Raw genomic sequence first — 502500 nt, forward strand, 5'->3', positions numbered from 1 at the left:
AAACAAGTGGAGAGGGATGCATAAGAAAGCAGCAATCTTCTCTCTCGTGAGCACGCTGTGAAGATATATCATGCAGGGGGGGAGGGGAGGGGGAGGTGGTGTTTGATTTGGGAATTAAAGCAGTGCTTAGCTGGAGTGAAACAGCAGTGAAGGTTGGCTCAAGGGGAACATTTCCCAGCGAGGCACCGAATGCGTCGGCGCACGCACATACACTCTCACACACACACACACACACACAGACACGTACGCACACACACACACGTATACGCTCGTATGAGGATTCACCTAAATGACCTGCCGGCTCTGTTTCACTCCGATGGGAGATGGAGAATTGCTTTGCCGGCTGTATTTTGCGTCTTAGCATGAGAGAGATTGTATGCCTCCCTCCTGGAGGGAAGAATGATGGGGCAGCATCTCCATCACTCCAACCCACCTGTCTCACACCTTTCTGTTGCCTCTCCTTTGTGTGTGTGTGTGTGTGTCTCTCTCTCTCTCTCTCCCTCTCTCCCTCTCTCCTCTCCATCTGCTTGCCTCCCCGAGTTGACATTCACTGTCAGGCAGGCTTATTATTTTGTCCCTTCAGATTTGTGATTAGGATTCGCTCTCTTTCTCTCTGTTCCTCCCCCTCCCTCTCTTCTTTTTTTTTTTCATTCTTTCATTCTTTCTTGCCCTCCCTCTGTTTTCCCATTTCCCAGTAAAGTTCTTTTTGTAGTTTCCTCCCAAGGACTCTGTGTCTCTGGCTTGCAATTATACTCTGTGGGTCCTCTGCTCTGTTCCCAGCGTAACAAACACACCGAGCAGGTTCACACACACACACACGCACACACACACACACACACTCACACAGTATGTGGAGCTCACAGGAATTGAGCGGCTGAATGGCTGTAGCTGCCCAGTTTTGATTGGTGTCAGTTTCACATTGTCTTTATATTTTATGTGGGGATAAACTTGAAACTTTGTTGATTGATGCTGGGAGTTTGGCAACCCATCATTATGTTGCCAGTTGCTACTCATCAGCCGTGTTTATCCATGCCAAGGTCCACAGAAGTTGTTTGAGTTTATGTTACCGGACAGCAAAGGAGACCAGACGGTGTTGTCATGGTGATAAGAATCTTTTCCTAGTTTACTGTCTCTCCCCGAGCCTGCGTCCTGTCCAGTCACTGTCTGTTTCTCTCCTGCTCTCTCAGTGCCTCATGCTGTCGTCATCTCCTCTCTCCTTTCTTTTCCACTCTCTCGCTCTCTGCTCCCTCTTTATTGTGTCAAAGTCTCCGTCTCCCCGGTCGGTCAAGGCTGTTTGCTCTTTATTTTCCCTTTCTGTCCGTGTCTATCCGCTCTCCTGTCTCCCTCCCTCTGTCTCCCTCTCTCCCGTCCCCGCGGTCCTCACCTCTTGTCCAGCCACCGAGCGAGCACGCGCGTGTGTGTGAGGGAGAGAGAGCGAGAGAGAGAAAGAGAGAAGCAGAGCAAGGGGAAGAATGCTAATTTTGTCACCACGGCGACAGAGTGTGTGGGAGGAAAGACAGAAAGAGAAAATGTCACTCGTCTGTGAAAATGAGATGGCCATTGTGCCGTATATGGGCACGTGTGCTGCCTGTCTCCGTCTGTGTGTGTGTGCGTGTGTGTGTGAGCACAAAATGTCTGGCTGACAATCTGAGTGACATTTGGTGTGTGTTCCAATCTGCTCCACTACTGGGTGATATAGATGTATATGTATATATGTATGTGTGTGTCTGGAAACAGGTGTGTGTGTGTGTGTGTGTGTGTGTGTGTGCGTGTGTGTGTGTGTTTTCTGTCTTTAGAGGGCAAATGTTCATGCACATTGGTTTTTTTGTTTTTCCATCTAGTGCAGGAGTGTTTTTTTGAGTCAATCATCTTCGTCTTTCCCTCCTCTTCGTTCCGCTGCACTCTCTTTTTCTTTCCATTCCTCCCTAACCTTCTCTCTCTCTCTCTCTCTCTCTCTCTCTCCCTCTCCCTCTCTCCCCCCTCTCTCTCTCTCTCTCTCTCTCCCCCCCTCTCTCTCTCTCTCTCCACCTCTCTCTCGTGGCAGAAATGTAATCACGTTCGGGGACTGCGGTGATCGGAAGCGGGGAGCGGTTGGGGGGGGAGAAGGGGTGTGTGTGTGTGTGTGTGCGGGTAGGTTGTTGTGAACGTGGGGAAGAGAAAGAAAAAGGCATTTGTATGTGTACCCAATTACCACTCCAGCCAGCCCAAAGTCACCTTCTCGGGGAGCGGGCAGACGCACGCGCTCTCAAAATAGCAACTTCCAGCCCGCCTCCTTTGTATGTATGTGTGCGTGTGTGTGTGTGTGTGTTGCTTACAGTGCTGATGAGGTAGATTGAATAATATCACGGCCTTCCTCTCGTCCATCAGCTCTGGGCTTATTACTTGTGTGCCGTCCACAACATGTGATTGTAGACGTCTGTGTGAATAATTGTGTGTGTGTGTGTGTGTGTCCTGTGTCTGATTGCACTAGCTGATTGAGTTCTAGCCGTGCAGATTTCAACAGAGGTCCTCAGCCTCTGATTAGGTGTTCTGATGTGTGGAGAAAAAAAAGAGGAAAATGAGTGTGTGCGCCTGTGTGTGGGTGTGTGTGTGTATATACACGGCTCTGTGTGCGGTACCAAGTTCTTTGTGAACTTTGTGAAACTGAGTGCTTGTTTTGTTGTGTGTGTGTGTGTATTGGTGTACCTCTGTGAAGCTTTCAGGAGAGCATTGCTAAGTGAGGACATGTTGGTGGGTTTACACTTCAAAGGAGTGTGTTAGGATGGAAACTTTGGGTTTGTGTGTGTGTGTGTGTGTGTGTGTGTGTGTGTGTGTGTGTGTGTGTGTGTGTGTGTGTGTGTGTGTGTCCTCGCTAAATGTACGATGACTGTTTCCGCCTTGCTTCTTAATTAAGAGGCAAGAGAACCCCCAGCGCGGCTCGCTATCCCACTCTCCACTGGGGCGGAAAGGGACAGTGTGTGTGTGAGGGAGAGAGAGAGGGAGAGGAAGGGAGGCTAGAAAAAGCTATGACATGTGTGTTTCAAGAACTATCAAGAAGAGTGACTTGTGAAAGAGCGGGGAAAGCCGGGGCTAGAGTTGTTTATGCTGTAATCTGTTACATCGTCTTTACTTCCGTCTGTCTCTGGCCTGTAGCCGGACCTTTGATGGAGTCTTTGCCGTGTCTGTGTTTGTGGTTGCGTGTGTCCTCATATGTGCATCTAAGTGGTCAGGTACATGCATTTATATCCTTGTATTCCGGTCTGGATATCGCTCTCATTCTCCCTCTCTATCGCAGCCACGTGTGTGTGTGTGGATGCGTTCGTGTGTGTGTGTGTGTGTGTGTGTGAGTGAGAGTGATAAGATAGCGGGTTAAATTTTAATGGCACTGCCATCTCTCGGTTGCATCTGAGGGAACCAACGCCGACTGACACGTCCAGTGAGCCGTGAGAAGAGGCGAGGCAGAGCAAAGAACGATAGCCCATTAGACATACGCACACAAGCTAGGTCAGTAGGACCAAAGGCTCTCTTACACTCCAACCTCCATCTTATTGCCCTCTTTTTAAAAAAACAAAACAAAACGGGTAATCTTCCTCTTCCTCTGACACAATCCATCCTTCAAGCAAATAAACAGAAAACACAGAAATCTTTGCATCATTCTTATATCCCCAGAGATCTAATCCAATTCCTTGACACTGGAGCTGACACTGTGACGAGGGCAGAAGCACACACAGTGTCTGTCTCTGTGTGTGTGTTTGTCTACCTGAACGTGTGTGCGCTGTCTTACACACAACTCGCGCCGTCCAACGGAGACGCGCGCCAGTCAAAATGTCTGCTGCTCCCTGATTGTTTTCCTTCACCCTCTCCGTCACGTAGCGGGTTGATGGGCCACACGTCCTCCACCGTGTCACCCAGCACATGGTGGGATTAGTTGTGTGTGTGTGTGTGTGTGTGTGTGTGTGCTTGTGTGTTTGTGGCTGTTGTTTTTTTGTCTGGGTTGTTTAGCTCCGTCTGCGGCCAATTCCCTGAGAGGCCAGCAGACAGATGTTCTCGGAGAGGATTTACACGTCTGTCTCCCTGTCTCAAAATCTATTTCCCTTGTTTGTTTTTTTTTTTGTCAGGGGTTTACAGCTTCTTCTCTTTTTTTAGGGCGTCTACAAACTCACAATCTCACAACTCTGCAACACCCCGGCAGCCCAAGGGATGTTTGAAAAGCGACAAACTTTTTTTTTCTCTTCCCTCCTCCCCTCCAGGGTGTCATGCAGAGTTGGAGGTTGCCAGATCACGGCTGTTTTCCCCCTCCAGCTACTCCGTTTAATGATCCAGCAGCATCCAGCCACAGCCACGCCGCGGAAATACTCGTTATAGTTTTCTCCACAAAGCGTTGACAACAAGAGAAGCCACATCACATACGCAACAGTGCAAAGACGAGCTCGCTGTGCCCTCCGTAATGCGGATTGCAGCATTACAGTCGTCGTGGTAGCGTTCCCTTTGATTCAAATAAGGCAATTAAACGTATCGGACCGGAGCACAAAGACGGAGCTTTGACTTTTTATGTGTATGATAATTGTGTTTTTGTCTTGTGTGTTAATCCTGGTGATTGGGGTTAAGTCTCTCCTGACCTGGGTGCTTGTTACCCCTTGCTTGTGCTCCGCTCGCCCTATCCATCCATCTCTCGCTCCTCATCCTCCTCCTCCTCCTCTGACGTCATCCAGTTTACTCCTGCATCCTATCTACCCGCTGCACTACTGCTCTACTTTTTAAACTCGGATCCATTGTTCTCTCCTCTGCTTTCCATGTAATCTCCATCCTCTCCTCCTCTCCCCCTCACTCCCCCTCCTTAAGAGTCGGCGTGTGCGTGCGCGCGTGTGTGTGTGTGTGCACCCTCTGAGCGTTGGTTGACATTAAAAATGGCAAAACTCCCTCCGAGTCTGGGGGCTTTGCTGGAGGGATAATTAGACCTAGTCTAAGCCGGCCCTCGTGCTCCTCTTTGTCACATATGCGTATCTTGTATGTATGTGTGCGTGTGCTTGCGTGTGTGTTTAGGCATGTCTGCCAGTCCTTTCCACCATGCGGTCAAGTCATAATTGCTAATCAGTCCTCAAAGCCCTGCCTGAAGAGACCGAGAGACGGAGGAAGGAGGGGAGAGCGAACCAGGGAGGGAGGGAGGGAGGGAGGAAATGAGTGAGTGCTTTCCTTTGTCCTCATCACTGAAGCAGAGATAAAGCAGAGTGAAGGGATGGACGGGTGGAGATGTGAGGACAGAAATGCGGGGATTAACGGGCGGATGAGTGTGTGCACCGGCCCAGCGACAAGCTTTTAACTGTCCTCTACGGCATGACACCATATAGTCCTCCATATCTCCATTGTCCTCCTTTCATCTAGCTCGCACCCTGGTGTAAGTCGGCGCTGCATGTATTCATAAAGTGCTCCTCTAACACTTACTCATGCTCTTTTCTCTGCTCTCGCTCTTTGCCGCTGCTCAGGCTCTCCATCTGCTGTCTCTCCCATAAGGTTATGATGAATATTTAAGGGTTGACGGCAGTGCGGCACCTAGTTTAATCCTTCTTGCCCCGGGCGAAACATGCCTCATGGGGTGTGTGCGGGGTACAGTTCCTCTAACTTTTAAATCAGGGGCTGAACATTTACAGGTTTGTGTTTGTGTGTTGTGCATGTAAATGAGCATCCCGACTGGTTTAAGACCTTGGGCTCACGCTCGCTCCCCGACATTTGTTTGTTTGATTGGCACGTAAATCCCATCCAACCCTCAGTCACAGTGAGTATCAGGAAAAGCTGCTCCTTTCAGGGGATCAATTACATATCGTATCATTAGTTGTTGTTTTTTATTTGCCTCTCTCGTGTATGAAAGGTCCTCTGGAAAAAAAACCCCAAGATAATCAGAACAGCATCTCGTATAACAACAAAATCAACAACAACAAGAAGGATCCGGGGGTTGGCAACTTGTAGATTGTCATTGTTAACAGAGAGTCGACCTGTTTAATGATGTTGTTCACTGTCCCCCCCTAGAGGGAGCAGTGTGCTGTGAAGGCCGGCACAGCATCAAGGACGTCCACAATGTGAATAACAAACACCAGAGCGCCACAGTCAAACTAATGGCTTACTCACCCGTTGAGTCACCCAGTCAGCCGGGGCTAGAGCACAGCCCGTTTGTGGGTTTCAACATCATTCCCTTCTTCCTCTCTCCCGCTGTGTGTGTGTGTGTGTGTGTGTGTGTGTGTGTGTGTGTGTGTGTGTGTGTGTGTGTGTGTGTGTGTGTGTGTGTGTGTGTGTGTGTGTGTGTGTGTGTGTGTGTGTGTGTGTGTGTGTGTGTGTGTGTGTGTGTGTGTGTGTGTGTGTGTGTGTGAGAGAGAGAGAGTGACTGCGTCCGCCGCACGTGTCACCTACAGGTCTGTCCTGCCAATATACGTTTGTCCTTCACTTCTCACAGCATAGTCAAAATGTCTGTGTGTATGTGTGTGTGCACGTACCATTCACGAGGCGTCGGCGTTGTGTAGAGCCCAAGGTCACATCCTCACTGCCTGCGTCCTTCAAACTAACTTCTCCTCTCCCTCCCTCCTTTATTTGCTCTTATCGTCTCTCTCTCACTCTCTCTCTCTCTCTCTCTCTCTCGTTTATCCCACTTTTATTTGCTATCGCTTCTTTTGATTTGATTTTGCTCCCTCTCCTTTACACGCTGTACTTCTCTCCCTCGCTCTCTTCCTCTCCTCCTTGTAATTAGCCAGTGTAATTGCTGTAGTAAATCTTTTCTGCTGTCCCAAGGAGACTGGCTGATATAGGACTGATTTAATAAGCACAGCATAGCAGCTCACTTCTCACTGTGTGTGTGCTTCAGTGTGTGTGTGTGGGTCTGTCTGCGTCCTCTTGTTATTTGCTGTGGGGATTTATGAGCTGTTTGTGTGGTTTCGGTGAGTGCGAGTACGAGTTCAAGGTAGTGCTGTGTCTGCGTGTTGACTGTAGTGCACCTTATCAGCAATGCAGGCAGCATACTCGGTGTGTGTGTGCGCGCGCGTGTGCGGGTGTGTGTCTCATCAGTGATGCCATTACGTGCCGCGTGTGCGTCATCATGGAAGACCTTCATGGCCAGAAGAGCAGAGAGAGGTCAGAATGGCCCTCAGAGGAGAAACTCTCTCACACACACACACACACACACACACACACACACACACACACACACACACACACACACACACACACACACACACACACACACACACTTGTCCCCTCTTCCTCCCCCTCACACACACTTCTATTCCCCGCTCTCACCCCGATCCACCTACACTTTCACATGCACAGATGCTAGATGTTCTTTGTCTTTGTGTCCCCCCCTCTTCATTCACACACACAGACACACACAAACACACGCACCTGGGATTTGTGGGATTGAATGTCAAGGTAATAACACCCAGGTGTAGGAGATTCACTGCCCATATGTCATCTAGCTGTAGTACACCAGTTTGGCCAAAGGAGGGCACTGTGGCTCCACGTATAAACAGCGGCTGCACCAGGAGTGCCCACACTTTGTTCCTACTGTCACATCCACATTCAGACATTATACATTAAATGTATATATACATGGAAAAGGGATCCATACTCATGCAATTCAAATTGACTGAAGTTTAGTTTGTCCTATTCTCTGAGTAAGGTTTACAGTGTAATTGCATAATCCCTGACCATTGGATAGTATCTCACATAAGAACATTAGACACAACAGAAGCACTGACTTACGAGTCAATTAAGGTTTTCTGATCCTGTAAAAAGTTTCATTACATCAGTTACGTTTGTAATGACAACAATTAAAACCAGCCAATTACTGTATTTGAAATGATGATCGGCTGAAGAACACACTGCTTATTTTTCATTCTTAAATGAAATGTTTCAGTTGTATTTATTTATACCTGTAGTTTAAGTCGCAAATGAAGAATAATTGGGCTTAAAGTCAATTACTGTTAGCTGAAACAAGGTGGCATGTTTGAGAGGTTACTGAGAGGATTTCATTTGCTCTAAAATATACATTTGTTGAAATCTAGAAATGACCCATGTGATCATCTACTTATGTAAGAGCAAAAAATAATCAAACATCTTCACACAAGCCTAAAGTTAGAAAATGACCTCTCAAACACCTTTTCGGGTGACTGATGAAAGTGTCTTATAGAGCCACCAGGCTGTGTGTTCTGAGCAAATGGCAAATTGAGGTTGAGATTCTTATACATCTGCCTCTCTACTTAATTTACTTATGAATATCTGCTCATTTATATGGCCATAAGTACTAAATGTAGTGTGATAATGTCCCATTTATGTCATTGAAATAAATCAGAGCTGCAGTTGCCCTGTTCATGCACCAGGGGTGCGCAAGTGAGCAGGGTCTTAGCCCCGCCCACATCCCCTCCCCCTTACACCCAGGCCCTCCCACATCCTGCCCCGTCCCCCCTCCTCACTGCCCCACCCTGCCATCTGGTCCTTTTCACAGGATCACACACACACACATACACAAAAGCACACACACACACACAGTCAGGAATCCTTTCTCTCCATTTCCTTTCATAGTGAAAAACAGGATGAAGGGGCTCTTTCAGACATGAAGTTACCGTGGAAACCCCCTTATTCTTCTTCTGTCAAACACACTAACATTGTAACACACGCTCGCACGTACACACACACACACACACAGGATGACAGAATGTTGGACATTTAAAGTTTAAAGGGACCGAAGCTACAGCTGTCCTTCTGTCAGCTGCTGTTTTTGCCCTCTGTTTAGTTTGGACAAAGAACCATGTGCTCCCCTCTCCTCGCTCTCTGCTTTGTTCCATTCCTTTCATCACACAAACTTTAGCGTTATAAAAGTGAACAAAACTTCACATGAAGTTCCAACTGGTTTGCTTTTAATTCATCTTTATTGGCATCAAGCATTTGCAAAGGATTTGTTTTTGTCTCCCTCTGGTATGTCTTTTAAACAGCCTCACACACACACACACACACACACACACACACACACACACACACACATCCAAAGATTTTTTCCCCCCTCAAATGTTGATGTTGAAACTAGAAACCTCCTCACTGTTCCAGCTCAGGCAATTTCCAGGCACTGGAATGCTGTCTGGAAAAAAGTTAGTTTGAAGTTATATAAAGTTGAGGTTGTGTTTTTTTCCCCAGTCGCCACCAGAGGGCCCAAACACTGACAAACACTCTTTCCTCCCATGCAAAGTACACACAGACAATGGAGCCCATCATCTGAAAGCTGTTAGAGGGTTTAAAATAAACTGTAGCGCTCCACAAACAGGGAGTGGTGATGAGAGGGCGAGCAGAGCACATGAAAGGAGAAAGAAGCTTTAGTCAGGGATGAAAGTATCCACATTATTCAGATTGTAAGTCTCTTCTCCCTCACTAGCTCATTGTTTCTTCTTTCTTACTAGTGGTCCACTTTTCTTTTTTCAGTCTAACTTAACTTCCCTGAGCCTGGCGGCCCCTCAGCCCCTCAGCCCATCACCCTCTCCATTACACATTTTCGCCTTTTAAGGAGTGAGAGAATGAAAGCGAGGAAGGGAAGGGGGGGGTGAAGGACATACGCAGGTCTGCTGACTGATAAACAGACTCCTCTTTGTGCAGATGGACACATGCACACACACACACACACGGTTACATATTGACAGGGACCTATGCATGACTTGGCTCCTCATGATTCACTCTTTCCCCCTTCCCCTCCTCCATTTCTTGGCATTTTGTCTGGTTTCCTGCGTAATTAAAAACAGCAGCCTGAAACTTTTTTCTTAAGTGACACACACACACACACACACACACACACACACACACACACACACACACACACACACACACACACACACACACACACACACCCACGCACGCATTCACATGTGTGCACGCCCCCCCTCATCTGTCAGTACCAGGCAGCTGTTGGGGGGCCTAAAATGAGGGGGAGTTAAAAATATCAGCCCCCTCAGAAGTGTGTTCATATGTGTGTGTGTGTGTGTGTCTGTCTGTGTAACTTGTGCCACATTTATGTGCGTTTTGCCTTCTCATCTCCTTTCCTCCCCCACAATGACTAAGAGCAATGTGGATGCAGGGCTGTATAGTCGACACTAGAGGTGCCACAGCCTCATAAATGAAAAACAGCATGTGCGTGTGGAAACCTCAGAGCAGCCATTTTACAGTGTGAACACCAGACCCCATTTTATGAATCACACATGATGTCAGCAGAGCCAGGACTGATTTCATTGGCTGGAACTGGCTTGCCCTGTAGCTATAATAGCAAGCACATACACACACACACACACACACGTACACACACACACTCTCTCTCTCTCTGGCTCTCCATCTCTCTGGTGCTCACTCACACACACACACACGTACACTGACCTAGTGACACGATGCTGAGCTCTGTCAGGAGATAATGTACAGATTAGACCTCTATTCATTATCACATATGTACTTAATGTATCACTGTTATTTATTTATTTTATAGTCTCTCTCTGTCAGTTTCTCAATTTAAAGCTGTTAATGTATAGATTCCACCTAACATTATAGTTTGTGTGAGTTTGTGTGTTTCTGTTGCTTCTGTTCAGCTGTCCTGATGCTTTTTCCTAGTCTGTGTGTGTGTGTGTGTGTGTGTGTGTGTAATGACTGACTTCCTGGCTTGGTTTCCTGCTCTCAGCAGGGGTGAAGGACAAAGTGTGAGACACACAATGCTGTTTTTGATCCATGGCAGTGATGCGCACATCTGATAACACGGCAAATTACAGGAATACAGCTCAGTGGAAAAATGCACCGTTGATAAAGAGACTTAGATTAGATCCCCACAAAGTTTGAGACAAAGTGAAGGAAAGTTTATTACAGAAAAGGCCTAATCGAGGAGCCCAAGGCTGACTGACTCCAACAATAGTCCTCTTTGTGTGTGTGTGTCCCAGCCAAATGGCTACATGGAGAGATGAGGAGCTCATTAAGAGGCCTCGACTCAGTAACAGACTGTCCAGCTGATTGGCCTTCAATAGCCGGACAAAGCACTGCTTGAGTGGACAAATAGATGGACTGACAAACGGGTGAATGAGTTATGTTGCTGTTGTGTTACGTTCTCGGCTACTATCAGATTTTGTGCTTTTCGTTTTGTCTAACGTGCTGCATTCTAATGAACAGAAGAAGAGGAATGGAAGTGCATCAGGAGAGGGGTTGGCAGAGTGAAAGTGGAGGAATGATGGCACATGAGCCGTGCTGAGAGAAGTATTCTGCTCACTGTGGCTCATAAATCCAGCTCTGATACAGTTAATGTAGTGGAAGAGGGCCCGTCCCCAGAGCGGGCTGTCATTTGTGTGCCCTCGTCACTTTCCTCAGCCCGTCTTCATTGTTTCTGCTTGAAGCGCTTGTCCCTGTCAATTGTCTTAGTAAAACATTAAGTCTTCGTCTCTAATGTGCAATAAGTCATCACCAAACAATGGGAACAGGTGGACTGCTGAGAACACAGTGTGTTGTGTTGTTTGTCTGTGTGTTTCAGCTAGACAGTGACAAAGGAAACACCGGATATGTTTATTTATAAATGAATGATTGAATGAAGGAGACTTAATTGTGGAATAGTTTTGGACTGATGAGTTTGTTTTTTTTAAAGAATAACCACATTCTATAACATCTCTCTACATTTACAACTATTTTTAAAGTTCTAAGGAAGTTGCTAAGAAGTGACGTATTCTCAGTGCCAGGCAGCTGTTGTGGAGGCTTAAAGTCAGGGGGAGTTATTCTAGGAATAGGGGTTGTGTGTGTGTGTGTGTGATGTGTGTGGGTATGTGTGCGTGCGTGCATGTGTGTGGCAGCGGTTGAATTTCCAAAAAAGGAGCCGTCTTTGTGTGAGGGAATAACAAAAAGGCAGCTGGGACCGTAAAACATGTTGATGTTAAAAGTGTCATCTCCCCCATAAGTGTGTGTGTGTGTCTGTGTGTGTATGTTTCCGTGTGTGTTTGTCTATGTAACGTGTGGCATACCTAGATGTGTTTTGCCTGTCATCTCCTTTCCTCCCCCACAGTGACTGAGTGTAATGTGGGTGCATTACTCCATAGTCAACACTAGAGGTGCCATAGCCTCATAAATGAAAAACAGCATGTGGAAACCTCACAGCAGCCATTTTACAGTTTGCACACCCGACCCCCCATTTTATGAATCACACATGATGTCAGCAGAGCCAGGACTGATTTCATTGGCTGGGACTGACTCTCACTGTGGCTGTCACAGCAGGTCCGTCTCTAGAACGTAGACTCATGGCAGTTAGTGTTGTTCTCTCCTGATTAGATCCTTGCTTGTGTTGCATTTGAATCTCATGGAGATGGATGTCGCTTTGATTATAGTAAATGTAAATAACTATACACACACACTCTCTTTCTCTCTCTCTCTCCTCTCTCTGTCTCTCTCACACGTTCTCTCTCACATGCTCTCTCTCTCACACACACTCTCTCCCTCTCCATCTCTCCATCTCCCTGTTGCACACACACACACTGACCTAGTGAGTGACCTAGTGATGTTGAGCTCTTGCCTTCAAACTAAGTGGACAGTCACTCTTAGAGATTATACACAGACTTGATCTTCATATGCAGTATGTTGTCACCATTATTTATAATGATGATAGTTTTCTACTTATCTAGAAGCCTCAGTTTGAGGATTGTATAGATTATTTTAATGCGTCTGTCTCTGCTATCACAGCAGGTCCGTCTCTAGAAATGAGCCTCATGGCAGTTAGTGTTGTTTTTTCTCCTGACTACATCCTTGCTTGTGTTGCATTTGCATGTCATGTGTACGTCGCTTTGGATAATAGTAAATGTAAATGACTACACCACACAGACATACACACTCTCTCTCTATCCCTCTCTCTCTATCCCTCTCTCACACACACATTCTCTCTCTCTCTCTCTTCTCTCTTTCTGGCTCTCCATCTCCCTGTTGCACACACTCACACACACACTGACCTAGTGAGTGACCCAGTGATGCTGAGCTCTTGTCTTTAAACTAAGTGGACACTCTGAGATTATATACACACTTCATATGCAGTATGTTGCCCCAGTTTGAGGATTGTATAGATTATTTCAGTGTGTCTGTCTCTGTCGTCTGTTTCCCAAATGTCTTTATTTTTAGATGTTAGTCATTTCCTTTTCTTCTTCCACCTAACTTTAAAGCTGTGAGTTTCCGTGCGTTTCTGTTGCTTCCTTCCAGCTGTCCTGATGCTTTTTCCTAGTGTGTGTGTGTGTGTGTGTGTGTGTGTGTACGGGCTGGCTTCCTGGCTTGGTTTCCTGCTCTCAGAAAAGATGAGGGAGGAAGTGTGAGACACACAATACAGTTTTTGATCCATGGCAGCGATATGCACATCTGATAAGACTGACAAAAAGACCAACAGATACCCACAAAGTTTGAGACAAAGTCAAAGACAGTCTCAGGCTGACTGACTCAAACAATGGCCCTGGTTGTCTGACTCTCTCTGTGTGTGCTTTCTGATTTCACCATCAGCCTTTTTTTCAATAACATTTCCCAACTTTTCCAACTATTCTTAATGTTCTTAACAAGTTGCCAAGTGATGATGTCTGTTTTCCATCTGTGTTTGCCAACACTTATCTGTTTCTCCACTCCACTCTCTAGCCAAAAAGGAGGAGGAGGGAGGAGAGGAGAAGAAGCAGGTGCAGAAGAAGAAGGTGAAGGAGCTGAAGGTCCTCGACTCCAAGATGTCACAGAACCTTTGTAAGTTCAATAGCCGACGCCCGTCTCTTTGTGATGCTTGAAACCCTCGCGATGCCATTAACCTTTGCACTGCCATGAAAGAACTCATGATTATGTTAGATACCAACCATTAAGCACATTGGTAGGAATTAAATAATCATCGTTTGACCTACTATTATGGATGCCTTTGCTTGAAACAGCCATCTTCCTGGGATCATTCCGTCTCCCCTATGTTGAAATCAAGAACGCCGTCCTGGAGGTCAACGAGAAGATCATCACCGAGTCCTTGGTTCAGGTACAGAACTTAGTCTGTGTGACAGTTGGTGTCTTTAAGTTTTGTATGTTAGATAATGTCGACACTATAAAGATGATATGACTGTTAATACGTCATGAACATGTCTAACTTCATGAGAAGAGGAAGAGATTGCTTATATTCTTGCACGTGGGCTTAAAAGGAGGAATACCCTTAAAAACTCTTGACTCTGAAAATCAATGTCTTCCTCATGGATAATTCTGGCCTCCACATGTTGTAAGTCATGTATGTTCTCCTTTTGGTGTCACGTAGAACCTTATCAAGCAAATGCCGGCGCCAGAGCAGATGGCCACCCTGGCGGAGATGAAGGATGAATATGACGACTTGGCTGAGGCTGAGCAGTTTGGAGTAGTGGTGAGGAAGTCGACGCACACGCCTACGTTAATAAATACACACCATTGTTATTTTGTGATGGTGATAATGTTGGAATTCCCCCGCTGACTTGAGCAGCACCATTCACAGATGGAGTGAGGAAAATCGACGTGGATGAAAAATGGAGCATAAGGGATGTGTGTGAAATGTGAAGTGGCAATGCAGATCCTGAGATAGGATCTTGGCACAGTCGGTACATTAGACACAGAACATGATCCCACGGTTGAACACAGAATGCTTTGTTCAACTGTGGAAGATGTGAGTCGCGCTGAAATGGCCTCACACAGACACACTCGACACATACAGTGTGTGTCACTCCATCGGGAAGAAATGTGCTTGGCATGGGTATCAATCCCCCCCAACCCCACCAACTCTCTCTCTCTCTCTCTCTCTCTCTCTCTCTCTCTCTCTCTCTCTCTCTCTCTCTCTTCTTTACCCAGATGTCAAATGTAAAGCGTCTGATGCCAAGGCTAGAGGCCATTCAGTTCAAGCTGCAGTTTGAGGAACAGCTGAACAACCTCAAGCCAGATGTGGTGTCTGTGACGGCGGCGTGCGAGGAGGTGAGGAAGAGCCAGACCTTCTCCAAGCTGCTGGAGCTCATCCTCCTTGTTGGCAACTACATGAATGCCGGCTCCCGCAACGGCAATGCGTTTGGCTTCTCCATTTCATACCTGGTCAAGGTAAATACTCTAAATCTTAGCTCCAGAATGTTGTTGTATCAAACTTCTGATGGATTGTTGGTGTTTACTATAGTGTCGAGATGTTTTCTGGAATAATCATTAAGCTATTTATCATAAAGAAGAAACCAGGAGACACACTTGGGTGATATACACAGATTGAGACAGACGGGACTACATCACAGGCCATGACTATCTGAATTGATTATCTCTTTTGTCTGTTCTATGGAAATCAATCGCTCCTCCAATCAGCTGCGTGACACCAAATCAGCTGACCAGAAGCAAACACTGCTCCACTTCCTCGCCAATCTGTGCCTGGAGCAACATCCTGAGGTCATGACCTTCGTTGACGAGCTCATCCATGTGGAAAAGGCCAGCAGAGGTACAGGACAGCAAGCGGTCCACAGTACTGTACTTCATCTGCATGTTGTGTTGTTTATGGATGGTTCTGTTTGTCTATCTATGTGTAATCATCACACCATCTCACTTTGTCCTCTGAGAGCAGTAATGTATTCTCTTTTATCTATATCTGCTTGTGTCTCTGTAGTGTCAGCAGAGATACTTCAGAAGAACATAGACCAGATGGGACGTCAGATCAAGGGCCTGAAGAAAGATCTGGAAACCTTCCCTCCTCCGCAAAGCGACAAAGATCTGTTTGTGCAGAAGATGTCCATATCCTGTTATTTCAATTAGACATTGACCTTAGATAATTATACAGTAGCCTAAAAGGAATCTCTGTTACCTCAAACTCTTGATGTTGTTTTCAGTGCTTTTGTCTTTTGAATGCATGTTGGTTCACGATCCTTAACGCCACATCCTCACGAGTTTGTGGTCACTGCCAATGAGCAGTACGAGAAGCTGGACATGATGCACAAGAACATGGAGAAGCAGTATGACGACATGGGAGAGTACTTTGTCTTTGATCCCCGCAAAGTCTCTGTGGAGGAATTCTTTGGGGATCTCAACAACTTTAAAAACATGTTCCAGGTGTGTTTGTAGACGTGAGAATACAAACCTGAGCCCTCATCCGTTTGAGGTGTGGCCTTTAGTCTCTCCCAACCACATTTACCATCACACGCACACACACTCACACAATAGAGGCGACAAAGCAAAGAAGGTGAAAGAGATCAAACACTTTCAGCTGAGCCAGGAGGGGCAAAATGGCAACTGCGCACCTGTTTATATTGACACAATAACGGACAAGAGTGACGTATGTATTATCAGTTTATGCATCAACTGTGAGCATGTCCAAAAGAAGGACTGCTGGAGAAGTTAACTTGTTCTACCAGTTACTGTGGCTAACCGTCATCCAGCGGTGTGTGTGTTTAGCACACTCCTGTCATGTATGTAGATGTGACTAACGATCATACTCGTGTCAAACTCTCAGCCTGTATTTTAAATCACACACTTTATACTTTCTCCTTCTCTCCCTCACTTTTCAATCCTCAGCAAGCTGTGAAGGAGAATCAGAAGCGGAAGGAGGCAGAGGAGAAGATCAAGAGGGCCAAACTGGCCAGAGAGAAGGCGGAGAAGGAGAAGGAGGAGAAACTCAAGAAGAACCAGCTCCTCGACATCAACGCAGGTCACTGGCATGTGTGCATGTGTGTGACTGAATGGAAGAGGAAGCACATTTCCCTCAGATGCCTGTTGGGGGCAGTCAGTGTCCACACTTTTACAGGCTGTGGTTTGTGTGTGTATGCGTGTGTGTGTGGGTGTGTGAGAGAGAGAGGGAGAGAGAGAAAGAACGAACATCACATGTGCTTAATGTTTAAAGACCACAGCTAATCTAATGTTGATGACCTCTGTTAGAAGTAAACAAGTCCCAGTGACGAGAAGGGGGATGAATAGAAGGAACTGTGTGACTGCATGATTCATACCTCTGATGAATACAAGATTTGCTTCCATGGAAGAGAACAGAAAGTCCAAAACTCTGTATTGCCAAAACACGTTTCCTGTCTTTCATCAGATGCTGTTACACATTAAAACATGTTAAACATAGTACATGCATTCGCAAATGCTCATCCACGTTAATGCAGCTAATGATGTAATTTAGCCTTAGAGACACCATACAGACACTTTTCCCCCTTTTCTCAGACTCTGACCTACTTTCAATGCATTCCTCCTCTCTGCGGTTGCAGTTGGGTTCTCCTGGGACTCTTTACTCTTTACTACAGCGTGTGTATTTGTGTGTGTACGTGCGCACGCTTGTGTGCATGTGTGCTATGCCTCTCTGCACGTTAGTGTTATTGTTTTCTTATGTGTCTTACAAGTGTTTCTGCACTCTGTGTGTGTGTATGTTTTCTTAATTTGTTACAAGAAAAAAGTCACTCTGGCTTTCCTGCTTGCGCTCCACGTTCCCGCTGGCTTCTCTCGTCTTTCTCGCTTTTGTTCCTTCTCTCCTTCTTTCCTTTCCCTCCTCCTGTCTGTCCTTCAGTTAAAGGGCACTTAAATACACAGTAAAGCACCGAGGCCCCGCTCAGAACATTTTGTTAAAAGTATAGAATGGACATTTTCCTATGGAAAGTGAGGTACTCAAATTTCAGGCTCAGCTGCTGTGGTCGTGTACAAAGAGAACATAATAGTTCTTCAAAGCTGTGTGTGCGTGCATGTGTGTTAGAGGGGTAAAGATCATTTACATACAGGTGGTGTATTTGCCTTTGTAGCCCAGAGGCATTCATCATACCCCTATTTAAATATCAACCACACTCAAATTCATAAACACACACACACACCTGGCCTTTGTTCTGTATTTGTTTATACCCTTCAGACTGGGATGGCCGTACAATAGTTTAGTTCATCTGCTCCTCTTTCACACACTCTAACTTTCACACTTCTTTGTGCGCCTTTTTTTCACTCTCTCCCATCCTTGGGTTCACATACCCTCACTATCTCACACATTCTCCATGGCTCTCTCCCTCTCTCTCTCCCTCTCTCTCCGTAAACACACGTTCCCAGAGTTGGCTGAACTACGGAGGTCAGCAAATGTTTGCAGCTTGCGGCCTCGGCTGCCCCTGTGAGTCAGAGATGGCGAGGCTGTTCCACAGACAGAATTCCTCTTCACCGCACATACTTTAGATGGGATGGTTGCTGTTATGGATGTCTTAGGTTATATAGGAGTTGTTGGAAAGCAATGGTAATGGAAGTTCACAGTTTAGAGAACCAGGCTTATTGTGAAATTGCTCTTAAGTAAGAATTCAGCTGCCATTTGGTCTGATAAATGATCACTGTTACTGTAGTAGATATGTGTGTATGCAGTATCCTTGGCTGTCAACTCTGGAATTGGCTGTTCCGTGTTTCCACAGCTAGGGGCCAGCACTGTCTGTAAAAGGAGACTGGAGTCTGTGCAGGCTTATGTGTGTGCTGAAGGGCGTGTGCATGTTGCAGATGCAGGTCTGAGAACCGCCACTAGGAGTGCTCAGTGTCCACAGTAAGATCAGTTGAGGCAGTACAGTGGGGGAGGGGGTGAGAGAGAGGAGAGCAGAGCAGCAGATGCCTTCCTGCAGATTAGACTGTGATGTCTTCTATTAGACCAGGGGGAGGAGGAGTCATGATAGTATTGAGTGTCTTTCTCTCTCATCCTCTTCTATTCTATTCTTATTTATTTTCTATATTCTATTCCCTGATTGTCTTCTATGGGGCTTTTTGATTGTTTGCTATCCCTTTGTCCAACGTCTGAGCTCACACCACCTGAGTGTGTGAACATCCATTAGGGGTGCTATTGCTCCACACAAGACTGCTGCTGCTCGCTCTCTCTCTCTCTCTCTCTCTCTCTCTCTCTCTCTCTCTCTCTCTCCCTCTCCCTCTCCCTCTCCCTCTCCCTCTCTCTCCCTCTCTCTGTCTCTCTACTGCACTTATTAACCCTTCTTATCTTCTTAGTTGCTTGTTGGTCTCACACACACACAGTAGGTGACTTGTTTGAGTGTGTGGGGGGATATGTAGTCCACTGCCCTGAAGACATTCCACTTTTAGCTCATAATTCAACAATACCCAAGCTGTATACACAGTTAGTTCACTACTTGTCTCTTTATGGCCTCCAGTATATGTTCACAAATAGGTTCTCTGTGTGTGTGTGAGGGAGGGAGGGAGAGAACGAACAGTGGTTTAAGGCCGCCATGTGATTAGTGTAAGTGGAAATGTGCCGGATGTATTTCCCCTCAGGGAGCAAAAAAAGAAGCATGACCTACATCATTCAGTTCCATCCGTGCAGTTCTAGCGTGTGGACGTTGTGTGGTGTACGTGAGCCGCGCAAGACTCGTCCCTCGCTGTGTGAGTGTGTGAGGGAGACTTTCCCTGACGTGATAGGCGAGACCGTCGACCATCTGCTGCCGGGCTTACTGCAGGATTAAATATTGTGTGTGTGTGCGTGCTTGTGAGAGAGTGGAGCTGCGTGTTTGTGTTTGGGGGTTGGGCGATGACCACATAAACCTTTAACCCCCCCCCAGCCCCACTGCCCCCTTGGCAGACCTCTTCCTCTCCATGTAGGTTCAAAGTAGACATAATTAAAACCATCTGCCTGAAGTTTGTGCCACTGAATCTGTGTACAAAACCATCATCACAGCACTCACACACTTTTACACAGAAGCATGGCAGCTCCGGTTTCCTGCTGCAGCACAGCTCTCTGACCACCAGCTCACCAGACATTGAGGCTGCGCAGAGAATACACACATAAACACCCAGACAATTAGACTGTGCTTATAAACTCTGCTTGTACACACAGTATACACAGGTTCAACAGTCATGTTAAGTAAAGGCTGTTTGAACTGCAGGCTACAATTACACATTCATTCTGTATTCTTTGACTGTTTAGTCTGAGTGGGTGTGTCTGTTATTATGAAAGCATTCAGCTATTGTAGGTTATCCTCATTTAGGTGCTTAGTGCTAAGCCCCTAGCAGTGACAGTAATTAATGTAGGTCACAGGCTATCTAGGTTAATGTATCTAATTTGCCACCAGGACTGTGTGACTGGTGAATTACCCCCCCCTCTAACCCCACCTAATGTGTGTGTGTGTGTCAGAGAGAGGCAGTGATAGGTGAATGGTTTAGCTGAACAGCCAATCTCTGCTCTGTTGTTGGGATAGAAATGATGGTATATATTTGTGCTGGATGAAAAGTCACGAGGAAGTGAATGGGAGAAATGAATCATAATGAAATTGTTACTCTATGCTGATATAATTTGTGTTGATGCAATGCTGACACCATGTTGTTGTTGCTGTGTTTCCACAGAGGGTGATGAGACTGGTATCATGGACGGCCTCTTGGAGGCGCTGCAGTCTGGCGCTGCTTTCAGGAGGAAGAGAGGACCACGGCAAGCAGGTACACACGCAAATCCACCCAAGGAAGTAAACATGATGATTCAAAATGTGTAATCTTAGTTGAATCACTGATCTGTCCTGGCACACTTGTGGTATTCACACTGTGGATTGTGTTTGAGACGCATACAGTCGCTCTGTTTCCGTCACAACACAACACAGACTTTGTTTTCCCCCCTGTGTGTGTCTTGTCCATCTGTCGCGTGGCACAGAGGCTGTGGGGTGTGGTAGGAGGCTTTGGACATAGCAACAGGATCCGACAACATAGCAACAGGGGGCAAAGCCAATTACTCTTTGTCAGGCACAAACAATAAAGAGGAAAGAGGGAGGGTGTCATGGATTGGTGTGGTTACTATGATACTGAAGAAGGGAACAACTGGACCACAGTGTGGGTAGAGGGTGTGTGTGGGTGAGATTTTAGTGAGTGGGCACTAAGCAAGACCTATTTGGTATCGACTCTAATATGAAGTTTGAAAGTGTACCAATAAATACAACACCGTGTTTTGCTTTCTGGCTTCGAAAGGTCGGCTGTAAATCCATGTTGTGTTTGCCAAGTTTGTGAAGACATAACTCCTGCTATCCTGTATTGATTTTGACTCAAGCCTTTGTATTTGGGTGGTAAGCTCATACAGGACTGTAATCTGGTTAGCTGCCTCGTCTGCTGTCAGTCACACCACCCAATCCATTTATGCTCCCTCCAAGTGAACAGGTCTTAAGTTGATGGGTCAAACTTGGAGGATTGTTTACACACACAAGATGCACAAAATAGCAGTATACTTTTGTGTACAGCTCCAAACTATCACTTTAACACACTTGAGTTTGTTTCTACCTCTTTCTCTGCCCTTTAAAATCATACGTAGTGAACATTTAGTGGGTTTTATGTGCCAGCAAGCCCATGCAGACAATAATCAAGTTGCGTGAGCTGCCAGGCATAGTAACTTTGTAATATGACTCCTGGTGTTTGGACGTGTGTGTAGCCACGTGAGTGGGAATGTGTCCAATGTCCATTAAGTGAGAAAAATGGAGGCAGACTGTGTGTGTGTGATCACACACACACACACACACACACACACACACACACACACACACACACACACAACTGTGTGTAGGTTCACTATTCACACACAAGAGTGGTAGGAGGAGAGTGTGTGCAACTCAATCCCTGCTTCAATGGAAGCCAGATGTGAAGCGGCTCTTCAGAGTGGATATTTGGAATAGCTCATAGCCAGAGGGGAGACGGCACTCTGTGCAGCCTTTTCTCTCTTTCTCGCTTTCTTCCCGTCTTTCTTTCTTACTTTCTTCCTTTTTTTTCTTTCAAAGAGTGAAAAGCCCTAACTGTGCCACGCATGTTTTTGTTTCCAAGGGTAACGAGTACTGTTCAGCCAAACAAACAAGTCAGGCTCATCATGACTAAACGTGTAGAGACATCTGACAGCACTGATGAGACATGGGGGAAGCAGAAGAGCCCCAAGGGAAAGAGCTCTCTGTCTCTGTCCCTCTCTCTCTCTCTGACTCTCTTGCTCTCTCCCAGAAAGAGTGGGGCCCACCTCAGGGCTCAGTCAGTCACCCCTAATGCTGCCTGGCCACCTCACATCCTAACAGGAAATACCTAAATGTTTGTGTGAGAGGAAGCACCTTCCTCCCTCTGCACACTTCTCTCTGTGGTAGAGAGGCGGAGGAAAATATAAGTCGCCTATTTCTGCTCACTGTCTCCTCCCCGTCTCCTCTTCATCCACCCCTCAACTTGTCATTTTTCTCTCTGCGTGCCTAAGTTCAGGGTTTTCCATAGCCAATGTTGAGGGTGTGAAGCCTTCCTGTGGTTTTCTGGCAAATGTTGGAAGTTTATTCTTTCCACACTGATGCTTAAAGGTCGTTTTTTTTCCCCAGTTCCTCACTTCATGTCGTGCAGTTGGGGAGGGCAGTGAATCCTTAATCCATACAATGGGAGTGCACAGACAAAGTGGTTTTGTTCTCAGTGGGTGTAACACAGGCACTCACACACACACTTTTGCCTTGTTGGCTGGGTTAGAATCTTAATTTAGCAGAGCCGGAGGAGGAGGAACATCCTGACTCTGGCTCTGCTGGTGTATATCTGACACCACTGGTGCCATGGCCAGGATCAACACATCCCTCTAACTACAGGTTTCTGCTCCTTAATGCCCAACAGAATCATAACAATTGATACACACAGGGAATAAATGTTAATTACTAATAGAACACTTAGTTTGCCTTTGCTTCATAGTGGTGATGGATGTGGTTTTCCCGCTGGACTCACGTTGCATGTGCCAATCTCTGATTCCTCCATCAGCATGATGGACAAATGTACTTGTGTTGTACCATAGTGTGTTTAACAACAGCAATGATCTGTCATTTTTGGGGACTAGTTACTACCATTGTTCTCACAACACAAAATGTCTACGACTCTATTTTAGCTTCCCCTCCCCTTTCTTCCTTCCTCCCTTCCCAGCTGTGAAGTCTGCATACGTCACACGTGTTGTCAGAGGCCTATTGACGGCCTGTTGAGTGTGTCGTTTGGCTCATTGTGTCACAGCAGTGTGATTGAATGGAGAGCCACGAGGCTGCGGAGGCTATACACCCCCTCACCTTTGACCTGTCACTGAGCTCTCTCTGTGTGTGTGCGTGCTTAGAATGAGCAGTCTGCATGGGGGACCCTCAGCTGCCCACCCCTGTCTGTCTACCCCACCCTCCCCCCCTCCTTAAAACACATACAGACAAAAAGGCACACACACCAGATGCTCGCATACCAACACAAAGACTCACATGGATGTTTGCATACCAATACACCCAAATAGTCAAGCATGCAAGGCTGTGTGTGAGGCTTGAATACTTTTCCAAATATTATCACACACTGGCTCTATGCTGAAGATTTTGATAAGCATGTCCTTGAGTAAAAGTCTGAGCTTTTGTGTGTTTGTACATACTTAACATGTATGTGTGCACATGTGTGTATTGAGCCATGAAAGTGTGCTGGCATGTAAAGGAATGCCACGTCTAAATGTTCACTATAGTCCCATCTGCTGGGTCACGGCCTCTGCCAAAACGACCAATCACAGTAGTAACTAATTGACAAAGCACCAATCACAACAGAGGCACAGAGATAAAGGGGTTGGCAACAATAGAGGCACACGCTCGCCCTGCAGACGGGCTGCCTTCACACACAAAAACAGAAAAGACCCCTGGAATGATCAATGCTTTCACAGCAGATGTTGACTCAGACACACACACACACACACTCACACTCACTCTCAGTGCAGATGAATAGAGGACCCACCAATAAAACTTCTGAGGCAGCCGTGACGTCACATGCATACTTAAAGGAGAACAATACAGACCAGGGAGCCCCGATACACAGATACACACCAGTTGAGCCCATTTAACTCACAATCCATCCTACATTAAATCAGACACACACACACCCTGGCCTTCAGTGGTGCCACATGACATCACAGTTTCCCACAGAGCAGCGGTGTGTTTCCCTGTGCGGCCTGAAGAGGGCGGTATGGGTTCCTGTTATAGGTAGAGACTCTATGATGCAAACACCTCATCATCCTGCCGCTGTTGCCACGTGACTGTGGCGCCTCTGCAGCCACGGAGCTTCATCCTCGTCATCCTTTCATCTCAGAACGAGTTGACTGCCGGGTTCTCTTGCTGTTTCTGTATCCCCCCCCCCCTCATATGGGCAGCACACACACTTTTACAACAAAGCATTCTTTCTCTCACCAGCCGGTCATTATCAGCTCTTGTACAGTAATGCATTAGCTTCACTACACACTTTGTGTCCCTCGTCCTCCCTCAAAGTCTTAAATCGACCTCTGTTTGGAGTCCTGACGTCTCGTTTCCCTCCAGGTCATGTGCCAAGCAGATGGAACCTTTACTGAGCGGATACAACACATATGGCAAGACTTAACTGATACAAAAATATGTCTCAACGCACAATGTTGTTGTCTATCTGCCAGTTTCTGTGTGATGTAACCTGGCAGAGAGTTCCACTTCATTCCCCATGGAGCTGAGGTCAAACTAGGGCAAATGTTTTATATAATGTTATATGTGAAAGTACATGGATGTCATTAGAAGATGGCTGACATTTAAAGGCAAAGTCTGTGTGAGTTCATTTGTCTTTAACTCTATTTAAATAAACAGAAAGGTAGGCAATCTAGTTTTCAAACCTCTGATCCATTCAAAGAGCTGTTTTTCTACTTTTTTGTTGTTTACTGTTCACACATGCACACACAAATAGACATGGATAGGGATAGGATGATGTAACGAGTACTGTGTGTGTGTGTGTGTTGTGGGAGGTGGGGAGCGTTCTGTGTATCCCTGAGCAAAGTGACTACGGCGATAATTTGACGCCTCCACTGTCTGCGCCGATCCGACCATCTGAGGCTCAAATTTTGGACGAGTCATCGTTAACTGGACCATAAACTTCTGCTGTTCTCTCTCTCTCTCTCTCTCCATCTCTTTCTATCTATCTCTGGCTCTCTCTCCCTGTACTCCCTCTTTCCTCCCCAGACTCCATTGTGTCTTTGTCTGAGCTAGTTCTGGAGACCTGCCCGGTAACACTTCCATTTCCTCCCTATCAGAACCACACACACGCCTGTGGTTTGATGCCATGGCTCCTTTGCATGTTGTGGATCTGTGGATTTGCATCGTGGCGTGTCTCGGTCGGGACTGTTTTGTTCCCCCCTCACCAGGAAACGCCTGATATCTCCCTGCGTGTGTTTGTTGTCTCGTGTTGTTTTGTGTTCCCTGTACTGACGTGGAAATGCGCTTTGATTCTGTGTTTTGCTCTGAAGAGACACTAGACACAAAACATCACCACACACACACTTACACAATCTCCCACTGACCTATATAATCCAAAATGGCTGCCGCTGCACAGCCGTCCTCCCACGCAGGAAAATGTAGGGTGGAGAAGGATAGAATGGAAGCAGAGGAGAGAGAGAGCAAGAGAGAGATCAGGGAAAGAGTGTGTGTGTGTGGGAGGAGAGAGAATCATTAAGCAGGTAGATTAAACACAGAAGCAGTTTCTCTCTCCATCCTCATGCTTCCTTCATTCTCATCCTCTCCTCACTGCTTACAGTATTTATCCACAATCCCTTTGCTCCTGTCACATCTTCTGTCCTTCATCACAACACACACACTCCTCCCTTAATCTCTCCATCCTCGCTCCTCTCAATTCTTTCAGTTCATCTCTCCACAGTGTAAATCATCTCTTCCTTTTTCATTCACAACCTCTCCTTCCCTCCCACACTCTGCTGTAATGTCCATTCATCCATCTTCATCACCACTTCCTCTTCCTCTACACACCTCTCGCATCCAAGTTTCCACTCATTCCTTCTTCCCCCTCTTTTGTTGCCACGTCAACGTCCTGGCAAGTCAGCCCCATCATACACACATAGTGAGTTTCCGTAAATATCACACTAATCCTCACACACACACGTACACACACACAAACACAGCAGCGGCACTTAGTCACTTGTGTACTGGTGTGGCATGTGACGCATGCATCCGTTTTGTGTTGTGTCATCAGAAACACACACTTGTGCATGAGTGTGTGGTGCCTCCCACTGATGTGCAGCCCAGTGTGTCAGCTCACTAAACTGGTTGTCTGTCTGCCGATTTAAACCTAGACGTGGTCGTGATCTGACGTGTGTTTCTACACGTATGTGGCTTGCCCGTCAGATATGTGGCTTCGATGCATGTACCTGACATATCTGCATCATTACGCCGTGATGTAAACACAACCTCAATCTAAATGGAACTAATTTATCCTCTCTCTTCAGCCAACCACCGACGAGCCGGCCACGCAGTGACCAACATCCTGGCCAAAGAACTCATGCAGGAAGACGCGCCTTCGTCGAGCAAATTGGACACAAAGAAGAGGAAGACGGAGGAGAAGGAGGAGCCTAAGCCTGAAGGGGCGGAGACCTTAGAGGAGCTGCTGGACGCCGCCCCGCGTCGGTCAAATTAAACAAAGCTCTTCTCTCTCACAGATCGTAGTCTTCACAGGAGTTTGATCACACAATCATACAAACACACAACACACACACACACCGCTGGATGGAAAGAGGCGGTGTGGACGTGTTATTGGTAGCACAGGGAGGGGCAGAGGGTTGGGGGCGGGGCTCTCACCCCTCCCTGAATGTCTCCTGTCCACCTTTCGGGACCTTTGCCTCTGCCACAGAACCTTAAGAATGCTTTCCTCAGCATCTGCACACATCTCTTCCTTTTTTCCCCCCTCACAGTTTTTCTCTTAATTTCTGATTTGCTCTGTTTGCGTCATCACTGTTCACCTCGGGAAATTCCAAAGACTTGCTTGGGAGAAGAGATCCATCCTTTTTGCTTTTTACAATTATTTCCAAATTCCAAATTTAGACTCAGAACATCTGGAGCTGTGTCTCAACCTGCAGGCTCTTTGTCGTTTCCTCCAGATGTTCCAGGCCAAGACCACTTTGTGCTTTATTTTCATATCACGTTTTTTTTTTTTAATCTATGAAACATTGATTTGTAATTGTCTGATGAACTTTATGTAAATGTTCATCTTGATGCTGTATTGTTGCAAAAAGTGCCAACCAATAGTAATCCAGTCTTTCCATTTCACCTTTCAATGTCTCATCGCATTTTGTCTTAGCGCTTGTGTGTGTGTGTGTGTGTGTGTGTGTGTGTGTGTGTGTGTGTGTGTGTGTGTGTGTGTGTGTGTGAATACCACTTGTCAGCAGCAGTTGTTCTCACTTGGCTGTTTGTTTGTTTTTTACTCAAAAGGGATTTAGTACACAGGTGTGCAAGGTTTGATTAAATTTGTTACTTTGGGACCATTTTCACAGAGCTGTTTAGGTGGCCAACATGTGCCCATAACAGGTACATGAAGAAAAGAAGTTAGCATCTATGAGCGGGGGGGGATGGGAGGAAACACACAAGACAGTTTGAACCAAAAGAAACGGCTTTTTTAAAGGGTGTTTCCATGCAAACATAGCCTGAGAAGTAAGCATGCGTCTGTGTGTGCGTCTGTGTGTGTGTGTGTGTGTGTGTATGAAGTCTAAATTTAGTTCTGTTGAAGTCCCTTGTTTGAGTCCTAGTTGTGTGTGTGTGTGCATGTCTGCTGCCATCTGTAATTACTGTACGGTACCAACCACTTCGTCATGAATGCTTGGTTTGGGTAAACAGCTCTGTGGTTCCTGCTGAGGATATCACACACTGGAGAGCTGCCCCAAACACTGCTGAGACAAAGTGTGTGTGTGTGTGTGTGTGTGTGTGTGTGTGTGTGTGTGTGTGTGTGTGTGTGTGTGTGTGTGTGTGTGTGTGTGTGTGTGTGTGTGTGTGTGTGTGTGTGTGTGTGTGTGTGTGTGTGTGTGTGTGTGTGTGTGTGTGTGTGTGTGTGTGTGTGTGTGTGTGTGTGTGTGTGTGTGTGTGTGTGTGTGCGCGCGCGCGTGTGTGTGCGCGTGTGTGTGTGTGCGCGTGTGTGTGTGTGTTTGCTTCCCCGCACGCTGAACCCTGATTGTGCCGTTGCTCTTTCTTTGTATTCATTAGCCATCAGCAAACATGTTGCCATGATGTCATAGTGTGATACCTGTCAGGAAACCTGAAAGCCACTCTCAGCTGCTCCATGCAATATTTATTCCTATGCAAACTTGATTGTGTACATCGCACCAACCCAGCCAGCCAGCCAGCCAGCCGCAGGTGTAAGAGTGGATATTTGGAGTGTCTGATCTGCTGATTCAGTGCTTCGTATTGACACTCGTGCCTCCAAAAGGTCAGCATTTAAGCGATTAAGAAATGTCTTATTCACAAAAACATTGGTTTGTCTCTGATATCTCATACATAAAGGAGAATCTCTTGCCATGGAACAATTGGCACTTAAATCCCCCACAAAGGGCGTGATTGGAGATCACGTGCAGGTGCAGGTCCAGGTCCTTGCTGCTGCTTTGTTTTGATACTGTCACATTCCAAATGAATGAGTGTAAGTGTATAGCAGTGGTGTGTGTGAGTGTGGGTGAGACCCAAGCTGCGCCTGCTCCAGTACAGAACATGTTGCTGATGTATTAATGCAATATAACGTCTGGGATACTGTGTCCACCACGCCTGTGAGTGGACAGCATCACTTTGTTTACCAGATACTGGAACGAGATGGAGGAACGGAGGAGAACGCGGTAAGAAAAGTGAAAATCGGAGCCTCACTGGATTATAAGTTGCTTTCTGAAATCGAGTCATTCCTTTTTTTGTTTGTCATTTCTTTCTTTTTTTTAAAGATTATTTTCTATTATGAATTTTTATGGTTTGATTATTTTAATGTATTTGAATGGAGACAAGATATTTTTTTTTTTTTTCTTCAGCGAGAGATTGCTGTACGTAAACATGCACATAGTCTCATCCTGTTTGCTGCACAGAACCATTAAAATGTCTTCAGTTAATGACAGTTTGTCTCTCTCGCTCTCTCTCCCTCTCCCTCTCTCTCTCTCTCGTATAAACACATTCTGCAGTGAAAATCCTTCCAGAGGCGACAGAAGAATGCATAAACAGTGGAACAAGTTGTTTTTGCTGATGAAAAATCCAGGCTTCTCTGTGGCCCTCATGTCAGCCTGGGTCACCAGAAACATTTTCCAGCAACGACTGCCCGCACTGCATTTCACACGATCCCTTCACTCAAAAGGCCATTTGAACTTGAGTGTGTTTTTGAGATATCTCGCCTGACCCACCTCACTTTCCTCTCTCCTCTCTTCAGTTTCTCCTTTATCACCTGAACATCTGATCTACAAACACGAGAGTCGCTCAGTCGGCCTTTAATTCTGTCTTCTCCTCCCGGGAATCAGAGTTTAGACTCCCAGACCTCAATAAGTCACGACTACCCCTGCCTCTCCCTGTATTTGGCTAGAAATATCTGTGAATGCCAGGCTGAGTCATGCCAAACAGTAAATCGAAGAATACGAGTTGATTCCTCTTTTTGAACCCCCTTCCTCCTTCTAAATCATCCAGTTTTGGAGAGGATACGTCCTTTGAGCTTCTCTGTCTGCTTTTTATTGGGAGAGGAAAGATAAAACCATCAATCAAGCTTCTTTCTTTGGCTCTATGGGCCTAAGTTGATTCCTCCCAAGGCAGAGAATTCCTGTTTATCCTCTCGGGACAGAAGCGTCACCGCCTGTGACTATGCTGTAATTTAAAAGTGTACAGCCAAAACACACTCTGTGATCCTAATGTGGCTTCTGTCCAATGACACCTGAGTGGAGGAGCCAGTTTGTGGGTGATGATGTGATGACACCTCAGGGTGCTTTTCTATCAATTTGAATATGAGCAAAGTGAAACATGTAATCACTTTGTCTTGTTCACTTAATCCATGAAAAATATCCACTTTTGCTATGCCAGTAACCATTTTGTCAGCACCTGTCTACCCCCACACACACATACACACTTGTCTTCAGTGACCCTCAGTCCTTTGACCTTTAACCTCATTAACCACCCTCCTAATTTAAGCAGGCAGCCTTCACCATCATTCATTTTTTTTACAATATGCCATTGGACACGCAGGAAGAATGACACACACACACACACACACACACACACACACACGCCACAGATGTAGCACAGTGGGCAATAGACTGGAATGAGTGTGTGTGTATGTGTGTGTGTGTGTGTGTGTGTCATTCTTCCTGCCCTTTGAAGACATAAATAAGCAGACATCCTGCATCTGTCCCCACTCAAACTAAAATTAATGGTATAGAAGAAGTCTTTTGATTTCTTATTGGTATTTATTTGTGTGTGTTCCTGATTGACTGCACATCTATCACATATTATTCAGTGATCATGTGTTATGTGTGTGTGCATATGTGCAGCCTGGTCTGTGTTGTTTTTGAGGTTCACAATAGAGAGGAAGATGACATTTATGGTTCTGTGGTCATATAGTAGTGCTGCAGCTGCAAACTCATCTCTTAAAACATTCAAACCCCTTTTCTATATATTAATTTACACACTCCTTGCACAACAAATTAATCCTAATCATAAATGAGGACATAACAGTCAGGTATTTAGCCTTTGGTCTCAGATTCCTCTTGACATTTCACCTTCTTTTTCAATGTTTAAGGGGATTTCACCAAATTCAATGAAATGGTTCTGTTTACTAATGTTCTAATCCACTTTACCTGCCCTCCTTTCTCCAGCTTCATCCCTTCATACCACAAAGAAGTGGTATGAAGGTGTGTCAGAAGATTAACGCCAGGGCTTCTATTTGAGAGGATGCAGGTGTATTGGTGAAGAAGCGGCCATTGAAGGGACGGACGTGTCGGGACAGGACGAGCTACGGAGGCGGATGAGGCTTTTCAAAATAGCATGTGTGTATTGTTTACAGGAAAGGGAAGGATAAAGGAGGGTTTCCATCGCCTGGAGTGGAGGAGAGAGAGAGAGAGAGAGAGAGAGAGCGACTGAAATGAAGGAGGCCAGGGGAGTGAGAGAGAGTGAGTGGATGGAATGAATATTGGCTGTGAAGTGATTAGGTGACAAACAAAAGCTGAGAGCGGTGGATTAAAAAGCAGTGGGAGAGCGGCTGAGAACAGGCGACCTGGATCAGTGTGTGTGTGTGTGTCTCTGAAACGTGCACACACATTCTCACACCTCTTGCACATGACAACAAACGTCTGTGTGCACATCCTGTTGGATTTACATGATAGCCAGAGGGCGAGAGAACAGAGAACAAACAAACGCTCCCTTTTTGGCGCTGCGGTTTGTATCCGTATCTGACAGCAAAACGCCGGATGTGATGTAATGTCGGCTGCAGGTTCATTCGTGGGTTCCGTGTGGTTCGGGTCAGTGTAATGAAGAGGAATGGACTGCAGCCGGGCCCATAATGATGCCTCATTGCCATGAGTATCAAGTCTCCCTGATTCCCAGACTCCCTCAGCCTCTCATTAAGACATTCTGCTGGGGGTCAGGGGCTGGGGTGAAGATTTGCATGCTCTGTGTGTGTGGTTTTGCCCTTAAACGCACTATAAGGGGGTCCGCTGGAGGAAAAGAGGTCTGGACAAAGAAACAGGGTGGCATAATTGGCTTCAGTGCTGCCAGACGACACAATGACACAGAACATTGATGTAGCCCAGTGAGTTCCCGGGAGCGGCGGACCAATAGAGGAGAGGCAGGCTGTTTTTCAGAGGCCCTGATTGGCCGGCCGGAAGGAGGCTGTCGGTCTCCAGGTAGCAAAGTGAAGCTGGGAGCATATCTGGATGAGAGAAGAGAGAGAGGGAGGGAGGGAGGGAGGGAGTGGTAGGCGAGGAAGAAGAAATGTGACCTCAGCCGGGGAGAGAAGCAAACAATACATTTACATACACAGAACATAGACGCTGTTATCATGTGCATCCTTTATCCTTTGTGTGCGTGCGTGTGTGTATGCATTCTGCTCGCTGCTGTAGCATCTGGATTGCCAAGACTGTGAAATATGCAGTGTATTATTTGTCAGCCTCTCTCTCTCTCTCTCTCTCTCTCTCTCATTTCTGAGAATCGAGCTCTTTAAAGCCTCGTTGTCTTTTGTTTGGGTTGGCCGTCTCTCAACTTTCCTGCTCGTTCAGGACAGAAACATTCACTACATGTGACTGCCTTGGCGCTGAGACTCCCATTCCAGAGAAGCAGAGGGGCGAGATGATGAAAGGATACAGACACGTCCTCCCCTGTGTCTGTCTTACTCTACCGTGCTTCTATCATCTCCCCGCTTCGGCTGTCATATCTTCATCATGTCCACTTGATCGAATTACTCGCTAGCTTGTCCAACACTTTGCACGTGACACACAATTAGTGGAGAATTAGCATGGGCCACAGAGTGTCAACCGATTGGCTGTGGCTTCAGATCACTGAGTGACATCTTCACCCTGAAGCTTCGGACTTTGCTGTGTGTGTGTGTTTGTGTGTGTGTCGCTTTGTGCAGGAGAGAAAGAGGGCAGGCGTCCACCGTAGTGACAACCTAAGCATTAAATCTCATTAAAAAGGCAGATGAAGCTCCACACTGGGGCTTCAATGAAGACTGCTGTGTGTCTTTCCACAGTGTGTGAGATGCTGGAATATCAAAGGTGTGTGTGAGAAGAGAAACCTCAGACACATCAGGCAATACTGCACAAACAGGTTTGTACTGAGCGGTGTCTTTTATTTCATTTATTAATTTGCATACAAATGTGCCCGTACACACATCCAGCACAGACACAACAATCCATAACCTCATGGAACCCCCACCATCACACACCACAGCTTTCATTTTTGATCATCTTCTACCCATAATCCAGAGAAAAAGAGAGAGAGAGAGAGGCTTCTCTTCTCTGCAGGCTACACACTGATGCAAACAGAATATCAATAAGCACAAGGGGTCACATACAGAGAAGGTTTGATCTCTCTCTCTCTCTCTCTCTCTCTCTCTCTCTCTCTCTCGCTCTCTCTCTCTCTCTCTCTCTCTCTCTCTCTCTCTCTCTCAAACACACTCACAGCAGCCAGACATTAGCTCTGGTATTGTACACCAAGAACTAATTATGAAATGAGTACTGTCATTCTATGGAGTACTTTCTTCTTTTTACTCCATTGGATTCATGACTGTTGCATATTTCATTGATTTCTAAATTGGAAAATGTTGTCATTGAGTTTTTTTCCTGTCTCTTCCTCTTTGCACAGAGCCAGTTGTTCTACATGTACCTGTAGTATTCTGGCACTTTCCGCCTTCAGACTGACTCAGCTCTGTGTCTCTGCTTAATTGGCAGCACCTGTTGTTTATAAACAATTGGCACTTTAAATGAGTTGCGTTTTAGCTGAAGTTTAAATGTATTTCTACTTTAGTATTGTTATGCAAGATCCAAGCATCATTGCAATACTATGTCCATTTTGTACTGATAAACCACACACACACAGACACGTACATACACAATGACTGGACGGGACAGATGGAGTACACACAGTGAGTTTGTGATGAACTTGGAGGCTCTGGACTGCAGCGTGTTAGATCCTGACAGCGTTGATGTGATGTTGCCATGCATGTGTGAACCCCCTCAGGCTGGTGTGTCTGTCCAGACAAGCCAGGCTTGAATCACAAGGGTCTGAACCGATGAAGCATTTGATGAGATCATCCTGTATGTTTGCTTAAATATACACGTGCATGTGTGTGCGCGTGTCTGCATGCGTACACTCATTTACATGTTTTTGACACCGTTCACTTTCTTTTTGTTGCATTTTCATGTTGAAAGGAGGTTCTGTCAGTGACGTTACTGTGTGTGTGTGTGTGTGTGTGTGTGTGTGTGTGTGCGCGCCTGTGTGCGCCTGTGTGTGCGCGCGCCCCTCCCTCCTGACCCATCTCTGTCCATACACATCGACAGAGGTAAGAGACTTGTCAGTCAGTTGACCTAGATTATCAGAGGCTGCAGCACAGATTTCCTCTGGGGGTAATTTCATGTCTGGGTGTGGCACTTCAATGTGAGTGTTGTATATAGGTTGAATGCCTGCAATGTCATGCGTCTGTGTGTGGTTGTCCACTGCATTCCTACATTTATGTGTGTGTGTCTCCATGTGTCACATATGTACCATTACAATATTTTAAGGTGTGCTCTTTGTGTGCGTGTGTGTGTGTGTTTGTGCAAGGAAGGGTTCAGGGTTGAAGCTATCTGTAACAGACACCTACATCACGATCCTAAAGACGAGGAAGATTCTTTAATATGGATGATAAGAAAGCAGAGAGGATGAAAGAGAACTGCAAGGTGAAGTTTGGTGCAGCATTGTTGAAGCATTTTTTTATTTGCATTCACCTCCGTTATGACAAAATCTTTATTCACGATTGTGTGAAATGCACAACTGCATTCAGACAACGCTCACTGCACAGTTTCTAGAAAGTGCTGAGGGTGAAGAACGGACTCAACACCCAAAAATACCCCCTCGGTGCACCGAGCACCTATTCAAGGCGATGACATCACTCCTTTTGCCTGGTAACCATGGTTACACTTGCCTCCTCCTAGTGGAAATCTGCACCCTTCCCCCCTCCCCCCCACTCACTTTGCTTGCATCCTTCTCTCTCTCTCTCTCTCTCTCTCTCTCTCTCCCCCCAATTTTTCTATTTTACTTCTTTATTTCATCTGAAGGCAAAAAGGTAAAGAATGATGAATTTGCAGATGTGACGAGATGTTGATAGCCGTTGCACACAGAAGGACAGTACAGCTCGCTCTGTATTGCTCCCTATACATGAATGACAGAGCAGTCCAGAGCTCAATCCACCGAAGGGAAGGGGCGACAAACAGTGCACCAGAAGCATCCATGTGCGCACCAGTACATGCAGACAGGGGGCAGTGTTCTGCATTACAGCCCATTTTTCAGATGCAGTGATGCAGGAGGGAGAGGTAGATTGGAGCATTAGAAGCCACTGTGCAGCTGTATTAATGTAAGCAGCTTACAGTCTCATGGGGGTGGAAGACAGAGATGGGACAAAGAGCTGAGAGACCTGAAGGACAGGAACTCCTGTTGTTGACATAGTCCTGTGTTTCCATCCTTTGGGATGTGTTTGTTAATTTTACTCCTTTCCTCAATTCCCTTATTTCTGTCTGTCCGTCCATCCGTCCGTCTTCTTGCTGCATGTTGCCGGCGAGGTAAGCACCAATCACCTCCACCGACGGTATCTACTGAGTCAAAGAGGGGAGACAGAATGCCGGAGGTTGCCATGGAAACTGGCAGTCTGTTGCCAGTCGACATCATCTGTTGTGATGCTCAGGACACATGATGGTGTAAGTTTGGGGAAATTTTTATTTTTCGTCAATTTCTCCAAAATGACGGCAACATGGACCAAATTGTTCATATTTTGTGAAAAGCCTATACCATGGTCAATGAAGGAGCTAGAGCCCCAGAAGTTCAAACACAGCATCCATATGGCACTGGGATTCATTAGTGTACGTTTGGGGAAAATTTAATTTTTGGTCAAATTCTAAATGCTGAAAGTTAACATTTCAGACACAGCCTACAGGCTGCATTGGCATTAATTTGTCTGAAATCTGAGAATATTGACAAAATTCTGAAAAAGTTGACCCCGCTGTCATCGTTTTGTGAAACTAGAGGAAACCTAAAAAGCCCATATCTTGGACAAGGAAGGAGCTACAATGTTAACATTTTACACACAGCCTCCAAGTTGCCCTGGCATCAATTTGTGTGAATTTGGGGAAAGTCTGAGCATATTGAGAAAATCATGAAAAAGTTGACCCCGCAGTCATCGATTTGTAAAATTAGAGAACTTAAAAGCCCATATCTTGGACAGGGTAGGAGCGAGAGTGATAACATGTCAGACACAGCCTCCAGGCTGCAATGGCATGAATTGGTGTGAATATGGGGCAAATTGGGGAATAATGAAATTTTTGTGAAAAAGTTGACCCAAGTCAACGTTTTTTTCAAGTGGAGAAAAGTTGAAAAGCCCATATCTTGCACAGAGAAGGAATGAGAAAGCTCACATTTCAGACACAGCATCCAGGCTGCAATGGCATGAATTGGTGTGAATTTGGGGCAAATTGGGGAATAATGAAATTTGGGGTGAAAGAAGTTGATTCCGGTGAAAGTTGACCCCGCGGTGAACGTTTTTTTTTCAAGTGGAGAAAAGTTGGAAAGCCCATATCATGCACAGGGAAGGAGTGAGAGATCTCACATTTCAGACACAGCATCCAGGCTGCAATGGCATGAATTTGTGTGAATATGGGGCAAATTGGGGAATAATGACATTTTGGTGAAAAAGTTGACCCCGCTGTTAACGTTTTTTTTCAAGTGGAGAAAAGTTGAAAAGCCCATATCTTGGATAGAGAAGGAGTGAGAGTGCTCACATTTCAGACACAGCATCCAGGCTGCAATGGCATGAATTGGTGTGAATTTGGGGCAAATTGGGGAATAATGAAATTTTGGTGAAAAAGTTGACCAACGTTTTTGTCAAGTGGAGAAAAGTTGAAAAGCCCATAACTTGCACAGAGAAGGAGTGAGAGAGCTCACATTTCAGACACAGCATCCAGGCTGCAATGGCATGAATTGGTGTGAATCTGGGGCAAATTGGGGAATAATGAAATTTGTGGTGAAAAAAGTTGATCCCGGTGAAAGTTGACCCCGCGGTCAACGTTTTTTTCAAGTGGAGAAAAGTTGAAAAGCCCATATCTTGGATAGAGAAGGAGTGAGAGAGCTCACATTTCAGACACAGCATCCAGGCTGCAATGGCATGAATTGGTGTAAATTTGGGGCAAATTGGGGAATAAAGAAATTTTGGTGAAAAAGTCGATGTCAACGTCAACGTTTTTTACAAGTGGAGAAAAGTTGAAAAGCCCATATCAAGCATAGAGAAGGAGTGAGAGAGCTCACATTTCAGACACAGCATCTAGGCTGCAATGGCATTAATTTGTGTGAATATGGGGCAAATTGGGGAATAATGAAATTTTGGTGAAAATGTTGACCCCGCGGTCAACGTTTTTTTCAAGTGGAGAAAAGTTGAAAAGCCCATATCTTGCACAGAGAAGGAGTGAGAGAGCTCACATTTCAGACACAGCATCCAGGCTGCAATGGCGTGAATTTGGGGCAAATTGGGGAATAATGAAATTTTGGTGAAAATGTTGACTCCGCGGTCAATGTTTTTTTCAAGTGGAGAAAAGTTGAAAAGCCCATATCATGCATAGGGAAGGAGTGAGAGAGCTCACATTTCAGACACAGCATCCAGGTTGCAATGGCATGAATTGGTGTGAATTTGGGGCAAATTGGGGAATAATGAAATTTTGGTGAAAAAGTTGACGCCGTGGTCATCGTTTTTTTTCAAGTGGAGAAAAGTTGAAAAGCCCATATCATGCATAGAGCTGGAGTGAGAGAGTTCACATTTCAGACACAGCATCCAGGCTGCAATGGCATGAATTTCCGTGAATTTGGGGCAAATTGGGGAATAATGAAATTTGGGGTGAAAAGAAGTTGATCCCGGTGAAAGTTGACCCCGCGGTCAATGTTTTTTTCAAGTGGAGAAAAGTTGAAAAGCCCATATCGTGGATAGAGAAGGAGTGAGAGTGCTCACATTTCAGACACAGCATCCAGGCTGCAATGGCATGAATTGGTGTGAATTTGGGGCAAATTGGGGAATAATGAAATTTTGGTGAAAAAGTTGACCCCGCTGTTAACGTTTTTTTTCAAGTGGAGAAAAGTTGAAAAGCCCATATCTTGGATAGAGAAGGAGTGAGAGTGCTCACATTTCAGACACAGCATCCAGGCTGCAATGGCATGAATTGGTGTGAATTTGGGGCAAATTGGGGAATAATGACATTTTGGTGAAAAAGTTGACCCCGCTGTTAACGTTTTTTTTCAAGTGGAGAAAAGTTGAAAAGCCCATATCTTGGATAGAGAAGGAGTGAGAGTGCTCACATTTCAGACACAGCATCCAGGCTGCAATGGCATGAATTGGTGTGAATTTGGGGCAAATTGGGGAATAATGAAATTTTGGTGAAAAAGTTGACCAACGTTTTTGTCAAGTGGAGAAAAGTTGAAAAGCCCTTAACTTGCACAGAGAAGGAGTGAGAGAGCTCACATTTCAGACACAGCATCCAGGCTGCAATGGCATGAATTGGTGTGAATCTGGGGCAAATTGGGGAATAATGAAATTTGTGGTGAAAAAAGTTGATCCCGGTGAAAGTTGACCCCGCGGTCAACGTTTTTTTCAAGTGGAGAAAAGTTGAAAAGCCCATATCTTGGATAGAGAAGGAGTGAGAGAGCTCACATTTCAGACACAGCATCCAGGCTGCAATGGCATGAATTGGTGTAAATTTGGGGCAAATTGGGGAATAAAGAAATTTTGGTGAAAAAGTCGATGTCAACGTCAACGTTTTTTACAAGTGGAGAAAAGTTGAAAAGCCCATATCAAGCATAGAGAAGGAGTGAGAGAGCTCACATTTCAGACACAGCATCTAGGCTGCAATGGCATTAATTTGTGTGAATATGGGGCAAATTGGGGAATAATGAAATTTTGGTGAAAATGTTGACCCCGCGGTCAACGTTTTTTTCAAGTGAAGAAAAGTTGAAAAGCCCATATCTTGCACAGAGAAGGAGTGAGAGAGCTCACATTTCAGACACAGCATCCAGGCTGCAATGGCGTGAATTTGGGGCAAATTGGGGAATAATGAAATTTTGGTGAAAATGTTGACTCCGCGGTCAATGTTTTTTTCAAGTGGAGAAAAGTTGAAAAGCCCATATCATGCATAGGGAAGGAGTGAGAGAGCTCACATTTCAGACACAGCATCCAGGTTGCAATGGCATGAATTGGTGTGAATTTGGGGCAAATTGGGGAATAATGAAATTTTGGTGAAAAAGTTGACGCCGTGGTCATCGTTTTTTTTCAAGTGGAGAAAAGTTGAAAAGCCCATATCATGCATAGAGCTGGAGTGAGAGAGTTCACATTTCAGACACAGCATCCAGGCTGCAATGGCATGAATTTCCGTGAATTTGGGGCAAATTGGGGAATAATGAAATTTGGGGTGAAAAGAAGTTGATCCCGGTGAAAGTTGACCCCGCGGTCAATGTTTTTTTCAAGTGGAGAAAAGTTGAAAAGCCCATATCGTGGATAGAGAAGGAGTGAGAGTGCTCACATTTCAGACACAGCATCCAGGCTGCAATGGCATGAATTGGTGTGAATTTGGGGCAAATTGGGGAATAATGAAATTTTGGTGAAAAAGTTGACCCCGCTGTTAACGTTTTTTTTCAAGTGGAGAAAAGTTGAAAAGCCCATATCTTGGATAGAGAAGGAGTGAGAGTGCTCACATTTCAGACACAGCATCCAGGCTGCAATGGCATGAATTGGTGTGAATTTGGGGCAAATTGGGGAATAATGACATTTTGGTGAAAAAGTTGACCCCGCTGTTAACGTTTTTTTTCAAGTGGAGAAAAGTTGAAAAGCCCATATCTTGGATAGAGAAGGAGTGAGAGTGCTCACATTTCAGACACAGCATCCAGGCTGCAATGGCATGAATTGGTGTGAATTTGGGGCAAATTGGGGAATAATGAAATTTTGGTGAAAAAGTTGACCAACGTTTTTGTCAAGTGGAGAAAAGTTGAAAAGCCCTTAACTTGCACAGAGAAGGAGTGAGAGAGCTCACATTTCAGACACAGCATCCAGGCTGCAATGGCATGAATTGGTGTGAATCTGGGGCAAATTGGGGAATAATGAAATTTGTGGTGAAAAAAGTTGATCCCGGTGAAAGTTGACCCCGCGGTCAACGTTTTTTTCAAGTGGAGAAAAGTTGAAAAGCCCATATCTTGGATAGAGAAGGAGTGAGAGAGCTCACATTTCAGACACAGCATCCAGGCTGCAATGGCATGAATTGGTGTAAATTTGGGGCAAATTGGGGAATAAAGAAATTTTGGTGAAAAAGTCGATGTCAACGTCAACGTTTTTTACAAGTGGAGAAAAGTTGAAAAGCCCATATCAAGCATAGAGAAGGAGTGAGAGAGCTCACATTTCAGACACAGCATCTAGGCTGCAATGGCATTAATTTGTGTGAATATGGGGCAAATTGGGGAATAATGAAATTTTGGTGAAAATGTTGACCCCGCGGTCAACGTTTTTTTCAAGTGGAGAAAAGTTGAAAAGCCCATATCTTGCACAGAGAAGGAGTGAGAGAGCTCACATTTCAGACACAGCATCCAGGCTGCAATGGCGTGAATTTGGGGCAAATTGGGGAATAATGAAATTTTGGTGAAAATGTTGACTCCGCGGTCAATGTTTTTTTCAAGTGGAGAAAAGTTGAAAAGCCCATATCATGCATAGGGAAGGAGTGAGAGAGCTCACATTTCAGACACAGCATCCAGGTTGCAATGGCATGAATTGGTGTGAATTTGGGGCAAATTGGGGAATAATGAAATTTTGGTGAAAAAGTTGACGCCGTGGTCATCGTTTTTTTTCAAGTGGAGAAAAGTTGAAAAGCCCATATCATGCATAGAGCTGGAGTGAGAGAGTTCACATTTCAGACACAGCATCCAGGCTGCAATGGCATGAATTTCCGTGAATTTGGGGCAAATTGGGGAATAATGAAATTTGGGGTGAAAAGAAGTTGATCCCGGTGAAAGTTGACCCCGCGGTCAATGTTTTTTTCAAGTGGAGAAAAGTTGAAAAGCCCATATCGTGGATAGAGAAGGAGTGAGAGTGCTCACATTTCAGACACAGCATCCAGGCTGCAATGGCATGAATTGGTGTGAATTTGGGGCAAATTGGGGAATAATGAAATTTTGGTGAAAAAGTTGACCCCGCTGTTAACGTTTTTTTTCAAGTGGAGAAAAGTTGAAAAGCCCATATCTTGGATAGAGAAGGAGTGAGAGTGCTCACATTTCAGACACAGCATCCAGGCTGCAATGGCATGAATTGGTGTGAATTTGGGGCAAATTGGGGAATAATGAAATTTTGGTGAAAAAGTTGACCAACGTTTTTGTCAAGTGGAGAAAAGTTGAAAAGCCCTTAACTTGCACAGAGAAGGAGTGAGAGAGCTCACATTTCAGACACAGCATCCAGGCTGCAATGGCATGAATTGGTGTGAATCTGGGGCAAATTGGGGAATAATGAAATTTGTGGTGAAAAAAGTTGATCCCGGTGAAAGTTGACCCCGCGGTCAACGTTTTTTTCAAGTGGAGAAAAGTTGAAAAGCCCATATCTTGGATAGAGAAGGAGTGAGAGAGCTCACATTTCAGACACAGCATCCAGGCTGCAATGGCATGAATTGGTGTAAATTTGGGGCAAATTGGGGAATAAAGAAATTTTGGTGAAAAAGTCGATGTCAACGTCAACGTTTTTTACAAGTGGAGAAAAGTTGAAAAGCCCATATCAAGCATAGAGAAGGAGTGAGAGAGCTCACATTTCAGACACAGCATCTAGGCTGCAATGGCATTAATTTGTGTGAATATGGGGCAAATTGGGGAATAATGAAATTTTGGTGAAAATGTTGACCCCGCGGTCAACGTTTTTTTCAAGTGGAGAAAAGTTGAAAAGCCCATATCTTGCACAGAGAAGGAGTGAGAGAGCTCACATTTCAGACACAGCATCCAGGCTGCAATGGCGTGAATTTGGGGCAAATTGGGGAATAATGAAATTTTGGTGAAAATGTTGACTCCGCGGTCAATGTTTTTTTCAAGTGGAGAAAAGTTGAAAAGCCCATATCATGCATAGGGAAGGAGTGAGAGAGCTCACATTTCAGACACAGCATCCAGGTTGCAATGGCATGAATTGGTGTGAATTTGGGGCAAATTGGGGAATAATGAAATTTTGGTGAAAAAGTTGACGCCGTGGTCATCGTTTTTTTTCAAGTGGAGAAAAGTTGAAAAGCCCATATCATGCATAGAGCTGGAGTGAGAGAGTTCACATTTCAGACACAGCATCCAGGCTGCAATGGCATGAATTTCCGTGAATTTGGGGCAAATTGGGGAATAATGAAATTTGGGGTGAAAAGAAGTTGATCCCGGTGAAAGTTGACCCCGCGGTCAATGTTTTTTTCAAGTGGAGAAAAGTTGAAAAGCCCATATCGTGGATAGAGAAGGAGTGAGAGTGCTCACATTTCAGACACAGCATCCAGGCTGCAATGGCATGAATTGGTGTGAATTTGGGGCAAATTGGGGAATAATGAAATTTTGGTGAAAAAGTTGACCCCGCTGTTAACGTTTTTTTTCAAGTGGAGAAAAGTTGAAAAGCCCATATCTTGGATAGAGAAGGAGTGAGAGTGCTCACATTTCAGACACAGCATCCAGGCTGCAATGGCATGAATTGGTGTGAATTTGGGGCAAATTGGGGAATAATGAAATTTTGGTGAAAAAGTTGACCAACGTTTTTGTCAAGTGGAGAAAAGTTGAAAAGCCCTTAACTTGCACAGAGAAGGAGTGAGAGAGCTCACATTTCAGACACAGCATCCAGGCTGCAATGGCATGAATTGGTGTGAATCTGGGGCAAATTGGGGAATAATGAAATTTGTGGTGAAAAAAGTTGATCCCGGTGAAAGTTGACCCCGCGGTCAACGTTTTTTTCAAGTGGAGAAAAGTTGAAAAGCCCATATCTTGGATAGAGAAGGAGTGAGAGAGCTCACATTTCAGACACAGCATCCAGGCTGCAATGGCATGAATTGGTGTAAATTTGGGGCAAATTGGGGAATAAAGAAATTTTGGTGAAAAAGTCGATGTCAACGTCAACGTTTTTTACAAGTGGAGAAAAGTTGAAAAGCCCATATCAAGCATAGAGAAGGAGTGAGAGAGCTCACATTTCAGACACAGCATCTAGGCTGCAATGGCATTAATTTGTGTGAATATGGGGCAAATTGGGGAATAATGAAATTTTGGTGAAAATGTTGACCCCGCGGTCAACGTTTTTTTCAAGTGGAGAAAAGTTGAAAAGCCCATATCTTGCACAGAGAAGGAGTGAGAGAGCTCACATTTCAGACACAGCATCCAGGCTGCAATGGCGTGAATTTGGGGCAAATTGGGGAATAATGAAATTTTGGTGAAAATGTTGACTCCGCGGTCAATGTTTTTTTCAAGTGGAGAAAAGTTGAAAAGCCCATATCATGCATAGGGAAGGAGTGAGAGAGCTCACATTTCAGACACAGCATCCAGGTTGCAATGGCATGAATTGGTGTGAATTTGGGGCAAATTGGGGAATAATGAAATTTTGGTGAAAAAGTTGACGCCGTGGTCATCGTTTTTTTTCAAGTGGAGAAAAGTTGAAAAGCCCATATCATGCATAGAGCTGGAGTGAGAGAGTTCACATTTCAGACACAGCATCCAGGCTGCAATGGCATGAATTTCCGTGAATTTGGGGCAAATTGGGGAATAATGAAATTTGGGGTGAAAAGAAGTTGATCCCGGTGAAAGTTGACCCCGCGGTCAATGTTTTTTTCAAGTGGAGAAAAGTTGAAAAGCCCATATCGTGGATAGAGAAGGAGTGAGAGTGCTCACATTTCAGACACAGCATCCAGGCTGCAATGGCATGAATTGGTGTGAATTTGGGGCAAATTGGGGAATAATGAAATTTTGGTGAAAAAGTTGACCCCGCTGTTAACGTTTTTTTTCAAGTGGAGAAAAGTTGAAAAGCCCATATCTTGGATAGAGAAGGAGTGAGAGTGCTCACATTTCAGACACAGCATCCAGGCTGCAATGGCATGAATTGGTGTGAATTTGGGGCAAATTGGGGAATAATGAAATTTTGGTGAAAAAGTTGACCAACGTTTTTGTCAAGTGGAGAAAAGTTGAAAAGCCCATAACTTGCACAGAGAAGGAGTGAGAGAGCTCACATTTCAGACACAGCATCCAGGCTGCAATGGCATGAATTGGTGTGAATCTGGGGCAAATTGGGGAATAATGAAATTTGTGGTGAAAAAAGTTGATCCCGGTGAAAGTTGACCCCGCGGTCAACGTTTTTTTCAAGTGGAGAAAAGTTGAAAAGCCCATATCTTGGATAGAGAAGGAGTGAGAGAGCTCACATTTCAGACACAGCATCCAGGCTGCAATGGCATGAATTGGTGTAAATTTGGGGCAAATTGGGGAATAAAGAAATTTTGGTGAAAAAGTTGATGTCAACGTCAACGTTTTTTACAAGTGGAGAAAAGTTGAAAAGCCCATATCAAGCATAGAGAAGGAGTGAGAGAGCTCACATTTCAGACACAGCATCTAGGCTGCAATGGCATTAATTTGTGTGAATATGGGGCAAATTGGGGAATAATGAAATTTTGGTGAAAAAGTTGACCCCGCGGTCAACGTTTTTTTCAAGTGGAGAAAAGTTGAAAAGCCCATATCTTGCACAGAGAAGGAGTGAGAGAGCTCACATTTCAGACACAGCATCCAGGCTGCAATGGCGTGAATTTGGGGCAAATTGGGGAATAATGAAATTTTGGTGAAAAAGTTGACTCCGCGGTCAATGTTTTTTTCAAGTGGAGAAAAGTTGAAAAGCCCATATCATGCATAGGGAAGGAGTGAGAGAGCTCACATTTCAGACACAGCATCCAGGCTGCAATGGCATGAATTGGTGTGAATCTGGGGCAAATTGGGGAATAATGAAATTTGTGGTGAAAAAAGTTGATCCCGGTGAAAGTTGACCCCGCGGTCAACGTTTTTTTCAAGTGGAGAAAAGTTGAAAAGCCCATATCTTGGATAGAGAAGGAGTGAGAGAGCTCACATTTCAGACACAGCATCCAGGCTGCAATGGCATGAATTGGTGTAAATTTGGGGCAAATTGGGGAATAAAGAAATTTTGGTGAAAAAGTTGATGTCAACGTTTTTTACAAGTGGAGAAAAGTTGAAAAGCCCATATCAAGCATAGAGAAGGAGTGAGAGAGCTCACATTTCAGACACAGCATCTAGGCTGCAATGGCATTAATTTGTGTGAATATGGGGCAAATTGGGGAATAATGAAATTTTGGTGAAAATGTTGACCCCGCGGTCAACGTTTTTTTCAAGTGGAGAAAAGTTGAAAAGCCCATATCTTGCACAGAGAAGGAGTGAGAGAGCTCACATTTCAGACACAGCATCCAGGCTGCAATGGCGTGAATTTGGGGCAAATTGGGGAATAATGAAATTTTGGTGAAAATGTTGACTCCGCGGTCAATGTTTTTTTCAAGTGGAGAAAAGTTGAAAAGCCCATATCATGCATAGGGAAGGAGTGAGAGAGCTCACATTTCAGACACAGCATCCAGGTTGCAATGGCATGAATTGGTGTGAATTTGGGGCAAATTGGGGAATAATGAAATTTTGGTGAAAAAGTTGACGCCGTGGTCATCGTTTTTTTTCAAGTGGAGAAAAGTTGAAAAGCCCATATCATGCATAGAGCTGGAGTGAGAGAGTTCACATTTCAGACACAGCATCCAGGCTGCAATGGCATGAATTTCCGTGAATTTGGGGCAAATTGGGGAATAATGAAATTTGGGGTGAAAAGAAGTTGATCCCGGTGAAAGTTGACCCCGCGGTCAATGTTTTTTTCAAGTGGAGAAAAGTTGAAAAGCCCATATCGTGGATAGAGAAGGAGTGAGAGTGCTCACATTTCAGACACAGCATCCAGGCTGCAATGGCATGAATTGGTGTGAATTTGGGGCAAATTGGGGAATAATGAAATTTTGGTGAAAAAGTTGACCCCGCTGTTAACGTTTTTTTTCAAGTGGAGAAAAGTTGAAAAGCCCATATCTTGGATAGAGAAGGAGTGAGAGTGCTCACATTTCAGACACAGCATCCAGGCTGCAATGGCATGAATTGGTGTGAATTTGGGGCAAATTGGGGAATAATGACATTTTGGTGAAAAAGTTGACCCCGCTGTTAACGTTTTTTTTCAAGTGGAGAAAAGTTGAAAAGCCCATATCTTGGATAGAGAAGGAGTGAGAGTGCTCACATTTCAGACACAGCATCCAGGCTGCAATGGCATGAATTGGTGTGAATTTGGGGCAAATTGGGGAATAATGAAATTTTGGTGAAAAAGTTGACCAACGTTTTTGTCAAGTGGAGAAAAGTTGAAAAGCCCTTAACTTGCACAGAGAAGGAGTGAGAGAGCTCACATTTCAGACACAGCATCCAGGCTGCAATGGCATGAATTGGTGTGAATCTGGGGCAAATTGGGGAATAATGAAATTTGTGGTGAAAAAAGTTGATCCCGGTGAAAGTTGACCCCGCGGTCAACGTTTTTTTCAAGTGGAGAAAAGTTGAAAAGCCCATATCTTGGATAGAGAAGGAGTGAGAGAGCTCACATTTCAGACACAGCATCCAGGCTGCAATGGCATGAATTGGTGTAAATTTGGGGCAAATTGGGGAATAAAGAAATTTTGGTGAAAAAGTTGATGTCAACGTTTTTTACAAGTGGAGAAAAGTTGAAAAGCCCATATCAAGCATAGAGAAGGAGTGAGAGAGCTCACATTTCAGACACAGCATCTAGGCTGCAATGGCATTAATTTGTGTGAATATGGGGCAAATTGGGGAATAATGAAATTTTGGTGAAAATGTTGACCCCGCGGTCAACGTTTTTTTCAAGTGGAGAAAAGTTGAAAAGCCCATATCTTGCACAGAGAAGGAGTGAGAGAGCTCACATTTCAGACACAGCATCCAGGCTGCAATGGCGTGAATTTGGGGCAAATTGGGGAATAATGAAATTTTGGTGAAAATGTTGACTCCGCGGTCAATGTTTTTTTCAAGTGGAGAAAAGTTGAAAAGCCCATATCATGCATAGGGAAGGAGTGAGAGAGCTCACATTTCAGACACAGCATCCAGGTTGCAATGGCATGAATTGGTGTGAATTTGGGGCAAATTGGGGAATAATGAAATTTTGGTGAAAAAGTTGACGCCGTGGTCATCGTTTTTTTTCAAGTGGAGAAAAGTTGAAAAGCCCATATCATGCATAGAGCTGGAGTGAGAGAGTTCACATTTCAGACACAGCATCCAGGCTGCAATGGCATGAATTTCCGTGAATTTGGGGCAAATTGGGGAATAATGAAATTTGGGGTGAAAAGAAGTTGATCCCGGTGAAAGTTGACCCCGCGGTCAATGTTTTTTTCAAGTGGAGAAAAGTTGAAAAGCCCATATCGTGGATAGAGAAGGAGTGAGAGTGCTCACATTTCAGACACAGCATCCAGGCTGCAATGGCATGAATTGGTGTGAATTTGGGGCAAATTGGGGAATAATGAAATTTTGGTGAAAAAGTTGACCCCGCTGTTAACGTTTTTTTTTCAAGTGGAGAAAAGTTGAAAAGCCCATATCTTGGATAGAGAAGGAGTGAGAGTGCTCACATTTCAGACACAGCATCCAGGCTGCAATGGCATGAATTGGTGTGAATTTGGGGCAAATTGGGGAATAATGAAATTTTGGTGAAAAAGTTGACCAACGTTTTTGTCAAGTGGAGAAAAGTTGAAAAGCCCATAACTTGCACAGAGAAGGAGTGAGAGAGCTCACATTTCAGACACAGCATCCAGGCTGCAATGGCATGAATTGGTGTGAATCTGGGGCAAATTGGGGAATAATGAAATTTGTGGTGAAAAAAGTTGATCCCGGTGAAAGTTGACCCCGCGGTCAACGTTTTTTTCAAGTGGAGAAAAGTTGAAAAGCCCATATCTTGGATAGAGAAGGAGTGAGAGAGCTCACATTTCAGACACAGCATCCAGGCTGCAATGGCATGAATTGGTGTAAATTTGGGGCAAATTGGGGAATAAAGAAATTTTGGTGAAAAAGTTGATGTCAACGTCAACGTTTTTTACAAGTGGAGAAAAGTTGAAAAGCCCATATCAAGCATAGAGAAGGAGTGAGAGAGCTCACATTTCAGACACAGCATCTAGGCTGCAATGGCATTAATTTGTGTGAATATGGGGCAAATTGGGGAATAATGAAATTTTGGTGAAAATGTTGACTCCGCGGTCAATGTTTTTTTCAAGTGGAGAAAAGTTGAAAAGCCCATATCATGCATAGGGAAGGAGTGAGAGAGCTCACATTTCAGACACAGCATCCAGGTTGCAATGGCATGAATTGGTGTGAATTTGGGGCAAATTGGGGAATAATGAAATTTTGGTGAAAAAGTTGACGCCGTGGTCATCGTTTTTTTTCAAGTGGAGAAAAGTTGAAAAGCCCATATCATGCATAGAGCTGGAGTGAGAGAGTTCACATTTCAGACACAGCATCCAGGCTGCAATGGCATGAATTTCCGTGAATTTGGGGCAAATTGGGGAATAATGAAATTTGGGGTGAAAAGAAGTTGATCCCGGTGAAAGTTGACCCCGCGGTCAATGTTTTTTCAAGTGGAGAAAAGTTGAAAAGCCCATATCGTGGATAGAGAAGGAGTGAGAGTGCTCACATTTCAGACACAGCATCCAGGCTGCAATGGCATGAATTGGTGTGAATTTGGGGCAATTTGGGGAATAATGAAATTTTGGTGAAAAAGTTGACCCCGCTGTTAACGTTTTTTTTCAAGTGGAGAAAAGTTGAAAAGCCCATATCTTGGATAGAGAAGGAGTGAGAGAGCTCACATTTCAGACACAGCATCCAGGCTGCAATGGCATGAATTGGTGTAAATTTGGGGCAAATTGGGGAATAAAGAAATTTTGGTGAAAAAGTTGATGTCAACGTCAACGTTTTTTACAAGTGGAGAAAAGTTGAAAAGCCCATATCTTGCACAGAGAAGGAGTGAGAGAGCTCACATTTCAGACACAGCATCCAGGCTGCAATGGCGTGAATTTGGGGCAAATTGGGGAATAATGAAATTTTGGTGAAAAAGTTGACTCCGCGGTCAATGTTTTTTTCAAGTGGAGAAAAGTTGAAAAGCCCATATCATGCATAGGGAAGGAGTGAGAGAGCTCACATTTCAGACACAGCATCCAGGCTGCAATGGCATGAATTGGTGTGAATCTGGGGCAAATTGGGGAATAATGAAATTTGTGGTGAAAAAAGTTGATCCCGGTGAAAGTTGACCCCGCGGTCAACGTTTTTTTCAAGTGGAGAAAAGTTGAAAAGCCCATATCTTGGATAGAGAAGGAGTGAGAGAGCTCACATTTCAGACACAGCATCCAGGCTGCAATGGCATGAATTGGTGTAAATTTGGGGCAAATTGGGGAATAAAGAAATTTTGGTGAAAAAGTTGATGTCAACGTTTTTTACAAGTGGAGAAAAGTTGAAAAGCCCATATCAAGCATAGAGAAGGAGTGAGAGAGCTCACATTTCAGACACAGCATCTAGGCTGCAATGGCATTAATTTGTGTGAATATGGGGCAAATTGGGGAATAATGAAATTTTGGTGAAAATGTTGACCCCGCGGTCAACGTTTTTTTCAAGTGGAGAAAAGTTGAAAAGCCCATATCTTGCACAGAGAAGGAGTGAGAGAGCTCACATTTCAGACACAGCATCCAGGCTGCAATGGCGTGAATTTGGGGCAAATTGGGGAATAATGAAATTTTGGTGAAAATGTTGACTCCGCGGTCAATGTTTTTTTCAAGTGGAGAAAAGTTGAAAAGCCCATATCATGCATAGGGAAGGAGTGAGAGAGCTCACATTTCAGACACAGCATCCAGGTTGCAATGGCATGAATTGGTGTGAATTTGGGGCAAATTGGGGAATAATGAAATTTTGGTGAAAAAGTTGACGCCGTGGTCATCGTTTTTTTTCAAGTGGAGAAAAGTTGAAAAGCCCATATCATGCATAGAGCTGGAGTGAGAGAGTTCACATTTCAGACACAGCATCCAGGCTGCAATGGCATGAATTTCCGTGAATTTGGGGCAAATTGGGGAATAATGAAATTTGGGGTGAAAAGAAGTTGATCCCGGTGAAAGTTGACCCCGCGGTCAATGTTTTTTTCAAGTGGAGAAAAGTTGAAAAGCCCATATCGTGGATAGAGAAGGAGTGAGAGTGCTCACATTTCAGACACAGCATCCAGGCTGCAATGGCATGAATTGGTGTGAATTTGGGGCAAATTGGGGAATAATGAAATTTTGGTGAAAAAGTTGACCCCGCTGTTAACGTTTTTTTTTCAAGTGGAGAAAAGTTGAAAAGCCCATATCTTGGATAGAGAAGGAGTGAGAGTGCTCACATTTCAGACACAGCATCCAGGCTGCAATGGCATGAATTGGTGTGAATTTGGGGCAAATTGGGGAATAATGAAATTTTGGTGAAAAAGTTGACCAACGTTTTTGTCAAGTGGAGAAAAGTTGAAAAGCCCATAACTTGCACAGAGAAGGAGTGAGAGAGCTCACATTTCAGACACAGCATCCAGGCTGCAATGGCATGAATTGGTGTGAATCTGGGGCAAATTGGGGAATAATGAAATTTGTGGTGAAAAAAGTTGATCCCGGTGAAAGTTGACCCCGCGGTCAACGTTTTTTTCAAGTGGAGAAAAGTTGAAAAGCCCATATCTTGGATAGAGAAGGAGTGAGAGAGCTCACATTTCAGACACAGCATCCAGGCTGCAATGGCATGAATTGGTGTAAATTTGGGGCAAATTGGGGAATAAAGAAATTTTGGTGAAAAAGTTGATGTCAACGTCAACGTTTTTTACAAGTGGAGAAAAGTTGAAAAGCCCATATCATGCATAGAGCTGTAGTGAGAGAGTTCACATTTCAGACACAGCATCCAGGCTGCAATGGCATGAATTTCCGTGAATTTGGGGCAAATTGGGGAATAATGAAATTTGGGGTGAAAAGAAGTTGATCCCGGTGAAAGTTGACCCCGCGGTCAATGTTTTTTTCAAGTGGAGAAAAGTTGAAAAGCCCATATCGTGGATAGAGAAGGAGTGAGAGTGCTCACATTTCAGACACAGCATCCAGGCTGCAATGGCATGAATTGGTGTGAATTTGGGGCAAATTGGGGAATAATGACATTTTGGTGAAAAAGTTGACCCCGCTGTTAACGTTTTTTTTTCAAGTGGAGAAAAGTTGAAAAGCCCATATCTTGGATAGAGAAGGAGTGAGAGTGCTCACATTTCAGACACAGCATCCAGGCTGCAATGGCATGAATTGGTGTGAATTTGGGGCAAATTGGGGAATAATGAAATTTTGGTGAAAAAGTTGACCAACGTTTTTGTCAAGTGGAGAAAAGTTGAAAAGCCCATAACTTGCACAGAGAAGGAGTGAGAGAGCTCACATTTCAGACACAGCATCCAGGCTGCAATGGCATGAATTGGTGTGAATCTGGGGCAAATTGGGGAATAATGAAATTTGTGGTGAAAAAAGTTGATCCCGGTGAAAGTTGACCCCGCGGTCAACGTTTTTTTCAAGTGGAGAAAAGTTGAAAAGCCCATATCTTGGATAGAGAAGGAGTGAGAGAGCTCACATTTCAGACACAGCATCCAGGCTGCAATGGCATGAATTGGTGTAAATTTGGGGCAAATTGGGGAATAAAGAAATTTTGGTGAAAAAGTTGATGTCAACGTCAACGTTTTTTACAAGTGGAGAAAAGTTGAAAAGCCCATATCAAGCATAGAGAAGGAGTGAGAGAGCTCACATTTCAGACACAGCATCTAGGCTGCAATGGCATTAATTTGTGTGAATATGGGGCAAATTGGGGAATAATGAAATTTTGGTGAAAATGTTGACCCCGCGGTCAACGTTTTTTTCAAGTGGAGAAAAGTTGAAAAGCCCATATCTTGCACAGAGAAGGAGTGAGAGAGCTCACATTTCAGACACAGCATCCAGGCTGCAATGGCGTGAATTTGGGGCAAATTGGGGAATAATGAAATTTTGGTGAAAATGTTGACTCCGCGGTCAATGTTTTTTTCAAGTGGAGAAAAGTTGAAAAGCCCATATCATGCATAGGGAAGGAGTGAGAGAGCTCACATTTCAGACACAGCATCCAGGTTGCAATGGCATGAATTGGTGTGAATTTGGGGCAAATTGGGGAATAATGAAATTTTGGTGAAAAAGTTGACGCCGTGGTCATCGTTTTTTTTCAAGTGGAGAAAAGTTGAAAAGCCCATATCATGCATAGAGCTGGAGTGAGAGAGTTCACATTTCAGACACAGCATCCAGGCTGCAATGGCATGAATTTCCGTGAATTTGGGGCAAATTGGGGAATAATGAAATTTGGGGTGAAAAGAAGTTGATCCCGGTGAAAGTTGACCCCGCGGTCAATGTTTTTTTCAAGTGGAGAAAAGTTGAAAAGCCCATATCGTGGATAGAGAAGGAGTGAGAGTGCTCACATTTCAGACACAGCATCCAGGCTGCAATGGCATGAATTGGTGTGAATTTGGGGCAAATTGGGGAATAATGAAATTTTGGTGAAAAAGTTGACCCCGCTGTTAACGTTTTTTTTTCAAGTGGAGAAAAGTTGAAAAGCCCATATCTTGGATAGAGAAGGAGTGAGAGTGCTCACATTTCAGACACAGCATCCAGGCTGCAATGGCATGAATTGGTGTGAATTTGGGGCAAATTGGGGAATAATGAAATTTTGGTGAAAAAGTTGACCAACGTTTTTGTCAAGTGGAGAAAAGTTGAAAAGCCCATAACTTGCACAGAGAAGGAGTGAGAGAGCTCACATTTCAGACACAGCATCCAGGCTGCAATGGCATGAATTGGTGTGAATCTGGGGCAAATTGGGGAATAATGAAATTTGTGGTGAAAAAAGTTGATCCCGGTGAAAGTTGACCCCGCGGTCAACGTTTTTTTCAAGTGGAGAAAAGTTGAAAAGCCCATATCTTGGATAGAGAAGGAGTGAGAGAGCTCACATTTCAGACACAGCATCCAGGCTGCAATGGCATGAATTGGTGTAAATTTGGGGCAAATTGGGGAATAAAGAAATTTTGGTGAAAAAGTTGATGTCAACGTCAACGTTTTTTACAAGTGGAGAAAAGTTGAAAAGCCCATATCAAGCATAGAGAAGGAGTGAGAGAGCTCACATTTCAGACACAGCATCTAGGCTGCAATGGCATTAATTTGTGTGAATATGGGGCAAATTGGGGAATAATGAAATTTTGGTGAAAATGTTGACTCCGCGGTCAATGTTTTTTTCAAGTGGAGAAAAGTTGAAAAGCCCATATCATGCATAGGGAAGGAGTGAGAGAGCTCACATTTCAGACACAGCATCCAGGTTGCAATGGCATGAATTGGTGTGAATTTGGGGCAAATTGGGGAATAATGAAATTTTGGTGAAAAAGTTGACGCCGTGGTCATCGTTTTTTTTCAAGTGGAGAAAAGTTGAAAAGCCCATATCATGCATAGAGCTGGAGTGAGAGAGTTCACATTTCAGACACAGCATCCAGGCTGCAATGGCATGAATTTCCGTGAATTTGGGGCAAATTGGGGAATAATGAAATTTGGGGTGAAAAGAAGTTGATCCCGGTGAAAGTTGACCCCGCGGTCAATGTTTTTTTCAAGTGGAGAAAAGTTGAAAAGCCCATATCGTGGATAGAGAAGGAGTGAGAGTGCTCACATTTCAGACACAGCATCCAGGCTGCAATGGCATGAATTGGTGTGAATTTGGGGCAAATTGGGGAATAATGAAATTTTGGTGAAAAAGTTGACCCCGCTGTTAACGTTTTTTTTCAAGTGGAGAAAAGTTGAAAAGCCCATATCTTGGATAGAGAAGGAGTGAGAGAGCTCACATTTCAGACACAGCATCCAGGCTGCAATGGCATGAATTGGTGTAAATTTGGGGCAAATTGGGGAATAAAGAAATTTTGGTGAAAAAGTTGATGTCAACGTCAACGTTTTTTACAAGTGGAGAAAAGTTGAAAAGCCCATATCAAGCATAGAGAAGGAGTGAGAGAGCTCACATTTCAGACACAGCATCTAGGCTGCAATGGCATTAATTTGTGTGAATATGGGGCAAATTGGGGAATAATGAAATTTTGGTGAAAATGTTGACCCCGCGGTCAACGTTTTTTTCAAGTGGAGAAAAGTTGAAAAGCCCATATCTTGCACAGAGAAGGAGTGAGAGAGCTCACATTTCAGACACAGCATCCAGGCTGCAATGGCGTGAATTTGGGGCAAATTGGGGAATAATGAAATTTTGGTGAAAATGTTGACTCCGCGGTCAATGTTTTTTTCAAGTGGAGAAAAGTTGAAAAGCCCATATCATGCATAGGGAAGGAGTGAGAGAGCTCACATTTCAGACACAGCATCCAGGTTGCAATGGCATGAATTGGTGTGAATTTGGGGCAAATTGGGGAATAATGAAATTTGGGGTGAAAAGAAGTTGATCCCGGTGAAAGTTGACCCCGCGGTCAATGTTTTTTTCAAGTGGAGAAAAGTTGAAAAGCCCATATCGTGGATAGGGAAGGAGTGAGAGAGCTCACATTTCAGACACAGCATCCAGGCTGCAATGGCATGCATTTGGGTGAATTTGGGGCAAATTGGGGAGTAATGAGAATTTCATGAAAAAGTTGACCCCGCAGTCATAGATTTGTAAAACAGGAGAAAAACTTAAAAGGCCATATCTTGGACAAGGAAAGAGCTAGAGTGTTAACATTTCAGACACAGCCTCCAGGCTGCGTTGGCATTAATTTGTGTGAATTTGGGGCACGACCGTGAATATAAAACAATTCTGAAAAAATTGACCCCGCGGTCATCGTTTTGTAAATCTAGAGAAATCCTTAAAAGCCCATATCTTGGAAATTTCAGACACAGTAACCATGGACCAAACTGTTCATTTTTGTGAAAACCTTGTATCTTGGTCAATTAAAGAGCTAGAGCCCAAGAATTTTAAACATCTATACAGCACTGAAATTCATTGGTGTTAGTTTGGGGAAATTTTTGGTCAAATTCTCCAAAATGACAGTGTAACCATGGACCAAATTGTAAATTTTTGTGAAAAGCCTATTTTTTGGTCAATGAGGGAGCTAGAGCTATAGAGTTTCAAACCCGGCATCCATATGGCACTGGAATTCATTGGTGTAATCTTTGGGGAAATTCTCCAAAATGACAGTGTAACCATGGACCAAATTGTTAATTTTTGTGAAAAGCCTTTATGTGAACCATGGACCAAATTGTTCATTTTTGTCAGTTCGAGAATGAACCTCTTTTATTTATTTATTTTGAACACCGGGCACGGGTGGACGAGTGACTTTAACGCACCGCGCTTAAATCTCCGGACTTCCACTGCCTCCTCTGCTCGAGGGAGGAAAGGATGGAGGGAAGGAAGGAAGGAAAGAGGCTGCAAGTCGTCTATTTTATCTGGGTCAGAGTTTGTGTTTGTGTTATCTGGGTTAGTGAGAGAGAGAGAGATGAAGAGAAGGGAAGAAAGAAAGAAAGGCCTAAAATGACATATATGGGAATATGGTGAAAAAATTCAGCATTCAAATGAAAATGAAGAGTAAGTGAAGGGAGGGGAGGAGGAAGGAGACAAAGGAATAGATAGAGAGAGGGAGGGAGAAGGATGACGCGTTAGGAGAGCAGTGAATTAGGGCAATGGAGCTTATTTTCTTCTTCTCTTGCCCCCTAACCCTAACCCAGCAGCATTTTCTAATTAGTCATCTCCCTAGTTTGTGAGTGAGAATGCAGAGAAGCTGTACTGAAAAGCATTTTGGGTATATTCATTTCCCATGATCCTTCAGGGCGCCCACCCCAGTCCACTCCTGCTGATAGTTTTAACACCTGCACACCTCCTCTATTCCACCCAACACTACTAGGTCGCTGTGTGAATGTGAGATATATAGACCAGCTTCATTTCAGATGCATTCAGGGACCTCTCCCCCCGGGATTCATAAATACTTAACCTCCTCGTATATTCCCCAGTTTAGTGTGTACATATGTGGGGGTTGTGTGTGTATTACTACCTTTAAAATGTTTTACATGTGGGAAACACAGAAGATTTTGTCTATGAAATGATTTCTGTGCCACGAAATGCAAATTTTCATGACCAAACTGAATAAAACCTTGATGTGTTTTGTCCACAAAATCCTTGCCCCTATACTAAAGCAGAATGTGGCTATGTGAGTCATATGGATCAGTGTAGTTGTTTTCATCCTGTTATACCCTGATTTCAATGTATGTATGCCTCATCAAACAGCCGGCTGAATATATATTATGTCTGTTTAAACATGGCTGTAAACGCTGGAGCTGGACTCCCTGCAGACGTTACATTCCAGCCTCCAATATCAGACAGACAGGGGTGTGTTAGCTCGTAGCCCTGGAGGAGAGCTGAGCAGAGCCTGGTAGTACACGCTTTATTATATCCATGCAGCAGCTGCGCCATTTCCTTGGAAACACCTGTCGCCATGGCGCTGAGATGTCGACATGCCTCTGTGTCAAAGTCTGCGTGTCTGAGGGGCTACGTGTTCACAGAGCGTCCGGCCTATGCGAAACACAAGCTCTCTGAGTGCCATCACCTCCCTGACTAAAACGCTGATATGTCCAGAAATCTCACACGTACACACACATACATACACACACACAGACACACTGAAGCTGTGGTGGGATATTCCAGCGCTGAGCCAATTCTAGATTGCCGAGGGTTAGGGTTTGTATAAAATGTTCCTCTCCATTCCTTCTCGTGTTGCTCGAAGAGAGGGAATTTAGCGTTTCCATGACAACCACAGTGGTGAAGGGAATGGATTAGATACTCTGCACTGTGCGGGGGGGGGGGGGCGGGGGGGCAGCTGTGTGTGAATGTGTATGTATACTGGATGGGGGAAGGGGAGCTTATGAAGTGTAAAAGGCGATTGGGGTTATGGCTGTGTGTGTGTGTGTGTGTGTTTGTGTATGTGTGTGTAGAATGTTGGGTGGGGTGAGGATGCCCTCAAACCATGAGGTGCCAGATGGAAGCTTTTGATGCCCTGGAAACACACACTGCTCTATCTTGTCTAGCAGATGGGAAGCAAATTACACTCATGTCTTTGTTCTTCTTCATTTTATATCTTCATCGCCTCTGTGAACCGATGACCTCACTGCTTGTGGTTGGTTCTTGAAAAGCCTCAACAAGCTCCTCTACATGAAGACAAACACTCAGTTAGAGGCAAATATCTTCACCTTCACCTCAGGGAGACTTCTATTTGGGAATACAGAAGACACATGTAGCTTTTGTTGTGGTGATCACAAACTCTGTGTGCTGTTGAAGTATAATAACACAGAGATCCATAGATCCATAGGGTCCATTCAGCTCCAGGGACGCCAAACATCTCCAGAATGCAGCAACAGTCTGACCTAAAGATCAGACATAAATGTATGTCTGTAGAAAAGCTACAGTGACTCACTCTCTCTCTCTCTCTCTCTCTCTCTCTCTCTCTCTCTCTCTCTCTCTCTCTCTCTCTCTCTCTCTCTCTCTCTCTCTCTCTCTCTCTCTCATGCTTGCTCGCTCTCTCTCTCTCCCCTTCATTCCTTTCTTTCACCCCATCTTCCCATCTACTCCCCTGCCCCCTGTCTGACTTCCATCCTCCCAGCTGAGAAAACAGGCGCGAGAGCACTTGGCAGAGGAGTTTAGGCGAGAGTGAGAAAGAAAGAAAGAAAGAAAGAGAGGGAGCTTTTCAGACAGAGAGAAAAAGGGGTTTCGCTGCCTTTGAAAGGGAGCATTGTGTCGTCTCTTTCCACATTGCTACATGGCTCCGTGTCTGTGATTTAGTCCGAGCCAGCAGCCAGCACATTGCTGTGTCTCTTTAAATCAGGGTAGCGTTAGCCTTAGCAACGCTCAGGCTCCAGTGCTCCGGCGCTCCTGCTCGGTGGCCTCGTCGTCGTCCTCCTCCTCCTCCTCTTCATCCAGCCAAGGCCACTGAACTCCCCGCTAGTCCAATTCGCTTTGCCTTTGTCTGTGTGAGGCACATTCCCCTCTGCTGAAGTAATACAGGACAAGAGGCAGCACACAATATGTCAATAATCTAGTGAACGCAGGTTTACGTCAGTCAGGAACGACCAGAGATATGAGTAGAAATGTGGGATGGAACACATTTATTTTTGAAGAACATTGTGTATCAGTGTGTCTCCCTAATGTTCTAAACATATCTGCAAGAACTATAGATATTACTCAGTGTGTAGGACAGCCAGTGTATATTTTCGGAAATAGCTGAGTGTAAACCTTCTGTTCTTTTCTGGGCTTGTTAATTTTTCATATGGAATATCCATCCAAGAGATCTCTCTCTCTCTCTCTCTCCCTCCCCCGCATTAACCCACTGCTGTCCTTAATAAACCAGGTTCCCCAAACTTTCACGCTCAGTCTCCTTTAAGTGTGTCATTTGGATTTACGCCTTATTTAAGCTCAATGACACTGTAAATGTATACGTCCCATCCAGGAGTTAATCCGTAGTAAAGTCTGGTCCAAGCTGGCCTTTATCCCTCCTCCACAGAGCCGTGCTCTGTCCTCCAACGTGTGGTGACCTAAACCACATTGACTGTCCTCTGACTGAGAGACAGCTGCAGGATGAGAGGAAGGGGGGCAGGGAAGGAAGAAGGGTGGAAGTCAGAGAGGGAGGATGAGGAGCAGGAGGGGGAAGCTGTTCCTTCCTCTCACTGGACGACAGGCAAAAAAAAAACCCACTTAAAGTGGCGCGGAAACATACTTCCTGTCCCGCCACAAGCAGCTGTTACATCACATCCCCTGTCTTCATTCCTTACATGGCCCAGATGTGGTCGGTGCTCCTCAGCCTGAAATGAGATCTGTGTTTCCTGTCTCTGTAAGCGAGGACACAGTTCTGCTCTGCTCTCCCTCCCTGCTGATGAGATTCAATAGCACTAGTCAAATTATAACTAAATTGGATTATAGGGATTAATTCAATAATTAGCGCTTTTCTACTTGTGTGTGAAAGAGAGAGAGAGAGAGAGAGCGAGAGAACGTGTTTACACGCACTCAATCCTCTCTACTGTACTCGTTTTTCCCCCCTTAATCACAGTATAATTGAGGTTTTAAAGCAATGAGTACATGTATTGAGTGACTTCTTGTTTGGCTCAAAGACTGACTGCAGTGTGTGTGTGTGTGTGTGTTGCTCACATGCCTGTATGCATGTACTGTTTGTGTGTCACAATAAAGACTGATGATCGAGTCTGACTGAAGTCATTCCCACTTATAGGCAGTCCATTGTTACCTCTCTGTCTGCCTCTTTTCCTCTCTTCTTTGGGATGAGCCCACCATACATGGCCGTCTTTGGGGTCTCCTTTGTCTGTGTTTATAATCAGTGGGAATGTGCTCAATTAAGTGAGATAGTGGTGGGGGCCATAAAGGGGGCAACAAAAAACTGAGGAAGAACAATCTCCCTATTCTGCCGTGTCTCCCTTCTGGTAAGTGCCTCACTTCCTGTCATGCTGTTACAGGAAAGAGGAACTGGGTGACACATGAAGGAGTCACAGGGGGACACACTGAGCTAAACTTTGAGGTTGTGTCCCTCAGCTGAAAACTGAGTTGCATTTTCTTTCATCATGTCACATCAAACTTTCTCCTCTGTGACTCAGTGTGACTCCAGCCTCCAGCGCTTTATTCCCTCTGACTCATCCATGTGTGTGTGTGTGTGTGTGTGTGTGTGTGTGTGTGCGTTATTCTTCTCACTGGCATGCCATGTTTCCTGCATGTGCTCATGCAGCGTTCCCCGCTTTGACTAATGGCTGCATCTGTTTGAGTTGCAGCGGGTCATTTCAGCTCAGCAAGGCCCGAGTGACCGCACAGTGCAGTAAATAGCACGGCTAATGCTAATGCTACAGTAAACAGTTAGGAGTCAGAAAGTAATCCCTTATTCTTAAAGTAATATATTATTAAATTAGCCAGATAACAGTGATCATACACTCTGAGGATTCTCTCCAATTTTTTCTTCACCTCCTTTTTCTGTTCAATTGGTGTTTTTCTTCACCTCTTTTTTCTCTTTTTGTCATTCTATTGTTCTTTTTCTTCACCTTTTTCCCGTTTTTCTATTCACTCGTTCTTTTTATTCACCTCCTTTTATTCATTTTTCTATTCTCCCGCTCTTTTTGAAACCTCCTTTTTCTTATTTTCATGTTTTACAATTCTCTTGTTCTTTTCCTTCACCTCCTTTTTTCATTTATCTGTTCTCTCGTTCTTGTTTGTTTTTCTATTCTTTCTTTTTCTCCACCTCCTTTCCCTTATTTTCTAATTTTTTTTCTCTCGTTCTTTTTCGGGTGTCTTTTCTCGCATTCTTTTTCTTCACCTCCTTTGTCATTTTTCTATTCTCTCGTTATTTTTCTTCTCCTTCAAAGGAGGTGAAGAAAGAAACGAGTGAATAGAAAAAATAAGAAAGAGGAGGTGACGAAAATGAACGAGAGAATAGACAAACGAGAAAAGGAGGTGAGGAAAAAGAACAGTTGAATAGAAACATGTGCAAATGTCAAGCAAAGGTATTTTGCTAATTAAACTCAGTTGGGAAAGACAAACCCCACTTACACAAGATGCTTTTAAATGATTTCAGAATCTTTTATTTGAAATGTCAGTGTTCAAGAGAAAATAAAACAGCAAATATAAATATTAGCATAAAAATAAGAGTAACACGGGGTATAGCGTGAGGGCTAAGCATTTAATAAGAAAGATAATACAGCAGGATAGAGTAGTATTAATTCAGCAGCGGACGGACTTACACATATATAATATTTATAATCATTTGTTCATATGGACAGAAAGAGAGTGAGAGGCATTCTTTCACAAATGCACAAGATAAAATCACAGCAAAAGAACATTAAGAGGTTACAGAAGGATAGAAACATTTCCAATATTTTTTTTGTTTTGTTTCTTTACAGGATGACAAAAGATAGAGAAAATGAAACACAAAAATATGCGCAACACATATCACAAGTTAACTAGTCTACGTGTGTCACTTTGTTTACTTATCTAAAGTTATCTTCATCTTTAACGCATTTATTTACAATGAAGAGTTAGTTGGCTTCCATGGTGCTTAGTTACTACATTGCAACACAAACTGCTGAAGAACATATCAGATTTTTATTTGTTATTTTGTTTGTTTTTTTAAACTGTCGTTTTCGTATTTTTCTTGAAAAACAAATGCAACACATTCCAGTAGTAAGCCACGCCTTGTGGATAGGGACTTTTATTTTGAAAATGTTGGTCGCGGTCCCTACGATACAAACAAACTGGCTCATACCATCGACAGGACTTTGTGTTTATTTACAGTGGGGGAGGAGCCTTCACAGGACCAGGGAGTGGAGGGCGGGGCCAGCGGCGGACAGACTGAGTTGTGTTTCACTATTTAGGTTCCTTCATCATCTCCTCCCTAATCTGCGCTCGACCCTGTTGACCTCTACCTGGGTCAGTGCATTAGAGGACATTTACGGGGGCGGCTGGGTCAACAAGTGGTTCCTCTTTACATTCAGTGGGTAGAGCCAGGGTTGTTGCCCACCCCTCAGTTAGTCTATGTAATGGCACCGCCACAGTCTGTGCACCCTTGGCCTCACCGGGTCCGCCCCCTCTGACCCAGCCTGCAAGCTGCCTTTTCATGCAGTTGTGTCTAGCCTGACAGACAGATGGATGGCAAAGTAAAGAATGCACATCTTATATAACCATTCCTCTATGCTATCGAATCATTATCTTCCAAAGAATAAACGTGTTATTGTCTCACATCGAGAAGTTTCATCCGCACTTCCGGACAGTAAGAGGGAATACTCCATTCAGGCCCTACCGGCCTGCAGTGTCAAGAAACGCCTAAGCACTTAAGTTTAGCACATCTACACATTTCCCTATTGAACAAAGTGATTTCTACCCCTACATCGTCTCATCTTTAGAATACGAACAGTGCATTTCTCATTGTTTGGCTCTCAATGTGGGGTAGCAATTGAGGGGGGAGGATGCAAGCTGGTTGAGGAAAAGGGGGCAGGACAGAGGGTGTAGGGCAGCAGGACAACGTTTGTGCCCATATGGAGGTGTGAGACGAGACGCCACTCCCTGCTGCTGTGCCACCTGCGTGGACAGCATGGCCGCGGAGACCACCCCCACCCCCATCATCTATCCCCACCCCACCCTCTGCCCGCCCGTCCTCTCGGGTGCATGCTCAGGTCATAAAAAACAGCGCCGATGAAAATCTTATCTTTTAAACTGTGATTACAAAAGTCCGTTTTGTGTCAAGTAAATGCTACATGTGCATTGTGTTGACGTGTGGTTTGGAGGGTAATACGGTTCAAGATGTCCCCCTCTTTTCTTTTGCAATGCATAGTTTGCAACTCTAAAACTGTATATGTGGTTTTAACCTCAAGGAGCATGCAGAAGAGTGTGTAATACCTGTCAAACGTCAAGCCTTAATATCCCCAGGAGTTATACTTCAATATCCTGCAGGGCCAAACCCTATATAAGAATCTAATGGATGGCAATCTAGCATACTTTACATTAACAGATTTTTCCACCTCAGGGAAAGAGCACGATAAATCCAACATGAAGAGACATAAACATTTCATCTGTGAATACATCACTGCGTACAGCCTTGTCATCCCAGCAAGGTTTCTTACATTGATTCATTTGATTTTTGCCAACAAAACCAAAATAAAGGAAAAGACAGAACAAAAACACAACAGCCCCCCGCCCCCCCCTCCATATCCTTCCAAAAATATGTTACTAACGACGATTAAATGAGCAATACAAGACCTTCAGCACAGCACAGGTTACCAACCATCAGCATCAGCTCTCTGCACATCCAGATTCTCCTAGATACGTTTCCAAAGGACCGTCAACATCGTCCTTGGAGTCAAAAATGATTTGCTGTCAGTATTTTGACGGCGGCCATCATGAGCGACGGCCGAGCAGTAAGATATCTTATTGGGGGGTGTGAGGGGGGTGCAATTACTCATCAGATTGGGCCTGAAATCATTCCTTTACCTCCATCCATCCCTCTTTACTTCTTCTCCTTCTTGGTGGACTTCTTCTTGGAAGCCGGGGTCTGCGCAGCCTTGGGGGGCTCGGGCTGGGCCGAGGCCGGGGGCAGGGCCTGCTGGGTGGCCTGCTGGGCCGTGGCCTGCTGCTGCTGCTGCTGCTGCTGCTGCTGCTGCTGCTGCTGCAGCTGCTGCAGCTGCTGCTGCTGCTGCTGCTGGGGGTTGGAGGTGAGCGTGGCGGTGCTGCCGGGGATGTAGACGTTCTGGCGGTAGTCGGGCACGTGCTGCAGGGTGAACTGCGGGCTGTAGCGGGTGCTCAGGCCCATGGTGCCGGGTCCCAGGGTGGCCGTAGCCTCACTCACTTCTAGGGAGAAGAGAGGGAGAGCGGGGGAGGAGGGAGCAGAGCAGGGGAGAGAGGAAGAATAGAACTTGTTAGAACAATTTCAATTTCATTCTTGCACATAGAAGTGGTGAAACGTTGAATGTAATTATTTTATAGCAAAGGAAAGAATGTAGAAGGGAGGGAGAGTGTGTTTAATGTGAACATGTCGGGCGACTCCACTGGGAAATGAATGTGCAGCTAAACACAAACTGAGAGAGCAGGAATGGGAAAAAAATTACAAACTCTAAAAATAATGTGTTTTTGTTTCAGGAATGATACTGCCTGCTCCCTCGCTATGTTTGTGGTTACACACACACACACTCCTCGAATCTGTGCCTGTCTGACGTAGCTGCTCTGCTCATAACTCTCTCACAGCCCCTGCAATGCAGAGCCACAGACACACACGCTCCCTCCCCCACCCTGAGCTCAGCTCAATGTGTAGAGACAGAAACACACACGTCCAAACAGTCACAGAGATCATCGCACAGTCCTGCCCATTTATAAATACGGAAATTCGGACTAATTGACTGTGGCATCGCTCCTCTGCAATGTTCCTCAACGCCGACTTTAACCACGTAAAATGACCTTCAGCAGCTGGTCCACAGTTTGGATGTGCTGTGGCTTCTTTTCCCCTTCAGCGTTCATTTTGTCAGAGCTTTCTTGCCTCGTCTCTCTGTACACTCAAACGGAAAAATTCCACATCACGTCCGGTGCAGTGTCCAAGAGGGGGAGGGTGTGTGTGTGTGTGTGTGTGTGTGAAGAGAGAGAGAGAGAGAGGGAGGGGTGATCCAATGTGTCAGTGGTAGGAATAACAATGGAAACAATGACTTTCGCCTATTTGGCTACAAATCTTTGCTTGTGAAAAGGATTTTGGTGTGTTTTTCATGTGCTGTTCTGCAGTGGCAGCCTCCGAGATGAGTCACTGTATGTGTGTGTGTGTGTGTGTGTGCCGCTGCAGTAACCGCAGTACCAGAGGGATGGGACAGAAGAAGGGGAGGAATACAGCAAAACAGGGGAGATATGAATATTTGTGCTTTAGGTATGTTAGTGTGTGAAGGTTTGGACGTTACATAACTGCTCAGAGGAGGCAGGAGGTGTTGTGCATGTGAGTCATGTGTACAGTGCAAACATGCATCTCTGCCTTGTTATTGAATTAAACATGTGAGCTGTGCAGGTAAACTACACTGTGGAAAAATCAATGAGGTGGAGAAAACGTCATGAATAAATGAATGAATAAGAGCCTGGACTGAATGATTTGGACATGGAGCAGGAAGATGAAGGTATAGGACTCACCGTTAGCTGCAGCCATGAGGGCCTGGAGCTGCTCGGCCTCGGTTGGGGGCTGGGGCCAGGGGCCAGTTCCCATAGCAACCTCAGGTCCCCCAGCGGCCCTGTGGCGAAAACGAAAAACACAACTGTAAATACCTGTAGGTTTGTCCTTTAGGGTGTCAATGTGTGTGTCTGTGTGTGTGTGTTTGACATTTGGTGGTTTATCATGTGAAGGCAAAGAAGCTGATGGCAAATTCACAGCCTGGGGGGAACTCGACAACAATAACAACAACAGCAGCAGCAAGAACAAGGTGTGCCTCAAACACACCAACGCACTCTTTTCAAGCTACACACACACACGTGTCCGCGCGCACACACACACACTTGTAAGCGTGCTCATGTGTATCATCACACACACACACACACACACACCTCTGCATTCTAGTGTGGCCATGGTTGCTGCACCAGGTAGTAAATCTGATGAAGTGTTTAATGGTCCAACCTTTTAAAGGAAATGGCGGCGCGCGCACACACACACACACACACACACACACACACACACACACACACACACACACACACACACACACACACACACACACACACACACACACACACACACACGGCGCTGCATGGACACACTGAACATTTCCATCTGGACAAAAATTTCATCTTCAAAGGCTTGTTTAGTTAAGCGACGCAATTTGCATGTGGAGAAGAAGAAGAGGGGGGAGGGGCAAAGGAAAAAGGGCAGAGCTGCTTTCTATTACGCTCACCTACTTGTTTCTATTCACACACACCAACACGACCTCTACACACACATCTGGGTCACGAAGCTTTTTCATCCTCACGCTGCTTCTCTTGGTCCACAGCGTTTGGATTTGGGGTGTGTGTGCACTACAAATATCATCTGTCAACTATTTTTTGGGGAAAGCAACAACCCACCTGAGGTTCTTCAGCGGACAATTGTTAGTCCAGGGGCACGTGGAGAAAGAGTTCTGTCGGAGTGTGCAGCTCCAAAAAAAGAAAGGAAATCCAGGACATGTGAGGGAAGCACAACCGAATCTGAGGGAAAACTCTCCTCTCGTAAGTTTAAACACGTCGGGATCTAAGAACAAACAAGAGTTAAAGAAACAGCGAGGGGGAGGAGGAGGGGGGAAATCGCGTTGGAATTCTACCACACAGGCGGAATAGGCCAAGTCTCACGCAAACTGACTCGCCTTTGTTGATGTCTAACCGACGTGTCACATGAAAAAGCTGATAACGTCTGCCTGCGGTCAAACCACACACACACACACACACACGAAACAAAGGCGACACATTGTGGTAAAGCCGCTCCTCCATATAGGAGCTCAAATCCACAGCTCTCATGTCTGAAGCCTACATGTACAGCACACACACACACACACACACAGAGAGAGGGAATGCACAGCAGATCTACAACACACTGCACGCCAAGACTAGAACAAAACCACGGCTCTGTCTACGCCACAGCAGGCATTGTGGCCTATATGCACATCAATCAATCAACAGAAACCTCCATTGAGTGTTTTCAGGAGGTCTAACAGGAGCTACGGGTTGGATGCAGCTACACACAGCACAGCAGCACCCAACTGCAGCGTGAACGGGTGCAGCCGCTCTCCGTCCTCACCAGCTGATACTGACGCCAACACCAACAAACACAACAAAGTCAAACACTAATCAGCTGCTGAGGACAGGAAGTGACCCACACGTCTAGTTCTACATTGATACCTTGTCCCGCTCTTCGGCGTCCATCGTAAGTGTGTGGCGTACGGCATGTTGGGACTAAAAACACAACAGGTTACACAGTCTGAAAGCATTCTAGAGTTTTAGAGTGAAGAGAAATTAGACAATCCTGCGTCTGCAGCTGCGACTCTCAACGGAAAATATGTGGAGTCTGTCGTAGCCATCTTAAATACCGGAGGAGGGAAGTTTTCCTTTGCTTTCCCTGCTAAACATGAACTTTGTCCAGCGTATCCGTAACGCCAGTACAATCTGTGCGTGTGTGTGTTTGTGTGTTCTACTGTCTCGGATCGTCAGAGTGTTCTCGACCCGAGCAGGTGGTGTGTATCAGAGCGAAGGCTTTGACTCCTGTTGTGAAAACTGTTCAGCATGTACTCACAATATGGGCAACCACACACACATACATACATACACACATGCACCACCCATAAGAGGTGGAGAGAGAGAGACAGAGAGATGAAGAGGGACAGAGAGAGAGAGAGAGAGAGAGAGAGAGAGAGAGAGAGAGAGAGAGAGAGAGAGAGAGAGAGAGAGAGAGAGAGAGAAAAGACCGTCCCATCCCCCACTCATGTTGGTCACCTTCCCTCATCAGCAGTACTGAGTGATGGCACACAGGCTCAGAGAGAGAAAGAGGAAGAGGAGGGGGAGGGGGAGTGGAAGCAGCCATTTTAGAGAGCAGCCTGGAAACAGGCAGGGATGCTCGTTCACAGGCGAGTGTGAAGAGTCTGAGTTTGAAATCACTAACATGTTTGGTAACAGAACGACTCAGGGTCAGATTCAGATCAGAGCGTTATCAAAGACCAACGTCAGTGAAAATGACAGATGATGTCATAGGATGTGATTTCTTCACATCAAACCTCATCTCTCAGCCTCTCTCCCTCTATGACGTTGCCTTCCACAGTATCAATGTCCTTGACACAGGACATTTGTGTGTGTGTGTGTGTGTGTGCGTGTGTAACTGACTCACCCACTGGGTCCGGGTCTCGGCCCCTGTGTGAAGCGCCAGTCGTTGTTGGGCGGCTTTTGCTGTGAAGAGAGCAGAGGAGGCGACATGAAATCAAGTGTTACGTTGCAAACAACAGCGTGATAATTCCTTTCATAAGCTGACACTTTAGTGTGTGACTGTGTGTGTGTGACTGTGTGCGTGTGTGACTGTGTGTGTGTGACTGTGCGTGTGTGTGTTTAGAAAAGCAACAAAAGGATAAGCGAGAACAAATCCTCTCTATCCCAGGGATGACCACACACACAAAAACAAGAACATACTAAATTTAACTGACTGAGAGGTGAGGTGGAATGATTCTCCACTGCTCACAGTCCCTATGTGAGTTACAGCTCTTTCAGAGAGTCATGGTTGTAAATACAGGCCGGGGGAATGCTTGGAACACGATGGCTTGTTACCGCGACACCAAAACATCATGGAGATCAGGTAACGGCGGTGAATGAACAGCCACAAAGCTTCTCTTCTACTCTATATGTCCCTGCTACTCTCTATTAATGCCCATCTCCAGCTTCACATGTCTCCTCATCCTGTCCTGTCTTCCACATCGCTCAAGCTCTTTCCCTCTCTCTCCCTCTCTCTCTCTCTTCTTGTGCAGTGATGCGGTGAATAGAGCCTTGGCTAGAGTCCAGATTCCGCCGCCTAATCGACACAAGAGCTCCCCGGAGAGAGAGGCCAGCAGGAAGATGCGCTGCATTATTAAAAGAGATGTTCTACCCCAGGGGAAAGATGGAAAGAGAGGGAGAGAGAGAGAGAGAGAGAGAGAGAGAGAGAGAGAGAGAGAGAGAGAGGGGACAGAGAGAAAAGAGGAGTGAGGGATTTGAAGAGGTTGGTGGAGAGGTGAATGATGGAATAAACAAATGAGTTACTGGAACAGGTGGCGATGCAGTACGAGAGGTGAAGTGAGTGCCACCTCGCCAGGGAGAGAGCCAGGATCCAATTACTGTAGGGAAATGAGCGAGGGCGGGGCCAGAGGCGCCATGGCAACACTGCTGCTTCCAGTAACCGCATATCAGATGCAGCATGTGGGCCTTAATATGTGCACGGGATTACTCGGGTGAAGAAGAATACGTCTACATTAACAAACTCAGGAGGAACGCAAGGAAACTCTTCTAGGAACGATTCTAGGAACACCACCGTGCTCACTGAGACTCCTCACTGGCTGTAACCAGCTTCATTATGCAGAGTGGGGCTGTACTCACTGCATGACAAGAAAGGTCATGTCCACAAAAATGCAATCAAACTCTCAGCTCAAGTAAAAAGTCAAAGTGAGGGGGTGTGTGTGTGTGTGTGTGTGTGTGTGTGTGTGTGTGTGTGTGTGTGTGTGTGTGTGTGTGTGTGTGTGTGTGTGTGTGTGTGTGTGTGTGTGTGTGTGTGTGTGTGTGTGTGTGTGTGTGTGTGTGTGTGTGTGTGTGTGTGTGTGTGTGTGTGTGTGTGTGTGTTAAGGGAGGCAGTAGTCGAGTGGGCTTGTGAGTGAGTAGAGCTTCCGCTTAAGAACCGGAGGGTTGCCGGTTCGAGTCCCTGCCGAGGTGCCCCCGAGCAAGGCACCGAACCCTCAATTGCTCCCCCCTCTGCGAAGGGTGGTAATATAATGTAATGTAAGTCGCTTTGGATAAAAGCGTCTGCCAAATGATCGTAATGTAATGTAATGTTATGTTTGGATCAAGAGACTGAACGTCAAAAAGTCAAAACATAAGCAAGTCTCAGGACGGGATCAGAACTCTGTGGGTCTGAATCCTCATCTGATGGAAGGTTTGCACACACACACACACACACACACACACACACACACACACACACACACACACACACACACACACACAAAGTTGTGATCATCATCTCTTTTACCTTGTGTGTATCACGAGTGGAGAAACAAAGAGGGTTAAAAAGACACAGCACATGTGTGTGTTTGCTCACACGGCTCCATCTGGGACTGTGTGTTTTATGTTCAATATTTACTATCTCATGGCTTGATTGCACCTGGTGCTCACTAAAAAAAGAGGAAGTCATTTCTGTTTTGTTGCTCTGATAACCTTTAACACACACACACACACACACACACACACACATACACACATACACACATACATACGCTCGATATAACCTTCAGCACACTGAGGCCAACACATTCATTCTCTCATGCCGTTTCCCAGCGATGGTCCTCATTGCGCCGGTGTCCTTTAAGCCTCAACACACTCATGCCACAGCAACCCGGCTTGTTTTAACCCTTAACAGGCTGATTCCACCATGATCCTCGACACCGAGTAGGAGGGAAGGAACAGCGGACGGTGCTGTTTAATTTTGCCTTTGAGCGTCGACATACAAAAACCCCTTGAGGGCAGTTTCACTCGACCACATCAGTGTGTGTTTATCGCCTGAAAACACTGAAATCAGCACATGTGCCTCTCACGCAGAACAACAACCACAGTAACGCTGAGGCGCTTATGAGACGCAAAGCAAAACAAGTTCACTCCTGTCAGGCCTGCAGATGAACAGAAGACAGTGGGAAGCAATTTACAATGGGCCGCACTAATACACTCACACACTCCCCAGGGCCCAGCTAAGGTTACACACTACTGAAGGCTCCTCGTGCTCACGCTGAAGGACGTTAACACCAAGACTGAGCTGCCCAGCACTGTGGCACATGTGCATCCCCTCTATCTTCCCCTCTATCTCTTTCTTCTGCCGCTCTGGTTGCACACGTGTCACTGGAGCAGCGTGACAGATGGCGCCCGGCTGACCGCAGAGACGACCTAATTCGGGCCCCGCGCAGTACAAAGGCTTACAGAAGCGACTAGATAGGAGAACCTGGTGAGCAGAAAGGAGGGTGAACTTGTGTGCAGGAGGAGGAGACGTATCGTAATTCTGTGTTGACGTGAGAGCACGGAGGATTAGAACGCTCGGGGCCTTATTTTTGTTCACTTTCCTGCTCATGAATCATCCTGGCACAAGCACCGTCAGCCATTTTATACATGCCGGTGCAGGATCCTGAGAGCAATCATCAGAAGTTCAGGGGACAACAGGAAGTAGAGGGTCAGGGCAGCGACCCCACAAATTCCTGTTTTTCAGCCCCTGCTTTTGGCCTTTTGCCCCTCCCCTTTTTACCACTCTTTCCTCACCACCCACACACACCTCCCAATCATATCCTGTTCCCTTCTGCCTCCACGTTTTCCTTTCCTTCTTTGTTTCTTCACCTTCGTCTGTCCTCTTCACTACATCTGTCTTTGTTCTGTGGACATCAGTTCGTTCCCTATCAGCCTGAGTTCAGTCAGAGATAGTAAACACATTTCCTACAGCCTTGGGTCTGATTACACATTAAGCTGTTCCTCCCCCTTCCTCCCCCTCCCTCCCTGTCTGGACATCAGGTCGAAACAGCTCTGATGGATTCAACATGTTCAAGCAGGGGAGTCTGAAGAAGAGACACAGCCGAGCTACGTGAGTGAGGAGATGAACCACCATAACATCAACACTGCTGGAGAAACTAAACGTTCTCCACCACAATCCGTCTCACACTTTCAAACACACACATTCACACACTTGTTTCGTTCTTGGCTTCCTCTCCCAACTCAGCCCTCACCTCACTGTTCATAAGGTGCTTCCTGCTGAGTGTCATGTTGAGCGTGTTGTTGTGACTCAGCATAGGCGTCTTCATAAATACAAAGTCACTGCGGCTGGATAAGGTGGAGTAGCAAGGCCTGTAGGTGCGCATGTGCGGATCCTGGGGGCCTCCCACCACCTCCATGTAGCGTATGGGCCCATCCGTGTTGAGCTGCAGGTGGAGGTCCTTGCTGGGCCTTTGGTGGTAGCGGGTGGGCCTGTGGCGGCCGTAGCAGCAGCAATCGGAGCATTCTGAGCCCCCGAGGCCCGGGTCGCGGTGCCTCAGGCAGCGTACCATAAGCACGACAAAGGTGATGAAGGACACGCCCGACACACAGGCCAGAGAGATAATAAGGTATAAGGTGATATCCGACATTCCAGTGCGGCGGGAAAAGGGTGTGTGGCGAGGACCAGCCGGAGCATCGATGTCCGTGCTCTTGTCTTCCACAGTTATAGCCACGGTCACAGTGGTGGACCGCGGCGGGTCACCGTTGTCCTGAACGATGACCACAATGTCAAAAGTCGAGCCTCCTTCCTCCTCGGCCCACTTGCGAGCCGTGCGGAGCTCACCGGAGTGGGCGCCAACGCGGAACATGCCAGCGTTTGGTCCCGGGGCGATGGAGTAAAACAGCCAGGCATTGTGCCCGCTGTCTGCATCCACCCCCACCAGTTTGTTTATGAAGTGCCCTGGACTGGCCGACAGGGGCACTGAGAGCTGAAGTCCCGTGTCTTTGGGGAAGGACGGGTGCACAATCTCAGGTGAGTTGTCGTTCATGTCCACCACAAACACGTGCACGGTGACGTTGGCTGTCCGTTGGGGCACCCCAGCGTCCTGAGCCTGCACTTCGATACTGAAAACATTAAGCTGCTCGTGATCCAGAGAGCGCATGCTGTAAATCTGGCCGCTCTCTGAGTTGATGTAGACAAAGGAGGAAATTGGCGAGCCCTGTGCCACGCTGGGGAGGATGGAGTAGGAGACACGAGCGTTATCACCAAGGTCTGGGTCTGTGGCTGAGACAACAGCGATGTGGGAACCTGGAGCATTGTTCTCCGGGATGTCCACAGAGTAGGAGGCCTGGGAGAAGACGGGGGCGTTGTCATTTACATCCGAAAGTGTCACCACAAAAGCAGTTTGGGACGACAGGGAAGGGGAGCCAGCATCAGTAGCCGTGACGACCACTCTATACTCAGGGACGTTCTCACGGTCCAGGTTGCCGTCGGTGATAAGGCTGTAATGCCCACCAAAGGCTGAGATCAGCTTGAAGGGCATTCCTTGTTGAACATTTAAAGTCACCTCCCCATTCTTACCAGAATCCAGGTCCTGGACGCTAATGAGGGCTATCACAGTCTCTGGTGCCGAGTCCTCTCTAATGGGACTGGTCAGTGACGTCAGTGTCACCTCTGGAGCGTTGTCATTCACATCAGTGACGTCAACAATGACGTTGCAGGAGCCCTCCATGGCAGGAGACCCCCCATCCCTGGCCTGCACCGTGATGTGGTACACACTGGCGCTCTCATAATCCACATCACCGTTCACAATGATATCCCCACTTTTAGAATCCACACTGAAGATCTTCAGAGTTCGTTCTGGTGTATATTTACTAAACATGTAGGAGATTTCTCCGTTATGGCCTGAATCCGCGTCAGTCGCGTTTAATTTAGTCACTAAAGTGCCCCGTGCTACATTTTCTAGCAGGCTAACTGTCTTCACTGGCTCGTCAAACACGGGCGCATTGTCATTTACGTCCAATATCTTAATGAGCAAAAGCGTTGATCCGGATTTCTCCGGCTGACCTCCATCCACAGCTGTGAGCATCAGGCGGAACGAGGCCTGCGTCTCCCGGTCCAGAGCTTTGTGCACCACCAGCTCAGGGATCTTGCTGCCATCACTTTTACTCTCCACTTTCAAAACAAAGCAGTCATTCGGTGCGAGGTGATATGTGCGTAACGCGTTGGCACCCATGTCTGGGTCGTGCGCGCTGTCCAAACGGAACCGCGTACCCGGCGCCGCCGCCTCAGAGACCTCCAGAGAAATGCTGCTGGTGGAGAACTGCGGCGCGTTGTCGTTCACGTCTACAATGTCCACCACGACCCGGACGATGTCCAAAGGCTGCTCCAGGACAATCTCCAGATGGAGCGAACACGATGAGAGTAGCTCGCACAAGAGCTCCCTGTCAATCTGCTCCCCGATCACCAACTCGCCCGTGGCCTGGTTCACCTCGAAATACTGCGCTTTGGGTCCCGGGACCACCCGCAACTTCCTCTGGTCGCTCAGGCCCAAATCTTTAGCGATGTTCCCCACCACGGAGCCCGGACTTAACTCCTCCGACACGGAATAGCTGAGCTGGCGAGCCGCCGCTCCGGAGAGGCAGGCCAGATAGAAGCACAGGCTCAGCACCGGACACCCTCCTCCTCCTCCGGAGCGCTTCCTCCGCCTGGACTCCATTGTGCTGCGCTCCGAGGATCGGGAAAGGGAAAGTTTCAAAGTTCTTCTCTCACCGTCACGTATCCATAGTTGTTAAAACGCCGCGGCCTGGCTGGAGGGGAAACATTCCCGCTTTAGAAACAGCGCGACGGGCAGCTTTGATGTAATCATGGCGATCTTTTTTTTTTTTTACAGAAATAGAGACCAGAATCAGAGTCTCCCTGCCTCCGCGGAAACTCCGCTCTGGCTCACACTGCTTCACTCCCCTCATGGGCGGGGAGAAGCCACAGGGCCGCGCTCATTGGAGGCCAGGGACCAGCTTGGCCACACACACACACACACGCGCACACACACACAAAAGTTCTCAATGACTTCACTGACACTCGCAGGCGAGTATGGACTCCATTCTTCGTGTGTGTGTGTGTGTGTGTGTGTATTTTCCCGATTCTGAACTAACACCATTATGCAACACACAATCCATAAAAGTAAAACGATGATCAATATGTTTTGTCTGAGTGGATCAAGTTTCTCAGGATCAAATGACAGAGCAGTGGTGCTATTTGTTTCCGCTAGGGGGCAGAGTTTCAAAATAGTTCCTCCCTCTTCCCTGAGTTTGAGACAAAAGAAAGTTTAAATGATCTGAAACTCTCTCTCACAAACAGCTTATGTCATATTCACAACATTTTCGATATAATTACGTTATGAACCCACTTTAAAACCAAACACAAGATTCATTGTTCTTTCATTCATTCTACTGAATTATTCACATATTTAGCGTACATCAGCGTACACGTCACTATGACATCTGCTCACCTGTTGGCTCTCAAAGGTCCAGGTGCTGTCAGGTAAAGACGCGTCTAACACACTGATCACTTCCCTAAAGTCTGTGGTGCTGCTGGGTTTGACCATAGTGAAGTCACTGTACTCAGACATGGGAGAGAGACAGGACCTGAAGGACTGACTCTGAGACAACATGTCTCCCCCCATGACCTCCACGTACTTAATGGGTCCATCAGAGTTGAGCTGGATCTGCAGGTTCCTGTTGGGGTTCTTGTAATCATCAAAGTCGCCCCGTCTCATGCAGCAGCTGCCGCTGCTGCTGCTGTTCCTGATGCATTTCACCGCTAAGATGAGGAAAGTCACCAGAGACAGCACGGACACTGAGGCCAGAGACAGAATCAAATAAAGGGTGATTCTCCCGCTTTTCTTGCTGGGCTCGGACACTTTCTGTCGGAGGTCCAAGATGGGCTCGTGGAGTCCCTCCTCTATCAGGATGGACACCGTGACAGTGGCGGACTGGACGGGCTCCCCGTCGTCCTTGATCTCTATCAGCAGCCTCTGAGAGGAGTCGTCCTGCTCTGACACAGCACGTTTAGTCCTCACCTCCCCTGTGTACTGATTGACCGTGAACAAAGACGAGTCTGTGGCCTCCGCCAACTTATAAGAGACCCACGCGTTATGACCCGAGTCGGCGTCAACAGCCGTCACCTTGGTGACCAGGTGAGCAGCCTTAGCGGAGCGGGGCATCCTCTGATGAGAGAGGGAGCCCAGAGCAGCAGAGGAGGGGTAGATAACAGCAGGAGCGTTGTCGTTCTGGTCCAGGATGAAAACATGGACAGTAGCGTTGCTGCTGAGAGACGGAGAGCCCTGGTCTTTAGCCTGCACCTGAATCTGAAACACCTTCAGCTTCTCATAGTCAAAGGAGTGCATGCTGTAGATGCTGCCGTTATCTGAGTTCATGTAAACATAGGAGGAGACAGACACGTCCTGCACTTTAGAGTCCAGGATGGAGTAGGAGATCTTTGCGTTCTCACCAAAATCCTTATCAGAGGCTGAGACTGAATATAGAATAGAACCTGCTACACCATTCTCTTTTAAATACACATTATAGGAGGGCTGAGTGAATACAGGAGGGTTATCATTCACATCAGTGACACCGACAGGTACAGTTTTCTTACTCGATAGAGGAGGAGAGCCTGAATCGGTGGCTGTTATTTCTATGTTATACTCCGGGAAGGTTTCTCTGTCTAAAGCTCCGTTGGTAACCAGCGCGTAATTATTAGAAAATGAAGGTTTCAGAATAAAAGGAGAGCCTTTAGGAATCTGTAACGTCACTTTCCCGTTATCGCCAGAATCGAGATCTCTCACACTGATCAGAGCCACCACGGTACCACTTGGCGCGTCTTCACGTACTGGCTTCGGCTGAGACGTGAGGACGATTTCTGGAATATTATCATTAAAATCAACAATGTCCACTTGTACGCGGCAGTGACCCTCCATCTCTGGACTGCCTTTATCTTTCGCTGTTATATCAATGTCAAATGATTTAGTTGTTTCAAAGTCTAAATCCCCTTTTAGGATAATTTCACCTGTTAAATGATTCATATCGAATAATGACAACACAGAATCTGGTGTTCTAGAGCCAAATGAGAATTCAATCTCACCGTTTGAACCTTCATCAGCGTCGGTTGCTTTCGGCTTAATAATCACTGCACCCTTTGCACTCTTTTCACCTAAAGTTACTTTGTAAACGTTTTTATCGAAAACAGGGAAGTTATCATTTATATCAAGCACAGTTATGGTTACTTGTGAGGTTCCGGATCTCACTGGGTTTCCTCCATCTACAGCGGTTAGTAAGAGCTGATGGACCGCTTTTCTCTCTCGATCCAGAGGCTTTTCTAAAACCAGTTCTGGAACAGTCTTACCGCCCTCGATTTCCTTTATCTTAAGAGAACAGCAATCATTTTTACTCAGAGTATAAGATTTTACTGAATTAGTCCCAACGTCGGGGTCCACTGCGCTCTCCAATGGGAAGCGGGTGCCAACAACTGCTAATTCAGCTATCTTTAAGGATAAATCGGTTGAGGGAAAACGCGGCGCATTGTCATTAATATCTCGAATTTCTACCTCAATCCTGTGTAACTGCAGCGGGTCCTCAATAACGACCTGCAGAGGTAAAACACAGCTGACGCTCTGTCCGCATAAAGCCTCTCTGTCTATTCTGCTGTTCACCACCAGCTCTCCTTTTCCCGCATCCACGCTGAAATACTGCTTATCAGCCTCAGAGGCGACGTGCAGTTTACGTTCGAATATCTCTGATAGACCCAGACCCAGATCTTTGGCCAGATTCCCTACCACAGATCCTTGTTTTAACTCCTCCGGGACGCTGTAGCGAGTCTGTGCGTCTATTGTACTCCACAAGAGGAGGACGTGATGCCACCAGAGCGCCTGCCACCTCCAGCCTCCTATTCTCTTTGTCATCCCTGATTCCTCGCAGCAGCTCATCATTTTCCATCCACAGAAATGAACATGAAGTCAAAACCCTTTTCCAGATAATAGAACATGTTCCATTGCAAAATCATAAAAATCCCTTTAGTCTCGTAGATAAAATTCCAAAATAACATTATATTCCGAGTATATGGGCGATTTCCCAGCCTGCTCTCAGTCTGAGCATCGCAAAGGTTTTGGTGCTGAAGCTGCATTGGGGGAGGGAGTAGATCTCTTTGTACAGTGCTGACTGTTATTGGTGCACAGCATCTGCCTCACTCATCCAACCAGAGGGAGGCAGAGCAGCGCCCTTAAAGGAACACTGACCATTTACACTAAAGAACAATAGAAACGCCAAAGCATGCCCATGTTTCTATTACATTTATATTTATGTATACTTTTATGACATTAAATTCAAATAAAGATTGTCAGTGAACCTCTCTGTAGAACACAGTAGTACTTGCTGCTAAATAATGCTCCATTGTAATAAACAATACTTATTTTCTTTTTGTTGATTTCTGTCTGCCAAGTCATAAACTGCAGAAAAGGACATTGCAATTGAAAATAACCACATCAGTCAAATGTCTCATTGGAAGCTTTGAGTATTTGTTATTGCTGAGTTAAAGGGCAGTTGTCTGCTCTGTTAGTGTGGCTGCTGGACACTCAAACCAGAGTCGCTGTCCATTGCTGTGGTGCTGAAACCCTCAGCCGGAAAACATACAGAAAAAAGCTGTGGTCTTATGGCATAAAACACATTCAAAATGTCACTGTAACGCAAACAGTGCTGCTACTCTAAGATGTAATACATTTACAGTTTGTTATGATTTCTGCTCACCTGTTGGCTCTCAAAGGTCCAGGTGCTGTCAGGTAAAGACGCGTCTAACACACTGATCACTTCCCTAAAGTCTGTGGTGCTGCTGGGTTTGACCATAGTGAAGTCACTGTACTCAGACATGGGAGAGAGACAGGACCTGAAGGACTGACTCTGAGACAACATGTCTCCCCCCATGACCTCCACGTACTTAATGGGTCCATCGGAGTTGAGCTGGATCTGCAGGTTCCTGTTGGGGTTCTTGTAATCATCAAAGTCGCCCCGTCTCATGCAGCAGCTGCCGCTGCTGCTGCTGTTCCTGATGCATTTCACCGCTAAGATGAGGAAAGTCACCAGAGACAGCACGGACACTGAGGCCAGAGACAGAATCAAATAAAGGGTGATTCTCCCGCTTTTCTTGCTGGGCTCGGACACTTTCTGTCGGAGGTCCAAGATGGGCTCGTGGAGTCCGTCCTCTATCAGGATGGACACTGTGACGGTGGTGGACTGGACGGGCTCCCCGTCGTCCTTGATCTCTATCAGCAGCCTCTGAGAGGAGTCGTCCTGCTCGGTCACAGCACGTTTAGTCCTCACCTCCCCTGTGTACTGATTGACCGTGAACAAAGACGAGTCTGTGGCCTCCGCCAGCTTATAAGAGACCCACGCGTTATGACCCGAGTCGGCATCAACAGCCGTCACCTTGGTGACCAGGTGGGCTGCTTTAGCAGAGCGGGGCATCCTCTGATGAGAGAGGGAGCCCAGAGCAGCAGAGGAGGGGTAGATAACAGCGGGGGCGTTGTCGTTCTGGTCCAGGATGAAAACATGGACAGTAGCGTTGCTGCTGAGAGACGGAGAGCCCTGGTCTTTAGCCCGCACCTGAATCTGAAACACCTTCAGCTTCTCATAGTCAAACGAGTGCATGCTGTAGATGCTGCCGTTATCTGAGTTCATGTAAACATAGGAGGAGACAGACACGTCCTGCACTTTAGAGTCCAGGATGGAGTAGGAGATCTTTGCATTCTCACCAAAATCCTTATCAGATGCTGAGACTGAATATAGAATAGAACCTGCTACACCATTCTCTTTTAAATACACATTATAGGAGGGCTGAGTGAATACTGGAGGGTTATCATTCACATCAGTGACATTGACATTTATAGTCTTCTTGCTGGATAAGGCAGGAGAGCCTGAATCAGTAGCAGTTATCTCAATTTTGTACTCTGAGAATCTCTCACGGTCTAACGCTCCACTGGTGACTAATGCATAATTATCTGAAAAAGAGGGTTTCAGTGTGAAAGGAGAGCCTTTAGGCAGCTTTAACGTCACCTTACCGTTATCACCGGCGTCGAGATCCCGGGCACGGATTAAAGCTACCACGGTACCACTCGGTGCGTCTTCCGGTACAGAATTTGGCTCAGAGGTCAGAACAATATCTGGATAATTATCGTTGACGTCTAACACTTCTACATGGACAGTACAATGACCCTCCATTCTAGGAGTCCCTTTGTCTTTCGCAGTAATATCGATTTCATAATTATCGTTTTTTTCGAAGTCTAATTTCCCTTTTAAAATAACTTGGCCGGTTAATGAGTCAATATCAAACACAGACAGAATGATATCTGGAGTGTGTGTTCCAAAACTGTACTCTATGTCTCCATTCAGACCTTCATCTACATCTTTAGCTGTAGGTTTAACGATGTATTTACCCTGTGCACTATTTTCACTCACAGAAACCTTGTAAGCATTTTTCTCAAATACAGGAAAATTATCATTTATGTCTAGCACATTAATTGTTATCTGAGAGGTTCCAGATTTCACCGGATTTCCTCCGTCTAGTGCCGTCAGTTGCAGCTGATGTGTCGCCCTTTTCTCTCGGTCTAGCGGTTTAGCCAACACTAGCTCCGGGACTTTCCTCCCACCGGACACGTTTTTTACCTTTAAGCTGAAAAAGTCGTCTTTACTAATTATATACGACCTCACCGAATTCACCCCTACATCAAGATCTTGCGCAGTCTCCAGTGGAAAACGCGCGCCCGCAGCAGTCGACTCCGCTATTTGCAATATAAAATCTTGTGACGGAAATGTGGGAGCGTTATCGTTAATATCTTGTATTTCCACCTCAACTCGGTACAATTGTAACGGCTTCTCGATTACAACCTGCAGAGGTAGAACACAAGCGGCGCTCTGTCCGCATAAAGCCTCTCTGTCTATCCTGTCGTTCACCACCAGCTCTCCCTTCCCCGCATCCACACTGAAATACTGCTTTCCAGCGTCAGCGGCGACGCGCAGGTTACGCTCAGAAATGTCTGATAGACCCAAACCCAGATCTCTGGCCAGATTCCCCACCACAGATCCCCGTTTGAGCTCCTCCGGGATGCTGTAGCGAGTCTGTCCGTTTATTGTACTCCACAAAAGGAACAAAAGATCCCACCAGAGAGCCTGCCACCTCCAGCCTCGGTATCGCATTCTCTTTGTCATCCCTGACCCGTTAGAATGCCTTATTTCCCACAGAGGGAAACGAAGTGCAGATTGTTCACATCCGTTCACACAGGGCGTGGTTTAATCCAAAAACACAAACAAAACTTAATCCGCTCAAAATCAAAATAAGAAACATCCATTCAAAATCCCGAGTTAGTCATCGCATCACTCCCTCTCCTCCAGCTCGTTGCATTTACGTGTTTGCGGTGCTGAGGCTGCATGGGGGGGAGGGAATAGATCTCTTTGTACAGCTCTGTGTGCCATTGGTGCACACAATTCATCTCAGCTATCCAATAAGAGAGCTACTGAGCACCGCCTTTAAAGGGGCAGCAGCAGCAGCTTTGCTAACTTGAGAGCGTGCAGATGATGCACAGAGATAAAGTCACTGAAATAAAACATATGAGCGAAAATGCACTAGTGTCTTTTACACATGACCTTTGGAAGATCAATACATATTTTCATGGTTAAAGTCAGATTTCAATGTAAACCTATACTCTAATTAAACATGATGAATCGATTTATAAGCATTATGGAATGCGTTAAAGTATATTTTACATGGTGAAAATTACAGCTGATGTGAAGATCCCCATGAGCCTCTGTCCACGTCTGTGGCCCTAAAACAAAACTGCCACACTATGAACTATAGCGAGGGAACTCTCCAAACCATAGCAAACAAACAAACGCTTCACTCTAGCCACAGAACCCGGAGGTCAGTTTACTGCAGGTATGTCACATGACAAAGAGTGTCACAGACGTTTACATTTTCTAAAAACACTAGAGTAACTGCATGGATTTCTGAACTATTTCAATATATTGAAGGAAATCTCAACATGTTGCTTGTTTTGTAAAGGCTACGAGAACAAATTCAGCTATATCATCAAGCAATACAAAAAAAACCCCACATCATGTAATACTACATATAGCAATCACAGCAAAAGACCAAAACACTAGAGCACATTTCATAAAAATTAAACATGGAGCTGAAGACAGGATTAATGAAATGATCTTTATGGATTATTTGTATAGTTCTTTTGGATGATTATGTGGGTTTATAAAGTTCGCATAAGGGATGACATCTATGGTTTCTCTGCTCACCTGTTGGCTCTCAAAGGTCCAGGTGCTGTCAGGTAAAGACGCGTCTAACACACTGATCACTTCCCTAAAGTCTGTGGTGCTGCTGGGTTTGACCATAGTGAAGTCACTGTACTCGGACATGGGGGAGAGACAGGACCTGAAGGACTGACTCTGAGACAACATGTCTCCCCCCATGACCTCCACGTACTTAATGGGTCCATCAGAGTTGAGCTGGATCTGCAGGTTCCTGTTGGGGTTCTTGTAATCATCAAAGTCGCCCTGTCTCATGCAGCAGCTGCCGCTGCTGCTGCTGTTCCTGATGCATTTCACCGCTAAGATGAGGAAAGTCACCAGAGACAGCACGGACACTGAGGCCAGAGACAGAATCAAATAAAGGGTGATTCTCCCGCTTTTCTTGCTGGGCTCGGACACTTTCTGTCGGAGGTCCAAGATGGGCTCGTGGAGTCCGTCCTCTATCAGGATGGACACCGTGACAGTGGCGGACTGGACGGGCTCCCCGTCGTCCTTGATCTCTATCAGCAGCCTCTGAGAGGAGTCGTCCTGCTCGGTCACAGCGCGTTTAGTCCTCACCTCCCCTGTGTACTGATTGACTGTGAACAAAGACGAGTCTGTGGCCTCTGCCAGTTTATAAGAGACCCACGCGTTATGACCCGAGTCGGCATCCACGGCTGTCACCTTGGTAACCAGGTGGGCCGCTTTAGCAGAGCGGGGCATCCTCTGATGAGAGAGGGAGCCCAGAGCAGCGGAGGAGGGGTAGATAACAGCGGGGGCATTGTCATTCTGGTCCAGGATGAAAACATGGACAGTAGCGTTGCTGCTGAGAGACGGAGAGCCCTGGTCTTTAGCCTGCACCTGAATCTGAAACACCTTCAGCTTCTCATAGTCAAACGAGTGCATGCTGTAGATGCTGCCGTTATCTGAGTTCATGTAAACATAGGAGGAGACAGACACGTCCTGCACTTTAGAGTCCAGGATGGAGTAGGAGATCTTTGCGTTCTCACCAAAATCCTTATCAGAGGCTGAGATCGAAAATAGAATAGAACCTGCTACACCATTCTCTTTTAAATACACATTATAGGAGGGCTGAGTGAATACAGGGGGGTTATCATTCACATCAGTGACGCTGACAGGTATCGTTTTCTTACTGGATAGAGGAGGAGAGCCTGAATCAGTGGCTGTTATCTCAACATTATACTCTGAGTAACTCTCTCGGTCTAAAGCTCGATTGGTAACCAGTGCATAATTATTAGAAAATGAAGGTTTTAGAGAAAATAAAGAGTCCTTCGGGAGCTGTAACGTCACTTTACCGTTATTACCTGAATCAAGGTCTCTCGCACTGATCAAAGCCACCACGGTGCCGCTCGGTGCGTCCTCACGTACCGGGCTGGGCTCTGAAGTCAGAACTATTGTAGGAGCATTATCGTTAATATCTAATATATCTATCTGCACCCGGCAGTGCCCCTCCATTTCTGGAGTCCCTCTGTCCTTCGCAGTTATATCAATTTTGTAAGACGTGATTTTTTCGTAATCCAGCTCTCCTCTCAAATAAATGTCTCCCGTTAACGAATTAATTTCAAACATGGATAAGACGGAATCTGGCGTCCGTGAGTCAAAAGAGAATTCAACTTCTCCGTTTGGTCCCTCGTCAGCATCAGTCGCTATAGTTTTGATTATAAATGCGTCTTTTGCAGTATTCTCCACTAAAGAGACTTTATAAACACTCTTTTCAAACACTGGATAATTATCGTTGTTATCCAGCACCGTGATTGTTATCTGTGAGGTGCCAGACATAACTGGGTTCCCTCCATCCAACGCGGTTAAAAGTAATTGATGGACTGATTTCTTCTCTCGGTCTAGAGGCTTTTCTAACACTAACTCTGGGGCTGTTTTGCCATCATCAACCTCCTTCATTTTCAACGCAAAACACTCGTTTTTACTTAAAGTGTATGATTTTACTGAATTGCTCCCCACGTCAGGGTCCTCTGCGGTGTCTAAGCGGAAACGAGTCCCCACCGTTGCCAATTCAGCTATTTTCAATGACAGCTCTTTTGTGCGAAAACTGGGCGAATTGTCATTAATATCCTTTATTTCTACCTCAATCCGGTGTAAATACAGCGGATTCTCTAATAGAACCTGCAGAGGGAGAACACAGCTGGCGCTCTGTCCGCATAAAGCCTCTCTGTCTATCCTGTCGTTCACCACCAGCTCTCCCTTCCCCGCGTCCACGCTGAAATACTGCTTGTCAGCCTCAGAGGCGACGCGCAGTTTACGCTCAAAAATGTCTGATAGACCCAAACCCAGATCTTTGGCCAGATTTCCTACCACAGATCCTTGTTTCAATTCCTCCGGGATGCTGTAGCGAGTCTGTCCGTCTATCACATCCCACAAGACAAAGACATAATACCACCAGAGAGCCTGCCACCTCCAGCCTCGGTATCCAGGTCTCTTTGTCATCTCTGATCCCTCAGATAAACGTTAATTTCCACCAAGGAAAACCAAAGTTAGATCCATTTTTAAATCCACAGATCGCCGGTGATTTCCGTGCAAATATTCGGTTTGCGGTTCATGTCGAAGCATTAAATGAAGGATTTCTGCGTAAAATCGGAGTGCATGAACGCATCTCTCCCTCTCCTCTACGTCTTTGCATTGTTAACAGTTTGTGGTGCTGAAGCTGCATGGGGGAGGGAGTAGATCTCTTTGTACAGTTCTGCCTGCTATTGGTGCACAGCGTCCATCTCCAGCAGCCAATGAGGATGGAGCTACTCTGAGTGAGTTTAAAGACACAGCAGCCCTAACAGGCTCACTGGAATCAGTTGTGAATACTGATGTCTGGTGTTTAATGTCATCTATGAGTCTACTGCATGATTACACAAATATATATTTATACAGTATATATATATGTGCATATTTAATAAAATTACTTTTTGAAATGTAACACGAGTACAGTCTATTTTATGGTAATTAAAAAATGTTATTAATTATTTTCTATGATTTTACTGAGTTGAAATTGGCAAGTGATAGTAGTTATATGTATAATGTATTTTGTTTTAATAAAACCATTAATCAGGGAAACCAGTCTGTCTATTTGGTTCTATGTCTAAATCTGTGCAGCTGATACACCATCTACATCTAACTTCCCTACCAAGACCACACCAACAAAACAGAGCTTATTGAGGAAGCAAACATAGCAATGCTCTTGCAATTAGAAATTATAAACAATCGTAACCATCACAATAACGCCACAATTCAACTTGCATTGATTGTTTTGTACCACATACCACACATTTGAAGGTGCAAGATTAGGGTGATAAGCAACATGATCACTGAAAGATAAAGTATGATGTTTATATAATAAAAGAACCACACCAGAAACACATCACCACCAAAACAAAGATGTGTAAGAACTTGTCAAAAGAAACTCAAAAGTCATCTGCTCACCTGTTGGCTCTCAAAGGTCCAGGTGCTGTCAGGTAAGGACGCATCTAACACACTGATCACTTCCCTAAAGTCTGTGGTGCTGCTGGGTTTGACCATAGTGAAGTCACTGTACTCGGACATGGGAGAGAGACAGGACCTGAAGGACTGACTCTGAGACAACATGTCTCCCCCCATGACCTCCACGTACTTAATGGGTCCATCAGAGTTGAGCTGGATCTGCAGGTTCCTGTTGGGGTTCTTGTAATCATCAAAGTCTCCCCCTCTCATGCAGCAGCTGCCGCTGCTGCTGCTGTTCCTGATGCATTTCACCGCTAAGAAGAGGAAAGTCACCAGAGACAGCACGGACACTGAGGCCAGAGACAGAATCAAATAAAGGGTGATTCTCCCGCTTTTCTTGCTGGGCTCGGACACTTGCTGTCGGAGGTCCAAGATGGGCTCGTGGAGTCTGTCCTCTATCAGGATGGACACCGTGACAGTGGCGGACTGGACGGGCTCCCCGTCGTCCTTGATCTCTATCAGCAGCCTCTGAGAAGAGTCGTCCTGCTCGGTCACAGCGCGTTTAGTCCTCACCTCCCCTGTGTACTGATTGACCGTGAACAAAGACGAGTCTGTGGCCTCCGCCAGCTTATAAGAGACCCACGCGTTATGACCCGAATCGGCGTCCACAGCCGTCACCTTGGTGACCAGGTGAGCAGCCTTAGCGGAGCGGGGCATCCTCTGATGAGAGAGGGAGCCCAGAGCAGCGGAGGAGGGGTAGATAACAGCGGGGGCGTTGTCGTTCTGGTCCAGGATGAAAACATGGACAGTAGCGTTGCTGCTGAGAGACGGAGAGCCCTGGTCTTTAGCCTGCACCTGAATCTGAAACACCTTCAGCTTCTCATAGTCAAAGGAGTGCATGCTGTAGATGCTGCCGTTATCTGAGTTCATGTAAACATAGGAGGAGACAGACACGTCCTGCACTTTAGAGTCCAGGATGGAGTAGGAGATCTTTGCGTTCTCACCAAAATCCTTATCAGAGGCTGAGACTGAATATAGAATAGACCCTGCTACACCATTCTCTTTTAAATACACATTATAGGAGGGCTGAGTGAATACAGGAGGGCTGTCATTCACATCAGTAACGCTGACAGGTACAGTTTTCTTACTCGATAGAGGAGGAGAGCCTGAATCAGTGGCTGTTATTTCTATGTTATACTCTGGGATCTTCTCGCGGTCTAAAGCTCCACTGGTTACCAGCGCGTAATTATTGGAGAATGATGGTTTCAGAGTAAAAGGGTAACGTTTGTCGAGTTTTAACGTCACCTCGCCGTTCTGACCAGAATCAAGGTCTCGGACGCTGAGCAGAGCCACAACCGTGCCGCTGCGAGCATCCTCTGGCACCGCGCTGGGTTTAGAGGTGATCACTATCTCTGGGGCGTTATCATTAACATCTACCACATCCACCTGCACGCTGCAGTGACCCTCCATTTTCGGCAAACCCTTGTCTTTTGCGCTGACGTCTATTCGATACGAGGCTTGAGTTTCGTGGTCCAGCTGTCGTTTCAGAAACATTTCTCCGGTCACAGCATCTATACGAAACACTGACAGCACAGACGGAGGCGTGTGGATGCCAAGCGAGTATTCGATCTCTCCATTCGGGCCCTCGTCTATATCGGTTGCCTTTGTTTTGACAACAAAGGAGCCATTCGGGCTGTTCTCATTAATCGTGACTTTGTAAAGTTTATTCTCGAATACTGGAATATTGTCGTTAATATCGAGCACATTTACGGTTATTTTTGAAGTCCCAGATTTGGCTGGATTGCCTCCATCCACAGCAGTGAGGATTAAATTATGAACAGGCTTTTTCTCTCGATCTAATGATTTACTTAATATTAACTCCGGTATTTTCCTGCCATTTTCAATTTCTTTGACTTTTAAACTGAAGCACTCGTCTTTGCTTAGACTGTACGATTTTAATCCGTTACTCCCAACATCCGGGTCCTCTGCCATCTCTAAGGGAAAACTCGCTCCAGCCACGGTGGATTCTGCTATTTCTATGACGTGGTCGCTTTTAAGAAATCGAGGTGCGTTATCGTTAACGTCTCTAACCTCCACTTCTATGCGGTGTAGCTGTAACGGATTCTCTATGACGACCTGCAGAGGCAACACGCAGCTGGCGCTCTGTCCGCATAAAGCCTCTCTGTCTATCCTGTCGTTCACCACCAGCTCTCCCTTCCCCGCATCCACGCTGAAATACCGCTTACCAGCCTCAGAGGCGACGCGCAGATTACGCTCAAAAATGTCTGATAGACCCAAACCCAGATCTTTGGCCAGATTTCCTACCACAGAACCGTGTTCCGATTCCTCCGGGATGCTGTATCGAGTCTGTCCTCGTATTGTACTCCACAAGAGGAAGAAGTGATGCCACCAAAGAGCCTGCCACCTCCAGCTTCGGTATCCCATTGTCTTTGTCATCCCTGCTTCCTTAGAATAAGCAATTTCCCATGTTGTTCAGAATAAAGAGCTCCATGTTATAAACTCCATCTCCAAAGATCTCCATGTAGCAGAAACACAACAAATGTATACATGATACTAAATGGAATCCACGCTATTTCATTCCTGAGAGTAAACGCATCCACCTCTCATCTCTGGCTCTATATGCATTGTACTGGCGACCCTGGTGAGGAGGTGTTGGGGGAGGGAGTAGATCTCTTTGTACAGTTCCTAACGCTATTGGTGCACAGCGTCTAACCTACAGCCAATAAGAATCAAGCAGCTCTGTTACTCCAGACTGCCCAGCATCCACAGAGTGCAGCAAATGACTGCATGCTGAGAGGGTAAGAAATGGAAGTCAAGATGTAAAACCAAAGCCCCTTTTTTAGTATTAGATGTTTATATGTGCTGTTATTTATCAGCATCTTCAATTCAAACAATTTTATTTTGCCAGAATTACATCCTAAAAGCCTACATTTAATTTGTTGTAAATAAATAATAATACCAACCAATTTATAATGCATATGTTAAAAATGTATTGTTTTCATTGCAATATAAATATACTAAAATATCAATAAGGCAATTTACTGCTATAAACACTAAGATTTTAATCTAAGACGTTCACACATCTTTACTGCTTATCTACAATAATCTATAATAATCTATTTTAGAAACTATGAGGAGAAGTTGATTCATTCTGTGTCATTCTTGTCCAAAGCAGTCGTTCATCCAATCACATCACAGGCACTCTAAGGTCAAAGCAGAGCATTTGAATCCAAAACCTGAAGAAAATGTTGACCACAATTACTGTAAGGAGCCAGCCAATCATATCACTCACACCGAATCAAAGTTTAAAACATTAACAATTCAGCACAGTCATCGGATCGATGATGAAAAGGTTTGTGAAAGAGCAAAGGCTGGAATAGGAAAAAACAGCAAGACCAAAATGTCTCATTCTGATCAAATAAACCAATACAGGAAAGCTTCATTCAAAGCCAAACACACAACACTCTGCGATGTTCAATAACTGCATGTGTCAGGAACCTAATGTTAGAATATGAAAATATATGATGTCTGCTCACCTGTTGGCTCTCAAAGGTCCAGGTGCTGTCAGGTAAAGACGCGTCTAACACACTGATCACTTCCCTAAAGTCTGTGGTGCTGCTGGGTTTGACCATAGTGAAGTCACTGTACTCGGACATGGGAGAGAGACAGGACCTGAAGGACTGACTCTGAGACAACATGTCTCCCCCCATGACCTCCACGTACTTAATGGGTCCATCAGAGTTGAGCTGGATCTGCAGGTTCCTGTTGGGGTTCTTGTAGTCATCAAAGTCTCCCCGTCTCATGCAGCAGCTGCCGCTGCTGCTGCTGTTCCTGATGCATTTCACCGCTAAGATGAGGAAAGTCACCAGAGACAGCACGGACACTGAGGCCAGAGACAGAATCAAATAAAGGGTGATTCTCCCGCTTTTCTTGCTGGGCTCGGACACTTTCTGTCGGAGGTCCAAGATGGGCTCGTGGAGTCCCTCCTCTATCAGGATGGACACCGTGACAGTGGCGGACTGGACGGGCTCCCCGTCGTCCTTGATCTCTATCAGCAGCCTCTGAGAGGAGTCGTCCTGCTCTGTCACAGCGCGTTTAGTCCTCACCTCCCCTGTGTACTGATTGACCGTGAACAGAGACGAGTCTGTGGCCTCCGCCAGCTTATAAGAGACCCACGCGTTATGACCCGAGTCTGCATCAACAGCCGTCACCTTGGTGACCAGGTGAGCAGCCTTAGCGGAGCGGGGCATCCTCTGATGAGAGAGGGAGCCCAGAGCAGCAGAGGAGGGGTAGATAACAGCGGGGGCGTTGTCGTTCTGGTCCAGGATGAAAACATGGACAGTAGTGTTGCTGCTGAGAGACGGAGAGCCCTGGTCTTTAGCCTGCACCTGAATCTGAAACACCTTCAGCTTCTCATAGTCAAAGGAGTGCATGCTGTAGATGCTGCCGTTATCTGAGTTCATGTAAACATAGGAGGAGACAGACACGTCCTGCACTTTAGAGTCCAGGATGGAGTAGGAGATCTTTGCGTTCTCACCAAAATCCTTATCAGATGCTGAGATCGAAAATAGAATACAACCTGCTACACCATTCTCTTTTAAATACACATTATAGGAGGGCTGAGTGAATACAGGAGGGTTATCGTTCACATCTGTAACGCTGACAGGTATCGTTTTCTTACTCGATAGAGGAGGAGAGCCTGCATCAGTGGCTGTTATCTCAACATTAAACTCTGAGTAACTCTCTCTATCTAAAGCTCTATTTGTAATCAGTTCATAATTATTAGAGAATGAGGGTTTCAGAGTAAAAGGAGAATATTTGGGGAGCTGTAACGTCACATTACCGTTTTTACCAGAATCAAGGTCTCTCGCGCTGATCAAAGCCACCACGGTGCCGCTCGGTGCGTCCTCTCTTACCGGACTGGGATCTGAAGTCAGAACTATTTCTGGAGCGTTATCATTTATATCCTCTACGTTTATCTGCACGCGGCAGTGACCCTCCATTTCAGGAACGCCTTTGTCTTTGGCGGTAATATCTATGAGGAAAGATGGAGAGGTCTCATAATCTAACTCCCCGTTTAACTGAATTTCTCCTGTAACTGAATTGATTTCAAATATTGATAACACGACGTTTGAAGTGCGTGAACTGAAAGAATAGTTAATCTCGCCATTTACACCGTCGTCAGCATCTGTAGCTTTAAGTTTCATAACATTAGTACCTTTGGCGCTGTTCTCCTTTAAAGAGACTTGGTACAAATTTTCATTAAATGTTGGGAAATTGTCGTTAGTATCAAGTACAGTGATACTAATCTTACAGGTCCCTGATCTGACAGGGTTTCCTCCGTCTAACGCTGTCAGCAGCAGCAGATGGTGAGCACTCTTTTCCCGATCCAATTGTTTTTCCAGAACCAATTCAGGGACAGTTTTCCCATTTTTAATTTCTTTAAATTTTAAGGAGAAGTAGTCGTTCTTGCTTAGAGTGTACGTTTTGAGAGAATTGCCGCCAACGTCTGGGTCCTCCGCATTTTCCAACGGAAAACGTCTGCCAAGGCCTACAGATTCTGGAATTTTTAGGTTAATTTCCTGCGTCAGGAAACTTGGTGAATTGTCATTTATGTCTCTTATTTCTACTTCAATTCGATGTGATTGTAACGGCTTTTCAATAACGACCTGCAGAGGCAACACGCAGCTGGCGCTCTGTCCGCATAAAGCCTCTCTGTCTATCCTGTCGTTCACCACCAGCTCTCCCTTCCCCGCATCCACGCTGAAATACTGCTTACCAGCCTCAGAGGCGACGCGCATCTTACGCTCAAAAATGTCTGATAGACCCAAACCCAGATCTTTGGCCAGATTTCCTACCACGGAGCCCTGCTTGAGCTCCTCCGGGACGCTGTAGCGAGTCTGTCCGTCTATTGTAATCCACAAGAGGAAGAAGTGATGCAACCAGAGCGCCTGCCACCTCCAGCCTCGGTATCCTATTGTCTTTGTCATCCTTGGTCTGTTATAACATGTTATTTCCCATCAAGATTCTTTTCACAACGGCGTTGAAATCCATCACCCGAGTCAATATTTCCATAGAAAGATTCCCATAATTTTGAAGCATGATTTGTAGGTTAAAATGCAGATATTCTATTCGAATCTATGAGCCCATTTCTCTCTCCTCCCAGGCTCGTTGTATTGTAGCTTTGCAGCGGTGAGGCAGTATGGGGGCAGGGAGTAGATTGCTTTGTACAGTTCTGAATCCTATTGGTGCACTGCATCTTTCTCTACCATCCAATGGGAAGAGAGCAGATCCCCAGTCTTAAAGCCACAGCAGCTTTGCTCTCCCTCTGTGTGTGAGTGACAGCAGTGGATACGTGCAGACGTCAAGTGCTTCTAAGCGGAACAGTTCAATTTAACCATAAAACCATTGAACAACCAAGCAGCAAATACAACAAAGAAAAATCAACAACTATGATCATAAGAAGACATTAAATCATTCAAATGAACAGGTGATGGTCAAACATGCGGCTCTGTCCACAAACAGCCAATTCTATTTTACACTATTTGCGAAACCTAAATGCCAAACCAAAGAATTGTGAACGAAATCACGAATGATCCATTTCATCATCATACTCTCATACAGTGAGTGATTCTGCTCTATTCAAAACTGCATTATAGTCCTGCTGTGATTCCCTGGTTCTGAAACTTTGAACTTCACTTTTTTTCCTACCATTTCTGTACATATTATGAATTACTACTTTATATTCTCAACATAAAAACACAATGTTACGAAAATGCACGCCGATCAGACAGCAGAAGAAATTGAGATTGAAGAACAGACATACAAACACAAAGAGAGAAATGAAAAACTATTGAGTTCTGCTCACCTGTTGGCTCTCAAAGGTCCAGGTGCTGTCAGGTAAAGACGCGTCTAACACACTGATCACTTCCCTAAAGTCTGTGGTGCTGCTGGGTTTGACCATAGTGAAGTCACTGTACTCAGACATGGGAGAGAGACAGGACCTGAAGGACTGACTCTGAGACAACATGTCTCCCCCCATGACCTCCACGTACTTAATGGGTCCATCAGAGTTGAGCTGGATCTGCAGGTTCCTGTTGGGGTTCTTGTAATCATCAAAGTCTCCCCGTCTCATGCAGCAGCTGCCGCTGCTGCTGCTGTTCCTGATGCATTTCACCGCTAAGATGAGGAAAGTCACCAGAGACAGCACGGACACTGAGGCCAGAGACAGAATCAAATAAAGGGTGATTCTCCCGCTTTTCTTGCTGGGCTCGGACACTTTCTGTCGGAGGTCCAAGATGGGCTCGTGGAGTCCGTCCTCTATCAGGATGGACACCGTGACAGTGGCGGACTGGACGGGCTCCCCGTCGTCCTTGATCTCTATCAGCAGCCTCTGAGAGGAGTCGTCCTGCTCGGTCACAGCGCGTTTAGTCCTCACCTCCCCTGTGTACTGATTGACCGTGAACAAAGACGAGTCTGTGGCCTCCGCCAGCTTATAAGAGACCCACGCGTTATGACCCGAATCGGCGTCCACAGCCGTCACCTTGGTGACCAGGTGAGCAGCCTTAGCGGAGCGGGGCATCCTCTGATGAGAGAGGGAGCCCAGAGCAGCAGAGGAGGGGTAGATAACAGCGGGGGCGTTGTCGTTCTGGTCCAGGATGAAAACATGGACAGTAGCGTTGCTGCTGAGAGACGGAGAGCCCTGGTCTTTAGCCTGCACCTGAATCTGAAACACCTTCAGCTTCTCATAGTCAAAGGAGTGCATGCTGTAGATGCTGCCGTTATCTGAGTTCATGTAAACATAGGAGGAGACAGACACGTCCTGCACTTTAGAGTCCAGGATGGAGTAGGAGATCTTTGCGTTCTCACCAAAATCCTTGTCTGATGCTGAGACTGAATATAGAATAGAACCTGCTACACCATTCTCTTTTAAATACACATTATAGGAGGGCTGAGTGAATACAGGAGGGTTATCATTCACATCTGTTATGCTCACTGGTATAGCTTTCTTACTCGTTAATGGAGGAGAGCCTGAATCAGTGGCTTTTATGTCAATATTATACTGCGAGACGTTTTCTCGATCTAAAACTCCACTGATAACTAAAGCGTAATTGTCATCGAATGAGGGTTTGAGGGCGAAGGGTGAGCCTTTGGGGAGCTGTAACCTCACTTTACCGTTCTCCCCAGAATCAAGGTCTCGGGCACTGAGCAAAGCCACTACGGTTCCATTAGCCGCGTCTTCGCGCACAGGCTTCGGCTGGGAGGTGAGGATGATTTCTGGTGCGTTATCATTCACATCTAAAACCTGCACCTGCACGCTGCAGTGCCCCTCCATTCTCGGAGTCCCTGTATCCTTCGCACTTACGTCTATTTCATAATATGCAGCCGTCTCGAAATCTAACTTGCCTTTAAGAAATATGGTTCCTGACAAATGATCGATTCTAAACACAGACAGGACACTCTCCGGTGTGTGAGCTCCAAACGAGTATTCGATTTCTCCGTTTTGACCGTCGTCCATGTCTGTCGCTCTTGTTTGGACTATCAACGCCCCCTCTGCTGTATTTTCCGTGACAGAGACTTTATACAGCGTTTTCTCAAAAATAGGAACGTTATCGTTGATGTCAAGAACTCTTATAGATATTTGAGAGGTCCCGGATTTAACGGGATTTCCTCCGTCCAGCGCTGTCAATAAAATCGTGTGAAGGTCCTTTTTCTCTCTGTCTAACACCTTTGCTAAAATCAATTCAGGCACTTTTCTCCCACCAGCGACGTCTTTGACTCGAACACTGAAACACTCGTCTTTACTAATAGTATATGACTTAAGTGAATTGCTGCCAACATCCGGGTCTAACGCGCTCTCTAATGGAAAACGAACCCCTACACTCGTGGATTCTGCAATCTCCAGCGTGATATCAGTTGACGGGAAACTCGGTGCGTTATCATTTATGTCTTGTATTTCAACTTCAACACGGTGGAGTTGCAACGGGTCTTCAATTACAAGCTGCAGGGGCAACACACAGCTGGCGCTCTGTCCGCATAAAGCCTCTCTGTCTATCCTGTCGTTCACCACCAGCTCTCCCTTCCCCGCATCCACACTGAAATACTGCTTACCAGCCTCAGAGGCGACGCGCAGATTACGCTCGAAAATGTCTGATAGACCCAAACCCAGATCTTTGGCCAGATTTCCTACCACGGAGCCCTGCTTGAGCTCCTCCGGGACGCTGTAGCGAGTCTGTCCGTCTATTGTAATCCACAAGAGGAAGAAATGATGCCACCAGAGCGCCTGCCACCTCCAGCCTCGGTATCCTATTGTCTTTGTCATCCTGGGTTTGTTATAACACGTTGAATCCCATCGAGATGTTGTTCAAAATGATATTGAAATCCACAATCGGTGGTAAAATTCCAACAGAAAGATCTCCATAAGCACAGAACATGGCTGTAAGCTATATTAAGAGACGTTTAATATACATTGATCTATATAAAGCAACGTCAGCCCATCTCTCTCCTCCAGCTCGTTGCACTGTAACTGCCTCAGCTCCAGTGCTGTAGGGGGGCAGGGAGGAGATCGCTTTGTACAATTCTGAATCCTATTGGTGCGCAGCCTCCACCCTGCCCAACCAACGGGAATGAAGCAGATCGACAGTCTTAAAGCCACAGCATCCACTCTGTTTGTGCCCTCTCAGATCAGCTTATCATCCAGAGATATAAAATGCCACTGTGAAATATATATTTTAATAACTTGAAATAACATGCCACCGTGTTAGTAAATAATTGCCATAGAGAGATACATGTTAATTATTATTATGTTATGTGTCGGTTGAAAAACAAACACAAAACAGAAAGTAAAGAATGTGAGCAGCACTGCAGCACACTGAGAGTCGCTGTCCACATCAGTGGTGCTGAACTATTCAAACACAGCGATGTTATGGTGATTTCGTGAGCAGGAAACTACTAACGTGTAAATCATGAAAAGCAAAATTACATTTGAAATTATTTATTTGTAAATGAGTAGATAGATAGATAGATAGATAGATAGATAGATAGATAGATAGATAGATAGATAGATAGATAGATAGATAGATAGATAGATAGATAGATAGATAGATGTAAAGTAAAAACTATGATTGTCTGCTTACCTGTTGGCTCTCAAAGGTCCAGGTGCTGTCAGGTAAGGACGCATCTAACACACTGATCACTTCCCTAAAGTCTGTGGTGCTGCTGGGTTTGACCATAGTAAAGTCACTGTACTCAGACATGGGAGAGAGACAGGACCTGAAGGACTGACTCTGAGACAACATGTCTCCCCCCATGACCTCCACGTACTTAATGGGTCCATCAGAGTTGAGCTGGATCTGCAGGTTCCTGTTGGGGTTCTTGTAATCATCAAAGTCGCCCCGTCTCATGCAGCAGCTGCCGCTGCTGCTGCTGTTCCTGATGCATTTCACCGCTAAGATGAGGAAAGTCACCAGAGACAGCACGGACACTGAGGCCAGAGACAGAATCAAATAAAGGGTGATTCTCCCGCTTTTCTTGCTGGGCTCGGACACTTTCTGTCGGAGGTCCAAGATGGGCTCGTGGAGTCCCTCCTCTATCAGGATGGACACTGTGACGGTGGCAGACTGGACGGGCTCCCCGTCATCCTTGATCTCTATCAGCAGCCTCTGAGAGGAGTCGTCCTGCTCGGTCACAGCGCGTTTAGTCCTCACCTCCCCTGTGTACTGATTGACCGTGAACAAAGACAAGTCTGTGGCCTCCGCCAGCTTATAAGAGACCCACGCGTTATGACCCGAGTCGGCATCCACGGCTGTCACCTTGGTAACCAAGTGGGCCGCTTTAGCAGAGCGGGGCATCCTCTGATGAGAGAGGGAGCCCAGAGCAGCAGAGGAGGGGTAGATAACAGCGGGGGCGTTGTCGTTCTGGTCCAGAATGAAAACATGGACAGTAGCGTTGCTGCTGAGAGACGGAGAGCCCTGGTCTTTAGCCTGCACCTGAATCTGAAACACCTTCAGCTTCTCATAGTCAAACGAGTGCATGCTGTAGATGCTGCCGTTATCTGAGTTCATGTAAACATAGGAGGAGACAGACACGTCCTGCACTTTAGAGTCTAAGATGGAGTAGGAGATCTTTGCGTTCTCACCAAAATCCTTATCAGAGGCTGAGATTGAGCACAATATTTTCCCTGGAGTTTGATTCTCTTTTACATAAACGATGTATGAAGGTTGTGAGAAAACGGGTGGGTTATCATTGACATCTAATAATTCAACAACGATTATTTTTTCACTGGATAATGAGGGTTTTCCAGAATCAGTAGCAGTTATCTTTACTCTGTGTTCTCCAATCCTTTCACGGTCAAGAGGCCCCTTAGTCACTAACGTGTAATGGTTAGAGACCGATGGATTTAACTTGAAGGGAGATTTAGAAGACAAACTCAGCTTCACTTTACCATTGTCCCCTGAATCGGGATCCTTTGCACTTAGCAAAGCAATAACTGTGCCAGAAGCAGAATCTTCGGGAACAGGCGTCGTTAGAGACGTCAAAACTATCTCAGGAATATTATCGTTAATATCAATTATTTTAATTTCAACCCCACAATGACCCTCCAGCTGAAGATTTCCTTTGTCTTTTGCTATCACATCAAATCTATGGAGAGCGCTCGTTTCATAATCTAAGATTCCTTTGACGACGATAACTCCAGATAAACGATCAATGTCAAACAGCGTTGAAATCAGGTCTGTTGTTTGCTCTGCAAAATAGTATTCAACCTCTCCATTCAGTCCCTCGTCTGCATCTGATGCTCCTACGCGCAGGATTTCAGTCCCTGGCACTGCGTTTTCGCTCACATTCGCCTCATATACTTGCTTTTCAAATTGCGGGGCATTGTCGTTAATATCAAGCACCGTGACTGTGATTTCAGATGTCCCTGAACGCACCGGATCACCGCCATCTACAGCAGTGAGAGTCAGAGTGTGTACGGGTGTTTTCTCTCGGTCCAGGGGCTTCTCCAGGATCAGCTCTGGGAATTTCCTTCCGTCCTTGTGGTTTTTAACAACCAGCTTGAAATGGTCGTTTTTGCTTATGAGGTAAGAGCGCACAGAATTAGAGCCCACGTCCGGGTCCTGCGCGCTTTCTAAGGGAAATCTCGCACCCGGATTTACAAGCTCTGCTATTTTCAACACCTTCTCTTTTGTCTGAAAACTGGGAGAATTATCGTTCGTGTCCTGTATCTCGATCTCGACCCTGTGGAGCTGCAGGGGGTTTTCTATGACGAGCTCCAAAGGCAGCAGGCACGACGGTCTTTGTCCACACAGCTCCTCTCTGTCTATCCTATCAGTCACCAGCAGTTCTCCCTTCGTTAAATCCACACTGAAATACTGCTTACCCGTTTCGGAGGTTATCCGCAATTTACGTCTTTGAAGTTCAGATGTAGCCAAACCCAAATCTTTCGCTATGTTTCCCACTACGGAGCCCTGTTTCAGCTCCTCCGGGATGGTGTAGCGCGTTTGTCCGCATACTGTATTCCACAAGAGAAAGACATGGTGCCACCACAAAATCACCCGCCATGCAGTCACTTTGTTCCACATCATTCCTCGATTCATCTCCTTTCACCCTAATCCCCAATTTGTCAACCGAGAAACGAACACAGGTTTGTAATCCAGTATCGATGCCTCCTCGTATGTTACACAGATAACCATGCTTTGTGTCTGCAGACGCATCCGTCCCCTCCCGAGGTGAACATCATGGTACGATAGTGAGGATGCACAGTGAGAAGGACTAGATCTCTTTGTACAGCTCTGCAGGTTATTGGTGCACAGTGAATACAGCCTTCCACCAATCACAGCCCCTTGTAAGCGTCTACTGCACAGTGACGTAAGAGATAAAGCTCTATTTGGATTGCTATTTTATCATATTAGTGTATATATTCAAAATAACTTGAATTATAATTGTATTTTCAATTTCTTCCAATCACTACTATCACAATTAACGATTTAGTAGAAAGTATATTTTATTTTCTATAATACCTGTATACTTTAAACTCTGGTGGTTTTTGAATAATGTAGTTTATTTATCCACTTACTTTACCACTGTACTCTACTGCTGTTATCAATAATGAATAACATGTCTTGATTCATTCTAAATATTTCATTTAAAGCATCACACCATCCTCCCTGCATGTATCTCTCTGCCTCAGCATGCATGCCTGTGTGTCTCTATGGTGCCTTTGTGGCAGGTAAGGCTCTTCGTTGCCTTCATGTGGCCATACACAGGCAGTGCAGCCTCACAGACGTCACAGAGCGTCTGTGAGGCTCAGAGAAATAATCCTGTCAGCAGCCAACGTGAAATACCCGTATGGAGGTCTGTAGAGCAAATGGAAAAGGAGGGGGAGTGCGTAACCTGTTTATCTCTCTCTCCCTCTCTCTCTGTCTCTCTCTTTCTCTGTCTGTCTCTATTTCTGACACACACACTCACAGACACACAGAAACGCACACACGCACACAAATACGATATATATGTCAGCTATACCGTTGATAGAAAACAAAATCATATGTACAAACTAACCCGCAAAATGACCATACAACACAATTATAATGCAGCAACTTGTGTTGCATGCAATTACTTATTGTAAGAACCAATATTGCAACATAATACATCATATTAAAACATAATACTAAGGCAGCTCTGCAGTGATGATGTGCTCTGTGCTGAAATCAGCGACAGAGGGAGATGTACAGACTGAGTAGAACAGCGAGGGGAGGGGGAGAGTGCCGGAGCTGATTTCAGCACCACGACGGTGGACAGCGCCACACAGGCGGACAACTGCTGCATCTGCAAGCTGCAGAGGCAGCGAGGCTTTCACTCAGACACACGTCTGTAAACACGAGGTCACATCTTCATGCTATATTCTTAAATAACTAAATAATACACAAAGGACTACATGCTGAGAAAACTACTGCTTGAAATGCGTTTATAATCTCACAGTAAAAAAAAGTTGCCATGCTGTGGATGTACTACTGACAGAGGTTAGGTTTGTGGCATATACCATCATTTGTATGCAACGTACAATACAAAGACAGGGTGTATTTCTGATGCATCCATAGAAAAGCAAACAGACATATTGTACGACACACACACTCAAAGTCTCTGCACCTTTCAGCGCCATGACTGTCTGCACCAGGTGTTTTATAAAATATAAATAAACATTTTATGACCAAAACAGTGAGCATTACACTTTCACATGTTTAAATGTGAATATGAAAACACATCACTGTACATTTAACCCAGAAGTTCTTCCCCTCTGGAACGTCATTTGAAACATTCCTGGGCTATACTAGCACCAGGATGTAGGTTTATATGTGCAAGAAAGAGGGCTGTGTTATTACTTGAATTTCAGACAAGTTAATCTAAACTTTGCTCAAGGTGAATGTTCTTTTTAAAAAAATAGAATAAAGTTGAACGTAAAAGAGGATCTGGAGCTATAGTCTTGATTCAACATGGGTAAAAATATCTTTCTTTCATTTAAGTCTTTTTACCTTTTAGTCAGGCGATCACGACCAGAGTCAAGAGCAAAAGCTTGAAAAAGATTCATTGTTCAAGGTAAGTGTAGATGATATGCTTGATGTAGGTATTCTCATACAATGTGTGATGTCAGTTCTATTCTTAAAACCTACAATTGTAAAAAATAACAACATTGATCGCATATACAGTGGATGAATAGTCAGCAGTGTTTGTTGAATGTACACACCTACACACATCTACACACTACCTCACTGTATTCACCCCTAATCAAGTGGCAGGAATCTATTTGAAGTTAAACCGGTCATTGATATTGGGCATTTGAAAAAGGATGCAAAGTAAGTGATCACCTGATTAGCTTAATGTGTAAAATATGTGCAATACTGAGAATCTGTAATGTTTTGAATACTGTAAAACTAAAGTTATTGTATGTTGATGTTCTTCAGTGATCAATACACAGTCTGTGCTAAAGAAACAGCTGTGAGATCACGTTCGTGTTGTTGTTTATGTTTGATGTTATGTATATAGATGGAGACTATTTCTTACCTTTGAGGAGTCAGAGATAATAGAGGAGGCAGGGGTCACACAGGAACAGCAACACCCAACAAGGAAACACATGGAAGAGAAACAAAAGAGAGAGAGGAAGTCGGTTAGACTGATGGTCATCACAGAGTCTGGCTTTGGAACCAACATACTTACCATGTAGACCACAACAAAGAGGAGTGTTTAATGTGTTAGTAGTGTTAGTGGACACTATTATTACAGGGTTGTTCAATGAGAAAATATGAAAATGAGAGATAAAGACAGTTTGTGTGTTTTACCTCTGCCACCTTAGATTGATCTAGTCAGATGAATAGATTGATGATGTATGATATCTGTAAAACCAAAATACTGCACTGCACCGCCGCTCAGAGACAGTACCTCCTCATGAACAGCAGAGGGCCTCGAGGCGATGCCCTGAGGTGAATCTATGCCTTATTAATGAGCTTTGTTGCTCTGTGACCCAGTGGTGATCACAGTGAGTGTCTGTGTGTGTCTTTGTGATCCAATCCCAGCTTTTCAGAGGATGTAAAATAGAGTAAAAACAACTCATGTAATAGGTCAGTTCAATACAATGATAGGCTGACACTGAGTGTAATGTATAGTGCAGTAACTGATCACATACAGAGTAAATAATCTAATTCACTCAGCAAAACATGGAAAATAGAAACTCTGGCACAAGTAGACTTGTTACAGTTATATAAGAAAGATGAGCAAGGTGAGGATAGGGTTAAAATCTAGGTCTGCATATCAACCAGTATGGATGTGAAAAGCAAAGCATACAGGGCAGCATCCATCAACACACACCCCTCCTTCCTCATCAATGCAGCTTCAGGTCAATGGATTCTGCCCCACTTTGCCCACACAGGGGTGCCTCCCTTTTTCTCAGCACCAACAGATGCACGGATCCATCACACACCCTGAGACTACAGCTGCTGATGGTTCCCCCCACCCCCCAGGTTTTTTGGAAAAGTGGTACAGTCCTGCCAGTGAGTCAGCTTGTTGCTATGGTAACACATCCCACCTCGTTTCCTGGGAGGTGGCAATGGCAGGGAGGAAAAAAAAAGCAGCTTCAAAAACAACATGGAGGATAAAGAAGAACACAGAGGGAAAGATGATAAATGATGCTTGGATGTTTGATCCATTAAGCTGACACTGGTATACTGAGAGTGTATGTTGTATTTATCTATATATAAGCACATCCAAACATAGCTGATATTGACCATTTGTGTGCTCAAAGAAGGACAAACAAAACCTATTCTCCTGCAATAAACATTATACTTGAAATGGGCAAGGAACTAAAATAAAGCTTATAATGTCATTTTATCAACAGAACAAAATGTCCTGTGCCTTTATCAGCCTCACTTTCTCCTCCTCTCCATCTCTTTCTCTCTCTCTCTGCAGCAGAGTGGTGCAGCTGGAGAGGGGGATGGGAAGGATGTAGAAAACGAGATCAGGAGGAAATAAAGGAGACTGTGTGAAAGCAAGGGGACATGCTGCAAACGTGGCACTCAGTCTGGGATACAACACACAACTATAGCAGTGAATTTAATAACAATAAACACAACAATCCTTTATTCTGATACTATGATGATCACTTGATTATGCTGCAATATATTAACCTATAGTGCACATAAACAAGGCTCTGTCGTGTACGAATGGATGACTTGACCTGCTTTCAAGTCACGTTCAAATCACTGCATGCTGACACCTTAGGATAATCAAACACACACATAAGACGTTAGTTCACTGCAATGACAACACAAATGATAATAAGGCTGAAATGAAATAAAAAGATTTCATTCAATGATTTATTTGAGTGAAGCCTGTGTCTGTGCGTGTGTTTGTATCCTTCACACAACTTTGCCACTGCCCCATATTACACTGCTGTGATCCTGCTGTAATCCTGTCCAGGGCTGACTGACCACAGCACCCATACTCGCTTCTACATGACAAACTGCAGCTTTCATAATTATGCACCTTTTACTTGAGAAGTTAGTAACAACAAGAACAACAAGAAGGTAGTAACAATGTACAGCTGAGTGTTATTCACTTAACCTACATAACCATGGAAACAAAGTCATGTCATCCGTGGAATAGCAGACAGTAAAGGACAATAACAGGCACATGAAGTTTAAGCTCCCTAAAAGTCACACACATTCATACACTACACACACAAACACAAACTGTTGCTTCCTCATCTTTATGCCTGAAACTTCACTGTACTCATATGACTGTGATTACAAGTCAAGCAAACTGTGTGGCTGCTGCTGACCGTAAGTCACATAAGGGCCACAGATGAGGAGAAATAGTGTGTTTATGTTCTCTATTATACTGCAAAAACAGGCCGAACCATTCAGCACTTGGTCAAAAGGTGTCTGACTTTGATCTGTTGCGGACACACACATTTATGATGCTCACTAAAATCAATAACAAACAACACACAGCAAACCAGTCATACAACAGGGCACAAATGCTGCCTTCATAACAGAGTGTGAGATGAACACAGGGATGCACAGCAGAGTGAATAGAACTCTTATTAGCAAACACGCAGAGTTTTCCCATCTTTCTCCCATCTCTGCATTATTCCATTTAACACACTCAGCTTTCATCCTGCTCCCACACACAGCATTGATATGTGTGATGTTTTGCACTCATAGCTCTCTCTCCCTCTCTCTCTCTCTCTCCCTCTCCATCCATCCTCTCACCCTCTTTCCCTTTGTTTATGCAGTAACATGTAACGGTGGAATCACGTCACTCATCACTTTGCTTTATACACACACACACACACACACACACACACACACACACACACACACGTTGTTCCCTCAAGCACACAAAGAGGTCTGCGTATCAAAATGGCTGCTGTGCTTCAGTAACACAGATTCTGCACAGGGATGGTGGAGACTGCCAAGCTACCACGTGTCTCCTCCCCTCCCCCCTCAGCCTCTCTCATCCTCCTCATGCTGCCTTTCTCCCTCTGCCTCTCCCTCATCCACTCTGACTCTTCCATCCTCTTCTTACCACATTTACACCTCACCATTTCATCACATCATAGAATTTTCTAATTGATTTGTCTTGATTTCATGTTCTCTACCTTGCCTTCGTCCATCCTGACTGGTTTTCACCGTGCAAACGACATAACGCCCCTATGCAGCATGTTATGAAGGGAAGTAGGTCATTGAAAAGCAGTGCACTGAGCTGTGCACAATTCTAGGTGAGAGCGACACAGACACAGTCCACAATTCTGCTCTTTTTTTGTATCTCTGCAACACCTGACATTTCTGCAGGTCTTCACATGATGCACAACAACAGCCTGGAGTCTGTTGCGTCTATGGGCCCTATATGATGTCAAATAGGGAATGGCTCAAAATGTTACGCTATGATGTTGTACCTCATATCACTGTGAGCATATGCATGACAAAATATGGAAAGAAATGTAATAGTTTGAACTCAATACAGTACATAGTTGCAAAACCTCCCATAAGAAGTGTCTCTGTCTTCTGTTTGCTGTGCAAGGGCTGCAAGGGCTGAAACTTGAATAGTCTACAGCTGACACAAGTGATGAAGAATATATGTTTGCTGTACCTCTGTAGACAGTGTAACATTATCCGGGACGAAACAAGTTTTGATTCCTTTTTTGATTTGACCTCAACCTCACAACATCTAATCTCAAACCCAAGACCAAAGAGTGCTTTGAAAATGAGTAATGGTATCAAAAGTACAACTTCAACCAAGAAAGGGATACAGCTGTGTGATACAGCTGTATGAACTACTAAAAGAACAAATAAAGAAGGACAAAACAGCAACATCTTAAACATAAGAGGGCGCCGCCTTAAGCGACCTAGAGGCTGAGCTCACCTCTGTCAGCATGTCCTCTGACGCAGGTCTATGTCTTGGCACTGTCATTGTTCTGTTATGGTCAACACTCAAAGTGCTCTGGCTGAAGGGTCGGGAAAACTTAACGTCACTTTTCCTGGAGTCGGTGGTTCCGTACACCTCGTAATTGTACGCATGCTTCAAAGTTCCGGTCCCACCCACGTCTGCATAAAGGGGCGGATAATAAGGAATGACGGGAAGATTCCCACCGGACTTGCAGAACAGTCGTTCACGTCTCCATCTGTATATCTTCACTGATATGATGACAACTACACAAGTGATGAAGAGGAAGGAAACTACAGCCAAAGCCAACACTAAGTAAAAGGTCATGTTGTCGTTGTACTCCTTGTCGTGTGTAAAGTCAGTGAACTCAGACAGCACTTCAGGGAAGCTGTCCGCCACCGCCACGTTAACAATGACTGTAGCTGAACGAGAGGGCTGCCCGTTGTCCTCCACTATAACAGTCAGTCTTTGTTTCACAGCATCTTTATCAGTCACTTGGCGGATAGTTCTTATTTCTCCATTCTGTAAGCCCACTTCAAACAGCGCCCTGTCTGTGGCTTTCTGGAGTTTATAGGAGAGCCAGGCATTCTGTCCAGAGTCCACATCAACAGCCACCACTTTAGTGACCAGATAGCTCACATCTGCTGAACGAGGCACAATCTCAGCCACCAGAGAGCCTCCAGTCTGGACCGGATACAGAACCTGAGGGGGGTTGTCGTTCTGGTCCTGGATCGTTACTGTCACACTCACGTTGCTGCTGAGTGGAGGGGAGCCTCCATCCTGAGCTTTGACGCGAATTTGGAATTCTTTTGTTTGCTCATAGTCAAAAGAGCGCACAGCGTGGATCTCTCCGCTCTCTGCGTTCACAGTAAAGTAAGCAGAGGCTGACAGTCCGTTCACTTGACTTTCTTCGAGGAAATAGGAAATGCGCGCATTGTTCCCAGAGTCGCTGTCACTCGCTCTGACAGAAAACACAGACACTCCAGGTGAATTGTTCTCAGCGATGAAAGCGGTGAAAGATGGCTGAGGAAACGCAGGGGCGTGATCGTTAACATCTGATATTCTTAAATTGATCGTCTTATTGGTAGAAAAGGGCGGGGATCCCTCATCTATCGCTGTTATTGTGATATTATACTCCGGGACTGTTTCACGGTCCAACACGTCGTCAGACACCAAACTATAAAAATTACTTGACGCTGATTTGATTTTGAAAGGAAGATCTCGACTGATGAAACACTTCACTTGGCCATTTTTCCCCGAGTCCAGATCTTTGATATTGAGCATTGCTATAACGGTGTCTGGGGCTGAATCCTCTGGTATGGGGTTGGAGAGAGAGATGATGCTGATCACAGGAGCATTGTCATTTAAATCACTCACGTCGATCAGCACCTTGCTCGTGTCTCGCAGCCCCCCTTTGTCTGTAGCTTCGATATCAATTTCATAATGTTTGGCTTTTTCGTAATTTAACTCGCCCCTGACTGTTATTTCCCCCGTGTGAGGGTCGATATTAAAGGCAGACGAGGTGCTGTCGCTGTTTTGAGAAAACGAATACAGCACCTCTCCGTTTGTTCCCTTATCGGCGTCAGTGGCACTCACCCTTAACATCAGGGTGCCCATGGGTGCGTTTTCAGGCACGGTCACCCTGTAAACAGCCTGGCTGAACACTGGCGCGTTGTCATTAGCGTCGATGACAATAACGTTAATTTTGACAGAGCCTGATTTTGGAGGGTCGCCGCCATCATACGCCGTTAATATCAGTTTGTGTTCGTCTTGATTTTCTCGATCTAATAAATTCTCGAGTACCATCTCTACATATTTCGATCCGTCAGGTCGAGAAATTATATTCAGTTTGAATGTGTCTGCAGGAGTGAGTCTGTATGTTTGAAGGGTATTTAACGCAACGTCTGGATCTTTGGCGCTGTCTAGAGAAAATCGAGCTCCCTTCACAGCGAATTCACCGATTTCGAAGCTCATTTCCTTCTTAGCAAAAACGGGAGCGTTATCGTTTATGTCAAGGATTTCCACATCGATGGGGTGAAGCTCCATAGGATTATCTAATATGATCTGAAAATGCAGAGAGCAAGGAGACACTTGAGCGCACAGATCCTCTCTATCTATCCTCTGGTTAACGATCAGCGCCCCTTTATCCAAATTGAGACCGATGTACTCACTGCCATCCTCGGTGAAAATCCGAGCCCGTCCTGATTTAAGCCTTTTAACATCCAAGCCCAGATCCTGAACGATATTGCCAACAACCGAGCCCGTCGCCATCTCCTCCGGTACAGAATAACGGACCTGCCCCACGGTCACTTCTGCGACACAATAGCAGACAAGAAGAAGCCGCCACGGAAATCTTCCTGTCGCCTCAAAAATAGAACCCATCACGACAAAAGCAGAGATCAAACAACCCGCACTATCAAAAAACGACCAAGTATTTTGTCAGAAGCTCACTGAGTGTTCTGAGGGTGTCTCCGCCTGGCTAGAACTGAAATACAGCTCGATGGCGCATCAGACAGAAGAAGGACTTCACTGCAAAAGGTCTTAATATACTCAGACTAACCAACAGCGGCACTTAGGGACGTAAATACAAACTGCAAGGGTTTGGATTGGAGATGTGAATTGATCATAGAGGTGCAAGGACAAGGACAATAAGACATAGTAAACATGACAGAAAGAGAGAGAGAAAGAGAGACAGACAGGTGCATACACAGATGAATAGATACATATATAGGTAATGTCTACTACTATTTTCTACTGTAACCTCTAACCTCCAGAGGAGAGTCTGGTTCATCCAGGATGCTCTTCTCACTCTGTATCCTCTGCATGGTTCCTGAACTGGGATCCATTATCAGTATGTTCTGGGTACCAGGTCCACTGACCTTAAAGTCACTCTTTCTGGAGTCAGTGGTCCTGCATGTGTCGTAATTGTACACATGTTGCAGAGTTCCTGTGCCCAGAGTGTCTGAGTAACGAGGTGGATAATATGGAATCACTGGCAGGTTGGAGTGATAGAATCGAGCCTGTCTCCATCTGTATATCTTCACTGATATGATGACAACCAAACACGTGATGAAGAGGAAGGAAACTACAGCCAAAGCCAACACTAAGTAAAAAGTCATGTTGTCGGTGTACTCCTTGTCGTGTGTAAAGTCAGTGAACTCAGACAGCACTTCAGGGAAGCTGTCCGCCACCGCCACGTTAACAATGACTGTAGCTGAACGAGAGGGCTGCCCGTTGTCCTCCACTATAACAGTCAGTCTTTGTTTCACAGCATCTTTATCAGTCACTTGGCGGATAGTTCTTATTTCTCCATTCTGTAAGCCCACTTCAAACAGCGCCCTGTCTGTGGCTTTCTGGAGTTTATAGGAGAGCCAGGCATTCTGTCCAGAGTCCACATCAACAGCCACCACTTTAGTGACCAGATAGCTCACATCTGCTGAACGAGGCACAATCTCAGCCACCAGAGAGCCTCCAGTCTGGACCGGATACAGAACCTGAGGGGGGTTGTCGTTCTGGTCCTGGATGGTTACTCTCACACTCACGTTGCTGCTGAGTGGAGGAGAGCCTCCATCCTGAGCTTTGACGCAGAACTTAAAGTCTTTGATCTGCTCGTAGTCCAAAGAGCGCACAGCGTGGATGACTCCACTATCAGCACTAACAGACACGTATGAGGAGACGGGCACTCCGTTAACAGAGGAGTCCTCCAGTATGTAAGAAACGCGGGCATTCTGGTTCCAGTCAGCGTCTCTGGCTTTCACTGTGAATATGGAGAGACCTGGTGTGTTGTTTTCTACAATGTAGGCCTCATATGAGCTCCTCTCAAAGACAGGCGCGTTGTCATTCACATCTGAGATCTGTAAGGTGAGAGTGACGCTGCTGGAGAGGGAGGGCACTCCCTCATCAGAGCAGGTCACTGTGATGTTATACTGGGACGAGACCTCTCGGTCTAAATCATTATCTGTTATTAGATTATAGAAATTGTTATTTGTGTATTTCATCACAAATGGAATGTCATTATTTATGGCGCACTGGACTTTGCCATTGTCCCCAGAGTCTGCGTCCTCTATGTTTATCATCGTTACAACAGTGCCTGCTTTGGCATCCTCAGATATCACATTGGTTTTAGACATTATATGAATATCCGGTTTGTTGTCATTCATATCAACAACGTCGATTATTACTTTACACGAGTCTACTAATCCTCCATCATCACTTGCGCGGATATTTATCTGAAATGTTCGAGCTTTTTCATAGTCAATATTCCCCTTCAGTCGTATCTCACCGCTTTCATCATTCACCTCGAATAATCCTCGGGCCTGATCCAACACACTCGACACTGAATAGGTGATTCTGCCGTTAGATCCATGATCCGCATCTGTAGCAGTTACTGTCAATACAACGGTACCTACAGCCGAATTTTCTTTTATTGACGCTTTGTAAACTGGCTGAGTGAAAACAGGCGCATTATCGTTCGCATCTAACACGGTGATGAGAATTTGCATTGTTCCGCTCATCTGCGGCTCGCCTCCATCTAAGGCAGTCAGAATTAAAGAAAGGTGCTCATTTTTCTCTCTGTCCAGCGGTTTCTCTAAGATCATTTCGACATTTTTCGTCCCATCTGCTTGATCGTGTAGTTTAAGAACGAAATTGTTTGTTGGTTGAAGCGTATATTTCTGCAAACCATTCACACCCACGTCAAGATCGAAAGCTCGATCTAATATGAATTTAGCTCCACTAACAGCAGATTCGCTTATTCTGAATTTCACATCGTTCTTTTCGAAGGTTGGTGGATTATCATTAACATCTGTGATTTCAATATTAACACTGTACAATTCCATCGGATTCTCTAAAATGATCTGAAAATGCAGAGCGCAAGGCGTCGTCTGCCCGCAGAGAGCCTCTCTGTCGATCCTGTCTCTGATGAGCAGGACTCCCCGCTCGTTATTCAGCTCAATGTACTGGTCATTGTCCCGGGTGAAAATACGAGCTTTGCCTGATTTCAGTCTCTTCACGTCTAATCCAAAATCCTTCGCTATGTTGCCAACCAGAGACCCTCTCGGCATTTCCTCGGGGATGGAGTAACTGACCTGTCCGAGCACCGCGCTCAGGGAGAGGAGCGAGAAAAACAACAGTACTTGCCGTCTCATTGTTCTTTCAGCCGTTACCGGTGTTGTATCTCAAAAACGAAAAGCGTTCAAACCCTTTGCTTTTTCTCTTTCCAAACACGGTAAACCGTTAAACGTCCATAAAATATATTCCAAAGGCGAAGAGATAACACGCAGTCCCGCGTCTCCACATGCCCTCAGTCCTACACAGTGTGCTCGCTTCTCTTTCTCTTTCTAAAATAAAGACGTGATAGGAGGCACGACAAGTCTGCGGTGCATCTGACACAAACTAGCCAACAGCGGCACACTGAGTTCACAATATACAATTACATAATAGACATTTAAATAGGACTATACTGCAAACGCTTCATATTAAACAACCAAAGAGCAAAACAAACTACTGAGGGGACAAAACCACTGCTGCTATAACTAAATAAAAGAATTACACATATATATAAAAACATGATAGTGTTTAAAAGTTTGTTCTGTTAAGTTAAATGTACAAGACACGTGAAGAGAACCAAGATGTAAAAGAAAAGGAGAAGTGCAGTGTGTATGTTTTTAAAGACCTGTCCATGGTGCTGAACGAGTGAGAGAAACGAGTTAAGCGAGACTGCGGGAACACGGTCTAACCTCTAGAGGAGAGTCTGGTTCATCTAGGATGCTCTTCTCACTCTGTATCCTCTGCATGGTTCCTGTAGCACTGGGGTCCATTATCAGGACGTTCTGACCGAACTTACAGTCACTCTTTCTGGAGTCAGTGGTCCTGCATGTGTCGTAATTGTACACATGTTGCAGAGTTCCTGTGCCCAGAGTGTCTGAGTAACGAGGTGGATAATATGGAATCACTGGCAGATTGGAGTGATAGAATCGAGCCTGTCTCCATCTGTATATCTTCACTGATATGATGACAACCAAACACGTGACGAAGAGGAAGGAAACTACAGCCAAAGCCAACACTAAGTAAAAAGTCATGTTGTCGTTGTACTCCTTGTCGTGTGTAAAGTCAGTGAACTCAGACAGCACTTCAGGGAAGCTGTCCGCCACCGCCACGTTAACAATGACTGTAGCTGAACGAGAGGGCTGCCCGTTGTCCTCCACTATAACAGTCAGTCTTTGTTTCACAGCATCTTTATCAGTCACTTGGCGGATAGTTCTGATTTCTCCATTCTGTAAGCCCACTTCAAACAGCGCCCTGTCTGTGGCTTTCTGGAGTTTATAGGAGAGCCAGGCATTCTGTCCAGAGTCCACATCAACAGCCACCACTTTAGTGACCAGATAGCTCACATCTGCTGAACGAGGCACAATCTCAGCCACCAGAGAGCCTCCAGTCTGGACCGGATACAGAACCTGAGGGGGGTTGTCGTTCTGGTCTTGGATGGTTACTCTCACACTCACGTTTCTGCTGAGTGGAGGAGAGCCTCCATCCTGAGCTTTAACACAGAACTTAAAGTCTTTGATCTGCTCGTAGTCCAAAGAGCGCACAGCGTGGATGACTCCACTATCAGCACTAACAGACACGTATGAGGAGACGGGCACTCCGTTAACAGAGGAGTCCTCCAGTATGTAAGAAACGCGGGCATTCTGGTTCCAGTCAGCGTCTCTGGCTTTCACTGTGAATATGGAGAGACCTGGTGTGTTGTTTTCTACAATGTAGGCCTCATATGAGCTCCTCTCAAAGACAGGAGCGTTGTCATTCACATCTGAGATCTGTAAGGTGAGAGTGACGCTGCTGGAGAGGGAGGGCACTCCCTCATCAGAGCAGGTCACTGTGATGTTATACTGGGACGCGACCTCTCTGTCTAAATCACTGTCTGTCACTAAACGGTAGAAATTATTTGATGTTGATTTTATCATAAAAGGAATATTTTCATTTATGAAACACTGAACTTTTCCATTTTCACCTGAGTCTGGGTCTTGGATGTTAATCATTGTAACAACAGTGTTTGGATCTGCACTTTCAGATATAGTAGTCGATTTTGACATTATTTTAATAATCGGTTTATTATCATTAATATCTACTACATCGACAATAACCTTACAGGAATCTGATAGTCCTCCGTTATCAATTGCACGTAAATTTATCTGAAAATTTCGTTTCTTCTCATAATCCATTTGTCCAATCAATGTTACTTCGCCGCTGTCCTCATGTACTTCAAACATGTGTCTCACATCATCGAAAGTATTAGTGATCGAGTACGTTATTTTACCGTTCAAACCGTGATCGGCATCTGACGCACTCACACTGGTCACTATGGTGCCTTTAGCGGCGTTTTCAGCCACGGTGCCTTTGTATACAGGCTGTGTGAAAACAGGCGCATTGTCGTTGACGTCTAACACTGTTATAAGAATCTGCATTGTTCCTGACATCAGCGGCTCTCCTCCATCCACCGCCGTCAACACCAGAGACATAAACTCGTCTTTCTCTCTGTCCAGAGGTTTTGTTAACACCATCTCAACATTTTTCGTCCCATCTGCTTGGTTGTGCAATTTAAGCACAAAATTATCAGTTGGCTTGAGTATGTAATTTTGGAGGCTATTTAAACCGACATCTAAATCCATTGCTCCCTCTAAAACAAATTTCGCCCCAACAATTGCAGATTCACTGATTCTGAATTTAATTTCGCCCTTTTCAAACGAAGGTGCATTGTCGTTTATGTCTGTTATTTCTACTGTTACGCTGTAAAATTCCATCGGATTCTCTAACACGATCTGAAAATGGACAGCACACGGTGTCGTTTCGCCGCACAACGTCTCTCTGTCTATTCGCTCTTTGATCAGGAGGACTCCTCTGTCGTTATTCAGCTCGATGTATTCTCGGCTATCACCGGAATAAACACGAGCGTTGCCTAACCGCAGTCGTTGAACGTCTAAACCTAAATCCTGAGCGATGTTGCCGACCAAAGAGCCTTTCGCCATTTCCTCTGGAATCGTGTAGCTGACCTGTCCGAGGACTGAACTGAGAGAGAGGATGGAAATAAAGAGGAGTACTTGCCGCTGCATGGTTAGATACGATCTCAGAAAAAAGGGAAAACGTGTAAAATCCGTCAGAGAGAAGGGTGAACATGAAAACATAGAAGGAATATTCCAGTAAAAACACAGCCGCGCCTCGCCTTGAATGTTCGCCCCGTTACCGGAGACAATGAGGTCTGGGTCCGTCTATTGCGATCTAATATGTCGTCACGAACAGGCGGGACTGCTGTGTGTACAACTGCAACATACTAGGCAACAGCGGCCCACAGAGTGCAGAAAATAAAACTACAGGACAAGTCAAACAGAGGAGGGGATGGCAGACACACTGGATATTAAAGCATCTAAAAAGCACATAAAAACACCTTTTCAAAGGCATTGCAAATATAATCTCAAACTGGAGAAAAACTGTTCAGTGGTTCACATAAAAAAAAGACACGAAGACCGAAACTGGCGGTGTTTTGACGGACAAATGACGCGTCAGTATACGTGCTGTATATACTTGTGCTGTCCATGGTGCTGAAATGTAGAGATCTACTGCAGTTATAAATAGTATTGCATCGATAATTGCTTTAGTAAGTACTATTACAGCATTCTAACCTCTAGAGGAGAGTCTGGTTCATCCAGGATGCTCTTCTCACTCTGTATCCTCTGCATGGTTCCTGAACTGGGGTCCATTATCAGAATGTTCTGGGCACCGGGTCCACTGACCTTAAAGTCACTCTTTCTGGAGTCAGTGGTCCTGCATGTGTCGTAATTGTACACATGTTGCAGAGTTCCTGTGCCCAGAGTGTCTGAGTAACGAGGTGGATAATATGGAATCACTGGCAGGTTGGAGTGATAGAATCGAGCCTGTCTCCATCTGTATATCTTCACCGATATGATGACAACCAAACACGTGATGAAGAGGAAGGAGACTACAGCCAAAGCCAACACTAAGTAAAAAGTCATGTTGTCGCTGTACTCCTTGTCGTGTGTAAAGTCAGTGAACTCAGACAGCACTTCAGGGAAGCTGTCCGCCACCGCCACGTTAACAATGACTGTAGCTGAACGAGAGGGCTGCCCGTTGTCCTCCACTATAACAGTCAGTCTTTGTTTCACAGCATCTTTATCAGTCACTTGGCGGATAGTTCTTATTTCTCCATTCTGTAAGCCCACTTCAAACAGCGCCCTGTCTGTGGCTTTCTGGAGTTTATAGGAGAGCCAGGCATTCTGTCCAGAGTCCACATCAACAGCCACCACTTTAGTGACCAGATAGCTCACATCTGCTGAACGAGGCACAATCTCAGCCACCAGAGAGCCTCCAGTCTGGACCGGATACAGAACCTGAGGGGGGTTGTCGTTCTGGTCCTGGATCGTTACCTTCACACTCACGTTGCTGCTGAGTGGAGGAGAGCCTCCATCCTGAGCTTTGACGCAGAACTTGAAGTCTTTGATCTGCTCGTAGTCCAAAGAGCGCACAGCGTGGATGACTCCACTATCAGCACTAACAGACACGTATGAGGAGACGGGCACTCCGTTAACAGAGGAGTCCTCCAGTATGTAAGAAACGCGGGCATTCTGGTTCCAGTCAGCGTCTCTGGCTTTCACTGTGAATATGGAGAGACCTGGTGTGTTGTTTTCTACAATGTAGGCCTCATATGAGCTCCTCTCAAAGACAGGCGCGTTGTCATTCACATCTGAGATCTGTAAGGTGAGAGTGACGCTGCTGGAGAGGGAGGGCACTCCCTCATCAGAGCAGGTCACTGTGATATTATACTGGGAGGCTGTCTCTCGGTCTAATTCTCCTCCACTCAAGATGCTGTAGAAATTACTGGACGTGGATGTAATTGTAAATGGCATATTGTTATCAATCTCACATTGAACCTTTCCATTTCCTTCAGAATCAGGATCGTTAACACTCATCACAGCTATTACAGTGTTGGAAACCAAATCTTCCCGGATAGAACTCGATTTTGAAATCATATTAATAACAGGACTGTTGTCATTAATGTCACCTACGTCAATGATCACTTTACATGAATCATAAAGACCTCCGCGGTCAACTGCTTCTATGTCGATCTCATACGTTTTAGCTTTCTCGTAATCAACAGGACCATTTAATATGAGTCGACCGTCTTCAGTAATGAGAAATAATTTTGAATCAGCATCCATGCTATCGCCTATGACGTATGTCACCTCCCCATTAACGCCTTTGTCTGCATCAGATGCACTAACAGTAGTAATGAGTGTCCCCTTTAACGAGTTTTCAGTAATACTCGCTTTGTAAACAGGTTTATTAAACACAGGAGCATTATCGTTTGCATCTAACACAGTGATGTGAATCTGCATTGTTCCTGACATCTGCAGCTCTCCTCCATCCTCAGCCGTCAAAACTAAAGATATGTGTTCTTGTTTCTCTCTATCCAGCGGCTTTTGTAAAATCATCTCGACCTTCTTGCTGCCGTCAGTTTGACTACGTAATTTTAGGATAAAATTATCACTCGGGTTCAGTGTGTATCTCTGAAGGCCGTTCAGTCCGATATCAGAATCAGTCGCTTTCTCTAACATGAATTTGGAGCCGATGGCTGCGGACTCGCTGATTTCAAAATTCCTCTCGGGCTTTTGGAAGACGGGAGCATTATCGTTAATGTCGGTGATTTCTACAGTAACCTGGAATATTTCGATGGGATTTTCGAGAGCAATCTGAAAATGCAAAGCACAAGGCGTTTTCTGGCCGCAGAGAGCTTCGCGGTCTATTCTCTCTTTGATGAGGAGGAGTCCTCTTTCCTTGCTGAGCTCGATGTATTCCGCACTGTCCCCCGTGTGGATGCGGGCTTTACCCGACTGGAGCCGTTTAACATCCAAACCTAAATCTGGAGCTATGTTACCGACCAAAGAGCCTTTCGACATTTCCTCAGAAACGGAGTAACTGACCTGCCCGGTGACTGAACCGAGACCGAGGAGCCAAACAAACAGCAGTACTTGCCGTCCCATTGTTCTGCGGGAAGCCTCCTTCGCACACAAAAAACAACGTCCTTGACGCAATCAATGCTTCCTGAGACTAAAATCACAAAAATAAAATGTCCAATGCAATCCGGAGGAAAGGAAAACGGTTCCAGCTTGATATATCCCTGCGTGGTGCTGCCGGTGTGGCGGGTTGTGTTTTCTGCGTCAGCCTCGTTCTCCCTGAACTAAATGGGATGACGGGGGTGTTCTATCACAATTCAGATTTTAAAACAGTAAGACGCTGGCCGACAGCGGCACACTGAGTTCACAACGCGAAACTACAAGAGCTTAAAGGCTACGGTGTTATCTATGTTGTTTATCTCTGCATAATATGAATTACATACCCAGCAAACAAAAAAGTGAAATAACAACAATATTGTTAATTTCAAATATAAAACAGCAGCTCCTGCTAAAAATAGAAAGGAAATCACTTGAATGATGTTTGAAGAGTAAAGAGATAGTAGAGTAAGAGATGAATATCCATAAGAGGAGAGGAGAATGAGGAAGAAAGAAAAAAACAGGAGAACCTAAAACTCGCTGTCCATGGTGCTGAAATAATACTTCTTGTAGGAGAGAAATGAGAAGAAAAGGAAAAACATATTAGCTGGTCAGAGGCTGAGTATTCTAACCTCTAGAGGAGAGTCTGGTTCATCTAGGATGCTCTTCTCACTCTGTATCCTCTGCATGGTTCCTGTACCACTGGGGTCCATTATCAGAATGTTCTGAGTACCGGGTCCACTGAACTTAAAGTCACTCTTTCTGGAGTCAGTGGTCCTGCATGTGTCGTAATTGTACACATGTTGCAGAGTTCCTGTGCCCAGAGTGTCTGAGTAACGAGGTGGATAATATGGAATCACTGGCAGGTTGGAGTGATAGAATCGAGCCTGTCTCCATCTGTATATCTTCACTGATACAATGACAACCAAACAAGTGATGAAGAGGAAGGAAACTACAGCCAAAGCCAACACTAAGTAAAAGGTCATGTTGTCGTTGTACTCCTTGTCGTGTGTAAAGTCAGTGAACTCAGACAGCACTTCAGGGAAGCTGTCCGCCACCGCCACGTTAACAATGACTGTAGCTGAACGAGAGGGCTGCCCGTTGTCCTCCACTATAACAGTCAGTCTTTGTTTCACAGCATCTTTATCGGTCACTTGGCGGATAGTTCTTATTTCTCCATTCTGTAAGCCCACTTCAAACAGCGCCCTGTCTGTGGCTTTCTGGAGTTTATAGGAGAGCCAGGCATTCTGTCCAGAGTCCACATCAACAGCCACCACTTTAGTGACCAGATAGCTCACATCTGCTGAACGAGGCACAATCTCAGCCACCAGAGAGCCTCCAGTCTGGACCGGATACAGAACCTGAGGGGGGTTGTCGTTCTGGTCCTGGATCTTTACCTTCACACTCACGTTGCTGCTGAGTGGAGGAGAGCCTCCATCCTGAGCTTTGACGCAGAACTTAAAGTCTTTGATCTGCTCGTAGTCCAAAGAGCGCACAGCGTGGATGACTCCACTATCAGCACTAACAGACACGTATGAGGAGACGGGCACTCCGTTAACAGAGGAGTCCTCCAGTATGTAAGAAACGCGAGCATTCTGGTTCCAGTCAGCGTCTCCAGCTTTCACTGTGAATATGGAGAGACCTGGTGTGTTGTTTTCTACAATGTAGGCCTCATATGAGCTCCTCTCAAAGACAGGAGCGTTGTCATTCACATCTGAGATCTGTAAGGTGAGAGTGACGCTGCTGGAGAGGGAGGGCACTCCCTCATCAGAGCAGGTCACTGTGATGTTATACTGGGAGGATCTCTCTCGGTCTAATTCTCCTTCACTCACGATTCTATAGAAATTACTGGATGCGGATGTAATTGTAAATGGTAAATTGTTATTGATATCACAGTGGGTCTTCCCATTTTCTTCCGAATCAGGATCGTTAACACTCATCACAGCTATCACAGTGTTGGCAATCAAATCTTCTCTGACCGAATTTGACGATGAAATCATATTAATAACAGGACTGTTGTCATTAATGTCACCTATGTCAATGATCACTTTACTTGAATCAGACAGACCTCCTCTGTCAACTGCTTCTATGTCGATCTCATACGTTTTAGCTTTCTCGTAATCAACAGGGCCATTCAATATGAGGCGACCGTCTTCAGTAATGAGAAATAATTTTGAATCAGCATCCATGCTATCGCCTATGACGTATGTCACCTCCCCATTAACGCCTTTGTCTGCATCAGATGCACTAACAGTAGTAATGAGTGTCCCCTTTAACGAGTTTTCAGTAATACTCGCTTTGTAAACAGGTTTATTAAACACAGGAGCATTATCGTTTGCATCTAACACAGTGATGTGAATCTGCATTGTTCCTGACATCTGCGGTTCTCCTCCATCCTCAGCCGTCAAAACTAAAGATATGTGTTCATGTTTCTCTCTATCCAGCGGCTTTTGTAAAATCATCTCGACCTTCTTGCTGCCGTCAGTTTGACTACGTAATTTTAGGATAAAATTATCACTCGGGTTCAGTGTGTATCTCTGAAGGCCGTTCAGTCCGATATCAGAATCAGTCGCTTTCTCTAACATGAATTTGGAGCCGATGACTGCGGACTCGCTGATTTCAAAATTCCTCTCGGGCTTTTGGAAGACGGGAGCATTATCATTAATGTCGGTGATTTCTACAGTAACCTGGAATATTTCGATGGGATTTTCGAGAGCAATCTGAAAATGCAAAGCGCAAGGCGTTTTCTGGCCGCAGAGAGCTTCGCGGTCTATTCTCTCTTTGATGAGGAGGAGTCCTCTTTCCTTGCTGAGCTCGATGTATTCCGCACTGTCCCCCGTGTGGATGCGGGCTTTACCCGACTGGAGCCGTTTAACATCTAAACCTAAATCTTGAGCTATGTTACCGACCAAAGAGCCTTTCGACATTTCCTCAGAAACGGAGTAACTGACCTGCCCGGTGACTGAACCGAGACCGAGGAGCCAAACAAACAGCAGTACTTGCCGTCCCATTGTTCTGCGAGAAGCCACCGCCGCACACAAAAAACAACGTCCTTGACGCAACCAATGCTTCCTCAGACTAGAATCACAAAGATAAAATGTCCAATGTAATCCGGAGGAAAGGAAAACGGTTCCAACTTGATATATCCCTGCGTGGTGCTGCTGGTGTGGCGGGTTGTGTTTTCTGCGTCAGCCTCGTTCTCCCTGAACTAAGGGGGATGACGGGGGTGTTCTATCACAATTCAGATTTTAAAACAGTAAGACGCTGGCCGACAGCGGCCCACTGAGTTCACAACGCGAAACTACAAGAGCTTAAAAGCTACGGTGTTATCTATGTTGTTTATCTCTGCATAATATGAATTACATACCCAGCAAACAAAAAAGTAAAATAACAACAATATTGTTAATTTCAAATATAAAACAGCAGCTCCTGCTAAAAATAGAAAGGAAATCACTTGAATGATGTTTGAAGAGTAAAGAGATAGTAGAGTAAGAGAGATAAATATCCATAAGAGGAGAGGAGAATGAGAACGAAAGAAAAAAACAGGAGAACCTAAAACTCGCTGTCCATGGTGCTGAAAAAATACTTCTTATAGGAGAGAAATGAGAAGAAACGGAAAAAACATATAAGCTGATCAGAGGCTGTGTATTCTAACCTCCAGAGGAGAGTCTGGTTCATCCAGGATGCTCTTCTCACTCTGTATCCTCTGCATGGTTCCTGAACTGGGGTCCATTATCAGTATGTTCTGGGTACCGGGTCCACCAAACTTTAAGTCACTCTTTCTGGAGTCAGTGGTCCTGCATGTGTCGTAATTGTACACATGTTGCAGAGTTCCTGTGCCCAGAGTGTCTGAGTAACGAGGTGGATAATATGGAATCACTGGCAGGTTGGAGTGATAGAATCGAGCCTGTCTCCATCTGTATATCTTCACTGATATGATGACAACCAAACACGTGATGAAGAGGAAGGAGACTACAGCCAAAGCCAACACTAAGTAAAAAGTCATGTTGTCGTTGTACTCCTTGTCGTGTGTGAAGTCAGTGAACTCAGACAGCACTTCAGGGAAGCTGTCCGCCACCGCCACGTTAACAATGACTGTAGCTGAACGAGAGGGCTGCCCGTTGTCCTCCACTATAACAGTCAGTCTTTGTTTCACAGCATCTTTATCAGTCACTTGGCGGATAGTTCTGATTTCTCCATTCTGTAAGCCCACTTCAAACAGCGCCCTGTCTGTGGCTTTCTGGAGTTTATAGGAGAGCCAGGCATTCTGTCCAGAGTCCACATCAACAGCCACCACTTTAGTGACCAGATAGCTCACATCTGCTGAACGAGGCACAATCTCAGCCACCAGAGAGCCTCCAGTCTGGACCGGATACAGAACCTGAGGGGGGTTGTCGTTCTGGTCCTGGATCGTTACTTTCACACTCACGTTGCTGCTGAGTGGAGGAGAGCCTCCATCCTGAGCTTTGACGCAGAACTTAAAGTCTTTGATCTGCTCGTAGTCCAAAGAGCGCACAGCGTGGATGACTCCACTATCAGCACTAACAGACACGTATGAGGAGACGGGCACTCCGTTAACAGAGGAGTCCTCCAGTATGTAAGAAACGCGAGCATTCTGGTTCCAGTCAGCGTCTCTGGCTTTCACTGTGAATATGGAGAGACCTGGTGTGTTGTTTTCTACAATGTAGGCCTCATATGAGCTCCTCTCAAAGACAGGAGCGTTGTCATTCACATCTGAGATCTGTAAGGTGAGAGTGACGCTGCTGGAGAGGGAGGGCACTCCCTCATCAGAGCAGGTCACTGTGATGTTATACTGGGAGGCTCGCTCTCTGTCCAAATCACTGTCCGTGACGATACTATAGAAATTACTGGACGTAGATTTGATTTCAAAGTGGCTGTTTTGATTAATTACGCACATGAGTCTGCCATTAGTTTCAGAGTCTGGGTCGTCGACACTCAGTAAAGCTATCACTGTTTTAAGGGGTGAATCCTCTGATATTGACCCTGATTTTGATATCATATTAATTATTGGGCTGTTGTCATTTTCATCGATTATGTCAATGATTATCTTACTAGAATCTGAGAGTCCGCCTTGATCAATCGCCTCTACATCTATGTGGTAAATCTTTTCTTTTTCATAATCTATTGGGCCATTTAATGTAACTTCTCCTTCCTCGTTAATGACAAATAATATTGAAACAGTATTCATTCCATTACCGATGACGTAGTTCACATCTCCGTTAGAGCCTTTGTCTGCATCAGATGCACTAACTTTAGTAACGAGTGTTCCCTTTAAAGAGTTCTCTTTAATACTCGCTTTGTAAACAGGTTTATTAAACACAGGAGCATTATCGTTTGCATCTAACACAGTGATGTGAATCTGCATTGTTCCTGACATCTGCGGCTCTCCTCCATCCTCAGCTGTCAAAACTAAAGATATGTGTTCTTGCTTCTCTCTATCCAGAGGCTTTTGTAAAATCATCTCGACCTTCTTGCTGCCATCAGGTTCGCTATGCAATTTAAGCATGAAATTATCACTCGGTTTCAGAGTGTAATCTCTAAGGCCGTTCAGTCCAATATCAGGATCGATCGCCTTCTCTAACATGAATTTAGAACCGATGATTGCAGATTCGCTGATTTCAAATCTTTTCTCGTCCTTCTGGAACACGGGGGCGTTGTCGTTAATATCTGTGATCTCTACGGTGACTGGGAATAATTCTAACGGGCTCTCTAAGGTTATTTGAAAATGTAAAGCGCAAGGCGTCGTCTGTCTGCAGAGCGCTTCGCGGTCTATTTTCTCTTTAATAAGGAGGACTCCTCTCTCCCTATTCAGCTCTATGTACTGAGCGCTGTCTCTCGTATAAATACGAGCTTTACCGGACTTGAGTCGTTTCAAATCCAAACCCAGATCTTGTGCTATGTTACCGACCAGCGAACCTTTTGCCATCTCCTCTGGAATCACGTAGCTGACCTGCCCGATCACCGAGCCGAGGCAGCAAACGGAGAGGAACACCAGTACTTGCCGTCTCATTGTTCTGTCCGACACCTCCGTTGTTTCTCAGGAAAATAGCTTATTTCCGTTTTACCATCAGAAATGCGTCCACTTAGACAACAAATGAAGAAAACACCGAATATAATCCACAGGGCTAACAAAGAGAAATCCAACTCGCTATGTCCGCAGTTATTCTGGTCCGTCGTCGACAGAATGAAATCTACGGCTGATGTGACTGAATAATATATCAGGAGGACGGAGCTACAAAAGTGACGTTAAATTGGAACACACTGGGCAACAACGCCCCTGTGAGTTTAAAGTGTGAAACTACATAGAATTCATCCATATACAGTGCACGGCATTAAAATGCAACATGTATGAAAAGATTAATGAAGACATGAGCTATTCGACTACGCCTGATTCAAAATCAAACCATTTTTGTACCAGTCTTGCTTTCCACGTTAGTGTCAAAATATGAAAAAGGGGAAAGAGTTTGAAATACCACAAAAAATGGGCAACATATAAAAGGAATAAGACAGGGAAAGAGAGAGAGCTGAACCCAACGAATAGAGATTGTCGCTGTCCATGGTGCTGAATGACTTTTACTAAGAAAATTACTTCTTAATTTACAAAGGTTTTATTACTTAGAATAAATCATTCTAACCTCTAGAGGAGAGTCTGGTTCATCCAGGATGCTCTTCTCACTCTGTATCCTCTGCATGGTTCCTGTAGCACTGGGGTCCATTATCAGGACGTTCTGACCAAACTTAAAGTCACTCTTTCTGGAGTCAGTGGTCCTGCATGTGTCGTAATTGTACACATGTTGCAGAGTTCCTGTGCCCAGAGTGTCTGAGTAACGAGGTGGATAATATGGAATCACTGGCAGGTTGGAGTGATAGAATCGAGCCTGTCTCCATCTGTATATCTTCACTGATATGATGACAACCAAACAAGTGATGAAGAGGAAGGAGACTACAGCCAAAGCCAACACTAAGTAAAAAGTCATGTTGTCGTTGTACTCCTTGTCGTGTGTAAAGTCAGTGAACTCAGACAGCACTTCAGGGAAGCTGTCCGCCACCGCCACGTTAACAATGACTGTAGCTGAACGAGAGGGCTGCCCGTTGTCCTCCACTATAACAGTCAGTCTTTGTTTCACAGCATCTTTATCAGTCACTTGGCGGATAGTTCTTATTTCTCCATTCTGTAAGCCCACTTCAAACAGCGCCCTGTCTGTGGCTTTCTGGAGTTTATAGGAGAGCCAGGCATTCTGTCCAGAGTCCACATCAACAGCCACCACTTTAGTGACCAGATAGCTCACATCTGCTGAACGAGGCACAATCTCAGCCACCAGAGAGCCTCCAGTCTGGACCGGATACAGAACCTGAGGGGGGTTGTCGTTCTGGTCTTGGATCGTTACTTTCACACTCACGTTGCTGCTGAGTGGAGGAGAGCCTCCATCCTGAGCTTTGACGCAGAACTTAAAGTCTTTGATCTGCTCGTAGTCCAAAGAGCGCACAGCGTGGATGACTCCACTATCAGCACTAACAGACACGTATGAGGAGACGGGCACTCCGTTAACAGAGGAGTCCTCCAGTATGTAAGAAACGCGGGCGTTCTGGTTCCAGTCAGCGTCTCTGGCTTTCACTGTGAATATGGAGAGACCTGGTGTGTTGTTTTCTACAATGTAGGCCTCATATGAGCTCCTCTCAAAGACAGGAGCGTTATCATTCACATCTGAGATCTGTAAGGTGAGAGTGACGCTGCTGGAGAGGGAGGGCACTCCCTCATCAGAGCAGGTCACTGTGATGTTATACTGGGAGGCTCTCTCTCTGTCCAAATCACTGTCTGTGACGATACTATAGAAATTACTGCTTGTAGATTTGATTTCAAAGAGGCTGTTTTCGTTTATTACGCACATAACTCTGCCATTAGTTTCAGAGTCTGGGTCGTTTACACTCAGTAAAGCTATCACCGTTTTAAGGGGTGAATCTTCTGGTATTGACCCTGATGTTGAAATCATTTTAATAACGGGGCTGTTGTCATTTTCATCAATTACGTCAACGATTATCTTACTGGAATCTGAGAGTCCGCCTTGATCAATCGCCTCTATATCAATGTCGTAAGTCTTTTCCTTCTCATAATCTATTGGACCATTTAATATCACTTCTCCTTCAGCGTTTATGATAAATAACTTAGATACAGCATCCATTCTATTTCCGATGACGTAGCTGACAACTCCATTTGAGCCGTTGTCTGGATCAGATGCACTAACCTTAGTAACGAGTGTTCCCTTTAAAGAGTTCTCTTTAATACTCGCTTTGTAAACAGGTTTATTAAACACAGGAGCATTATCGTTGGCATCTAACACAGTGATGTGAATCTGCATTGTTCCTGACATCTGCGGCTCTCCTCCATCCTCAGCCGTCAAAACTAAAGATATGTGTTCTTGTTTCTCTCTATCCAGAGGCTTTTGTAAAATCATCTCGACCTTCTTGCTGCCATCCTTTTGACCATGCAATTTAAGCATGAAATTATCACTCGGTTTCAGAGTGTAATCTCTCAGGCCGTTCAGTCCAATATCAGGATCGATCGCTTTCTCTAACATGAATTTAGAACCGATGATTGCAGATTCGCTGATTTCAAATCGCCTCTCTTCACTTGGGAACACGGGGGCGTTGTCGTTAATATCTGTGATCTCTACCGTAACTGGGAATAATTCTAACGGGCTCTCTAAGGTTATTTGAAAATGTAAAGCGCAAGGCGTCGTCTGTCTGCAGAGCGCTTCGCGGTCTATTTTCTCTTTAATAAGGAGGACTCCTCTCTCCCTATTCAGCTCTATGTACTGAGCGCTGTCTCCCGTATAAATGCGAGCTTTACCGGACTTGAGTCGTTTTAAGTCCAAACCCAGATCTTGTGCGATATTACCGACCAGCGAACCTTTTGCCATCTCCTCTGGAATCACGTAGCTGACCTGCCCGATCACTGAGCCGAGGCAGCAGACGGAGAGGAACGCCAGTACTTGCCGTCTCATTGTTCTGCCCGACACCTCCGTTGTTTCACAGAAAAAGAGCTTCTTTCCGTTTCACGATCAGAAATGCGTCAATTCCAAACAACAAAGTGAAGAAAACACCGAATATAATCCACACGGCTAACAAAGAGAAATACAACTCGCTATGTCCGCAGATATTCTGGTCCGTCGTCGACAGAATGAAATCTACGTCTGATGTGACTGAATAATATATCAGGAGGACGGAGCTACAAAAGTGACGTTAAATTGGAACACACTGGGCAACAACGCCCCTGTGAGTTTAAAGTGTGAAACTACATAGAATATATTCATATTCTGTGTACAGCGTTAAGAAAGCAACATTTTTGGAAAGACTATGGAAGATATAAACTATCTGGCTTCGGTAATTCTAAATAAAAAAATACTTCAAAACAAACTTGATTATCTCTTTGGTATCAAATCTAGAAAAAGGGGAAAAGAGGTTGAAATACCACCAAACACTGGCAACATATAAAAGGAGGAAGACAGGAAGAAAGAGAAAGAGAGCCAAACACAAGCGATATAGGTTGTCACTGTCCATGGTGCTGAATTACATTTACTAAGAAATTGACAAAAGTTACATTATTTAAATGATATTCTAACCTCCAGAGGAGAGTCTGGTTCATCCAGGATGCTCTTCTCACTCTGTATCCTCTGCATGGTTCCTGAACTGGGATCCATTATCAGAATGTTCTGGGTACCGGGTCCACCAAACTTTAAGTCACTCTTTCTGGAGTCAGTGGTCCTGCATGTGTCGTAATTGTACACATGTTGCAGAGTTCCTGTGCCCAGAGTGTCTGAGTAACGAGGTGGATAATATGGAATCACTGGCAGGTTGGAGTGATAGAATCGAGCCTGTCTCCATCTGTATATCTTCACTGATATGATGACAACTAAACACGTGATGAAGAGGAAGGAAACTACAGCCAAAGCCAACACTAAATAAAAAGTCATGTTGTCGTTGTACTCCTTGTCGTGTGTAAAGTCAGTGAACTCAGACAGCACTTCAGGGAAGCTGTCCGCCACCGCCACGTTAACAATGACTGTAGCTGAACGAGAGGGCTGCCCGTTGTCCTCCACTATAACAGTCAGTCTTTGTTTCACAGCATCTTTATCAGTCACTTGGCGGATAGTTCTTATTTCTCCATTCTGTAAGCCCACTTCAAACAGCGCCCTGTCTGTGGCTTTCTGGAGTTTATAGGAGAGCCAGGCATTCTGTCCAGAGTCCACATCAACAGCCACCACTTTAGTGACCAGATAGCTCACATCTGCTGAACGAGGCACAATCTCAGCCACCAGAGAGCCTCCAGTCTGGACCGGATACAGAACCTGAGGGGGGTTGTCGTTCTGGTCCTGGATCTTTACTGTCACACTCACGTTGCTGCTGAGTGGAGGAGAGCCTCCATCCTGAGCTTTGATGCAGAACTTAAAGTCTTTGATCTGCTCGTAGTCCAAAGAGCGCACAGCGTGGATGACTCCACTATCAGCACTAACAGACACGTATGAGGAGACGGGCACTCCGTTAACAGAGGAGTCCTCCAGTATGTAAGACACACGGGCATTCTGGTTCCAGTCAGCGTCTCTGGCTTTCACTGTGAATATGGAGAGACCTGGTGTGTTGTTTTCTACAATGTAGGCCTCATATGAGCTCCTCTCAAAGACAGGAGCGTTGTCATTCACATCTGAGATCTGTAAGGTGAGAGTGACGCTGCTGGAGAGGGAGGGCACTCCCTCATCAGAGCAGGTCACTGTGATGTTATACTGGGACGCGACCTCTCGGTCTAAATCACTGTCTGTCACTAAACTATAAAATCCATTCATCGAAGTTTGCATTTTAAAGGGGACATTAACATTTATTCTACATTTCACTTCTCCATTCACGTCAGAATCCGGGTCACTTGCACTTAACATAGCTATAACAGTATTCTCAGGGGAGTCCTCTAAAATGGCATCAGATTTTGACAATATTTTCACCTGAGGGCTGTTATCGTTCACATCAACAACATCAATTACTATCTTACTAGAATCCGAGAGCCCTCCATTATCTATAGCTTCAATGTCTATTTGGTAGAGTTTGGATTTCTCATAATCTATTTCACCGATTAAGATCACCTCTCCACTGCTTCTGTCAATCTGGTATAAATCGGAATAACGGTGTTTGCTATTAGAAATAACGTATGATATCTCTCCGTACGACCCTTTATCTTTGTCAGATGCACTCACAGTCATAATTCTCGTCCCCTTTGGTGAATTCTCTGTTATTGCTGCCTTGTATACGGATTTTGTGAAAACCGGTGCATTGTCGTTCGCATCTAACACATTGACTATGATCTGCATTGTTCCTGTCATGGGCGGCTGTCCTCCATCGACCGCAGTTAATAACAATGATATACGTTCCTGATGCTCTCGATCGAGAGGTTTCTGCAAAACCATTTGCACCTTTTTACTTCCATCAGCCTGATTCTCTAGTTTCAGTATAAAATTGTCTGTTGGATTAAGTGAATAGCTCTGGAGGTCATTTGATCCAATATCCGCATCGACGGCTTTCTCCAGCACAAATTTGGACCCAACAACGGCCGACTCGCTTATGTCAAATCGTTTCTCACTCGATACAAAACTCGGCGCGTTGTCGTTTATGTCCGTGATCTCTATTGTTACACGAAACAGCTCCATAGGATTTTCGAGAATCATCTGTAAATGCAGAGCACAGGGCGTCGTTTCCCCACACAGCGTCTCTCTGTCTATCCTCTCTTTGATGAGCAGGACTCCCCTCTCTTTATTCAGCTCCACGTATTCCGAGCTGCCTCCCGAGTGAAGACGAGCTCTGCCCGAATTCAGCCGTTTCAAATCTAAACCTAAATCCTGAGCCACGTTACAGACCAAAGAGCCTTTCGCCATTTCCTCGGGAATAGAGTAGCTGACCTGCCCAAACACCGAGCCGAGAGAGAGAAGCAAGATGAACAACGGTACTTGCCGTCTCATTTTCCTGTTCGATAAATCCAGAACCAGCGTTATAAAGAAGAAGACGTTAATCCATAAAAACTCGTTTTCCGAAGATATTTCAACAATACGTTCCGCAAAAACCAGCAGCTCTCAGTCTCCACGTCCAGTACTCCGTTTAACTGCGACAGGAGCTCGGTTTGTGTTTCATTGTCTGTCATAAGGGGAGGAACAGTAGAGCAGCTATCTCAGACTGCCACACTCTGGCCTATAGCGGCCCTTTCTGTTCACTGCACAGAACAGCACGAAGGAGCAAAGTCAGAGATTGAAAGGAAATTGATTGTTTGAGCCTAAAAAAACAAACATCACCCTTCTGACCCAGTAATGCTTTTATGAATATTATGTAGATCTCACTGTTACATCAACTACCTAAAAAGTGTTAAAAAAAATACTAGATAACAGTGAAACTCGGCTACAAAAGTAATTATTATAACGGATAATTGATCAAAGGAATATTAAAGGTCTTGAATGAATGTGTTACAAAAGGTTGCGAATATAACGAGCACAACCAAATAACAGCTTGGCAGAAATTCACATTTTTTAAACTACACATTTACGTTAGTAAAATTAGTGGAAATCACAAAATGCATTTTACGTCATGTAAACTAATATTTATAGGCAACACAGAAAATATTATGATGATTTTAGTTCAATATAAAATTCTAACCTCCAGAGGAGAGTCTGGTTCATCCAGGATGCTCTTTTCACTCTGTACCCGCTGCATGGTTCCTGAACTGGGGTCCATTATCAGAATGTTCTGGGTACCGGGTCCACCGAACTTAAAGTCACTCTTTCTGGAGTCAGTGGTCCTGCATGTGTCATAATTGTACACATGTTGCAGAGTTCCTGTGCCCAGAGTGTCTGAGTAACGAGGTGGATAATATGGAATCACTGGCAGGTTGGAGTGATAGAATCGAGCCTGTCTCCATCTGTATATCTTCACCGATATGATGACAACCAAACACGTGATGAAGAGGAAGGAAACTACAGCCAAAGCCAACACTAAGTAAAAAGTCATGTTGTCGTTGTACTCCTTGTCGTGTGTAAAGTCAGTGAACTCAGACAGCACTTCAGGGAAGCTGTCCGCCACCGCCACGTTAACAATGACTGTAGCTGAACGAGAGGGCTGCCCGTTGTCCTCCACTATAACAGTCAGTCTTTGTTTCACAGCATCTTTATCAGTCACTTGGCGGATAGTTCTTATTTCTCCATTCTGTAAGCCCACTTCAAACAGCGCCCTGTCTGTGGCTTTCTGGAGTTTATAGGAGAGCCAGGCATTCTGTCCAGAGTCCACATCAACAGCCACCACTTTAGTGACCAGATAGCTCACATCTGCTGAACGAGGCACAATCTCAGCCACCAGAGAGCCTCCAGTCTGGACCGGATACAGAACCTGAGGGGGGTTGTCGTTCTGGTCCTGGATGGTTACTCTCACACTCACGTTGCTGCTGAGTGGAGGAGAGCCTCCATCCTGAGCTTTGACGCAGAACTTAAAGTCTTTGATCTGCTCGTAGTCCAAAGAGCGCACAGCGTGGATGACTCCACTATCAGCACTAACAGACACGTATGAGGAGACGGGCACTCCGTTAACAGAGGAGTCCTCCAGTATGTAAGAAACGCGGGCATTCTGGTTCCAGTCAGCGTCTCTGGCTTTCACTGTGAATATGGAGAGACCTGGTGTGTTGTTTTCTACAATGTAGGCCTCATATGAGCTCCTCTCAAAGACAGGAGCGTTATCATTCACATCTGAGATCTGTAAGGTGAGAGTGACGCTGCTGGAGAGGGAGGGCACTCCCTCATCAGAGCAGGTCACTGTGATGTTATACTGGAAGGCTGTCTCTCTGTCTAAAGTTACGTCAGTAACTAAACTATAAAATCCCGCTAAATCAGTTTGTATTTTGAACGGGATGTTATCATCTATATTACACTGCACCTTCCCATTACTCTCTGAATCCGGGTCATTTACACCTAACATGGCTATAACGGTGTTTGGAGAAGAGTTCTCTAATATGTGTTCAGATTTTGACACTATCTTTATTTGTGGATTATTATCATTAGTATCAATAACATCAACGATTACCTTAGAGGAGTCAGATAGACCTCCGTTGTCTACAGCCTCAATATCTATTTGGTAATTATTAGCCTTTTCATAATCTATTTCACCGATGAGAATGATTTCTCCAGTTTTTGGATCCACCTTAAAGAGCTCAGATAAAACACGTTTGCTGGTTGACATCAGGTATGAAATTTGATCGTTTGCTCCTTTATCTTCATCAATGGCACTCACGGTGGTTACAATTGTTCCCTTTGGTGAATTTTCAAGTATTTTCGCTTTGTAAAGCGGTTTGGTAAATGTAGGTGCGTTGTCATTAACATCTAACACGTTGATCAAAATCTGCATTGTCCCTGACAGCTGAGGCTCTCCTCCATCCATAGCTATTAACATCAGTGATATACGTTCCTGCTTTTCACGATCCAGAGGCTTCTGTAGAACCATGTCTACCTTTTTACTTCCATCAGCCTGATTTTCTAGTTTCAACACAAAATTATCACTTGGATTGAGTGAATAGCGCTGTAAGCCATTTAAACCGATATCAGAATCAATGGCTTTCTCTAACACGAATTTAGATCCTATCGCAGCGACCTCGCTGATTTCAAAGCGTTTCTCTGCATTCATAAAACTGGGCGGGTTATCGTTTATATCTGTGATTTCTACCGTCACACGAAACAGTTCCATCGGGTTTTCGAGAATGATCTGGAAATGTAAAGCACAGGGCGTCGTCTCTCCACATAAAGCCTCTCTGTCTATCCTCTCCTGGATGAAGAGGGCTCCCCTTTCTTTATTTAGCCCGACGTATTCCACACCGTCTCCCGTGTAGACTCGAGCTTTCCCCGCTCGCAGCCTTTTCAGGTCTAGACCTAAATCATGCGCTATGTTACCGACTAAGGAGCCTTTCGCCATTTCTTCGGGGATAGAATAGCTAACCTGCCCACACACTGAGCTGAGAGAGAAGAGCGAGAGAAACAACAGTACTTGCCGCCTCATTGTTCTCTCTGATATCCGCTATCGTCCGTCGAAAATCAAAACAAAATTATTTCCACACGAATCACAAACTAGTCCTTCGATCTCAAAAGGATGTATCAAAAAACACACCAAACATCTACGGAACTCCGCCGAAAACACACGACTTAATCCACGTTTGCTTTTCTCCGCAGTGATCACCGAGTGCGGACTATGCTTCTGCCTCTCCTGATTATTTTCAGTCTGCACACTGGGGGAAGGACACGATATCTCCTTGTGAAATTGTACAACAGCGGCCCTTTGAGTTAAAAGTGAATACTACAACAAATCACATCAACAACAACAAATGCAAAATCACACTATTAATCAGCCATGATTGAAATTAGAGCAACCTAGTCCTCAATTCTGGACGTTACGGTGTGTTAAGGAACATACACTTTCATATAACTACAGTTAAATGTATTTAAAGGGCGTTTTTAGTGTTTTAATACAAATAGTTGAGGTATTGCATTATAGATGAACTCAGGAATAGAGGACGGCAACGGAAAAACACACCGCATATGTGGCACTTGGTGGGCTGAGCTATCGCTGTCCATGGTGCTGAATAACACAAACACAGCATTTGACCCAAGATTCAGAGACATCTGTATGAACACACATCCGAAAACTTCTTATACATGCAAAAATGCATCAACATTAACTTCAACGTCTTTGATTAGTAAACAAAATATTGTTTCCTAACCTCTAGAGGAGAGTCTGGTTCATCCAGGATGCTCTTCTCACTCTGTATCCTCTGCATGGTTCCTGTAGCACTGGGGTCCATTATCAGGACGTTCTGACTGAACTTTAAGTCACTCTTTCTGGAGTCAGTGGTCCTGCATGTGTCGTAATTGTACACATGTTGCAGAGTTCCTGTGCCCAGAGTGTCTGAGTAACGAGGTGGATAATATGGAATCACTGGCAGGTTGGAGTGATAGAATCGAGCCTGTCTCCATCTGTATATCTTCACTGATACAATGACAACCAAACAAGTGATGAAGAGGAAGGAAACTACAGCCAAAGCCAACACTAAGTAAAAAGTCATGTTGTTGTTGTACTCCTTGTCGTGTGTAAAGTCAGTGAACTCAGACAGCACTTCAGGGAAGCTGTCGGCCACCGCCACATTAACAATGACTGTAGCTGAACGAGAGGGCTGCCCGTTGTCCTCCACTATAACAGTCAGTCTTTGTTTCACAGCATCTTTATCAGTCACTTGGCGGATAGTTCTTATTTCTCCATTCTGTAAGCCCACTTCAAACAGCGCCCTGTCTGTGGCTTTCTGGAGTTTATAGGAGAGCCAGGCATTCTGTCCAGAGTCCACATCAACAGCCACCACTTTAGTGACCAGATAGCTCACATCTGCTGAACGAGGCACAATCTCAGCCACCAGAGAGCCTCCAGTCTGGACCGGATACAGAACCTGAGGGGGGTTGTCGTTCTGGTCCTGGATCTTTACTGTCACACTCACGTTGCTGCTGAGTGGAGGAGAGCCCCCATCCTGAGCTTTGATGCAGAACTTAAAGTCTTTGATCTGCTCGTAGTCCAAAGAGCGCACAGCGTGGATGACTCCACTATCAGCACTAACAGACACGTATGAGGAGACGGGCACTCCGTTAACAGAGGAGTCCTCCAGTATGTAAGAAACGCGGGCATTCTGGTTCCAGTCAGCGTCTCTGGCTTTCACTGTGAATATGGAGAGACCTGGTGTGTTGTTTTCTACAATGTAGGCCTCATATGAGCTCCTCTCAAAGACAGGAGCGTTGTCATTCACATCTGAGATCTGTAAGGTGAGAGTGACGCTGCTGGAGAGGGAGGGCACTCCCTCATCAGAGCAGGTCACTGTGATGTTATACTGGGAGGCTGTCTCTCGGTCTAAATCACTGTCTGTCACTAAGCTGAAGAAATTCTTAGACGTTGCTTTTATCTGAAACGGAATCTTATCATCAATTTCACAGGAGACCTTTCCATTGTCTCCAGAATCAGGGTCCCGCACGTTAAATATCGTCACCACCGTTCCTGTCCTGGAATTTTCTGATATTGAATTCGTTTTAGACATTATGTTAATAGAAGGGTGATTGTCATTTGTATCTGTCACCTCAACGATAATCTTACAGGAATCAGTGAGTCCTCCGTCATCACTTGCCTGTACGTGTATTTCATAGTGGTGCGCTGTCTCATAATCCAGGACGCCAATTAAAGATACAACGCCATTTTCCTCGTCGATGTTAAATAAAACGGGGACATCGTCCAGCGTATTTGTTATTAAATATGAAACTTTACCATTTAAGCCCTGATCTGCATCTACAGCACTAACGGTGCTCACAGTGGTGCCTTTAGGGGCTGTTTCTATTATAGTAGTCTTATAGATTTGCTGCGTAAACACTGGAGCGTTGTCATTGACATCTAACACTGAAATTTCTACTCGTATTGTTCCCGAGAGCTGCGGGTCGCCGCCGTCACTGGCAGTCAGAATGAGTGAGAGGCTTTCTTGCGCCTCTCTATCCAGAGGTTTCTGCAAAACCATCTCCACCTTTTTACTCCCGTCTTGCTGATTTTGTATTTTAATATCAAAATTATCCGTTGGCTTTAGGGAATAACTCTGCAGTCCGTTCACGCCGACATCTAGATCCATCGCTCTCTCTAGCACGAATTTGGCTCCGATCACAGCCGACTCACTTATTCTGAATCTCATCTCGTCCTTTTTGAAGCTGGGCGCGTTGTCGTTGATGTCGTTTATTTCTATTGTAACCGTGTAGAATTCGATGGGATCTTCCAGCGTGATTTGAAGATGTAAAGCACAAGGCGTCGTCTGTTTGCAGAGCGCCTCCCTGTCGATTCTCTCCTTCACGAGCAGGACGCCTCTTTTGTTATTCAGCTCGACGTATTCTGCATTGTCTACTGTATAAATGCGCGCTTTGCCCGTCTGCAATCTTTTCAAATCTAACCCTAAATCCTGCGCTATGTTACCGACTAAAGAGCCTTTTGCCATCTCCTCGGGAATCGAGTAGCTGACCTGCCCGAGCACAGAGCCGAGCGAGAGAAGACAGAGAAACGACAGTACTTGCCATGTCATTGTGCTGTCCGACATACAGTATATCTCCAACGAATCAAGGAAAAAATGTCCTATATTCCAAATGATCGATGTCCCTTATTCCAAAATATATGAGAGGCAGAAAGCAATCCGATGGTTTCTCATCCCTCGCACCAGAAACGAATGAATCGCAGCTCACTAATACTGGGCGTTTATGGGAGGAGGGCTTTGTGATGTACGTATGTGCGGGTGTTTTGTGTTTGATACAAGAAGGTACTGGGGAGGTTCTACACTGGTCAACAGCGGCCCTGGGAGTCCAAAACCCTGAACTGCAGATGAGGAAAAGCAATTAAAGCTCAAGATGAAGGAGCACAACAGAGAGGACAGCTTGGAATAAAAATACTAAATTGTTATTGATGTCACTTTGTGTGATTCTAGAACAACGCTCTGCGTCTCAAGAAACGCAATTACTGTGAATCAGTCGATCAAACATGAACAAAGTGCAACAAAAGCACAAGGGCAAAATAAAATATTCACATTTTGAACAGCTGAGCATGTTCTGTCTAGCGTCTTACCAAAGATAACCAGTTATGATAGAGTGTTATGCATAGAGACCTATATGTCCTCAGCATGCCTGTATATACAGTATGTGCCATTTACTGTCTGCACTGTGGAACTTCATGTATTATTTAGTTTGAAATGCCGTTTGCTTCAAGTCAACATGAACAGAGTGGGTCGTCCATTTGTTTACAGTCATTATTTTCTTTCAAATCACATTATTGAATTTGTCTATTACGGCTTTTTGTATGAGGTCATAATGGAGAGAGATACAGAAACATATCTGTTATTCATACCATAAAAGCGCAAGTTGGAAGAGTCATTTTCTGAGGATCAACACAACAAAACAAACTGATTATTTTCCAAAAAAATTGTTACTTAAGTTACAAATCTATCAAAACTCTACTTCAAATTTGCCACTTAGTGTAATTAATGTGTGTATTCATAGTGGTGTCTCAAGAAATGTCAAACAAAATCAGGTGCTATCACTCAAATATTTCCTCTAGTGTCCCACTTAATGAAAAGTAAGAATTCCTTAAACGTGGACCAGAAAACACAAGTTTCACAGGCAACTTAAGTATAACAAATAGGAACCAATGCTGCTGAGGTCTACACTACAAAGAGAATTACATAAGGTGTCTAAATACAATATAGAGAAGGTACTGTGAGAGGATGTCATGGGATGGGACTAACCTCCAGAGGAGAGTCTGGTTCATCCAGGATGCTCTTCTCACTCTGAATCCGCTGCATGGTTCCAGAACTGGGATCCATTATCAGTATGTTCTGAGTACCGGGTCCACTGACCTTAAAGTCACTCTTTCTGGAGTCAGTGGTCCTGCATGTGTCGTAATTGTACACATGTTGCAGAGTTCCTGTGCCCAGAGTGTCTGAGTAACGAGGTGGATAATATGGAATCACTGGCAGGTTGGAGTGATAGAATCGAGCCTGTCTCCATCTGTATATCTTCACTGATATGATGACAACTAAACAAGTGATGAAGAGGAAGGAAACTACAGCCAAAGCCAACACTAAGTAAAAAGTCATGTTGTCGTTGTACTCCTTGTCGTGTGTAAAGTCAGGGAACTCAGACAGCACTTCAGGGAAGCTGTCCGCCACCGCCACGTTAACAATGACTGTAGCTGAACGAGAGGGCTGCCCGTTGTCCTCCACTATAACAGTCAGTCTTTGTTTCACAGCATCTTTATCAGTCACTTGGCGGATAGTTCTTATTTCTCCATTCTGTAAGCCCACTTCAAACAACGCCCTGTCTGTGGCTTTCTGGAGTTTATAGGAGAGCCAGGCATTCTGTCCAGAGTCCACATCAACAGCCACCACTTTAGTGACCAGATAGCTCACATCTGCTGAACGAGGCACAATCTCAGCCACCAGAGAGCCTCCAGTCTGGACCGGATACAGAACCTGAGGGGGGTTGTCGTTCTGGTCCTGGATCTTTACTGTCACACTCACGTTGCTGCTGAGTGGAGGAGAGCCTCCATCCTGAGCTTTGACGCAGAACTTAAAGTCTTTGATCTGCTCGTAGTCCAAAGAGCGCACAGCGTGGATGACTCCACTATCAGCACTAACAGACACGTATGAGGAGACGGGCACTCCGTTAACAGAGGAGTCCTCCAGTATGTAAGAAACGCGGGCATTCTGGTTCCAGTCAGCGTCTCTGGCTTTCACTGTGAATATGGAGAGACCTGGTGTGTTGTTTTCTACAATGTAGGCCTCATATGAGCTCCTCTCAAAGACAGGAGCGTTGTCATTCACATCTGAGATCTGTAAGGTGAGAGTGACGCTGCTGGAGAGGGAGGGCACTCCCTCATCAGAGCAGGTCACTGTGATGTTATACTGGGACGCGACCTCTCTGTCTAAATCACCATCAGTCACTAAACTATAGAAATTACTAGCTGAACTTGTAATAATAAACGGGATGTTGCCATTTATTCTGCAGTTCACTTGGCCATTGTGACCTGAATCTGGGTCATGGACACTTAACATAACAATAACTGTGCTCTGGGGGGCGTTTTCTGGGACTGAGTCAGATTTAGAAAGTATACTGATCACAGGCATGTTATCATTGATATCAATAACATCAACTATAATTTTACTGGAATCAGAAAGACCCCCACTGTCTGTCGCCTCAATGTCTATTTGGTAATATTTAGCATTTTCATAATCAACTTCACCAACTAATATGACTTCACCCTTTTCGTTTATATGAAATAGATCTGAAACTCTGTCCATAGTGGTGGATACAGAATACGACACTTCACAATTTGAACCTGTATCTTCATCAGTGGCACTCACAGTTGTTAAAGTAGTTCCCTTCTCTGAATTCTCCGTTATGGCTGCCTTGTAAACTGACTGCGTAAAAACGGGAGCATTGTCGTTCGCATCTAATACAGTGACGTAGATTTTCACTGTGCCTGACATCTGCGGTTCTCCTCCGTCTACAGCTGTTAACAACAGCGATATGTGCTCTTCTCTCTCTCGGTCTAACGGCCTCTGCAAAACCATCTCCACCTTGTTATTTCCATTCGTCTGGCTTTGCACTCTCAGCGCAAAATTATCAGTCGGCTTTAAACTGTAATTTCTCAGCCCGTTTACTCCGATATCTGCATCTACCGCCCTCTCTAAAACAAATTTAGATCCAATGACTGCGGATTCGCTAATTTCGAAACGTTTTTCGGCATTTTTGAAACTGGGGCTGTTGTCGTTGATATCGATGATTTCGATTGTAATTCGGAAAAGCTCCATTGGATTTTCGAGAATAATCTGCAGATGTAAAGCGCAAGGCGTCGTCTGTCTGCAGAGCGACTCTCTGTCGATCCTCTCTTTGATGAGCAGGACGCCTCTTTCTTTGCTCAGCTCGATGTGTTCTGCGCTGCTGTCGCCCGTGAATATACGAGCTTTACCGCTCTTTAGTCTTTTAACGTCCAAACCCAAATCTTGTGCCAAGTTACCGACCACAGATCCTTTTGCCATTTCCTCCGGAATAGAATAGCTGACCTGACCGAGCACCGAGCTCAAACACAGGATCGAGATGAAACACAATACTTGCCGTCTCATTGTTCTTTCTGAAACGTATGTTGCTCCAAAATAAACGAGTTACACGATGATTCAGAATCGAAATACATCCACGTGTATAGTAAAAGCAGAAAACGAGTATTGGTACAATCCACCAGAGCCGTATTTCCGCTTAATGTGTCCGTTGAAGCTGTAATATGTCCACGAGCAGCGATGTCTCGTCCTTTCTTTACACTGAATTGAACATGGGAGGTTCTGCTCCACACATCATCTAAACACTCAACACACTAGCCAACAGCGGCCCATTGAGCTCAAACTGTGAAACTACAACAGAGGACAAGTAAACCCTGTATAAACTGCAGTATTGCCCCGAGGAAAACATTCATCTCAAGGAAAATCGCGAAAATTAAATATTAATGGTCATATTGAAATGGATGGGCTGTGTCCTCAAAGATCGAGTAAAAACACAATCAAACTGAAATACAAAACAGAGGAAAATATACCATCAACATCTACCAGACTGTGTCACAAGTGAGTGAGAAGGAGCGAGTGAGGCAGAAAGGAGAGAAGGGACAGTAGAGATAAGTGCGGCCCCTGTCCAAGGTGCTGAATCTATGCGGAGTCACTGACAGACATTGTTTAAATTCTCCACTTCTTCATTTATAATTCTGTAAAATGTCCATATGCCTAATGAACCGAAAGTTATTTACGTCTTAAAACTCACAGCTCAAACATGATATTGCACACCATTTAAACACTACAAAAGAATATTAAATATATAAATACCTAAAAAAGTATATACATTTTTGAGCATATAATTTGTACCGTGACTTATCTTCAATATCAAACGTTCAAAATATTAAGCAATAACTCAACAAATGAGGAAGAATCCTAACCTCTAGAGGAGAGTCTGGTTCATCCAGGATGCTCTTCTCACTCTGTATCCTCTGCATGGTTCCTGTAGCACTGGGGTCCATTATCAGGACGTTCTGACCGAACTTAAAGTCACTCTTTCTGGAGTCAGTGGTCCTGCATGTGTCGTAATTGTACACATGTTGCAGAGTTCCTGTGCCCAGAGTGTCTGAGTAACGAGGTGGATAATATGGAATCACTGGCAGGTTGGAGTGATAGAATCGAGCCTGTCTCCATCTGTATATCTTCACTGATATGATGACAACCAAACAAGTGATGAAGAGGAAGGAGACTACAGCCAAAGCCAACACTAAGTAAAAAGTCATGTTGTCGTTGTACTCCTTGTCGTGTGTAAAGTCAGTGAACTCAGACAGCACTTCAGGGAAGCTGTCCGCCACCGCCACGTTAACAATGACTGTAGCTGAACGAGAGGGCTGCCCGTTGTCCTCCACTATAACAGTCAGTCTTTGTTTCACAGCATCTTTATCAGTCACTTGGCGGATAGTTCTTATTTCTCCATTCTGTAAGCCCACTTCAAACAGCGCCCTGTCTGTGGCTTTCTGGAGTTTATAGGAGAGCCAGGCATTCTGTCCAGAGTCCACATCAACAGCCACCACTTTAGTGACCAGATAGCTCACATCTGCTGAACGAGGCACAATCTCAGCCACCAGAGAGCCTCCAGTCTGGACCGGATACAGAACCTGAGGGGGGTTGTCGTTCTGGTCCTGGATCTTTACTGTCACACTCACATTGCTGCTGAGTGGAGGAGAGCCTCCATCCTGAGCTTTGACGCAGAACTTAAAGTCTTTGATCTGCTCGTAGTCCAAAGAGCGCACAGCGTGGATGACTCCACTATCAGCACTAACAGACACGTATGAGGAGATGGGCACTCCGTTAACAGAGGAGTCCTCCAGTATGTAAGAAACGCGGGCATTCTGGTTCCAGTCAGCGTCCCTGGCTTTCACTGTGAATATGGAGAGACCTGGTGTGTTGTTTTCTACAATGTAGGCCTCATATGAGCTCCTCTCAAAGACAGGAGCGTTGTCATTCACATCTGTGATCTGTAAGGTGAGAGTGACGCTGCTGGAGAGGGAGGGCACTCCCTCATCAGAGCAGGTCACTGTGATGTTATACTGGGAGGCTGTCTCTCTGTCTAAATCACTGTCTGTCACTAGACTAATGAAATTGTTTGTTGATGTTTTCAAAAGAAAAGGAATATTATCATTTATATGACATTTCACGTTTCCGTTTTCTCCAGAGTCAAGATCTTCAATATTTATCATTGTAACAACCGTGTTTAGCTTTGCATCTTCTGATATCACATTAGTTTTTGACATTATGTTGATATCAGGTCTGTTGTCATTTATGTCCTGCACATCGACCATTAATTTACACGAATCTGTGAGTCCTCCATCATCACTGGCAAGGACATTTATTCTGAAATTTCTTTTATTTTCGAAATCTAAGTCTCCAATTAAGAAAATCTCGCCATTCTCATCGTTTATATCAAACAGCTTTCTTATACTTTCTAATGAATCCGTGATTGAATATCTTATATTACCGTTAGAACCGTGATCTGCATCTGATGCTGTAACAGTTGTAACTATGGTCCCCCTGGGTGAGTTCTCAGTAACGGTCGCTTTGTATACGGGCTGTGTAAACACAGGGGCGTTATCATTAACGTCTAATACTGTAATCAGAATCTGCATTGTTCCTGACATCTGCGGCTCTCCGCCGTCCACTGCCGTCAGCACCAGAGATATGTGCTCCTGTTTCTCCCTGTCTAACGGCGTCTGCAGCACCATCTCTACGTTTTTATTACCGTCAGCGTTATTATGTAATTTAAGAGCAAAATTATCAGTTGGCTTTAGAATGTAACTCTGAACGCCATTAAGTTCAACATCATCATCCAAAGCACCTTCGAGGGCAAATTTAGCCCCGTTGATCGCTGATTCGCTGATTTTGAACCTCATCTCGCTTTTTGTAAAAGTTGGTGCGTTATCATTAATATCTGTGATCTGGACCGTAACGGTGTAAAATTCCATCGGATTTTCCAGAATAATTTGAAAATGTAAAGCACAAGGCGTCGTCTGTATGCATAGCGCCTCTCTGTCGATCCTCTGCTTCACCAGTAGGACTCCTCTCTCTCTGCTCAGCTCGACGTATCCTTCATTGTTCCTGGTGTAGATTTGAGCTTTACCGGATATCAAACGTTTGATATCTAAACCTAAATCCTGCGCTATGTTACCGACTAAAGATCCCGTTGCCATTTCCTCTGGAATAGAGTAGCTGACCTGCCCGAGCACCGAGCCGATGCAAAGGAGAGAGAGGAGTAACAGTACTTGCCGTGTCATTGTTCTATCCGATATTTTTCAGCAACGTTCCTCTGCACGATTAGTTATATTCCATAAAACAGATATTCCACTTATTACAGCACCGAATATCAAAGAATAAACGGTATAATCCAATCCTCAGTGAAGTACTTTCAGGTTGATGTCTCCTTTCCCACAAATATTGTAACAACCAGAATCTCCGTTCTTTACCCGTCTCGTCCTCTTTTTATTGTGTCGACGTTACAGAGGAGGTGCTGGCTCCACTCGCGTCAGAGCCTTTAACGCTCTGGTCAACAGCGGCCCTAAGAGTTCAAATTATAAAACTGCAGAAAATGAACATGGATGCATCTCTGAGAAGAGTTAGAAGGAACCAACGTGAATATAAACCACAGTCCATCCACTTTAGTAAAGGTATGGTTTTCTCAAAATCCTCGAAGCAGAAAGTGTTTGCAATCTGTCAGATTCATAATTTCATTCTGGAACAAAAAAAAAAACAAATAGTTCCATAGTTTTTGAAGGTGCATGCCTGACCATGGTCACTATAAACTCAGGTTAAAACCCTGAAAGATGACAAACTCCTGAAAAAAAGTATATGGATATGAGAAACATATACACCTGCGATCACGCAAGGAGCACTCCAAGTAACTATGGCAACGGCCTGTTTAAGCAAAAAAGTCTATTCCGTTCATGTCACTGTCCTAGGTTCTGAAATGCGGGACTGCAAAACACCAACTCCCACCTTGCACAACATTATGTTCAACAACACTACTTAAGAAAAAATATTGAATAATTGGAAAAGCATCTGCTTACCTACGTTGAATACCAGCATGTGACATACGTACAACTGAATTGATAAACTTTGCCCTAAAGGGATTAATCAAACACCAGGGAGCAACACGGAGCAGATGCCAAGGGAAATTACGTCAAAACAATGAATGTATTAAGCATACAATGTGTTTTCTAGAAATAAAAGGATCTTGAAAGGATAAACTGCAATCTTACTTATTTAAAGGGACGCACAGTGCATTGTGAATTACAATAAGTACAACACGAAGAAGAAGCATGACGAAAAAGAATAAAGGTAATCAAACCTCCAGAGGAGAGTCTGGTTCATCCAGGATGCTCTTCTCACTCTGTATCCTCTGCATGGTTCCTGCAGCACTGGGGTCCATTATCAGGACGTTCTGACCGAACTTAAAGTCACTCTTTCTGGAGTCAGTGGTCCTGCATGTGTCGTAATTGTACACATGTTGCAGAGTTCCTGTGCCCAGAGTGTCTGAGTAACGAGGTGGATAATATGGAATCACTGGCAGGTTGGAGTGATAGAATCGAGCCTGTCTCCATCTGTATATCTTCACTGATATGATGACAACCAAACACGTGATGAAGAGGAAGGAGACTACAGCCAAAGCCAACACTAAGTAAAAAGTCATGTTGTCGTTGTACTCCTTGTCGTGTGTAAAGTCAGTGAACTCAGACAGCACTTCAGGGAAGCTGTCCGCCACCGCCACGTTAACAATGACTGTAGCTGAACGAGAGGGCTGCCCGTTGTCCTCCACTATAACAGTCAGTCTTTGTTTCACAGCATCTTTATCAGTCACTTGGCGGATAGTTCTTATTTCTCCATTCTGTAAGCCCACTTCAAACAGCGCCCTGTCTGTGGCTTTCTGGAGTTTATAGGAGAGCCAGGCATTCTGTCCAGAGTCCACATCAACAGCCACCACTTTAGTGACCAGATAGCTCACATCTGCTGAACGAGGCACAATCTCAGCCACCAGAGAGCCTCCAGTCTGGACCGGATACAGAACCTGAGGGGGGTTGTCGTTCTGGTCTTGGATGGTTACTCTCACACTCACGTTGCTGCTGAGTGGAGGAGAGCCCCCATCCTGAGCTTTGACGCAGAACTTAAAGTCTTTGATCTGCTCGTAGTCCAAAGAGCGCACAGCGTGGATGACTCCACTATCAGCACTAACAGACACGTATGAGGAGACGGGCACTCCGTTAACAGAGGAGTCCTCCAGTATGTAAGAAATGCGGGCATTCTGGTTCCAGTCAGCGTCTCTGGCTTTCACTGTAAATATGGAGAGACCTGGTGTGTTGTTTTCTACAATGTAGGCCTCATATGAGCTCCTCTCAAAGACAGGCGCGTTGTCATTCACATCTGAGATCTGTAAGGTGAGAGTGACGCTGCTGGAGAGGGAGGGCACTCCCTCATCAGAGCAGGTCACTGTGATGTTATACTGGGACGCAATCTCTCTGTCTAAATCACTGTCAGTGACTAAGCTGTAGAAATGATTAGTTGATGTCTTCAATATAAAAGGTATACTTTCGCTAATAAAACACTTCACTTCTCCATTTTCCCCGGAGTCTTTATCTACAGTATTTATCATTGTAACCACTGTATTGAGCTTTGCATCCTCTGATATCACATTTGACTCGGACATTATGTTGATTTCAGGTCTGTTGTCATTTATGTCCTGCACATCGACCATTAATTTACAAGAATCTGTGAGTCCTCCATCATCACTGGCAAGGACATTTATTTCGAAATTTCTCGAATCCTCGTAGTCTAGATTCCCAATTAAAGTAACTTGGCCGTCTACCTGGTTTATGTCAAACAGGTTCCTTACATTATCTAATGTATTGGTGATTGAATATGTTAATTTACTATTAACACCGTGATCTGCATCTGAGGCTGTAACAGTTGTAACTATGGTCCCTCTGGGTGAGTTCTCAGTAACGGTCGCTTTGTATACGGGCTGTGTAAACACAGGGGCGTTATCATTAGCGTCTAATACTGTAATCAGAATCTGCATTGTTCCTGACATCTGCGGCTCTCCGCCGTCCACTGCCGTCAGCACCAGAGATATGTGCTCCTGTTTCTCCCTGTCTAACGGCGTCTGCAGCACCATCTCTACGTTTTTATTACCGTCAGCATTGTTATGTAATTTCAGAGCAAAATTTTCGGTTGGTTTTAATGTGTAACTTTGAAGATCATTGATACCAACATCGTGATCTACAGCTCTTTCGAGGACAAATTTAGCCCCGTTGATCGCTGATTCGCTGATTTTAAACCTCATCTCGTTTTTTTCAAAGGTTGGTGCGTTATCATTAATATCTGTGATCTGGACTGTAACGGTGTAAAATTCCATCGGATTTTCCAGAATTATCTGAAAATGTAAAGCACAAGGCGTCGTCTGTCTGCAGAGCGCCTCTCTGTCGATCCTTTCTTTCACCAGGAGGACTCCTCTTTCTCGGTGGAGTTCGATGAATTTGTCATTGTCTCGGGAATAGATTCGCGCTTTTCCGGACACAAGACGTTTGTTCTGCAGACCTAAATCCTGCGCTATGTTACCGACTAGAGACCCTGTCGCCATTTCCTCCGGAATGGAGTAGCTGATCTGCCCGAGTACTGAGCCGAGGGAAAGGAGAGAGAGATACAACAGTACTTGCCGTGTCATTGTTCTTTCCGATTTTTCTCAATGGTACCACAGATTCGTTATATAGTCCAAACAACTGATTCCAATATCAAGTATCGATTTAGCAGCCGCACAATCCAACCGCATAAGCAAAAATCACGTCAGTCAATCGTTTCTGTTATAAAATATTCCACGTAAACCAAGCGCTCCGTCGTTGTCCGTCTTTCTCTCTCTAATGTGACGCTACAGAGGAGGTGCTGCTACAGCTCGACTCCCAGTCTGCAACACTCAGGTCAACAGCGGCACTAAGAGTTCATATTGTAAAACTGCAGAACGTCTACATGCTTTAATCACTGAGCTACAGAGATGAAATCTGAGTTTGTAATATATTGATTGTGATCGTATAAGTAAAAGTTCCATCTTCTTAAAGGGGCTAGGTTTGTCTATAAAGGAATTCAATGGTGCATTTTCCCACTTAAGCTTTCAAATGCTGTTAAATCGATCAAATTAGCAATTATGTAAGGATATATGCAAAAAATCTGTCAGCAAGAATGAAAAGGTCAAATAGAAATGTATATATTTTTAAATATTGAAATCGAATCATGTTATTCTGAAATGAAAGGAAAAACAATGCATCTTAGGCCAGCATTGTCGCTCTCCAAGGTGCTGAAATGAAGGACCTGTCACGACTGGCTGGCAACATCAGGTTGTTTTAGAAACGTCTGATAAGAACTTCTGTCAATGGTGCTTGTAGAATTGATTAATATGAGAAAAGCGATCACTTGCGGTCTTTGAAACTTGAGCCCAAATGCTATGTGTATATGGCAGTACATTATAAACTATATACAGTATGTATATTCTTTAAATGACCATAGCGTTAAGAGTAATCACACAAAAATACAGAATTGAAAGTATACATGAATCAAAATCAAAATATTCGATGCAGGCAAAGCTACCTAGCAGTATTAAAAGGAGAAGACCATTTTAAAAGCAAAGCTACAAAAGGAATAATGACAGAGAGTGGAAGTTTCTTGCAACATGAGGATGAAACAAAACCCTGCTTCTGCCTCGCTCTACCAGTGTATCATCACAAAGACAAACAGAAGTGGAAATAAACTGTTCATCATGGCAACATCATTTCTGAACACTAACCTCCAGAGGAGAGTCTGGTTCATCCAGGATGCTCTTTTCACTCTGAATCCGCTGCATGGTTCCTGAACTGGGGTCCATTATCAGTATGTTCTGGGTCCCGGGTCCACTGACCTTAAAGTCACTCTTTCTGGAGTCAGTGGTCCTGCATGTGTCGTAATTGTACACATGTTGCAGAGTTCCTGTGCCCAGAGTGTCTGAGTAACGAGGTGGATAATATGGAATCACTGGCAGGTTGGAGTGATAGAATCGAGCCTGTCTCCATCTGTATATCTTCACTGATATGATGACAACCAAACAAGTGATGAAGAGGAAGGAGACTACAGCCAAAGCCAACACTAAGTAAAAAGTCATGTTGTCGTTGTACTCCTTGTCGTGTGTAAAGTCAGTGAACTCAGACAGCACTTCAGGGAAGCTGTCGGCCACCGCCACGTTAACAATGACTGTAGCTGAACGAGGGGGCTGCCCGTTGTCCTCCACTATAACAGTCAGTCTTTGTTTCACAGCATCTTTATCAGTCACTTGGCGGATAGTTCTTATTTCTCCATTCTGTAAGCCCACTTCAAACAGCGCCCTGTCTGTGGCTTTCTGGAGTTTATAGGAGAGCCAGGCATTCTGTCCAGAGTCCACATCAACAGCCACCACTTTAGTGACCAGATAGCTCACATCTGCTGAACGAGGCACAATCTCAGCCACCAGAGAGCCTCCAGTCTGGACCGGATACAGAACCTGAGGGGGGTTGTCGTTCTGGTCCTGGATGGTTACTCTCACACTCACGTTGCTGCTGAGTGGAGGAGAGCCTCCATCCTGAGCTTTGACGCAGAACTTAAAGTCTTTGATCTGCTCGTAGTCCAAAGAGCGAACAGCGTGGATGACTCCACTATCAGCACTAACAGACACGTATGAGGAGACGGGCACTCCGTTAACAGAGGAGTCCTCCAGTATGTAAGAAACGCGGGCGTTCTGGTTCCAGTCAGCGTCTCTGGCTTTCACTGTGAATATGGAGAGACCTGGTGTGTTGTTTTCTACAATGTAGGCCTCATATGAGCTCCTCTCAAAGACAGGAGCGTTGTCATTCACATCTGAGATCTGTAAGGTGAGAGTGACGCTGCTGGAGAGAGAGGGCACTCCCTCATCAGAGCAGGTCACTGTGATGTTATACTGGGAGGCGACTTCTCTGTCTAAATCACTGTCTGTAACTAAACTATAAAAATTATTTGTTGATGTTTTCAAAAGAAAGGGTATATTTTCGGTGATAACACACTTCACTTCCCCGTTTTCTCCGGAGTCTTTATCCACAGTATTTATTACTGTAACCACCGTATTGATCTTTGCATCTTCTGATATAACATTTGACTGAGACATTATGTTCATATCAGGTTTGTTGTCATTTAGGTCTTGGACATCGACCATTAATTTACACGAATCTGTGAGTCCTCCATCATCACTGGCAAGTAAATGTATTTCAAAATTCCTTGATTCTTCATAGTCTAGATTCCCAATTAAAGTAACTTCACCCTTTTCAGCATTTATCTGAAACAGTTTCCTTACATTATACAAGGAATCCGTGATTGAATATGTTAATTTACTATTAACACCGTGATCTGCATCTGAGGCTGTAACAGTTGTAACTATGGTCCCTCTGGGTGAGTTCTCAGTAACGGTCGCTTTGTATACGGGCTGTGTAAACACAGGGGCGTTATCATTAACGTCTAATACTGTAATCAGAATCTGCATTGTTCCTGACATCTGCGGCTCTCCGCCGTCCACTGCCGTCAGCACCAGAGATATGTGCTCCTGTTTCTCCCTGTCTAACGGCGTCTGCAGCACCATCTCTACGTTTTTATTACCGTCAGCATTATTGGTCATTTTTAGAGCAAAGTTATCGGTTGGTTTTAATATGTAGTTTTGAACGCCATTTACTCCAACATCGTGATCTACAGCTCTTTCCAGTACAAATTTAGCCCCGATTATAGCTGATTCGCTGATTTTGAATCTCATCTCGTTTTTTTCAAAGGTTGGTGCGTTATCATTAATATCTGTGATCTGGACTGTAACGGTGTAAAATTCTATGGGATTTTCCAGAATGATCTGAAAATGTAAAGCACAAGGCGTCGTCTGTCTGCAGAGCGCCTCTCTGTCGATCCTTTCTTTCACCAGGAGGACTCCCCTTTCTCGGTGGAGCTCGATGAATTTGTCATTGTCTCGGGAATAGATTCGCGCTTTTCCGGACACAAGACGTTTGTTTTGCAGACCTAAATCCTGCGCTATGTTACCAACTAGAGATCCTGTCGCCATTTCCTCCGGAATGGAGTAGCTGATCTGCCCGAATACTGAGCCGAGGGAAAGGAGAGAGAGATACACCAGTACTTGCCGTATCATTGTTCTTTCCGATATTTCTCAATGGTACCACAGATCCGTTAAAGAGTCCACAAAACTGATTCCAATATCAAGTATCGATTGAGCAGCCGCACAATCCAAACGCAGAAGCAAAAATCAGGTCAGTCAATCGTTTCTGTTATAAAATATTCCACGTAAACCAAGCGCTCCGTCGTTGTCCGTCTTTCTCTCTCTAATGTGACGCTACAGAGGAGGTGCTGCTACAGCTCGACTCCCAGTCTGCAACACTCAGGTCAACAGCGGCACTAAGAGTTCATATTGTAAAACTGCAGAAAGTCTACATGCTTTAATCACTGAGCTACAGAGATGAAATCTGAGTTTGTAATATATTGATTGTGATCGTATAAGTAAAAGTTCCATCTTCTTAAAGGGTATAGGTTCGGCTATAAAGGAATTCAATGGTGCATTTTCCCACTTAAGCTTTCAAATGCTGTTAAATCGATCAAATTAGCAATTATGTAAGGATATATGCAAAAAATCTGTCAGCAAGAATGAAAAGGTCATATAGAAATGTATATATTTTTAAATATTGAAAACCAATCATGTTATTCTGAAATGAAAGGTAAAACAATGCATCTCAGGCCAGCATTGTCGCTCTCCAAGGTGCTGAAATGAAGGACCTGTCACGACTGGCTGGCAACATCAGGTTGTTTTAGAAACGTCTGATAAGAACTTCTGTCAATGGTGCTTGTAGAATTGATTTAGATGAGAAAAGCGATCACTTGCGGTCTTTGAAACTTGAGCCCAAATGCTATGTGTATATGGCAGTACATTATAAACTATATACAGTATGTATATTCTTTAAATGACCATAGCGTTAAGAGTAATCACACAAAAATACAGAATTGTAAGTATACATGAATCAAAATCAAAATATTCGATGCAGGCAAAGCTACCTAACAGTATTAAAAGGAGAAGACCATTTTAAAAGCAAAGCTACAAAAGGAATAATGACAGAGAGTGGAAGTTTCTTGCAACATGAGGATGAAACAAAACCCTGCTTCTGCCTCGCTCTACCAGTGTATCATCACAAAGACAAACAGAAGTGGAAATAAACTGTTCATTATGGCAACATCATTTCTGAACACTAACCTCCAGAGGAGAGTCTGGTTCATCCAGGATGCTCTTTTCACTCTGAATCCGCTGCATGGTTCCTGAACTGGGGTCCATTATCAGTATGTTCTGGGTCCCGGGTCCACTGAACTTTAAGTCACTCTTTCTGGAGTCAGTGGTCCTGCATGTGTCGTAATTGTACACATGTTGCAGAGTTCCTGTGCCCAGAGTGTCTGAGTAACGAGGTGGATAATATGGAATCACTGGCAGGTTGGAGTGATAGAATCGAGCCTGTCTCCATCTGTATATCTTCACTGATATGATGACAACCAAACAAGTGATGAAGAGGAAGGAAACTACAGCCAAAGCCAACACTAAGTAAAAAGTCATGTTGTCGTTGTACTCCTTGTCGTGTGTAAAGTCAGTGAACTCAGACAGCACTTCAGGGAAGCTGTCGGCCACCGCCACGTTAACAATGACTGTAGCTGAACGAGAGGGCTGCCCGTTGTCCTCCACTATAACAGTCAGTCTTTGTTTCACAGCATCTTTATCGGTCACTTGGCGGATAGTTCTTATTTCTCCATTCTGTAAGCCCACTTCAAACAGCGCCCTGTCTGTGGCTTTCTGGAGTTTATAGGAGAGCCAGGCATTCTGTCCAGAGTCCACATCAACAGCCACCACTTTAGTGACCAGATAGCTCACATCTGCTGAACGAGGCACAATCTCAGCCACCAGAGAGCCTCCAGTCTGGACCGGATACAGAACCTGAGGGGGGTTGTCGTTCTGGTCCTGGATCTTTACTGTCACACTCACGTTGCTGCTGAGTGGAGGAGAGCCTCCATCCTGAGCTTTGATGCAGAACTTAAAGTCTTTGATCTGCTCGTAGTCCAAAGAGCGCACAGCGTGGATGACTCCACTATCAGCACTAACAGACATGTATGAGGAGACGGGCACTCCGTTAACAGAGGAGTCCTCCAGTATGTAAGAAACGCGGGCATTCTGGTTCCAGTCAGCGTCTCTGGCTTTCACTGTGAATATGGAGAGACCTGGTGTGTTGTTTTCTACAATGTAGGCCTCATATGAACTCCTCTCAAAGACAGGAGCGTTGTCATTCACATCTGAGATCTGTAAGGTGAGAGTGACGCTGCTGGAGAGGGAGGGCACTCCCTCATCAGAGCAGGTCACTGTGATGTTATACTGGGACGCGACCTCTCTGTCTAAATCACTGTCAGTGACTAAACTATAGAAATCATTTGTTGATGTTTTCAAAAGAAAGGGTATGTCATCAGTTATATGACATTTCACGTTTCCGTTTTCTCCAGAGTCAAGATCTTCAATATTTATCATTGTAACAACCGTGTTTAGCTTTGCATCTTCTGATATCACATTCGTTTTTGACATTATGTTGATATCAGGTCTGTTGTCATTTACGTCCTTCACATCGACCATTAATTTACACGAATCTGTGAGTCCTCCAACATCACTGGCAAGGACATTTATTTGGAAATTTCTGGATTTTTCAAAATCTATGTCTCCAATTAAGAACACCTCGCCGTTCTCGTCGTTTACATCAAACAGTTTTCTTACATCTGATGTATCCGTGATTGAATATCTTATATTACCGTTAGAACCGTGATCTGCATCTGAGGCTGTAACAGTTGTAACTATGGTCCCTCTGGGTGAGTTCTCAGTAACGGTCGCTTTGTATACGGGCTGTGTAAACACAGGGGCGTTATCATTAACGTCTAATACTGTAATCAGAATCTGCATTGTTCCTGACATCTGCGGCTCTCCGCCGTCCACTGCCGTCAGCACCAGAGATATGTGCTCCTGTTTCTCCCTGTCTAACGGCGTCTGCAGCACCATCTCTACGTTTTTATTACCGTCGGCAATATTATGCAATTTTAGAGCAAAATTGTCGGTTGGTCTTAGAATGTAATTCTGAACGCCATTTATTCCAACATCGGGATCTACAGCTCGTTCTAAGGTGAATTTAGCCCCGTTTATCGCTGATTCACTGATTTTGAACCTCATCTCGTTTTTTTCAAAGGTTGGTGCGTTATCATTAATATCTGTAATCTGGACTGTAACGGTGTAAAATTCCATCGGATTTTCCAGAATAATTTGAAAATGTAAAGCACAAGGCGTCGTCTGTATGCATAGCGCCTCTCTGTCGATCCTCTGCTTCACCAGTAGGACTCCTCTCTCTCTGCTCAGCTCGACGTATCCTTCATTGTTCCTGGTGTAGATTTGAGCTTTACCGGATATCAAACGTTTGATATCTAAACCTAAATCCTGCGCTATGTTACCGACTAAAGATCCCGTCGCCATTTCCTCTGGAATAGAGTAGCTGACCTGCCCGAGCACCGAGCCGATGCAAAGGAGAGAGAGGAGTAACAGTACTTGCCGTGTCATTGTTCTATCCGATATTTTTCAGCAACGTTCCTCTGCACGATTAGTTATATTCCATAAAACAGATATTCCACTTAATACAGCACCGGAAATCAAAGAATAAACGGTATAATCCAATCCTCAGTGAAGTATTTTCAGGTTGATGTCTCCATTCACACAAATATTGTTCAACCAGAATCTCCGTTCTTTACCCGTCTCGTCCTCTTTTTATTGTGTCGACGTTACAGAGGAGGTGCTGGCTCCACTCGCGTCAGAGCCTTTAACGCTCTGGTCAACAGCGGCCCTAAGAGTTCAAATGATAAAACTGCAGAAAATGAACATGGATGCATCTCTGAGAAGAGCTAGAGGGAACCAACGTGACTATGAACCACAGTACAGCCACTTAAGTAAAGATATGGTTTTCTCAAAATCCTCGAAGCAGAAAGTACTTTCAATATGTCAGATTCATAAACTAATTTTATTCATAATGAACAAAAAATAAAATGTTCATTAGCTCTTGAAGGTGCATGCCTCACCATGGAAAAATGCAGGTTGAAACCCTTAAAGACGATAAATTCCTTAAAACAAATTATATGGGTATGTTGAGAAAAACTAACACATCAGAGATCACAAAAAGAGCACTCCACGTAACTATGGCAACATCATGATCAAGGAAATATGGCAATTCCGGTCATGTCAGTGCCCTGCATTCTGAAATGACGGAACAGCGATACACCAACTCGCACCTTGCACAACATTATACCAGCGCAATACATATATTATCAATCCACCGTGACTAATTTGGAAAAAACATATTAGTGATTTGAAAAAGCGTTTGCTTACCTACGTTGAATAACAGTATGTGTCATACAGACAACTGAAATAGTTACCTATGGGCCCTAGTGATTAATCACACATCCGGGTTTCATACGGGAGCAGAGCAGTTGCCAAGGAAAATCGTGACAATGGTTCAATAAAGCATACAGTCTGTCTTCTAAGCATAAAAATGACCTTTAACGGAAATATTTCTCTATTACTTATTTAAATGGACAAACAATGAATAGCCAATTACCATAAATAAACCATGAAGAAGAAGCATGATTGAAATGAATAAAGGCAATCAAACCTCTAGAGGAGAGTCTGGTTCATCCAGGATGCTCTTCTCACTCTGTATCCTCTGCATGGTTCCTGTAGCACTGGGGTCCATTATCAGGACGTTCTGACCAAACTTAAAGTCACTCTTTCTGGAGTCAGTGGTCCTGCATGTGTCATAATTGTACACATGTTGCAGAGTTCCTGTGCCCAGAGTGTCTGAGTAACGAGGTGGATAATATGGAATCACTGGCAGGTTGGAGTGATAGAATCGAGCCTGTCTCCATCTGTATATCTTCACTGATATGATGACAACCAAACAAGTGATGAAGAGGAAGGAAACTACAGCCAAAGCCAACACTAAGTAAAAAGTCATGTTGTCGTTGTACTCCTTGTCGTGTGTAAAGTCAGTGAACTCAGACAGCACTTCAGGGAAGCTGTCCGCCACCGCCACGTTAACAATGACTGTAGCTGAACGAGAGGGCTGCCCGTTGTCCTCCACTATAACAGTCAGTCTTTGTTTCACAGCATCTTTATCAGTCACTTGGCGGATAGTTCTTATTTCTCCATTCTGTAAGCCCACTTCAAACAGCGCCCTGTCTGTGGCTTTCTGGAGTTTATAGGAGAGCCAGGCATTCTGTCCAGAGTCCACATCAACAGCCACCACTTTAGTGACCAGATAGCTCACATCTGCTGAACGAGGCACAATCTCAGCCACCAGAGAGCCTCCAGTCTGGACCGGATACAGAACCTGAGGGGGGTTGTCGTTCTGGTCCTGGATCATTAACTTCACGGTCACGTTGCTGCTGAGTGGAGGTGAGCCTCCATCCTGAGCTTTGACGGTGAATGTCAGTTGTTTGATTTGTTCATAATCAAATGAGCGCACTGCGTGTATCACTCCGCTCTCTCCATTTATAGAAACATATTCAGATAGAGGAGACCCTCCGATATTAATATCCTCCAGCATATAAGAAACTCGTGCGTTTTGGTTCTCATCGGGATCTTTAGCACCAACAGTGAGCACAGAAAAGCCTGGAGAGTTATTTTCTGGGATAAACGCGTTGTAAACACGTTGCGTAAACACCGGAGCATTATCGTTCACGTCAGAGATCTTTAAATGAAAAGTTCTCTTGCTTGAGAGAGGAGGCGAGCCTGCGTCTGTGACCACTACACTGATGTTATAGTCAGAGACAGATTCGCGATCTAATACAGTATCAGTCAGCAGTGTGTAATAATTTCTTAAATTAGATTTAATCTTGAAAGGTGCATTTTGTTCAATTCTACAAGTAACTTGTCCGTTATCACCTGAATCAAGGTCCTTCACATTTATTATGCCAATAGTTGTGCCCGGAGGTGAATCCTCTGACACCGGACTGGAGAATGACATGACGCTTATGATAGGAGCGTTGTCATTTACGTCAATAACGTCAATTATCACTTTACTCAAGGCTGTTAAACCTCCCTGATCTTTGGCATCGATTCTGAGCTCAAATTTTTTATCCTTTTCATAGTCAATTGGGCCAAAAACCGATAACACTCCGGTCGTTTGATCAATTGTTAACATATCAGCTATTTTGCCCTTCAGATTTGAAAGCGAATATGTGATATGTCCATTCGAGCCGCTATCTGCGTCTGTGGCGTTCACGGTAAGAATATGTGTTCCTATTGCTGCGTTTTCCATTACTGTTGCTTTGTATATCGACTGATTAAAAACAGGAGCATTATCATTTGCATCTATCACCGCTATATCTATATTTACTGTCCCAGATCTTTGTGGATTTCCACCGTCTACTGCTATGAGCTTCAAATGGAGGCGGGGGAACTCCTCTCGGTCTAAGGGCTTCTGCAGCACCATCTCAGTATATTTACTCCCGTCTGGACTGACTTGCTGCTTTAAAACGAAGTTATCATTAGGAGGCAACACGTAATTTTGAAGACCATTAACACCAACATCCGGGTCGTCAGCGCTGTCTAAAATGAATCGCGCTCCTAGGTTTGCTGACTCACTGATGTCTAAGACAATATCTGATTTCTTGAATACTGGAGGGTGATCGTTGATGTCTAACACTTCGACTGTTACGTGGTGCAGCTCCATCGGGTTTTCTAGAATGATTTCGAAGCTGAAACTGCAAGGTGTAACGTCTCCACAGAGCAGCTCTCGATCTATTCTCTCATTCACGACCAAAATCCCTTTGTCTGCCTTCAGCTCGGTGTACTGCATGTTTTCTCCCGTCACGATGCGGGCCCGCCCAGAACGGAGCCTTTTAAGATCTAAACCGAGATCTTGTGCTACATTACCGATCAGAGATCCTTTCTTCATCTCCTCCGGAATGGAATACCGGATTTGGCCAGAAACGACGTTCAAACAATAAAACAAAAGCAGTATGATCCGTGTAGGTCCGCGGTACAAGCGCCATTTGCCAAGAGGTTGCTGCAACGCCATGTTAGAGAAGAGAAATATCCGTCGACAAAAAGACAAACCGGATCAAAATCGAACAATATCCTCTGCCCACGACCCGCTCAACAGACAGAAGAAAAACGGTACTCCGTTAACAGAAACCTGAGGTCTGTGTTAGCTCTGAGCCAACATCAGTGATTTTACAGGGAGGATCCTTCACTATACAACAACAGCTGAGGCACACGTTAAATTATTGTTCAACAGCGTCACTTAGAGTTCAAAACGAGAACGTCAAAAGGTTTCAAGGGCAAAAAATGGACTATTTACTCAATGAAAAACAAAAGCTTTACAAATTATCCAACTATGTATGTACAATAAAATCTTGGAATTTCAATAATAGTACATAATATATTGTTTGTGAAAACAAAGCGTGTTGATCTACAAATGAATGGTTTCGCAACTAAGTATGAACTTACTATGATTTGTGTTGTCAATAATATTAACACCACAATATAATTAATAAAATAGCTGAAATCGAAAACAAGACGAAGATCATAAACAAGAAGAGAAGTTAGTGTTTATGTTCCCAAGCAGAAAAAAGTAAGTAAATAGCCTACAGCAATGCAAGCCAAAGAGAAATAAGTACTGTTTATTAGAGAACCTATCCAGGGTGCTGAAAAGGAACACTGTATACACTTAAGCCGTATTTGACTGCAGCCAAACATGAACACCAATTGGCCTGAATGTGATATTTACGGTGGCCGAGAACCGCCACCGCTGCAAATAAAAGAAGCGCTGCAAAAATAAAAAAGCTGGTGTGCAAAAATAAAAAGCTGGTGCAAAAATAAAAAAGGCGATGCAAATAAAAGAAAGTCTGCAAAAAAGAAACGCTACTGCAAATAAAAGAAAGTCTGCAAAAATAAAAAAGTCGGTGCAAAAATAAAAACGGTGATGCAAATAAAAAAGCCACAACGGAAGAGGGTTACCGGGGACTGTTTTTGCCGATGCACCTGTGTGAGTAGAAGACGACGCCGACGCACCTGTGTGAGGAGAAGAAGACGGCGACGACGACGAGAAGAAACTACGAATAGGAAAACGAACTAGAAAGTAAGTGAACATGATAGTGTTTAATGTCGCTACGTGTACTTTTTAATGTGTTATTTGGTTAGGCCAGGTAACCCCAGGTTTGAAGTTGAACTGGAGAATGCCGGTGTATTGTTAGCTTCGGCTAACACGGGGAGACCACTAACGAGAGTGGAAGCAACTGACGGCTACAGCTTATTACTATCGTTGTTGTTGTTGCTTGTATCATTAATAGTCATGCTAACAATAATCTAAGGCGTGGGTAACAATAGTTATTTGGATGAATGTGAAGTTTAAGCTGTGTGAGGTGGCCAGGGACTTTTGTGAAAATACCATGACCATAATGTCAGATTGAGGTATTGAACTGACGGCTAAAATGTTCATGCAATTTAAGTCCAAAGCAACCTAATGATACTTGTTTTTTTTGTTTGTTTTTTGCAGATCATAATGAATTGTCCTTTTTGTGGACACCAGCAGCCTCCGAAACTACTTTGTCGGATTCAGAGGTGATCATCATGAGTCCAAGCTCTGCAGAATTCAGTGCAGCTGATACATTGGTGAGTGCCACATTTGTTGTGTCTTACATTGATTATATTGTAAGTTCTGTCTGAAAATGAAAATGTTTCTAGATTTTACATAGAAGCCATGTTTCTGATGAAACGTGCCAAAATAGCATTTTAAATTACAGTAAATGTTGCAGTGTCCTGGCCTACACATATTTTACAAACTTCAATATTTATGTTCAAATTTGAAGTGCTCACTGATATATTGTTTTTTACTTCCAGATATGGGAACCTGCAGATGGAGAGTCAAGCACTGATTCAGCAGCTCTGGTAATTGTAGCTCCGAAACATAGTCTATCGTTCACACTTAGCCTTGTCTGAAAATATTGTCACACAATCAAGGCTTAAACTACTTAAAAGAATGTGTCACGCTCTGACCTAGAGATCCATGTTTGTGTACATTATATTAAACATTTCATTTTTAGACTGTTGTCAAGACCGCACATTTTTATTGTATTTGATATCAGGAATGTGCTTGCAGCTTCAGCTTGTTTCTTTAAATAAAAAATAAATAAAAAAACTACAGACTGTTCTTTTTTTTTTTTTTTAAGATTTTTTCAGGCATAGACAACTTTATTACAGACATTTGTACGTTGCTTTGGACAAAAGCCTCTGCCAAATGACAGGGGAGAGAAGAAAATGACAGCAGCAATATACAGCAGCAGCAAATACGACACATAAAAAGAAGTTTGTTTTGGTGTTGTCACAACACAAATATGTCCCTAAAATTTTTACAGACCAGCCATGTTTTTCAGGGTGATGTAGTTCTCTACAGCTGATTCCCACTGCAAAGGAGCTCTTACACCACTCTGTCGTTGCAGTTCTCCAAAAAGAGTTTCATGCTCATCCCCAGCAGGAGTTGCTGGCACTGGCATGATGCTGGTGATGTGGTTCAGGGTTTGGGCAGATGCTGGGAAACCACAATTGCTAGGAGCAAGTACAGGAAAGTGTTCACACTGAGCAACACATCAATTAAGTTTCACTTTCATGGTCATTACAATTATCTCCAGAGTTTCTTACAGGACAAGGATGCAGAGACCCAAAGACAAGCAATGATCTTAGGTTAAACTAAGTATCAAATATTAAAGAAAGCATTGCACATGAGGGAAAACTTTATTGTGAATCTTAAATTTTATAATCAAAATGTTACAAAATATTTTCAAGTGCAGTTAAGTACCCACATTTTAGAGCACCACATTATTTCAGTTTTTACGTAATTAATAATAAATAAGGTGACTCCAGGAGGTGAACTTTGTGTTTGCAGGGCTGCCATTGAAGAGATGCCTCTCCCTCAAGTCACTGAACAGATCCATCCAAAATTGGCTCCTAGATAGAAAACACAAATTCATCAAGGTCATCGTTCTTCAAGAGGTTTAGATTAATGTACAAGTCCACTTACTACTGACTCATGCCTTTTGGAGATTTCACTACAATATACCCTTTCCTTTAAAAAGCACAGCAATATACATTAAACTGAGAAATAATATAAATGCATACAGCAAATACAATAATCCAGGGTCAAGTAAAACATAAATGAATTAAAAGTGACAGAAACCTTTGTTTCCGGAACCAGCTTTCAATCCGCTGGTTGGATGTTGAAGTGCCATACATGTGGCTTTAAGCTCCTGCAAACTCGTCTGCATGCTCTGATCTCATGGTACATTGAATGGCGGCCATTATTCCATTTTCAGTGCCGCAATCTGTGCGGAGCCGCTTTGGAAAAACTCCATGCTCAACTACACAGTTGATGTAGTTTTGAGCAATTACTGAAGGGTCGTTGTTCGTCTTTCCACAATTCAGCCACATAATTTTTCTGGAGAAGCCATCAATGCAGCCACTTATGCCAATTCCAAAAGGTTTTAATTTATTATACCCATCAACGTGCCAGGTTTCGTTTGGTCCCATTGAATGATATGCCCTTCGAACAAATCTACGTCTGCAGCGATTCTCTGTTCCACATGGATCCAGCTCTGCCATTAGGTGCATCGTCTTGTCTGACGACAAGAGAGTGTTTCCGTTTCAGAATCTGCAACATCGCTCTATACCCTAAAAGCTGGCCTGATCCCTTTAGCTCCTCGGAAATAGCTGCCTGCACAGTAGCAATTGGAGTGTAGTTGATCCTTCTGGTCAGGCTTGCATGTTTTAGTCTTTTTTGTAGATTGCGAAAACTGACTGATGTGTTGTGTTTGGTTTTCAGTAAGTCCACTATTATTTCATAACTATGGCCCTCTGTGAAATATTTTTGGATAAGTTCATCCACTGGAGTACTAGCTTCAGGACCTGAGGGGTAGGACGGAGGACACTATATTAGAGGCTAAATGATGAACTGCATAATGAACATTTTCAATTTTTACAGAGGTGAATAAATGAGATTGTTGAGATTATCATGTGTGGGTGACATGGTAGTTAGTGATTAGTTATTGAGGAATCAAGCTATTCAATGCACTCGTTAAAGTTAATTAATTGAAAATGTCTTTATATAAAAGTAGCATAGTGCAAAACACTCAAAATTGTTGCATAGGATTTTTTTACAGGGATCAGTAGCCTACTAGACTAAGAAACTTTCTTAATTTTTCATGTCTTCAAATTCATTGTATTCCACATGCCTCTGTTATGGATTTCACCATATGAAGTGGTATATTCATGACTAACAGACAGTATATTCTCTGAAAAAGCATAGCAATCCATCATGTTTAAGAACCTCATTAACTGTCAGAAAGAAATGTACCTTCATCTTGAAGACTCCTTAGGAACCTGACATTTCTACAGCATGAGCCACAATATACCAGGACGGATGGAAGGTTCACCCCACAGAATGGACAAAACATGACCTGGTAAATGACAAAGCAAAAACAGTCAAGTTTAGGATTCAATCTGACATTATGGTCATGGTTCTTTCTCAAAGGTCCCTGGCCACCCCACACAGCTTAAACTTCACATTCATCCACATAACTTCTGTTACCCACGCCTTAGATTATTGTTAGCATGATTATTAATGATACAAACAACAACAACGACAGTAATAAGCTGTCTTCACTGTAGATAGTCACCACAAAACGAGCTCACTCACAGAGTCACAGTCAGATGTTGGTCCAGAAAGTGTGTCTCCAATGCTGCTGAAGCTGTTTGAATCTGAAGCTACTTAAATAAATGAGTGTGATGGCATCACGCTAACAAAACGATGTCATCCAATAACTCAAACTCCAGCTATGATGTCAAACTGACATCTGGTTAGTGGTCTCCCCGTGTTAGCCGAAGCTAACAATACACCGGCATTCTCCAGTTCACCTTCAAACCTGGGGTTACCTGGCCTAACCAAATAACACATTAAAAAGTACACGTAGCGACATTAAACACTATCATGTTCACTTACTTTCTAGTTCGTTTTCCTACTCGTAGTTTCTTCTCGTCGTCGTCGTCGCCGTCTTCTTCTCCTCACACAGGTGCGTCGGCGTCGTCTTCTACTCACACAGGTGCATCGGCAAAAACAGTCCCCGGTAACCCACTTCCGTTGTGGCTTTTTTATTTGCATCACCGTTTTTATTTTTGCACCGACTTTTTTATTTTTGCAGACTTTCTTTTATTTGCAGTAGCGTTTCTTTTTTGCAGACTTTCTTTTATTTGCATCGCCTTTTTTATTTTTGCACCAGCTTTTTATTTTTGCAGCGCTTCTTTTATTTGCAGCGGTGGCGGTTCTCGGCCACCGTAGATATTAGATAAAAAATGATTCAAAATATAAAACTATCAGTGCACCTCACCTCCAGAGGAGAGTCTGGTTCATCCAGGATGTTCTTCTCACTCTGTATCCTCTGCATGGTTCCTGTAGCACTGGGGTCCATTATCAGGACGTTCTGGGTACCGGGTCCACCGAACTTTAAGTCACTCTTTCTGGAGTCAGTGGTCCTGCATGTGTCGTAATTGTACACATGTTGCAGAGTTCCTGTGCCCAGAGTGTCTGAGTAACGAGGTGGATAATATGGAATCACTGGCAGGTTGGAGTGATAGAATCGAGCCTGTCTCCATCTGTATATCTTCACTGATATGATGACAACCAAACAAGTGATGAAGAGGAAGGAAACTACAGCCAAAGCCAACACTAAGTAAAAAGTCATGTTGTCGTTGTACTCCTTGTCGTGTGTAAAGTCAGTGAACTCAGACAGCACTTCAGGGAAGCTGTCCGCCACCGCCACGTTAACAATGACTGTAGCTGAACGAGAGGGCTGCCCGTTGTCCTCCACTATAACAGTCAGTCTTTGTTTCACAGCATCTTTATCAGTCACTTGGCGGATAGTTCTTATTTCTCCATTCTGTAAGCCCACTTCAAACAGCGCCCTGTCTGTGGCTTTCTGGAGTTTATAGGAGAGCCAGGCATTCTGTCCAGAGTCCACATCAACAGCCACCACTTTAGTGACCAGATAGCTCACATCTGCTGAACGAGGCACAATCTCAGCCACCAGAGAGCCTCCAGTCTGGACCGGATACAGAACCTGAGGGGGGTTGTCGTTCTGGTCCTGGATCATTAACTTCACGGTCACGTTGCTGCTGAGTGGAGGTGAGCCTCCATCCTGAGCTTTGACGGTGAATGTCAGTTGTTTGATTTGTTCATAATCAAATGAGCGCACTGCGTGTATCACTCCGCTCTCTCCATTTATAGAAACATATTCAGATAGAGGAGACCCTCCGATATTAATATCCTCCAGCATATAAGAAACTCGTGCGTTTTGGTTCTCATCGGGATCTTTAGCACCAACAGTGAGCACAGAAAAGCCTGGAGAGTTATTTTCTGGGATAAACGCGTTGTAAACACGTTGCGTAAACACCGGAGCATTATCGTTCACGTCAGAGATCTTTAAATGAAAAGTTCTCTTGCTTGAGAGAGGAGGCGAGCCTGCGTCTGTGACCACTACACTGATGTTATAGTCAGAGACAGATTCGCGATCTAATACAGTATCAGTCAGCAGTGTGTAATAATTTCTTAAATTAGATTTAATCTTGAAAGGTGCATTTTGTTCTATTCTACACGTAACTTGTCCGTTATCACCAGAATCAAGGTCCTTCACATTTATTATGCCAATAGTTGTGCCCGGAGGTGAATCCTCTGACACCGGACTGGAGAATGACATGACGCTTATGGTAGGAGCGTTGTCATTTACGTCAAGAACATCAATTATCACTTTACTCGAGTCTGTTAAACCTCCCTGATCTTTGGCATCGATTCTGAGCTCAAATTTTTTATCCTTTTCAAAGTCAATTGGGCCAGAAACTGATAACACTCCGGTGGTTTGATCAATTGTTAACAGATCGGCTATATTGCCCTTCAGATTTGAAAGCGAATATGTGATATATCCATTCGAGCCGCTATCTGCGTCTGTGGCGTTCACGGTGATAATGTTTGTTCCCATTGCTGCGTTTTCCATCACTGTTGCCTTATATATCGACTGATTAAAAACAGGAGCGTTATCATTGACATCTAATACTTCTATATCTATATTTACTGTGCCAGATCTTGGTGGATTTCCACCGTCTACTGCTATGAGCTTCAAATGGAGGCGGGGGAACTCCTCTCGGTCTAAGGGCTTCTGCAGCACCATCTCAGTATATTTACTCCCGTCTGGACTTACGTGCTGTTTTAAAATGAAATTATCATTTGGAGTCAAAACGTAATTTTGAAGACCATTAACACCAACATCCGGGTCGTCAGCGCTGTCTAAAATGAATCGTGCTCCTAGGTTTGCTGACTCACTGATGTCTAAGACAATATCTGATTTCTTGAATACTGGAGGGTGATCGTTGATGTCTAACACTTCGATTGTTACGTGGTGCAGCTCCATCGGGTTTTCTAGAATGAGTTCGAAGCTAAAGCTGCAAGGTGTAACGTCTCCACAGAGCAGCTCGCGATCTATTCTCTCATTCACGACCAAAATCCCTTTGTCTGCCTTCAGCTCGGTGTACTGCATGTTTTCTCCCGTCACAATGCGCGCCCGCCCAGAACGGAGCCTCTTTAGATCTAAACCGAGATCTTGTGCTACATTACCGATCAGAGATCCTTTCTTCATCTCCTCCGGAATGGAATACCGGATTTGGCCAGAAACGAAGTTAAAAAAATAAAACAAAAGCAGTATGATCCGTGTAGGTCCGCGGCACAAGCGCCATTTGTCGAGTGGTTGCTGAAACGCCATGTTAGAGAAGAGAAATATCCGTCGACGAAAAGACAAACAGGATCAAAATCGTACAATATCCTCTGCCCACGAACCACTCAACAAACAGAAGAAATACGTTACTCCGCTCACAGAAACCCGAGGTCTGTGTTTCCTCTGAGCCAACATCAGTGATTTTATAGGGAGGATCCTTCACTATACAACAACAGCTGAGGCACACGTTAAATTATTGTTCAACAGCGTCACTTAGAGTTCAAAACGAGAACATCAAAAGGTTTCAAGGCAGATAATGGACTATTTACTCAATGAAAAACAAAAGCTTTACAAATCATCCAACTATTTCTGTACAATAAAATCTTGGAATTTCAATTATAGTACATACTATATTGTTTGTGAAAACGTAGCGTGTTGATCTACAAATGAATGGTTTCACAACCAAGTATGAAAATTACGATTATTTGTGTTAGGGTTAGGTTGTGTCAATAAAATTAACACCAAAATATAATTAATAAAATAGCTGAAATCCAAAACAAGACGAAGATCATAAACAAGAAGAGAAGGTAGTGCTTATGATCCCAAGCAGAAAAAAGTAAGTTTATCGCCTACAGCAATGCAGGCCAAAGAGAAATAAGTACTGTACACAGGGAGGCAGTGGCTCAGTGGGTAGTGCTTCCGCTTGGGGACCGGAGGGTTGCCGGTTCGAGCCCCTGCCGAAATGCCCCTGAGCAAGGCACCGCACCCTCAATTGCTCCCCCCTCTGCGTGGTAGGGTGGTAATGTAATGTAATGTAAGTCGCTTTGGATAAAAGCGTCTACCAAATGATCGTTATGTAATGTACTGTGTATTAGAGGAGCTATCCAGGGTGCTGAAAAGGAACACTGTATGCACTTAAGCCGTATTTGACTGCAGCCAAACATGAACCACAGTTGGCCTGCATGTGACAATAAAAGAAAATGATTCAAAATATAAAACTCACGTCCAGAGGAGAGTCTGGTTCATCCAGGATGCTCTTCTCACTCTGTATCCTCTGCATGGTTCCTGAACTGGGGTCCATTATCAGAATGTTTTGGGTCCCGGGTCCACTGAACTTACATTCACTCTTTCTGGAGTCAGTGGTCCTGCATGTGTCGTAATTGTACACATGTTGCAGAGTTCCTGTGCCCAGAGTGTCTGAGTAACGAGGTGGATAATATGGAATCACTGGCAGGTTGGAGTGATAGAATCGAGCCTGTCTCCATCTGTATATCTTCACTGATATGATGACAACCAAACACGTGATGAAGAGGAAGGAGACTACAGCCAAAGCCAACACTAAGTAAAAAGTCATGTTGTCGTTGTACTCCTTGTCGTGTGTAAAGTCAGTGAACTCAGACAGCACTTCAGGGAAGCTGTCCGCCACCGCCACGTTAACAATGACTGTAGCTGAACGAGAGGGCTGCCCGTTGTCCTCCACTATAACAGTCAGTCTTTGTTTCACAGCATCTTTATCAGTCACTTGGCGGATAGTTCTTATTTCTCCATTCTGTAAGCCCACTTCAAACAGCGCCCTGTCTGTGGCTTTCTGGAGTTTATAGGAGAGCCAGGCATTCTGTCCAGAGTCCACATCAACAGCCACCACTTTAGTGACCAGATAGCTCACATCTGCTGAACGAGGCACAATCTCAGCCACCAGAGAGCCTCCAGTCTGGACCGGATACAGAACCTGAGGGGGGTTGTCGTTCTGGTCCTGGATCATTAACCTCACAGTCACGTTGCTGCTGAGTGGAGGAGAGCCTCCATCCTGAGCTTTGACGGTGAATGTCAGTTGTTTGATTTGTTCATAATCAAACGAGCGCACAGCGTGTATCACTCCGCTCTCTCCATTTATAGAAACATATTCAGACAAGGGAGACCCTCCGATATTAATATCCTCCAGCATATAAGAAACTCGTGCGTTTTGGTTCTCATCGGGATCTTTAGCACCAACAGTGAGCACAGAAAAGCCAGGAGAGTTATTTTCTGGGATAAAAGCGTTGTAAACACGTTGCGTAAACACCGGAGCATTATCGTTCACGTCAGAGATCTTAAGATTAAAAGTTCTCTTGCTTGAGAGAGGAGGCGAGCCTGAGTCTGTGACCACTACACTGATGTTATAGTCAGACACAGATTCGCGATCTAATACAGTATCAGTCAGCAGTGTGTAATAATTTCTTAAATTAGATTTAATCTTGAAAGGTGCATTTTGTTCTATTCTACACGTAACTTGTCCGTTATCACCAGAATCAAGGTCCTTCACATTTATTATGCCAATAGTCGTGCCCGGAGGTGAATCCTCTGACACTGGACTGGAAAATGACATGACGCTTATGGTAGGAGCGTTGTCATTTACGTCAAGAACTTCAATCATCACGTTGCTCGAGTCTGTTAAACCTCCCTGATCTTTAGCATCGATTCTGAGCTCAAATTTCTTATCTTTTTCAAAGTCAATTGGACCAGAAACAGATAACACTCCGGTGGTTTGATCTAAAGATAACAGATCGGCTATATTACTTTTAATATTTGAAAACCAGTATGTGATATGTCCATTCGAGCCGCTATCTGTGTCTGTGGCATTCACGGTAATAATATTTGTTCCTATTACAGCGTTTTCCATCACTGTTGCCTTATAGAGTGACTGATTAAAAACAGGAGCATTATCATTTGCATCTATGACCTCTATATCTATATTTACTGTCCCAGATCTCTGTGGATTTCCACCGTCCACTGCTATGAGCTTTAAATGGAGGCGGGGGAACTCCTCTCGGTCTAAGGGCTTCTGCAGCACCATCTCAGCATATTTACTCCCGTCTCGACTTACATGTTGCTTTAAAACGAAATTATCATTTGGAGTCAAAACGTAGTTTTGTAGATCGTTATCACCAACATCCGGGTCCTCTGCATTGCCTAATGTAAATCGCGCCCCAAGGTTTGCTGACTCACTGATGTCTAAGACGATATCTGATTTCTTGAATACTGGAGGGTGATCGTTGATGTCTAACACTTCGATTGTTACGTGGTGCAGCTCCATCGGGTTTTCTAGAATCATTTCGAAGCTGAAACTGCAAGGTGTAACGTCTCCACACAGCTGCTCTCGATCTATTCTCTCATTCACGACCAAAATCCCTTTGTCTGCCTTCAGCTCGGTGTACTGCATGTTTTCTCCCGTCACGATGCGGGCCCGCCCAGAACGGAGCCTCTTTAGATCTAAACCGAGATCTTGTGCTACATTACCGATCAGAGATCCTTTCTTCATCTCCTCTGGAATGGAATACCGGATTTGGCCAGAAACGACGTTCAAACAAAAAAACAAAAGCAGTATGATCCGTGTAGGTCTGCGGCACAAGCGCCATTTGCCGAGTGGTTGCTGAAACGCCATGTTAGAGAAGAGAAATATCCGTCGACAAAAAGACACACCGGATCTAAATCGCACAATATCCTCTGCCCACGATCCGCTCAACACATACTAGACAAACGTTTCTACGCTCACTGAAACCTGAGGTCTGTGTTTCCTCTGAGCCAACATCAGTGATTCTATAGGGAGGATCCTTCACTACACAACAACAGCTGAGGCACACGTCAAATTATTGTTCAACAGCGTCACTTAGAGTTCAAAACGAGAACATCAAAAAGTTTCAAGGCAAATAATGGACTACATATTCAGTGAAAAACAAAAGCTTGAAATATTATATAATTATATCTATATACACAATAAAATCTTTGAATTTCAATAGTAAAACATAAATATATTGTTTGTAAAAACATAGCGTGCTGATCTACAAATGAATGCTTTCACAACTAAGTATGAAAATCACAATTATATTTGTTGTTGTCAATACTATTAACACCACAATATAGTTAATGAAATTGCTGAAATCGGAAACAAAACGAAGATCATAAACAAGAAGAGAAGGTAATGTTTATGTTCCCAAGCAGAAAAAAGTAAGTACAGTGCCTGCAGCAATGCAAGCCGAAGAGTATAAGAACTGTATAGTAGAAGAGCTATCCATGGTGCTGAAAAGGAACACTGTTGCACGGTACTTGACTGCAGACAAACATGAACCACAATTAGCCTGTATGTTATATCAAACAAAAAAATATTGAAAATATAAAACTATCAGTGCACCTCACCTCCAGAGGAGAGTCTGGTTCATCCAGGATGTTCTTCTCACTCTGTATCCTCTGCATGGTTCCTGAACTGGGATCCATTATCAGAATGTTCTGGGTACCGGGTCCACTGAACTTAAAGTCACTCTTTCTGGAGTCAGTGGTCCTGCATGTGTCGTAATTGTACACATGTTGCAGAGTTCCTGTGCCCAGAGTGTCTGAGTAACGAGGTGGATAATATGGAATCACTGGCAGGTTGGAGTGATAGAATCGAGCCTGTCTCCATCTGTATATCTTCACTGATATGATGACAACCAAACAAGTGATGAAGAGGAAGGACACTACAGCCAAAGCCAACACTAAGTAAAAAGTCATGTTGTCGTTGTACTCCTTGTCGTGTGTAAAGTCAGTGAACTCAGACAGCACTTCAGGGAAGCTGTCGGCCACCGCCACGTTAACAATGACTGTAGCTGAACGAGAGGGCTGCCCGTTGTCCTCCACTATAACAGTCAGTCTTTGTTTCACAACATCTTTATCAGTCACTTGGCGGATAGTTCTTATTTCTCCATTCTGTAAGCCCACTTCAAACAGCGCCCTGTCTGTGGCTTTCTGGAGTTTATAGGAGAGCCAGGCATTCTGTCCAGAGTCCACATCAACAGCCACCACTTTAGTGACCAGATAGCTCACATCTGCTGAACGAGGCACAATCTCAGCCACCAGAGAGCCTCCAGTCTGGACCGGATACAGAACCTGAGGGGGGTTGTCGTTCTGGTCCTGGATCATTAACTTCACGGTCACGTTGCTGCTGAGTGGAGGTGAGCCTCCATCCTGAGCTTTGACGGTGAATGTCAGTTGTTTGATTTGTTCATAATCAAATGAGCGCACTGCGTGTATCACTCCGCTCGCTCCATTTATTGAAACATATTCAGATAGAGGAGACCCTCCGATATTAATATCCTCCATCATATAAGAAACGCGGGCGTTTTGGTTCTCATCGGGATCATTAGCACCAACAGTGAGCACAGAAAAGCCAGGAGAGTTATTTTCTGGGATAAACGCGTTGTAGACACGTTGCGTAAACACCGGAGCATTATCGTTCACGTCAGAGATCTTTAGATGAAAAGTTTTCTTGCTTGAGAGAGGAGGCGAGCCTGCGTCTGTGACCACTACACTGATGTTATAGTCAGACACAGATTCGCGATCTAATACAGTATCAGTCAGCAGTGTGTAATAATTTCTTAAATTAGATTTAATCTTGAAAGGTGCATTCTGTTCTATTCTACAAGTAACTTGTCCATTATCACCTGAATCAAGGTCCTTCACATTTATTATGCCAATAGTCGTGCCCGGAGGTGAATCCTCTGACACTGGACTGGAGAATGACATGACGCTTATGGTAGGAGCGTTGTCATTTACGTCAAGAACTTCAATCATCACGTTGCTCGTGTCCGTTAAACCTCCCTGATCTTTAGCATCGATTCTAACCTCAAATTTCTTATCTTTTTCAAAGTCAATTGGACCAGAAACTGATAACACTCCAGTGGTTTGATCTATTCTTAATAGATCAGCTATATTGCCCTTCAGATTTGAAAGCGCATATGTTATATGTCCATTCGAGCCGCTATCTGCGTCTGTGGCGTTCACGGTAATAATGTTTGTTCCTATTGCTGCGTTTTCCATCACTGTTGCCTTATATATCGACTGATTAAAAACAGGAGCGTTATCATTCACATCTAATACTTCTATATCTATATTCACTGTGCCAGATCTCTGTGGATTTCCACCGTCCACTGCGACGAGCTTTAAGAGGAGGCGGGGGAACTCCTCTCGGTCTAAGGGCTTCTGCAGCACCATCTCAGCATATTTATCCCCATCTGGACTTACGTGCTGCTTTAGAACGAAATTATCATTTGGAGTTAAAACGTACTTTTGCAGATCATTATCACCAACATCCGGGTCTTCAGCGCTTTCCAATGTAAATCGCGCCCCAAGGTTTGCTGACTCACTGATGTCTAAGACAATATCTGATTTCTTGAATACTGGAGGGTGATCGTTGATGTCTAACACTTCGATTGTTACGTGGTGCAGCTCCATCGGGTTTTCTAGAATCATTTCGAAGCTGAAACTGCAAGGTGTAACGTCTCCACACAGCTGCTCTCGATCTATTCTCTCATTCACGACCAAAATCCCTTTGTCTGCCTTCAGCTCGGTGTACTGCATGTTTTCTCCCGTCACGATGCGGGCCCGCCCAGAACGGAGCCTCTTTAGATCTAAACCGAGATCTTGTGCTACATTACCGATCAGAGATCCTTTCTTCATCTCCTCTGGAATGGAATACCGGATTTGGCCAGAAACGACGTTCAAACAAAAAAACAAAAGCAGTATGATCCGTGTAGGTCCGCGGTACAAGCGCCATTTGTCGAGTGGTTGCTGAAACGCCATGTTAGAGAAGAGAAATATCCGTCGACGAAAAGACAAACAGGATCAAAATCGTTCAATATCCTCTGCCCACGAACCACTCAACAAACAGAAGAAATACGTTACTCCGCTCACAGAAACCTGAGGTCTGTGTTTCCTCTGAGCCAACATCAGTGATTTTATAGGGAGGATCCTTCACTATACAACAACAGCTGAGGCACACGTTAAATTATTGTTCAACAGCGTCACTTAGAGTTCAAAACGTGAACATCAAAGGTTTCAAGTTACAAAAAAGGACGTGATTCTTAGGGGAAATCAAAAGCTACACATATCTACAAAATCTATGCATATATTATTTAACTATATATATATATATGCTAAAATCTTCAATTATAATACGTTTATTTGCTGTTTTTTAAAATCATTGACTGTTCATGTAGAAAGGAATAGTTTCAAAACTAGGTATGAAATCACTATTATTTGTCTTGTTGTTGTTAGTATTATTGTAAGTGTTATTACAACAATATTAATGATACAATTGGTGCAATTGAAAAGAAGAAGATCCCAAAAATTTTGAGAAGAAGTGTTTCTGATCCTAAAGGTAAAGTTAGTATATCTACAGCATTGCAAGCTGAAGAGTCAATCATATAGTCTGTCCATGGTGCTGAACAGAACCACTAGTCCCACTTCATGCACTACATCCATGTTTCATAGCCACCAAAATATAGCACAATTAGCCTGAGTATTATATCAAATTAACAAAGACTGAAAATATAAAACTATCTGCACCTCACCTCCAGAGGAGAGTCTGGTTCATCCAGGATGCTCTTCTCACTCTGTATCCTCTGCATGGTTCCTGAACTGGGGTCCATTATCAGAATGTTCTGGGTACCGGGTCCAATGACCTTAAAGTCACTCTTTCTGGAGTCAGTGGTCCTGCATGTGTCGTAATTGTACACATGTTGCAGAGTTCCTGTGCCCAGAGTGTCTGAGTAACGAGGTGGATAATATGGAATCACTGGCAGGTTGGAGTGATAGAATCGAGCCTGTCTCCATCTGTATATCTTCACTGATATGATGACAACCAAACAAGTGATGAAGAGGAAGGAAACTACAGCCAAAGCCAACACCAAGTAAAAAGTCATGTTGTCGTTGTACTCCTTGTCGTGTGTAAAGTCAGTGAACTCAGACAGCACTTCAGGGAAGCTGTCCGCCACCGCCACGTTAACAATGACTGTAGCTGAACGAGAGGGCTGCCCGTTGTCCTCCACTATAACAGTCAGTCTTTGTTTCACAGCATCTTTATCAGTCACTTGGCGGATAGTTCTTATTTCTCCATTCTGTAAGCCCACTTCAAACAGCGCCCTGTCTGTGGCTTTCTGGAGTTTATAGGAGAGCCAGGCATTCTGTCCAGAGTCCACATCAACAGCCACCACTTTAGTGACCAGATAGCTCACATCTGCTGAACGAGGCACAATCTCAGCCACCAGAGAGCCTCCAGTCTGGACCGGATACAGAACCTGAGGGGGGTTGTCGTTCTGGTCCTGGATCGTTACTTTCACGGTCACGTTGGTGCTGAGTGGAGGAGAGCCTCCATCCTGAGCTTTGACGGTGAATGTCAGTTGTTTGATTTGTTCGTAATCAAATGAGCGCACTGCGTGAATCACTCCGCTTTCTGCATTTATAGAAACATATTCAGACAGAGTAGACCCACTGAAATTAATGTTCTCTAGCATATAAGAAACGCGGGCGTTTTGATTTTCATCGGGATCTTCAGCCGTTACCCTGACAACAGAAACGCCTGGAGAGTTATTTTCTGTTACAAACGCGTTGTAAGCACGCTGTGTAAACACCGGGGCGTTATCGTTCACGTCAGATACCTTCAGGTGAAACGTTTTTCTAGATGAGAGATGAGGCGAGCCCGCGTCTGTGGCTATAACAGTGATGTTAAAGTCAGAGACAGTTTCACGATCCAACACAGAATCTGTCACTAATGTGTAGTAGCTTCTCAGATTAGATGTGATTTTGAAAGGTGCACCTCGTTCTTGTCTACAACTCACGTGTCCGTTATCTCCAGAGTCGAGGTCTTTAATGTTAATGATGCCAATCGTGGTGCCCACAGGTGAATCCTCTGACACGGGGCTGCTAAACGACATGACGCTTATGATGGGCGCATTATCATTGACATCCGTTACTTCTATTACCAACCTGCTAGAATCAGTTAACCCTCCGTGATCTTTCGCCTCAATCCTAAACTCGAACTTCTTGTCCTTTTCGTAATCAATCGGCCCTCGCACTGCAATCACTCCCGTGTTCTCATCGATGGAAAATATATCAACACCGCTGTTCTGATCTGAGAAATAATACGTCACAATACTATTTAGGCCATGATCCGCATCACTGGCGTTAACAGTGGTGACATAAGTATCTATAGGAGAGTTCTCCATTACAGTCGCTTTGTATACTAACTGACTAAAGACGGGTGCATTGTCATTGTTATCAAGGATCGTGATATCTATATTTACTGTACCAGATTTTTGCGGAGTTCCACCGTCTACAGCTATGAGCTTTAGAGACAGATTCGGGTGCTTCTCTCTGTCTAATGGCGTCTGGAGCATCATCTCTGGATATTTCTTTCCATCTGCATTAGCGTTTTGCTTCAGAACAAAATGCTCATTCTGCGTTAAGATGTATTCCTTCAGTCCATTCACACCCACATCTGGGTCTTCTGCCCTCGCCAGTGAAAAACGGGCCCCACTACTCGCAGACTCGCTGATTTCAAGAAGTATGCTGTTTCTTTTAAACGTCGGCGAATGATCGTTTATATCCGTGATTTCAACAGTGACCTGGTGCAATTCCACGGGATTTTCTAGAATCACCTCGAAACTGAAGCTGCACGGTGTGACGTCTCCACAAAGCTGCTCTCGGTCTATCCTCTCGTTCACGACTAGAGTGCCTTTGTCCGTCTGCAGCTCCGTGTACCGATTCTCCCCTTCGTTCACGATGCGGGCCCGGCCAGAGCGAAGCCGTTTCAGGTCCAAGCCCAGATCTTGTGCTACGTTACCGATGAGGGAGCCCTTCCTCATCTCCTCCGGTACAGAATAACGAATATGTCCGTCGACCATATAGCTGAGATGAAAAAGAAGGAACGGCAGCAACCATTTCTGCCCGCAGCCAAAGAGCCATTTAAAGCACCGGGAGTAAGCCATTACGACGGGATCCGTGCTTCCAAGCGGTCTCAGCGTCTTTTCACGGGAAAGTGCGGGTCGATGGTGCTGATGCCGAGTCTTTGTTTGAAAATATCTAGAAGAACGCGAGTCTGTTTCCCTCGAGCCAAACCTACCAAACACTGCACTATTCTCTCTCACACGCAGGCGTTAAAGGGAGGACGTTCACCATGTAACGTGTGGACATTTATGATTGGCCAACAGCGTCCCTCAGAGTCTAAAAGCAGTAAAAGCAGGTGACTATGTGAAATAAAAATCACTCAACAATCATTCTCACTGCTGGATATAACTTGTGACCCATTAACGTCAACATAAATTAAGGCAAAATAGCAAATTCATCTTACTATTACAATTATGTGGTTTCATTCCGAAAATGTGATGTGAAAAAAACACAGATAAGAAATTGGTGTTTCAAAAATATTCATTTGTAACGTTAGATAGGCTTCATAACGTGCAGGGAAATATTAATTTAAGCGTGTACAGTTTAACTCACCTCTAGAGGAGAGTCTGGTTCATCCAGGATGCTCTTCTCACTCTGTATCCTCTGCATGGTTCCTGCAGCACTGGGGTCCATTATCAGGACGTTCTGACCGAACTTAAAGTCACTCTTTCTGGAGTCAGTGGTCCTGCATGTGTCGTAATTGTACACATGTTGCAGAGTTCCTGTGCCCAGAGTGTCTGAGTAACGAGGTGGATAATATGGAATCACTGGCAGGTTGGAGTGATAGAATCGAGCCTGTCTCCATCTGTATATCTTCACTGATATGATGACAACCAAACAAGTGATGAAGAGGAAGGACACTACAGCCAAAGCCAACACTAAGTAAAAAGTCATGTTGTCGTTGTACTCCTTGTCGTGTGTAAAGTCAGTGAACTCAGACAGCACTTCAGGGAAGCTGTCCGCCACCGCCACGTTAACAATGACTGTAGCTGAACGAGAGGGCTGCCCGTTGTCCTCCACTATAACAGTCAGTCTTTGTTTCACAGCATCTTTATCAGTCACTTGGCGGATAGTTCTTATTTCTCCATTCTGTAAGCCCACTTCAAACAGCGCCCTGTCTGTGGCTTTCTGGAGTTTATATGAGAGCCAGGCATTCTGTCCAGAGTCCACATCAACAGCCACCACTTTAGTGACCAGATAGCTCACATCTGCTGAACGAGGCACAATCTCAGCCACCAGAGAGCCTCCAGTCTGGACTGGATACAGAACCTGAGGGGGGTTGTCGTTCTGGTCCTGGATCGTTACTCTCACACTCACGTTGCTGCTGAGTGGAGGAGAGCCTCCATCCTGAGCTTTGACGCAGAACTTAAAGTCTTTGATCTGCTCGTAATCAAAAGAGCGCACAGCGTGGATGACTCCGTTTTCAGCGTTTACAGAGAAATATTGAGAGACTGGAGAACCACCTATCTCAGTCTCTTCTAAAATGTAGGAAATACGGGCATTTTGGTTTTCATCTAGATCCTTTGCCGTAACCTTTAGCACAGACACTCCAGGGGAGTTATTCTCAGACACTGACGCGCTGAAAAAACGTTGTGGAAACGCTGGAGCATTGTCATTGACATCTGACACCTTTAGATAGAAGGTTTTCTTACTGGAGAGGGGAGGCGATCCTGCGTCAGAGGCAACTACAGTAATGTTACACTCCGACAGGGTTTCACGATCTAACACACCCTCAGTTATCAATGCGTAATAATTCCTCACGTTTGATTTGATTTGAAATGGAACGCTCCCCTCTATCGTGCAGCTTACTTGTCCGTTTCTACCCGAATCAAGGTCTTTTACGTTAATTATGCCAACAGTTGTACCAGGCGGAGAATCCTCTGACACCGGACTGGCGAATGACATCACGTTAATGACCGGTGCGTTGTCGTTTACATCGATCACCTCGATTTCTACTTTGCTTGAATCTGTTAGTCCTCCTTGATCTTTAGCATCGATTCCTAACTCAATCTTCTTATCTTTTTCGAAATCGATTTCCTTGGCAACAGTTATTCTTCCAGTGGCTTCATCTATATCAAACATATCCGCTATATTTACCTTTAATTTGGAAAATGAATACGTCACTTGTCCGTTGGAGCCGCTATCTACGTCGCTTGCATTCACAGTAACAACATAGGTGCCTTTAGGTGCATGTTCCATCACCGTGGCCTTATACACTGATTGATTAAACACGGGCGCGTTATCATTAGCATCTAGGATGTTTATTTCTATATTTACTGTACCAGATCTCTGCGGATCTCCGCCATCCACAGCCAGCAGCTTCAGCGACAGGCGTGGCTCTTCCTCTCTGTCTAACGGCTTTTGAAGCACCATTTCGGCGTGTCTACCACCGTCTGGACTTACACGTTGTTTCAAAACAAAATTATCGTTTGGAGTCAGGATATAGTTCTGGAGGCCGTTTTCGCCAACATCTGCGTCATCCGCACTCTCTAGAACAAAACGGGATCCGAGCGCTGCTGACTCACTGATATCAAATTGCAAACGAGTGTTTTGAAAAGTGGGGACGTTGTCATTTACATCCAATATCTCTATGGTGACGGGATGTAGCTCCATTGGTTTTTCCAGTAAGATTTCAAATGTAAAGCTACACGGTGTTACGTCGCCGCACAGCTGCTCTCGGTCCATCCGTTCATTCACCACTAGAATCCCTTTGTCTGTCTTCAGCTCGGTGTACTGAACGTTCTCTCCGGTTACAATACGAGCGCGGCCAGAACGGAGCCTGTTTAGATCCAACCCGAGATCCTGTGCGACGTTACCGATGAGAGAACCTTTCCTCATCTCCTCCGGGATTGAATACCGAATCTGTCCGTCTGCTAGACTCAGAAACACAAGTGGAAAAATAAATGTGCAGAGTGTCCGCTGCAGTCGCCATCTTACACATTCGTCGCTGTGATGTGTTGTAAACGCCATGTGAATAAAGCTCACAAAGAACAGAATAGAGACGTCAATTCTGCGAAGAAAGAGCGTAAATCCCGGTACTTTTGAAGGAAGTCCTGCAAGTAAAATCGACTGATTCACCGTTGAGCTCCAGCTTGTGTCAAAGCCAGATTGTATAAAGGTCTGATACGCAGAGCCACGGGAGGAACAACACCGCCTCAAAGACACAACAGCATTTATTTCCCAGGCAACAGCGTCACTTAGAGTCTAAAATGGTGAACATGACCAACCAGGAAACTAAATACAACTAAGACAGCGTTTGAGTGGTTTGCGTGTTGTTTTTATATCAACAAATCATTTGTGTGAACTACAAAAAATAACAAATGCTTAATTTGAATGATTGAAAGATTTGAAAAAAATAAACGACTACAATAAAACAAATTAGACATCAGGCAATAGTATGGCTTTCCATTTTAGGAAGCTTTTAACAAATTGACAAAAATCATCATTGAACGTCAAAAAGCAGTGTTGAATATGTCTCCATTCTGTTGTAATGAAATCACCATAAACGAATCCTTGACTAAGCAAATCTACCTTGAGGAGTTGCTGAGTCTTGGTTAAGCAATGGGGAAAAACGGATAAAACAAGAACAAACGACGACGACGACGACAACAACAACAACAACAGCAGGGGTAGATATTACCACAGATGCTATTTGTTCCTCTCATATATAGAAGCTGTGAGTCTATGTTTCTTGGTGTAACAACAACAGCAACAGTGTGACATCAAATATAAGAAAGGGAGCAGCAGCAGAGAGACGACAGAGCACCTCAGCTCAATGACATCATTTCAGCACCACGGTGAGCGACGTGGCAAACTCGCATGTTTGTACGCCTGACTGCAGTTACTAAGTATGTACCATTGTCCTATTAGCAATAACATGAACAAAGAAAAGTATTTAAAAAAAGAAGCTTCGTTTGTTTCCAGCAGCAACAGCATGAGGTGAAACCAGAAAATACACCGTGTTTCCTGACATGAAACAAAGCCACACTAGAATCCCAATGAGCTCTAAACAATTTGTATACACTTCACCTTCAAAACACAGCATCACAAGATAGCAACTATTTGATGTACAAAAAATACCGATTCTGTTAGATGCAAGTTTTTTTCAAAAACACCATGAATAAAAGTCTCTCACCTCTAGAGGAGAGTCTGGTTCATCCAGGATGCTCTTCTCACTCTGTATCCTCTGCATGGTTCCTGTGGCACTGGGATCCATTATCAGGACGTTCTGACCGAACTTAAAGTCACTCTTTCTGGAGTCAGTGGTCCTGCATGTGTCGTAATTGTACACATGTTGCAGAGTTCCTGTGCCCAGAGTGTCTGAGTAACGAGGTGGATAATATGGAATCACTGGCAGGTTGGAATGATAGAATCGAGCCTGTCTCCATCTGTATATCTTCACTGATATGATGACAACTAAACACGTGATGAAGAGGAAGGACACTACAGCCAAAGCCAACACTAAGTAAAAAGTCATGTTGTCGTTGTACTCCTTGTCGTGTGTAAAGTCAGTGAACTCAGACAGCACTTCAGGGAAGCTGTCCGCCACCGCCACGTTAACAATGACTGTAGCTGAACGAGAGGGCTGCCCGTTGTCCTCCACTATAACAGTCAGTCTTTGTTTCACAGCATCTTTATCAGTCACTTGGCGGATAGTTCTTATTTCTCCATTCTGTAAGCCCACTTCAAACAGCGCCCTGTCTGTGGCTTTCTGGAGTTTATAGGAGAGCCAGGCATTCTGTCCAGAGTCCACATCAACAGCCACCACTTTAGTGACCAGATAGCTCACATCTGCTGAACGAGGCACAATCTCAGCCACCACAGAGCCTCCAGTCTGGACCGGATACAGAACCTGAGGGGGGTTGTCGTTCTGGTCCTGGATCGTTACTGTCACACTCACGTTGCTGCTGAGTGGAGGAGAGCCTCCATCCTGAGCTTTGACGCAGAACTTAAAGTCTTTGATCTGCTCGTAATCAAAAGAGCGCACAGCGTGGATGACTCCGTTTTCAGCGTTTACAGAGAAATATTGAGAGACTGGAGAACCACCTATCTCAGACTCTTCTAAAATGTAGGAAATACGGGCATTTTGGTTTTCATCTAGATCCTTTGCCGTAACCTTTAGCACAGACACCCCAGGGGAGTTATTCTCAGACACTGACGCGCTGAAAAAACGTTGTGGAAACGCTGGAGCATTGTCATTGACATCTGACACCTTTAGATAGAAGGTTTTCTTACTGGAGAGGGGAGGCGATCCTGCGTCAGAGGCAACTACAGTAATGTTACACTCCGACAGGGTTTCACGATCTAACACACCCTCAGTTATCAATGCGTAATAATTCCTCACGTTTGATTTGATTTGAAATGGAACGCTCCCCTCTATCGTGCAGCTTACTTGTCCGTTTCTACCCGAATCAAGGTCTTTAACGTTAATTATGCCAACAGTTGTACCAGGGGGAGAATCCTCTGACACCGGACTGGCGAATGACATCACGTTAATGACAGGTGCGTTGTCGTTTACATCGATCACCTCGATTTCTACTTTGCTTGAATCTGTTAGTCCTCCTTGATCTTTCGCTTCGATTCTCAACTCAATTTTCTTGTCTTTTTCAAAATCGATTTCATTGACAACAGTTATTCTCCCAGTGGCTTCATCTATATCAAACATCTCCGCGATATTTACCTTTGATTTGGAAAATGAATACGTCACTTGTCCGTATGGGCCGCTATCTACGTCGCTTGCATTCACAGTAACAATAAAGGTGCCTTTAGGCGCATTTTCCATTACAGTGGCCTTATACACTGATTGATTAAACACGGGAGCGTTATCATTAGCATCTAGGATGTTTATTTCTATATTTACTGTACCAGATCTCTGCGGATCTCCGCCATCCACAGCCAGCAGCTTCAGCGACAGGCGTGGCTCTTCCTCTCTGTCTAACGATTTTTGAAGCACCATTTCGGCGTGTCTACCACCGTCCGGACTCACATGTTGTTTCAAAATAAAATTATCGTTTGGAGTCAGGATATAGTTCTGGAGGCCGTTTTCGCCAACATCTGCGTCATCCGCACTCTCTAGAACAAAACGGGATCCGAGCGCTGCTGACTCACTGATATCAAATTGTAAACGAGTGTTTTGAAAAGTGGGGACGTTGTCATTTACATCCAATATCTCTATGGTGACGGGATGTAGCTCCATTGGTTTTTCCAGTAAGATTTCAAATGTAAAGCTACACGGTGTTACGTCGCCGCACAGCTGCTCTCGGTCCATCCGTTCATTCACCACTAGAATCCCTTTGTCTGTCTTCAGCTCGGTGTACTGAACGTTCTCTCCGGTTACAATACGAGCGCGGCCAGAACGGAGCCTGTTTAGATCCAACCCGAGATCCTGTGCGACGTTACCGATGAGAGAACCTTTCCTCATCTCCTCCGGGATTGAATACCGAATCTGTCCGTCTGCTAGACTCAGAAACACAAGTGGAAAAATAAATGTGCAGAGTGTCCGCTGCAGTCGCCATCTTACACATTCGTCGCTGTGATGTGTTGTAAACGCCATGTGAATAAAGCTCACAAAGAACAGAATAGAGACGTCAATTCTGCGAAGAAAGAGCGTAAATCCCGGTACTTTTGAAGGAAGTCCTGCAAGTAAAATCGACTGATTCACCGTTGAGCTCCAGCTTGTGTCAAAGCCAGATTGTATAAAGGTCTGATACGCAGAGCCACGGGAGGAACAACACCGCCTCAAAGGAACAGCAGCATTTATTTCCCCAGACAACAGCGTCACTTAGAGTCTAAAATGGTGAACATGACCAACCAGGAAACTAAATACAACTAAGACAGCGTTTGAGTGGTTTGCGTGTTGTTTTTATATCAACAAATCATTTGTGTGAACTACAAAAAATAACAAATGCGTAATTTGTGATTGAAAGATTTGAAAAAAACAAACGACTAGAATAAAACAAATTAGACATCAGGCAACACTATGGCTTTCCATTTTAGGAAGCTTTTAACAAATTGACAAAAATCATTATTGAACGTCAAAAGGCAGTATTGAATATGTCTCTATTCTGTTGTAATGAAATCACCATAAACGAATAAACGAATCCTTGACTAAGCAAATCTGCCCTGAGGAGTTGTTGAGTCTTGGTTAAGCAGTGGGGGAAAACGTTTAACACAAGAACACAAGACCAAACAACAACAACAACAGCAGGGGTAGATATTACCACAGATGCTATTTGTTCCTCTCATATATAGAAGCTATGACTCTATGTCTCTTGGTGTTACAACAACAGCAACAGTGTGACATTAAATATAAGAAAGGGAGCAGCAGCAGAGAGACGACAGAGCGCCTCAGCTCAATGACAACATTTCAGCACCACGGAGAGCGACGTGGCAAACTCGCCTGTTTGTACGCCTGACTGCAGTTACTAAGAATGTACCATTGTCCTTTTAGCAATAACATCAACTAAGAAAAGTTTAAGAAAAAGGAGCTTTGTTTGTTTCCAGCAGCAACTGCATAAGGTGTAACCTGAAAATACATCAAGCATCAAATCTTCACAAGTATCAAATACGTTTAGTCCCGCTTTCTGCTCACAAACCAGTCTATTTTCTTCACCGAGGGGTGGTTACGTTGTGTCTCAGCAGCATGATGATGAAATCAACAGTCCGCTTAGCCAACAGCACCACCACCAGTGACAGAATGAAACAACACAATCCTGGAAATGCATGTGTTGATCGATGCATGTATTCATCGAATAAGACAACCTTAGACTGCGTACAAATAGTGATCTCTGACAAAGTAGACATGATTGAAAAGGGAGCACGACTATGACAGTTCAAGAGGCATAGATGTATCATTTTGCAAGAAGTGAGCAATAATGAAATGTCGCATTCATTAGGATTAAGATGTGATTTAATAATCATAGCGAATTTCATAAAAGCTCATATGATTCACAACAATTGCACACATGCCTTCCAGTTCTCTCCAAAAGCCCGATAGTTGCACATAAACAGTGACTACTGAAAATGTCTGAAAATGTTGCTTATTAAGAGTCCACACGTGTAATAATTCTAATGATGTCACATACACTGAGATGGTAAATGTAAACGAGAGGTTTCAGCAGAAATTGCGCAAAGAATCAAACCGCAAACTGCCTGTGCTCTCTCTGTGCTGATATAATGTGTGTGAGTCCAGTGACCTACATTTGAGCTCCCAGTGCGAAACAACTGCAGCACTCGCCTATGTAGGCCAGAAACGACATTGAATATTAATGGAATCTCACAGCTGCAGCGTTATTCTCCTTTGACATTAGCGTGGATCCATGGAGATTATGGATAAAGCGATGATGATTAATGATATATTGATGCATCTAGTAATTATTATAATGCTTGGTAGTGAACATCTGCATCAGAATGTATTTATTTTGCAACAACCCGTAACACTCTGCTTTACTCAGAAAGGATGACTACTGCACAGCAAACACAGATTATACATGTTCATAGAGTGTAAAGTTCATATAGTCAAAAGATTGGCAGCAACACATACAAATAAGACCACACTGCTACATGTGTGTGTGTGTGTGTGTGTGTGTGTGTGTGTGTGTGTGTGTGTGTGTGTGTGTGTGTGTGTGTGTGTGTTTGTGTTTGAGTTAGATTAGTTTGTGGCGTCGATGATGATGTAATGTCGGCACTGTGTGTGATGTCTGAGAGAAAATCAAAATCGAAATTGTCTTACCTGAAGGGACGAGAAGGGAGGGTCATCAATGTAGTGCACCAAGAAAAGAGAAGAGAAGAGGAGACAGTTAGTGCTGCTTCTGGATTAAAAGTCTCAATAAAAGAGAAATTACACACAGATTCATCACAGCTGATCCAAAACGTTGCTTCAGATGCTTCTTTCCTTGTGAATTACATGATTTAGCCTTCCTTGGTCTTCTACCAAGACATTGGGATGTTGGGTATTCACACACAGACAGACAGACAGACAGACAGACAGACAGACAGACAGACAGACAGACAGACAGACAGACAGACAGACAGACAGACAGACAGACAGACAGACAGACAGACAGACACACACACACACACACACACACAGCTGTGATATGAAAAACATGCAGGATTTCACATTGCATCTCTTTGGATAAAACTTTACTGCCATGACACAGTGACAGGCAACAAAACACAATAGCTACAACACAGATACACACTCACACAAAATCATAATTATTAAAGAAGACAACAACCAACCTGAGAGAAGCTCAGAAGTGCTGTTTCAGCTATATTAAACTTCCCCTGCCACATTGTATATCTGCTGCTGTCTGCAAAAATTATATCTTCCATTAAGTGGTCCAGATGACCGGAATAGAACACTAGATTTTCTATTTCTGTCGTCGAAGGAAATACACTTTGAGTGAGTTTTGAAAGGTTCTGTGCAAGTTTCAGGCCAGTTGTTTTTAACCGTTAGTGATGTATTATTCATACTGCATGTTAAAAAAGAGCTTTTCTTTGGTTGTTAAACAAGAGTTCTCATGTACTGATTCTTTTTTTACCTGCTGGTCGTCATTCAAACTATAAAACATTTTGTTTGTATTCATCAAGTGGGCATTTGTTGAGCTAAATTAGATGTACTTTACATCCAAAGGGCATCTCTTTATATCATGACATCAGTGTCACACAACAAAAGCCATCTTACATGCTGACAACTTGCTAAGACATAAGCAAAAAATATGGAGCAAGGCCTGGAATTCCTCAATTATTCACCAGTTAAAGTTAGGAATGGTCAAAACATGTCTTTATTTAGTATTAAGTCAAGGAAATTACAATACAGACACATCACCTGTAATTAAAACACTTTGTTTGGTATTTTCTTATTTGCTCCCTGTCATTGTAAAAATGTAAAACGGTAAACAAATACTTAAATACTTTAAGAGACGATAGAGTTTAGGCAGATACCGAGAGAGAGAGAGAGAGAGAGAGAGAGAGAGAGAGAGAGAGAGAGAGAGAGAGAGAGAGAGAGAGAGAGAGAGAGAGAGAGAGAGAGAGAGAGAGAGAGAGAGAGAGAGAGAGAGAGAGAGAGAGAGGGAGGGAGGGAGAGAGAGAAACTTCAACAGAAACTGTTGTAAGAGATTCTAAAGTCATTATAATTACAAAAAAGACAAATGAAATGTAAGTCCCTCAATTACACAATAATCTATTCATGCTCCAATTGAAACAGCTTACTTCTTTCTTTTTATCCAAAATATTTAAAATGAGATCAGTTTCAGGTCAAATCCTGGGGGGTTGAGTTCATGTGCAAAAGTCAACAAGGTATCCAACACATAAAACTTTGATGCTCAACCGTTTCAATAAAAATATCTCCACATTTTACATATACAGTGATGACAAAATGGGCTATTTAAACTCTCACTCGACTCTGAAATTAGTTTTCTGGGGTTTTTTATTAGGCCAGGGGTTGCTCATAACATACACTGAGCTGACCAGGCAGCAAAGACGCCCCCGTCCTCACCTTCATATTAACCCTCTCCGCACTGCAGCGTCTTAAGGTGTTGTTTTGATAGACCGCGCTTCGTTTCTTTAGCGTATCTGTGTCTGTATTTGAGCCGAAACGAAAGTCGCCCCTCCACGATCCGGTGGTCAAAAAGGAATCGTACCTCTCGTCTTTGAGGAGAGTTGCACATCGGCTTAAATCTCCCAGACTATGAGTGTAGTAGGTGGGGAAAACAGGGAGACTGGCGGGGGGTGATCGGTACACGTAACCGCGACGGCACACCTGGAAATAAAACACTCCGCCGATTAAAAGGACTAAAAGGGACGACACGCCTGCAAGAGCGATCATCAAATAGAGCGTTAAGTTATCACCGTTCTGCGATTCACCCGTGAACTCCCGGAGCTCGCTAAGAACCGGCAGACCGTCACCGATTGATACGCTGACCGTGGCGGTAGCAGAGAGCGACTCGGGACCGTTATCTTCCACGAGGATAACGAGGGCGTGTTTCATTTCATCGTCCTCCAAGAACGATCTAACGGTTCTAATCTCCCCGGTGTGCAGGCCTACCGCGAACAGATTAGGCTGTGTCGCTTCGAGCATTCGGTAGGAGAGCCAGGCGTTGTGCCCGGAGTCAGCGTCAACGGCGACCACCTTGGTAACGAGGTAACCTTTAGGTGCTTCAGCTGGCACCGTGTCTTCAGCGACAAACCCTGAGCTCTGGATAGGATATAGGACAACAGGCGGGTTGTCATTTTGGTCTCGAATATAAACGTTTACTACGCACGTAGCGGATCGCGGTGGATCACCTTCATCTCCAGCTGTCACTTTTACTTGAAAGTGAACGGATTGTTCGTAATCAATGAGCCGCGACGTGAAAAGTTCCCCCGTTTCTGGGTGGATGGCGAAGAAGGAGGGCGTGTCTGAGTTCTCGTTCTGCAATATTTGGTATCGTATTCTAGCATTCGACCCGTCATCCGGATCCGAAGCTTTTACTGTCATCACAGACGTGCCAACAGGTTCGTTCTCCCAAACAGCCGCGCTATACCCCCTGTGCGTAAAAGTTGGGGAATTGTCATTGATGTCGTTGACTATGATCCTTATCACCTTGACACTAGAGAGTGGAGGGGAACCGGCATCACTGGCAGCCACTGTGATATTAAACTCCGAGTGAGTCTCCCTGTCCAACACGCCGTCAGTTACTAACATGTAATAGTTCTTCACCTCAGATACGAGTTTAAACGGAACACTGTCTAAGATCTCACACATGACGCGCCCACTCTCCCCCGTGTCCAGATCATACACGTTAATCAGAGCCACCATGGTCCCTGGTTTGGAGTTTTCAGACACAGTAGCTGAGACAGACATGATTTCAATCACGGGTTCATTGTCATTTTCGTCAATTACGTCAATGACAAGTTTACAGTGAGATGCCTGTCCACCTCCATCTTTAGCCTGGACATCCAGCTCATGCGTACTGGCGCCCTCATAGTCAAGAGGACCCGCTACCTTCACTTCTCCTGTTAAAGGGTTAATTTCAATAACTCCTCTCATTTTCTCTGACATGTGGCTGAACGAGTATGTTATCTCCCCATACAGACCCTCATCTAAGTCAGTTGCATTCAGCGTCACTATGACAACACCCATAACCGCATTCTCTGGCACAGAGGCTTTGTACACTCTTTGGCTAAAAACTGGGACATTATCATTGGCATCCAAAACACGGATAATTATGGCAGCAGTTCCAGATTTCACTGGTTCACCCCCGTCGATTGCATTGATTTCAAGCACATGTTCAGCTTGTGTCTCTCTGTCCAGGGCCCTTTTCAGAACCAGTTCAGGGGACGTGTTATCATTTATTTGGGTCGCAAATTCCAGCGAAAAATGATCGTTCTCGCTCAGTTTATACTCCCGGACTGAGTTGATGCCCAAATCGGGGTCATGCGCGCTCTTCAACGGGAAGCGCCTCCCCAGAACCGTCGATTCCACTAAATCAAGTCTTATTTCTCCAGTAGCGAACATCGGGCTATTGTCATTGATGTCCTTGATATCCAAAATGAGGCTGAAAGCTTGAAGAGGCTGTTCTAATAAAAGCTGGTACTGTAGGATGCAGACAGTGACATGCGCGCAGAGCTCCTCTCGGTCTATCCTCTGGCTGAGCAAAAGATTCCCCGATGCAGTCTCCAGCTCGCACAGCTGCCGGGTGCCTTCTGCAACCACACGGGCTCGACGCGAACCAAGGTCCGCCACATCCAATCCGAGATCCCGAGCAACATTCCCGATAACCGACCACTGCTGCATCTCCTCTGGGAGAACATAACGGATCTCTCCAAACGTGATTCCAAAGAGGATGGTGAACAGTGAAAGATGCAGCCAGAGTGTGAAGAGGATTCGTTTATCCATAATTAAGCAGTATCATAAACACGTATATTCAAATATCCGATATAAAAAGCTGCGTTCGAGCTCTTTCCTCCTTCAGCTGATTTGATCATTCTCAGGAAAGCTGTGGGCTTGGATCTCTCTCTCCTCTCTCTCACTCCATCCCTCCCTCCCTTCTCTCTCACTATCGCTCTTCCACCTCCCACACGCCCCCCTCCTCTCTCTCCCCCTCTTTTTCTCCGCTCCAGTACCACTGACACAGTTAGAGTGAGACTCTCCAATGCATTTATACGCATCCACAATTCACACTTTATAAAAGGAGCGCCGCCAAGCGAGTGGGAGAAAAACTGCAACAGTTATAAATATCCCTGTGATATCATTCGGGCCAACTTAAGACCAAAACTGTCAAAGCTGAGAGCAGGCCACCTGCAGGTGATGGCAGAGGTGATGTAAAGATTAATTGCCCCCAGCTTCAGGGTGGACACAAAAGAAACAACCGGTGCAATATAGTTCACATGTTGAAGTAAGAAATGTTAAAGAAAAATACACCTCCATTGCATTTAAATTCTGACAACCCCATCTGATGTAATGCTCTGATCATGACAAAGGTAAGTGCATCACCCGTAAATATCACTTTCTCTTCATCTGCTAAAGAATCATTCATGGCAGTGATGATGTCCACTAACTTCATGGTGAACATCACAATTCTCACTGTTACAATCACATCACTCTGAACAGAAAGCCGGTGGAAGATGAAAGCAAAGACTCTGGGATTAACCAACATTAAATTGTCACTATGACAGAGTGAGAGAGTTGATACAGGCCTCCACTCTACCACCAAATACTTAATCCACTACAAGCCTCACAGGTGTTAAGGAAGCCTGCTGTCACACCATGAATAATTGAATAAATGAAGTCCTAATTACACTCTGTAGTTCTCCTTGAGTGATATTGAACAAACATGATCAACAACCTGAATTGAGATTACAACTTCTTATGACCAAACAAAGCTTGACCATACAATGGGTTTGGTTGCTATGCAAGTTAATGCGATATTATAGGGACAAGAAAGAGACCATATACCTCAACCTCAAACAAATTATTCAGCCAGTGTTTGATGAGTAATGAGTGATTTGATGCAATGATTATTTCATGAATATAACTTAGTTCAACAAATAATGTATCTGCTCTATATATCATTTCCACATGACCACTCCCCTGACAACAAGGCATCCATACATGAGCCATGCTCACCCTGCAGAAGTGTTTATTTAAAGACTTAAACAGCAGAAGCTTTAGCTTGAAAGAGCACATAAATGAAAGGAATGACGAGTAAAAAAAACAAAAACATAAACATGAAGAAAAAACAACACTGATAAGTAAAACAGAATATAAAGTATCTGACAGAGAAACTAAAAGAATAGTGACAATGAAATGAAACATCAAAAGAGAAAAACGATGTCGGAATGAGTCTGATTGTGAATAGAAACTGCAGCCGTTATCGGTTTTCAGAAAGTGACACAGACTGGTAACAAGTCAAAACTACAGCAGCACCACATGATCGATCAAGAGGAAAAAAGCATATTTAAGGATGTTCAGTGCCAGCAGCTTTGGATGTGATAGTGAGGTCATAACACTCATTAACTCAGTCAAACCACATGAGACTAGAATAAATGCTTCACAATGCCTGTACAAGGCACACTAGCCACAAATTCTATGGGGTTTCTTGTTTCATTTTGTTTTTGAGAGACAAATTTCTGCATTAACTATTTTTGTTTGGGGGTTTTTTTACCTCAGGGGACCCATCGGAATCTGCAAACGCCTCAGCAAAGTCAGATGGACTTTTCCTCAGAGTTTGGTCAGCAGGCAGTGTGTTGTCATTGTAAGAGGACACAAACTTAAAGTCGCTGGTTCTAGATCCCGTTGTCAGGTAGGCGTCATAGTTGTAAGCACTGCGTAAAGTTCCTGTGCCATCAACCTCTGCGTAATTAGGAGGCAGATAAGCGCTGGGGATGGCCACCGCTCCATCAAACAACAGTCTGGGCTTTGTCCTGCGACAGAACCTCACACCCAGGATGATGATGATGAAGGTCAGGAAGAAGGTGGACACACACACCAGTGCTATGATCAAATAGAATGTCAGTTTGGAATTGTTCTCATCATAAGAAATGTCCTTCAGCTCTGGCACCTCAGCCAAGTTATCAGAAATCAGTAAATACATGGTACAGGTGGCAGACAGAGAGGGCTGTCCGTTATCTTTCACTGCCACAATCAGGTTCTGTTTCATGCTGTCAGATTCTGAAATGTCCCTCTGTGTCCTGATCTCTCCGCTGTGGAGACCAATGGTGAAAAGTCCAGGATCAGTGGATTTGATAATCTGATAGGACAGCCAGGCGTTCTGTCCAGAGTCTGCGTCCACTGCTATGACTTTGGACACCAGAGAGCCTCCGTGTGCAGCTTTGGGGACCAGCTCGGTCATGAAGGAGTTTCCCTCAGGGGAGGGGTACAGGATCTGAGGGGAGTTGTCATTCACATCGGTGATGAACACACTGACGCTCACGTTGCTGCTGAGTGGAGGAGAACCGTTGTCTCTGGCCATCACATGGACTTTAAAGCTCCTGAAATGTTCATAATCAAAGGACCTCACAGCGTGGATCACCCCTGTGTCTCCGTTCACAGACAGATAGGAGGACACCGGGGCTCCGTTCACCTCAGCAGCTAAGAGAGAATAAATCACTGTACCGTTTTGTCTCCAGTCTGGATCTCGAGCAGTAACAGAACATAAAGTGGAGCCAGGTTTGTTATTTTCAGTCACGTAGGCGCTGTAGGACTGTTCCTCAAACACAGGTGGGTTGTCGTTGACGTCAGCTACAGTTAAGTGGACAGTTTTAGAGGAGGACAGAGGTGGAGAGCCCTCATCTGTAGCAGTGATCGTAATGTTGTACTCAGACACAAGTTCACGGTCCAGATGAGCTGTGGACACCAGAGAATAATAGTTTTTAATGGAGGGAACCAACTTGAAAGGAACATTTGGCTGAATGGAGCAGCGGACCTGTCTGTTCTTCTCTGAGTCTCTGTCCTGCACATTAATGATGCCCACCTCTGTACCAGGAGACACGTTCTCTGCTATGGGGTTAGTCAGGGATTTCAGATTGACCACTGGGTGGTTGTCATTGACATCAGTGACATCAATCATGACCTTAGAGTAAGATGAAAGCCCTAACCCATCTTTCGCTTTAACGCGTATTTCAAATGACGTGGTAGCTTCATAATCAACAATGCCAGTGACGCGAATTTCTCCCAATTTTCGATCAATACTGAATAATTTCTTCACATCTTCAGCTACGTGTCCAAAATCATACGTCACATCTCCATTCACTCCCTCATCAGGATCAGACGCGCTCACTGTGATCACAGCGGTGCCTATAGGAGAGTTCTCAGGCAGACTGGCTTTATAAAGGACCTGACTAAATACTGGAGCGTTATCGTTTGCATCCAGTACAGTGACGTGAATCACTACAGTACCTGATCTCTGAGGAGAGCCTCCATCTACAGCTGTGAGGAGCAAAATGAGCTCCTTTTGTTTTTCGCGATCCAGCTCTTTATCTAGAACGAGCTCTATTTTGTTTTCATCCACAGCCAAAACGAAATGTTCGTTCCTCTGCAGGTTGTAGCCTTGAACGGCATTTTGTCCTGCATCAGCGTCGTGCGCCTCCTCTATTAAGAAACGCGCCCCCTTGTCAGCTGACTCCTGAATTTCTAGATCGATGGACCCGTCATTAAACTGTGGGGAATTATCGTTAATATCCTGAATGTGCAGGCTGACGCGATGCAGCTCCAGAGGATTCTCCAGCACCAGCTCCCGTTTTAAGACACAGGAAGGCTTTTCTCCACACAGCGCCTCTCTGTCGATCCTCCTCCCCACTATCAGCTCCCCGCTGCTCAGGTTTATGTCACAATAGCGTTCGTCGTTTCCATCAGTGTCGATGCGGGCTTTCCTACCGGACAAAGTGCCCGTCTGCAGCCCGAGGTCCTTGGCTATATTCCCGACAACCGATCCCGGTTTCATCTCCTCTGGAAAAGCGTAGCTCACGTCTCCATTCGCGGCGTGAAGCCAGAGGAGGAGGAAGTAAAAGCCGCACGCCTGAAACACGGTCGTAGCCATGACTTCCAAGGAATAAAGCAATGTAACGAAGATGATCCAGCAGCAATGCAACGCGGACAGCGACGGCGGTTCCGCGGTGACTGAGCCAACACGAGACCGGAACACACGAATTATGATGAAAGGATTTACATATCGAACCTACGTTGTTGTATAGCGACACCTTGAGGAAATATAAAGCACTGATACACTGAATGGACCGAACTGCAATTGAAGAACATTTGAAGGTATGTATATCAGGTGTTAACACCACGAGCTCCTTTTAGCTCAAATAAATCACTTTTGCCATTTGAATAACGTGACTCAGTCCAGGAAAGGACACTACCACACAACCAAACTGTATATGCAAAGAGTCAAACTAAGTTAAGTTGTCCTGCAGTTGTCTCTATCAGCAAATAGTTGCCAGTGCACTTAATTTATACAGATAAGATGGATTTGATTATTACTATGGAGCAAATGCATTCAGGGTGTAGCAAGGGTCACGTTCAATTCACTGGGTGTACATCTGATTCAATCCTTCCAGGTGCTCTCATATGAAGCTTGAGCCTTGGTCTTTAGTTCCATACTATGATGAGAGCCACCTTACTTTTGAAAATACATATATAGTCCAAAGTATGTACTTATTGGGCCCAAAACCACAACCACATATAGGGATGTTTGGTGTAGGAAAAAAAGAAAAGAAAAAATGTCAAGCATGAAAGGGGTTGACTATGAACTTTTTCAACATGTGCCCAATACTTATGTGAAGGAATGTTTACTGATACACCTGCCTTTGTCCTTCTTTTCACTTTAAGGTGGCTGATTTTCTCAAAGTACAATACCAGTGAGTATTTTCTTGACTCTATGTTTCTATACTTGTGCATATATATTAACAATATTCAGTTGTTGAAATGCATTAACTATCCTCTGATTGGCTGACTATTTGATTACTTGTGGTGATTGTGTTTGGTAACCCAGCTTTGTGTTCAGACATTCTTCCTCAAGTAAATAGATCTATTTCCATCATATATGACATGAACATAAGCACACATTTAAACAACATCAGAGTTGCCATGGCAGCCTAAACAGAATACACCATGCAGTCTAACCCATGTAATTTCTTTAGAAAGTCACACCATCAGAACAGCAGGCTGGCACTTATCTGGCAGGGAGTTAAAAACCAGGAGATGACAGAATCTGACTAACAAAAACAGACTTTAGTGTATGTAGCAGGAGATAGCAATAAGAGGATGACACTATGCAAGGAATTCATATCGTATAGGACTAGAAGGATCATCAACAAAATCACTGCTATAATAAAGTTCAGTCATAATGAAAAATGCCATAATATTGTTAATGCAATTAATTATATTAAGCCACAGCGTAAAACCACAAAGCTATGACACAACCTCAGCAGGTGTCACTGTGAGCACACTCACTATAACCCAAACCTACAGAAGTCAAACATTTTCATTTCTCTAAACATTTATATTGTATATATGTTATAGTCAGAAAGTTCACATCAGACACTCATCAAGCATTGCCAAGCTCAAGAAAAAGCAAAGGTGACAGCCAAACCGGTACACACTCCACCTGTGTACATTTGATGGCCAAAAATGTCTTGCAACAATCTCCAAAGAGTATATAACATAGATTCTCTTAACTCAGAATCTGAACTATTATATTAATTACGTAGAGATGCCAGTAAAATAACTGATGCTTGAATTAATATCAAATCATGCTCCATCTCTCATGAACCAGACAACATCACACATCCTTAACAAATGCTCATCTTTAAGTACAGTAAATTAATGGATCACCAGTTTACCCCTATGGAAACCCAAACAAATCTCCTCACTAAGTTAATTACATATTCATTTGATCAAGGGAGCACTATCTGAAAGGCAAGGAGTTGGACTGAAAACCATATCAGCAACCTTCTACTGAAATTGTGCAATTACTTGATTCACAAAGACAAATAGAATAAAAAGGCAAAGAGTAAAACAGAGATGGAGAAAAATATATACAAGAAACAAACAAGAAAAACTCAGCAAAACAGACTCGAAAAGACTTAACCACAATGTGAATTATTATGGACATATTTAGGAAAGTATATGACTTCACGTGACAACTAGATTTATATTAAAATACAAGTGAAAGTTTGACTTTTTTTCAGGGAATTGCGTTAGGATCAATACTGTGCAGCACATTTAGAGCGAGGTGTTCATACCTCAGGGGACCCATCAGAATCACCAAACGCCTCAGCAAAGTCAGATGGACTTTTCCTCAGAGTTTGGTCAGCAGGCAGTGTGTTGTCATTGTAAGAGGACACAAACTTAAAGTCGCTGGTTCTAGATCCCGTTGTCAGGTAGGCATCATAGTTGTAAGCGCTGCGTAAAGTTCCTGTGCCATCAACCTCTGCGTAATTAGGAGGCAGATAAGTGCTGGGGATGGCCACCGCTCCATCAAACAACAATCTGGGCTTTCTCCTGCGACAGAACCTCACACCCAGGATGATGATGATGAAGGTCAAGAAGAAGGTGGACACGCACACCAGTGCTATGATCAGATAGAATGTCAGCTTGGAATTGTTCTCATCATAAGAAATGTCCTTCAGCTCTGGCACCTCAGCCAAGTTATCAGAAATCAGTAAATACATGGTACAGGTGGCAGACAGAGAGGGCTGTCCGTTATCTTTCACTGCCACAATCAGGTTCTGTTTCATGCTGTCAGATTCTGAAATGTCCCTCTGTGTCCTGATCTCTCCGCTGTGGAGACCAATGGTGAAAAGTCCTGCATCAGTGGATTTGACTATATGATAGGACAGCCAGGCGTTCTGTCCAGAGTCTGCGTCCACTGCTATGACTTTGGACACCAGAGAGCCTCCGTGTGCAGCTTTGGGGACCAGCTCGGTCATGAAGGAGTTTCCCTCAGGGGAGGGGTACAGGATCTGAGGGGAGTTGTCATTCACATCGGTGATGAACACACTGACGCTCACGTTGCTGCTGAGTGGAGGAGAACCGTTGTCTCTGGCCATCACATGGACTTTAAAGCTCCTGAAGTGTTCATAATCAAAGGACCTCACAGCGTGGATCACCCCAGTGTCTCCGTTCACAGACAGATAGGAGGACACCGGGGCTCCGTTCACCTCAGCAGCTAAGAGAGAATAAATCACTGTACCGTTTTGTCTCCAGTCTGGATCTCGAGCAGCAACGGAACATAAAGTGGAGCCAGGTTTGTTATTTTCAGTCACGTAGGCGCTGTAGGACTGTTCCTCAAACACAGGTGGGTTGTCATTGACGTCAGCTACAGATAAGTGGACAGTTTTAGAGGAGGACAGAGGTGGAGAGCCCTCATCTGTAGCAGTGATTATAATGTTGTACTCAGACACAAGTTCACGGTCCAGATGAGCCGTGGACACCAGAGAATAATAGTTTTTAATGGAGGGAACTAACTTGAAAGGAACATTTGGCTGAATGGAGCAGCGAACCTGCTGATTATTGTCAGAATCTGCATCCTGCACATTGATGATTCCCACCTCTGCACCAGGAGACACGTTCTCAGGTATCGGATTGGTTATAGACTTCACATAAATTGCAGGTGTGTTATCATTTACATCAGTGACATCAACAGTCACCTTTGTGTAAGATGATAATCCTAAACCATCTTTCGCTTTAATGCGCAATTCATAAGTTGTAACGGTTTCAAAATCCACTTCACCATTAACTGTTATTTTTCCGTTTTTACGATCAATACTGAATATTTTCTTCACATCTTCAGCTACGTGTCCAAAATCATACGTCACGTCTCCATTCACTCCCTCGTCAGCATCAGACGCGCTCACTGTGATCACTACTTTACCTATTGGAGAGTTTTCAGGCAGACTGGCTCTATAAAGGGCCTGACTAAACACTGGAGCGTTATCGTTTGCATCCAGCACAGTGACGTGTATCACTACAGTACCTGATCTCTGAGGAGAGCCTCCATCTACAGCTGTGAGGAGCAGAGTGAGCTCCTTTTTCTTTTCTCGATCCAGCTCTTTATCTAGAACGAGCTCTATTGTGTTTCCATCCACCGCTAAAACGAAATTGGCGTTATTATCCAGGTTGTATCGCTGGACTGAATTCTGGCCCACATCCGCATCATGCGCCTCCTCCATCAAGAATCGAGCCCCCCTGACTGCTGACTCTCGTATTTCTAAATTGACCGTCGCTTCGTTGAATTGTGGCGGATTATCATTAATATCTTGAACGTGCAAGCTGACTCGATGCACTTCCAGAGGATTCTCCAGGACCAGATCGAGCTTTATCACACACGACTCCTTTTCACCACAAAGCCCCTCCCGGTCAATCCTTTCAGCAACAATCAGGTCTCCACTGTTGTTGATCTCACAATACGGTTTACGGTTCCCGCCAGCGTCGACACGGGCTTTTCTAGAAGGCAGTTTATTCACGTCCAGGCTCAGATCCTTCGCTATATTCCCGATGACATATCCGCGTTTCATTTCCTCTGCGAAGGAATAGCTCACGTCTCCGTTTACGGGCCGCCAAAGAAGAAAGAAAAGGAAGCTGATTTGTGCGGTGAAACCCATCGCAGCAAACCGTCTCCGTTACGTCGAAATGAGCCGTCACAGTAGAGAACCAACACAACGAAGCTCCGAGGGCATCGACCGTAATCCACAGCAAGTCTGTCTGCAACCTCACAATCAACAGCAAATGAGGAATCAACGCTCCTCTCTTTACGCACCGAGGCTGGAGGGAGTGGAGCCTCTGAAGGTAGGCTGGCGAATAGCGACACCAAGAGTGGAATTTAGAAATAACACACCGCGTTTGTTATACATTAATAGTATTTAAAGTATTATCATTATAAATTGTACTAGCTGTTGCATTTCAATTGATTATCACAATTAAATGATAGTTAATTGACGTAATCTTGTCCTATGCAAGGTGAAAAAACACAATTGTGACTCAGGCCCTTAAAACAACAAATATCCTCCGATGTTATCAAAATACAAGCATTGTTTTACATGTGGCAGCTGTTAACATAAAGGGTCAAAATATGAATATGTTGCGGTACTGTTATGTACCTTTAAGTTTCATTATATGGCTCATAACTTGTATCAATTTGTAAAGTAAATGCTGTTTTTATGCTGTAAATTAATTAAATGGCGGCGCCTCCACTTAATGAGAAAAACGGCAAATCCTGTATATATTTCCCACTGAGATACGAATCACTCACTAATGTTCCACAGCCAGTTTGGCATACACAAAATAACCCAAAACTCTAAATCATGACACACAACCTGCCCGGAATCCAAATGAACTCCAGCAACTAAAATGAAACAGCATAAATAGTCTACATTAACCTAAACAAGATCCCACTCTGTAGCTCCACAGGTGCTGACGTCATACCGACGCACTAACGTGTGACTCCCTGAAGCTCAGCTCGGAGGCAGCGCGTGCACATCCCATGTGATTTGCTCGATCAGACACAACATCCATGACAGTAAAGAAAAGGTTGTCAATCTTAATGTGTGTGGTCCAGGGGAGTTTGTAGTTTAGTTAAACTCATTGTTTTATAGACCAAACTCATACAAACCCTGTCAAAATAACATAACAGTAGCCACTGACCTTTTAGCAACTTTAAACCAATCACTGCTTTAAGGCATTTTTAAACCACATGAACTAATATGAACATTTGTAAAAGTGGAAGTACTCTCACACACACCAAACACACACACACAAAGGCTGAGACAGTCGGACAGAAAGGCACACAGACAGAGACACAGAGAGAAAGACTCTTTCATATCAATTCTGGTGTGAAACAATCATAACTCCTTCAATTCTCACTGGCTCAACAGTGAAATATCAAGCTACTTCAGCGCAACAGTATATAAACACTATAAAGAAAGAATGATCAACTACTTTCATCGATTCAAATGTCTTCAAATTCATACTGAAGTCTAAACAAATACATGCTATGAGCTCCGGTGAGATGTCACATTGCTTCATTTCAATACAACCACAAATTTCCCAGAAAACCACTCATTCACGACCAGAGTCTTGAATCTTAAAACAAATTGTGTGTTGTTGTAAACACCTAATATGCAAGAGTATGACAAGTATATAAGACAATAACAAAGTCTGAGTCAGGGAGAGAAGCACGGTGAGCAGCACACAGACACTCACTCAATGGGACAAAAGCTTATCAAGAACAAACTGCCACAACCACAGCTGAAATGTAAAACCAATAAACATTATTTCTGTCAAACTGTCATATTCACCAGTCTGTATGTTAAAACTAAAAGAATAAAAGATTGTTTTGAGTCAAAAGTATTGCAGTTATGCAGTCTGGTATTTTGCTGAAACAAGTTTTTAGTGCACTGCAGTGACCTTTTATCCCTGAATCAGAGTTAACAAATTCTATTTAGAGTCAACACTCCTTGAGATGACAAAAGATGCAAAAGGTGATTGAGAGAGATTTCTGGTATTGCACATTCAACACTGTTTATGTCAACTACTGGAACATGTTTGTTCTTTACCTCAGGGGACCCATCAGAATCTCCAAATACTTCTGCAAAGTCAGATGGACTTTTCCTCAGAGTTTGGTCAGCAGGCAGTGTGTTGTCATTGTAAGAGGACACAAACTTAAAGTCGCTGGTTCTAGATCCCGTTGTCAGGTAGGCGTCATAGTTGTAAGCGCTGCGTAAAGTTCCTGTGCCATCAACCTCTGCATAATTAGGAGGCAGATAAGCACTGGGAATGGCGACAGCTCCATCAAACAACAGTCTGGGCTTTCTCCTGCGACAGAACCTCACACCAAGGATGATGATGATGAAGGTCAGGAAGAAGGTGGACACACACACCAGTGCTATGATCAGATAGAATGTCAGTTTGGAATTGTTCTCATCATAAGAAATGTCCTTCAGCTCTGGCACCTCAGCCAAGTTATCAGAGATCAGTAAATACATGGTACAGGTGGCAGACAGAGAGGGCTGTCCGTTATCTTTCACTGCCACAATCAGGTTCTGTTTCATGCTGTCAGATTCTGAAATGTCCCTCTGTGTCCTGATCTCTCCGCTGTGGAGACCAATGGTGAAAAGTCCAGGATCAGTAGATTTGATTATCTGATAGGACAGCCAGGCGTTCTGTCCTGAGTCTGCGTCCACCGCTATGACTTTGGACACCAGGGACCCTCCGTGTGCAGCTTTGGGGACCAGCTCGGTCATGAAGGAGTTTCCCTCAGGGGAGGGGTACAGGATCTGAGGGGAGTTGTCATTCACATCGGTGATGAACACACTGACGCTCACGTTGCTGCTGAGTGGAGGAGAACCGTTGTCTCTGGCCATCACATGGACTTTAAAGCTCCTGAAGTGTTCATAATCAAAGGACCTCACAGCGTGGATCACCCCAGTGTCTCCGTTCACAGACAGATAGGAGGACACCGGGGCTCCGTTCACCTCAGCAGCTAAGAGAGAATAAATCACTGTACCGTTTTGTCTCCAGTCTGGATCTCGAGCAGCAACGGAACATAAAGTGGAGCCAGGTTTGTTGTTTTCAGTCACGTAGGCGCTGTAGGACTGTTCCTCAAACACAGGTGGGTTGTCGTTGACGTCAGCTACCGATAAGTGGACAGTTTTAGAGGAGGACAGAGGGGGAGAGCCCTCATCTGTAGCAGTGATTGTAATGTTGTACTCAGACACAAGTTCACGATCCAGATGAGCCGTGGACACCAGAGAATAATAGTTTTTGATAGAGGGAACTAACTTGAAAGGAACGTTTGGCTGAATGGAGCAGCGGACCTGTCTGTTCTTCTCAGAGTCTCTGTCCTGCACATTAATGATGCCCACCTCTGTACCAGGCAGGACATTCTCTGCTATGGGGTTAGTCAGGGATTTCTCATATATAAGAGGGGCGTTGTCATTTATATCTATAATTTCAACAACTAACGTTGCATATGAAGCTAATCCCAGCCCATCTTTGGCACTAATCTGCATCTCATATGATGACTCTTTTTCATAATCAATAGGTCCTGCTACTCTCACCTCTCCTGTTTTAGGATGCAGAGTAAACACGTTGTTATTTTCGTCAGAAACGTGATCAAATCCATAAGTCACTTCTCCATTCACGCCCTCGTCTGCATCTGACGCGCTCACTGTGATCACTACAGTGTCCAGATGGGAGTTTTCAGGCAGACTCGCTTTGTAAACGGCCTTACTAAACACCGGCACATTATCATTAGCATCCAGTACAGTGACGTGTATGACTATTGTGCCTGATCTACGAGGAGACCCACCATCGAATGCGGTAAGCAGCAAAGTCATCTCTCTTTTATCCTCCCTGTCTAATTCTTTGTCTAATACTAATTCGCCATACTTCCTCCCGCCACCTTTTGTGTTTAAATTTAATTTGAAATGATCATTTGCTTGAAGTGAATAACCCTGAACGGCATTTTCTCCGATGTCACCATCATGCGCTTCATCCAGCAGAAAACGCGCGCCCTTGATTGCTGATTCTTGAATCTCAATTTTTAGTAATTCCTCCTTAAACTGTGGCGAGTTGTCATTTATATCCTCAACTCGGATGTTAACGCGGTGAAGTTCTAATGGATTCTCTAGTACGAGCTCCAGTTTAAGAACACACGACGCCTTTTTTGCACAGAGCGCCTCTCTGTCGATCCTTTCATGCACAATCAGTTCTCCGGTATTGAGATTTACGCTGCAGTACTGAACGCTGTTGTCCTCGGTATCAATGCGAACCCTGCGAGTGGACAGTTTACCCAAATCCAGCCCAAGATCCTTAGCGATGTTTCCAATGACAGATCCAGGTTTCATCTCCTCGGTTATGGAATAGCTCACGTCCCCACAGGCAGGGCGCAAAAAGAGGAAGATAAAAGCAAGGCCGCAACAGCGTGGAGCGAATCCGCTGTGTCCCATTGTTAAAGTGATAAATACCACTTTAAAAAAACGCTTGTAGACCCAGAAATGTAGCACCGATATACTGCGGCTGTAGTTTCCAATCAAATCACCCTCTGCTAAGAATGAGAAGCCTTTACGGAGCAACGCAGTGATGCCCCAGTCAGGCTCTATATTCATGGACACAATGGGGTGGAGAATGAACAGACCTTCTCCCTTTGCTGGTACATACTGACACCTTGAGTATTTGTTTTGGTATAACAGTTGAAGGGATTTTCGTTTTTTCTATAAAATTATAGATCCAACATGTTTCAGTTTAAGTCAGCAGTTGATACACACATTGTAAGTAATGACGATATGCCCAATATTTGTTAATCATGAGCTGGCAAGTGTGAAATGAAAAAGGTCAGACTATGACTGGATTGGCATTGTGCTGCTTTTAGTTTGTTGGGAGGAAGAGCCTCTTTAATCCAAAAGAAAAAAAAAGCTTGATTCAAAACACTCATAGGACAAGTTTGAGTTATGAAGTAGATGCAAATTTGTATTTAGTTACATATTCAATTATTGAATAAACTTTCATTCAGGCTTTTGTGCACTGAACAGTTCCACAGCTCAAAGTGATGCATCAGGATCAAACATAACTCCAATTGGGTGAGATATAAACTTATGTGAGTTACTAGTGAAAAAACAAATATATGTGTACACATGTGTTTGATAAAAGGCCTCAGTCAAACTAAATGTAAATTAGAAATATACAATTTGGTCTTCTAACACATAACACCCTTTGTAAATAGTGATAAGACTAACCACAATTACTACTTCCAAAACTGAGGGGAGCGATGCTTCAATAGGAGAACAGCGAAGAAGCGGATAAAGTGTCAAAGGTCAACTTAAAAACGTAAGCTCTCTCTCTTTTTCTCAAGTAGAGCACAGCACTTTAATACAAGAAATCTATAAAGCAGTTTAAATAACCATAAATCAGACCAAAGGAAATGACAACCACGTAACCAAAGAGTGAATCTCCGCCAACAAAACCGCTTCCTATTCAGCTATGTCACAGATTGCTATGTGTACCATTATCACCAAAAATAACAGCACTCCATAAGCATGTCCATACGCATGAGGCTGTAAAAAGTTAACAGATGAGAGACAATGCATCAACAGTAACATGGGGAAGGGAAACTATTAGTAAAAACCTAAAATAATGGATCTATTTGAGTGGAAAATATAGTAAGAATAAAAAGCACATCAGCACAAGAAGTCCTCAAATGCAGGCAAAACGGTGTTCAGCACCATGGACAGAGAAACAAGGAAGGACAAATCAATCAGACAAAAAGTGAGCACTGGTCAGCACAGTGACAACAATATTTTGATTAATACCAAGTAGAAATCACAAGCTGCTAGATCTGTCTTCAAATTGACCGCACAATAAACAACGTGAGGAAGCTCAAATCATTAAGATATGAAACTTGTTCATACCTCAGGGGACCCATCAGAATCACCAAACGCATCAGCAAAGTCAGATGGACTTTTCCTCAGAGTTTGGTCAGCAGGCAGTGTGTTGTCATTGTAAGAGGACACAAACTTAAAGTCGCTGGTTCTAGATCCTGTTGTCAGGTAGGCATCATAGTTGTAGGCGCTGCGTAAAGTTCCTGTGCCATCAACCTCTGCGTAATTAGGAGGGAGATAAGCACTGGGAATGGCCACCGCTCCATCAAACAACAGTCTGGGCTTTCTCCTGCGACAGAACCTCACACCCAGGATGATGATGATGAAGGTCAGGAAAAAGGTGGACACACACACCAGTGCTATGATCAGATAGAATGTCAGCTTGGAATTGTTCTCATCATAAGAAATGTCCTTCAACTCTGGCACCTCAGCCAAGTTATCAGAGATCAGTAAATACATGGTACAGGTGGCAGACAGAGAGGGCTGTCCGTTATCTTTCACTGCCACAATCAGGTTCTGTTTCATGCTGTCAGATTCTGAAATGTCTCTCTGTGTCCTGATCTCTCCGCTGTGGAGACCAATGGTGAAAAGTCCAGGATCAGTGGATTTGACTATATGATAGGACAGCCAGGCGTTCTGTCCAGAGTCTGCGTCCACCGCTATGACTTTGGACACCAGAGAGCGTCCATGTGCAGCTTTGGGGACCAGCTCGGTCATGAAGGAGTTTCCCTCAGGGGAGGGGTACAGGATCTGAGGGGAGTTGTCATTCACATCTGTGATGAACACACTGACGCTCACGTTGCTGCTGAGTGGAGGAGAACCGTTGTCTCTGGCCATCACATGGACTTTAAAGCTCCTGAAGTGTTCATAATCAAAGGACCTCACAGCGTGGATCACCCCTGTGTCTCCGTTCACAGACAGATAGGAGGACACCGGGGCTCCGTTCACCTCAGCAGCTAAGAGAGAATAAATCACTGTACCGTTTTGTCTCCAGTCTGGATCTCGAGCAGTAACAGAACATAAAGTGTAGCCAGGTTTGTTATTTTCAGTCACGTAGGCGCTGTAGGACTGTTCCTCAAACACAGGGGGGTTGTCGTTGACGTCAGCTACCGATAAGTGGACAGTTTTAGAGGAGGACAGAGGTGGAGAGCCCTCATCTGTAGCAGTGATTGTAATGTTGTACTCTGACACAAGTTCACGATCCAGATGAGCTGTGGACACCAGAGAATAATAGTTTTTGATGGAGGGAACCAACTTGAAAGGAACATTTGGCTGAATGGAGCAGCTGACCTGTCTGTTCTTCTCAGAGTCTCTGTCCTGCACATTAATGATGCCCACCTCTGTACCAGGCAGGACATTCTCTGCTATGGGGTTAGTCAGGGATTTCTCATATATAACTGGAGCGTTGTCATTTATATCTGTAATTTCAACAACTAAAGTTGCATATGATACTAATCCCAGCCCATCTTTTGCACTGATCTGCATCTCATATGATGACTCTTTTTCATAATCAATAGGTCCTGATACTCTCACCTCTCCTGTTTTAGGATGCAGAATAAACACGTTGTTATTTTCGTCAGAAACGTGATCAAATCCATAAGTCACTTCTCCATTCACGCCCTCGTCTGCATCTGACGCGCTCACTGTGATCACTACAGTGTCCAGATGGGAGTTTTCAGGCAGACTCGCTTTGTAAACGGCCTGACTAAACACCGGCACATTATCGTTAGCATCCAGTACAGTGACGTGTATGACTACGGTGCCTGATCTCCGAGGAGACCCACCATCGAATGCGGTAAGCAGCAAAGTCATCTCTCTTTTATCCTCCCTATCTAATTCTTTGTCTAATACCAATTCGCCATACTTCCTCCCGCCGCCTTTTGTGTTTAAATTTAATACGAAATGGTCGTTTGGTTGAAGTGAATAAGCCTGGACGGCATTTTCTCCGATGTCACCATCATGCGCTTCAGCCAGCAGAAAACGCGCACCCTTGTCTGCCGATTCCCGAATCTCAATTTTTAATAATTCCTCCTTAAACTGCGGTGAGTTGTCATTTATATCCTCTACTCGGATGTTAACGCGGTGAAGTTCTAATGGATTCTCTAGTACGAGCTCCAGTTTAAGAACACACGATGCCTTTTTTGCACAAAGCGCCTCTCTGTCGATCCTTTCATGCACAATCAGTTCTCCGGAATTGAGATTAACGCTGCAGTACTGAATGCTGTTGTCTTCTGTATCAATCCGAACCCTGCGAGTGGACAGTTTACCCAAATCCAGCCCAAGATCCTTAGCGATGTTTCCAATGACAGATCCAGGTTTCATCTCCTCGGGTATGGAATAGCTCACGTCTCCACAGGCAGGGCGCAAAAAGAGGAAGATAAAAGCAAGGCCGCAACAGCGTGGAACGAATCCGCCGTGTCCCATTGTTATAGTGATGAATGCCACTATAAAAAAACGCTTGTAGACCCGAAATGTAGCACCGATATACTGTAGCTGTAGTTTCCAATCAAATCACCCTCTGCTCAGTATGCGAAGCCTTCCGGTGAAACGCAGTGTGATGCCAGAGTCAGGCTCTATATTCATGGACACAATGGGGTGGAGAATGAACAGACTTTCTCCCTTTGCTGGTATATACTGACACCTTGAGTATTTGTTTTGGTATAACAGTTGAAGGGATTTTCGTTTTGTATAAGATCATAGATCCACCATTTTTCACTTTTAGACAAAAAAGCCCTAGGATTTTAGGATTACCCTTAAATTATTAGACAATATTTAAGGGTTCAATACCTGAACTGATTTTGTGTAAAAGTGTTTGCCCTTAACAGATTAAGATGTCAACATTTATGCCCATTCCTCCACTTTTCTATGATCGTCCTGGTTAATATCCCGACCAAGTATCATCATCCATCATTTTAGTTAACACAAGCTATGACAAAACATGACTACATCTCCAAATTTTGAAAAGCAAAACGTCAGCAATTGATACACACATTGTAAGTAATGAGGATACATCCAATATTTGTTCATCATGAGCTGGCAAGTGTGAAAGGTCAGACTATGACTGGATTGGTATTGTGCTGCTTTCAGTTTGTTGGGAGTAAGACTGTCCAGAAATCTAAAAAAAAAAGTTTGAATCAAAACACTCATAGGACAAGTTCCAGTTATGAAGTAGACACATATTTGTAATTAGTTACATATTCAATTACTAAATAAAAATTCATTCGGGCCTCTGTGCACTAAACAGTTCCACAGCTCAAAGTGATGCATCAGGATCAAAAATAAGTCAAATTGGGTGAATTATACACTTATGTGAGTTACTAGAGAGAAAAAACAAATACATGTGTATACATGTGTTTGATAAAAGGCCTCAGTCAACCTAAATGCAATTAGAAAGATGCAATTCAGTCTTCTAACACCCTGAATTAAGTCATTTTACATTTTAAACATGAAATGCAATTTAAAAAAAATGCTACATTTCCTTTTCAGTTTGTAAATAGTGATAAGACTAATCACAATTACTACTTTCAAAACTGAGGGGAGCGATGCTTCAATTCGTGGAGCAGCCAAGAAGCGGATAAAGTGTCAAAGGTCAACTTTAAAAAGTGAACTCTCTCTCTTTTTATTAAGAAGAGTACAGCACTTTAATACAAGGAATCTATAGTTTAAATAGCCATAAGTCAGACGAGAGGAAATGACAACCACAAAACCAAAGAGTGAATCTCCGCCAACAAAACCGCTTCCTATTCAGCTACTTCACAGATTGCTATGTGTACCATTATCACTAACAATAACAGCACTCCATTAGCATCTCCATACGCATGAGGCTACAAAAAGTTAACAGATGAGAGACAATGCATCAACAGTAACATGGGGAAGGGAAACTATTAGTAAAAACCTAAAATAATGGATCTATTTGAGTGGAAAATATAGTAAGAATAAAAAGCACATCAGCATAAGAAGTCCTCAAATGAAGACAAAACGGTGTTCAGCACCATGGACAGAGAAACAAGGAAGGACAGAAAACATCAGACAAAACTGAGCACCGGTCTGAATCGGGACAACGATATATTGATTAAAACCAAGTAGAAATTACAAGCTGCTAGATCTGTTTTCAAATTGATCGCCCAATTATCAATGTGAGGAAGCTCAAATCATTAAGATATGAAACTTGTTCATACCTCAGGGGACCCATCAGAATCACCAAACGCCTCAGCAAAGTCAGATGGACTTTTCCTCAGAGTTTGGTCAGCAGGCAGTGTGTTGTCATTGTAAGAGGACACAAACTTAAAGTCGCTGGTTCTAGATCCCGTTGTCAGGTAGGCGTCATAGTTGTAAGCGCTGCGTAAAGTTCCTGTGCCATCAACCTCTGCGTAATTAGGAGGCAGATAAGTGCTGGGGATGGCGACCGCTCCATCAAACAACAGTCTGGGCTTTCTCCTGCGACAGAACCTCACACCCAGGATGATGATGATGAAGGTCAGGAAAAAGGTGGACACACACACCAGTGCTATGATCAGATAGAATGTCAGTTTGGAATTGTTCTCATCATAAGAAATGTCCTTCAGCTCTGGCACCTCAGCCAAGTTATCAGAGATCAGTAAATACATGGTACAGGTGGCAGACAGAGAGGGCTGTCCGTTATCTTTCACTGCCACAATCAGGTTCTGTTTCATGCTGTCAGATTCTGAAATGTCCCTCTGTGTCCTGATCTCTCCGCTGTGGAGACCAATGGTGAAAAGTCCTGGATCAGTGGATTTGACTATATGATAGGACAGCCAGGCGTTCTGTCCAGAGTCTGCATCCACCGCTATGACTTTGGACACCAGAGACCCTCCGTGTGCAGCTTTGGGGACCAGCTCGGTCATGAAGGAGTTTCCCTCAGGGGAGGGGTACAGGATCTGAGGGGAGTTGTCATTTACATCGGTGATGAACACACTGACGCTCACGTTACTGCCGAGTGGAGGAGAACCGTTGTCTCTGGCCATCACATGGACTTTAAAGCTCCTGAAGTGTTCATAATCAAAGGACCTCACAGCGTGGATCACCCCAGTGTCTCCGTTCACAGACAGATAGGAGGACACCGGGGCTCCGTTCACCTCAGCAGCTAAGAGAGAATAAATCACTGTACCGTTTTGTCTCCAGTCTGGATCTCGAGCAGTAACAGAACATAAAGTGGAGCCAGGTTTGTTATTCTCAGTCACGTAGGCGCTGTAGGATTGTTCCTCAAACACAGGTGGGTTGTCGTTGACGTCAGCTACAGATAAGTGGACAGTTTTAGAGGAGGACAGAGGTGGAGAGCCCTCATCTGTAGCAGTGATTGTAATGTTGTATTCAGACACAAGTTCGCGGTCCAGATGAGCCGTGGACACCAGGGAATAATAGTTTTTAATGGAGGGAACCAACTTGAAAGGAACATTTGGCTGAATTGAGCAGCGGACCTGTCTGTTCTTCTCTGAGTCTCTGTCCTGCACATTAATGATGCCCACCTCTGTACCAGGAGACACGTTCTCTGCTATGGGGTTAGTCAGAGATTTCTCATATATAACTGGAGCGTTGTCATTGATATCTATAATTTCAACAACTAACGTTGCATATGATACTAATCCAAGCCCATCTTTGGCGCTAATCTGCATCTCATATGATGACTCTTTTTCATAATCAATAGGTCCCGCTACTCTCACCTCTCCTGTTTTAGGATGCAGAGTAAACACGTTGTTATTTTCGTCAGAAACGTGATCAAACCCATAAGTCACTTCTCCATTCACGCCCTCGTCTGCATCTGACGCGCTCACTGTGATCACTACAGTCTCCAGATTTGAGTTTTCAGGCAGACTCGCTTTGTAAACGGTCTGACTAAACACCGGCACATTATCATTAGCATCCAGTACAGTGACGTGTATGACTACGGTGCCTGATCCCCGTGGAGACCCACCATCGAATGCGGTAAGCAGCAAAGTCATCTCTCTTTTATCTTCCCTGTCTAATTCTTTGTCTAATACTAATTCGCAATACTTTCTCCCGCCACCTTTTGTCTTTACATTTAATGAGAAGTGATCGTTCTGTTGAAGTGAATAACCCTGAACGGCATTTTCCGCAATATCTCCGTCACGCGCCTCATCCAGGGGAAAACGCGTCCCCTTGACGGCTAATTCATGAATTTCTATATTAAGAACGTCCTCTTTAAACTGCGGTGAATTATCATTTACGTCTTCAACCCGGATATTAAAGCGATGCAGCTCTAATGGATTCTCTAAGACTAGCTCCAGTTTTAGGACGCAGGACGCCTTTTTCGCACAAAGCGCCTCTCTGTCGATCCTTTCCTTCACCAGCAGATCCCCGGTAGCCAGATTAACACCACAGCACTGGACGTTGTTATCCTCAGTATCAACACGGGCCCTGCGTGAGGCCAGGCGCCCCAAATCAAGCCCGAGATCCTTGGCGATGTTTCCGATTACAGATCCAGATTTAATTTCCTCCGGAATGGAATAGCTCACGTCTCCATAGGCGAGACGCATGGACACGAAGATGAAAGCGAGGCGGTGGCAGCGTAACACAAATCCGTTGTTTGTCATCGTTACTGGCCGCTAAACGTCCTGTAGATGGAGTTTAAAACACCAGCACCTCCTTAGTTTCCTTCGTGTCAGAGTCAAAGCGCTACAACGCAGAGATAATCCAGAGCGGTCTGAACTAAATGCAGCACGGAAGAATACGCTTCATGTTCGTCGACACAAAAGGGTGGATGGTGAACTGGCTTACTCCCTTTGCTGGTCCACACTGACACCATGAGTATATTTTCAGGCATGACACCGCAGTGTATACGTTTTAAAGACAATGTTCAGTATGTACACAGCAGGTATTTAAACGCTTAATGAGTCGTATTTACACACCTAAAACTAAAACCTTCACAAGTTAAAAGACAAAATAAGTCACAAATGTACAATATAATCCTCTCAAAAGGCCAAAAAACATTAAACATTATTATATGCACATTTTGATATCTTTCAATAATGGAAGTGATTTCTCTATCGTAATTTATCCAAATCTTTCATTGAAATAGGAGGAAACATCAGTCACTTATCTACTTATCAGGTGTCCTTGAGTGCTTTGAAAGACACGTTATTAAAATGCACTATTAATTTTATTGGTATTATTATGAACGACTTTTTAATTAAGATATTTAACGATGCTATATTCCTTGAGTGTGGACATGACCTGTAAAAAAACATATATCCTCACATTTAAAAGCACTTTGATGAATAAATGCTTAATATTGTCACGACAAATGTTGAATATAGTTGACAATATTTTATGTTTTTGCTACAAAATTGACTGAGCACGAAAGAGCAGAATTCAAACAACACAATTTTTCAGTTTCTTAAACACTAACTACTATGAAATTTGACAAAAACTTGAAAGGGAAATCATACTTGAAACCAAAAATGTGTTTTCTGTTTGTACACTGAATTTTGTACTGCTGAGTACTTTGGTTGCATGCACTTCATGTTCGATGATGTAACATTTCGTCCTGTAAACGGGATATTATTTATAAAATATTTATGGTAGTTAAGATTATTAATATTTTTTGTGACCTGCACAAAGTTAATAGTCGTGACAGCCATTACTTTATTATAACTGCCCAAGCATTGTAGTGGCACCACACTAAGTTACATAAGGAAAAAAGTTTAGTCTTAATCAAGATACCATGTCAGCATATCCACAGAAAAGCCAAATCCCCTGAAAATGTTTACTTCCAAAGAATTTCGTTACAGTAAAAAATACTACAATATTTCATGTTAGCCCGAAATAAACCTGGAGGTTTATCAACAATGTGATGCTTCAACAATGAGAGAAAATGACACCGCTGCTCCATAATGCTCTATTATCCAACCAAATAAGTCAACAAAAAGCAACATCAGCACTCTCAAACAGGAATCTGAGGCTCAAACCGGCGATCAACACTGAGAGTATACTGTGTAATACAGTCTACCAGAAAACACAACACTGATGCAACACAAATCATACATCTACTATTTGATACCAAGATCAGCACCATGGAGAGATGCAATATTGGTGTGAATCAAAAAACAAGAAACGATAGAAAAAAGCCTTCATCCATCGAACTGAACATATGTGATTTATATGATATGAGAAAAATAGGCAACCACGGCCAATGTCGAGCACAGGAAAAACAACTTCAAAGATAAAAATTAATACACTTAACCACAAGAACTGCCACAGTAAAACTGCCAGTAAGCCTTCAGTGATAAATGTTAAATATACTGTATCTACTTCCTGAGCCTCCAAACACAACCTACATCACAGCCTTTCCCGCTACTAACCCCATTTAACTATCCGGATGTAATATCATTTTTCTGAGGTTTTGAATCATGACATACTTCATCAATTACGTATAGGGACTGGTCAAATGTTTACACGCTAAGAAGAGAACATACAACAGTGATGTACAAACAGTTGCTCCAGAAAATTTCCACAGCCACAGATTTCAGAACCACGGACAGAGAAGAGAAGTTGGAGTCAGTTCAGCCAGAGTAAATTCTGTCACACACACACAAACAGGGAAGAACACTGGACCAATCCTCAATGATGACATAGGAATCATAAAAATTATACGAATTGCAACCAGAAACATTCAAAATCGGAATATGACAAATTATGATAGTGACTAAAAGGTAGAATGGAAGGTAGGTGAAAAGAAAGACGGACAGACAGACAGAGAGACAGACAGACAGACAGACAGACAGACAGACAGACAGACAGACAGACAGAGAGAATAACGAATCTCGAAATAAAACCACAAAGCAAGGCATTCAAACTAATTGGGATGAAACGATTGGGATCTAAAATGTTCAACCATTCATCACTATGACCTGAAATGTCAAACTGCAACGTTGCTTCAAAACTGTTAGCACAAGAAAGCAATCTAAATTGCACAACATACACCCGTGGCTTCTTCACCAAGACATGGAATGCAAATTGAAAACGTCCACAGTTAAACAAGCAGGGATATTGACTTAATTAGGACCCCTTACATCGACAACATAACTATATGTGACACCAGGTCCTACCTCAGGAGAATCATCAAAACCTCCACAAGCCTCAGCAAAGTCAGAGGGACTTTTCCTCAGAGTTTGGTCAGCAGGCAGCGTGTTGTCATTGTAAGAGGACACAAACTTAAAGTCGCTTGTTCTAGATCCCGTTGTCAAGTAGGCGTCATAGTTGTAAGCGCTGCGTAAAGTTCCTGTGCCATCAACCTCTGCGTAATTAGGAGGCAGATAAGCACTGGGGATGGCCACCGCTCCATCAAACAACAGTCTGGGCTTTCTCCTGCGACAGAACCTCACACCCAGGATGATGATGATGAAGGTCAGGAAGAAGGTGGACACACACACCAGTGCTATGATCAGATAAAAAGTCACCTTGGAATTGTTCTCATCATAAGAAATGTCCTTCAGCTCTTGCACCTCAGCCAAGTTATCAGAGATCAGTAAATACATGGTACAGGTGGCAGACAGAGAGGGCTGTCCGTTATCTTTCACTGCCACAATCAGGTTCTGTTTCATGCTGTCAGATTCTGAAATGTCCCTCTGTGTCCTGATCTCTCCGCTGTGGAGACCAATGGAGAAAAGTCCCGGTTCAGTGGATTTGACTATATGATAGGACAGCCAGGCGTTCTGTCCAGAGTCTGCATCAACCGCTATGACTTTGGACACCAGAGAGCCTCTGTGTGCAGCTTTGGGGACCAGCTCGGTCATGAAGGAGTTTCCCTCAGGGGAGGGGTACAGGATCTGAGGGGAGTTGTCATTCACATCGGTGATGAACACACTGACGCTCACGTTGCTGCTGAGTGGAGGAGAACCGTTGTCTCTGGCCATCACATGGACTTTAAAGCTCCTGAAGTGTTCATAATCAAAGGACCTCACAGCGTGGATCACCCCAGTGTCTCCGTTCACAGACAGATAGGAGGACACCGGGGCTCCGTTCACCTCAGCAGCTAAGAGAGAATAAATCACTGTACCGTTTTGTCTCCAGTCTGGATCTCGAGCAGTAACCGAACATAAAGTGGAGCCAGGTTTGTTATTTTCAGTCACGTAGGCGCTGTACAACTGTTCCTCAAACACAGGGGGGTTGTCGTTGACGTCAGCTACAGATAAGTGGACAGTTTTAGAGGAGGACAGAGGGGGAGAGCCCTCATCTGTAGCAGTGATTGTAATGTTGTACTCAGACACAAGTTCACGGTCCAGATGAGCCGTGGACACCAGAGAATAATAGTTTTTAATGGAGGGAACTAACTTAAAAGGAACATTTGACTGAATGGAGCAGCGGACCTGTCTGTTCTTCTCTGAGTCTCTGTCCTGCACATTAATGATGCCCACCTCTGTACCAGGAGACACGTTCTCTGCTATGGGGTTAGTCAGGGATTTCACAGATATTATTGGGGCGTTATCATTGATGTCTATGATATTAATAATTACTTTGGTATCCGTGGAGAGTCCATATCCATCTTTAGCCTCAACAAACATTTCATATTTCGATCCCTCCTCATAATCTATGTTGCCTGTTACAGAAATTTCTCCAGTTTTCTCATTAAGTGAAAAAAGCTTTTGTGTTTTATCAGAGAGTCGGTTGAATGCATACAGAATTTCTCCATAAATGCCCTCATCTGCATCTGATGCACGTAAAGTGATCACGGTGGTTTTTAATGGGGAGTTTTCAGGCAGACTGGCTGTATAAAGAGCCTGACTAAACACTGGGGCGTTATCATTAGCATCCAGCACAGTGACGTGTATGGATACGGTACCTGATCTCCGAGGAGAGCCTCCATCCAGAGCGGTGAGCAACAATTTCATTTCCTGTTTTTCCTCTCGATCTAATTCATTTTCTAACACCAATTCGCAATGTTTACTACCAGCGATTGTCGTCTGTATTTTGAGCACAAAATGGGCGTTTTGTTGCAGGATGTAGCTCTGAACTGAATTCTGGCCTATATCTGCATCATGAGCAGCGTTTATCCGATACTTCGCCCCTTTATCAGCCGATTCCGTAATTTCCATTTGAACAATATCATCCGGGAAAATTGGTGCATTATCGTTTATGTCTTGGATCTGCAAAGACAACCTGTGTAGCTCTAAGGGATTTTCCAGCAGCAAATCAAATCTTAGAACACATGAAGGCTTGTCTCCACAGTGCTCCTCTCTGTCGATTCGGTCCGCAACAAATAAATCCCCACTTCGCAGATTAATGCCGCAGTATTGTTTGTCGGTGCCTTCAGTCTCTACACGAGCGTTCCGAGCGGACAGTCTGCCCACCTCAAGCCCGAGATCCTTGGCGATATTTCCGATGATAGATCCGCGTTTCAGCTCCTCCTGCACGGAATAGCTCAGGTCTCCGTGCACGCAGCGCAGCAAAACAAAGAGAAAGACGAATCCACAGCTCGGGAGAATAAAGCCTCGGTGCATCATGGTTCCTGGAAAAGCGACACGATCCAGACAAAACTGATGCTTCAGACTATGAAAGCGTGATATCTGATCGCTACAAGCGCACGATCACCTAACATTTGTCGTCTGCATGAAAGCTCCACTAAACACAAGGAGGTAGACCTCAGCAGTGGGTGGTGTGCATAGAAGCTGGACAAGTAAAACCTAAGCTGGTCTATAGTGACACCATGAGTACACATGCAATATAACAACATCAGACAAGTAGTCGAATTATGGAACAGATGTACTTGGGGAGGCAGTGGCTCAGTGGGTAGTGCTTCCGCTTAGGAACCGGAGGGTCGTCCGTTTGAGCCCCTGCCTAAGTGCCCCTGAGCAAGGCACCGAACCCTCAATTGCTTCCCTCTCTGCGAAGGGTGGTAATGTAATGTAAGTCGCTTTGGATAAAAGCGTCTGCCAAATGATCGTAATGTAATGTAATGTAATGTAAGCCTGGTTTGGGCTTTTATTTTGCAAGTTAAAATGCATACGTGTCAAGTAAAACATTTTGTAGGAAGATAGAGGGTATTCAGTTCCTTTAACTACACTTAATTTCGGCTAAAATACCAAATTTGCTTTCTAACACAAAGGACACGTAACTGTCGTTGAGCTGTGAGACTGCAAATTATGACGCAATGCCGTCGAAAAGAATCGAGGAGAGCAAATACTATGATTTGAATCAACAACGTTACACAAACATTTCAATATTCTAATCAAATCCCTTCATCGCTATAAATGATATGTATCCTTTTGTTACAAAAACATAAAAACAAAGAAACTCTCAGTGGAGCGTTTCATCACTCAGCCTGTAGTTAATATCATCAACGACCTGAAAACTTTCAGCAGTTAACAGTCAGCCTAAGCTTAATATGTGGCTTACACTACAAAAACCAGACGGTTGTTGTACCCAGAATTAATTTATCATATAATGTGTAGTTATTTGTTGGAATCATTACTTCGTGATTAGCACAACATGCGAACCTTAAACAAGTAGCGCAGCATCTCATTTGAGAGGAAAGCAAAATCTAATCGAATAGAATATTGATCAGATTTTCTCATTTTTAACTCTTAGTCAAATTGAAAACAAAGCATGAGCATAAGCAAAATGTGGTATACGTTTGCTCACAGTGTCGGCAGCATCGCAGCAGGTTGTTACTGTGATATGTTCACCTCATCTTAATGCTTATAAAGGAACGTTCAAAATATAAATCCTACATGAAGAGCCTTCATTGATAACATCTGCATATGGTCCACCTACAATAAAACGAAAAAAGCTCTGAAGAATGTAAACACTCAGTCACAAGGCCACTGTATTGTGAGACATCGAAACAACTCTATTGTCAGGACGGCTAAAAATATTGAAAACGTTGTCTCACTACAATCTAAAATAATTAAATCAACTTCAACTCTAGTTGCAAAATTGAAGGGAAACAAATACAGCACTTGTGACAGTTGTAAAAGGAATGCGAAAACGGGTTTCAGCACCACAGATAGAGAAATGAAGTTGGTGAGAGATCAACTTGATCACTGTCACAAGAACAAACACGTCAAAGGGAAGCTGCCATACTAGTCTAAAGAGATAAACTAAATAGATGAAAGTATCATCACTCAGCATATATTTAATACATGATTGCAAGGGCACCGGAGGTAAATGACACAACAATGACCATCAAAGAGAAAATCAGCATCAACAATAGCAACGCAAAGAAGTAGCTCTGTCAATCAAAATTGTGGAGTAAAAAGTAGAGAGTGATAGAATCAGAGGCAGACTGAAGAAATACTTCAGATTAAATAACACCACGTTTGAATGGACTAACATCTGACACCAAATCCTACCTCAGGAGAATCATCACAACCACCAAAGGCCTCAGCAAAGTCAGATGGACTTTTCCTCAGAGTTTGGTCAGCAGGGAGCGTGTTGTCATTGTAAGAGGACACAAACTTAAAGTCGCTGGTTCTAGATCCCGTTGTCAGGTAGGCGTCATAGTTGTAAGCGCTGCGTAAAGTTCCTGTGCCATCAACCTCTGTGTAATTAGGAGGGAGATAAGCACTGGGGATGGCTACCGCTCCATCAAACAACAGTCTGGGCTTTCTCCTGCGACAGAACCTCACACCCAGGATGATGATGATGAAGGTCAGGAAGAAGGTGGACACACACACCAGTGCTATGATCAGATAAAAAGTCAGCTTGGAATTGTTCTCATCATAAGAAATGTCCTTCAGCTCTGGCACCTCAGCCAAGTTATCAGAAATCAGTAAATACATGGTACAGGTGGCAGACAGAGAGGGCTGTCCGTTATCTTTCACTGCCACAATCAGGTTCTGTTTCATGCTGTCAGATTCTGAAATGTCCCTCTGTGTCCTGATCTCTCCGCTGTGGAGACCAATGGTGAAAAGTCCCGGATCAGTGGATTTGATTATATGATAGGACAGCCAGGCGTTCTGTCCGGAGTCTGCGTCCACTGCTATGACTTTGGACACTAGGGAGCCTCCGTGTGCAGCTTTGGGGACCAGCTCGGTCATGAAGGAGTTTCCCTCAGGGGAGGGGTACAGGATCTGAGGGGAGTTGTCATTCACGTCTGCTATGAACACACTGACGCTCACGTTGCTGCTGAGAGGAGGAGAACCGTTGTCTCTGGCCATCACATGGACTTTAAAGCTCCTGAAGTGTTCATAATCAAAGGACCTCACAGTGTGGATCACCCCTGTGTCTCCGTTCACAGACAGATAGGAGGACACGGGGGCTCCGTTCACCTCAGCAGCTAAGAGAGAATAAATCACTGTACCGTTTTGTCTCCAGTCTGGATCTCGAGCAGTAACAGAACATAAAGTGGAGCCAGGTTTGTTATTTTCAGTCACGTAGGCGCTGTAGGACTGTTCCTCAAACACAGGTGGGTTGTCGTTGACGTCAGCTACAGATAAGTGGACAGTTTTAGAGGAGGACAGAGGTGGAGAGCCCTCATCTGTAGCAGTGATTGTAATGTTGTACTCAGACACAAGTTCCCGGTCCAGATGAGCCGTAGAGATAAGAGAATAGTGGTTTTTAATGGAGGGAACCAACTTAAATGGGACGTTCTGCTGAATGGAGCAGCGGACCTGTCTGTTCCTCTCAGAGTCCCTGTCCTGCACATTAATGATGCCCACCTCTGTACCAGGAGACACGTTTTCTGCTATGGGGTTATAAATGGATTTGAGAAATATAATTGGCTCATTATCATTCACATCAGTGACATGGATGTTCACTTTAGCATAAGAGGTTAAACCCAATCCATCTTTTGCTTTTACTCGGAGTTCAAATGATGGAGTTGTTTCATAATCAACCGTAGATGCCAATTTTACATCACCCGTCTTATGATCGATTACAAATATTGTCCTTACTTCCTCAGAAATATGTCCAAAGTCATATGTGACGTCACCATTCACTCCCTCGTCAGCATCAGTCGCACTCACTGTAACAACAACAGTGCCTATCGGAGCGTTTTCAGGCAGACTGGCCTCATAAACCGCCTTACTAAACACGGGGATGTTATCATTAGCATCTAGCACAGTGACGTGGATAACAACCGTACCTGATCTCTGCGGGGAGCCTCCGTCAAGAGCGGTAAGGACCAAACTGATTTCCTTTAATTGCTCTCGGTCGAACTCTTTATCTAGCACGAGCTCCACTGAATTGGTTTCCACACCCAGAATAAAATTATCATTCTTTTGGAGGTTGTACGTTTTTACGGAATATTGGCCTCTATCCGCGTCATGCGCCTCTTCTATTGGAAAACGAGCTCCTTTTACCGCTGATTCCCTAATTTCTATTTCAATGAGCTCTTCTTTAAATTGCGGGGAGTTGTCATTGATGTCCTGGATGTGCAGATTAACATGGCGGAGCTCTAACGGGTTCTCCAATGTGAGCTCTTGTTTTAAAACGCAGGATGCTTTGTCTCCACACAGGGCCTCTCTGTCAATCCTCCCAGCTACTATCAGATCCCCGTTACTCAGGTTTATGTCACAATAACGTTTATCGTTTCCATCCGTGTCTATTCGGGCCTTTCGAGAGGATAATCTGCTAGCTTCCAGGCCCAGATCTTTAGCGATATTTCCGATCACGGATCCGCGTCTCATCTCCTCCGGGAAAGAGTAGCTCACGTCTCCATGAGCGAAATGCAAAGAAAAAAGCAGCAGAGCGAACGCACACGTCTGCACTTTAAATCCTAAACGAAGCCCCATGCTGGCGATGCGAAACAGAGCAGATCCCTGGCTCGTACACAAACACAGCCTTTAAACTGAAATGTACAGTCCAAACCCAGCTCTCTGTAGCTCAGCGTGAATGGCGAACTGCGGCACCAAAGTAGTTGTGATTGTCCCCTACAGTGGGTGGATATCTGCTAGCAGGCTGATACAGCTGGTGCATGGCGACATCGTGAGTCTCCTTTAGAAATAACACATTTTATCTAGGGGGGTTAAGGAAGCAAATCTGTCGAACATTGTATGAATGAGTAAAGAGTAATATCAGCGTGTAAATAATAACCAAAGTTGTTGCAATAGCGGAGGGAAGTGTAATTTGAAATCACCAAGTAAATGAAAGGTACTCGGGAACAAGTCCAAACACTAGATAGCAAAGTGTCAAATTGATCGGAAGGTCTTTGTTTACGCGGGCAAACAGAACACCGCAACAAAATGAAGACCATTAATATTTTCAGAAGGAAAGTTTTGTTTGCATCAGAAACGTTTGCAAACTATAAACTGCAAAAATCATGAAATGCAGATTTAAAAAAATGCCAGACCTTAATCGTGTAAGCACATTTTTCTTAACTCGGTCAAACAATTGGTTTAAAATTTCAAAGCAACTTCCAATAAACAGTGTCATCTCATCAGAGAGGCCATAACACTTTAATGTAGGGCATAAAGATGTTCAGCAGTTAGAGAAATGACAAGCAAAAAAAGTTTAAACTTCAGCAACACAGTGATAAATGTTAAATATACTGTATCTACTTCCTGAGCCTCCAAACTCAACCTACATCACAACCTTTCCCGCTACTAACCCCATTTAACTATCCGGATGTAATATCATTTTTCTGAGGTTTTGAATCATGACATACTTCATCAATTACGTATAGGGACTGGTCAAATGTTTACACGCTAAGAAGAGAACATACAACAGTGATGTACAAACAGTTGCTCCAGAAAATTTCCACAGCCACAGATTTCAGAACCACGGACAGAGAAGAGAAGTTGGAGTCAGTTCAGCCAGAGTTAATTCTGTCACACACACACAAACAGGGAAGAACACTGGACCAATCCTCAATGATGACATAGGAATCATAAAAATTATACGAATTGCAACCAGAAACATTCAAAATCGGAATATGACAAATTATGATAGTGACTAAAAGGTAGAATGGAAGGTAGGTGAAAAGAAAGACGGACAGACAGACAGACAGACAGACAGACAGACAGACAGAGAGAGAGACAGAGAGACAGACAGACAGAATAACGAATCTCGAAATAAAACCACAAAGCAAGGCATTCAAACTAATTGGGATGAAACGATTGGGATCTAAAATGTTCAACCATTCATCACTATGACCTGAAATGTCAAACTGCAACGTTGCTTCAAAACTGTTAGCACAAGAAAGCAATCTAAATTGCACAACATACACCCGTGGCTTCTTCACCAAGACATGGAATGCAAATTGAAAACGCCCACAGTTAAACAAGCAGGGATATTGACTTAATTAGGCCCCCTTACATCGACAACATAACAATATGTGACACCAGGTCCTACCTCAGGAGAATCATCACAACCTCCAAACGCCTCAGCAAAGTCAGAGGGACTTTTCCTCAGAGTTTGGTCAGCAGGCAGCGTGTTGTCATTGTAAGAGGACACAAACTTAAAGTCGCTGGTTCTAGATCCCGTTGTCAGGTAGGCGTCATAGTTGTAAGCGCTGCGTAAAGTTCCTGTGCCATCAACCTCTGCGTAATTAGGAGGCAGATAAGCGCTGGGGATGGCCACCGCTCCATCAAACAACAGTCTGGGCTTTCTCCTGCGACAAAACCTCACACCCAGGATGATGATGATGAAGGTCAGGAAGAAGGTGGACATACACACCAGTGCTATGATCAGATAAAAAGTCAGCTTGGAATTGTTCTCATCATAAGAAATGTCCTTCAGCTCTGGCACCTCAGCCAAGTTATCAGAGATCAGTAAATACATGGTACAGGTGGCAGACAGAGAGGGCTGTCCGTTATCTTTCACTGCCACAATCAGGTTCTGTTTCATGCTGTCAGATTCTGAAATGTCCCTCTGTGTCCTGATCTCTCCACTGTGGAGACCAATAGTGAAAAGTCCGGGATCAGTGGATTTGACTATATGATAGGACAGCCAGGCGTTCTGTCCAGAATCTGCGTCCACTGCTATAACTTTGGACACCAGAGAGCCTCCGTGTGCAGCTTTGGGGACCAGCTCGGTCATGAAGGAGTTTCCCTCAGGGGAGGGGTACAGGATCTGAGGGGAGTTGTCATTCACATCTGTGATGAACACACTGATGCTCACGTTGCTGCTAAGTGGAGGAGAACCGTTGTCTCTAGCCATCACATGGACTTTAAAGCTCCTGAAGTGTTCATAATCAAAGGACCTCACAGCGTGGATCATCCCTGTGTCTCCGTTCACAGACAGATAGGAGGACACCGGGGCTCCGTTCACCTCAGCAGCTAAGAGAGAATAAATCACTGTACCGTTTTGTCTCCAGTCTGGATCTTGAGCAGTAACAGAACATAAAGTGGAGCCAGGTTTGTTATTTTCAGTCACGTGGGCGCTGTAGGACTGTTTCTCAAACACAGGTGGGTTGTCGTTGACGTCAGCCACAGATAAGTGGACAGTTTTAGAGGAGGACAGAGGTGGAGAGCCCTCATCTGTAGCAGTGATTGTAATGTTGTACTCTGACACAAGTTCACGGTCCAGAGGAGCCGTGGACACCAGAGAATAATAGTTTTTGATGGAGGGAACCAACTTGAAAGGAACATTTGGCTGAATGGAGCAGCGGACCTGTCTGTTCTTCTCTGAGTCTCTGTCCTGCACATTAATAATGCCCACCTCTGTACCAGGAGACACGTTCTCTGCTATGGGGTTAGTCAGGGATTTCAGAATTGTAATTGGGGCGTGGTCATTCACATCAGTGACATGGACGTTTACTTTGGCATAAGAGGTTAAACCCAGACCGTCTTTTGCTTTGACTCGGAGTTCAAATGATGCAGTTGTTTCATAATCTAACTCAGTTGTCAATTTTATGTCACCTGTCTTCTGATCGATAGTAAATCGTTTCTTCACTTCTTCTGAAACATGTCCAAAGTCATATGTGACGTCACCATTCACTCCCTCGTCTGCATCAGTCGCACTCACTGCAACAACAACAGTGCCTATCGGAGCGTTTTCAGGCAGACTGGCCTCATAAACCGCCTTACTAAACACGGGGATGTTATCATTAGCATCTAGCACAGTGACGTGGATAACAACCGTACCTGATCTCTGCGGAGAGCCTCCGTCAAGAGCGGTAAGGACCAAACTGATTTCCTTTAATTGCTCTCGGTCGAGCTCTTTATCTAGCACGAGCTCCACTGAATTGGTTTCCACACCCAGAATAAAATGATCATTCTTTTGGAGGTTGTACGTTTGTACGGAATATTGGCCTCTATCCGCGTCATGCGCCTCTTCTATTGGAAAACGAGCTCCTTTAACCGCTGATTCACTAATTTCTATTTCAATGAGCTCTTCGTTAAATTGCGGGGAGTTGTCATTGATGTCCTGGATGTTCAGATTAACATGGTGTACCTCTAATGGATTCTCCAATGTGAGCTCTTGTTTTAAAACGCAGGATGCTTTGTCTCCACACAGGGCCTCTCTATCAATCCTCCCAGCTACTATCAGATCCCCGTTACTCAGGTTGATGTCACAATAACGTTTGTCGTTTCCATCCGTGTCAATCCGGGCCTTTCGAGAGGATAATCTGCTAGCTTCCAGTCCCAGATCTTTAGCGATATTTCCGATCACGGATCCGCGTCTCATCTCCTCCGGGAAAGAGTAGCTTACGTCTCCATGAGCGAAATGCAAAGAAAAAAGCAGCAGAGCGAACGCACACGTTTGCACTTTAAATCCTAAACGAAGCCCCATGCTGACGATGTGAAACAGAGCAGATCCCTGGCCCGTACACTAACGCAGCCTATAAACTGAAACGCAAGGTCCAAACCCAGCTCTCTATAGCTCAGCGTGAATGGCGAACTGCGGCACCAAAGTAGTTGTGTTTGTCCCCTACAGTGGGTGGATATCTGCTAGCCGACTGATACAGCTGGTGCATGGCGACATCGTGAGTCTCCTTTAGAAATAACACATTTTATCTACGGGAGTTCCGGAAGCACGTCTGCCGAACACTGTATGAATGAGTAAAGAGTAATATCAGCGTGTAAACAATAAACCAAGTTGTTGCAATAGCGGAGGGAAGTGTAATTTGTAATCACCATGTACATGAAAGGTACTCGTGGAAAAAGTACAAACACTAGATAGCAAAGTGTCAAATAGATTAAAGGTCTTTGTTTAAGCGGGCAAACAGAACAAAGCGACTATATGAAGGCTATTAATGTTTTCAGAAAGGAAGCTTTGTTTGGACCAGAAACGTTTGCAAACTACAATCAACTGCAAAAATCATGAAATGCAGATTTAAAAAATGCCAAACCTGAATTGTGTAAGTACATTTTTCTTAACTCGGTCAAAAATTCGGTTTAAAATTACAAAGCCACTTCCAAAAAACGGGTTCATCAGAGACGCCATAACACTTAAATGAAAGGGATAAAGATTATCAGCATTGAGAGAAACGACAAAAAATGTTTTAAACCTCAGCAAGACAGTGCAAAATGTTGTATATATACTTATAGAGACTGCTCTAACATTTACCTTCTAAGAAGAGAACATACAACTGTGATGTACACACAGTTGCTCCAGAAAATTTCCACAGCTACAGATTTCAGTTCCACGGACAGAAAATAGAAGTTGGAGTCAGTTCAGCCAGAGCAAAGTCACACACACACACACACACAGGGAAGAACACTGGACCAAGCCTCAATGATGAGGTACAGGAATCATATCTTAAAAATGATAGGAATTGCAACCAGAAACATTCAAAATCGGAATATAACAAATTATGATAGTGAATAAAAGGTATGGGGATAGAAACAACTCAAGTTTCTTGAACACTATTTCAACACAAAAACATTAGGATCTAATTTGTTCAGCCATTCATCACTATGCCCTGAAATGTCAAACTGCAACGTTGCTACAAAATTGTGAGCACAAGAAAGCAATCTAAATTACACAACATAAACCTGTGGCTTCTTCACCAAGACTTGGAATGCAAATTGAAAACGCTGACAGTAAAACAAGCAGGGATACTGACTGAATTAGGACCCTTTACATAAACAACATAACTGATATGTGACACATGGTCCTACCTCAGGAGAATCATCACAACCTCCAAACGCCTCAGCAAAGTCAGATGGACTTTTCCTCAGAGTTTGGTCAGCAGGCAGCGTGTTGTCATTGTAAGAGGACACAAACTTAAAGTCGCTGGTTCTAGATCCCGTTGTCAGGTAGGCGTCATAGTTGTAAGCGCTGCGCAAAGTTCCTGTGCCATCAATCTCTGCATAATTAGGAGGCAGATAAGTGCTGGGGATGGCCACCGCTCCATCAAACAACAGTCTGGGCTTTCTCCTGCGACAAAACCTCAGACCCAGGATGATGATGATGAAGGTCAGGAAGAAGGTGGACACACACACCAGTGCTATGATCAGATAGAATGTCAGTTTGGAATTGTTCTCATTATAAGAAATGTCCTTCAGCTCTGGCACCTCAGCCAAGTTATCAGAGATCAGTAAATACATGGTACAGGTGGCAGACAGAGAGGGCTGTCCGTTATCTTTCACTGCCACAATCAGGTTCTGTTTCATGCTGTCGGATTCTGAAATGTCCCTCTGTGTCCTGATCTCTCCGCTGTGGAGACCAATGGTGAAAAGTCCCTGATCGGTGGATTTGACTATATGATAGGACAGCCAGGCGTTCTGTCCAGAGTCTGCGTCAACTGCTATGACTTTGGACACCAGGGAGCCTCCGTGTGCAGCTTTGGGGACCAGCTCGGTCATGAAGGAGTTTCCCTCAGGGGAGGGGTAAAGGATCTGAGGGGAGTTGTCATTCAAGTCTGCTATGAATACACTGACGCTCACATTGCTGCTGAGTGGAGGAGAACCATTGTCTCTGGCCATCACATGGACTTTAAAGCTCCTGAAGTGTTCATAATCAAAGGACCTCACAGCATGGATCACCCCAGTGTCTCCGTTCACAGACAGATAGGAGGACACCGGGGCTCCGTTCACCTCAGCAGCTAAGAGAGAATAAATCACTGTACCGTTTTGTCTCCAGTCTGGATCTCGAGCAGTAACAGAACATAAAGTCGAGCCAGGTTTGTTATTTTCAGTCACGTAGGCGCTGTAGGACTGTTCCTCAAACACAGGTGGGTTGTCGTTGACGTCAGCTACAGATAAGTGGACAGTTTTAGAGGAGGACAGAGGTGGAGAGCCCTCATCTGTAGCAGTGATTGTAATGTTGTACTCAGACACAAGTTCACGGTCCAGATGAGCCGTAGAGATAAGAGAATAGTGGTTTTTAATGGAGGGAACTAACTTAAACGGGACGTTCTGCTCAATGGAGCAGCGGACCTGTCTGTTCTTCTCAGAGTCCCTGTCCTGCACATTAATGATGCCTACCTCTGTACCAGGAGACACATTTTCTGCTATGGGGTTATTAATCGATTTCAGAAATATATTTGGCTCATTATCATTCACATCAGTGACATCGATGTTCACTTTAGCATAAGAGGTTAAACCCAATCCATCTTTTGCTTTTACACGGAGTTCAAATGATGGAGTTGTTTCATAATCAACCGCTGATGACAATTTTACGTCACCCGTCTTATGATCGATTACAAATATTGTCCTTACTTCCTCAGAAATTCGTCCAAAGTCATATGTGACGTCACCATTCACTCCCTCGTCTGCATCAGTCGCACTCACTGTAACAACAACAGTGCCTATCGGAGCGTTTTCAGGCAGACTGGCCTCATAAACCGCCTTACTAAACACGGGGATGTTATCATTAGCATCTAGCACAGTGACGTGGATAACAACCGTACCTGATCTCTGCGGGGAGCCTCCGTCCAGAGCGGTAAGGACCAAACTGATTTCCTTTAATTGCTCTCGGTCGAGCTCTTTATCTAGCACGAGCTCCACTGAATTGGTTTCCACACCCAGAATAAAATTATCATTCTTTTGGAGTTTGTGAGTTTGTACGGAATATTGGCCTCTATCCGCGTCATTCGCCTCTTCTATTGGAAAACGAGCGCCTTTTACCGCTAACTCACTAATTTCTATTTCAATGAGCTCTTCGTTAAATTGCGGGGAGTTGTCATTGATGTCCTGGATGTTCAGATTAACATGGTGTACCTCTAATGGATTCTCCAATGTGAGCTCTTGTTTTAAAACGCAGGATGCTTTGTCTCCACACAGGGCCTCTCTGTCAATCCTCCCAGCTACTATCAGATCCCCGTTACTCAGGTTGATGTCACAATAACGTTTGTCGTTTCCATCCGTGTCAATCCGGGCCTTTCGAGAGGATAATCTGCTAGCTTCCAGTCCCAGATCTTTAGCGATATTTCCGATCACGGATCCGCGTCTCATCTCCTCCGGGAAAGAGTAGCTTACGTCTCCATGAGCGAAATGCAAAGAAAAAAGCAGCAGAGCGAACGCACACGTTTGCACTTTAAATCCTAAACGAAGCCCCATGCTGACGATGTGAAACAGAGCAGATCCCTGGCCCGTACACAAACACAGCCTTTAAACTGAAACGTACAGTCCAAACCCAGCTCTCTATAGCTCAGCGTGAATGGAGAACTGCGGCACCAAAGTACTGTAGTTGTGTTTGTCCCCTACAGTGGGTGGATATCTGCTAGCAGGCTGATACAGCTGGTGCATGGCGACATCGTGAGTCTCCTTTAGAAATAACACATTTTATCGAGGGGGGTTAAGGAAGCAAATCTGTCGAACATTGTATGAATGAGTAAAAAGTAATCACAGCGTGTAAATAATAACCAAAGTTGTTGCAATAGCGGAGGGAAGTGTAATTTGATATCACCATGTAAATGAAAGGTACTCGGGAACAAGTCCAAACACTAGATAGCAAAGTGTCAAATAGATTGGAAGGTCTTTGTTTACGCGAGCAAACAGAACACCGCGACAAAATGAAGACCATTAATGTTTTCAGACGGAAAGCTTTGTTTGCATCAGAAACGTTTGCAAAATACAATCAACTGCAAAAATCATGAATTACAGATTTGAAACATGCCAAACCTTAATAGTGTAAGTACATTTCGCTTAATTCAGTCAAAAATTAGGTTTAGAATTTCAAAGCCACTTCCAATAAACAGGTTCATCTCATCACAGAGGCCATAACACTTCAATGAAGGGCATAAAGATGTTCAGCATTTAGAGAGACGACACACAAAAAGGTTTTAAACTTCAGCAACACAGTTGAAATATACTGCATCTACCTTCTGAGCCTCCAAATACAAACTACGTCACAGCCTTTCCCACTACTGCCCCCTTTTGACTATATAGATGTAATATCATGTCTTTGAGGGTTTTGAAACATCACATAGTTCATCAATCAGACACTGCTCTAACGTTTACCTTCTAAGAAGAGAACATACGACAGTGATGTACACACAGTTGCTCCAGAAAATTTCCACAGTCACAGATTTCAGAACCACGGACAGAGAAGAGAAGCTGGAGTCAATTCATCCAGAGCAAAATACACACACACACACACACACACACACACACACACACACACACACACACACAGGGAAGAACATTGGACCAAGCCTCAATGATGAGACAAAGGAATCATATTTTAAAAATGATACGAATTGCAGAAACATTCAAAATGGAAATATAACAATTTATGATAATGAATAAAAGGTAGAATGGAAGGTAGGTGAAAAGAAAGACAGACAGAAAGAGCGAGAGAGAGCAACACTAATTTCTGAATAAAACCACCAAGACATTCAAACTTATTGGGATAAAAACACCACAATGTTTCATGAACTCCGTTTAAACAACAAAACAATTGGGATCTAATTTGTTCAGCCATTCATTATTATGCCCTAAAATGTCAAACTGCATAGTTGCTACAAAACTGTGAGCACAAGAACTCAATCTAAATTACACAACATAAACCTGTGGCTTCTTCACCAAGACTTGGAATGCAAATTGAAAACGCTCACAGTCAAACAAGCAGGGATATTGACTTGATTAAGACTCCTTACATCAACAACATAACTGAAATGTGACACCAGGTCCTACCTCAGGAGAATCATCACAACCTTCAAACGCATCAGCAAAGTCAGATGGACTTTTCCTCAGAGTTTGGTCAGCAGGCAGTGTGTTGTCATTGTAAGAGGACACAAACTTAAAGTCGCTGGTTCTAGATCCCGTTGTCAGGTAGGCGTCATAGTTGTAAGCGCTGCGTAGAGTTCCTGTGCCATCAACCTCTGCGTAATTAGGAGGCAGATAAGCGCTGGGGATGGCCACCGCTCCATCAAACAACAGTCTGGGCTTTCTCCTGCGACAGAACCTCACACCCAGGATGATGATGATGAAGGTCAGGAAGAAGGTGGACACACACACCAGTGCTATGATCAGATAGAATGTCAGTTTGGAATTGTTCTCATCATAAGAAATGTCCTTCAGCTCTGGCACCTCAGCCAAGTTATCAGAAATCAGTAAATACATGGTACAGGTGGCAGACAGAGAGGGCTGTCCGTTATCTTTCACTGCCACAATCAGGTTCTGTTTCATGCTGTCAGATTCTGAAATGTCCCTCTGTGTCCTGATCTCTCCGCTGTGGAGACCAATGGAGAAAAGTCCCGGATCAGTGGATTTGACTATATGATAGGACAGCCAGGCGTTCTGTCCAGAGTCTGCGTCCACCGCTATGACTTTGGACACCAGGGAGCCTCCGTGTGCAGCTTTGGGGACCAGCTCAGTCATGAAGGAGTTTCCCTCAGGGGAGGGGTAAAGGATCTGAGGGGAGTTGTCATTCACGTCTGCTATGAACACACTGACGCTCACATTGCTGCTGAGTGGAGGAGAACCGTTGTCTCTGGCCATCACATGGACTTTAAAGCTCCTGAAGTGTTCATAATCAAAGGACCTCACAGCATGGATCACCCCAGTGTCTCCGTTCACAGACAGATAGGAGGACACCGGGGCTCCGTTCACCTCAGCAGCTAAGAGAGAATAAATCACTGTACCGTTTTGTCTCCAGTCTGGATCTCGAGCAGTAACAGAACATAAACTGGAGCCAGGTTTGTTATTTTCAGTCACGTAGGCGCTGTAGGACTGTTCCTCAAACACAGGTGGGTTGTCGTTGACGTCAGCTACAGATAAGTTGACAGTTTTAGAGGAGGACAGAGGTGGAGAGCCCTCATCTGTAGCAGTGATTGTAATGTTGTACTCAGACACAAGTTCACGGTCCAGATGAGCCGTGGACACTAAAGAATAATAGTTTTTAATGGAGGGAACCAACTTGAAAGGAACATTTGCCTGAATCGAGCAGCGGACCTGTCTGTTCTTCTCAGAGTCTCTGTCCTGCACATTAATGATGCCTACCTCTGTACCAGGAGACACGTTCTCTGCTATGGGGTTAGACAAGGATTTTATCTGTATTATTGGGGCGTTGTCATTGACATCTGTAATATCAATAACCACTTTGGTGTCTGAAGTGAGACCATATCCATCTTTAGCATCAATAAACATTTCGTATTTCGACCCTTCTTCAAAATCTACGTTACCTGTTACAGTGATTGCCCCAGTTTTCTGATCGAGTGAAAAAAGTTTTTGCGTCTTATCAGACAGTCGACTAAACGCATACGTTACTTCTCCATTAACACCCTCATCTGCATCTGATGCACTCACAGTGATCACAGATGTTTTTAATGAGGAGTTTTCAGGCAGACTGGCTGTATAAAGGGCCTGACTAAACACTGGGGCGTTATCATTAGCATCCAGCACAGTGACGTGTATGGCTACAGTACCTGATCTCTGAGGAGAGCCTCCATCCAGAGCGGTTAGCAAAAATTTCATTTCCTGTTTCTCCTCTCGATCTAACTCCTTTTCTAACACCAATTCGCCATATTTACTGCCAGCACTTGTCGTCTGGGTATTTAGCACAAAATGGGCGTTTTGTTGCAGGATGTAGCTCTGAACTGAATTCTGGCCTATATCTGCATCATGAGCAGCGTTTATGCGATACCTCGCCCCTTTATCAGCCGATTCTCCAATTTCCAGTTTAACAATATCATCCGGGAAAATCGGTGCATTATCGTTTATGTCTTGGATCTGCAAAGACAACCTGTGTAGCTCTAAGGGATTTTCCAGCAGCAAATCACATCTGAGAACACATGAAGGCTTGTCTCCACAGTGCTCCTCTCTGTCGATTCGGTCCGCAACCAATAAATCCCCACTTCGCAGATTAATATCGCAGTATTGTTTGTCGGTGCCTTCAGTCTCTACACGAGCGTTCCGAGCGGACAGTCTGCCCACCTCAAGCCCGAGATCCTTGGCGATATTTCCGATAATAGATCCGCGTTTCAGCTCCTCCTGCACGGAATAGCTCAGGTCTCCGTGCGCGCAGCGCAGCAAAACAAAGAGAAATACGAATCCACAGCTCAGGAGAATAAAGCCTCGATGCATTATGGTTCCTGGAAAAGCCTCACTATCCAGACAAAACTGATGCTTCAGTCTATGAAAGCGTGATATTTGATCGTTACCAGCGCACGATCACCGCACATTTGTCGTCTGCATGAAACTACACTAAACACTAGGAGGTAGACCTCAGCAGTGGGTGGTGTGCATAGAAGCTGGACAAGTAAAACCTGAGCTGGTCTATAGTGACACCATGAGTACACATGCATTATCACATCAGACAAGTGGTGAAATAATGAAATAGATGTAACCCTAGTTTGGGCTTTTATTTTGCAAGTTAAAATCCATACGTGTCAAGTTGTATATCGTGTAAAAAGATAGACCGTATTCAGTTCGTGTAACAACACTAATTTAAGGCCAAAATACCAAAGTTGCTTTCTAACACAAATGGCATGTAACTGTTGATGAGATGTGAGACTGCAGACTTTGACGCAATGCCGACGAAAAGAATCGAGGAGAGCAAATACTATGTTTTGCATCAACAACGTTATACAAACACTTCAATATTCCAATCAAATCCCTTGATCGAAAAAAAATGCTATTCATCAAATTCTTACAAAAACAAAGAAACCCTCAGTGGAGCGTTCCATCACTCAGCCTGTAGTTAATAGTTGCAACATCAACGACCTGAAAACTTTCAGCAGTTAACAGTCAGCCTAAGCTTAATATGTGGCTTACACTACAAAAACCACAAGGTTCTTGTACCCTAAAGTAATGCATCATATAATGTGTAGTTATTTGTTGGAATGATTACCTCGTGATTAGCACAACATGCTTAGCAAAATTGAAATAGAAAAACATACCATAAGTATCAGCAAAATGTGGTGCACGTTTGCTCAGTATGGGCAGAATGGCAGCAGGTTGTTACTGTGATATGTTCACTTTCACTCATCTTAATAATCATAAAGGAATGTTCAAAATTCAAATCCTGCATGAAGAGCCTTCATTGATAACATCTACATATGGTTCCACTACAATAAAACGAAAACAGCTCTGAAGAATGTAAACACTCAGTCAAAAGGCCTTTATCTTGTGAAGCACCCACAACTCTATTGCATTAATATACTCTATGTTTTAGTCAGCACGGCTATAATAATGAAACGTTTGTCTCAGTACGACTTTGAGTTGTGTGATCAACTTCACCTGTAATTAGTTGCAAAGTTTAAGGGAAACAAAAATACCGTTTTTTTGACATTTGTTAATGAAATGAAGCCTACAGATTTCAGCACCACGGACAGAAAAATTAAGTCAGAGGAAAATCCACTTAATCACCAGCACAAGAACAAACACATTAGGGAAGAGCTGTCAAACTGGTCTCATGAGACAAATTAAATAGATTTAAGTTCTTAGCTCTCAGCTCACAATTGATACATGGCTGCAAGGGGAGTGGATGAAAATGATACTACAATCACAATCGTAGAGACTGACAGAATCAGAAACACACACAAGCAATACTTCAGCTTGTAGAAAAGCATGTTTAAATGAACTAACAACTCGCAGCAAATCCTACCTCGGGAGAATCATCACAATCTCCAAACGCCTCAGCGAAGTCAGAGGGACTTTTCCTCAGAGTTTGGTCAGCAGGCAGTGTGTTGTCATTGTAAGAGGACACAAACTTAAAGTCGCTGGTTCTAGATCCCGTTGTCAGGTAGGCGTCATAGTTGTAAGCGCTGCGTAAAGTTCCAGTGCCATCAACCTCTGCGTAATTAGGAGGCAGATAAGCGCTGGGGATGGCCACCGCTCCATCAAACAGCAGTCTGGGCTTTCTCCTGCGACAGAACCTCACACCCAGGATGATGATGATGAAGGTCAGGAAGAAGGTGGACACACACACCAGTGCTATGATCAGATAGAATGTCAGTTTGGAATTGTTCTCATCATAAGAAATGTCCTTCAGCTCTGGCACCTCAGCCAAGTTATCAGAGATCAGTAAATACATGGTACAGGTGGCAGACAGAGAGGGCTGTCCGTTATCTTTCACTGCCACAATCAGGTTCTGTTTCATGCTGTCAGATTCTGAAATGTCCCTCTGTGTCCTGATCTCTCCACTGTGGAGACCAATGGTGAAAAGTCCAGGATCAGTGGATTTGACTATATGATAGGACAGCCAGGCGTTCTGTCCAGAGTCTGCGTCCACTGCTATAACTTTGGACACCAGAGAGCCTCCGTGTGCAGCTTTGGGGACCAGCTCGGTCATGAAGGAGTTTCCTTCAGGGGAGGGGTACAGGATCTGAGGGGAGTTGTCATTTACATCCGCTACAAACACGCTGACGCTCACATTGCTGCTGAGTGGAGGAGAACCGTTGTCTCTGGCCATCACATGGACTTTAAAGCTCCTAAAGTGTTCATAATCAAAGGACCTCACAGCGTGGATCACCCCTGTGTCTCCGTTCACAGACAGATAGGAGGACACCGGGGCTCCGTTCACCTCAGCAGCTAAGAGAGAATAAATCACTGTACCGTTTTGTCTCCAGTCTGGATCTCGAGCAGCAACAGAACATAAAGTGGAGCCAGGTTTGTTATTTTCAGTCACGTAGGCGCTGTAGGTCTGTTCCTCAAAAACAGGTGGGTTGTCGTTGATGTCAGCTACAGATAAGTGGACAGTTTTAGAGGAGGACAGAGGTGGAGAGCCCTCATCTGTAGCAGTGATTGTAATGTTGTACTCTGACACAAGTTCACGGTCCAGAGGAGCCGTGGAAACCAGAGAATAATAGTTTTTAATGGAGGGAACTAACTTGAAAGGAACATTTGGCTGAATGGAGCAGCGGACCTGTCTGTTCTTCTCTGAGTCTCTGTCCTGCACATTAATAATGCCCACCTCTGTACCAGGAGACACGTTCTCTGCTATGGGGTTAGTCAGGGATTTAATGTATATTATTGGGGCGTTGTCATTGACATCTGTAATATCAATGTTCACTTTGGCTTCAGAGGAGAGACCATATCCATCTTTTGCCTCAACAAACATTTCATATTTTGATCCTTCCTCATAATCTATGTTGCCTGTTACAGTGATTTCTCCTGTTTTCAGATCGAGAGAAAAAAGCTTTTGTGCTTTTTCAGAGAGTCGACTAAATGCATACATGATTTCTCCATTAACACCCTCATCTGCATCTGATGCACTCACGGTGATCACGGTGGTTTTTAATGGGGAGTTTTCAGGCAGACTGGCAGTATAAAGGGCCTGACTAAGCACTGGGGCGTTATCATTAGCATCCAGCACAGTGACGTGTACGGCTACAGTTCCTGATCTCTGAGGAGAGCCTCCATCCAGAGCGGTGAGCAATAATTTCATTTCCTGTTTCTCCTCTCGGTCTAATTCCTTTTCTAGCACCAATTCGCAATGTTTATTACCAGCACTTGTCGTTTGGATATTGAGCACAAAATGGGCGTTTTGTTGCAGGACGTAGCTCTGAACTGAATTCTGGCCTATATCTGCATCATGAGCAGCGTTTATGCGATACCTCGCACCTTTATCAGCAGATTCTCTAATTTCTAGCTTAACAATATCATTCTGGAAAATCGGTGCATTATCGTTTATATCTTGGATCTGCAATGACAACCTGTGTAGCTCTAAGGGATTTTCCAGCAGCAAATCAAATCTAAGAACGCATGAAGGCTTGTCACCACAGTGCTCCTCTCTGTCGATTCGGTCCGCAACCATTAAATCCCCACTTCGCAGATTAATATCGCAGTATTGTTTGTCGGTGCCTTCAGTCTCTACACGGGCGTTCCGAGCGGACAGTCTGCCCACCTCAAGCCCGAGATCCTTGGCGATATTTCCGATGACAGATCCTCGTTTCAGCTCCTCCTGCACGGAATAGCTCAGGTCTCCGTGCGCGCAGCGCAGCAAAACAAAGAGAAATACGAATCCACAGCTCAGGAGAATAAAGCCTCGATGCATTATGGTTCCTGGAAAAGCCTCACTATCCAGACAAAACTGATGCTTCAGTCTATCAAAGCGTGATATCTGATCGTTACTAGTGCACGATCACCGCACATTTGTCGTCTGCATGAAACTACACTAAACACTAGGAGGTAGACCTCAGCAGTGGGTGGTGTGCATAGAAGCTGGACAAGTAAAACCTGAGCTGGTCTATAGTGACACCATGAGTACACATGCAATATAACAGCATCAGACAAGGGGTGGAACTATGGAACAGATGTAAGCCTGGTTTGGGCTTTTATTCTGTTAAATAAAATGCGACCGTGTAAAATACTGAATCATGTAAGAAGCTAAGACATATTTATTTAGTCTAATTACACTAAATTACGGCAAAACAACCCACCAAGTTTGCTTTCCAACACAAATGACACATAACTGTCTCTGAGCTGTAAGACTGCAAACATCCTATGACGCAACACCGCCAGAAAGTATCGACGGGAGCAGACCAAAATTACTTCTATCAACAACATAATACAAATACTTACGGCAGCTATTCGAATCAAATCACTTCATCATTATCAATACTTATTAACTCATTGTGAGACGAAATAACAAAATACGCAACATCCCTTATTTCAGTGAAGCATTTCATCATTCAGGCTGATGTTCACGGCTGAAGCTTTTAAATTCTTTGATCCTAGAAAACTAAGATGAAAATGTGGCTTACATGACAAAAACAAGAGGGTTTGTTTACCCATAAATACGGTAATAAATCATATGGCGCAGAATGTCGGTATCAGTCATTGCCGTGACTAACACTTCCGATTTAAACAAAAAATCCAAAACACGTAGTGAGGCACCTTATTTAAGAGCATATTAAAACGAAATTAAACATTATTAACCAGATTGTCCCGTTTTCATCACATCGAACATTTTTTATCCCAAACATAAACATTAAAAAAACGTGGTGGAAATTTGCTAACAGCATGGGCAACAGGCAGCAAGTTGTTACTGTGAGATGTTCACTAAAGGTCATTGCTTATAAAGGGAGGTTCAAAATGTAAATGCAACAGGAAGAGCCTTAACTGACAATGCTTACATACGAAACAAGCTCTGAAGAATGTAAACACTCAGTCACAAGCTTTATCTTGTGACAAACAAACAACTCAGATAATACATTAAAAAACTGTATATATTTTTGTCAGTGAGGCTAAAAAGAATAAAAGTGTCTCAACGATCACTACGATCTATAACGATTTGATTAACCTCACCCAAAGTAAGTAGCAAAGCTTAAAGGACGAAATCCAAGCAGTTAAAAAACAAAAACAGATATCAGCACCACGGACAGAGAGATGAGGTCAGAGAGAGATCAACTTAATCATTGTCACAAGAACAAACCCATCAACTAAGAGCTTTCAAACAGGTCCAATGAGACAAATCAAATAGATGAAAGTTTCATCTCTTGTCTCAAAATTAATAAATGACTGCAAGTGGACTGGACAAAAATAAAACAACAATGACCATTAAAGGGAAGATCAGAAACAACAAGGCAAAAAAGTATATATATTAACCAAAATGGGAGAGTACAAAGCAGAGACTGATAAAATCAGAGCACAGCATGTTTAAATGAACTAACATCTGACACCAAATCCTACCTCAGGAGAATCATCACAACCTCCAAAGGCCTCAGCAAAGTCAGTGGGACTTTTCCTCAGAGTTTGGTCAGCAGGCAGTGTGTTGTCATTGTAAGAAGACACAAACTTAAAGTCGCTGGTTCTAGATCCTGTTGTCAGGTAGGCGTCATAGTTGTAAGCGCTGCGTAAAGTTCCTGTGCCATCAACCTCTGCGTAATTAGGAGGGAGATAAGCGCTGGGGATGGCCACCGCTCCATCAAACAACAGTCTGGGCTTTCTCCTGCGACAGAACCTCACACCCAGGATGATGATGATGAAGGTCAGGAAAAAGGTGGACACGCACACCAGTGCTATGATCAGATAGAATGTCAGCTTAGAATTGTTCTCATCGTAAGAAATGTCCTTCAGCTCTGGCACCTCAGCCAAGTTATCAGAAATCAGTAAATACATGGTACAGGTGGCAGACAGAGAGGGCTGTCCGTTATCTTTTACTGCCACAATCAGGTTCTGTTTCATGCTGTCAGATTCTGAAATGTCCCTCTGTGTTCTGATCTCTCCACTGTGGAGACCAATGGAGAAAAGTCCAGGATCAGTGGATTTGACTATATGATAGGACAGCCAGGCGTTCTGTCCAGAGTCTGCGTCCACCGCTATGACTTTGGACACCAGAGAGCCTCCGTGTGCAGCTTTGGGGACCAGCTCTGTCATGAAGGAGTTTCCATCAGGGGAGGGGTACAGGATCTGAGGGGAGTTGTCATTCACGTCTGCTATGAACACACTGACGCTCACATTGCTGCTAAGTGGAGGAGAACCGTTGTCTCTGGCCATCACATGGACTTTAAAGCTCCTGAAGTGTTCATAATCAAAGGACCTCACAGCATGGATCACCCCTGTGTCTCCGTTCACAGACAGATAGGAGGACACCGGGGCTCCGTTCACCTCAGCAGCTAAGAGAGAATAAATCACTGTACCGTTTTGTCTCCAGTCTGGATCTCGAGCAGTAACAGAACATAAAGTGGAGCCAGGTTTGTTATTTTCAGTCACGTAGGCGCTGTACGACTGTTCCTCAAACACAGGAGGGTTGTCGTTAACGTCAGCTACAGATAAGTGGACAGTTTTAGAGGAGGACAGAGGTGGAGAGCCCTCATCTGTAGCAGTGATTGTAATGTTGTACTCAGACACAAGTTCACGGTCCAGAGGAGCCGTGGACACCAGAGAATAATAGTTTTTAATGGAGGGAACCAACTTGAAAGGAACATTTGGCTGAATGGAGCAGCGGACCTGTCTGTTGTTCTCTGAGTCTCTGTCCTGCACATTAATGATGCCCAGCTCTGTACCAGGAGACACGTTCTCTGCTATGGGGTTAGTCAGGGATTTTACAGATATAATTGGAGCGTTGTCATTCACATCTGTAATATCAATAACCACTTTGGTGTCTGAAGAGAGTCCATATCCATCTTTAGCCTCAACAAACATTTCATATTTCGATCCTTCCTCATAATCTATGTTGCCTGTTACTGTTATTTCTCCTGTTTTCTGATCAAGTGAAAAAAGTTTTTTTGTCTTATCAGAGAGTCGATTGAAGGCATACCTAATTACCCCATTAACACCCTCATCTGCATCTGATGCACTTACTGTGACTACAGTGGTTTTCAATGGGGAGTTTTCAGGCAGACTGGCTGTATAAAGGGCCTGACTAAACACTGGGGCGTTATCATTAGCATCCAGCACAGTGACGTGTATGGCTACAGTACCTGATCTCTGAGGAGAGCCTCCATCCAGAGCGGTTAGCAAAAATTTCATTTCCTGTTTCTCCTCTCGGTCTAATTCCTTTTCTAGCACCAATTCACCATATTTACTACCAGCACTTGTCGTTTGTATTTTGAACAAAAAGTGAGCGTTTTGTTGCAGCATGTAGCTCTGAACTGAATTCTGGCCTATATCTGCATCATGAGCCGCGTTTATGCGATACCTCGCCCCTTTATCAGCCGATTCTCCAATTTCAAGTTTTACAATCTCATCCGGGAATGTCGGTGCATTATCGTTTATGTCTAGGATCTGCAAAGACAACCTGTGCAGCTCTAAGGGATTTTCCAGCAGCAAATCACATCTGAGAACACATGAAGGCTTGTCTCCACAGTGCTCCTCTCTGTCGATTCGGTCCGCAACCAATAAATCCCCACTTCGCAGATTAATATCGCAGTATTGTTTGTCGGTGCCTTCAGTCTCTACACGAGCGTTCCGAGCGGACAGTCTGCCCACCTCAAGCCCGAGATCCTTGGCGATATTTCCGATGACAGATCCGCGTTTCAGCTCCTCCTGCACGGAATAGCTCAGGTCTCCGTGTGCGCAGCGCAGCAAAACAAAGAGAAAGACGAAGCCACAGTTCAGGAGAATAAAGCGTCCGTGCATCATGGTTCCTGGAAAAGCGTCACTATCCAGACAAAACTGATGCTTCAGTCTATGAAAACGTGATATCTGATCAGTACCAGCGCACGATCACCGCACATTTGTCGTCTGCATGAAACTACACTAAACACAAGGAGGTAGACCTCAGCACTGGGTGGTGTGCAAAGAAACTGGACAAGTAAAACCTGAGCTGGTCAATAGTGACACCATGAGTACACATGCAATATAACAACATCAGACAAGTAGTCGAATAATGGAACAGAAGTAAGCCTGGTTTGGGCTTTTATTTTCTTAAATAAAATGCGCAAGTGAAAATACGTAAATTATGCAAGGCGCTACAACATATTTATTTAGTCCAACTACACTTAATTGAGGCAAAAATCACAAAATGTGCTTTCTTACAAACATCTTAAAAGTTGTTACGGACCTGTGAGACTGCAGGCAAGATGATGCAATGCCGTTAAATGTATCGAGGAGATCAAGGCTGAAATAGTTTGAAAAAAAATACAAATACTTCAACACAATACAAGCTAATGACTTTTTATGTACAAACGCATTAGAATAATCAACATTTGACGCGTTGTGTTTAAAAGCCTGAATCCATTGATTATGAGTTCACTAAAAGAATAGTTCGAGAATGCAATATTATGCAATCTTATACACCAAGTGTCAAATGTGTCAAAGCTAGGTGAAAGTTGGGCCTAAAAACTCTTGGTTCGGAATCCTGGACTTAGTTAAAGGCGTTGTCATTCAGATGCAACATTACTTTCTTGATACCAGAACATTGTTATTTAAACACTGAGTAAAAAGTTCAACTTATTCTACACCAAGTCCAAAACTAACGAACTAAACAGATGTGTTCTAATGTTCATATTTCCAAGTTGCTATATAAGTCAGAATCCTAATAAAACAAAATGAGCAGCAAAATAGGTTTAAAATATTGTATATGTTGACAGCATACATCATGTTTTGAATGTATGGTGTCAACATCAAATCCCTAAAGCAGAACATTTGTAATGTATAACTCTATATTAAGTTCCAATACAGCAAACCTCCCAGTTTTGTACTGTAACTACAACAGAAAAGACAGCCTCAGTCACCTGACTTTTCTGTTGGCATACGCACATAAGACGCAAATATTATATTAATTCATATTTGTTTAAGTCAGTAAGGCTGAAATAAATGGACATTATCCCCATGGGATCAGAGCTTATTCAATCAAGTATGCCTGTAGTTATAGATGTAAAGTTAAAGGGGGAAAATGCACTACCTATGTAAACAGTTCTGAAAATGGCCTCAACACATTTCAGCACCACGGACAGCAACGACAAATAAAGCCTGAAACAACTAAATCACTGTCTCACAGACAAACACACCAGGACTAACAGAGCGATCAAAGACAAACTCAACCGATTGACATTTGAACTATGACCAGAATATTTGGAATCTGATTATGTAAGAGATTTAGAGGGGCACTACAATGTACACCACCGACCATGTCAGCAACAACAGCAAAAAATGCATCAAAGCAGAACAGAGAGTTATAGAGTAAACAGTGCAGTTTGGAAATATTTGAAGTTTGGAAAGGAGTTTGTGCACAACAATGACTGGATACAGAAATAAGTTGTTTAAATCAAACGCATAGATCTTTAAAATACCACCACACCCAATTGCAATGTTGGATAGTGTGTAGCGCAGAACAAAGATGACCTTTGCGGAAAAAACATGTTTTAACTGCACAAATATGCCCAGACGATAAGGCAAGCTAACGTAAACTACAAGTTTAACATCTCACAGCAAATCCTATTTCAGAAGAATTCTCAAATTAGATGTTACATTAATACACACTGTACTGTACATGTTGCACTCAGTTAGCCCAAAACCAATGAAAAGTTTGTCACAGGACGATCTTGAACTTTTTGATTAACTTCAACTATAGCTCGTAGCAAAGTCTAAGGGAAGAAATACAGAGTTTATCTGAGCTGTTAATAAAATGCATGAAATAATTTAAGCACCAAGGACAGAGAAATGAAGTCTGGGAGGGATCAACTTCATCACTCTCAAAGGAGCAAACACACCAACCAAGGGCTACAGGTCCAATGAGACAAAGGAAAAGATGAAAGCCTCATCGCTCAACTTGAAAATAATACAAGACTGCAAGAGGACTGGATGTAAATGATACTACAATGACCATCAAAGAGAAGATCAGAAACAACAACATGGCAAAAAAGAAGATATGTCTATCTGAGAACAAAGTAGGGACTGATAGAATCAGTTAGACTCAGAAGATACTTCAAATTAAATCAAATCGTATTAAAATGAACGAACATCTGACACCAAATCCTACCTCAGGAGACTCGTCACAACCTCCAAACGCCTCAGCGAAGTCAGAGGGACTTTTCCTCAGAGTTTGGTCAGCAGGCAGTGTGTTGTCATTGTAAGAGGACACAAACTTAAAGTCGCTGGTTCTAGATCCCGTTGTCAGGTAGGCATCATAGTTGTAGGCGCTGCGTAAAGTTCCTGTGCCATCAACCTCTGCGTAATTAGGAGGCAGATAAGCGCTGGGGATGGCCACCGCTCCATCAAACAACAGTCTGGGCTTTCTCCTGCGACAGAACCTCACACCCAGGATGATGATGATGAAGGTCAGGAAGAAGGTGGAAACGCACACCAGTGCTATGATCAGATAGAATGTCAGTTTGGAATTGTTCTCATCATAAGAAATGTCCTTCAGCTCTGGCACCTCAGCCAAGTTATCAGAGATCAGTAAATACATGGTACAGGTGGCAGACAGAGAGGGCTGTCCGTTATCTTTCACTGCCACAATCAGGTTCTGTTTCATGCTGTCAGATTCTGAAATGTCCCTCTGTGTCCTGATCTCTCCGCTGTGGAGACCAATGGTGAAAAGTCCAGGATCAGTGGATTTGACTATATGATAGGACAGCCAGGCGTTCTGTCCAGAGTCTGCGTCCACTGCTATGACTTTGGACACCAGGGAGCCTCCGTGTGCAGCTTTGGGGACCAGCTCCGTCATGAAGGAGTTTCCTTCAGGGGAGGGGTACAGGATCTGAGGGGAGTTGTCATTTACATCCGCTACAAACACGCTGGCGCTCACATTGCTGCTGAGTGGAGGAGAACCGTTGTCTCTGGCCACCACATGGACTTTAAAGCTCCTAAAGTGTTCATAATCAAAGGACCTCACAGTGTGGATCACCCCTGTGTCTCCGTTCACAGACAGATAGGAGGACACCGGGGCTCCGTTCACCTCAGCAGCTAAGAGAGAATAAATCACTGTACCGTTTTGTCTCCAGTCTGGATCTCGTGCAGTAACCGAACATAAAGTGGAGCCAGGTTTGTTATTCTCAGTCACGTAGGCGCTGTAGGACTGTTCCTCAAACACAGGGGGGTTGTCGTTGACGTCAGCTACAGATAAGTGGACAGTTTTAGAGGAGGACAGAGGTGGAGAGCCCTCATCTGTAGCAACGATTGTAATGTTGTACTCAGACACAAGTTCACGGTCCAGAGGAGCCGTGGACACAAGAGAATAATAGTTTTTAATGGAGGGAACCAACTTGAAAGGAACATTTGGCTGAATGGAGCAGCGGACCTGTCTGTTCTTCTCCGAGTCTCTGTCCTGCACATTAATGATGCCCACCTCTGTACCAGGAGACACATTCTCTGCTATGGGGTTAGTCAGGGATTTCAAACTGATTACAGGCGCATTGTCATTGACGTCGGTTATGTCAATGATTACAGTAGTATAAGAGGTCAGCCCTGGTCCATCTTTTGCTCTAACTCGCAATTCAATCAAGGTCTCAGTCTCGTAATCAATAGCTCCAGTGACTCTTATCTCTCCTGTCTTATGATCAAGTGTGAACAAAGAGCCATGCTCAACAGAGGCATGATCAAAATTATAAGTTATATCACCGTTTGGTCCCTCATCTGCATCTGCAGCAGTGACTGTGACGACTACAGTGGCTAGAGGAGAGTTTTCAGGCAGACTAGATTTGTAAACAGCCTGACTAAACACCGGGGCGTTATCATTAGCATCCAGTACAGTGACGTGAATAACTGCAGTCCCTGATCTCTGTGGGGAGCCTCCATCTAGGGCTGTAAGTAGTAGTTTTAATTCTTTATCTTGCTCTCGGTCTAATTCTTTCACCAAAATCAATTCACAGTTTTTCAGTCCAGTGCCTTCTATATCCACATTAATATTGAAATGCTCATTATTTTGCAACACATAGCGCTGTACTGAATTCGAGCCAATATCTGCGTCGTGGGCTTGAGTGAGCGGGAATCTAGCTCCTTTAACGGCAGATTCTGTTATCTCAAAGGCAATAAAATCCTCACTAAACTGCGGCGCATTGTCGTTTACATCTTGAACGTGAATATTGATACGATGAAGCTCTAGCGGGTTTTCCAACACCAGTTCCTCCTTTAAAACGCAAGAGGCCTTCTTACCGCACAGACCTTCTCTGTCAATCCTGTCCACCACCACCAGGTCTCCAGTTTTCGAATCAATGTCACAATAGCGCTTCTCATTCCCGTCAGTGTCAATTCGAGCATTACGGGAGGACAGTTTGCGCGTCCCGACGCCGAGATCCTGGGCGATATTTCCAATGACAGACCCGCGTTTCATCTCCTCCGCGACGGAGTAGCTCACGTCTCCGCTCGCCAAATGCAGGCGGAGGAAAAGGAGAACAAAGCAGTAAAAATGCATCACAAATCCACCGTAAATATTTCCAAACAGATGCCGGGAGACCATTTCTCCGTCGAATGTTCCCCCCTTTATCTCCGATCCGATCGCTGGTTGTGACTGTCTGTAAATGCCCGGATCCCTGCTGAACTGACTGAAGCACCGCACCGGAGCAGTGGTTGAAAACAATGGAAAGGAGTGGACATGCTCTCTTCCCTGGTGAACAGTGACACCAAGAGTTTTAATCCGTTATAGCAATATAAAGTACAACAAGTTATTCATTTCGTGAGACAGTTGGTCGTGTTTAGACGTTTTACACGGTCTGATTTATAAGATCTATTTAGGAAACCGTGTTATTTACCAGATAATTCTTCTATACTGCAAGTTAAATTAGAAATCTAAAAAATAAGCAAAAGGGTAAATAAAGTATGGAAAGGTGTCCGCCCATTGCAATCATACGATATGTCAATATTGACTGAAAGAATACAAAGGGCCTGAATCTTGAAAAAAAGCAGATTAATTAAATACGTTCCTCTCCAGGCAAGTATTAGAATTAAAATAAATATAATTTAAATAATAAGATCAGCAGCATTAATGACGCACTCGCATTAAACGTCTCAGCCATGTGCCGAGAAAACATTCGGATGAGAGACAGGCGGGTCTCCAATCAGCACCACAGACAGCGACAAGAAGGCAAGAAGGATAAAATACCAGCCATACACACAAAAACACAGTCAGAAACAGAGAACAAAGTATAAACAGCTGAACTGCTTCATCAGCACATCCAAGTTAGTTTCCATCAAAATATTTGTCAGCCAAAAAAACATTTGGCCACGCAGCAAATGACAATCTCCTATGCACACACCTCTATGATAACACCAAACAATGAAGCAGTACTCAAGTAGTGTGTGAGTGACGGTCAACCGTAATGCATTTCAAAACTGATATGCACAGAGCTGCTGATTCTCTCCAACATAAGTACACAACTCATCCTAACTGTAGGAGATCAGAGAAGCAGCAATATCAACAGTGTTTGATCGAGTGGAATGACGTCTTAACGTGTGATGGCAAGGAAAACAGCACTGAAGTAGGGCTTTGATTAGTCACAATACGTTATCAATCATTTCAAGTAACCTCTTTTTAACATCTATAAGAAATAAGTTGTAATGTTATTAAGAAAATGGAAACTTTTGTTGATATGATCTGGTGGCAATTATTCGGACATACACCTCAAAGCCTGAGGAAAGCAAGAGACACAAATGGTATGATCAAGATTATAGCTGCAGAAATAAAAAAATAAAGAAAACTGTGCACAAGCCTACCTCTGGAGATGAGTCTGAATCTCCAAAAGCCTCAGCGAAGTCAGATGGACTTTTCCTCAGAGTTTGGTCAGCAGGCAGTGTGTTGTCATTGTAAGAAGACACAAACTTAAAGTCGCTGGTTCTAGATCCCGTTGTCAGGTAGGCGTCATAGTTGTAAGCGCTGCGTAAAGTTCCTGTGCCATCAACTTCTGCGTAATTAGGAGGGAGATAAGCGCTGGGGATGGCCACAGCTCCATCAAACAACAGTCTGGGCTTTCTCCTGCGACAGAACCTCACACCCAGGATGATGATGATGAAGGTCAGGAAGAAGGTGGACACACACACAAGTGCTATGATCAGATAGAATGTCAGCTTGGAATTGTTCTCATCATAAGAAATGTCCTTCAGCTCTGGCACCTCAGCCAAGTTATCAGAAATCAGTAAATACATGGTACAGGTGGCAGACAGAGAGGGCTGTCCGTTATCTTTCACTGCCACAATCAGGTTCTGTTTCATGCTGTCAGATTCTGAAATGTCCCTCTGTGTCCTGATCTCTCCGCTGTGGAGACCAATGGTGAAAAGTCCAGGATCAGTGGATTTGACTATATGATAGGACAGCCAGGCGTTCTGTCCAGAGTCTGCGTCCACTGCTATGACTTTGGACACCAGAGAGCCTCCGTGTGCAGCTTTGGGGACCAGCTCTGTCATGAAGGAGTTTCCTTCAGGGGAGGGGTACAGGATCTGAGGGGAATTGTCATTTACATCTGCTACGAACACACTGATGCTCACGTTGCTGCTGAGTGGAGGAGAACCGTTGTCTCTGGCCATCACGTGGACTTTAAAGCTCCTGAAGTGTTCATAATCAAAGGACCTCACAGCGTGGATCACCCCTGTGTCTCCGTTCACAGACAGATAGGAGGACACCGGGGCTCCGTTCACCTCAGCAGCTAAGAGAGAATAAATCACTGTACCGTTTTGTCTCCAGTCTGGATCTCGAGCAGTAACAGAACATAAAGTGGAGCCAGGTTTGTTATTTTCAGTCACGTAGGCGCTGTAGGACTGTTCCTCAAACACAGGTGGGTTGTCGTTGATGTCAGCTACAGATAAGTGGACAGTTTTAGAGGAGGACAGAGGTGGAGAGCCCTCATCTGTAGCAGTGATTGTAATGTTGTACTCAGACACAAGTTCACGGTCCAGATGAGCCGTGGACACCAGAGAATAATAGTTTTTAATAGATGGGACTAATTCAAAGGGGACACTCTCCTGAATGGAGCAGCGGACCTGTCCATTCTGCTCAGAGTCTCTGTCCTGCACATTAATAATTCCCACCTCTGCACCTGGAGGAACATCTTCTGATATGGGGTTTGTCAGCGACTTAATGAAAGTTAGAGGTGCGTTGTCATTGACGTCTGTGATATCGATTAATAACGTACATGATGACACCAATCCGAGTCCATCTTTAGCTGTAATTTGCATTTCATAAGCAGATAGCTCCTCATAATCAATTGATCCGCTTACTCTGACTTGACCAGTTGACTGATCAAGAAAAAATACGTTATTACTCTCATCTGAAATGTGATCGAACTCGTACGTCACCTCTCCGTTTACTCCTTCATCTGCATCAGTGGCGCTCACTGTGATCACTACAGTATCTAGAGGAGAGTTTTCAGGCAGACTGGCTTTATAAACGGCCTGACTAAACACCGGGGTGTTATCATTAGCGTCCAGCACTGTGACGTGAATAGCCGCAGTACCGGAGCGTTGAGGTGCGCCACCGTCCGTTGCCACAAGCACAATAGTGAGCTCCTGCTGTTGCTCTCTATCTAGCTCTTTCTCTAAAACCAGTTCACCGTATTTGCCTCCTCCGGGTTTCGTTACAATATTCAGTCTGAAATGTTCATTTGGATCGATGCTATAACCCTGGACAGAGTTTTGTCCGATATCTGCGTCGTGGGCCTCATCTAAGCGATAACGGCTTCCTTTGATTGCTGATTCGCGTATCTCAAATTTAATATCTTTTTTGAATTGTGGGGAATTGTCGTTCACGTCTTGAACGTGAACACTAACACGGTGCAGCTCTAAAGGATTCTCCAAAACAAGTTCCTGTTTGATTACACAAGACGCCTTCTTGCCACACAGACCCTCTCTGTCAATCCTGTCGGCAACAACGATTTCTCCAGTGCTCAGATTTATGTCACAGTACCGTTTGCTGTTCCCGTCCGCATCGATTCGAGCCTTTCGGGCCGACAGTTTGCTCACCACAAGCCCAAGATCTTTGGCTATATTCCCAACAACCGAGCCGCGTTCCATATCCTCTGGAACAGAATAGCTCACATCTCCGGAGGCAGTTTGCAGCGCCGGCAGGAACAATCCGAGACAGCCGAGCACACAAAGCACTGGAAATTCTTTGTATTCCATTTTCCACGAAGGCCAGTGTCGAAAACTAGTTTAAGGTTGAATTTCAAAAAAGCATTCAGACGCTTCTTCTAAGCCTCACATGTACTCCTGATGAGAACCGCGTCCCTGCTCCCGACGAAGAATAGGTCGTTGTTTAAAATATGTGAGGGTGCTGGGTGTGTAATGTAGCGCAGTGGCTTTAAAGATGACTGGTGGACAGCGACACTCTGAGTAGATTGCTTGTATTACAAAATACAAGCATAAAATCCACTATGATGATAAACAGCAACACATTTCCATTACTGTCTCATAGTAAAATGCACAAAACATGTACAACCGAGTGCATGCGGTTTAGTCCCTATTTGTTTTCTAATGCAAAACAGCAACACGATCAGAAACATCAGCTTCAGTTCGTTTCAGCAACACGGACAGATTCATGTTGTATCTACATTTGAACATCATAAAGTAAATGAAGTCCCATATCATGATACAGTAATCCACAATCCTTGTGTTCACAAGACGTCCATTTTGCTAAATTACGTCATTAATGTTAAACCGAGAATTTCTAAACAAAATAACATTCTTACACCACCAAAGCCACGATAGGTGATATCCTGTCTGATAGCGTGATACGTTCACACGAGTCCATGACTGATCAGGATATCAGAAATCTATCGACATGTGACGAAGAAGAGGTTCAACACACCAAATACTCCGATAATACCAGCAGCTAAAACAGGTGCCTGAAAACGAATAGATATTTCCACAAACCTGTGCAAACTCACTTCAAACCTCACTAACACTCTGAGCCATCAACAATGAGGACTTGGAAATGATAAACAAGGTAGTTGGCAGAAAATATTGGCATGGAAAAGCTTACTTACAAAACGTTGACTGCTACACCGAGATTAGTACACAAGCATAACGTGACAAGCTATACTACAGTCAGGTTGTTTTAAAACGGATAACAAACGGCAAATTCAGATACCAAGACAGTTCAGCTCTTCGAATATTATAACTAAATGTAACACATGCTGCAGCCTTATCATGACCTCCTTTAATACAGAAACTATAGGACCTCACAAATACTTACACACATACAAATGGAAGGCAACAGTGTTATTGAGTATTGCCATGGCAACAGTTATTATTCTCTAATTGTGGGATCAGAACTCACTCGAGCACTAAAAATGCAAGATGTGTACTAAATCACAAAGATGTACAATTCACAAAACAAACCTCACCAACCTCTGAACTAGAAAAATAACAGTGTACAACACAGTCAGGACCACTGGAGTCCAGTCAGTTTTGAAGAGGAATAATTGAGATCAAGTTCAAACTTCACAGAGCACAAACATCATAATGTGGAAAATGCATTTCAAAAACTGCCTCAAAAGTCCCTTTCAAGCTATACTTTTAAGGCAGTTCAGTGTGTTGAATCAGGAATGATGTGGATACAAACGTTAGAAAGTTAATTATACTGTGTTACAGTTGGGAGACCATAAACAAACTTGAAATGTCTTTGTAAAATCACTCTGATTCTCCATGGGGTTAACAGCTCACACACATGTGAACATAAACCGTTTGCATCCCTAAAGCATAAAAGTCTGTGTATGAATGTAATGAAACATAACTCCATTAAGTTTAGCCCTTGTTGTCGCCCATGCTGGTGGGATGGTACAATCCAGACCCTCTATACAGGCCAGACAATCTAATAAATTAAGGAATCTAACCATTAAAATATGGAATCCGTGAGCTCAAAATAAGAAACACCGAGCAGAAACACACATGAAAGGCACCCTTCATGCCTGTCAGTGTCAATTTACTTAATTTAACTATCCACCACCTCTGTGTCAGCATGAACTGACAGGAAGCAGACCGCGTTACAAACATGAGCCATTTAAAACGTTCAAATGTTCAAACATCTCAATTCACCACCAAAACATAATGCACAACCTGGGCAACAACAGCAAACAGCAAAAACCACAGGAACATTCTGACAGAGTTCGGAGTTGTAACATCTATCGTCACAGTTATAACATTTATCGCCACAGAGTTATAACATTTATCTCAGCCATAACACTGCTAACGTATGGAATCGATTTGCAATCTTACCGTAATTCTGAAGCTGGAAGTGTCCTAGAACAGAAACCTAGACGGAATGTGAATGAATCTATACTCCAGTGACAGAAAATCCCCAGAGACAAACATGGCGGCGACACGAAAAAGGCGCCGACCACTACACCTGCCGTGATTGGACAAGTGTTTCACCCAATAGAAAACCGTCTAAACCAGCAAACGCGGGAGTCACGCGCACACCAGTGCTATGATCAGCCAAGGGGCCTGAAAAGAGATGACGTCACTGCCGCAGCCAATTCAAACAGGACTCAGGCTCACCTGGCTCTGCCTGAGCAAAAAATCACGGCGACCGCTGATTTACTTTGACAGATAAGTTACAAATTAAGGTTCGCTGCGTCCTAAACTAATCACAACACATATTTGAGCTTGTTTGACTTTTAGTTTGGTACACCTAAGGGCACATAGAACCAAATTATGCACCTTTATTTTCATTTTGCTCCGTACATTTTGCGATTCATGTTAAATCGAATGGCACGCGTGTCTATTTGAAGTACTATGTTTGCCGTGTTTCTGTGATGTGAGTTATAAGCATAAAAACAAGCAAAAATATTAGCCAGTTACTGATTTAGGGGTGTCCATACCTCAGGGGATGAATCGGAATCTCCAAACACATCCACAAAGTCAGATGGACTTTTCCTCAGAGTTTGGTCAGCAGGCAGAGTGTTGTCATTGTAAGAGGACACAAACTTAAAGTCGCTGGTTCTAGATCCCGTTGTCAGGTAGGCGTCATAGTTGTAAGCGCTGCGTAAAGTTCCTGTGCCATCAACCTCTGCGTAATTAGGAGGCAGATAAGCGCTGGGGATGGCCACCGCTCCATCAAACAGCAGTCTGGGCTTTCTCCTGCGACAGAACCTCACACCCAGGATGATGATGATGAAGGTCAGGAAGAAGGTGGACACACACACTAGTGCTATGATCAGATAGAATGTCAGCTTGGAATTGTTCTCATCATAAGAAATGTCCTTCAGCTCTGGCACCTCAGCCAAGTTATCAGAGATCAGTAAATACATGGTACAGGTGGCAGACAGAGAGGGCTGTCCGTTATCTTTCACTGCCACAATCAGGTTCTGTTTCATGCTGTCAGATTCTGAAATGTCCCTCTGTGTCCTGATCTCTCCGCTGTGGAGACCAATAGTGAATAGTCCCGGATCGGTGGACTTGATTATCTGATACGACAGCCAGGCGTTCTGTCCAGAGTCTGCGTCCACCGCTATGACTTTGGACACCAGGGAGCCTCCGTGTGCAGCTTTGGGGACCAGCTCGGTCATGAAGGAGTTACCCTCAGGGGAGGGGTACAGGATCTGAGGGGAGTTGTCATTCACGTCTGCTACAAACACACTGACGCTCACGTTGCTGCTGAGTGGAGGAGAACCGTTGTCTCTGGCCATCACATGGACTTTAAAGCTCCTGAAGTGTTCATAATCAAAGGACCTCACAGTGTGGATCACCCCTGTGTCTCCGTTCACAGACAGATAGGAGGACACCGGGGCTCCGTTCACCTCAGCAGCTAAGAGAGAATAAATCACTGTACCGTTTTGTCTCCAGTCTGGATCTCGAGCAGTAACAGAGCATAAAGTGGAGCCAGGTTTGTTATTTTCAGTCACGTAGGCGCTGTACGACTGTTCCTCAAACACAGGTGGGTTGTCGTTGACGTCAGCTACAGATAAGTGGACAGTTTTAGAGGAGGACAGAGGTGGAGAGCCCTCATCTGTAGCAGTGATTGTAATGTTGTACTCAGACACAAGTTCACGGTCCAACTTTCCCGTAGTTACCAAAGAATAATAGTTTTTAATAGATGGAACTAATTTAAAGGGGACGCCCTCCTGAATGGAGCAGCGCACCTGCCCGTTCTGCTCAGAGTCTCTGTCCTGCACATTAATGATGCCTACCTCTGTACTAGGCGGGGCGTTCTCTGCTGTGGGGTTCGTCAATGACTTCATATATATCACAGGTGCATTATCATTTACATCCGTGACTTCAATCATCACTTTAGAATCAGATGAGAGTCCATATCCATCTTTTGCATCGATCCGCATCTCATATTTAGAATCACTCTCAAAATCAATTGGCCCCGTTACTTTGATCTCTCCAGTTTGACTCTCGAGTGTGAACACTTTCTTTGCTTTCTCTGATATGCGGCTGAATTCATATGTCACTTCTCCATTCAACCCCTCATCTGCATCAGATGCGCTTACAGTGATTACTACAGTACCTATGGGAGAGTTTTCAGGCAGACTGGCTCTATAAAGGGCCTGACTAAACACTGGAGCGTTATCATTAGCGTCCAGTACAGTAACGTGTACAGTGGCTGTCCCTGATCTATGTGGATTCCCACCATCAGCTGCGACAACCTCTAAATTTAAATCATGCTCCTTTTCACGGTCTAGCTCCTTATTTAACACCAACTCGACGCTATTAGATCCATCACTGTCCTCACGCACAGATAAAACAAAATGTTCATTATTTTGTAAAGTGTAGGATTTAACCGTGTTTTGTCCGATGTCTGCGTCGTGTGCTTCGTTGATACGATATCGAGTCCCTTTGTCAGCAGATTCCGTTATTTCCAGCTTCATCGTATCTTTGGGGAAAACTGGCGAATTATCGTTAATATCTTGAACAAGCAGAGAAATGCGGTGCAGCTCCAGAGGGTTTTCAAGAACCAATTCGAATTTGACCACACACGAAACCTTTTCTCCGCACAGCTCCTCCCTGTCGATCCTTTCTCTCACCACAACATTTCCCGTTTTGAAATCAATATCGCAGTAATGCAGGTACTTTTCCTCGGTGTCTATACGGGCTTTACGAGAGGACAATTTTCCAACTTCAAGCCCGAGATCTTTTGCTAAATTCCCAACAATGGATCCGGGCCTCATCTCCTCCGGGATAGAATAGCTGAGGTCTCCAGCGGTGAGGTGGAGGAGGAAAGCAAAGCCGCAGAGGACGATCTGAAACGATGTTCCTTTGTGACGCATTGTTTTTATGTGAAGAATAATTCCACGGAAGAAAATTGTTGTATCCTTGTACTTCAAAAATAAGAACGTATTCGTAAGCTGAACCTCGACGTTTCCACAACAATGGCACCGCTGGTCAGAAAGCAAAGCTTCCTCTCCCTTTTACAGTGGGAGGAGAAATGAAACTGTCTGATATCTGCAAGTGAGCAGCGACGCTGTGGGTTCACTCGAGATATTACAGATAAATAAATGACAGAGCAGCACACGGAGGAACAGTTTCAGTCACATACGGGTGAAAAGAGGCATCACCAATGTTTCAAAAAATTGGACTCGTTTCTAAGCAAACTTCAGAACCATGGACAGAGCTTGAAGACCAAATACTCTGACAGCTCTGTCTTGCCGTCACCTCTGCGGACTTTAAACTTAACGCACAAATGGACAGACGAATACTTCATTATATGTTCACCGTTATAGATTTACCGCAATTAAGAATGTATTTTCCTCTGCGAGACCATGGCATCATTAAATGATAAATGCATGCACGTGCATAATTATAAATCCTTTTAAACTAGGTGGGACCAAGCATTATGTTGGAGGTATTATTGTTTATTCAGTTACCTGTAATAACATTATAGAGCGATAACGCCATATATGTTCAAGTTTTTTTTACAATTCAGCTATGGCCTTCGCTAATGTGATGGTTTATAAAATTCTTTAGCACGCAGCATATAACAATTGAAACCATATTAACGCATAGAACATATCACAGGCAAGGGCAAAATATCAGTGCTGTGTTCAGGTCTCAAACACTACATCAGTCACTGCCTAAATTTGAATTTAATTGCCTTGAAAAAATCCATAACCAATGTCCATTGATGAAGAGTATATATCACAGACACACTAAATATATTGAAGCCTCAGAAAAAAAGAACCCGGTGAAGGGTAAAGGAACATAAAATTTGAAAACCACAGGTTGGTGATTCATCTTAGTCGTGCAGTATAGCTGAAAATGACACACAGTACACATTACATTACATTACGATCACTTAGCAGACGCTTTTATCCAAAGCCACTCACATTACATTACCACCCATAAAAGAGGGGGGAGCAATTGAGGGTTTGGTGCCTTGCTCAGGGGCACCTTGGCAGGTACTCGAACCAGCGACCCTCCGGGGGGGTAAAAGCTTTACCCACTGAGCTACTGCCTACACGTCGGCAGAACCTTACTGAACTACTACAACAAATGGTAGGTGATTATGACTTGGAACAAAACTTGATGGTAAACTGGAGCCTACCTCAGGAGACTCATCAGATTGATGAAAAGCTTCAAGAAAGTCAGTGGGACTTTTCCTCAGAGTTTGGTCAGCAGGCAGTGTGTTGTCATTGTAAGAGGACACAAACTTAAAGTCACTGGTTCTAGATCCCGTTGTCAGGTAGGCGTCATAGTTGTAAGCGCTGCGTAAAGTTCCTGTGCCTTCAACCTCTGCGTAATTAGGAGGCAGATAAGCGCTGGGGATGGCCACCGCTCCATCAAACAGCAGTCTGGGCTTTCTCCTGCGACAGAACCTCACGCCCAGGATGATGATAATGAAGGTCAGGAAGAAGGTTGACACACACACCAGTGCTATGATCAGATAGAATGTCAGCTTGGAATTGTTTTCATCATAAGCAATGTCCTTCAGCTCTGGCACCTCAGCCAAGTTATCAGAGATCAGTAAATACATGGTACAGGTGGCAGACAGAGAGGGCTGTCCGTTATCTTTCACTGCCACAATCAGGTTCTGTTTCATGCTGTCAGATTCTGAAATGTCCCTCTGTGTCCTGATCTCTCCGCTGTGGAGACCAATGGTGAAAAGTCCGGCATCAGTGGATTTGACTATATGATAGGACAGCCAGGCGTTCTGTCCAGAGTCTGCGTCCACACCTATGACTTTGGACACCAGGGAGCCTCCGTGTGCAGCTTTGGGGACCAACTCGGTCATGAAGGAGTTTCCCTCAGGGGAGGGGTACAGGATCTGAGGGGAGTTGTCATTCACATCTGCTACGAACACACTGACGCTCACGTTGCTGCTGAGTGGAGGAGAACCGTTGTCTCTGGCCATCACGTGGACTTTAAAGCTCCTGAAGTGTTCATAATCAAAGGACCTCACAGCGTGGATCACCCCTGTGTCTCCGTTCACAGACAGATAGGAGGACACCGGGGCTCCGTTCACCTCAGCAGCTAAGAGAGAATAAATCACTGTGCCGTTTTGTCTCCAGTCTGGATCTCGAGCAGCAACAGAACATAAAGTGGAGCCAGGTTTGTTATTTTCAGTCACGTAGGCGCTGTAGGACTGTTCCTCAAACACAGGTGGGTTGTCATTGACGTCAGCTACAGATAAGTGGACAGTTTTAGAGGAGGACAGAGGTGGAGAGCCCTCATCTGTAGCAGTGATTGTAATGTTGTACTCAGACACAAGTTCACGATCTAGATGAGCCGTGGACACCAGAGAATAATAGTTTTTAATGGAGGGAACCAACTTGAAAGGAACATTTTGCTGAATGGAGCAGCGGACATGTCTGTTACTCTCTGAGTCTTCATCCTGTACATTAATGATGCCCATCTCTGTACCAGGAGACGCGTTCTCTGCTATGGGGTTAGTCAGGGACTTTATATATATGACCGGAGCATTATCATTCACATCTGTAATATCTATTACAACTTTTGCAGTTGATGTTAAACCATATCCATCTTTTGCTTCAATTCGCATTTCATATGTTGTTCCTTCTTCATAATCAATGGGTCCTTTTACTGCTATTACCCCTGTTTGCTTGTTTATACTAAACAATTTTGCAGCCAAATTAGAAATACGGCTGAATTCATAAGATACCGCCCCATTAAGACCCTCATCAACATCAGCAGCACTCACGCTGACGACTGTTGTGTCTAAAGGGCAGTTTTCAGGCACACTGGCTGTGTAGAGAGCCTGGCTAAACACTGGGGCGTTATCATTAGCATCTAGTACAGTGATATGTATGACTGCAGTGCCTGAGCGCTGCGGAGACCCGCCGTCCAGTGCCGTGAGCAATAAAATCATCTCTCTTTGTTCTTCACGATCTAATTCTTTGTACAATTGTAAATCAGCATATTTACCCCCGTCAGAATTCGTATTCACTTTCAGGTCAAAATGGTCGTTTTTCTCCAGTTTGTAACCATTCACGCCGTTTTCCCTGATGTCTGCATCGTTGGCTTCATTTAAAGAAAATCGGGCTCCTTTGAAAGCCGATTCACTAATGTCTATGTTGATTAAATCTTTAGGAAACACGGGCGCGTTATCGTTAATATCCTGGATGTGGAGTGAAATGTGATGCATTTCTAAAGGCCCCTCCAAGATTAAGTCAAACCTGACGATGCAAGAAACCTTTTGCGCACAGAGCTCCTCTCTGTCTATTCTCTCCGCTACGATCAAGTCACCATTACGAGCGTCAATGTCACAGAAGCGCTTTCTCTTCCCTTCAGTGTCGATGCGAGCATTTCGAGAGGAGAGTCTCCCCACCTCAAGTCCAAGATCCTTTGCAATATTTCCAATAACATGTCCGCGTTTCAGCTCCTCCTGGACGGAATAGCTCACTTCTCCCTCAACGGCGTGCAGCATTTGGATCAACAAAACAAAGCCCCAAAACAGGCCGAAAGGGGAAAACCCTTTGTTTCCCATTTGCCCAGAGAATCCTCCACCGCTTACAGAAGAAACGAATCTAGGAACAAACACAGTCCCTGACGCCGTTACTCGGTCAAAACTGTATGACGGCAATCAGATCGAACCTCGACGCGTTTAGTCTAGAGACAAGGAGGTCCAGATTATATGACGACCGTGTAGGTGGGGTGAATTATTCTTGGGCGGGGTAACAGCGACACGACGAGTCCATTTCAATACTTACACATATGACAGGATATAGTTGTGCATAAAGAGCAATGATTTAATATGCAATATCTGCTTCTATAAGAGTAAAAACAAATCAACATAGTAGGGGTGTCTTTAATAAAAGCTATTTAGTATAACAACAACAATTTAATTATTCTTCTTAATTGCAAAGAATTAAACCATGTGAGGGTGAGCTGTCAGGACAGAGTTACATGGGAAACGAGGATAGCATACAAACTCAAATTGAGAAGACCAGGCGGTTCAAATACATGATGAAAATAATACTATTGATATTAATACCAAATGTTCCCTGTCACAGTATAAAAAGAACAAAGATATCATGTTGAGGCTGGGTAATTTTCACGATAGGAAGGGATGTAAACAATATGACTGTTATAAATTCAACAGCAGAACCAAAGATGCCACCCTGAGGTCACTGTGATGCTTGATGAAGCAGCCCCAGTGAAAATACAACTGAGAAAGTTAAAAATGAAACATGACCTTACTTTGACATGAAAAGGTCACTATATTCTCTGTTAATATTTGTAAAATACCTTGTGTATAAACAATTCAGTTCAGCTAACACAAATGTGGAAAATATGGAGAATTCTATGCCTCTAAGTCCATAACTCTTTAAAGGCCTGAAAAGATATGATGTCACTGCTGCAGCCTAATCAAACAGGGCACAAGCTCACCTGGCTCTGCCTTAGCAAAAAAACATGGCAACTAATGGTAAAATTTGAAAGGTTACAAATGATTTTTAACTAATAAAGACACATATTTTAGCAGTTAAGGAGAGGTTTGGTAACAAAGAAGGGCCGTAAAACCAAATTGTGCCCTTTTATTTTCATTTTTAATAATATGTTTTGGCGATTCAATATATAGTTATATCTAGTGGCACAGGTGTCTATTTTAATTATCATCTATGCTGTGTTTCTGTGATGTAAGTTATAAGCACAAAATGAAGCAAGATATAAGCAAGTAACTATTTGAAGGGGTGTTCATACCTCAGGGGATGAATCGGAATCTCCAAACACATCCACAAAGTCAGATGGACTTTTCCTCAGAGTTTGGTCAGCAGGCAGTGTGTTGTCATTGTAAGAGGACACAAACTTAAAGTCACTGGTTCTAGATCCCGTTGTCAGGTAGGCGTCATAGTTGTAAGCGCTGCGTAAAGTTCCTGTGCCATCAACCTCTGCGTAATTAGGAGGCAGATAAGCGCTGGGGATGGCCACCGCTCCATCAAACAACAGTCTGGGCTTTCTCCTGCGACAAAACCTCACACCAAGGATGATGATGATGAAGGTCAGGAAGAAGGTGGACACACACACCAGTGCTATGATCAGATAGAATGTCAGTTTGGAATTGTTCTCATCATAAGAAATGTCCTTCAGCTCTGGAACCTCAGCCAAGTTATCAGAGATCAGTAAATACATGGTACAGGTGGCAGACAGAGAGGGCTGTCCGTTATCTTTCACTGCCACAATCAGGTTCTGTTTCATGCTGTCAGATTCTGAAATGTCTCTCTGTGTCCTGATCTCTCCGCTGTGGAGACCAATGGTGAAAAGTCCCGGATCGGTGGACTTGATTATCTGATAGGACAGCCAGGCATTCTGTCCGGAGTCTGCGTCCACTGCTATGACTTTGGACACCAGAGAGCCTCCGTGTGCAGCTTTGGGGACCAGCTCTGTCATGAAGGAGTTTCCCTCAGGGGAGGGGTACAGGATCTGAGGAGAGTTGTCATTCACGTCCGTTATGAACACACTGACGCTCACGTTGCTGCTAAGTGGAGGAGAACCGTTGTCTCTGGCCATGACTTGGACTTTAAAGCTCCTGAAGTGTTCATAATCAAAGGACCTCACAGCGTGGATCACCCCTGTGTCTCCGTTCACAGACAGATAGGAGGACACCGGGGCTCCGTTCACCTCAGCAGCTAAGAGAGAATAAATCACTGTACCGTTTTGTCTCCAGTCTGGATCTCGGGCAGTAACAGAACATAAAGTGGAGCCAGGTTTGTTATTTTCAGTCACGTAGGTGCTGTAGGACTGTTTCTCAAACACAGGTGGGTTGTCGTTGACATCAGCTACAGATAAGTGGACAGTTTTAGAGGAGGACAGAGGTGGAGAGCCCTCATCTGTAGCAGTGATTGTAATGTTGTACTCAGACACAAGTTCACGGTCCAGATGAGACGTTGATACTAGAGAATAATAGTTTTTAATGGAGGGAACCAACTTGAAAGGAACATTTGGCTGAATGGAGCAGCGAACCTGTCTGTTCTTCTCTGAGTCTCTGTCCTGCACATTAATGATGCCCACCTCTGTACCAGGAGACACATTCTCTGCTATGGGGTTAGTCAGGGACTTTAAATATATCAGTGGAGCGTTGTCATTAATATCACTTACTTCTATCATCACCTTTGCATATGCTGTCAGACCCAAACCATCTTTAGCTTGAACTTCAATTTCAAAAGAACTTCTTTCTTCAAAATCAATCAAGCCAATTACTCTAATCTCTGCAGTTTTATGATCAATAGAAAATACATTTACATCCTCATCTGACACGTGGCCAAAGTCATATGTTACATCTCCATTCACTCCTTCATCTGCGTCAGTTGCACTCACTGTAATCACTACGGTGTTCTGAGGAGAGTTTTCAGGCAGACTGGCTTTGTAGATTTCCTGGCTAAACACTGGCTCGTTGTCATTAGCATCAAGCACAGTGACGTGTATCACTACAGTACCTGATCGCTGAGGAGAACCCCCATCTACAGCTGTGAGGAGCAAATTAATTTCCTTTTGTTTCTCTCGATCGAGTTTGTTGTCCAGTATAAATTCGACTTTCTTACTGTCGGCTGCGAGAATGAAATTGTCGTTCTTTTGCAGGGTGTATCTTTGAACAGAATTCTGGCCTATATCTGCATCATGAGCCTCCTGGATGGAGAAACGGCTACCCTTTTCTGCTGACTCGCGTATTTCCATTTCGATCAAATTATCTTTAAATTGTGGGGAATTGTCGTTGACATCTTGAACATGCAGACTTACATGCTGAAGCTCGAGGGGATTTTCCAACACGAGATCTACCTTTAAAACACACGACGCTTTCTTCCCACACAGATTTTCCCGATCGATTCTCTCCGTCGCTAACAAATCGCCGGTGCTCAGATTCATGTCACAGTACTGTTTACGAGTCCCGTCTGAGTCAACACGAGCCTTTCGAGAGGACAAAGCGCGCAGGTCCAGACCGAGATCCTTGGCTATATTTCCAATAACAGAGCCTCGTTTCAGTTCCTCCGGCACGGAATAACTCAGGTCTCCGTATGCGAGATGCAGCATCTGAATCAAGGAAGCGACGCAAAAGATCGGGCCGAGCGCCGACAATCCTTTGTCTCCCATCCTGAGACAAAAAGCCGTCCCGAGTTCGTAGAAATGATGTAGAGAAGAAAATAATCTAAATCCAAAACAGTGTCAGTAATCCAACATTACACACCGCCGAGGAAACGTCGATGTAACCGGACCTTGAAAAACACGCTAACGTATATGACGGCAGCAGCGGAGGGTGGAGATGTCCGCGCCCAGGTTGTGCTGGTCAACAGCGGCACCTTGAGTCCATTTCTATCTGTACACTGCTGTGTCATGACTTACTCACCACAAAATATCAAAACATAAAAAGGCAATTTCCACTCGCCTTTAGCGTCGATCACAGAAAGATAAAATGACAGTATGCAAACCATACTAATCAGCTCAAGTAAATTACAATTATATTGTGTCAAAGTATAATGAGAATATGCACAAAAATCACACTAGTTCGAATGTAAGCTATAACAGATGGATATCTGGACACGTACAGCAAGGGATTTGTGTTAGTTTTCCTGTTAGTATTGGTATCGGTACCGGAATAAGTATCAGTTTTTGTATTACTGTTAAGATGAGATAAGATAAGATTGTTGTTGTTTAAGTCTCAATAAAGGCAAAAGGGCGCTGCGACAATTACATAGATTGGAACCAGCTGCACTTCAGGTTCAGCTCAGCTTCAGCACCATGGACAGAGACAGATGCAGCAAAGGGGCATAGTTGCACAAAGATACTTACACAGAGACCATAGTGACAAGAGGGAGACACACAATTAAAGACTGTGTAATGTTACAGCCCAAACCTATCAAAGGCCAATACAGAACTGAGAGCTGTGTCTCCACAACAACACTCATGTGGCGCAAATACAAGAGGCCTGACGACATGTATGAGTGATTGCCAGGTAGGACTTAATAATAGCATTTGCACCTTGGCAGCATGTGTGCCTTAAGTAAGAAGAAAACCTACAGGAGCTGAATATATTATTTAGAATGTCACATCAACCACCACCACAGAGGAAACTTCCTCTGAATGCTGTTTATGGCTACAGCTCTGCCAGACTGGTGTACAGAATCTGGGACAACAGAAATAAAGATATACCATGTAAGTAAGACCCCAATAATAAAAACATAAATATGCTCAACCTGACACAGCATTGGCAGATCAAGAATTGGCTTCACTGTCAAAATTGGACACCATGGACAACTACAAGCAATGTAAAGTGAGATCAGTAACACAAACACTCAAAGATCATTGAAAGCAGGTGAAATCAAAGTGTTTATAAAATTGTGAAAATCTCACACAACACCAACATATTAATGTATATGTTTGATGGTTATCAGGGACACATCCTGATCACTAAAGCAAAGTCGCATGAAAGGAAACATAAAATAAGTGTAAAATAAGTTGCTATACAATTATCCCCAAAAAAAGTCACCACCATAAACAGTGTAACCATTCCAACCTGCCATCACAAAACACTTTCAAACAGGTCAGCAAACTGTTCAATGTGCAAGTTAAAATTGGTGTTACAACCTAATTAAAACTATGCAAAATGCATTTTATTCTTCAGTGCAGTGTTGTTGTAATTTAAAATATAAACAACTGCTGTTAAATCACAAGGACAAAGAAGAAAACAAACACCATAGTTAACTCATTAAAGTCCTACCTCTGGAGATGAATCTGAATCTCCAAATGCATCAGCAAAGTCAGAGGGACTTTTCCTCAGAGTTTGGTCAGCAGGCAGTGTGTTGTCATTGTAAGAAGAAACAAACTTAAAGTCGCTGGTTCTAGATCCCGTTGTCAGGTAGGCATCATAGTTATAAGCACTGCGTAAAGTTCCTGTGCCATCAACCTCTGCGTAATTTGGAGGCAGATAAGCACTGGGGATGGCCACCGCTCCATCAAACAACAGTCTGGGCTTTCTCCTGCGACAGAACCTCACACCCAGGATGATGATGATGAAGGTCAGGAAGAAGGTGGACACGCACACCAGTGCTATGATCAGATAGAATGTCAGTTTGGAATTGTTCTCATCATAAGAAATGTCCTTCAGCTCTGGAACCTCAGCCAAGTTATCAGAAATCAGCAAATACATGGTACAGGTGGCAGACAGAGAGGGCTGTCCGTTATCTTTCACTGCCACAATCAGGTTCTGTTTCATGCTGTCAGATTCTGAAATGTCCCTCTGTGTCCTGATCTCTCCGCTGTGAAGACCAATGGTGAAAAGTCCAGGATCAGTGGATTTGACTATATGATAGGACAGCCAGGCGTTCTGTCCAGAGTCTGCGTCCACCGCTATGACTTTGGACACAAGGGAGCCTCCGTGTGCAGCTTTGGGGACCAGCTCGGTCATGAAGGAGTTTCCCTCAGGGGAGGGGTACAGGATCTGAGGGGAGTTGTCATTCACGTCCGTTATGAACACACTGACGCTCACGTTGCTGCTGAGTGGAGGAGAACCGTTGTCTCTGGCCATCACGTGGACTGTAAAGCTCCTGAAGTGTTCATAATCAAAGGACCTCACAGCATGGATCACCCCTGTGTCTCCGTTCACAGACAGATAGGAGGACACCGGGGCTCCGTTCACCTCAGCAGCTAAGAGAGAATAAATCACTGTACCGTTTTGTCTCCAGTCTGGATCTTGAGCAGTAACAGAACATAAAGCGGAGCCAGGTTTGTTATTTTCAGTCACGTAGGCGCTGTAGGACTGTTCCTCAAACACAGGGGGGTTGTCGTTGACGTCAGCTACAGATAAGTGGACAGTTTTAGAGGAGGACAGAGGAGGAGAGCCCTCATCTGTAGCAATGATTGTAATGTTGTACTCAGACACAAGTTCACGGTCCAGAGGACCCGTAGACACCAGAGAATAATAGTTTTTAATGGAGGGAACTAACTTGAAAGGAACATTTGGCTGAATGGAGCAGCGGACCTGTCTGTTCTTCTCTGAGTCTCTGTCCTGCACATTAATGATGCCCACCTCTGTACCAGGAGACACATTCTCTGCTATGGGGTTAGTCAGGGATTTGACAGATATCATAGGCTCATTGTCATTTACATCTGTTACTTCAATCATTAATGTAGCATATGAGGCTAATCCAGGTCCATCTGTTGCACTGATACGAATTTCAAAAGACGACTCTTCTTCAAAATCTATTGGTCCATTAACTTTCACCTCTCCTGTTATTGAATCCAAGCTGAATATTTTATTCTTTTCTGAGAAATGATCCAGTTCATATCTCACTTCACCATTAATTCCCTCGTCAGGATCGTTTGCTTTCACTGTAATTACAGCTGCTCCTATTAGAGAGTTTTCAGGCAGACTGGCTTTATAAAGGGCCTGACTAAACACTGGAGCGTTATCGTTCGCATCCAGCACTGTGACGTGTATCATTACAGTACCTGTTCTCTGAGGAGAACCTCCATCTACAGCTGTGAGGACCATGTTCACTTCCATTTTTTTCTCTCGATCTAATTTATTATCCAGAACCAATTCACATTGTTTTCGCCCACCTGATTGTGTATCGATGTTCAAAATAAAGTATTCGTTTCTTTGTAGCGTGTAGCTTTTGACGCCGTTTTCCCCAATATCGGCATCAAGAGCGTCATCTAATGAAAATCGAGCACCTTTCTCAGTTGATTCGCGTATTTCCAATTTAACCGCGTCCTTCTTAAAGAATGGGGAGTTGTCGTTGATATCTTGTATATGAAGGTTAACGCGGTGCAGCTCCAGTGGGTTTTCCAACACCAGCTCCAGCTTTATAACGCAAGAAGGCTTCATACCACAAAGAGCCTCTCTGTCGATCCTCTGAGACACAATCAAATCTCCGCTATTCTGCTTGATGTCACAGTATCTCTTGCTGCTCCCTTCGGTGTCCACGCGGGGTTTCCGAGACGTCAATCTGCTCACGTCCAGTCCAAGATCCTTGGCGATATTTCCAATCACTGATCCTTGTTTCATTTCTTCTGCAATCGAGTAGCTGATGTCCGCCAGTGTTGGGAGAATCACGGCAAAACAGACGGCGAGGCCCGCTACCGGGAATCCTTTGTATCCCATCTTTGATCCAAGCAGCCGATGCGCAAATGTTCCCGTGACAACAATCCCTCTATATCCAGTAGATACGAAATAATTATGAAGGTGTTCGGTTTTCCCGTTTATATATCCATGCTGGCATTCAGGATGCGTCTTCCATCGTACTGAACGATGTTTGCGCGCTATGCTAGAGATAGAGAGACAAACGAATATAGGTGGAGGCTCTATGTGTCAGTCTGTGGTGAACAGCGACGCACTGAGCATTAAGCAGAAACTGCAAGAGGAGGGAATATGTGGAAAGAGTCCAAGATGAGGAAACAAAGCACAGTTTGCTGTTTTCGCAATAAGGACGTCATGTCATATAACCCAGAATGCTGAAATCACAAAGTCGTTGATTTTATTCTTTTAATTCACTGCTATAGTATCATACTTTGATGAGCTAATGACAATACGTCATAATTCACAGGTGCTCGATCCCATGACTAATACGTTAAAACTCAGAAATTGTTAATGGGAAGGTTTTTTTTTCAAAATCACATGTTATCTCTAACCCATATATGCACTTTTTTAAACCATTAATAATTGGAAACAGTGAAGACTTGGTGTCCGCTTTAATTAACTCAACCCCTGCTAAGAATAAACAACTGCTACTTCAGCAAGTCTAAATTACGACATGTGGCGTTTCAATATTATTTAGACGCACTGTAGGACTTGCACAGCATATCATTTGATTTTAAAGCATTACAGCATACTGACTAATAACAATCTTAGAAGATGACACAGTTTAGATAAATACACGCAACACTCCAGGCGGCCACTTTAGGGTCAAAAACCTTTTCGGGACCACAGATAACGACAATGATTAAACAACAAGCTACAGATGGTAATTATTCAGATATCTGATTCAAAATGTATTGAAAGTTTTCATAATAACAGCAAACAAATTTTCAAAAGGAATATTATTGATGTCCATCAGGCTGGTTATTCATATAATCCCCAGTCTGTTAAATGATCTGCAACATGTACATGAAATTTAGTAACTCACATTTCGCTGAAAGAAAATTCCGAGGGGATAGAGGAGACAGAGAGCCCAACCAAAACAACTTCAATCTAAAAGGCGAAAACGTTTACCTGAATTAGTTTAGGTCAGGGACAACCCGAGATAATGCAGACAAACTTCTTGCTTTATGGTGAATTGAGCAACATACCAAATTGAATTTTAAAATGTGAAATCATGAGGCACAATTAGAGCTCCATAATCACTTACTAAGGAACTAACATACTACAATGATTTCAACCTCACACACACCTCCAAACCTCCAAACTGTTCAGCAAACTCTGTGTTGTTGTAGTTTATACATAAACAGCTACTGTTAAAACACAAGGGCAACGCTGAAAACAGCAGAGTCAACAATTTAAAGTCCTACCTCTGGGGATGAGTCTGACTCTTCAAACGCCACAGCAAAGTCAGAGGGACTTTTCCTCAGAGTTTGGTCAGCAGGCAGTGTGTTGTCATTGTAAGAGGACACAAACTTAAAGTCGCTGGTTCTAGATCCCGTTGTCAGGTAGGCGTCATAGTTGTAAGCGCTGCGCAAAGTTCCTGTGCCGTCAACCTCTGTGTAATTTGGAGGGAGATAAGCACTGGGGATGGCAACCGCTCCATCAAACAACAGTCTGGGCTTTCTCCTGTGACAGAACCTCACACCCAGGATGATGATGATGAAGGTCAGGAAGAAGGTGGACACACACACCAGTGCTATGATCAGATAGAATGTCAGTTTGGAATTGTTCTCATCATAAGAAATGTCCTTCAGCTCTGGCACCTCAGCCAAGTTATCAGAGATCAGTAAATACATGGTACAGGTGGCAGACAGAGAGGGCTGTCCGTTATCTTTCACTGCCACAATCAGATTCTGTTTCATGCTGTCAGATTCTGAAATGTCCCTCTGTGTCCTGATCTCTCCGCTGTGGAGACCGATGGTGAAAAGTCCTGCATCAGTGTATTTGACTATATGATAGGACAGCCAGGCATTCTGTCCAGAGTCTGCGTCCACTGCTATGACTTTGGACACCAGGGAGCCTCCGTGTGCAGCTTTGGGGACCAGCTCGGTCATGAAGGAGTTTCCCTCAGGGGAGGGGTACAGGATCTGAGGGGAGTTGTCATTCACGTCTGCTATGAATACACTGATGCTCACGTTGCTGCTGAGTGGAGGAGAACCGTTGTCTCTGGCCATCACATGGACTTTAAAGCTCCTGAAGTGTTCATAATCAAAGGACCTCACAGCGTGGATCACCCCTGTGTCTCCGTTCACTGACAGATAGGAGGACACCGGGGCTCCGTTCACCTCAGCAGCTAAGAGAGAATAAATCACTGTACCGTTTTGTCTCCAGTCTGGATCTCGAGCAGTAACCGAACATAAAGAGGAGCCAGGTTTGTTATTTTCAGTCACGTAGGCGCTGTAGGACTGTTCCTCAAACACAGGTGGGTTGTCGTTGACGTCAGCTACAGATAAGTGGACAGTCTTAGAGGAGGACAGAGGTGGAGAGCCCTCATCTGTAGCAATGATTGTAATGTTGTACTCTGACACAAGTTCACGGTCCAGATGAGCCGTGGACACCAGAGAATAATAGTTTTTAATGGAGGGAACCAACTTGAAGGGAACATTTGGCTGAATGGAGCAGCGAACCTGTCTGTTCTTCTCTGAGTCTCTGTCCTGCACATTAATGATGCCCACCTCTGTACTAGGAGACACATTCTCTGCTATGGGGTTAGTCAGGGACTTTAAATATATCAGTGGAGCGTTGTCATTTACATCACTTACTTCTATCATCACCTTTGCGTATGCTGTCAGACCTAAACCATCTTTTGCTTGAACTCCAATTTCAAAAGAACTTATTTCCTCATAATCAATCAAGCCAATTATTCTTATTTGCCCTGTTTTATGATCAATAGAAAATACATTTACATCATCATCTGACACGTGGCCAAAGTCATATGTTACATCTCCATTCACTCCTTCATCTGCGTCAGTTGCCCTCACTGTTATCACTACGGTGTTTGGAGGAGAGTTTTCAGCCACACTTGCTCTATAAAGGGCCTGACTAAACACTGGAGCGTTATCATTCGCATCGAGCACAGTGACGTGTATCACTACAGTACCTGATCTCTGAGGAATGCCTCCATCTACAGCTGTGAGGAACAGATTTATCTCTTTTTGTTTCTCTCGATCGAGTTTATTCTCCAGCACAAGTTCAACCGCGTTACCGTCCACAGCGAGAATGAAATTGTCGTTCTTCTGCAGGGTGTATCTTTGAACAGAATTCTGGCCTATATCTGCATCATGAGCCTCCTGGATGGAGAAACGGCTACCCTTTTCTGCTGACTCGCGTATTTCCATTTCGATCAAATTATCTTTAAATTGTGGGGAATTGTCGTTGACATCTTGAACATGCAGACTTACATGCTGAAGCTCGAGGGGATTTTCCAACACGAGATCTACCTTTAAAACACACGACGCTTTCTTCCCACACAGATTTTCCCGATCGATTCTCTCCGTCGCTAACAAATCGCCGGTGCTCAGATTCATGTCACAGTACTGTTTACGAGTCCCGTCTGAGTCAACACGAGCCTTTCGAGAGGACAAAGCGCGCAGGTCCAGACCGAGATCCTTGGCTATATTTCCAATAACAGAGCCTCGTTTCAGTTCCTCCGGCACGGAATAACTCAGGTCTCCGTATGCGAGATGCAGCATCTGAATCAAGGAAGCGACGCAAAAGATCAGGCCGAAAACGGAAAATCCTTTGTCTCCCATCCTGAGACAAAAAGACGTCCCGAGTTTGTACAAATGATGTAGAGAAGACAATAATCCAAATCCAAAACAGAGTCAGTAATCCAACATTACACCGCCGAGGAAACGTCGATTTAACCGATACTTGAAAAACACGCTAACGTATATGACGGCAGCAGCAGAGGGTGGAGATGTCCGCGCCCAGGTTGTGCTGGTCAACAGCGGCACCTTGAGTCCATTTCTATCTGTACACTGCTGTGTCATGACTTACTCACCACAAAATATCAAAACATAAAATGGCAATTTCCATTCGCCTTAAGCGTCGATCACAGTAAGATAAAATGACAGTATGCAAACCACACTAATCAGATCAAGTAAATTACAATTATACTGTGTCAAAGTATGATTAGAATATGCACAAAAAAATGACACGGTTATAACAAACGACTTCGAATTTAAGCTTAAACAGATGAATAAGGACAAAGTCAAGGACAGCAAGTGTTATGTGTTAGTATTCCTATTAGTATTTGTATTGGTATCAGTGTAAGTAACAGTATCATTTTTTGTATTTTTGTCGTTGTTGGTGTTGTTAAAGTCTCAACCTATAAAGGCAATAAGACGCAGGGGCAATTACTTATATTAGAACCAGCTGCTCTCCATTTTCAGCTCAGCTTCAGCACCATGGACAGAGACAGATGCCGCAAAGGAGCATAGTTGCACAAAAATACCTCCACAGAGATTACAGTGACAAGAGTGAGACACAAAATTAAATACTGTGATGTTACACCCTAAACCTATCAAAGGCCAATACACAACTGAGAGCTGTGTCTCCAACAACAACCTACAACAACACTCAAATGGCGCAAATGCAGGAGGCCTGACGACATGTGTAAGTGACTGCCAGGGAGGACTTAATTAGGTCATTTGCACCTTGGCAGCATGTGTGCCTTAAGTAAGAAGAAGACCTACAAGAGCTGAACAAATTATTTAAAATGTCCCATCAGCCACCACTGCAGAAGAAACTTCCTCTGATTGCTGTTCATGGCTACAGCTCTGCCAGACTGGTGTATAATCTGGGACAACAGAAATAAAGATATACCGTGTCAGTAAGACCCCACTAATCAAACCTTCATATGCCCAATCTGACACAGGAATTTCAGATCAAGAATTTGCTTCACTGTCATAATTGGACACAATGGAAAACTACAAGCAATGTAAAGTGAGACCAGTATACATTAACACTCAAAGATCAATGAAACAGGTGAAATCAAGGCAAAATTTTGCAAATCTAATACAAGACCAATATATTAATGTAAATGTTTGATAGATATCAGGGACACATACTGATCACTGAAGCAAAGTCTCATATAAGGAAACATAAAAAAGATGTAACAACAGTTATTATCCAAGCAATTATCCAAAAGTCACCACGATGTTACCATTCCAACCTCGCCACACAAAACACTTTCAAACGTCAAACAGGTCAGCAAACTGTTAAATTTGGACATTAAAATTAGTGTGACAACCTAATTGAAACTATGCCAGGAACAATTCATTCAAAATGCATTTTTATCCCTCAGTGCAGTGCTGTTATTTTAATATAAATAACTGCTGTTAAATCACAAGGATACAGAAGAAAACTAAGTGCATAGTTTACTCATTAAACTCCTACCTCTGGAGATGAGTCTGACTCTCCAAATGCCTCAGCAAAGTCAGATGGACTCTTCCTCAGAGTTTGGTCAGCAGGCAGTGTGTTGTCATTGTAAGAGGACACAAACTTGAAGTCGCTGGTTCTAGATCCCGTTGTCAGGTAGGCATCATAGTTGTAAGCGCTGCGTAAAGTTCCTGTGCCATCAACCTCTGCGTAATTAGGAGGGAGATAAGCACTGGGGATGGCCACCGCTCCATCAAACAACAGTCTTGGCTTTCTCCTGCGACAGAACCTCACACCCAGGATGATGATGATGAAGGTCAGGAAGAAGGTGGACACACACACCAGTGCTATGATCAGATAGAATGTCAGTTTGGAATTGTTCTCATCATAAGAAATGTCCTTCAGCTCTGGCACCTCAGCCAAGTTATCAGAGATCAGTAAATACATGGTACAGGTGGCAGACAGAGAGGGCTGTCCGTTATCTTTCACTGCCACAATCAGGTTCTGTTTCATGCTGTCAGATTCTGAAATGTCTCTCTGTGTCCTGATCTCTCCGCTGTGGAGACCAATGGTGAAAAGTCCCGGATCGCTGGATTTGACTATATGATAGGACAGCCAGGCGTTCTGTCCAGAGTCTGCGTCGACCGCTATGACTTTGGACACCAGAGAGCCTCCGTGTGCAGCTTTGGGGACCAGCTCGGTCATGAAGGAGTTTCCCTCAGGGGAGGGGTACAGGATCTGAGGGCTGTTGTCATTCACGTCCGTTATGAACACACTGATGCTCACGTTGCTGCTGAGTGGAGGAGAACCATTGTCTCTGGCCATCACGTGGACTTTAAAGCTCCTGAAGTGTTCATAATCAAAGGACCTCACAGCGTGGATCACCCCTGTGTCTCCGTTCACAGACAGATAGGAGGACACCGGGGCTCCGTTCAACTCAGCAGCTAAGAGAGAATAAATCACTGTACCGTTTTGTCTCCAGTCTGGATCTCGAGCAGTAACAGAACATAAAGTAGAGCCAGGTTTGTTATTTTCAGTCACGTAGGCGCGGTAGGACTGTTCCACAAACACAGGGGGGTTGTCGTTGACGTCAGCTACAGATAAGTGGACAGTTTTAGAGGAGGACAGAGGTGGAGAGCCCTCATCTGTAGCAGTGATTGTAATGTTGTACTCAGACACAAGTTCACGGTCCAGATGAGCCGTGGACACCAGAGAATAATAGTTTTTAATGGAGGGAACCAACTTGAAAGGAACATTTGGCTGAATGGAGCAGCGGACCTGTCTGTTCTTCTCTGAGTCTCTGTCCTGCACATTAATGATGCCCACCTCTGTCCCAGGAGACACGTTCTCTGCTATGGGGTTAGTCAGGGATTTGACAGATATTACAGGCTCATTATCATTCACATCTGTCACGTCAATCATTAATGTAGCATATGAGGCCAATCCAAGTCCATCTTTTGCACTAATTCGAATTTCATAAGAAGACTCTTCTTCAAAATCTATTGGTCCATTAACCTTCACTTCTCCTGTTGTTGGATCAAGACTGAATATTTTATTCTTTTCAGAGAAATGATCAAGTCCATATCTCACTTCACCATTAATTCCTTCATCAGCATCAAAAGCGCTCACTGCGATCACTACTGTGCCTATAGGAGAGTTTTCTAGCAATCTGGCTTCATAAAGAGCCTGACTAAACACTGGAGCGTTATCGTTCGCATCCAGCACAGTGACGTGTATCACTACAGTACCTGATCTCTGAGGAGAACCTCCATCTACAGCTGTGAGGACCAGATTCACTTCCTGTTGTTTTTCTCGATCCAATTCTATCTCCAAAATCAATTCACATTGTATTCGACTATCTGCGGTTTTTTCAGTATTAAAAGAAAAATAGTCGTTACTTTGTAGCGTGTAGCGTTTGACGTCATTTTCTCCAATATCCGCATCACCAGCTTCATCAAGAGAAAAACGAGCACCTTTAACAGTTGATTCCCTGATTTCCAGTTTCACTGTCTCATCTTTAAAGAATGGGGAGTTGTCGTTGATATCTTGTATATGAAGGTTAACGCGGTGCAGCTCCAGTGGGTTTTCTAACACCAGCTCCAGCTTTATAACGCAGGAAGGCTTCATACCACAAAGAGCCTCTCTGTCGATCCTCTGAGACACAATCAAATCTCCGCTATTCTGCTTGATGTCACAGTATCTCTTGCTGCTCCCTTCGGTGTCCACTCGAGGTTTCCGAGACGTCAATCTGATCACATCCAGTCCAAGATCCTTGGCGATATTTCCAATTACTGATCCTTGTTTCATTTCTTCTGCAATCGAGTAGCTGATGTCCGCCAGTGTTGGGAGAATCACTGCAAAATAGACTGCGAGGCCCGCTACCGGGAATCCTTTGTATCCCATCTTTGATCCAAAAATGCGCAAATCTTTGTGTTATAAAAAATCCCACTATATCCAGTATATACGAAATTATTCTGTAGTCGTTCAAAAATCCGGTTAAAACAGCAGCATTTGCTTTACGATGCGTCTTCCATCGTCCTGAACGATGTTTGCGTGATATGTTAAAGGGACAAACGAATATAGGTGGAGGCTCTATGTGTCAGTGTGTGGTGAACAGCGACGCATTGAGCATTCAGCAGAAACTACAAGAGGAGTGAATATATGGAAGGAGTTCAAGGTGAGGAAACAAAGTTGGTTTGCTGTTCTCGCACATTTGGCATAATTTAATCTGGCACAGAATGCTGAAATAGAAAAATAGTTTTTTTTCCAATCAAAGTCAAATGATCATAATTTGATGAGGTAATGATAATAAATCATGAGTCACAGGAGCGAATTATATTCCATCGCCAACACATATATGCCCAATATAATATGATTACTAATTGAAAATGGTGATGTCATTGTGTAGCGGAGTTACGACACACCATAACACTCTAGATTTTCTTTTCCTTTACTGTCTTGATACAACATGTAACATAGTTCACTCTTCACCCTCTTCTCAAATCACAGTTAGGGATACACGAAATAACAATGTAAACAACAGCAAAATTAAACAAATATGCCCCCTACAAATGTCTTTGCCATCATAAGATGAAAACAGTGACACATGTGCGCACACACAACACTAGATAACAAACAATACAACTCAAATCCATCCCTTACAGTTTCCCCAGAAGAACATCATTACCCACAATGCAGCTCTCCAACCGCGGCAATAAAAGAAAACAGTCGAGAACAACGCGGAACCAACTGTTGTTTGACTACGAAACAATTTCAAGTGCAGACTTCAACTGTTTATGCTGCAACCTTCTTATATCACTCTCTTCAAACAAAGTAACTACTGTCAATAAATGGTCAAGAACCGTTTCAGCACCACAGACAGCGAAAACGATTCCACAACAAGCTACAGACAGGAATCATTCAGACACCTGAGGGAAAATCCGTTTAAAGTTCAAATTGATGAGTCATTGAAATGTCAAAAGTAATACTCTTGATGTGCAACAGTCTGATGATTTCTAGAACATGTCATATGTCACATAATTTGCAATTGGTAAAAATATGTTCCTGTACGTAACAAAAGGGAAAACCAGGGAGCTCAGAGCCCAATCTAAAACTACTGTTGTAGACTGAAGTGAACAACACACAATGTAACAAAAATTAGTATGGAGATCAAAAAAGTACACAATTAATCAGTTCAAACAAGCTTACTTATACTTTCTCAAAATGAAACTCTCAAAATTTGATTTTTTAACAGAGCACACCAGGAGGCACAAATGGAGCTTCAGCTAATTATTAAAATGAAAATTAAGAAAGCGGCAGAGGGAACAGATTAAAGTCCTACCTCTGGAGACGAGTCTGAATCTCCAAACACCTCAGCAAAGTCAGATGGACTCTTCCTCAGAGTTTGGTCAGCAGGCAGTGTGTTGTCATTGTAAGAGGACACAAACTTAAAGTCGCTGGTTCTAGATCCCGTTGTCAGGTAGGCGTCATAGTTGTAAGCGCTGCGTAAAGTTCCTGTGCCATCAACCTCTGCGTAATTAGGAGGCAGATAAGCGCTGGGGATGGCCACCGCTCCATCAAACAACAGTCTTGGCTTTCTCCTGCGACAAAACCTCACACCCAGGATGATGATGATGAAGGTCAGGAAGAAGGTGGACACGCACACTAGTGCTATGATCAGATAGAATGTCAGTTTGGAATTGTTCTCATCATAAGAAATGTCCTTCAGCTCTGGCACCTCAGCCAAGTTATCAGAGATCAGTAAATACATGGTACAGGTGGCAGACAGAGATGACTGTCCGTTATCTTTCACTGCCACAATCAGGTTCTGTTTCATGCTGTCAGATTCTGAAATGTCCCTCTGTGTCCTGATCTCTCCGCTGTGGAGACCAATGGTGAAAAGTCCCGGATCAGTGGATTTGACTATATGATAGGACAGCCAGGCGTTCTGTCCAGAGTCTGCGTCCACCGCTATGACTTTGGACACTAGAGAGCCTCCGTGTGCAGCTTTGGGGACCAGCTCGGTCATGAAGGAGTTTCCCTCAGGGGAGGGGTACAGGATCTGAGGGGAGTTGTCATTTACATCTGCTACGAACACGCTGATGCTCACATTGCTGCTGAGTGGAGGAGAACCGTTGTCTCTGGCCATCACATGGACTTTAAAGCTCCTGAAGTGTTCATAATCAAAGGACCTCACAGCATGGATCACCCCTGTGTCTCCGTTCACAGACAGATAGGAGGACACCGGGGCTCCGTTCACCTCAGCAGCTAAGAGAGAATAAATCACTGTACCGTTTTGTCTCCAGTCTGGATCTCGAGCAGTAACGGAACATAAAGTGGAGCCAGGTTTGTTATTTTCAGTCACGTAGGCGCTGTAGGACTGTTCCTCAAACACAGGTGGGTTGTCATTGACGTCAGCTACAGATAAGTGGACAGTCTTAGAGGAGGACAGAGGTGGAGAGCCCTCATCTGTAGCAGTGATTGTAATGTTGTACTCAGACACAAGTTCACGGTCCAGAGGAGCCGTGGACACCAGAGAATAATAGTTTTTAATTGAGGGAACCAACTTGAAAGGAACATTTGGCTGAATGGAGCAGCGGACCTGTCTGTTCTTCTCAGAGTCTCTGTCCTGCACATTAACGATGCCCACCTCTGTGCCAGGAGACACGTTCTCAGCTATAGGGTTAGACAGGGATTTGACAGATATTACAGGCTCATTATCATTCACATCTGTCACATCAATCATTAAAGTAGTGTATGAGGCCAATCCAAGTCCATCTGTGGCACTTATTCGAATTTCATAAGAGGACTCTTCCTCAAAATCTATAGGACCGTTAACCTTCACTTCTCCTGTTGTTTGGTCAAGGGTGAATATATCACTGTTATCTGAGATGTGATCAATTTCATATCTCACTTCACCATTAATTCCTTCATCAGCATCAGTTGCTTTCACTGTAATAACTGATTTGCCTTTAGGAGAGTTTTCAGGCAAACTGGCTTTATAATGGGCCTGACTAAACACTGGAGGGTTATCGTTTGCATCCAGCACAGTCACGTGTATCACTACAGTACCTGATCTCTGAGGAGAACCTCCATCTACAGCTGTGAGGACCAGATTCACTTCCTGTTGTTTCTCTCGATCCAATTCATTGTCCAAAATCAATTCACATTGTTTTCTGCCATCTGATTTAGTAGCAATATTCAAATTGAAATGGTTGTTTTTTTGTAGCGTGTATCCTTTCACACCGTTTTCTCCAATGTCCGCATCACGAGCTTCATCTAATGAAAATTTGGCCCCTTTTACTGTTGATTCACTGATCTCCAGCTTCACTGTGTCCTTCTTGAATAGCGGGGAGTTGTCATTGATATCCTGTATATGAAGGTTAACGCGGTGCAGCTCCAGTGGGTTTTCCAACACCAGCTCCAGCTTTATAACGCAGGAAGGCTTCATACCACAAAGAGCCTCTCTGTCGATCCTCTGAGACACAATCAAATCTCTGCTATTCTGCTTGATGTCACAGTATCTCTTGTTGCTCCCTTCGGTGTCCACTCGGGGTTTCCGAGACGTCAATCTGCTCACGTCCAGTCCAAGATCCTTGGCGATATTTCCAATCACTGATCCTTGTTTCATTTCTTCTGCAATCGAGTAGCTGATGTCCGCCAGTGTTGGGAGAATCACGGCAAAGCAAACGGCGAGGCCCGCTACCGGGAATCCTTTGTATCCCATCTTTGATCCAAGCAGCCGATGCGCTGATCTTTCTGTGGTAGCAATCCCTCTATATCCAGTAGATACGAAAGAATACTGTAAATGTTCAGTTTTCCCGTTTAAATATCCGTGTTTGCATTAGGATGCGTCTTCCATCGTACCGAGCGATGTTTGCGTGATATGCTACAGAGACAAACGAATATAGGTGGAGGCTCTATGTGTCAGTGTGTGGTGAACAGCGACGCATTGAGCATTCAGCAGAAACTGCAAGAGGAGTGAATGTATGGAAGGACTCCAAGATGAGGAAAAAAAAAGCACGGTTTGCTGTTTTCGCAATAATGACGTCATGTTATATAACCTAATGTAAGGATATCAGAAAGTCGTTGATTTTTGTTTTAATTCAGTGCTATATTATCATACTTTGATGAGCTAATGACAATAAGTAATAATTCACAGGAGCTCATTCTGATCACTATCACGTTAAAACTCAGATGATGTTTATTTGAGGTCTTTGTCCAAATCACATTCTATCTCTAACCCATATATCCACAATTTAACACCATTACTATTTAGAAACGGTGATGACATGGTGTCCACTTACATTAACTCGACATCCTGCTAAGGATAAAATACTGCTATTCAAGCGCATCTACATCATATTTATATAACACAGAGGTTTTTCACCGCATATATTTGAATATAAAGCATTCCAACATACTGACTAATAACAATGTTAAAAGAGGACACGTGTTAGAGTTATACACATGACACTCCAAACTTCCACGTGAAGGTCAACAACCGTTTCAGGACCAGAGACAACAACAATGATTAAACAACAAGCTACAGACAGAAGGGATAATATTGATGTCCATCAGCCTGGTTATTCATAGAATCCCCAGTCTGTTAAATGATCTGCAATATGTACCTGTATTTAGAAACTCACATTTTCCTTAAAGAAAACTTAGAGTGGATAGAGGAGACAGGGAGCCCAATCAAAAAAACTTTAATTCTAACAGATGAAGAAGTGTACTTAAAATAACTTTAAGTCAAGGACAACTGAGACATTGACGACAACGCTCTTGCTTTATGTTGAATCGAGCTACAATCCAAGAAATCAATGTGGAGATCAACATATAAAAACCAGTTCAAACACACTTGCCTATAATCTTTCAAATATGAAACTCCCAAAATTTGAATTTTAAAACGTGGAACCATGAGGCAAAAATAGAAATTCTGTATTTCTTTCAGTGATCAGGGGAATGTTTCATCCACTGAAGCAAAATTTCATGAAATGAAACATAAAAATGTTGCAAAGAAAGTTATTAGACAACATCAAAACAAAGACACTAACCTAATCCAACCATTCCAACTTCACAAACACCTCAAAATCTACAAACAAGTCAGCAAACTCTGCAGGATCAAAAACACTATTGCAACTTAATTTACACTAAGCCAACTACATTTTGTTCGAATGCTCTTTCCCTCATACTGCAAGTGCAGTGTGACAGCTGTTGTTAAAACACAAGACTAACGATGAAAACAGCAGAGTTAACAGATTAAAGTCCTACCTCTGGAGATGAGTCTGACTCTGCAAAGGCCTCAGCAAAGTCGGAGGGACTTTTCCTCAGAGTTTGGTCAGCAGGCAGTGTGTTGTCATTGTAAGAAGAAACAAACTTAAAGTCACTGGTTCTAGATCCCGTTGTCAGGTAGGCATCATAGTTGTAAGCGCTGCGTAAAGTTCCTGTGCCATCAACCTCTGCGTAATTAGGAGGGAGATAAGCACTGGGGATGGCCACCGCTCCATCAAACAACAGTCTGGGCTTTCTCCTGCGACAGAACCTCACACCCAGGATGATGATGATGAAGGTCAGGAAGAAGGTGGACACACACACCAGTGCTATGATCAGATAGAATGTCAGTTTGGAATTGTTCTCATCATAAGAAATGTCCTTCAGCTCTGGCACCTCAGCCAAGTTATCAGAAATCAGTAAATACATGGTACAGGTGGCAGACAGAGAGGGCTGTCCGTTATCTTTTACTGCCACAATCAGGTTCTGTTTCATGCTATCAGATTCTGAAATGTCCCTCTGTGTCCTGATCTCTCCGCTGTGGAGACCAATGGTGAAAAGTCCCGAATCAGTGGATTTGACTATATGATAGGACAGCCAGGCGTTCTGTCCAGAGTCCGCGTCAACTGCTATGACTTTGGACACCAGAGAGCCTCCGTGTGCAGCTTTGGGGACCAGCTCGGTCATGAAGGAGTTTCCCTCAGGGGAGGGGTACAGGATCTGAGGGGAGTTGTCATTCACGTCCGCTACGAACACACTGACGCTCACGTTGCTGCTGAGTGGTGGAGAACCGTTGTCTCTGGCCATCACATGGACTTTAAAGCTCCTGAAGTGTTCATAATCAAAGGACCTCACAGCATGGATCACCCCTGTGTCTCCGTTCACAGACAGATAGGAGGACACCGGGGCTCCATTCACCTCAGCAGCTAAGAGAGAATAAATCACTGTACCGTTTTGTCTCCAGTCTGGATCTCGAGCAGCAACAGAACATAAAGTGGAGCCAGATTTGTTATTTTCAGTCACGTAGGCGCTGTACGACTGTTCCTCAAACACAGGTGGGTTGTCGTTGACGTCAGCTACAGATAAGTGGACAGTTTTAGAGGAGGACAGAGGTGGAGAGCCCTCATCTGTAGCAGTGATTGTAATGTTGTACTCAGACACAAGTTCACGGTCCAGAGGAGCCATGGACACCAGAGAATAATAGTTTTTAATGGAGGGAACCAACTTGAAAGGAACATTTGGCTGAATGGAGCAGCGGACCTGTCTGTTCTTCTCAGTGTCTCTGTCCTGCACATTAATGATGCCCACCTCTGTACCAGGAGACACGTTCTCTGCTATGGGGTTATTCAGGGATTTAAGATGTATTATAGGCTCATTATCATTCACATCTGTCACATCAATCATTAATGTAGCATATGAGGCCAGTCCAAGCCCATCTTTTGCACTAATTCGAATTTCATAAGATGACTCCTCTTCAAAATCTATTGGTCCATTAACCGTTACTTCTCCTGTTGCTGGATCAACACTGAATATGTTGCTCTTTTCTGATAAATGATCAAGTCCATATCTCACTTCACCATTAATTCCCTCATCAGCATCATTGGCTTCAATTGTCAAAACAGCCGTTCCTATTGGAGAGTTTTCAGGCAGACTGGCTTTATAGAGGGCCTGGCTAAACACCGGAGCGTTATCGTTCGCATCCAGCACAGTGATGTGTATCACTACAGTACCTGATCTCTGAGGAGAGCCTCCATCTACAGCTGTGAGAACCAGATTCACTTCCTGTTGTTTCTCACGATCTAATTTATTTTTCAAAATCAATTCACATTGTATTCGACTACCTGCTGTTTTATCAGTATTCAAAATAAAGTAGTCATTACTTTGTAGCGTATAGCGTTTGACGTGATTTTCACCAATATCCGCATCACGAGCCTCATCTAATGAAAAACGAGCACCTTTCTCAGTTGATTCGTGGATCTCCAGCTTCACCGTCTCATCTTTAAAGAATGGAGAGTTATCGTTGATATCTTGTACATAAAGGTTAACGCGGTGCAGCTCCAGTGGGTTTTCCAACACCAGCTCCAGCTTTATAACGCAGGAAGGCTTCATACCACAAAGAGCCTCTCTGTCGATCCTCTGAGACGCAATCAAATCTCCGCTATCCTGCTTGATGTCACAGTATCTCTTGTTGCTCCCTTCGGTGTCCACTCGGGGTTTCCGAGACGACAATCTGCTCAAGTCCAGTCCAAGATCCTTGGCGATATTTCCAATCACTGATCCTTGTTTCATTTCTTCTGCAATCGAGTAGCTGATGTCCGCCAGTGTTGGGAGAATCACGGCAAAACAGACGGCGAGGCCCGCTGCCGGGAATCCTTTGTGTCCCATATTTGATCCAAAAATGCGCAAATCTTTGTGTTATAAGATATCCCACTATATCCAGTATATACGAATTATTCTGTAGTCGTCCAAAAATCCGGTTTAATAAGCAGCATATGCTTTTACGATGCGTCTTCCATCGTCCTGAGCGATGTTTGCGTGATATGTTAAAGGGACAAACGAATATAGGTGGAGGCTCTATGTGTCAGTCTGTGGTGAACAGCGACGCAATGAGCATTCAGCAGAAACTACAAGAGGAGTGAATATATTAAAAGGAGTTCAAGATGAGGAAACAAAGGTCAGTTTGCTGTTTTCGAAAAAATTACGCTATGTCAACCCAGAACGCTGAAATCAGAATGTCATTGATTTTTGTTTTAATTCAACGTAATAGTTTCATACTTTAATGAGATAATGGCAATATGTCATAATTCACAGGAGCTCATTCTGATCACTAACACGTTAAAACTCAGAAGTTGTTTATTTGAGGTCTTTGTCCAAATCACATTCTATCTCTAACCCATATATCCACAATTTAACACCACTACTAATTAGAAACGGTGATGACTTGGTGTCCACTTTAATTAACTCAACAACCTGCAAAGAATAAAATACTGCTATTCTACCGCATCTACATCATATTTAAATAACAAAGAGGTCTTGTACAGCATATAATTTTAATTTACACAACAAGCTACAGACAGAAGGGATTATATTGATGTCCATGAGCCTGGTTATTCATAGAATCCCCAGTCTGTTAGTTGATCTGCAATATGTACCTGTATTTAGAAACTCACATTTTCCTTAAAGAAAACTAAGAGTGGATAGAGGAGACAGGGAGCCCAATCAAAGAACTTCAATTCTAACAGATGAAAAATTGTAACTAAATTAAGTTTAAGTCAAAGTCAACAGCGACATTGAAGACAACCCTCTTGCTTTATGTTGAATCAAGCTACAATTCAAGAAATCAATGTGGAGATCAACATAAACAAACCAGTTCACACACACTTGCATATAATCTTTCAAATATGAAACTCCCAAAATTTGAATTTTGAAACGTGGAACCATGAGGAAAAATAGAAATTCAGCATTACTTTCAGTGATTAGGGGAATGTTTCATCCACTGAAGCAAAATTTCATGAAATGAAACATAGAAATGTTGCAAAGAAACAGTTATAAGACAACATCAAAACAAAGACACTAACCTAATCCAACCATTCCAACCTCTGCAGGATCAAAAACACTATTACAACTTAATTTACACTAAGCCAACAACATTTTGTTGAGATGCTCTTTCCCTCATACTGCAAGTGCAGTGTGACAGCTGCTGTTAAAACACAAGAACAACTAAGAAAACAGCAGAGTTAACTGATTAAAGTCCTACCTCTGGAGATGAGTCTGACTCTGCAAAGGCCTCAGCAAAGTCAGTGGGACTTTTCCTCAGAGTTTGTTCAGCAGGCAGTGTGTTGTCATTGTAAGAGGACACAAACTTAAAGTCGCTGGTTCTAGATCCCGTTGTCAGGTAGGCATCATAGTTGTAAGCGCTGCGTAAAGTTCCTGTGCCATCAACCTCTGCGTAATTAGGAGGGAGATAAGCACTGGGGATGGCCACCGCTCCATCAAACAACAGTCTGGGCTTTCTCCTGCGACAGAACCTCACACCCAGGATGATGATGATGAAGGTCAGGAAGAAGGTGGACACGCACACCAGTGCGATGATCAGATAGAATGTCAGTTTGGAATTGTTCTCATCATAAGAAATGTCCTTCAGCTCTGGCACCTCAGCCAAGTTATCAGAAATCAGTAAATACATGGTACAGGTGGCAGACAGAGAGGGCTGTCCGTTATCTTTCACTGTCACAATCAGGTTCTGTTTCATGCTGTCAGATTCTGAAATGTCCCTCTGTGTCCTGATCTCTCCGCTGTGGAGACCAATGGTGAAAAGTCCCGAATCAGTGGATTTGACTATATGATAGGACAGCCAGGCGTTCTGTCCAGAGTCTGCGTCCACCGCTATGACTTTGGACACCAGAGAGCCTCCGTGTGCAGCTTTGGGGACCAGCTCGGTCATGAAGGAGTTTCCCTCAGGGGAGGGGTACAGGATCTGAGGGGAGTTGTCATTCACGTCCGCTACGAACACACTGACGCTCACATTGCTGCTGAGTGGAGGAGAACCGTTGTCTCTGGCCATCACATGGACTTTGAAGCTCCTGAAGTGTTCATAATCAAAGGATCTCACAGCATGGATCACCCCTGTGTCTCCGTTCACAGACAGATAGGAGGACACCGGGGCTCCGTTCACCTCAGCAGCTAAGAGAGAATAAATCACTGTACCGTTTTGTCTCCAGTCTGGATCTCGAGCAGCAACAGAACATAAAGTGGAGCCAGGTTTGTTATTTTCAGTCACGTAGGCGCTGTAGGACTGTTCCTCAAACACAGGGGGGTTGTCGTTGACGTCAGCTACAGATAAGTGGACAGTTTTAGAGGAGGACAGAGGAGGAGAGCCCTCATCTGTAGCAGTGATTGTAATGTTGTACTCAGACACCAGTTCACGGTCCAGAGGAGCCGTGGACACCAGAGAATAATAGTTTTTAATGGAGGGAACCAACTTGAAAGGAACATTTGGCTGAATGGAGCAGCGGACCTGTCTGTTCTTCTCAGTGTCTCTGTCCTGCACATTAATGATGCCCACCTCTGTACCAGGAGACACGTTCTCAGCTATGGGATCAGTCAGGGACTTCAGATGTATTATAGGCTCATTATCATTCACATCTGTCACATCAATCATTAAGGTGGCATATGAGGCCAATCCAAGTCCATCCGTGGCACTGATTCGAATTTCAAAGGAGGACTCTTCTTCAAAATCTATTGGACCATTAACAGTTACTTCTCCTGTTGTTGGATCAAGGCTAATGTTATCTAAGATGTGATCAAGTTCATATCTCACTTTACCATTAATTCCTTCATCAGCATCGTTTGCTTTCACTGTAATCACAGCTGTGCCCATAAGAGAGTTTTCAGGCAGACTGGCTTTATAAAGGGCCTGACTAAACACTGGAGCGTTATCGTTCGCATCCAGCACAGTGACGTGTATCACCACAGTACCTGATCTCTGAGGAGAACCTCCATCTACAGCTGTGAGGACTATATTCACTTCCTGTTGTTTCTCTCGATCTAATTTATTATCCAACACCAATTCGCATTGTTTTCTTCCACCTGATTTTGTATCCGTATTCAAAATAAAATAGTCGTTACTTTGTAGTGTGTATCCTTTCACAGCATTTTCTCCAATATCCACATCCCGAGCAACGTCTAACGAAAATCGAGTACCTTTCTCAGTTGATTCACTGATCTCCAGCTTCACTGTGTCCTTCTTGAATAGCGGGGAGTTGTCATTGATATCTTGTATATGAAGGTTAACGCGGTGCAGCTCCAGTGGGTTTTCCAACACCAGCTCCAGCTTTATAACGCAGGAAGGCTTCATACCACAAAGAGCCTCTCTGTCGATCCTCTGAGACACAATCAAATCTCCGCTATTCTGCTTGATGTCACAGTATCTCTTGTTGCTCCCTTCGGTGTCCACGCGGGGTTTCCGAGACGTCAATCTGCTCACGTCCAGTCCAAGATCCTTGGCGATATTTCCAATCACTGATCCTTGTTTCATTTCTTCTGCAATCGAGTAGCTGATGTCCGCCAGTGTTGGGAGAATCACGGCAAAGCAAACGGCGAGGCCCGCTACCGGGAATCCTTTGTATCCCATCTTTGATCCAAGCAGCCGATGCGCTGATCTTTCTGTGGTAGCAATCACTCTATATCCAGTAGATACGAAAGAATACTGTAGGTGTTCAGTTTTCCCGTTTAAATATCCGTGTTTGCATTAGGATGCGTCTTCCATCGTACCGAGCGATGTTTGCGTGATATGCTACAGAGACAAACGAATATAGGTGGAGGCTCTATGTGTCAGTCTGTGGTGAACAGCGACGCAGTGAGCATTAAGCAGAAATTACAATAGGAGTTATCAAATGGAAAGAGTCCAGGATGAGGAAACTAATTCAGTTTGCGGTTTTAGCAATCATGAGGTTGACGCATGCCACCAGAATGCTAGAAGCAGACTCTCCTTTAATTTACTTTTCATATTATGCCAAAGTATCAGACTTTCATTCGGGATTGTTAATAAGTACTGATTCACTCTACTATATTTCGTTCGGGTAAGAATAGACTCATTCCTTGTATTGTTTTCCATTAAAAAAATCATGTTCCCTTCATCCATCCACAATACAGTGACACTAATACAATTGAAACGATTGTGACCTGTATTAATTTCAATTAACATACCCCATGCTAACTGTAAATAACAGCTATGTATTCACTTTTAGATAACTAATACACAGAGTACTCATGAACACCATTTGATCTGAAAGCATTCCAACACACCGACTGAAAACGTGATTAAATGATGAGACTATTTATTAAGTGTAACAGGCCAAACGTTCATCTTTGGGTCGAGAACCATTTTAGGACCACAGAGAAAATGATTCCACTACAAAGCTACACCTCAGAAGACGGCAATTATTCACATAACTGCGCAAAAATCTACTCTAAGTGCTCAAATACAGCAAACGAAATGATAAATTAATATTTCATGTGTACAACAGCCAGCATATTCAAATATTCCCCCTGTACAAGCATCAGCAACATGTGTATGCATTTTCAACTTACAATGTATATAAACTCGGGACTGAAGCAGGAAGCACAGAGCCGAATCAAAAAAATCAAAACTCACACACACACACACACACACACACACACACACACACACATACACACACACACACACACACACACACACACACACACAGGTGTACTTGAAGGTAAGGGTAAAAGATGCTGAACAGAGACAGTAAAGACAAACCTCCAGCTGTTTGCATAAGTGAGCTAAACTCCACTTGATAAAAACGAGTATGGAGATCAGCATGGTGAAACTAAATCATTTTAAATTTTTTGGAACATGAAAGTAAATTAATTTGAATGAAGAAATGCCTAGAATCGAACAAGGAACCTGCCAATCCCCGCACGTCAAACTCAAAACATTCAAGCATTCAAACGAAATACGTTATGTTCCAGTGGAAAATCCAAACTCATTATCTAGTCTTTGAGGAAACATCTCTCAATCTGTTATCAAGGTTTGAAGGTGAAATACAGACACAGATTGAACTGTTGAGACGAATTAGATACAAATAACATCATGTCTCACTCAGACACACAGATCCAAGTTGTTTCTACAACATTTCCGCGTCTTTTTCGCGGCATGTGTGTAACATTAGGAGTACTACAAGAGTGCATTATTTCTGTTACAAAGAGGTATCGTATGGAAATTGATTGACACGCTACATAATAATATACGTGTTAGGTTTGACTGTCAGTTGTGCTTTACCTTCTCATGAATGTCGGGGCGGCTCGTCTGTTAATGTAGCTTCAGGTTCGTCGTTGTCTGTTATTTAAGCTCCACACGGTTTGAAATGTGTCTTTTTCTTCTTCCACATCAAATCAGAATGTATCAACAGAGAGAGCTGGTAGCTCGTCTACTTCCCGGTTAGATTCGAGTCAGAATCACGTGACTACAAACACACTTCTCATTGGATACTGTTCTTCCGCTTCGGTGGTGTTTAAGGACAGTTGGCATTCAGAAAAACCCTCTTCCCAATTTGTAACTCCCGAATTTTTGTCAATAGGTTTCGTCATAGTTTTATCATCACAAATGCGTTTTTATAAAGCTACGGTCTGGTTTTCATAAGTGAAAAATGGCCGTTGGCTAAGACTATGACTAAAACTATTAGTCAACAAAACAAACACTGCTGTGAAACCATGGAGGAGCACCAGCTTCTCTTGAAAACTAAGAAACTAGGAAAACAACATAGTTAACTCAAGGCCTACCTCTGGAGATGAGTCAGACTCGCCAAACGCCTCAGCAAAGTCAGATGGACTTTTCCTCAGAGTTTGGTCAGCAGGCAGTGTGTTGTCATTGTAAGAGGACACAAACTTAAAGTCGCTGGTTCTAGATCCCGTTGTCAAGTAGGCATCATAGTTGTAAGCGCTGCGTAAAGTTCCTGTGCCATCAACCTCTGCGTAATTAGGAGGGAGATAAGCACTGGGGATGGCCACCGCTCCATCAAACAACAGTCTGGGCTTTCTCCTGCGACAGAACCTCACACCCAGGATGATGATGATGAAGGTCAGGAAGAAGGTGGACACACACACCAGTGCTATGATCAGATAGAATGTCAGCTTGGAATTGTTCTCATCAAAAGAAATGTCCTTCAGCTCTGGCACCTCAGCCAAGTTATCAGAAATCAGTAAATACATGGTACAGGTGGCAGACAGAGAGGGCTGTCCGTTATCTTTTACAGCCACAATCAGGTTCTGTTTCATGCTGTCAGATTCTGAAATGTCCCTCTGTGTCCTGATCTCTCCGCTATGGAGACCAATGGTGAAAAGTCCCGGATCGGTGGACTTGATTATATGATAGGACAGCCAGGCGTTCTGCCCAGAGTCTGCATCCACCGCTATGACTTTGGACACCAGAGAGCCTCCGTGTGCAGCTTTGGGGACCAGCTCGGTCATGAAGGAGTTTCCCTCAGGGGAGGGGTACAGGATCTGAGGGGAGTTGTCATTCACATCGGTGATGAAGACACTGATGCTCACGTTGCTGCTAAGTGGAGGAGAGCCGTTGTCTCTGGCCATCACATGGACTTTAAAGCTCCTGAAGTGTTCATAATCAAAGGACCTCACAGCATGGATCACCCCAGTGTCTCCGTTTACAGACAGATAGGAGGACACCGGGGCTCCGTTCACCTCAGCAGCTAAGAGAGAATAAATCACTGTACCGTTTTGTCTCCAGTCTGGATCTCGAGCAGTAACAGAACATAAAGTGGAGCCAGATTTGTTATTTTCAGTCACGTAGGCGCTGTAGGACTGTTCCTCAAACACAGGTGGGTTGTCGTTGATGTCAGCTACAGATAAGTGGACAGTTTTAGAGGAGGACAGAGGTGGAGAGCCCTCATCTGTAGCAGTGATTGTAATGTTGTACTCAGACACAAGTTCACGGTCCAGATGAGCCGTGGACACCAGAGAATAATAGTTTTTGATGGAGGTAACCAACTTGAAAGGAACATTTGGCTGAATGGAGCAGCGGACCTGTCTGTTCTTCTCTGAGTCTCTGTCCTGCACATTAATGATGCCCACCTCTGTACCAGGTGATACGTTCTCTGCTATGGGGTTAGACAGGGATTTTACAGATATTACAGGCTCGTTATCATTCACATCTGTTACATCAATCACCAGAGTAGAGTATGAGGCCAATCCGAGTCCATCTTTTGCACTGATACGAAGTTCATATGCAGATTCTTCTTCGTAATCTATTGCTCCATTAACTTTCACTTCACCTGTTTTCGTATCAAGCAAGAATGTGTTGCTTATTTCATCAGATACATGATCAAGTTCATATCTCACGTCACCATTAAGTCCCTCATCAGCATCAGACGCGCTCACTGTGATAACTACTGTGCCTGTAGGAGAGTTTTCAAGCAAAATGGCTTTATAAAGGGCCTGACTAAACACTGGAGCGTTATCGTTTGCATCCAGCACAGTGACGTGTATCACTACAGTACCTGATCTCTGAGGAGAACCTCCATCTACAGCTGTGAGGAGCAGCTGCAGTTCCTGTTCCTTCTCTCGATCCAATTCTTTATCCAAAACCAATTCGCAATACTTTCGACCGCCTGACTTGGTTTCAGCATTTAAGATAAAATGTTCATTCCGCTGCAGTTTGTATTCTTTCACTGTATTTTCTCCAATATCTGCATCATGGGCTTCATCCAAAGAGAAACGAGCCCCTTTGACTGCGGATTCGTGGATTTCCATTTTAATGATGTCATTCTTAAAGAGCGGAGCGTTATCGTTGATATCCTGTATATGCAGGTTAACGCGGTGAAGCTCCAGTGGGTTTTGCAACACAAACTCCAGCTTTATAACGCAGGACGCCTTCTTGCCACACAGCGTTTCTCTGTCGATCCTCTCTGCGACAATTAAATCTCCATTGTCCATGTTCACGTCACAATATCTTTTGTTGTTCCCTTCAGTGTCGATGCGCGCCCGTCGATCAGACAATCGCTTCACATCCAGGCCGAGATCTTTACCAATATTTCCAATCACGGTTCCGTGTTTCATCTCTTCTGGAATTGAGTAGCTGACGTCTCCTCGAGCACAATGCAGCGCCGAGAGAATGAGAGTCAAGCTGATCGCAAGGCCCGTCAACGGAAATCCTTTGTTTCCCATTTTTTAAAACTCCAGCCCAAATCGTCCTTCAATAATAAAATATTTAAGAAAAAATACAGATAAAACGTTTAAAAATCCTTCAGTGAATCGATCACGAAAAGTTGCGTTTAAGACGAGCGCTAAACCATTCTGGTTCAGGTTTGATGGCACACAGTTGAGGGTGGAGAGATAAGGGAGGGATGGAGCCTCTGTGTTGCTCTGCGATGGCGGACAGCGACACTATGAGCATATTTGACACACAGCAGACACAGTGTGAACACTCAGAAAGCCAAGCCGGCGACGATCACATGATACTGCACTCTTGAAATGTGCAAAATCACACAAAATTGTTATGCATCAATCTAGCTTTCAAAATAAGACTGCAGGGTCATTTGATCCAAACTGTGTAGAAACACATTGGCCACGGCTGAAACGTTTCAGCACCATGGAGAGCGAAACATGCTGACCAAATGATTAGTGAACATTCTCTGCTCTTTCCTGTCTGTTCACACAAAACATTACATCTTAGAAGTTTTGATGCCAGATACTAGCGTGAAATTATATAGCCAGGAAAATATGACGTCACATCAATGTGACCAAAAAAGGAGTTCCACAAGCCAAAGAAGATCCGTTGTCAATGGCAGTGGATCTTATTAGATGCTTTCAAACAGATGTTTTTGTGAGTTAGTGAGTTGGTGAGTGAGTGAGTGAGTGAGTGAGTGAGTGAGTGAGTTAGTTAGTTAGTCAGTTAGTTAGTTGGAACATTTTGGTGATGCTGGGAGGCAGTAAGTCGTTAGGTAGAGCTTCCGCTTGGGAACTGGAGGGTTGCCGATTCGAGTCCCTGCCGAGGTGCCCCTAAGCAAGGCACCGCACCCTCAATTGCTCCCCCCTCTGTAATGGATAAAAGTGTCTGCTAAATGATCGTAATGTAATGCTGGTAAGGATGGCATATTAAACTCATTGAGGTGAATAATCTAATTTAATTTCCTATAAGTATGTGCTCTAACTGTTTCTTCTATAGTTCTTTCTAGCAGTATTTGGATGCAGATCTGCATTCCAAATACACATTAATTATTATAATTATTCTCTGTAAAAAGAGCGAGATTGAATTTAGAAATGTGTCACCCTGAAATAGTTAATGAAATGTCTCCTTCGGGGTTCATCAATATATCATGCAGAGGTTCCAGTCATATTCTCAGAGGTGTATTAACTTCATGTCACACTGGCTCCTCACAGCTGACTGCGGTGAATGAGTTGCATGATGCAAAGGTCAAGAAAAGGGCAAAGCTAATTGCAACCTATCATCATTACACTCTCACTTCCCTCCAGGCTATTAATGTCATATTACACACTCCATGAACAACCAGTCCCCATGAGCCTGCACAGCACTCAGTCAAACTCCAAGCATATCAATGTGCACTGGCAATCTGCTTTATATATGCATGTAAATAACAACTCATGTAAACAGACAAGCGTTGCAATTATTATTCTTCATCTGCTGCTGGGTCGTGCATGTCCCTTCATCACTTTTGCATTATGCCATTTCAAGCCTCAGTAATCATACTCATGCTCCATAACTGCTTAAGATTAGTTCCATTCGTCACATATAATGTACAGTGGCCCAGAGTGACCGGGAGCTGGTCAGCCACATACTCATGACCCGGAGCTCCATTCAGACACTTACTCGATCTGTGTCTTTATCTGTTTTGAAATCTTATATACATTTCATATCATAGAATCGTTTGGTTGCCCTAAATGTGCTGCGTTGCCTTCCCCAGCAGATGGCGCCTTTTGCTCAACGCTGCAGCAGATGGAGGCAGAGCTCAGCCGGGAGGAGTGAAGAGGAAAATGCAAGCTGGAGCCCAATGCAGCATTTTAAAACTCAAGGAGTGGAGCTGATGGTGAGCAGAGTGGAGGGCGGTGTAAACGTGCGTGTGTTTTTGGTCATTTCCTGTTAGATGCACACACTGACCAGGGTATCTACACTATAGTAGTGGCAGTAGTAGTGTACTGCGTCATGGTTTGCAGCGCTCAGCACGCCTGCCTGCCGCATGGGGCTCATATCACCAGCTGTGATGAGGCGAAGGCGTTTACATTCTCTGCATAAACCTCTCTGACGTGTCACTGCCATCTAACGTGAGACTGCACACAGCTCATTCTTGGCCATCATGCCGTGGTAACGCGTTGAGATGTTTGGCTCGATCTCAATTCAGGGAGCAACCCAGGCAAACATTTCTCCTTGATGCACTAAACTCAATATGTTACACAGTCACCGCAGTATTTCGGGAAAAACAGCGTGTCATTTACTTGGAAGGGGGATGTTTGGTTTGGCTGAGTCTATGCACGCTGATTGGAAGAGGAGGAGGAGGAGGGAGTGTACATGTGTTTTACACGCCAGGTGGGGCTGTGGTAGATGGAGGGCTGAAACCCTCCCTGACAGATGGGCATGATCACATGACAGGGATAAGAGATACAGCAGAATGAAATCTAGTTCAAGGTTGTTTTAGAAAGCTGTGGTTTGGATTCATTCAATTTATACTACTACTTGATGGTAACAGTATTTATCAGCTGAACAGCAGGTGCACTATCTGGAAAAATACAGCATAAAAGGCACAGAAGGTGTATAGGTACTGCAATCACTCAACTAAGATATTTGTTTTAGTTTGTTTTACTTAATTAGACTTCATACTTACTGTTATATTGTGGGATACACCAAAAACGTCAAAGTTGATCTTGGTTTTTTGGAAAATAGTTGAATTTCGTAGTAGTAGTAAACTACTTCAGGCAGATTGATCTCAAATTTATTATGATTGAAAGTGCAGGAGATGGTATGACACAGAAAGAACCAAAAGTAAGCAAACAAAGTAAACACTGCACAGTGGAGATTAATGCTGCTGCTGCTGAGTGCAGATCTAAGATGCACTTATAAATATGCATTAGTATGCAGTGTATTGTGACATAGTTTGTTATGCAGCTGACTGCTTAACTGACAATTAACATCTCTCTCTCTCTCTCTCTCTCCCTCTTCACATTTTAATATTCTTTCTCAGGATTTTTTGGATTGATTTCCATTTCCTGTCTCTCGCTGTTGGACAGAGAGAGACAGGTCCGTCCCTGTTGTGCTGTCAGATAAGAGTGCTCAGTAAAAGTTACACAAATTAAGCGAAGTTGCTTTAAGTCGTATTTTCTTTCACAAGGGAAGTCACAAGATCTGCTGGACATGTTCAGGACAAATAAAACCATCATCTTAAAGGGCACCATGTGTCTTCTTACCTCTCCATCTGCTGCCTGCGATGCCTTCGGCGGAACCTGAAAGAACAGGAGGAAAGAGTCGGCTCATCGACACCATGTTAGCCCAGTGCCCCTGCCAGTCTGTGGCTGCAGGTGAGACTACTGGCGGAGACCTGGATGCTAGAGTGCCATGGACCGAGACTGACCTAACTGAAGACAGTGGACTTGACTGGGAGCCAGACCCCAGACTCTACTGTGATGTGATGCTGCCTTTCTCCAGGCCTCTGAACACAAATTGCCCAGCTGCTCCTATAAGCCAAAACTACCAAACCACAATATTTCATACTTCTCTTACTTACAAAATTTGTGGGTACAGCAACCGCCTTGATTAATACACATCCTTTGAATATCACTCCATCATTTTGAGCAGCCCTCCTGTTGTGACCATGCTCTTCTTATATTTCAGAATATTCAGAGGCACTCTCAATGATCCATATTTTTACCTGCAGGATAAACTATTGTAGCGCTCCACTTCCTGGTTTCCTGAAAAGAACATAACTCAATTACAATTACTTACAAAAACCAGATTGAGAGAGAGGACACATTACACCAATTCTTAAGTCTGCACTGGCTACCTGTTTGCTTCAGAATTGATTTTAAAACCCTGTTATTAGTTTATGAAGCTCTTAATGGTCTTGCTCCTATTTACCAGACTTGCTTTTAGCCCGTGAACCTCTTGAACCCTCAGGTCTTCTGCTAGTTGTTTTATAGTGAAGCACTTTGCGTTCCATTGTGTTTGTATGAAAAGTATTACACAAATAAAGTCTGATTCATCGATTGATTGATCATTTATTTATTGATTGGATGAGTTAATGTTGAGCTCATCTAAACTGGTTTGAATGTCTCTCTGTGGACTGGACTGCAGCCTGTAAACACAGTGAGTCCACTCAGCCACTGCTGTGTTTGTAGAGCTTTGTGCCTTTTCACTCTATATGATCCATATTCATTAGCTAGGAATTCACTCTACACCTGCAGGCTGCTTTCCTGCACTCTGATCCCACTCCCTTGTTTGTTTGCTTTGCCGAATGATCTTAACTGAGCTTAAATTCAGAATAAGAAGAACGCGTGGTGTTAATACTCATGGGAAATATGGAATGGAATCAAGGAAAATGTGTGGGTGGATGTGATTTTAACCAAACACTCGGCATGATTGTTCTTCGCCTAATTGTAGAGCATTGAGGGACGCTGGGTCTTAATTCATCAGTATATCAATAATCATAGTCAGAAATCAATGCCGTCTGTAAGATATATGGGCATAACCTCAAACACTCCAATGTGTAACCAATCTCGTGCGCAAAAAACTATAAAGCTGTTGCCATAGAGACTTTCAGCCGTACAGCTGTAACCATAGCAACCGTCTGTCTCCCACATTCTGTGTCACATTCTGGCAAGCAGTGCTTTAACATGAACTCCTGAACTTCTCTCATTGCACAGTCTCCTCCCTCTCGATGCAGGCTGGGTGGAGAGAGAGAGAGAGAGAGAGAGAGAGAGAGAGAGAGAGAGAGAGAGAGAGAGAGAGAGAGAGAGAGAGAGAGAGAGAGAGAGAGAGAGAGAGAGACAGACAGACAGACAGACAGACAGACAGACAGACAGACAGACAGACCGACCGACAGAGAGACAGAGAGACAAATAACACAAGCTCCAAAGACAGTAAACACAATCTTGTTTTTAAGAAAGAAAACTTTATTAGTGATTTATAAACAAAACACATTACCACTGTATCCATTTAGGTCAAATAAAAGGCAGAAAAATAAATGAAATAAATGAAATTCACTACTTCACTGTCACAGCTGATGAGCAGGTGTAAAAAGGGTTTTACAAGAGATGTGGTCTGCCCCATAGAGGACAGCACGATGCCACCATATCACCACCAAACACCGGGAAAGAATGACAGCATGGATGCTCACTAACACAAGCGCACACTACATATACCTATATTACACCAGCATGTTTTTTTTCTTTATTTTTTTTAATCTCTTTTTCTGAAAGTAGAGTGAAAGGGAAGTGACAGCTCATCATAGGATCATACATAGTTCAGTTACAATATTACAATGTTAGTAAGATCATCATGTCAAAGCCAGACACAGAGTGATTTTTTTTCCTGTTTTTTTTTTTTCCTCCTCTCTTTTCTTTGCATGTTCTCAAAAGCGGAAATCATAGTTGGGAAAAGGAAAGAGAAGTTGCCTTCAAGGGTATCACACAATAGAATTTACAAATATCCAAACAGGTTTAGTTGATGCCATACAACATCCGTGGATTGTGACAGGTAGTACATAGATAATGTTTGGCAGAGACAGAATTACATACAAATATCTCCCGTGTGAGTAATGAAGAAAATGATACAAAAGAATAAAATCATAGCCATCTATCTATTTATATATATATTTCTCTATATAGTATGTGTTTCCTTTGAGCGTTACATGCAGCAGCCACTTAGTGGAGTGACGTCATACGGAGCCACAAAGCTCTGGGGATGTGGCAACAAGTTACAGGCAAGGGGAGGGGAACCAGTGGGAGCCGGTTTGAGATGCGTCTCTGCGCTTTGTTCTGCAGCTCCTGAGCGAGAGGAGTGGCGGGATAGAGCTACACGGGATGGGAATCTTCAGATGACCACACGTTTATCAGGTTAGAGACGGTCCACGACAATCTATGCTACATTTACAGCATATACAAAGCTCAATATGGGACAATCAGTTTTGCAGAACAAGCTTTTATTCTCCTGCGCGTAGAGAGGGAGAGGGCCAGCCCACGGCGCCTGTCTCCTCCACTCATCCCTGCTCACTCCATCCCACCAGGTCGCTCTCGCCCGGTGGCTACAAACAAAAAATCAACGGTGAACTGTATTCACAAGTTAAAAGCACTGAACCGTTTTGCACTTAAGAGAGACATCTAACAAGGGATAAGGGTATAAGTTCCCGGGCCTCATCCACATTACTCCATGCTGTTCCCAGCACACCACAATGTTCAGAGCAGGCCTTTCCCAGGATCATTCCTGAGCGGGGAGGGTTCGGGGTTCAGGTCTACGGCCAGCATAGGCTAGTGACCGCGGGCAAACGGCGGCAGGTATGACTAGCAAAACACATTTAAAGCTTTGAAAAAAGAACAGAAAAATGTCACCAATTCTCTCCAGAGAGCAAATTCATTTAAAATAAGTTCACAACCCTTTATCATCACATGAAGGAGTGGGGTAACCGGAAGAGACGCAGATGGATCTTGAGGGAGGGAGGATGTTTTGTGGTAGCTCGGGACAAGAGGGAGGGTGAGTCTGTGTAAAATCAAGGTATCAGGTCGGGAGTGGGTTGCTACCAAACATTCAACGCATAAAGCAAGAAGCTTCTGCTGCAGCAGGTGGAGAAGAGATGGTGTTGTGTTTATCTCCAGACCCTCCTGGTGTTCTACAAGGTTTCATTATAGTCCAGTCAATGCAAGCTGAGTCACAATGACGCTCAGCTGGACTCCCCTCCCCGCCCCCCCCCCCAACCGCCCTCCTTTCTGTGGTCCTCAGGAGAAGGTCAGGTATCTTCTCCACTCCTCTCATCTTCCTGATCCTGCTCATCCTCATTTCGAGCAAGTTGGGGTTCGACCTGGAGACGTACAGCGGCTATTCTGCGAGCAGTTACAGCGTGATTGCGCAGGATGGTCCCATCCTGAGAGAGAGAGAGCGATGGACGCGTTTGCACCGCAGAGGCGAAAGAAGCTTTGCAGCGTCTGGATGGAAAGCGCAGCTCGTTTACGCCGTGCAGTTTCTCTCTCCGCTTCTCTTGGTCTCCAGTGCTTTTTCGTGACGAGTGTGTGTGTGTAGATATTTGCGTCTGCGCTTTAACGTCGGCGAATATGCAAGTGTATTTGCGTGTGACTGTGTGTGCATGCAGTTTCATTTACATCTCACTTCGGAAACACCGTTGGTAACCAGCAGAAGAATACGCAGCAGTGTTTTGTTTAGCCTTGGATTCACCGACTCGCTGCTGTCTGTACTATTTACAAGTGGTGTGTGTGTGTGTGTGTGTGTGTCCAGCTCCAGACTGCGTACGTGGCTCAGTCTTCTTCGTCTTTCTTTCTTTCTTTTCCTCGGCTGGCACAGAGCGTTCTGTCGTTTCTCGTGCGTGTGTATTGGTTGGGGGAGGGGGTAAGACAGAGGTGCCAACACGCCCAGTGGGGTGAATAATAGAGACCAAAGAGGGGGAGACTTTCTCACGTCAAATCAAATCGGGGTGTACAGGCACGAACGGGGGCGTGGAGGAAAATCATTGATTCGTTTTGTCGTTCATAAAGGCAAAATCAGTAATTTACCTCAGAGGAAGGCCGAGTTACAACGGAAAGATTGAAAAAAGTGAGATAAAATGGAGGCGGGGCATCGATAATACTTTTCATGTTTGGTTTTAACCCTGTGGATTCTGGTTGGTACCTCTGTTTTAACAACGCCATTTCCTTCTTTGTCATCTTCTCTCTCGGCTTCTCTACTCGTCCCCGTCGTCCTTTCCCTTATCCTTCTTGTCCTTCTTCTCCTTCTTCTTCTTCTTCTTCTTCTTGGCCTCCTCCTTCTTGCCGAAGGTGATGAAGTCGCTCTTGTCGTCCTCCCCTCCCTGGTTCTGTCTGATGGATATGATGGCGGGGGAGCCCGGGATGATGAAGGCCTCCGGGGGGACCTCACCGGGCTTCAGGTGCTGGGGGGGTGCACCTGGGCCACCTGGGCCGTAGCGGAAGTGCCAGCTGTTGCTGTCCACCCCGGCGCCCATTGGGGGGGACACCTCTCCTCCATCTGCATCTAAAAGGAGCAGAGAAGTGTGATACATCAGTGTTTGCACTTTATCTCTCACCCTCAAATTAACACATTTTCTAGTATTGAACCGCACGTTTTCCGGCCTCCCACACTGGATGACAGGAACAGTGCTAATTTTCCAACAGCTTTTATGTATAGAAACATGGCCCACTGAGTCAAACACTCCATCTGTGGCCATGATAAGACTTTCAAACCTTTTTAATGGAGTGTAAAATCAAACCCGGCGCCTTGGATGGCAGTGCAGTGAGTGCATATGCAGTATAGAGTGCAACATCTTCTCTCATGTGTTGCTTTAAAGACACATAATGGGACGGCTTCATAAAGCCGACGCTGCATGCAGTCGTTTAGTGCTCCTCTCTTCGTATTCAGGGAAATTACTTGAAGTTATATATATATTTTTTAGAGTTATATTCAAGTCAGCAGTTGAGCTTCAGGTTGAGCTGCACAGTAGCCTCATAATGGGGTTTGTAAGGTGAATATTATGGTCTGTCTGTCATCTGTGTGTTTGTACCAAAAACTAAACACAGTCTGCAAAATGTCGTCCAGGCGGTTATTCCTCACAGCAGTGTCCTACTTACACCTCCCTTATATGTCCCTTTTATTTCTCTCTGACTGTTTCTCTTTTTTTCCCAGAGTTCTTTCCGGAGGGGAGATGAACTCCGTCCAACCAGAAGGAATTGTGTCTGAAAGAAGTGGCCTGACCTGATGTGACACCCGGGACAGAGAATGCCACCGTCCCCGTCCTGTCCTAACCTTCCTTTGATAAACCGTCACTCTAAATTGTCTCCGTCTATCAGTTGAGAGCCCTGATGAGACAGCGGTGTCCTTGGTGCAGACCTACATTCATAAGCACAACAGCACCCCAGACAGTGCTGAGTCATGAGTAAGGGTGCCAGTTATACAGGTCAAATTCTTACTGCTGATTCACTGTATTGACATGTCTTCTCTTTTTCCCTCATACACAACCACCTAACACCTGCCCTCCTCTCGCTGTCTCTAGTCTCCACTGACCTTTCAACTAATCTGCCGTCAAATCTCAGCCATCCAACAACCGTTAACGACATCTTAATCATGTGATTGGGTGAACATCTTGTCCATCAATGTTAACTACCAAGCACATAAGAGAGAAGGATGATTTCACTCTCTACAGCTGAGACCGAGTCCATCTTCATTACCTCGCCCTGCCTCTACATGTACCAGTGAAGCCACTAACAACTATAATTGTGATTTCGAAACATTGTGTGATTTGTTCTTGCTTCTCCTTCGCAGTTTACTTCCCTCTGTCCATCTTCATTGCTTCCTAACGCTCCAGCATCTCTACACGTGCGTGCGCTGTCACTCCTTGGAGCTTCTCGCAGCGGCTTATAATCGCCCAAGCTCTGTTTTGCCAACTCTACTTTATTCACCCCACCGCCGGGCCAGTCAGGCAGAGGCGCAGTGGAGTGCAGTGCAGCATTACATAATGAGCTGAGCAGGAGGAGGAGGAGGAGGAGGAGGAGGGGGCCAGGAAGTGCAAGGATGCAGATGTGAAACATGATGCACCCAACAAAAACCTGGAGAGGCATAAGGGGTATTTGGTGGGGTGGGGGACATTTTGTAGAGTGGTGGAGACATTTTGTGATTGTTGGGACCACACCCTCCTCTATTTTTTGCGCAAGTGGCCTGTTCTGTGTGTAAATTCTGATTGAACAAAACTCAATTCTCATTCATGTCTGGGTCTGTTCTAACGCTGTGCCTGCAAGCATAAAGGACAAGCTACAAAGATTAAAACTTTTATGATATACAGTATGAGATGTCCTCTTTTAACAGCCGTGTGTTTGCAGTAATAACTCTGCAGCTGTGTATAATTATTGCCTTTCTGTTTTCTTATATATACTGATGAATAGAAAATCTGACACCAGTTTATCTTCAGAACAGAGAGACAGATTGAAAGATATTTAAAGACCAAAGAGAGCCGAGCAAGGAATCTGTGCTTCCCTTTATTATCACTCCAAAATTAAAGCTGATAATGAAAGGAAGCAAATAACTAAAGTTAAGAACAGGAAGTACAGAGAGATGGAACCATTGAGAAACAGAGTGAAGGTTCTAAATGGAGCCACTGGGCCCTGAAATGGCTCTGACCTCTGCTTAGAAACTAACTGCAGTCATCCAGCATCGCACATGGCCAGTGACCTCAAACTGTCTGATGGAAACCCTCACCTGCCCGTCCGGGTCAGACCGACGAAGGTGAGTTTAAAATGTTTTGAGGTCATGCTGGCATCCTGGCAAGGCCCCAAGGGACCGAAGGGAGGAAGTAAAATCCTTTATTCTTTCCCTTGTCACCTTTCTCCTCTCCCCAGTCCTGCCCCACCCTCTGTCTCTCTCTCTCTCTCTCTCACACACACACACACAAACGCTTGGCTTTTTGCCTGTACCCTTGAGCACATGTTGCCCTGACAGGTGCTTGCTGCAGTGGATCGCTGTTATCTTTAATAAAAATCCACCTCTCCCTCCCTGCGTGTGTGCGGCTCAGTGGCAACACAGAAAGACACTGACTGTGCCTCCACCTCTGCAGTATACCAACGCCAAAACCTATATAGGCCCCTCCCCTTCCTATGTACAGTACCTCTCCACTTCTACACATAAACACCAACACATCTCTCTACCCTCTCTTTGTGTTTATTCGTGTTCTTCACCATTCCCCCCCTCCCCCTACCCCCTTCTCTACCTATTGTCCCACACCATATGGCTGCACTCCTCTCCATCTTACACCCCCTCCTCTTCTCTCTCCTCTGCCCATATTGGGGGCCACGAGTGGTTGCCATGGAAACTACATCCTCCGGTGAATCAGTGGGATGTTGGTAGGAGTCATGGTGACAGTGCTTGTGCTGATGGAGAATAATGCTGCAAGCTCGCTCCCTCCCTCTCTCTCTTTCGTCTGGTCTAAGCATTCTCCCCTAGCAACAGCAGCCACATATACATCTTTCTCTCTTTCCTCTGTGTCTTCCAGTGTTTCTGAATTAGTCGTTGTCACATCCCAATGCAAATATCATAAAATCAGTTTTTGTTCAATGCAACCCACACATTTCCCTTCTCCCTGATTTCTTAATTTCCAGGAAATTCAACACGTCCCCGACTCTTTGTACCCTCGGTTTATAGATGGAGTTTTGACATACGAGGAGAAAAGAGGTGGAAGATAGAGAGGCAGCGAGGAAGACAAAGAAAGAGAAAGTGAGAGAGGACAGAGAGAGAGAGGAGAGAGGAGAGAGGAGCAGATTTTGTTAATATAGGTCTGTTAATCTGGGCGTGGGCTGCACCCCATCTGTCACAGCAGGAGCGACACACAAAGCAATCAGCCCTAACACACAGCCACACACAAGGTCATGATTGTGCAGCATGTACATCCGAATATTAGAACTAAAGTGATATGCACATGCAGAGGCACAAACCTCAAACCAAAACACACAAACGAGAAGTGGAGGGAAAGAAACAGGGGCGTTGTCAGCTGCAGAGCTTCGTCTTACATAAAGGCAAAAAAAAAAAATAGACTCTGAGGATAAACAGCAGCCTGTGGGTACAACATCCAAACTCAAACTGATTCAGTCCTCAATGAAAACTCCCTGAATCCAAACGCGGACTACGCCCAGTGCTAACACACATCTCACCCCAAAGACATCAGCTTTCCTAACAAAGAAGGCGGTTTAGTTAAAAATAGCCAAGGCAGTGACTCACAGCATGGTGACAGGTAATACGTAATCAATATGTCAGTTTCTCTCAGTCCTGCTCAACAAAGGGCTTCACGTGTTACACAGAATCAACCCAAGTCATTGATAACATGTTGATATATATAGTTGTTAAGGTTTGAGGTAAGAGATAGACGAGCTGTGTTTATAATGAGAAGCTCTAGAAGTGTCGCTTTTTCAACTCGCTCTGCCCTCCTTGTGTTGTGACGTGCCTGCAGGCTTGTAATCGTCCTTCAAGTCAAAGAAATCGATGGCAGGGTGGAGGAGGGCGTGTGTGTGTGTGTATCTGTGGTGTGTCTGTAGATAGGATGAGACAAGGAGGGAGTGTGTGGGTAGTTTGTCAGCCAGCCCAGCCCATTGCCCAGCAGGGTCCAAGCCATCTCTACATTCTTAATTGCAACAAATCACCACTTTATTGAAACTGTAACGGCACTGTCATCCTGAGCCCAGCCAGCATTCCTGTTTTATAGGCTTTTTCTCCCTAATTCATCATTTCCTCGCTTTGGTAGACTCTTTATCTCTTCATTACAGAATAATCTCATTTGTCACCCACTTCCCAGTCATCATGTGGGAAGTCAAGAGTACACACACACACAGGCCAGGTGTATGCTGGATGAGAGTTCATTTGAAATGTAAGGATTAGGAGGAGACCTTGCTCGTGTGGTCTCTAGTCAGAAGTTATGGTCACTATGGGCCGTGTAAATGTCATTTAGGACTTGGCAATGTGAGAAAATACAGCGTGTGATGATTCTGATGTTTCCTAACCACTGAAATGTCATCTAGCGTTGTGAGTATGCTGACATTTGGAGTTCCCGTTCTTTCTATTTATCAAACAAAACGATTTTCTGACTGCAGAAGCTACAAAAGATGTTCAACTAGGATGTTAATGAGTTTTGTTAATGCGTGTACCTGCACATTGAAGTAGCTCATAAAATGAATGTATCTCATCTATAAGAGTAACAATTGCTCCCAAATAGTATAATGCTGATGATGCATTGTGAAGACTCCAGTAAGGTTGTAAAATATCATTAAAAGAGCAAAGCAGTGAAACTAAATTCCACATCAAAAGTAGAGGAGACATAATTAGGTTTTATTACTCTTCTGTAATGTGTTCACTGATGTTTGTCCTTTGTGCTCCACTGGTTTCTTCCTCTGTAAACATCTTGCTGATAATCCAATCAGCCACTGCCCGCCCCCCCTCGCTCTCCCTTCCAGGGAGCAGAGATATTCATCTCCACCTCCGTCCCACATGTTATTTCCTCTCCCTGCCACAGTAGGAAGTTGTACGAGCGGGCCGGGACGATCTTGGCTGATATCTCTGTAATCTAAATTGTATTACTCTCTCCTGGTTGTAAGAAGCTGCTGAGGACTTCACAGATGTTAAATACACCACAATCTTAGCCGTGTTGGTCACAAGCTCACATTTTGGGATAAACAGACATTTTCTAACCTGGTACTAGATAAACCAGGTTTAGGTTTTCAGTTCATACATGCACACACACATTGATGGAACTAGTCGTAGTCGAAAATGAATGAAACTGGTGGATTGACTCAACTGTTGTCCCCTTACCAGCAGCACTGGATGCTGTGGGCCAGTTCTGAACCAGCACCCCCTGGGCTCCCTGCATCACCGAGGACTCCTCCATGTGCACTGAGCTGAAACAAAAGAACACACACACACACACAAACAGATTATGTTGTGCTACAGCAAACTGTACAAGAGAAGCCACACACACATATAAATTGGTGTAGTGGTAGACTCCATGTTGTCCCATATAACTTAAGTATGAGACGCAGCACATCAGTCCTCTCTGCACATTTCCAATCCATAATAATAAAATATTCATACTGTGTGAGTGAGCTAAGCAGTAAACATCAATACAGAAGTGCAATATTGAGATTAGGATTAAAGTATTTACCCTACATTTCCATATGATTCCCAGGATTATAGATTACATTCCTTTCATTTTCACACAAGCTTGCAGGGATTTCGTCACCCTCCAGACTATTAAAAATGTGCACAGTTGCAAGAAATAATGCAAACAAACACAGTCATGCAAGAAGAAGAAGAAGAAGAAGAAGCATGAGAGCTTCTTTTTCTGACACCATGTTTGAATCGTATGAAGCTACAGGTAAAATGTGTGATCTTTGCTTTATGATTTGATCGACCAAAGGAGTGGTGGACATTTTGACGGGAACATTCAACTTGTTGGGAAAATTAACAATCCTACTCTAGTTCAGTCTTATCTGAAAGAGTTAAAGCACATAAACCTGCTCATATATGTTGTAAAGCATAGTGTTGAACCACTTCTCCCAGAGTGTTAACATTCACCTCTAGTCTATCTTATCTACATATCACTGACTCGTTCTCTTCCTGCACTTCGACCTGTTGTGTTTTGCATTCAAATCCATTTTTTCAAAAGCCTGGAACTGCTTAGCATTTCCCTTGTAATAGAATGTGAGTATTATGTTATATTCTACGCAGACAGACGGATACAGGCGTGCAGCAAGAAGAGACGAGCTGTCACCGAAGGACATCACTGTAAATCTGCAGATTGGGGGAAAAGACAAAGACTTCGAAAGACAAGGAGACAAATCAATATCCTACTTTTGTGTGTTCAAGGTCATGTTATCTAATATGCCCACTAGCTCTCTCTCCTCCTCTGGTTCCTCTTTTATCTGATTCCACACTCAAACCAACCCCACACTTTACTCCCCCCATCTTCCTTGTCCCGGCATCACGGCCGTCTTTCCTATTCCATTGTTTTTAATCTGGTTCATACACAAAAAAGATGTAAGTGGTGACATCTGCGCAGTTGAGAAGTACAGCTGCTGTTTGGTGATAGAGTCCATTTTAAGAGCAGCTAAGGAGCAGCGTCATCAACCTCGACTAATGCATTATTAATGGGACACACTATGACACACAATACACTTCCTCAAATAATATTAGCCCTCATCTCTCTACAGATCACCGCAGCTTCTTGCATTCATACCTTCTCATAGCTTTGTTTGCTTCAAATAATGACAAAAAAGGCAGACGGACATTTATTTGATCTGTAATAAAGTGAAAACACAACTACTAACTATTCATCCTCATTAAATCCTGCTATAATGATGAGGTAATCAATCATTAATGACCCTAACAAATAGAGCATATAGTTCCAGATATAAACATCTGGGTGTAGACTTACAGCAGGTATTATGTTTTATTGTGTGTCAAAGAGATCAATGAGGAATCACTTAATTATGTTCAGCTCAGATTTATGAACTGAACCGTCACTACGTGATCAAATCTGTCTCAATCAGGTTGTATTTGTCCATCTGTCTTCAGTATACTGTATATACCTACACACACGTACTGTATATAAAGGTGTGTGACGTTCAAATGTAAAGCTTCTTATTTGCATCTTGTTTGGGTGGTTTTGCTTTAGCTCATTGTGTCATTTTGGCCTCGTCTCGTTCGCCTCACCGTTGATTTGGACAGGTCCCACTGATCCCACAGAGGGTAGTCGCCAACTGCCTTATGGGTAATGTGATCAGTGGTGAAGTGATGCAGCCGTGACCGCAGTGTAGTCCTGTCTCTCCACCTGACAAAATCCCCTTCATTCTTCACTGACCTGCTGCTCACTCTTCCCTCCCATCAGCTCTCCATCTGTCTAATGGCTAAATGAAGAGAGCCATTTCCCCTCTGCACCTCTTCCCAATCTTCTCTTCCATACCTGCTACTCACATTTCACCCTGTATGTGTGGATGGCATGTTTATTCAAACTGTCTTGAATGGATGGACATGGTGTTTGGTGCTTACCTTTGCATGACCCCTCCGGCTCTCAGGGAGGCTGAGTATCTCCAGTCTGTGTTAGGTGGCTTAGGCTGCAAGAGAGAGGAAGAGAATTGAGTCTTACGTGCAAACAAACCCCCAAAACCGTCTTATTAATGCGTCATGGCAGGATCTGACAGCGCCTGCATGAACACACAAACTCACTCAATCACTCACATGTAATCAGAATGACAGCTTGCCCCTCCCTTTGAGGAGAAATGATCCCAGCATCATCAACACACACACACACATGCACACTTTCTTCTGTGTTCTTCAAAAATAACACCACCACGGAACGACTTCACACCTCCGACTCACAGTCTCCTCTTGTGTGACACTCAGACCCTGAGGCTACTCGTCCACACTTAGTCCAATCAGGCTTGGCCAGTCGCAGCACAGTTTGTTACCATGGAGACGCCTGAGAACTAGAAGCTTCAGCTGTTGCCCCCCAACCCCACATCCTCGTTCTACATCAATGTGTTTTTTTTAAAACTGAGACTAACAATGTCGTAAAAATGATCAAAAGATCATTTCCAGTAATGCTCCATAATGATGTTTTTCTGAACTACGCCAACACTCTGTACTTTTCCATTTCACTGCACCACTTTGCCTTTTCCTCGATTCTGCCTCTACGTACACTCACCACTCCCCACCCTGTGCTGTTGACTGCTTTCTCTGTATCACATCCTCCTCACTCTAATTTCTGTCCCCATTAGCCTTGTGTTGACTCTTGGAAACCACAGCAACACTTTACCCTCGACACACCTTCTATCATTTCACTCCAGTTTAGGTCACAGATACATAAGGATGCGTCTTGACACCGGTACATGCAGAAGAAGATTGAATGTGACACCACATCACCGTAACGTCAGCCTGGCTTTCACTGATGTAATTCTTTCTGACATCCCAAAAAAAGAAACTTCAGAATATGCGATTCTAACTTCCCATTGCTCAAACTATACAGGTGAGGTTGGAGCACTGAAACTATTTGAGATTCTGCTGAAAGATTCCACTTGAAAACACTAAATTCACCATGTCTGGCCATGCAGTTCATTTGAGAGCCATTAGTGCTCCCTATTTCCTCTCAAATATGACAGATATTCTGCGTCTGGAGCTGCATTGACCTCTACGAGTCTGCAGTGGACATTCATCACCCTGGAAATCCAATATTTGGTTTTAATGAGAGAAGCCTGGTATCCCTGCTGGAGTCCTTCAAACAGAGCCGAGTGTCTCCGGGGATACAGAGCACTGCAGCACGTGATACTAACGCAGCACTAATTGATAATTTGAGGAGAATCACGTCAAAATTCTAAATGAGAACAGACGTGTTCTAGCACAGCAGTTTGGAGACAAATATCTAAAAGCTTAACAGTGTGATTATGCTTGGAGAGAGAAAGATGTGGACGTTTATTGGAGTAACAGAGATAAATCGGATGAAGCTGAAAAGAAATAGCTGAATATTACCAGCCAACAACGAGGAAGTGTAAATGAAAAGCAGATTCTGAAGTTGAGGAATCAATTTGTTTTTGATTAGTAGAAAAGGAAAAAGCCTCTGATGGGGAGCAGAGAGGAAACAATCCCGTGGGTTTCAGTGTATTCATCCCCCTGCCTGTTGTTCACACTAAGTCAGGTGATAAAAATGCCCAGGGTGTCGCCTCTCATCTCTCTCTTTTCCTCCATTCTACCCTCTCCCTCCAAGTCAACACTCCTCCCATGGATACAGAGCTCACACCTCCGCCATCAACGCTGCGTCCAATCACCTCTCGTCCCCCCACCTCACCGGCGCCGGGCTCAGCCAATCCCAGCCCAGTATTGCGAAACATGTTGCTGCCAGTTAATTACATAGAAAAATCAAACATGACTCGCAATCTAATGAGGAAAACTGTCAAGCCGTAAAATAATCTTCCATTCTGCCGCTTGTTATGCACCGTGTCACAATACCGGCCCGTAAAGAGAAGACAAGACTGTGTCCAAAACATTTGGTGTTTGTTTGCTGTCGCTGCAGCAGTTTGCAGTCAGAGATGATGGAAACGATTCTCTCTACCTCATTCCTGTCTCCCTCACCAATTCCCAAACTCTGGCTCTCTGGCAAGGCTGGATCTTTCTTTACCAGAAATGTACGTGACTAGAAATTGATAATTTGGTGCAGTGGGATTGGTGGCTGCCTGTGCTGGTGAATGCTGCATTAATTCCCAGGCTGTGTATTTCTCTACACAGTTGACCACTGAATGCCATCAAGTCCTACTGGCCCATAATTATACAGGACACAACTCAGAGAATAGATAGACAGACATAAACCTTGCATAACAAACAGATCAGAGTATCACCCACCTACACAAGTATATACATAACTCAAGAGAAGCTACTCAGACTCATGTTTGCCAACGATACAATGTAGAGCTAAAGATACATGGAACAAAATGTACAAAACAGTCAAATGAATACCAATAAAATGCTGAAATCTTTTCTTTCATCCTTTCACCTGAGGGGCAACACAAGTTTGATCATTAATTCTTTTGTTTTGTTATGTTTATAAAGACACACATGCCCTCAGTAGTGGCTGGGAGGCAATGCAAAATGACAAACACAGAGGTTGACCTATGGAGACACACCTGTATGGCGGTCGCATCTGGCATACTGAGTCGCCGTACAACTATCTGGCTCTGTCCGCTGTGGCTCGTGACGTAGCCCGAGCCCCAGGTGCCACTGTGGGGCCGTCCCGTGTTGTAGAACATAAAAGTGTCACTTCCTGATGTGGCGGTCAGGCATGTTTTGTAACAATATGTTTTTGTCAATGACCCGTTTCCCCGCACTTCAATATAATGCGGCTCCACTTTCAGGTCACGGCGCAGTGCTACGTTGTTAGGTTGCCCGCCACCGCCGCCGCCACCACCTGCGGCTCCTCCACCCCCACCTCTTCCTCCTCCTCCTCCTCCTGCAACCACTCCACTAACTGCTGACGTGCCTCCATCTGGCATGCTCTTTTTGGATACACAACATGGCGAGCAAGACCCTGGCTGGGTACAGTATGCGTGGCAGCGCACAATGGCCAGCACGCAGACAGTGACCAGGAAGACAAAGGTGGTGGCACACAGGGCAATGATGAGGTAGATTGTCACATCGGAAAACATTAGAGGACTCTGGGGCCTAATGATGCGCTTGGGGTCAGGGGTCAGCTTCGGCGGCAGTTCCATTACGTGCACGTGGAAGGTGGCGGTGGAGGTGAGCGGTGGTATTCCATTGTCCTGTACCAGAACCGTCAGAATGAAGGACGTAGAGTTTTCCTCCGTGACACGCCGCGTGGTGCGTATCTCACCTGTGTACTCGTGCACTTTAAACAGGTCAAGTTCTGCATTGGTCTGGCCGAGCGTGTACAGCAGCCAAGCATTCTGCCCTGCATCCCCATCCCACGCCAACACCTTGGCAATCAGCAGTCCTGCTTCCGAGTTTTTCAATAGTGTCTCTGTGGCTCGGCTCCCGTTGGCAGGTGGGTAAACTATGCTGGGCACGTGGTCATTCTGATCCATAATGTAAACATACACGGTGGCCACGCGGCTGAGGGGGGGTACGGCGTTGTCCTGGGCTTTAATTTGAAAGTGGAACTCTCTAAGCTTCTCAAAGTCAAAGGCTCGCAGGGCGTAGGCCTCACCTGTAACAGGCCTGACGCTGACATAGCTGGCCACAGGGATGCCATGGTTGTTGTCGTTGAGGACAGTATATGTTATGCGCGCATTTTCTCCGGCATCTGCATCTGTGGCCTTGACCACACACAGAGAGGAACCGGGTGCATTGTTCTCATTAATGTAAACCGTGTACGAGGTCTGCTCAAAGCGGGGTGGGTTGTCGTTCACGTCTGCAACATCCACGCTGAAGGTCATGTGCGACGACAAGGGTGGAGAGCCTCCATCGATGGCGGTGACGGTGACATTGTAGGAAGGGATAGTTTCTCTGTCCAGGAAGGCGGCGGTGACGACGGTGTAGTGGTTTCGGAAGGACTTTATCTTAAAAGGCAAGTTTGGCATGATTTCCAGGGTGACTTGTTTGTTTTGGCCAGAGTCACGGTCGTTAATGCTGATCAGCGCTACAACTGTGTCAGCCCGCGCATCTTCACGCACCGGGCTGGAGAGAGACGACAGCACAATATCAGGAATGTTGTCATTTACATCCAAAACCTCCACTACTACTTTACAGTGCACTGGTGTTGGTGTTGGCCCCTTGTCCATTGCCTGTATATACATTTCATAAGTGTTTGTCTCCTCAAAGTCTATGTTATTCTTCACTCTTATTTCCCCTGTATTTGTATCCATAGTAAACATCTGTCTGACCCTCTCCGATGTGTAGCTGCTAAAGGAGTAAAACACTTCCCCATTGGTGCCTTCATCTGGGTCGGTTGCATTCAACTTGATCACCAGCGAGTTAATTGGAGAGTTTTCAGAGACTTTCACTTTGTACACCGAGCTGTCAAACGCAGGCACGTTGTCGTTAGAATCCAAGACGCGCACGTTGATTTTGGCTGTGGCGGTTCTCGGCGGGGAGCCTCCATCCATGACTGTGAGGATCAATAGATGCGAAGGCGTCTGCTCGCGGTCAAAGGGCTTTTTAAGAATGAGATCGATGTGCTTACTGTTGGGGAAGTGTTTGATCGAATCCAGCGCCAGGTGGTCGTTCGGGCTGAGGCGGTACTGCTTGACCGAATTGGGGCCGTCGTCCACATCCTGAGCGCCTTCGATGTGGAACCTGGACCCGGCCAGAGTGGACTCAGACACCTCCAACTGATATTCGTCTCTTGGGAACTGCGGCGTGTTGTCGTTAACGTCCAGAATCTCCACCTCCACGTTGAAGGTCTCCTGCGGATCTTCCAGGACCACCTCCAGGTTGAGCGCACAGGTGCCGCTGAATTCACACATTGTCTCTCGATCGATGCGGTCACTCACGAGCAGTTTCCCGCTTTTCTGACTAATAACAAAGTATCTCCGTCCGCTCTCCGGTGTGATTCTGATGCGCCGGGAGGAAAGTTTCCTCAGGTCCAGACCCAAATCCCGAACAATGTCGCCCACCATAGCCCCGTTCTCCTGCTCCTCGGGAATGCTGTAGCGCGTCTGTGCGTTTGAAAGGCCACTGAAGAGGAAAATAACTAAACACAAAGAGAAAGGCACGTTCTCCCTCACGCTGTAAAGACATCGCACCCAAACAGCCATTTCAGGCAGGCAAAGATGTCCAGATGGGTCAGAGAAATCTCTCTCTTCTCGGCTTGCTGCGCGTCTCCACCCGCCACATTAAAAGCGACGGAGGAGTCCGACCAAGCAAGACGAGCACGGCGTCCTCTCTGCTGCATGTGCCTGATAGTGGAGGAGCTTTTCCTGCGCAACCATGTTATCCTTTATCCGGGGTAATGTTTTCAATTCCTCTGTCCTCCTAGCGAGGTGAACTCGTTTCCCTTTCATTGGTCTCTCTCTCTCCCTCTCTCTCCCTGTGTTTCTCTTCCTCTCTGCCAAGTGGTGATGGTGTCTGTGGGCAGAAGGGGAGGGGGGAGGCGCTCGATCGGCGCAGGCTGCATTTCGGCACCTCTGATACAGAGAAATGAAGCCAGGATCTAGATTAAATCGCGTAAATGTTTGGGTTTATTGGGAATCTGCCGTTAAATCTGTTCATACCGACAGAGTCGCTAGGATCACCTCCGTGTTCACACACAAATGATTTGGCCACAGTCGGATCCTCTTTCCTGTGTTTTTTTTTTGTCAGCGCCACCGCCCTTTTCATTGTGCGCTGGGATACAGTGATTTATGAACCAGCGACGTGATTACACTCATCGATCCAAACCACAAAACCCACAGCCAAACGGAAAGGAAACATTCAGGTATTTCTCATCAAAATCTAGAACGTTTACACAAAAAATAATCACTTTAACGTAAATATAAAAGCGATATTTTTTTTCGTGATGTAACCACATTCAAATTCCTCTGCCGCCTAAATCAATGTTTATGTCAAACGTCCCCTTAATTGCTTATTCAATAAAGCCTGTCTGCCCACTGAGGTGATACACTGGTGACTCGTGTCAGCACAAAGCCCCATTGTCTGTACCTCACTCTCCGTCTGACTGACGCTGGTGGATGTTGACATACAATATATAACACAACACATTTTCACTAATTAATGCGTCAAGCAATCAGACTTTGATCGCGCCAGTGCAGGAAATATGCAGAAGATCATGCATATCTGCGTTTTTATACAGTTGACAGGAGGCTCATTCACTATTCTAACCACGAGGCAGAACGGAGCTGAACGACGCATGCGCGGTTTAGCAGGTGGCTCCTATCTTGTTCGGATTTTGCTTTAATCAGTCTGCCCTGAGAACCCAAGTACCTTAAAGTATAGCGTATTGAGTTTCATCAGAAGCGACCACCTTACAAGACATAATATGGTTGATATTTATAACACTTTTCAATGTTAAGTCTGTATATTTGTGTAATTATTCTCCATATGCTCATTCCCCTTATTGTCTCCTTCTCTATAGTGATTCACCACCTTTATCATTTTGTCTCATCATTTATGACCTTGTGACCCACAGTCATCTCGATTCACCCCAGCCATTGAGGCCAACATGGCCAGCAAACTTTTCTCCCACCCCCTCCACACACACACACACACACACACACACACACCACACACACACACACACACACACACACACACACACACACACACACACACACACACACACACACACACACACTTCTACTTCTGGTGCACTGCCAGTCTCACCCACGCCTGGTCTGCATTGATGGCGCTTGGCAAACCGAGAGACGGGAGAGAGAAGACACTGACTCACTCGCTCGCTACGTAGTGGATGGGAAGATGCCTGGCCGAGGTGATGAGGAGGTGGAGGTGGCGAAGAGGGGATTTGGAGAAAAAACTCAAAGTTGGTTAAATAAAGGGGAATTTTAAGGGAAATTCTTTGTCATTTCCCCTTCAAATTGATTGTAAATGTGCACAGGTTCAATTTGTAGTGTTAATCACAACCTGGAGACATAAAATATTCAACCTGGGAAGAATGTTCATGCCTTTGTGCCTCTCTCATTCTCTTCTTTCTCTGTTCTTTTTTTATCCGGTGAAGGACAGATTAGTCTCCGTGACAGCATACTCATTTAACAGACACCCATCTGTTTCAGCCTAATTGCATGTCACAAAGCTGTTGGTTATTTCCCTTTTTACTCAAGGGTGCTGCAGATAAAGTTGTCACAGTGATTGGACAGCTACCATTTCCACATCAACAAACATCTAAATCATGGGGCTAATTGGACAGTAAGTATTTGTGCTATAATGCTGACTTCAACTATTACAAGTTGCTTCAGGTTCATGTTGTGCTTCTCATCTCACCCCATCAGTTCACCTGTACATTCTCCTCTTGTATCCCTCAATCTGGTCCAGCTGCCCCCACCTCACCCCTCCCCCACCGCCCACTTCACCCCCACTGTCTCTTGCCGATACGCTTTCCACCTCTGAGTGTCTCCAGCTGTGCGTCATGTCGGACACATCCGCTGATCCAGCTGAGACCCGACCGGGGATCAAAGTGGAGCCGAAAGACAACAACTTCATGCTTCATGCTTCATATTTTTCACATTGAAGGAGTGGGAACGAAGAAGTGCCAGAAAATAAGCATTTAGGGACAGAGAGAGTGGAGGGATACAGGATTTCAGCATTCTGGCACAGTCTACTTTGTCGCTGCCAGAATATTAACAACCCCCTGTCCATCCATTATACGATATGGTCACCATAACATTCCCGTAACTAAGCCTCCCTCTCATTAATAAGCAATGCTCCATGTCGATTTCAATAGTCTACCATAAGCACTTTTATATGGAATGTCCCTGTTAATGAGTCTGGTGTCTAGGAAAGCACAGATCCAGAGAGCTGGATCACAGCTGGGAAGGCCTCTTTCTGTCTCTCTCTCACTCAAACTGAAAAGGGAATCAGGTTTGGGCCTTATGTGAGTGGGTGGACATATTCTACATTTATTTCCTTTTGTTTTTACCGCCACCACACTTTCGTTAGACCTCCGGGGATTTAAAATACTCAATTTCAAGCATGAGTCTTTTAACACACACTAATAAGCTGCATATATTACTTCATCAAAGTATACAAAGTAGATATCATTCATGTATTACATTATTCCCACACTTCAATTGTGTATTTGGTACTCAGAGGTGTAAGTCCTCACATTGATGTGCAGTAAATGGGCAAATAGGTGAATTTTGTGGCGTATAAAATATACCTTCTTCTGAAATGTAATTACAGGAAAAGTCTGAACCTGCAGAATATTGAAATATCAGATTTCACCCCTAACTTCAGTTACTTCATCATTTTTCAGCTCTGCTCATGACTGGTTGATAAAATGGCAGTGAACTCTGGTCTTTGGGACCGTGTCATTCTACTCACAGCTTCATAACAAGTGTCACCTTGCTGCCACTCGTACAGAATTCATTTCTAATGAAACTGCGTTCTTAAGTAATGCCACCGATTATATTTTCTATTTCTATGCTGCTTCGCTGTGGAGGAGAGAGGAGTGAGAAAGATAAAGAGGAAATGTCTGCAGGCTGTTGTGTAGGCGGACATCTAATTGCAGTGTCTGTGGAGCCAGGGGGAAAAAAAGCTCTGTTCTTCGTAAATACATTGCCAATGAATTCTAAATAAATGCTTAATTTTCCAGATTATCGCCCTTTGAGTTCATGGACAATTTGTGTGTAAAATAAAGCTCTTCAGATGGACAGAACAAGCACAGTGGCATCAACAGTTCCTTTAACATTTAATTTAGACAGTTATGTTCTTCTTTGGTAATCTCCCATACTAAAATACAGATTATGGAATATGTCAATAAACAAGATAACTGCCAGAATAGCAAAAGAAGACACTCTGTCACGGACAACAGCAGTGGAAATGTAAAGCATGTATTGTAAATCAGCGGGAGGAGGCAGCATGAGCAAGTGGGTACAGAGGTGGGAGAGACAGTGAAATTGGTCCCTCTGTTGGAAAAGTTCGGTAGTACAGGGATTGAACACGTGACCAGCACCCTGCCTGTATGCACACAGGCTCTCCCATTAAATCAAAGCACTGAAGCATAATCCCTAACAGCTAGAGTGTGTGTGTGCGTGTGTTGGTCGAAGTGCCATTTTCTAATTTCCAATGACGCAGATAGCTGATAGAAGAATCTGTATATATTTTAGCAAGGTTAATGCTTCAAAAAGTGCTTCTGGAATACATCCTGAATATTTATTACAGTATTACTGAGACAGAAAAAGCATTAAGCTACATGTTGTTATCACTCTAAAGGTGCTATATTCCCCCCTTTTACCAGAAATCATAGTTATAATCCCACATCTCCCAATCCTGCCAGGTTTTTCTCATTAAAAAGTCCAACACAACATACTGAGTATGAACTTCAAACACAGATTACAGCACGTTACTAAATATATCCACAATGTTTGCCATACTAATCCATGTCCCCATGCTTTCACACGAGCATGTCTTCCACGCAAAAGAAGTCTCTAATACTTGAATTTCCAAAACTCAGTCCCATGCTAACGACAATCCCTTTACTCAGGTGAAAACCGTGAAGGGGCGAGGGAGGAGGGGGCGTCCACTGGGTGTGTTTGTTTGTGTACCCCCTGGTGTACCTCCCTTTCAAGGTAAAGGGCAAACGCGAGAACAGAAAGCAACAGAAATCTCTCCCTCTGGGGCAGTACCAGGGTTAAACAATTCCTCTGTCGTCTCGGTTCTGCAAGTGCATAAATAGAGCAAAATTCTTGTTGTGGCTCTAAACAAAGCTATCAGGAGAAGCAGACCGGCTTTGGACTCTTCCCTCCTAGGATGTACCAGCTTTGTATCCTTGCTGGATGGGGAAGGACGGAATCTGTGGTTCTGAGCATGACAAAGCTAATCTAATGCTTCAACAACATCGTAATGCCGCAAAGAGGGAGTGCACATGGAGGACGGGTGGTGAGAAGTGGATAGAAGGAGGGAACAGCAGTGAAAAGTTGCTATTATCTGTGACCAAATGCAAGCCGGTGGTGCTCTCATTCAGCTGCTGAGCATATATTTCATGTCCATTTCATCCTTAAGCTGCCGTGTTATCATCACCTCACACTCGAGATTTTGCTGTGTTGTATGCATGTCTGCCTTCCTCCAAAACTTCCTCCATTTTCATACTAAATCTCTTATTTCCAACATTTTCCTGTGCCTTGCTCCCCTCTTTTACCCATCTCCCGACTTAGTATTCCTGCTGTTTACTATTTTTTATCCTTGAACATATTTACTTTGCCCTATTCTGTCTGCATCTCTCTCCATCTCTCTGCCTCCCATTGTTTCCACCTTGTTTCCTTCCAATTTGCCTCGATCACATGCTGGGGTGGGTGTCTGGGTGGGGGTGGGTACATACTGGCAGCTCCCTGGAAACGGACTACTTCATCGTTTCATTGCTGCCTGAGAACAGTCTCCATGGCAACGTAGGATAGCAGAGCTAACCTCATTCACACAAAGGACACGCCCTTGTAAAGGAGAAAACAGGAAGTGGTTACAGATAACGTGTATGTGTGTGAGGGACAGAGAGAAATGAGAGGAATCACTGGCTTTTCACTCTCTTACATTTTTCAGTGAAACACATCCTTGTTATATGGAATTCATGAAATTTCAAGGTCAGAATTTTGATGCCTCTGTGACAAAATGAATAAAGCGATGACTCTGCTGTAGCAATGAACAGTGGAGCACTTAGCTTCCTGCATAAACCTGAATAATGTGCTGCCAAATCAATAATTTAATGCATTTTGCAGCACTGCAGGAACCACAGTCAGAAGCTTTTATTAGAGATCGCTTCAGGCCAACAGACTTCATCTCCTAAGAAGTCCAGGTCTAATGTGTATGGAATAAATGTCAGTGTTGTCTGGTAAACACAGAACATGTGTATGTATCTCCTATGTAATCACACATACGACACAAAAGACAGAAAGCAGCTGTTTGCATACATGGGTGTGTGTACGCTTCACTTGTTTAGCTATGATTGACATTAGGTGTTGCCAGCCCCTCCCAGCCACAAAGCAAAGCAGGAGGAAGACTGGAGCCGAGCCGAGCCGAGCCGAGATAGCCTGTATTGAATGCAGCTACTGCGGAAAATTACCTGCCCCTCCCCCTCTCCATCTCACTCTCATCCACAGAGAGCTGCAGCAGTGCACAGGACACACACTGAACCACTTTCACAATGCAGAGAGAGCTCCAGGCATTGTTTCGACAACCACCCACACACACAAACAAACACACAAACAGTATGGGGCCGCCAACATATATATATATATATAACAGATTATATCCACTAAGGTCAAAGGAAATGCAGGGATTCAGGTGGTGCAGGTTGCGGGCTGCCATCTTTGAATCACACAGCTGACCCATTTACACACATACACTCATCAGCCCCAACATGCATGCGAAGACTCAGCCTCTGAGAAAATCCACATTGAATCTATTCCACAATGAGCCCAGCAGACGAGTGCAGCTTTGACAGATCAGGCCATGCTTGTTTGTGCTGGACCACTCCCTGAAATGAGGTCATGCTGTCTGAGTTACGGGGATGATGAGAGAATCGTGGATCTGCCGCAGTAAGCAGCAAGCTTCACTGAGATCATTCACAACACTGGCAGCAAATTATTCTGCAAAGCTGAACACACATGAACAACAGAGACATACATAAAGGATGGACACCAGATTTGACATTAAACGATATCAGCTGTAGCTTTCTAATCACAACAGAGAACCCGTGGGTCTCATAAGCTCCAATACACATGAGCCACTCTGGAGTGACCTGACACGCTTTAGGGATGTTAATGGAAATATATTCAATCATGTTTACAGCGCTCTGAGGGTAGCGCACATGTCTACAGAAATTGCCAGTAATTCCCTGTTACTTCTCTCAGCTGCTCCCCTTCAAGGGGGCTACAGTGCTGCCGGAGCAGAGGGGGAGGGGAGAGAAATCTGGCAGCAGAGGAGGAAAAGGAGAAGGGGGAGGATGCGACTTGACTGATACTGTGGATCTGAAGCCTTGAAAGGGAAAAGGGAAACAACACTATACTGTATATATAGACAATATTGTGCGTCATAGTGAATAAGTAGAGCTGAGGGAACAGTAAGAATGTGAGCGTGGCATCCTATATATAAATATGTAAACAAAACAGAAATAATCAGATGTTCCAAGATTTCACAATTTCATTTAAATGCCTTTGTCTTCAGCTGAATAAAATGAACCAAACTAAGCATTTCAGCTCAAGTGGAAATAATGATCTGAAACAAACATGTATAGGTTTTGATGTTATCTCGTTGTGGGATTTTGTTCATGACATGAAAGAAAAACAGAAAAGGGGTTTTCCCTTGAATTAAATTGAATCATGGGGTTATGGGTAAAATGTCTGAGGGTAAAGGCTATGACTATGACTAGCTGTGACACTACAGAGATACAAAGTGAAGGCTACAGGAGAAAAAGAGACTGTCAAATACAGGACAAGAAGAAAAACATAAACAGGACCACCAAAGAAAGAGAGATAAGAATGACAGATGAGCAGAGAGGAAATCTGTGCTGAAACTGTTATCTATAGTAAATGCATGTCTGTGTCTGACAACTAAAAAACTTCAAAGCAATGTCCCCTGTGTAACTCACACAGTTCTACATAAGATGCAACGTTATATGTGCATAGTCCACATCATAATAACAACCTGTAAAAAAGGAAAACAACAGGCCTACACTTGAAGGACTATAAGGATAGATATGAGTTGTCAACTAAGCCCAAACATTAGAGAGCAAGCGAAGCAGATCTGCTGTCGTTTTCATTCAGGATATGAAAAAAGTTCAGTCAGTCATCTACTATTTCAGCACCACGGAGAGTTCCAGTCAGAATACACAAGATTGGAGAAACTAAGTGGAAAGTAGGCTAAGGAGTTGCAAACACTGCACAGCTCACCAACTATTCCTTTCAACACAGGAACAGTATACATAAAACATAACACAACACGTTCCACGTCTCTAAACTCACCTTCTCTGTGTTGGGTAAAGTCTGAGTCCTGGAATAAGTGTCTCCTCCATTAATACTGATCAGTTCACCATCTACAGGCGGAAACGGCCCAGGGAAAACCACTACATCACTCTTCAGCGTGTCTGAGCTGAAACACACGTCATACTGCTGAGTAGCATTGGAGTAAGACCAGCTCCCGTCAGGGTGGGTGGTGATCATTGGGGCGCTGTACCTGCTGAAACTGCTGTCTGTCCTGTGGCATTTCACAGCTATGAGACTGATCAGGCTCAGCAGAAAGATCGCTGACACTGACACAATGCCGATCAGCAGATACAGGTTTAAATCAGAGAAGCTCTCCTCCTTCATTGGCACATGTCTGAACTGAGTCTGGATGTCAGCTGTGCTCTCAACCACCACCATATCAATAGACACAGTAGCTGACAGGGAGGGTTCTCCATTATCACACACCAACACCACCAACGGGTGAGTCTTCAGGTCGTTGTCACTCATTCGCCTCTTAGTCCTGATTTCTCCGGTGCTGGTTCCGATCCGGAACAGGTTGGTTCCTTTGGGCTCAGACAGGTGATAAGCCAGCAGAGCATTGTAGCCAGAGTCTGCGTCTACAGCCCTGATCTTTGCCACAAAGTATCCCGCTTCAGCAGAGTAGGGAATGTTCTCACTGTTCACGGAGCCGTGCTCAGAATAAGGAGCAAGAATCACAGGATTGTTGTCATTTTCATCCAGGATGAAAACGTTCACAGTCACGTTGCTGCTGAGAGGAGGAACACCAGAGTCTGTGGCCTGAACTTTGAACTGGAAGGTTTTTAACTCCTCATAGTTAAAAGACTGCAGGCTGATTAAATCTCCAGTCTCTGAGTTGATGTTTATGACTGATCTTATATTTGCTGCAGTTTTATAATTACTATCTATTGCAGAAAATGTTACCTTTGCATTATCACCTGCATCAGGATCATCTGCCTTCATGTTATAGATCAAAGTGCCAATGGGGCTGTTCTCTTTCACAAAAATGTTTATCACCTCATCTGAAAAACGAGGTGCGTTGTCATTGACATCTGACACATGGACCGTAATGACGCAAGAACCAGAAAGAGGCGGGGCGCCTTCATCCGTCGCCACTATTGTCACATTATACTGAGACGCTCTTTCCCTGTCTAGAGGTCCGTCCACAACTAAAGAATAATGATTCTTGTATGTATTTTTAATTTTAAATGGCACAGGATCAACTATTCTTACCTGAACAATGCCGTTTTTGTTTGCGTCCTCATCCTTAACCGTTATGAGACCGACCATCGTGTCTAGGGGCGCGTCTTCCCTGACTACGTTGGCTAACGATGTTATTGATATTTCTGGTGGATTATCATTTACATCTGTGATTTCGATCAGCACTTTACAATGAGACGCTCGAGGATTTTGGCCTTTGTCTTTCGCCTGAACGCGAATTTCAACAGCATTGGCATGTTCGTGATCCAACTCACCGTTTACAGTGATCTCCCCAGTAATGGCATTAATCGCGAATTTCTCAACATTTTTATCGTTGTCATGGTTGATAAAAGAATAAACGATTTCACCGTTTGGTCCCTCGTCTAGATCCTGTGCGTGGACTGTAATCACGGTTGCACCGTACGGCGTGTTTTCGGCTACCGTGGCTTTGTACAACGGTTTACTGAATATTGGAACATTGTCGTTAACATCTTGCACATTAACGATGATCTGCAGCGTGCCTGACCTGGGAGGCTTTCCTCCATCCACCGCGGTCAGGGTTAATTTGATGGTTGGCTGTTTCTCGCGGTCTAAAGCTTTTTGCAGCACGACCTCAGCAGACATACTCTGCTCGCCACCATTCTGTGCATCCAGGGCGAAATGCTCGTTCTGACTCAGCTTGTATGCTTTAACCGAATATATACCGACATCTGCGTCGTAGGCTGTTGGTAATGTAAATCTTTCTCCGGGAAAAGCCGATTCAGAGACATTCAGCACTATTGAGGGTATCCGAAAAGAAGGCGAGTTGTCGTTTATATCCAAAATGTTGACTTCAAAGCGATAGAGATTCAGAGGAGAGTTAACAATGGCTTCCACTTCCAGAGAACATTTCAGATTACGAGAGCACAGTTCGTCTCGGTCAATTCTCTCTTTCACCATAAGAATCCCAGTCTTAACATTGACATCAAAATATCTCATATTAGGTCCTGATATTTGAAAACCTCGAGGTCCCAGTTGTTGTACATCCAGATGCAAATCTTTCGCCAGATTCCCCACAGCTGAGCCCGGGCTGGACTCCTCCGTCACAGAATAAACAATCTGTCCTGCCACAACACGCCATAAATGGACTATGACATAGAAAAAATGCCAAAGAATATTCCTCTTCCCCTGCATTATGCCGACAGACTGCTAGAGAAAATGTCCAGAAATAACGAAGTCCAGTGGTAACATTGCTGAGGGAAGATACATCCACGTTAGCGCCTCTCACTACACCGTGGATGTACCGTGAACAAAGAATTACAAACCCTCACTCCTACAAGGAGGAGGAGCGTCAAGGCAAATACGTATTTTGCGTCTGTGAGCCGATGCTGACACCTTGTGGTAATATGGAAACAATGAACGAAATAGTAAAAAAAACAGCCCTCATACTCATAAACATGGATAACCTTTAACCTCTCAACGAACACATGTTAATTCAACGACTGCATCATTGCACGGTAAGAAAGGAAACCATAGAGGGATGTGGTATTTCATTAGTCACAAAAAAGTGTAGATTGCATGAAATCTGTGAATACTGCATTGTTTGAATAAAAACCACATGGAGCAATTTGCTGTCCTGGTTTTGTGTCTATCACTCTTACCTTCTCTGTGGTTGGTAAAGTCTGAGTCCTGGAATAAGTGTCTCCTCCATTAATACTGATCAGTTCTCCATCTACAGGCGGAAACGGCGCTGGGAAAACTACTACATCACTCTTCAGCGTGTCTGAGCTGAAACACACGTCATACTGCTGAGTAGCATTGGAGTAAGACCAGCTCCCGTCAGGGTGGGTGGTGATCATTGGGGCGCTGTACCTGCTGAAACTGCTGTCTGTCCTGTGGCATTTCACAGCTATGAGACTGATCAGGCTCAGCAGAAAGATCGCTGACACCGACACAATGGCGATCAGCAGATACAGGTTTAAATCAGAGAAGCTCTCCTCCTTTGTCGGCACATGTCTGAACTGAGTCTGGATGTCAGCTGTGCTCTCAACCACCACCATATCAATAGACACAGTAGCTGACAGGGAGGGTTCTCCATTATCACACACCAACACCACCAACGGGTGAGTCTTCAGGTCGTTGTCGCTCATTCGCCTCTTAGTCCTGATTTCCCCGGTGCTGGTTCCGATCCGGAACAGGTTGGTTCCTTTGGGCTCAGACAGGTGATAAGCCAGCAGAGCATTGTAGCCAGAGTCTGCGTCTACAGCCCTGATCTTTGCCACAAAGTATCCCGCTTCAGCAGAGTAGGGAATGTTCTCACTGTTCACGGAGCCGTGCTCAGAATAAGGAGCAAGAATCACAGGATTGTTGTCATTTTCATCCAGGATGAAAACGTTCACAGTCACGTTGCTGCTGAGAGGAGGAACACCAGAGTCTGTGGCCTGAACTTTAAACTGGAAGGTTTTTGTCTCCTCGTAGTTAAATGACTGCAGGCTGATAACATCTCCAGTCTCTGAGTTGATGTTTACTAAAGAAGTTATTGGAATACTTTTCGAGACAACTTCTGATAAAGAATATGTTACTTTTGCATTTTCATCTACATCAGGGTCATCTGCAGTTATGGTAAAGATACTTGATGCAACTGGACTGTTCTCTTTCACATATATATTAATTGAGGACTCTGAGAAACGAGGGGCATTATCATTAACATCAGAAACGTGCACAGTAATAACACTGGTGCTGGATAGAGGCGGGGCCCCCTCATCGCTGGCTATGATAGTGACGTCATATTGAGAATCACTCTCTCTGTCAAGGGGTCCATCAACTATTAAAGAATAATAGTTTTTGTAGTTTAGCTTAAGCTTAAAAGGCACCGACCCTCGGATTTTGGAGCTGGTGACCCCATTTTTACCGCCGTCTTTGTCAGTGACAGTCACCAAGGCGACCACTGTTCCTGCCTCAGCGTCCTCTTTGACTGGAGTCATAAGAGACGTGACGCCGATAACAGGGATGTTATCATTAACATCAATGACTTCAATCAACACTTTGCCGTGCACGCTACGAGAGGGCGAGCCTTTATCGCTCGCCTGCATGCGGATATCATAAGCACTGCTCTCTTCAAAGTCTATGTTTCCTTTCACCGTTATTTCACCAGTAAATGGGTCTATAGAGAACAGCGATTCGGGATTGAAATTCCCCCTCTCTATGAATGTATAAACAATCTCACTATTTACTCCCTCGTCTAAATCAGTAGCACTTACAGTCACTATAGGTGTCTGTAATGGCACGTTTTCGTGAATACTGGCCTTATATAAAGACTGACTAAATACTGGCACATTGTCGTTTATATCAATAACATTTATCACTATTTTTAACGTCCCTGATCGGGCAGGCTTCCCACCGTCAAGAGCAGTCAATGTGAGTTGGATAACTGACTGTTTCTCTCTGTCTAAAGCTTTCTGAAGCACTAACTCGGCAGACTCGGGGTGCTCTCCTCCGCTTTGTACGTCCAGTGAGAAATATTCGTTTGGACTCAGCTTGTAGCTCTTCACAGAGTTACTGCCCGTATCTGCATCGTTTGCCACCGGGAGCAGATACCGCTCCCCCGTGAAGGATGATTCAGAAACATTAAACGTCTTTACCTTTTCTCGAAAAGTGGGTGCGTTGTCATTTATATCAAGTATCTGAACCTCTATGCGGTGCAGATGCATTGGATGGCTCAAGATGGCTTCTATATTCAGAGAACATTTTACCGTGTTTGGACAAAGCTCTTCACGATCGATCCTGTCGAAAACATAAAGCGCACCAGTTTTTGAATCAACGTCAAAATATTTCTTCGAGTTCCCCGACACAACCCGCAAATCACGCTGTACCAGCTCCTGAGGGTTAATTTGTAAATCCTTTGCGAGATTTCCCAAAACCGTTCCTTTGTCCACCTCTTCGGAAACGGAGAAAGACAGCTGCGCCGTTGACTGATCACACAAACAAAGCAAAGCTACGATTTGTATCCAAACACGTGCTAGTCGCCATTTACGTCCCATCGCTACTATAGAATGATAGAAATAACCATGTTCAATCATATCCTCTTCCGTCTCTTTCACGATGACTGCCTGCTCAGTCTGACAACATTCGCGTCTTTTCTCACAGAGCACTCGTGGTCGACTGCACGTCACTGAGAGGCGGAGAGTGACTAACGTAACCAAGACAACATGTGGTCTCCAGCGACACCAGCTGTTCTTTTTATGCCTTACAAACAGAGATACCAATTTCATTAAACAAAAATTAAAAGCACAGGGGACTAAAGTAGTGAGGAACTAGTAACGGTAAAATAAAAATTAGTTTGCTTATACAATCCTTATTCCTAATTATATACTGCATTTATTGTGAATTACGATGAATGAGTTTCTATTTTGACAAAAGACTTTGAAAGAACTGAGGAAATCTCGATTCAAGTTTCAGGACCAAGGACAGCGACTAGCTGTATTACTTTGAATATTGAAGAACCTTGTAAACACTAACCAAGTAAACACTGCAACATCTATTTTCAGTACATGAATTGGTTATAACACAGTTTGTTGTTTATTTTCAAGACCTATTATTAATACATCAACGTAGTCATAATCCAAACTGTGGTTTTGACAAAAAGTACAAATCTCTTTGACTTCAATTACCTCACGACATCTCACTGACAACCATGAAAACCCAAAAAAAGGCTGCCAATGCCCCAAAGGTGTCATGATAGTTCATGAAACCAAACAGAAATGATGCTGTTGTCTTCGCTTAAAATCAACTCACCTTCTCTGTGGTTGGTAAAGTCTGAGTCCTGGAAAAAGTGTCTCCACCATTAATACTAATCAGTTCCCCATCTACAGGTGGAAACGGTCCAGGGAAAACTACTACATCACTCTTCAGCGTGTCTGAGCTGAAACACACGTCATACTGCTGAGTAGCATTGGAGTAAGACCAGCTCCCGTCAGGGTGGGTGGTGATCATTGGGGCGCTGTACCTGCTGAAACTGCTGTCTGTCCTGTGGCATTTCACAGCTATGAGACTGATCAGGCTCAGCAGAAAGATTGCTGACACAGACACAATGGCGATCAGCAGATACAGGTTTAAATCAGAGAAGCTCTCCTCCTTTGTCGGCACATGTCTGAACTGAGTCTGGATGTCAGCTGTGCTCTCAACCACCACCATATCAATAGACACAGTAGCTGACAGGGAGGGTTCTCCATTATCACACACCAACACCACCAACGGGTGAGTCTTCAGGTCGTTGTCACTCATTCGCCTCTTAGTCCTGATTTCCCCAGTGCTGGTTCCGATCCGGAACAGGTTGGTTCCTTTGGGCTCAGACAGGTGATAAGCCAGCAGAGCATTGTAGCCAGAGTCTGCGTCTACAGCCCTGATCTTTGCCACAAAGTATCCCGCTTCAGCAGAGTAGGGAATGTTCTCACTGTTCACGGAGCCGTGCTCAGAATAAGGAGCAAGAATCACAGGATTGTTGTCATTTTCATCCAGGATGAAAACGTTCACAGTCACGTTGCTGCTGAGAGGAGGAACACCAGAGTCTGTGGCCTGAACTTTAAACTGGAAGGTTTTCATCTCCTCATAGTTAAATGACTGCAGACTGATTACTTCTCCAGTTTCTGTGTTGATGTTCACCATTGATGAAACTGGAATATTTTTTGGATAAGTATTTAATAATGAAAAAGCTAAATGTGCATTTTCACCTGAATCAGGATCAGATGCTTTTATTGTGGAAATAACGGAACCTACTGGGCTGTTCTCTTTCACATACACATTAACGACGCGCTCTATAAATCGAGGAGCGTTATCATTGACATCAGAAACGTGAACAGTAATGACTCTGACGCTGGACAGAGGAGGACTTCCTTCATCTGTGGCTGTAATAGTCACATTGTAAACAGGAGAACTTTCTCTGTCTAACGGTCCATCAACTACTAATGAATAATCATTTTTGTAGTTGGACGTCAGTTTAAAGGGAACAGATCCCAAAACCTTACAGTTTGTCATGCCATTCTTTCCTCCATCGTTATCATTTACTGTAATTAAAGCAACGATTGTCCCTGATTCAGCGTCTTCTTTAACAGGGGTCATGAGTGACGTAAATGATATTTCCGGACGATTGTCATTCACATCAATTATCTCAACCAATAACTTTGCGTGGGTGCTACGAGGAGGATTGCCTTGATCTTTGGCTTGAACCCTTAATTCATAAGCAGACGTGTCTTCATAGTCTAATGTGCCCCGAACAGTAATTTCTCCTGTGTCCGAATTTAGATCAAATATATCTGAGGGATCGATATTGCCTCGTTTGATGAAAGAATAGCTGATCTTACCGTTCATACCCTCGTCTAAATCCGTTGCGTTTAATTTAATTATCATCGTTCCACGTACTGCATTTTCACTGACTTTAGCTTTGTAAAGTGATTTGCTAAAGGTAGGAACATTATCATTGACATCTATTACATTTACCTTTATTTGTAATGTTCCTGATCTCGGGGGTTTGCCTCCATCTACAGCGGTCAGAATCAGCGTAATTACCGGCTGTTTCTCTCGGTCTAAAGGTTTCTGCAGCACTAACTCAGCAGACACGCCGTGTTCTCCACCGCTCTGTACATCAAGCACGAAATTATCATTCTGGTTGAGTTTGTAGCTCTTTACCGAGTAAATACCGATATCTGGATCTACTGCTGCTGGAAGCAGATATCGCTCAGCCGTTGAGGATGACTCGTAAATATTCAAGGAATAATCTTTTTCAACGAAAGCAGGTGAATTGTCATTTATATCCAAAACACCAACTTCAATGCTGTGTACACTCACTGGGTTACTTAAAACAGCCTGCACTTTCAGGAAGCATTGTGGTGCGTTCGGACAGAGCTCCTCTCTATCGATCCTCTCATCAACAACGAAGTCCCCCGCGCGTGAATTAACGTCAAAGTATTTCTTACTGTAACTTGACACAATATGCAGATTCCTCGTCTGCAGGTCCTGCACATTGAGATTTAAATCCTTTGCGATATTTCCGACTACGGTGCCTTTGTTCGCCTCCTCGGAAACGGAGTAAGGCAGCTGAGCGGAAGAGCAGTCACAAAGACAAAGCACAGCCAAGATAGGAATCCACACATATTCCCTTTGTCGTCGAACACCCATCACTGAACGATAAACACTGAATCCAGCGTATCATTTATAGAGAAAATACTCCAGATGCAGCCGTCAAATATTCCAGATTAGCTCCAGGACTTATCACCAAAGCACAATCACACTGTTTCTGTTCAACCCACTACAGCTGATGACGGTTTATGTTCGCTCACGCAGGGAGGAGTTTAGTGCGGACAGGAACGTGAATGCTTATGGTCTCGAGTGCCATCGTGTGGTCAAAACACATACAATGAATTTATGGAAAAAGTATGAAATTTCCTGATAAATACATTCATGTGTAAAAATTTCAATATTTGGTAGAATAGACGACTTCAATAATAGACAAAACAAAACAAGCTTTGGGTGAGATCGTCAAACAATATTACTACCAAAACGTCGCATTTGACTGTACCATTACACCAATTGAGTACTGCTTATTTTAACAAGCCAGTATATAAACAAATCCATAGCGGTGCCATTAGTTCATAAGCATATATAATGAACACATAGAGTCCATTAATAACTCAAATAAAAGAACTCACACGTATATGGTAGAAAAAAAAAAGAACACCCTAACATTTGAAAACAGAAATGTTGCGAGGCCCACGTCAAAACCTGCAGCAACTCAGTTCAGCACCACGGACAGCACTCTTTCATCACAGACTGTGACAGAAGTGATATCGGATTCTATCACTTTTTGTCTTGGAAATCAGCTGAGAGCCAAGCACCTTCATTTGATGAAAGTAATTCTCATTTCCTAACAACAATGAGGCTCTGTAGAGCTTAAAACATGTATATTAGTGCAAGGAAATCAAAGGAAATCTGCAATCCAATCCAATCAATAAAATTCAAATGTTGCATACTACAAGCATTCACCATCAGGCACAATCCATTTTCAGGTGAAAAACAACTCACCTTATCTGTGCTTGGTAAAGTCTGAGTCCTGGAAAAAGTGTCTCCACCATTAATACTGATCAGTTCTCCATCTACAGGCGGAAACGGTCCAGGGAAAACCACTACGTCACTCTTCAGCGTGTCTGAGCTGAAACACACGTCATACTGCTGAGTAGCATTGGAGTAAGACCAGCTCCCGTCAGGGTGGGTGGTGATCATTGGGGCGCTGTACCTGCTGAAACTGCTGTCTGTCCTGTGACATTTCACAGCTATTAGACTGATCAGGCTCAGCAGAAAGATCGCTGACACCGACACAATGGCGATCAGCAGATAAAGGTTTAAATCAGAGAAGCTCTCCTCCTTTATCGGCACATGTCTGAACTGAGTCTGGATGTCAGCTGTGCTCTCAACCACCACCATATCAATAGACACAGTAGCTGACAGGGAGGGTTCTCCATTATCACACACCAACACCACCAACGGGTGAGTCTTCAGGTCGTTGTCGCTCATTCGCCTCTTAGTCCTGATTTCCCCGGTGCTGGTTCCGATCCGGAACAGGTTGGTTCCTTTGGGCTCAGACAGGTGATAAGCTAGCAGAGCATTGTAGCCAGAGTCTGCGTCTACAGCCCTGATCTTTGCCACAAAGTATCCCGCTTCAGCAGAGTAGGGAATGTTCTCACTGTTCACGGAGCCGTGCTCAGAATAAGGAGCAAGAATCACAGGATTGTTGTCATTTTCATCCAGGATGAAAACGTTCACAGTCACGTTGCTGCTGAGAGGAGGAACGCCAGAGTCTGTGGCCTGAACCTTGAACTGGAAGGTCTTTATCTCCTCGTAGTTGAAAGACTGCAGACTGATTATATCTCCAGTCTCTGAGTTGATGTTCACCATTGATGAAACTGGAATATTTTTTGGAGAACTATTCAATAATGAAAAAGCTAAATGTGCATTTTCACCTGAATCAGGATCAGATGCTTTTATTGTGGAAATAACGGAACCTACTGGGCTGTTCTCTTTCAAATACAAATTTACGACGCGCTCTTTAAATCGAGGAGCGTTGTCATTGACATCAGAAACGTGAACAGTAATGACTCTGACGCTGGACAGAGGAGGACTTCCTTCATCTGTGGCTGTAACAGTCACATTGTAAAAAGGACAACTCTCTCTGTCTAACGGTCCATCAACTACTAATGAATAATCATTTTTGTAGTTGGACGTCAGTTTAAAGGGAACAGATCCCAAAACCTTACAGTTTGTTGCACCATTATTTCCTCCATCTTTATCATTGATAGTTATTAAAGCAACAATTGTCCCTGGTTCTGCGTCTTCTTTCACAGGGCTCATGAGTGACGTCACTGATATTTGTGGTACATTGTCATTCATGTCAGTTATCTCTATCAATAATTTAGTGTGAGCTCTACGAGGAGGAGTGCCCTGATCCACAGCTTGAACTCTGAGCTGATATGCAGGTGTGTCTTCGCAGTCTAATGTAATTCTAACCGCAATTTCTCCTGTCTCAGAGTTGATATTAAATGTATCCGATGGATCATTGTTGCCTTGTTTTATAAACGAATACAGGAGCTTTCCGTTCATCCCCTCGTCCAAATCTGTTGCGTTTAGATTTATTACGACTGTTCCAGGAGACGCATTCTCCTTCACGCTGACTTTGTAAAGAGATTGACTAAATGTTGGTGTATTATCATTTACATCTAACACATTAACAGTTAACTGTAGCGTTCCTGATCGAGCAGATTTGCCTCCATCTACAGCGGTCAGAATCAGCGTAATTACCGGCTGTTTCTCTCGGTCTATAGGTTTCTGCAGCACTAATTCAGCAGACACACCGTGTTCTCCACCGCTTTGTACATCAAGCGAGAAATGGTCGTTTTGACTCAGCTTGTAGCTTTTGACCGAATTACTGCCGATGTCTGGATCTACTGCTGCTGGAAGCAGATATCGCTCACCCGGCGACAATGACTCGGATATATTAAATGAATAAGAGTCTTCTATGAAAGCAGGCGAATTATCATTTACATCTAACACACTGACCTCGATGCGGTGCACATTCATGGGATTACTTAAAACAGCCTGTATATTCATGGAGCATTTTACCGTGTTAGGACAAAGCTCCTCCCGGTCTATTCTCTCGTCAACAAAGATGTTGCCGGTGCGCAAATTCACGTCAAAATATTTCTTGCTGTAACTGGACACAATGCGTAGATCCCGAGCCTCTAGTTCCTGTACATTGAGGTTCAGATCCTTTGCGATATTTCCCACTACGGTGCCTTTGTTCGCCTCCTCGGAAACGGAGTAAGACAGCTGAGCGGAAGAGCAGTCACAAAGACAAAGCACAGCCAAGATAGGAATCCACACATATTCCCTTTGTCGTCGAACACCCATCACTGAACAATAAACACTGAATCCAGCGTATCATTTATAGAGAAAATACTCCAGATGCAGCCGTCAAATATTCCAGATTAGCTCCAGGATTTCTCACCAAAGCACAATCACACTGTTTCTGTTCAACCCACTACAGCTGATGACGGTTTTAGTTCGCTCACGCAGGGAGGAGTTTAACGCAGACAGGAACGTGAATGCTTATGGTCTCGAGTGCCATCGTGTGGTCAGAACATATACCAGGAAATCACCGAGGAAAAGTGCAATATTCTGAGAAACAAATTCATGTGTAATTAATTGGCAAAATAATGAACTAAAATAAAATAAAAATGTAAAAAACAAACACTGGATGCCATTGTGCAAGATGATTGCAACACAATTGTTGTATGTAACTCTCAGCTCTCATGTCATACTGCACAAACTAGGTTCAGCACCACGGACAGAGTGATCGCGCTCTACCAGACACTGCCACATTGCTGTATAAACTATGCAGGTTGGGCCTCTAAATTGTCATGAATAATAACCGTTGACAACACATATATTGAAAATATATAGCAATAAGAAAATGTGAGCTAACTACAGCTCTTCCAACTACAAAAGGTCTGCCATTATCTAGGAGCGACAGCCAGGTACCCTGATAGGTTAGTCTTATTCTCTTCACCTATAAGGATTTGTTCTAAAAAAGCATTGTCAAAAGAGAAAAGCAGGAGAGTAAAGGTGTACACAATGTTGACCTTTAAAATATATCATACAAAAATAATCTTATAATCTGTGGATGTGTGTCAATAAAATTATTTGATTGTTGCAAACTACAAGCATTCATCTTCAGCCACAATCTATGTTCAGGTTACAAACAACTCACCTTATCTGTGCTTGGTAAAGTCTGAGTCCTGGTAAAAGTGTCTCCTCCATTAATACTGATCAGTTCTCCGTCTACAGGCGGAAACGGCGCAGGAAAAACTACTACATCACTCTTCAGTGTGTCTGAGCTGAAACACACGTCATACTGCTGAGTAGCATTGGAGTAAGACCAGCTCCCGTCAGGGTGGGTGGTGATCATTGGGGCGCTGTACCTGCTGAAACTGCTGTCTGTCCTGTGGCATTTCACAGCTATGAGACTGATCAGGCTCAGCAGAAAGATTGCTGACACAGACACAATGGCGATCAGCAGATACAGGTTTAAATCAGAGAAGCTCTCCTCCTTTGTCGGCACATGTCTGAACTGAGTCTGGATGTCAGCTGTGCTCTCAACCACCACCATATCAATAGACACAGTAGCTGACAGGGAGTGTTCTCCATTATCACACACCAACACCACCAACGGGTGAGTCTTCAGGTCGTTGTCGCTCATTCGCCTCTTAGTCCTGATTTCTCCAGTGCTGGTTCCGATCCGGAACAGGTTGGTTCCTTTGGGCTCAGACAGGTGATAAGCCAGCAGAGCATTGTAGCCAGAGTCTGCGTCTACAGCCCTGATCTTTGCCACAAAGTATCCCGCTTCAGCAGAGTAGGGAATGTTCTCACTGTTCACGGAGCCATGCTCAGAATAAGGAGCAAGAATCACAGGATTGTTGTCATTTTCATCCAGGATGAAAACGTTCACAGTCACGTTGCTGCTGAGAGGAGGAACACCAGAGTCTGTGGCCTGAACTTTAAACTGGATGGATTGTATCTCCTCGTAGTTAAATGACTGCAGACTGATTATATCTCCAGTATCTGAGTTGATGTTCACCATTGATGAAACTGGAATATTTCTTGGAGAACTATTTAATAACGAATAGGCTAAATTTGCATTTTCACCTGAATCAGGATCAGATGCTTTTATTGTGGAAATAACGGAACCTACTGGGCTGTTCTCTTTCACATACACATTAACGACGCGCTCTATAAATCGAGGAGCGTTATCATTGACATCAGAAACGTGAACAGTAATGACACTGACGCTGGACAGAGGAGGACTTCCTTCATCTGTAGCTGATATAGTCACATTGTAAACAGGAGAACTTTCTCTGTCTAACGGTCCATCAACTACTAATGAATAATCATTTTTGTAGTTGGACAGCAGTTTAAAGGGAACAGATCCCAAAACCTTACAGTTTGTTATGCCATTATGTCCTCCATCTTTGTCACTCACAGTGATTAGAGCAACTATTTCTCCGAGTTCAGCATCTTCTTTTACAGGGGTCATTAATGATGTTACAGCTATTTCTGGGACATTGTCATTCACGTCAGTTATCTCTATCAATAACTTAGTGTGAGCCCGACGAGGAGGAGTTCCCTGATCCACCGCTTGAACTCTTACTTCATACACAGGCGTGTCTTCATAGTCTAATTGACCTTTAACTGTAATTTCTCCTGTTTCAGAATTTATATCAAATATATCAGATGGATTATTATTGCCTTGTTTGATAAACGAATACAGGAGCTTGCCGTTCATCCCCTCGTCCAAATCTGTTGCGTTGAGATCTATTACGACTCTTCCAGGAGGAGCGTTCTCCTTAACGCTCACTTTGTAGAGCGATTTGCTAAATGTTGGTGTATTATCGTTTACATCTAAAACGTTTACAGTTAACTGCAGCGTTCCGGATCGAGGATGTTTTCCTCCATCTACAGCGGTCAGAATCAACGTAATTACTGGCTGCTTTTCTCGGTCTAAAGGTTTCTGCAGCACTAACTCGGATGACACGCTGTGTTCTCCACCGCTTTGTACATCAAGGGAGAAATGATCATTCTGGCTCAGCTTGTAGCTCTTTACCGAGTTGCTGCCGATGTCTGGATCTACTGCTGCTGGAAGCAGATATCGCTCACCCGGAGACAATAATTCGGAAATGTTAAAAGAATAAGACTCTTCGATGAAAGCAGGCGAATTATCATTTACATCTAACACACTGACCTCGATGCGGTGCACATTCATTGGATTACTTAAAACAGCCTGTATATTCATGGAGCATTTTACCGTGTTAGGACAAAGCTCCTCCCGGTCTATTCTCTCGTTAACAAAGATGTTGCCAGTCCGCAAATTCACGTCAAAATATTTCTTGCTGTAACTGGACACAATGCGTAGATCCCGAGTCTCTAGTTCCTGTACATTAAGGTTCAGATCCTTTGCGATATTTCCCACTACGGTGCCTTTGTTCGCCTCCTCGGAAACGGAGTAAGACAGCTGAGCGGAAGAGCAGTCACAAAGACAAAGCACAGCCAAGATAGGAATCCACACATATTCCCTTTGTCGTCGAACATCCATCACTGAACAATAAACACTGAATCCAGCGTATCATTTATAGAGAAAATACTCCAGATGCAGCCGTCAAATATTCCAGATTAGCTCCAGGACTTCTCACCAAAGCACCATCACACTGTTTCTGTTCAAACCACTACAGCTGATGACGGTTTATGTTCGCTCACGCAGGGAGGAGTTTAAAGCGGACACGAACGTCCATGCTTATGGTCTCGAGTGCCATCGTGTGGTCAGTACACATACCAGGAAAATATGGAGGAAATGTGCAATATCCTGAGAAACACACTCATGTGTAATGATTTGGCAAAATAATCAACTTAAATAAAAAAAATATATATAAAGCAAACACTGAATGCTATCGTGCAAGATGATTACCACACAATCGTTGAATTAAAGACTCAGCTCATGGGTCAGACTGCAAAAACTAGGTTCAGCACCACGGACAGCGCAATTTCAAATCGGATGGAAAAATCGAACACCCAGTACCAGACACTGCCACAATGCTGTTCAAACTGAACAGGTTGGGCCTTAAAATAGTCATAAAGGATAACCATAGACAAAACATAAAATGTATAAAATATATAGAAATCAGTAAATGTGAGTGAATCCAACTACAGCAGGTCTTCCATTACATTTAGCAGCAACAGCCAGGGCCCCTGATATGATAGTCCTTATCTCTTCAACTGACAAAAAGATTTGTTAAAAAAAAAAGCTTTGTCTACAGGAAACAGCAGTAAGGTTGAGGTGTACACAATGTTCACCTTTAAAATGTATCATCATGAAGAAATAATCTTAAAATCTGTAAGTGTGTGTAAATCAAATTGGATTGTTGCAAACTACAGACATTCATCATCAGCCATAATCTATGTTCAGGATAAAAAAACTCACCTTCTCTGTGGTTGGTAAAGTCTGAGTCCTGGTAAAAGTGTCTCCTCCATTAATACTGATCAGTTCTCCATCTACAGGCGGAAACGGCGCTGGGAAAACCACTACGTCACTCTTCAGTGTGTCTGAGCTGAAACACACGTCATACTGCTGAGTAGCATTGGAGTAAGACCAGCTCCCGTCAGGGTGGGTGGTGATCATTGGGGCGCTGTACCTGCTGAAACTGCTGTCTGTCCTGTGGCATTTCACAGCTATTAGACTGATCAGGCTCAGCAGAAAGATCGCTGACACCGTCACAATGGCAATCAGCAGATAAAGGTTTAAATCAGAGAAGCTCTCCTCCTTTATCGGCACATGTCTGAACTGAGTCTGGATGTCAGCTGTGCTCTCAACCACCACCATATCAATAGACACAGTAGCTGACAGGGAGGGTTCTCCATTATCACACACCAACACCACCAATGGGTGAGTCTTCAGGTCGTTGTCACTCATTCGCCTCTTAGTCCTGATTTCTCCAGTGCTGGTTCCGATCCGGAACAGGTTTGTTCCTTTGGGCTCAGACAGGTGATAAGCCAGCAGAGCATTGTAGCCAGAGTCTGCGTCTACAGCCCTGATCTTTGCCACAAAGTATCCCGCTTCAGCAGAGTAGGGAATGTTCTCACTGTTCACGGAGCCGTGCTCAGAATAAGGAGCAAGAATCACAGGATTGTTGTCATTTTCATCCAGGATGAAAACGTTCACAGTCACGTTGCTGCTGAGAGGAGGAACACCAGAGTCTGTGGCCTGAACTTTGAACTGGAAGGTTTTTAACTCCTCATAGTTAAATGACTGCAGACTGATTATATCTCCAGTCTCTGAGTTGATGTTCACCATTGATGAAACTGGAATATTTCTTGGAGAAGTATTTAACAATGAATAAGCTAAATGTGCATTTTCACCTGAATCAGGATCAGATGCTTTTATTGTGGAAATAACGGAACCTACTGGGCTGTTCTCTTTCACATACACATTAACGACGCGCTCTTTAAATCGAGGAGCGTTATCATTGACATCAGAAACGTGGACAGTAATGACTCTGACGCTGGACAGAGGGGGACTTCCTTCATCTGTAGCTGTAATAGTCACATTGTAAACAGGAGAACTTTCTCTGTCTAACGGTCCATCAACTACTAGTGAATAATCATTTTTATAGTTAGACGTCAGTTTAAAGGGAACAGATCCCAAAACCTTACAGTTTGTTATGCCATTATGTCCTCCATCTTTATCACTCACTGTGATTAAAGCAACGATGGAGCCGAGTTCAGCGTCTTCTTTCACGGAGGTCGTGAGTGACGTCACTGATATTTCCGGACGATTGTCATTCACGTCAATTATCTCTATCAATAACTTAGCATGCGTACTGCGAGGAGGAGTGCCTTGATCTTTGGCTTGAAGCCTTAATTCATAAGCAGGCGTCTCCTCATAGTCTAATATGCCCTTTACTGTAATTTCTCCTGTTTCTGAATTAAGACCAAATATATCTGAGGGGTCAATATTGCCTCTTTTCATAAAGGAATAGGCGATTTTACTGTTCATACCCTCGTCTAAATCCGTTGCGTTTAATTTAATTATCATTGCTCCACGTCCTGCATTTTCACTGACCTTTGCTTTGTAAAGTGATTTGCTAAAGGTAGGGATGTTATCATTGACATCTATTACATTTACTCTGATATTTAACGTTCCTGATCGAGGGGGTGTCCCTCCATCTACAGCGGTCAGAATCAGCGTAATTACCGACTGTTTCTCTCGGTCCAAAGGTTTCTGCAGCACTAACTCAGCAGACACGCCGTGTTCTCCACCGCTTTGTTCATCAAGCACAAAATGATCATTCTGGCTAAGCTTGTAGCTCTTTAACGAATTACTGCCTGTGTCTGCATCGACTCCTTCGGGGAGCAGATATCGCTCTCCCGCTGAAGATGACTCGGAAATATTAAAAGAATAAGACTCTTCAATGAAAGCGGGCGAATTATCATTAACATCTAACACACTGACCTCGATGCGGTGCACATTCATTGGATTACTCAAAACAGCCTGTATATTCATGGAGCATTTTACCGTGTTAGGACAAAGCTCCTCCCGGTCTATTCTCTCGTCAACAAAGATGTTTCCGGTCTGCAAATTCACGTCAAAATATTTCTTGCTGTAACTGGACACAATGCATAGATCCCGAGCCTCTAGTTCCTGTACATTGAGGTTCAGATCCTTTGCGATATTTCCCACTACGGTGCCTTTGTTCGCCTCCTCGGAAACGGAGTAAGACAGCTGAGCGGAAGAGCAGTCACAAAGACAAAGCACAGCCAAGATAGGAATCCACACATATTTCCATTGTCGTCGAACACCCATCACTGAACAATAAACACTGAATCCAGCGTATCATTTATAGAGAAAATACTCCAGATGCAGCCGTCAAATATTCCAGTTTAGCTCCAGGCCTTCTCACCAAAGCACAATCACACTGTTTCTGTTCAACCCACTCCAGTTGATGACGGTTTTAGTTCGCTCATGCAGGGAGGAGTTTAAGGCAGACAGGAACGTTCATGCTTATGGTCTCGAGTGCCATCGTGTGGTCAGTACACATACCAGGAAATCATGAAGGAAATATGCAATGTGCTGAGAAACACATTCATGTGTACACATTTTGGAAAATAATCAACTTTAAATGACTTAATTGTTTAAAATTAAAACACTGGATGCTATAGTGCAAGATGATAACAACCCAAATGTTGTATTCAACCCTCAGCTCATGTGTCAGGCTACAAAAACTAGGTTCAGCACCACGTACAGCGCGATTTCAACATAGACTGAAAACGATCACACAGTACCAGACACTGCCACATTGCTGTTAAAGCTATACAGGTTGGACCTTTAAATAGCCAAAAGGAAAAGCCATAGACAAAACACAACATATGAAAAATATATAGCAATAAGAAAATACGAGTGAATCCAACTACAATAGGTCTGCCATTACATTTAGCAGTGACAGCCAGGCATCCTGATATGATAGTCCTATTCTCTATACCTGACAAATAGATTTCTTCGAATAGAGAAGTTTCGTCAAAAGGAAACAGCAGTAGAGTTAAGGGGTACACGATGTTGAGCTTTAAACTATATCATCACACAGAAATACTCTTATAGCTGTAAATGTGTGACAATCAAATGAATAGGATTGTTTAACAACAAGCATCCATCATCAGCCACAATCTGTTTTCAGGTGAAACAAAACTCACCTTCTCTGTGGTTGGTAAAGTCTGAGTCCTGGTAAAAGTGTCTCCTCCATTAATACTGATCAGTTCTCCATCTACAGGCGGAAACGGCGCTGGGAAAACCACTACGTCACTCTTCAGCGTGTCTGAGCTGAAACACACGTCATACTGCTGAGTAGCATTGGAGTAAGACCAGCTCCCGTCAGGGTGGGTGGTGATCATTGGGGCGCTGTACCTGCTGAAACTGCTGTCTGTCCTGTGGCATTTCACAGCTATGAGACTGATCAGGCTCAGCAGAAAGATCGCTGACACAGACACAATGGCGATCAGCAGATACAGGTTTAAATCAGAGAAGCTCTCCTCCTTCATGGGCACATGTCTGAACTGAGTCTGGATGTCAGCTGTGCTCTCAACCACCACCATATCAATAGACACAGTAGCTGACAGGGAGGGTTCTCCATTATCACACACCAACACCACCAATGGGTGAGTCTTCAGGTCGTTGTCACTCATTCGCCTCTTAGTCCTGATTTCTCCAGTGCTGGTTCCGATCCGGAACAGGTTGGTTCCTTTGGGCTCAGACAGGTGATAAGCCAGCAGAGCATTGTAGCCAGAGTCTGCGTCTACAGCCCTGATCTTTGCCACAAAGTATCCCGCTTCAGCAGAGTAGGGAATGTTCTCACTGTTCACGGAGCCGTGCTCAGAATAAGGAGCAAGAATCACAGGATTGTTGTCATTTTCATCCAGGATGAAAACGTTCACAGTCACGTTGCTGCTGAGAGGAGGAACACCAGAGTCTGTGGCCTGAACTTTGAACTGGAAGGTTTTTGTCTCCTCGTAGTTAAATGACTGCAGACTGATTATATCTCCAGTATCTGAGTTGATGTTCACCATTGATGAAACTGGAATATTTCTTGGAGAATTATTTAAGAATGAATAAGCTAAATGTGCATTTTCACCTGAATCAGGATCAGATGCTTTTATTGTGGAAATAACTGAACCTACTGGGCTGTTCTCTTTCACATACACATTAACGACGCACTCTATAAATCGAGGAGCGTTATCATTGACATCAGAAACGTGAACAGTAATGACACTGACGCTGGACAGAGGAGGACTTCCTTCATCTGTAGCTGTAATAGTCACATTGTAAACAGGAGAACTTTCTCTGTCTAACGGTCCATCAACTACTAATGAGTAATCATTTCTATAGTTGGACGTCAGTTTAAAGGGAACAGATCCCAAAACCTTACAGTTTGTTATGCCATTCTTTCCTCCATCTTTATCACTCACGGATATTAAAGCAACGATTGTCCCGAGTTTAGCGTCTTCTTCTACAGGGGTCATTAGTGACGTCACTGATATTTGTGGTACATTGTCATTCACGTCAGTTATCTCTATCAATAACTTTGTGTGAGCTCTACGAGGATGGCCGCCCTGGTCCATAGCTTGAACTCTAATTTCATAAGCAGGTGTGTCTTCATAGTCTAACGCACCTTTAACTGTAATTTGTCCTGTTACAGAATCTACATTAAATGTATCCGATGGATTATTATTGCCTTGTTTGATAAACGAATACAGGATCTTGCTGTTCATACCCTCGTCTAAATCTGTTGCGTTTAACTTAATTACAACTGTTCCAGGAGAAATGTTTTCTTTGACGCTCACTTTATAAAGAGATTTACTGAATGATGGTGCATTATCATTCGCATCTAAAACGTTTACTGTTAACTGCAGCGTCCCCGATCGAGCAGGTTTTCCTCCATCTACAGCGGTCAGAATCAGCGTGATTACCGGCTGTTTCTCTCGGTCTATAGGTTTTTGCAGGACTAACTCAGAGGACACGCTGTGTTCTCCACCGCTCTGTACATCAAGCGAGAAATGATCATTCTGGCTCAGCTTGTAGCTTTGGACCGAGTTACTGCCGATGTCTCGATCTACTGCTGCTGGAAGCAGATATCGCTCCCCCGGAAACAATGATTCGGAGATATTAAAAGAATAAGACTCTTCAATGAAAACGGGCGAATTATCATTTACATCTAACACACTGACCTCGATGCGGTGCACATTCATTGGATTACTTAAAACAGCCTGTATGTTCATGGAGCATTTTACCGTGTTAGGACAAAGCTCCTCCCGGTCTATTCTCTCGGCAACATAGATGTTTCCAGTCCGCAAATTCACGTCAAAATATTTCTTGCTGTAACTGGACACAATGCGTAGATCCCGAGCCTCTAGTTCCTGTACATTGAGGTTCAGATCCTTTGCGATATTTCCCACTACGGTGCCTTTGTTCGCCTCCTCGGAAACGGAGTAAGACAGCTGAGCGGAAGAGCAGCCACAAAGACAAAGCACAGCCAAGATATGAATCCACAAATATTCCCATTGTCGTCGAACACCCATCACTGAACAATAAACACTGAATTCAGCGTATCATTTATAGACAAAATTCTCCAGATGCAGCCGTCAAATATTCCAGATTAGCTCCAGGCCTTCTCACCAAGAAACCATCACACTGTTTCTGTTCAACCCACTACAGCTGATGACGGTTTATGTTCGCTCATGCAGGGAGGAGTTTAAGGCGGACAGGAACGTTCCTGCTTCTGGTCTCGAGTGCCATCGTGTGGTCAGTACACATACCAGGAAAATATGGAGTGAATGTGCAATATTCTGAGAAACAAATTCATTTGGATTATTTGGCAAAAAAACGACTTAATTATTTTTTTTTAAATGTAAAAAGCAATTGTGCAAGATGATGACAACACAATTGTTGTATTAAACTCTCAGCTCATGTGTCAGGCTACAAAAACTATGTTCAGCACCACGGACAGCGCAATTTCGAATCAGACTGAAAACGATCGAACAGTAGACACTGCCACTTTGCTGTTCAAACTGCAGGTTGGGCCTTTAAATAGCCATAAGGGTTAACCAAAGACATAACATATAATTTATAGAAAATATAGAAATCAGTAAATGTGAGTGAATCCAACTACAGCAGGTCTTCCATTACATTTAGCAGCGACAGCCAGGCCCCCTGATATGATAGTCCTATTCTCTATACCAGACAAATAGATTTCTTCTTCTAAAAAAAAAAGAAGCTTGTCTAGAGGAAACATCAGTAAGGTTGAGGTGTACACAATGTAAACCTTTGAAACTTACCATCATGAAGAAATAATCTTAAAATCTGTAAATGTCTGTCAATCAAAATGATTGGATTGTTGCAAACTAATGCATTCATCATCAGGCACAAACTGTGTTCAGGTTAGAAACAACTCACCTTATCTGTGGTTGGTAAAGTCTGAGTCCTGGTAAAAGTGTCTCCTCCATTAATGCTGATCAGTTCTCCATCTACAGGCGGAAACGGCGCTGGGAAAACTACTACGTCACTCTTCAGTGTGTCTGAGCTGAAACACACGTCATACTGCTGAGTAGCATTGGAGTAAGACCAGCTACCGTCAGGGTGGGTGGTGATCATTGGGGCGCTGTACCTGCTGAAACTGCTGTCTGTCCTGTGGCATTTCACAGCTATGAGACTGATCAAGCTCAGCAGAAAGATTGCTGACACCGACACAATGGCGATCAGCAGATACAGGTTTAAATCAGAGAAGCTCTCGTCCTTTGTCGGCACATGTCTGAACTGAGTCTGGATGTCAGCTGTGCTCTCAACCACCACCATATCAATAGACACAGTAGCTGACAGGGAGGGTTCTCCATTATCACACACCAACACCACCAACGGGTGAGTCTTCAGGTCGTTGTCGCTCATTCGCCTCTTAGTCCTGATTTCCCCAGTGCTGGTTCCGATCCGGAACAGGTTGGTTCCTTTGGGCTCAGACAGGTGATAAGCCAGCAGAGCATTGTAGCCAGAGTCTGCGTCTACAGCCCTGATCTTTGCCACAAAGTATCCCGCTTCAGCAGAGTAGGGAATGTTCTCACTGTTCACAGAGCCGTGCTCAGAATAAGGAGCAAGAATCACAGGATTGTTGTCATTTTCATCCAGGATGAAAACGTTCACAGTCACGTTGCTGCTGAGAGGAGGAACACCAGAGTCTGTGGCCTGAACTTTAAACTGGATGGTTGTTATCTCCTCGTAGTTAAATGACTGCAGACTGATTATATCTCCAGTTTCTGAGTTGATGTTCACCATTGATGAAACTGGAATATTTCTTGGAGAATTATTTAAGAATGAATAAGCTAAATGTGCATTTTCACCTGAATCAGGATCAGATGCTTTTATTGTGGAAATAACTGAACCTACTGGGCTGTTCTCTTTCACATACACATTAACGACGCGCTCTATAAATCGAGGAGCGTTATCATTGACATCAGAAACGTGAACAGTAATGACACTGACGCTGGACAGAGGAGGACTTCCTTCATCTGTGGCTGTAATAGTCACATTGTAAACAGGAGAACTTTCTCTGTCTAACGGTCCATCAACTACTAATGAGTAATCATTTCTATAGTTGGACGTCAGTTTAAAGGGAACAGATCCCAAAACCTTACAGTTTGTTTTGCCATTATTTCCTCCATCTTTATCCCTCACTGTGATTAAAGCAACGATTGTCCCGAGTTCAGCGTCTTCTTTCACAGGAGTCATGAGTGACGTCACCGACATTTGTGGTACATTGTCATTCACGTCAGTTATCTCTATCAATAACTTAGTGTGAGCTGTACGAGGAGGAGTGCCCTGATCCACAGCTTGAACTCTAACTTCATATGCAGGCGTGTCTTCACAATCTAGTGTACCTTTAACTGTTATTTCTCCTGTTTCAGAGTTAATATTGAACATTGCCGATGGATCGATATTCCCTCGTTTGACAAATGAATACGCGAGTTTTCTATTCATACCCTCGTCTAAATCGGTAGCGTTTAATTTTATTATGGGTGTTCCAGGAGAAGTGTTTTCTTTGACGCTCACTTTATAAAGAGATTGACTGAATGTTGGTGTATTATCGTTTACATCTAACACATTAACAGTTAACTGTAGCGTTCCTGATCGAGCAGGCTTCCCCCCATCTACAGCGGTCAGAATCAGCGTAATTACCGGCTGTTTCTCTCGGTCTAAAGGTTTCTGCAGCACTAAGTCAGAAGACACACTGTGTTCTCCACCGCTTTGTACATCAAGCGAGAAATGGTCGTTTTGACTAAGTTTGTAGTTTCTGACCGAATTACTGCCAATGTCTGCATCTACTGCTGCTGGAAGCAGATATCGCTCCCCAGGAGACAATGACTCGGATATATTAAAAGAATAATACTCTTCAATGAAAGCGGGCGAATTATCATTTACATCTAACACACTGACCTCGATGCGGTGCACATTCATTGGATTACTCAAAACAGCCTGTATATTCATGGAGCATTTTACCGTGTTAGGACAAAGCTCCTCCCGGTCTATTCTCTCGTCAACAAAGATGTTTCCGGTGCGCAAATTCACGTCAAAATATTTCTTGCTGTAACTGGACACAATGCGTAGATCCCGAGCCTCTAGTTCCTGTACATTGAGGTTCAGATCCTTTGCGATATTTCCCACTACGGTGCCTTTGTTCGCCTCCTCGGAAACGGAGTAAAACAGCTGAGCGGAAGAGCAGTCACAAAGACAAAGCACAGCCAAGATAGGAATCCACACATATTCCCATTGTCGTCGAACACCCATCACTGAACAATAAACACTGAATCCAGCGTATCATTTATAGAGAAAATACTCCAGATGCAGCCGTCAAATATTCCAGATTAGCTCCAGGCCTTCTCACCAAAGCACAATCACACTGTTTCTGTTCAACCCACTCCAGCTGATGACGGTTTATGTTCGCTCACGCAGGGAGGAGTTTAAGGCAGACAGGAACGTTCATGCTTATGGTCTCGAGTGCCATCGTGTGGTCAGTACACATACCAGGAAATCATGAAGGAAATATGCAATGTGCTGAGAAACACATTCATGTGTACACATTTTGGAAAATAATCAACTTTAAATGACTTAATTTTTTAAAATTAAAACACTGGATGCTATAGTGCAAGATGATAACAACCCAAATGTTGTATTCAACCCTCAGCTCATGTGTCAGGCTACAAAAACTAGGTTCAGCACCACGGACAGCGCGATTTCAACATAGACTGAAAACGATCACACAGTACCAGACACTGCCACATTGCTGTTAAAGCTATACAGGTTGAACCTTTAAATAGCCAAAAGGAAAAGCCATAGACAAAACACAACATATGAAAAATATATAGCAATAAGAAAATACGAGTGAATCCAACTACAATAGGTCTGCCATTACATTTAGCAGTGACAGCTAGGCACCCTGATATGATAGTCCTATTCTCTATACCTGACAAATAGATTTCTTCGAATAGAGAAGTTTCGTCAAAAGGAAACAGCAGTAGAGTTAAGGGGTACACGATGTTGAGCTTTAAACTAAATCATCACACAGAAATACTCTTATAGCTGTAAATGTGTGACAATCAAATGAATAGGATTGTTTAACAACAAGCATCCATCATCAGCCACAATCTGTTTTCAGGTGAAACAAAACTCACCTTCTCTGTGGTTGGTAAAGTCTGAGTCCTGGAAAAAGTGTCTCCTCCATTGATACTGATCAGTTCTCCATCTACAGGCGGAAACGGCGCTGGGAAAACTACTACGTCACTCTTCAGCGTGTCTGAGCTGAAACACACGTCATACTGCTGAGTAGCATTGGAGTAAGACCAGCTCCCGTCAGGGTGGGTGGTGATCATTGGGGCGCTGTACCTGCTGAAACTGCTGTCTGTCCTGTGGCATTTCACAGCTATGAGACTGATCAGGCTCAGCAGAAAGATCGCTGACACCGACACAATGGCGATCAGCAGATACAGGTTTAAATCAGAGAAGCTCTCCTCCTTCATTGGCACATGTCTGAACTGAGTCTGGATGTCAGCTGTGCTCTCAACCACCACCATATCAATAGACACAGTAGCTGACAGGGAGGGTTCTCCATTATCACACACCAACACCACCAACGGGTGAGTCTTCAGGTCATTGTCACTCATTCGCCTCTTAGTCCTGATTTCCCCGGTGCTGGTTCCGATCCGGAACAGGTTGGTTCCTTTGGGCTCAGACAGGTGATAAGCCAGCAGAGCATTGTAGCCAGAGTCTGCGTCTACAGCCCTGATCTTTGCCACAAAGTATCCCGCTTCAGCAGAGTAGGGAATGTTCTCACTGTTCACGGAGCCGTGCTCAGAATAAGGAGCAAGAATCACAGGATTGTTGTCATTTTCATCCAGGATGAAAACGTTCACAGTCACGTTGCTGCTGAGAGGAGGAACACCAGAGTCTGTGGCCTGAACTTTAAACTGGATGGATTGTATCTCCTCGTAGTTAAATGACTGCAGACTGATTATATCTCCAGTATCTGAGTTGATGTTCACCATTGATGAAACTGGAATATTTCTTGGAGAACTATTTAATAACGAATAGGCTAAATTTGCATTTTCACCTGAATCAGGATCAGATGCTTTTATTGTGGAAATAACGGAACCTACTGGGCTGTTCTCTTTCACATAAACATTAACGACGCGCTCTATAAATCGAGGAGCGTTATCATTGACATCAGAAACGTGAACAGTAATGACTCTGACGCTGGACAGAGGAGGACTTCCTTCATCTGTGGCTGTAATAGTCACATTGTAAACAGGAGAACTTTCTCTGTCTAACGGTCCATCAACTACTAATGAATAATCATTTTTATAGTTAGACGTTAGTTTAAAGGGAACAGATCCCAAAACCTTACAGTTTGCTAAGCCATTCTTTCCTCCATCTTTATCACTCACGGATATTAAAGCAACGATTGTACCGAGTTCAGCATCTTCTTTCACAGGGGTCATGAGTGACGTTACTGATATTTCTGGGGCATTGTCGTTCATATCAACTATTTCAATTAGTAATTTTGTGTTGCCACTACGAGGAGAATGACCTTGGTCTGTAGCTTGTACCCGAATTTCATAAGCAGGTGTGTCTTCATAGTCTAACATGCCTTTAAGTATAATTTCTCCGCTTTCAGCATCAATATTGAATATTGCCGATGGATCAGTATTGCCTCGTTTCACAAAGGAGTACAGGAGTTTACTGTTCATACCCTCGTCTAAATCCGTTGCGTTTAACTTTATTATTCGTGAACCAGGAGAAGCGTTTTCTTTGACGCTTAATTTGTAAAGAGATTTACTGAATGATGGTGCATTATCATTCGCATCTAAAACGTTAACCGTTAACTGCAGCGTTCCTGATCTCGCAGGTTTGCCTCCATCTACAGCGGTCAGAATCAGCGTAATTACAGGCTGTTTCTCTCGGTCTAAAGATTTTTGCAGCACTAAGTCAGCAGACACGCTGTGTTCTCCACCGCTCTGTACATCAAGGGAGAAATGATCATTCTGGTTCAGTTTGTAGTTTTTCACCGAATTACTGCCGATGTCTGGATCTACTGCTGCTGGGAGCAGATATCGCTCCCCTGGAAACAATGATTCGGAGATATTAAAAGAATAAGACTCTTCAATGAAAGCGGGCGAATTATCATTTACATCTAACACACTGACCTCGATGCGGTGCACATTCATGGGATTACTTAAAACAGCCTGTATATTCATGGAGCATTTTACCGTGTTAGGACAAAGCTCCTCCCGGTCTATTCTCTCGTTAACAAAGATGTTGCCTGTGCGCAAATTCACGTCAAAATATTTTTTGCTGTAACTGGACACAATGCGTAGATCCCGAGCCTCTAGTTCCTGTACATTGAGGTTCAGATCCTTTGCGATATTTCCCACTACGGTGCCTTTGTTCGCCTCCTCGGAAACGGAGTAAGACAGCTGAGCGGAAGAGCAGTCACAAAGACAAAGCACAGCCAAGATAGGAATCCACACATATTCCCTTTGTCGTCGAAAACCCATCACTGAACAATAAACACTGAATCCAGCGTATCATTTATAGAGAAAATACTCCAGATGCAGCCGTCAAATATTCCAGATTAGCTCCAGGCCTTCTCACCAAAGCACCATCACACTGTTTCTGTTCAACCCACTACAGCTGATGACGGTTTATGTTCGCTCACGCAGGGAGGAGTTAAAGGCAGACTGGAACATTCATGCTTATGGTCTCGAGTGCCATCGTGTGGTCACAACACATACCAGGAAATCATAGAGGAAATTTGCAATGTGCGGAGAAACACACTCATGTGTACAAATTTGGCGAAATTATCGTCTATAAATTTGTAAACTGTTTAAAAATCAAACACTGAATATTATTGTGCAAGATGATTACAACACAATTGTTGTATATAACCCTCAGCTCATGTGTCAGGCTGCGAAAACTAGGTTCAGAACCACGGACAGCGCGATTTCAACATAGACTGAAAACGATCTACTGCTGCACACACTAGCAGACACTGCCACATTCCTGTTAAAGCTATACAGGTTAAACATTTAAAAAGCCAAAATGAATAGCCATAGACAAAACCAAACATTTTGCAATAAGTATATATGACTGAATCCAACAACAACAGGTCTGCCATTACATTTTGCAGCGGCAGCTAGGCACCCTGATATGATAGTCCTATTCTCTAAACCTGACAAATAGATTTCTTCTTTTTTAAAAAAGGTTTCATCAAAAGGAACAGCAATAGAGGTAAAGTCTACACAATGTTCATCTTAAAATATATCATCATGAAGAAATAATCTCATTATCTGTAAATGACTGTCAATGAAAATAATTGGATTGTTGCAAACTATAAGCATTCATCATCAGGCACAATCTTTTTCAAGGTGAAAAACAACTGACCTTCTCTGTGGTTGGTAAAGTCTGAGTCCTGGAAAAAGTGTCTCCTCCATTAATACTGATCAGTTCTCCATCTACAGGCGGAAACGGCGCTGGGAAAACTACTACGTCACTCTTCAGCGTGTCTGAGCTGAAACAAACGTCATACTGCTGAGTAGCATTGGAGTAAGACCAGCTACCGTCAGGGTGGGTGGTGATCATTGGGGCGCTGTACCTGCTGAAACTGCTGTCTGTCCTGTGGCATTTCACAGCTATTAGACTGATCAGGCTCAGCAGAAAGATCGCTGACACCGACACAATGGCGATCAGCAGATACAGGTTTAAATCAGAGAAGCTCTCCTCCTTTATCGGCACATGTCTGAACTGAGTCTGGATGTCAGCTGTGCTCTCAACCACCACCATATCAATAGACACAGTAGCTGACAGAGAGGGTTCTCCATTATCACACACCAACACCACCAACGGGTGAGTCTTCAGGTCGTTGTCGCTCATTCGCCTCTTAGTCCTGATTTCCCCGGTGCTGGTTCCGATCCGGAACAGGTTGGTTCCTTTGGGCTCAGACAGGTGATAAGCCAGCAGAGCATTGTAGCCAGAGTCTGCGTCTACAGCCCTGATCTTTGCCACAAAGTATCCTGCTTCAGCAGAGTAGGGAATGTTCTCACTGTTCACGGAGCCGTGCTCAGAATAAGGAGCAAGAATCACAGGATTGTTGTCATTTTCATCCAGGATGAAAACGTTCACAGTCACGTTGCTGCTGAGAGGAGGAACACCAGAGTCTGTGGCCTGAACTTTGAACTGGATGGTTGTTATCTCCTCGTAGTTAAAAGACTGCAGACTGATTATATCTCCAGTCTCTGAGTTGATGTTCACCATTGATGAAACTGGAATATTTCTTGGAGAACTATTTAATAACGAATAGGCTAAATGGGCATTTTCACCTGAATCAGGATCAGATGCTTTTATTGTGGAAATAACGGAACCTACTGGGCTGTTCTCTTTCACATAAACATTAACGACGCGCTCTATAAATCGAGGTGCATTATCATTGACATCAGAAACGTGAACCGTAATAACACTGACGCTAGACAGAGGAGGACGTCCTTCATCTGTGGCTGTAATAGTCACATTGTAAACAGGAGAACTTTCTCTGTCTAACGGTCCATCAACTACTAATGAATAATCATTTTTATAGTTAGACGTCAGTTTGAAGGGAACAGATCCCAAAACCTTACAGTTTGTTATGCCATTATTTCCTCCATCCTTATCACTCACACTGAGTAAAGCAACGATTGTCCCTAGTTCGGCGTCTTCTTTTACAGGGGTCATGAGTGACGTCACAGATATTTGTGGTAAATTGTCATTCACGTCAGTTATGTCAATCAATAATTTAGTGTAAGCTTTGCGAGGATGAGTGCCCTGATCCACAGCTTGAACTCTTATTTCATATGCAGGCGTGTCTTCATAATCCAGTGCACCCTTAACTGTAACTTCTCCTGTTTCAGAGTTTATATTAAATATTGCCGATGGATCTATATTGCCTCGTTTAACAAACGAGTAGTGGAGTTTACTGTTCATTCCCTCGTCTAAATCTGTTGCGTTAAACTTTATTATGGGTGTTGCAGGAGAAGCATTTTCTTTGACAAGGACTTTGTAAAGCGATTTACTGAATGTCGGCGGATTATCGTTTACATCTAAAACGTTTACAGTTAACTGCAGCGTTCCTGATCTCGCAGGTTTGCCTCCATCTACAGCCGTCAGAATCAGCGTGATTACCGGCTGTTTCTCTCGGTCTAAAGATTTCTGCAGCAGTAAATCGGCAGACACACCGTGTTCTCCACCGCTTTGTACATCAAGCGAGAAATGGTCGTTTTGACTCAGCTTGTAGCTTTTGACCGAATTACTGCCGATGTCTGGATCTACTGCTGCTGGAAGCAGATATCGCTCCCCCGCAGACAATGACTCGGAGATATTAAAAGAATAAGACTCTTCTATGAAAGCGGGCGAATTATCATTTACATCTAACACACTGACCTCGATGCGGTGCACATTCATTGGATTACTCAAAACAGCCTGTATATTCATGGAGCATTTTACCGTGTTAGGACAAAGCTCCTCCCGGTCTATTCTCTCGTCAACAAAGATGTTTCCGGTGCGCAAATTCACGTCAAAATATTTCTTGCTGTAACTGGACACAATGCGTAGATCCCGAGCCTCTAGTTCCTGCACATTGAGGTTCAGATCCTTTGCGATATTTCCCACTACGGTGCCTTTGTTCGCCTCTTCGGAAACGGAGTAAGACAGCTGAGCGGAAGAGCAGTCACAAAGACAAAGCACAGCCAAGATAGGAATCCACACATATTCCCTTTGTTGTAGAACACCCATCACTGAGCAATAAACACTGAATCCAGCGTATCATTTATAGAGAAAATACTCCAGATGCAGCCGTCAAATATTCCAGTTTAGCTCCAGGCCTTCTCACCAAAGCACTATCACACTGTTTCTGTTCAACCCACTACAGCTGATGACGGTTTATGTTCGCTCACGCAGGGAGGAGTTAAAGGCAGACTGGAACATTTATGCTTATGGTCTCGAGTGCCATCGTGTGGTCAGAACATATACCAGGAAATCATCGAGGAAATGTGCAATGTCCGGAGAAACACATTCATGTGTACAAATTTGGCAAAATAATCGTCTATAAATTTGTAAACTGTTTGAAAATCAAACACTGAATATTATTGTGCAAGATGATTAAAACACAATTGTTGTATTTAACCCTCAGCTCATGTGTCAGGCTGCGAAAACTAGGTTCAGAACCACGGACAGCGCGATTTCAACATAGACTGAAAACGATCACACTAGCAGACACTGCCACATTCCTGTTAAAGCTAAAAAAGGTTAAACATTTAAAAAGCCAAAAAGAATAGCCATTGACAAAACTAAACATATAGTAATCAGGATATATGACTGAATCCAACTACAACAGGTCTGCCATTACATTTTGAAGCGGCAGCTACGCACCCCGATATGATAGTCCTATTCTCTAAACCTGACAAACAGATTTCTTCTTTAAAAAAAAGGTTTTATCAAAAGGCAACAGCAGTAGAGGTAAAGTCTACACAATGTTCATCTTGAAATATATCATCATGAAGAAATAATCTCATTATCTGTAAATGACTGTCAATGAAAATAATTGGATTGTTGCAAACTATAAGCATTCATCATCAGGCACAATCTTTTTCAAGGTGAAAAACAACTGACCTTCTCTGTGGTTGGTAAAGTCTGAGTCCTGGTAAAAGTGTCTCCTCCATTAATACTGATCAGTTCTCCATCTACAGGCGGAAACGGCGCTGGGAAAACTACTACATCACTCTTCAGCGTGTCTGAGCTGAAACACACGTCATACTGCTGAGTAGCATTGGAGTAAGACCAGCTCCCGTCAGGGTGGGTGGTGATCATTGGGGCGCTGTACCTGCTGAAACTGCTGTCTGTCCTGTGGCATTTCACAGCTATGAGACTGATCAGGCTCAGCAGAAAGATCGCTGACACAGACACAATGGCGATCAGCAGATACAGGTTTAAATCAGAGAAGCTCTCCTCCTTTGTCGGCACATGTCTGAACTGAGTCTGGATGTCAGCTGTGCTCTCAACCACCACCATATCAATAGACACAGTAGCTGACAGGGAGGGTTCTCCATTATCACACACCAACACCACCAACGGGTGAGTCTTCAGGTCGTTGTCACTCATACGCCTCTTAGTCCTGATTTCTCCGGTGCTGGTTCCAATCCGGAACAGGTTGGTTCCTTTGGGCTCAGACAGGTGATAAGCCAGCAGAGCATTGTAGCCAGAGTCTGCGTCTACAGCCCTGATCTTTGCCACAAAGTATCCCGCTTCAGCAGAGTAGGGAATGTTCTCACTGTTCACGGAGCCGTGCTCAGAATAAGGAGCAAGAATCACAGGATTGTTGTCATTTTCATCCAGGATGAAAACGTTCACAGTCACGTTGCTGCTGAGAGGAGGAACACCAGAGTCTGTGGCCTGAACTTTGAACTGGAAGGTTTTTATCTCCTCGTAGTTGAAAGACTGCAGACTGATTATATCTCCAGTATCTGAGTTGATGTTCACCATTGATGAAACTGGAATATTTCTTGGAGAATTATTTAATAATGAATAGGCCAGATGTGCATTTTCACCTGAATCAGGATCAGATGCTTTTATTGTGGAAATAACGGAACCTACTGGGCTGTTCTCTTTCACATACACATTAACGACGCGCTCTATAAATCGAGGAGCGTTATCATTGACATCAGAAACGTGAACCGTAATAACACTGACGCTGGACAGAGGAGGACTTCCTTCATCTGTGGCTGTAATAGTCACATTGTAAACAGGAGAACTTTCTCTGTCTAACGGTCCATCAACTACTAATGAATAATCATTTTTATAGTTAGACGTTAGTTTAAATGGAACAGATCCCAGAACCTTACAGTTTGTTATGCCGTTTTTTCCTCCATCGTTGTCATTCACTGTGATTAAAGCAACGATGGACCCGAGTTCGGCGTCTTCTTTTACAGGGGTCATTAGTGACGTCACTGATATATCTGGGGCATTGTCATTCATGTCAATTACCTCTATGAGTAATTTAGAGTGGGCTATACGAGGAGGAGTGCCTTGATCTTTAGCTTGAACTCTAATCTCATAAACAGGTGTGTCTTCATAATCTAATGTACCTTTAAGGGTAATTTCCCCGCTTCCAAAATTAATATTGAACATTGCCGATGGATCAATATTGCCTCGTTTGACAAAGGAGTACAGGAGTTTACTGTTCATACCCTCATCTAAATCTGTTGCGTTTAACTTTATTATCCGTGATCCAGGAGAAGCGTTTTCTCTGACGCTCACTTTATAAAGGGATTTACTGAATGATGGTGCATTATCATTAGCATCGATAACGTTAACAGTTAACTGCAGCGTTCCTGATCGAGGAGGTTTGCCTCCATCCACAGCGGTAAGAATCAGCGTGATTACCGGCTGTTTCTCTCGGTCTAAAGGTTTCTGCAGCACTAACTCAGCAGACACACTGTGTTCATCACCGCTTTGTAAATCAAGGGAGAAATGGTCGTTTTGACTCAGCTTGTAGCTCTTTACTGAGTTCATACCGATGTCTGGATCTACTGCTGCTGGAAGCAGATATCGCTCCCCCGGAGGCAATGATTCGGATATATTAAAAGAATAAGACTCTTCAATGAAAGCGGGCGAATTATCATTTACATCTAACACACTGACCTCGATGCGGTGCACATTCATTGGATTACTTAAAACAGCCTGTATATTCATGGAGCATTTTACCGTGTTAGGACAAAGCTCCTCCCGGTCTATTCTCTCGTTAACAAAGATGTTTCCGGTGCGCAAATTCACGTCAAAATATTTCTTGCTGTAACTGGACACAATGCGTAGATCCCGAGCCTCTAGTTCCTGCACATTGAGGTTCAGATCCTTTGCGATATTTCCCACTACGGTGCCTTTGTTCACCTCCTCGGAAACGGAGTAAGACAGCTGAGCGGAAGAGCAGTCACAAAGACAAAGCACAGCCAAGATAGGAATCCACACATATTCCCTTTGTCGTCGAACACCCATCACTGAGCAATAAACACTGAATCCAGCGTATCATTTATAGAGAAAATACTCCAGATGCAGCCGTCAAATATTCCAGATTAGCTCCAAGACTTCTCACCAAAGCACCATCACACTGTTTCTGTTCAACCCACTACAGCTGATGACGGTTTATGTTCGCTCACGCAGGGAGGAGTTAAAGGCAGACTGGACCGTTCTTACTTATGGTCTCGAGTGCCATCGTGTGGTCAGTACACACACCAAGAAACATGTATAGGAAATATGCAATAACCTGAGAAACACATTTATGCCTAGATATTTTGTTGAGTGATCGACTTTAACAATAGATCAATAAAAACAAGCTTCGGATTAGATCGTCAACATATTTTGCTGAACAAAGGGCGCATTAGAATGTATCATTGAACAGACTGAGGACACGGATTTGGTCAAAAATTAAACGCAAACGACATGAAAACAGAAAGTCACGGAGCGCTAACGTTAAGGGCTGCATAAACTCAGTTCAGCACCACGGACAGTGCTTCTTCTGCACAGGCTAGTGATTATCTCAGATTCTAATACCTTGCAGGGAATCATAAAAAAGGTTTGCTCTCTGGAAAGCCATAATGGATATCATATGGGACTTAGAATTGCAACAGTCCTGTCATAGCAAAAGGCTGAACCAGCCAAATACACTTATTTGATGGCAGCAATTCTCATCAACTACCAACAGTGATGCTCTTCCCATTGCTATCCTACCAGCGTCATGATAAATAACACTTACATTATTGTATGTGAATTCTGTACAATTTAAAAGATGTACATCAATTCGCCGACATCAAAAGGAAATCTTTGCAAGTCAATACAATTGGAAATGTTGCACAACGTAAGCATTCATCCTCAGCCACAATCTATGTTCAGGTTAGAAACAAAACTCACCTTATCTGTGCTGGGTAATGTCTGAGTCCTGGTAAAAGTGTCTCCTCCATTAATACTGATCAGTTCTCCATCTACAGGCGGAAACGGCGCTGGGAAAACTACTACGTCACTCTTCAGCGTGTCTGAGCTGAAACACACGTCATACTGCTGAGTAGCATTGGAGTAAGACCAGCTACCGTCAGGGTGGGTGGTGATCATTGGGGCGCTGTACCTGCTGAAACTGCTGTCTGTCCTGTGGCATTTCACTGCTATGAGACTGATCAGGCTCAGCAGAAAGATCGCTGACACGGACACAATGGCGATCAGCAGATACAGGTTTAAATCAGAGAAGCTCTCCTCCTTTATCGGCACATGTCTGAACTGAGTCTGGATGTCAGCTGTGCTCTCAACCACCACCATATCAATAGACACAGTAGCTGACAGGGAGGGTTCTCCATTATCACACACCAACACCACCAACGGGTGAGTCTTCAGGTCGTTGTCACTCATTCGCCTCTTAGTCCTGATTTCCCCAGTGCTGGTTCCGATCCGGAACAGGTTGGTTCCTTTGGGCTCAGTCAGGTGATAAGCCAGCAGAGCATTGTAGCCAGAGTCTGCGTCTACAGCCCTGATCTTTGCCACAAAGTATCCCGCTTCAGCAGAGTAGGGAATGTTCTCACTGTTCACAGAGCCGTGCTCAGAATAAGGAGCAAGAATCACAGGATTGTTGTCATTTTCATCCAGGATGAAAACGTTCACAGTCACGTTGCTGCTGAGAGGAGGAACACCAGAGTCTGTGGCCTGAACTTTAAACTGGAAGGTTTTCATCTCCTCAAAGTTAAATGACTGTAGAGTGACTATATCTCCAGTCTCTGAGTTCACAGTTACCATGGCACCTATCTGTGAATAGTTATTTATTAAGTCGTACCTTCCTTTTGCGTTTTCATTCACATCTGAATCAGAAGTCGACAGTGTGTGAATCGTAGCTCCAACAGGACTGTTCTCTTTGACATAGATATTAATAACAGCTTCTGAGAATTGGGGAGGATTGTCATTAACATCAGAGACATTAACAGTAATGACGCTTTTGCTCGACAGAGGCGGGCTGCCTTCGTCTGTAGCTGTGATTGACACATTATACTGTGAAAACGTCTCCCTGTCTAGAGGTCCGTCCACTACCAAAGAATAATAGTTTTTATAGTTAGACTTTAGTTTAAATGGGGATGAGCCTGTGAGTTTACAGTTTGTGAGGCCATTTTTGTCCCCGTCTTTATCTGTTACAGTTACCAGAGCAACAACTGTTCCTATTTCAGAGTCCTCTCTCAGGGGACTCATGAGTGATGATACCGTTATTTCAGGAGAATTGTCATTTTCATCAATAACCTCTACTAAGACCTTACTATGCGCACTGCGTGGGGGAGTGCCTTTGTCTCGTGCTTGAACGCGAATATCATAAGCCTGGATTTCTTCATAATCAATATTGGCATTGACGATAATTTCACCAGTGTTTTCGTTCAGGGAAAACTTGTCATTAGGATTAAGGCGTCTCGTTCCGGTAAAAGAATAAACCAACTCACCGTTCACACCATCGTCTAAGTCAGTGGCACTCAGTGTTAACAATGCGGTGCCAATCGGAGCATTTTCAACTAATCTTACCTTATAGAGATTTTTACTGAACACAGGGGAATTGTCGTTTACGTCCAGTACATTGACTTTTATTTGTAATGTTCCAGATTTAGGAGGTTTTCCTCCGTCTACAGCCGTTAGCGTTAAATCAATAACAGCCTGTTTCTCTCGGTCTAAAGCTTTCTGTAGTATTAATTCAGCCGACCCAGTTTGGTCATCGACACCCTGAATATCTAATGAAAAATATTCATTTGGGCTCAATTTGTAAGACTTTAACGAATGTATCCCTATGTCCGCATCATGAGCTATAGGCAGTGGGTGTCTTTCTCCAATATAAGATGACTCGTACATATCAATCGTGGTTAATTCTTCTAGAAAAGACGGGAAATTGTCGTTAATATCAGTGATCACAACTTCAATTCGATGGATGGTGCGAGGGTTACTCAGTACAGCCTCTATATTTAAAGTGCATTTTACCGTGCTTGTGCAGAGCTCTTCTCGATCTATCCTTTCGTTAACCAAAAGAACTCCAGATTCCCGATTTACATCAAAATACCGTTTCCTATATCCTGAGTTAATCTGCAGACCCGTGGATTCCAGTTTTTGCACATTTAGGTTTAAATCCTTGGCAAGATTCCCCACGGCAGTGCCTTTGTCCACCTCTTCTGAAACGGAATAGGAAAGCTGAGCCACCGAGCAGCCGCTGAGACAAAGCAACGTCACAAACAGCCACCAGAAAAGATGCAATAGCTCCCAAACAGCCATCCTGCAAAATCAAAAGTGGCGAATCCAAGTTGTCCGTCTATTGGGGGATCCAAAAAACATCAAAATACGCTTTCATATATCCGCTCACGATGGGAATCTAACAATTCACGTTACGGCTCCGTTCGACTGCTCCCTGCTTTCACAAAGCACCAGCTGGTGACGTCTCTCGTATGGAGGGGGGTTTACAGATGGAACACAATATTTGATGTGGTCTCCAGCGACACCAAGTGTAACTTTGGCGTAAAGATCTACAACGCGAATAAATGTCCAGTATGCCCAGTACACTGCATCAAACAGCATCATATATGCAGAATCAAACACGATTTCCAGGCCAAATATACAAGATTGTGCAAAAAGTGAACAAGTGTGTAAATTGACTCTCAGTGAAGCTCCATCAACAAAACCCTGCACTAATGAAACATTTATATATTCTTTTAAATCGTTTGCCCTGGGATTTAGAGGTGCAGAAAAACAATTCTGGCCTTAAATATCATTTCACAAAACGTTCCAATCGTTTAAATAGAAATGTTAAAACCCTGATTAACAAACACTGAGGGGATGAACATTGGCTAATAACGGATTTTGCAACATTCCTTAAAGGTCATACACAAAGGCACAACTATTTGTCATTTTCGAGCATTTCTTTGTCTGCAAGAAATAGACTATAATAAACTATTAACTGTAGAACATGTTGAGCCCAAAATATCAAATCAAATGTAAAGTCCGTGCCTTTTCTGCTTTAACTATATTTCTCAAAATGATTTAAGCACAATGGGCAGCGTCAAACACTTTCTAAAACGAGATTTTCCACGTTAAAAAGCAAACTGTCCAACCGAAAAAAAATAAAACGTGTTAACTACAAACTCAACATAAACCTCTGCTGCAATGATGAGTAGTCTTAATGTCATTGTGCTCTTACCTTCTCTGTCGTTGGTAAAGTCTGAGTCCTGGTAAAAGTGTCTCCTCCATTAATACTGATCAGTTCTCCATCTACAGGCGGAAACGGCGCTGGGAAAACCACTACATCACTCTTCAGCGTGTCTGAGCTGAAACACACGTCATACTGCTGAGTAGCATTGGAGTAAGACCAGCTCCCGTCAGGGTGGGTGGTGATCATTGGGGCGCTGTACCTGCTGAAACTGCTGTCTGTCCTGTGGCATTTCACAGCTATGAGACTGATCAGGCTCAGCAGAAAGATCGCTGACACAGACACAATGGCGATCAGCAGATACAGGTTTAAATCAGAGAAGCTCTCCTCCTTTGTCGGCACATGTCTGAACTGAGTCTGGATGTCAGCTGTGCTCTCAACCACCACCATATCAATAGACACAGTAGCTGACAGGGAGGGTTCTCCATTATCACACACCAACACCACCAACGGGTGAGTCTTCAGGTCGTTGTCACTCATACGCCTCTTAGTCCTGATTTCTCCGGTGCTGGTTCCAATCCGGAACAGGTTGGTTCCTTTGGGCTCAGACAGGTGATAAGCCAGCAGAGCATTGTAGCCAGAGTCTGCGTCTACAGCCCTGATCTTTGCCACAAAGTATCCCGCTTCAGCAGAATAGGGAATGTTCTCACTGTTCACGGAGCCGTGCTCAGAATAAGGAGCAAGAATCACAGGATTGTTGTCATTTTCATCCAGGATGAAAACGTTCACAGTCACGTTGCTGCTGAGAGGAGGAACACCAGAGTCTGTCGCCTGAACTTTGAACTGGAAGGTTTTCATCTCCTCAAAGTTAAAAGACTGTAGAGTGATTATATCTCCAGTCTCGGAGTTGACAGTTACCATGGCACCTATCTGTGAATAGTTATTTATTAAGTTGTATCTTGCTTTTGCGTTTTCATTCACATCTGAATCAGAAGTCGACAGTGTGTGGATCGTAGCTCCAACAGGACTGTTCTCTCTGACATACATATTAATAACAGCTTCTGAGAATTGTGGAGGATTGTCATTAACATCAGAGACATTAACAGTAATGACGCTTTTGTTTGACCGAGGCGGGCTGCCTTCGTCTGTAGCTGTGATTGACACATTATACTGTGAAAACGTCTCCCTGTCTAGAGGTCCGTCCACTACCAAAGAATAATAGTTTTTATAGTTAGACTTTAGTTTAAATGGGGATGAGCCTGTGAGTTTACAGTTTGTGAGGCCATTTTTGTCCCCGTCTTTATCTGTTACAGTTACCAGAGCAACAACTGTACCTATTTCAGCGTCCTCTCTCAGGGGACTCATGAGTGATGATACCGTTATTTCAGGAGAATTGTCATTTTCATCAATAACTTCCACTAAGACCTTACTATGCGCACTGCGCGGAGGAGTGCCTTTGTCTCGTGCTTGAACACGAATCTCATAAGCTTGAATTTCCTCATAATCAATATTGCCTTTGACCGTCATTTCACCAGTGCTTTCGTCGAGGGAAAATGTTTCATATGGGTTTAAATGACCCCTTTCTGTAAAGGAGTATAAAAGATCACCATTGACACCATCGTCCAAGTCGGTAGCACTCAGTCTTGATATAATCATGCCAATCTGAGCATTTTCAACGACTTGTACCTTATAGAGAGATTTGCTGAATAGGGGCGAATTGTCGTTTACATCCAGAACATTCACTCTGATTTGTAATGTTCCTGATTTAGGAGGTTTTCCTCCATCTATAGCTGTTAGCGTTAAATCAATAATAGCCTGTTTTTCTCGGTCTAAAGCTTTCTGCAGTATTAATTCAGCCGACACACTTTGCTCGCCTACACCCTGTATATCCAAAGAAAAATGTTCATTTGGGCTCAATTTGTAGGTCTTTATTGAATTAATACCCACATCAGCGTCACGAGCTACTGGCAGTGGATGTCTCTCTCCAATATAAGAAGCCTCAGACATATCAATCGTATTTAATTCTTCCAGAAAAGACGGAACATTGTCGTTAATATCAGTGATCACAATTTCAATTCGATGGATGGTGCGAGGGTTACTCAGTACAGCCTCTATATTTAAAGAGCATTTTACCGTATTAGGGCAGAGCTCCTCTCGGTCTATCCTTTCGTTAACCAAAAGTACTCCAGTTTCCCGATTTACGTCAAAATACCGTTTCCTATATCCTGAGTTAATCTGCAGACCCGTGGATTCCAGTTTCTGCACATTTATGTTTAAATCCTTGGCAAGATTCCCCACGGCAGTGCCTTTGTCCACCTCTTCTGAAACGGAATAGGAAAGCTGAGCCACCGAGCAGCCGCTGAGACAAAGCAACGTCACAAACAACCACCAGAAAAGATGCAATAGCTCCCAAACAGCCATCCTGCAAAATCAAAAGTGGCGAATCCAAGTTATCCGTCTATTGAGGGATCCACACAACATCAAAATACGCTTTCATAAATCCGCTGACGATGGGAATCTAACCATTCACGTTACGACTCCGTTCGACTGCTCCCTGCTTTCACAAAGCACCAGCTGGTGACGTCTCTCGCATGGAGGGGGGCTTATAGATGGAACACAATATTTGATGTGGTCTCCAGCGACACCAGGTGTCACTCTGGTGTAAAGACCAACGACTACAATAAATGTACAGTACGCCCAGTACACTGCAACAAACATTAACCCTCAGTGAAGCTCTATTAACAAAACCCTGCACTAATGAAAAACATTTATATTCTGACTTTGAATTAAATTGCTTGCCCTAGAATTCCTTTATCTTTTAGATGGTGCTATCTGGTTGAATAGAACTGCTTAAACCTGAAAACATCTGAGGAGATTAACATTGGCTAATACAACATTTCTCAATGGACCAGCAGTCAGACAGAAAAATTATATTTTCGAGCATTTCTTTGTTTGCAAGAAACACAGAGACAATTCAAAACTATTGAATGCAAAATCTGTTGAGCGCATAAAATCGTATAAACGTTACACTGCTTACCTATTCTTGTTGACTATATTTCTCAGGATGCTTTCACCACAGCGTCACGCACTTTCGAATAGAATATTTTAAAGAATCAAATACAAACTGACGAACTCAACATACCACCCACCCACCCCCGATTCAATGAAAAGGAGTCTTAATGTCATTGTGCTCTTACCTTCTCTGTGGTTGGTAAAGTCTGAGTCCTGGAATAAGTGTCTCCTCCATTAATACTGATCAGTTCTCCATCTACAGGCGGAAACGGCGCAGGAAAAACTACTACATCACTCTTCAGCGTGTCTGAGCTGAAACACACGTCATACTGCTGAGTAGCATTGGAGTAAGACCAGCTCCCGTCAGGGTGGGTGGTGATCATTGGGGCGCTGTACCTGCTGAAACTGCTGTCTGTCCTGTGGCATTTCACAGCTATTAGACTGATCAGGCTCAGCAGAAAGATCGCTGACACCGACACAATGGCGATCAGCAGATACAGGTTTAAATCAGAGAAGCTCTCCTCCTTTGTCGGCACATGTCTGAACTGAGTCTGGATGTCAGCTGTGCTCTCAACCACCACCATATCAATAGACACAGTAGCTGACAGGGAGGGTTCTCCATTATCACACACCAACACCACCAACGGATGAGTCTTCAGGTCGTTGTCGCTCATTCGCCTCTTAGTCCTGATTTCCCCGGTGCTGGTTCCGATCCGGAACAGGTTGGTTCCTTTGGGCTCAGACAGGTGATAAGCCAGCAGAGCATTGTAGCCAGAGTCTGCGTCTACAGCCCTGATCTTTGCCACAAAGTATCCCGCTTCAGCAGAGTAGGGAATGTTCTCACTGTTCACAGAGCCGTGCTCAGAATAAGGAGCAAGAATCACAGGATTGTTGTCATTTTCATCCAGGATGAAAACGTTCAGAGTCACGTTGCTGCTGAGAGGAGGAACACCAGAGTCTGTGGCCTGAACTTTGAACTGGAAGGTTTTCATCTCCTCATAGTTAAATGACTGCAGACTGATTATATCTCCCGTATCTGAGTTAATGTTCACCATTGCAGACAGAGGTAAGGCGTTATTATTACCGACTAATGAATAGCTGACCTGGCCATTTTCACTGATGTCAGAATCAGCTGCAGACACAGTTTGTATAACAGCGCCTACTGGCTTGTTCTCTACTATATACACGTTGATTTCCTTCTCTGAAAATCGAGGTGCGTTGTCATTTACATCAGAAACCTTAACATAAATCATACTAGAGGTGGAGAGAGGGGGACTTCCCTCATCCGTAGCCGTGACTCTGATGTTGTATTGGGTAACTAACTCTCTGTCTACAGGTCCAGCAATAACTAAAGAGAAATAATTTTTGTAATTGGTCTCTAACTTAAAAGGAACCGAGTCCAAGATTTCACATTTAATGTCGCCGTTTTTGCCTCCATCTTTGTCAAGCACTGACACAAGTGCAACTGCAGTACCGACTTCAGCGTCCTCCATCACTGTGCTTAGTAGTGACGTCACGACGATGTCAGGCGCATTGTCGTTTAGGTCCACTACTTCTACCAGCACTTTACACTGCGCTGCCAGGGGAGGCTGGCCTTTGTCGGTGGCCTGCACACGGATTTCAAAAGCAGGATTGGTTTCAAAGTCGATTTCCCCTTTAACTGTTAGTGTCCCTGTTTCCGAATCGATATCAAAGATTTCCAAGACGTGATCCTGATCTTTTGAGTTCAGTGAATATGTAATGTCTTTGTTTGCGCCTTCATCCGCGTCTGTTGCAGTCACAGTCAGCAATGTAGTGCCGAGCGGCGCATTTTCTACTATCTTCGTTTTATATAAGGATTTAGTGAAGACCGGGGCGTTATCATTATTATCTAAAACATTAATGCTTATCCCGGAGGTGGCTGATTTCGGAGGTGTTCCTCCATCTACAGCATTCAACGTGAGCTTGATCACAGACTGTTTCTCTCGGTCTAAGGCTTTCTGGAGCACTAACTCGGCAGACACACTCTCTCCTTTATGCACAGATAAAGAAAAGTATTCATTGGGGTTTAGCTTATATGTATTTATGCCATTTTTTCCGACATCTGCATCATAGGCAGATAACACAGGGAATGTAGCTCCAGGCAAGAAGCTCTCAGCTATGTCGATAGTTTGCGATTTGGCACTGAATGACGGGTAATTATCATTTATATCAAGAATATTAACTTCGATACGATAAAGCTTCAGTGGGTTGTTTATCACCGCCTCCACGTTTATTTTACATTGTGCAGCTTTCGCACAAAGCTCCTCTCTGTCTATTCTCTCGTTAACGTACAGAAAACCTGCCTTGAGATTTACGTCGAAATATTTCTTCCTCGATCCCGCAACGATCTGAAACATGCGAGACTCCAAATCCTGCACGTTTAGATTCAGGTCCTTGGAGATATTTCCAACAGACGTCCCCGTGTTTACCTCCTCTGAGACGGAATAGGAGAGCTGCCCCGACACCGTTTCCCAGTGGTACTCCAACACGACAAACAGCAGATATATCCCAATACAGGCCCGTCCTCTCAGTAGATGCATACTTCCACAACACGAGAACAAAGCAGGTTCTTATATCGATGTTTTGGTCATTTGTACAGGACAAATCGTATGTAGGGCTATTTTCTTCGTCCCACTCCCTTTCGTCCTGCGTCTCATTCTAACAAAGCGCTGAGGAAAATCATTATCCTCTAAACGTAGGAGGGGCCCCAGGACCTCAACATGGTGCCGGCAGTGTCACGGTCTAGAGTGTCACCACATGGCCAAATGAACGAACTACAACCATTCGAACTCAACACACTGCAACGTCACTCAAACTTATGACACGAATGTAAACGTTCAGTATTAAAATGATATTAACACAAGTGATATTTAACATTTCTTTGCAACTTCACTCGTTTCAGGACCACGGACAGCGTCCCATTATACTAAAGGCAATCAAGGACAAATAATACAATATTATAAATCATCAAATGCAACAACACTCACACAACACTCGTGTGTAAGACGAAAGCAGCCAATGACCCTGACCCACTTGACCCTGTTGCTATCGTCAGTGAAACACCAAAGTGAAGTAGGAGCCCACTGACTGAGCAGCTTTGGTCACATCGTCAGAGTATCTGATGGATTTGTTTCAGAGTCAGACCCAGCACACATTTAAATGAAAAAAAAGCTAACCGCCGCGATTCAAAAAATTGTTTTGCAAAACACAATACACACTCATTCCTGACATAGCAAAATAATACCTCTCTACAAGTAAAAAACATCAACACCACATCATATTGCTATGAAGATACATTTTTATGTAACCTTACCTTCTCTGTGGTTGGTAAAGTCTGAGTCCTGGAAAAAGTGTCTCCTCCATTAATACTGATCAGTTCTCCATCTACAGGCGGAAACGGCGCTGGGAAAACTACTACGTCACTCTTCAGCGTGTCTGAGCTGAAACATACGTCATACTGCTGAGTAGCATTGGAGTAAGACCAGCTCCCGTCAGGGTGGGTGGTGATCATTGGGGCGCTGTACCTGCTGAAACTGCTGTCTGTCCTGTGGCATTTCACAGCTATGAGACTGATCAGGCTCAGCAGAAAGATCGCTGACACCGACACAATGCCGATCAGCAGATACAGGTTTAAATCAGAGAAGCTCTCCTCCTTTGTCGGCACATGTCTGAACTGAGTCTGGATGTCAGCTGTGCTCTCAACCACCACCATATCAATAGACACAGTAGCTGACAGGGAGGGTTCTCCATTATCACACACCAACACCACCAACGGGTGAGTCTTCAGGTCGTTGTCGCTCATTCGCCGCTTAGTCCTGATTTCTCCCGTGCTGGTTCCGATCCGGAACAGGTTGGTTCCTTTGGGCTCAGACAGGTGATAAGCCAGCAGAGCATTGTAGCCAGAGTCTGCGTCTACAGCCCTGATCTTTGCAACAAAGTATCCCGCTTCAGCAGAGTATGGAATGTTCTCACTGTTCACTGAGCCGTGCTCAGAATAAGGAGCAAGAATCACAGGATTGTTGTCATTTTCATCCAGGATGAAAACGTTCACAGTCACGTTGCTGCTGAGAGGAGGAACACCAGAGTCTGTGGCCTGAACTTTAAACTGGAAGGTTTTCATCTCTTCAAAGTTAAATGACTGTAGAGTGATTACATCTCCAGTGTCTGAGTTCACAGTTACCATGGCACCTATCTGCGCATAGTTATTTATTAAGTTGTATCTTACTTTTGCGTTTTCATTCACATCTGAATCAGAAGTCGACAGTGTGTGAATCGTAGCTTCAACTGGACTGTTCTCTTTGACATAGATATTAATAACAGCTTCTGAGAATTGTGGAGGATTGTCATTAACATCAGAGACATTAACAGTAATGACGCCTTTGCTCGACAGAGGCGGGCTGCCTTCGTCTGTAGCTGTGATTGACACATTATACTGTGAAAACGTCTCCCTGTCTAGAGGTCCGTCCACTACCAAAGAATAATAGTTTTTATAGTTAGACTTTAGTTTAAATGGGGATGAGCCTGTGAGTTTACAGTTTGTGAGGCCATTTTTGTCCCCGTCTTTATCTGTAACAGTTACCAGAGCAACAACTGAACCTATTTCAGCGTCCTCTCTCAGAGGACTCATGAGTGATGATACCGTTATTTCAGGAGAATTGTCATTTTCATCAATAACCTCTACTAAGACCTTACTATGCGCACTGCGCGGAGGAGTGCCTTTGTCTCGTGCTTGAACGCGAATATCATACGCCTGGATTCCTTCATAATCAATGTTTCCCTTGACTGTAATTTCTCCAGTGATTTCGTTCAGGGAAAATTTATCATCAGGGTTTGAATGATCTCTTTCTGTAAACGAGTAAAAAAGTTCACCATTGACACCATCGTCTAAGTCAGTTGCACTCAGTGTTAACAATGCGGTGCCAATCTGAGCATTTTCAAGTACTTTTACTTTATAGAGAGATTTACTGAACACTGGTGAATTATCGTTTACATCCAGTACATTCACTTTTATTTGTATAGTGCCAGATTTAGGAGGTTTTCCTCCATCTACAGCTGTTAGCGTTAAATCAATAACAGCCTGTTTCTCTCGGTCTAAAGCTTTCTGTAGTATTAATTCAGCCGACACGCTTTGCTCGCCTACACCCTGTATATCCAAAACGAAATATTCATTTTGGCTCAGTCTGTATGCTTTTATTGAATTAATACCCGCATCCGCGTCACGAGCTACCGGCAGTGGATGTCTTTCTCCAATATAAGATGACTCGTACATATCAATCGCGGTTAATTCTTTCAGAAAAGACGGTACATTGTCATTAATATCAGTAATCACAACTTCAATTCGATGGATGGTTCGAGGGTTACTCAGTACAGCCTCTATATTTAAAGAGCATTTTACCGTATTAGGGCAGAGCTCCTCTCGGTCTATCTTCTCGTAAACCAAAAGAACACCAGTTTCCCGATTTACGTCAAAATACCGTTTCTTATATCCTGAGTTAATCTGCAGACCCGTTGATTCCAGTTTCTGCATATTAAGGTTTAAATCCTTGGCAAGATTCCCCACGGCAGTGCCTTTGTCCACCTCTTCTGAAACGGAATAGGAAAGCTGAGCCACCGAGCAGCCGCTGAGACAAAGCAACGTCACAAACAACCACCAGAAAAGATGCAATAGCTCCCAAACAGCCATCCTGCAAAATCAAAAGTGGCGAATCCAAGTTATCCGTCTATTGATTGATCCACAAAACATCAAAATACGCTTTCATATATCCGCTCACGATGGGAATCCAACCATTCACGTTACGACTCCGTTCGACTGCTCCCTGCTTTCACAAAGCACCAGCTGGTGACGTCTTTCGCACGGAGGGGGGCTAAGAGATCGAATATAATATTTTATGTGGTCTCTAGCGACACCAGGTGTTACTCTGGCGTAAAGACCAACGACTAGAATAAATGTCTAGTACGCCTAGTACACTGCATCAAACAGCATTATCTATGCACAATCACGATTTCCATGTCAAATCTGCAGGATTGTGCAAAAGGTAAACATGTCTGTAAATAGACCCTCGGGGAAGCTCTATTAACAAAACCCTGCACTAATGAAAAATATCTATATCCTTTGAATAAAATTGCTTGCCCTGGAATTCCCTAATCCTTTAGATGGTGCTATCTGGTTGAATAGAACTGCTTAAACCTGAAAACATCTGAGGAGATTAACACTGGCTAATACAACATTTCTTAATGGGCAGTCAGACAGAAACATGAATTTCAATTTGGTTGCAAGAAACACATAGACTATTCCAAACTATTGAATGCAAAATCTGTTGAGCCCATAAAATCTTGAAAACGTTACACAAACGCTTAGCTTTTCTTGTTTACTATATAGCTCATGATGCTTTCAGCACCATGGACAGCGTCACGCACTTTCAAATGGAAGATTTTACAAAATCAAAAGCAAACTGACCAAGTTAACAAAACAGTTCAAAATGAACTCAACATACCCCCCTCCCCAATTCAATGATGAGTAGTCTTAATGTCATTGTTTTCTCACCTTCTCTGTGGTTGGTAAAGTCTGAGTCCTGGTAAAAGTGTCTCCTCCATTAATACTGATCAGTTCTCCATCTACAGGCGGAAACGGCGCTGGGAAAACTACTACATCACTCTTCAGCGTGTCTGAGCTGAAACACACATCATACTGCTGAGTAGCATTGGAGTAAGACCAGCTCCCGTCAGGGTGGGTGGTGATCATTGGGGCGCTGTACCTGCTGAAACTGCTGTCTGTCCTGTGGCATTTCACAGCTATGAGACTGATCAGGCTCAGCAGAAAGATTGCTGACACCGACACAATGGCGATCAGCAGATACAGGTTTAAATCAGAGAAGCTCTCTTCCTTTATCGGCACATGTCTGAACTGAGTCTGGATGTCAGCTGTGCTCTCAACCACCACCATATCAATAGACACAGTAGCTGACAGGGAGGGTTCTCCATTATCACACACCAACACCACCAACGGGTGAGTCTTCAGGTCGTTGTCGCTCATTCGCCTCTTAGTCCTGATTTCTCCGGTGCTGGTGCCGATCCGGAACAGGTTGGTTCCTTTGGGCTCAGACAGGTGATAAGCCAGCAGAGCATTGTAGCCAGAGTCTGCGTCTACAGCCCTGATCTTTGCCACAAAGTATCCCGCTTCAGCAGAATAGGGAATGTTCTCACTGTTCACGGAGCCGTGCTCAGAATAAGGAGCAAGAATCACAGGATTGTTGTCATTTTCATCCAGGATGAAAACGTTCACAGTCACGTTGCTGCTGAGAGGAGGAACACCAGAGTCTGTGGCCTGAACTTTGAACTGGAAGGTTTTTAACTCCTCATAGTTAAAAGTCTGAAGGCTGATTACATCTCCAGTCTCTGAGTTGATGTTCACCATTGCAGACAGAGGCAATGAGTTACTGACATTTTGTAAAATTACATAGCTCATCTGGGCATTTTCACTGATATCAGCATCAGTTGCTGCAATAGTTTTTATAACTGTGCCTATAAGACCGTTCTCTTGCATATAAACATTGACTATTGGTTCTGCAAACATAGGCTTATTATCATTAACATCTGACACTTGTACATTGATCACACTGGTGGTGGAGAGAGGAGGGCTGCCCTCATCAGTGGCAGTGATGGTGAGGCTATACTGAGATAAAGTTTCTCTGTCTAGAGGTCCATCAACTACTAAAGAATAGTATTTTTTATAATTAGTTTCTAATTTAAAAGGAATATCATTCTGCAGATCACAATGAATCACGCCGTTCTTCCCTCCATCCCTGTCTAGGACTGACACGAGAGCAACAGCAGTGCCTATTTTTGCGTCCTCTCTCACAGTATCGATTAACGACGTCACAGTGATTTCAGGAGCATTGTCATTCAGATCCAGCACCTCCACCAGCACTTTACACTGCGCTGCCATTGGGGGCTGCCCTTTGTCACTGGCTTGTACACGGATTTCAAATGCTGAGTGCTCTTCATAGTCAATCTTCCCCCTAACTGTCAATAAACCTGTGTGTTCATCTATCTGAAATATTTCCAAAATACGATCTTGATCTTTGCTGCTCAGTGAATATGAAACCTCGAAACCGTTTATTCCGTCATCAGCGTCTGTTGCAGTTACTGTCAGCACTGTAGTGCCAGGCGGTACATTTTCACTAATACTTGCTTTATACAATGATTTGGTAAAGACTGGGACGTTATCGTTAATATCTAAGACAGTGATCATTATTTCAGATGTTCCGGATTTGGGAGGTGTTCCTCCATCTACAGCAGTCAACGTGAGCGTGATCGCAGGCTGTTTCTCTCGGTCTAACGCTTTCTGGAGCACTAACTCGGCAGACACGCTCTCTCCCTTGTGCACCGATAAAGAAAAGTGGTCATTTTGATTTAGCTTGTATGTGTTAATGCCATTTTTCCCAACATCGGCGTCTAAGGCTGACAACAGAAGGAATTTCGTCCCCGGCAATGTACTCTCAGCTATTTCAATGTGTTGTGAAGTAGTACTAAATGACGGATAATTGTCATTAACATCCAGAATATTTATTTCTAGACTGTAAAGCTTTAGTGGTGCGTTTATCACGGCCTCTACACTGACTGTGCATCTCGGCGCCTTTGCACAAAGCTCCTCTCTGTCTATTCTCTCGTTGACAAAGAGAACACCAGTCTGGAGGTTTACCTCGAACAATTTTCTCTTCGTTCCGGTGACGATTTGAAATTTACGGGACTCCAGATCATTGGTATTGATGGTTAGATCCTTCGCAATATTTCCTACGGTGGTCCCAAGATTGGTCTCCTCTGATATGGTGTAAGAGAGCTGCCCGGCCACCGCTTCCCAGTAACAATCCAGCAGAACAAATAAGAGACACGCCACCATAGAATTCCTCTTAATGAAAGACATAATCCCATCCGAAGTGAGACGAACGTAAATCACATGAGGCGGTTTTCATCGAAGCAAAACATCGGGAACCTTCGGGTTATCTTTTTCGAAATGATCAATAACCAACGCGGATCTCGCCCCACTCTGTGCTTTCTCTATCAGCGTCCCTTTGTGTGGAAGCCTCCCGAACACATCATCACACTGTACATGTGGGAGGAGCCTGTGCAACTGAACGAGCTCCTCTCCTACCGACGGTCTCCAGCGTCACCCCGTGGAATTTTGAACTAACTAAACTACACACTGAAGAAGATAAAAATAAACCATTACACATATTGTCTCCCTCCGCAAACCAAGAAAGCCAGTATAGACACGATTATCTCTGAAATTATGGAATTAGTACATTTCTATAATATCCAACAATATGCAACGCTTAGTGACAATTTCAGGATCAGAGTATCGCGATTTCAGTTTCAGATTGTCAAATGTAAAATGTCTCTTGGAAGCCAGTGTTATGCAAATTGCGGTACAAATCTGAGGAAATATATCAAATCTAAATGAGAATTGTTTTTTCCACAACCGGAGAAACACATCGAATAAATGGTGAGACATCTACCTCCATAATTTTCCAAGAATAAAATGTGGTGTGACATACGTTATTTATGGCTATGATAGACATATTTTACAGAAATCGAGTAAACGCCATAATGCTGACATCTGAAGTAAAGAACTGTGAAAAACACAAAAACTATATCAGAGTAGAAACTACACCTCGTTTTATATTGACACGTCCACTCCATTTCAGCACCACGAACAGAGACATACATCTACACTGACCAGAGAAGCGAATGATGACCGGAATATCTACTCAACTTCTTTCATACGACTCATAAAACGTAAACAAAGTCTAACTCACGGAAAAAATGCTAGTTGGATGTATAAAACTTACATTAAGGAAATGCGTAAGACATTGTGATTATTGACGTATACATTTTCGAGCCTTGGTGTAAGACAAACAATCAAGTTACTCTTACCTTCTCTGTGGTTGGTAAAGTCTGAGTCCTGGTAAAAGTGTCTCCTCCATTAATACTGATCAGTTCTCCATCTACAGGTGGAAACGGTGCTGGGAAAACTACTACATCACTCTTCAGCGTGTCTGAGCTGAAACAAACGTCATACTGCTGAGTAGCATTGGAGTAAGACCAGCTCCCGTCAGGGTGGGTGGTGATCATTGGGGCGCTGTACCTGCTGAAACTGCTGTCTGTCCTGTGGCATTTCACTGCTATGAGACTGATCAGGCTCAGCAGAAAGATCGCTGATACTGACACAATGGCGATCAGCAGGTACAGGTTTAAATCAGAGAAGCTCTCCTCCTTTATCGGCACATGTCTGAACTGAGTCTGGATGTCAGCTGTGCTCTCAACCACCACCATATCAATAGACACAGTAGCTGACAGGGAGGGTTCTCCATTATCACACACCAACACCACCAACGGGTGAGTCTTCAGGTCGTTGTCGCTCATTCGCCTCTTAGTCCTGATTTCTCCGGTGCTGGTTCCGATCCGGAACAGGTTGGTTCCTTTGGGCTCAGACAGGTGATAAGCTAGCAGAGCATTGTAGCCAGAGTCTGCGTCTACAGCCCTGATCTTTGCCACAAAGTATCCCGCTTCAGCAGAGTAGGGAATGTTCTCACTGTTCACGGAGCCGTGCTCAGAATAAGGAGCAAGAATCACAGGATTGTTGTCATTTTCATCCAGGATGAAAACGTTCACAGTCACGTTGCTGCTGAGAGGCGGAACACCAGAGTCTGTGGCCTGAACTTTGAACTGGAAGGTTTTCATCTCCTCATAGTTAAAAGTCTGCAGACTGATTATATCTCCAGTCTCTGAGTTTATATTCACCATTGTAGAAGGAGGCACTGAGTTACTGTTTACTGTATCTAAAAACGAGTAGCTCACCTGACCGTTCTGATCGATGTCCGCATCAGCCGCAGTTACCTTTTTAATCACCGCTCCTACGGCGCTGTTCTCTTTCACATACACATTGATCAGTGGCTCTGAAAAGCGAGGCGCGTTATCATTCACATCAGAAACACGAACAGTGATGATGTTGGTGCTGGACAGCGGCGGGATGCCTTCATCTTTTGCCACTATAGTAACATTGTACTGAGCCTCAGTTTCTCTGTCTAGCGGACCGTCAATTACTAAAGAATAATAGTTTTTATAATTTGTGTCCAATTTAAAGGGAACTTCATTTGCAATAGCAGCTTGTACTACTCCATTTTTGCCACCATCGTTATCCAGCACAGACACCAGAGCTATAGCAGTACCTACTTTAGCGTCCTCCTTCACTGTGTTCACCAGTGACGTCACCGTGATCTCAGGGACGTTATCGTTCAGGTCCAAAACTTCCACTAACACTTTGCAGTGAGCAGACATAGGGGGCTGGCCTCTGTCACTGGCCTGTGCGTGAATCTCAAACGCTGGATGTTCTTCAAAATCGATGTTACCTCTCACAAGAATCGCACCAGTTATAGGATCAATTTCAAATATGTCTAAAATATGATCCTGACCTTTGCTTCTTAGCGAGTATTCTATCTCTCCATTTACACCATCATCTGCGTCTTTTGCATCCAAAACCACAAGTGTTGACCCAATACGTACGTTTTCAGCTATTTTAGTTTTATACAAAGAACTACTAAAAATTGGCAGATTATCGTTATTATCTAGAACAGTGATAATGATCTGTGATGTTCCTGACTTGGGTGGATTTCCTCCATCTAATGCAGTCAGTGTGAGTTTCACAACGGACTCATTCTCGCGGTCTAAAGGTTTCTGTAGCACTAACTCGGCAGACACGCTGTCCTTCCCTTTATGAATATCCAAAGAAAAATAATCATTCGTACTCAGCTTGTATGTATTAACTCCATTTCTTCCAACATCTATATCTGATGCCTCTATTAGTCCAAATTTCACTCCCGGTAAAGTACTCTCTGCGATGTTTAGTGCCTGTAAATTCTCAGAGAAAACTGGTGCATTATCATTTACATCTGCTATAGTGATGTCTAACCGATAAAGCTTCAGCGGGCTGTTTATCACTGCCTCCACACTCACGGTGCATTTTGGAGCCTTCGCACAAAGCTCCTCTCGGTCTATTCTTTCGCTGACAAAGAGAACACCCGTTTTCAGATTCACATCAAAATATTTCCTCTTGGATCCAGTAACGACCTGAAACATGCGGCTCTCCAAATCCTGTACGTTGAGATTTAGATCCTTGGAGATATTTCCAACCGAAGTCCCCACATTTACCTCCTCTGAGACGGAGTACGAGAGCTGTGCAGTGACCGCGTCCCAGCAACAATTCAGCAGCACGATCGCACAATAAATGTTAAAGGGTCTTGAGATGACTGTGAAATACATTATTATGTCCAGCTTGCGGAAAAAAGAATGGATCCAAAGATAAACAGTCGAGTCATATAGCTACCATAAGGTATAAAACACAATAATCCAGTCTCTCTCGTTTTACCAGCCAGTGTAAAGAGATATTCGCTCCGTTCTCGCTCAGCCTGTGTCTCTTTGTAACAAAGCCCAGAGAAACGTCATCGTCTCTATCTGGGAGGAGTCCTGTCCATCCTTGCTTAAAAGTCCAAATGCCATGGTCTACAATGTCCCCGTGTGGACATTTCCAATAACTACATCCAACATCTGACCACAAAGAGACGGCAAAGCCATTTCCGCATGTGACCATCATTTTCACCTTAAATGCAGGGAAAACGATGGCGGCGATTTTACAGCAATCCGACAACATGGATTCACGCTGTCCCACGCTACAACATTTCCCTGATCAGGGAGATACACAACTATAGGTAACAGTGGGAAATACAATGCGCAATTCTAAAAAACAAAGACGCAAAGCTCGGACAGGTCATGATCTATTAAGAATGCCGATATTTGTAGAAAAAAATATTAAAATTATGACAATATCCATGGGAACAAAATGAAAACCTGTAGTATCAACGATAAACAAAAGTGAAATAACTTTTATACACTGTCCAATTTGAGTGAAATGGAATTGCTTTTCCATTGTGAACAGGTGCATGTTGATGTCTCAGACAAACAAACGCAAAGGACAGAAACACGCAGGTAAGGAGTTTAACAAAAATAAAAAAAGGATTTTCGAAATTGTAGAAACTTTGACCATGGTAGGTTCCACGTTTTGATACAATTACAAATCCATACAAATCAAAAACTTTTGATGAAAAGCGTCCAATTCCATTTTAAATTAACAGGTGAAAAAAACGTAATTGGCCTAACATTTAATAACCATATTCTTACCTTATCTGTGGTTGGTAAAGTCTGAGTCCTGGTAAAAGTGTCTCCTCCATTAATACTGATCAGTTCTCCATCTACAGGTGGAAACGGCGCTGGGAAAACTACTACATCACTCTTCAGCGTGTCTGAGCTGAAACACACGTCATACTGCTGAGTAGCATTGGAGTAAGACCAGCTCCCGTCAGGGTGGGTGGTGATCATTGGGGCGCTGTACCTGCTGAAACTGCTGTCTGTCCTGTGGCATTTCACAGCTATGAGACTGATCAGGCTCAGCAGAAAGATCGCTGACACCGACACAATGGCGATCAGCAGATACAGGTTTAAATCAGAGAAGCTCTCTTCCTTTATCGGCACATGTCTGAACTGAGTCTGGATGTCAGCTGTGCTCTCAACCACCACCATATCAATAGACACAGTTGCTGACAGGGAGGGTTCTCCATTATCACACACCAACACCACCAACGGGTGAGTCTTCAGGTCGTTGTCGCTCATTCGCCTCTTAGTCCTGATTTCTCCGGTGCTGGTTCCGATCCGGAACAGGTTGGTTCCTTTGGGCTCAGACAGGTGATAAGCTAGCAGAGCATTGTAGCCAGAGTCTGCGTCTACAGCCCTGATCTTTGCCACAAAGTATCCCGCTTCAGCAGAGTAGGGAATGTTCTCACTGTTCACGGAGCCGTGCTCAGAATAAGGAGCAAGAATCACAGGATTGTTGTCATTTTCATCCAGGATGAAAACGTTCACAGTCACGTTGCTGCTGAGAGGAGGAACACCAGAGTCTGTGGCCTGAACTTTGAACTGAAAGGTGTTTAACTCCTCATAGTTAAAAGTCTGCAGACTGATTATATCTCCAGTATCTGAGTTGATGTTCACCATTGTAGAAGGAGGCACTGAGTTACTGTTTACTGTATCTAAAAACGAGTAGCTCACCTGACCGTTCTGATCGATGTCCGCATCAGCCGCAGTTACCTTTTTAATCACCGCTCCTACGGCGCTGTTCTCTTTCACATACACATTGATCAGTGGCTCTGAAAAGCGAGGCGCGTTATCATTCACATCAGAAACACGAACAGTGATGATGTTGGTGCTGGACAGCGGCGGGATGCCTTCATCCGTTGCTACTATAGTAACATTGTACTGAGCCTCAGTTTCTCTGTCTAGCGGACCGTCAACTACTAAAGAATAATAGTTTTTGTAATTTGTGTCCAATTTAAAGGGAACTTCATTGGCGATCACAGCTTTGACTGCACCGTTTTTACCATCATCTTTGTCAAGCACAGACACCAGAGCTATAGCAGTACCTGCTTTGGCGTCCTCCTTCACTGTGTTCACCAGTGACGTCACTGTGATCTCAGGGACGTTATCGTTCAGATCTAAGACTTCCACTAACACCTTGCAGTGAGCAGACATAGGGGGCTGGCCTCTGTCACGCGCCTCCACGCGTATCTCAAAAGCCTTCCTCTCTTCATAGTCTATGTTGCCTTTTACCTTAATGATTCCCGTATGACTGTCGATTTCAAAAATATCAAGTACGCGGTCTTGATCTTTGCTTCTCAGTGAATACAGAATCTCACTGTTCACCCCCTCATCTGCATCAGTTGCGTTTACTGCGAGTATTACTGTGCCTGGGGGCGTGTTTTCGGGGATTTTAGTCTTATACAGAGATTCGCTGAATATTGGAATGTTATCGTTGTTGTCTAAGACATTAATAACGAGATGGGAGGTACCAGATTTTGATGGACTCCCTCCATCTACAGCGGTCAGTGTCAGAGTGAGAACAGGCTGTTTCTCTCGGTCTAACGCTTTCTGCAGCACTAACTCAGCAGACACACTCTCTCCTCCTTTGTGCACATCCAAACTAAAATGCTCATTCTGGCTTAATTTGTAATTACTAACGCCATTTTTCCCAAAATCTGCATCACTTGCCTCTGACAGTGCAAATTTCACTCCCGGCAGCGTACTCTCTGCGATGTATAGATTTTGCAAACTGGTTGTAAACGACGGGGAATTATCATTTACATCTAAAATGTCGATATCAAAACGAAAGAGCTTCAAAGGGTTATTTATCACGGCCTCTACACTTAGTGAGCATTTGCGCTCCTCAGCACAGAGCTCCTCTCTGTCTATTCTCTCACTGACGTAAAGGACACCAGTCTTTAGATTTACCTCGAAGAAATTTCTCTTTGATCCGGTTACAATGTGAAATCCGCGGGATTCCAAATCGTGTAAATGAAGGTTTAAATCCTTGGCGATATTTCCAACAGGGGTGCCTGGGTTTACCTCCTCTGAGACGGAGTAGGAGAGCTGTCCAGTAACCGCTTCCCAATAACAACCCAGTAGAAGAAGCCCTGCATATATCCCAAATGAGCTCCGTCGAAAAGGTGAAGACATATTCCTGTCCAGTGAGATCTAAGCATGAATCCAAGTTACTGTGCAGTGTGGAAGACACAAGCTGAAGCGATCTTCTATTCCAGACGAAATGTACCAACGTTTGTGCTTCTGTCTTCTCCGCCGTTTCTATACAACAAAGGGTGAAGAAACGTCCCTATCGTGTGGAAACAGGAGGGGCCTCGTCATACGGCTGTGTTTTCGCTGGATGGAGCAACAGTGGCGTCAAGTGGTGAAAGAAGAAAACTACACAAATCAGTGGCAATGTGAGTTTGCTTCCTGGTGTATCACAGACCGCAGTAATCACTACAGTGCGACACGGTTATATGTAGAAATGCACCTGCTGTCAAACCAGCCTGTTTAATTTTACCCCCATAACAGAATTAAGTCAGTTTGTTCATATATGGCTGAGAAACTGAAATAGACTTTTCAGGACCACGGACAGCGCGACAGAGAATGAGAGCTGAATGAATGAGACAACGTGTTATGATCGCCATTTACATTTCACACACAGACACACACACACACACACACACACACACACACACAGTATCTCAATGCTTCGCCATGCTGTTTGTTATAGAAATTAATAATCAATGCAAATTTCTGTCACTGCACCACATCTCATACTTTTCCATGTCTCATTCTTCTCTGTATTAAAAAAGCCTTGAGGGCAATGAAAAAAAAATAGGACCCTGTTGCACTGGTCACTTAATGGGCACAGGGGAGAGATACAGTGTGTGTGTGTGTGTGTGTGTGTGTGTGTGTGTGTGTGTGTGTGTGTGTGTGTGTGTGTGTGTGTGTGTGTGTGTGTGTGTGTGTGTGTGTGTGTGTGTGTGTGTGTGTGTGTGCGCGCGCATGTGTGTTTTGCTTTGCTACATTTTGGGTGTGTTGTGTTCTGGTGTTCACACAGAGATACACTCAGAAACACTCCCCATTGTAATCCCTGGATTAACCCCCGGGTTCAGAAACTCCTGTCCTATTTCCAGTCCATGGGAAACATGATTTAATTTGAAAGTATTAATAACCTCCACACACTGAGCCACCGTCATCTACTCCCCCAACAAGCAATAAGAGTAATAGCTCACAGGGGGGCCGCATGTGTGAACCATTTTCATCCTGCATGGTAACAGAAGAATAATTCCTATAGAAATGCACTTTTACGTTACACACACACACACACACACACACACACACACACACACACACACACACACACACACACACACACACACACACACACACACACACACACACACACACACACACACACACACACACACACACACACACACACACACACACACACACACACACACACACACACACACACACACACACACACACAGAGCACCTGCTCCTCCAGGCCCAGACAGCCTCATGACAGAGTTCAGTGATTCGGTTTATTTGTAGGTCGCTGTCTGACCTGACAGGACTGCAACCAAAAATAACCACTGAATTATTCTCAAACATATAAACTACACAGGATGCTGATGTCATCGTCAACAACATAGAAAATTATCTAGGTCAAACACACACACTGATTGAGACCTGTATTACTATCAATCACAACTCACTAAGATCAAACATTCATCACGGTTAATTCATAAGCAAACTTGTGTTCTTTATTGCCAACATTTCTGGTTGATATTTGAAGCTGTGGTTTTCACCCCCACCCCAGCAGAGTCAGGCCCTGCTGCTGAGCTCGCCCTCTACCCCGCGTGGAGGACACACTGTCCGCGTCATGGGAATGTGCACGCTGATCAGACACAGATACATCGAGGCAGGGATAATCTGCAGAGCGCTCAATTAACCATTAAAACCTCTACAGATTAACTGCACACACACTAAATGATTCACAGGCAAAGGCCCAGGCACACACTCAAACACAGACTTTGTCAAATGTCTCAGCCTGTAAAGTAAATCGAATGAGTGTGAAGACAATGTTTTCCTTTTAATGGATTCTGATGAAAGCAGCATTTCCTGAGGATATAATAATATATGCTGAATAATTAATCCTGAATAAATATTGGTTTAGAAAAATACATATGTGGTGCCTTAACACATCAGTGGTGCATGCAATGATGCAAATGGTGGCTGATTGGACGCCTGCCTTATTGTCTGTGGTTTAGCAAATATGGGATGCTGAAGAAAGGAAACAGCAGGCAGTAGCAGGTGTGTGTGTGTGTGTGTGTGTGTGTGTAGGGGGGTGCGGGGGTGAGCAGTAGGGAGCAGCCTTTTGGGTGTGGTCACTGCATTATTAAAGGAATATCACATACTGTATAGTCACCATATTATTTCTATGTGATATTGATTCTATGACTTTCCTCTGTGTAATCAGAAGTGTATATGTGAGTAAACGTGTGTGTAAGGATGTGTGTAAGGGTGTGCGGTGTGCTGTGCATCTGCGTGAAAGCATTGAGTAGATGGGGGGAAGGGTGCTATCTGAACATGCTTCAAGGCGAGCCTCTCCCCCCTCCCCTCTCTCTCCTTCTGCACTTCCCTCGTCTCCATAGCAACGCCATCTGTGGCACAGACATGATGCATGTGTGCACACTGACATACATAGAACAGGAAGAAGCCCAATGCGTTTAAAATATAAGAATACTCTGTTTTTGTGTGTTCTGTCCTTTCGCCCTCATTTAAGACCCCAAAGCCCAGCATGGACACAAGCACGTGCACTTAAGAAAGCCACACATCTCCTACCAGAGGTTGTGTGTGGTTGCAGTATAGAGCTGCTCATGCATTGGTAATGCAGGTCTGCAGCAGCATATTCGTTATGGCACAATCCCTTTGGCAGCACTGCCTTTCCATCTTTCCACCCCCACAGCCCCACGGGGACGCTGACCTTTTCACTCAGGCATGCCCAACACCCTGCGCCTTCCCTGGGCTCGGGCTCTGGGGACAAACTCGCCCACTCCTGGAGCCCACACGCTCCCTCCTGCCTCACGTGACCGCATATTGATAGCATGCTGTCTTGCAATTCAGCTAATCAGGACACAAGGGGGCAACACACACTTGCTCATGTCTGTTTCTAAATGCCTATAGCTCAAACACATTCATCACAACATTGTGTGTGCTGAGGTGCTCATATAGGACCACGCCTTAATTAAGCAATACATTAAAGCCCTGCATACTTTGGTAAAGCAGATGATAGACATGATAAACTCATCTGAACATGATATAAGAACGAGAACAAATAGTATTGCCGGAGGAAAGAAGGAATCAAGCTATAGAACAAATCTACAACATTTAGTAAAATGACAGGACATGGCTCTAAGAATGACATCTTGCTAAACCAGACGAGTCAACAATCACAGACTGTAATTAGTTACTTGTTACTTATTTACCTAATTGGGAACACATATCAATACAAAGTTGTCATTCTACATACTCTTACTTATCTATACACCAGCCATTTAACAATAATCTCAGATCATTAGAGAAATGGCCTTGTGATGACGAAAGCCTGCATCATTGAAGACTTATATGCCAACACATGCAATTGCAGTTACTACAGTATGATCATCAGAGAGCAGTGTTAGTGAAGCTGTCATGCATAACCTATAGCAAATCTAAGCAAGCATCACAACTGCACATATGTCAGTGTCTGGAGTTTAGCCGCAGGGAGAAACAGATCTAATACACACAACACAAACAAGCTGATGCAAACCTTATTAAAGAGTAAGAGGACTACTTTCACACAGACTAGGGTGTGTGAGAGAGGGAGAGGGGGAGAGAGGGGTGGGGACGAAAGGATGTCTGTCAAAGCAGAGATTTCCCTCACACTGTATGTACATGTAGGTCATTGAGAAGGTGCTGTGTGACTCATTGTGTTCTGATGAAATAAACACAGCACATAGACGCAGTCATGTTTCCTTTAAGAAAACAAATCAACTGTTTCATCAAAACAGTGTGAGACATGATCAATAAGGTTTGGTTACAGCACAAGCAGGGGAGCAACCTGATTGGTCAGTTACGTGCCTGTAGTGGACACTGATTGGTTCAACATTGTGCCTAGTGACAAAGGCTGCGTCAATAGATTTCTGCTTTCACAGGGCGCAGCCATAATAGATTCACTACCCCCCCTCTTGTATCTATGGTAACACTGATGCAACCAAAAGACCCATACACCCCCCACACACACACATCTACTCATCCTCTCTTCCTCTGTATCCTGCTCGATTCCTCTCTGACAATTTTGTGGGGATTTAGAATAAATCTTGCTTTATTCTCAGGCATGGGTAACCTAGATTTGTCAATCAGAGTTCAGTGGGGAAGAGAGTACGGACCGTGTCGGGTTTTAAACGTCACCGAGCAGAAAATGGGCCGGCGCTGGATATCCATGGATCAGTGCAGCTCCGGAAACTCAATAACATAACCGATCAATACACTAACACACTGAGTGGGAACATGCTAAATAATTGAATGCATTGACACACAGTGAAAAGAAATGGCTGGGTAATACCATTTTTTTGCCACAAGGGGGAGATTTTCCAGTCGTTTCTTTGTTCTCTGCAGCCAGTTACACAAGCACACCTTCACACACTGGCACACAGAGCAGTCAGAGGCAGCCAGAGCTTTATAACCTTGTATTAGATTAGCACATTCACACACTTACACACACATATACACACACAACCGTAGCAGCACAGCTACACCAGCTGTCTATGTGTCTGCTACACATTTGCTTTGCCTGCGGAAATTACACTGCCTGCTCTTCCAGACAGGCAAAGCACATGTGGATGTGTGGAACAATATCCGCTCCTCTGTCACATCCAGTCTGCTACACATCAGAACACTTAACTGCATATAGGCACATCCGGTCTGATACATACTAACACACCAACTGCAAAAACAGTAAGCGTGTCTTGCCACAGCTGAAAAGAAGAATTACTGAATGAATAGGAGAAATGCATGCCAGCTGTCAAATATGAAGTAAACACACACAATTCAAACAAGACTTTCTTTCTCAATCTACCAGGAAAACCCAAACTTCTCCAAATATGTAAACTGATTATCCATGTTTCACTGGTGTTCATACATAACCTATAATCTTGAAGTACTGCATCATGTCTATTTTTACTTCCATGCTCATCATGCGGTGCTGAATATGCACCAGGCAACACCGCATGTAAAATGTAGAAAAGTGCACTGCAGGTCTGGGCTGCATGCTACATAAGGACTTGGCCCATTTCTTAAGAAAATGGACTGAATAATGGAGGAGAGTGCTGGCCTGCAGAGAATCTCACATTAAAAACATTCACAATGGTTTTGTGAGGCTGCTCCACTTTCCACTCAAAATGAAGGCAACTATACAATTATGACATCGCTTAAACTTAAGACTCTTAAGTTTAGGAGAAAGGCAAACACCTTCGTCATCATCATCTGCATGGACATCACCCCAGCAAATCAGCAGATGTGAATGTGTGTTTGATTTTAAGAGGGGATGGGGGAGGGAGGGAGAGAGAGAGAGAGAGAGAGAGAGAGAGAGAGAGAGAGAGAGAGAGAGAGAGAGAGAGAGAGAGAGAGACCTGTATGTGTGTTGGTTCATCTGCAGTGAGGTCACATGCACATACTAATATTTAAAGTGGATGAATTCCTACAGTATGACTTAGGTACAATCCATTAACATACAAAGGTCTTAAGGTTTGAATATATATGCTTATAGTCTTGTTATTCTAAAAAAAGGAGAAAAAATCATCTCAGCACTTAAATTATTGAGGAGATCTGCAGAGGTGCATATTCCTGCCCTGGTCTGAAGCTGCCAGCAGGTGGCTTTGATGCAAAGTGTGTCAGAGGCTGAATGTTACTTTAGCTCCTTTATACAAAACTGGCAGGCTCTATTTTTACTGAACCTTTTTTGAACTTGTATATAAATCTTTCAAATCATTCTAAAAAGCATTCCTCGACATATAGACATAGTCCCTAACTGTGAGTCTCTGTTTACTATTGTGCTGTGTGACCTTAAATACATGCACAAACACACAGGGGCCCATTAACCCAAGTAAATATCATCCATCACAATTATATCTTCATACATTTCTTTATATAACCAAAGTCTAAATTTAGCAAATCATAGTCTTTGAAGCATCATGCGTATTTCTGTGGCCCAAGCGAATTTGAATGGAAAATGTGTGAGAACATTTCACAATAAAGTGAAACAACAACATGTAAGCCCAACGCACAAAGACACAATGGAAAACAACACATTTACCGCCAAGGGAGGATTCTATGATTCAATAGTCCGGTTTTAAACCACATCACTTAAACAATAAACTGTTAGCAGCGATATTATGAGTGTACACACACACACACACACACACACACACACACACACACACACACACACACACACACACACACACACACACACACACACACACACACACACACACACACACACACACACACACACACACACACACACACACACACAGGCTTTAACACCCGCAGTGTATCAGCAGATTAAAGTCGATGCCTGCTCATATCAGCCCACCTGATAAGAAAGCAGCCCACAACAATCAGGCATTAAACACATCTTGCCCTACTTCTAAATTTCATTGTATAACTACCTACTGTACTCTCCCCAGTCAACACCTCAACAAGTAGACAAAAACACCACAATTTTCACAAGAGAATGAAGGAGGGGACAGATAGACACTGTTTGTTCCACACAGACAGGCACTGTAAGGCTGTAATCTAAAGGCCCCAGAGCTTCAGCTTTAAAATGCCTCTTGATGAAATTGCTGCTTTAATACAGAGATAGATGACATTACAGAATCACATCATATAGAAAGAGCCAAGTAGTCCTCAGTAGCTGAACGGATTAACACACAGCACCAAATCAACCAGAGTTAGAGGCAACACATAGTGATATAATACTATAATAGTGGCTCAAAATGTTCTTACACTGAAAAAGGTGATAATCTAAAACAAATCAGGGTATGGAAGTGTTTTCATCATTTCAAGTCAGGTGAACATCCAAATTCCTATCTCCACTTTTGCCGCAGTCCTTAAACCGACAGAAAGAAAATGTTGCTCTGAGATATTCAGGTCCTCTCACAGTCGCAGCAAGGGCAGATACTGTAGAAGGAGGGGAGGGCGTCTCTGTAGGGGAGGAGGTGTCACAATAATAAACAACCAGAGTGGAGAGAGCAAGCTAAACTCAAAGTGTCACCCAGGATCTGAAACACCGAACAAAAGCTATCAGCCATTTGTACCAGTATGCAATCACATACAGAGACAAGAGGGGGCATAAGAGAGATTACCAGCCAGAGGAAATTAGGATGCGTAGGAGATGGAGAAGGAGGAGGAGAGCTGGGGAGGGAGGGGAGGGAATCAGAGAGAGAGATTCTTTGTGTGAGAGGATGAAGACGGAAAGACGAGAAAGGTGCGAGGGTGACCGCAGAAACAAGTCAGCAACGGGAGAGAAACTGTGGAAAAAAAGGTGGATATGAGAAGAAAAATGTGGGGTAGCGGTGATAAGAGGAACAAAGGGAGGGGAAGGCAAAGAAAGGCAGAGAGTGGGAGGAGAGAGTGGGATACTGTACGCCTGACTCATTCAGGCTGACAGCGTTAGCGCTCATATTCCACACCCATGTCTCATTGTTTTATTCATACACACCGACTAGATAAGATGGCGGGAGACATTAAAGAACATTCTTTCTCTCACACACACACAAACACAAACACCCTCAGGGTTTGTGTTGTTAACGTGCAGCATCACAATGCCAGGTCTCCCTAATAGTATATATAATAATATTTCCCACTTGCTCAGATTCATGATTCCATTGTTTTTGTGACAGATGGTTGTCCTAAAAATAACAACAGCAGACTTAGTCCATCGAATGGAAAGCTACATGTGGGCTGAAATGACTCACTACACTGTATAAAACAAGCACTGGTACTCATGACAACAGTTCATAGAAACCATAAACCATTTTGTTCATGTTAATGTAAAGTTTGGAACAAGTATAGCATGCAGCAACCTGTTAGTAAAAGGGAATATAACAACACATTCCAGGCTTCATCAAACTGTTTTTCAGAAAATAACTCAACTACAGATTTTCTTAAACCCATGCGCTGAAGTAAATACATGGAAGTCATCATCACTGGATCAGCAAAGTCTATATAATGGCAATACGTTCCATTTTGAACACAGATATGTCTAAGCAACATTAGTTTACACATGGCTGACATTGCCCCAGTGGGACAGAACTCATTCATCTAATGACTGGAACAAATACAATGTGTACATATCGTGTACTTATTACACCATATGATACATTGTTTAATTGCATTTGTGCTTATGGTGAACAAAGCGAGAGAGAACTCAATACATCTAATAAACTATGAGTGCATACAAAGTCTCCCCATACAGGTTCACTGTTACAAACTGAAAATAAGGAAGAGGCAGAGTGGAGGAGAGCAAAGAGAAGCAGAACCCTGCAGCTACATTCTGATTCCCACCAAGCAACACAACCTGATAGAAACTGGAACAGATGTGTGTGTAGCATCTATAGTGTTATTGCTCATCTACTCAGCAGTGAGCAGCGCAAGGAAACCGCTTTAAAGAGACAATCCTCTTAAGACCGCATCCAAGATATGAACAGCTGGCTCTGCATTTTTTTTTCAATCGATTCATATATTATTCAACCAGACACACAATTGTAACCCAAACTAATAATGATATAGAAAATAGGACACGTTGTCCTGTTTTGTGCTGCAACATGGCTGAACCTGAAGCAGGCGTTCAGTCAGATGCGTCTCCACTAGTTTTCCACCACGCGGCACACACTGTCTTGCATGCAGCATTGTGCTGACCCCCTCAGTCAGTTCAATCCTCCAGGCAGGCAGTGATGGCCTAAACACAGGGGCAGATGTTGGGCTGGATGAGCACGGATACCAAACAGTAATGAGCAGTAAGGCGCCGCATCTGCTCTGTTCTCTGTTGATTCAGAGAGAAAGGAGCCATTCAAAGGAAGCGTGGAGAAAAGAACTCCACAATGCAAGCAGCTCATGTGAAGAAAAGGTAGAATCTTCTCCACCACTCTTTCTATTTTTATTTTATTTTACTTTATCTAAGAAACTATTTAATTTGGAACAAAATAAAATGAACAATTACATTTTATTGTATTCAGGGATGATTGAACATAAAACACGGAGCTACTAAAGCAAATGTTTCATTAGTTTCATTAGTGCAGTGTCATTAATGCCGATTGCTGTCCACTGAGCTTCTACCCTGGAGAAAAGCTGCCATGCCTTTCTGATTCAGCTGCAGTGGAGTGAGCCTGAAGTGGGATCGGTGAAGGACTCATAGAACTCATCCACAAAATAATGAGTCAATAGACTATGACAAGTTGAAACCGAGGGCTTATATAACCGAGTGGTGGAGAGGAGAGAGGGACGGGCCTGCTCGCACAATACCAGGCAGACATGTGCAGTGGTAATCAGGTCAGGTTTGCTGGAGTGTCCCACAAGAAAACCTGGCGTGACTCAACATGGACAACTAGTAGAACCAGGTCTCATGCAAGGAGGGATGAGCAGTAATGAAAACGTGCCGACTCCCATCGAGCGGGCCAAAGCACTCCCTTCGCATTCAAGGACAAGTGTCTCAACAGGAGGAGCTATGACAAAGCTATACTGCGGCCCAGGCAAGAGGGGAACACTAAACGTTGATCTGCAGACTGTGACTCTGCCTTTAGAATAAGACACACAACACATCACCACAATCACAAGCATAAAAGAAGAATATGGGATTATTGGTGCCAAATCCTCACAAACTTTGATGCATCAGTTTTACAGTTCAAATCAGAAATGACACTGCTTATTCATTTAGAGCGAATCTACCCTGAAGCACAGAAGACGTGTTTTACTGCTTTATTGTTGGACCTTCTCTGCCACTAGGCGTTCAAAGCAGAGCGCTACATAAAAATGTACACCCAGCCCACGTGCCACCTGTAAGCTGGACTGCTGCAGTGGTGTCGCATGCTGACATTCACAACACAAACAGCCCCTGATTCACTGAATCGTCATGACCCATTGAGGAAATGCTGACACACGCACACAAACACATGCACGGGCACACACACACAGACACACAAGCAAAAAAAGCTAAATGATCAGCAGCATCAGGAGAACATGGGCAATTTAGCATGGACAAGTATTGATCTAACAAGTGATCAAGCTCTGCCAATGTGCAGAGTTAACGTAATTAATGCTTATAACAGAGTTCATGCAGCACTTCTCATATTCCATTAACAGAGATAAAGTCAAGTTTAAGTGACTGTGATGACCATTGATTTTGAGCACTAAAGGGAGAAAAAAGGTTCGTGTACAGCTGTAAATTTAGACGACACATGTAACACTATACATGATAGAGCAAAGCACAAAGTCAGCCCCCTCTCCACTCTGTGTCTGTGCTCTTCCAGTGACCTGCAGTGACTGAACCCACTGTCATCCTCAGACATGTGAGAAAAGCCTCCCTACATTGCTTTTCTCACCTCTCAGAGTTGTCCAGATTACACCTTAACTGCACTAAACCCATTTAATACGGTGTCAGGTGGGATGAATCGCTTTAAAGGATTATTTCTCTCATGAGAAATTACCTGACTCGTGCCCAATTCAGATTTTCAATCAAACATTAAACCGTTCACTGATGGCTTGTTTTTGTTTCCCGCTGACAACAACAGAGACATAGACGGAGAGAAACCACAGCCTTAGAGTTCAATGTAGGAGATGGACATCTGAAGTATAACCCTGAACGCAAACACTTAGAGTAGTATAGGTTCCACAGTATCCATAGTATCCGTTGTGCTTCCCTGCAGAACTACATACAGTGCAATGTGAGATACGAGGCAGTCAGTGTTGTTCATTTAGTCTCTGCTGTTTGTAGGTGGTGAGAGGTTGGTGTGCAATGGGGGGGTGGAATGTGTGAAAGAAGATCAATCATCCCAATCGTTGCGCCAGTGACACCATTGCCACATCCTGTGAAAAATATCTCTAATACTGTCACAATCTAAAGCTAAGTGAATGGAGGAGACCTTGTGGTGCTGTGGGACTTGATTAATAGAAGAGATGGAGAGAAAATTCATTGTAAAATGTATCGATAATATGAATCAATACATTCTATCAAACCCATGAACTAATTTTCATCATAAACTGTGCTTGTGTTACAGAGAGCGAGTAGTGTGTTTCAAAATGGGTGTGTCCGTTTCAGAGTGCTCTCTCTCTCTCTCTATGTCTCTAAAGTGGATTACGGAAACTGAAATGTGTGTATGTGTGTGTGTGATACATGCACATGTCTACGAGCACACGCCTCTGTGAACATTAATACTGTTGTGGTTGTGGCTCTGCTGTGTGTGTAAATGAGATTACCATCACAGCTCTGACCTCGATGTGAGTGACGCCATTCCGCAAGAAAGCTGTGGCAACAGAGACAATGTGTCCCACTGACACAGAGCAGCTCACAGCACATGCAGCATCAACAGCCACAAGCCTACAGGCAATACAGCAGAGCCACGCAGAGCCAGAGAGCATGTGGTTAAAATAGAGAGAGGACATACTGAAGGGACAAGCATGGGCAAGGACAGGGAGACATACAGTAGAGGGTTGGTACTGTATATGAAAGAGAATATAAAAGCTGGAAAAGGAGGCCAAGGAAGAAGGGGGTGGGGTGGAGAGGGAGGGAGAGAAGTCAGAATATCATGAAGGGGGTAAGGAAAGGAGGAGAGGAAGCTAGAGCAGCTGCAAAAAAGAGGGAGGGAAATCAAGGCACTGCATAGAAAAGAGGACGGGCAACAGAAGTAACATCTACTATCCTTCACTGAATGCAAAATAAGCTGAGGAGAGACGAGCAAGATACATTTACATACAGTTTAGCTTCATACATTTACAGATGGCAGAGGAGAGAGAGACACAATGTGGTGAAGCACGTGAGGGTGTGTATGCATGTCAATGCTGAACTGCTGTGTGTGCTGCCTGTCCTCTCTCTTTCTCCAGACACTGCATACTACTAAAGGAAAAGCATCTGCAGCCACTGAACAAGGACAACATGAGGCACGAGGTCACTGCAGTGTGAATGATTTTACGTGCAGACAATCGGCATCCAAACATAATTGCACAGATAAGCTGAGCCAGCCAAGCACAATGACAAAGCCACTGGAGCAAGTGGCCACACCTCTGCACAAGCAAGCATATAGAAGGAGGATAATACAGCGTATACTGTATAATATACTACAACTATGTACACATCTGGATAAGACAACACAATATGCATGCAGATCCAGTTTCCTTACTCCAAGTAACGATTTAAAATCCTAATCAGCATGACCTAGTTTTGAGACACCATTTTCTCTTCCCACTAATGTAAGCAAGAATGTCTCAAATTAGTCCTCTGGCATGAACACACTGAAACCCAGTGGGCTCGCAGGGCAACACGGAGAGAATCAATATAATCCACTGATGTCACACCAGCATTTGCTAGTTTTAATGAGATGGACCGTTTTTGTTTTGTTTTGTTTTTTAAATCAAATCAGAAAATCTTATAGCTTTTTGTAAACACGATTTCAATTACACAGGCAGCATATAAAGTAAAACCCACATACTGCATATGGAGACCGTGACGGCGGTGAAGAAGCACACTGAATAAAATCTCAGACTGTTGAGGAACTGCATGTGTCTAGTCCTGTTCTCACTCCACTCATGTTTCTTTCCAGCTTTCTTGTTTAATTCATGTGTCTCTCAGCAGGCGAATACACTGAGCTCCTTCTGCATTTTCATCAGAACATAATCAAGGACAGGGTAAGATTTAGTCCCGTGCGATTGTCATTTTCAAGGCATATAGGGGATCTAATGTTGCCCAGCTGTTTGATGGAAGATTATCCCCTCACTTTAAAAGATCTAATTAGAGGTTAAATAGTTCCTGCCATCACCATTGCTCCTGACTGTAACATCTGGTGCCTGATTTACAGTCTGGATTTGTTGACATAATCCATGCGTTGCTTTAAAAATAAACCCATTTTCATTCAATATTGTGAGATGGCTGTGGATGAGCTTTACACAGATTCAACCCCTCCCCCCATCCAACACTGCTCTCTCCATCCCTCCCTCCCTCAGTCTCTTCCTCTGCTGTTGCTACGACCGCTGAGTGCATGCCAGGCAGGGAGAACCAGAGAGGTGGATCTGCCTGCATGTTGCCATGGGCAACGCACAGTGTTCAGCTGAGAATTAGCTCAAAAGCCTAGCAAGGAGACGTTCATATGTGATAAATTATGACCTATTTTTTCAGCTTAAGACAAAGCAGCAAATGATATGCTATATCTTGTGAAAAAGACATAAAATGAACAAAAGTAACTAACAGCAAAGATTGAAATGAAGTGGTCCATGGTGAGTCAGTGACCAAACCCCCACCTAAATGGATGCACAATGTGAGTCAGAGCACACCAGCTGCAGGCAGCTCACCCTCCCTCCCTCCCTCCCTCACTCCCTTTCTCTCTCACTAACACTCTCCTGAGGTTTTAGCGAAGAGCTGCTCATATAGCTTTTCTATATGTCGTAAAGATTGTGTTTTTAGCCCATTTTGACACACAAAACAAAGCTTTTAGTCATAATGCACTGTAATATTGTATAATATTTTCATTCACAGTTGACCTGGACATCAAAGAACAGTAAATGTTTACAATGTGATTAATCACAAATAAGGGTGACAGGACAGGAGAGTTGATTTCCCTCATGATGATCTTTGCTTCAGTGTGAGCTAGTGCACTAAGAGACAACAGCATTCAATGTGGCAACCAAGAGATTATGCATACATCTCAGCAGCAACAACAACAAAAAGTGGCATTGCTTACCTCTTCAGCTGTCTGCCTCCTGTTAGGGAGCACTAAAGTGTTAGCATTGCTCCCCGGCACTATAGTAGAACCTATGCTCATCCTGGGTCCCACTAACATGTACCGTCTGTCTCCAGATCTGTACTGGATGCTGTGACACAGAGTCCCATCATAGTTTGTCTCTTGTAAGTACTTTGAAGCATAGTCTGCGGATTTGGAGCACTGCATTGCAATCAACACGATGATACTGACGAGGAAAAGGACAGAAACTGCGCCCAAAGTTATCATCAGATAAAAAGTCACATTATTCTCCTCATCATCTTTGACTGAACTTTTCACATCTGAAGCTGCAAAAGCCTCTTTGGGCTCCACGAGCTTGACAGTCACAGTAGCTGTTGCTGAGAGAGAAACGTTGCCATTGTCTTTCACCAGTATGACCAGTTTATGCTCAGCCTCGTCTGTCTCTGTGAATGAGCGAAGGGTTCTGATCCGTCCTGTGTAGCGGTCCAAAGCAAACAGACTGTGGTCACTAACTTCCTGCAGTGAAAACAGTAACCAGCCGTTATATCCTATATCAGCGTCATAGGCTCTCACTTTAGTCACCAAGTGTCCTGCGTTCACGTTGCGGGGAATCTCCTCCACACCTTCAGCAGAACCGTTAGAGCTGAGTGGATACAGGATGACTGGAGGGTTGTCGTTCTGATCCAGAATGAACACCTTCACAGTGACGTTGCTGCTCAGTGGAGGAGATCCAGAATCTGTGGCAGCAACGTGGAACTGGAATTTTTTCAGTGTTTCAAAGTCAAAACTTTTTAACGCCAGGATATCTCCATTTTCTGCATTGATGTTTAGAAATGAAGTCATTTTCTTATCTTCACTCCCATCTCTTAAAATATGATAAGAGATGAGAGCGTTGTCATTGTCATCACAATCAGAGGCCCTAACAGAGAATACTGAGCCTCCTGGAGGATTATTCTCAGTGACATAAAAAGTATATGGACTCAGTGAAAATTCTGGTCTATTGTCATTAATATCTGAAACAACTAAACTGATGGTCTTCTCAGATGATAATACTGGGTCTCCTGAATCTTTTGCAACTATGTTGACGTTATAATGGGACTCTTTCTCTCTGTCTAGCACTGATTTGGTGACAAGTGAGTACATATTATCCTGCAAGGATGGCGTTAGGGTGAAGGGGACATCCTCACGAATAAAGCACATTACTTTACCATTCAGGCCAGAGTCCAAGTCACTGATACTAATGAGTGCGACGGTGGTTCCAGGTTTAGAGTCCTCACGAATAGCGCTGGACAAAGACGTTATCTCGATATCAGGTGTGTTGTCATTTAGGTCAATAACATTTATGATTACGCTTTTGTCTGTTTTTAAAGGAATACTGCCCCTATCAGAGGCTTTGATATCTACTTCATATCGACCTTTAACTTCAAAATCTATCAAACCTTTCACAATGATTTCACCCGTGTTTTCATCGATGTCAAAAAGTTTACGCAATTTACCATTAACGTTACTTCCAAACGAGTACACGACCTCACCATTCAACCCGCCGTCTAGGTCAGTGGCGTTTACTTGAACAATAGTTGTGCCAATGGGTGAGTTTTCCCTCAAAGAGACAGAATATGAATCTTTGGTGAAGACGGGCAAGTTGTCATTAACATCCAAAACATCAATCAAAAGCTCGGTCGTTCCTGTCCGAGGAGGTTTTCCACCGTCAACGGCGAAAAGAGAAAGACGATGACGTCTTTCAGTTTCTGCATCCAGGGCTTTTTGCAAATACAATATCGGAATTTTGCCATCACTGCCTCTGTCTTTAACCTCCAAACGAAAGTGGTCGTTTTGGCTCAGTTTGTAGTGCTGAACAGAAAATATCCCGCTATCTGGATCACGTGCGGCTTGGAGCTGAAAGCGCTCTCCAGGCTGCGCCGACTCAAACACTTCAATACGCGTCTCATTGTCCGGAAAGGTGGGAGTGTTGTCGTTCATATCCTGGACCTCCACCGTGACATAATGAACCACTAATGGACTTTCTAGTACAGCTTTCAAATTGATCAAGCACGTACTGCTCTGCTCACACTCATCCTCTCTGTCTATTATCTTATTCACGTATATGAAGCCATCGTTCGGGTTAACCTGGAACAATGGTTCGTTCGTACCGGACACTATCCGAAAGCGTCTGACACTCAAAGAACCGAGATCCAGACCTAAATCTTTAGCGATATTCCCAACTCGCGTTCCTTCCTTGAGCTCTTCAGAGATCGAATATCTGATCTGTCCAGATGCAATATTCCACATCAGAACCGATGCTGCGAAGAAGAGGACGGGCAGAGGCTCCCGCCATTCTCCACATCCCCTCTCCTGCATGCTTAAACGGGAAAATTATCAAATATATCCAGAGATATGAAAAAGGTTCAAATGGCAATCAGCATCAATGGAAAAAGAGTCAGTATAAAAGCATGATTTAAAAATCGCAGATCCAAATCGAGATCCACAAAGGTAGACGCAGCCTATACCAACGATTAGCCAACCGCCTCGATAAAGGGGTGGAGTGTTGTTTGACTACTTGCTGCATGTACAGTACAAGCAGCTCTGTCTGCTCTGACATCATGCGACCTAACGCTGCACTGCAGGGTTTGACTAAACACTACAATATACAGTAGGATTTAGAACGACGTAGGGATACTGGTGTACAATCACAGGAATCAGGTAATAGATTAAATAGAAGAAAAGAAAAAAATATGATATAAGTCCAAAAATAAGGACCCTAGACAACCACCCCACCACCACTGACACATACAAAAACACAAATAAACACACTTCATGTTCAACAGTGCTCAACACACCTGTGGATCCACTCACAACGTATCATACACAAATTTAAAACAAACACAACCTTATATCCTCCAAGTTATGGATAGTAGAATTAAACCAAATATGTCTCCATGTTAGGAGTTAGCAGTCGATAGAGAGATGGATAGTCTTTTCATCTTACCTCTGCAGATGTCCTCCTGTCAGGGAGCACCAGAGTGTTCGCATTGCTCCCCGGCACTATAGTAGAACCTATACTCATCCTGGGTCCCACTAACATGTACCGTCTGTCTCCAGATCTGTACTGGATGCTGTGACACAGAGTCCCATCATAGTTTGTCTCTTGTAAATACTTTGAAGCATAGTCTGTGGATTTGGAGCACTGCATTGCAATCAACACGATGATACTGACGAGGAAAAGAACAGAAACTCCACCCAAAGTTATCATCAGATAAAAAGTCACATTATTCCCCTTATCATCTTTGACTGAACTCTTCACATCTGAAGCTGCAAAAGCCTCCTTGGGCTCCACAAGCTTGACAGTCACAGTAGCTGTTGCTGAGAGAGAAACGTTCCCATTGTCTTTCACCAGTATGACCAGTTTATGCTCAGCCTCGTCTGTCTCTGTGAATGAGCGAAGAGTTCTGATCTGTCCTGTGTAGCGGTCCAAAGCAAACAGACTGTGGTCACTAACTTCCTGCAGTGAAAACAGTAACCAGCCGTTATATCCTATATCAGCGTCATAGGCTCTCACTTTAGTCACCAAGTGTCCTGCGTTCACGTTGCGGGGAATCTCCTCCACACCTTCAGCAGAACCGTTAGAACTGAGTGGATACAGGATGACTGGAGGGTTGTCGTTCTGATCCAGAATGAACACGTTAACTGTGACGTTGCTGCTCAGTGAAGGAGATCCAGAATCTGTGGCAACGACGTGGAACTGGAATTTCTTCAGTGTTTCAAAGTCAAAACTTTTTAACGCCAGGATATCTCCATTTTCAGAATTGATGTTTAGAAATGAAGCAAGTTTATTATTTTCGCCTCCATCTCTAAATATATGATATGAAATAACTGCATTTTCGTTCTCATCCTGATCAAAAGCTTTAACTAAAAACACAGAGGCTCCTGGTTCGTTGTTCTCAGTGACATAGAAAGTGTAGGGGCTCAGTGAAAACTCTGGACTGTTATCATTGGCATCAGACAACAGAACACTGATCGTCTTTTCAGATGACAGTGACGGCTGACCAGAATCTTTGGCAAACATAATTACGTCATACTGTGACTTTTTCTCTCTATCCAGAGGGGATTTGGTCACTAATGAATACATTTTATCTTGTAAAGATGGTGATAAAGCAAAGGGACCATCCCCACCTAAAGAACAAATAACTTTTCCATTCAGCCCAGAGTCCAGATCATTCACACTGATAAGAGCAACAGTGGTTCCAGGTCTGGAATCTTCAGGGATGGAGCTGGAAAATGAGGTGACCTCAATCTCAGGTGCATTGTCATTCAGATCTACGATCCTGACAATGACGCTTTTTTCTGTAGTTAGCGGGGCGAAACCTTTATCTGATGCTTGGATTTCAATTTCATATTCATCGTTTTGCTCATAATCTATTAAATCTTTCACATTAATCTCGCCTGTTGATGGGTTGATTTCAAAGAGATTTGACAACCTTTGATTCATACTTTTGCTAAATGAGTAAACTACTTCTCCATTTGAGCCTTCATCCAAATCAGTTGCATTCACTTGTATGACAGTTGTCCCTATCTGAACATTTTCACCGACTGTCACCAAATAAACCTCTTCATTAAAAATAGGCGCGTTATCATTAGTATCCAAAACATCCACACGTATATTCATGTCACCAGATTTGGGAGGTTTCCCTCCATCCAGCGCAGTCAGCACTAATGAGTGACTCGCCACAGATTCCCTGTCTAAGCTTTTATGTATCACCAATATCGGTATTTTACCATCTTCTCTCCTGTCCTTCACTTCCAAACGGAAGTGGTCGTTTTGACTAAGTTTATACTGCTGCACCGAGAAATGGCCTCTATCTGGATCTCTTGCGGGTGTGAGTTTAAAGCGCGTTCCGGGTAACACATTCTCTGATATTTCAAGCCTCGTCTCCTTCTCGGCGAAACTGGGAGCATGATCGTTTATATCCAGCACCTCCACGGCAACATAATGGACCTCCAGTGGGTTTTCCAACACGGTCTTTAGGTTGATCAAACACGTACTGCTTTGGGCGCACACCTCTTCCCTGTCTATTTTACGGCTCACATACAGGACGCCGTCGTTCGGATTTACGTGGAAAAGAGGATCCGGTGTAGTAGAAACAATCCGATACCTCCTCTCTTTCAATGCACCTCGATCTAATCCCAGATCCTTTGCTATATTTCCCACGACGGTTCCTTCGTTTACTTCCTCGGAGACAGAATATCGTATCTGTGCCGTGGCCGCACTCCACACCAGCGCAGCAACAAATCCAACCCACCATCGCGGCGCTCTGCGTGTTTCGCATCTTCTTTGTCCCATGGTTAAAACAGAACAATCAACAATCCTTTAGGAGAACAGCAGCTATTTTAAAGGTATAAAAGCCAATACGTCCATATAAGCATATGTCCATTCCTTTATCCAAAATAGCAGAAATCAGGGCGAATACGCCATTTATGAAGGCAGCCGCAACGCTCACAAACGATCATTCAATACTGAAGCGAAAACGCTCTCAAGAGGTGGAACCAAAACGCAACGACGGCAGCCTCCAGTAAAGGCAACACTTCCATTACACTGACACCATGCGATGTCTTTTATCATTGCAATGAAGTAAAACATCCTCTGCAAACTGGACGGAAATCTCCTTAAAAATCGACAAGGCAAACACTGCACTTTACATAATGAAGATGGATCAGTTTGTGATTACAAATGAGTAATTGAGAATGAAAACTTCCAGCACCATGGACAGAGATTACTACAATCTGCAGTCTCCCCAAGCTGCCTTTTTCTGAATTATCCAGCTCCCATTAAGCCATGTTCGCATTTCCCCCATTTCGTAAAAAACCTGAATGAGTTTGGTTAAGATGAAATCAACTCGGACTGATGCAGCATTCTGTGACTTCTGATGTTATCATAGAATGCACAAATGACAAAAGATAAAAGCTAAAATCTCAGTTTGTCGAATATTCAGTCATAAGGTAAAACATACCAACAAAGAATAAATACAAATAAAAAAGCATTAAGAGAGGTCAGTGTTGCACACATTACCCACCAGAAACTTTAAATCATCAAACAATGCTAATATTCAATGAGACACAAAATTGAATTCAGATGGTTAAAGTCTATGTATGAATACTCCATTACTCATTCAGAATAATGCAAACTAAGCGTACATCAAACTGAATCATATGCCAAAACATGAATAAAACCCCAGTCAACTAAACATAAGGAGTATGTCAAGTAAACACAGAAATTAACTAACACCACTATTGTATTTGAATATTTCTTACCTCCCCAGGTGTCCTCCTGTCAGGGAGCACCAGAGTGTTTGCGTTGCTCCCCGGCACTATAGTAGAACCTATACTCATCCTGGGTCCCACTAACATGTACCGTCTGTCTCCAGATCTGTACTGGATGCTGTGACACAGAGTCCCATCATAGTTTGTCTCTTGTAAATACTTTGCAGCATAGTCTGTGGATTTGGAGCACTGCATTGCAATCAACACGATGATACTGACGAGGAAAAGGACAGAAACTGCGCCCAAAGTTATCATCAGATGAAAAGTCACATTATTCTCCTCACCATCTTTGACTGAACTTTTCACATCTGAAGCTGCAAAAGCCTCTTTGGGCTCCACAAGCTTGACAGTCACAGTAGCTGTTGCTGAGAGAGAAACGTTCCCATTGTCTTTCACCAGTATGACCAGTTTATGCTCAGCCTCGTCTGTCTCTGTGAATGAGCGAAGGGTTCTGATCTGTCCTGTGTAGCGGTCCAAAGCAAACAGACTGTGGTCACTAACTTCCTGCAGTGAAAACAGTAACCAGCCGTTATATCCTATATCAGCGTCATAGGCTCTCACTTTAGTCACAAAGTGTCCTGCGTTCATGTTGCGGGGAATCTCCTCCACACCTTCAGCAGAAACGTTAGAGCTGAGGGGATACAGGATGACTGGAGGGTTGTCGTTCTGATCCAGAATGAACACGTTCACTGTGACGTTGCTGCTCAGTGATGGAGATCCAGAATCTGTGGCAACAACGTGGAACTGGAATTTCTTCAGTGTTTCAAAGTCAAAACGTTTTAACGCCAGTATATCTCCATTTTCAGAATTGATGTTTAGAAATGAAGCCAGGTTGTTATTTTCCCCTCCATCTCTAAATATATGATATGAAATAACTGCATTCTCATTCTCATCTTGATCAAAAGCTTTAACAGAAAACACAGAGGCTCCTGGTTCGTTGTTCTCTGTGACATAGAAAGTGTAGGGGCTCAGTGAAAACTCTGGACTGTTATCATTCGCATCTGATAAAATAATTCTTATTGTCTTTTCGGAAGACAGGGATGGCTGACCAGCATCTTTAGCAAATATTGTTACATCATATTGTGACTGTTTCTCTCTATCCAGAGGGGATTTGGTCACTAATGAATACATTCTATCTTGTAAAGATGGTGATAAAGCAAATGGACCATCTCCACCTAAAGAACAAATAACTTTTCCATTCAGCCCAGAGTCCAAATCATTCACACTGATAAGAGCAACAGTGGTTCCAGATCTGGAATCTTCAGGGATGGAGCTGGAAAATGAGGTGACCTCAATCTCAGGTGCATTGTCATTCACATCAACTACCTGGATAATGACACTTTTTTCTGTAGTTAAAGGGGCGAAACCTTTATCTGATGCTTCAATTTCAATTTCATATTTATCTTTTTGCTCATAGTCTATTGGACCTTTTACTAATATTTCACCGGTAGTTGGGTTGATATCAAAAAGTTTTGCAAATCTTTGATTCATACTTTTGCTAAATGAATAAACTACTTCAGCGTTTGAGCCTTCATCCAAATCAGTTGCATTCACCTGTACGACAGTTGTGCCTACCTGGGCATTTTCACTGAGCATAACCGAATAAACCTCTTCAGAGAAAATAGGCGCGTTATCATTAATATCCAACACATCCACACGTATATTCATGTCACCAGATTTGGGAGGTTTCCCTCCATCCAGCGCAGTCAGCACTAATGAGTGACTCGCCACAGATTCCCTGTCTAAGCTTTTATGTATCACCAATATCGGTATTTTACCATCTTCTCCCTTGTCCTTCACTTCCAAACGGAAGTGGTCATTGTGACTAAGTTTATACTGCTGCACCGAGAAATGACCACTGTCTGCATCTCTCGACGCTATTAGCTTAAAACGCGCACCGGGTAATACGTTCTCTGAAATTTCTAACCGAGACTCTTTCTCGGTGAAACTGGGAGAATGATCGTTTATATCCAGCACCTCCACGGCAACATAATGGACCTCCAGTGGGTTTTCCAACACGGTCTTCAGGTTGATCAAACACGTACTGCTTTGCGAGCACACCTCTTCTCTGTCTATCTTACGGCTCACATACAGGACGCCATCGTTCGTATTTACGTGGAAAAGGGGATCCGGTGTAGTAGAAACAATCCGATACTTCCTCTCCTTCAGTGCACCTCGATCTAATCCCAGATCCTTTGCTATATTTCCTACGACGGTTCCTTCGTTTACTTCCTCGGAGACAGAATATCGTATCTGTGCCGTGGCCGCACTCCACACCAGCGTAGCAACCAGAAATCCAACACACCATCGCGGCGCTCTGCGTGTTTCGCATCTTCTTTGTTCCATGGTTAAAACAAAACGATCAACAATCCTATGGTAGAACAGCAGCTATTTTGAAAACATACAATCCAACACGTACACATAAGCAGATGTCCATTCCTTTATCCAAACTAGCAGAAATCAGGGCGAATACGCCATTAATGAAGGCAGCTGCAACGCTCACAAACGGTCCGTTAAAACTGAAGCGAAAACGCTCTCAAGAGGTGGAACCAAAACGCAATGACGGCAACCTCCAGTAAAGGCAACACTTCCATTACACTGACACCATGCGATGTCTTTTCTCATTGCATTGAAGTCAAACCCTATCTGAAAATTGGAGGGAAATCTCCTGAAACAATGACAACGCAAACAATGCACCTCACTTAATTTGAATGCACGTGATCACAAGCAGGGAAATACAAAACATATCAGGACCATGGACAGCGATTACAACCATCTGCAGTCTATCCGGCTGCTTTTTGTTTTGAATTTTCAAACTTCCAGGAAGGCAAGTTTTTGTTTGCCCATTTCATATTAAGCCTGAATGAGTTTGCTGGAATGGAATCAACTCAGACTGATGCAGCATTCTGTGACATTGTTTGTTCTCAAAGACTGCACGACTGACACAAGCTAAAAGCTAAAAATCATAGTTTGACTTATTGTCATAGCCATTAACTAAAAGGTAGAAAAAACAAAAACAAATAACCCAGCATCAAAAGATATGTCATCAACTGTGTAGCAAACGTTATAGACAAGAAACTGTCGATTCTCAAACCATGCACATTTTCAATCAGACATGAAATTGTTTTCAGCTGGTTAAAATCATATATAAAGCCTACATCCTCCATTCAGAGAAGTGAAAACTAAGCAGTTATCAAACTGAATCAGATGCCAAACTGTGATAAGACCCCATTCAAACTAAAGACATGTCCAAAAAACACGCACATAAGCTGTAATGTCACAATTATATATAGATATATCTTACCTCCCCATGTGTCCTCCTGTCAGGGAGCACCAGAGTGTTCGCGTTGCTGCCCGGAACTATAGTAGAACCTATACTCATCCTGGGTCCCACTAACATGTACCGTCTGTCTCCAGATCGGTACTGGATGCTGTGACACAGAGTCCCATCATAGTTTGTCTCTTGTAAATACTTTGCAGCATAGTCTGTGGATTTGGAGCACTGCATTGCTATCAACACGATGATACTGACGAGGAAAAGGACAGAAACTGCGCCCAAAGTTATCATCAGATAAAAAGTCACATTATTCTCCTCATCATCTTTGACTGAACTTTTCACATCTGAAGCTGCAAAAGCCTCTTTGGGCTCCACAAGCTTGACAGTCACAGTAGCTGTTGCTGAGAGAGAAACGTTCCCATTGTCTTTCACCAGTATGACCAGTTTATGCTCAGCCTCGTCTGTCTCTGTGAATGAGCGAAGGGTTCTGATCTGTCCTGTGTAGCGGTCCAAAGCAAACAGACTGTGGTCACTAACTTCCTGCAGTGAAAACAGTAACCAGCCGTTATATCCTATATCAGCGTCATAGGCTCTCACTTTAGTCACCAAGTGTCCTGCGTTCACGTTGCGGGGAATCTCCTCCACACCTTCAGCAGAACCGTTAGAGCTGAGGGGATACAGGATGACTGGAGGGTTGTCGTTCTTATCCAGAATGAACACGTTCACTGTGACATTGCTGCTCAGTGAAGGAGATCCAGAATCTGTGGCAACAACGTGGAACTGGAATTTTTTCAGTGTTTCAAAGTCAAAACTTTTTAACGCCAGAATTTCCCCATTTTCAGAATTGATGTTCAGAAATGAAGCCAGTTTGTTAGTTTCACCTCCATCTCTAAATATATGATATGAAATAACTGCATTCTCATTCTCATCCTGATCAAAAGCTTTGACTGAAAACACAGAGGCTCCTGGTTCGTTATTCTCAGTGACATAGAAAGTGTAGGGGCTCAGTGAAAACTCTGGACTGTTATCATTGGCATCTGCTACAATAATTCTTATTGTCTTTTCAGAAGATAACGAGGGCTGACCGGCATCTTTAGCAGATATTGTTACGTCATACTGTGACTGTTTCTCTCTATCCAGAGGGGATTTGGTCACTAATGAATACATTTTATCTTGTAAAGATGGTGATAAAGCAAAGGGACCATCCTCACCTAAAGAACAAATAACTTTTCCATTCAGCCCAGAGTCCAGATCATTCACACTGATAAGAGCAACAGTGGTTCCAGATCTGGAATCTTCAGGGATGGAGCTGGAAAATGAGGTGACCTCAATCTCAGGTGCATTGTCATTCACATCTACTATCCTGATTATGACACTTTTTTCTGTCTTTAAAGGGGCGATACTTTTGTCTGATGCCTCAATTTCGATGTCATATTTGTCTTTTTGCTCATAATCTATGAGACCTTTTACAGTTATATCTCCAGTAGTTGGGTTGATTTCAAAAAGATTTTTTAACTTCTGATTCATTGTGTTACTTAATGAGTAAACTACTTCTCCGTTTGAGCCTTCATCCATATCAGTTGCATTCACCTGTATGACAGTTGTGCCTACCTGAGCATTTTCACTGAGCATCACCGAATAAACTTCTTCAGAGAAAATAGGAGCGTTATCATTAATATCCAAAACGTCTACACGTATATTCATGTCACCAGATTTGGGAGGTTTCCCTCCATCCAGCGCAGTCAGCACTAATGAGTGACTCGCCACAGATTCCCTGTCTAAGCTTTTATGTATCACCAATATCGGTATTTTACCATCTTCTCCCTTGTCCTTCACTTCCAAACGGAAGTGGTCGTTGTGACTTAGTTTATACTGCTGCACCGATAAATGACCACTGTCTGAATCTTTTGACGCGTTTAGCTTAAAGCGCGCACCGGGTAACACAGATTCTGCGATTTCTAATCGTGTCTCTTTCTCGGTGAAACTGGGAGAATGATCGTTTATATCCAGCACCTCCACGGCAACATAATGAACCTCCAGTGGGTTTTCCAACACGGTCTTCAGGTTGATCAAACACGTACTGCTTTGGGCGCACACCTCTTCCCTGTCTATCTTACGGCTCACATACAGGACGCCGTCGTTCGGATTTACGTGGAAAAGGGGATCCGGTGTAGTAGAAACAATCCGGTACTTCCTCTCCTTCAATGCACCTCGATCTAATCCCAGATCCTTTGCTATATTCCCTACGACGGTTCCTTCGTTTACTTCCTCGGAGACAGAATATCGTATCTGTGCCGTGGCCGCACTCCACACCAGAGCAGCAACCAGAAATCCAACCCACCATCGCGGCGCTCTGCGTGTTTCGCATCTTCTTTGTTCCATGATTTAAACCAAAAGATCAACAATCCTTTAGAAGAACGGCAGCTATTTTAAAGGAATAAAATCCAACAAGTCCACATAAGCATATGTCCATTCCTTTATCCAATATAGAAGAAATCAGGGCGAATACGCCATTTATGAAGGCAGCCGCAACGCTCACAAACGATCCGTTAATATTGAAGCGAAAACGCTCTCAAGAGGTGGAACCAAAACGCAATGACGGCAACCTCCAGTAAAGGCAACACTTCCATTACACTGACACCATGCGATGTGTTTTCTTATTGCAATGAAGTAAAACATCCTCTGAAAACTGAACGGAAAATGTCCTTAAATATGGTCAAGGAAAACACTGCACCTCACATAATGAAAATGTATCAGTTTGTGATTACAAAAAAGTAAATGAAAATGAAAACTTCCTGGACCATGGACAGAGATTTCTACAATCTGCAGCCTCCTCAAACTGCCTCTTTCTGAATTATCCACTTTACATTCAGCCATGTTCGCATTTCCCCCAATTCATAAAAAGCCTGAATGAGTTTGCTTAAGATGGAATCAACTCGGACTGATGCAGCATTATGTGACTTCTGATGTTATCACAGAATGCACAAATGACAAAAGTTAAAAGCTAAAATCTCAGTTTGTCGGATATTCAGTCATAAGGTAAAACATACCAAAAAAGAATAAAAACAAATAACACAGCATCAAGAGATGTCCTACACAGTGTCGCACACATTACCGACAAGAAACTTTAAATCATCAAACAATGCCAATATTCATTCAGACACAAAATTGAATTCAGATGGTTTAAGTCAATGTATGAACACTACATTACTCATTCAGAGTAATGCAAACTAAGCGTACATCAAACTGAATCAGATGCCAAAACATGAACAAAACCCCAGTCAACTAAACAAAAGGCATATGTCCAGTAAACACAGAAATAAACTAACATTACGATTGTATTTGAATATGTCTTACCTCCCCAGGTGTCCTCCTGTCAGGGAGCACCAGTGTGTTTGCGTTGCTCCCCGGCACTATAGTAGAACCTATACTCATCCTGGGTCCCACTAACATGTACCGTCTGTCTCCAGATCTGTACTGGATGCTGTGACACAGAGTCCCATCATAGTTTGTCTCTTGTAAATACTTTGAAGCATAGTCTGTGGATTTGGAGCACTGCATTGCAATCAACACGATGATACTGACGAGGAAAAGAACAGAAACTGCGCCCAAAGTTATCATCAGATAAAAAGTCACATTATTCTCCTCATCATCTTTGACTGAACTTTTCACATCTGAGGCTGCAAAAGCCTCTTTGGGCTCCACAAGCTTGACAGTCACAGTAGCTGTTGCTGAGAGAGAAACGTTCCCATTGTCTTTCACCAGTATGACCAGTTTATGCTCAGCCTCGTCTGTCTCTGTGAATGAGCGAAGGGTTCTGATCTGTCCTGTGTAGCGGTCCAAAGCAAACAGACTGTGGTCACTAACTTCCTGCAGTGAAAACAGTAACCAGCCGTTATATCCTATATCAGCGTCATAGGCTCTCACTTTAGTCACCAAGTGTCCTGCGTTCACGTTGCGGGGAATCTCCTCCACACCTTCAGCAGAACCGTTAGAGCTGAGGGGATACAGGATGACTGGAGGGTTGTCGTTCTGATCCAGAATGAACACGTTCACAGTGACGTTGCTGGTCAGTGGTGGAGATCCAGAATCTGTGGCAACAACGTGGAAGTGGAATTTCTTCAGTGTTTCAAAGTCAAAGCGTTTTAACGCCAGTATATCTCCATTTTCTGAATTGATATTTAGAAATGAAGCCAGTTTGTTAGTTTCACCTCCATCTCTAAATATATGATATGAAATAACTGCATTCTCATTCTCATCCTGATCAAAAGCTTTGACTGAAAACACAGAGGCTCCTGGTTTGTTATTCTCAGTGACATAGAAAGTGTAGGGGCTCAGTGAAAACTCTGGACTGTTATCATTCGCATCTGCTACACCAATTCTTATTGTCTTTTCGGAAGACAGTGATGGCTGACCAGCATCTTTAGCAAATATTGTTACATCATATTGTGACTGTTTCTCTCTATCCAGAGGGGATTTGGTCACTAATGAATACATTTTATCTTGTAAAGATGGTGATAAAGCAAATGGACCATCTCCACCTAAAGAACAAATAACTTTTCCATTCAGCCCAGAGTCCAAATCATTCACACTGATGAGAGCAACAGTGGTTCCAGGTCTGGAATCTTCAGGGATGGAGCTGGAAAATGAGGTGACCTCAATCTCAGGTGCATTATCATTCACATCTACTATCCTGATAATGACGCTTTTTTCTGTAGTTAACGGGACGGTACCTTTATCTGATGCTTCAATTTCGATGACATATTTATCTTTTTGCTCATAGTCTATCAGATCTTTCACAGTTATCTCGCCTGTTGATGGGTTGATTCCAAATAGATTTGACAACCTTTTATTCATACTTTTGCTAAGGGAGTAAACTACTTCAGCGTTTGAGCCGTCATCCAAATCAGTTGCATTCACCTGTATGACAGTTGTGCCCACCTCAGCATTTTCACTGAGCATCACCGAATAAACCTCTTCATTAAAAATAGGCGCATTATCATTAATATCCAAAACATCTACAAGTATATTCATGTCACCAGATTTGGGAGGTTTCCCTCCATCCAGCGCAGTCAGCACTAATGAGTGACTCGCCACAGATTCCCTGTCTAAGCTTTTATGTATCACCAATATCGGTATTTTACCATCTTCACCCCTATCTTTCACTTCCAAACGAAAGTGGTCATTGTGACTTAGTTTATACTGCTGCACCGAGAAATGGCCACTGTCTGGATCCTTTGAGGCTTTTAGCTTAAAACGCGCACCGGGTAACACAGACTCTGCGATTTCTAACCGTGACTCCTTCTCGGTGAAACTGGGAGAATGATCGTTTATATCCAGCACCTCTACAGCAACATAATGAACCTCCAGTGGGTTTTCCAACACGGTCTTCAGGTTGATCAAACACGTACTGCTTTGGGCGCACACTTCTTCTCTGTCTATCTTACGGCTCACATACAGGACGCCGTCGTTCGGATTTACATGGAAAAGGGGATCCGGTGTAGTAGAAACAATCCGATACTTCCTCTCCTTCAATGCACCTCGATCTAATCCCAGATCCTTTGCTATATTTCCTACGACAGTTCCTTCGTTTACTTCCTCGGAGACAGAATATCGTATCTGTGCCGTGGCCGCACTCCACACCAGAGCAGCAAACAGAAATCCAACACACCCTCGCGGCGCTCTGCGTGTTTCGCATCTTCTTTGTTCCATGGTTAAAACAAATAATCAACAATCCTTTAGTAGAACTGCAGCTATTTTGAAAAAATACAATCCAACAAGTCCACAGAAGCAGATGTCCATTCCTTTATCCAATATAGAAGAAATCAGGGCGAATACGCCATTTATGAAGGCAGCCGCAACGCTCACAAACGATCCGTTAATACTGAAGCGAAAACGCTCTCAAGAGGTGGAACCAAAACGCAATGACCGCAACCTCCAGTAAAGGCAACACTTCCATTACACTGACACCATGCGATGTCTTTTCTTATTGCAATGAAGTCAAACATCCTCTGAAAACTGGACGGAAAATCTCCTTAAATATCGAAAAGGAAAACACTGCACCTCATATAATGAAAATGGATCAGTTTGTGATTACAAATGAGGAAATGAGAAAGAACACTTTGTGGACCATGGACAGAGATTACCACAGTCTGCAGTCTCCTCAAGCTGCCTTTTTCTGAATTATCCAACTTCCAAGAAGCAATGTCTGCATTTTCCCAATTTCATAAAAAGCCTGAAGGAGTTTACTCAAGATGGAATCAACTCAGACTGATGCAGCATTCTGTGACTTCTGATGTTATCACAGAATGCACAATGACAAAAGTTAAAAGCTAAAATCTCAGTTTGTCCAATATTCACAGTCATAAGGTAAAACATACCAAAAAAGAATACAAAATAATATCACAGCATCAAGAGATGTCCTACACAGTGTTGCACACATTACCGACAAGAAACTATAAATTAACAAACAATGCCAATATTCATTCAGACACAAAATTGAACTCAGATGGTTAAGGTCAGTCAGTATAAACACTCCATTACTCATTCAGAAAAATGCACACTAAGACATATATCATACTGATTCAGATGCCAAACAGTGATAAGTCGCCAGTCAAAAAAAAATGAAGCATATGACCATTAAACACAGAAATGAACTGTTACACCACGATTGTATTTGAATATGTCTTACCTCCCCAGGTGTCCTCCTGTCAGGGAGCACCAGAGTGTTCGCGTTGCTCCCCGGCACTATAGTAGAACCTATACTCATCCTGGGTCCCACTAACATGTACCGTCTGTCTCCAGATCGGTACTGGATGCTGTGACACAGAGTCCCATCATAGTTTGTCTCTTGTAAGTACTTTGAAGCATAGTCCGTGGATTTGGAGCACTGCATTGCAATCAACACGATGATACTGACGAGGAAGAGAACAGACACTGCGCCCAAAGTTATCATCAGATAAAAAGTCACATTATTCTCCTCATTATCTTTGACTGAACTTTTCACATCTGAAGCTGCAAAAGCCTCTTTGGGCTCCACAAGCTTGACAGTCACAGTAGCTGTTGCTGAGAGAGAAACGTTCCCATTGTCTTTCACCAGTATGACCAGTTTATGCTCAGCCTCGTCTGTCTCTGTGAATGAGCGAAGGGTTCTGATCTGTCCTGTGTAGCGGTCCAAAGCAAACAGACTGTGGTCACTAACTTCCTGCAGTGAAAACAGTAACCAGCCGTTATATCCTATATCAGCGTCATAGGCTCTCACTTTAGTCACCAAGTGTCCTGCGTTCACGTTGCGGGGAATCTCCTCCACACCTTCAGCAGAACCGTTAGAGCTGAGTGGATACAGGATGACTGGAGGGTTGTCGTTCTGATCCAGAATGAAAACGTTCACTGTGACGTTGCTGCTCAGTGGAGGAGATCCAGAATCTGTGGCAACAACGTGGAACTGGAATTTTTTCAGCGCTTCAAAGTCAAAGCTTTTTAACGCCAGTATAGCTCCGTTTTCTGAATTGATATTTAGAAATGAAGCCAGTTTATTATTTTCACCTCCGTCTCTAAATATATGATATGAAATAACTGCATTTTCATTCTCATCCTGATCAAAGGCTTTAACCGAAAACACAGAGGCTCCTGGTTCGTTATTCTCAGTGACATAGAAAGTGTAGGGGCTCAGTGAAAACTCTGGACTATTATCATTTGCATCTGCTACGACAATTCTTATTGTCTTTTCAGAAGATAACGAGGGCTGACCGGCATCTGTAGCAAATATTGTTACATCATACTGTGACTGCTTCTCTCTATCCAGAGGGGATTTGGTCACTAATGAATACATTTTATCTTGTAAAGATGGCGATAAAGCAAAGGGACCATCCCCACCTAAAGAACAAATAACTTTTCCATTCAGCCCAGAGTCCAAATCATTCACACTGATAAGAGCAACAGTGGTTCCAGATCTGGAATCTTCAGGGATGGAGCTGGAAAAAGAGGTGACCTCAATCTCAGGTGCATTGTCATTCACATCTACTATCCTGATAATGACACTTTTTTCTGTAGTAAGAGGGGCAATACTTTTGTCTGAGGCCTGGATTTCAAATTCATATTTATCTTTTAGCTCATAATCTATTTGACCTTTCACAATTATCTCGCCTGTTGATGGGTTGATATCAAAAAGATTTGCAAACCTTTGATTCATACTTTTGCTAAATGAGTAAACTACTTCTCCGTTTGAGCCTTCATCCAAATCAGTTGCATTTACCTGTATGACAGTTGTGCCTACCTGAGCATTTTCACTGAGCATCACCGAATAAACTTCTTCAGAGAAAATAGGCGCATTATCATTAATATCCAACACATCCACACGTATATTCATGTCACCAGATTTGGGAGGTTTCCCTCCATCCAGCGCAGTCAGCAGTAATGAGTGACTCGCCACAGATTCCCTGTCTAAGCTTTTATGTATCACCAATATCGGTATTTTACCATCTTCACCCCTATCTTTCACTTCTAGACGGAAATGATTATTGTGACTAAGTTTATACTGCTGCACCGAGAAATGGCCACTGTCTGCATCTCTTGCGGGTGTGAGTTGAAAACGGGTTCCGGGTAACACATTCTCTGATATTTCAAGCCTCGTCTCCTCCTCGGTGAAACTGGGAGAATGATCGTTTATATCCAGCACCTCCACGGCAACATAATGGACCTCCAGTGGGTTTTCCAACACGGTCTTTAGGTTGATCAAACACGTACTGCTTTGGGCGCACACCTCTTCCCTGTCTATTTTACGGCTCACATACAGGACGCCGTCGTTCTGATTTACATGGAAAAGGGGATCCGGTGTAGTAGAAACAATCCGGTACTTCCTCTCGTTCAGTGCACCTCGATCTAATCCCAGATCCTTTGCTATATTTCCCACGACGGTTCCTTCGTTTACTTCCTCGGAGACAGAATATCGTATCTGTGCCGTGGCCGCACTCCACACCAGAGCAGCAACCAGAAATCCAACCCACCATCGCGGCGCTGTGCGTGTTTCGCATCTTCTTTGTTCCATGATTTAAACCAAAAGATCAACAATCCTTTAGGAGAACAGCAGCTATTTTAAAGGAATAAAATCCAACAAGTCCACATAAGCATATGTCCATTCCTTTATCCAATATAGAAGAAATCAGGGCGAATACGCCATTTACGAAGGCAGCCGCAACGCTCACAAACGATCCGTTAATATTGAAGCGAAAATGCTCTCAAGAGGTGGAACCAAAACGCAATGACGGCAACCTCCAGTAAAGTCAACACTTCCATTACACTGACACCATGCGATGTCTTTTCTTATTGCAATGAAGTAAAACATCCTCTGAAAACTGAACGGAAAATGTCCTTAAATATGGTCAAGGAAAACACTGCACCTCACATAATGAAAATGTATCAGTTTGTGATTACAAAAAAGTAAATGAAAATGAAAACTTCCTGGACCATGGACAGAGATTTCTACAATCTGCAGCCTCCTCAAACTGCCTCTTTCTGAATTATCCACTTTACATTCAGCCATGTTCGCATTTCCCCCAATTCATAAAAAGCCTGAATGAGTTTGCTTAAGATGGAATCAACTCGGACTGATGCAGCATTCTGTGACTTCTGATGTTATCACTGAATGCACAAATGACAAAAGTTAAAAGCTAAAATCTAAGTTTGTCGGATAGTCAGTCATAAGGTAAAACATACCAAAAAAGAATAAAAACAAATAACACAGCATCAAGAGATGTCCTACACAGTGTCGCACACATTACCGACAAGAAACTTTAAATCATCAAACAATGCCAATATTCATTCAGACACAAAATTGAATTCAGATGGTTTAAGTCAATGTATGAACACTCTATTACTCATTCAGAGTAATGCAAACTAAGCGTACATCAAACTGAATCAGATGCCAAAACATGAATAAAACCCCAGTCAACTAAACAAAAGGCATATGTCCAGTAAACACAGAAATAAACTAACATTACGATTGTATTTGAATATGTCTTACCTCCCCAGGTGTCCTCCTGTCAGGGAGCACCAGAGTGTTTGCGTTGCTCCCCGGCACTATAGTAGAACCTATACTCATCCTGGGTCCCACTAACATGTACCGTCTGTCTCCAGATCTGTACTGGATGCTGTGACACAGAGTCCCATCATAGTTTGTCTCTTGTAAGTACTTTGAAGCATAGTCTGTGGATTTGGAGCACTGCATTGCAATCAACACGATGATACTGACGAGGAAAAGAACAGAAACTGCGCCCAAAGTTATCATCAGATAAAAAGTCACATTATTCTCCTCATCATCTTTGACTGAACTTTTCACATCTGAAGCTGCAAAAGCCTCTTTGGGCTCCACAAGCTTGACAGTCACAGTAGCTGTTGCTGAGAGAGAAACGTTCCCATTGTCTTTCACCAGTATGACCAGTTTATGCTCAGCCTCGTCTGTCTCTGTGAATGAGCGAAGGGTTCTGATCTGTCCTGTGTAGCGGTCCAAAGCAAACAGACTGTGGTCACTAACTTCCTGCAGTGAAAACAGTAACCAGCCGTTATATCCTATATCAGCGTCATAGGCTCTCACTTTAGTCACCAAGTGTCCTGCGTTCACGTTGCGGGGAATCTCCTCCACACCTTCAGCAGAACCGTTAGAGCTGAGGGGATACAGGATGACTGGAGGGTTGTCGTTCTGATCCAGAATGAACACGTTCACAGTGACATTGCTGGTCAGCGGAGGAGATCCAGAATCTGTGGCAACGACGTGGAACTGGAATTTTTTCAGTGTTTCAAAGTCAAAACTTTTCAACGCCAGGATATCTCCATTTTCTGAATTGATGTTAAGAAATGAGGCCAGTTTGTTATTTTCACCTCCATTTCTAAATATATGATATGAAATAGCTGCATTCTCATTCTCATCCTGATCAAAAGCTTTGACTGAAAACACAGAGGCCCCTGGTTCATTATTCTCGGTTACATAGAAAGTGTAGGGGCTCAGTGAAAACTCTGGACTGTTATCATTTGCATCTGACAACAGAACACTGATTGTCTTTTCTGACGACAGTGAAGGCTGACCAGCGTCTTTAGCAAATATCGTTACATCATACTGTGACTGTTTCTCTCTATCCAGAGGGGATTTGGTCACTAATGAATACATTTTATCTTGTAAAGAGGGCGATAAAGCAAATGGCCCATCTCCACCTAAAGAACAAATAACTTTTCCATTCAGTCCAGAGTCCAAATCATTCACACTGATGAGAGCAACAGTGGTTCCAGGTCTGGAATCTTCAGGGATGGAGCTGGAAAATGAGGTGACTTCAATCTCAGGTGCATTGTCATTCACATCTACTATCTTGATGATGACGCTTTTTTCTGTAGTTAGAGGAACGGGAGCTTTATCTGATGCTTCAATTTCAATTACATATTTATCCCTTTGCTCATAATCTATTTGTTCTTTCACAGTTATCTCCCCTGTTGATGGGTTGATTCCAAAAAGTTTTGACAACCTTTGATTCATAGTGTTGCTAAAGGAATAAACTACTTCTCCGTTTGAGCCTTCATCCAAATCAGTTGCATTCACCTGTATGACAGTTGTGCCCACCTCAGCATTTTCACTGAGCATCACTGAATAAACTTCTGTAGAGAAAATAGGCGCATTATCATTAATATCCAAAACATCCACACGTATATTCATGTCACCAGATTTGGGAGGTTTCCCTCCATCCAGCGCAGTCAGCACTAATGAGTGACTCGCCACAGATTCCCTGTCTAAGCTTTTATGGATCACCAATATCGGTATTTTACCATCTTCACCCCTATCTTTCACTTCCAAACGAAAGTAGTCATTGTGACTTAGTTTATACTGCTGCACCGAGAAATGGCCACTGTCTGAATCTTTTGAAGCGTTCAGCTTAAAGCGGGCACCGGGTAACACAGACTCTGCGATTTCTAACCGTGTCTCCTTCTCGGTGAAACTGGGAGCATGATCGTTTATATCCAGCACCTCTACAGCAACATAATGGACCTCCAGTGGGTTTTCCAACACGGTCTTCAGGTTGATCAAACACGTACTGCTTTGGGCGCACACTTCTTCTCTGTCTATTTTACGGCTCACATACAGGACGCCGTCGTTCTGATTTACGTGGAAAAGGGGATCCGGTGTAGTAGAAACAATCCGATACTTCCTCTCCTTCAATGCACCTCGATCTAATCCCAGATCCTTTGCTATATTTCCCACGACGGTTCCTTCGTTTACTTCCTCGGAGACAGAATATCGTATCTGTGCCGTGGCCGCACTCCACACCAGCGCAGTAACCAGAAATCCAACCCACCATCGCGGCGCTCTGCGTGTTTCGCATCTTCTTTGTTCCATGATTAAAACCAAAAGATTAACAATCCTTTAGGAGAACGGCAGCTATCTTAAAGGAATAAAATCCAACACGTCCATAAGCATATGTCCATTCCTTTATCCAAAATCGCAGAAATCAGGGCGAATACGCCATTTATCAAGGCAGCCGCAACGCTCACGAACGATCAGTCAACACTGAAGCGAAAATGCTTTCAAGAGGTGGAACCAAAACGCAATGACGGCAACCTCCAGGAAAGGCAACACTTCCATTACACTGACACCATGCGATGTCTTTTCTTATTGCAATGAAGCCAAACATCCTCTGAAAACTAAAGGGAATGTCTGCTTAAATATCGACAAGGAAAACAATGCACCTGACTTAAGAATGTATCAGTTTGTGATCACAAACGAGGAAATGAGAACGAACACTTTCAGCACCATGGACAGCGATAACGACGATCCGCAGTCTCCTCAAGCTGCCCTTTTCTGTATTATTTAACTTCCATGAAGCCATGTTTGCATTTTCCCTCTATTCATGGAAAGCCTGAATGAATTTGCTCAAGATAAAGTTAACTTGAACGCTTGCAGCATTCTGAAATTTCTGATGTTATCACAAACTGCAAGAATAATAAAATTAATAGCTAAAATCTCGGTATGTCAACCTTTTCCAGTCAAAAGGTAAAAAGGACCAAAAACAAACAAATAACACAGCATCAAGAGATGTCCTCCACAGTGTTGCACACATTACAGACTAGAAGGTAACGATGATCAAACAATGCCATTATTCAATCAGAAATTGAATTCAGATGGTTAAAGTCATAATATAAACACTCCATTAATCATTAAGAGTAATGCAAACGCTCATATAACAAACTGAATCAGATGCCAAACTGTGATAAGACCCCAGTTAGAAAAACATAAGGCGAATGTCCGAATGACACAGAAATGAACTGTAACACCACGATTGTAATGGAATATGTCTTACCTCCCCGGGTGTCCTCCTGTCAGGGAGCACCAGAGTGTTCCCGTTGCTCCCCGGCACAATAGTAGAACCTATACTCATCCTGGGTCCCACTAACATGTACCGTCTGTCTCCAGATCTGTACTGGATGCTGTGACACAGAGTCCCATCATAGTTTGTCTCTTGTAAATACTTTGAAGCATAGTCTGTGGATTTGGAGCACTGCATTGCAATCAACACGATGATACTGACGAGGAAAAGGACAGAAACCGCGCCCAAAGTTATCATCAGATAAAAAGTCACATTATTCTCCTCATCATCTTTGACTGAACTCTTCACATCTGAAGCTGCAAAAGCCTCTTTGGGCTCCACAAGCTTGACAGTCACGGTAGCTGTTGCTGAGAGAGAAACGTTCCCATTGTCTTTCACCAGTATGACCAGTTTATGCTCAGCCTCGTCTGTCTCTGTGAATGAGCGAAGGGTTCTGATCCGTCCTGTGTACCGGTCCAAAGCAAACAGACTGTGGTCACTAACTTCCTGCAGTGAAAACAGTAACCAGCCGTTATATCCTATATCAGCGTCATAGGCTCTCACTTTAGTCACCAAGTGTCCTGCGTTCACGTTGCGGGGAATCTCCTCCACACCTTCAGCAGAACCGTTAGAGCTGAGTGGATACAGGATGACTGGAGGGTTGTCGTTCTGATCCAGAATGAACACGTTCACTGTGACGTTGCTGCTCAGTGATGGAGATCCAGAATCTGAGGCAACAACGTGGAACTGGAATTTCTTCAGTGTTTCAAAGTCAAAACTTTTTAACGCCAGTATAGCTCCATTTTCAGAATTGATGTTTAGAAATGAAGCCAGTTTATTATTTTCACCTCCATCTCTAAATATATGATATGAAATAACTGCATTCTCATTCTCATCCTGATCAAAAGCTTTGACTGAAAACACAGAGGCTCCTGGTTCGTTGTTCTCTGTGACATAGAAAGTGTAGGGGCTCAGTGAAAACTCTGGACTGTTATCATTGGCATCTGATACAATAATTCTTATTGTCTTTTCAGAAGATAACGACGGCTGACCGGCATCTTTAGCAAATATTGTTACATCATACTGTGACTGTTTCTCTCTATCCAGAGGGGATTTGGTCACTAATGAATACATCTTATCTTGTAAAGAGGGCGATAAAGCAAAGGGACCATCCTCACCTAAAGAACAAATAACTTTTCCATTCAGCCCAGAGTCCAAATCATTCACACTGATAAGAGCAACAGTGGTTCCAGATCTGGAATCTTCAGGGATGGAGCTGGAAAATGAGGTGACCTCAATCTCAGGTGCATTATCATTCACATCAACTATCTTGATGATGACACTTTTTTCTGTCTTTAAAGGGGCGATACTTTTGTCTGAGGCCTCAATTTCAATTACATATTTGTCTTTATGCTCATAATCTATAAGACCTTTCACCAATATCTCACCAGTAGTTGGGCTGATATCAAAAAGATTTTTTAACTTCTGGTTCATAGTGTTGCTAAATGAGTAAACTACTTCTCCGTTTGAGCCTTCATCCAAATCAGTTGCATTTACCTGTATGACAGTTGTGCCTACCTGAGCATTTTCACTGAGCATCACTGAATAAACTTCTTCAGAGAAAATAGGCGCGTTATCATTAATATCCAACACATCCACACGTATATTCATGTCACCAGATTTGGGAGGTTTCCCTCCATCCAGCGCAGTCAGCACTAATGAGTGACTCGCCACAGACTCCCTATCTAAGCTTTTATGTATCACCAATATCGGTATTTTACCATCTTCACCCCTATCTTTCACTTCCAAACGGAAATGATCATTGTGACTTAGTTTATACTGCTGCACCGAGAAATGGCCACTGTCTGCATCTTTTGAAGCGTTCAGCTTAAAGCGCGCACCGGGTAACACATTCTCCGTGATTTCTAATCGTGTCTCTTTCTCTGTAAAGCTGGGAGAATGATCGTTTATATCCAGCACCTCCACGGCAACATAATGGACCTCCAGTGGGTTTTCCAACACGGTCTTCAGGTTGATCAAACACGTACTGCTTTGGGCGCACACCTCTTCCCTGTCTATCTTACGGCTCACATACAGGACGCCGTCGTTCGGATTTACGTGGAAAAGAGGATCCGGTGTAGTAGAAACAATCCGATACTTCCTCTCCTTCAATGCACCTCGATCTAATCCCAGATCCTTTGCTATATTTCCCACGACAGTGCCTTCGTTTACTTCCTCGGAGACAGAATATCGTATCTGTGCCGTGGCCGCACTCCACACCAGAGCAGCAACCAGAAATCCAACCCACCATCGCGGCGCTCTGCGTGTTTCACATCTTCTTTGTTCCATGATTAGAACAAAACGATCAACAACTTTTAAGCAGAACAGCAGCTATTTTGAGGAAATACAATCCAACACGTCCACAGAAGCATATGTCCATTCCTTTATCCAATATAGCAGAAATCAGGGCGAATACGCCATTTATCAAGGCAGCTGCAACGCTCACAAACGACCCGTTAACACTGAAGCGAAATGCTCTCAAGAGGTGGAACCAAAACGCAATGACGGCAACCTCCATTAAAGGCCACACTTCCATTACACTGACACCATGCGATGTCTTTTCTTATTGCAACAAAGTCATCCATCCTCTGAAAATTGGAGTGAAACTCTCCTTAAATAGTGATAATGAAAACATTGTTCCAGACTTAATGAGAATATATCAGTTTGAGATCACAAAGGAGGAAATCAACTCTTTCAGGACCATGGACAGAGATGACCACTACATGCAGCCTCCTCCCACAATGTTCTGATATATCCAACTTCCATGAAGGGATGTTTGTATTTACACATTTTAAGCCTGAATGATTCCGCTTAAGACGACAGAATAAATCTGATGCAGCATTCTCTGACTTCTGATGTTATTACATGATACGGGAATGACACAATTGAAAACTTACAATCTGTTTGTCCAATATTCACAGTCATAGGGTGAACGGGGAGAAGAAAAAAAATAAGGGCAAAAAAATACAACATCACAAGAGATGGCCTCAACAGCGTTGAACACATAAAAGACAATAAACTATCGATTATGAGCTGTATTGCCACGGTTTTATATAAATATGTCTTACCTCCCCAGGTGTCCTCCTGTCAGGGAGCACCAGAGTGTTCGCGTTGCTCCCCGGCACTATAGTAGAACCTATACTCATCCTGGGTCCGACTAACATGTACCGTCTGTCTCCAGATCTGTACTGGATGCTGTGACACAGAGTCCCATCATAGTTTGTCTCTTGTAAATACTTTGCAGCATAGTCTGTGGATTTGGAGCACTGCATTGCAATCAACACCATGATACTGACGAGGAAAAGAACAGAAACTGCGCCCAAAGTTATCATCAGATAAAAAGTCACATTATTCTCCTCGTCATCTTTGACTGAACTTTTCACATCTGAGGCTGCAAAAGCCTCTTTGGGCTCCACAAGCTTGACAGTCACAGTAGCTGTTGCTGAGAGAGAAACGTTCCCATTGTCTTTCACCAGTATGACCAGTTTATGCTCAGCCTCGTCTGTCTCTGTGAATGAGCGAAGGGTTCTGATCTGTCCTGTGTAGCGGTCCAAAGCAAACAGACTGTGGTCACTAACTTCCTGCAGTGAAAACAGTAACCAGCCGTTATATCCTATATCAGCGTCATAGGCTCTCACTTTTGTCACCAAGTGTCCTGCGTTCACGTTGCGGGGAATCTCCTCCACACCTTCAGCAGAACCGTTAGAGCTGAGTGGATACAGGATGACTGGAGGGTTGTCGTTCTGATCCAGAATGAACACGTTCACTGTGACGTTGCTGCTCAGTGGAAGAGATCCAGAATCTGTGGCAACAACGTGGAACTGGAATTTCTTCAGTGTTTCAAAATCAAAACTTTTCAACGCCAGGATATCTCCATTTTCAGAATTGATGTTTAGAAATGAAGCCAGTTTGTTATTTTCACCTCCATCTCTAAATATATGATATGAAATAACTGCATTCTCAATCTCATCCAGATCAAAAGCTTTGACTGAAAACACAGAGGCTCCTGGTTCGTTATTCTCGGTGACGTAGAAAGTGTAGGGGCTCAGTGAAAACTCTGGACTGTTATCATTCGTATCTGCAACAACAATTCTTATTGTCTTTTCAGAAGATAACGACGGCTGACCGGCATCTTTAGCAAATATTGTGACGTCATATTGTGACTGTTTCTCTCTATCCAGAGGGGATTTGGTCACTAATGAATACATCTTATCTTGTAAAGAGGGCGATAAAGCAAAGGGACCATCCTCACCTAAAGAACAAATAACTTTTCCATTCAGCCCAGAGTCCAAATCATTCACACTGATAAGAGCAACAGTGGTTCCAGATCTGGAATCTTCAGGGATGGAGCTGGAAAATGAGGTGACCTCAATCTCAGGTGCATTGTCATTCACATCAACTATCTTAATAATGACACTTTTTTCTGTTGTCATGGGAGCGAGGCCTTTATCTGATGCTTGGATTTCAATCTCATATTTGTCTTTTTGCTCGTAATCTATTAGGCCTTTTACAGTTATTTCTCCACTTGATGGGTTAATGTCGAAAATCTTTAAAAACCTCTTATTCATGCTGTTACTAAATGAATAAACTACTTCTCCGTTCAGGCCGTCATCCAAATCAGTTGCATTAACCTGTAGCACGGTTGTGCCTAAAGGGGCATTTTCATGGAGCACAACAGAATAAACCTCTTCGGAGAAAATCGGCGCGTTATCATTAATATCCAAAACATCAACACGAATATTCATGTTTCCAGACTTTGGAGGTTTACCTCCATCAAGAGCTGTCAGCATTAACGACAGACTTCTGGAAACTTCCCTATCCAACGATTTTTGTAAAATTAATAAGGGTATTTTACCATCTTCACCCTTATCTTTAACTTCTAGACGAAAGTGATCATTGTGACTAAGTTTATACTGTTGCACAGAAAAATGACCGCTGTCTGGATCTCGCGAGGCTTTAAGCTGAAAGCGCGCTCCAGGTAGCATTGATTCTGATATCTCTAACCGTTGCTCGTTCTCTGGAAAAATGGGAGAATGGTCATTGATATCCAGCACCTCAACTCCAACATAATGAACCTCGAGTGGATTCTCAAGCACAGTTTTCAGATTGATTAAACATGTACTGCTCTGCGCACAAACCTCTTCCCTATCAACCTTACGGCTCACATAGAGAATGCCGTCGTTCTGATTTACGTGGAAAAGAGGGTCTGTTGCACTGTAAACAATGCGATACTTCCTGTCTTTCAACGTGCTCTTATCCAATCCCAGATCTTTCGCTATATTCCCAACCACGGCTCCTTCGTTAACTTCCTCAAGGATAGAATATCTGATCTGCGCCGAAGCAACACTCCACAAAAGCGCTGCAAACGTGCAGGAGATCAACCGATGTCTCGTTCTTCGCGACTCGCACCTCCTTTGTTCCATGATTAAAGATCCCAGACGAAATCAATAAGTGCGCCCGATCAAAAATATCCAAAACATCCGTGTTTGCAAATGTACTATCCACAGAAAATGTTAGAAAATGACAAAACTATTCATCAACGGGATAAGCGCAGACCAGCAAGCGCAAGAACGATGCTTCTGGAATGGAACGGGGGCAGCTGACCAAGGGTGGAACCAAAACGCAGTGATGACGAGCTCGTGTGCAGCCGTTATTATCCCAGCACACTGACACCATGCGATCACATCTCTCACTGCAAGGTGCCAAATGTTCGACACCAAAACAGCCAGGTGATATGCAACTGTTTTAAATGCCACAATTGTGTATCCAAGGAAAATCAAGTAACACGGCGATGTATTAGACATTATAATAGACTCACTACCATACTGAGAGTAAAGATGATCAAATGAGGCTTAATAAGAAGATGTCTAACCCTGACCTACATAAAACCACTCGTACATTTCGATAGTTTGATATAAATCAACTAAATGCAATAGCTGCGGTTGGAAGACGTCTGTTCAGCTGTAACATATCAATACATCTATACAGGCTGGTTTTGAAGAATATCCCAAGTAAGGACTCAATGCTGAATATCAGAACATGGGAACAATACATATCGGCACCAGAGACAGCAAGAATAAACACATTGCTCAATGAAGAGATTAGGACATTTCAATACCAATAACACTGCTGCACAAAGTCCAGACTGACAAAGAAAAGCCCGTGGTATTTTGAATAAAGAAAAAGGTGAAGTTAAAACTAAAACACTCACCACTCCAACAAGAACAATGAAATATTAACGCTCTTGTCACTATTGGTGTGCGTAAAATGCACAACACCAGAAAACAGAAACGCTTTTCAATCTTCAATACAGGAAGAGAGGCAAGACAAATAATATGTGATTGTGTCAATATACTCGACAGCAGTTGTGAAGGTGGGAAATGTTATCCTAGCAGTGATGGAAAGTCGAAGGGCATATTTCAGTGTCATATAATGCAAACCAACAGGCACACGGAACAGCATAATAAACACACATGCACCAAATTAAGATATTAATAAACTGATGGCATTACGTCACTGCAATGTTTTTTTAATCTACAACGTACCTCTGTAGATGTCCTCCTGTCAGGGAGCACCAGAGTGTTCGCGTTGCTCCCCGGCACTATAGTCGAACCTATACTCATCCTGGGTCCCACTAACATGTACCGTCTGTCTCCAGATCTGTACTGGATGCTGTGACACAGAGTCCCATCATAGTTTGTCTCTTGTAAATACTTTGAAGCATAGTCTGTGGATTTGGAGCACTGCATTGCAATCAACACGATGATACTGACGAGGAAAAGAACAGAAACTGCACCCAAAGTTATCATCAGATAAAAAGTCACATTATTCTCCTCATCATCTTTGACTGAACTTTTCACATCTGAAGCTGCAAAAGCCTCTTTGGGCTCCACAAGCTTGACAGTCACGGTAGCTGTTGCTGAGAGAGAAACGTTCCCATTGTCTTTCACCAGTATGACCAGTTTATGCTCAGCCTCGTCTGTCTCTGTGAATGAGCGAAGGGTTCTGATCTGTCCTGTGTAGCGGTCCAAAGCAAACAGACTGTGGTCACTAACTTCCTGCAGTGAAAACAGTAACCAGCCGTTATATCCTATATCAGCGTCATAGGCTCTCACTTTAGTCACCAAGTGTCCTGCGTTCACGTTGCGGGGAATCTCCTCCACACCTTCAGCAGAACCGTTAGAGCTGAGTGGATACAGGATGACTGGAGGGTTGTCGTTCTGATCCAGAATGAACACGTTCACTGTGACGTTGCTCCTCAGTGGAGGAGAACCGGAATCTGTTGCAACAACTTGGAACTGGAATTTTTTCAGTGTTTCAAAGTCAAAACCTTTCAGCGCCGAAATAGCTCCATTTTCAGAGTTGATATTTAAAAACGAACTAAGTTTATTTCCAGTCACATCTCTTACAATGTGATATGAAATAAGAGCATTATCCCCGTCGTCTCGATCTAAGGCGCTAACGGAAAACACCGACCCTCCTGGGGCATTATTCTCTGTGACATAATATGTGTAAGTGCTCTGAAGAAATTCTGGACTATTATCGTTTACATCCGACACGACGACGTCTATTTTCTTTTCAGATGAAAGTGATGGTTGTCCAGCGTCTCTCGCTACTATTGTTAGCACATACTGAGGCTGCTTTTCTCTATCTAGAGCAGCTTTGGTCACTAATGAATACATTTTATCTTGTAGCGATGGTGATAAAGAAAACGGGACATCCTCTCCTACACTGCAAATAACTTTTCCATTCAGCCCAGAGTCCAAATCATTCACACTGATGAGAGCAACAGTGGTTCCAGGTCTGGAATCTTCAGGGATGGAGCTGGAAAAGGAGGTGACCTCAATCTCAGGTGCATTGTCATTCACGTCGATTATCTTGATAATGACGCCTTTCTCTGTAGCCAATGGTGCGAGAGCTTTATCTGACGCTTGGATTTCCAATTCATATGTGTCTCTTTTCTCATAGTCTATTAAGCCTTTGACAATGATCTCACCTGTCGTTGGGTTTATATCAAACAGCCCTAATAACCTGTGATTCACACTGTTGCTGAACGAGTAAACTACTTCTCCGTTCAGACCGTCATCCAAATCAGTTGCATTCACTTGTACGACCGTGGTTCCGACTGGAGCATTTTCACGGAGTGTCACTGAATAAACATCATTAGAAAACACAGGCGCGTTATCATTATTATCCAAGACTGCAACTCGAATATTCATGTCACCAGATTTCGGAGGTTTCCCTCCATCCAGCGCCGTCAAAACTAAGGAGTGACTCGATGCTGTTTCCCTGTCTAATGATTTTTGGACAACTAAAATAGGAATTTTACCGTCTTCTCCTTTATCTTTTACCTCCAAGCGGAAATGGTCATTGTGGCTAAGTTTATACTGCTGCACAGAGAAATGACCACTATCTGGATCCCGGGCCGCTTTCAGTTGAATCCGCGCTCCCGGTAATACATTCTCTGATATTTCTAACCGTTTCTCTCTCTCTGGGAAACTGGGAGCATGGTCGTTTATATCAAGCACCTCTACAGCAACATAATGGACTTCCAGTGGGTTTTCCAACACGGTCTTCAGGTTCACCAAACACGTACTGCTTTGGACACACACCTCCTCTCTGTCTATCTTACGGCTCACATACAGGACACCATCGTTCTGATTTACGTAGAAAAGGGGATCCGGTGTAGTAGAAACAATCCGATACTTCCTCTCCTTCAACGTGCTTTTATCTAATCCCAGATCTTTCACGATATTCCCCACGACAGTTCCTTCGGCCATTTCCTCAGAGATGGAATATCGTATTTGTGCCGTGACCACGCTCCAAAAAAGCACAGCAGCCATGCAGAGGAGCCACAGTCCTCCCGGCCGTCGCCCCCCGCATCCTCTTTGTTCCATTGTTACAAAACCAAAACAACAATACTCCTTCACGAGAACATGTACCGGGTTGTCAAGATACAATCAAACCCTTCCATGTATGTAAACGTTCAGCCAATTCATAAGATATTCCCAGAGAGCAAGTCAAATACGGCAGAAAGGCAGCAACCAACTCGGAAAGGCATCAGCCAGAGCTGAAGTGAGTATGCCGTGAAGAGGTGTAACCAAAAGGCGATGACGACAAGATGTTAGTAACGTTGCTTTTTCTGTTACAGTGACACCAAGCGATCTTATTTGTTATTGCAGAAAATTCCCAAGACAAATGCCGGACAAAAAGTGTTATTTACTTCACTGAAACAAGCCAGGGTTCAGAAAAAGTTAATTTAATGATAAAAATAAAAGATGAAGACGCTGCTCCTTCTGAAAAAACAAACGCTTCTTGGAATGAACGTGTTGATAACTTACCTGGAAATGTTTTATTCTTATATGTTAATAGATATTGGATCGAATTTAACACAGAACACCGAAAGAACTGATTTCATTTAAACACTAAAGCGTAACGCTGTTCAGCACCAAGGACAGCGACTACAATTTACTACAGTAATATTTTACAATTACAGTATTTATGATTTCACACTAAGCGCCAGGATCTTGTTTAATATTGATTACCCTGTAGTGACATAAAACGTCTTAATGATACAGTACGTCTTTGAAGTCACAACCGGTCAGTGTTTGACATCAACACTCACACATACATTCATTCGTGAGTAAACAAGGAGCAACCTCAGGTAAACCTAAATTAATAACAATCAAACAACAAGGATATTAGTAGACAGAAAGCAACAGAGATGTCACTTGTCCAATAAAATATTATTTCTTACCTCTCCAGATGCGCACCTCCTGTCAGGGAGCACCAGAGTGTTCCCGTTGCTCCCCGGCACTATAGTAGAACCTATACTCATCCTGGGTCCCACTAACATGTACCGTCTGTCTCCAGATCTGTACTGGATGCTGTGACACAGAGTCCCATCATAGTTTGTCTCTTGTAAATACTTTGAAGCATAGTCTGTGGATTTGGAGCACTGCATTGCAATCAACACGATGATACTGACGAGGAAGAGAACAGAAACTGCGCCCAAAGTTATCATCAGATAAAAAGTCACATTATTCTCCTCATCATCTTTGACTGAACTTTTCACATCTGAAGCTGCAAAAGCCTCTTTGGGCTCCACAAGCTTGACAGTCACAGTAGCTGTTGCTGAGAGAGAAACGTTCCCATTGTCTTTCACCAGTATGACCAGTTTATGCTCAGCCTCGTCTGTCTCTGTGAATGAGCGAAGGGTTCTGATCTGTCCTGTGTAGCGGTCCAAAGCAAACAGACTGTGGTCACTAACTTCCTGCAGCGAAAACAGTAACCAGCCGTTATATCCTATATCAGCGTCATAGGCTCTCACTTTAGTCACCAAGTGTCCTGCGTTCACGTTGCGGGGAATCTCCTCCACACCTTCAGCAGAACCGTTAGAGCTGAGTGGATACAGGATGACTGGAGGGTTGTCGTTCTGATCCAGAATGAACACGTTCACTGTGACGTTACTGGTCAGTGGAGGAGATCCAGAATCTGTGGCAACAACGTGGAACTGGAATTTCTTCAGTGTTTCAAAGTCAAAGCTTTTTAATGCCAGTATATCTCCATTTTCTGAATTGATGTTTAGAAATGATGTCAGTTTATTATTTTCACCTCCGTCTCTAAATATATGATATGAAATAACTGCATTCTCATTCTCATCCTGATCAAATGCTTTGACTGAAAACACAGAGGCTCCTGGTTCGTTGTTCTCTGTGACATAGAAAGTGTAGGGGCTCAGTGAAAACTCTGGACGGTTGTCATTCGTATCTGCAACAACAATTCGTATTGTCTTTTCAGAAGATAACGATGGCTGACCGGCATCTTTAGCAAATATCGTTACGTCATACTGTGACTGTTTCTCTCTATCCAGAGGGGATTTGGTCACTAATGAATACATTTTATCTTGTAAAGATGGTGATAAAGCAAAGGGACCATCCCCACCTAAAGAACAAATAACTTTTCCATTCAGTCCAGAGTCCAAATCATTCACACTGATAAGAGCAACAGTGGTTCCAGATCTGGAATCTTCAGGGATGGAGCTGGAAAATGAGGTGACCTCAATCTCAGGTGCATTGTCATTCACATCAACTATCTTGATGATGACGCTTTTTTCTGTAGTTAAAGGGGCGGGAGCTTTATCCGATGCTTCGATTTCTATTTCATATAGGTCCCTTTGCTCGTAGTCTATCAGACCTTTCACGGTGATCTCCCCCGTGGATGGGTTTATTTCAAAGAGCGTAAACAAAGCGCTACTAACACTGTTGCCAAATGAGTAAACTACATCTCCGTTCTGGCCGTCATCCATATCAGTTGCATTTACCTGAACAACTGAGGTGCCCAGTGGAGCATTTTCACCCAGCGTAACGGAATAAACGTCTTGTGAGAAAATCGGTGCGTTATCATTAACATCCAAGACTTTCACTACAATATTCATGTCGCCAGATTTCGGAGGTTTCCCTCCATCTAATGCCGTTAACACTAACGAGTGACTCACTGTTGTTTCCCTATCGAAAGATTTTTGTAAAACTAATATCGGTATTTTACCATCAACTCCCTTATCCTTGACCTCCAAACGGAAATGGTCATTGTGGCTAAGCTTGTACTGCTGCACGGAAAAATGACCACTGTCTGGATCTCGCGCTGATTTGAGCTGATAACGCATTCCTGGCGGAACGGATTCTGAAATTTCCAGCCGCTTCTCTCTGTCTGGAAACGCGGGCGAATGATCATTAATGTCCAGCACCTCCACGGCAACATAATGAACCTCCAGTGGATTTTCTAGCACAGTTTTCAGGTTTATCAAGCACGTAGTGCTTTGCGCACAAACCTCTTCCCTGTCGATCTTACGGCTCACGTACAAGATTCCGTCCTTCTGGTTTATATGGAAAAGGGGATCCGTCGTGGTAGTAGAAACAATGCGATACTTCCTCTCCTTCAAACTGCTTTTATCTAATCCCAGATCCTTTGCTACATTCCCAACCACAGTTCCGTCGTTAACTTCCTCGGAGATTGAATATCGTATCTGTGCCGTAGTCACACTCCACAACAGGGCAGCAACCACGCAGCCGATCCACCATGATCGCGGCTTCCTTGCCTCGCAGCGTCTTTGTTCCATCGTTTCAGACCACATCGTAAATAATCCCTCACGAAAAAATTAAATGAGTCGACAGCTCAAACTCCAACCCTTCCATGTAAACGAATGCAGATTGTTTTCCCAAAATGACAGAAAAACAAGACGAAATCGCAATTTACAGAAGCAGCAATGAGATCAGAAACGATTCAGCCAACACTGAAGCGAGAGCAGAGGAGGAACTAAAATGCAGTGAGAACAATCCCCCATGAAGCTTCCTTTTTACTGACACAGTGACACCAAGCGAGGCAATTGTTCACTACACCGCAGCTTCAAACGAATTAAACCATAAAAGTATGTAATTTTCTAGAATGATAACTGGTCTCGAACACACTGAAGTGATTGCTTGTTTTGAGGGGAGATAAAGCCTGTTCAGCTCCACGATCTCCAAGCACATAATGCCTGGCAAATTATGCTGTATATAAATCCAATTATCTTACTTTAAAACAACAAATAACACCCCTGAGAATTATTTGCGCTCTCCCGTGTAGTAAATCCGTAAAGGCTTTCAGCACCATGGACAGCAAAAACTAATACCAGCATTGTGGAAATGAGATTCCGTCACGAGCAGCCAGCAATGCGAGTTCAATCTACATTTAAGATCCCTAAGGTGCCAGTAGTTAAAGTTAAGTAAGACAGTTGTATATTGTGATGGCAATGATCTCTTCAACCACACAGATCGTAAATGAATTAGGCCGAATGATCAGTTACACAATGGTTATTTCAACATAATGAAAGGGCAAGCAAATAATGAACTGAAAACATACTTCGATGAAATATTGTCATTACCAAATGACATGTGGTTGGCGTAAAAGTCTCAATGGAAGATTATTATTGAGTCTTTAGAAAGTGAATACAAAAGGAAGTGACTGTAAAAACTGAGCCGATGAAGACAACTCACGTGTTCTCAATTACTATTGGTACAAATGAGTTGATGAAGAAACACAATTTAACGGTTTGCAGCAAATCAAATGACAGCCCGGGATTCAGATTGACCAAACCACAACGAGGCCCGTGCCAAGGAGAGTGTGCCATAAGAAATATGAGGAGCAAGGAAAACTAAGAAATGTTACTTCATTCATGCCACATGTTCATAAAAATGTTGCTTACCTCTCCAGGTGTCCTCCTGTCAGGGAGCACCAGAGTGTTTGCGTTGCTCCCCGGCACTATAGTAGAACCTATACTCATCCTGGGTCCCACTAACATGTACCGTCTGTCTCCAGATCTGTACTGGATGCTGTGACACAGAGTCCCATCATAGTTTGTCTCTTGTAAATACTTTGAAGCATAGTCTGTGGATTTGGAGCACTGCATTGCAATCAACACGATGATACTGACGAGGAAAAGAACAGAAACTGCGCCCAAAGTTATCATCAGATAAAAAGTCACATTATTCTCCTCATCATCTTTGACTGAACTTTTCACATCTGAAGCTGCAAAAGCCTCCTTGGGCTCCACGAGCTTGACAGTCACAGTAGCTGTTGCTGAGAGTGAAACGTTCCCATTGTCTTTCACCAGTATGACCAGTTTATGCTCAGCCTCGTCTGTCTCTGTGAATGAGCGAAGGGTTCTGATCTGTCCTGTGTAGCGGTCCAAAGCAAACAGACTGTGGTCACTAACTTCCTGCAGTGAAAACAGTAACCAGCCGTTATATCCTATATCAGCGTCATAGGCTCTCACTTTGGTCACCAAGTGTCCTGCGTTCACATTGCGGGGAATCTCCTCCACACCTTCAGCAGAACCGTTAGAGCTGAGTGGATACAGGATGACTGGAGGGTTGTCGTTCTGATCCAGAATGAACACGTTCACTGTGACGTTACTGGTCAGCGTAGGAGATCCAGAATCAGTGGCAACAACGTGGAACAGGAATTTCTTCAGTGTTTCAAAGTCAAAACTTTTTAACGCCAGTATATCTCCATTTTCTGAATTGATGTTTAAAAATGATGCCAGTTTGTTATTTTCACCTCCATCTCTAAATATATGATATGAAATAACTGCATTCTCATTCTCATCCAGGTCAAAAGCTTTAACAGAAAACACAGAGGCTCCTGGTTCATTGTTCTCGGTGACATAGAAAGTGTAGGGGCTCAGTGAAAACTCTGGACTGTTATCATTCGCATCTGATACAATAATTCTTATTGTCTTTTCAGAAGATAACGACGGCTGACCGGCATCTTTAGCAAAAATTGTTACGTCATACTGTGACTGTTTCTCTCTATCCAGAGGGGATTTGGTCACTAATGAATACATTTTATCTTGTAAAGAGGGCGATAAAGCAAAGGGACCATCTCCACCTAAAGAACAAATAACTTTTCCATTCAGTCCAGAGTCCAAATCATTCACACTGATAAGAGCAACAGTGGTTCCAGATCTGGAATCTTCAGGGATGGAGCTGGAAAATGAGGTGACCTCAATCTCAGGTGCATTGTCATTCTCATCAACTATCTTGATGATGACGCTTTTTTCTGTAGTCAAAGGGGCCGGACCTTTATCTGATGCTTCGATCTCAATTTCATATTTATCTTTTTGCTCGTAGTCTATCAGGCCTTTCACGATGATCTCCCCCGTGGATGGGTTTATTTCAAATAGCATAAACAAAGTGCTACTCACACTGTTGCCAAATGAGTAAACTACATCTCCGTTCTGGCCGTCATCCATATCAGTTGCATTTACCTGTACGACTGTGGTGCCAATTGGAACATTTTCACGGAGCGTAACAGAGTACACGTCCTGAGAGAAAACTGGCGCGTTGTCATTACTATCCAAAACGTTCACTACAATATTCATGTCGCCAGATTTCGGAGGTTTCCCTCCGTCTAATGCCGTCAGCACTAAGGCGTGATTTGTTGTTGCCTCCCTATCGAGAGATTTCTGTAAAACTAATATCGGTATTTTACCATCTTCTCCCTTATCCCTGACCTCCAAACGGAAATGGTCATTGTGGCTAAGCCTGTACTGCTGCACGGAAAAATGACCACTGTCTGGATCTCGCGCAGGTTTGAGCTGATAACGCATTCCTGGTGAAACCGTTTCTGAAATTTCCAACCGCTTTTCTCTCTCTGGAAACGCGGGCGAATGATCATTAATGTCCAGCACCTCCACGGCAACATAATGAACCTCCAGTGGATTTTCTAGCACAGTTTTCAGGTTTATCAAGCACGTAGTGCTTTGCGCACAAACCTCTTCCCTGTCGATCTTACGGCTCACGTACAAGATTCCGTCCTTCTGGTTTATATGGAAAAGGGGATCCGTCGTGGTAGTAGAAACAATGCGATACTTCCTCTCCTTCAAACTGCTTTTATCTAATCCCAGATCCTTTGCTACATTCCCAACCACAGTTCCGTCGTTAACTTCCTCGGAGATTGAATATCGTATCTGTGCCGTAGTCACACTCCACAACAGGGCAGCAACCACGCAGCCGACCCACCATGATCGCGGCTTCCTTGCTTCGCAGCGTCTTTGTTCCATTGTTTCAGACCACATCGTAAATAATCCCTCACGAAAAAATGAAGAGTGTCGACAGCTCAAACTCCAACCCTTCCATGTAAACAAATGCAGACTATTTTCCCAAAATGGCAGAAAAACAGGACAAATTCGCAATTTACAGAAGCAGCAATGAGATCAGAAACGATTCAGCCAACACTGAAGCGAGAGCAGAGGAGGAACAAAAATGCAGTGAGAACAATCCCCCATGAAGCTTCCTTTTTACTGACACAGTGACACCAAGCGAGGCAATTGTTCACTACACCGCAGCTTCAAACGAATTAAACCATAAAAGTATGCTATTTTCTAGAATGATTACTGGTCTCAAACTCACCGAAGTGATTGCTTGTTTTGAGGGGAGATGAAGCCTGTTCAGCTCCACAATCTCCAAGCACATAATGCCTGGCAAATTATGCTGTATATAATTCCAATTATTTGACTTTAAAACAACAAATAACACCCCTGAGAGTTATTTGCGCTCTCCAGAGGAGTAAATCCGTAAAGGCTTTCAGCACCAAGGACAGTGACAACTAAAACCTGAATTGTGGTAATGAAATTTCGTCACGAGCAGCCAGCAATGCGAGTTCAATCTAGATTTGAGATCACAAATGTGCCAGAAGTTAAAGTGAAGTAAGACAGTTGCATATGCTGATGGCAATGATCTCTTCAACCACACAGATCGTAAATGAATTAGGCTGAATGATCAGTTACACTATGGTTATTTCAACATAATGAAATATATATAAGCAAGCAAATAAGGAACTGAAAACATACTTCGATGAAATATTGTCATTATAAAATGACATGGGGTTGGCGACATAATGATGAAATGATTCCATAAGTCTTAATGGAAGATTATTATTGTGTCTTTAGAAAGTGAATACAAAAGGAAGTGACTGTGAAAACTGAGCGGACCAAGACTAAACCTGTGCTGTCAATTACTAATGCTACAAATGAGTTGATGAAGAAACATAATTCAACGGTTTACAGCAAATAAAAGCCCAGGATTCAGATTGACCAAACCACAACGAGGCCGGTGTCAAGGAGAGTGAGCTATAAGAAGTACGAGGAGTAAGGAAAAACTAAGAAATGTTACTTCATTCACACCACAGGTTAATAAAAATGTTGCTTACCTCTCCAGGTGTCCTCCTGTCAGGGAGCACCAGAGTGTTCGCGTTGCTCCCCGGCACTATAGTAGAACCTATACTCATCCTGGGTCCCACTAACATGTACCGTCTGTCTCCAGATCGGTACTGGATGCTGTGACACAGAGTCCCATCATAGTTTGTCTCTTGTAAGTACTTTGAAGCATAGTCTGTGGATTTGGAGCACTGCATTGCAATCAACACGATGATACTGACGAGGAAAAGGACAGAAACTGCGCCCAAAGTTATCATCAGATAAAAAGTCACGTTATTCTCCTCATCATCTTTGACTGAACTCTTCACATCTGAAGCTGCAAAAGCCTCTTTGGGCTCCGCAAGCTTGACAGTCACAGTAGCTGTTGCTGAGAGAGAAACGTTCCCATTGTCTTTCACCAGTATGACCAGTTTATGCTCAGCCTCGTCTGTCTCTGTGAATGAGCGAAGGGTTCTGATCTGTCCTGTGTAGCGGTCCAAAGCAAACAGACTGTGGTCACTAACTTCCTGCAGTGAAAACAGTAACCAGCCGTTATATCCTATATCAGCGTCATAGGCTCTCACTTTAGTCACCAAGTGTCCTGCGTTCACGTTGCGGGGAATCTCCTCCACACCTTCAGCAGAACCATTAGAGCTGAGTGGATACAGGATGACTGGAGGGTTGTCGTTCTGATCCAGAATGAACACGTTCACTGTGACGTTGCTGCTCAGCGGAGGAGATCCAGAATCTGTGGCAACAACGTGGAACTGGAATTTCTTCAGTGTTTCGAAGTCAAAACTTTTTAATGCCAGTATATCTCCATTTTCTGAATTGATATTTAGAAATGAAGCCAGTTTGTTATTTGCGCCTCCATCTCTCAATATACGATATGAAATAACTGCATTCTCATTCTCATCCTGATCAAAAGCTTTGACAGAAAACACAGAGGCTCCTGGTTCGTTATTCTCAGTGACATAGAAAGTGTAGGGGCTCAGTGAAAACTCTGGACTGTTATCATTGGCATCTGATACAATAATTCTGATTGTCTTTTCAGAAGATAACGACCGCTGACCGGTGTCCTTAGCAAATATTGTGACGTCATATTGTGACTGTTTCTCTCTATCCAGAGGGGATTTGGTCACTAATGAATACATTTTATCTTGTAAAGATGGCGATAAAGCAAAGGGACCATCTCCACCTAAAGAACAAATAACTTTTCCATTCAGCCCAGAGTCCAAATCATTCACACTGATAAGAGCAACAGTGGATCCAGATCTGGAATCTTCGGGGATGGAGCTGGAAAATGAGGTGACCTCAATCTCAGGTGCATTGTCATTCACATCAACTATCTTGATGATGACGCTTTTTCCTGTTGTTAAGGGAGCCAGACCTTTGTCTGATGCTTGAATTTCAATTTCATACTTGTCTTTGTGTTCATAGTCTATTAGACCCTTCACAATAATTTCACCCGTTGATGGGTTGATATCAAAAAGCTTGAACACCCTTCGATTCACACTGTTTCCAAATGAGTAAACTACTTCTCCGTTCAACCCGTCATCCACATCAGTCGCATTCACTTTCATGACCGTGGTGCCGATTGGAGTATTTTCACTGAGCATTACAGAATAAACATCTTTTGTGAACACTGGCGCGTTATCATTAACATCCAAGACATGTACATTAATGCTCATCTCGCCAGATTTCGGAGGTTTCCCTCCGTCTAATGCCGTCAGCACTAATGTGTGGATCGCTACGGTCTCCCTATCTAGAGATTTTTGTAAAACTAATATTGGTATTTTACCGTCTTCTCCCTGATCCTTAACTTCCAAACGGAAGTGGTCGTTGTGTGTAAGTTTATATTGCTGTACGGAAAAGGCACCACTGTCTGGATCTCGTGAAGCTTGCAGCTGGAAGCGCGTTCCTGGTAACACGGACTCAGATATCTCCAGCCGTTTCTCTTCCTCCGGAAAACTCGGAGCGTGATCGTTTATATCCAGCACCTCCACTGCAACGTAATGGACCTCTAGTGGGTTTTCTAACACGGTCTTCAGGTTTATCAAACACGTACTGCTTTGAGGGCACACCTCTTCCCTGTCTATTTTACGGCTCACATACAGGACGCCATCGTTCTGATTTACACGGAAAAGGGGATCATCACTGGTAGAAACAATCCGATACTTCCTCTCCTTCAATGCGCTTTTATCCAATCCAAGATCTTTTGCTATATTTCCAACCACAATTCCTTCATTTGTTTCCTCGGAGATGGAATATCGTATCTGTGCCGTAGCCACTCCGCACAAAAGCACAGTAACCATGCAGCCGGCATACAGTCCTTTGGCCCAGCCTCTTTGTTCCATGGCTAAAAACAAATCATGAACAATCCGTGACGAGAAAAGTAATTATTTAGTACGGAAGAAATCCATCACTGCAATGTGGGCATCTGTTCACTCTTCGACCAAAAATAGTAAACATATGTGGTGGAAGAACGACATTTACAAAGCCAGCGATCAGCGCACAAACGATCCTGCTCACAGTGAAGAGAGAATGCCGTCTAGAAGTGGAACCAGACCGTAATGACGGTAAGCTGGCTGTGTGAAGCCAGCATTTCCCCGTGCAGTGACACCATGCGATGACAATCCTCACTGCAGGAAAATCAAACATCCTGCAATGTGCTGAATGATGAAGTTTTTAAATACGGCCAAAATTATAGCGAATGTCATTGAAATCCAGAGAGTGATATGACTTAAGGAAGTCATTAAAGCGCAAAACCACAAAATAGAACACTGAGATGGTTGCAATAAAATGTTAAACGATGTCAATCAGGGGATACCATTCCCTTTCAGCACCACGGAGAGCGACATACTACTATTTTCTTATGTGTCAATAATGGCCTTTACCATCACATTAAACCCAAGTATTTTCTTTATCCACAACAAATAATGTTGGTTTCTGCATGTTGAGAGATTGATTGAGATGTACATGTACAGATACACTCAGGCATAAGGTATATGAAAATATACTACAAACATTATTCCGTTTTAATCACAACAATGTAGAATACCTGTCTGTTTATAAAAATCACACTATACTGGTGCAGCCACAAACAAAAAGAAGAATCAAATTAAAGCAAAAACAAGAAAAGCCAACTGATGGAGCCATACAGTGAGAAACCATAGCTAGAACCCAGCCTACCAGATTGTTTATGCTATCCGTCTGTTAAGCAAACAAACAAAGAAAATCAGTTAGCTGAAACTTTAATTAAAACACCTCTTACCTCTGCAGGTGTCCTCCTGTCAGGGAGCACCAGAGTGTTCGCGTTGCTCCCCGGCACTATAGTCGAACCTATACTCATCCTGGGTCCCACTAACATGTACCGTCTGTCTCCAGATCTGTACTGGATGCTGTGACACAGAGTCCCATCATAGTTTGTCTCTTGTAAATACTTTGAAGCATAGTCTGTGGATTTGGAGCACTGCATTGCAATCAACACGATGATACTGACGAGGAAAAGGACAGAAACTGCGCCCAAAGTTATCATCAGATAAAAAGTCACATTATTCTCCTCATCATCTTTGACTGAACTTTTCACATCTGAAGCTGCAAAAGCCTCTTTGGGCTCCACAAGCTTGACAGTCACAGTAGCTGTTGCTGAGAGAGAAACGTTCCCATTGTCTTTCACCAGTATGACCAGTTTATGCTCAGCCTCGTCTGTCTCTGTGAATGAGCGAAGGGTTCTGATCTGTCCTGTGTAGCGGTCCAAAGCAAACAGACTGTGGTCACTAACTTCCTGCAGTGAAAACAGTAACCAGCCGTTATATCCTATATCAGCGTCATAGGCTCTCACTTTAGTCACCAAGTGTCCTGCGTTCACGTTGCGGGGAATCTCCTCCACACCTTCAGCAGAACCGTTAGAGCTGAGTGGATACAGGATGACTGGAGGGTTGTCGTTCTGATCCAGAATGAACACGTTCACTGTGACGTTGCTGGTCAGCGGAGGAGATCCAGAATCCGTGGCAACAACGTGGAATTTGAACTTTTTTAGAGTCTCAAAGTCAAAACTTTTCAGCGCTAAAATATCTCCATTCTCAGAGTTAATGTTTAAAAATGATGCCATCTTGTTATCTCCATTTGTACTTCTTAAAATATGGTATGAAATAAGAGCATTATCGCCTTCATCACGATCTGAGGCTTTTACTGAAAACAACTTGTCTCCGGGTGCGTTATTCTCCGAAATATAAAATATATAGGGGCTCGACGTGAACTCTGGACTGTTATCATTTACATCCGATACAACAACGCTGATAGTCTTCTCAGTTAAAAACGATGGCTCACCTTTGTCTGTGGCAACTATTGTGACGTCATAGTGAGAAATCATTTCCCTGTTTAAGTGTGACTTGGTAACAACAGCATACATGTTCTCTTGTAATGCCGGTGACAAAGTGAAAGGTACGTCTGCTCTGATCGTGCAAAAGACTTTACCGTTAATTCCAGAGTCCAGATCACTGACACTAATCAGGGCCACGGTGGTCCCGGTCTTGGAATTCTCTTGGATCGAAGTGGAAAATGATGTCACTTCTATCTCTGGAGGGTTATCATTGACATCGACAACAGTGATTATTACGCTTTTATCAGCTGTCAAAGGTACTTGTCCTTTATCAGATGCCTGTATGTCAATTTCATAACTTTTACTTTGCTCATAATCTATCTGGCCTGTCACTTGGATCTCACCAGTGTGCGGGTCTATTCTGAAGAGGTCCATTAATTTTAAATCAACTTCATCACCAAATGAATATATTATTTCACCATTTGCTCCCTGGTCGATGTCGGTTGCATTGACCTGAGTTACTACAGTACCAACAGGAACGTTTTCTTTTAGGGTGACAGAATAAATCTCTTGTGTGAAAACAGGCGAGTTGTCATTAACATCAAGTACATCTACAATTATCTCCATGGCACCAGATTTGGCAGGTTTTCCTCCATCAATGGCCGTGAGTTGAATTCTGTGTTTTGCAGCAGCCTCTCTATCTAACTGCTTCTGTAACACTAAAAACGGAACTTTCCTGTCTTCCCCTCTGTCCTTCACGTCTATTCTAAAATGTTCGTTGTGGCTGAGTTTATATTGCTGAATAGAGAATTGCCCTACGTCGAGGTCCCGCGCAGCCTGGAGCTGAAATTTGGCTCCTGGTAAGGCTGACTCAAAAATCTCAAGCCTCTTCTCTTTCTCTGAAAACACGGGCGAGTGGTCGTTCACGTCGAGTATTTCCACAGCGACATAATGGATCTCTAGTGGATTTTCGAGCACCGTTTTCAGATTGATCACACAGGCGCTGCTTCGCTCGCACACTTCCTCTCTGTCTATTTGCCTGTTCACGTACAACACACCGTCCTTTTGATTGACCTGAAACAATGGTTCCGTTGAGCCGGCTACAATGCGATATCCTCGGTTTTCCAGCGCGCCTTTGTCTAGTCCCAAATCCTTTGCTATGTGTCCAACCACGGTTCCTTCTTGTACTTCTTCGGATATCGAGTATTTGATCTGAGCTGAAGCTCCGCTCCATAAAAGATCCAACACAACCACAAAGGCAACCCGCCACAGTCGCCCCCTCCGTGCCTTGCATCCTCTTTGTTCCATGACTTAAAACTGAGAAGAATTTGACTAACAAATGCGTCGAATCATCAAAAAGCCGCCATGTGTCATATTCCCGAATGTAACAAAACCTTTGGATTACACGGATTGGAGAAAAAAGAATGCTGCCTTAACTCGCTAACCGTGAGCGCACGATTATGGCCGCTGTGGCGAGGCGGGTTCGGTCAAAAAGAAGCCGGTGACGCGCATCTCTGACACGCTCACACAAGTATAAACAACACTGACACCAAGCGTTGAAATTCCAATTTAAAGGCCTTTTCCACACACGATACTTAGGCTTACAATGTAGGTATTAAAGCTGAAATGAATATTAAAAAATACGCTTTTTCGTATACAAGACCACAATAAGAGTCAGCCTATAGACGCATCATATCTCACGGTGGCCACGATGAAAAATCATTCAAATCTGTCGACGGCGTACACATTATAAATGTAAATAAAACTATTCAGTTCGAAAGATATATTACAATTGGTCAAGAAGCATACATTCCAAAGGCACCATGCCACCAAAATATTCTAAATGTCGAGTACACATACTGTATCTTGGAAAAATAGTGGGATGTAAATGAATGTAAATGCGTTCAGGCAATGACATTTCAGAACATGGTTAATGATGCCAGAGAGTAGACATTTAAAACGTTAATATGATCAGTCTTACCTCTCCAGATGCCCCTCTCCTGTCAGGGAGGACCAGAGTGTTCGCATTGCTCCCCGGCACTATAGTAGAACCTATACTCATCCTGGGTCCCACTAACATGTACCGTCTGTCTCCAGATCGGTACTGGATGCTGTGACACAGAGTCCCATCATAGTTCGTCTCTTGTAAATACTTTGAAGCATAGTCTGTGGATTTGGAGCACTGCATTGCAATCAACACGATGATACTGACGAGGAAAAGAACAGAAACTGCGCCCAAAGTTATCATCAGATAAAAAGTCACGTTATTCTCCTCATCATCTTTGACTGAACTCTTCACATCTGAAGCTGCAAAAGCCTCTTTGGGCTCCACAAGCTTGACAGTCACAGTAGCTGTTGCTGAGAGAGAAACGTTCCCATTGTCTTTCACCAGTATGACCAGTTTATGCTCAGCCTCGTCTGTCTCTGTGAATGAGCGAAGGGTTCTGATCTGTCCTGTGTAGCGGTCCAAAGCAAACAGACTGTGGTCACTAACTTCCTGCAGTGAAAACAGTAACCAGCCGTTATATCCTATATCAGCGTCATAGGCTCTCACTTTAGTCACCAAGTGTCCTGCGTTCACGTTGCGGGGAATCTCCTCCACACCTTCAGCAGAACCGTTAGAGCTGAGTGGATACAGGATGACTGGAGGGTTGTCGTTCTGATCCAGAATGAACACGTTCACTGTGACGTTGCTGGTCAGCGGAGGAGATCCAGAATCCGTGGCAACAACGTGGAATTTGAACTTTTTTAGAGTCTCAAAGTCAAAACTTTTCAGCGCTAAAATATCTCCATTCTCAGAGTTAATGTTTAAAAATGATGCCATCTTGTTATCTCCATTTGTACTTCTTAAAATATGGTATGAAATAAGAGCATTATCGCCTTCATCACGATCTGAGGCTTTTACTGAAAACAACTTGTCTCCGGGTGCGTTATTCTCCGAAATATAAAATATATAGGGGCTCGACGTGAACTCTGGACTGTTATCATTTACATCCGATACAACAACGCTGATAGTCTTCTCAGTTAAAAACGATGGCTCACCTTTGTCTGTGGCAACTATTGTGACGTCATAGTGAGAAATCATTTCCCTGTTTAAGTGTGACTTGGTAACAACAGCATACATGTTCTCTTGTAATGCCGGTGACAAAGTGAAAGGTACGTCTGCTCTGATCGTGCAAAAGACTTTACCGTTAATTCCAGAGTCCAGATCACTGACACTAATCAGGGCCACGGTGGTCCCGGTCTTGGAATTCTCTTGGATCGAAGTGGAAAATGATGTCACTTCTATCTCTGGAGGGTTATCATTGACATCGACAACAGTGATTATTACGCTTTTATCAGCTGTCAAAGGTACTTGTCCTTTATCAGATGCCTGTATGTCAATTTCATAACTTTTACTTTGCTCATAATCTATCTGGCCTGTCACTTGGATCTCACCAGTGTGCGGGTCTATTCTGAAGAGGTCCATTAATTTTAAATCAACTTCATCACCAAATGAATATATTATTTCACCATTTGCTCCCTGGTCGATGTCGGTTGCATTGACCTGAGTTACTACAGTACCAACAGGAACGTTTTCTTTTAGGGTGACAGAATAAATCTCTTGTGTGAAAACAGGCGAGTTGTCATTAACATCAAGTACATCTACAATTATCTCCATGGCACCAGATTTGGCAGGTTTTCCTCCATCAATGGCCGTGAGTTGAATTCTGTGTTTTGCAGCAGCCTCTCTATCTAACTGCTTCTGTAACACTAAAAACGGAACTTTCCTGTCTTCCCCTCTGTCCTTCACGTCTATTCTAAAATGTTCGTTGTGGCTGAGTTTATATTGCTGAATAGAGAATTGCCCTACGTCGAGGTCCCGCGCAGCCTGGAGCTGAAATTTGGCTCCTGGTAAGGCTGACTCAAAAATCTCAAGCCTCTTCTCTTTCTCTGAAAACACGGGCGAGTGGTCGTTCACGTCGAGTATTTCCACAGCGACATAATGGATCTCTAGTGGATTTTCGAGCACCGTTTTCAGATTGATCACACAGGCGCTGCTTCGCTCGCACACTTCCTCTCTGTCTATTTGCCTGTTCACGTACAACACACCGTCCTTTTGATTGACCTGAAACAATGGTTCCGTTGAGCCGGCTACAATGCGATATCCTCGGTTTTCCAGCGCGCCTTTGTCTAGTCCCAAATCCTTTGCTATGTGTCCAACCACGGTTCCTTCTTGTACTTCTTCGGATATCGAGTATTTGATCTGAGCTGAAGCTCCGCTCCATAAAAGATCCAACACAACCACAAAGGCAACCCGCCACAGTCGCCCCCTCCGTGCCTTGCATCCTCTTTGTTCCATGACTTAAAACTGAGAAGAATTTGACTAACAAATGCGTCGAATCATCAAAAAGCCGCCATGTGTCATATTCCCGAATGTAACAAAACCTTTGGATTACACGGATTGGAGAAAAAAGAATGCTGCCTTAACTCGCTAACCGTGAGCGCACGATTATGGCCGCTGTGGCGAGGCGGGTTCGGTCAAAAAGAAGCCGGTGACGCGCATCTCTGACACGCTCACACAAGTATAAACAACACTGACACCAAGCGTTGAAATTCCAATTTAAAGGCCTTTTCCACACACGATACTTAGGCTTACAATGTAGGTATTAAAGCTGAAATGAATATTAAAAAATACGCTTTTTCGTATACAAGACCACAATAAGAGTCAGCCTATAGACGCATCATATCTCACGGTGGCCACGATGAAAAATCATTCAAATCTGTCGACGGCGTACACATTATAAATGTAAATAAAACTATTCAGTTCGAAAGATATATTACAATTGGTCAAGAAGCATACATTCCAAAGGCACCATGCCACCAAAATATTCTAAATGTCGAGTACACATACTGTATCTTGGAAAAATAGTGGGATGTAAATGAATGTAAATGCGTTCAGGCAATGACATTTCAGAACATGGTTAATGATGCCAGAGAGTAGACATTTAAAACGTTAATATGATCAGTCTTACCTCTCCAGATGCCCCTCTCCTGTCAGGGAGGACCAGAGTGTTCGCATTGCTCCCCGGCACTATAGTAGAACCTATACTCATCCTGGGTCCCACTAACATGTACCGTCTGTCTCCAGATCTGTACTGGATGCTGTGACACAGAGTCCCATCATAGTTTGTCTCTTGTAAATACTTTGAAGCATAGTCTGTGGATTTTGAGCACTGCATTGCAATCAACACGATGATACTGACGAGGAAAAGAACAGAAACTCCACCCAAAGTTATCATCAGATAAAAAGTCATATTATTCTCCTCATCATCTTTGACTGAACTTTTCACATCTGAAGCTGCAAAAGCCTCTTTGGGCTCCACAAGCTTGACAGTCACAGTAGCTGTTGCTGAGAGTGAAACGTTCCCGTTGTCTTTCACCAGTATGACCAGTTTATGCTCAGCCTCGTCTGTCTCTGTGAATGAGCGAAGGGTTCTGATCCGTCCTGTGTAGCGGTCCAAAGCAAACAGACTGTGGTCACTAACTTCCTGCAGTGAAAACAGTAACCAGCCGTTATATCCTATATCAGCGTCATAGGCTCTCACTTTAGTCACCAAGTTTCCTGCGTTCACGTTGCGGGGAATCTCCTCCACACCTTCAGCAGAACCGTTAGAGCTGAGTGGATACAGGATGACTGGAGGGTTGTCGTTCTGATCCAGAATGAACACGTTCACTGTGACGTTACTGCTCAGTGATGGAGATCCAGAATCTGTGGCAACAACGTGGAACTGGAATTTTTTCAGTGTTTCAAAGTCAAAACCTTTCAGCGCCACTACATCGCCGTTTTCCGTGTTGATATTAAGAAATGCGGTCTCCTTGTTTTCATATCCGCCATCTCTGAGAATATGATAAGAAATGAGAGCGTTTTCTCCCTCGTCACGATCAAACGCGCTAAGAGAAAACACAGACACTCCCGGAGGGTTATTCTCAGCAACGTAAAACGTATAACGGCTCGTGGAAAACTCGGGAGTGTTGTCATTCACGTCCGAAACTACGACTATTAATGTCTTTTCAGATGTTAAAGCTGGTTCGCCTGCATCTTTGGCAATTATTGTGACATCATATATTGATTTACTTTCTCTGTCCAGCTGTGATTTTGTGACCACAGCGTACATGTTGTCCTGTATTGAAGGCGTTATTGTAAAAGGGACGTCCCCCTTTACAAAGCTGAGAACTTTACCGTTCACCCCAGAGTCCAAATCAGTGATGCTAATCAGTGCTACCGTCGTCCCTAGTCTCGAACCTTCTGAGATTGTGTTAGACAACGACGTCACCTCAATTACAGGTGCATTATCGTTTATGTCTTTAACTGTTACAGTTACACTTTTATCCGTTCTCAAAGGAGCGGCTGCACTGTCAGAAGCTTGTATATCTATCACGTAACTGTCATCCACTTCATAGTCTAACTGCCCCTTCACAATTATTGCACCTGTGCTCGGGTTTACATCAAAAAGCTTTCGCACTTTATTATTTACATTGCCAAATGAATAAGTAACTTCTCCATTTAAACCTTCATCCATATCGGTGGCGTTTACTTGTATGACGGTTGTGCCAATAGGGGAATTTTCGTTTATCACAGCAGAATAAACATCTTTTGTAAACACCGGCATATTATCATTAATATCCAAGACTTCAATGAATATCTCCATGGTGCCTGATTTAGGAGGTTTACCTCCATCTATTGCTGTCAGTAGTAGTTTATGGATACTCGTGGTCTCTCTGTCTAACGGGCTTTGTAAGTGTAAAATAGGGATTTTACCATCCTTGCCGCGGTCTTTTACCTCTAACCGAAAACTATTACTGGGACTTAACTTATATTGCTGAACTGAATGTACACCGCCATCAGGGTCGAGAGCAGCATGCAGCTGGAATCTTGCTCCTGGTAAGGTGGACTCTGAAATCTCGAGCCTTTTGTCTTCATCCGGGAACGATGGTGAATGATCATTTACATCCAACACTTCCACTGAAATATAATGGATCTCCAGCGGGTTCTCTAACACGCTTTTCAGATTGAGCAAACACACAGTGGTCCGCTGGCAAATTTCTTCTCGGTCGATTTGACGGTTTACGTAGAGAATGCCATCATTTTGATTAACCTCGAAAAGCGGTTCTGCAGAGCCGGAGACAATGCGAAACCCCCTCGCTTTAAGAATAATGGGATCTATGCCCAGATCCTTTGCTATATTCCCAACAGCAGTCCCTTCTTTGATCTCTTCTGAAATAGAATACCTTATCTGTCCTGACGCCGTACCGAAGACCAAGCCCAAAGCGAGCACGAAGGCTACGCATTTGATTCGGTGTCGCCATGAGTCTTGTCCGCTTTGTTCCATTGTCTGTTGTTTAAGGTTAATTCCAGCGAATATGTCGAGTGATGAGTAGATTTCACATAGCAATTAGCTGCGAAAAAGAATCTCCACCCCTGTGTGCAGTGTGCTCTCCTCTGAATGACTGCACAATCTATTGAAGTAGCAAAATAATGGTGTAGTTGTGAAAGCTTCAGACGCGGTGAGATAGACCGATATATGGTGGTAGGAGAGAGATGTGAGGCGCATTTGTAGTTGTTTAGTGCCACCATGCGCTTCCATCATAACACGCCGTGGTTTACTAGGTACTGACACTATATGATCTTAAACCAAAATATTTCAAGACATAGTTTGTCTTAGTGCAATAGCATGTTACTCAAAAAGGACAATCAGGGCATTTATCAATGTATCAATTATCATATTCTACTATAATATACTCGATTAAGTGACAACAGAAAAATAATCATAAATGTATGCTCCCAAAAGACTCAACAGTGACGAATACAAATCCCTCAAATAAGAATGAGACAAATTGAAACACCTACTGAAACCACTCAGTAGAACAGTACAACTATGAACAAACTAAATATATCCACTTAAACAATGCAAACAACATAATTTCCTTGCACACTCAATATGTTGCAAATAAGCCTTCATACGGAAGCCAAATTATACGGTCATACTCTGTGTTAGATCTCACTGCATACCAATATTCAGACAAGTCTTACCTCCCCAGGTGTCCTCCTGTCAGGGAGCACCAGAGTGTTCGCGTTGCTCCCCGGCACTATAGTAGAACCTATACTCATCCTGGGTCCCACTAACATGTACCGTCTGTCTCCAGATCTGTACTGGATGCTGTGACACAGAGTCCCATCATAGTTTGTCTCTTGTAAATACTTTGAAGCATAGTCTGTGGATTTGGAGCACTGCATTGCAATCAACACGATGATACTGACGAGGAAAAGGACAGAAACTGCGCCCAAAGTTATCATCAGATAAAAAGTCACATTATTCTCCTCATCATCTTTGACTGAACTTTTCACATCTGAAGCTGCAAAAGCCTCTTTGGGCTCCACAAGCTTGACAGTCACAGTAGCTGTTGCTGAGAGAGAAACGTCCCCATTGTCTTTCACCAGTATGACCAGTTTATGCTCAGCCTCGTCTGTCTCTGTGAATGAACGAAGGGTTCTGATCTGTCCTGTGTAGCGGTCCAAAGCAAACAGACTGTGGTCACTAACTTCCTGCAGTGAAAACAGTAACCAGCCGTTATATCCTATATCAGCGTCATAGGCTCTCACTTTAGTCACCAAGTGTCCTGCGTTCACGTTGCGGGGAATCTCCTCCACACCTTCAGCAGAACCGTTAGAGCTGAGTGGATACAGGATGACTGGAGGGTTGTCGTTCTGATCCAGAATGAACACGTTCACTGTGACGTTGCTCCTCAGTGGAGGAGATCCATAATCTGTGGCAACAACGTGGAACTGGAATGTTTTCAGTGTTTCAAAGTCAAAACTCTTTAATGCACATATCTGTCCGTTATCAGAGTTGATATTCAGAAAAGACGTGATGTCATTTCGACTCCCTTCTCTCACTATATGATAAGCAATGGCCGCATTATCGTTCACATCACTGTCAGTTGCGCTCACAGAGAATATTGACGTTCCAGCGATGTTATTTTCTATGAGATAAAACTGTAGTGGATTTTGATCGAAATGTGGCTTGTTGTCATTTACATCTGATACCAGGATGCTTAGTGTTTTGAAAGTGGACAGCGGAGGCTCACCACAATCAGTGGCTTTTATTGTAATTTCGTATTGTGGCACTACCTCTCGATCTAATAAGCCTTTAGTAACAACGGAGTATATATTCTCCTTATAGGAGGGCTTTAATTCAAAGGGCACGTCTTTAGTCATGTGTAAAATAATTTTCCCGTTGACCCCCGAGTCTTTATCTGTCACACTAATGAGGGAAATAACTGTTCCGAGCTTTGAATCTTCGGATATTGTGTTAGAGACTGATGTAACTTCTATTTCTGGTGGATTATCATTAACATCTATTATCTTTATAATTACTCTACTTTCACCTGTTAATGGAGGAGTGCCTTTATCCGTAGCCTCAATATCAAGTTTATATACATTGATATCTTCATAATCCACTAGTCCTTTTATTCTTAGTTCTCCAGTTAAATTGTCCAGTTCAAAAATCTCGTACACTTTTCGCCTCAATGTTTTGCCTAGACTGTAAGCAGTTTCACCGTTGGTGCCCTCGTCAGGGTCTGTCGCATTTAATTTAAAGATTGTGGTGCCGAGCGGAATGTTTTCCTGTATTGCAATCTGGTAAATTTCCTGACTAAATATGGGACGATTGTCATTACTATCGAGGACAATAATGGAAACGTTTAGAATTCCAGATCTCTGAGGTTTACCGCCGTCAACTGCTGTTAGCAAAAGCAAGTGTTTGTCTTTTTGTTCTCTGTCTAACGGCTTCTTCAGGACTAAGAATGGGATTTTATCTTCATCACTTTGACGGATATCTACTTCAAAGTGATCGTTTGGTTTCAGTGTGTACGTGCGAATAGAATTAATACCAGCATCGGGATCACGGGCAGTGTGCAGTTGAAATCGCCTTCCTGACAATGTTTGCTCAAATATTTCAAATGTCTGCTGCTTTTCAGGAAAAACGGGAGAGTGATCATTTATATCAGTAATTTCTACGGTAACATAGTGCATCTCCAAAGGGTTTTCAATTAGGATTTTAAGCTCCATTGTACACGCACCGTTACCGTGACAGAGCTCCTCTCTGTCGATAGGCGTTTGTACGTACAGCGCTCCATTGTCCTGGTTTACGTCAAAAAAAGCGTCCTTAGATCCAGATACAACACGGAACCGTCGGTCAGTCAAAGAGGTGAGGTCCAGGCCAAGATCCTTTGCCACATTCCCGACAACAGTTCCCTCTTTTACCTCCTCTGGGATAGAATATCTTATCTGAGTGCAAACAGGCTCTCCGAAACAGAACAGAACCAAACAAAAGGCAAAGAAATATCTGTCACGTGTCCGCCCTTTTCCGTCGATCTTCATCTTTATCCAACGGCACTTAAACACACCAAAGATACGTCAATACGGCAAACACGTACAGAAAACAGCGGAGTATCGCCTCTTCATAAAACCGACATGATTTCATCTACGAACATGGTGGATTCAACTGGCTCTCTGCTCTATTGAGGGGGACAAACAAAAGCCTGTTAAGGGGAGGGACAGAAATTAAAATATAGTTTCCCAGTGTAGCAGTGACGCCAAGAGGCCATTCAAGAGACCTCTCTCAGTCTCTCACTCACTCACACACACACGCACACGCGCGCACACACACACACACACACACACACACACACACACACACACACACACACACACACAGGCACACCAACTATGATTCCACTTTCCATCAGTTACATGTCATCTTCAGCTTGAACACAAACGCGAAAACATTTCAGCACCACGGACAGCGAATACAGCCAGCCAAACACTTATGGTCATGTCAAAGGGAACACAACAAAGATATAGAGGTCACTTGGAATTCCGCCAAAACACCAAGGAAGCTTTAGAGAAACGTTAAAAAGACAATGTGCAGCAAAGAAAAGGAAAAAACATAGAATTTCAATTTGTTTTTCATCTTACCTCTGCAGATGTCCTCCTGTCAGGGAGCACCAGAGTGTTCGCGTTGCTCCCCGGCACTATAGTAGAACCTATACTCATCCTGGGTCCCACTAACATGTACCGTCTGTCTCCAGATCTATACTGGATGCTGTGACACAGAGTCCCATCATAGTTTGTCTCTTGTAAATACTTTGCAGCATAGTCTGTGGATTTGGAGCACTGCATTGCAATCAACACGATGATACTGACGAGGAAAAGAACAGAAACTGCACCCAAAGTTATCATCAGATAAAAAGTCACATTACTCTCCTCATCATCTTTGACTGAACTTTTCACATCTGAAGCTGCAAAAGCCTCTTTGGGCTCCACAAGCTTGACAGTCACAGTAGCTGTTGCTGAGAGAGAAACGTTCCCATTGTCTTTCACCATTATGACCAGTTTATGCTCAGCCTCGTCTGTCTCTGTGAATGAGCGAAGGGTTCTGATCTGTCCTGTGTAGCGGTCCAAAGCAAACAGACTGTGGTCACTAACTTCCTGCAGTGAAAACAGTAACCAGCCGTTATATCCTATATCAGCGTCATAGGCTCTCACTTTAGTCACCAAGTGTCCTGCGTTCACGTTGCGGGGAATCTCCTCCACACCTTCAGCAGAACCGTTAGAGCTGAGTGGATACAGGATGACTGGAGGGTTGTCGTTCTGATCCAGAATGAACACGTTAACTGTGACGTTGCTGCTTAGTGGAGGAGAACCAGAATCTGTGGCAGCAACGTGGAACTGGAAGGTTTTCAGTGTTTCAAAGTCAAAACCTTTTAGCGCAGATATTTGTCCATTGTCTGAATTGATGTTCAGGAATGATGCCATATCATTATGACCCCCGACCCCCCTAATTATATGATATGAAACCACAGCGTTTTCTCCCAAGTCTTTGTCATATGCACTCACAGAAAATATTGATGCACCAGGGGCATTATTTTCTGTCAAATATAATTCCAGTGGACTATGGGAGAACTCTGGAGCGTTATCATTGACATCTGACACTTGAATTGTGAAGCTTTTGGACATGGAGAGAGGAGGCTCCCCGCAGTCAGTAGCTGTAATTGAGATATTATATTGTGGCACCTTTTCACGGTCCAACGCCTCTTTCGTCACTAATGAATACATGTTGTCTTTAAATGAGGGTTTTAAATCAAATGGTACATTTTCAGTGAGACTGCATATGACTTTTCCATTTAAGCCAGAATCACTGTCTTTAATGCTAATGAGAGAAATCACAGTCCCTTTTTTTGAATCCTCTGCAACCGTGTTTGAAATCGATGTCACCTCAATCTCTGGTTTATTATCATTGATATCCTGTATCTTTATTATAACTCTACAATCTGTTGTCATGGGCGGCGTACCTTTATCAGAGGCCTGGACATCTATCTTAAAAACATCAGCAGTCTCATAGTCGATTTGTCCATTAACTCTAATTTCTCCTGTTATTTTGTCTAAACTGAATAATTCTAACACCTTCAAATGATGGTCATCCCCGAAGGAATACTCGACATCCCCATTAGTTCCCTCGTCTAGATCCGTTGCTTGGACCTTTATTACAATAGTGCCCACAGCAGCATTTTCTTTTAACATGACAGAATAAACCTCATTAGAAAATACAGGTCTATTATCATTAATATCTAAAACCTTTATGGTAAGATTAAGATTAGCAGATTTTTGTGGTGTCCCTCCATCTACAGCTGTTAGAATCAGGCTATGATTCATCTTCTGTTCTCTGTCCAAATGTCTCTGTAACACTAAGAAGGGAATTTTATCCTCTCCTCTGTCCCGAATTTCAAGCTGAAAGTTTTCATTTTGACTAAGTTTATAGCGCTGAACTGAATTTAATCCAGCATCTGGATCACGAGCCCCTGGTAACTGAAACCGCGCGCCCGGCATAGTGTTTTCAGCTATTTCTATCACCTTTTCTTTCTCGATAAATGTTGGTACATGGTCATTTGAATCTGTTATTTCCACACTCACATAATGAATTTCAAGTGGATTCTCGACAACAATTTTCAGATCTACTAAACAAGCAGCACTGTTATCGCACAGCGCTTCACGGTCGACTTTCTTATGCACATACAAAACCCCATTGTTCGGGTTCACCTCAAATAGCGCATCCTGAGCTCCGGACACAATACGAAACCGCCTGTTCATCAAGGTACTAACGTCCAGGCCCAAATCTCTGGCGACGTTTCCGACAACAGAGCCCACTTTTACTTCTTCTGGTGTGGAGTATTTTATTTGAGCCGAAATCCGCTCGTAGAAGCAAACCAGCAGATACAAAAGCAGCGGAAGCGAACAAGACGTCATCCTGCCTCTTTGTCCTTCTACTCCTTTGTCAAATCATGAAAAACGTATCCACCAATACGATCCAATTAAAATACATCCAGCGGTGCGAATATAAACTCAGTAATCCTTGTTTATATATGAAACGCATATATCCAAATCACGTATTGTGTTGTGCTTTGCCGTCCCGCATTGCAAACAAACGAGCAGTGGAGGAGGAAGAGTCTCTTATAAAGGCCAACCTCCCACTGTAACAGTGACACCCAGTGGATTTCGTACATGAAATAAAGACAGAACCAATAGGAAATAATATTGTGCAATTGAAACTCGTGAAACACTTAAGTCAGCACCGCAATTTCACTTGCAGCACAAATGTGGACATAAAATTGCTATGGAAACCATGCGCTAGCAAGGAAACAAGCCACTTAAAGAAACATCACGAAACACATCTTACCTCTGCAGATGTCCTCCTGTCAGGGAGCACCAGAGTGTTCGCGTTGCTCCCCGGCACTATAGTAGAACCTATACTCATCCTGGGTCCCACTAACATGTACCGTCTGTCTCCAGATCTGTACTGGATGCTGTGACACAGAGTCCCATCATAGTTTGTCTCTTGTAAATACTTTGAAGCATAGTCTGTGGATTTGGAGCACTGCATTGCAATCAACACGATGATACTGACGAGGAAAAGAACAGAAACTGCTCCCAAAGTTATCATCAGATAAAAAGTCACATCACTCTCCTCATCATCTTTGACTGAACTTTTCACATCTGAAGCTGCAAAAGCCTCTTTGGGCTCCACAAGCTTGACAGTCACAGTAGCTGTTGCTGAGAGTGAAACGTTCCCGTTGTCTTTCACCAGTATGACCAGTTTATGCTCAGCCTCGTCTGTCTCTGTGAATGAGCGAAGGGTTCTGATCCGTCCTGTGTAGCGGTCCAAAGCAAACAGACTGTGGTCACTAACTTCCTGCAGTGAAAACAGTAACCAGCCGTTATATCCTATATCAGCGTCATAGGCTCTCACTTTAGTCACCAAGTGTCCTGCGTTCACGTTGCGGGGAATCTCCTCCACACCTTCAGCAGAACCGTTAGAGCTGAGTGGATACAGGATGACTGGAGGGTTGTCGTTCTGATCCAGAATGAACACGTTCACTGTGACGTTGCTGCTCAGCGGAGGAGATCCAGAATCTGTGGCAACAACTTTGAATTGGAAAGTTTTCACTGTTTCATAATCGAAGGTTTTTAACGCATAGATTTCACCCGTTTCAGTTTTAACGTTGAGGAAATTTGTCATTTCGTTTCTTGTGACATCATCTCTGAGTAAATAATACGATATTGCTGCATTTTCATCCAAATCGATATCCAAGGCTCTAACGCTGAATATAGCCATGCCCGTTGGATTATTCTCCACCATATAAAGGCTAACTGGGTTATGTGGGAATTTGGGGGCGTTGTCATTTATATCTGACACCTGAATATTTAGAGTTTTTTCAGATGATAAGGGAGGTTGGCCACAGTCAGTCGCTGATATTGTGATATCATAATATGATAGGGACTCCCTATCTAAACTCTTTTTCGTCACTAACGAGTACATGTTTTCCTGGAATGAGGGCTTTAACTCAAATGGAACATTTCCTTTCAGACTGCAAATCACTTTTCCATTCATACCGGAGTCTTTATCAGTAACACTAATAAGAGAGATCACCGTTCCTGGTTTGGCGTTCTCAGCAACTACACCAGAAAGGGATGTCACGTCTATCTCAGGCTGATTATCGTTCATATCTATGATTTTAATGATGACTCTACAATCTTCCGTTAAGGGGGGCTGTCCTCTATCAGACACTTGCACATCTAGTCTGTAAATGTCTGTCTCTTCGAAATCTACGTCGCCTTTCACCCGGATCTCACCACTAACCGTATCTAAATCAAAGACACTACTTTTAACAGTTTTATCTAGTGAAAACTCCAATTCGCTATTAGAACCTTCATCCAAGTCAGTTGCGTTCAATCGAACAGCAACTGTGCCAGCAGGGACATTTTCATGCAGGCTTACTGTGTATGTATCCTGGCTACACACTGGACGATTATCATTGGAGTCCAGCACGTTCACAGTGATGTTTAATGTACCTGATTTCTGTGGATTACCTCCATCACTTGCAGTAACAATTAGGTTGTGAGAGGATTTGAATTCCCTATCTAGCGGTTTTCTCAACACCAAAAAAGGTTTCTTATATTCATCCTCTCTCGTTTCAATGTCAAAATGATCATTTTGACTTAATTTATAGAGTCGAACCGAATTTTTCCCTAAATCTGGATCCCGTGCTGCTTGTATCTGGAAACGCTTCCCAAGCATTGTTTGCTCCGCTATTTCAAAATGCTGGTGCTTTTCTGGAAAGACGGGGGCATGATCGTTCACATCCGTGATTTCAACACTAACGTAATGAATCTCCAGAGGATTTTCAACGACAATTTTAAGATTTATCAAACAAGCACTGTTTGCGTCGCAGATCACTTCTCTATCGATGGTTTTGTGCACGAGCAAATCTCCATTGTTCTGCTTTACCTCAAACAGATCTTCCTTCGAACCGGACACAATACGAAACCGCCTCTGGGCCAACATACTGACATCCAGGCCTAGGTCCTTGGCGGCGTTTCCCACAACAGAGCCCACTTTTCCCTCTTCTGGTATCGAGTATCTAATCTGAGCCGAAGCCCGGTGCTGAGAGAACAGCGCCAGAGAGAATAGCCGTACGACCCAGCACGTCAGCTTTCGCCTTTGTCTTCCGTCACTCATTGTAACACCGTTATTCCAGTTCCACAGTCCAAATCAAAAGCAGATGGTCCTTTAGTCCAATCACGAGATTAAAACAAACACACAGTCCTCACAGCAGAATAACGCAGATCAATCCATGTCTCCTTTTTAAGAACGGCCGGTATCTCACTCTTAGCAGCCTTACAATCTCACTGAGGGGCAGGGCGTAAACACTGTCTGCTACTATAATCTGTGTCACGATGACGCCAAGTGGCCAGATCTTAAAAAGCTACCATGAACAGACTGGGGCCTCTAAAGCAAACGGAAATGTATATCATTGAAAACAGTCTCACAACTAAATGTTAAGTAATATCAACGTTTTAGAATATGTGCAAACTGTCAAGACCTGTTACAAACCGAAAGACTGAATTATCAATGACACCAAAATCCTGATCCGGAAAATCATGGTTACATCATACAACAATTAATATGAAACAATGTTTAATGACTTACTAGACATTTCATTTTGAAGAGATGTTTGATGCCACAGTAAAAAGTCACTCTTACCTCTGCAAGCGCTTGTCTCCTGTCAGGGAGCACCAGAGTGTTCGCGTTGCTCCCCGGCACTATAGTAGAACCTATACTCATCCTGGGTCCCACTAACATGTACCGCCTGTCTCCAGATCTGTACTGGATGCTGTGACACAGAGTCCCATCATAGTTTGTCTCTTGTAAATACTTTGCAGCATAGTCTGTGGATTTGGAGCACTGCATTGCAATCAACACGATGATACTGACGAGGAAAAGAACAGAAACTGCGCCCAAAGTTATCATCAGATAAAAAGTTACATTACTCTCATCTTCATCTTTGACTGAACTTTTCACATCTGAAGCTGCAAAAGCCTCTTTGGGCTCCACGAGCTTGACAGTCACGGTAGCTGTTGCTGAGAGAGAAACGTTCCCATTGTCTTTCACCAGTATGACCAGTTTATGCTCAGCCTCGTCTGTCTCTGTGAATGAGCGAAGGGTTCTGATCCGTCCTGTGTAGCGGTCCAAAGCAAACAGACTGTGGTCACTAACTTCCTGCAGTGAAAACAGTAACCAGCCGTTATATCCTATATCAGCGTCATAGGCTCTCACTTTAGTCACCAAGTGTCCTGCGTTCACGTTGCGGGGAATCTCCTCCACACCTTCAGCAGAACCGTTAGAGCTGAGTGGATACAGGATGACTGGAGGGTTGTCGTTCTGATCCAGAATGAACACGTTCACTGTGACGTTGCTGCTCAGCGGATGAGAACCAGAATCTGTGGCAACAACGTGGAACTGGAATGTTTTCAGTGTTTCAAAGTCAAAACTCTTCAGAGCAGAAATCTCCCCATTATCTGAGTTGATGTTTAAAAACGCAGCCATTTTAACTCGACTCGCTTCCTCTCTCACTACATGATAAGTTATCGCCGCATTTTCATTCAGGTCTTTGTCTGCAGCTGTTATGGAAACAATAGCTTTTCCGGGTTCGTTGTTTTCTAAGAGGTACAGTTCAACTGGATTATGCAAGAACTGGGGAATGTTATCGTTTATGTCTGCTATCTCAATGCTCAGGGTTTTGAATGAGGACAGAGGAGGCTCACCGTAATCAATAGCTATTATCGTGACGTCATATCGCGAATCTGATTCTCTATCCAAGCGCTGTTTCACAACTAAAGAGTACATGTTATCTTGGAGGGATGGTTTCAAATCGAACGGTACGTTTCCAGAGAGACTACAAGTGACTTTACCGTTCAAACCAGCGTCTTTGTCCGTGACGCTGATCAAAGAAACGACCGTGCCGAGTTTTGAATCTTCAGCTATGGTGCTGGACAGAGATGTCACCTCAATTTCTGGCATGTTGTCATTCACGTCAATCACTTTGATGATCACCCTACAGTCCGTAGACATTGGAGGTGTCCCTTTGTCGGTGGCATGGACGTCTAATTTGAAAATGTCCACATTTTCGAAATCAATGTCACCCTCAACTCGAATTTCACCCGTGTCTTTATTTAAGCTAAACGTGTCATATATTTTGGGCTCAAGTTCACCACCGAAAAAATATTCGATATCTCCATTCACACCATCATCCTCATCCGTTGCTTTAACCATAACCACACTTGTTTCAGCATCGACATTTTCGGGTATCGTCACGGTATATACTTCTTGGCTAAATACAGGGTGGTTGTCGTTTGAATCGAGGACGGTAACGGTGACATTCAGACTCCCTGATCTCGGTGGATTCCCACCATCAAATGCTGTCAGAACCAGTTTGTGCTCCGACTGCTTTTCCCGATCAAGGGACTTTTGCAGAACCAAGAAAGGTATCTTGTCATCTCCCCTGTCTCTAATCTGTATGCTAAAATATTCGTTATGATTTAATTTATACACACGTACAGTGTTGACGACAACGTCTGGGTCGCGAGCAGCTGGTAATTGGAAGCGCTTGCCAGGAGATGTGGACTCAGAAATTTCCATTAATCTTTCTTCCTCTGGAAAATTGGGAGAATTATCATTTACGTCTATGATTTCCACGACCACATAGTGAATTTCCATAGGGTTCTCCACTACCATTTTCAGGTTTATTAAACACGGCGTCGTGCTCTCACAAAGCTCCTCTCGGTCAATATTTTTACGCACATGCAAAACTCCATTGTTCTGATTAGCTTCAAAATGACCATCCTGAGGGCCTGAAACAATACGAAACCGTCTTTCCCCAAGCGAACCGATATCCAGACCAAGATCCTTGGCGACATTTCCAACAACCGATCCCACTTTTAATTCCTCTGGAATAGAATATTTGATCTGGGTTGAAACCTGCTCCAGGCAGCAGAGCAGCACAGAAAGACGCAGGGCGACCCACCGGCACTCGGTTCTTCTTCTTTGTTCTCCGACTGCCATCCTCTCAATGCATTCAAAATATATCCGTACAAGGGTCCGTACGAAACAAAATATCCTCTCAGCCAAACGTGTGCTGCAGCAGTACGGTTTGATTATTCATGTGATCTATCGCAACATTACACCATCAGCACCGTTGTTACCGTATTTTCAGTCGGACACAGACTGAGGGGCAGGGCCTAAGCGTCACTATTTAGCCTGATATGACACTGACACCGTGTGGCTTCAGCACATCAAAACAACCAGACAAAGAAGATTGTATGTAAAAAATATCTTTTAACAACAAAACTTCCACCACGATTTACCATCAACTTAAAAAAAAACACTACAATCCAACACCACGGACAGCGCCGTGGACATATTGAATTTCAAAACAGGCTAATACAGGGCAGAGCTTTTAACGAAAACGACAAAAATGCATTTTTCATTCTTGTATTGTTTTCTGTTGAAATGACTTCAACACAACTACATAGAAATACTCACATTAAATATTTGCTATGAACATTTTGATAAATTATTGTCTTACCTCCCCAGGTGTCCTCCTGTCAGGGAGCACCAGAGTGTTCGCGTTGCTCCCCGGCACTATTGTCGAACCTATACTCATCCTGGGTCCCACTAACATGTACCGTCTGTCTCCAGATCGGTACTGGATGCTGTGACACAGAGTCCCATCATAGTTTGTCTCTTGTAAGTACTTTGAAGCATAGTCTGTGGATTTGGAGCACTGCATTGCAATCAACACGATGATACTGACGAGGAAAAGAACAGAAACTGCGCCCAAAGTTATCATCAGATAAAAAGTCACATTATTCTCCTTATCATCTTTGACTGAACTTTTCACATCTGAAGCTGCAAAAGCCTCTTTGGGCTCCACAAGCTTGACAGTCACAGTAGCTGTTGCTGAGAGAGAAACGTTCCCATTGTCTTTCACCAGTATGACCAGTTTATGCTCCGCCTCGTCTGTCTCTGTGAATGAGCGAAGGGTTCTGATCCGTCCTGTGTAGCGGTCCAAAGCAAACAGACTGTGGTCACTAACTTCCTGCAGTGAAAACAGTAACCAGCCGTTATATCCTATATCAGCGTCATAGGCTCTCACTTTAGTCACCAAGTGTCCTGCGTTCACATTGCGGGGAATCTCCTCCACACCTTCAGCAGAACCGTTAGAGCTGAGTGGATACAGGATGACTGGAGGGTTGTCGTTCTGATCCAGAATAAACACGTTCACTGTTACGTTACTGCTTAGTGGAGGAGATCCAGAATCTGTGGCAACGACGTGGAACTGGAATTTTTTCAGTGTTTCAAAGTCAAAGTTTTTCAATGCGGAAATGTGTCCGCTTTCAGAATTTATGTTCAGGAAAGATGTCACATCACCACGTTGTCCATCACCTCTTACAATATGGTATGTGATAACAGCGTTATCGTTGAGATCCTTGTCCAAAGCACTCACTGAGAATATTGATGCGCCTGGAACATTGTTTTCTGTCAAGTAGAGTTCTACAGGACTCTGACCAAATTTCGGTCTGTTATCATTCACATCTGACACATCAACACTTAAGGTTTTTACGGTGGAAAGTGGAGGTTCACCGCGGTCAGTAGCAGTTATAGTGATGTCATAATGTGACACAGTTTCCCGGTCTAACCGTCCCTTTGTCACCAGAGAGTACATGTTTTCCTCAATGGAAGCAGTCAAATCAAAAGGAACATTATTGGAGATTTTACAGACAACTTTACCGTTAACACCAGAATCTCTGTCCGTCACACTAATCAGAGAGATAACACTTCCGGGATGTGCATCCTCTGAGACTTCGTTAGATAATGATGTGACGTCCATTTCTGGCCTATTATCGTTCACGTCTTTCATTTGTATTACAACTCTGCCTTCTGCCGTCCAGGGAAGATGGCCTTTATCAGAAGCTTGAACATCCAGTCTGTAAGTCTCTGTATCTTCAAAGTCGACGTTTCCTTTCACTCGAATCTCACCTGTGACGTTGTTTAATTCGAATGTGTCGTGCACCTTTTTCTTAAGAGTTTTTCCAAATGTATAAGCAATTTCGCTGTTGGACCCCTCATCCAAATCTGTAGCATTTAATCTGAGCACAAGAGTTCCGATGGGGGCATTTTCATATAATGTCACGGTATATGTATCTTGACTGAATATAGGGCGATTATCATTTGCATCTAACACAATAACTGTTAAATTAAGGTTTCCAGATTTCGGAGGACTGCCCCCATCCAGAGCAGTCAACGTTAAACAATGCTGTGCCTTATGCTCCCTATCCAAGGGCTTTTTCAGCACTAAAAGTGGTATCTTGTCCTCTTCATTGTCTCTAACTTCAATCTCAAACAAGTCGTTAGAGCTCAGCCTGTATGATCGAACGGACTGTATTCCAGTATCTGGGTCTCTAGCTGCATGTATTTGAAAACGCGTACCTGGGGGGATGTGTTCTGCTATTTCCAAGCGTTGCTCACTCTCTGGAAAAATGGGTGAATGGTCATTAATATCCACAATTTCAACACTCACGTAATGTATTTCCAAAGGATTTTCAACAACGATTTTGAGATTTATCAAACAAACGCTGACTCCTTCACAAAGCTCCTCTCGGTCGATATTCTTTCCAACATATAGTATTCCATTGTTCTGATTTAACTGAAACAAAGCGTGATTCGGGCCAGAGACGATGCGGAACCGCCTGTTTTCCAAAGTAGCAATGTCAAGCCCGAAACCCTTTGCGACATTTCCAACAACGGATCCCACTTTAGATTCTTCTGGGACAGAAAACCTTAGCTGAGCCGCGATCTCCTTCCCGAGGCACAGCAACAAAATCCCGGCAACGCACCACATCGTACGCCGCCTTTGTCCTCCGTGTTCCATTGTGAAGCAAAGGGCGCGGACGTTCTCTGAAGCAAATAAAGTCATTCGGGTACACATCTAACAAATCTGAATAGATTCATTGTAAAGAGTCCTCACGACGAAATATTAATGCCGTAGCAGCTTACTAAATATCTACTGTGTGTATTCAATCAGCACCAACGGCTATGATCCAGAGATGGGCAGGGCTTGTACACAATCATTATCAGTTGCACACTGACACCATGTGGTCCATGGAGTACAATCCTCCATCCATAGTAATAAATCACCGCTCATACCTTCCATTGGAACACATGCCGTCTAACCATATATTTAGCCGTTTCCAAGCAACTCTGATCGTCCCTGTGTCTACAGATGTGAGATATTGCAGCATTAATGTAAAACAAAAATCACAAACAAATAGAATGATTAATTTAATGCAATCAAAAATAAACACATGTTCTAAAAGATTATTAGTATTTGTAACCGGTTTTACATGCGCATTTGGATCTCTGTTCCTCTCTGCTAACACGCTCGCTGGCTATGAGGTAAGACAGCAAATATAACGATTACTCCAAAACTATTGTATGATTGTTATGAATAAAATGAAGCATATATAAAATAAAAGCATGACATAAAAACAATCGGCACATTGTGATTAAATGCACTGACAATGATGACAAAATATTCAAACATTGTCAAACTGAACTTAATATAAACACACAATGTTTCAGCACCACGGACAGCGCCAAGCTAACAACCGCGTCCGTCAAAAGAGCAGCGCGAGCAAAATAAGCAATTTAGAGGAATGGGAAACAAAAACACAAACTCAAAACTATCTTTTCACAATAAAACTTCAACCACAATTTATCAGCAACTTAAAAAAAACACTACAATCCCACACCACGGAAAGCGCTATGGACATATTGAACTTCAAAAAAAGGCTAATACAGGGCAGAGCTGTTCACGATAACGTGATATCAGTTCAGCCGCCGCAAATGCATGTTTCATTCTTGTATTGTTTTCTGTTGAAAGGACTTCACCATAACTACACAGAAATACTCACATTAAATATTTGCAATGAACATTTTATAAAATTATTGTCTTACCTCCCCAGGTGTCCTCCTGTCAGGGAGGACCAGAGTGTTCGCGTTGCTCCCCGGCACTATAGTAGAACCTATGCTCATCCTGGGTCCCACTAACATGTACCGTCTGTCTCCAGATCTGTACTGGATGCTGTGACACAGAGTCCCATCATAGTTTGTCTCTTGTAAATACTTTGAAGCGTAGTCTGTGGTTTTGGAGCATTGCATTGCAATCAAAACGATGATACTGACGAGAAAAAGGACAGAAACTGCGCCCAGAGTTATCATCAGGTAAAACACAAAATTATCTTCCCCTTTATCCACTGAACTTTTCACATCTGAAGCTGCAAAAGCCTCTTTGGGCTCCACAAGCTTGACAGTCACAGTAGCTGTTGCTGAAAGAGAAACGTTCCCATTGTCTTTCACCAGTATGACCAGTTTATGCTCAGCCTCGTCTGTCTCTGTGAATGAGCGAAGGGTTCTGATCTGTCCTGTGTAGCGGTCCAAAGCAAACAGACTGTGGTCACTAACTTCCTGCAGTGAAAACAGTAACCAGCCGTTATATCCTATATCAGCGTCATAGGCTCTCACTTTAGTCACCAAGTGTGCTGCGTTCACGTTGCGGGGAATCTCCTCCACACCTTCGGCAGAACCGTTAGAGCTGAGTGGATACAGGATGACTGGAGGGTTGTCGTTCTGATCCAGTATGAACACGTTCACTGTGACGTTGCTGCTCAGCGGAGGAGATCCAGAATCTGTGGCAACAACGTGGAACTGGAAGGTTTTCATCGTTTCAAAGTCAAAACTTTTTAAGGCGATAACTGCTCCATCGGCCTCGTTTATATTCAGAAAGGAGGATACAGCAGAGCCCCAAGTCTTACGGTCGAGCGAGTACGTCACTGCCGCGTTTTGACTTTCGTCATCATCGTGTGCGCTCACTGAAAACATCGGAATTCCGGGCTTGTTGTTTTCAGCTACATAGAAAGTATATGGGCTTTCTGAGAACAGAGGCCTGTTATCATTAACATCCAGCACGTCTACACGAATCACCTTCGTGGATGAGAGGGCGGGGCTTCCTAAATCCCTCGCAGTTATCAGAATGTCATACATATGCGTGGATTCCTTATCCAGGTATTCCTTTGTGACTAGCGAGTATGAATGTCCATCAGGGGACTGCCTCAAGTCAAAAGGTAAGTGCCCAGACACAGTGCACACCACCTGGCCGTTTACACCCGAATCGAGGTCCGTCACAACCATCAACGCCACCACGGTGCCAGGAGGCGCGTCCTCGGGGATGCTGCTGGTGAGGGACGTGATCTCTACCTCTGGCGGGTTATCGTTCACGTCTTCCACTGTGACTATCACGTTGCAGTGCGTAGAGAGAGACACGGCGCCCTTATCCGCGGCAAGGACTTTGATCTCGTACACTTGCTTCTCTTCAAAATCAAGGCCACCTTTTACCGTCAATTTCCCTGTTCTGCTATTCAAGTCAAAGGGCTCAGATGACAGTCCTCTGAATTTACTCCGCAAAGAATATTCAACCTCACCATTTAGTCCTGCGTCTGGGTCAGACGCGTTGATACGGAGCAGGAATGTACCTGCAGGTACGTTTTCCTTGATTACTGCTGTATATTTCTGTTTATCACATACTGGTGAGTTATCATTTATGTCAGACACAATAACACTGATGTTGATAGAGCCAGATTTTGGCGGTTTCCCCCCATCTAAAGCAGTTAATACCAACATGTGTTCACCCGTGTGTTCTCTATCCAGGGGCCGCTGTAATATCAGGAATGGAACCTTGCCATCCTCCCCAAATTCCTCTGTGTCTAGCCGAAAATACTGATTTTGACTTAGCTTGTATGACTGTAAAGCATTCGAACCAACATCCAAATCGTGTGCTCCTTCCACCTGAAAGCGAGAGCCGACCACAGCGGATTCCATTATATCGATTGTGTAGTTTTCTGCAGGAAATCTCGGTGAGTTGTCATTCACATCAAGTATTTCAACCAATATTTTGTGCATTTCCAAGGGATTTTCTACCACTGCTTTCAGATTTAAGACACACGGAGCAGCTTTTCCACACAATTCCTCCCTGTCCACTTTCTGATTCACTAACAAAGCGCCGTCCTTCATGCTGACCAGAAAGAGATCCTGCTTTGTTCCCGACACGATGCGAAAATTTCTCTCCGTCAGTCTTCCGACATCCACTCCAAGGTCTTTAGCTACATTTCCAAATGTCATTCCTACCTTTGATTCCTCCTGAATGGAATATCTCACTTGAGCAGTGAATCCGGGGAAATGATTTAAAATGAAGAGCACACAAATCCACATCTCGGGCCACCGTCGTTTGATCTGCCTCATCGCCATTGTTGAACAAAAATCTCAAAATAATCACAAGTCATAAATCCCGCGACAGAATTCCAGAGGATTCTAACAAAATAATAAATCTAAAAAAACAACACAGGACTGCTGGAACTGCCATTTGGACAGAGGCGTGATACAAACGCGTCTGTGGGTTGTCACCGAATGAACATTATTGAAAAAAACGACCCCTCACGAGAATAACCCGTATAGAAATATATAGAGTAACAGCACCGCCCATTGTCACTGTGTGGTGACGCAGCGACCACAACATACGGAAACACAAGTGTATTCAATACTGCTAAAACGCTCCATTATATAGTAAGATCATACAGTATGCATGTATGTGCATGCAGCACCAAGAAGAGAGAAATATGGACATTTTGTCCCCCAGTACAGTACAGGGAGAGTAATCGCCTTTCAAAACAATTCCATCCAGCACAACACAACATATACTCTCTAAAATGCTTCATTTGTAGGTTTTCATGCACATTATGTGTCCCTTCAACTAGTTTCGCAACTTAAGTCGCATTCACTCAAAGTATTCCCTACTAGTGATGTAAACTAAACAAACTAAATCACGCAAAATACACGACAAATCAAGTCAGACCAAGTCAAGTCAATTTTATAGCCCTATATCACATTCAATGTCTCGAAGGGCTTTACAGACCCACAACATCAGGAAAATTCCCAAAGCTCATAGGAAAAAGAGAATAACCTCCAGAAAACACCTTAATTCACACAAACAACAACAAAAAAACAATGTTTATCAGACGCAGCGAGGTGTGGGAATACTGTGAGATCTCCTGAGGCTACGGTAGTGAGTTACACCTTTACAAGGTCTAGGTTTAGGTCATAAACAAACACTACCTTTCAAATTCCATGTTTATCTTCTTATTTGCTTGTTTTATTGTTTAACTGTTGGCTAACTTTGTAGCAGAGGGGTTTATTTTGAAGGCCATAAGTTGATAAGACGCAGAGGAAACAAACTGTAAAGTAAAGTAAAGTAAAAACTAATTTTGGGTTACTGTTTTTGCCACAGCCATTCAGTATAGGACACAAGAAGACACCTTACCTTCAACCAGGTATGACGGAGACATGAATGTGGATCCAGCAGCTGACAGCCGTAGAGGGAGAGGAGCAGCCGGGTAACCAGGATGTGGACCCGCAGTATTGGTCGGTTGGGTCCAATGGAGGAGATCCGGGGGCTTTACCATTAATAACAACATACATCCTCACTTCCTGCAGCACATTGTGGCGTAAAAGAAAAACATGTATTAGTGATTTAGCATTAGCATACCGGAAGTTACAACGGCATTAACAACGCAAATATTAAGCTAACAACAACAGGGTTCGTGCCGAGCTAACACGGTAAACAATTCGCCAGGGCGCCTAAATATTCAAAAAGTACGTTGTTACCGCACAAATACACATTTATTCATGTATATATTGAACTTAGTATCATCAACGGAAATATGTATATTAATGACACGTACTGATTCAGTTTGACTGTGTTGACGGAGCCGGTGAATCTTCACTCCAGCGCGCGCGAGTTTTCAAAAATGATTGACGTCCCGTTGACGGCGAGTCGATTTGCGTGTAGTTCTTGGTTTGCCCCGGAAGTTATTCATCTTTACCTGGTCGTTATTGACCCAAAACCAAAAAAGGAGAGGAGGGAGATAATCATACGATCACTACATTCAACTTTTATAACCTTATTTAAGAAAAAGAAAGGAAATTAAAAGTTTAGTTGCAATGTTCCTGCATTGCAACACCATCGTAGACGGTGTTGAAGAGGTAGGTGTCTTATTTAACTTCCGGGGCAAAAAAAAAAAAAAAACCGCAAAATCAACGCAGGAAGTTTTCAGGGGTAAAACGAATTTCACATTTATGTACAAAAAAGGGGAAGTTCAAAAACGGTCTTTCTTTTCTTGCTTCCAGACTCCAAAATGAAAATTGAATGTATAAATGAACATGTCTGTCTGTCTGTCTGTCTGTCTGTCTCTCTGTCTCTCTGTCTCTCTCTCTCTCTCTCTCTCTCTCTCTCTCTCTCTCTCTCTCTCTCTCTCTCACCTCCTAGCACAGCCCACTATTGTTGCTCCAGACTGCGGCAGTAAACAGCGACACCTTGTGGCTCAAAACTGCATGTGCAGCAGTAATCAGCAGCCGTGTCAAACAGCAGTAGTGAACAGAAAAATACAACGGCAGCCATCATAATCACTATAAACACCGACGACCCACCTAATGATAAAAATAGATAAAATACTAATAGTAATACATTGCCTTTGTCTACAGCCCAAGGCGTATGTATTGATTTTGGATCGAGCCCACTCAGAAACGTGTATGCGCGTGCACGACCATGACCTAATTTCAGAATGCGTCACTTATTCGTCCTTGCCTCCACTTTAAGTAACCAGACTACCCGCGGATCCATTGATTCATGTATGATCATCATATAAGCTGCATTAGTTAGATGGGTGCGGTGTTTGTTGCAGATTTCGCAGCTGATTTATGTAAACTGCGGGTGCTGCATTGTGAGGCGTTGGTGGGTGGGGGCTTGGCGGAATATTAAATTACAGGCTGCTTCAGAGCGCACACAGAGCACCGAGCCAACAGACAGCTCGTCACCATGGCAACGTAGCACCACGAGACAGGTCGTTCTCCTTGGTGCTGAAAGCGAGAAAGTAGGGAAGCAAAGTGGGGGAGGGGCACCGGAGCTGTGGCTGCTGCAGTGTCCCATAGTCTGAGTCTGCTGTTTGTTATTTAAGGAGGCTGTGTTCCTCTTCACAGTCATTTCTGCTGTACAGGAATCATTTTATAACATTTCTAAAATCAATATAGAATATTGAATATTACTCTTTTTTGCAATGTAATGAAAATAATGGATAGCAATAGAGACCCTAGAGATCCTTGTACTAATAAATGATGTTTATACTGCTGGTTGCATGGCCTCCTGGTGTCTTGCCGCATGTTGCACTGACGTGTTAAGCCATAGTTTTGCTGCATGTTTCAGTTTATGCCAGTGCAACAAAGAAGCTGTCAGGCAGCCTGTGGGAGCATCCATTCAGGGTCAAATGGTGATCTCTTGCTGCACAAATCACTACAGATTGATAGAAAAACATCAAAACCTGGTTACAAAACACCAAACCTGTGTAAGCAGCAGCCTTCCTCACTGAGGCGGCCATGCATGTATAATGCAATTTTGGTTAGACTGCTAGAAATGACACACACATGACCTCATATCCCTGGGGGGAAACACACACACACACACAGAGGGGTGGGTGGGGTTGTGAAGAGCAAGCATAGAACAATTAGATATTTTACAGTGGTGGTTTAGGAGGTGAGCAGAATGATGCGTGCAATTTGAACTGAACCATTTAGGAACACGAATACTGGGCACAAAGCACATAACAGGACCAGTAATGCATGGGATAATTTGCAAATCCGTCAATATTGCTACAAATTCCTGTTTGTGTCACTGTGACGAAGACAAATAGCGAATCTAATCATTTGTCTGGGTCAATGAACGTCCCTCTAGGCAGCTGTTTTGATGTTTTGAGACATAACCTGCATTCCAGAGTAGAGGAAGAATAGAATGTAAGCTTGTCTTAAAGCAGTACAATGAAACGGAACAATATGATGTCTTATACACACATCTTCTTACACAGAGAGAGAAAGGAGGGTGGTGTGACACTGACGCTGCCTCGGGCTCAGTATCACAGAGAAAAGATGAGACACTGTCACAGCTGTTCCCAGGCCTCACTACTTTCTGCTGCTGATTTGGTGCTTCCCAATATTTAAGATTTAATTCAAAATTGATGCCCAAACTCATCTATTTGCTATAAAATATATGCAATGTCTCTTTTACTAAATGAATACCCACCATTCTAATTCAACTGCATGTCAATTAATCTGTATGGGAATTCAGATTAATCAGTTAAGAGTTTCAATGCATATGAAGTTTTCTCCAGCCTGTGTGACATGCCTGACAAAAATGTAAAGTCATTTGCCATAAAGTAGGATTACATCATTTCGCAAAAAAACAACATAGGCACGTTAATTTTTAGTTTTTGTATTGAACATATCACACATACCACACCACAGATTAGTATGCTCACATTACAGCGGTTACTACATATTGTACCATCAAAGTCACTGTACAAAAGCACTTAAATGCCTACCTTTTGACATGTTACTACATTATACAATGGGTGCAACGTGAGCTGATGTTAAAGATTAGGCTACATGATCTGAATATTTTGCTGTTAGACAAACTGCTTGGCTCATAACTTTGATAAACACTGGAGTTCCATGGTTTTGTACACTTTACAGAATTAAACATTGGGAAATATAGGAGAAAAAAGAAAGGCAACGTTACAGATACAGATAAGTCATATCCATATGTACGATTGTGTGTTGTTGCAGATAGTAATCAATAATACATTGTAAATAAGCACAATCTTTAATTCAGTAAAAATTAATCACAACTATATTTGTACAATATTGCAATGAACATTAAAGCCTTGGCTCAGGTTCTGGTCTGGGTTTACACGGTGTTACTTAAAGTCAGATGTTAATATCCCATAACATTATAGAATTAAGTTTAAAAAAAAAGTACACTGCTGTATTTGTAATAATATGCAGGAATAATAGGGAAGAGTTTGCAAGACTCACCGTGTTCACTTGTACTCGTTTAAACACAACAGAATCAATGTAGAATACTGATTTCATTTACATTGGACTGTACTTATATAAACCATATGTTCAACAATCTTTATAATAGGATATACTGTATTTACATGTGTTATGTAAGGGTTTGACTTATCGATATAACTGAAAGAACAGGCTTGTTTACCGCTGTGGTTACAAACACTACTAATGTAAATAAACAGCACCAGAAACCTTCAAATTCAATTTAGTTTTTCTGCTCTCTGTTAGAACCTGTCAATCAATTTGAGAGCATCAGCAGGCACCAGTCCTGTTTGTTGAGTCCTCCATGTACATATAAATCACGGATTGTGCCTTTAAAAGTCTAAATTCATACAATTGTCCCATTCTCACCAGCCGTAACTCCTTGGTAAAATACTAAGAAAAGGCAATGAGAGGCATTGGGTTGTTGCCTTTCTTTGCTGTGGCCCCATTTAAATGCTCCCACTCGATTTGAAACATCATCGATTGGAAAATTGATTGCTTAATCATGAGATACCTACAGCTGCAAAAGCTCCTATTCCATGCAAGAACAAAAGACAGGCAGAGAAAGGTAAAGGCCTCACTCTTTGCCGTTTAATGCGCTGCTAAAAAAGAATTGAATCTCTTGACACTCCATATGTACTGTAAGCTTTGCTTCTATATAAAGCAAGAGTCAAGTTGAAAAACCTTTACTAAAAGCAACACATACACATTTACAAAATGCTCATTTCCTTGTTCCACGTTTAAAAATCTTACAATGGTGCTTTCTATAACATTTGGGCAATTGTTGTGCTGTTGGCCGTTTCTCTTCTGAATTACACATCATCACACTTATGGAGCAAGAGAAAGCAAAGGAAATGCAACATCTAGCGCATCTTTGTTTTTAGAGAGGGCAAACAGTCTCTTCAAGGCATTTCAACAATCCTTCGTCCACTCAGTCCTCACTCCAATCAGTCACATGTCGTGGGTTCTTTGAATATCCACTGATGGGAATTTTCTGTACAGTGTCTTCTTCACACAAAGCCTTTTCTTACTTTAGCATGAAGATTGTGTAACAATGGTGGAAGCCGTGCAGTCTTCATGCATATTGAATGGACAGACAGGATTTGTTGATTGGCTTATTATGTGCTTCGAGAGCGATGAAGTGTGTGTCTGTATGTGTATGTGTGTTTTTTGTGGGGGGGCAGGCTCAATAGTCACCTTAATTCGTTTGGCCGTGACAATTATGCACTGTATGTGATATGGACCACACTTAAGGTCAGTCATGGGTTTGGCAGTTGTGCACTGGGGGTTTCGTGTGCAGGAGTTTCACCTTCCCTCTGCCCAGGGGTCCTTCAAGCATCAGTCAAATAGACAGCTGGGGGTTCGGAGCCTTACGTGGAACTGGCGCCGCTGGTTGTCGATTCCTGCCGACCAGAGGTAAGGTAAGAAGTAAGAATTAGACAAAGTTGTGAAAGAATCACAGCACCAACAGCTTTGTTAAGTATCTCATGCAGCCGACATCTGTCAGTGAAACGGGGCTTCAGGCAGAAAGACAGTGGGTTTGGGGTATTGGTCAGATCCAACAACAGGTAGTGGTGAGGTAGAGGTTCTATCAGTGAATACCGTGCTCCATAGATTAGTGAGGTAGAGTGTGTGTTATAGGGATAAATGGGTGAATGGTTTCCTTTGCACCTTTCCTGCACAGAGAATGAGGTCACAATTCACACTACAGCAATCAGGAATTCAAACACTTAACCACTAAATCCAATTATAGTTCTAAGGAACCAAATTATACCAAAAACCACACAGTCGATTTAAGAACATTCAAAAATATGAATCAGTGATGAGTCAGTAAGGGATGGACACAAGTTGCACATGCATAGAACCCCTTAAGTTAAATCAACACATTCCTGAAATGTCTATCATAGCAAAATCCAGATATATAATTTTTTTGAATAATATTTAATCTCTATTACCACTTTTGCTTTATTCTCAAATGGATCACAGATGAACAGATTCAGTATATGATCTAATGTCTGTGTGCGTTAAGGAGAGAAGGTTTTGAAGAAAGGGAAGAAACATTAGTATATAAAGCATATATACTGTGTATATACATCCCAGTATAACTGCACAGTACTGAAAAAAAGCACTGACTATAACGTCGGTGATCAGGCTGATTAGTGGTTGTGCAGCCAACGTGAAATAATCAAACACTGCATGTGATGACAATCCAGTGATCTCCTTCTTAAGTTCTACAAGAAAAAGTAGGCAAGACAAACGGATAATAACAAAAAATAACATCCACTGGGAACAATCTAAACACAAGAAACAGGTCCAACTATTATAAGATAAATCATAAAAGGACATCCGAAGTGGGGGAGTGTGACTCCAGCATACCTCCAGCTGTAGAGTGGACCTTCCTCATTTAGGGTACTTAAGGAGAAAAGAAACAAGCAGTATAATGGTCAGGTCATTTCAGTAAAATGAAAGGAGACAGTGTTTATGTATTCATCACATGGTTTGTTGTGATACAGCCAGTAGAACTATGAAAGAAATACCAATATCAATGTTGAACTGCACAAAGCAAGAAATTGTATGACGACTTATCCTTCACAGCACACGGTTGAAAGAAATGCATTGCAAGTGAAAATGAAGCAAAGTATTGTCTTCTTCCACCTCATAGAGAGAGAGAGAGAGAGAGAGAGAGAGAGAGAGAGAGAGAGAGAGAGAGAGAGAGAGAGAGAGAGAGAGAGAGAGAGAGAGAGAGAGAGAGAGAGAGAGAGAGAGAGAGAGAGAGAGAGAGAGAGAGAGAGAGAGAGAGAGAGAGAGAGAGAGAGAGAGCACGTGCATAAAAAGAATGAGATACGTGAATAAATGCACATATAGCTTTAAGACTTCAAAGAAGACAAATAGACTTTTACAGCACTAGATTGGAGAAACCAACATCTTTCAAAACGATGAAGAGATTCTCATGATTTTTTAAATAATATGTCAATTTTAATGTCTTAACGCAATCAACAATTGTAAGCAGTGGCAAATATGCCACAGGATGATATGTAAAAAATGTTATGCCTTTATTAAACTCCATTTGCAGCTCAAGGGAGAGCTAAGACCTGCAAATCCATATGTTCAGATGTCTCCAGTTGTCAGTTGTGGATTAGGTGGTCATCCCAAACAAACTAAAGGTTTATGTAAACTATTGTTTAGGTAGTACCTGCAGAGTAGAAGCTGCAGAGCCACTAGTCTCAGACACTCCTGTGCTCCTCGGTAAACTGGACACGATGTATCTGGAGCCCTTTGGCGCAGGCTGTCTGACCACCATCTTTCCTTTCCTGGTCTCAGCCAGAAACAGACTGTACCAGTAAGCATCGTTGGACACCAGAGTGGAGTCTGCGATGGTGGAGTTCCTCTCGCTGATCACACTGTTCCTGCTGGGAGGAGCCGCTTTGCTGGGATTGGGTGTCTGACACTTGAGCACGATGGTGACCAGTATGGTGATCAGCAGGAGAAATGACACAGAGCCCAGACCGATGACCAGATACAGGTTGAGGTCTGAGAAGATGTCATATTCTAGAGGCACCTCTGTCATGTCAGAGTAGGCCTTCACAGCAGTCTCCACTGTGGACAGTTTGATGGTGACTGTAGCAGACAGAGCAGGCTGCCCATTGTCCTTGGCAACAACAACCAGTCTTTGGTGGCGTGGATCTCTGTAACTGAACATCCTCATAGTGCGGATCTCTCCGTTGTACTGGTCCAGACTGAATAAGGTGGCGTCTGTCACCTGCAGAAACAGGTAGGTGATCCTGGAGTTGTGAACCGAGTCTGTGTCTAAGGCTATCACCTTGGCAACCAGAGAGCCTTTATCCGTGGATCTGGGGATCTTTTCCTCCACCACTGAGCCGTGCGCTCGCCAAGGAGACACAATCACAGGAGCGTTATCGTTCTGGTCCACTATAACGATGTGGACGGTCACATTACTGCTGAGTGGAGGAGAGCCAGAGTCTCTGGCCTCAATGTGGAACAGGAACTCCTTCTCAATCTCATAGTCAAAGGTTTTCAGTGCGTAAAGATTCCCGTTCTCTGGGTTGATGGAGAACAGCATGGACATGGAGGTGTTGGCTATCTCCTTCTCTATGATGAAATACACTAGATACTGGTTTTCATGGAGGTCAGGGTCAAACGCCGTCAGGGAGCTGAGCAAGGCACCAGGCGCGTTATTCTCCAATACACGTATAGTATAAAATGACTGAGGAAACTGTGGAACATTGTCATTAACATCCAGCAGCTCCAAAGTCATAGTTTCATTATCAGATAAAGGAGGAGAACCTCTGTCTGTGACAGTGAAGGTGATGTCATATTCTGGAACCTTCTCACGGTCTAATGGCTCTGACACCACTAACTCATAATAGTTATCAGAGGATTCCCTCAGTTTAAAAGGCATATTATCAGGAATATGAAGATCAACCACTCCATTATCACCTGAGTCCTTATCACTCACACTAACTACTGCTATCACTGTGTCTGTGGGCTCAGTCTCCTTAATAGGAGATCTGAATGATTTGATGGAAATTTCTGGGTGATTGTCATTCATATCTGTCACCTGTATTGTTAGTTTACACTGTCCTGATAAAGAGTTTGTCCCTTTGTCGCTGGCAATCACCTCCAGCTCATAAAACTTTAAATCTTCGTAATTTATCATCTCTTTCACTCTGATTTCACCATTTTGTGGATTCAGTGTAAACATCTGCTGTGCTCTCTCTGATGTATATAAGCTGTAGGAATATATTATATCAGAATTTGAACCTTCATCTAAATCAGTAGCGTTCATTTTAATCACGAGGCTTCCAGTAGGAGAGTTCTCCATCACAATCACCACATATTTGTCTTCATCAAAGGAAGGGGCGTTGTCGTTCACATCAAGCACACGCACAATGATGCTGGCTGTACCTGTGCGAGCAGGGACTCCACCATCTACAGCAGTGAGGATCAGATTATGAACCGCCTGCTCCTCTCTGTCTAAAGCTCTTTTGAGAATTAAATCAGCAAACTTAGACCCATCCCTCCCGGTCTGGATTTCAAGCACGAAATGCTCGCTTGAGCTCAGATGGTAATTATTGACAGAATTAGTTCCAACATCTGGATCTACAGCGTTATTCAGTGAAAATCGTTCCCCTACTGAGCTTGATTCAGAAATATCCAAATGCATCGTTCCACGTCGAAAATGCGGAGCGTTGTCATTAATATCCATGATTTCCACCTCGATATTAAACATGCGGACTGGATTTTCAATCGTCGCATCTACTTTGAGGAAGCAGTATGTTGTCGTTTTCAGTGGACACAAAAACTCTCGATCGATGCTCTCCAGAATAAACAGCTCTCCCGTCTCCTTGTTGATATTAAGGAATTTTTTATTGGCGACTACGTCGATGCGCATTTTTCTTTCCTTAAGCGTCTTTATGTCTAATCCCAAATCTGCTGCTAAATTGGCGACAACGGAACCTTCCTCCATTTCCTCCGGAACGGAATAGTGAGTAACGGCAGACGCTGTGTTCATCATGGCAGAGAGGAAGAGAAACACGGACACGCACCTTCTCCAGGAGAGCAGATAGATATGATTCGCCATTTGGAAGGATCCGTAATATTTCAATCCAAAATGTGACAGAAAGATGAAGCTGTACTGTTCAGCAGCCGCTAATGTAATGGAGGGTCCGACAGGCAAACGATAGTGACACCAGCAGAGATCTGCGTGTACCAAGTCTTCCTGTCTTCTCTCCAATGAACGACTGTGAGAACGATGACCTCATCAGTGTTTTTTCGTGGGGAGCAGCGACAATACCAGTCACGTATAAAATTGTGCACCTCGTAAAAATAAAATGTTATATAAAACGTATGTATCATTTGGGTATTTTCACAACAATAAAAAGGTTTGCATTAAACTAATTTTCCCGTCATTGTGTACGCGTTTTACGCACGGGCATGTGCGTAAAACCATGAGCTGAGGGACTCAGTGGATTCTTTACCTATTTGTTAACATGCTGCTTTGATCTAAGATGATGATGTATTTATGTATTAATGTGAGATATATTGTTGTTTCAAGTTCATAGATAATATATTTACACACAGTGCGTCAGGTCGGCTGGTTGAGAGAGAAAATATATAAAGATTATATAAATATTCATCCAGTAAGTTATATGAACTGATTAAATAATCACAAATATGAAAAGGCAAACATAATCATCATCACCGTAATTAATTAAAAAATAAATAAGGAAGAATAGATTTTGGAGACACTCAGACTTCTCCTGCATGGAACACTAAAGGGAGTTTACTGCGATTTTGCTGGTCGCGGTTTACATCCCTCCCACCAACAACAGCAGTGATAGAAATTCGGCACTTTGTGAACTGTACCAGGCCATCAGTGAACAACAGACAGCACACCCAGACGGTTTCATCATCCTCGCTGGAGACTTCAATCATGCCGATCTCAAGACTGTCCTCCCAAAACTTCACCAGCATGTCGATTTCCCAACAAGGGGAGACAACATTTTGGACCTGGTCTACACTACGCCCAAAGGAGCCTACAAAGCCACCCCCCTCCCCCACATCGGACTCTCTGACCACATCACTGTTATGCTAATGCCAGCATACAGACAGAGAGTGAAAGTCACCAAACTAGTTCAGAAGCAGGTAAGAGTGTGGCCAGAGGGGGCCTCCTCTGCTCTTCAAGACTGCTTTGACATAACAGATTGGGAAATGTTTAAGCAGGCAGCCACCTACAACAACAACAACCATACAGACATTGAGGAGTACACAGACACTGTGACCTCCTACATCACCAAATGTATCGATGATGTGACCCACACAAAAAACATCATCACCCGGGCTAACCGGAAGCCATGGCTGACAGGGGACGTTCACAGGCTGCTGAGGGCCAGAGACAACGCCTTCAGAGCTGGGGATGAATCTGGCCTGAGAACAGCAAGAGCCAACCTGTCCCGTGGCCTCAGGAAAGCAAAAAAGGACTACACACAAAAAATATCCTCCCACTTCAGGGACAGCAGAGACGCACAAAGCCTATGGCAGGGCATTCAGGCCATCATGGTACAAGCCTGCGCCACAGAGCTGCGAGAGCAACCCAGAGCTGCTCAACAATCTGAACAGCTTCTTTGCACGCTTTGAAGCACAAAACAACACTCGCCCACAGAAGACCCCACCCCCTCCTCACGATCAGACCCTATGCCTGTCTGCTGCCAGCGTAAAGAGGACACTCACCTCTATCAACACCCGCAGGGCCACAGGTCCAGACAACATCCCTGGTCGTGTGCTGAAGGACTGTGCAGAGGAGCTCAAGGATGTCTTCACAGACATTTTTAACACTTCTCTGAGGCAAGCTGTTGTTCCATCGTGCTTCAAGGCCGCCACCATCATACCTGTTCCAAAGAAATCTGCTCCATCGTGTTTCAATGACTACCGTCCAGTGGCACTGACTTCCATCATCATGAAGTGCTTCGAACGGCTAGTCATGTCACACATCACATCCATCCTCCCCCCCACCCTGGACCCCTACCAGTTTGCACCGAGCCAAACGCTCCACAGAGGATGCAATCTGCTCTGCACTCCACCCAGCCCTCACCCACCTGGACAAAAAAGACTCACATGTGAAAATGCTGTTCATAGACATAGACTTTAGTTCAGCATTCAAACCTTAATCCCACAACACCTCATCCACAAACTTGACAATCTGGGGCTCAGCACCTCACTATGCAACTGGCTGCTGGACTTCCTCACTCAGAGGCCGCAAGCAGTACGTGTCGGCAACAACACCTCGAGCAGCATCACACTGAACACAGGGGCCCCCCAAGGCTGTGTGCTCAGCCCCCTGCTCTTCACCCTGCTGACACACGACTGCTCAACAACCTTCAGCACCAATCACATAGTGAAGTTTGCGGACAATACAACTCTGGTGGGTCTCATCACCAAGGGCGACGAGACTCACTACAGGAAGGAGGTCAACCTTCTGACCACGTGGTGTAGGAACAACAATCTCCTACTGAATGTCAGCAAATTCCTGGGGGTGCACATCAGTGAGGACCTCTCCTGGACCACCAACACTGCATCACTGTCGAAGACAGCCCAGCGGCGCCTCTACTTCCTGCGCAAACTGAAGCGAGCGAGTGCACCACCACCCATCATGTGCACATTTTACAGAGGCACCATTGAGAGCATCCTCTCCAGTTGCATCACTGTGTGGGGCGGGAGCTGCACTGACTACAACAGGAAAGCCCTGCAGCGCATAGTGAATACAGCTGGAAGGATCGTTGGTGCCCCACTCCCCTCCCTGCAAGACATTTACACCACCCGCCTCACCCGCAAGGCGAACACAATTGTGAGCCATGCCAGCCACCCCGCACAAAACCTGTTCAGCCTCCTGCCCTCTGGGAGAAGGTACAGGAGCCTACGCTCCCGCACCACCAGGCTCACCAACGGCTTTATCCACCAGGCTGTTAGGATGCTAAACTCTCTCCCCTCTCTACCCCCAGCCCCCACCCACACACACACACGCATAGACACACACACAAACACACACACACACACTCACACTATGGACTCTGAACCCTACAACCCTGCTGCTACTACGTCTGTCTTTGCACTTTGTCTTTGTCTCGTCACTTGCACTAAAGTACTTCGTCACTTTTATTATGGTGGGATACGTCTGTCCTCATTTGCTGTTGCCTGTGCACTTTACTGTTGCCTGTGCACTTTACTGTTTACTGTTACTTGTTACTTGTGTTGGTAAATGTCTTGTCCTGTCTTCACCGTGGGATAGTTAGGAACGTAATTTCAATCTCTTTGAATGTCTTGTATATATGAAGAAATTGACAATAAACCTGACTTTGACTTTGACTTTAAAGCTATTTTCCATACCTGCAGAGTGGAAGCTGCAGAGCCACTAGTCTCAGACACTCCTGTGCTCCTTGGTAAACTGGACACGATGTATCTGGAGCCCTTTGGCGCAGGCTGTCTGACCACCATCTTTCCTTTCCTGGTCTCAGCCAGAAACAGACTGTACCAGTAAGCATCGTTGGACACCAGAGTGGAGTCTGCGATGGTGGAGTTCCTCTCACTAATCACACTGTTCCTGCTGGGAGGAGCCGCTTTGCTGGGATTGGGTGTCTGACACTTGAGCACGATGGTGACCAGTATGGTGATCAGCAGGAGAAATGACACAGAGCCCAGACCGATGACCAGATACAGGTTGAGGTCTGAGAAGATGTCATATTCTAGAGGCACCTCTGTCATGTCAGAGTAGGCCTTCACAGCAGTCTCCACTGTGGACAGTTTGATGGTGACTGTAGCAGACAGAGCAGGCTGCCCGTTGTCCTTGGCAACAACAACCAGTCTTTGGTGGCGTGGATCTCTGTAACTGAACATCCTCATTGTCCGGATCTCTCCGTTGTACTGGTCCAGACTGAATAAGGTGGCGTCAGTCACCTGCAGAAACAGGTAGGTAATCCTGGAGTTGTGTACCGAGTCTGTGTCTAAGGCTATCACCTTGGCAACCAGAGAGCCTTTATCCGTGGACCTGGGGATCTTTTCCTCCACCACTGAGCCGTGCACTCGCCAGGGAGACACAATCACAGGAGCGTTATCGTTCTGGTCCACTATAACGATGTGGACGGTCACATTACTGCTGAGTGGAGGAGAGCCAGAGTCTCTGGCCTCAATGTGGAACAGGAAGTCCTTCTCAATCTCATAGTCAAAGGTTTTCAGTGCGTAAAGATTCCCGTTCTCTGGGTTGATGGAGAACAGCATGGACATGGAGGTGTTGGCTATCTCCTTCTCTATGATGAAATACACTAGATACTGGTTTTCATGGAGGTCAGGGTCAAACGCCGTCAGGGAGCTGAGCAAGGCACCAGGTGCGTTATTCTCCAATACACGTATAGTATAAAATGACTGAGGGAACTGTGGAACATTGTCATTAACATCCAGCAGCTCTAAAGTCATCGTTTCATTATCAGATAAAGGAGGAGAACCTCTGTCTGTGACAGTGAAGGTGATGTCATATTCTGGAACCTTCTCACGGTCTAATGGCTCTGACACCACTAACTCATAATAGTTACCAGAGGATTCCCTCAGTTTGAAAGGCATATTATCAGGAATATGAAGATCAACCACTCCATTATCACCTGAGTCCTTATCACCCACACTAACTACTGCTATCACTGTGTCTGTGGGCTCAGTCTCCTTAATAGGAGATCTGAATGATTTGATCGAAATTTCTGGGTGATTGTCATTCATATCTGTCACCTGTATTGTTAGTTTACACTGTCCTGATAAAGAGTTTGTCCCTTTGTCGCTGGCAATCACCTCCAGCTCATAAAACTTTAAATCTTCGTAATTTATCATCTCTTTCACTCTGATTTCACCATTTTGTGGATTCAGTGTAAACATCTGCTGGGCTCTCTCTGATGTATATAAACTATAGGAATATATTATATCAGAATTTGAACCTTCATCTAAATCAGTAGCGTTCATTTTAATCACGAGGCTTCCAGTAGGAGAATTCTCCATCACATTCACCACATATTTGTCTTCATCAAAGGAAGGGGCGTTGTCGTTCACATCAAGCACACGCACAATGATGTTGGCTGTACCTGTGCGAGCAGGGATTCCGCCATCTACAGCAGTGAGGATCAGATTATGAACCGCCTGCTCTTCTCTGTCTAAAGGCTTTTTAAGAGTCAAATCAGCAAACTTAGATCCATCTCTTCCGGTCTGGATTTCAATTGCGAAATGCTCGCTTGAGCTCAAACGGTAATTTTTCACAGAATTAGCTCCAACATCTGGATCTACAGCGTTATTCAGTGAAAATCGTTCCCCTACTGAACTTGATTCAGAAATATCCAAATGCATCGTTCCACGTCGAAAATGCGGAGCGTTGTCATTAATATCCATGATTTCCACCTCGATATTAAACATGCGGACTGGGTCTTCAATCGCAGCGTCCAATTTTAGAAAGCAAGACGTTGCTGTCTTCAGGGAGCACAGATACTCTCGGTCGATTCTCTCCAGAATATACAGCTCTCCCGTCTCCTGGTTGATGTCGAGATATTTTTTATTGGCGACTACGTCGATGCGCATTTTTCTGTTTTTTAAAGTCTTTATATCCAATCCCAAATCTGCTGCTAAATTGGCGACAACAGAACCTTCCTCCATTTCCTCCGGAACGGAATAGTGAGTAACGGCAGACGCTGTGTTCATCATGGCAGAGAGGAAGAGAAACATGGAAACATACCATCTCCGGGAAAACGGGTGGATATGATGCTCCATTTAGACGATCCGTGTTTAACGCCTTCAGATATGATGAAGGAAATATTCCTTTTGTTCAGTCGTGGAAGGAAACGAAGGTCCTGACCGGATGCGTTGTTGAGAGCAGAGACGTGCGCGCTGTGGGCGTCGTTCTCCTCCTCCAATAAACTAATTTACTAACGATGACATCACCGGATGGTGTTTTCATGGGGAGCAGCGACAATGTTCGTCCTACAAAAGCCTTTGCACATTGAACTTTTCCCAAACAATACTGTGTAAATGTGAATTTTAAATGCATCAAAGCAAAAAATATTATTTTTGTAACGCTTTCGTATAGTGGATATATTTACGTTCCGAGGGTTGAATGTTCGATCACTGTAACTGTCACTTTGTTTTATCCCACTACATATTTACAGATGTTGTTAAAAAGTTTGGACTATGGCAACACGTTAACAAAATGTACCACCAACGACTGCTTATCTTAATATAACGGAGCAGCTTTTTATGTCAATATGTTTGGAGTTTTACACACGGCTACCTGGGGAATACACTATGTCGAAATTGTGAAAATGGTCGTGATTGTATAAGTTTGTCAAGATCATACTAATAATTAAAACTTTAAATCTAATATAACACTAATGTGATCTACAGTCATATTTTTTGATGATGTGGATTATAATATACACAGGGATACACCTGCTGAAGTATATTGTGCAAGAGATTTTAATTAGGGAAATATAGAGTGTCAAATATAACAATGATCTAAATAGATAAACTTCTTTTGATTCAAGTGAAAACAGATTTCCAAGGAAGCTCATATGAAATAGATAAGCTCAAGTGTCTGACCATTTAGGCATAAAAACACTGTAAGCAATTTAGAAAACAAATCCTCCAGAGCTGACAATCAACATGAGCCCATCAAAATCAATAGAGCGGATGTGTATTTTGCAAACAATCTCTGGCAGATAATTAGAATGCTGTTTCCATACCTGCAGAGTGGAAGCTGCAGAGCCACTAGTCTCAGACACTCCTGTGCTCCTCGGTAAACTGGACACGATGTATCTGGAGCCCTTTGGCGCAGGCTGTCTGACCACCATCTTTCCTTTCCTGGTCTCAGCCAGAAACAGACTGTACCAGTAAGCATCGTTGGACACCAGAGTGGAGTCTGCGATGGTGGAGTTCCTCTCACTGATCACACTGTTCCTGCTGGGAGGAGCCGCTTTGCTGGGATTGGGTGTCTGACACTTGAGCACGATGGTGACCAGTATGGTGATCAGCAGGAGAAATGACACAGAGCCCAGACCGATGACCAGATACAGGTTGAGGTCTGAGAAGATGTCATATTCTAGAGGCACCTCTGTCATGTCAGAGTAGGCCTTCACAGCAGTCTCCACTGTGGACAGTTTGATGGTGACAGTAGCAGACAGAGCAGGCTGCCCGTTGTCCTTGGCAACAACAACCAGTGTTTGGTGGCGTGGATCTCTGTAACTGAACATCCTCATAGTCCGGATCTCTCCGTTGTACTGGTCCAGACTGAATAAGGTGGCGTCAGTCACCTGCAGAAACAGGTAGGTAATCCTGGAGTTGTGCACCGAGTCTGTGTCTAAGGCTATCACCTTGGCAACCAGAGAGCCTTTATCCGTGGATCTGGGGATCTTTTCCTCCACCACTGAGCCGTGCGCTCGCCAAGGAGACACAATCACAGGAGCGTTATCGTTCTGGTCCACTATAACGATGTGGACGGTCACATTACTGCTGAGTGGAGGAGAGCCAGAGTCTCTGGCCTCAATGTGGAACAGGAACTCCTTCTCAATCTCATAGTCAAAGGTTTTCAGTGCGTAAAGATTCCCGTTCTCTGGGTTGATGGAGAACAGCATGGACATGGAGGTGTTGGCTATCTCCTTCTCTATGATGAAATAAACTAGATACTGGTTTTCATGGAGGTCAGGGTCAAACGCAGTCAGGGAGCTGAGCAAGGCACCAGGTGCGTTATTCTCCAATACACGTATAGTATAAAATGACTGAGGGAACTGTGGAACATTGTCATTAACATCCAGCAGCTCTAAAGTCATAGTCTCATTATCAGATAAAGGAGGAGAACCTCTGTCTGTGACAGTGAAGGTGATGTCGTATTCTGGAACCTTCTCACGGTCTAATGGCTCTGACACCACTAACTCATAATAGTTATCAGAGGATTCCCTCAGTTTGAAAGGCATATTATCAGGAATATGAAGATCAACAACTCCATTGTCACCTGAGTCCTTATCACTCACACTAACTACTGCTATCACTGTGTCTGTGGGCTCAGTCTCCTTAATAGGAGATCGGAATGATTTAATAGATATTTCTGGGTGATTGTCATTCATATCTGTCACCTGTATTGTTAGTTTACACTGTCCTGATAAAGAGTTTGTCCCTTTGTCGCTGGCAATCACCTCCAGCTCATAAAACTTTAAATCTTCGTAATTTATCATCTCTTTCACTCTGATTTCACCATTTTCTGGATTCAGTGTAAACATCTGCTGTGCTCTCTCTGATGTATATAAACTATAGGAATAAACTATATCAGAATTTAAACCTTCATCTAAATCAGTGGCGTTCATTTTAATTATCAGACTGCCAATGGGAGAGTTTTCCAATACATTTATTTTATAGTGTTCTTTATCAAAGGAAGGGGCGTTGTCGTTCACATCAAGCACACGCACAATGATGTTGGTTGTACCTGTGCGCGCAGGGACTCCGCCATCTACAGCACTCAGTATTAGATTATGCACCGCCTGCTCCTCTCTGTCTAAAGCTTTTGTCAGAATTAAATCAGCAAACTTTGATCCATCTCTGCCGGTCTGGATTTCAATATCAAAATGCTCGCTCTCACCTAAGTGATAGGTTTTCACTGAGTTAGAACCAACATCTGGATCCACAGCGTTGGTCAGTGAGAATCGCTCTCCTGACTGGGTCGACTCAGATATGTCCAAATACATTGTATCTCTGCGGAAATGAGGCGCATTGTCGTTAATGTCCATTATCTCCACTTCAATGTTGAACAATCTTATCGGGTTTTCAATGGTAACATCCATTTTAAGAAAGCACTGACTCTTGCTGAGGCACAAATATTCCCGGTCGATATTATCCGCCACGAACAGCTCCCCCGTTTCTTTGTTTATCTCCAGATACCTTTTATTAGCGGCGACATCCAGTCTCATTTTACGACGATTCAGCGTTTTTGCATCGAGACCCAGATCCGCTGCTAAATCAGCCACCACAGATCCTCTCTCCATCTCCTCTGGAATCGAGTAGTGAGTAACCGCGGAAATCATAGACAATGCGACACATGAGAACGTGTACAGAGAGACGCACCTTCTCCAAAGCCTGTGATTGAATTTCAGATCCATAATTCCAGGTTATCTGTCTGTCCTGTGCGTGCGATGGCACTGATCAATCCTCGAGTGTTCAAAGTTGAGCTCTCGAATTTCCACGCAAATGACAAAACGAGTGAAAATATCACACAGCCTGGTTTCTCAAAGGGAGCGGACGAGGAAAGGTTGGTCTGCTTCTTTCAACCAACTGTCATGGCGGTAGTGACGTCATAAGGTCGTGATTCTTGCGGTGAATAGCGACGCTCTGTGTTCGATTATTTTTCTACATCCATCATTAAAAACTAGGTTTAGACCTCAAACACGTTTCAGAATTGTTTTCATCAATTCCATTTAAAATGAAATGTATAAACTGTTGTTCTACGGTGTGCTCTGACAGGGAGTCTGTTTCAGGTCATTCTGAAAACACAGGACTGATATGGTGACGGGATATTTAAGCACACGTGATTACTGAGAAACCCTGATTATTGCATCAGAGATTTAGTTGATTCCATATATGATGCGTTTCAAAAGAATGCATGTGGATGCTTCTGATCAGGAGCACATTTCCTGATTAGGGGTCCTGTAGAAAGCCAGGGAGTGTGCCCCTTTCTTTGCCTTTCGTGACTAAAAGTATTCAGAGCAAACTGAAAAATCTGTGATATGGATGTGAACAAAACTGACCTCACAACCTAAACAAAAACATGAAATTGGAACCTCCAAGTGTTACCAAGCCTATTAGACTTAACCCTAAAAAAGTGTATGTAAGTTATTAGTATTAGTTTCTTAATGTTAAAATTACAATATCATGGGTTTTGGACAGCTTACATTTGTCATGAAAAACTGTATTTTATGTATCAATCATGAGGGGCCCCAGGCAAGTAAAATGCTGAAAAGATCTGCTGAAAGTATATGCAGAAGAACCTGAAATAAAAAACATATATTTTAAATGACTACATGCTAAATAAAAGGAGCAGATATTCATACCTGCAGAGTAGAAGCTGCAGAGCCACTAGTCTCAGACACTCCTGTGCTCCTTGGTAAACTGGACACGATGTATCTGGAGCCCTTTGGTGCAGGCTGTCTGACCACCATCTTTCCTTTCCTGGTCTCAGCCAGAAACAGACTGTACCAGTAAGCATCGTTGGACACCAGAGTGGAGTCTGCGATGGTGGAGTTCCTCTCACTAATCACACTGTTCCTGCTGGGAGGAGCCGCTTTGCTGGGATTGGGTGTCTGACACTTGAGCACGATGGTGACCAGTATGGTGATCAGCAGGAGAAATGACACAGAGCCCAGACCGATGACCAGATACAGGTTGAGGTCTGAGAAGATGTCATATTCTAGAGGCACCTCTGTCATGTCAGAGTAGGCCTTCACAGCAGTCTCCACTGTGGACAGTTTGATGGTGACTGTAGCGGACAGGGCAGGCTGCCCGTTGTCCTTGGCAACAACAACCAGTCTTTGGTGGCGTGGATCTCTGTAACTGAACATCCTCATAGTCCTGATCTCTCCGTTGTACTGGTCCAGACTGAATAAGGTGGCGTCAGTCACCTGCAGAAACAGGTAGGTAATCCTGGAGTTGTGCACCGAGTCTGTGTCTAAGGCTATCACCTTGGCAACCAGAGAGCCTTTATCCGTGGATCTGGGGATCCTTTCCTCCACCACTGAGCCGTGGGCTCGCCACGGAGACACAATCACAGGAGCGTTATCGTTCTGGTCCACTATAACAATGTGGACAGTCACGTTACTGCTGAGTGGAGGAGAGCCAGAGTCTCTGGCCTCAATGTGGAACAGGAACTCCTTCTCAATCTCAAAGTCAAAGGTTTTCAGTGCGTAAAGATTCCCGTTCTCTGGGTTGATGGAGAACAGCATGGACATGGAGGTGTTGGCTATCTCCTTCTCTATGATGAAATAAACTAGATACTGGTTTTCATGGAGGTCAGGGTCAAACGCAGTCAGGGAGCTGAGCAAGGCACCAGGTGCGTTATTCTCCAATACACGTATAGTATAAAATGACTGAGGGAACTGTGGAACATTGTCATTAACATCCAGCAGCTCTAAAGTCATCGTTTCATTATCAGATAAAGGAGGAGAACCTCTGTCTGTGACAGTGAAGGTGATGTCATATTCTGGAACCTTCTCACGGTCTAATGGCTCTGACACCACTAACTCATAATAGTTATCAGAGGATTCCCTCAGTTTGAAAGGCATATTATCAGGAATATGAAGATCAACCACTCCATTATCACCAAAGTCCTTATCACTGACGCTAACTACTGCTATCACTGTGTCTGTTGGCTCATTCTCCTTAATAGGAGATCTGAATGATTTAATAGAAATTTCTGGATGATTGTCATTCATATCTATTATGAAAATGTTTAACTTACATTGCCCTGACAGGCTGTTCGCTCCTTTATCAGTTGCTATTATTTCCATTTCATAATTTCTAAAATCTTCATAGTTCAACGTTCCTTTCACTGTAATTTCCCCAGTGGAAGGATTCAGGTTAAACGCCGCCTGAGTTTTCTCTGATGTATACAGACTGTATGTATATTCGATCCGGGCATTTGTCCCCTCGTCTAAGTCTGTAGCGTTCAGCTGAACCACCAGACTTCCAAATGGAGCGTTTTCCATAATATTAATGTCATAATTGTCTTTGTCAAATATCGGGGCGTTGTCATTGGTATCTAACACACGGACAGTGATGCTGGCTGTGCCGGTGCGAGTGGGGACTCCGCCATCCACAGCGTTGAGAATTAAATGGTGAACTGCGCGCTTTTCTCGGTCTAAACTCTTCTTCAATATCAAATCAGCAAATTTGGAGCCGTCTCTCCCGGTTTGGATTTCTATGTCGAAGTGTTCACTTTCACTGAGCAGGTACGTTTTAACTGAGTTAGAGCCCAGATCTGGGTCAACGGCGTTATTCACTGAAAACCTCTCACCAGCGGGGGTTGATTCTATAATGTCCAGGTGGATTGTGTCTCGTCGAAAATGTGGAGCATTGTCATTTATATCCGTTATTTCAAGTTCGATGTAGAATATCCTCTGTGGGTTCTCCACTGTAGCCTCCATTTTAAGGTAACATGTCGGTGTTTTTAGGGCACAGAGATACTCTCTGTCAATCCTCTCCACGATGTAAAGTTCCCCGGTGTCTTTGTTCACATCCAGATATCTCTTGTTGGATATTATATCTAACCGCATGTTCCGTTTACTGAGCGTTTTCACGTCTAAACCTAAATCAGAAGCTAGATTGGCGACAACGGAACCGTCCTCCAGTTCTTCTGGGACGGAGTAGTGAGTCACGGCAACAACACAGTCCAAGACTGCAGCGATCAGCAAAAGCGCAGACACATACCTCCTCACAGGATCCCCGCTGCTGTGCGTCGCCATTGTTAGAGCTCCGATCAAATGCTCTAATTCAGAGAGGTGCCACAAATGCAATCAGACCATTCAGAGATGACGTGTTTAAAAAGAAAATGTTTGCAAAATCAAACTGCTGCTATGAGCTAAATGCAATAAATTGCGTTCAGCACCAGGAGCTGTCCACCCTCTGTTCTCTCCCCACACCGTCTGAACTGCTATCATGGCGTCTGTAACAACGCAGATCAGAATGTTAAGCTGGGGAAGAGCGACACTATCTGTAAGCAATCATAAATGAGCCCGAGACTCGGTTTATACAGAGCACAAATGGATTTGAACTGCATCTATATTTCTGCGAACTGAGTTGTTATTTTTACACATACGAAATATTTCAGAAGTTATTTTTAGTGTGATTAGAACGTTGATGAGAAATGTCATCCTCGGGATCAAACAATAGCAACACGTTGAGATGTACCAAACACATGTTCAACGGGAAGACAAACTTTTAATCCAATTTAACGCAAAAATTAAAGGCAATAAATTGTGCATGTGAAAGAGGACATTTTCGAGTGTGGGTTGAAACGTTTAAAATGTAGACGCAAAAATATATGTATGTAATTTCATTTGGAAAATAGGTGCAACATGTGCTCCTACCTGCAGAGTGGAAGCTGCAGAGCCACTAGTCTCTGACACTCCTGTGCTCCTGGGTAAACTGGACACGATGTATCTGGAGCCCTTTGGCGCAGGCTGTCTGACCACCATCTTTCCTTTCCTGGTCTCAGCCAGAAACAGACTGTACCAGTAAGCATCGTTGGACACCAGAGTGGAGTCTGCGATGGTGGAGTTCCTCTCACTGATCACACTGTTCCTGCTGGGTGGAGCCGCTTTGCTGGAATTGGGTGTCTGACACTTGAGCACGATGGTGACCAGTATGGTGATCAGCAGGAGAAATGACACAGAACCCAGACCGATGACCAGATACAGGTTGAGGTCTGAGAAGATGTCATATTCTAGAGGCACCTCTGTCATGTCAGAGTAGGCCTTCACAGCAGTCTCCACTGTGGACAGTTTGATGGTGACTGTAGCGGACAGGGCAGGCTGCCCGTTGTCCTTGGCAACAACAACCAGTCTTTGGTGGCGTGGATCTCTGTAACTGAACATCCTCATAGTGCGGATCTCTCCGTTGTACTGGTCCAGACTGAATAAGGTGGCGTCGGTCACCTGCAGAAACAGGTAGGTAATCCTGGAGTTGTGCACCGAGTCTGTGTCTAAGGCTATCACCTTGGCAACCAGAGAGCCTTTATCCGTGGATCTGGGGATCTTTTCCTCCACCACTGAGCCGTGGGCTCGCCACGGAGACACAATCACAGGAGCGTTATCGTTCTGGTCCACTATAACGATGTGGACGGTCACATTACTGCTGAGTGGAGGAGAGCCAGAGTCTCTGGCCTCAATGTGGAACAGGAACTCCTTCTCGATCTCATAGTCAAAGGTTTTCAGTGCGTAAAGATTCCCGTTCTCTGGGTTGATGGAGAACAGCATGGACATGGAGGTGTTGGCTATCTCCTTCTCTATGATGAAATAAACTAGATACTGGTTTTCATGGAGGTCAGGGTCAAACGCAGTCAGGGAGCTGAGCAAGGCACCAGGTGCGTTATTCTCCAATACACGTATAGTATAAAATGACTGAGGGAACTGTGGAACATTGTCATTAACATCCAGCAGCTCTAAAGTCATAGTTTCATTATCAGATAAAGGAGGAGAACCTCTGTCTGTGACAGTGAAGGTGATGTCATATTCTGGAACCTTCTCACGGTCTAATGGCTCTGACACCACTAACTCATAATAGTTATCAGAGGATTCCCTCAGTTTGAAAGGCATATTATCAGGAATATGAAGATCAACCACTCCATTATCACCTGAGTCCTTATCACTCACACTAACTACTGCTATCACTGTGTCCAGTTTAATGTTTTCACTGACGGGACTCTGGAAAGATTTAATAGATATTTCAGGGTGATTATCATTCATATCCTCAATTATAATCTTTATGTTACATTGTCCAGTTAAACTGTTTGCTCCTCTGTCAGCTGCTATAACTTCCATATCATAATTCTTAAAATCTTCAAAATTCAACACACCCTTTACAGTAATTTCCCCCGAGTTTGGATTCAAGATAAATGTATTTTGCGTTTTCTCTGATGTATACAAACTATACGAGTATATTAAATCGGAATTTGACCCCTCGTCTAAATCTGTTGCATTGACCTGAATAACACGACTACCAGTGGGGGAATTTTCCATTATACTGACCTGGTACATATCCTTGTCAAACTTTGGGGCGTTATCGTTTGTGTCTAAGACATGAACAATAATACTGGCAGTTCCGGATCGAGCGGGGGTGCCGCCATCTACAGCTGTGAGAATTAAATGATGCGCTGCCTGCTGCTCCCGGTCTAAAGCCTTTTTCAGGATCAAGTCGGGAAATTTTGACCCATCTCTCCCGATTTGAATCTCTATTGTGAAAAATTCACTTTCACTCAAGTGATATGTTTTCAATGAATTTGAACCCACGTCCGAATCCACCGCATTGCTAACAGAAAAGCGTTCACCGGCCTGTGTAGCTTCTGAAATGTCTAAATCTATCGTATCTCTTCTAAAATGCGGGGCATTGTCGTTTATGTCCAAAATCTCCAATTCGATATAAAATATTCTTTTGGGGTTTTCTATGATGGCTTCCATTTTTAGAAAGCAAGATGTCTTGGCAAGACAGAGAGATTCTCTGTCAATACGTTCCACGATGTACAGCTCCCCTGTTCCTTTGTTCACGTCCAGATATTTCCTGCTCGAGATGATTTCTATTCGCATTTTCCGTCCAACCAACGTCTTCACATCGAGTCCCAAATCTCCAGCTAAATTTGCCACGACAGATCCCACTTCCATCTCCTCGGGAATAGAATAGTGTGTTACCGCAAAAACAGAGTTTAAGACGGCAACGGAGAGAAGAATTGTCCACACATACCTTCTCCCCTGTACGGAACAGATGCGCGCATCCATGATTGCCCAAGAGGTGTCAACTTTCCCACGATAAGATGCGGAGATAGTATGATGCTCTAATCAAAATCATGAAGTGAAATCAGAAAACTGGTAATTTTTCAAATCGGTTATTTTCAGCTCCGGGAGAGCTGTTCAGTTGCTGATTCCTCCCTTTCAGTTAAATGACTGAATATCATGGCGACTGTGATGTCACAGCAGATATTATGACTGGTTCACAGCGCCACTGTGTGTAAAACGCACGGCAACACTCATTGTTGATAAGTACTAAAACATGGTCCACTGGTGTGGAAACTTATGCCTTATTATGTTGACGTATTTTTTAATATTTTGATTTTGATTGGTGCTTGGGACGAAGGGAGAGAGTTTCTTGATCACACTGAAGTCATTATACTCAATATAAATTCATGCTCAATTATCAAGCTAAACAATATTTTTTTGCCGTTGTTGAGTCTTTCAAAGGTGCATTTTTGTTTTACATTTGAGAGAATGAGTGGTGAAAATTTAAGTAACGTAAGCATGTTATTGTTGTTCCAGTTTGAGAAGTGTTAATATATCCGTTTAAAGAAATACCTACGTCATAGCACACCTGAAAGTGTTTAATCACAAAACATATCTCACCTGCAGAGTGGAAGCTGCAGAGCCACTAGTCTCAGACACTCCAGTGCTCCTGGGTAAACTGGACACAATGTATCTGGAGCCCTTTGGCGCAGGCTGTCTGACCACCATCTTTCCTTTCCTGGTCTCAGCCAGAAACAGACTGTACCAGTAAGCATCATTGGACACCAGAGTGGAGTCTGCGATGGTGGAGTTCCTCTCACTGATCACACTGTTCCTGCTGGGAGGAGCCGCTTTGCTGGGATTAGGTTTCTGACACTTGAGCACGATGGTGACCAGTATGGTGATCAGCAGGAGAAATGACACAGAGCCCAGACCGATGACCAGATACAGGTTGAGGTCTGAGAAGATGTCATATTCTAGAGGCACCTCTGTCATGTCAGAGTAGGCCTTCACAGCAGTCTCCACTGTGGACAATTTGATGGTGACTGTAGCAGACAGAGCAGGCTGCCCGTTGTCCTTGGCAACAACAACCAGTCTTTGGTGGCGGGGATCTCTGTAACTGAACATCCTCATAGTCCTGATCTCTCCGTTGTACTGGTCTAGACTGAATAAGGTGGCGTCAGTCACCTGGAGAAACAGGTAGGTAATCCTGGAGTTGTGCACCGAGTCTGTGTCTAAGGCTATCACCTTGGCAACCAGAGAGCCTTTATCCGTGGATCTGGGGATCTTTTCCTCCACCACTGAGCCGTGGGCTCGCCATGGAGACACAATCACAGGAGCGTTATCGTTCTGGTCCACTATAACGATGTGGACGGTCACATTACTGCTGAGTGGAGGAGAGCCAGAGTCTCTGGCCTCAATGTGGAACAGGAAGTCCTTCTCAATCTCATAGTCAAAGGTTTTCAGTGCGTAAAGATTCCCGTTCTCTGGGTTGATGGAGAACAGCATGGACATGGAGGTGTTGGCTATCTCCTTCTCTATGATGAAATAAACTAGATACTGGTTTTCATGGAGGTCAGGGTCAAACGCAGTCAGGGAGCTGAGCAAGGCACCAGGTGCGTTATTCTCCAATACACGTATAGTATAAAATGACTGAGGGAACTGTGGAACATTGTCATTAACATCCAGCAGCTCTAAAGTCATCGTTTCATTATCAGATAAAGGAGGAGAACCTCTGTCTGTGACAGTGAAGGTGATGTCATATTCTGGAACCTTCTCACGGTCTAATGGCTCTGACACCACTAACTCATAATAGTTATCAGAGGATTCCCTCAGTTTAAAAGGCATATTATCAGGAATATGAAGATCAACCACTCCATTATCACCTGAGTCCTCATCACTCACACTAACTACTGCTATCACTGTGTCCAGTTTAATGTTTTCATTGATGGGACTCTGGAAAGATTTAATAGATATTTCAGGATGATTATCATTCATATCCTCAATTATAATCTTTATGTTACATTGTCCAGTTAAACTGTTTGCTCCTCTGTCAGCTGCTATAACTTCCATATGATAAATCTTAAAATCTTCATAATTTAAAACTCCCTTGACAGTGATCTCACCACTAGAGGGATTCAGGTTAAATGTTTGTTGCGTTTTTTCGGGGGTATACAGACTATATGAATACATTACGTCTGAATTTGATCCCTCGTCCAGGTCTGTTGCATTGAGATGAACTACAATGCTTCCAATAGGCGAGTTTTCCATTAATTTAATGTTATAACTTTCTCTGTCAAACGTTGGGGCGTTATCGTTTGTGTCTAAAACATGAACAATAATACTCGCAGTGCCGGATCGAGCAGGAGTGCCGCCATCTACAGCTGTGAGAATTAGATGATGCACAGCCTGCTGCTCCCGGTCTAAAGCCTTTTTTAGGATCAGATCAGCAAACTTCGATCCATCTCTTCCAGTCTGCACCTCGATTTCAAAATGATCGCTCTCACTAAGGTGGTATGTTTTCACTGAATTACTCCCAACATCAGGATCAACTGCGTTGCTCAGAGAGAATCTCTCCCCAGTAGGCGTGGACTCGGATATGTCCAAATGTATGGCGTCTCTGCGAAACTGCGGGGCGTTATCGTTCATGTCCAATATCTCTAATTCTATATTAAAAATCCTCAACGGATTCTCCAGAGTTGCTTCAAGTTTTATATAACAAGATAATGACAATTTAGTATTGCAAATATATTCCCTATCAATCTTCTCCACCACGTACAGCTCTCCAGTCTCTTTGTTCACATCCAGATATTTCTTGTTGGCGATGATGTCCACACGCATCTTCCTCTTATTTAGTGTTTTGACGTCCAAACTGAGATCAGTAGCGAGATTGGCAACAACTGATCCTTCTTTTAATTCCTCTGGTATGGAGTAATGAGTGACTGAAGCCGATACGTGATAAACGACAAAAAAAAGAACAACGAGTCCCACGTACCTTTTGTGTGAACGCATTGTTAAGAGTTCAACCCTGCGGTTAAGAATCACGTATCCACGGAGAACAAACAGGTTATAATCCGGATCAAAATATTCCTATTTTGAATCCTGCGGTTCTTCTGAGGCAAATTGGACCCAAATCGCGCTTTTCTATTTTGCTGTGAGATTCAACACCAAGAACTGCCTGCTGGTTTCCAGCTCCAATGATTCACTGGACAACACAGACACCGTCTAGTATTTAATCTGGTGAACAGCGTCACCCGTAGTCTGTTTTTTGACTGTGCAGACCCCATATGGCAGTAAAGGAACACTACATAATATTGCTGTGATATAAAAGAGTACTTACAGCGCAAATGTTGCTGATGTGAATAAAATTCATCAGCATGATAACAAACCCATGTATGCATGTTATTATGTTAAACAAAGGACAATTTAAACGAGTCAGTATGCAAATGCAAGTCCTACCTGCAGAGTAGAAGCTGCAGAGCCACTAGTCTCAGACACTCCTGTGCTCCTGGGTAAACTGGACACGATGTATCTGGAGCCCTTTGGTGCAGGCTGTCTGACCACCATCTTTCCTTTCCTGGTCTCAGCCAGAAACAGACTGTACCAGTAAGCATCGTTGGACACCAGAGTGGAGTCTGCGATGGTGGAGTTCCTCTCACTGATCACACTGTTCCTGCTGGGTGGAGCCGCTTTGCTGGGATTGGGTGTCTGACACTTGAGCACGATGGTGACCAGTATGGTGATCAGCAGGAGAAATGACACAGAGCCCAGACCGATGACCAGATACAGGTTGAGGTCTGAGAAGATGTCATATTCCAGAGGCACCTCTGTCATGTCAGAGTAGGCCTTCACAGCAGTCTCCACTGTGGACAGTTTGATGGTGACTGTAGCAGACAGAGCAGGCTGCCCGTTGTCCTTGGCAACAATAACCAGTCGTTGGTGGCGTGGATCTCTGTAACTGAACATCCTCATAGTGCGGATCTCTCCGTTGTACTGGTCCAGACTGAATAAGGTGGCGTCAGTTACCTGGAGAAACAGGTAGGTAATCCTGGAGTTGTGCACCGAGTCTGTGTCTAAGGCTATCACCTTGGCAACCAGAGAGCCTTTATCCGTGGATCTGGGGATCTTTTCCTCCACCACTGAGCCGTGCGCTCGCCAAGGAGACACAATCACAGGAGCGTTATCGTTCTGGTCCACTATAACAATGTGGACGGTCACATTACTGCTGAGTGGAGGAGAGCCAGAGTCTCTGGCCTCAATGTGGAACAGGAACTCCTTCTCAATCTCATAGTCAAAGGTTTTCAGTGCATAAAGATTCCCATTCTCTGGGTTGATGGAGAACAGCATGGACATGGAGGTGTTGGCTATCTCCTTCTCTATGATGAAATAAACTAGATACTGGTTTTCATGGAGGTCAGGGTCAAAAGCAGTCAGGGAGCTGAGCAAGGCACCAGGTGCGTTATTCTCCAAAACACGTATAGTATAAAATGACTGAGAGAACTGTGGAACATTGTCATTAACATCCAGCAGCTCTAAAGTCATAGTTTCATTATCAGATAAAGGAGGAGAACCTCTGTCTGTGACAGTGAAGGTGATGTCATATTCTGGAACCTTCTCACGGTCTAATGGCTCTGACACCACTAACTCATAATAGTTATCAGAGGATTCCCTCAGTTTGAAAGGCATATTATCAGGAATATGAAGATCAACCACTCCATTATCACCTGAGTCCTCATCACTCACACTAACTACTGCTATCACTGTGTCCAGTTTAATGTTTTCATTGATGGGACTCTGGAAAGATTTAATTGATATTTCAGGGTGATTATCATTCATATCCTCAATTATAATCTTTATGTTACATTGTCCAGTTAAACTGTTTGCTCCTCTGTCAGCTGCTGTAACTTCCATATGATAAATCTTAAAATCTTCATAATTTAAAACTCCCTTGACAGTGATCTCACCACTAGAGGGATTCAGGTTAAATGTTTGTTGCGTTTTCTCAGGAGTATACAGACTATATGAGTACATTACGTCTGAATTCGATCCCTCATCTAGGTCTGTTGCATTGAGATGAACTACAATGCTTCCAATAGGCGAGTTTTCCATTATTGTAATGCTATAACTTTCTCTGTCAAACGTTGGGGCGTTATCGTTTGTGTCCAAAACATGAACAATAATACTCGCAGTGCCGGATCGAGGAGGAGTGCCGCCATCTACAGCTGTGAGAATTAGATGATGCACAGCCTGCTGCTCCCGGTCTAAAGCCATTTTCAGGATCAGATCAGCAAACTTCGATCCATCTCTCCCAGTCTGCACCTCGATATTAAAATGGTCGCTCTCACTAAGGTGGTACGTTTTCACTGAATTACTCCCAACATCAGGATCAACTGCGTTGCTCAGAGAGAATCTCTCCCCAGTAGGCGTGGACTCGGATATGTCCAAATGTATGGCGTCTCTGCGAAACTGCGGGGCGTTATCGTTCATGTCCAATATCTCTAATTCTATATTAAAGATCCGTAATGGATTCTCCAGAGTTACTTCCAGTTTTAGATAGCATGTTAACCTTGAAGGGCAAAGATATTCCCTATCAATCTTCTCCACCACGTACAGCTCTCCAGTCTCTTTGTTCACATCCAGATATTTCTTATTGGCGATGATGTCCACACGCATCTTCCTCTTATTCAGTGTTTTAACGTCCAAACTGAGATCAGTAGCGAGATTGGCAACAACTGATCCTTCTTTTAATTCCTCTGGTATGGAGTAATGAGTGACTGAAGCCGATACGTGATAAGCGATAGAAAAAAGAACAACGAGTCCCACGTACCTTTTGTGTGACCGCATTGTTAGAGTTCAACCCTGCGGTTAAGAATCACGTATCCACGGAGAACAAACAGGTTATAATCCGGATCAAAATATTCGTGTTTAGAATCCTGCGGCTCTTCTGGGGCAAATTGGACCCAAATCGCGTTTTTCTATTTTGCAGTGAGATTCAACACCAAGAACTGCCCGCTGGTTTCCAGCTCCAATGAATCACTGGACAACACAGACACCGTCTAGTATTTAATCTGGTGAACAGCGTCACCCGTAGTCTGTTTTTTGACTGTGCAGACCCCATGTGGCAGTAAAGGAACACTACAAAATATTGCTGTGATTTGAAAGTGGACTTAAAACGCAAATGTTGCTGATGTGAATCCAATTCATCAGCATGATAACAAACCCATGTATGCATGTTATTATGTTAAACAAAGGACAATTTAAACGAGTCAGTAGGCAAATGCAAGTCCTACCTGCAGAGTAGAAGCTGCAGAGCCACTAGTCTCAGACACTCCTGTGCTCCTCGGTAAACTGGACACGATGTATCTGGAGCCCTTTGGCGCAGGCTGTCTGACCACCATCTTTCCTTTCCTGGTCTCAGCCAGAAACAGACTGTACCAGTAAGCATCGTTGGACACCAGAGTGGAGTCTGCGATGGTGGAGTTCCTCTCACTGATCACACTGTTCCTGCTGGGAGGAGCCGCTTTGCTGGGATTGGGTGTCTGACACTTGAGCACGATGGTGACCAGTATGGTGATCAGCAGGAGAAATGACACAGAGCCCAGACCGATGACCAGATACAGGTTGAGGTCTGAGAAGATGTCATATTCTAGAGGCACCTCTGTCATGTCAGAGTAGGCCTTCACAGCAGTCTCCACTGTGGACAGTTTGATGGTGACTGTAGCGGACAGGGCAGGCTGCCCGTTGTCCTTGGCAACAACAACCAGTCTTTGGTGGCGTGGATCTCTGTAACTGAACATCCTCATTGTCCGGATCTCTCCGTTGTACTGGTCCAGACTGAATAAGGTGGCGTCAGTCACCTGCAGAAACAGGTAGGTAATCCTGGAGTTGTGTACCGAGTCTGTGTCTAAGGCTATCACCTTGGCAACCAGAGAGCCTTTATCCATGGATCTGGGGATCTTTTCCTCCACCACTGAGCCGTGCGCTCGCCATGGAGACACAATCACAGGAGCGTTATCGTTCTGGTCCACTATAACGATGTGGACGGTCACATTACTGCTGAGTGGAGGAGAGCCAGAGTCTCTGGCCTCAATGTGGAACAGGAACTCCTTCTCAATCTCATAGTCAAAGGTTTTCAGTGCGTAAAGATTCCCGTTCTCTGGGTTGATGGAGAACAGCATGGACATGGAGGTGTTGGCTATCTCCTTCTCTATGATGAAATACACTAGATACTGGTTTTCATGGAGGTCAGGGTCAAACGCAGTCAGGGAGCTGAGCAAGGCACCAGGTGCATTATTCTCTAATACACGTATCGTATAAAATGACTGAGAGAACTGTGGAACATTGTCATTAACATCCAGCAGCTCTAAAGTCATAGTTTCATTATCAGATAAAGGAGGAGAACCTCTGTCTGTGACAGTGAAGGTGATGTCATATTCTGGAACCTTCTCACGGTCTAATGGCTCTGACACCACTAACTCATAATAGTTATCAGAGGATTCCCTCAGTTTGAAAGGCATATTATCAGGAATATGAAGATCAACCACTCCATTATCACCTGAGTCCTCATCACTCACACTAACTACTGCTATCACTGTGTCCAGTTTAATGTTTTCATTGATTGGACTCTGGAAAGATTTAATTGATATTTCAGGGTGATTATCATTCATATCCTCTATTATAATCTTTATGTTACATTGTCCAGTTAAACTGTTTGCTCCTCTGTCAGCTGCTATAACTTCCATATGATAAATCTTAAAATCTTCATAATTTAAAACTCCCTTGACAGTGATCTCACCACTAGAGGGATTCAGGTTAAATGTTTGTTGCGTTTTCTCAGGGGTATACAGACTATATGAGTACATTACGTCTGAATTCGATCCCTCATCTAGGTCTGTTGCATTGAGATGAACAACAAGGCTCCCAATGGGCGAATTTTCCATTATTGTAATGCTATAACTTTCTCTGTCAAACGTTGGGGCGTTATCGTTTGTGTCCAAAACATGAACAATAATACTCGCAGTGCCGGATCGAGGAGGAGTGCCGCCATCTACAGCTGTGAGAATTAGATGATGCACAGCCTGCTGCTCCCGGTCTAAAGCCTTTTTCAGGATCAGATCAGCAAACTTCGATCCATCTCTCCCAGTCTGCACCTCGATATTAAAATGGTCGCTCTCACTAAGGTGGTACGTTTTCACTGAATTACTTCCAACATCAGGATCAACTGCGTTGCTCAGAGAGAATCTCTCCCCAGTAGGCGTGAACTCTGATATGTCTAAATGTATGGCGTCTCTGCGAAACTGCGGGGCGTTATCGTTCATATCTAATATCTCTAATTCTAAATTAAAGATCCGTAAAGGGTTTTCAAGTGTTACTTCCAGTTTTATGTAGCACGACACTGACGACTTTGAAGGGCAAAGATATTCCCTGTCAATCTTCTCTACTACATACAGCTCTCCAGTCTCTTTGTTCACATCCAGATATTTTTTGTTGGCGATGATGTCCACGCGCATCTTCCTCTTGTTTAGCGTTTTAACGTCCAAGCTCAGATCAGTAGCGAGGTTTGCGACAACTGATCCTTCCTTTAATTCTTCTGGTATGGAATAATGAGTGACTGAAGCCGATGCGTGATAAACGACAGAAAAAAGAACAACGAGCGCCACGTACCTTTTGTGTGGCCGCATTGTGACAAAGAATCCCGCTGAGTGTTTCTTCAAAATAATGTTTCTGCGGTTGTTAATCATATCGATATCGATATTAACGAAAATGTTAATATCCTAATGAAGACCTTTCTGTGTTTTCAATCCCGTAAAACCTCCGCGGAAAAAATGTTACCAAAATCACGTTTTTTCCGGTTTCGCTGTAACATTCAGCACCACGGAGCTGTCCGCCCCTTTCATGCTCCAACCAACGATTGACTGACGTCAGCCTCGTCTGGTATTTAATCTAGTGAACAGCGTCACCCGTTGTCCCCTATGAGACCGCAGAGTACGAGTGAAACCACTTCATAACTTAGAGGTGGATGATTTGAATCAAATTCGTCACCTTGATGGCAAACACATGTAACTACAGCATTAGAGTGTATCTGAAGTGAATGTAAAGTGTATGAATATACATATATGAGTCCTACCTGCAGAGTGGAAGCTGCAGAGCCACTAGTCTCAGACACTCCTGTGCTCCTGGGTAAACTGGACACGATGTATCTGGAGCCCTTTGGCGCAGGCTGTCTGACCACCATCTTTCCTTTCCTGGTCTCAGCCAGAAACAGACTGTACCAGTAAGCATCATTGGACACCAGAGTGGAGTCTGCGATGGTGGAGTTCCTCTCACTGATCACACTGTTCCTGCTGGGAGGAGCCGCTTTGCTGGGATTGGGTGTCTGACACTTGAGCACGATGGTGACCAGTATGGTGATCAGCAGGAGAAATGACACAGAGCCCAGACCGATGACCAGATACAGGTTGAGGTCTGAGAAGATGTCATATTCTAGAGGCACCTCTGTCATGTCAGAGTAGGCCTTCACAGCAGTCTCCACTGTGGACAGTTTGATGGTGACTGTAGCAGACAGAGCAGGCTGCCCGTTGTCCTTGGCAACAACAACCAGTCTTTGGTGGCGTGGATCTCTGTAACTGAACATCCTCATTGTCCGGATCTCTCCGTTGTACTGGTCCAGACTGAATAAGGTGGCGTCAGTCACCTGGAGAAACAGGTAGGTAATCCTGGAGTTGTGCACCGAGTCTGTGTCTAAGGCTATCACCTTGGCAACCAGAGAGCCTTTATCCGTGGATCTGGGGATCTTTTCCTCCACCACTGAGCCGTGCGCTCGCCAGGGAGACACAATCACAGGAGCGTTATCGTTCTGGTCCACTATAACGATATGGACGGTCACATTACTGCTGAGTGGAGGAGAGCCAGAGTCTCTGGCCTCAATGTGGAACAGGAACTCCTTCTCAATCTCATAGTCAAAGGTTTTCAGTGCGTAAAGATTCCCATTCTCTGGGTTGATGGAGAACAGCATGGACATGGAGGTGTTGGCTATCTCCTTCTCTATGATGAAATACACTAGATACTGGTTTTCATGGAGGTCAGGGTCAAACGCAGTCAGGGAGCTGAGCAAGGCACCAGGTGCATTATTCTCCAATACACGTATAGTATAAAATGACTGAGGGAACTGTGGCGCGTTGTCATTGACGTCCATCAGATGCACGATAATTGTCTCGTTATCAGATAAAGGTGGCGTTCCTGCATCGGTCACAATCAAAGTAATGTCATATTCCGGCACCTTCTCACGATCCAATGGCTCGGACACTATCAGCTTGTAATGCGTGACTCTGTCTGATGACTCGTTCAGAATAAACGGCAGGTGCTGATTGAGGGATAAACTGACTTTTCCGTTGTCCCCGGTGTCTCTGTCACTGATGCTGACCAAAGCTATGACGCTGCCTACCGGGATGTTCTCATCCACTGTGCTTTTAACTGACTGAACGGTGATTTCCGGATAATTATCATTCATGTCAGTCACGTGGACGACAACCTTACACTGCCCCATTAACGGAGACGCCCCTTTGTCTCTCGCCTCAATGTACAACTCGTAGAATTTCATATCTTCATAGTCTATCGTGCCCTTCACTGTTATCTCCCCTGTGTTAGGGTTCAAAGCAAACACTTCTTGTGTTTTCTCAGACGTGTAAAGTGTAAACGAATAAACGATCTCCGAATTCAGACCCTCGTCTAGATCCGTAGCGTTGAGTTTAATCACCAAGGTGCCCATAGGCGAATTCTCCGTCATATTCACCGTGTAGGTCTGTTTGTCAAACTGCGGTGCGTTATCGTTTGTGTCCTGCACCCGGACAATAATATCGGCAGTGCCCGAACGGACCGGTACTCCCCCGTCCACGGCAGTCAGGATCAGATTATGAGCAGCACTCTCCTCTCTGTCCAACGACCTAGTCAGCACCATATCGACATACTTCGTTCCGTCACTGCCCGTCTGGATTTCTATCGTGAAATGCTCGCTGAGGCTGAGTGTGTATGTTTTGATCGTGTTCACGCCGACATCCGGATCCACGGCGTTCGGCAGAGAGAATCGCTCCCCCGGTGTTGCCGATTCTGAAACATCTAATTCTACTCTGTCCCGTCGGAAATGTGGGGCGTTATCATTTATATCGGTTATCCCTAACTCAATATTGAAAATACGTAATGGACTCTCGATTATAACGTCTAGCTTCAGAAAACAGCTCGTCGTTTTCGTAGGACAAAGATATTCCCTGTCCATCTTTTCGATAATGTACAGCTCGCCTGTCTTTTTGTTGACATCTAAATATTTTTTGTTGTGAAAAATGTCAAGTTTTACCTCCCGCTGTGCCAGTCCTCCGAGCTCAAGTCCCAAATCTGCGGCAAGATTTGCAACAACAGACCCCCTCTCCATCTCCTCGGCTATGGAGTACCGAGTCACAGACAAAGCAGAGGGCCACACTGCACACAATACAAAGACTGCGGTCTGGAAATGCATCCTGACGTCTGCAGGGACCGATGCTCCGGAAAACGTGCTGTTGCTGTTTAAAGACCTTCGAAAAATATCTTAGGACATCATTTGAGATGTTGATATGGAAATAAAAATATCTTTGCGCTCCATCAGAAAGCAGCTCAGACGTGCACCAACTCCTTTACGAATGGGTGTGTCAATACCTCTATGAGAGCTGCGCCTTAACATATAGTGGTGAACAGTGACACCATGTGATACTGACTGTACATGACCGCAGTGCAACCACACAAAATATGGACTCACAAGTTCCAAATAACGTTACATATACACACAGCTGTGCGTTTATGGCAATGGAGATGTTCAGCACCATGGACAGCAACCAAGCACATATACTAAAGACAAACGGTTCTATTAGGTTTTATTATTGCAACTACACTTAATTACGCACAATCAACGCAATTCCTGCTCAGTTAAGTCAGTGTATTTTTCTATTACACTCCAATATGGACTTGAGAACTTTTGGTTGTAATGAAGCTATGTTTAATTTTTGTGACATATACAACACACATAGTTAGGCTGTATAGAATTTGTCCTTTTCTGTCCCTGACACAATGTACTTATCACATCAACCATACAATGTCTGCACCACTGTCAAACACAGCGGTGAAATCCACGATAATTTTCAGTTATTATTGTGTATCTGTGAATATTGTACTGTACAATAAGACAACAAACTCAATAATCAACATGACACTAAAAATCACAGTCATAATCCCAAAACTGTAGAAAACACAGTACACAACTGCTTGAAACATGAATGATACCACTCCATACTCTGCGTATTGTGACATTGATGGATGCACTTCACCGCTTTGGTCAGATGCTTGCTGACCCTGTGCTGATCACCCCATTAATCTTGCTTCCAAAGTTCAGGACATGCTGGAGAAGTGATGAGATGGTAAATGTTGCTCCAGCCCCCTTAAAGTCTTGCTTTTTATCAATAAACAAAAATACTCTTTCTTTTCTACAGTATATCCTCTCACAAAATGTGCAGACATGAGCACATTCAGTCTTTCTCTGTCATGTCCTCTGGGATCCTTAGCAATATCCATTTCTAACATTGTTGCTGTTCACCATTGTGTACCTGTAGGTCCAGACTACATCAAGTCTCACCTGGAGCAGCAGCCCATAGTGCAGGCAGATGACCACCAACCCATTTCATCACCGGAGGAGGAGGACGACTACTTTGCCTCTGGAACAGGCCAACATTCATCAGTTCAGAAAAAACAAAAAGGCTGAAGTTAACGTTTTAAAACAAGCTCTGACGAAAAAAATTTCAACCAAAGCTACTATTTGTACTTTTAAGCCTTTACGTCCCTTTGATTGCCTCCCTAGGCATTTTCAAAATCACACATATTGTTCCACAACATTAATACTACTATGACAGAGTTTGTTGATGATAGCAAAGGTAGTCTTTCAGTTTACTAAAGCGAAGCAGGCGAACTTTGGATGGGTACATTTTTTTTTATTTTATTTTACTTCTTCATTGGAAATTTGGGAAAATCTGTGGTCAAATAAAACTTGTTGCTTTAATAAATGTTGCTTGTGTGTATTCATTCTGACTGAAAGATGGTCAATAGAATTTCATTAAATAGCCAAGATCATAATGTAATACAATAATACACAGTTTTCTATCGTTTCTATTCCTATACCGTTTCAAATGGCACCTATGGCAATACAACGATGCAACATCAAAGCCTTTAAGGAACAAGATTGAAATAGACTCACCCAACCTCATTTCTTGATCAGAATAATGTACCATCATGTAATTCCCTCGAAGGAAGGGCAGACACAAGTGGGTTTTTTTGCTCCTGGTTTATTTGAAGGCGTCTCTCCAAATCCACCGGGAAAACTACAACACACGCACACAATATTGACATGAACAACATGTAGAATAATAGTTTACCAAAGTAAAACAGACAAACTAAACAAATACCTCGTTGGCTTCATGCATCTTCAGGGTCTTCAGATGCTTAGTTGTAACCATTTACATCAAATTATAGTCCGTTTTGGCCAACATAAACTTTCACCGGAGCTAATCAAAATGACGATGTTTGCTAGCTGCTTACAGGTGTCGCTTACTCACGCGAGAGCAGACCAACGAGACTTGCACGTGAACCTTAGTTGAAATTTCAAAATAATAGTAATATTACTTGCACTAAATGAAATGATGTATAAATAATAAATGCCACTTAAATAAATTAACAATTATGACTATGGCAACAGTTACATATAATAAGACCTTTTATTTTCAAATCATAGTTTTGAAATCGTAACATGTTACACATAATAACTATATACTCAGAAACAGTGGCTACATTTGAATGACCTCACCTCGGATAACTACTGTTTACTCTTCATACTTAATTTTAGACCATGTACTATTATACTTACTGACTTAAGTAGTACTTTGACTTTTACCTGCATCTCTTTTTGTGGATATTTTCACTTTTACTTGAGGGAAATGAAGGTAAATCAATATACTGTAACAAGTAGTAATCGAGAAAAAAAACTGTGGGTCTGTTTCTCATCACTCTCCCAAGTTTCGTCTCAGTATTACGTCACTGAAGCCGCCTCTCCCACCCTTTCTGTGCCTGGACACACATGGTGCACAACGATTCTTACTCACTGACACCCTCTGCTGGCAAAATGTGTTACAAACCCAAAGTCTCAACATGGTGCAATGGTTCAGTTTGTGCAGTTCTATAATGATATATGAAGGAATCCCAGGATGAATACGTTTTTTCCAAGTTGAAAACCTGAACACCGCCTCTTTGAAGGTGGTTAATGACTCTTACTCTGATTATCAATGAGCGCTCTGATCTTGTGCTGGGACCTGTGGGTCACATGCATGTGCAGTTTTGGGTTTCCAGGTAATAAATATCTTCTTTAATGAGCTCAGAGCCCTAATTCACAACAGGGAGGAAAATGTGCTTACAAAGGGACTAAATATGCTCCACATATGCTCCAAACAGTAAATCAACCTTCTTTGCAATTGTTCAATGTACGCTGCGCCCCCTTGTGGTCAAATGAAGAATCTGAACTGAGAGAAACCTATCAGCACCACTGCAAGGGACAGCTCCTATTGTTTGATGGGGCATAATGTGAGGCACAAAAAGAGAAATACTGGGGGATTGTGTTCATTTCCTTCATATACTTTTATTAAGAAATGCTTTGTATGTCCGTCTAAGAGCAGAGAGTGAGACACATTCCAAACCTTTATTTTAAGAACACGGCTCCATCCCCTGTCTCATTCCAAAGTGGCCTAAATTCCACTGACCTTTCAGCCGTCCCCACGGATCACCTCAGCACAGAGAAGGTCAGCCCTGCTCCCCCTGCTCCCCTCTGCGCTCTCTACGGAATCCAGTTCCTTATTAACGGAATTATTTTCAATCTAAGCCACATGCCGACCTAATTAAAAAAAAAAGCTCCCATTCTCGCCTGCTCTTGTCTGTTGATGATTGGAACCCATTCTCTGAGAAATAAGATGTAAAAGGGCACGGCGAGAGAAGCCACGGGCCCTCCAGCTCAGATCCAGGTGTGGCATTTTCAGCTGAGCCCCCACTTCCCCCCTGATGCGCGTATTCGTATTCGTGGTTTTAATTAAAGTGATATTTCGAGACAGGAGGTTCTGTTTGTTCAGTTAATGAACCCCACTATTCTCTGCGGGCAAATGGAAATGCAAGCACTCCAATTAGCATATGTTAGCATTTTACTGTGTTTATTCCTCACCCTGGAAAACAGCTTACCAAGTAGAAAAGCTCTCCACTCTTGTAATGGTATCAGAGGAACTTTTCCCCCCACAAAATAATTGACTCAAACTAATTAAACACAGCACTAGTAAACATACTTAAACCTAAATGCACTTTGCGACCAGAGTTTCATACATAATCCCTCATAACTGCCTTAACACATTTCAGAAAGTAGTGACCTCACTCTTTCCATTGACAGCCATATAAGAAACATGAGGGGGGGGAAAACATATGAAAAAAATACTTTATTTTCATAAATGTATACAGTACATATGTGGGGACGATTCCCCCTTTGCTCATTACAATAGTCTGCCTCAGTTGCAGCTTGCATATTATACAGCATCATACTATTTCTCCATTTTCACACAAGCTGTTCTAAAGAACAAACACGGACATTTTGTTATATCTTCATAAACCAAAATATAAATATATATAAATTCATGAGGATGTGCAAATGGTCAACCACTAATTTGATTTGATGTAAAACCTTTTGGACCAACTGGTGCTCCGGTTTGATTGTCTAAATAATAATATATCCATAATAATAATCATAATAATAATAATAAGACTGATCCAGAAGTTTATATATAGATTTTCTCTCGCTGATTGAATGAATTCATCCCTTCTATTTTTCAGAGAAAAGGAAAATAATGTCTTGATGAGTTCATATACTGAATGGTTTCTTCCTCCATTTGCACTGAAGAGTATTCATCCAACCCAGTCATCCATTCAGGCAGTCACTGGTGAAAAGTCAGTCATTGTACAGATCGTTGTTAATCATGGCCGCCTCTCCCTGGGGGGACATCTGTAGACGCCGCTTCTTTCCAAAGGTGGAGAATGAGTTGTGGACATCCAGTTCACTTCTCTGCACTGTGGGCCTCAGAGTGCAGAAGCCTGACGGCGTCCCTGGGATGTATACATTGTGGTGGTAGTCGGGCGGAGGGTGTGGGTGCGGGTGGGCCTGAATGGGTGGCTGCTGCTGTTGGGGTGGAGGGGTGCACACGGGGGTCCAGGCTCGAGGCGGGACACCACTGGGTGAAGGAGACATTTTATAATCTGAAGAGAGAAATTAAGAATTTGGTGTTTGGCTGTATATGCATGCATACACAACCACACACGTGTGTATGGTGACGGGCTTGGCCTCTCATACCTTTGGCTCCTCTCATGTGAGTTCCCCAGGTCCAGTACTGCCCAGGTGCCATAGATGTAACGTAGTTTTCTGGATCTGCATGTAAGGCCTTACGCATCAGGGTTCCATCCATGTTGATTGAGTTATAGCTGCAGAAAGGAGGGAAAGACAAAGAACATGTATAAGTATAAGAGTGTATGTGATAAAAGGCAATTGGGCACAAGATGACCAAATGTAAAGGTCAAATGTCAGGTCATTACCTTTTGATGGAGGAGTTGTGGTTCTTTGGGAGAGTCCAGTCAGTGTTCGGCTGCTTCAACTGCAGGAAAGAACACACAATCCAATTTACTCAATACCTGTGAACGCACATCTTGGTACAATCACGCAACACGGCTCTGCTTCAGTGTAAAGCAGCTCAATTAAATCAGTCTTCATAACAAACGGCTGTTCAGTCTGTTCTGCTGATGGCTCACAAGAGGAGTTGATGTGAGTTTGCACTGAAACTGACTATTTTCTCTGATGGATGGCTGCTGCCGCCCTGTGGATGTATGGAAGGACTGCACTGGATGAGACGACCTGGAGCTTTCTACCCCTGTGTAGCACAGCGGGAGGTGGGGAGGGAGAGAGAGAGAGAGAGAGAGAGAGAGAGAGAGAGAGAGAAAGAAAGAAAGAAAGAAAGAAAGAAAGAAAGAAAGAAAGCTCCCGAGTGACACTTATTTCTGGTTCTTATTCTCCTCTTATGGATTCCACGCTCCATTAATTCACTTACGGTTGTTAACGAGGAGAATGCGACGTAAGCGTATCGTTAGAATTGCTGTTCAAAATGCATTTTCTTTGCCAGCTACACACACACACGCACACACACACACACACACACCCAAAACCAATTAGAACCCCACCGGGATGAAACGAAACACGATTGTAATCTTCAAAGGAACCCGTGCCAGGGAGGAAATTAAAGAAAATTACCCACGTCATTGTTTTGTGGAGTTTTCTGCATCATTTTACATTAATATGTGCCCGATGGTCGTTTAATTAAAAGTCTCTCACGGCGCAGAGGAAAGTTTGCGGTCCAGTTCGCCATATTTCATTCCAACTTCAATCTGTCAGCGTAAAGGTCGCGTCGTCTTATTCAGTATTTGTCTTTGAGATGCGTCATCGTCCCACTTGACGCGCGCGTTAATAACTCAGTGTGAGTCACGCGTGGGAGGGGGGAGGGGGGCTGAAGGGGAGGAGGGAGGGGCGGGGGGGGGGGAGGGGCAGCCGAGGGACGCCACACCGGTTGAATTAAGGCAGCAGCCAATTAACGTTAAAGAAGGAGGGCACTGTCTCCTCAAGGAGTGTGTGCGTGTATGTGTGTGAGTGTGTGTGTGTGTGAGTGTGTTTGGCTGCGGGCTGTCACCGCCACTGTGACCTCGAAATCCCTCATTGCGTGGCCAGGGGTGTGTGTGTGTGTGCGTGATGTGCCAGTGACCGAGCTGACATCTCTCTCACTCTCTGCACCCCCCCCAAACAAAGAGCCGATAATGACCCCCCCCCCCTTCCTACACACACACAAACACACACCCCCTCCTCCCCCTCCCACGCTGGATTTCACCAAACACTGCCCCCATAAATCCCCTTCTCCTCTCCTCTTCTCTCCTTCACATCTCTCTATCTCCTCCCTCGTCCCTCCTCTTCCTCACCTTTTCCTTTTTTCCCTTATTACTCGACAGACATGAATCCTCGTAGTCTCTCCCTCGCATTCCAAAAGGACAACGCTGGGGTGGGGAGAGGGGGGGGGGGGGGGGGGGGGGGGGGGGCGATCTACAGGCGCGCCACGTCCCAGCCCAGCCAGGTCCTTGCCCCCTTCCTCCTCCTCCCTCCTCCTCCCTCCATCCCTCCCTCCCCCTTGTCCTCCCCCCTTTGTCTCCCCAAAACAGACCCTTTGCCATTTGTCATCAATAATGGACAGCTCCCCTCGCGTGTACTCCACGTTGTGAGCAGCATAATGGCTCGGCTGTACCTTTGCCCTTGAGGCTTAGTTAGTGAGGTTATCTGCTCTATTACTTTCAGACAGGACGTGTTGTCACTAAACCTGCTCCAGACGACTGACTGTCACCTTGACTACCACGGATAACCTTGACTTTACCTTGAAAGTCAGGTTAAAGTGCTAGGATAATGACAGTGAATGATGAGGAGATTAAGTCAACAAATGAGCTGGAAATCGGTTTATACGTGTAAAACGCTGGAGAGTGACATTCAGAATTGAAGGCAGACAACTTGAATCACACCTCTGCTGCCTCTCACAGTGAAATCGATCTGTCACCTCAAGCTACAGATGCATGTTAGTCTATACGGTTTATGCCCGAGCTGCACACTTTCTATTATAACGTAATCTCGTGTAATCTCGTTTAATTTCGCTGGTGGAAACATTATATGATACAGAATTAAGGAGCGTAATAGCTGTAATAATGGAACAATGGGCAGCACGTAATGTGAATCACTTCTTCTTATCGAGCGTTGATGAAGCTTTGTTAGGGATCTGAGCTGAGTTGTGATGAGGCTGGATGTGTTTGACCTTCATGAGGGAATGTCGCTGTCTGAATGTGGAGATTAGGATCAGATATGAAACCGAGCCCGGGATTCACCGGGACACAGAGTGAGTGTGTGTGTGTGTGTGCGGGGTTTGGCTGATGGCTCTATACCTCGCTGGGAGTCGTGGCTCCGTTGTTGGCGGAGGAGCAGCGGCTCTGCTGCGCGTTCCACGAGCTCTCCGCGCTCTTGGCCGCGTTGTTCCTCGGTGTGCTGCTCGGGCTGCACGGCTTCAGGAACATGAAGTCACTTTTAGCGGACTCCGGGGTCAGGCACACTTTGTAGCAGTAGGACTGGGACAAGCTGCCGTTCCCGCTCACTTCCATGCAGTTCGTGGGCACTTTGGCCGCGGCTGAGATCTGTAGGTTGAGGTTGGATTTCTTAAACACCTCCGGGGGCGGATCGGGCTGGAACCCGCCGCAGCAGCAGCAGGCGAACGGGGGGAGGTTGTATCCGCTGAGGGTCTCTCTGTCCTTGTAGCACTTGACCGCAGCCAGAACTATGATGGCCACCAGGAATATAAGAGAGATCGTGCTCAGTGACACGATCAGGTAGAGAGCGAGGTTTGAGGGGGGCTGCGGGCTCAGAGTGAGATCCCCGAAGTCTGACAGAGACTCCGGCACGCTGTCTACCACCGACAGGATAATGGAGACGGTGGCGGAGAGCGGCGGCTGTCCATTGTCCTTCACGAGTATCACCAGCCTCTGCCTGGTCGCGTCCCTCTCCACTAACCGGCGTATAGTCCGGATCTCTCCCGTGTACAGAGCCACGCTGAACAGCCCCGGGTCGGTGGCTTGGATCACCTGATAAGACAGGCGCGAGTTCTGCCCCGCGTCCGCGTCCAGCGCCGTGATCTTGGTGACCAGATATCCCGCGTCCACCGAGCGCGGGACAACTTCAGTAGCGACGGTTCCGTTTTTGGGGAGGGGGGACACGATGACAGGCGCGTTGTCGTTCTGGTCTAACACGAAGACGTTGACGGTGATGTTGCTGCTGAGAGGCGGGAAGCCGGCGTCCTGAGCCCGCACCTGGATCTGAAAGTTTCTCAGCTGCTCGTAATCAAACGAGCGCAGTGCGTAGATGTTGCCGTTGTCAGAGTTAATGGAGACATAAGTGGACACGGGCATCCCCTGAATCTGTCCCTCCAGGATGGAATAAGACAGATACGCGTTCTGGTTTGAATCGGGGTCGAACGCTGTGACCGTACAGATGGAAGCGCCCGGGGCGTTATTCTCGGTCACATAGACGGTGTAGGACGGCTGAGAGAACCGCGGGGGGTTGTCGTTAATGTCAGACACTTGGACGAGGATTGTCTTCCTCGTGGACAGCGAAGGGGAGCCCAGGTCTCGGGCCGTGAGCGTGATGTTGTACTCAGACAGCGCTTCTCTGTCCAGGAACTCGCTCGTCACTAGAGTGTAATAGTTCTTGAAGGATGTGTGCAGCTGGAAAGGGACGTTGTTGGGAATCTGGCAGTCCACGTTCCCGTTCTCTCCCGAGTCCCGGTCCATGACGCTGATCACGGCTATCACGGTGCCTGGCGGCGCGTCCTCTTGGACCGGAGTGGACACGGATGTTAGAATGACCTCCGGCGCGTTATCGTTGATGTCCAGAACGTCCACCAGCACTTTGCTGTGCACCGCCACGGCGGAGGGACCTCTGTCCCTGGCCTGCACGTACAGCTCATACACGCTGGCTTTCTCGTAGTCCACGATGCCTTTCACTCGGATCTCTCCCGTGTACGGATCCACGCTGAACAGTTCGCGCACCTTGAGTGGTGCGTGTCCGCTGAACGCGTAGGTCACCTCCCCATTAGAGCCCTCGTCTAGATCGGTGGCGTTCAGTTTCAAAACAAGCGTCCCCCTCGGCGCGTTCTCCACCAGACTCGCCCGGTAAACGGAGCGATCGAACACGGGGACGTTATCGTTCGCGTCTAACACCGTGATGGTTATCAGCGCCGTCCCGGATCGTTCCGGCGCGCCCCCGTCGAAGGCGGTCAGGACCATTTCGTGCTTCTTCTGCTGCTCCCGGTCCAGCGGCGTGTCCAGGACGAGCTCGGCGAACTTACTGCCGTCGTTGCGCGTCTGGATGTTCAACACAAAGTGCTCGTTGGCGCTCAGCTGGTAGGAGCGCAGAGAGTTGGTGCCCACGTCCTGGTCCTGCGCGCTCTCCAGTGGGAAACAGGATCCGGGCGCCGCAGACTCGGTGATGTCCAGATTAAACTCGCTCCACGGGAAACCGGGCGCGTTGTCGTTCACGTCTAAAATCTCCACTTCCACTCTGTAGAGTTCTAACGGGTTTTCAATCACGACCTGTAAGTGTAGGAAACAGTTCGGACTCCGCTCGCAAAGATCTTCCCTGTCAATCTTCTCGTTGACGAACAGAATCCCGTTCTCCAAGTTTACCTCTAAATACTGCCGCTTTGCGCCCGAGACGATGCGGAATCGACGCGCCGAAAGCTTGTTCACATCCAAGCCCAAGTCCTCGGCGATGTTCCCCACAAACGCTCCGTGCTCCAGCTCCTCGGGGATGGAGTAGCGGATCTGAGCGAGGACCAGATCCACGACACACGCACACAGCAGCAGGCAAACCACCAGCCCGGTCACCGGCACCCAGCTGCGTCTGGAAAGCCTGGGATCCATCTCTGCGGGGCGCGTACAGTCTCGTCATCCAAACACCATTTGTTTCGTGAAGTAAAAAAAGCTAAAAAAGTGAAAAACAAGACCGGAACCGGGACCGGGTGTTGGATAAATCGTGTGTGTAACTTTGCGCCAGAGTTCAGATGTGAGAGGGAGATTGTCGCCGTATTGAAGCTCCACGCGTAACGCCGATGCGGTGTGAACGGAGGAGGCTCGCACTTTGATTTTCCACTGTGTGAGACCCTCGAAGGGGCTGGTGGGGAAATGTGTGTGTGTGAGTGAGGGAGAGAGAGAGAGAGAGCGCGCGGGCGAGTGTGTGTGTGTGTGTAGGAGAGAGAGAGAGAGAGAGAGAGAGAGAGAGAGAGAGAGAGAGAGAGAGAGAGAGAGAGAGATGGAGGGGGTGGATGTTGCTTCCCTCTGCTCCGTATTGGAGGACGCCGACGCCAAGTGCGATTCTAATTACTGTAGACGTTTAACCCTTTCGTGTTCTCGTGTCTAGTCTCTTCTTCTTGTTCTTCTTCTGGGCTTTCAGGGATCAAAGGACGCGTGGCTGCGAGTCCAGACATCAGAGACAGATTTGGATTAAAGGGCAGATTGTTTTAAGGATGTCGTGCAAAAAAGCTGCACAGCTTTTTCACAGACAGTTGGTACAGATTTGTCTTAGTGAGCGCAGCGTCTGCACAGAGCTGTGATGGGGCCATTACATCGCTGTATAGACAATAAATACAGGCAATAAAAGCATCTATGGAGGCTTTAAGCACTCATTCCCTTTATACTCCAAACGGGCCCGTGGCCAGTTGAGGCTGCAGCGGGACTCCATAGTTCCTCTTTAATGAGATCTCTTTGAAGATGAATGCTCACACTGCACAAACACTCCAATTCATTAATCATCAAACACAAATTGGGGTTTTACAGAAAGAATCACTGATGCATCAGGATATTCCACTTTAATCCGCATTTAATTGAGTGTGAGCCATATATTTTGGAGGTCAAATATGATTACAGTGACAATCCTGAGAGAGGCATATATACACACACACACACGGACAAATATGTATTACATGGCTGTAATTCGGTTAAGTAGACCTGAGCATGTATCAACATAATCAACATAAAAGCAATGCCATTAAAGCATAATCATACTTGACTCTAATCAGGTTTTATAGATGGGATTAGGCGACGGGTTGTTGATACGGCAACCTGGAGACGATACAGAAGCAAAGATTGACCTTTTATGCGCTTCCTGAATAGACAAGTGACTTTAGTTCATGTTAAATAACTTGACTGGACCACCGAGAACTATTAGTGTTTAGAAAAGCTGGAGTGTGATCATAGTGTGGCACATGTTTGCTCACATCTAATCTTTGTGCTGCTAATCCTGGTCAGTTAAACCACAGGGGGGGGGGGGGGGGGGGGGGGGGCGGGAAGAGAGTGATCCCTTTGTGACTCGGGGCTCTTCTCCACACGGACGCCACCGGCATCCTAATGTATAAACTGTGGTTTGAAGTCTAAACGTTTCCTCGACTTGAGGACAAACAGCCTCGACTCCCTCCAGCAGCGCAAAGGTTTGGGGCTATATTGGAAAAGATGTTACATTTGTCATTACTCCTCTCAAATGTAATATTGCTTTAGTTTGTTGTTCCTGGGGACTGTGGGGCTTTACACTTTGGAGCTGAATTCAGTTTGAGAGTATGATTGGATGTCGTTTTGAGATGATCCATCCTCGGTCTGGTTTAATTAAAAAGCCCTGATACATTTCTTATTGGAAAGTGCAATTCCAACCGTCCAATTCCAAATCTGGGGGAATAAATTTATAACACAATCTCACTCTTACACTCCTGAACTCCAAGCATCCCTGAAATGCTGCACCCTTCCTCCTCTTCCCAGGAAAACTAAAATCCCCAGTTCTAAATAAGCAGAGAACACAATCTGCTGGCAGACTTAACCTCAAGCAGATGGTTAAGCTTCTCCAGAAATGATTACGTTTCTGTAAAAAAGAAGAAGAAAAAAAAAAATCACCACCATCACCACTAGTTCCATCGGTTTCTCCTTCGTTTTTAATTAACGGAGTGAAGGATTAGTGTGCAGCTATCCGGGATCAACCGCTCTCCGACGGAAGAATACAAATGTTTGGTGATAAATAATCCCAGAGGATCGGCAGGCAGGGTCCGGAGCTCCCCGGGTGCCTGTGACATTAACATGCATTACACGGAGCATTAAGCCGCTCTCATCCGCCCCTGTCGCCCCGCTCGCCCCGCTCTGTCCGTCCTTTACCCCCCGACTACCTCACCAGCCTCACTGGTGATCACCTCAATGTGACCCCTAACCACGTGTGTGTGCTCCCGTGTGTGTTTCACAGGGGGAGAGAGGTGACGGGATGGAGGATATTACTCTTTATTCTAAAATCACATAAATATATTTCCAATGGTTTTCAGACGACCAGGATCACACTGCAGTGATACAGACGTTTGATTTGACCCCTGACTGACTATGAGCACAAGGTGAGCCAGCTGAAATACTCTCTTATCATTCCTGATCCTATGGCGCCATCTGCCGGACACTGATAGTTACTGTCTGATAGTTTCTGGTATATGTTTTTAAAAATGGGTGTCACGATTCAGAACCGCCAAAATCTCCTCTAGAAGAAGAAACTATCCATTTGTTTTCACTTGGCTTTAATATTGACTCCCTGCACACTTAGAATCAGTTAATACTAATAACGATCACATAATACATCAGTCAAAAGCCTGATTTTCTAATAAGTTGTGTGTTTTCTTTGTCTATAACCATGTTGATGTTAATCGCTTACCTTGTGTGAGTTCACCTTCAATTGCAGATTCACACTGTAAGCAGCAGCACAGGCCTCCAGGCAGTGTTGGCTCAGTGGGTAGGAGTTGTGAGTACAAATCCCCCTCCAGCCTGTGTTTAGAGAGATTAGAGTCCTCAGAGCATTTAGAAAGTCAAAACAAGAATGCTTGGAATGAATCACAGGTAACAATAACTTATTGTCAAACTAGAAAAAATGTACTTCAGCAGTGGAATGAAACGAGAACCATGGTCCTCCTATGAAGTCTACTGCGTGAAGATTGTTCTATATTGTGCATGCAAAACATTTACACAATCTTTCTATGCAGTTCCAAAGATATAACATCAACTTGACTCAATTTGCTGCGACATCATAGGAGAGAAAGAAGAAGACAAGGAAGTGAAACAAGTCCTAAAGTGCAAAGGTGAAGATTTGAGGATAATAATTGTTATTTGTATTATAAATAGTAGCTGTAGTAGGGTCCGCTCACAATGAATCCTTTTTTACGTGATTCTCGAGTGACACCTACTGGAGACAGTCTGCAATGGCTTCAATCCCAACAAGCAATAAACGAGGAGTTTGTACTCTTAAACATTATCTACTGGAGCAAAGAAGTGAACATGACAAACAATTAATTTCTTGATATTTAACTTTAACTTTAAACTTTCATTTGCGTAAATATATGTGCAAAAAATATTCATATCCTGAGACCAAGTGATCCTATTTCACGTATTTTCTCATAACACACACACACGCGCGCGCACAAATCACGCTGAGACATTGGTACACGTTCCTCGTTCGTACTTAATGAAGAAAAGTCAAAACGTCAGGCAGCGCCCACGGTCAATCCGCGACCCCAAGGGCCGCGAAGGTTGTAAGTTCACGAAGTAACCGGTGAGCTAAACTGGCGCAGGTGTGTCAGGTGCATAACTACATTAAGTGTACAACCACCGGAAATGCCCAGAGACAGCGTTCTATTTGTTACGGGTCCATTTCCACGGTAAGCACCGAGTAAAGGATCAACTGTGGGACAAACACACACACACACACATACACTCATACACACACATGAGCCGAAAAGCGCGTGGAGTGTGAACGTACTTGTCCTAAAGTTAAAGTTGAAACGAAGCAAATTGCTGAAATACCCGGATGGTGCTGGGAATGACGTCACCGCTTAGTGAACGTGTAGTTGTTGTTGACGCTCTCAATCCACTAGGTGGCGACAAAGGACAAGAAAAGGCAGCCGGACCAACACATTCCTGCTCTGTCTCTCAGGCGCACACACACACACACACACACACACACACACACACACACACACACAGACACACACACACACACACACACACACACACACACACACACACGCACACGAACTGAAGTCTGCTACAGGTCGAGATGTTTATGTATTAAGTCTATATATACATTTATTGTAAAGAATAAACTTTATTTATGTGACATTTTCA

General features: G+C 44.0%; 74 protein-coding genes, 2 long non-coding RNA genes and 2 pseudogenes across 77 annotated transcripts; 2 read left to right on the top strand and 76 right to left on the bottom strand.

The window, feature by feature from the left end:
• The first annotated feature begins 13563 nt into the window (after positions 1-13563).
• Positions 13564-28798, top strand: LOC143011932 (protein diaphanous homolog 1-like). The gene is made up of 10 exons (XM_076164955.1): positions 13564-13719; positions 13899-13993; positions 14264-14365; positions 14824-15063; positions 15313-15442; positions 15608-15731; positions 15882-16047; positions 16510-16642; positions 20284-20373; positions 26174-28798. Exons 1-10 carry the CDS (start codon positions 13704-13706, stop codon positions 26359-26361), a joined length of 1284 nt encoding a protein of 427 aa, XP_076021070.1. The 5' UTR covers positions 13564-13703; the 3' UTR covers positions 26362-28798.
• Positions 28799-61875: 33077 nt separating this feature from the next.
• Positions 61876-93387, bottom strand: LOC143011803 (protocadherin Fat 4-like). The gene is made up of 12 exons (XM_076164805.1): positions 90930-93387; positions 90421-90439; positions 87548-90062; positions 84048-86510; positions 77038-79595; positions 75866-76151; positions 75664-75682; positions 73772-75327; positions 70514-73051; positions 66907-66965; positions 64200-64297; positions 61876-62888 (listed from the first exon to the last, which is right to left on the bottom strand). The coding sequence occupies exons 1-12, from the start codon at positions 93385-93387 to the stop codon at positions 62548-62550; spliced, it is 14910 nt and encodes a 4969-aa protein (XP_076020920.1). The 3' UTR covers positions 61876-62547.
• LOC143011976 (protocadherin gamma-C5-like) lies at positions 80418-83063 on the bottom strand. The gene has a single exon (XM_076165001.1). The coding sequence runs from the start codon at positions 83061-83063 to the stop codon at positions 80529-80531; it is 2535 nt and encodes an 844-aa protein (XP_076021116.1). The 3' UTR covers positions 80418-80528.
• Positions 93388-94183: 796 nt separating the features above from the next.
• On the bottom strand, positions 94184-96646 carry LOC143011804 (protocadherin gamma-C5-like). Its single transcript, XM_076164806.1, has one exon. The coding sequence runs from the start codon at positions 96644-96646 to the stop codon at positions 94184-94186; it is 2463 nt and encodes an 820-aa protein (XP_076020921.1).
• Positions 96647-102929: 6283 nt separating this feature from the next.
• On the bottom strand, positions 102930-105466 carry LOC143011805 (protocadherin gamma-A11-like). Its single transcript, XM_076164807.1, has one exon. It carries the CDS (start codon positions 105378-105380, stop codon positions 102930-102932), a length of 2451 nt encoding a protein of 816 aa, XP_076020922.1. The 5' UTR covers positions 105381-105466.
• Positions 105467-111658: 6192 nt separating this feature from the next.
• On the bottom strand, positions 111659-113965 carry LOC143011806 (protocadherin gamma-A2-like). The gene has a single exon (XM_076164808.1). It carries the CDS (start codon positions 113963-113965, stop codon positions 111659-111661), a length of 2307 nt encoding a protein of 768 aa, XP_076020923.1.
• Positions 113966-114668: 703 nt separating this feature from the next.
• LOC143011959 (protocadherin gamma-A2-like) lies at positions 114669-117069 on the bottom strand. Its single transcript, XM_076164982.1, has one exon. The coding sequence runs from the start codon at positions 117067-117069 to the stop codon at positions 114670-114672; it is 2400 nt and encodes a 799-aa protein (XP_076021097.1). The 3' UTR covers position 114669.
• A 62-nt stretch (positions 117070-117131) lies between these two features.
• On the bottom strand, positions 117132-120089 carry LOC143011808 (protocadherin beta-16-like). The gene is made up of 2 exons (XM_076164809.1): positions 117714-120089; positions 117132-117266 (listed from the first exon to the last, which is right to left on the bottom strand). The coding sequence occupies exons 1-2, from the start codon at positions 120087-120089 to the stop codon at positions 117132-117134; spliced, it is 2511 nt and encodes an 836-aa protein (XP_076020924.1).
• Positions 120090-120690: 601 nt separating this feature from the next.
• LOC143011809 (protocadherin beta-16-like) lies at positions 120691-123321 on the bottom strand. Its single transcript, XM_076164810.1, has one exon. The coding sequence runs from the start codon at positions 123079-123081 to the stop codon at positions 120691-120693; it is 2391 nt and encodes a 796-aa protein (XP_076020925.1). The 5' UTR covers positions 123082-123321.
• Positions 123322-123512: 191 nt separating this feature from the next.
• LOC143011810 (protocadherin gamma-A2-like) lies at positions 123513-126157 on the bottom strand. Its single transcript, XM_076164811.1, has 2 exons — positions 123700-126157; positions 123513-123518 (listed from the first exon to the last, which is right to left on the bottom strand). Exons 1-2 carry the CDS (start codon positions 126076-126078, stop codon positions 123513-123515), a joined length of 2385 nt encoding a protein of 794 aa, XP_076020926.1. The 5' UTR covers positions 126079-126157.
• Positions 126158-126745: 588 nt separating this feature from the next.
• LOC143011811 (protocadherin gamma-A6 pseudogene) lies at positions 126746-132230 on the bottom strand (annotated as a pseudogene).
• A 1191-nt stretch (positions 132231-133421) lies between these two features.
• On the bottom strand, positions 133422-135818 carry LOC143011812 (protocadherin gamma-A1-like). Its single transcript, XM_076164813.1, has one exon. It carries the CDS (start codon positions 135816-135818, stop codon positions 133422-133424), a length of 2397 nt encoding a protein of 798 aa, XP_076020928.1.
• Positions 135819-136627: 809 nt separating this feature from the next.
• Positions 136628-139045, bottom strand: LOC143011813 (protocadherin beta-16-like). Its single transcript, XM_076164814.1, has one exon. The coding sequence runs from the start codon at positions 139040-139042 to the stop codon at positions 136628-136630; it is 2415 nt and encodes an 804-aa protein (XP_076020929.1). The 5' UTR covers positions 139043-139045.
• A 1061-nt stretch (positions 139046-140106) lies between these two features.
• LOC143011814 (protocadherin gamma-A2-like) lies at positions 140107-142482 on the bottom strand. Its single transcript, XM_076164815.1, has one exon. The coding sequence runs from the start codon at positions 142480-142482 to the stop codon at positions 140107-140109; it is 2376 nt and encodes a 791-aa protein (XP_076020930.1).
• Positions 142483-143574: 1092 nt separating this feature from the next.
• LOC143011815 (protocadherin gamma-A2-like) lies at positions 143575-145971 on the bottom strand. Its single transcript, XM_076164816.1, has one exon. The coding sequence runs from the start codon at positions 145969-145971 to the stop codon at positions 143575-143577; it is 2397 nt and encodes a 798-aa protein (XP_076020931.1).
• A 1092-nt stretch (positions 145972-147063) lies between these two features.
• LOC143011816 (protocadherin beta-16-like) lies at positions 147064-149457 on the bottom strand. Its single transcript, XM_076164817.1, has one exon. It carries the CDS (start codon positions 149455-149457, stop codon positions 147064-147066), a length of 2394 nt encoding a protein of 797 aa, XP_076020932.1.
• A 1054-nt stretch (positions 149458-150511) lies between these two features.
• LOC143011817 (uncharacterized) lies at positions 150512-160748 on the bottom strand. The gene is made up of 2 exons (XM_076164818.1): positions 158328-160748; positions 150512-152956 (listed from the first exon to the last, which is right to left on the bottom strand). Exons 1-2 carry the CDS (start codon positions 160746-160748, stop codon positions 150554-150556), a joined length of 4824 nt encoding a protein of 1607 aa, XP_076020933.1. The 3' UTR covers positions 150512-150553.
• On the top strand, positions 153885-155034 carry LOC143011978 (uncharacterized). The gene is made up of 3 exons (XR_012964961.1): positions 153885-154030; positions 154448-154563; positions 154792-155034. It is a non-coding gene; the product is annotated as an uncharacterized LOC143011978 (long non-coding RNA).
• LOC143011977 (uncharacterized) lies at positions 155482-158091 on the bottom strand. Of its 2 annotated transcripts, XR_012964960.1 has the most exons (4): positions 157943-158084; positions 157298-157400; positions 155751-155895; positions 155482-155496 (listed from the first exon to the last, which is right to left on the bottom strand). It is a non-coding gene; the product is annotated as an uncharacterized LOC143011977 (long non-coding RNA). The 2 variants fall into 2 exon arrangements; XR_012964959.1 differs by lacking the exon at positions 155482-155496 and having other exon boundaries at positions 155632-155895; positions 157943-158091.
• Positions 160749-161685: 937 nt separating the features above from the next.
• LOC143011818 (protocadherin gamma-A7-like) lies at positions 161686-164121 on the bottom strand. Its single transcript, XM_076164819.1, has 2 exons — positions 163745-164121; positions 161686-162466 (listed from the first exon to the last, which is right to left on the bottom strand). Exons 1-2 carry the CDS (start codon positions 164119-164121, stop codon positions 161686-161688), a joined length of 1158 nt encoding a protein of 385 aa, XP_076020934.1.
• Positions 164122-164600: 479 nt separating this feature from the next.
• On the bottom strand, positions 164601-167291 carry LOC143011819 (protocadherin gamma-A4-like). Its single transcript, XM_076164820.1, has 3 exons — positions 166917-167291; positions 164874-165635; positions 164601-164612 (listed from the first exon to the last, which is right to left on the bottom strand). Exons 1-3 carry the CDS (start codon positions 167289-167291, stop codon positions 164601-164603), a joined length of 1149 nt encoding a protein of 382 aa, XP_076020935.1.
• Positions 167292-168046: 755 nt separating this feature from the next.
• Positions 168047-170505, bottom strand: LOC143011820 (protocadherin gamma-A5-like). Its single transcript, XM_076164821.1, has one exon. The coding sequence runs from the start codon at positions 170474-170476 to the stop codon at positions 168047-168049; it is 2430 nt and encodes an 809-aa protein (XP_076020936.1). The 5' UTR covers positions 170477-170505.
• A 473-nt stretch (positions 170506-170978) lies between these two features.
• LOC143011821 (protocadherin gamma-A1-like) lies at positions 170979-173405 on the bottom strand. Its single transcript, XM_076164823.1, has one exon. The coding sequence runs from the start codon at positions 173403-173405 to the stop codon at positions 170979-170981; it is 2427 nt and encodes an 808-aa protein (XP_076020938.1).
• Positions 173406-174440: 1035 nt separating this feature from the next.
• Positions 174441-178238, bottom strand: LOC143011822 (protocadherin gamma-A2-like). The gene is made up of 4 exons (XM_076164824.1): positions 178211-178238; positions 177720-177786; positions 174571-176896; positions 174441-174464 (listed from the first exon to the last, which is right to left on the bottom strand). The coding sequence occupies exons 1-4, from the start codon at positions 178236-178238 to the stop codon at positions 174441-174443; spliced, it is 2445 nt and encodes an 814-aa protein (XP_076020939.1).
• A 2632-nt stretch (positions 178239-180870) lies between these two features.
• On the bottom strand, positions 180871-192090 carry LOC143011823 (uncharacterized). Its single transcript, XM_076164825.1, has 3 exons — positions 189666-192090; positions 185087-187438; positions 180871-183279 (listed from the first exon to the last, which is right to left on the bottom strand). The coding sequence occupies exons 1-3, from the start codon at positions 192024-192026 to the stop codon at positions 180871-180873; spliced, it is 7122 nt and encodes a 2373-aa protein (XP_076020940.1). The 5' UTR covers positions 192027-192090.
• A 1777-nt stretch (positions 192091-193867) lies between these two features.
• On the bottom strand, positions 193868-196370 carry LOC143011824 (protocadherin beta-15-like). The gene is made up of 2 exons (XM_076164826.1): positions 193977-196370; positions 193868-193876 (listed from the first exon to the last, which is right to left on the bottom strand). The coding sequence occupies exons 1-2, from the start codon at positions 196368-196370 to the stop codon at positions 193868-193870; spliced, it is 2403 nt and encodes an 800-aa protein (XP_076020941.1).
• A 1452-nt stretch (positions 196371-197822) lies between these two features.
• LOC143011825 (protocadherin gamma-A11-like) lies at positions 197823-200222 on the bottom strand. The gene has a single exon (XM_076164827.1). It carries the CDS (start codon positions 200220-200222, stop codon positions 197823-197825), a length of 2400 nt encoding a protein of 799 aa, XP_076020942.1.
• A 1748-nt stretch (positions 200223-201970) lies between these two features.
• LOC143011826 (protocadherin gamma-A11-like) lies at positions 201971-204370 on the bottom strand. Its single transcript, XM_076164828.1, has one exon. The coding sequence runs from the start codon at positions 204368-204370 to the stop codon at positions 201971-201973; it is 2400 nt and encodes a 799-aa protein (XP_076020943.1).
• Positions 204371-206712: 2342 nt separating this feature from the next.
• LOC143011827 (protocadherin gamma-A11 pseudogene) lies at positions 206713-209275 on the bottom strand (annotated as a pseudogene).
• A 1827-nt stretch (positions 209276-211102) lies between these two features.
• LOC143011828 (protocadherin gamma-A11-like) lies at positions 211103-213508 on the bottom strand. Its single transcript, XM_076164829.1, has one exon. It carries the CDS (start codon positions 213506-213508, stop codon positions 211103-211105), a length of 2406 nt encoding a protein of 801 aa, XP_076020944.1.
• Positions 213509-214894: 1386 nt separating this feature from the next.
• Positions 214895-229043, bottom strand: LOC143011829 (uncharacterized). The gene is made up of 8 exons (XM_076164830.1): positions 226653-229043; positions 223690-225037; positions 223288-223482; positions 222740-222927; positions 218780-221188; positions 217558-217650; positions 215067-217475; positions 214895-214900 (listed from the first exon to the last, which is right to left on the bottom strand). The coding sequence occupies exons 1-8, from the start codon at positions 229041-229043 to the stop codon at positions 214895-214897; spliced, it is 9039 nt and encodes a 3012-aa protein (XP_076020945.1).
• A 1613-nt stretch (positions 229044-230656) lies between these two features.
• On the bottom strand, positions 230657-241483 carry LOC143011830 (protocadherin gamma-A4-like). The gene is made up of 2 exons (XM_076164831.1): positions 240657-241483; positions 230657-232250 (listed from the first exon to the last, which is right to left on the bottom strand). The coding sequence occupies exons 1-2, from the start codon at positions 241481-241483 to the stop codon at positions 230657-230659; spliced, it is 2421 nt and encodes an 806-aa protein (XP_076020946.1).
• Positions 234860-237833, bottom strand: LOC143011979 (protocadherin beta-15-like). Its single transcript, XM_076165002.1, has 2 exons — positions 235416-237833; positions 234860-234871 (listed from the first exon to the last, which is right to left on the bottom strand). The coding sequence occupies exons 1-2, from the start codon at positions 237831-237833 to the stop codon at positions 234860-234862; spliced, it is 2430 nt and encodes an 809-aa protein (XP_076021117.1).
• A 2675-nt stretch (positions 241484-244158) lies between the features above and the next one.
• On the bottom strand, positions 244159-246573 carry LOC143011832 (protocadherin beta-15-like). The gene has a single exon (XM_076164832.1). It carries the CDS (start codon positions 246571-246573, stop codon positions 244159-244161), a length of 2415 nt encoding a protein of 804 aa, XP_076020947.1.
• A 326-nt stretch (positions 246574-246899) lies between these two features.
• LOC143011833 (protocadherin gamma-A11-like) lies at positions 246900-250348 on the bottom strand. The gene is made up of 2 exons (XM_076164833.1): positions 247848-250348; positions 246900-246974 (listed from the first exon to the last, which is right to left on the bottom strand). Exons 1-2 carry the CDS (start codon positions 250245-250247, stop codon positions 246900-246902), a joined length of 2475 nt encoding a protein of 824 aa, XP_076020948.1. The 5' UTR covers positions 250248-250348.
• A 1107-nt stretch (positions 250349-251455) lies between these two features.
• On the bottom strand, positions 251456-253859 carry LOC143011834 (protocadherin gamma-A12-like). The gene has a single exon (XM_076164834.1). The coding sequence runs from the start codon at positions 253844-253846 to the stop codon at positions 251456-251458; it is 2391 nt and encodes a 796-aa protein (XP_076020949.1). The 5' UTR covers positions 253847-253859.
• Positions 253860-254846: 987 nt separating this feature from the next.
• Positions 254847-257951, bottom strand: LOC143011835 (protocadherin gamma-A11-like). The gene is made up of 2 exons (XM_076164836.1): positions 255471-257951; positions 254847-254876 (listed from the first exon to the last, which is right to left on the bottom strand). The coding sequence occupies exons 1-2, from the start codon at positions 257853-257855 to the stop codon at positions 254847-254849; spliced, it is 2415 nt and encodes an 804-aa protein (XP_076020951.1). The 5' UTR covers positions 257856-257951.
• A 1295-nt stretch (positions 257952-259246) lies between these two features.
• LOC143011836 (protocadherin gamma-A8-like) lies at positions 259247-261647 on the bottom strand. Its single transcript, XM_076164837.1, has one exon. The coding sequence runs from the start codon at positions 261641-261643 to the stop codon at positions 259247-259249; it is 2397 nt and encodes a 798-aa protein (XP_076020952.1). The 5' UTR covers positions 261644-261647.
• A 1632-nt stretch (positions 261648-263279) lies between these two features.
• LOC143011837 (protocadherin gamma-A11-like) lies at positions 263280-265676 on the bottom strand. The gene has a single exon (XM_076164838.1). It carries the CDS (start codon positions 265674-265676, stop codon positions 263280-263282), a length of 2397 nt encoding a protein of 798 aa, XP_076020953.1.
• A 1426-nt stretch (positions 265677-267102) lies between these two features.
• On the bottom strand, positions 267103-269499 carry LOC143011838 (protocadherin gamma-A11-like). The gene has a single exon (XM_076164839.1). The coding sequence runs from the start codon at positions 269497-269499 to the stop codon at positions 267103-267105; it is 2397 nt and encodes a 798-aa protein (XP_076020954.1).
• Positions 269500-271034: 1535 nt separating this feature from the next.
• On the bottom strand, positions 271035-273431 carry LOC143011839 (protocadherin gamma-A11-like). The gene has a single exon (XM_076164840.1). It carries the CDS (start codon positions 273429-273431, stop codon positions 271035-271037), a length of 2397 nt encoding a protein of 798 aa, XP_076020955.1.
• A 1360-nt stretch (positions 273432-274791) lies between these two features.
• On the bottom strand, positions 274792-277179 carry LOC143011840 (protocadherin gamma-A4-like). Its single transcript, XM_076164841.1, has one exon. It carries the CDS (start codon positions 277177-277179, stop codon positions 274792-274794), a length of 2388 nt encoding a protein of 795 aa, XP_076020956.1.
• Positions 277180-279320: 2141 nt separating this feature from the next.
• LOC143011841 (protocadherin gamma-A11-like) lies at positions 279321-281753 on the bottom strand. Its single transcript, XM_076164842.1, has one exon. The coding sequence runs from the start codon at positions 281751-281753 to the stop codon at positions 279321-279323; it is 2433 nt and encodes an 810-aa protein (XP_076020957.1).
• A 6152-nt stretch (positions 281754-287905) lies between these two features.
• pcdh2ac (protocadherin 2 alpha c) lies at positions 287906-302737 on the bottom strand. Its single transcript, XM_076164917.1, has 4 exons — positions 299955-302737; positions 297331-297395; positions 295096-295181; positions 287906-289788 (listed from the first exon to the last, which is right to left on the bottom strand). Exons 1-4 carry the CDS (start codon positions 302538-302540, stop codon positions 289481-289483), a joined length of 3045 nt encoding a protein of 1014 aa, XP_076021032.1. The 5' UTR covers positions 302541-302737; the 3' UTR covers positions 287906-289480.
• Positions 302738-319379: 16642 nt separating this feature from the next.
• On the bottom strand, positions 319380-322139 carry LOC143011843 (protocadherin alpha-8-like). The gene is made up of 2 exons (XM_076164843.1): positions 319665-322139; positions 319380-319412 (listed from the first exon to the last, which is right to left on the bottom strand). Exons 1-2 carry the CDS (start codon positions 322041-322043, stop codon positions 319380-319382), a joined length of 2412 nt encoding a protein of 803 aa, XP_076020958.1. The 5' UTR covers positions 322044-322139.
• A 748-nt stretch (positions 322140-322887) lies between these two features.
• LOC143011844 (protocadherin alpha-3-like) lies at positions 322888-325377 on the bottom strand. The gene has a single exon (XM_076164844.1). The coding sequence runs from the start codon at positions 325279-325281 to the stop codon at positions 322888-322890; it is 2394 nt and encodes a 797-aa protein (XP_076020959.1). The 5' UTR covers positions 325282-325377.
• A 2672-nt stretch (positions 325378-328049) lies between these two features.
• LOC143011845 (protocadherin alpha-3-like) lies at positions 328050-331805 on the bottom strand. The gene is made up of 3 exons (XM_076164845.1): positions 329427-331805; positions 328255-328461; positions 328050-328109 (listed from the first exon to the last, which is right to left on the bottom strand). Exons 1-3 carry the CDS (start codon positions 331803-331805, stop codon positions 328050-328052), a joined length of 2646 nt encoding a protein of 881 aa, XP_076020960.1.
• Positions 331806-334382: 2577 nt separating this feature from the next.
• On the bottom strand, positions 334383-338394 carry LOC143011846 (protocadherin alpha-8-like). The gene is made up of 3 exons (XM_076164847.1): positions 335943-338394; positions 334771-334977; positions 334383-334421 (listed from the first exon to the last, which is right to left on the bottom strand). Exons 1-3 carry the CDS (start codon positions 338319-338321, stop codon positions 334383-334385), a joined length of 2625 nt encoding a protein of 874 aa, XP_076020962.1. The 5' UTR covers positions 338322-338394.
• A 792-nt stretch (positions 338395-339186) lies between these two features.
• On the bottom strand, positions 339187-341586 carry LOC143011847 (protocadherin alpha-3-like). The gene has a single exon (XM_076164848.1). The coding sequence runs from the start codon at positions 341584-341586 to the stop codon at positions 339187-339189; it is 2400 nt and encodes a 799-aa protein (XP_076020963.1).
• Positions 341587-342441: 855 nt separating this feature from the next.
• LOC143011848 (protocadherin alpha-13-like) lies at positions 342442-344914 on the bottom strand. Its single transcript, XM_076164849.1, has one exon. The coding sequence runs from the start codon at positions 344839-344841 to the stop codon at positions 342442-342444; it is 2400 nt and encodes a 799-aa protein (XP_076020964.1). The 5' UTR covers positions 344842-344914.
• Positions 344915-345714: 800 nt separating this feature from the next.
• Positions 345715-348123, bottom strand: LOC143011849 (protocadherin alpha-3-like). Its single transcript, XM_076164850.1, has one exon. The coding sequence runs from the start codon at positions 348121-348123 to the stop codon at positions 345715-345717; it is 2409 nt and encodes an 802-aa protein (XP_076020965.1).
• A 904-nt stretch (positions 348124-349027) lies between these two features.
• Positions 349028-351432, bottom strand: LOC143011850 (protocadherin alpha-3-like). The gene has a single exon (XM_076164851.1). It carries the CDS (start codon positions 351410-351412, stop codon positions 349028-349030), a length of 2385 nt encoding a protein of 794 aa, XP_076020966.1. The 5' UTR covers positions 351413-351432.
• A 741-nt stretch (positions 351433-352173) lies between these two features.
• Positions 352174-354654, bottom strand: LOC143011851 (protocadherin alpha-3-like). The gene has a single exon (XM_076164852.1). The coding sequence runs from the start codon at positions 354562-354564 to the stop codon at positions 352174-352176; it is 2391 nt and encodes a 796-aa protein (XP_076020967.1). The 5' UTR covers positions 354565-354654.
• A 421-nt stretch (positions 354655-355075) lies between these two features.
• On the bottom strand, positions 355076-357825 carry LOC143011852 (protocadherin alpha-2-like). Its single transcript, XM_076164853.1, has 2 exons — positions 355333-357825; positions 355076-355142 (listed from the first exon to the last, which is right to left on the bottom strand). The coding sequence occupies exons 1-2, from the start codon at positions 357705-357707 to the stop codon at positions 355076-355078; spliced, it is 2442 nt and encodes an 813-aa protein (XP_076020968.1). The 5' UTR covers positions 357708-357825.
• A 728-nt stretch (positions 357826-358553) lies between these two features.
• LOC143011854 (protocadherin alpha-8-like) lies at positions 358554-360947 on the bottom strand. The gene has a single exon (XM_076164855.1). It carries the CDS (start codon positions 360945-360947, stop codon positions 358554-358556), a length of 2394 nt encoding a protein of 797 aa, XP_076020970.1.
• Positions 360948-361942: 995 nt separating this feature from the next.
• Positions 361943-364342, bottom strand: LOC143011855 (protocadherin alpha-8-like). Its single transcript, XM_076164856.1, has one exon. It carries the CDS (start codon positions 364340-364342, stop codon positions 361943-361945), a length of 2400 nt encoding a protein of 799 aa, XP_076020971.1.
• Positions 364343-364749: 407 nt separating this feature from the next.
• Positions 364750-367719, bottom strand: LOC143011856 (protocadherin alpha-3-like). Its single transcript, XM_076164857.1, has 2 exons — positions 365247-367719; positions 364750-364762 (listed from the first exon to the last, which is right to left on the bottom strand). The coding sequence occupies exons 1-2, from the start codon at positions 367640-367642 to the stop codon at positions 364750-364752; spliced, it is 2409 nt and encodes an 802-aa protein (XP_076020972.1). The 5' UTR covers positions 367643-367719.
• Positions 367720-381388: 13669 nt separating this feature from the next.
• LOC143011857 (protocadherin alpha-8-like) lies at positions 381389-383850 on the bottom strand. The gene is made up of 2 exons (XM_076164858.1): positions 381493-383850; positions 381389-381406 (listed from the first exon to the last, which is right to left on the bottom strand). Exons 1-2 carry the CDS (start codon positions 383848-383850, stop codon positions 381389-381391), a joined length of 2376 nt encoding a protein of 791 aa, XP_076020973.1.
• Positions 383851-384320: 470 nt separating this feature from the next.
• Positions 384321-386830, bottom strand: LOC143011858 (protocadherin gamma-A2-like). The gene is made up of 2 exons (XM_076164859.1): positions 384479-386830; positions 384321-384329 (listed from the first exon to the last, which is right to left on the bottom strand). Exons 1-2 carry the CDS (start codon positions 386828-386830, stop codon positions 384321-384323), a joined length of 2361 nt encoding a protein of 786 aa, XP_076020974.1.
• Positions 386831-387774: 944 nt separating this feature from the next.
• Positions 387775-390153, bottom strand: LOC143011859 (protocadherin alpha-8-like). Its single transcript, XM_076164860.1, has one exon. It carries the CDS (start codon positions 390151-390153, stop codon positions 387775-387777), a length of 2379 nt encoding a protein of 792 aa, XP_076020975.1.
• Positions 390154-391010: 857 nt separating this feature from the next.
• On the bottom strand, positions 391011-393466 carry LOC143011860 (protocadherin alpha-8-like). Its single transcript, XM_076164861.1, has 2 exons — positions 391112-393466; positions 391011-391022 (listed from the first exon to the last, which is right to left on the bottom strand). The coding sequence occupies exons 1-2, from the start codon at positions 393464-393466 to the stop codon at positions 391011-391013; spliced, it is 2367 nt and encodes a 788-aa protein (XP_076020976.1).
• A 698-nt stretch (positions 393467-394164) lies between these two features.
• Positions 394165-416605, bottom strand: LOC143011861 (protocadherin Fat 4-like). Its single transcript, XM_076164863.1, has 11 exons — positions 414245-416605; positions 411603-411785; positions 411033-411230; positions 407556-409913; positions 406209-406683; positions 404954-405155; positions 404522-404644; positions 401106-403485; positions 397776-400133; positions 394442-396802; positions 394165-394176 (listed from the first exon to the last, which is right to left on the bottom strand). The coding sequence occupies exons 1-11, from the start codon at positions 416603-416605 to the stop codon at positions 394165-394167; spliced, it is 13011 nt and encodes a 4336-aa protein (XP_076020978.1).
• Positions 416606-417694: 1089 nt separating this feature from the next.
• LOC143011862 (protocadherin Fat 4-like) lies at positions 417695-435969 on the bottom strand. Its single transcript, XM_076164864.1, has 8 exons — positions 433621-435969; positions 431135-431317; positions 430562-430580; positions 427528-429890; positions 426984-427068; positions 424490-426856; positions 421237-423581; positions 417695-420115 (listed from the first exon to the last, which is right to left on the bottom strand). Exons 1-8 carry the CDS (start codon positions 435967-435969, stop codon positions 417695-417697), a joined length of 12132 nt encoding a protein of 4043 aa, XP_076020979.1.
• A 364-nt stretch (positions 435970-436333) lies between these two features.
• LOC143011863 (protocadherin alpha-8-like) lies at positions 436334-439063 on the bottom strand. Its single transcript, XM_076164865.1, has 3 exons — positions 439054-439063; positions 436567-438917; positions 436334-436354 (listed from the first exon to the last, which is right to left on the bottom strand). Exons 1-3 carry the CDS (start codon positions 439061-439063, stop codon positions 436334-436336), a joined length of 2382 nt encoding a protein of 793 aa, XP_076020980.1.
• A 243-nt stretch (positions 439064-439306) lies between these two features.
• On the bottom strand, positions 439307-441664 carry LOC143011864 (protocadherin alpha-2-like). The gene has a single exon (XM_076164866.1). It carries the CDS (start codon positions 441662-441664, stop codon positions 439307-439309), a length of 2358 nt encoding a protein of 785 aa, XP_076020981.1.
• A 338-nt stretch (positions 441665-442002) lies between these two features.
• Positions 442003-444547, bottom strand: LOC143011865 (protocadherin alpha-8-like). Its single transcript, XM_076164867.1, has 2 exons — positions 442190-444547; positions 442003-442071 (listed from the first exon to the last, which is right to left on the bottom strand). Exons 1-2 carry the CDS (start codon positions 444545-444547, stop codon positions 442003-442005), a joined length of 2427 nt encoding a protein of 808 aa, XP_076020982.1.
• Positions 444548-445058: 511 nt separating this feature from the next.
• Positions 445059-447461, bottom strand: LOC143011866 (protocadherin alpha-13-like). Its single transcript, XM_076164868.1, has one exon. The coding sequence runs from the start codon at positions 447459-447461 to the stop codon at positions 445059-445061; it is 2403 nt and encodes an 800-aa protein (XP_076020983.1).
• A 1028-nt stretch (positions 447462-448489) lies between these two features.
• On the bottom strand, positions 448490-450847 carry LOC143011867 (protocadherin alpha-7-like). The gene has a single exon (XM_076164870.1). The coding sequence runs from the start codon at positions 450845-450847 to the stop codon at positions 448490-448492; it is 2358 nt and encodes a 785-aa protein (XP_076020985.1).
• A 7861-nt stretch (positions 450848-458708) lies between these two features.
• Positions 458709-461135, bottom strand: LOC143011868 (protocadherin alpha-C2-like). The gene has a single exon (XM_076164871.1). It carries the CDS (start codon positions 461133-461135, stop codon positions 458709-458711), a length of 2427 nt encoding a protein of 808 aa, XP_076020986.1.
• Positions 461136-464353: 3218 nt separating this feature from the next.
• LOC143011869 (protocadherin alpha-C2-like) lies at positions 464354-466846 on the bottom strand. Its single transcript, XM_076164872.1, has one exon. The coding sequence runs from the start codon at positions 466844-466846 to the stop codon at positions 464354-464356; it is 2493 nt and encodes an 830-aa protein (XP_076020987.1).
• Positions 466847-467700: 854 nt separating this feature from the next.
• On the bottom strand, positions 467701-470217 carry LOC143011870 (protocadherin alpha-C2-like). The gene has a single exon (XM_076164873.1). It carries the CDS (start codon positions 470215-470217, stop codon positions 467701-467703), a length of 2517 nt encoding a protein of 838 aa, XP_076020988.1.
• Positions 470218-471159: 942 nt separating this feature from the next.
• On the bottom strand, positions 471160-473571 carry LOC143011871 (protocadherin alpha-C2-like). The gene has a single exon (XM_076164874.1). It carries the CDS (start codon positions 473569-473571, stop codon positions 471160-471162), a length of 2412 nt encoding a protein of 803 aa, XP_076020989.1.
• A 191-nt stretch (positions 473572-473762) lies between these two features.
• On the bottom strand, positions 473763-476598 carry LOC143011872 (protocadherin alpha-C2-like). The gene is made up of 2 exons (XM_076164875.1): positions 474196-476598; positions 473763-473771 (listed from the first exon to the last, which is right to left on the bottom strand). Exons 1-2 carry the CDS (start codon positions 476596-476598, stop codon positions 473763-473765), a joined length of 2412 nt encoding a protein of 803 aa, XP_076020990.1.
• Positions 476599-477198: 600 nt separating this feature from the next.
• Positions 477199-479607, bottom strand: LOC143011873 (protocadherin alpha-C2-like). Its single transcript, XM_076164876.1, has one exon. It carries the CDS (start codon positions 479605-479607, stop codon positions 477199-477201), a length of 2409 nt encoding a protein of 802 aa, XP_076020991.1.
• Positions 479608-480030: 423 nt separating this feature from the next.
• On the bottom strand, positions 480031-482439 carry LOC143011875 (protocadherin alpha-C2-like). The gene has a single exon (XM_076164877.1). The coding sequence runs from the start codon at positions 482437-482439 to the stop codon at positions 480031-480033; it is 2409 nt and encodes an 802-aa protein (XP_076020992.1).
• Positions 482440-482861: 422 nt separating this feature from the next.
• Positions 482862-485276, bottom strand: LOC143011876 (protocadherin alpha-C2-like). The gene has a single exon (XM_076164878.1). The coding sequence runs from the start codon at positions 485274-485276 to the stop codon at positions 482862-482864; it is 2415 nt and encodes an 804-aa protein (XP_076020993.1).
• A 262-nt stretch (positions 485277-485538) lies between these two features.
• On the bottom strand, positions 485539-488104 carry pcdhb (protocadherin b). Its single transcript, XM_076164879.1, has 2 exons — positions 485723-488104; positions 485539-485565 (listed from the first exon to the last, which is right to left on the bottom strand). The coding sequence occupies exons 1-2, from the start codon at positions 488102-488104 to the stop codon at positions 485539-485541; spliced, it is 2409 nt and encodes an 802-aa protein (XP_076020994.1).
• Positions 488105-492242: 4138 nt separating this feature from the next.
• Positions 492243-498231, bottom strand: LOC143011878 (protocadherin-10). The gene is made up of 4 exons (XM_076164881.1): positions 495706-498231; positions 493279-493337; positions 493040-493167; positions 492243-492945 (listed from the first exon to the last, which is right to left on the bottom strand). The coding sequence occupies exons 1-4, from the start codon at positions 498229-498231 to the stop codon at positions 492641-492643; spliced, it is 3018 nt and encodes a 1005-aa protein (XP_076020996.1). The 3' UTR covers positions 492243-492640.
• Between the last annotated feature and the right edge of the window lie 4269 nt (positions 498232-502500).

The sequence above is a fragment of the Genypterus blacodes genome, unplaced genomic scaffold (genome assembly GCF_046128005.1).
Source record: "Genypterus blacodes isolate CSIRO-AG114 ecotype Tasmania unplaced genomic scaffold, CSIRO-AGI_Gbla_v1 ptg000139l_1, whole genome shotgun sequence".
In the NCBI taxonomy this organism is placed as follows: domain Eukaryota; kingdom Metazoa; phylum Chordata; class Actinopteri; order Ophidiiformes; family Ophidiidae; genus Genypterus; species Genypterus blacodes.

Bases quoted from the DNA above. Each gene is read 5' to 3' on its own strand.
- LOC143011932 (XM_076164955.1), top strand. The intron at 15,064-15,312 runs GTAAATACTCTA...TCCTCCAATCAG, and splicing joins CCATTTCATACCTGGTCAAG to CTGCGTGACACCAAATCAGC. The intron at 15,443-15,607 runs GTACAGGACAGC...GTGTCTCTGTAG, and splicing joins TGTGGAAAAGGCCAGCAGAG to TGTCAGCAGAGATACTTCAG.
- LOC143011976 (XM_076165001.1), bottom strand. From the start codon at position 83,063: ATGACAAAGAGACCTGGATACCGAGGCTGGAGGTGGCAGGCTCTCTGG.
- LOC143011803 (XM_076164805.1), bottom strand. From the start codon at position 93,387: ATGACAAAGACAATAGGATACCGAGGCTGGAGGTGGCAGGCGCTCTGG. The intron at 79,596-84,047 runs GTGAGCAGATGA...TTTTTGGATTAA, and splicing joins GGACCTTTGAGAGCCAACAG to ACCACGCCCTGTGTGAACGG. The intron at 62,889-64,199 runs GTGAGTCCTATA...TCTTCTCCCTAG, and splicing joins CCTCATGGCTGCAGCTAACG to AAGTGAGTGAGGCTACGGCC.
- LOC143011804 (XM_076164806.1), bottom strand. From the start codon at position 96,646: ATGTGGAACAAAGTGACTGCATGGCGGGTGATTTTGTGGTGGCACCAT.
- LOC143011805 (XM_076164807.1), bottom strand. From the start codon at position 105,380: ATGGGTTCTATTTTTGAGGCGACAGGAAGATTTCCGTGGCGGCTTCTT.
- LOC143011806 (XM_076164808.1), bottom strand. From the start codon at position 113,965: ATGTCGAAAGGCTCTTTGGTCGGTAACATAGCTCCAGATTTAGGTTTG.
- LOC143011959 (XM_076164982.1), bottom strand. From the start codon at position 117,069: ATGGGACGGCAAGTACTGCTGTTTGTTTGGCTCCTCGGTCTCGGTTCA.
- LOC143011808 (XM_076164809.1), bottom strand. From the start codon at position 120,089: ATGAGACGGCAAGTACTGGTGTTCCTCTCCGTTTGCTGCCTCGGCTCG. The intron at 117,267-117,713 runs GTTAGAATACAC...CATCCCCCTTAG, and splicing joins AACCAGACTCTCCTCTGGAG to TTCAGGGAGAACGAGGCTGA.
- LOC143011809 (XM_076164810.1), bottom strand. From the start codon at position 123,081: ATGAGACGGCAAGTACTGGCGTTCCTCTCCGTCTGCTGCCTCGGCTCA.
- LOC143011810 (XM_076164811.1), bottom strand. From the start codon at position 126,078: ATGAGACGGCAAGTACCGTTGTTCATCTTGCTTCTCTCTCTCGGCTCG.
- LOC143011812 (XM_076164813.1), bottom strand. From the start codon at position 135,818: ATGAGACGGCAAGTATTGTGTTTCATCTCGATCCTGTGTTTGAGCTCG.
- LOC143011813 (XM_076164814.1), bottom strand. From the start codon at position 139,042: ATGACACGGCAAGTACTGTTACTCCTCTCTCTCCTTTGCATCGGCTCG.
- LOC143011814 (XM_076164815.1), bottom strand. From the start codon at position 142,482: ATGACACGGCAAGTACTGTTGTATCTCTCTCTCCTTTCCCTCGGCTCA.
- LOC143011815 (XM_076164816.1), bottom strand. From the start codon at position 145,971: ATGATACGGCAAGTACTGGTGTATCTCTCTCTCCTTTCCCTCGGCTCA.
- LOC143011816 (XM_076164817.1), bottom strand. From the start codon at position 149,457: ATGACACGGCAAGTACTGTTACTCCTCTCTCTCCTTTGCATCGGCTCG.
- LOC143011817 (XM_076164818.1), bottom strand. From the start codon at position 160,748: ATGGCGTTTCAGCAACCACTCGACAAATGGCGCTTGTGCCGCGGACCT. The intron at 152,957-158,327 runs GTGAGGTGCACT...ATGGCGTTGCAG, and splicing joins AACCAGACTCTCCTCTGGAG to CAACCTCTTGGCAAATGGCG.
- LOC143011818 (XM_076164819.1), bottom strand. From the start codon at position 164,121: ATGGCGTTTCAGCAACCACTCGGCAAATGGCGCTTGTGCCGCAGACCT. The intron at 162,467-163,744 runs GTTAGACATCAA...CGTGACTGTGAG, and splicing joins CACCACGTAACAATCGAAGT to GTTAATGATCCAGGACCAGA.
- LOC143011819 (XM_076164820.1), bottom strand. From the start codon at position 167,291: ATGGCGTTTCAGCAACCACTCGACAAATGGCGCTTGTACCGCGGACCT. The intron at 165,636-166,916 runs GTGTTAGACATC...GTGACCGTGAAG, and splicing joins TGCACCACGTAACAATCGAA to TTAATGATCCAGGACCAGAA.
- LOC143011820 (XM_076164821.1), bottom strand. From the start codon at position 170,476: ATGGCTTACTCCCGGTGCTTTAAATGGCTCTTTGGCTGCGGGCAGAAA.
- LOC143011821 (XM_076164823.1), bottom strand. From the start codon at position 173,405: ATGGCGTTTACAACACATCACAGCGACGAATGTGTAAGATGGCGACTG.
- LOC143011822 (XM_076164824.1), bottom strand. From the start codon at position 178,238: ATGTCTACTTTGTCAGAGATCACTATTT. The intron at 177,787-178,210 runs GTACGCAGTCTA...GTTGTCATTGAG, and splicing joins TTTGTCAGAGATCACTATTT to CTGAGGCGCTCTGTCGTCTC. The intron at 176,897-177,719 runs GTTGTAACACCA...TGTGTTTCTGAG, and splicing joins AATGTCACACTGTTGCTGTT to TCTAGCAGACGGACAGATTC.
- LOC143011823 (XM_076164825.1), bottom strand. From the start codon at position 192,026: ATGGGTTTCACCGCACAAATCAGCTTCCTTTTCTTTCTTCTTTGGCGG. The intron at 187,439-189,665 runs GTATGAACACCT...ACCGTGTTTCAG, and splicing joins ATTCTGATGGGTCCCCTGAG to GCGTGCGGCTTTTACTTCCT. The intron at 183,280-185,086 runs GTAAAAAAACCC...TGGCTGCATCTT, and splicing joins ATTCCGATGGGTCCCCTGAG to TCACTGTTCACCATCCTCTT.
- LOC143011824 (XM_076164826.1), bottom strand. From the start codon at position 196,370: ATGGGACACAGCGGATTCGCTCCACGCTGTTGCGGCCTTGCTTTTATC.
- LOC143011825 (XM_076164827.1), bottom strand. From the start codon at position 200,222: ATGGGACACGGCGGATTCGTTCCACGCTGTTGCGGCCTTGCTTTTATC.
- LOC143011826 (XM_076164828.1), bottom strand. From the start codon at position 204,370: ATGACAAACAACGGATTTGTGTTACGCTGCCACCGCCTCGCTTTCATC.
- LOC143011828 (XM_076164829.1), bottom strand. From the start codon at position 213,508: ATGGGGCTTCGTTTAGGATTTAAAGTGCAGACGTGTGCGTTCGCTCTG.
- LOC143011829 (XM_076164830.1), bottom strand. From the start codon at position 229,043: ATGCATCGAGGCTTTATTCTCCTGAGCTGTGGATTCGTATTTCTCTTT. The intron at 222,928-223,287 runs GTCTCCACAGCG...CTAATTACGCAG, and splicing joins TCCGGGACTTTTCTCCATTG to AGGTTGATGGCACAGGAACT. The intron at 221,189-222,739 runs GTAGGACCTGGT...TGTACGGGCCAG, and splicing joins GTTGTGATGATTCTCCTGAG to GGATCTGCTCTGTTTCACAT.
- LOC143011979 (XM_076165002.1), bottom strand. From the start codon at position 237,833: ATGGTCTCCCGGCATCTGTTTGGAAATATTTACGGTGGATTTGTGATG.
- LOC143011830 (XM_076164831.1), bottom strand. From the start codon at position 241,483: ATGGAATACAAAGAATTTCCAGTGCTTTGTGTGCTCGGCTGTCTCGGA. The intron at 232,251-240,656 runs GTACGAGTTCGA...TGGGGTAATTAG, and splicing joins GGAGTAAACGGAGAGGTGAC to GTATGCCTTCAATCGACTCT.
- LOC143011832 (XM_076164832.1), bottom strand. From the start codon at position 246,573: ATGCGTCACAAAGGAACATCGTTTCAGATCGTCCTCTGCGGCTTTGCT.
- LOC143011833 (XM_076164833.1), bottom strand. From the start codon at position 250,247: ATGGGAAACAAAGGGTTTTCCCCTTTCGGCCTGTTTTGGGGCTTTGTT. The intron at 246,975-247,847 runs GTAGGCTCCAGT...TTGTGCGTTAAG, and splicing joins AATCTGATGAGTCTCCTGAG to TTTAAAGTCCGCAGAGGTGA.
- LOC143011834 (XM_076164834.1), bottom strand. From the start codon at position 253,846: ATGGGAGACAAAGGATTGTCGGCGCTCGGCCCGATCTTTTGCGTCGCT.
- LOC143011835 (XM_076164836.1), bottom strand. From the start codon at position 257,855: ATGGGATACAAAGGATTCCCGGTAGCGGGCCTCGCCGTCTGTTTTGCC. The intron at 254,877-255,470 runs GTAGGACTTTAA...CTGTTGTCCCAG, and splicing joins ATTCAGATTCATCTCCAGAG to ATTCTGTACACCAGTCTGGC.
- LOC143011836 (XM_076164837.1), bottom strand. From the start codon at position 261,643: ATGGGAGACAAAGGATTTTCCGTTTTCGGCCTGATCTTTTGCGTCGCT.
- LOC143011837 (XM_076164838.1), bottom strand. From the start codon at position 265,676: ATGGGATACAAAGGATTCCCGGTAGCGGGCCTCGCAGTCTATTTTGCA.
- LOC143011838 (XM_076164839.1), bottom strand. From the start codon at position 269,499: ATGGGATACAAAGGATTCCCGGTAGCGGGCCTCGCCGTTTGCTTTGCC.
- LOC143011839 (XM_076164840.1), bottom strand. From the start codon at position 273,431: ATGGGACACAAAGGATTCCCGGCAGCGGGCCTCGCCGTCTGTTTTGCC.
- LOC143011840 (XM_076164841.1), bottom strand. From the start codon at position 277,179: ATGGGATACAAAGGATTCCCGGTAGCGGGCCTCGCCGTTTGCTTTGCC.
- LOC143011841 (XM_076164842.1), bottom strand. From the start codon at position 281,753: ATGGGAAACAAAGGATTTCCGTTGACGGGCCTTGCGATCAGCTTGACT.
- pcdh2ac (XM_076164917.1), bottom strand. From the start codon at position 302,540: ATGGCTGTTTGGGTGCGATGTCTTTACAGCGTGAGGGAGAACGTGCCT. The intron at 295,182-297,330 runs GTAAGCACCAAA...CTTTTGTTTCAG, and splicing joins GCCGGAGGGGTCATGCAAAG to CTCAGTGCACATGGAGGAGT. The intron at 289,789-295,095 runs GTAAGGGGACAA...TGCTCCTTTTAG, and splicing joins CACAGCATCCAGTGCTGCTG to ATGCAGATGGAGGAGAGGTG.
- LOC143011843 (XM_076164843.1), bottom strand. From the start codon at position 322,043: ATGGGTGTTCGACGACAAAGGGAATATGTGTGGATTCCTATCTTGGCT. The intron at 319,413-319,664 runs GTGAGTTGTTTT...CTTCTGTCACAG, and splicing joins CTTTACCAAGCACAGATAAG to TCTGTGATGAAAGAGTGCTG.
- LOC143011844 (XM_076164844.1), bottom strand. From the start codon at position 325,281: ATGGATGTTCGACGACAAAGGGAATATGTGTGGATTCCTATCTTGGCT.
- LOC143011845 (XM_076164845.1), bottom strand. From the start codon at position 331,805: ATGGGTGTTCGACGACAATGGGAATATTTGTGGATTCATATCTTGGCT. The intron at 328,462-329,426 runs GTGAGTTTTGTT...TCTTCCGCTCAG, and splicing joins CTTTACCAACCACAGAGAAG to CTGTCTTACTCCGTTTCCGA. The intron at 328,110-328,254 runs GTAAAATGCTCC...AGTCATCTTCAG, and splicing joins AGGAGCTTTGTCCTAACACG to CGGGAGAGCGATATCTGCTC.
- LOC143011846 (XM_076164847.1), bottom strand. From the start codon at position 338,321: ATGGGTTTTCGACGACAAAGGGAATATGTGTGGATTCCTATCTTGGCT. The intron at 334,978-335,942 runs GTGAGTTTTGTT...TCTTCCGCTCAG, and splicing joins CTTTACCAACCACAGAGAAG to CTGTTTTACTCCGTTTCCGA. The intron at 334,422-334,770 runs GTAAAATGCTCC...TGACCGCTGTAG, and splicing joins AGGAGCTTTGTCCTAACACG to ATGGGGGGAAGCCTGCTCGA.
- LOC143011847 (XM_076164848.1), bottom strand. From the start codon at position 341,586: ATGGGTGTTCTACAACAAAGGGAATATGTGTGGATTCCTATCTTGGCT.
- LOC143011848 (XM_076164849.1), bottom strand. From the start codon at position 344,841: ATGGGTGTTCGACGACAAAGGGAATATGTGTGGATTCCTATCTTGGCT.
- LOC143011849 (XM_076164850.1), bottom strand. From the start codon at position 348,123: ATGGCTGTTTGGGAGCTATTGCATCTTTTCTGGTGGCTGTTTGTGACG.
- LOC143011850 (XM_076164851.1), bottom strand. From the start codon at position 351,412: ATGGCTGTTTGGGAGCTATTGCATCTTTTCTGGTGGTTGTTTGTGACG.
- LOC143011851 (XM_076164852.1), bottom strand. From the start codon at position 354,564: ATGCATCTACTGAGAGGACGGGCCTGTATTGGGATATATCTGCTGTTT.
- LOC143011852 (XM_076164853.1), bottom strand. From the start codon at position 357,707: ATGGCTGTTTGGGAGCTATTGCATCTTTTCTGGTGGTTGTTTGTGACG. The intron at 355,143-355,332 runs GTTACATAAAAA...CAAATCCATCAG, and splicing joins CCAACCACAGAGAAGGTAAG to ATACTCTGACGATGTGACCA.
- LOC143011854 (XM_076164855.1), bottom strand. From the start codon at position 360,947: ATGTCTTTCATTAAGAGGAATTCTATGGTGGCGTGTCTCTTATTTGTT.
- LOC143011855 (XM_076164856.1), bottom strand. From the start codon at position 364,342: ATGTATTTCACAGTCATCTCAAGACCCTTTAACATTTATTGTGCGATC.
- LOC143011856 (XM_076164857.1), bottom strand. From the start codon at position 367,642: ATGTCTTCACCTTTTCGACGGAGCTCATTTGGGATATATGCAGGGCTT.
- LOC143011857 (XM_076164858.1), bottom strand. From the start codon at position 383,850: ATGCAGGAGAGGGGATGTGGAGAATGGCGGGAGCCTCTGCCCGTCCTC.
- LOC143011858 (XM_076164859.1), bottom strand. From the start codon at position 386,830: ATGGGACAAAGAAGATGCGAAACACGCAGAGCGCCGCGATGGTGGGTT.
- LOC143011859 (XM_076164860.1), bottom strand. From the start codon at position 390,153: ATGGAACAAAGAAGATGCGAAACACGCAGAGCGCCGCGATGGTGTGTT.
- LOC143011860 (XM_076164861.1), bottom strand. From the start codon at position 393,466: ATGGAACAAAGAAGATGCGAAACACGCAGAGCGCCGCGATGGTGGGTT.
- LOC143011861 (XM_076164863.1), bottom strand. From the start codon at position 416,605: ATGGAACAAAGACGCTGCGAGGCAAGGAAGCCGCGATCATGGTGGATC. The intron at 411,231-411,602 runs GTGAGAGCCTAT...ATTGCAATGCAG, and splicing joins CAGGACACTTGGTGACTAAA to TGCTCCAAATCCACAGACTA. The intron at 396,803-397,775 runs GTAAGACATATT...TGATTATTTGTT, and splicing joins ACAGGAGGACACCTGGGGAG to TTAACCATGGAACAAAGAAG.
- LOC143011862 (XM_076164864.1), bottom strand. From the start codon at position 435,969: ATGAAGATCGACGGAAAAGGGCGGACACGTGACAGATATTTCTTTGCC. The intron at 431,318-433,620 runs GTAAGACTTGTC...AAAAAATTCCAG, and splicing joins ACAGGAGGACACCTGGGGAG to TTCCACGTTGTTGCCACAGA. The intron at 427,069-427,527 runs GTAAGACTGATC...TACTTGTGTGAG, and splicing joins GGAGAGGGGCATCTGGAGAG to CGTGTCAGAGATGCGCGTCA.
- LOC143011863 (XM_076164865.1), bottom strand. The intron at 436,355-436,566 runs GTAAGATGAAAA...TTTGTGTTCAAG, and splicing joins ACAGGAGGACATCTGCAGAG to CTGAAGATGACATGTAACTG.
- LOC143011864 (XM_076164866.1), bottom strand. From the start codon at position 441,664: ATGAGTGACGGAAGACAAAGGCGAAAGCTGACGTGCTGGGTCGTACGG.
- LOC143011865 (XM_076164867.1), bottom strand. From the start codon at position 444,547: ATGGCAGTCGGAGAACAAAGAAGAAGAACCGAGTGCCGGTGGGTCGCC. The intron at 442,072-442,189 runs GTAAGAGTGACT...TTTCCGGATCAG, and splicing joins GGAGACAAGCGCTTGCAGAG to GATTTTGGTGTCATTGATAA.
- LOC143011866 (XM_076164868.1), bottom strand. From the start codon at position 447,461: ATGACTTTATTTGCTTCAGAGAACGTCCGCGCCCTTTGCTTCACAATG.
- LOC143011867 (XM_076164870.1), bottom strand. From the start codon at position 450,847: ATGGCGATGAGGCAGATCAAACGACGGTGGCCCGAGATGTGGATTTGT.
- LOC143011868 (XM_076164871.1), bottom strand. From the start codon at position 461,135: ATGGCGAATCATATCTATCTGCTCTCCTGGAGAAGGTGCGTGTCCGTG.
- LOC143011869 (XM_076164872.1), bottom strand. From the start codon at position 466,846: ATGGAGCATCATATCCACCCGTTTTCCCGGAGATGGTATGTTTCCATG.
- LOC143011870 (XM_076164873.1), bottom strand. From the start codon at position 470,217: ATGGATCTGAAATTCAATCACAGGCTTTGGAGAAGGTGCGTCTCTCTG.
- LOC143011871 (XM_076164874.1), bottom strand. From the start codon at position 473,571: ATGGCGACGCACAGCAGCGGGGATCCTGTGAGGAGGTATGTGTCTGCG.
- LOC143011872 (XM_076164875.1), bottom strand. From the start codon at position 476,598: ATGGATGCGCGCATCTGTTCCGTACAGGGGAGAAGGTATGTGTGGACA.
- LOC143011873 (XM_076164876.1), bottom strand. From the start codon at position 479,607: ATGCGTTCACACAAAAGGTACGTGGGACTCGTTGTTCTTTTTTTTGTC.
- LOC143011875 (XM_076164877.1), bottom strand. From the start codon at position 482,439: ATGCGGTCACACAAAAGGTACGTGGGACTCGTTGTTCTTTTTTCTATC.
- LOC143011876 (XM_076164878.1), bottom strand. From the start codon at position 485,276: ATGCGGCCACACAAAAGGTACGTGGCGCTCGTTGTTCTTTTTTCTGTC.
- pcdhb (XM_076164879.1), bottom strand. From the start codon at position 488,104: ATGCATTTCCAGACCGCAGTCTTTGTATTGTGTGCAGTGTGGCCCTCT. The intron at 485,566-485,722 runs GTAGGACTCATA...GCGGTCTCATAG, and splicing joins CTGCAGCTTCCACTCTGCAG to GGGACAACGGGTGACGCTGT.
- LOC143011878 (XM_076164881.1), bottom strand. From the start codon at position 498,231: ATGGATCCCAGGCTTTCCAGACGCAGCTGGGTGCCGGTGACCGGGCTG. The intron at 493,168-493,278 runs GTAATGACCTGA...TCCTTTCTGCAG, and splicing joins CACAACTCCTCCATCAAAAG to CTATAACTCAATCAACATGG. The intron at 492,946-493,039 runs GTATGAGAGGCC...TTCTCTCTTCAG, and splicing joins TCACATGAGAGGAGCCAAAG to ATTATAAAATGTCTCCTTCA.